This window comes from Bos taurus, chromosome 14 (assembly GCF_002263795.3).
Source record: "Bos taurus isolate L1 Dominette 01449 registration number 42190680 breed Hereford chromosome 14, ARS-UCD2.0, whole genome shotgun sequence".
In the NCBI taxonomy this organism is placed as follows: domain Eukaryota; kingdom Metazoa; phylum Chordata; class Mammalia; order Artiodactyla; family Bovidae; genus Bos; species Bos taurus.
Window position 1 is genome coordinate 14,739,431 of NC_037341.1, and position 576,716 is coordinate 15,316,146.

The window sequence follows — 576,716 nt, forward strand, 5'->3', positions numbered from 1 at the left end:
AACAGCAGTCTGTAGTTGGACTCTTGTAAGAGTGAACCTGGGATTCCATCTGTAAATGCCTAGTCCAGCACCTGGCCCATTAGACAGGCACAGTAAAGGAGCTGCCCTTCCCTCTCCTTTTTCTGAGATGCATTCTTCTTGTTCCGGGCTGAAAATCAACAATTTCTAAACATGTTCTTTGATCGATTGATTAGATGTTTGGTATTTTCCACAACAAAGGTCCGTCTAGTCAAGGCTATGGTTTTTCCAGTAGTCATGTATGGATGTGAGAGTTGGACTATAAAGAAAGCTGACCGCAGAAGGACTGATGCTTTTGAACTGTGGTGTTGGGAGAAGACTCTTGAGGGTCCCTTGGACTGAAAGGAGATCCAACCAGTCAATCCTAAAGGAAATCAGCCCTGAATATTCATTGGAAGAACTGATGTTGAAGCTGAAACTCCAATACTTTGGCCACCTGATGTAAAGAACTGACTCATTGGAAAAGACCCTGATGCTGGGAAAGATTGAAGGCAGGAGGAGAAGGGAACAACAGAGGATGAGATGGTTGGATGGCATCACCGTCTCAATGGACGTGAGTTTTAGTAAACTCCAGGAGTTGGTGATGGACAGGGAGGCCTGGTGTGCTGCAGTCCATGGGGTCACAAAGAGTCGGACACAACTGAGCAACTGAACTGAACTGAACTGATTTTCCACAATCGTAGTTTTGATTATCCATGAGCAACTCTGGGGCTTCCCAGGTGGCACTAGTGATAAAGAACATGCTTCCCAATGCAGGAGACATAAGCCACGTCGGTTCAAACCCTGGGACAGGAAAATCCCTTGGAGGAGGGCATGGCGACACACTCCAGTATTCTTGCCTGGAGAATCCTGTGGACAGAGGAGCCTGGCAGGCTACAGTCCATAGGGTTGCAAAGAGTTGGACATGACTGAAGCAACTTAGCATGCATACAGGCATGAGCAGCTCTGAAGGCCTCTAACATGGTAGTGACTCTTAACTTAGCTGAAGTCTCAAATTAGAATTACAGAAGCATAAAGATGGCAAGAAGGGCAAGTCATTTAGCAAATGAATCTGACTGTATTAGTCGGGTAAAGACTGGGCTGCTCTAACAAAGAGGTCCAAAAATGCAATGGCTTAAACAATATGGAGAATTCTCTTTCATGAAACAGCCCTGAGGTGAGCTGTCCAGGTCATCAAGGGGGCTCTGCTCCATATAGTCATTCAGGAACTCAGACTCGCATGTCCTTTTGCTCCACCATCCCCTAGACTAGAATATTGTTGCTGTCTGCCTGGTCCAAATTGAGTCACCATCACACCTAGGTTCCAGTTGTCAGAGTAAAGAAGGGCTTTGTCCAGTTACCCAAGTCTCAGACCCACACATGGCACACATCACTTCTACTGGCGAGCACTCAGGCTCTTGTGTGTGTGTGCTCAGTGACACAGTCGGGGCCGACTCTTTGCAACCCCATGGACTGTAAACTGCCAGGCTCCTCTGTCCATGGAATTTTCCAGGCCAGAATACTGGAGTAGGTCATCATTTCCTTCTCCAGAGGATCTTCCCGACCCAGGGATCGAACCTGTATCTCCTATTTTGGCAGGTGGATTCTCTACCATGTACTACCTGGGGAGCCCACACTCAGGTTGGCCACATCTAACTGCTGAGAAGGTTGGGAAATGCAGTTTAGCTGACCACCTACAAGCCCAGCTACGATCCTAACAACAGAACACATGGAAGAATGGATTCTGGAAGCCAGCTCATCAACCTGCCTCCCTGGCTGACCATCAAGCATCTGTGGGATATGGGACTTTGTTGTAAGTCACCATAGGTGCTTCACAGACGCATACTGCTCCCCCAACACTGCGGTTTACAATCTGGGGGAGCTGATAAGCCATTAGACAGGATACTGTCTCTCCATGTCAGCTACAGACCTTCCATTCCTTGTTTTTATAACCCAGGCCAAATTCACAATTATTTTATATTCTTGGCCCCTGTAGGCATTTGAGTCTGGGCCCTTGTTCTTTAATATCAATTGTAATGCTTATTTTTGAGGCTGAGATAATACTATCAAGATGTTATGACAGAGATTCATACCACCCATCATGCCACTTATAGGGCTGTGTTACGTGCCATATGCTTTCATCCCGGTCGGCTTGCTGCTCACCAAAACCAGTGTTCTCTTCACCCTGGGCACACAGCTAGACTACATTTCCCAGCCTCCCCTGAAGCCAGGTGTGGCCATGGGACTGAGTCCTCTGCTGTGTAACATGAATAGAGACATTACTCAGGCCTGGCCCATAAGACCTGCATGTACTCTTTAACTTCTGGTTGAAGGGATGGCTAGAATGACCTCAGGGTGACCTTAGGAGCACATTGGTTTTCCCAGATGATTACATAGAGAACAGCTAGCACCAACTTGAAACCTGTAATATGAACCAAAACCTGTAATATGAACCAAAAACCCTTTGTTAAACCATATACGTTTGGGGCCTATTTGTCACCGCAGTTAGCCCATCCTAACCAGTACACTCCATTTTATAAGTGTAGCAATGGGCACACAGAAAGGTCAAGACATCTGTTTAGTGTCACAAAGATAATGTGGAATGCAGGGGTTCAGACCCACCTGTGTTCCAGATAACTCTTGTGCCTTATCTTTTAGCCAGGTTTGTTGAGGTATTAGTTACACGCAACAAAACTGATCTTTCTTAAGAGTACAGTTTCATGACTTTTGATAAATGCAGTCATATACCCATTAACGCAATCAAGATACAGAACATTTCTGTCATTCCCAAAAGGTCTCCTGTGCTTTTTGGCAGTCAGTCTCCTTCTATTTATTCCCTCTTTCCCCAGCCCTTGGCAACCATTCATCTGATTTCTGTCTCTGTACTTTTAGGATCACAGAGTATGTGGCCTTTCAAGCCTGGCTTCTTTCGCTAAGCATAATGATTCTCATATTTGCCCACGTTGTCCCGCTATTATTCCTTCACTGAGTAGTATCCCAGTGCATGGAGGTACTCACTATTATTCCTTCACTGAGTAGTATCCCAGTGCATGGAGGTACTCACTATTATTCCTTCACTGAGTAGTATCCCAGTGCATGGAGGTACCACAATTTGTTTACCAGCTGATGAAGATCTGGGTTTTTTCCAGGTCAGGGCTGTTCCAAGTACAGTTGCTATGAATATTCACATACAGGTGTACGTGTGGACTTAGATTTTAATTTCTCTGCGGACTGATGGGTCAGAGAGAAAGTATATGTTTACCTTCATAAGAAACTGCCAAAGTATTTTCCAAAGTGATTTCCCAGATTTTTACGAATATGACACTGAAAGTGAAAAATGAAGCCCTTGTTTCAACCACAACATGATCCAAAGCAAAAACTTTAATAACCAGGAAGACAGTGCGGAAATGTGTCCAAAGACATCAAAACAATGAAGAGCTGTATGCCACTTACCTCCCAGGAGCCCAAGACACTGTGGTTCCAGAGGCAGCCCAACTAATGGAGGATGAGCATCCCCAGGAGAAACAAGCTTGACCCCTGGCCCGTCAAGTTGGTCTGGCCATGAAATTGACCACAGAGATCAAGGTCACACTGGTGTTCACCAAGGATGCTATCAAGGTCAATAAGTGTGAGGTCAAACACACTGTAGAGAAGCTCTACTACCTTGACCAGCCACAGCCAACACTCTGACCAGCTCTTATAGTGAGAAAACAGTGTGCATTTAATCCCTGCCTATAGCACTTTGGATGCTGAAAAAAAAAATTGTGATCATCTAATCGGAGTTTGGTTGGCTAATTCTAATTATAATATGCTTTTTTTTTAAACTATCTTAAAAATAAAAAACATTTACTCCATTTTGCATTCTCACCAGCAATGTGCAAGAATTCCAGTTGCTCCAAATTTTTACCAGCAGCTGGCATTGTCAGTCTTTTGAACTTTAGTCATCCCAGTGTCTGTATATTAATATTTCACTTTGGTTTTAATTGACATTTTGCTGATGGCTAACAGTGCAGAGCATCTTTTCATGGACCTCCTAGCCATTTGTACATATTCTTTGTTAAAGTGTTTATAAAAAAATAATCTTTTGTCCATTTCTTAATTAGATTGTTTTCATCACAAATATCTTCTCCCAGATTGTGGCTTATCATCTCATTTCCTTAATAGTGTCTTTCAAAGGGCATACATTTTCATTTTGATGAAGTAGAATTTATCATTTTTTTCTATTTTGGTTTGTGTTTTCTGTGCTGTCAGTTTTTTAATATGATTTAAAATTGTGTTTAGGCCTCATCCAGAGAACTTTCTCTCCAAGATGAAATTGGATGTTTTTAGAAGGCTAAATGTACACATCAGATTTACTTGGGGCACAGGAGTAGGGAGGGAGTAACTTGACTTTTCATTTGGTGTGTTGTGACTTTTGGAAACTTGTGCTTATGGCACTAATCACCCAGTGAGAAAGAAAAAATAATAGGGTAATTTGAAAAGGCAGGTCAGAAATTTTGTGAGCATTAGATTCTCTTAGCAGAAGCCTGATTAAGGAGGTAAAAGAGGATGGAGTCTTGCTAAATGAGCAGAACACAAAAACAAGGCCCATGGGCCTGGCACAAATTATCTGAAACCTGCAGGCATGTCTCTAACCCACAACCTGCACTTGACCAGAAGAAAATGATTTCTCCTGCTCAACGAGGCTCCCTCCTGGAAGGGCCATTTATTCCCTTCCACACTAGGCGGACTTTAATAAGCAAAGCACACAACTTCTTGCAAACAGCCCAGGCAGGAGGATTAACTCGTTATTTCCCCTGCTATTACAACCAGTCAGATGATTCTGGAACAATTTGAGAGCCAGTGTAGCAGGAGGGGCCAACAGTAGATCACAGATTTCCCATGGCTCTCGCAGTGTCCTACTGGCTGCAGAGCCCACTGGAGCCAGCCCAAGGAATTTTGGGGTTGACATTATGTGGCTGCCAAGCCTACAACTGCTGACCCGGGCTAATTTGAGACGGCATCCGTGCTTGCTGCTGTGTTATAGGTTCATTCCATAGCCATTCCCATCAGGGCTTGTCCAAAAAAATTGCACAGAAGGTCACATGGTCTGGACTCATTGAAAGTAAAAGGCTATTTGTCTAAATCTGGATTTTTAAAGAAAGAGACACACTAGGTAATAAAAAATAGAGTCCCTGAACTTTGATGTTGGAAGGCTAGAGTTCGACTTGACAGATTTACTAGCTGTGTGACCAAGAGCAATGTATTCCACCTCCCTGGTCCTCAGTTTGCTGTTTAGTCGTTAAGTTGTGTCCAAGTCTTTGCAAAATCTATGGCTATAGCCCCCAAGGCTCCTTTGTTCATGGGATTTCCCAAATAAGAATGCTGGAGTAGGTTGTCCTTTCCTTCTCGAGGGTATCTTCTTGATCCAGGGATCAAATCCACGTCTCCTGCATCGCAGGCAGACTGTTTTACTGCTAACCACCTGGGAAGCCTCAGTCTCCTCACCTATAAAACAGGAATTGATGACATCACAAAGAGTACATGTAATGATGCAAAAGTGCCCAGCTCAGTTAGCCTCTGGCCCACAGTGAGCTCTTAGTAAATACGAGTCCCCTCACTGCCCCTCTCTCTTCTTTCCCCTACAGATAGTTGGAGAGCAAGTCAGTGAAATAAACAGCTAGAGTTAATATTCAGCCCCCTCAAATGTTAAGTTGGAGCAGCCACTATGGAAAATAGTATTGGTATTCCTTTAAAAGCTAAAGATAGAGCTACTATATGATCCAGCAATCCCACTCCTGGGCATATATCTAGAAAAGACAAAAACTCTAATTCCAAAAACTACATGCATCCCAGCATTCATAGCAGTACTGTCTACAATAGCCAAGATATGCGTGCGTGCTCAGTCACTTCAGTCGTGTCCAACTCTCTGAGACCCCAAGGACCATGGCCTGCCAGGCTCCTCTGTCCATGGGATTCTCCAGGCAAGAATACTGGAGTGGGTTGCCATTTCCTTCTCCAGTGATAAAGATGAAATGAGTGAAGTGAAGTCGCTCAGTCGTGTCTGACTCTTGGCGACCCCATGGACTGTAGTCTGCCAGGCTCCTCTGTCCATAGAAGCAACCTGAATGTCCACCAACTGACAAATTAAGATGTGGTGTGTATACACATTGGACTACTACTCTGCTGTAAAAAGAATGAAAATATTGCCATTTGCAGCAACATGGATGAACCTAGAGCTTAACATACTTAGTAAAGTAAATCAGACAAAGAAAGGCAAATAAATATTGCGTGTGCAATCTTAAAAAGTGATAAAAAAATGAACTTATTTACAAAACAGAAATAGACTCACAGACATAGAAAGCAAATTTATGGTTACCAAAGGGGAAAAGAAGGAGGGGGAGGGATAAATTAGGAGTTTAGGAATTAACTGATACAAACTACTATATTTAAAATATAGGTAAACAACAAGAATTTACTGTATAACCCAGGGGAAAATATTCAATATCTTGCAATAATAGTAATAAAATAAATCTGAAAAAAATAAAAGTAATAAAGTAATCTGAAAATATGTATATATGTGTAAATAACTGGATCATTTTGCTGTGTACCTGACACTAACACAATACTGTAAATCAACTAGACTTCAATTTAAAAAGTTTTTTAAATCTCATCCCCTTCATAGTTGTGAACATGGACATATTGTATGACCTCTATGTGTCTCAGCTTTCAGATTTTTAAAGAGTGTTCTGAAGGGAGAAACCTGGGCTAGAAATATTGATCTGGGCAATATCAACAGTGAAAGCAGAAGCAGCTGCTTAAGAGAAGCAGAGTGAAGTCAGAACAGGGATTACACGAGCCCTCAAGGGTCAGCTGGAGTGTAGAGTGAAAGTGGAAGGAAACAAGAAGAATGGGCCCAGCAAGTGCCCAGTGAAATGTGGAAGCCACACAGAGCACTAGGCAGAAAAGATCCAATACATCCCCGGGTACTTGGCACTCAGGAGCTTATTTATTTCAGGGACGAGATGGAAGTAAAACTGGTGGAACCATGAGGTAGGTAGACACAAGTTGTGTCCAAGTTGAAAATGATGGGGAAAAAAGGAACTATAATTAAAAAGCTAGACTGGCCCAGTGGTTAAGACTTCACCTTTCAATGCAGGGGTACTAGTTCGATCCTAAGATGGCATACGCCTCATGGCCAAAAAAACAAAACATAAAGCAGAAGTAATATTGTAACAAATTCATTAAATATTTTTTTAAAGAGGGAAAAAAACTAAAGCTGGTAGGGTTAAGTCATAATGTCAAGATAAGGAAGATCTGGTGCATTAAAATGTCACAGGAAGGAAAGGGAGAAGATAAGGACAGAAAGACATCAGGAGCCAGGAGTTTTGCAGGGTCAGTGTGGGAAGCCAATGTCCAGGTCACCGCAGTGTTTGGTGAAACCCTTCACAGGGGGCCGTTGGATGAACTTGCACAACATTGACTCCTGAGTGATAGAGAGCAAGGTCAGGGTGGTAAACAGCCCTGGTGGCGCTATGACATGGCACTGGCCCAGAGAGGGAGTGTGTACCTGGGCTTCCACCTGAAGCGCCAATCTCCAGAACGTGATAGGAGCAGGGGAAGTTAGAGACTCATCGTATTCGTCTATGGGCTGCTCAGAAGGATGATCCAGTTATGAGTTCAGTTCAGTTCAGTCGCTCAGTTGTGTCTGACTCTTCATGACCACATGGACTGCAGCGCACCAGGCTTCCCTCTCCATCACCAACTCTCGGAGCTTGGTCAAATTCATGTCCATCAAGTCGGTGATGCCATCCAACCATCTCATCTTCTGTCGTCCCCTTTCCTCCCACCTTCAATCTTTCCCAGCATCAGGGTCTTTTCCAATGAGTCAGTTCTTCGTATCAGGTGGCCAAAGGATTGGAGCTTCAGTTTTAGCATCAGTGAGTATTCAGGACTGATTTCCTTTAGGATGGACTGGTTGGATCTCCTTGCAGTCCAGGGGACTCCCATGAGTCTTCTCCAACACTGCAGTTCAAAGCATCAGTCCTTTGGCACTCAGCTTTCTTTATAGTCCGACTCTCACAACCATACATGACTACTGGAAAAACCATAGCTTTGACTAGACAGACTGTTGTCAGCAAAGTAATGTCTCTGCTTTTTAACTGGTCATCGCTTTTCTTCCAAGGAACAAGTGTCTTAATTTCATGGCTGCAGTCACCATCTGCAGTGATTTTGGAGCCCAAGAAAATAAAGTCTCTCACTGTTTTCATTCCCCATCTGTTTGCCATGAAGTGATGGGACCAGATGCTATGATCTTCATTTTTTGAATGTTTAGTTTTAAGCCAGCTTTTTCACTCTCCTCTTTCATTTTCATCAAGAGGCTCTTTAGTTCCTCTTTGTTTTCTGCCATAAGGGTGGTGTCCTTTACATATCTGAAGTTATTGATATTCCTCCCAGCAATCTTGATTCCAGCTTGTGCTTCATCCAGCCCAGCATGTCGCATGATGCACTCTGCATATAAGTTAAATGAGCAGGGTGACAATAAACAGCCTGACACACTCCTTTTCCAGTTTGGAACCAGTCCATTATTCCATGTCTGGTTCTAACTGTTGCTTCATGACCTGCATACCGATTTCTCAGAAGGCAGGTAAGGTGATATGATATTCTCATCTCTTTAAGAATTTTCCACAGTTTGTTGTGATCTACACAAAGGCTTTAGTGTAGTCAATGAAGCAGAAGATTTTCTGGAATTCTCTTGCTTTTTCTATGATCTAACTTGGATCATAAGGGTGGACACCATCTCCATTCCCCGCTGGAATCTGTGAAGGTCATGGGTCATCAAGGACAGCAGAACAGGAGGAGAAGCAGAGAATTTTGAGATCTGGGGAGAAAGCACAATCGTTTGGGGATCTAGGTAATAGTGGTTTTGACTCATGTCTCTCTTGTCCTTTGCAAAGTACTTTCACTGGTATTATTTTAATTTTGGAAGGATTAGTTCCATTGTACAGAACTGGGAAACAGTTGACTTATTCGAGATCACACAGTGGGGAGTGGCAGGGCTGGGATGGAGATCTCTATTTCTGTGATTCGTGGTTCAATTCTCTCCCTACCAGGGTGCTTCTGAAATCACCCAAACATACATTTCTTAAGTCCTCTTGTGTGCTAGGCACCCCTTAAAGGCATTGACAATGAATTTCACGAGTGGCAGACGTGCTAGTTGTTTGCCCAACACCCACTCCACACTCTTTGTTGCTACTGAACTCTGATTTAATTTGAGGTAACAACATGTATTTGACTGGACCAAACATGCACAACAATCCTGCTTCTCAGTTTCCTTGCAGCTTAAAGGTGTAAAGTGACCTATTTCTGGCCAACAAGGTATAAGGAGAAATCCCCCAGGTGGGGTTTCTGGGAAGACTATACTTTTTACATTTTTTTTTCTTTTTTTGGCCATCTTAGTTCTCTGACTAGGGATTGAACGCAGGACACAGCAGTGAAACCACTGAGTCAGTGCTGGACAGCCAAGGAACTTCCCTCTACTTTCTTGAGAAAAAGGGACAGGCTCAGCTGTGTCCCCCAGCTTCCTTCTGCTTCCCTAGTCCCTTTTCCCCTGCCTCACTCTTGACATGAGACCTCGGGATGTCAACCTTGCATCCTGCAACCATGAGACCACAACACCAGGATGTGGAAGATGAAGAGAAGAACTCAAACCTCTGGCAGCATTGTTGAACAGCTGAACCAATACCTGCGTCCCCCACAAAACCTTTATTTACTTTAGCCATCGGTGCTAGACTTCATATTACCTGCAGATGAATGTATTATAATTGATAAACAGGCCCACTCAGTGAGGCAAGCCCCAAAACCAGTAATCCAACTGGATTCTATTCTATACTATTTATTTGTGTGTTTATGGATACCAGGTGCCATGGCCGATTTTATGTGTCACCTTGACTGGATCACAGATACTTAGTCAAACACCATTCTGGTTGTTTCTGTGAAGATGTTTTTGGATGGGATTAAAGCTGAAGTTGAACGGTTCTATGAAGACCTACAAGACCTTTTAGAACTAACACCCAAAAAAGATGTCCTTTTCATTATAGGGGACTGGAATGCAAAAGTAGGAAGTCAAGAAACACCTGGAGTAACAGGCAAATTTGGCCTTGGAATACAGAATGAAGCAGAGCAAAGACTAATAGAGTTTTGCCAAGAAAATGCACTGGTCATAACAAACACCCTCTTCCAACAATACAAGAGAAGACTCTATACATGGACATCACCAGATGGTCAACACCGAAATCAGATTGATTATATTCTTTGTAGCCAAAGATGGAGAAGCTCTATACAGTCAGCAAAAACAAGACCAGGAGCTGACTGTGGCTCAGATCATGAACTCCTTATTGCCAAATTCAGACTTAAATTGAAGAAAGTAGGGAAAACCACTAGACCATTCAGGTATGACCTAAATCAAATCCCTTATGATTATACAATGGAAGTGAGAAATAGATTTAAGGGCCTAGATCTGATAGATAGAGTGCCTGATGAGCTATGGAATGAGGTTCGTGACATTGTACAGGAGACAGGGATCAAGACCATCCACATGAAAAAGAAATGCAAAAAAGAAAAATGGCTGTCTGGGGAGGCCTTACAAATAGCTGTGAAAAGAAAAGAAGCAAAAAGCAAAGGAGAGAAGGAAAGATATAAGCATCTGAATACAGAGTTCCAAAGAATAGCAAGAAGAGATAAGAAAGCCTTCTTCAGTGATCAGTGCAAAGAAATAGAGGAAAATAACAGAATGGGAAAGACTACAGATCTCTTCAAGAAAATCAGAGATACCAAAGGAACATTTCATGCAAAGATGGGCTCGATAAAGGACAGAAATGGTATGGACCTAACAGAAGCAAAAGATATTAAGAAGAGATGGCAAGAATACACAGAAGAACTGTACAAAAAAGATCTTCATGACCCAGATAATCACGATGGTGTGATCACTGACCTAGAGCCAGACATCCTGGAATGTGAAGTCAAGTCTAAGGCCCCTTAGAAAGCATCACTACGAACAAAGCTAGTTGAGGTGATAGAATTCCAGTTGAGCTATTCCAAATCCTGAAAGATGATGCTGTGAAAGTGCTGCACTCAATATGCCAGCAAATTTGGAAAACTCAGCAGTGGCCACAGAACTGGAAAAGGTCAGTTTTCATTCTAATCCCAAAGAAAGGCAATGCCAAAGAATGCTCAAACTACCACACAATTGCACTCATCTCACACGCTAGTAAAGTCATGCTCAAAATTCTCCAAGCCAGGCTTCAGCAATATGTGAACCATGAACTTCCTGATGTTCAAGCTGGTTTTAGAAAAGGCAGAGGAACCAGAGATCAAATTGCCAACATCCGCTGGATCATTGAAAAAGCAAGAGAGTTCCAGAAAAGCATCTATTTCTGCTTTATTGACTATGCCAAAGCCTTTGACTGTGTGGATCACAATAAACTGTGGAAAATTCTGAAAGAGATGAGAATACCAGACCACCTGATCTGCCTCTTGAGAAATTTGTATGCAGGTCAGGAAGCAACAGAGAGAACTGGACATGGAACAACAGACTGGTTCCAAATAGGAAAAGGAGTTCGTCAAGGCTGTATATTGTCACCCTGCTTATTTAACTCCCATGCAGAGTACATCATGAGAAACGCTGGGCTGGAAGAAGCACAAGCTGGAATCAAGATTGCCGGGAGAAATATCAATAACCTCAGATATGCAGATGACACCACCCTTATGGCAGAAAGTGAAGAGGAACTCAAAAGCCTCTTGATGAAGGTGAAAGAGGAGAGTAAAAAAGTTGGCTTAAAACTCAACATTCAGAAAACGAAGATCATGACATCCGGTCCCATCACTTCATGGGAAATAGATGGGGAAACAGTGGAAACAATGTCAGACTTTATTTTTGGGGGCTCCAAAATCACTGCAGGTGGTGACTGCAGCCATGAAATTAAAAGACGCTTACTCCCTGGAAGGAAAGTTATGACCAAGCTAGATAGCATATTCAAAAGCAGAGACATTACTTTGCCAACAAAGGTTCGTCTAGTCAAGGCTATAGTTTTTCCTGTGGTCATGTATGTATGTGAGAGTTGGACTGTGAAGAAGGCTGAGCACCGAAGAATTTATGCTTTTGAACTGTGGTGTTGGAGAAGACTCTTGAGAGTCCCTTGGACTGCAAAGAGATCAGCCCTGGGATTTCTTTGGAAGGAATGATGCTAAAGCTGGAACTCCAGCACTTTGGCTACCTCATGCAAAAAGTTGACTCACTGGAAAAGACTCTGATGCTGGGAGGGATTGGGGGCAAGAGGAGAAGGGGACCACAGAGGATGAGATGGCTGGATGACATCACTGACTCGATGAATGTGAGTCTCAGTGAACTCCGGGAGTTCACCCGGATGGACAGGGAGGCCTGGCATGCTGCGATTCATGGGGTCACAAAGAGTTGGACACGACTGAGCGACTGATCTGATCTGAACATTTAAATAGGTAGACTGAGGAAAACAGATTGCCCTGCCTAATGCTGGTGGGCCTAATCCAATCAGTTGAAGGCCTGACTAGTTCAAAACCTTGACTATTCCCCCAATGAAAGGGAATTCCTCCTGCTTGACTCTCTTCAAGCAAGGACATTGAGGTTGGTTTTTTCTTGTTGTTGTTGTTTTTTTTTTTTTACTGCCTTCAGGCTCAAACAGAATCATCAGCTCTCCTGGGTCTCCAGTTTGCCAGCTGCAGATCTAGGAACTTGAGAGCCTAGATAATTATGTGAGCCAATTTCAACAAATAAATAATGGATAGGTAGATAGACAGATAAATCCTATTGGCTCTGTATCTCTGGAGGACCTTGAATAATACATCAGCTGTCTTTTTTTTTTTTTTCCTACAAACACTTGTATATAGTCAGAGCAGTTATTTTCACAATAACCCAGAAATGGAAATAGCTCACGTGTCTATCAACAGGAGAATGGACAAACTGTGATATATCCATACAATGGAATACTGCTGAGCAATAAAAAGGAACCACTGTTGGTACATGCAAAATCATGGAAGCATCTCAAAAGCATTATGCCAAGTAAACAAAGCCAGACCTAGAAGACCACATACTACATGACTTTATTTATATGAAATTCTAGGAAAAGGTGACTGCTTATAGTGGTTATAAGCAGATGAGTAGTAACCAGGATCAGGTACAAGGCAACTTTGGCATCATAGAAATATATTCCCTATCGTTTTTATAGTGGTGGTTACATGGGTGTATACACTTGTCAAAGTCATTAAACTTTAGTTAAAATGGATGTACTTTATGTATGTAAATTATACCTCATTGAAGTTGATAATGAAAAACATTTTTTTAATTTGTGGTGGGTCACATAGATAGAGATAATCCAAATACATATAAATAAAGAAATAGAGGAAAGAAACACTGAATGTCAGATAAATCCAGGGAGAAAATCACTTCACAAAATATATACATATCAATCACTTAACCAGGTGCAGCTACAAATTGGGATTTGAGCTTCCCAGAAGACAAAGCAGAAAAAGAAATATTCACAAGCTTTCGTATGTCCGTAAGAGAAAATCATAGTGTGCATAAAATAGAATTGGACCACAGATGGGGACTGGCTAAGACTTGGAGCTTCCAGTGTAGGCGGCCTAGGTTCGATCCCTGGTCAGGGAACTAGATCCCTCATGACGCAGCTAAGAGTTGGCATGCCGCAATGACGATCCCACTTGCCACAGCTGAGACTCAGCACAGCCAAATAAATAAATAAATTTTTTTTACAAAGTTAGACCGTAGAGATACGGTGGCTTCTGAGTATGACGAGAACACAGAGAAGGAAGTGACTAACTCTGTTTGGGAAAACCAGGAAATGCTGCAGAGATGAGGGTAGGGGGAAAAAACAGCTAATGCTGACTATTCAGGGAGCGTGGATGTGAGACGGGTGGGATTGGACTTCTGCATGGGAAACAATCAGCCTAACTCATTTCCTAGATGTCCTTCAACTCTGAAGTACTGGGATCAGAGGTCGCATTCTCAGGAAGCAGGAAGAAGGCTGGGGCCTGAGGAAGGAACCGTTACCCCCGCAGCCAGGAGGGGCATGTAATCTATTTACCCACTAGTGGGCTACAGACCCATCCAAAAGAGGCGCAGACTCCAGCCAGTCCTGGTCTGGAAGGCCTTTGTCGGGTCAACATTCACCCTTTCGCTATTGGATGGTGGGGTGGTGGGGGTCCCCAGGGTGGCTCAGAGCCTCGGGGGAGGCAAAGGAAGCGGCAGCCCCTACAGAGCGTTTTCGTATTTTAGCAGGCACTCCCTGCCCACACGGATGACCTCTCCTCCCTTCCGCTGCCAGAGTCATGCCTGATTATCACCAGCTAATGAGAATTCCTGGGCTTGGTCAACAGCCCACATTCAGGAATCTGCTATTCATGAGAAATGTCAACTTTACGAAAACGCGCCCTGTGGGTCAGCTCTTTTTCCCACATTCAGGGTTTACAGCTGACCGGGAGTTTGTTTCACATGATCTGCTGATGGGGGAAGAGGTCGTAATCCAGGAAACTGCTCTGGCAAATCACCCCTGAGCCAGCAGAGCCTTCTGGAACATTCTTTTTATGTTTCCCCTTAGAAACCACTTGGAAAGGGAAGCGTTGGGATTTAAACAAGGCTCCAGGGGAAGACGTGGTGCCCAAAGGGATAACAGAGCAGACAGAGGAAGGCACCACAACCTGAACTCATTTTCCCAGAGTGCACGCAGAACGGCTGCTGGATTGAGAGGAATGCTGGAAACGTCACCGGAGCTGCAGGGTGATGAGATGAGAACTGTTATTCGGGAGTATGACATTTCATGATGTGACATTACTTTATTCATTGATAGGACTCAAAGTATTAAGTCCCCGTTGCCTAAGTCAGACAGAGGAGAAATATATGGCATCGCTTATATGTGTAATCTAAAATAAAATGATATAAATGAGCTTATAAGACAGAAAGAGACTCACAGACTTAGAAAACTCTCATGGTTGCCAGGGGGAAGGGACAGTTAAGGACTTCGGGAAAGACATGTACACGCTGCTATATTTAAAATGGATAATCAACAAAAACCTATTGTATAGCACAGGGAACTCTGCTCAATGTTACGTGCCAGCCTGGATGGGAGCCGGGTTTGGGAGAGAATGGATCCATGTATATGTTTGGCCGAATCCCTTCACTGTTCATCTGGAACTATCACAACATTGTTAGTCAGCTACACCCTAATACAAGATGGTTTGGGTGTTAAAAAATAAAATTAAAAATAAAAAATTCCACTTTGTATCACATGCACACTTTCTGGCCCTGAGTAAATGGTGGGACTCATTTCAACAAAGCACCCACCCCTTGGAGAGCACTGCCCTACGCCTGGTCACTTGACTTAACTTTTTTGCTCCTAAACTGACTTCTGGACCAACAGATGGTTGCCTGCATAAAGATAACAGTGCATCCTATGGAGTCCAGCAGGACCTGTCGGGATATTTCTGAAGGTGAACTTTCTTTTGTGAGGAGACCCTGGATTTTCGGGGTTTGGCATAATAATTCTGGATGGAGCCACGCACAGGAAATACTAAAACTCTACAAGCTCTCTCGGAGAGAACAGGAGGTGCTGGGCTCCCACTGGCCCCTGCCCGGTCGCCCACACCCCTCCACATCAAGCAGCACTGGCTCTCCTCAAGGGCCCACCACCCCCTGCCAACTTCCAAAGAACCACAACTGCACAGAGTCAACTAAATCCTAATGACTGAGTTTGTATGGCACCCCAAGGTTGACAAGTGCTCTCAACCAAGCCCCCCACAGCCCAACAAGGAAGGTTCAGAAGGCTTTACCAAAACTGGGAAATGGGGCCCAGAGAAGCGCCCCACATCACACAGCTAGTTGAGGGGGAAATCGCCTAGTTATCAACACATCTGTCTCTGCAGTCAGAGGAATCTCGCTGAAACCCTGGCTGGCTGCGCTCAGCTTATTACCTCACTCCCTGGAGCTGGTCTCCTCCCCTGCAAGAAGGCACAGGCTCCAGGAACAGAGTTTAGGGGCCACCCTGCCAGGGGGCTCAGCTCCATCATGTACCAGCTGTGTGATTGTAGGCAGATTACTTAACCTCTCTGTGCCTGAGTCTCCTCTATAAAGTGGGGGTGATACTGGTACCCACGGCACACATTACACAGTAACTCTCACAAGCATATGCGGGGAGAAAGAAGCCAAACCCAAAGGGCCACGCTGCGTGATTCATTACATTTGACGATCAAAAACAAGCCAACTGCTTAATGAGCATAGGATTTCCTTGCAGAGTGCTGAAAATGTTTTGGATCTGCATAGAGCTGGTGGTTTCACAACCCTGTGGATGAACTAAACACCGCTGGATTGCGCATTTTCAGTGGTGATTTTTGTTATGTGAATTTCACCCTAATTAAAAACAATTTTTTTAATGGACCAAACTCATCTTCAGTGATGCATGTCAAAAGAGAGATCACTGGGGGTGGGGAGACGGTAAAAACTGGGAGAGGACATGAGGGAAATGGGAAATGTCCTGTATCTTAATGTGGGTGCTGGTGATCACAGAGGTAAAAACCCATCGAGCTCCATGCTTGAGATGTATGCACTTAGAGGGCTGTTATGAAAATTAAATGAGGGCACCCTCAGCAAGCTCTTTAAACAGTTCTGGCACATAATAAATGCTCGATAATTTGTAACTCCCATTCGTAGCATTATCTCTTACTGTTAGGATTGGATGATGCAATACACACAGGGCATTTAGTATAGGAGCTAGCTTTTCATACAGTCCCCCAAAAGAGGCAATTTTCATTCATTTAAAATTGAACCCAAACTTTCTGGCTTAAGATTCAGAGTGTTTTGCAAAGCACCATGTTCCTCACTCCTGGGGATCGGTTTGACATTAGTTTTGTGGGGGAAAAAAGCTCAAGACTTAAGGATTAGGGGTTGGTACAACATAGCACTGCCTCTAGACAAACTAGGTTACTTCCCCCTGGCCCGGGTACAAAGCAAACCATTTGCCATCACACAGGCAGAACATGGAAAGGAAAGGCATCTCTCATTCACCTGAAGGCTGATGGTGTATGGGGAGAGACTATCCTTGTTAAATCCTGCTTTCACTGGGCCCTGACAAGCAGGGCCTACCCAGCTTGTTAACATGCTCATTTTATTTGCCTCCTATGCTGCCGGGTTGCATTTGATTGGCAAGCTTCATACAAATCTGAAAGAATGACACCCTCCCTCCGTTGGGCTGCTCAGTCTCAGGCATCAATACATCCTCACCTCTCAGCCTTCATTCATTGTGTGTCTGTCCTTCCAAATTCAGCTCTCTGCAGGTGTCAGTCCTGCTTTAGGGCTTGGTTGTCTATTCAGCCCAAGAATTGCTCCTGGAACTTAATAATAGGAACTTTAAAATGCCTGAGGAAGGAAGGGAGAGAGTCGGGGGCTCCCTGGTCAGGCAGACCTTTCAGAACAGAGTCATTTCCCTACCTTCTGATCCAAAGAAGATTTGTTCAGGAAGAAAACCCTGAAGCAGAAAGAGGCTGATCTCGAGTGCCAAAGGCAATGGCTTCCTGGTTCATTCTGAGTCCATTTAGAAAAAGTTATCAAGATTCAGAAATTGCAGTAATTTTTGCTTTGGGTGGGCGGGAAGTGGAAGGGAGGGTGCTTAGGTACAAAAAAAAGTTTGTGTGATTTTTTTGTTTGTGTAATGTTTGTTTTGTTTTCACCCTTATCTCTTATCAGCATGGTATTTCACAAGCGTAGAGTGTCAACCACAACACATTTCCATCTAAACTAACTGAATTTAGATCTTAAAAGTAAGTACAACCTCTTACCTCCATGGTCTTCCTCCCCGAAACCCATAACTCCAGAACTGAGCATGAGAAAAGCATCAGGCAAATCCCAATTGAGGAGCAGTCTAGAAAATACCAGACTGTTACTCCTCAAACCTCACTGAAAGGTCAAACTCAAAAGGTCATCAACAGCAAAGAAAATTCTAGAAACTTTCATAGTCAAGAGGAGCCTTAGGAGACACAAAACTAAGTGTAATGTGCTATCATGGGATCCTGGAACAGGAAAAGGACATTCAATAAAAACTAAAGAAAGCTAAATAAACAGGATTTTTAATTATTAATATTGGTTCACTAATTGTACAAAAAAGAAAAAAGTCCCATTCTAATATAAGATATTAATAATAGAGAAAACTGAGTGTAAGGTATATGAGAACTCTCTGAACTATCCTTGCAATTGATCTGTAACTCTAAAACTGTCCTACAAAATCTGAAGCTTGTTAAAAATTTTTTCTCTACAGAGCATTGTCCAAAATGTCAGTAACCCAGTCCCACTCTCCACTCCCTTCCAAAATGTACCTGGTCGTCAAGACTTGAACACCTCAGAGGTGTCACCTGTCTTGTGTTTCTAACCCCAAAGTGCAAGACCACCACTCACTTAAGGTCAAAGACAATTGGTGGGGCGGGGGGGCGGTGTAGGATGGGAAAACAACCACTGCCTGGACCCACCATTCCTTCATTCCAAAAATTAAAATGAGCTTAATATGTTTAGCTGCAAACTAACAATTTACTTAATCCAGGTGTCCAAACTTGACAATTTTATCATGTATAAAAGCTATTGTGATTTTATTGCATGCCAAGCATCAGGAAATATCCATGAGAAAGACAGATGCAGATTCTTCTCTCCTGGGACTGCAGGTTACATGTTAGGATGCGTGATAGACATTTGGGCCAGGGAGGGGATGAGGGTATGGTGGTGACCAAGAGACCTGCTCAGGGTTTGCTCCAGGTGCAGTGATAGGTGGTCAGGACCATCTGTACCCTCTGTCCTCACCTCTCTTTGAACCAGAGAGATGGTTGACTGAGGTTTGATACAGCCTACAGCATACAGATTACAGATTTTATCAGCCCAACTGACTGGGGGCTTGAATTTGGCCCTGAAGGCAAAGAAAAATTTCTTCAGGTACCCCCATTACTTCAGCAAGTCATTAGCAACTTTTCATTAGACAAATACTCCTTGAGTGTCCACTGAGTATCAGCCACTGCGCTAAGTGAGGGTGATCCTGCAAGATAAGTCTCATGGAGATCCAAGTCTTAACGTGAGACACAAACCAGAAAACAGACTGAGAAAATATAGCCTGAGGAGTGCTACAGTATAGCAAAAGAGACCTGCAAGCCTTCCCCAGGCCAGCATCCAGGAATAATGCTTTTTAAAAATCAACTTTAGGTACTTCCTTGGTGGTCCAGAGTTTAAAACTCCATCCTGCCAATTCAGGGGGCACGGATTTGACCCCAAGTCAGGGATTCCATGCCCTGTGGGGCATGGCAAAATAAATCAACGGGTGTCATTTACAAAAGTAAAATGCATCTGTTTTAAGTGTTCCTAAACACTTGAGTGAGTCGATGAGTCTGGCATAGGTATATGCCTGTGTAACCACCATCACAAGTATGATCTAGAGTCATTTTATCGCCTTAAAAATTTCCTTTGTTAGTTCTAGAAGCCCTTTTGCAGATTACCTGTGAATAGGGCTTCCCTTGTGGCTCTTTGGAAGGAATGATGCTAAAGCTGAAACTCCAGTACTTTGGCCACCTCATGTGAAGAGTTGACTCATTGGAAAAGACCCTAATGCTGGGAGGGATTGGGGGCAGGAGAAGAAGGGAATGACAGAGGATGAGATGGCTGGATGGCATCACTGACTCAAAGGACGTGAGTCTGAGTGAGCTCCAGGAATTGGTGATGGACAGGGAGGCCTGGAGTGCTGTGATTCATGGGGTCGCAAAGAGTCGGACACGACTGAGCGACTGAACTGTGGCTCAGCTGGTAAAGAATATGCCTGCAATGTGGAAGACCTGGGTTCGATCCCTGGGTTGGGAGGATCCCCTGAAGAAGGGAAAGGCTACCCACTCCAGTACTCTGTCTTGGAGAATTGGGGTCGCAAAGAGTCAGACACAACTGATTAACTTTCACTTTCACTATCTGTGAATAAAGAGAGTTTCACTTCCTTCTTTTTTTTAAAAAAAATTTCCTTTGGGTATCTTTATACTCATTCCCTGTCTCCCCCACCCCCAATCCCTGGAAACCACTGGTCAGTTTTGCTATTATGGTTTTGCCTTTCCTAGAACTTCCTGGAATCACACAGTCTTTTGTTTCTGGCCCTTTTCATTTAGCCTCCGGCCTCTGAGAATCATCCACATTTTTGGGTATCAGTACAGTCCTTTTGTTGCTAAGCAGTGTTCTGCCTTATGGATGGACCACAGGTGTTTTATCCATTCACTAGGTGATGGACACTTGGGTTGCTTCCAGTTTGCGGCTGTCGTAAGTAAAGCTACAACTGACCTCAGTCTTAAGGGACAGTGAGGGTTAGTGAGTCAGAAAAGAATATTCTAGAAAGGCGGATCAGCAAAGGGAAGAAGATGAAGAAAGACTGGAGGAAGAGAGAGGAATTGACCATGGCAGCAATGCGAAGGGAAGACACTGAGAAGACACGGCAGGATTTTCAGCAGAAGGTTTGCGGTTTGGAGTTTGCAGATTGGAGTCTGAAGATGACCTGTGAGGGTTGCATCTAGTTGTTTGTGATACCCACCAGACATCCAGGAAGGGAGGTTTAATGAGAAAGGAGGCTTAAGGAGAACTGTTGAGCACACAGTTGGCATACAACGGTTGAAGCCATGGGTGTTGGTGAGATCACCCAGGCAAGGAACATAGGGTGAGGAGTTATTTGAAGGCTCAGCCACCTAACCCATGGGCACAGAAGAACCAGGCTGAGCATGGGACAGCGGTTAAGAAGCTGGATTCAGGGCCCAGACTTCTGGGCTTCAAATGTCAGCTATGTGACATGAAGCAAGTCACTTGATTTTCATTTCCTTTTCTATAAAATGGTTTATAATATACCTACTCATAGCGTAGGTATAAAGATTAATAAAGATTAACTGATATTCATTCAAGCATAGTTCCTAGGACACCATTAGACACTTGCCCATGAGAGGTACTATGTGTTAACTACTGTTAATACAAAAAAGAAAAAAAAAAAAAAAAAATAGGGCGTAGGTAGCAGAGAGAACTAAATTAAATGACATCTCCATGCATGGCAAGCTGAATGACACTGAGAAATTTAACATCTCTGAGCCGAAAGTCCCTTACCTGAAAAATGAGGATAACTCTTCCTACCTTGCAAATTTATTAGAAAACATAAATAAGTACCAAGTCAAAAGTAGAAACCATCAGAGACTTCTCTCTACAGGGTTAATCTTTGTTCCCTCCTTGCCTTCTCTGTGTTCCCATGGAACACGATAATTTCCAGAAATTCCCGCTCCACTGAGGTAGGACTGTTTCCTGATGTATTAGTCAGCTTGAGCCAGGTTATGCTGCTGCAACAAGCTTCCCCTGATTCTCGGTGCCTTGTAAGAACCCAGACCTACTTTTCACTCACCCTACGTGTCCAGCAAAGATTGCTTGCTCCTCTGGTCAGCTTCACTCTGGAACCCAACTGGACAGAGCATCCCATTTTGGGAACATCACTGGTCATCATGAGAAAGAAAAAAGAAAATCATGTTAAATAAGGTACTGACTTTTAATAAGGTATTTGCCTCCACTGAGAAGTAATATACATTCATCCTTTTCAATGATCATTGTTCAAAACAAGTGAAACTGCCCCATGGGTGTTAAACATGGGCAATGATGTGCAATCTTCCTAAAAGGGGACAGGAACGCTCTATCCCAGCTGGGTTGTATCTGCTGATAAACTGAGAGCCTCTGGAAGCCAAGGACCGGACACAAATCACAGCCACACCCCAAACCTGGCATCCTGCTCTCAAGGTTTGGTGAATTAAGTAAGACTAAGAGTTCTTTTGTTTGGCATCTAGGTTTCCCCTCCTCCAAGGTGGAAAGCCTTTCTCCAGTCACTGCTCCTGTAGAAAGGGAGTGAGCCTGCCGTCAGTAAAGGGCACAGCAGTCCCCCTTCCAGGTCACCGGAAGGCAGTGTGTCTGCTAAGTGGGGAACATCCCTCAGCTACCAGACACTCCCCAGCTCCCCGGGGGTGCTGTACCAAGCCCCTTCAGTATCTAGGCACAGACAACCACTCCTCAAGCACTTTACAAGCATTGTTTCATTTGGCCTTCAAAGCATGCTTGTGAACCCTCCAAGGCAGACAGGTGGTAGCATCCCCAGTGGGCGGATGAGGCCAGCAAGACAGTGGAAACCAGGACTTCTCTGGCGGCCCAGTGGTTAAGACTTCACACTTTACTGCAGGGGGTGCAGGTTCGGACCCCTGGTTGGGGAACTAAGATCCCACGCACCGGGAGGACTTTGGGGCCAGAAAAAAAAAAAAAAAAGACAGTGGAAACCCTTGTACACAGCTTCCTCCTTCCATCTGTCCATCCTCCGAAGAGATTGTCCTCTGCCTTGAAGCTGTCTTCAGCCAGTCTGTCCCACTGGGGTCTGATCTCCAGGCCAAGGATGGCATCTGCATGGACACCACACAGCACAGCTTCCCAGGTGGCGCTAGTGGTAAAGCATCTGCCTGCCAATGCAGGAGACGTTAGAGACGCAGGTTCGATCCCTGGGACAGTAAGATCCCCTGGAGAAGGAAACGGCAACCCACCCCAGTATTCTCGCCTGGAAAATCCCATGGACAGAGGAGCTTGGTGGGCTACAGCCCATAGGTCGCAAAGAGTCGGACACAAGTGAAGCGATTTGGTACGCACACGCAGCACGACCTTTAATGCCACACTGCTGTCCTTCATGGTCTGAGCACACATCACAGCTCACCAGTTTCCGATGATAGCCTGCAGCTGGGCAAGTCCCCTCTGCCACGGCTAGCCCTGATGCAGGCTTGGTGCCCTCCAGAGTAAGGATGGCAGCCTCCCATGCCACCACCCACCTACAACCTTTCCTCCTCTCACGCATTCCACAGCCTTCCACCAGAGTCATCTGCCTAAACACAGCTTGCTGACTTCACTCCCCTACCTCAAGGCCTCCCTGAGCTCACCAAGGCAGCAGGACAAAGGCCAGATTCCCCTGCCTGGCATGTGAACTCTGGGAGCCAGCCCCAGCCTCCCTTTTCAGTCTGACCCTCCTCCCTGCTGCCCCCGCAAATATGACACTCCTGGCTGACTTCACTTCCCCCTCCAGAGGCTGGGTTTCTACCTGCTCTACCATCTGCCAGTTGTGTGACCACAGGCAAACTATTCAGCCTTTCTGGCCTTCCGTGAAACAAAGATAATAAAAATATCTGCCTCCTAGGACTGCTGTTAAGGATTTAATGAGTTCAAATTCGCAAAGCATGACGGGTCTTGCCATAGAATGATGTGCTGTTATGATTCCCTCCATGTTCTCTCCCTCCAGTGTCTGCTTCCCCAGCCCCATATCTGCAGAGCACAGGCTTCTGTCCTCCAGAACCCCTCTGACATGCCACCTCCTCCACAAATGCTACCCACACCCCGCCCCCCGAGCCCCATGGCGCTGTCTACATTATCTCAATATCATAGTTAAATCTGTTCTCCCTTCACCAGATAGCAAGGGCCTGTAGGTGACCCTAAGGCTTGTTCTGCTCTGTGACCCCCACAGGCCCCAGCTGAGTTCTTGACACATAGTGTGGCAACATGATTAGTGGAAGTCCACAGGCTCTGGGGTCTGACTGTCTTGGGTTCACACCCTGGCTCTGACACATCTAGCTATGCAATCCTGGGTAAATGTCTTAACTTCTCTGAGCCCCAGTTGTCACAACAGAAAATGAGGATGACCATCTCAGCCTCACAGAGTTACTGCAGGAATAAACCCAATAACCTTTGGACCCCCTGACACAGTGTCTGGTACAGAGGAGACCCTCAGTGAAGGTCAGCCTCCTTTTCACCTTTAACCAGGTGAATTCACATCCTCCACGGTTTGAGTGTAAAAACCTAGAGGGCAGGGATCATATGTAGCCCCTACAAATGGGAGACTTTGGGAGCTCGAAGCAGATGCTTCCCAAACATTTGAGCATCAGACATCTGAGTGGTCTGACGAAGGGCAGCGTTGTGGGGACTGGGAGTGAGGGGCAGGATGCATGCAGGAGGACCGGAATGAATTTTTATTTGTTGCTAACTTTCCTCTGGGCAAAGCCTCTGCACCATACCTCCTTCCTTTATTTTTAATAGGTAATTTTAATATCTATATTCATTTTGAAAACTGAGTCAATAGTCAAAACCTTCCAAAAAAAACATCACCAGGGTCACTAGATGCTTTCACTAGTAAATTACACCAAACATTAAAGGAAGAAAGGATACAGATTCTCCACAATTTTTTCCAAAAAATAAAAGCCGAGGAGCCCTTCTTAATTCATTATATGAGGCTAGTATTACTGCAGTAATAATCGTATCAGGTTGGGCCGTTCTGTTTAGATCATCTCTGTCCTAATGATTTTCTGCCTGCTTGATCTGTCAATCACAGAGGGATGCCAATGACTTCAACTATATTGGTCAATTTGTTCATTTCTCTTACATTTCTAAATGTTTTCCTCATCTCCTTAAAGTGAAATGAACTTCGTGGCTCCCAAGGCCTTCTTGTCCCATTGTCACCTCCAGAAGCTGTGAGATATTGAAGCTCCAGAGAACAGCCAGATCCAGCAGAGGCTGCCTTGCGGCTGCAGGAAGGAAAAGAAACACCGTCCCATCTCGGTTGCAGCTCTATCTGACTTGCTGGGCATGGCTGTCCCTGCAGGCTGCATTCTGTGGCCCCATGCCAGGCTGGTGTGTAATACTCTCCAGTCACCCTCTTGTTACCTAACGCTTTCCTAATCTGCAGTTTACGCAAGACGAGTACAAATCTCTGAGAAACACCAAGAGAAACACAGACCAGGCACCTCCCCAGCTGGCCTGCTCCCTGCTTTGGAGCTGGCAATTTCATCTTGAAGGTACTTGCTGTTTGTTACCATGTGGGCTACTTGGTACGTGACTTGGAGCCCCACTTCTTCCACGAGGCTCCCCTCAATCTGTACCTTCAGCCCTTCTCAGCCATCACTCACGCTGGACTAAAAAGTATGCTATGTGGAACGGTGGGCAAAGTTTTACATCATTCAGTAAAGCAGATCTTTCAATCAATGGTGCTGGAAAAACTGGCCAATCAAAATTAAAAAAAAAAAAAAGCCTTAACCTTTAGCTCACATCATGTATGAAAGTTCGCCCAATCTCAAGATGGATCATTGACCCGAATATAAAATCTAAAACTATAAAACTTTTACAGGAAAATAAAAGTAGGATAAAATCTCTATAACATTGAGCTAGGCAAAACTTTTCTTAGAAAGTACAGGAACCATAAAAGAAAAAAGGGGGTAAATTGGGCTTTAAAAAAATGTAAAACTTCACCTCCTCAAAAAACATTCTTTAGGAACATGAAAAGACAAGTTACATTCAGGGAGGAACCATGTATTTGCACAACATGTATTGGATAAAGAACTTGCATCTGGAATATGAAAAGAATTCCTACAAGTCAGTAAGGAAACAAACATCCCAACTGAAAAATAGGCAAAACAGTTGAGCGGATAGTTCACCAAAGAAGAGATGGCAAATAAGCACTGGAAAACATGCCAGACCTCATTAGATATTAGGGGAGTGGAATTTAAAACCACAGTGAGCTACCCCTACATGTCTACTAGGATGACTAAAATATTAATTAATTGACTAATTAAGTAGTTAGATGACAATACAAAGTCTTGGTGAAGATGCAGAGCAACTGGAATGCTCATACTTTGCTAATGGGGATGCAAAATATTATAGTATAAGCACTCTGGAAAGCAGTTCAGTGATTCCTTATCAAGTGAAGCAAATGAGCCAACAGTTTCACTTCACAAAGACATGTACATGAATATTGATAGCAGCTTTACTCGTAATAACCCCAAATTGGAAACAACCCAGATGTCCTTCAACTGGCAAAGAGATAAACAAAAGGTTTCCATCCACACAATGGAATACTACTCAGCAATAAAAAAGAACAAACTAGGAGATATACAACAGCGTAAAGAAATCTCAGAAGCATTCTGCTAAGTGAAAGAAAGCAGACCCAAAAGTTTACATCTACATGATTCTGAATCTCTAGAGACAGAAATAGATTAATGATTGCTAGGGGCTATAGAGAAACAACAGAGAAGGCAGTGGCACCCCACTCCAGTACTCTTGCCTGGAAAATCCCATGGATGGAGGAGCCTGGTGGGCTGCAGTCCATGGGGTCGCTGAGAGTCGTACACGACTGAGCGACTTCACTTTCACTTTTCACTTTCATGCACTGGAGAGGGAAATGGCAACCCACTCCAGTGTTCTTGCCTGGAGAATCCCAGGGACGGGGGAGCCTGGTGGGCTGCCAGACGTCTATGGGTTCGCACAGAGTCAGACACGACTGAAGCAACTTAGCAGCAGCATAGAGAAACAAAGCTTATTTAACTTATATACAGAGGACATTATGTGAAATGCTGGGCTGGATGAAGCACAAGATGGGGAAACAATGAAAATAGCCTTTATTTTCTTGGGCTCCAAAATGACTGCAGATGGTGACTGCAGCCATGAAATTAAAAGATGCTTGCTCCTTGAAAGAAAAGCTATGGCCAACCTAGTCAGCATATTAAAAAACGGAGACATTACTTTGCTGACAAAGGTCCATCTAGTCAAAGTTATGGTTTTTTCAGTAGTCATGTATGAATGTGAGAGTTGGACCAATAAGAAGGCTGAGCACCAAAGGATTGATGCTTTTGAACTGTGGTATTGGAGAAGACTCTTGAGAGTCCCTTGGACTCCAAGGAGATCCAACCAGTCAATCCTAAAGGAAATCAGTCCTGAATATTCACTGGAAGGACCAATGCTGAAGCTGCAACCCTTTGGCCACCTGATGAGAAGAACTGACTCATTAGAAAAGACCCTGATGCTGGGGAAGAAGGCAGGAGGAGAAGGGGATGACAGAGGATAAAGATCACCAACTCAATGCATATGAGTTTGAGCAATCTCCGGGAGTTGGTGATGGACAGAGAGGCCTGGTGTGCTGCAGTCCATGGAATCACAAAGAGTCGGATATGACTGAGCGACTGAACAACAATGGAAAAACAAGGAGATTTGCTACAAAAGGCACAAGGGAATTTTTATGGTGACAGAAATGTTCGAAATCCTGATTGTGGTGGGACTCATACAAGGGGAAGCATTTGTCAAATCTCATTCCTGTGTATACCAGACAAGGGTGAATTTTACTGTAGGGAAATTATACCTCAATGAATATGATCTTTTTATTTTTTAATTTTATTTATTTGACTGCACCAAGTTTTAGTTGCAGCATGGGGGAATCTTTTAGTAGTGGCGTGCAAACTCTTTGTTGCACCACATAGGATCCAGTTCCCTGACCAGAGATTGAACACAGTCCCCCTCTATTGGAAGCACGGAGTCTTAGCCACCAGACTACCAGGGAAGTCCCAAATATGACTTTTAAATAACAAAAAGTAGAATAAAATAAAACGTAAATCTGTTGAAACTTGTCCTCATCATGAAGGTGAAATGACATCAATAATAGTAAGAGCCAGTGTGCAGCAGCCACTATGAAATTTATACCCATTGTTTTACTTAAGCCTCAAACAATCCTTAAAGGTCCTCAAACACACCAAGCACTTCCCTATCTCAAGGCCTTTGCCTTTGCTCTTCTCTTTATCTGAAAGGTTCTTCTACTAGGCGACTCCATCTCCCATATCCCTTGGGTCTCTATTCAAAGTCACCTCCTCAGGAGAGACCTTCTGTCCCCATTCTGTCTAGAAGAGTCCCTCAACCTATCACTCTGTATCCCTTACCTAGTTTGATTTTCTTCCCAGAGCTTAGACCACCTGCAATGACACTGTATATGTTTTGTTTCTATCTCTCCATAAGACTCTCATTTTTCATTCACTTTTTCTTCCATTCCAACACCCTCTGTGCCTACCCTGGAGTGTGTGCAGGCAAAGCAAAGCTGCTAGAGGTGGAAACTTCCCATAAAACCAAGATAGTATGGAGTGGCCCTGTCTCCCTCCAGCATCCCCTCTCATAATCTGGGACAGGGTTTCTCCAAGAGCCTTGCCTTTTAAGACTCACAGAAGTTGCAACATGAAAAGAGCACTGGTCTTGAAGTTAAGACCCCCTTTACACCAGCCTAGGAGACCCTGACCCAGGCACTTCATGTGACAAGGTCTCAACTTCCCCAGTTGTAAAATGAATAGAAGCGTGTTCTTTGGACATAAGCATGAATAGGAATCCACCAAGAAACCGACTTAAATGCATGCCCTGGGACTTCCCTAGTGGTCCAGGGTTAAGAATCTTCCTGCCGATGCAGGGGACAGGGCTTCAATCCTGTTTCGGGAAGATTCCACATGCGGTGGGGCAACCAAGCCCATGTGCCACAATTACTGAGCCCATGCGCCAGAGCCCATGCTGTGCAACAAGAGAAGCCCCCACAAAGAGAAGCCCGAGCGCTGCAACTAGACAAAGCCCAGGCACAGCAGCAAAGAGCCAGAGCACCCAAAAATACACAAATAAATGAATAATGCAGTTGCTTTATTAAATAAATAATAAAATAAAATGCATGATCTTACCCAAGAAAATGCGACTCAGCCAGTTGATGGTAGAGTCAGGAAATCAGCACTCTTAACCCTCACCTAGGACAACTGAACAGTCTAGGGACAAAATTTTGAATATTGATAATTTCAAATAATTTTTCAGCTGCAAAAATCTTCTTCCAAATATAGTCTTATGTAGAAAATCATATATCCAGCACATAAATCAGAGAGGCTCTGGGCAGGGAAAAGGAACAGAATGAGGCTGACTTCTCCTCCGTCAGCTGTTTCTCCCTCACACTCCCTCCATCTCACCACCCAGTGGCCCCAGGCACCCCAGGGTTCCTTGGAACACAGTTGGAAAACCACCACTCTTAGACGCTCTCTGATTCAACCATTGTACAGCTATTCATGAGCATTCACCATTCTAGGCATTCTTCCAGGTACCGGGTATCCAACAATAAAAACAAGTAAGTCCCTGTTCTGACAGATTTCACATCTTAGGGAGACGCATGCTTAGAACTGCCATGTGCCAGTTCTAAGGGCTATTTGTGTATTAACTCAAGCAGCTCTCACCGCATCCTTACCAGACAACTACCGCCCCTAGACCCATTTCACAGAAAAGGAAACGGAGGCTCAGGGAGATTAAATAAATCGCCCAACATCATATACTAGAAAGTGGAAGAGCCAGGATTTTGAGCCCAGAGATTTTAGCTCTAGCCAACACGTCCTTCTGAAAACCTGCCCAGTTCTCAGAACCTCAGCTCTATGAGCTCAGGAGTTATGTGTGAGCCTTCCTGAGGCATGTAGGTTTCTCTGCCTGTCTCTCCACTTATTTTGTTTTTTATTCGCTCAGTCATGTCTGACTCTGTGACCCCATGGACTGTAACCCACCAGGCTCCTCTGTCCATGAAATTCTCCAGGCAAGAATACTGGAGTGGGTTGCCATTTCCTTTTCCAGGGGATCTTCCTGACCCAGGGATCGAACCCGGGTCTCTTGCATTGGCAGGCAGTTTCTTTACCACTGAGCCACCAGGGAAGCCCTCCCCACCTACAGGTTCAAACAAATCCCTTTAGCACTCAGGCCCTGCAGGGTTAAGACTCCAAGACTGGGCTCCAAGATGAAATTGGACTCTGCAGAGCTTCCAGTTGATGCAAGTGGCCTTCTCCACCTGAGGGGCGCTGAAAGGCTCATCTCTGGGGGTGTGGAAAAATGTTCCCTTTGGCCCAGGTACGGAGTTTATTCTGGTCACCGCTGCACTGCTTGGCTGGCTGTTATGAAGATGAGTGGCCCCAGCAGCTCCGTGGTGTTCCCAACTTGACAGGGTGACATGGATACGTCAGTAAGCAGAGAGTCAGCACCAAATTAGGAAGCTGTGTGGGGATACAGCCAAGTGAGTGCTGAGTAAGAGCAGAGAGCACACGGACCAGGAAACGCTTCCAGCAGGAGGCTGGGGAGGGAACTCAGAGGACATTTACACCCAGGCCACTCGTTCTGCCAGCCGGGAAACCGAGGGCCTGTTGCAGCTATGTTCTTAGGCTCAGGCTGTGGCCTCTGAGGTCGAGAAAGGAGATGGGATTGAAGGTAAGCAGACAAGTCCATATCTCAGTCCTGTCCTTTACTGAGCTCTGTGACCCTGAGCACGCAACATCTGAGTCTCTGTTCCCCAACCAGAAAAAAAGGAGATGATAATATCTCTCATATACGCTGTGAGGGTTGCAAGAGATAATTCATTCAACACATCCAATGCCAAGCAGCTACTCAATAATATTTGTTCCTCTCCACTCCCTTCTCCTGGATTGGGTTTCCCAGGTAGCACTAGTGGTAAAGAACCCACCTGAAAATGCAGGAGACAAAAGAGACAGAGGGTCTATTCATGGGTCAGGAAGATCCCCTGGAGGAAGGCACAGCAACCCACTCCAGTATTCTTGCTTGGAGAATCCCATGGACAGAGAAGCCTGGAGGGCTACCATTCATGGGGTCGCAAAGAGTGACTTAGCACACTCACACTCATTTTCAGGAATAACCTCATTTAATTGAGACTTAACAGGTCTCTGTTTGGAAATGGGTTCCAATCTCTTGCTTCTCTAATTGGCCAACAGCATCAACTTCAGCCAGAAACTGGTCGAAAATGCAGAGTCTTAGGCCCCACCCAGCCCAATGAACAGAATCTGCATCTCAACAAGATCCCTGCCCCAACGCATGAGAAGCACCATTAAGCATATTTTTAAATGAATAGACTTATCTTCCCTGATGGCTCAGAGGTTAAAGCGTCTGCCTCCAATGCAGGAGACCCGGGTTTGATCCCTGGGTCGGGACAATCCCCTGGAGAAGGAAATGGTAACCCACCCCAGTATTCTTGCCTGGAGAATCCCATGGACAGAGAAGCCTGGTAGGCTACAGTCCACAGGGTCGCAAAGAGTCGGACATAACTGAGCAACTTCACTTATTTACTTACTTACTTACTTACTTACTGCTCTTGGCCATCATTGATCCCATTTATCAAATTGTGGTGTTGGAGAAGACTCTTGAGAGTCCCTTGGACTGCAAGGAAATCAAACCAGTTAATCCTAAAGGAAATCAATTCTGAATATTCATTAGAAGAACTGATGTTGAAGCTGAAGCTCCAATACTTTGGCCACCTGATGTGAACAGCCAACTCATTGGAAAAGACTCTGATGCTGAGAAAGACTGAAGGCAGGAGGAGAAGGGGACAACAGAGGATAAGATGGTAGGATGGCATCACCAATGCGATAGACATAAGTTTGAGGAAGCTCCAGGAGTTGGTGATGGACAGAGCAGTCTGGCATGCTGCAGTCCATGAGGTTGCAAAAAGTTGGACATGACTGAGCAACTGAACAACAAGAACAATTGATAGCCTACATTTGCTGAGACTCTTGATGCATGTCAGACATGTGGGAAATGTTTTACAGGCATGGTCTTATCTATGCACAATCTTAGGAGGTGAGAATTCTCTCCAACCCCATTTCACAGATAAGGCAACTGAGTGAGGCTGAGGTGGGTGAGTTCCCTCCATGGGTAAGTTCTAGAGCCACACTGCAAACCCTGGGCCTCTGGGACCCTGGTTTCCTCACTTTGCTACCCTGCTAGTTGGGACTAAGCTACCCCTGCCTCTGCACAAACTGGCCATGGGTTAATTTGTATACTCCTTGCTCTCCTCTTGTGGGATCCCAGTGAGGTCTCTTAGCAATCTGTGAAATGGCAGTTTCAAGTCCTCCCTGGCCCCCAAGGTGAGTTTCTGAGACCCTGGAGGAGCTGGCCAGCTGAATCAAAACAGAGAAGTCAAATGGCTCTCTGCTCACCGCACTGACTAAGACCAAGGTCAGCAACCCCCAGGCAGCAAGAAGTGGGTAGGCTGACGGTCTGGGTACTGGCCTGCTCCCTGAGACTGGCCCTCCCCCCGAAACTGTCCCCTAGAACAGTCAACACTTTGACCTGGTGAGCCTGCAACCCAGAAGGGAAAGAACGTGTACGAAAAAGGAAAGAGGAGTTCATGCATGCACTCCCATGACAAAGGGAACACTAATCTTGACTGAAACCCCAGGCCAGGCTCTTCATGTTTTTATCACCCATCCTGCCTGCAACCCAGCAACTCCTCAAAACACTGCAATCCTGCAGTTTCATTGAGCACCGCCACCCTGGCATTTCTGCAGCCCTGGAAAACACTTATTTTTGTATCCATTATATACATCAGGAAATGATGGCTCAGAGAGACCTTGCAACTTGCTAAAGGTCACAGAGCAAGTTGTTATTGTTTAGTCGCTAAGTCATGTCCGAGTCTTTGTGACCCTATGGACTGTAGCCCGCCAGGTTCCTCTGTCTATGGGACCCTCCAGGCAAGAATGCTGGAGTGGGTTGCCATTTCCTTCTTCAGGGGATCTTCCCAACCCAGGGATTGAACACGCGTCTCCTGCATTGGCAGGCGGATTCTTTACTACTGAGCCACCAGGGAAGCCCTGTAAGGAAGGAGCAAGGCTGGGATCCAAATCCAAGTCTATCTGACTTCCCTTCTTTTCACATAGGTGGCACCTTGAACCAGGCTCTGAATAGGCTTACCTCATGTAATCCTCACCACCCCACCCTTGGGGTCAGATGGCATTATCATTGCAACTGAGGCAGAGAGCACTCACAGGAACTGTCTGGGTCATACAGCTAGTTAGCTACAGAGCTGGGTTTTGCCACCAGGGTTCTCTCACCCTGTAGTTCAAACTCTTTCTCCTGCCAGCCCTGGGAAGTATCAAAATATAAAAAACTTTCTTCAGGTTTCTCCAGGAGAGTCCAGGGTTTACTGACATGATAGAACTCTTTATTTATTTGTGGGAATAAATATAAAAGATGAACATCTGCCAAAATGGGGGAGGGGACTAGCCACACATCAAGAGCATATTCTTTAGAGTGAGACTCCCTGAGTTGAGATCTCATATTCTAGCTGTGTGACCAGAACAAGTTACTTACCCTCTCTGGGCTTTCACATACCCACCTGTAAAATGGGACCAGTAAGAACCCCTCATACACAGAGTTGTTATATGAATGAAATGAGGGGACTTCCCTGGTGGTCCAGTGGTTAAGAATCTGCCTTCCAGTGCAGGGGGTATACATTTGAACCCTGATCACGAAACTAAGATCGTACATGCCAAGGAGCAACTAAGTCCACCAATCTCCAGAGCCCATTCACCACAACTGGAGAGTCATAAATAAATAAACATTGAAAAAGAAAGAAAGAGAACGGAACGAGGCTGTGCCTATACAGTGCTAAGGCAGTGTTGGGGAAATACAGAGTACTCGGTCCATCTGGGTTCCTATCACCACTGTCATTTAAATTCCTCTCTTTCTGAATGCATAACTTGCACAGGGTATACAGCAGTGTGTTGAAGATATAGTGAGGAGCGTTTGGGGGCCACCTGTGAAATGTAATCCACGAATTCACTTCCCCAGTGAAGAAGTGAGAATGATACTGATCAGCGGGAACCTGGAAACCAACTCTAACTGCAGCTATCTAGAAAGAAAATCTCAAATACAAGATGAGCGTTGGCTGCGAATTGGCTGTTCTTTCCCCTCTCAGCTTGGCTTCCCCAACCATAAAATGGGGGGCTGGAGGGTGGGCGAACCTGGCCCCTGGCGGCTGGGGGCTACGGCTCCACAGGCAGCAGGTTTGGTGGCTCTTCACCTCCCAGAGGCCAGACAACCTCTTGACGTGGAGCAGGGATGTGAAAGCTGTTTGGTGTGCACTTGAACCCTGACCCCACAGGCCCTCCCCTTCTGGCTGAGGCCAAGTCCCCCTCTCAGCCATGCTTACCCCAGCCTGCTTCTGCCGTCTTCTAGCTCACGGCGTGGCCTTGAGGTCATCGCTGAGGGGCACAGCCATAGGCCTGGCTCAGCTGGTGGTGCTGATGGAGGGTGGCGGCCACATGAGAAATCTGCCGGGGACACTTTCAGTCACCGCCTCAAAGGCCAGACCTCAGGACCTATTTCTTCAAAATGCCACGTCCTGGGTCCAAAATGTTTCTGGCACTTTCCATGGAAGTGCCTGACATTCATCTCATTTGGCTCCAGACACCTTCTAGAAGGTCACGCACAGCAGCCAGCCAGCACCCAGAATGCTGAGCCGTGGGTGGCAGTCCTGGTGGTGGCAGCTGGGTCGAGAGTGGCCTTTTGACAGAGGCTTCCCCAGTCTCAGCCTTGGTGTCCCACCAAAATGGGAGAAGTGTGGACTAAATCTTTCTTTACGGCAAACTTTTTACGTTAGAATAATTCTAGATTTACAGAAAAGTTGCAAAGATAGTACCAATCATTGCCAAATATCCCTCCCTTGGTTTCCCCCAGTGATATCATTTTACATCTCCGCGGTACTTTAGTCTCAACTAAGAAGCCAGCAGTGGCACATTATTACTGATTGAACTCCAGACTTTACATGGATTTCACTCATTTTCTCACCGATGTCCTTTTGTCTGTTCAGGGATACCACATTGCATTTAGGACAAAATCATTTACAAAGTCTTCCGGTTCTGAAAACAAAGAGGCAGGAAGCCTTCATGTTTAAGGACTCTGGATGAATGCTGTGCTGGGTGACTTGGGGTAAATCCCTCATTCTCTCTGAACCTCAGTCTCTTTCTGTATAAAAAGGGAATGATACCAATACTTCTTTATAGGGATACTATGAGGTAATTATTTGTTAATTCATGTGAGGCATTTAGCAGGACTCATAGTACACCATCAGCACTCTATTGATAAATCTCAGTGAGTAGAAATTCTAGACCAAAACCAGGATTAACCCCGAATACTATACACCTCCTGGCAAAACATCTCCCAGCACAAGAGCTGCTCCAAAAAGAAGAAATTGTGCTGCTGGTCTAGCATATCAGACACAAAGTAGACAGCACAGGACTGGAAAAGGCAAAGATCTGGAGCCACACGGGCCCAGGTTAGGGTCCAGTCCACTCACTCTGTGAACTTGGACTCACTGTCCAGCCACACTGTCCCACATCTGTTAAATGGGAACAGATGGTTCACTTTACAGGGTTCCTGAAACAAAGTGAGATGTGTACTGTAAAGCTTCTAGCAGGACTGAGCTGTGAAATTTGGCTGCATTTTCTTGGGCTCCAAAGTCACTGCAGATGGTGACTGCAGCCATGAAATTAAAAGACACTTGTTCCTTGGAAGAAAAGCTATGACCAACCTAGACAGCATATTAAAAAGCAGAGACATTACTTTGCTTACAGTAGTCCATCTAGTCAAATCTACCGTTTTTCCAGTAGTCATGTATGGATGTGAGAGTTGGACCATAATGAAGGCTGACCGCAGAAGAATTAATGCTTTTGAACTGTGATGTTGGAGAAGACTCTTGAGAGTCCCTTTGACTGCAAGGAGATCAGACCAGTCAATCCTAAAGGAAATGAGTCCTGAATATTCATTGGAAGGACTGATGCTGAAGCTGAAGTTCCAATACTTTGGCCACTTGATGTGAAGAACTGACTCATTGGAAAAGACCCTGATGCTGGGGAAGATCAAAGGCAGGAGGAGAGGGGAACATCAGAGGATAAGACGGTTTGATGGCATCACCGACTCGATGGACACGAGTTTGAGCAAGCTCTGGGAGTTGGTGACGGACAGGGAAGCCTGGCATGCTGCAGTCCATGGGGTTGCAAAGAGTCGGACATGACTTAGTGACTGAACTGAATTTGTCTTTTCCCGGGCTTTCCTGGTGGCTCAGATGGTAAAGAATCCACCTGCAATGCAGCAGACACTGGTTCAATTCCTGGGTTGGAAAGATTCCCTGGAGAAGGGAATGGCTACCCATTCCAGCATCCTTGCCTATTCCATGGACAGAGAAGCCTGGTGGGCTACAGTCCAGGGGATCACAAAGAGTTGGACAACACTGAGCAACTAACACTTTCCCTTTTCGTACCTCTGCTAGGAACCACTAAGTCATTGACTGCTACCAGGATCTTCAAAGAATCCACTGAACTCTAATGTGGGCAGTTCCCAGGGGCCGGTGATGAAATTCCTTCTGTTTCTTTTGGGTTTTGTTTTTTTTTTTTTTTTTTTTGAGAGAGAAGGACGATGGTTAATCAAATTACCCTCCCTCCCCCAGCCAAAGTTATGTTGAAAAACCATTTCCATAATCTTCATTGCTACAATGTCTTTTCTCATCCAGAATGAAATTTTCATCCTAATTTCACGATGCCTGTGCCTAGTTTTAAAAGGAAGCCTAAAGCTATCCTGGTGATCCCTCTGACGAAGATTGTCTTAGGGGCCTGTTTTCACAGAATCACAGAATCAGTCTGTTTTTACAGAAGAGCAGCTGGAGGGGCTGAAGAAATCAAACAGCATCACTCCTATTTCAGTCAGTTCAATAGCTCAGTCATGTCTGACCCTTTGACTCTTTGTGATCACATGGACTGCAGCACACCAGACTTCCCTGTCCATTAGCAGCTCCCGGAGCTTGCTCCTATTTAAAGATGAGCAAATGAGAATGAGAGTTGCAGATCTGCTTGTTGAAGGTCATATAGTGAAAGGGCTTCAGAACTAGGAAGAGACCCCAATTACAAGATTCCTGCTTCTGTGTTCTTGGCTCTCTGACTCGGAGGCCCAATAGGCTCTGAGTTGCTGGAGGACATGCCTCCACTCACTCATCCACACACCCATCCATTTGCTGACCTACCCAATGATCCACTCTCCCACCCACCCACCTAACACTCATCCATCCCCTCATCCACCCACCCACCCACTCACTCACCCACCCAGCCACCTACTCACTCACCCACTCATCCAGTCCACTCACCCACCCACCCACCTCCCACTCATCCATCCACTCACATACCCACTAACCCATCTACTCACCCACTCATCCATCCAACGACCCACCCAGCCACCCATCACCCACCCATCCACCCACCCACCCACTCATCCAGTCCACTCCCCCACCCACCCATCTCCCACTCATCCATCCAATCACCTACCCACTCACCCATCTACTCACCCACTCACCCACTCATCCATCCAATGACCTACCCAGCCACCCATCACCCACCCATCCACCCACTCACTCACCCACCCACTCATCCACTCACCCACTCATTCATCCACCCACCCACTCATTCATCCATCCATGTTGCCATTGGACACCTTCTTGTGATAGACATTGAGCTGAGTGCTAGAAGCCAGGGAGATGAAGACAGTCACAGTCCCTGACTTCATGGAGTTTTCTATTCGGGGGCAAGGACTGCGTCTTGGTCACATGTTTCCCAACGATCTACCACAGTGCCTGGCACATGGTAGGAGACCTTTTTTTTTTTTTTTGAATAATGGATCTCTCATCTTCAGTAATGCTCTCACCTTTATAACTGATATGCTGAGTTGTCTTGAAGACTCTGATGGGGCTGAAGTCTCAGCATTTGTCTTGAACCATCTTCACCAATCGTTATTCTTACCAGAAGAAGTTAAATGGCCATGTGCAGACATAGTCACAACATTAGACAAGGAGTAAGTACAAAGACCCAAGATCAGGTCCCAGCCCTTAGCTGTTTACTCCTAAGCAGCTGCTGAAAGACACTTGAGACTGTTTTCTCATCTGTAAAATGGAGCAAATATTATTTGACTTGCCTGTTTCACTTGGCTGCTGTGACTATCAAAGGGGAGAGAGAAAGAGAGAGGAGAGGGAGAGGGAGAAGGAACAGGGGAGAAAAAGAGTGAAGCTTCTAGTATGATATGAATAAACAGTTACTGAAATGTCACTTGAGTGATTTACATTGAGGATGTAAGGGAAAATAAAAGCAATCAGCTTTTTAACCAGTGTGTGGCACACTCTCCTTCCAATCTTCTGTAATGTATTGATAACTGGCTGTGATTGCCCCAGATTTGTTTCCATCTTTGAAGAGATTAAATGTATGGATTTGTGGCATCACATGTCATCCCAGCCAATCCTGACCCATATTTCCCTCTACTTGGTTCATGTAACAACAGTACAAAGAGGTGTTGTAACCTTAATTGCTTGCAAAGTGTTTTGAAATCCTTAGATTAAAAAGCTTGGTGAAGTCCAAAGTGTTAGCCTTCTGTGTGCCCAAGGAGTCGTGCTGACCCTTGCCTGGGTTCGTCAGGGCAGGGAGAAGTTGCACTGTATGTCCTGAGGATCCACGAACTTTGGGGTTTGAGGATCTTATTCACGGGATGACCCTAGCTCAACTCCCAGCTTCCTTTTTTTTAACTACTCAGGCATTTGCCTATTCTTTGCTTCGTGCTTTTTCCATTTCTCAAGTTCCTGGGTCATGAGGCCTGAGTTGCAACTTTGGTGTCATAGGTCTGCTTTCCTGGGTGATCTCAGCCCGAGACCTAGAAAAGGGCAATTGTGTCATCTGTAATTTCTGTTTGCCTTTTCATTTAAGCCCAGAGCAGATGGCTTAATCCTTATTCTAACTTTTACCCTTAGAATCTGGAATTAAATTTCTGTCCCATAGCTTCCCTGATGGCTCAGACGGTGAGAATCCACCTGCAATGCAGGGGACCCAAGTTCAATCCCTGGGTTAGAAGATTCCCCCAGAGAAGGGAATGGCTACTCACTGCAGTATTCTTACCTGGAGAATCCCATGGACAGAGGAGCCTGGTGGGCTACTGTCCATGGGGCTGCAGAGTCAGACGTAACTGAGTGACTAACACGTTCATTTTCATGGTGGTATCCCCTGGAGGGCGTGTCAGGTGGGACTGAAAGGGGGAGGAGGGAGATTCTGGGGTCCTAGCCATGTTTCTTTTTTCTTGACCTGACTTCAGGTTAGACCAGTATGTTTGGTTTGTGAAAATTCAGAGCCACACACTTCTATTTTTTCTGTGTATGTGTTACACTTTACAAACTTTTTAAAAATCACTCTGGATGCTGACTTCATTTAGAATAGATTTTGTTGTCACAGTGAAGTTTTATACCTAATCAATTCCAATTTCTGTATTTGTGATTCAAAATAATGTTGCTTTTAGCTTTCCTCCTATTAGTTCCACTTTTACATTTACAGAAAAAAAAGGGGGGGGGGGCCTCAACTAATGATTTTAATTAAGTCTAATGGGGGAGGGAAGGGTGGAGTTTGGCTCTCAACAGGAGGCCCTGTGATACATTCAGGGATGGATGTGGACCTCTGAAATTACAACAGAGTTCTGTTGGATACACATGGACGTTTTTCTGAGAGGTGTCCACAGTTTTCATCAAATTCTCAAGGGTCTGTGAAAGACCTTAAGCCAGAGGGATTCTTACAACTCAAGACTTTTTCATGTATGCGCCTCTTCAAATGTTTCTCAGCTCTTAAATTCAACCCATAGCCCTCATCAGCCTGATTCACCAAATTGGTCTCACCCATCAAAATGAATTTGTCTACTTCAATGGAAAAAGTGAATGGGTTCAGCTTTGTCAAAGGTCATATATAATCATCAGCTGTTTACTTCTTCATCTCCCCATTGGGATTCCAGGCCCGAAGCCAGCGACCTTTGCATCCACAGCGTGAACCTACACCAGGTAACGGTGGATTGGACTCCAAAGAAAGTCACTGCACCTATTTACGAAACCAGATTTATTAAAATCTCTCTACAAGTCGGAAACGGCCATCTCAACATATATACACATGTACAGGAAGGGTCTAGTGTTTCGAAGCCCCAGCAAACCCAGAGTCCTTAGCCGGGTCATGTATCACAGATACAACATTCAAGCAACCACGAGAGCGTTAGTGCGACAGAGGTCTCTGTCCTCCTTCTCCAAGTCCCATGATTCTGTCAAGGTAATATTGCCAATGATCATTCACATTTCACGTGGTCTTAGACACGCAGGTTATTCAGACAGACACAGACAACAGAACAAGTGTCAGAGTGAAAACAACAACAAATGTAGAAAAGGTACGACGTATGTACAGAGTACACAGTGCGTGAGGTATACACGGTATTCTCACAATGCATGTTAGTAGTTTGCCTAAGGCGTAGCCCTTAAAGGTGACTGCCTGTTTTTGTGCCATTTCTCAAATACAGTATGTTTGGTTCACCCGTTTAACCACCTGATTTCAGTACTGTCTGAGACATTTACTGATATTTCATCTGTTTTTTTAATGCAAGTGGCAAATCTCTGTTAAGTTCTATCTTCCGTAGGTAGTGAGTTCCCATCTCTGGAAGCATTCAAACAGAGGTTGGAGTCCCACCTGTGAAAGAATTTGGGGGGTCGGGGGCGGGGAGGCGATTTCTACATTGGGAGGTGGTAGAGAAAGGAAAGAAGTTGGACTAGATGACTTTTAAAGTCCCTTCCAACCTTAAAGATTTGGGGCTTGCTATTTCACTCCAGATACCGATGAAACAGATGCATTCATAAACCACACCACAGATGAAATATTAACAACCTGTCATGCAAAACTGCAGACCAGACCCATGGGGGTGGTTAAAGACTAATTCTGGAAGTTAGTCTGAGAGCTGTCTAAGACTATCCAAAATTTACTTTCTCTGAAGCACAGAAATTTGCTCTTGGGAGAGAGGAGTCTTCTTATCTTTCTCCTCCTAGACAAAATGCTCCACCCTGAGATGGTCTTGGGGGGAAAAAAGGAAAGGATAAATGCTAACATATTTGGGGGGAACCAAAACAGCTAATGGTTTCCAAGTGCTCAAATTCTTTTTAAAAGTCTCCAGTCTCTCTGTCTGAGCTCAGAGTTCTGAAACAGCCAGGAGCCTGAATCTTTCGTGATACTCTTCCACCGTTAGCTGGTAAGTGCTTTTATAGTGAAAGGGCAAGGGGCTCATTTCAAGGTCAGAAAGAAGGCATTAGTGCAAATGGGGTCTTGGCAGGACACAGAGGAGAGATGATTCTGGGTTCATGGTTCAGGCAGGCTCCTATGCCCCTGAAACAGTCTGCTCCAAAAACATGAAGAGAGGGCGAGTGTTAAACCAAACCAGAAAAAAACAATTTTCCAATCAGAGAAGCTGGGGGTAGCGAAAGCCTGGCTACCAAAGACCAGTTTGAAGATGGCAGGTTTATTGGCCCAGGTAATTTGTCACCCTGTTAAAAATATAGTTATTGCCTAAAATGCCATTGTGTGATTCACTTCCTCTCCCTTTAGAATGTTCATTTCACTCCATCACACGCTGCAGGATATTCATACTCCGTGCCACCCAGAAAAGAGGCGGAACCCCCAAATCCAACAAAGGGATAGTTGGCGAAGGTTCACTGAGGAAAACAACTCTGTAGGGCAGCCAATCAGAGAGTACGCTGCTCACATCCTCAGTCACGCATCTGGAAGATGAGAAAGAAGGGGCGCCATGCTGAATTCAGCAGCCACAGTCTCCACGCCATCACCTGTCTGGTTGGCCTCACGCCGAAAGGCCTGTCCATCTTTAGAAATGGAAAATGCCATGTGTGAGAATTATGAGGTTTCTGAGGTTTGGGGATTAGCAGAAGAAGGAACTGATGTCACTGTCCTCCTGGTACTCTGGAACAATCTGGTCGGAAGTTCCTACTTCTGAGTCGATGTACCCAGGTTCCAAGACAGACTCAAACCAGGGATGGAGTAAGATCTCTGGGGCAGTGAGTCTCTCTGACGGCTCCCGTCTCAGGAGGCTGCGAATGAGGCACCTGGCTTTGGGAGAAATGTGGTCAGGAATGCAGAACTGTCCACGTCGGATTTTGGAGAAAAGGGCACTGGGGTCTGAGTCATGGAAGGGGTAGCGCCCCACCAAAAGGGTGTAGAGCATCACCCCAAGGCTCCAAACGTCCGCTGCCTTTCCGGAGTAGGTCCCCGTGGTGTTCAGAATCTCAGGGCTCACATAGGCTGGGCAGCCGTGTTTGTCTGACAAAGCATCATCTTCTCCCTTGATTATGTGTGTATCTTCAAGACTTTCCAGTCTGAGCTGGGTTCTGTAGAAGACATGAAACAAGCCATTACTTCCAGATCCAGCTGCTATGAAAAACAAGGCCTTCCTTCCCAATAATAGGGTCCACAGGCACTCAACACAAAGGCCCAAGGAATGCCAGTTACCCCTTCATCCAGTAAGCATTACCTTGCAACCTACCCAGGAGGACTCCGGATTTCACAAACCAATACAAACTGCAATAAAAATTAGCAAAGTATTGAGAGAGCACCTGGGGTGGAGGGTATGATGCAAAGCCCCAGATACTATTCATGATGCTAGAGCTTAGAAGAGATATCCTAATAGGGGTTACACAATTTACTAAGTGCACATTGCAGTTGTGGGAGCCTGTGTCAGGAGAATGCTGACATTTCTCCAAAAGCTATCAGGGAAGAACAGCTTATCCTACTGCTTTAGGGAGAGCCGGAGCATCCTATAAGCCGATCTTATCTCTTATCGTGCCACTGACTGCCAGGGTCACTAGGACCGATGCTTGGCAATACAGAACATTACAGAACCTGGAGCCCAAGGTCACTGATATTGCACACGGATTGTCAGCACTCCTGCTCACATTGATATACACAGAGAGAGAGAGTTCTGTCCACCTGAGCCCAAGCCCACAATGGCCTCGACTCAGGAAAAGTACGAGGAATGTTAATTACGTGTATTGGGATATTTAATTGCAAAGAATGCCAGGACAAGAAGACAAAGAAAGCGGCTGGTGGGTTTGAAAGATGCAGGACGCCTAAAATGCCCATGTACGTGTACACATGCACACACGCACAAATACACAAACACACACACACCCTAGGATGGTATAGCACCACCTGAGCTCGTTTACCCAGACAGGGATTCATCTGTTCAGGTAACAACTAATCTGAAACATCTTCAGTCAAGGCTCTCAGGTGAAGCTGCAGGTGCCTCCCTATTCAGATCCAGCCACTCAAGCCTCCTGGGCTCCCCCAAAGCCCAGAGCCACGCGGGGAGCCTCCAATATCTGGTGGCCACTGTGTCCCCCCAGCTAAGTTTCTCTGAACTAGCTCTGTTTCAGTAAATCATTGGTTGAGAAGGACGCAAATATTTGGTACAGGCTACTGGGTCAATTCCTTTTCCTCTTAAAGGTCTAGTTGTTGTTTTTTTTTTTTCCTTCCTGCCTTCCTGTTCCCTGGAGTGTAGTATACATGTGCTAACTTCAGTATGTCCTCAGCCTGACCTCCCCCGTCGTTATGTAAAATACCCATTGGTTCTGTAAACGGAAAATATGACTCAACCCACACCGTCTGCCGCTGATTGGTTCCTGTAGTACTAAAACCCTGCACCTGTGCTGCTTACAGGGCTAGCGTCAGCCTGCCATTGCTTAACCCTCGGGTTGCCAAACTCCACGCACATGACATTCGCCTGTGCAATGGTGGATTTCAAAAGTAAGCAAGGAGGTGTGTAAGGCATGTTTCAGAAAATACATCACCATATCAAAGGAGAGTGTTCCAGGAACTGGAAACTTCTTCATTGCCAACACTTTGCTTTTCTTTGCTAATCAGTATGTTCCAATAACTCTTGCAAGGTCAGATACAAAGTCAGGTTTTCTGGCAACTCAACAACCCTGTACATTTTCATAGGATCGGGAGTTAAGGCTAAAATGGCACAGGTGGGTGAGCGCCGCATGAACAGCTACTATAGGAGAGTGCACACCCACCTGTGCAACTGGACAGTGGGATTGCTCTTAATCTTTCCACAAGGGATGCGGCCCACCTCCTAAAATCAGGTAAGGTTTATCTCCTTTGGCTTCCTGAATTCTCTTGTCTGAAACCTCAACTCTGAATCTTAATGTCTCATTATTGTCTTATTAGGCTCATCTTGTTCTTTTATGAGGTAAGCCATGATCTATATTTAGCAACCAATTCCATCCAGCTTCCATTTCTTATTCAACAGTGGCTATTTTCTGAAGATGTATCCAAACAAAATGCCTAAAAAGTCACTGGTCAAAGTGAAGAAAATATTGGGGGCCAAGCATGACACAGAACAGAAGTGTGGGGTGAAGGAAAGGAGAGGTTTCTGCAAATAGGACAGTCTGACCAGTTCTGTGACACTTCCTAGGTACCAAAAAAAAAAAGGCACTCAGTATAAACAAGGATTTTAAAATGTCCTCTAGGAATCGATGCTGTGAAGGGCAGGCTGACATTTGTACCGGAGAAGAACTGACCTTTCTGACAACAATGGGGAATAAACCTGATCCCAGGGTGGAAGTGGGGAGGGTAACCTATCCTCACGTGATATCCCACAAATGCACCAAGGTGTCCCCAGGCCACATTCACGAGGGTGCAGGAAACCCAGCTGTGGCATTGGCTCTTTAGGAGAGAGGACTTCTCAAGACTAACTCTGGGACAACTGAGCCCTTGATGTTGTTCTCAACCAATGCACCACCCCTAACTGCTCAACCTGCAGCCTCGTTTCGGTTCCAAAAGGCACAGGAGAGGCTGTGGAGGCCGCTCACCTCTCTTCGGTGGAGAAGACAAACTTCCTAAGCTTCAGGTCCCCCAGCACAATGGCTGACTGGTGGCAGTGGGCGACGGCAGAGACAATCTGCTTGAAGAGCCGGGCGGCCTCCTCTTCCCGCAACCTCTTCCGGCTGCGCACGTAGGAGTGCATGTCCCCAAAGTCCCTCTCAAAGAAGACGTAGGCCTTTGTTTCCCCAAGGATCACCTCCACGATGCCCGTGATGTTCCTATGTGATGGCAGCTGGATGTAAGGCCGGATTTTGTCCTGGTAGTGTTTAATGGGAAACACCTGCAGAGAGAAGTGGACCCGCTTAGGAGGCTAGAGAAGCAGAGACTGCCTTCCAGCAGCTGGGCTGCAATTCTCAGTCTGGGACTTCCCAGGTGGCACTAATGGTAAAGAACCTGCCTGTCAACGCAGGAGACATAAGTGATGGGGGTCTATCTCTGGGTCAGGAAGATCCCCTGGAAGAGGACAAGGCAACCCGCTCCAGTAGTCTTGCCTGGGAAATCCCATGGACAGAGGAGCCTGGCAGGCTACAGTCCAGGGGATTGCAAAGAGCCGGACATGAAGCTGAAGCGACTTAGCACACACCCCCATGAGCTCTTCAACCCCACTTTATGCAGTCGCAGCTACCCCTAACACCCCCAAACCAGAAGCATCTAGGGCTCTGGGCTAGCAAATATTCAAAGAGCCACCATTCGGATGGTTTCTCTGTATGGCCTTCCACAAGCTCCAGACAGCTAAGCCCCGAAGTCCCCACCCTCTGTGGCCCTTGCTCGCCGGCGGCTGCCAAGGGGCTGACAGAGGTCCCTCTGGTGTCTGCAGGAGCAGTCCCTGGAAAGGCATGACCTCCTGCAGACCAGGAAGGGCACAGAAGGTGGTGACTATGCAGCTTCCAAGTGGAAGCAAGGGGCTGGAGAACACGCAGCTCTGTCATTACCGGGAAGGAACAAATGACTCCAAGTCGGTCAACACAGCCCTAAGCAACCTGCCTGGGCTGACTCAGGTCTAAGCAGTCTTGAGGTAACATTCCCACAGGAGGGATACAGGATCCTGGGGGCAGGGGGGATTCATTTGTTTATTTATCTCCCTACCCCCCACCAATTCCCACCCCCACCTTCACCCAGGACACCAGTAGCATCTCCTCTAAGAAGCTGACTGGTCTCTTTAAGGGCCTTTTGTTTAGTCCGGTTACTCATATCCTAGACTCAACTGGAAACGGTGACACACGGATTGTCACCATCTGGATTCGGCTATTATCTGCTCAGAGGAACTGGAAGGGGTTGCACAATGACCAGACCCACCCCACTTCTGAGGCCTGGCTGCTCTGTCACCAGCTCGAAGAAATCTCTCCGCTGCCCCCCTCCTCCCACCCCCAGCCCACACTCATACTCCTCCCAAAAGAGCTCTTAGCCCCAGCGACCCAGAAGAAAAGAATTTCCCCCCTTTAAAACTGGGCTTGATCATGCATTTGAAGTTTCGTTCGGGTCGGCCAGTAGATGGCAGCAGCGAGCCCAGGGAAGTTGGGGGGTCAGGTGAGTTGCAGAAAACCCGAGTGACTTTAACTGAGGGGTGAACCTATCTTTCAGGTGAAAAGGAGGGGCCCAGAGGATTATCAGAAATGTCTGAGACCGGGGTGTCCAGCTCGCAAAAGGTAGATGGACTGTGGGAATGTTCTGCGTCTACTGGCGCAGGAGGAGAGCGCGGGGAATCCTGTTTCCAGTTGTACCTCCAATTGGATGGCATCCCTTATGTTCAAAGGAAAATCGCCGGCCGGAAAATCAAGACATGAATGGAAGCGAGGGTTTCCTAGCAGGCGCGGGCTTTCCAACACTTCCATTCCGGCCAAATCCCCCCGCCCTGGCTGGAAGACCCCCCGCGCCAGACTGCTCTCTGGGGAAGACAGGGTTCCGGTTCTAGCGCGGGTTCCAGCCGGAATCCCCAACACCTGCGCCCGACACGGACCTCCCGCCCCTGACCACCCACAACTAAGCCCGGGTGCCTCGCAGCCCCGGCGAGAGAGCTGCCAGCTACTCCAAGCTCCAAGCAGGCACCCACTGTAGGGCGCCCTTCCAGAACGAGGGGCGGGGGGACCGAGGAGAATGAGAAAAGGAGAATGGCATGGCCCTGGAATCCATTTCAATTCCACAACTTATATGGAGCGCCACGCACTAAACTGGGCGCTAAGGAAATAATATCTAATAGATATAAAGCAATTAAGCACCGCACTTCCTCTTGACCGCCGAGTTCGAATTATCCCACTCCATCCGAACCTCACAATTCCCAGTAAGGAGATCCTGGTCAAATGCTGCCTTCCCGGGCTCAAACATACTTAACCGCCTTGCCCCAAGCCCAAACGCTGGCGGCACCTTCGGCTCCCGGGCGCTGGCGGACGAGACCTCAAACACTTTTGCCTGCCACCGTGTCCCCCCTCACCCGCGACCTCCGCCAGGTCCCGGCCCCCCGGGTGCGTACCTTGCAGCGCAGCTCGCGGCCGGTGTGGATGCACAGCGCCCGGGACACATGCTCGCGCTCAGCCAGGGGCAGCAGCAGGTAGTCGGCGATGCGGCTGGGCCCCGGAGCGCTCCCGGAGCCGCCGCCGGCCCCTGGAGCGGCGGGCGGAGGCTGCGGGCTGCAGGGAGAGCCAGGGGGGCTGAGGTAGTCCGGGGGGCTCGAACACTCGGAGAGACGTGGGCACTTGGCCGCCACGGCCGCTGCGTCGTCCGCGTCCAGCAGGCGTTTGGCCGGGGTGCCCCGGCCGGCGGCGAGCAACAAGGCCGGAGTGCGGGGCTGCGAGACGCCGTTCATGGCAGAGCGCACGGGACCGACCCGCATCCCGATCCGGGCCGGGGCGGCCCCTGCTTTATAAGTCCTCGGATCCGCCCGGAAAGGCGCGACGGGCGCCGCGACTTACTCCAGCACGGGGGATGGAGTTTGCAGACGGAGCTTGGTTCTGCCCCCACGGGGGCAAAGCTGGAGCCGTTCCTGGTGCACGCGGGGATCACGCTGGCAGCGCGTCCGGGGCGCGGAGGCCGGCTCGGGTCTCCGGATCTCCGCGGGTACCGGCTCTGGGCGCCTCGCAGAGCGGGGGCAGCCGCCGCTATTGTTGTCGAAGCTGCCGACAGTTGGGGAGGCAGAGGCGGCCGGCCTTCCCGAGGTTCAGAGCGGCGAGCACAAGATTCCGCAGGCTCGCTGGAGCCACGGAGCAAACACACTTCCCAGAGCAAGAAGTCTCGTAGCGAAAGCCGAAGCAACTTTTCCGCTGCGCTCGGAATCCGGCGCGCTCCTGGGCTCCCGGCGTGAGTGTGCGCGAGCGTCTGAGACGCTCTCGGAGAGAGTGACTGAGTGTGAGTGAGTGTGTGCGCCGCACCGATCCCAGCCAGTGCACTCCTCCTTCTCCTTTTCCTCCACCTCCTCCGCCTCCCGGTGACTCACGCTGTATACACACACACTCACAGGCCGGGCTGTGTAAACAGTTGGGAAGCCGGGTTGTGCAATGAGGTGACTGCGACGACTCCGGCCCTGCCGCCGGGCGAGCAGTCACCGAAGCGGAGGGGGAGGACCGGGGGAGGGGGCGGGGTGCGGCGGGAAGGGAAGGTGGAGCTGGGTCGGCGGGGGCGAGGGGGGTGGCCCGAGGGCTGGGATGCTTCGGGCTGAGCGCGCTCCGGCGCAGGTGGTGAGTTCTGAGCCCGCTGGGGCGCGCGCACACGTTCCCCCTAGCTACCCCTACCCCCAACAGGCTGGTCTAGGCAGGAGGCGGCGCGCGCCCTCCCGCAGACCGTGGACTCAGCGCTGGAAGCCGGAGGAGGAGGCGGAGGAAAAGTTCCCGTGACGTCAGGGTCCCGGGGAAGTGGGCGGGAGGGGAGGGGCCGCGGGAGGTGAAGCGACCGGTGATTGGTGCGCGCTCCTCATTCACTCAGAGCACAATGGACTGCGGGCGCGCGCACCAGCTCTCCAGCACCCGCCGCTCGGTGCGGCCGGAGGGGTGACTCCTTTTGCCCTGGGGGATCCCCTCGCCGCTCCGCGCCTGGGGACCTCGGGTTGGAACTGTAGGCGTCGCCGAGACCCGGCGGTAGCCGGAGGAAGGGAGGAAAGAGAAGGTGATGAATTCCAGAATCACTCATTCACCCCCACGCGGTAGTTCCGGGGAAGACCTATGCGTGGTAGTGTATGTGACGGTTTTTTGTTTTTTTTTTTTTTTCCCCTTTTCCTGCCCCCTCCCAGCTCTAATCCCCAGCGTCTGTTCGCTTCCACAAATAGAACCTTCTGTTGGATGAAATAAAAGCAAACACTAGGCCTTCTGCTCTCCTCCACCTCCACGCCCCTCCCGCGCCTGCCGCCCGCCCGGATTGCACGGAAATAGCTTCTCCCGGCTCCCCGGCCGCCCCTTCGCGGTGACTCGCAGAAAGAGCTTCCTGAGCCGCGGCCGGTGGGAAACAAAGGATGTGGGGAGAGAGCGGAAGGGGCCCACGTGGCCGTCGCCGAATTCCTGTTCCCTCCCCGTGCCTCCTCCGCAGCCTCCACACGCGCAGCAGGGTCTAGAGCCCCGGGGCTAACCCGGTTCCTTGGTGACCGGATAGATAGTGATACTGCCTACACCCAGGCAGTCCTGCCAGGGCGTGTGCACGCACTCGTGCAACCTGATTTGGGTGAGCGCGAGATGTGTCAGACCCTGCACAGAGCTCCATGAAAAAACAACCTAGACGCTGTCGTTTTTCTTTCGGGAACCAGGTCAATTCGGAGTCCCTGGACACCGAACATAGATAACTGTTATCAGAGTCCCTTCTGTACTTCTGCTAAATGCTTCATTTTCTAAAACCAGATCGAGCCCCAAGGATAAATCCTTTTCCATATTAAGTCTCCCTTCATTCAGCCAGCACTAATGAAGCATCTCCTAAACTAGATGCTGAGGATTAGGAAGATGAAAATTAACAATAGCTAACATTAATTGAACTCTGTAACGTGGCAGGCGCTGTTAGCGCTTGACACACTGACGTTTCACAACTACCCAGTGGAGTTCTTTTTTGTCCCTTTTCACAGAGAAGCCTGCAAAGATTAAGTTACTGGCTGTGGTCAAAGACGCTACTGAATGCATTCAAGCTCTTAAAGCACTTGTGGGGACTCAAGGTAGAGATTACAATTTGTAGAGTTAGGTAGGATTCCATCTAGAAAGCATTTGACCTGGGGGGATATTTGGGATTGTAAAAGATTTGCACGGAGTGAGCAGGGTGGGGAAGTGGGAGCGTGGGTGGGGCAGGTAAGACAGGATGTGGGGAAGGATCAGGTTGATGTTAAGAGGCCAGGTTGGCTACAAGGGTGGAGCTGAACCTGCAGAAATCAACCGAGAAAATCTCCAATGCCTGCTGAGAAGGCTGCACTTGATCTTGTAACCAAGTCCACCCAAGGTTTTCCTTCTTTCAAGTTCATTTTGTGCCAGTTATTTAAGATCCACTGAGCTGCCCACTGATGCTGAAGCTGAAATTCCAGTACTTTGGCCATCTGATAAAAAGAACTGACTCATTGGAAAAGACCCTGATGCTGGGAAAGATTGAAGGCAGGAGAAGGGGACGACAGAGGATAAGATGGCAGGATGGCATCACCGACTCAATAAGCGTGAGTTTGCGCAAGCTCCAGAAGTTGGTGATGGACAGGGAAGCCAGGCTTGCTGCAGTCCATGGGGTCGCAAAGAGTCAGACACAACTGAGCGACTGAACTGAAACTGACTGAGCTGCCCACTGGGCATCATCACTTGGATGGCAAACTCAGCAAAGGCCTTCAGCCTCTTTGTCCAAGGTGTGCACCTTCTTCACTGCCTCTTCTAAAAGAAAGGCATTGCCACCATCATCCCTGGGGACAGAATCCCTGGCAGTCATTTCCCCTTGAATCCACCTTTTTCCTGTCCCCTACTGGGTTGTCACTGGGTCCAGTCCTAGTCCTGCTTGCTCTCAGAGACATCCCCTGGCCGTCCCCTGCTCAGCTACCTGGGGCTGCCCCGCACAGACTTTTTCTCATGCTCCCTTGCCCACTGGCTTCCAGCCCATTCTGCTCAGAGTGAGGTCCTGGAGGAAGATGGGAAGGTGCTGCTCTGGGCCCTGGCTGGACCTCCTCTGTGGCCCAGCCACCCCCACCTGCCTTCAGCCAGCCCCTGTGTGTGGCTCTCACCAGGTGCTGCCAAGATCTCCCTACAGGACTGAAGGATTTATCCACCCCTGCCCACCCCACCCTCTACACTGGGGGCGCTGAGAGTGCCTTTTGGGAGTTTTGAAAATTGCCTTGACTGAGTAGGGCTACCTTGCCCAAGTTCACACTCCATTCCCAGGAGGTCCAATGACCGGTGATTGTAAACAAGTCCAGCCTCCTTGCCCAAATTTGAGCCAACTCTGAAGGGCATCCCAGTTTCAGCCCACCCATTTAGGGTCCACTGAGTTCATCCCTGAGATTGCCTCCAGCCTGGCTCTTCTCTCCACCCAGTCCTATTCCTTCCTTCCCCTTCCAAAGGTGTTGCCATAATAAACCTCCTGCATTCTAATCTCTATCTCTGAGTCTGCCTCCTGGGGGGACCCAACCATGGTGCCCTCTGCCTCTTCCTGGTCCTAGCTCACTCTAGGCACTCTGGCTCCTGGGAATCAAAAGACACCAATTTCCTCCCTCCAGCCCTAGGGTGAAAGCTGCTTCATGATGTATTGCTCATCTCCGGGCTGCCCACCATACCGTGTTTTGTTCTATTTTTGTTTCTGTTTATCTAATACCTTTATAACTAGTTCCGCAATTTAATTTTTTCCTCTGAACTTCCTGGCCTAGGTTTCGTTTTCCTGTCTGATACAAACCCTGTACCTCTCCCATGTCAATCCACTCCTTGCCACTCTCATGATCTTAGTTCAGGACCTTCTCCTGGCTTCCTGCAGTAAGCTGCTAACTGGGTCACTCATTCATTCTTTCAGCATACAAAAGCACCTACTCTGCCAGTGCACCTACTAGATGCTGGAGTTACAATGGTGCACAAAACCAAATGTGGCCTTGGGCTCTTTAATCCATTCCCCACACAGCTATCAGAGTACATTTTCTTAAATTTAAATTTGATCACATCAGGCCCTGGCCTAAAAACTTGGCAGGGGCCATCAGAAGGCAAAATCAAAATACCGTCTTTTCTGGCCCTACTTCCCTTTCCAGCCTTAACTTTCTTGTCTCCTCACCAGCACCCTACCTATGCCAGATCCTGGTAGGGACATAAACACATCTTGCTAATTCACACATATTCATTTTTGCCTGTGCTGTTTTCTCCCAACAGAATTCCCCCCGCCCCCCTGCCAATAGGATGAACTCCTATTCATCCTTCAAAACCCCACCCAGATTTCCCCTGCACTGCTGTCAGATGTCAATGTCATCCCAAGCACTGTTGAGTCTTCCATCCAGCTTTCTTTCATGGCATTGTCCACTCAGCTATGTCCCAGAGGGCAGGGACCATGTCTTATTTAGCTGTGTATCTCCCGTCCCCAGCCCAGTGTCTGTTATAAAGGGAGGGCTTACTAAGTGCCAACCAAATAAATGTACTCAAGGGCAGAGGGTTATCCAAAAGGAGGACCTGAAATGAGGAACAGGGCATTTGGGCCAAGGAAAGGGTGTGGGGAATAGGGAACAGAGTTAAGAGTTGAATGTCTAGCCCTAGAAAGAAACAGGATATGGGGGAAAGAAAGCGGCGGGGGGCGGGGGGTGCTGAAGATTTAGGGGCCTCCAGCCTGGATGCCTGGGAGGACAGGCGTCCCCTTGGCATGCAATCAAGATAGCCAAGGGGACAAGTGAGCTAAAATTGTCGTCACTTCATTGCTGGGCTTTTCCTGCTGGCCAAGTCTGGACTGAACTTCCATCAGACTTTTCAGATACTGATTTGAGGAAGCCTGTTGCTTTTTTAAATTTTATTTTATTTATAATTATTTATTTCTGGCTGTGCGGGCTTTTCTATAGTTGCATCAAGTGGGGACTACTCTAGTCGCAATACGCAGGCTCAGTAGTTGCTGCCTGGGCTCTAGATCACAGGTTCAATAGTTGCCCCACGGCATTGGCAGGCAGATTCTTTACCACTGAGCCACGAGGGAAGCCTGCCAGTTGCTCTTTATAGGCTTAAATTGTCTCACCTGTGAGATGGGCTGCTTTTCCTCCCCAGCAAAGTTCTCATGGGAACAAATAGCTGCAAATGTGTGAAAAGTCCTTATGAGTTATCTACCCATACACAGATGTGATGATCAAATATGAGTATGCCTTGATTTTAAACTATGTGCATTTAGTCAACCAATATTCATTATCAGCTTGCCACATGTCAGAGTCAGAAAAGGCCTTTACCATGAAAATCCAAATTGACAGATACAAATATACAAGTAAATAGGATGTGGACTAGGTCATATTCTTCCTGTGTTAAAAGGGTTCTTTGTCTTATAAAAGGGTCTCCCACATGATGCCATTAGCAAGCTCCTTTGGAGCATTTATGGTGTGGTTTGGTAAAATGCAGGTGCCTTGAAAGCAAGATCATGTGTGTGCGGTGTGTGTTCCCTCTGCAGCCTCAGTACAATACTGAGCTGACACCAGAAGGGCACCAGATGACAAGTTGAGCCGGGGGAAAAGAAATTGATTTACCTCCACCTTCTCAGGAAAGCACATATTGCGTTACGTAATATGGGGAAATCTGTATTGATTTTGGGGGATAAAGTTAGGCTACTGATGAGCTCAGGCTTGACTCATTTTCATTCATGCCCAGGTAGGTGCCTGGCAACAGCATTAGCAAGGTTCTGAGTGCTTTTTGCATGCGTGCTCAGTTGTTTAGTTGTGTTAGACTCTTTGTGACCCTATGGATTGACCCTATTGACTTCCCTGGTAGCTCAGACAGTAAAGCTTCTGTCTACAATGCAGGAGACCCAGGTTCGAACCCTGGGTTGGGAAGATCACCTGGAGAAGGAAATGGCAATCCACTCCAGTACTATTGCCTGGAAAATCCCACGGACAGAGGAGCCTGGTATCCTACAGTCTATGGGGTCGCAAAGAGTTGGACTGAGCAACTTCACTTTCACTATGGATTGTAGCCTGCCAGGTTCCTATGTCCATGGGATTTTCCTGGCAAGAATACTAGAGTGGGTTGCCCTGCCCTCCTGCAGGGTATCTTCCCAACCCAGGGATTGAACCCTCGTCTCTTATTTCTCCTGCATTGGCAGGTGGGTTCTTTACCACTACTGTCACCTGGGAAGCCCTACGCATTCCAAAATGCAGGAAAATTCTCAGAGCAGCCAGGACTCCGGATTCCACCATTTGGCTTCAGGGTACACAGGGCTTTGCAGGCACACATAACATGTGTTATGCTCCCTAACTCCAAATTCTAAACCAGTAAACACACCAAAAGAAAATCAGTCCTGAATATTCATTGGAAGGATTAATGCTGAAGCTGAAACTCCAATACTTTGGCCACCTGATGCGAAGAACCGACTCATTGGAAAAGACCTTGATGCTGGGAAAGATTGAAGGTGGGAGGAGAAGGGGATGACCGAAGATGAGATGGTTGGATGGCATCACTGACTCAATGGGCATGAGTTTGAGCAAGCTCCGAGAGTTGGAGATGGACAGGGAAGCCGGGCGTGCTGTAGTCCATGGGGCCGCAAAGAGTCGGACACGACTGATCAACTGAACTAAACTGAAACACACCAAAAAAAAAATCAGGACATATTTAAGAAAATCAACACTAATATTTACAATAAGGTTCCAAATACTGGGAAAGAGTTGAACATTTACTGAGTTCCTCCCATATGGTAGAACTTTATATCTATTCTCTTGTTTAACATTCAAAATTATCTCATGAACTACATACCACCATTTTCCAGATTCCTAAGAAGGCTCAGAGACGTTGATTAGCTTGTCTAAGGTCACACAGCTGGAAGGTGGCCAGTTAGAATGAGAACCTTCTTCCAGTTGACCTCAAACCTGAATCTTTCAGCTTTATATGCCACCCAAATTCCCAATGAAGAGGAAGATTATCCAAACATTTCTTCCCTTTAATTTTTTTTTAAGTTCAGTAAAAATCTTAACCTTTTAAGAACTTACCCTCCCCCAGCAAACATTTGCATACACAGGCACGCACATACACAGATAGAAAATTAAGATTCATGATAGAGCCTCAAATCTGACTTTGCCTGATGATTTAATCAATTCTAAAGGAGATCAGTCCTGAATATTCATTGGAAGGACTGATGCTGAAGCTGAAGCTCCAATCCTTGGGCCACCTGGTGCAAAGAACTGACTCAATGGAAAAGACCCTGATGCTAGAAAAGATTGAGGGCAGGAGGAGAAGGGGACGACAGAGGATGAGATAGTTGGATGGCATCACCAGCTCGATGGACATCAATTTGAATAAGCTCCAGGAGTTGGTGATGGACAGGGAAGTTTGGGGTGCTGCAGTCCACGGGGTCTCAAAGAGTCAGACATGACTGAGGGACTGAACTTCTAAAAAAAAATTTATTGAGGTAAACAATAAAGGTGTAAGTACCTATACAATTTGGTGACTTTGGAGATAAGTATATGGGGTCGCACAGAGTCAGACACGACTGAAGCGACTTAGCAGCAGCAGCAGCAGCAGCGTATATTGTGAAACCATCACCACTATCTATGCCATTAGCATATCCATCACCTCCAAAAGTTTCTTCCTACATCTTTTTTTTTTAAATGGTTAATTTTAAGAGCACAGGAAGCCTTAGATCCTCACATGCCTCCCCCTGACATCTGTGGGGGCCTGGATGGATGTGAAAATGAGAGTCTGTGATCTGATGTCCCTTCTCTGCCTGCTCCCTCTGCCCCAGCTCCTGTCCTCCCCCCGTAGGGTCTGCAGGACACGCCCCAGCCGTACCAACATCCACATATGTGGTTCTGCCCTTAGTCTTTTGTTGACCACCCACAGTTCTGGAGGTACATACAACAGATCTTGTTGAGAAAACAGACCCAGGAAAGAGACTCTTGGACCCAAGAAGCAGGTTTGGGGCATTGGAGCAGAGGATTCCCCCATTCTGGTACGTGGAATTTGGTCTAGGCCAGCAGGTGCAGGCGCTATATAAGGCACACCCCCTTTGTCATGTGGGGATGGATGCAGCTGGCAGAAGGCCAGGGCAGGGTCTCATCCCCTGGGGTCTAAGAGAGAGGCACTGGTCCCAGTGACGGATTCCTGGGAGCTCTACAAAGACTTTCTCTCCCACCTCCTCACATACTCACTGTTGCCTCTGGCCTAAATTTAAAAGGCTCTTCCAGGAACTTCCCTGGTGGTCCAGTGGTTAAGAATCTGCCTTGCAATATAAAGGACATAGGTTTGATCCCTGGTTGGGAACAAAGATCCCACCTGCCAAGGAACACCTCAGCCCACACACCACAACGACGAAGCCCGCGTGCTACAACTAGAGAGTCCATGTGCCGTGGCAAAAGATCCCACATAACACAGTGAAGACTGCACGTGCTGCAGCTGAGACCCACGCACACAAGTCAGCAAACAGATATTTAAATGCTCTTCCAATGACCTGATCTATAATTAGCATTATCCCTGAGCGTCAGGAATGAGCCTGAGTGGAAAAGGCAGAACAAACAGAAATATAAGCAAATGACTGCAGTCCAGTGCAGAAGGGAGTCTGTCAGGGAGAGGAAGGAAGGATCAGGGCAGACTTCACAGAAGAGGCAGCCTCAGAAGACCACACGTGCTATGTGCATGCTGCGTGCTAAGTCACTTCAGTTGTCCCCGACTCTGTGACTCCATGCACTGTATGTAGCCCGCCAAGCTCCTCTGTCCATGGGATTCTCCAGGCAAGAATACTGGAGTGGATTGCCATTTCCTACTCCAGGGGATCTTCCCAACCCAGGGATCAAACCTCTGTCTCCTATGTCTCCTGCATTGCAGGTGAATTCTTTACCACTGAGCCACGAGGGCAGACTGCTAGCAATCTATTACTTGTCTCCACGGGCGACCTCTCCAGGGTTTAAATGCAGTTGTCAGGGTGATGGACTGGAAGTTTCCTGGATCCCGGGATAAGCACAGCTCCACAACTGCCTTAGATGGAACAGAGAAACACCCCTTACTTTCTTCTGAGTTGTCTGCTGCACCTTTCATCTGTGTCAGGCTCAGGGCTGCTTTGGCCAATCACATGCAACAGAAGTGCCACTCTGAGGCCTCCACGGTTGTGTCATAAAAGGCCATGCTGCTCGTCCTTTTCTGCAGGACTCTTGCAGTTGGAACCCGGTGGTGCTAGTGGTAAAGAACCTGCCTGCCAGTGTAGGAGACATTAGAGACCCTGGGTCAGGAAGAGCTCCTGGAGAAGGAAATAGCAACCCACTCCAGTTTTCTTGCCTGGAGAATCCCATGGACAGAGGAGCCTGGAGGGTTACAGACCATGGGGTCCCACAGGGTCGAACACAACCAAAGCGACTGAGCACACGCACACATGGCCAGCTAAGAAGTCCGTCTGCCCTGAGGACACTGTGCTGGAGAAGCCACAGGTAGACCCTCCAGGTGAAAGACCCAGCTGAGCCTGCCCGGCAGCCATCTGAGCCCAGACAGGTGAAGCCATATTGGGAGCAAATCCTCCAACCTGAGCCACCTGCTTCTTCCCAGCTGAGGCCCCAGACACCTCGGTGCGGACAAGAGCCACCCTTACCTTGGCTGTCCTGAACTCCTGACCCACAGAACCGTATCCCCTCTAAGTTTTAGGGTGGTCTTGTTACACAGCAATGGATGACCAGAGTAACGTTCTGAAACCGTTCTGGATAAATACGGAGGTCTGACAGACAGGACCTCACCAGCCCATAGGACATCTCCAGATGCTAAGAAACACAGCTGCATCCTCTGAAGGTGGACCCCGCCCCCCACGCCTGGCACAGGGCTTGGCCTGCAGAATCCAGGTTGGATCTCACAGCCAGGTAGCTCTGCTGACCAGAGACACTTTCTTCTCTTCTGCTGGCATCCACATGAGCCGAGCTGACAGGAAGGAAGGCATTTTCTCAAAACTCAGATAATTGCCCCATAGTCTCCTTGAGCATCTCCCAGGATTTGGGGAAGCCCTCTGTCCTCAGACCTTGCTAGCTCTGCCTCACAGTGAGTCATCTCAACATGTAAAAATTCATCACACATACACACGCCTCCTTTGGGCTGCCTTTTCCCTTTTCTCATTAAAAAAAAAAAAACAAAACTCTACCCTACCCTGATCTGATCTGAGATCTTCAGGCTATCTTGAGGTAATTCATCTTGCCTCTTCAAACACTCTCCCCCACTCTGGTGGCAGCCAGCCAAGCCCATCTCCCTTCATTCTCAAAGGAAGCCTGGCCCCGAGCAGAGGACTGTTTGGTTTCTGAGATTTTCATTAAAAAAAAAAAAAAAAAAGCCTCTTCTGCAGCGTTTCTGAGGAAGGCTGCAGGCAAGCACTGAAAGCTGGAGGAAGCGGGGTGCAGATCACATTGGGTCACGGGGACTGCAGGGGTTGGGAATGCTATTTCAGCCCTGTGGTTGAAAGGCCCCCAGCTCTGGATTCCTGGCTCTCGGTGCGGAGGTCTTTTCCCCTTTGGTCTAACTGGCAGCTGCAAGTTCAGTACAGGCAGCTGTCAAGGGGTCTGCAGACTTTATACCTCTCCTTATGCAAGCCTGGTAGACAAGAGTCAGGCTTTCTGTGGAAGGTTGCGGAGGGATGGTCCATACAGCCTGTGGATTCGGGCAGCCTCCTTCACCGGGACGCTGTCAGTAAAAGGCGATTTGCCTTTCTCGAGGAAGGAGGCCCACCTCTCCTGAATCCCCACTCTGTGTGCTTTGCCTACGTTGGGTCATTTATCCTCACAACAGCGCTACAGATTGGTAAGATCATCGCCACTTGTCAGCTGAGGCAAGAGAGGCCTAGAGAGGCTAAGTAACTTGCCCAGAGTCACACAGCTAGAGACACTAGGAGCCAGGGTTCAATCCAAGGTTGGACCGCCTCCAGGCATTTGTTCCTCCCTCGTTCCTTTGCTCCTCCATCTCTCTCTCCCTCCCTCCCTCCCTCCCTCACACTCTCTTTCCACTTCTTTTGAGGAAACCATAGAGTAAGTACTTCTGCTTAACCTATATAGGGTGAGACTACTACGGTTTCACCTGTATGGGTTCGAGGGAGAGCTTACCTAGTGCATGGAAAACACAATCCAACTTCAAACTTGTTTAAATACCTTTGGAGAATATTCCTGTTTGGGGCCTTGAACCTGGACTGGGGCTCGGGAAGGGACCTTTGTCCTTGGTCAGAGTCAGTCTTCATTCGGCCCATTCTTACTGAGCTCCGGCTGGGCACCAGGCATCACATTAGACACCCACAGTGGAGCACGGCGCAGTCCTCCGGGAGCTCCCAGTGGGAGGAATGGGGAGGAAGGCGGCGGCATGGAGACCGCGGTCTGAGCAGAATGAAATAGATACCAGAAGAGGGGCACAGAGGAAGGAGAGGTCAGTCCTGCCAGAAGGCTCCTCACGGACCAGGCTGGAACCTGACGTTGTCCTGGGCAGGGTCTGAATACACGTCAGAGGCAGATTCACTTGGACCGGCTTCCAGGAACTTGATACACAGCGAGAACTAAGTTGATAAAAGCAGGCATCCGGCAGGAGGTACTCATCAGCAGATCAATGAAAGCATTCCTTTGCCTGACAATGCACCCACAGGAAGCCACTTCATCGGAAAGTTACTTGCACAAATGGATTCCATAAAGGGCACCTGGCAGATATTAAGACATCTATTTCAGCCTGGGTAGCTTGAAGCCATCTCTGACCCTAAAAGAAAAGTCTTCTGCAGGAAACATTCGCCATCAACTTTGCTCTGGTAAAACTCTCTCCACCCTTAGAATAAAGACGAGGTATTATTATTAAAGCAAAGCTCTACTGCTCTACCAAAGATCGCCCGAAAGCAGCAGCATGAAGAACACATAACCTGTGTGTCTCCCCTGTGACCATTCTGGATTGACAGATTTTAGGGGCCCAGGTTCCCTCCATGCTGGGGCTCTAGCACGTCATCCACGTGATCAAGGCCAGGTCCCAGCCACACCAGGTCCCCTCTGGCTGGCAGGGGAGGAGCCAGTGAAGTAGCCAAACCCCTTCAGCCTGGAGTTGGCCGGTGTCCTGCGCTCATATTCATTCCCATGCCTTTTGGTAGAACTTGGTCACATGGTCCCACCCAACTCCAGGGGAAGCCGGGAAATGAAATGTGTCCCACCGTGAGCGCAGGGAGGTGGAGAGAGGAGGTGTAGGTGGAACCCTAACTATCTCTGCTTCAAATGGCAGTTAGGGTGGTTTCCAGGTGTAACCAAAACCTTAACTTAAACCAGCTTCAACCCACAGGACAGCTTTGGGCTGACTTCAGGGCTGACTGATATACCACCTCAACCCTGTAGAGTTCCCAGTACCCACCCTGGGCACCCCCAGGCCTGGGTATCACATTCTAACATGACAGTTTTCAAAGGAAGAAGAGAGCATCTCTCCCTGTGTTCTGCCTTAGGTGAGAAGAGAGTTTCCCGAGACTCCACTCTACCTCCAGCGAGTATCCATCCATATACCATTGACTTGAATTGGGCCACATGCCCGTTTCGGAACAATGACTGCTGTTAGAGGCTGAACTGCAGCCTCCCCGCCCTCCATTTACATGTTGAAGTCCTCAATCCCCAGTACCTAAGACTGTACCCATATTTGGAGATGGGGCCTTAAAAAAGGCAATATTTTACGTTTATTTATTTATTGGCCACACTGAGTCTTCACTGCTGCATGAGGGACTCTTTCCAGATGCAGTGAGTTGGGGCTACTCTCTAGCTGTGGCGCAATGGCTTTTCACCACAGTGACATCTCACGGCGCAGAGCGCAGGCTCTAGTGTGCGGGCTTCAGTAGTTGCGGCTCACAGGCTTAGTTGCTCCTCAGCACGTGGAATCTTTCCAGACCAGGGATTGACCTTCTCTCCTCTGCATTGGAAGGTGAATTCTTAACCACTGGACCACTAGCAAAGTCCTTAAAAGAGGTAATTAAGTGAAAATGAGGTTCTGTGGGTGGGCCCTAATCCAATATGCCTGATGTCCTTTTAAGAAAAGATTAGGACACAGATAACACGCATTCCAAGGGATGACCATATGCAGACACAGTGGCCATCCACAGGACAAGGAGAAAGGTCTCAAAACAAACCAAACTTGCCAACACCTTGAACTTGGACTCTGAACTCCAGAACAGTGAGAAAATAAGATTCTGTCATTTAAACTACCCAGTCTGTGGTGTTTTGTCAAGTAGCCCTAGCTAGCTGGTACAGCCGGCAATCAGAATGGATCAATCTGGTCCACTCCTGGGGCGCAGTCGGTGTGAGACGCAGCTTGTGGGAGAGGGAGGTCTGGGTTCTGGAGAAGAAAGCTGATGGGAGGATGCTGGGCGCTCGCGGGACAACGCCTGTGACAGATGCCAAGGTTGACCTCCACCCCCACGGCTGCGGCTTGACCCCTCTTCTCAGACCAGCTCCCTTTCTGTGCACACCAGCCCCCTGCTGATTTTCTCCGACAGACATCAGTACAACCATCTCGTTAGACTTCTGCTTCCCCCTTATCATCACTCTCCAGTTCTCTTTCTAACAGCTGCTCCAGGCAATTTTGCTAGCAGTTTGGCAGGCTAGGGTGAGGAGGGTGTCTCCTAGCTCCTCCCCCACATCGCTATGCTCTGCCACCTGGTTCCCTCCACTGAAGACCAGTCCTACTTTTACTCTACAACAGCCTCACGTCCCAGTTGTTGGGGGACACAGGGATGCTGGTGAATGTCTAACAACCTGTTTAGTGTTGCTGTATTTGCCAATTTCCGTGGTGTAAACACCCACCGTGGTCCATTCTAAAGGACCCACAAGAGGCCACTGAGCACAGAATTGGGAAGAGATGGCACACGGTGGCAACCCCAGTCCAGCGGTACCCAGGGAGACCTCCCTGTCACCTTCAGGGAGGACAATAAGGAGTCCTGGTATCATCCGAGTGTCAATCCTTGATGATTGGAAAACATCTCCTGGGGCAGGAGAGGGTTAAAAACGTTTTATGAGCCCCTGTGGGAACCTGCGAGCATGAGGAGGGCATGAGAAAATCCTGAGGGTTCCTGGTGCCGTGTCCTGCAAGGGCTCCCTCCCTGGATGTCCCCAGGCTGCGAGGATGAATGCCACCGTAGAGAATCAAGTGCAAGTAGGGCTCAGCCAGGCTCGAGCGCCCAGGACTGTCACTGCCCGCCCCCGGGGAGGCCCCTTCCCCCACTCACCTCTGTACAATTGCTTCCTCTGTTCCCCAGCCCCGCTTCCCTCAGGGTCCCATGCAAACCAGACTCGTGATAAAGGCCACCATTGATGGGCACTTCCTCTGCACCAGGCACTGCGCCGGGCCCTCCAGACCCATTTTCTCATCGAGTTCATAGCACCACCCCCACAGACTTGGTAGGCGTAGTCCTGTCCCCAAAATGAGGTTCACAGAGGTCAGAGGAATGATCTCAAGGTCATGGCGGCAGAGCCGAGGTGAGTGAAAAGCGGTGGGTTTTCCATGGTGCTTCTGGGGTCAAGCAGGCCAGGCCGAGTCATAGAGTAATACTGACAACAACGATGGCTAGAGCTTACCGAGAACTTCATTTCAAGAGTGCATATACGCACTGACTTCACCGTGCGATCGAGGTGAATTATGGCTCCCATTCTGCAGATAAGGAACCCAAGGCCCAGAGAGGGTGTGCGGCTTGCCCTGTGTCACAGCTGGTTAGTGGCTGGGCAGGACTTTGGACTCTTTGGAGTAGGGTGGGGCGGGGGCTGCCGCCCAGTCCATCTGTGTTCCCTGCTCCCCAGGCCAGCTTTGGTTCTCATGATATCCCTCCCAGAGGACCAGCATTTTCCTGGGGGTATTTGGGCTCGATCCAAGGTCTGGCAGGCACTGTCTGGGTGGGGGGAAAGGAAATCCGTATCCTTCCCCCTGGTGTCTGACCTCCAGCTGGCTGAGCCAGCACCTGGGCGGGGAAGAGGGTAGAATGGCGCTATTCAGAGTTTTCCTGATGCAATAACTGATTGCAAAACCTTTGCCATCCCTGAGCATTTTATGAAGGGTGGTAATTTTGCACAGCAGCAGGAAACCCCAAACTCACCCGGCTGCCAGAACAAGGCACTGCAGGTCAAATGCCAGTCCAGGAATACAGTAACCCTGAGGCTCGGGTGTTAGAAACACCAACCAGAACACCACCAATAACCGCACAGTGGATCCAATTCTTCCAGCACTCCTAATCACGTTTGATCAACAAAGTTCGCTTAGGTGGGAGCAGCAAACCCAAGTCTCAATTTACTGCCAACAATATGGGTTCACTCAAGGTCAGCAGATGTGGACAGGACAGAAGTAAGACTCAGACCTGACCTCCAGACTCTAGCTCTAGCGCTCATTTCTCCATAGTTGGGGACGATGGGTAATGCTGTCAGGAGAGTTCAGAGGCAAACAGAGGTGTCAGGGTGAGAGCAAGTACGGGAAGCTGTAGCCAGACTGACCCAAGTGCAAATCTTGGCTCTGCAAATCAGGCAGATTACTTAACCTCTCTGAACCTTAAGTTTCCTCCTCTGTGGGTGAGAGAGGGTTGTGGTTAAGGGTTTGAGCTGTGGAGTCAGAGTGCCTGGATTTTAATCCTGGTTGCGCTACTTATGACTTCCCTGGTGGCTCAGATGGTAAAGCATCTGCCTACAATGCGGGAGACCCAGGTTCAATCCCTGGGTCGGGAAGCTCCTGGAGAAGGAAATAGCAACCGACTCCAGTACTCTTGCCTGGAATATCCCATAGACAGAGGAGCCTGGTAGGCTGCAGTCCATGGGGTTGCAAAGAGTTGGACACAACTGAGTGTAACCTGTGTGACTTTGGACAAGTCACTTAACCTCTCTGTGTTCGTTTCCTTGTCTGTCAAATGAACATTTTTAAACCCACCTATAGGCTTGAGGATTTGCTTAGCTAATACCAGTGAGGCTTTTAGCACAGGCCCAGGTTATGGTAAGCAGTCAAAAATAATGAGCCATTATTGTTATCTACAAGATGGAGAAGAAAAGAGCTTTTGGGATGGAAGGAGATAACCCATTCCTGGTGTATGTGTGTGTGGTATGTGTGTGGGGAGGTGTTTGAAAGGAAGTGCATTCTTCACAGATGGAACTGGGGCCTTCTAGAAAGGAAGAAGAAACAGAAGAACGGGACCTGGGCCGGCCCTGGGCCTGCTTTGAGATGTTTCCTGCTGAACAACCACCTGGCCTTCACCTCTGTGTTTCATCGACTCCTTGCTGTGAATCAAGTGCAGCCTCTTTCCAGCCACTCCCCAGTCCCAGCAACAATTCCTTTGAGAGAACAACCTCAGGCCAGAAATCTTCCTGCCCAGAGCAGTGAAAGGGCCCAAATGTAAATACATGCAGGCCTCAGAGTTTCACAACTGCCCTGAGTCACTTCTCTTCACAGAATACAGGGCCAAGGCATAAGAGTTCCCAATCTTATCAGTGAGGCTGAACCCAGGTGTCTTTCAGACTTTTTTCATTTGGTCATTTCCAAGTTCTCTCTATTGGAAGGAGGTTCTCTGGATGTTTATGCTGATGGCAGAAAAGGAAATAGAACACAGCTGGGACCCAGGTTTCAAATTTCCCCCATGAAACATGATTTCTGTCTTAATTCTTAATTATCTCTGACCCTTTCCCAGCTGCCTCAGAGGCCTGGCACCTTGCCATGTATTAGTTAGACGCTCTTTCGTTTGCAAGTAGCTAGAATTATAGTATTACATAAATAGGAGGAGTTATTTTCTCACATAAAAAGAAATTCAAAACTGAATAAAGACTGTTGTTATTTTGGCAGCTCAGTGATGTCAAAGCCAGACACACCATGATTCTGCTGGTCTTTTCGTCAAGTTGCAAGATGGCTGCTGCGGCTCCAGATGTCACATCTGCCCTCCAGGCTGAAAAAGGAGGGAAGAGCACAAATCAGTGGCACTACTGGTGTTGAATAGTTCTTTATCAGTCATTTATTGTTGCTTAAAATACTGTCGTAAAACTTAGTGGCTCAAAACAACAATTATTTATTGGTTCATGTTTCTTGGCATCAGAGTTTGGGCAGGGGTCAGCTGGCAGTTCTTCCTCTGGTCTGATGGGTTCACTCAGCGACAGCAGTTGGTGACTCAGTAGGTGCTATATTGTCCAAGAGAGCCTAAGTTGTGTATCGCATATCTGGTATTTGCTGCTGGCTTTTAAGATGTGATGACAGAAGCAGAGGTCAGAGTGATGCCATTGCTAGAAGGGGACCACTACCCAAGGAATGTAGGTAGTAGCCTCTGCCAGCTGGAAAAGGCAAGAAGTGGACTCCTTCCCTGAAACTTCCAGAAAGATCAAACTCTGCCAACACCTTGGTTTTACCCCAATAAGACCAGTTTTGGACTTCAGACATCAAGAACTATAAGAGAATAAATGTGCTATGTCACTTATTACAGCAGCAATAAGAAACTATCTCCCTCCATTGCTCTCTCATTCTCTAAGGTAGAAGTTAGCCAACTATGGCCTCATTGCCTGATTTTGTAAATAACTTGTATTGGAACATACATGTCCTTCCCTATTATCTATGTCTGCTTTCATGCTGCAGCAGCACAGGAATTGTGACAGAGACTGAATGGCCCACAAAGTCTAAAATATTTACTATCTGGCCCTTTGTAAGAATAGCTTGCCAGCCCCTGCCTGCTCTAAGAGGCTAGCTGAGGCTTCCTTGCATGGTGGTTTCAGGATAGCAAGAGTACAATAATTTGCTTCAAAGTTCTGGGAAACAGCCAACAGTTTCAGAGCCTCCTTTTATCAGGAAAGCAAAGCCTTCCCACGGATTCCCAACCAGACATCCTTTCAATCTCATTGGCTAGAACCCAGTCACATGGCCACTCCCAGCCACTGGGGGAGCTGGGAAAGCAGGAACAGGATTCTCATGATTGGCTTAGGCTACTGGTGATCCAGTGTCATAGTCATACTTTTTGCATTTTCATACTGGCATGGGGAAAAAGTGAAAACAGTGACACTATTTTGGGGGGCTCCAAAATCACTGCAGATGGTGACTGCAGCCATTAAATTAAAAGACACTTGTTCCTTGGAAGAAGACCTATGACACACCTAGACGGTGCATTAAAGAGCAGAGTCATCCCTTTGCCAACAAAATTCTGTATAGTCAAAGCCATGGTTTTTCCATACTGGAAAAACCATGTATGGATGTGAGAGTTGGACCATAAAGAAAGCTGAGTGCCGAAGAAGTGATGCTTTTGCACTGTGGTGCTGGAGAAGACTCTTGAGAGTCCCTTGGACTGCAAGGAGATCCAACCGATCAATCCTAAAGGAAATCAGTCCTGAATATTCATTAGAAGGACTGATACCGAAGCTGAAGCTCCAGTACTTTGGCCACCTGATACAAAGAGCCAACTCATTGGAAAAGATCCTGATGCTGGGAAAGATTGAGGGCAGGAGGAGAAGGGGCTGACAGAGGATGAGATGGTTGAATGGCATCACTGATTCAGTGAACATAAGTTTGAGCAAGCTCTGGGAGACCGTGAAGGACAGGAAAGACTGCATGCTGCAGTCCATGGGCTCTCAAAGAGTTGAACATGGCTTAGTGACTGAACAACATCAAGAATGGCAATCCTCTACTTGGCAGGTGTGTTCCATTAGCAAGGAAAGGAAAAGGGATTTAAAGAGGCGGTTAGCAAAGTTTTCCCTTGATTTGTTGTCTGTGTGGCTCTGAACTTCTTGAATTTATTCGTTCAACAAATAAACATCCAGATATCAAAATCAGCTATGTGCCCACTTCTGGACAAGGTTGGGGGAGGGAAGGGCTATAATTTCTGTCCTCAAGGAGGCTGCAAGACCCTGGAGAAACTCTTCCCAATAAACAAGAGAAGGTGTGTACAAAGATTTTTCACTAAAGCCCTATTTTCATAGGGAGTTAGTAGAAGCAAGAATGCCTCCAGCAGGAATGGATAAAGAAACTCTAGTTATATGATGAGCATGTTTATAGCAACTAAAATAAATGAACTAAGTCCTCACACATCAACCCAAATAATTCACCAACACATCTTAAGTAAAAAAAAAAAAGGAAAATGCAAAGTAATGTGTGCTCAACTCATTGATGTGAATTACAAAACATAAAACAATGGTATAAATTGCTTATAGATAAATACTGTCTTTTCATACTGTTCATGGCGTTCTCAAGGCAAGAATACTGAAGTGGTTTGCCATTCCCTTCTCCAGAGGACCACGTCTTGTCAGAACTCTCCACCATGACCTGTCCGTCTTGGGTGGCCCTACACGGCATGGCCTATAGTTTTAAGTTATTTTCATGAGTTTGAGTAAACTTCCGGAGTTGGTGATGGACAGAGAGGCCTGGTGTGCTGGGATCGCAAAGAGCCAGACATGACTGAGCAACTGAACTGAACTGAAATACTGTCTAGTAAAAGAAGATAAACATAGGGGAAGAGGGAAGGGGTATATAGCCGAAACTCTAATAATTTATTTCCTTAAAGAATAGATAAAGGATTAAAATAAACAATAAATTTAAATAACAAGGCAAAATAAAATCTGAAAAGGTTTTTTTAAAAAGTGGAAAGACACACAGATGGCAAACAGGAACACGAAAAGATGCTCAGCATCACTAATGATCAGGGAAATGCAAATCAAAACCACAATGAGATACCACCCCACACCTGTCAGAATGACAACTATCAAAAAAACAACAAATAACAAGTGCTGGGGCTCATGTGAGGAAAAGGGAGCCCTGGTAATGTGACCGAGAAGGGCACGGCAGCCCACTCCAGTGTTCTTGCCTGGAGAAGCCCAGGGATGGGGGAGCCTGCTGGGCTGCCGTCTATGGGGTCGCAGAGTCGTACACGACTGAAGCGACTTAGCAGCATCAGCAGTAATGTAATGTGGGAATGTAAGTTGGTGTAGCTGCAATGAAAAACAGTATGGAGATTCCTCAAAAATTTAAAAATAAAACTGCTATACAATCCAGCAATTCCACCTTTGGGTATTTATCTGAAGAAAATGAAAACACTAATTCCTAAAGATATATGCACCCCTATCTTCATTGCAGCATTCTTTACAATAGCCAAGATATGGGAGCAACCTAGATAGATCTGTCAATAGATAACTGGATAAAAAGGATGTCGTATGTACATGCAATGGAATATCAACCATAAAAAAGAGTAACATCTTACCATTAATGACAACATAGTTTGACCTGGAGGATATTATGTTGAGTGAAATAAGTCAAGTAAAGATAAATACTGTATGATTTCACTTACACATGAAATCTGAGAAACAAAACATATGAACAAACGTAATTAAACAGAAATAGTCATAGATACTGAGAACAAACAGGTGGTTGCCAGAGGAGTGTTGGATGGGGGAGTGAGAAATAGGTGAGGGAGGTTAGAAGGTACATTTCAGTCACAAAATAAATGAGTCACAGATATGAAATGTACAGTGGGGGATTATGTTCAATAACAATGTAAGATTTTGTATGGTGGCAGATGACAACTAGACTTAACCATGGTGGTAATTTTGAAATGTGTAGAAATATTGAATCACTATGCTGTGTACCCGAGAACGCAGTGGTACCCCACTCCAGTACTCTTGCCTGGAAAATCCCATGGACAGAGGAGCCTGGTGGGCTGCACTCCATGGGGTCGCTAAGAGTCGGACACGACTGAGCGACTTCACTTTCACTTTTCACTTTCATGCTTTGGAGAAGGAAATGGCAAGCCACTCCAGTGTTCTTGCCTGGAGAATCCCAGGGACGGGGGAGCCTGGTGGGCTGCCGTCTATGGGGTCGCACAGAGTCGGACACGACTGAAGCAACTTAGCAGCAGCAGTAGCAGCAGCATGCTTGTGTTCCAGGAGCTAACATAGTGTCGTTGGTCAGTTGTACTTCAAAAACAAACAAACTCGTTACAGAAAGAAAAAAATACCAGACTTGTCAGTACTGGAGGCGGAATGTGGGGGAGGGGGAATTGGATGAAGGTGGTCAAAAGGTATAAACTTGCAGCTGTAAGATAAATAAGAACTAGGGATATAATGTACAACCTGATAAATGTAACACTGCTGTACATTATAATTGAAAACTGTTGAGGGAGTAAATCCTAAGAGTTCTCATCACAAGGAAAAAAATCTTTTCTCTCTATTTGATGTTAAATGTATATGAGATGATAGGTGTTCACTAAACCCATTGTAGTAATTATTCCTTGATGTATGTCAGTAGAATCGTTATGTTATAGGCCTCAGACTTATACAGTGCTGTATGTCAATGATGTCTCAATAAAACAGGAAGAAAAAATAAACAAAATTTTAAATTTTTTAAAAGAAAATTGAAAAAATAAAAACCTAAATTATTTAAGAAAAAACAAATTACCAGGATTTCAAAGGGACAGCTCCAATGACTATGAGGGTTTCTGGGTTTTGGTTTTTGAATTTTCTTTGTTTTTTTCTGTCATTTCATTGAAGATTGAAGCTGGAGTTCAATTTCTCCATCAACACTAACGTAGGGAAAATCAGAAGTCAGCCCAAATTCTGTCACTGGTGCAAATCCTTACTTCTAAGCCTCAATATCCTCTTCTGTAAAATGGGCTTGTGGCAGAGCTGTCTAAATGACCAACTGGACACAATAAACATTTTTTATAGAGCTGCTCAAATGCACACCTTCTTGCCAATTTCTCTTTCCCTCTCCATGCCCTAAGCCTACAGTCAGGGACAGGGAACCCTGAGGTAGAATAAGGCATCTCCTGTCTTCATGCAAAATACACCCTCTGAGGTGAGAGTCAACTATCATTACCTCAGAGAGGGAATAAGCGACATCACCAGGGTCAGCAGGTGCTTCAGTGGGAACTGGGGGAGTCTGTGGACGCCCTGAGTAGATGGCGGAGGAGGCACCCCTGCACTTTCTCTTTTGGGGCTACAGCAGGGATTTCCCTCGAGAAGAGCCTCCTTCCTCCTTGCCTTCTGACCAGCCCATGGAGTCCACTTGCCCCGTGTTTCACATCCCCTGGGCGGGTTCTGTCCCTTCCAAGGAAGGTACTCAGGGTGCCCAAGTCACCTCCCCCAGAGCAGCCACTGTTTCCGTGGTGACCCTGAGCCTGTGCAGAAACCAGATGTGGGGAGAGAGCATGTCCAGCCGTCCCTCGGGCATCTGGTGGCCTCCCACGTCCACAGGGCATGGCCCCAAGCACCACCATCATCGTTGTTTGCGTTGTCATCATCCTTGCCAGTGTCTGCACGGCCTTCCTGTTCTGAGTGCCCTGGATGCGGCACATCCTTTGTGGGCATGAAGACATGTAGACCTCACTGAGCCCCGTGAGCTGGACTCAGTGGTCCCTCCTTCCTGAGCAGCCGCAGAGTAGTGAAGCTAAGCAGCCCAGCTCACACAGCTGTTCGGTAACAGAGTTAGAACTTTCCCTGAAAGTGAAAGTGAAAGTCACTCAGTCGTGTCCTACTCTTTGTGATCCCATAGACTATACACTCCACGGAATTCTCCAGGCCAGAATACTGGAGTGGGTAGCTTTTCCCTTCTCCAGGAGATCTTCCCAACCCAGGATCGAACCCAGGTCTCCCGCATTGCAGGTGGTTTTTTCCCCAGCTGAGCCACAAGGGAAGCTCAAGAATACTGGAGTGGGTAGCCTATCCCTGCTCCAGGGAATCTTCCTGACCCAGGATTCGAACCGGAGTCTCCTGCATTGCAGGCAGATTCTGTACCAACTGAGCTGTGAGGGAAGCCCAGAATTTGGCCTGGAGTGTCAGTATCCATCTGGCTGCAAAGCCCGAGCTTTTACCACTTACAGTCCCCATACCCTGTTGCCTCTCTTCCCAGGGAGAGGCAGGATGTGGGATCTGAACACGCTCCCCACCTTCATCCCCTGCGAGGCAGCAGGGAAGGCTGAGCATTCTCTGAAATTGCCCTGAGGATGACTCATGGCCCTCAGCCATCTCCTCTCAGGAAACACTAGGTTAATTGTGGTCCATTGTTGCTCTCCCCGCTCGCATGTGAGTGAGTGTGAGTGACTGTGGAACAGAGAGGAGGCAGTTCCTGGGCAGGGGGCACAGAGAGAGGAGGGGGCATTCTTGGGAGCATGAGGTGTCCCTTTCCGGAGCCGGAGGTCTGAGCGCCACCTCATCAGGGGCAGGGAGAAGAAGAGAGTCGGGGACCTCTGCCCAGCTCTCAAGGATGCCCTGCAAATTGTATTACCAACCGCCTTCCTTTTGCCAGGCATGGGGAGATGGTGCAAGAGTGGGAGAATGGGGCAGAGATGATTCAGAAGCCTGACAGGCAGGAGAGAGATTTGAAATCGCTTTTGTGGGCAGAAGACAGCGGACTTGGGAAACCGAGGAGGTTGCTGGGCAGGGTTGAGAAGCAGGTGTGATGGAGACCACAGATCTCTGGGGCAAGCGAGGGCCTGTGGGGATGGATATACTGGGAAAGGAAGGAATAATTCCAGATTTACAGGTGTTCCCGACACCCTGCCAGCCTGTTCCTGTTCCTGCCCCCACAAGGCGGGAACATTTGTGAGTGGCCACCGGGATTAAATGAGGCGGCCTAGGTTCCGGTGAGAAGAACTGACTCATTGGAAAAGACCCTGATGCTGGGAAAGATTGAAGGCGGGAGGAGAAGGGGACGCCAGAGGATGAGATGGTTGGATGGCATCACCGACTCAATGAACATGAGTTTGAGCAAGCTCCGGGAGTTGGTGATGGACAGGGAAACCTGGTGTGCTGCAGTCCATGGGTTTGCAGAGTCAGATACGACTGAGCGATTGAATTGAGCTGAGGTTTCAATGCAGGGGCTGCCACTTGCCAGGAGTGGGAGAACTTGAATAAGTCAGTGCACCTTCTGTAAGCACAGAAAACACAGACATCAAGGGCGGCACGCCTGGCTGGATCCCCATGGCTGGGTCCATGGCTCAGAGTGAAGCCAGGGGAGGGACAGTGGATGGTCTGTGGGTTGGCCCAATACTACTTCCTAGAACATCCACCAAAACGTGTAAGATCTTTGTCAAGCATAACAAAGTCCACTGTTTTGTAGACGTCTTTCCATTTGAATAAATGTAGATCTACACAACTGAAAAATAAAACAAAATACAAGGACTTCCCTAACAGTCCAGTGGTCAAGACTCCATGCTCCCACTGCAGGGGCCACGAGTTCCATCCCTCGTCAGGAAACTAAAATCCCCATGTGCCATGCAGTGCGGCCAAAAAATAAATAAATAACATTTTAAAATAAAATACAAATAATAAAAAGTAATCTCCCTGGTTTCTTTGTACTTTTAACAGTATGTTGCCTATTGAATTTAAAATTACACACATACCAGAGTCTAAAAAATGATATAAATGAACTTATTAACCAAACAGAAACAGACTCATAGAAACAGGCATAGAAAGCAAACTTATGGTTACCAAAGGGGAAAAGAAGGGGTGAGGGAGGGATAAATTAGGAGTTTGGGATTAACAGGCTTCCCTGGTGGCTCAGATGGTAAAGAGTCTACCTGTAATGCAAGAGACCTGGGTTCAATCCCTGGGTCAGGAAGGTACCCTGGAGAAGGAATGGCTAACCCACTCCAGAAATTCTTGCCTGGAAAATTCCATGGACAGAGGAGCCCGGTGGGCTACAGTCCATGGGATCACAAAGAGTCAGACACGACTGAGTGACTAACAGACACATACTGCTGCTGCTGCTGCTAAGTCACTTCAGTGGTGTCCGACTCTGTGCGACTCCACAGAAGGCAGCCCACCAGGCTCCCCCATCCCTGGGATCCTCCAGGCAAGAACACTGGAGTGGGTTACCATTTCCTTCTCCAATGCATGCACGCATTCAGTCGTGTCCAACTCTGTGCGACCCTATGGACAGCAACCCACCAGGCTCCTCTGTCCACAGGATTCTCTAGGCAAGAACACTGGAGTGGGTTGCCATTTCCTTCTCCAACAGATACACACTACTATATATAAAATAGATGACCAACAAGGACCTACCATTTAGCACAGGGAACTATATTCACTATCTTGTAATAAACTGTAGTGGAAAAGAATCTGAAAAGGAATATCTATATCCATATCTATATCTATGTCTATATTGCTTGTTGCTAAGTCACTTCAGTCGTGTCTGACTCTGTGTGACCCCATAGACGGCAGCCCACCAGGCTCCCCCGTCCCTGGGATTCTCCAAGCAAGAACACTGGAGTGGGTTGCCATTTCCTTCTCCAATGCATGAAAGTGAGAAGTGAAAGTGAAGTTGCTCAGTCGTGTCCGACTCTTCGAGACCCCATGGACTGCAGACCACCAGGCTCCTCCATCCATGGGATTTTCCAGGCAAGAGTACTGGAGTGGGGTGCCATTACCTTCTCCGTATGTCTATATATATGTATGTATATAACCGATTCACTCTCATATGTATATATATAACTGTACACCTGAAAATAACATCACATTGTAAGTCAACTATACTTCAATTAAAAAAAGGAAACTCCCCAAAATAAAATAAAATTGCATGCACACTCACATCTGTGGCTTGTCTGTCACTTCCTTTGGACAACACTGGTCTAGCTGACTCCTTAGGTCTGGTCCCACTTAGATTAGAAGATGGAATGACAGCCCATCCCTCCTCATTTAAAAGTCCTTCCTTAGGGCAGAGGCAGCTGCATTAATTAGGCTTTTGTTGCATAACAAACCACCCCAAAATGTAGTGGCTTCCAACACGTGTTTACTTAGCTAACAGTTCTGTGAGCCTGCAACTTGGGCCAGGCTCAGCTGGTCCATTCTTCTCTCAATCTTGGCTGGCTATACTCAGTGTTCACAGTCAGTTGGGCAGCTCTGATTCCGGGGTTTGGCTGGCCATGGCCAGGGTGATAGAGAAACAAAGTCTGTGTCCCTTGTCACCCACCAGGCAAGCCCAAGATTATCCACACAGTGGGCCTGAGACTCCAAAAGCTACAGAATACAAGCTGCAGGACATTTGGCAGCCTAGATCAGAACTCAGCCCAGGGCACCAGAGGCATAGCTGTTGTCCAAAGCTAGTGTGAGGCTCAGCCTAAACTCAAGGGCTGGGAAAACAGACTGCCTCTGTAGTGAGAAGCTCTGCCAAGAATTGGGGCCATTTTTGCAATCCACTTTCACCAGCTGAGTGGCTCCAAACAAGGAAAGGACTCACCTTGTTCCCTGGTCCCGCTGTCTGTCAGGACCTCACTGGTGACTTTCATGGGCCTTAGGCACTTGGCCCCCAGGGGCTCCTTCCTCCATAAAATGAATGAACATTTGAATAAAAGTTGGGACTTTCCTGGTGGTCCAGTGGCTAAGGTGCAGAGGGGCTGGGTTTGATTCCTGGTCAGGGAATCAGATCCCACATGCTACAACTGAAGATCCTGCATGCTGCAGCTAAGACCTTATGCAGACAAATTAATTACATTTTTTTAAAAATTAAAAATTACTAAATAAAAGTTATATTTTATGACTACATTGATACAATGATGAACATATTCATTTTTTTTTCTTCAGATTTTTAAAAGAAAAGAAAATTGAACCATTTTCATGGGCACCTAGAAGTCTCCTGGGCCCGAGGTATTGGGTGTCCTGCGCCAGGCAGATGAGTTGGTCCTGCTCTTGGTGGCTGCGTGGGCACAGGGCACAGGGCACCTGAGTGGCTCAGAGGCCCAGCAATTGCTCAGCCACCTGGGAGTCATTCAGGGTGCCAAAGGGTGGGGCAGGTGTCCTCTGACTGAGTTACATATTTCCCCAATTAACTGTGTTTCTAATACTCTATGAGAACCTCAGTGCTTTGTCCTTCATTTAAGCGATGAACCATTGTTAGGCTCCCAGGGAACCTCCCGGAAGCCAGGTGAAACCAGGAAGTGCATTCAGGACTTCAGAGGGTGATATTGACATCAGGGCCCTTCCCCTTTGTCCATCACTTTCCATCTGCCAAGGGCTTTCCCACGCTTCCCTGCCTTTGAACCTCACACCCACTGTTTGAGGTGGATGCAACAGATGGTCCTCCCCCGCTTTTCAAAGATGCAGAAACTGAGGCTTGGAGATACCACAGGACCTGCCAGTTTAGAGGCAGAGTCACCAAGGAGCCCCGGTTCCAAGATAGGAAGTGCTGGGTTTCCACATGCCAGGTGATGTGGCCCTCGTGGTCACTGGTGTGGCCGCCAGCCCTGGTAACCGGAGCCTCCCCTTACACCTGAAGGAGGCCGGCCACAGAGTGCAGGCCTTCACTGATGACCTGTGTGGAGATTTCCTGACGGGCCAGAGGTGTAGGCCACATGAATTTGGGGTGGGATGGGCTGGGCGGTTCTTTCAGCTTCTTGAGGAAGTAATTTATGGCAGCTCTTCAAAATCAAAGCCTGCTTTTTGCTTCTTCTCAGATATGCATACTAGTCTGTTGTTTTTTACAAGGCTATATTACCACACGTCCTATTTATTTAAAAAGACTATTAAAAACTAAAACTAGAGCTACCGTATGACCCTATAATCCCACTCTTGTGCGTATATCCAGAGAAAAACATGGTCCAAAAGGATACATGCGCCCCAATGTTCAGAGCAGCACTATTTACAATAGCCAAGACATGAAAGCAACTTTGGGCTTCCCTGGTGGCTCAGACGGTAAAGCGTCTGCCTGCAATGCGGGAGACCCAGTTTCGATCCCTGGGTTGGGAAGATCCCCTGGAGAAGGAAATGGCAACCTACTCCAGTACTCTTGCCTGGAAAATCCCATGGACAGAGGAGCCTGGTAGGCTACAGTCCATGGAGTTGCAAAGAGTCAGAAATGACTGAGTGATTTTACTTTCCTTTCCTGCCCACAATGCAAGAGACCCAGATTCGATCCCTGGGTTGGGAAGATTCCCTGGAGAAGGAAATAGCAACCCACTCCAGTATTTTTGCCTGGAAAATCCCATGGACAGAGGAGACTTGCAGGGCTACAGTCCATGGGGTTGCAAAGAGTCGGACACAACTTAGTGACTAAACCACCACCATAGGAAGCAACCTAAATGTCCATCAACAGAGGAATGAATAAAGAAGATGTGTTACATATATATCATGAAATACTAATCAACCATTAAAAAGAACGAAATAATGCCATTTGCAGCAACATGGATGGGCCTAGAGATTTTCATACTGCTGCTGCTGCTGCTGCTTCTAAGTCGCTTCAGTTGTGTCCGACTCTGTGCAACCCCATAGACGGCAGCCCACCAGGCTCCACCGTCCCTGGGATTCTCCAGGCAAGAATAGTGGAGTGGGTTGCCATTTCTCCAATGTATACTGAGTGAAGTAAATCAGACAGAGAAGGAGAAACATCGTATGACATCCCTTATGTGAGGAATATAAAGAGAAGTGATACAAATGGACTTACAAAACAGAAAGACTAACGGTCTTAGAGAAAGAACTTTTGGTTGCCTGGGGGAAGGGATAGTTAGGGAGTTTGGATGGACATGTACACACTCCTGTATTTAAAACGGATAACCAAAAGGACCCACTGTACAGCACAGGGAACTCTGCTCAATGTTATGTGGCGGCCTGGATGCCAGTGTGGTTTGGGAGAGAATGGATACATGTATATGTTGGCTGACTCTCTTTACTGTTCACCTGAAACTATCACAGCATTGTTAATCGGCTATAACCCAATACAAAATAAAGTTTTTTAAAAAGAAAAAAAGCATATTAAAAAGGACAGAACTTAAAAGTCAAGTGGCCCTGTCTTTTCTACCATCTTCCAGCAGGGCAGCTGACCTAACCTCTCTGACCTAGCCTCCTGTATCTGAAATGATCAGCCAACACCTGGAACTCCTTTGTGAGGTTTAAGGAAGAAGGATGCAGCAAGTCCCTAGCCCAGAGCTCAGAGGCTAGCTCCAGGCCTCCTGGAAGCACTCACGGTCAGGACTCTCTGCTGCTGCTGCTGCTAAGTCGCTTCAGTCATGTCCGACTCTGTGCGACCCCATAGACAGCAGCCCACCAGACTCCCCCATCCCCGGGATTCTCCAGGCAAGAACACTGGAGTGGGTTGCCATTTCCTTCTCCAATGCATGAAACTGAAAAGTGAAAGTGAAGTCGCTCAGTCGTGTCCAACTCTTCGCAGCCCCCTGGACTACAGACTACCAGGCTCTTCCATCCATGGGATTTTCAAGGCAAGAGTACTGGAGTGGTTGCCGTTGCCCTCTCCGTCATTACTCCTAGACATAACCAATTAGATCATATCTTCTTATTTTCAATAAGCAGTCAGCACTTCTCAAATAAAGCAGGACATTGATTTCCAGGTACTTATCTCTGTATGCTATTTATCCAAATAGATTTACATTGGAATTGAGCACTTTAGAAATGTATTAACAGCAAAAATATATTAAACACTCATAATTGGACCACATATGGCTTTCCTTGTCTTCTATATAGATATACTTACTCATTCATTAATTCACTTATAGTAATACCATCCAGACCTATGAATATTAATAGCCTGAGAACAAAATCCTGAGCATTAACTTCTGTTGTATAGGCATTAACTAGGTCTCTGACCTCAGAGTTACAGGGTTTAACCAAATCATTTATTCACACACATCTCTAGTCTCTGTTTAATTTGCCCAAGGCCTTGCATCCAGCATCCATAGGGGCAGAGAAGACCCCGCCCCTCGCCAGGCAGTCTTAAAACCCCTGCCGGCTCCCCTGTTCCTGGCCATTCCCATGCGGCCTCTGTGGATGAAACACGCAGTTCATCACCGCGGACCAAAGTAGCCTAAATGCTCTAAGCGTCATGGACATTTTTCTGTGACAACATGAAAAATCGGAACTCTTAGCCCTCACAGTGCCTGTCAGGGAGTGTGGGGTCCAGCCCTGCCTGCCCCCCCAGAGCCAGACCGGTGTAAACTGAGATGCAGGAGGTGGGGGGGGGAAGCCTGGCGCCTGCATACCAGTCATATTTCCCACATGTGCCCGCCCACCCAAAGCCATTCCAGTTAGCTGGCTGCTAAGGATGCCCTCCCTGCTGGCCCTGAGAAACCACCCTGTGCCTGGCTGGCCCCTGTGTCCCTCAGGCGGTGGTGACAACATGTTTCCTGCTCTAGCTTCGGAGCCCTACGTAAGGTCAGATCCCAGAGCGGAGGAGAGGGCTTCAGCTCTCAATTCAGTGCTGCCACATACATGCTGGACTCAACATGCCAGACTTGGGACATAGAGACAGCCTGGACAGCCAGGATGCCTGGAGTAATTTGCCGATGAGTTTAGTGGACTGTGGAGAGGAGCAGGGGGCCCTGAAGGTACAGAGCAGGGGGTACCTAATAAACCTAGTTGAGATGGGTCTAGGAAAGGTGAGATCAGGGCAGGCTTCCCAGAGAAGGTGATAGCTGAGCTGTATTCTGGATACCACACAGAGATGGGAAGGGCATTCCAGGCAAAGGGTTCAATCAGGGCAGAGGCTTGGAGGCACGTGAGCCTGGTGAGGGGGAGGGGATTAGGAGAAATGGGGACACCCACACTTGGAGGGGCCTGAGTATAAGTTGTAGACTTTGTCCCGGGGCCCTGGGGAGCAGGCCGGGAGGGAGGGATGGCCAGCTCCTTGATTCTAGGTCTAACTCTAGCTACCTTGCAGGCATGGACAATGGACAGAAAAGGGTAGGACACTTGGAGGCAGAGGTCCCTTCGGAGCTGCTGCAGAGGCCAGCTAGGAGGGGAGGGCAAGGGTCCTATGAAGACCGTGGCACTGGCAAGGTGGAAGTCAGAGAGGAGGGGACCCAGATCTGGGTGCCTCGTGTGAGAAGGGGTGAGTGAGGAGCAGGGGACCCAGGAGAGCACAGCTCCCAGCCTGTGGGGCCAAGAGCCTGGCCCACTAACAGGAGGACAAGCCCATTTTCCAGATTGTGTCAGGAGACAGGGCTGGAGATAAAAGATCTCAAGATACTAGCATACCTCAATCTATTGCGCTTTGTTTTGTTGTCCTTTGCAGATACTACGTTTGTTTTTGTTTTTGTTTTACAAATTGAAGGTTTGTGGCAACTCTGCATCGAGTAAGTCCGTTTGTGCTATTTTTCCAGCAGCATTTGCTCACTTCATGTCTGTGTCTCAGATTTTGGTTATTCTTGCAGTATTTCATCTTTTTCCTTGTTATGTTTGTCATGGTGATCTGTGATCAGTGATCTTTGATGTTACTATTGCAATTGTTTTGTTGTTGTTATTGTTTTGTATTTTTAGATTAAGATATATACTTTTTTTTAGACACAGTGCTATTGTACATGTAATAGACCACAGTAGAGTATAAACATAGCTTTTATATGCACTGGAAAACCAAAAGCTTGTGTGACCTGCTTTATTGCAATATTCATTTTACTGCGGCAGTCTAGACTCGAATCCACATCTTCAAGGTCTACATGTGTTTGTGCAGGGCTGGGCCACTAGTTCCCAAGTGTCCACTATGAGAGGCAGAGCTCGGCAAAGCCTGGGTTATCGGATGTGAACAGCCATTGGAAAAGACCTGAATGCTGGGAAAGATTGAAGGCAGAAGGAGAAGAGGGCACCAGAGGATGAGATGGCTGGATGGCATCACCAATGCAATGGACATGAACTTGGGCAAACTTTGGGAGATGACTAGGGACTGGGAGGCCTGGCATGTTGCAGTCCATGGGGTCGCAGAGACTTGGACAAGACTGGGCGGCTGAACAACAACGACAAAGGGAAGCGAAAGGGAAGATCAATGTCATCCCTGATGAGGATGTGGGGCGGTGTAGACGAGCATTCATTGAAGACAAGGGGACAGCTTAGGAAAGCCATCTGGCAATATCTACTGATGTCAAGCTCATTTCAACATGTGGTGGATGCCCAGCAAATGCAGAGCTGGTGAATGAATGAAGAAGGCGAGCGGCAGCCACAGGGCAGACAGAGAGGGGCGATCAGAGAGCTGGGTGGAGAGCAGCCACACTCTGACGGGGGCGGGAAGATGCTGGGACACAGTGATCATGCCGCAGAGGGCTTGTGGCTTAGACACCCTTTGGACATATTGAACGATTTGCATTCCTTCTTTTAATCCTCTTTCCCACAGTCATTCACGTTTTCTTTTCTTCCCAGGTATTTCTGTATCACCCACTACTTGCCAGGCACCTTGCCAGGCTGAACATCCAGTAATGACCAAGAAACACCCAGTCCTCACCCTCATGGAGCCTACAGACTGGACATGGAGATGCAGAAACGAATAGGTACATGGAACTGTCACGTTTCCTGGGCACAGATGTCTTCCTGGGCACTTCTCTGGGAGGTGGAGTCTTAGCAAAGATGGTAATTACAGGCTCTAAGGCCCTTTTACTCTGTGATCCCATCCGCTGGTGACCACCTTCCTGAGGGTTGACACAGCCATGACTGTTCCCATTTTACAGATGAGAAATGGAGAGGTGACCTGCCCAAGTTCACACAGGCTCCACACTATAACCCAACCCTGGGCCCCTTATATAAACCTTGGGGAAAAAGTATGTTAGGAAACTGCAGGGGAGCAAGCCCTGGTTCTGTAGATTTGCTTATTCTGGACATTTTAAATGAATGGAATCATATCATATGTTGTGGTCTTTGTAGCTGGTTTCTCGTACTTAGCCCAGTGTTTTCAAGGTTCACCCGTGCTCTAGAATGCATCCGTACCTCATTTGTTTTCATTGCTGAGTAATATTCTGTTGTATGGATAGACTGTTTCATTTATCCATTCACCCACTGATGCACATTTGTGTTGTTTCCACCTTTCACATGTTACAAACGACGCTGCTGGGAACATTCGTGTATGAGTTTTTGTGTGAACACATTTCTCATGGGTCAACACCCAGGAATTTCTGGGTCAGATATAATTCTATGTTCACACTGCCACTGTTTGGCAGGAAGCAAAATCAGTCCCAATTTTCAGATAAGAAAGAGAGACTCCAAAAAGTCCAGTGACCCTCCCAGTTGTATAGAGAAAGTGACCGAGGAGGTTTTCTGTATAGTATCAGTTCAGTTTAGTCGCTTAGTCGTGTCTGACTTTTTGCGACCCCATGAATCGCAGCACACCAGGCCTCCCTGTCCATCACCAACTCCCGGAGTTCACTCAAACTCATGTCCATCAGGTCAGTGATGCCATCCAGCCATCTCATCCTCTGTCGTCCCCTTCTCCTCCTGCCCCTAATCCCTCCCAGCATCAGGGTCTTTTCCAATGAGTCAACTCTTTGCATGAGGTGGCCAAAGTATTGGAGTTTCAGTTCAGCATTAGTCCTTCCAATGAACACTCAGGACTGATCTCCTTTAGAATGGACTGGTTGGATCTTCTTGCAGTCCAAGGAACTCTCGAGTCTTCTCCAACACCACAGTTCAAAAGCATCAATTCTTCAGCGCTCAACTTTCTTCACAGTCCAACTCTCACATCCATACATGATCACTGGAAAAACCATAGCCTTAACTAGACAGACCTTTGTTGGCAAAGTAATGTCTCTGCTTTTGAATATGCTATCTAGGTTGGTCATAATTTTCCTTCCAAGGAGTAAACATCTTTTAATTTCATGGCTGCAATGACCATCTGCAGTGATTTTGGAGCCCCCAAAAATAAAGTCTGACACTGTTTCCACTGTTTCCCCATCTATTTCCATGAAGTGATGGGACCAGATGCCATGATCTTCATTTTCTGAATGTTGAGCTTTAAGCCAACTTTTTTGACTCTCGTCTTTCATTTTCATCAAGAGGCTTTTTAGTTCCTCTTCACTTTCTGCCATAAGGGTGGTGTCATCTGCATATCTGAGGTTATTGATATTTCTCCCAGCAATCTTGATTCCAGCTTGTGCTTCTTCCAGTCCAGCGTTTCTCATGATGTACTCTGCATATAAGTTAAATAAGCAGGGTGACAGTATATGTGATTTTAAAAGCCAAGATCTTTCAAGCCACTCTGCTGTGCCTTGTAAGGGCTCAATTCCTATACCTTTAAGATATATGGTGGGTCGGGGGGGGGGCGGAGAAGATGCTGTCAGAATTAAACCAATGAAGTAAGCAGGGTCTCTGCCTCTGAGTGACTTACTATGTCACTCACATGATGAAACTTAACCAGCAGCTGCTTTATGCGAGGCTTCGTGCTTGGTGTGGCGATGGCCACAGAGGTAAAGGGTGTGCTCTTCTGACTCCCAAGGGGCTGTTGCTCACTTGAGGGATGCCGTGGGCAGGTCAATGGATGATGCTGCTGGGCGACAAGTGCTGTGGCCCAAAAGAGTGCTCAGGGCACATGGCGGGAATGGAGGAGGCCATCCCGAGCTTCTGGCTGGCCAGGTGAGCACTGAGCAATAAGCAAAAGCAAGACATTTTAAGGTGAGAGGACAGTTTGCTTAAAGGCATTACCGTGTTAGTGGGTCAGAGTGGAAGGTGCAGGCAGAGACCTGGACAAGAAGCTGAGGGCTGGTCAAGGCGTCTAGCACTGCACCGAGGAGACTGGCGTTGGCCTTTTGAAGTGTCTGAAACAAGAATAATACAGAATAATTTGAGGGTTGGAAAAATCCCCTGGGGCAATGGAGAGACTGAGAGGCAGAGGTGAAAATGGGGCAGGTTAGAAGTCTGTTGCACCTGTCTCAGCAATAGAAGAGAGAGCCTGAACAGGACAGCAATGATGGAGTGGAGAGGAAGTGACTAATGAGAAACACATCTAGCAAGGGGGAAGCGTCTGTACCATTAACTGTCTCTGACAGAGGTGACCTCTGGGATGGAGTGGATTGAATGGGGCCCCCCTGAAACCATTTGTCTACTCGGGACCTGCCTATATGGCCTTATTAGGAAAAAGGGTCTTTAGAGATGTTATTAAACATCTTCAAATGAAATTGTCTTGGATTATCCCAATAGGTCCTTAAATCCAATGACAGGAATCCTCATAAGTGATAGAGAAGAAGAGACACAGATGAACATATTTATAAAACAGAAACAGAATCACAGACACAGAAAAAAAATGTATGGTTACCAAAGGGGAAAGGTAGAGTGGGAGAGTGATAAATTAGAAGTTTGGGATTAGCAGATACATACTGCATGCATGCATATATGCTTAAGTCGCTTCAGTCGTGTCCAGCTCTTTTTGATCCTATAGGCTGTAGCCCACCAGGCTCCTCTGCCCATGGGATTTTCCAGTAAGTATACTGGAGTGGCTTGCCATGCCCTCCTCCAGGGGATCTTCCCCACCCAGAGATCAAACCCAAGTCTCCTGTACCTCCTGCAGTGCAGGTGGGTTCTGTATCACTGAACCACCAGGGAAGCCCAACAGATACATACTACTATATATAAAACAGATAACCAACATGGTCATACTGTATAGTATAGGGGACTATATTCAGTATCTTGTTATAACCTATAATGGAAAAGAATCTGACAAAGAATATATATATTTGAATATATATGTATATATCTGAATCACTCTGCTGTATACCTGGAACTAACACAAACTTGTAAATCAACTATACTTCAATAACAAAAAATAAATGGAAAATAAGACAAGAGAGAGCGAGAGGAGAAGGCCATGTGAAGATGGAGGTGACACAGCCATAGGCCAAGAATACCTGGAGCCCCCAGAAGCTGGAAAAGCTAAGGAGGGATTCTCTGAGAGCCCTGCTGGAACCTTGAATGTGCACTTCTGGACTCCAGAGTAGTGAGATAAACCATTTCTGTTGTTTTGAGCCACCATGTTTGTAGCAATCTGTTAGAGCTGCCCTGGGAACACTGAATATTCATTGGAAGGACTGATGCTGAAGCTGAAACTCCAGTACTTTGGCCATCTGATGCGAAGAGTTGACTCATTGGAAAAGACCCTGATGCTGGGAGAGACTGAAGGCAGGAGAAGGGGACGACAGAGGATGAGATGGCTGGATGGCATCACTGACTCGACGGACACGAGTTTGAGCAAGCTCCAGGAGTCGGTGATGGACAGGGAAGGCTGGTGTGCTGCAGTCCATGGGGTCACAGGGAGTGGGACACGACTAAGCGACTGAACAACAACAGGGAGACTAATACACGGGGCAATGCGGGTTTCAGACGAAGAGGGAGGAAGCGCCCTACTCCCAGCCTGCAGACCCAGAGGCTGCAAGGAGAAGCTCTCACCCGGGCCATGCCTCCTGCTAAAAAAACAATGGCCAGTGTTGCCACATGAGGATTAGTCAAATAAGGATGAGCTCTGACTTTCCTTGGGTAATGCAGTCGGGCTGGAGGCCAAGGCTTCTGGAGGGGTGAGTGGAGTCGTCACCCGGTCAGCCAGCAAGGAAGAGCCGCATCAGATACTTCCCAGAAAAAGCCAAGCTCCGTGGGAACCTGCGAGAAACCCAACCAGGCTCGCAAGTGGCACACCCGAACATGAACCAGTCCAGCAAACTCTAGGTCACCAGCCCTCCACACCCCTCTCCATATAGTGAGCTCACCCCCTGTCGGCCACAGAGCTCTCTTGGGATCAGCCCTGCTTGGGGCGAGGTGATCCTGGCCAAGCACTCTCTAGACTCTGGCTCATGGGGTCCAGACAGCTCAGAGACAGGACAGGAAAGGTCGTATCCTCACTGGCCCCTCATCAGAGGCTGGGGGAGCCCCATGTGGCTCGAGAGCTTTGGAATCTGATAAGCTGGGGTTCACATTTCCAGCACCACCTCTTCATACCCCTGTGTCTCTAGATAACTTCAGTCATTTTACTCAGCCTCAGTTTTCTCGTCTCTAAAATGGGGACGGTGAGACCCTCATCGCAAGACTGTTTAGAAAATTAAACAAGCTGTCATATGCCAAGTGCCCTGCACAGAGGCGCTATTTCTATCAATTGGCAAACACGTGTTGAACACCTACTGTGTGCCAGCTCCTGGGGAGGCTGCTGGTGAACAAGCAGGTCACTGCCCTCATGGATCCACTCGGTAGCAAGGCAGACAGAGTCCAGAGTTCAGTAGAAAGGCAGAAACAGTCCAGAGTGGGAAGGCTCTGATGAGAGGGTCAGGGGGTCAAGGGGAATCCCAGAGGAAGGTAGGCTGAGTTAGAATCACATTTCTGATGTGCCAGAAAGACTCATGGATCAGCTTGGGATCATAGAGCAAGTAATGGCCAGGTCAGTATTCAGATCCATGCTTCAAGCCTCCACCAACTGCCACCTCTGTTCTAGGGCCTGGCAGTCCCTGAGGTCCAGGCGTGTAAGATTGGACCAACTCAACATCAGAGAGTCAGCCTGCCTGGAACATCACTGGCCAGAGGCCCTGAGGCTTCCACCCTGAGCACGGCCTCTGACCCACTGCCCAGGGGGATGTGGATGAATAATTGGGTTGTTTCCCTTTTGTGGTGATTACTAGTATATTTTTGATGAGTATGTGTGGACAGGTCTTTGTGTGGGCACCTGTTTTCATTTCTCCTGGGCAAATTCCTAGGAGAGAGTGGCTGGATCGTGATGCATATAATTGAACTTTGCAGAGAGAGAGAGCGCACCTCAGTCACTTTCTTCTATAAGGGCACCAACCCCACTGTGGGGGCTCCACCCTCAAGACTTTAAATACCTCCCAAAAGGCCCCACCTCCACATATCTTCACGTTGGAAGTTAGGTCTTCAACATATGAATTTGCAGGGGACTCAAACAAATATTCAGACCATGACAGCCATTCTGATATATGAGTCATGGTATCTTACTGTGGTTTTAACTTGCATTTCTCTGATGACTAATGACATTGTGCATCTTTCAACGTGCTCATTTGGCATCTGTTTATCTTCCTTGGTGATAAAAGATCTGTTCAAATCTTCTGCCCATTTTTTTTTTCTAATTACTGAGTTTGAGAGTTCTTCATGTATTCTGGATACAAGTCCTTTATCAGATCCATAATTTGCAAATATTTTCTCCTGGTCTGTGGTTTAGCTTACCACCATTTTCTTAATAGTATCTTGAACTCGATGAAGTTCAATTTATCCATTTATTTCATGGGTTACACCTTTTCTTTTCTTTTTTTTTTTTTGGCCAGCCGGCATATGGGATCTTAGTTCCCCAACCAGGGATCAAAACCCCCGCCCCCTGCACTGGAAAAGCAGAGTCTTAACCACTGGACCACCAGGGAAATCCCTGATGGATTCTACTTTTGAAATACCAACTAAGAAATCTTTGTCTTATACAAGGACACAAAGGTTTTCTCCCACATATTTTACTCTAAAAAGTTTATCATTTAGGTTTCACTTTGAGACCTATGATACATTCTGAGTTAGCTCTTCTATATGGCACTGCTGCTAAGTCGCTTCAGTCGTGTCCGACTCTGTGTGACCCCATAGACGGCAGCCCACCAGGCTCCCCCGTCCCTGGGATTCTCCAGGCAAGAACACTGGAGTGGGTTTCCAGTTCCTTCTCCAATGCATGAAAGTGAAAAGTGAAAGCAAAGTCGCTCAGTCGTGTCTGACTCTTAGGGACCCCATGGACTGCAGCCTACCAGGCTCCACCGTCCATGGGATTTTCCAGGCAATAGTACTGGAGTGGGGTGCCATTGCCTTCTCTGCCTGTATGGCACAGGTATTGTCAAGTTCATTTTCCAGCATATGGATACCCAATTGTCCCCAAAAGACTATTCAGTCTCCACAGAATTGCCTTTGCACCCTTATTTTTTAAAATCATTTATTCATCTATGTGTAGGTATGTTTCTCTTTCAGTTCCACTGAGCTATTTGTCTATCGTTAGGCCAATCCTAATCTGCCCTGACTATTGTAGCTTTTTTAAAAATTTATTTGATTGAAGGATAATTGCTTTACAGAATTCTGTTGCTTTCTGTCAAGCCTCAACATGAATCAGCCATAGGTATATATATATCCCCTCACTTTTGAACTTCCCTCCCATCTCCTACCCCTTCCGACCCCTCTAGGTTGATACAGAGCCCTTGTTTGAGTTTCCTGAGCCAGAGAGCAAATCCCCTTTGGCTATCTATTTTACATGTGGTAATGTAAGTTTCCGTTTTACTCTTTCCATACATCTCACCCTCTCCAGCATTTATTGCTTGTAGACTTTTTGATGATGGCCATTCTGACCGGTGTGAAGTGATACCTCATTGTGGTTTTGATTTGCATTTCTCTAATAATGAGCGATGTTGCACATCCTTTCGTGTGTTTGTTGGACATCTGTATGTCTTCTTTGGAGAAATGTCTGTTTAGGTCTTTTTCCCACTTTTTGATTGGCTTGTTTGGTTTTCTGGCATTGAGTTGTGTGAGCTGCATGTATATTCTGGAAATTAATCCTTTGTCAGTTGTTTCATCTGCTATTGTTTTCTCCCATTCTGAGGGTTGTCTTTTCACCTTGCTTATGGTTTCCTTTGCTGTTCAAAATCTTTTAAGTTTAATCAGGTCCCACTTGTTTACTTTTGTTTTTATTCCTGTTACTCTAGAAGGTGAGTCATAGAGGATCTTGTTTTGATTTATGTCATCGAGTGTTCTGCCTATGTTTTCCTCTAAGAGTTTTATAGTTTTTGGTCATTTATGTCTTTAATCCACTTTGAGTTTATCTTTGTGTATGGTGTTAGGAAGTGTTCTACTTTCATTCTTTAACATGCAGCTGTCCAGTTTTCCCAGCACCATTTATTGAAGAGGCTGTCTTTGCCCCATTGTATATTCTTGCCTCCTTTGTCAAAAATAGGTACCCATAGGTGCATGGGTTTATTTCTGGGCTTTCCATCTTGTTCCATTGGTCTATATTTCTGTTTTTGTGCTAGTACCATACTGCCTTGATGAATGTAGCTTTGTAGTATAATCTGAAGTCAGGAAGGTTGATTCCTCCAGCTCCATTCTTCTTTATCAAGACTGACTTTGGCTATTCAAGGTCTTTTGTGTTTCCATATGAATTGTGAAATTTTTTGTTCTAGTTCTGTAAAAAATGCCATTGGTAATTTTATAGGGGTCACATTGAATCTGTAGACTACATTTGGTAGTATAGCCATTTTCACAATATTGAGTCTTCCTACCCAGGAACATGGAATATCTCTCCATCTGTTTATGTCATCTTTGATTTCTTTCATTAGTATCTTATAATTTTCTGTGCACAGACCTTTTGTCTCCTTAGATAAGTTTATTCCTAGATATTTAATTATTTTTGTTGCAATGGTGAATGGGATTGAATCCTTAATTTCTCTTTATGATTTTTCGTTGTTAGTATATAGAAATACAAGTGATTTCTCTGTATTGATTTTGTATCCTGCAACTTTGCTAAATTCACTCGTTACCTTTAGTAATTTTCTGATACTATTTTTAGGGTTTTCTATGTACAGTGTCATGTCATCTGCAAACAGTGAGTTCTTTGCTTCTTCTTTTCCAATCTGGATTCCTTTTATTTCTTTTTCTTCTCTGATTGCTGTAGCTAAGACTTCCAAAACTATGCAGAATAATAGTGGTGAAAGTGATCACCCTTGTCTTGTTCCTGATCTTTGGGGGAATGCTTTCAGTTTTTCACCATTGAGAATAATGTTTGCTGTAAGCTTATCACATATGGCCTTTACATGTCGAGGTAAGTTCCTTCTATGCCTATTTTTTGAAGAGTTTTAATCATAAATGGGTGCTGAACTTTGTCAAAGGCTTTTTCTGCATCTATTGAGATTATCATATGATTTTTATCTTTCAATTTGTTAATATGGTGTATCACATAGATTGATTTGCATATATTGAAGAATCCTTGCATTCCTGGAATAAACCCAACTTGATCATGGTGTATGAGCTTTTTAATGTGTTGCTGGATTCTGTTTGCTAAAATTTTGTTGAGGATTTTTGCTTCTTCTCAAGTGCACATGGAACATTCTCCAGGATAGACCACATCTTGGGTCACAAATCAAACCTCAGTAAATTTAGAAAACTGAAATCGTATCAAGCATCTTCTCCAACCACAACACTATGAGACTAGATATAAATTACAAGGAAAAAAAACTGTAAGAAACACAAACACATGGAGATTAAACAACATGCTTCTAAATAACAGGTTATTGAAGAAATCAAAAGGGAAATAAAAAAAATTTCTAGAAACAAATGACAATGAAAACACAACTCAAAACCTATGGGATGCAGCAAAAGCAGTTCTAAGAGGGAAGTTTATAGCAATACAATCCTACCTCAAGAAACAAGAAAAACATCAAATAGACAACCTAACTTTACACCTAAAAAAACTGGAAAAAGAAGAACAAAAAAACCCCCAAAATTAGTAGAAGGAAAGAAATCGTAAAGACTGTTGTAGCTTTATAATAGGACTTGAAATCAGAACGTATTAGTGCAACTTTGCTCTTTTTCAAAATTGTTTGACTGTTCTAGGTCCTTTCCATTTCCGTATGAATTTTAGTATCAGTTCGTCAATTTCTCAAAAAGAAAACAAGATGTGGACAGACTTTGTAACAAGTTGTTGCTCTAGAAATTGTTCTAGATTTCAGTCTTTGACTCTTCACACTATGATAGTGCCTCTTGGTTTATCGGGCTCTTTGACGCCTTCAGCTGAACTCTCTTAACAAGCCTGTTACCCAGGTGTGACTGGTATACAGTAAGGAAAACTGAGGCTCGAAGGCAAAGAGCCTTTCCCACGGTCACACTGCTATCAGGTGGCAAATAGGCAAATACGGCAAGTAGGTTTTCAAGCATGATGTCATCGTCTCAGATTCCAAATCCACAACTCTCTGTACCACACCACCACTGAGTAAGGTCTCAGTAAGGATTCTTAATATTGTGTTCTTAGTGGCTCAGTCCAACTCTATGCGACCCCATGGACTGTAGCCCACCAGGCTCCATTGTCCATGGAATTGTCTAGACTAGAATACTGGAGTGGGTAGCCATTCCCTTCTCTAGGGGATCTTCTCAACCCAGGGATGGAACCCTGGTCTCCTTCACTGCAACCAGATTCTTCACAGTCTGAGTCACCAGGGAGGTATTCTTAATACTCAAGAATTTAACAAACCGGACAAAAAGCGGCATTCACTGTTTTGATACCTTTAAAAAAAAAAGCCAGTTTCAGATGCTGGTGCCATCCATGCAAATGCATTTCTGTTGCCCTATGCTGAACTCTTTCCTCTGACTCTCTAAACCGTGGGTGTCAGTCTTAATAGGAAAACCGTATGTCTCTGTTCCCTTTAAAGTTTCTTTCTTGGCAAGAACAGAGCTCCATGGAGGAAAAGGGAGAGGAAATGGGGATACATCACAGAACGAGGGATTCCGGTTTGAATGAAGGAAGAACTTCCAGATGGTGAAGGCTGTCGATCACTGCATAGAAATGCCAGAAAAGAAAAAAAAAAAGAAAAAGAGAGGAAGAGAGAATTTTTCCAGCTTGGAAATTCTGGGGTTCACATGTGCCCAGGGAATAGTGATGATCTGGACCCTCTTTGTCCTCAAAGGCCATTAGAAGTCAGTTGTGTGGCCCTTCCCCAAGGTACACAAAGACATTCCCATGGTTTCTCAGGCCAACCCACAGTGCCCGTGGGACCCCCTCAGAGAATCCAGTGTGCCTGATGGTTCTGAGGTGCACATTTTGCTTTGCATCAGGTTCCCTGCAAACAGTTTCTGAGATGGAGATTTGCATGTGGGTAGGTTGTGGGGAGCGCTCTTGGGAGCCACACCTGTTGGCAGTGGGTTGGGGCGGGGGGGAACAAAGGGAGCAGATTGGGCTGAGGGAGATGAGCAAGCCCCTGCAGCAGAGGCTCTGGAGGTGGGGTGGGTCTACAGAGCTGGTCCCTGTGTGATCCCGCCAACCAGTCCTTAGATGACAGCTGCCTGGGTGAAGACAGACGGCCTCAGCTCTGTGGCTCCAGCTCCTGGCAGCTGGGGAAATGACTGCTTTGGTCCTGGAGGGGCCTGTGGTTGGCGCCTCACCCAGTCACCAAGGTCTAAGATGGTTCTGAACATTCCTTGGTCCCTCAGCATTTCCTGGAGTAAGACCCCTGAGGTTTGAACTTAGAACCCCAGCAACACCCTCTCAGAAGCCATTTCTGAGGCCACAAGTCCATCACTGGCTCCTCCTCCTACCAAGAAGGATGGAGTATATTGTGACCCTTTGCACTGTAGCCCGCCAGGCTCCTCTGTCCAGGGAATTTTCCAGGCAGGGATACTGGAGTGGGTTGCCATTCCCTTCTCCAGGGGATCTTCCCAACCCAGGGATTGAACCTGGGTTTCCTGCACTGCAGGCAGATTCTTTACCATTTGAGCCACCAGGGAAGCCCCATGAAAATCACATCAATGCCTAAGTATCACCAAGAAGCACTGCTTCTGGGCCCGTCACAGGGCTCATTGCACCCACTTGGATCCTTGCCTCACCCTCCTGCTCGGGTAGGGTCCTCTCAAGCCCTCCCTGTTCGGGACCTCACAGCAGCTGGCCCGAGGCAGGTCCCCAGCCTATGTCTGAAGGTGAAGTAAACCGCAGCTCTCTGCTCACAGAGCTGTGTCCCATGGCTTCATTTCTTTTCCTCTCTCACCGTCTCTCACTAGATTTTTTCCATTTTCACTCATCTCAGGGCTCCTCTTGATATTAATGAAAGACAAGATAATTCTAAAACTCCGTAATTTCCTTCACGTCACCCATGGTGATTAAAGAAAATCCCTTGACTCGTTCATGGACCAGATAACAGTACTCATGGTTTCTGCTGTAGTGGACTCAAACAACCAAGGATTGAAAATGTTTGGGGGAAAAAATCATTCCAGAAAGTTATAAAAAGCAAAACTTGAATTTGCCACCACTGCCAAATATTTATATGGCATTTACATTGTATTCACAACTACTTACATAGTATTAAATTGTATTAGGTATTATAAGTAATCTAGAGTTGATTTAAAGTGTATGGGAAGATATGTGTAGGTTATATGCAAATTCTACCCTGTGTGTGTGTGTGTATATATACACACACACATACATATGCATATATATATATATATATATATATATAGGATTCCCTGGGGGTCCTGGAACCAGTTCCCCGATACTGATGGAGTGTAATTGATTAACCACCCCAGGAAGGTCCCTCTCCATACCCCCATTGGGGAAGGTGGCACTTCTACCTCAACCCACACTATCAGGAAGCTCCTGGAGGAAAAAGGAAACACTCCTTACAGAATGCTGCCCAAAAGGGAGAAGTTTTACCTAAGACCTAGAGGGGGTTGGTCCTGATAGAGCTCCCAAGAGAGGCTGGAGGGGACAGTGCTCCGGGGGAAGACACACTTTTCTGGACTCCTTTCACAAACACCCTTCCATGTGGCAGCGCCAGACCCTGCTCAGAAGGAACCCACCTTCTGGCGCATCCTTGTGTCTGCTCTGGGGTGGAGAAACAGCCCAGGATGCAGTGGAACCTGGAGACAAAATACTCCACGCAGACTGTGGGTGGGGCTTGCAGGGCCAGAGAGGGTCCATAGAGGAGAGGACAGCCAGGCTGAGACCTGGGGGAGGAGAAGGAGCTAGCAGGTGAGAAGGAGAGGAGGTGAGGGTGCGAGGAAGGGTCCAGGCTAATAGGGTGGCACCTGTACAGGTCACAGACAGGCGAGGGCTGCGGAGCTTTGGGGAAGGAGGAACATTCTGTCTGGCAGAGTGATGGACTGGGCAGGGCCTGAGGGGAACAGCTGGTTCTGAGACAAAGCCCTTGGGGAAGCATCCCAGGCAGCACCCAGTCTTCCCTCCCCCGACCCCAGTGGGAATGGAGGCCTGGGTTGCAGCATCACCATTGATGCGGTGGGTGGGGCTCTCCCTCCCTGGACCACGCTTCCCCCACATTCGCATCCTCAAGGTTAGGGCTTCCTCACATTTTCCCAGTCTTTGTCAAAACATCACGTTCTCCCATGGCCTGTCCTAATTAGTCTATTTGCAACTTCGACACTTTCCCCAGCCCTGCTCTGCTTTTCTCCACCCTTGCCATGATTCACACACTATACGTTTTGCTCCTCTACCTGCTTACTGTCCAGGTCCCTCATTTCTTGTCTGTTTTGTTCACAGCCCAGATGCTGGGCACGTAGAAGGCACTCAAGAAACATTAGTGGGATGAAAACTGCTCACAACAGCTCCTATATACTGAGGACTTACCATGTGCCAGACTCTGCCTTCACACTTTACATACGTTCCCTTATTTATCCTCACAACCAACCTACCCCCATTTTACAGATGTGCAAACTGAGGCTGAGGGACGGAAAGTAACTTGCTCCAAGTACACATCTAGTCAGTGGTAGAGCTGGGATTCAGACTGTTAGGTCTGGGATCTGCAATTTTTACTGTTGGGTTCCCTCAGGAGACAGCTTCAGCATTTCCAAGAATAGACGAGATCCAAGAAGTGTGTGTGCTTGCACATCCCTCCTCATCGTGCGCACATGCACAGAGCTCAGTAAACAAATTCCTACGACTGCATGTTCAAATTCAGAGGGCCGATTAGCAAATCCAAAGCGGTGGTGTTGGCTAAGTCGTTGGCATGAAGCTTTAACTTGGGGATGTGTGTCAAGAGTTTTGCAGTAAATCTCTAGGGTGGAACTCCTGGAAATGGGGATGCGCTTTCCCATAGCCTGTGGTTCCCAGGCTACGCTGGGAGTCTGCTAACTCATGCATCCTTCCCAGAGCTTCATACTTTGCCTTGGCGCCTGGAGTCCAGACAGGAGGCTGCCTGCGGGTGATCTTATAGAAAAAGCATTCTTTTTCCCTATGAAACACAGCATAGCCATGCCCAAGTGTCTTATCTGAACTGTGAATAAACAACAAGGACAGAGAGCAGTATCCTGACTCATTTCACCCTTTCAACCTCTGCTCGAGGGTGTGAGGGGCTCTTGTCCTTTTATCTCAGGGATGGAGGCTGAGAGATCAGGGACTCACGTCAAATCCCCCAAAAGCCAGGCTTGGGGCCCTGAAGGGGACTCCAGCCCAGGACACTAGCCCTCAGTGCCCTGCATGTCCCTTGAAAGGTGCTGGTCAACTTGGTTTCCACTGTGAGGTCTAGGTCCATCTCCTGCACAGCCCCTGGGTCTGAGAGGGGAGTTACCAGGTTTTATCTCTGCTCCCCCTCCGCTGCCTCCATCAGCCAAAGCCCACATTTTGAGTAGTTCTAGGTTGGTTTCCTTGGGGGAGAAAAGGATGACACAAATGACTCTGTCTTTCACTTCCCAGACCCCACCCAGTGAACTTTTAAGATGTGGAAATTTTATTAAATCCCTCAGCATAGCTTCTGTCTACATGTTCTGTGGTTTAACTCTCCCTGGGTCTTTTCGCTTATGATTTTAGCTTTTCCCCCACCCTCTTTAAACCTGAGCTGCCTCTTAACTGCACCCAAGTGCTAACACTTCCAGTCTTTGTATTCATATTGCTAGTATTTGCTAATGGCCTTGAACAGAGTCAATAGGTAGGGACCCATATCCAGTGAGTGGCTCACTCTGTGGGCTCACGTCCTCTTGGGATGAACCTGAACTCTCATCTGTCCAACCTCCCCTCCCTCGGACCAGTCACTGCGTATTTCCTCCTGCTGGTGCCCATGACCTTCGCTTCCTCCCGTCCATCCAGATTGGTCCCTTCCTCATTGGAGACAGCCCTAGGCGAGTCTCCTTGGTCCACAAAGTCTTTTCTGACCACTGTGATGCCCACAAGGTTTTCTCAGTCCTCTTATATCCTGAAGGATTATGTCAGCCTCACTGAGCTGGTGGCATATTCAATTCTAGAATTATCCTAGAAAAGACAAAATGAATTATAAAGACACAGATCTGTATTTTATTATTATTTTTTAAATTTAACTTTTATTTTTTTTTATTTTTGGCTGTGCTGGGTCTTTGTCGCTGCACTCAAGCTTTCTGTAGTTGCAGACAGCAGGGGCCACTCTCTAGTTGAGGTGTATGGGCTTCTCATTATTGAGGAATCTCTTGCTGTGGAGCACAGGCTCTAGGAAAGGCGGGCTCCAGTAGCTTCAGCACATGGGCTGCGTAGTTGTGGCTCACGGGCTTAATTGCTCCAAGGCAGATGGGATCCTGCCAGACCAGGGATCGAACCGGTGTCCTCTGCATGGCGAGATGGATTCTTAACCACTGGACCGCCAGAGAAGCCCAGGAAAGTGTATTTTAGAAAAATGAACTACTCCACCCTCAAACCTGGTCTCTCCCCAGTCCAAGCCCCCAGACAACCTACTATAAATTTGGTTGGTATTTTGCATTATTTAATTTTCATACATTCACATGCATACAAACTGTCTTGAAAGCAGGAACAGGGGTTGAGGCAGGCATCCAGGCTCCCCAAGCAGCATCCAGCCAGGCTTTTGCCATTATCATTTAATTGCTCCTACACGGGCTGTGCCACTGACTCTGGACAGCCAAACCCAAGAGCAGAGGGTAAAAACCTGCTCCTCACAGGTGAAGCCACCAAGACGCAGTGGACTTCAGAGTCACCTGAGGTCACACAGCTAGTGAGAAAGAGAGTGAAATTGGAACTGGCGTCTTCTGACAAGCCCAGCTGTTCTGGGAAAAACACTGAAGGACGCTTGACTTCCCTAAACCTCACTCCCCGAGTACCCAGCCCTGCAGAGCTGAGGTTAGCGAAAAAACGTGTCGCAATCCTTTATTGCTCTGGGGGCAGCCAGACGGGGCTTCTCATCTGCGACTCGATACGGGCCCTGGGTGGCAGTTCCTTTCAGGCCACTGGTTCAGCGTCCACCTGGGTGAATCATCAACCATCAGCCAGCTGTCGCCTCACCTTTAGCTCCATGCGGCGTGAAGCTTGTTTTCTTTTGCTGGCATCAAACAGTCACCTCTGACACGTGGTGAGATGCAGGACATTGCCTCCAAGTCAAACACAGACCTGCAGGAAAAACAGATTTGTGGAATACAAGTGCTCTAGGGTACCAGGAGCTGGCTTCTCCCTACCAAGCTCCCACGGCTGGTGGGGATGTCACCTGCCTCCAGGAAACAGATGGAATAGGAGGGTTAGCTGGGAGCGTGAACCAGGCCAGGCAGTCCTGGGGGCCCAGAAAGCCCTGTTCCCGGGCTCACATTTCTCACGTGAAACTCAGATCTGTGGGTCAGCGTGGCCTTGGTCCCTGCCCTCCATTCTGCAGTCCCTGCTGAAATCCCAACCGCAGTGGGTGGGCGGGCGGGTGCGGTGCCATGATTAATTGCCAGAGCTTCATGCTGGTGTCAATGTCCTGTCAAGGGATTTGATTTCAGCACTGGCAGCCAGTAAAAGAAGGTTCTTAGGAGGTCTTTGGTGACTGTGGGAAGGCTCTGGGCCCTGGCGTGGACCCCTTGCCCTGCTCTGTGCAAGAATTTCCCAGGGAGTCCCTCAGGATAATTATAGATGCTTCAAGACACCTATTTCTTTTACTTCAAGAATTACATATTTATTTTAATACATTTTAAAGTATACTCAGCACATCAAACTGCAATTTCATGTATATTATTGCTTAGGAGGAGGCTGAATATTTTTTAAAGTGACTTGGTTAAAACTTAAGCAAATGATAATCCAGGTTATGAGGATATAGCAAAACTCTAATGGGGGAGCTAGAACAACTAGAGTTTGGAAAACACCACTACTTTCCTGGAGAATCCACTATTCATGCCAAAAATATGGACCAGGCTGAGATCCAACTGAGGATAGTTAGAGATTTCTTTCTCTGGAACTACCTCAGTCCATTTCCAAACTTTCAGTTTGTATGAAACTTAGACTGGTAACAAAGAGTGAGGAGGAGGACTTTTTTGTTTGTTTTGATTTGTTTTAATTGAGACTTTACCATATATGGGGCCCTAGGGGACAGAGATGAACAGATGCCACCACGTAGCGCAATTAAAAATAGTCTGTGCAGGGCTTCCCTGCTGTCTCAGTGGTAAGGAATCCGCCTGCCAATGCAGGAGACACGGGTTAAATGCCTGGTCTGGGAAGATCCCACATGCCACGGAGCAACTAAGCCCCTGCACTGAAAGTATTGAGCCCATGCTCTAGAGCCCGGGAGCTACAATTACTGAGCCCAAGTGCCACAACTACTGAAGCCCATGCACCCGAAAGCCTGTGCTCCCCAACCAGAGAAGCTACTGCAATGAAAAGCCCATGCACAGCAACTAGAGAGTAGCCCCACTCGCTGTAACTAGAGAAAAGCCCCATGCAGCAACGAAGACCCAGCACAGCCAAAAAAAAAAAAAGGAGTCTTCGTAGTGAAATCTAAAATGGCTGGGAGGGTGTGACACGTGGAATTGGAATGAAGCAGGTCACCAGGCCTTCACCTCAGCAGATGATATTCAAAAAAAAAAAAAGAAAGAAAGAAAGAAAAATACGCACAACTCTTTGTATTTACTTATGATCTTCTTCTGCCCACATGGCTCAGAGGGTAAAGAATCTGCCTGCAGTGCAGGAGACCCAGGTTCTATCCCTGGGTTGGGAAGATCCTTTGGAGGAGGGCATAGCAACCCACTCCAGTATTCTTGCCTGGAGAGTCCCATGGACAGAGGAGCTGGGGGGCTACAGTCCATGGGGTTGCAAAGAGTCGGACATGACTGAGCGACCAACCCTCTCTCTCACTCTTTTGAGTGTTTGACGTAAAAATGTGATGTTTAGATAGCTGTAACTCCAGTGTATATATACACGTCGCTCTGTTTGGCTTTACTAATCCAACATGGTTTCATTTGGGTCTGTCCTTGTGTGTCAGGTGCCTCTTGTCCTCACAAGGAGTGTGAATCACACTCAGCTGGAGAACTGGTAAAAACGGAGATTCCTGGACCTGCCTCCCAGGATTCTGACTCAGTCGCCATCTGCATTTTCAACAAGCTCTTCAGATCCTCGGATAAAGATGTTCCTGGACCTCACTTGGAGAAACCTTGAAGCTTGGGGACTACACGTGGTTCAGATGTGGAGTCCACCCTCAGAACCCAGTCAAGAGAGGCATATAAGACACTACAATCAGTCACAAGGTAGAAGGTAGCCAGTGCAGCGGGACAGCATGAGCCAAAGTGCCAGGGAACTCTCACCACCATCCCCGACACCCAGGGGTGCTGAAGCTTGAGCCTCTGTTCCCAGAGGTTTCCACACTTTTGCTGTATTGTATTCCAGCAAACCTTGACTTATATATTCATAGTATTACTTCTACATCTAGTGGAAGATTCATTTCAGCGATGTAGGAACTTATTTTTCATATTGGGTGAAGGATAGCAGATAGGAAAACCCTTACTTGTCTTAGACAGAAGTAGTTTTTGGGTGGCAAGAACTGGGTGCTCTTCTGAAGCTGTGTGGTAGTGAGGTGTTGCTTAAAACACAGCTTCCCAAAACCCCATCCTCTACTGCTTATCAACAGAATCAAGAAAGAGGCCCCGAGGGATCCTTGGAAGGAAGCTGACGATCTTGTGAGAAGCTGAGGCAGGCCCAAAAGCTGGGACCTCCTCTCATGGTATCCGGTTCCTCACCACCCACCATCCCTCCTGGAGGGCTCACAGTGGCTTCACCTTAATGAAAAGTCATTAGACCCACGTCTTAGAAGAATCTGGGGACTCCATCTGAGAGGATGTGGTTTTCTCAGGGACTTCACACACCGGCTTCCTGGTTTGTTCCAAGATTGGATCTTCCTTCACCCAACAGTTCTCGCCTGTCAAGCCACAGCCACGACAGAGGAGAATGTGCTTTGGAGGCTCTGGTTCCAACCCTGGCCCCATCACTCACAATCTCAGAGACCTGGGAAACGATTTTATCTTTGGTCATCAGTTTCCTTATCTGAATCCAGGGCAGTTGGGAGGATTAACGGGGATAACATATGTGAAATGTGTCAGATGAACTCTGACAGATGCTAACTCTCATGAGTCTGGGAGAAACTTTTATCTGCATTAACTTATGCATATTTCTTACTTAATCTTCCAAGGACATAGAGAGCATTCATTTTCCCCCCCATGCCCTCTTTACTAATCAGTGAGCATCTGTGAGGTGACAAGGCTCTGTGTTAGGGGCTAGGGATGTGGAATACAGCAGACCCGGCCAGAGGGTGCCCCAGAACCATGGGAGGGGCCCACAACAGAGGTGAGAACATTTGCCCACAGGGCTGCACGCCTTCACTGGGCCCTGGGCTCCTGGCTGGTGAGTGAAATATTCCACCCCTGTTCAGAACAATGCTATTAAAAGCATAAGATTACAAAGGAAACCGGTTGTATTGAAATAAAGTGTTACTCAGTCGTGTCTGACTCTTTGTGATCCCATGAACTGTAGCCCACCAGGCTCCTCTGTCCATGGGATTCTCCAGGCAAGAATACTGGAGTGGGTTGTCATTTCCTTCTCCAGGAAATATAGTTATGGTGCCATTTAAAAACTGAATTTGTGGACTTCCCTGGTGGTACTGAGGATGGGAATTCACCTGCCAATGCAGGGGACAGGGTTTGACCCCTGGTCCAGGGGATTCCTCACGTCATGGAGCAACTGAGTCTGTGCGCTGTAACTACGGAAGCTTGTGCGCCCAGAGCCTGTGCTCCACAAGAGAAGCCACCGCAATGAGAAGCCTGTGCACCACAGCTGGAGAGTAGCCCCTGCAATGAGAAGCCTGTGCTCCACAGCTGGAGAGTAGCCCCTGCTCGCCACAGTTAGAGAAAGCCCATGTGAAGCAGTGAAGACTCAGTGCAACCAAAAAAAATTTTTTTTGTGATCTAGTTGATATGGTTTTCTTTTAACACAGTAAATGAGATCTAACAGCAGATTTAGTAGATACCGTATTTTTTTTTTTTCCAGAGACTTTTTCTGTTTCTTTCTTATCTGCTTTCCTTCCTTTGGGGCTCCAAATACATGTGTGTTAGGCTGCTTGATGCTGTCCCCTCAACTCACTGATGCCTTGTTTTTTCTGTTTTCTCCCTGTGTTTCCACTGAATCATCTGTATTGCTATATCTTCAGCCCCACTAGTCTTTTCTACTACAGTATCTAATCTGCTATTAATCCCACCCAGTGTAATTTTCATTGCAGATATATTCTTTACTTCTAGGAATTTGATTTAGTACTTTTTCTAACTCCCATGTCTCCCCACAACATTCTGTCCTTTCCTTTACCTTTTATACACATGGAATAAATTTTCAACTGCTGTTTTAATGTCCTTGTCTACTAATTCTACCATCTGTATCATTTCTGGGTCTCTTTCAATTAAATAACTTCTCTCCTCGTTATGGATCATACTTTTCTGCCTCCTTGTACACCTGGAACTTTTTCATTGGATACCAGACATTGTGAATTTGACATTGTTGGGTGCTGCTTCTTAATTTCTTTCATAATACTCTTTTAAATATCTTTGAGCCTTGTTCTGGGACACAGTTAATTAGAGACAGTTCAATCTTTTCGATCAGATGTCAGCAAACTACAGTCCAGAGACCAAATCTGGTCTCTTGTCTGCTTTTGTATGGCTCATGAGCAAAGAATGGTTTTTCCATTTTGAAATGGTTGAAAAAAATCAAAAGAATAATATTTTGTGGCCCGTGAAAATTGTATTAAATTTTCAGTATTTGTAAATAAAGTTTTATTGGCACTCAGCCACTAGCATTCATGTCCACACTGAACATGGATATAAAGTTTTATTGGCACACAGCCACTTCCATACCAAACGTGGCTGCTTTCATGTTACCGTGGTAGAGTTGAGTGATTGCAACAGAAACCAAGTGATCCACGAAGCTGAGACTATTTACTGTCTGGCCCTTCACACAAAAAGTTGCCTACCCTTGTTTTTGAGGCATGCTTATAAACACTGCTAAGCAGGATGAAGGCATCCTTTGGTCCAGGGCTAACTTTGCCCTACTCTGGCTGGTGGGAGAAGGGACATTCTGGAGCCTATGTGAGCTCTGGGGCCTATGTGAGCTCTGGTTTTTGTCCCTGCTGATCCTCTGGGAGGTTCTTTCCCAGCCTCAGGTAGTTTCCTCACAGGCCTGAGCTGATGATGACTCAGCTGGAGGCTCCAGGGGGACCCTCTATGTCTCCAGAGCTCAACCTCTGAGCAGCTCTCCGCTCTGCAGACTCTAGCTGCCCCACCCCCCTGATTTTCAACTCTGTCTCCTCAATCCAGACAGACCGCCAGGCTCCAGCTGGATCCCTCTCGCCTGACAGTGGCCTGGGAACTCTTCAGGCAGGAAGCAAGAGCAGCATCCGATGTCTGAAAACCAAGATTTCATCCATATATTGTCCAGATTTTTAACTGTTAAAGTGAAAAGTGAAAGTGTTAGTTACCCAATGGTGTCCGGCTCTTTGCTACCCCATGAACGGTAGGCTCCTCTGTCCATGGGATTCTCCAGGCAACAGTACTAGAGTGGGTCGTCATTTCCTCCTCCAGGGGATCTTTCTGACTCAGGGACCAGTCCCAGGTCTCCTGCATTGCAAGTGGATTATTTACCACTGAGCCACCTGGAAAGCCTTAATTGTTAAAAGTCAAGTCAAGTCGCTCAGTCGTGTTCGATTCTTTGCGACCCCATGGACTGTAGCCTACCAGGTTTCTCCGTCCATGGGATTTTCCAGGCAAGAATACTGGAGTAGATTGCCATTTCCTTCTCCAGGAGATCTTCCTGACCCAGGGATTGAACCCGGGTCTCCCACATTGTAGGCAGACACTTTTACCATAAAAGTGGGAGTTAAATCCAATTTCTGTTAGTCCATTATTGATAGAAGCAAATTAATTACTGTATTTTAAGAGAAGAGATATGTGTAAATTCGTCTTGACGGCAATAGGAATGCTATGTGGAAACATCATTTTTTTCGGTGATGAAGTCACAGATACCACTAATTCTACTGGAGTTCATTGCCTACATTAAGATTGTAGAAAGCCTTAAATCCCTAGTAGAGGTCAGTAAAAGTAAAGATGCCATTTTTCTTCCCATACTAATTCATATACCTTCTGAATTTTATTCACAGTCTCCTGGGGCATCCATGGTTCCCTGGATAAGAGCTCTTTTGCTGAGATGCGAACAGTTAAGTTTTTCTTCTGAGTACCAAAGAACTTTTAATAGGCTCTCTCATGGAGTTTATTGTCAATTGCCTTGCAATCCTTTTTTAAAATCCCATGTTTTGTATAAAACAGGGGACCTCAGTTTTTTTTTTTTTTTTCCTCTCTATGGGCAAAAACATCCCAACACCTTCCAGCACAGCATCTATGTTTCATCATCCTGGGCCTTGTTTGTGCTGTTCTGTGAATTCACCAGAGTTTCCGAATTCCTTGTGAACTGTGGTGACCGTAACCAGCTCAGGGTCCCATGCAAAACCCGATGGCCAGTCACCCTGAAACTCTGAATGACAGACAGCTTTTCCATACATCCCAGTGGCCTTCTGACTTCTTTTTTAACAGCACTGCACTTCTGGTTTGTATTCTGGTTTTGACGGAGGATGGTCTTTGGGCTTGCTTTTCCTTTTTGTTTTAAAACAAATTCTGTATTTCTTCATGAAAAAAAAAAATCCCACCCACTAAATGTTCCTTTTTATGGTCATAAATTTTATCTTGTTATACATTTGGATCATCCTGCCATTCCCCAAATGCTTATAGGGGGTCATCTTTCAGTTCAGTTCAGTCACTCAGTCGTGTCCGACTCTTTGCGACCCCATGAATCGCAGGATGCCAGGCGTCCCTGTCCATCACCAACTCCCGGAGTTCACTCAGACTCACGTCCATCGAGTCGGGGATGCCATCCAGCCATCTCATCCTCTGTCTTGCCCCCAATCCTCTTGCCCCCAATCCCTCCTAGCATCAGAGTCTTTTCCAATGAGCCAACTCTTCACAGGGTGGCCAAAGTACTGGAGTTTCAGCTTTAGCATCATTCCTTCCAAAGAAATCCCAGGGCTGATCTCCTTCAGAATGGACTGGTTGGATCTCCTTGCAGTCCAAGGGACTCTCAAGAGTCTTCTCCAACACCACAGTTCAAAAGCATCCATTCTTCGGTGCTCAGCCTTCTTCACAGTCCAACTTCTCACATCCATACATGACCACGGGAAAAACCATAGCCTTGACTAGACGAACCTTTGTTGGCAAAGTAATGTCTCTGCTTTTGAATATGCTATCTAGGTTGGTCATAACTTTCCTTCCAAGGAGTAAGCATCTTTTAATTTCATGGCTGCAGTCACCATATGCAGTGATTTTGGAGCCCAGAAAAATAAAGTCTGACATTGTTTCCACTGTTTCCCCATCTATTTCCCATGAAGTGATGGGACCGGATGCCATGATCTTCGTTTTCTGAATGTTGAGCTTTAAGCCAACTTTTTCACTCTCCACTTTCACTTTCATCAAGAGGCTTTTGAGTTCCTCTTCACTTTCTGCTATAAGGGTGGTGTCATCTGCATATCTGAGGTTACTGATATTTCTCCCAGCAATCTTGATTCCAGCTTGTGTTTCTTCCAGTCCAGCGTTTCTCATGATGTACTCTGCATATAAGTTAAATAAACAGGGTGACAATATACAGCCTTGACGAACTCCTTTTCCTATTTGGAACCAGCCTGTTGTTCCATGTCCAGTTCTCTCTGTTGCTTCCTGACCTGCATACAAATTTCTCAAGAGGCAGATCAGGTGGTCTGGTATTCTCATCTCTTTCAGAATTTTCCACATTTATTGTGATCCACATAGTCAAAGGCTTTGGCATAGTCAATAAAGCAGAAATAGATGCTTTTCTGGAACTCTCTTGCCTTTTCCATGATCCAGCGGATGTTGGCAATTTGGTCTCTGGTTCCTCTGCCTTTTCTAAAACCAGCTTGAACATCAGGAAGTTCACGGTTCACATATTGCTGAAGCCTGGCTTGGAGAATTTTGAGCATGACTTTACTAGCGTGTGAGATGAGTGCAATTGTGCGGTAGTTTGAGCATTCTTTGGTATTGCCTTTCTTTGGGATTGGAATGAAAACTGACCTTTTCCAGTCCTGTGGTCACTGCTGAGTTTTCCAAATTTGCTGGCATATTGAGTGCAGCACTTTCACAGCATCATCTTTCAGGATTTGGAATAGCTCAACTGGAATTCCATCACCCCCACTAGCTCTGTTTGTAGTGATGCTTTCTAAGGCCCACTTGACTTCACATTCCAGGATGTCTGGCTCTAGGTCAGTGATTACACCATCGTGATTATCTGGTTCATGAAGATCTTTTTGTACAGTTCTTCTGTGTATTCTTGCCACCTCTTCTTAATATCTTCTGCTTCTGTTAGGTCCATACCATTTCTGTCCTTTATTGAGCCCATCTTTGCATGAAATGTTCCCTTGCTATCTCTAATTTTCTTGAAGAGATCTCTAGTCTTTCCCATTCTGTTGTTTTCCTCTATTTCTTTGCATTGATCGCTGAGGAAGGCTTTCTTATCTCTTCTTGCTATTCTTTGGAACTCTTTATTCAGATGCTTATATCTTTCCTTTTCTCCTTTGCTTTTTGCTTCTGTTCTTTTCACAGCTATTTGTAAGGCCTCCCCACACAGCCATTTTGGTTTTTTGCATTTCTTTTCCATGGGGATGGTCTTGATCCCTGTCTCCTGTACAATGTCATGAACCTCAGTCCATGGTTCATCAGGCACTCTATCTATCAGATCTAGTCCCTTAAATCTATTTCTCACTCCCACTGTATAATCATAAGGGACTTGATTTAGGTCATACCTGAATGGTCTAGTGGTTTTCCCTACTTTCTTCAATTTAAGTCTGAATTTGGCAATAAGGAGTTCATGATCTGAGCCACAGTCAGCTCCTGGTCTTGTTTTTGTTGACTGTTCTCCATCTTTGGCTGCAAAGAATATAATCAATCTGATTTTGGTGTTGACCATCTGGTGATGTCCATGTGTAGAGTCTTCTCTTGTGTTGTTGGAAGAGGGTGTTTGTTATGACCAGTGCATTTTCTTGGCAAAACTGTATTAGTCTTTGCCCTGCTTCATTCCGTATTCCAAGGCCAAATTTGCCTGTTACTCCAGGTGTTTCTTGACTTCCTACTTTTGCATTCCAGTCCCCTATAATGAAAAGGACATCTTTTTTGGGTGTTCTAAAAGACGTGGGGTCGTCTTTACAAGACTGAATTTCATCCTCCTCAATGGCAGGATGAACAGAGGAAAGAACTAGCCTGGGTTTTCACTCCATTATACTTAAAAAATCCAACCAGTCCATTCTGAAGGAGATCAGCCCTGGGATTTCTTTGGAAGGAATGATGCTAAAGCTGAAACTCCAGTACTTTGGCCACCTCATGCGAAGAGTTGACTCATTGGAAAAGACTCTGATGCTGGGAAGGATTGGGGGCAGGAGGAGAAGGGGACGACAGAGGATGAGATGGCTGGATGGTATCACTGACTCGATGGATGTGAGTCTGAGTGAACTCCGGGAGTTGGTGATGGACAGGGAGGCCTGGCATGCTGCGATTCATGGGGTCGCAAAGAGTCGGACATGACTGAGTGAGTGATCTGATCTGATCTGATACTTAAAAAATATTTTAAAAAGTAGCTCATTAGAACTATTGATTACTATTAGTGATCACTGCAGATAAAATGAATCTACAATTGGGAGATTCAGGCATACAGACAGATAAAATCAAGTTCCTTTTTGTTATCAATCATTGTTTAATCTTATCTTCTCATTAAACCTTAACAGATTTTTTTTAAAGCATTGCTTCTTTTAATCTTGGATTCCATGAAGCTTTGAATACAACACTTTTTTATTTCACTCTAACCTTTGAGATTCAAAAATGTTTCCTAGAATATTGATAGACATGTGGTTCCGAGCTGAACTGGGGTTCCCAGTAGCTGTTCTAGCTGCCCAGTCATTTCAAATAACCAGAAAGAAAGCCCTCCTCTCCCTCTCCTGTAAAGCAATCCCCTCTTCAGTTTATTTAATCATTTATACATAGTAAAGTATACCAAATATCAATAACCTCAGATATGCAGATGACACCACCCTTATGGCAGAAAGTGAAGAGGAACTCAAAAGCCTCTTGATGAAAGTGAAAGTGGAGAGTGAAAAAGTTGGCTTAAAGCTCAACATTCAGAAAACGAAGATCATGGCATCCGGTCCCATCACTTCATGGGAAATAGATGGGGAAACAGTGGAAACAGTGTCAGACTTTATTTTTCTGGGCTCCAAAATCACTGCATATGGTGACTGCAGCCATGAAATTAAAAGATGCTTACTCCTTGGAAGGAAAGTTATGACCAACCTAGACAGCATATTCAAAAGCAGAGACATTACTTTGCCAACAAAGATCCGTTTAGTCAAGGCTATGGTTTTTCCTGTGGTCATGTATGGATGTAAGAGTTGGACTGTGAAGAAGGCTGAGCACCGAAGAATGGATGCTTTTGAACTGTGGTGTTGGAGAAGACTCTTGAGAGTCCCTTGGACTGCAAGGAGATCCAACCAGTCCATTCTGAAGGAGATCAGCCCTGGGATTTCTTTGGAAGGAATGATGCTAAAGCTGAAACTCCAGTACTTTGGCCACCTCATGCAAAGAGTTGACTCATTGGAAAAGACTCTGATGCTGGGAGGGATTGAGGGCAGGAGGAGAAGGGGACGACAGAGGATGAGATGGCTGGATGGCATCACTGACTTGATGGACGTGAGTCTGAGTGAACTCCGGGAGTTGGTGATGGACAGGGAGGCCTGGCGTGCTGCGATTCATGGGGTCGCAAAGAGTCGGACACGACTCAGCGACTGATCTGATCTGATCAGTGACAGTAAGTCTAGAGCTGTGCAACCCTCATCACATGACAGTTTTTTAACAATTGATTGATTTATTTGACCTCACTGGGTCTTGGTTGGGGCTTCCCAGGTGGCGCTGGTGGTAAAGAACCTGCCTGCCAATGCAGAAAACCTAAGAGACGCGGGTTCGATTCCTGGGTCGGGAAGATCTCCTGGAGGAGGGCATAGGGGCATTCGGAATCTAGATCCCTGACCAGAGATGGAACCCAGGCCCCCTGCATCGAGAGCTCGGAGTCTCAGCCATTGGACCACCCGGGAAGTCCCCACAACCCAATTTCAGAATGTTTCCTTCACTCCAAAGCAATTCCATTCTCACCTCCAGCCTCAGGCTACCAATAATCTCCTTTCTGTGCTTACAGAGCTGTCTTTTCTGGACATTTCATGTAAGTGGATTCACACACTATTCGATCTTTGTGACTGGCTCCTGTTCAACCACGTTCCAAGCATTGATACTTTATTCCCTTTTATCACAAGTAGTATTTCCTTGTATGGCTCCACGGCTTCTGTTTAGCCATTCACCAGCTGGACATACAGATCACTTCCACTTTTTTGCTATTATAAAGCATGTTGCTTGTGAATATTCATACACAAGACTTTGTATGAACATAGTTTTGACTTCTTTTGGGTGGATCCCTAGGACTGGAATTAATGTGTTGTGTGGTAAATTCATGTGTAACCTTTTTTTTAAAAAAGCCGAACTTTTCAGTGACTGCACCAATTTGCATTTCCACAAGCAATGTTGAGAATTCCTGTCCCCAGATTTAACTGCCTTCTTTCCAGAACAGTTAACCCCCTTCATGAAGTTTCACATGAGCTTGAAGCCAGATTTCCACAACATAGCAGATTTCCCGTACCGCTGGGTAATCCACACTCAGGATTTACCCTCACCCCATCTCCCAGCCGCAAGGTTTCACAGGCTTTTGATAAACTTGTTTTGAATTTTGTTACCTGATTTACTAAAACTCAATTTTTACTCGATAATTTTCCTGTATTTCCTGTCTTTGTCCTGCTGTCCCCTAGACATGACATTAATATAACCTTTTATGGAGTTTATTTTTGTGCGTATCTGTCTAGTCCAACTGAACAAGAAACCCTCTCAGAAGGACTTTTTATATCCAAAGAGACTAACACATAACACATCACAAAGTACCTCAAAAAGCGTTTCTTTAAATACTTAAAGATGCAATATACACATTGGGTTCAAATATATTCAATTTCAAAGTCAGCTTGTTTTCCTTCTAATGGGCCATAGTCTTTGCATAGGACCAATTCATCAAACAGGAATCTTAGGAATCTTAAAGAAACCCTGGGGAGAAGTCCAGATCTTTTAGTTTATGAGACACGTCTGAGGCCCGGAGCAGTAAAGCGACTTGCCCAAGGTCAATTGTATGTGCTGGTCAGGAATATGCCATTACTTCTGGAAGAAACCCTGCCATAAAGAGAGCCGGTGAGCTGAAGCTGGGGAGGTAAGAGTGGGGCTGCACTATGGTAGAATCCTGAATGCCAGGCCTAAAGTTCACTTGGTAGGAAAGGATGCAGGATTATCCAATCAGCATTCTTGTAGATCAACATGGGAGGCGGCAGATGCGAGGTGGGAGACCAGTTTAAGTGGAAGCTGGGAGGGAGGGCCTGGACTTGGTGGGGTGTGTTTGCAGAGGGAAGGAAGGGAGAAGCACTGGGCTATGCAAAACGCACCAATGCCTGGAAAATGGGACTCACCTGGGACGCAGTGGTCTCAGGAGTACATTTAAGCTAGGTGGGATAGAAACGCAGGTCCGCTGACCATTCGGACATCCTCCACGGCCCCAGAGCAGGGAGCTTAGTGGGTCGGAGTGCTCCCTCTGCACTCTTGGTTATGTCCCAGTATAAGCTCTACCAGCACCACTCAAGCCAGTGACCTCAGGCTAATGACTGACTGACTCTGAGCCTTAGTTTCCTCATCTGTAAAATGGGGCGATAACCCTTCCCTCCAGGGTTACAGGGAGGATTCGGTTAGGTGATATGTTTAAGGCACTTAGCCCTGAGCCTGGTGTGTGGCCAGCCATCAGTTCCCGGAGGCCTCGGTTCCCCTGAGCCCTGCAATTTCTCTCTCCTCACAGGAAACTTCAGCTGGGAGCAGTGCAGGAGTTGCTTCAGGCTGGACACTCCATGTTTGAAGTTCTATATATGGTGAGTGAGAAATTATCTTATTGTTTGGAGCTTGTGGTCATGTTTTAAACTTACTCAACTGGAAATTTATTAAAGGAACTAGCACTTTTTTTAAAATGCCATGTTCACACAATTGTCCCAGTCCTAAACCAGTCATATATGAAATGATTTCGCTACGATGTCTGGTGCAGTTTTCAAATGCTACTCACGGGCTCTTGGGTGATCTCAGATTAGGCTGGGGCTCCTGGGACTTCCCTAAGACTCTGCACTTCCAATACAGAGGGCACCGGTTCAATCCATGGTCTGGGAACTAAGATCCCATTTGCTTGGCAGTGTGGCCAAAAGATACAAAAAAGAAAGAAAAAAAGGCAGCCACAAAGACCCAGAGCAGCCAAAAATAAAATAAATACAGCAGTGAAAAAAAAAAAAGGACTGGGGTCCTGTAGGAAAAAGGGATGGAACCCTCACCATCTGTTTGCTCCCCTTTCATTTTTTGTATATTATTGGGTTTCTCAATAAGGCAAATAAAATTTCATTTCAAGAAAAGGCTTCACTTTTTGGGAAAATTCTTATAAAGGAAATTTAACAAATATAAGAGGTTGATCATGACAACCAAGTGGTGGAAGATAAAAATAAGTTTTATATACAAAACTTCAAATTCGTTAATTGGTTGGACAAGTATATATGTTTCTGAGGAATAAAGAAGGAAAAAATGTTACAGGCTACAAATACTTTTCCATAGCAGGATGGTGTTTGCATTTTTCTAACTGGTATAAATGTCTACACCAATTTTCTGGAATTCTCTTTAGAGTTGGGGAAAATGCAAATTGAACCTTAGGCAAACACTTCATGCTTGTCTCTATCTGTTTAGGAAACAAATTATTTCACAAAAGAACCACATTCCACGAGAAGTATGTTTGTTCTGGCTGAAACATCATCATTTCCTCAGGAAGTCTGATTCAGATAAAGCATCTAAGAAACTCAAAATTACTTAGTTTGTAGACAACTCAATGTCATACTCCTTTCTGAATTCCATGAGTGTTTCCAAAATTAATCCTGCCATTTTAGACTATGCTTTGAAATTCAAACATATGTTATTATTTCATGGCCATTACTGTCTATTAGATATCAAATCCAGTTATTACCTGCATTTTAGTGAATTTCTTTTTCACAAATGCATGTATCTTGTTTCTTTACAAAGGTTTTCATTTTTATTTTTTCTTTTTAGTTTTAAAAGATTTCATTTTTAAATGTGGACTTGGAGTATATTTTTAGAACCTAAATAAATCAATAGAGAGGAGGAGAGGATGTGATTAAGAACTCTGAGCTTCTGGAAGCTCAGCGGTAAAGAATCCACCAGCCAATGCAGGAGATGCGGGTTCGATCCCTGATCCAGGAAAACCCCACAGACTGTGGAGCAACTAAGCCCATGTGCCACAATGGCGCGCAAGCCTGTGCTCTCCAAGAGAAGCCACAATGAGAGAGCAGCCCCCGCTCGCTGCAACTAGAGAAAAGCCAGCAACGAAGGAAGACCCAGCACAGCCATTAAATTAAAAGGGAAAACCCCCCACCCCAAGAATCCAGACTCTGGACCCAGATGACTGAACTATCCCAGCTCAGTCACTTACTATGATTTTCCACAGGCCACTTCACTTCTGTGCCTCATTTTACTTATTTGTAAAGTGGGAATAATAACTGTATCTCTCTCATCAGGCTGAGAAAATTATGAGTTAATATTTTCATATATGTGAAGTGCTTGAAATAGTACCTGGTACACAGTATGTGCTCAATAAATGCTAGCCGTTGTTAGCTCTTCTGGGTTTTCTAGTGTAGTCGCAGCATGCTTCGTAGGGTTTCATTGATTATTCTAGTTGATAAAAGGCTGCTGCTGTTGTTCAGTTGCCAAGACGCGTCTGACTCTTTGGGACCCCACGGACTGCAGCATGCCAGGTTTCCTTGTCCCGCCACTGTGAATAGACTAGTCCTTTTCACATAAATAGAATATAATCAATGACACTCAATTTAAAGACCCTGCTGGTCATAAGTCTACAGACTTTCAGGGCTGAAGGGACGACAGAGAACATCTTATTTAATATCTTTATTTTGTGGTTGAAGACCCCCAGGCCCAGGGGGCCGAAGGCACTTATGAAAGCCAGGCACGGAGCAAGGCAGAGAGCAGCCAGGATGTGGTTCCTTCCGACAGCGCTTTAGGCTCTCAGAAGGCTGCAGCAAAGTTTCCATTATGGCATCACTTATCATCGCACGGATAAGCCAGCTACTGGAGCAGTCCGTGCTCATCAGAATGACAAATAAGAGCATTTACATATTTGGAACTGTCAATACACAAAGTAAAGATAGGTAAGGAAACTGGTTTTGCTTTATACCTTCATGCTATTCTTTACTATCCTGATAGAAATTCCTTGCAACTGGGTTGTTTTTATGTGTTTCCATTTCAAACATCCCTTGCAAAAAACATTTTTTTCTGTTTGTTAAAACTGTAATAAAAAATAGTCTGAAGGATTAGAAATAAGCCTGGCACCACCCAGCCAATACCACTGGAACCATTTACACCTCAGGTGGCACACACATACGACACACACAGATAATCAAAGTTTTATTTAAAATTACAGAACACTTAAAAATAAACAATATAATAGACTTGAATGTTTATTGGAACATAGAAAAATGCTTTCAAATACACTAAAACCTTCAAATTTACCCCAAAGTATGCTATGCAGCCAGTCGAAGTGCTTTGACAAGCATCACTCTCCATGGATGGCTGGGGTAGGAGGTAGGCTGCGGAGTCCCCTGCAGGGAGGGGGGTGTCCTAGTTGGACTGGCGACGTCTCTTCTTGTGGCTCTCAATCGCTCTTCTCAGCGCCTCATCCTGGATGAGGTCCGACATTCTCATGTCTACGTGGCTACAGCCGATTTTCGGGCAACTGTGAGAGATGAGAAAATCAAGTCAGGCCGCGTCACCTTAATGCATTCAGAATCAACTTCTCTCCGTGCAAGAATGTAAGCGCACACTTAAAAAAAAAAAATGAAAAATTCTTTCAATTCTATAGGGTTTTACAATTGTCAAAAGTTTCACACAGATGATTTCTCATAATCCCATAATAACCCCTCCCCCTCACCTTTTTCCCTCCAACCATGCCAGCCCCCACAACTGGTAACCACTGGTCTGTCCTCTCTGTGACTTTGCTTCTTTTTTGTTTTATTCACTAGTTTGTTCTATTTTTAGACTCTACAGATAAATGATATCACACAGTGTTTGTCTTTCTCTGACTAATTCCACTTAGCAGAATTACCCTCCAAGTCCATCCATGTTACCGCAAATGGCAAAATTTCATTCTTTTTTTATGGCTGAGTAGTATTTAAGTGTGGCAACCCACTCCAGTACTCTTGCCTGGAAAATCCCATGGATGGAGGAGCCTGGTAGGCTGCAGTCCATGGGGTCGCGGGGAGTCAGACACGACTGAGCGACTTCACTTTCACTTTTCACTTTCATGCACTGGAGGAGGAAATGGCAACCCACTCCAGTGTTCTTGCCTGGAGAATCCCAGGGACGGGGGAGCCTGGTGGGCTGCCGTCTATGGGGTCGCACAGAGTCGGACACTGCTGAAGCGACTTAGCAGCAGCAGCAGCAGTATTTAAGTGTGGACATTTTACCAAAAAGGGGGTACATTTAAAAAATCAGGACTGATGTGCACTCATTCACTAGTTCAGAGTGCCTACCTAAGCCAGGGTCTGTCCAGCACTGGGGCGGGGGCAATGCCCACTTCATGGCACTCACTCTCCAGTGGAGGAGAGAAACCATTGCTAACCCACTGCATAGCGTCTTTAAGTGCCACAATGACTAAAAAGCAGGGTCAAGGGAGAGAGTGTGAGCTGAGGGGCTTATCTAGCAGGGGTCAGGCATGGCTCGCTGGGGAGGGCTTATCTATTAATAGAACAAAGGCTGCATGTGGCCGGGGCTGGGGCAGCGGCATGTGTAGAAGTTGAGGAGGCAGCTGCTTGGTATAAGAGCAAGGTCAATGTGGCTGGAATGCCCAGGGCAAGAGGGAGGGCATTTGGAGATTTGACTGAAAGTGCGTGGGACTTTGGATTTTATTTTAAATATGAAAACCCTGGAGGGGTTGAGATAGGGGAGTGATGAAATTTAGCTTACATTTAGAAAACATGATTCTGGCTGCTTAATGCGGACACAGGCGGAGAGGAAGCAGGGAAGTGAGGGGGTCATGCAGCAGCTGGGAGAGAAAGGGAAGCTTGGATGAGGGTGTAGCTTCTGGATACAGCCGGAAGTAGAACCCAGGGGGCTTGCTGACGGACCCAATGTAGAGGGTAAAGCAAAGAGCTGAGCTTTGTTCAGAGTTTGGCTGGAGCTGAAGGGCCTTGGTGGTACCCTTTATCTCCATGGAAACAACTGGAAAACTAGGTTGGGATGGAATCAGGCAGGAGTCCTGGCTGCTACATATTCTCTCTGAAATGCCCACCAGTCCTCTCAGTGGAGAGGCTGAGTGGGCTGATGGAGACTCAGGGGAAGAGCTGCGGCTGAAGAAATCAGTGGGTGAGTCATGGTTCTGTTTAGATGTGGTCTCCTCTGAAGGCAGTGGGCTGGATGAAGTCACCTGATTTCTTCTCAACATGAACCAGACTTGGGTAGAGTAGAGCACCCAGTTTTGAAGTCAAAACCGACCTAGGTCTCCACCGCTTACTTGCTTGTTGTGAGACCACCAGCAGCTCACTTTGACTTTTGGAGCCTCTGCATCGTCAGATTTACAGGGCTCCAGGCAACACAGTGCTCAGTAGCAGTCACTCCCTTCCCTGCCTATAGCTCGCGTACCTGCAACACAGACACGTGTGCATCCGTGCGCTCATCTGGCCCTCTTACGCGAGTGGCCCTATGAAGGGTTCGAAGCATCCAGCTGTAAAATACAGATACAGGTTCCTGCCCTACACAGAGCTCTGGCCCAGTGATCTGAGACAACCCTCCAAAAAGCACAGATCAAAAATAACAAAAACAAGACAAAAGCTATAAACCAGAAGGGGAAGAAAGCCGATCATGTGAGGTCTAATCTGTCCAGTAGTAGAGGGCTCAACTGTGTAACACAGAAGAGAAACTTTTTCTTGGTCTTGATTTCTGGACCAAGGCATCTTTCTATGAGAAGAGCATGAATCAATGTAATGAATAATATGCCTGCTAACAATATTTATATTTACTGAAATGGGTCCTGTATGGTCAGGTACTTGTAAAATGTGAGGCTAGAAAGGTGACCATGTGAAAGAGGATGGGGGTGACTGGACCAGGTATGATGACTTGGCTTTGTGTCAGGGGGTGGCTTGGAGGTGCTTGAGAAGAGCTTTACACTGGTTTAAAACACCCTGAGGTCTCAGAGTGAGTTTTTTCTTTCAGTATGAAAGTCAATAAGCTGAGATAATGAAAAGACGCTTTCCTGACTTTGGAAAAGGCGTTTCTCACCACTTGATCTTCTGCGACATGGAGATGCAGCTTGAACTCAGTGCCTGAGATGACCCTTAAGCTGATGCTTATAACCCATCTGATCATCTGCTCTGACTGCCCTGCCTGGCTGGAGTCTCCCCCCACCCCACCCCCGCCCCCCTCCCCAGGACAAAGTCTTTAACACCAATAGCCAGACAGTGAATAAGCTGCTTTAGGGAAGTGGAGAGTGAGGTGGGGAGGACTTCCTGATGACATCAGTGGTTTTAGTCAGTAAATGAGAGCATTCTGAGAATGTGTGATGGGATTAACCACACCACTCAGCTGCAGAGCTGGCTGCACATCATCCCAGGGCTACCCTTGTCAGACAAAGAGGTCTGAGCTCATTTAGGGGATTAACTCGGGGGACAGAGGCATTAACCCAAAAATCCTCTTGAGGGGAGCCAGACGGCCTAGAGACACAAATACAGGCTCAGGAGTAAATGAGAGCTGGGCTCCAGCCTCCTGGCTGTGACACTCTGGGCAAGTGACACCAGTAATGGGCCTCAGGTTCTTCCTCTAAGAAGGTGGAGCATATAGGGCTGTCATGAGGAATGAGTGGGATGCCGCGTGACAAGGGTCCAGGAATCCACTCAGGTGCTCGGTAAGCCGGTTCCTGCTCTAGGACACTACTTCTGTTCTCAAGAAGCTTGCGGAGCAGAGCCAGACCCACCTACAGTGCTGGTGGGAGGCCGACATGCCACAACGCAGAGGTGCCGTGGGAGCATGGGGACAGGGCACTCTGCAGCAAGAATGAGGGTCCTGGGAAGGCTTCTTGCAGGAGAGGTTGATACAGGAGAACCTTGTTTCTCACCTCATCTCAAATAAACACACACCAGTTTCTAAACTGAAGAGGAAAAGACAAGGTTCATAATCACATGATACTGAATCAAGGCGCTCCTCTGGAGAGAGAACACTCTAAGCACAGTGCATCCGTCCCCACGACATCCTGGTGAGCTAGATAGGTGTGGCCACACCAGTCTAAGCCCTCGCGTCATCACTGTGCAGGAGTCAAGCCCACAGGCCTGGGAGGAGACGCTGGGTCCTGAACTTGGGTCACTGACAGGGCAGAACATTCCAGCGCAGCAGCGGGCAAGCCTGTGTCTACTGAACAAAGGGCCTGGGTCTCAGGGGTCCCAGAGGCTGTGGGGAACCTTGACCTCAGCATTAGCACACACGTACAGGATTCTGGGTCTTACGAGTTCCTGGATTTGGGCCCAAGCATTCCAGGGTCCACCCAGCTCTAGAAAGCAGGTCTGGAAATCTGAGCAGGATGGATTCTCATCATACCTAAACCCAGAGGGTAACTCGAGCCTACATCCTCTGCGTCTGAAACGATGTGTCACTAAGCAGTGAGGTAAGTAATACAAACATGAACAGTCTCGACCTCAGTAACCCGGCTGCTATTTGTTTAGCGCTCTGTAAGCCAAAAAAAGAGCTTTCTTCTAAGTGGTTTGCTTCTCCACTGCCAAGAAATATGCTGGTGCAGACCTAGACTGGAATTCCTCACTGTTCCTTTGATCCTCAAATACTGTGAGATGTTGCTCTTTTCATTTTACAGATGAAGAAACTGAGACTCTGAGAGGTCAATGGTTGGTTCATGGTTAAAATAGGGCCTCTAAGCACATTGCTGGAGTTCTGCTACTCAACGACACCTTTCTGTTCAACCTAACTGTCCTCTCCACACTCTTAAATGTGACTGTTTGCTAATACAGTCTCTGTTCTTAAATCAGAAAGCAAAGAAATGACTATGGATAACTGGAAGTATCTCATATATGTGAAAATCATGTGAAGATAATAAACAGACTGATTATTCAGAGATCTGCTTTAGGAAATTATTTTAACTAACAGTATTTAGTTAGGGCTAAAGTCTCAGCCGTTTTATTCTGACTTAAGCCCATGCAGAGAGATGTATTAAGAGGCCTCATGGACAGGAAAAGGGAGTCAGTGCTAGTAACACAGTGTACCTGGGACTCCTGTCTAACAAATCAGAGTTGGAACCAACAAGGAGGAAGAACTGAGAAACGGATTTCTCAAACCGGATGTGTCACGGACATTTTCAAACAAAGGGAACCCAGACGTGCTCATCGCCCAAACATGCGTCCTGGGAGATGACACTAATTCATACTTCATCAGGAACCTCTGGGGTAGGCTTTGAAGAGGCCCTGGATTCCAACCTGCTGCCAAATGCAGTGTAGCTCATCCTCAAGGCCCTGTCAACCACCCTCCTCCCCACTGGCTCCTGTGAAGCTCAACTCTCTAGTCTCTCTTCCCCTCTCTCCCAGCTACGTCTCAGACTGCTTTGTTGGAATCTTCTTCCTCTGACTGCCCTTTCAGAATGGCAGAATGCTTTTTTTTGTGGGCCTCCATCAGGTGCTCTGGGAACACAGTAAGCAGAGCAGAGCTGCATCCTGGCTTCGCGTTGCTCAGAGCCAGGCCAAGGTCCCATCCTTGGGGGCTCTCGGTTGCCTGTCACATCTGGTCCAGAGCTGCACCTGGCAGATGTGTGGGTCTGACTCTTCTGTATCAATAACCTGTCAATCAACATCCCACTCAGAGTTTCTCCAGAGGTCAAACACCCACATTTTCTGCACCTCCTGGATACTTCCAAACGGCTGCGTTGCTAGGGACCTCAAACTTAGCATGACCCTCTTATCGTCCTTCCTAAATGCATTCCTCTTACAGGCTCTCCGTTGGCTAATGACATCACCATCCTTCTAGACACCCCATTTAGGCATGTCAGTCATTCTTCCACTTGTTCCCTCCAGCTTTTGTTTTCTATCCATCGTACCTCCACAATCATCTTCTCCTCAATGCCCTTCCACCTATGACTCTGGTCTCAATCCCAGCTCTCATGACCTATAACTTAACTACTGCCACAGCATCCTAACTGACATCTTCACCCCAGGCCTTTGTTCATTCATCCCTTAAATTGCTACTGGAGTAACTTCCTAAAACCCGGGTTGACTCGCATATTCCCTCAAAACCCTACAGAACAATGATGGCAAGAAAGACGAGGAGGAGGGGATAATGTTTACTTACCACATGACAGGTGCTCTCAGTGCTTTCTGTATATCTTATCCAAATTTCAAACATACACTGAGGCAATTTACAGCTATGACCATCTATTTATACATGAGAAAACTAATGAAATCATAACATTTAACGTCCTCTGAGATGAGTACAGAATGGAGAGAATTTACATACACCACTCCCCTCTTACTAGAGCCCAGAGCATCCTTCCCATCACCCTCTAACAAACAATAATTGCACCTGTATCTACTTTTCCCCAAGTGGAACAGACTCTGAATGTGGTGAGCCTCTTGGCTGGAAAGACTCTTCTTCACCCTTTCTGAAATCCTGTTCATTTTTCAAGGCCCAGCAAAAATACTACCTTTGCTGTAAACCTCCCAGACGTCCTCCTCTTGGACTTCACTGTATTACTAAGCTATGAGGATCTGCAGTGTTCACGGAATCTGTGTCCAACTTATAGAAAAGCACGGCAGGAAAATACCCACACTTTCCAAACGCCGGGTGTTGCTCAAGTGCTTCCGAATGTCATTTACAATTCAGAAAAGGCAAAGGACATTAGAAAGTCAAAGTATGTAATCAAGAAGATGTGTTTCAGTGCAAGCCTGTTCTGGAGTCGCTCCCATCCCTCCTGGGACTTGGGGAAAATGTGCTTTGTTATCAGTACCTGTGCTTTCCAAATCTGACTTGAGGAGAATATCACAGACTTTAAGGAAAAAGAGCTGTGAAACAGAACTATCTGGGAAGGCCTATTCTTAGCAGTTATGTTAACAAATTAAAATTTTGCTTTTCAGAGAATAAACATAGGGAAAAAAAAAAAAAAAGAAGACACAGAAGGCTTAGACATCCAAAAACAAGGAAAATTACACTCACAGGGAAAATGGAAGGTTCCCTGGGGAAATGGGACGTTTCAATTGTAAGGTGGAAAGTCAAAACAGACAAAAATGTACTCAGACAATCTCGATTTTGCAACCATTAGGCAGGTTTTCTAGAATAAATAGGGCAAATAACTTGACTGAATAACCATTAAGATATCTACAGTCACAAATGCCCTATCTCTAAGTCCACACCCAGATGAGGAGTGCTGGGGAATTCCAATTTAGGTCTGGACCAGCAAACTTCTAGATGATGGAGAAGCAAAGCCACACATCAAAGGGACTGTTATCAAAGGTCCATTGAGAATTGGTCACACCTGCAATTCCATTCCTTCAACAAATCTGTGATAAGAGCACAAGAAATGCCAACCAAGTCAAAGCCAGGCTAGCCAACTCAGGCTTCTATGTCGTTGCAGGAACAGAGCTGTGTGTGTGTTTGTGCGTGAAAGGGGTTAAAAAAAATACATATATATATGTATATATACATATATATATATATACATGTAAAAGATTCTCTAAACATTCCAATTAAAAAGAAAATTTCTCATTGAAGTCATCCATGAATTTACTTAAACTATTCGTGAAGTTATTGATGTAATTAAAGATATGAAAGCTTTTCCCAGACAATCAAATCTTGATCATCAAGACCAACAGAAACCAAGACTTCTCTGGTGGTCCAATGGTTAAGACATCACACTTCCACAGCAGGTGGCACGGGGTCTGGGAACTAAGATCCCACATGCCATGAGGCACAGCACCCACCCCCCCCAAAAAAAAAGACCAGTGGATATGAATTCTTAGAATGACAACTTGATACTTTTTTAAACAAACTATCTGTATTGCAGAACGCAAAAAAAAAATTTTTTTTTAAACCATTCCTTCTCATTTGAGTTAGGACATAATAGAAAGGGGAAAACAAATCTCTCAGCATCACAATTCTCCTTTATTTCTTTCAGGCTACAGCACACACAGGGCTTTCCAAGTGGTGCTAGTAGTAAAGAACCTGCCTGCCAATGCAGGAGATATAAGAGATGCGGGTTCAATCCTGGGGTCGGGAAGATCCCCTGGAGGAGGGCATGGCAACCCACTCCAGTACTCTTGCCTGGAGAACCCCAAGGACAGAGGAGCCTGGCACGCTGAGGCCCATAGGGTCACAGAGTCGGACATGACTGAAGCGACTTAGAACACATAGCACACACAAAATTATAAAAATTCCTGTTATCTAATGATGAGAATTACATCCAGCTCCCTTTTCTTGTATTTTGAAGGTGTGTTTGAAGCTCCTTCAGCTTCTTCCCGAACAGATTACTAATTTTTCCCCTCATGTGTTGTGTTTCCTGAAAACCAGCTTCCATGTTTACACTATTCCCCTGGGCAAATGGACTTCAGGGGAGGTTTAAGCAGCTTTCCCTCCAGCATGAACACACTGCTTGGGACTGACCACCCCTGGGAAGGGCCACTTCCCTTCCTGCAGCAACTCACCAGGCCTTTTTCTTCCGCTTGTGCTTGGACTCAATCATGCGAACAATGGCTTCCTCTTCATAGGTGTGGCCACACACTTTATTTTTCACTGGTTTCTTCATTTCCAACTGTAATCAAGAAGACATTAGACTTTCAGGAATGATGATGACCAGCTTCCAGTAACTTCTTCAAGTCACCAATTATTTGGCACTGCTGTCGCCTAGACCTGGGGCTTCCGAGGTTTAACCTCCCCATCTCGTGGCTCTACGTAACTCAGGGCAGAGGGCCGTAGCAGAAAATGCAGGGAGACCAGAGGCCTCAAAGGCACCTGGCCAGTGGGGCAGGAATATACTCGTAGATGCCTAAGGATATCGTGGACTGCAAACTCTTTCCCAGGTCTCCTCCTGGACCCTCATCACTTTCCTTTCCTCCCTCGTCAACTCCAGACAGGAAATAAAGTCAGAAAGCAAATGGGAACTTTTTGCCTCCATGAAGCAAAGTGCTTACAGTACCTGTGTAATGGGGCAGATGAAGTTGGTCTGACTTTGAGTCACAATCATATCTTCATCAACTCCTTCTGTGATGTCAGCCTCTCTGTCTGATTGAAGACCATCTAGAGGGGAGAAGGGAAGCTGGTGAGTCTTGTTGCTCTAATGTGCCAAAGACAGGAAGGGTGGGAGGAAGGAGACTGACAGATTTTCAGGGTCTCTTTGATGTGCACCCTGTGTTAGGCGCTAGGATGCATATTAACTCTTTTGCAGCAGGAGGTGGGGCTCTGCCCATGTTTGGTAAGGAAATAAACTTGGAGCAGTGAAATAACTTTTTCAGAGTCACCGAGAATGATTCTGTCGGGGAGGACTGTTCAGTCATCAGGAATGTGGCTTTGGAGTCAGAAGGACTTGATTATCTCTGTCACTTCCAGCTGTGAGACCTCGGGCTAGAAGGTCTTTGTTTTTTAACTTCTCTACTTTATAACTTTATTGCAAAGATTAAGAGGTGAAGAATTCCGTGTGTTCTGCACAGCTCAAAGACACATTCAATAAATGGTAATTACTGTTGGATAGTACAAGGATTCTCAAATTTTGAGCTTAGAACCCTTCTGTACTTTTAGAAATTACTGAGGACGCCAACACACTTTTAAAATGTAGGTTATGTTTATCAAGATTTGCCATGTTAGACGTTATTAAGACTGAGGAATTTTAAAATACATATTTATTAATTCATTTAAAAATAACCACCACATGACAAGCTAACATAAATGATATCTAAAAAAATTAAAAATAATTGTATTTTCCAGGGTAACAAAAAAGTTAGAGATATTTTTGAAAATATCTTTAATATGTGACTTAATAGAAGACAGCTGGGCTTTGATACCTGGGCATACATCTAGTCTGTTGTGACATTGCATCACGCAGCCTTGGGAAAAATTCACTTATGAAAAGAAAGAGGGTGAAAAGGGCACATGACATCTTAGTATTATTATGAAGATAGTGTTGACCTCATGGGTACCCTGAAAGGCTCCCCGAGTACCCACAGGGCTCCTGGCCCACACTTTGGGAACTGCTGAGCGAGCGCGTGGTAGGGTTGACTTTGAGTGTCCCGTATGTGATTCTGAAATGTATGTACTTTTCATGGCCCTTGCCCTTCAGCAAGGGAAACTAGGTAATACGTGACATTTGACTGGGGGTGCTGACAGAATCTCACATGAAAGCCTTTCTTTTTGGAGAAGGGAACTTGTCATTTTGCACAGAAATCAAAGATCAGTAGTGTTTTAAACACAAGTATGACAGTGTAGTCGTTCTTCCTCCTTTTCTCCTTTTTCCCTTCCTTTCCTCCTTTCATTCTGGGAAAATAATACAGATGTTAAAAATTGCCTTGCTTTTAACGTGTGAGGGAAATCCTTTTCTTAAGCAGAGATGGTTCTGCACAACTTTTAGTTCCTAGAACTGCGGGCCCTGGCCTTCCCCTTCTGCCAGATACAGTGTCTGCTGGAAAAGCACCCCTGGGGACAGGAGAGGGCTGCAGAGCCCCTGCTCAAAGTCACCCAGTGAACTCACGGCTGAAACCCAGGCATTCTGCCCCCAATTATTCTGGTTTTTCTGGTGGGGGTTTCTCTTTGCTTTAGTGACTGCTGCTATTTATATGCCAGCTTGTTGTATTTTCTTAGACAGATGTCCCCCAAACAGCTCTTACTCCTTGAAGAAGGCAAGAGGGACGCCCTCGGAGCTTAGGACTTCCTGGACGGAACATTTTCTTTTAACCATTGGTGGTTAAGGTACAGTGCCTGGCGCCTCTCAGCTTTTCAAGAGGCTATAAAAATGTCTGAGACCTTGAAAACCACATATTGGATTCAAAACAGGATTACTACAAAAAAAAACTGAAATTCATCAGTTTTAAAGGTCTACAAAATGTAATGTTGGGTTAACTTCATTAACAGTTGATTTGGTCATCAAAAATATTTCATTTGAGAGCAATATGTAGGCTGGATTTCGGTATTAATTTAATAACTCCCTATGCGGAGATAATTGCTGAGAAATTAATAGCCAATTATAGGCTAAATCACTTATTTGGAGCCAAACTTTTTCCAAACCAAAGCTGTATGGATAGAAGTATGTTCAAAAATGTTGCCAGCAATAAAATTATATTGAATGTGAGGTTGCCAAAGTTTAGTATGCTTGCTGTGATATGAGCTGGGGCTTCTGAAATAATTTTCCTTAGATCTATGAAGGGTTTCTGTGCTTCCCAGGACATATCATTAGTATTAAGAGCACAAGAGTCAGACTCTTAAAAGAGGCCTATTATCGACCCAGTGATTCTTCAGGTTGTCTCAAGAAAGCTGGGCAGGTAAGGAGAAAAGTCAAGGGGCAGGATTGGGAGCTGTTCTGATTCTTTGATTTACTTTCCAAAGCCTCCTCTGGGGGCTGCTGGAGTCCCTTTTGGATTATGCATTTGACAGTCAAAATAAGAAGCACCTCTTTGTCCATTTCTTACAGGGCTTATTCTGAACGGATAGCACATTTCTGACTATAGATGTTACACTGTAAACTCACCAGAAAATCTGTTGGGTGAATCACAGAGTTCAGACAATGTGAAAGACTGCAGGTTCTCTTTTTCTTTCTATTTTTAAATTTCAAAAGGTAGAGGAAGCAAGAAAGCACAACTCAGATGCAAAACCAACCACCAGGGAAGGCTGAGCAGGGAACTCAGAAGCTGTAGGTGGCTATCAACAGCAGTGATCATGAAAGAAGAGGTGACAAAGTGAGACTGCGGAAGAATGCCAGCAGTGAGTAATAGCCCATGGACTGAGAGTCTAAAAAGAGAAAGAGCCTCAAGAGCTAAACTTCTCTTGAGTTAGAACATTTCCTCACCCGAAATCTGTATTTATAGAAAGTGATATCAACGTTGGGATTCTACAATGTGCTGAACAAAAGGTCACATCTGGCAATAAGTATCACTTACACTAATCTCAGACGGTAAAGAATCTGCTGGCAGTGCAGGAGACCTGGGTTCGATCCCTGGGTCGGGAAGATCCCCTGGAGAAGGGAATGGCAACCCCTTCCAGTATTCTTGCCTGGAGAATTCCATGGACAGAGGAGCCTGGAGGGCTACAGTCCATGGGGTCACAAAGAGTTGAACGTGACCGAGCAACTAAGACACATACACACACACTGATCTACACACACACACACACACTGCCTACACAAAAAGACACAACTTTTTTGATAAGCCCACTGAAAGGAAGATTGGAGAGAAAAAATAGAGATCGTCTACTAGAATCACAAAAGTTTTTAAATTGAGGTTTAATTTTGAACCTCAAATAAGGTTTTTAAATGAGAAAATAAGGATTGTCTCATTTACTTGAGAAAACGGAGATCCAAAGACATTACAGGTTTTGTCCAAAGTCATGGAGGGAGTTAGTAAATCAACACATGGCTCTATTTTCTTGGTGTGGTTAACTGGAATACTAAAACCAGTGTAGGTTCTGGAAGCCATCCCTCCCTCCCCCAGATAATTATTTTATTAATAATCATACCTCATTTATTGACTGCTACATACAGCTACTGTGCTCAGCACTTTATCTACATTTCACTTAATCCTCACCAAACACCCAGGAACAACAGCTCTACTGCTATCCCCACTGTAGAGACAAGAAAACGGAAGCCCCACAATAGTTTTAAGACAAAAGTAGAAAAGGTCAGCATTATAATAAAGAAAGAAGTGGATTAAATGAGTTTGTTACTCAAGAGAGCTCAAAAAATTTTTCTGATTAAAAAGAGAAAGACAAGATGATGAGTCACAGTCTATGTACATCAACAAGGCATGTTTTCAGAAGCGTATGTGCCAGCTGTTAGCTTCCGATCAGATGGGCAGATCTCAGACCCACACCCGACATCCATGCCTGGGCCCAGGGCACCCAGATGAAGTGCTGAGGAGGGAAAGCTGGGTATGAACTAACATTTATAGAGCACCCACAAGGGATGTAACAGGGTTGATTTAGTTAACTTGAATGGGATTTTTTTGATGTCATAAAATAAAAACCAAAAGGAGAAGACACAAAAAATGCTGTAGTAGTAATGAAGTAAACAAGCAAGGATTTCCAAAGGTCTGTGAATATTCCCCAGTGATGCAAGGTGAGGGGCTTGGTGAGGGCACTGATTGGATCCCCAAGACAGGGGTTCACAGTTGGCCAGCTGTGACGTCAGTGAACAGCTGGATCGTCGTGTCTGTCGTCCCCCCTCCTGGTTCTCCAAGCCCAAACCTTTGGACTCATTCTTGATCACTGTATTCCTCTCCCTTCATTCCTAACATCCAAACCACAGGCAAGTTCTGGTGACTGGTTCTAAACTATATTCCCTAAATCAAAGCCGAGCCTTCTCTTGTGATTTCTACTACATCTTAGTCCAAACCACGATGGCTTCCTGCCCAGACCTCTTCAGAAGCCTCCTAACTAGAAGCCCTCCTTCAACAAGGACCACCATCTACACGCGCACACCGCCCCCCGCCCCGCCACTCCGACCTGCTTCTCACAGGGGACTGCATGGCCAGCATCTTGGACCAGTCCCCTTCTTGCCCACCGTCCTCAGGTCACACTGGTCTTTTCTCTATTTCTGGAACATGCTAGGCTCCTTCCCATCTTTGACTTCTATACTAACTGCCTGGAATGTTCTTCCTCCTGATCTTTGTTTGTCCTACTTCTTCCTGTCATTTTAAAATGCCAGTTTAAATACTGTCCCTCTGGAGAGGCCATCTCTGACATCGTGAGCTAATAAAGAAGGCACCCAGGCCTTCGCTACCCCGTGACCCTGCTGTGACGGCACAGCACATCTCTGTAAGTGCGACCCTCTTGTCCGTCTCCCCCTCTTCTTCTTTCCCCCTCCCCTGTTCTCTTCCAGGAAAGCAGGGACTTGACTGACTTGTTCACTGACCTGCTTTCTGGGAAGAGAACAGGGGAGGGGAAACGAGAAGAAAGGGAGACAGACAAGAAAGACGCACTTACAGAGATGTGCTGTGCAGTCCTAACAGAGAGATGGGGCAGAGAAGGGCTGGCTGTCTTCTTTAGCTTACGATGTCAGAGGAGGCCTTCCCAGATTCTAAAATGTCCTTGGGCTTCCCAGGTGACTCAGTGGCAAAGAATCCACCAGCCAGTGCAGGAGACTCAGGAGACATGGGTTCGATCCCTGGGTTGAGATCTCCTGGAGAAGGAAATGGCAACCCACTCCAGTATTCCTGCCTGGGGAATCCCATGGACAGAGGAGCCTGGTGGGCTGCAGTCTATGGGTCACAAAGAGCTTGACAGGACTAGGAGACTGAGCATGCACGCACAAAATGTCCTTGGCATGCAGTGGTAGGTGTTCAATAAACATCTCATTAGTGAAGTGCTTCATCCAGCAAGGTAGGAGTGGGAGTATTTTACACAAGGATATACTTTACGTATTTAACAGATGTGGCCACACACACACACACACACACACGTTTCACACAATGATGATTTCATAGGTTTTAGGCAAATAACAGAGGACCTCACTCTAGCTCAGGGTACAGCCTTGGACCCTGAATTCCATGTCAAAGGCAGGAAGTAAATGTAAGTGTTACAATTATAGTAGGCTGTGTGGTAATTACAAAGGAGAATCCAGACATGGTTTTGTGGTCAGAAAATACACTTGGGCCTGGCCACACACAGCCCTAGTATTAGTCACTTGTCTGTCTTCAGGCAACCCAAATTTGGCTGACAGTTAGACAGTTTTATGCCAGCTGGGAATAAAAGTTGATTGCTATGTGCTTTTTCAATTAAGTCTGAACATTTTTGTAAAAGCACTTTTCTCCTGAAAGTTAGTAGCAAATATTCTACAAACATTTGCTGCCCCCTTGAAATGCTTATTGGACTGCCCAGATTATTTTACTTGCACTATTCTGGGACGGCATATTTAGAGAGGTTGAGTTGGTACACGGAAGATCCCCTCCCTACCCTGCAAAAGAAGACTGAGTTCAAGTTGGAAACTCTATAGTTACAGTGTCTGCATATGTGTCTGCGCCAACTCCTGACTTGTTTCTCCCACCCAGCAACCCACAGCTTGGGCTACGAGCGGCTGCCTCTGTGAACTTGGACATACCTTAGACTCTGAATGGAAAGGGGTACGTCAGCAGGCTCAGTCCCTTTGGCTTGGAACTGAGGGGGTGTGTGTGTGTGTGTGTGTGTGTGTGTGTGTGTGTGTGTGTTGGACACTCTATACTAATGGGTGTCTAGCTTTGTTCTTGTGGCTTCCCTGGTGGCTCAGATGGTAAAGAACCTGCCTACAATGTAAGAGACCGGGGTTCAATCACTTGGTCAGGAAGATCCCCCGGAGAAGGAACTGGCTACCCACTCCAGTATCCTTGACTTGAGAATTCCATGGACGGAGGAGCCTGGAGAGCTACAGTCCATGGGGTCTCAAAGGGTCAGACACGACTGAGCAACTGATACTTTCACTTTTCAGCTCTGTTCTTAGTTTCTTCCTGGGACAAGTGGCCTGCCTTGAATGCTAGCGCTTCGGCTTGGCCAAGCTGCCCTTGAGGGAATCCTAGCTTTGGTAACTCTGACACAGGTTAAGAGATAAGACTCTTCTGTCTGTGAACGGCTTTTGCAGAATTAAAATGCAGATGATGTCCAGATAGGGCCTACATAATTAAAAATTTCCTAGGAGTTATAACCTTCATAGGATAGCAAAATTCAACTGACACAATTTCAACAGGAAAATATTCAACAAAGGTAGATTGAGTTAATAATCAAAACAATGAATAGAACATAATAAGGATCCAATAAGTGTTATTTATCATATATGTATATATATATACACACACTTCTATTTTATTATAAACCAATGTTATATGATTGTAAATTGTTGTTGCTATTGTTATTTTTTGTCTTCCCTGGTGGCTCAGATGATAAAAGATCCACCTGCAATGCGGGAGACCTGGGCTCGATCCCTGGGTTGGGAAGATCCCCTGGAGAAGGGAAAGGCTACCCACTCCAGTATTCTTGTCTGGAGAATCCTCATGGACAGTGGAGCCTGGTGGGCTACAGTCCATGGGGTCGCAAACAGTCGGACACAACTGAGTAACTAAGCACACACGTGGTGTTATTTTTATCACTACTTTGTGCCAGGCACTATGCTTGATATTGGCAAAAAATAATCCTTGCCCTCAGGGAGCTCAGTCACACAGGACAGATATAAACAATGCAAAGCAGTCTTGTGTGGGCTACGCACATACGAGATATTGTGGAAGGAAGCTCCCAGGAGGGAACAGGGTCAGCCTCTCTGAGGAGCTCATAGTTGATCTGTGTCCAAGAGAAGGCTCTTTCAGCCACATTGTCTGATACAACTCTGCCGCCCCCTTAAATGTGAGCATTTCACTCACACCTGCCTCAGGTCAGCATTCTGATCAATATTCTTCCTTCTTTGGCTAGCTATAATCTTTACTCATCCCAGATTCTACATATTTCAAAGAAGCTATATATATCCAATGCTACTCAGTCCAATCCAATCCAGTCCATCCAAATCCAATACAACCCAACCCAATCCCTACAATCAATCTCTTTTCTTTGAAATCCGTTAACATCTACTGTATATACCATACTCTTTTAGCTTAAACTTCCTCATTATTCAGTTGTTTTATGTGGATGAAACTTCTTTTTTGGGTAGACTGAAAGCTCCCCGAGGATAAAGCTGTGTCTGTTCAAGTCAAGCCAGCTCAAGTCAAGTTACATGAATTTAAACACCTGCTCTGTGCCAAACACTACACAAAAGAGGGTTAAAATCAGGTGTGGCGAGAGGACAAATACTAACATTTTGTGCAAAGAGTGAAATAACAAATCTGTTTTGTACAAAGTACAAAAGTAACCTAGAGGCTCTTGCAAGGTGGGGTGAGGAATCGAGGTGAACCTCCCTGAGAGAGTGATGACTAAGCCAGGCTCTCCAGGGAGGTGTGATAAGAAGAGGTAAGGACACTCAGGCAGTGAGGATTAGTGTTTAGGAATGTGGGCTTGGGGACAGCCCGCCTGGGTTTGCAATCTGGTCCTATTACTTTATTAGCTGGGTGCTCTTGGGCGAGTGACTCTTACCTTTCTTTGTTTGTATCTTCTCAGCTGTGAGATGGAGCTTATAACCGTACCTACTTCATAGAGCTGTCTGAGGATTAAATGAATTAATGTGTGAAAAGTTCTTAGAAGAGTGTCAGGCAAAGAGCAGGTGATCAATAAATGTTGTTATGATGATTAGTATTATTACTCAGAATTTGCATGGAGCTAGCATAGAGTGGGTACCAGGAACATATATACTCTATTCATTAAAAATGATATGCTGAGGAATCACCCGAAGAGAAACCACAACATTGTTCAAACTGGAGTTCTGAATGGGATGAGCCTCCCATGCCCAGGGCAGAGGGAGACCTAAATTAGCCCTGTTGTATTAGCTGACCCAGCACTAGCAGCATCTTAGGTTTCCCAGCCATGTTCACCTCCACAGCTCTTTCAACAAACCCCTCTGAAGATCTTGAAAGTACACGGATGAAGAGTTTCAGCTTACATCCTCCAAAGGAGCTGACTTTCATAGATGTACCCTTTCATGTTATCATGCACTTGTTAAGTTATCTACTGTTGTTTTAGACACATTCTTTGTCCTCAGCTGATGTACTAATTTGCTCCCATTTCTTTCTTTATTATTTTTTGTCATGCCGTACAGCATGTGAGACCTTAGATCCCCAGCTAGGGATTGAACCTGTGCCCCTTACCGTGGAAGTGCCAAGTCCTAACCACTGGGCAGCCAGGGAATTCCCCCTCCATGTCTTTAAATACTGTCAAAATACGTCATATGTCAAAACATGAGGGTTTTAAAGTAACCAGAACCCAATGCATTTTACTGGTGGGACAAAAAAACCAATCCTTTGAGATATGGTCATACAATATCCATGTTAAGTCAATAAATACTGAAAATATCCTCAAATTCAGTACATGCATTCAGTATGTCTTATGCAAGTACAGAGAAGGTTTGATGCTCATCTCTAAGTTTCTAAGCAAAAGCAGACAGTCAAATGCACACATTCTATTTCTTTGCTTTGGTTAAGTAACTAGAAAATCACATGATAGGAAAACTGATTAGCTAGCATGGAGATGGTCTACAACTCTCAACTGTTTAGAGCCATAGAAGAGTATGAAGCAAGTAAACATCAGAAGATGAGAAATCCCATTTGGGTTCATCTTACGTTTTCTTATTTCAGAGGGCTGTAAATACCACCCATCCAGGGACCCAACACAGTACAGGGGACTTATTCCTATATGCTTTCCAACCTCTGTCTATAAACTATCTTGACTCTGTCTCCTTTTCATGCTCACTGGTGCTGTCCTAATTCCAAGTCCCCAGCATGTCCTATTTAGAACTTCGCAAAAGTTCTTTATCTCTCTGCCTCAGTCCCTCCCCGATCTTTACCAACACTCTAGCTAGTCACCTTTTTAAACCCATGGCCTCCCATGTGGGTTTGATCCCTGGTCAGGGAACTAAGATGGCACACACCATGGGACAGCTAAGCTTGTGTGCTTCAACTGGAGAGCCTGTGCACCGCAATGAAGACACAGGACAGCCAAACAAACAAACAAACAAACAAAACCCAAACAACAACAACAAAAACCAACCATGGCCTCCTCAGCAAGACAAGACTTTTCACTACTTGGCCCAGAGTATATTCACCTCCCTCCTCAATCCCTTTCCCCATATCCATTTCAAACTAATTATAGTTAGCTCACAGGTGCCAGGCTGCTCTGCACCTCTGCCAGCCCTTCACCTAGCAGTCTGTGACCACCCTTCAAGATTCAGTTAATTTCAGTATTTCCTCTGTGAAGTCCCAAAGCAGAGATGATTCCTCCTTTAGCCTCCGGAGCACCTTTGTAGATGCTGAAATCGTTTGTTTACGTCTCCATCTTCCCTACTAGACTGTGAATTCCACGAGGGGAGGAACTCTGCCTTATTTATCTTCACATCCTCAGGGTGCCAGGCAAGGTGCAAGAACTTAATAAATGTCCATTAAATGACTGGTTGCCAAAAATAGAGAATGTTTTGAACATTGTTATATATATGAACTGACTGTGAAAATAAGACGAAAGCAGTAAAGAAGACTGTTTTGAAGGCAAATATTTTAGATCTTTAGATCTGGTCTCTGATCTAATTACCTTTTTCCCCCCTGAAAGGGAGCCGTTTTACACTGTCAGGTCATTCCATTCTCCATTCTCTGTTCCACGTCTGTGCAAAAGCAAACTACCAAAAAGCAAGATGACAGGGGCTGTATTCTAAGAAACAAACTCTTCTACATTATGTCTTTATATCATCTCTGATTCTGTCATTCCCTTGCCCTAAGTCCTCTATGTCCAGAGGAAAGTACAATAATCGTCAGTTGTGAAAAATGTGTAAATCATCTTAAGTTCGCTGAGGCTTAGAGAGAGAGAGTGTACACACAGTGACATCCAGCTACAACAGTTTTTAGAACAGAAACACTGGGGAAATCTAGATATTTGACAGACTGAGAATTTACATGAACTGTGACATCACCACTCAAAATCTGAAATTAAAAACAATCTTTGTCATCAGAAAATGAGGTGGGAAAAAATGAAATGAAAACTATATAGGTTGTATGGTTAATTTATCTTAAAAAACGGTATCTAGAAAAAAGACTGAAAGGAAATAGGACAAAACCCTGCAGCCCGCTGCACCCTGGTGACATCACTGTACATGTGCACTGGCAGTAAACGAGGAGTCAAGGACATTGGTTACCTTTTGAAGAGTAATTACTTCGCTTGCACTTCTTATATCTAGTACTCTTTATGAGGCCAAGTAATATTTAAGAAGTAAGTAGGGCTGATGGCAATGCAGATGGATGGATTTGTTTATTCAATTTGTCAAACTGAAACACATTATGAAACCAAGTCTAGAGATCATAATATTTCAAAAGGGAACTTTAAAATTTATAATTGCTCAACTTGAAAACTGCAACACTTCAGGTTTGGGTAAGACAGGGGCTATGACACCATTTTCATCCCTGATACATTGGAGATTTCTTATCCTAACGGCAGTTACAATATTTCAAACTTATCTGCTCCATCACAGATAATCCATCACAATGTAATTTAAATAACATCATGTCTTCCATCTCTAATTTCAAAACTCTAGAGAAAACAAGAATGAAATTCTTCTAGTAAATGTAAGACTTCAACAGAGTAAAGCCAGCACCGATATCATACTTTGTTTTGTAAAGCTTCTCAAAATAAATGATATTTTTAAGCCTCAGAGGATAAAAGGTAAGAGGCACAGAAGACATCCGCTGTGGGATAAAGCACAGGGAAGGGGAAGTATTTGTCTTACTAACCGAGAGCAGGCCTCAAGTCTAATCAGATATGTTCCTGCATACGATTTATCCAGCACAGTAGTTACGAAATGCCCCGGATCTGGCATTAATTAAATATGCTTATTTTTCCTTTTCCCATGTATCTGATGAAGCATATCAAGGTTTTTTTTTTTTTTCAAGGTTTATTTTTGATCCATTTAAAAATTCTCCTTTATGGTGGCACAATGTAGTCATGTTTAAAAAAGAAAAAAAAAAAAGAACAAAAAAAAGAAAGGGGAATAATCTCCAAAGTATATTACCATATGGAAGAAATTAAAAGAGGTCAGAGCCCGAGGGACCAAATCGAGTGAGGCTTAACAAGCCTGTCAGCAGCAAAGTCAGCGAAGCCACCCAAAACGCAGACCAGCTCCCCAGCCTGCAGAGAGCGCGGAGCCAATCAGGGCTTCCAAGAGCCGTGGACCCGCAGACAGACGCTCTGGGCCACCTCAACATCTGTTTTCAGTTTGCAGGGTCTTGTCTGAAGTTAGCCTAACAGAAAACATACCAGAGTTGGGGGAGAAAATCCCTGCCAACTAGAAGGAAGAAGAAAAATGAGAAAGAGAGTGAGAGGGAATGGGAGAGAGAGATGGAGAAAGAGAAGGGAGAAGATGGGGAGGAGGAAGCGGGGAGGAGGAGGGGGAGGACAGGAGCAAGGGCTGAGGGCCCCGGGGCATCGTCCACACCAGGGCTCACACACCGGGAACCAAGTCCCTGTCGCCAAGCCTGCCTTCCACGCCCCCATCCCCTCCCTCCTCCTCCACTTTCCACCTTCTAGAAAATCCTCCCAACATGCAAAGGAAGACACATGACTTCAAAATCGGGATCAGCTTAGGACACAGCTCTTGTGAATGTGTACAATAGATCTGAGTCACTGGTTCATTTTGTAAACATGAAGAAATCACACTTTTAAAACTTCCTCCTCCATGACATTCACAGTGCTTGACAATACGCTTAGCTTGGAACATTGACTCTTCTTTATCCACACCCAGGGATGTCAGGAGGGACGGATTTTCTTTCCCACTGAAAGCTCACAGATTCCAGGGCAGGTGGCAGATTCAGAGGGAGCTCGCGAGGGAGGCAGAAGTGGAGCTGAGGTGGCTGTGAACCTGGGCTGGGCCATGTAGAAACACACAGAACTTAGCAGCAGCCCAGGACAGCCTTTCACCAGTGGCACTGCCTTCCTCGGGGAAACCTTCCCACTCAGGGGCTCCCCCATCCACACTGTCCCCTCCCCATTTAAGTCATTGATATCTGTTTCTGCCACTGTCTTCCTGGTTCATCCGTAAGCAACTCATGGACAGGGACGACCTGTGCTCATCATCTCTAACACAGTGCGTGGCCCATGCTGGGGGCTCAGTGTTGATACCTGGGATCCAATCTTAAGGGGGGCTTACAAGTCACTCTGTTCACTCCTGAGTTCTTCTGCAGAAAAGTGGTTCAGCTGGGGACCCAGAGAAGAGCTCTGTAAGGTGGAATATGTTAAGACTAGGTCGAGGTACCACATGGTTCCACCATAATTTGGGGAAAGAGGTGTTAAATTTCCTGTAGACGATCACTCTCTCTTCTCAGCTGTTTCATTAGGATACAGTGAAGATGAGATAAAATATTTTGCCCCCATTAGAGAAAAGGACCTGATAAACATCCAGGCAGGAAGAGAAACATCATGAGGAAGGGGAACCCTGGAGACAGTTTCTGAAAGGGCAGAGCAGAATGACTGGCTGATCATGTTCATTTTCAAAGCGTTTGGGGCTCCAAGTTCTAGTGCTGCTATTTAGAGTCTGTGAACATTCTCGTGCTTCAGAAGGGAGCACTAATGGGGGTGAAAGAGCAGATGGGAAGAAGGGACAAAACCAAGGAAGAAAGGAAGGAGAAAAAGAGAAGAAAAAAGGATCTCAGAACTTGCTTTACAAACTCGATAGGAAAAGGAAACAATCTCAAATAACTACCTTCCTGAGCTTCTAATGACGATGATGCGGTCTGTTGGAGGCACCATCTCCAGGCTACAGTGTGGCCCTCATCTGGATGGCAGGGAGTAGTGAGAGGTACCGAACCACTAGCACACACACCCCAACACTGCAGGTCGACAAGGCTACACCACAGCTCTCTGATTTCTCTGAGGACAATTCTCTTTGTTAGCGAAAAATTCTCTTGAGACAAAAGGCAAACCTGGGGTGGGATGAATTGGGAGATTAGGATTGACATATATACACTGTTGATATTACGTATAATGACAAACCTAGACAGTGTGTTAAAAAGCAGAGACGTTAGTTTACCGACAAAGGTTCGTGTAGTCAGAGCTCTGGCTTTTCCAGTAGTCATGTATAGATGTGAGAGTTGGACCATAAAGAAGGCTCAGCACCAAAGAATTGATGCTTTTGAACCGTGGTGTTGGATAAGATTCTTCAGAGTCCTTTGGACTGCATGGAGATCAAACCAGTCAATCCTAAAGGGAATCAATCCTGAATATTCATTGGAAGCACTGATGCTAAAGCTGAAACTCCAATACTTTGACCACCTGATGCGAAGGGCCGACTCATTGGAAAAGACCCTGATGCTGGGAAAGATTGAAGGTGGGAGGAGAAGGGGACGACAGAGGATGAAATTGTTGGATGGAATCACCAACTCGATGGACATGAGTTTGAACAAGCTCCGGGAGACGGTGAAGGACAGGGAAGTGTGGCATGCTGCAGTCCATGTGGTCAGAAAGAGTTGGACACAACTGAGTGACTGAACAACAACTATTATAAAATAGATAACTAATGGGGACCTACCGTATAGCTAAATCACTTCAGTCGTGACTGACTCTTTGTGACCCTACAGGCCCACAGCAAGCTAGGCTCCTCTGTCCATGGGGATTCTCCGGGCAAGATTACCCAACAGAGTGGGTTGCCATGCCCTCCTCTAGGGGATCTTCCTGACCCAGGGAATGAACCTGCATCTCTTATGTCTCTGGCATTGGCAGGCAGGTTCTTTACCACTAGTGCTACCTGGGAAGCCATATCTCAAGGAACTCTTACTCAATTCTCTGTGATGACCTAAATGGGAAGGAGGGGGCTATATGTATGTGTATATGTATATACACATATAGTTCAATCACTTTGCTTTACAGCACAACACTATAAAATAACCATAGAGTAATAAAAATTAATTAAAAAAAAAAAAAGCCAAACATAGTGAGGCAGCTGGCTAAGACTCGCTTTGAGGCCCTCCCCCAGCAGCCCCGGGAGGGAAAAGGCAGCAGGGTGTTCAGGACCTGACAGAGGAGGCAGGCTAAAAATACACAAAGGGCGAACAGCAAGGAGGAAGGGAATTGCGCAGGGGAGGCAACCGGCACACTAATTATAGGGTCATAATTAGGAGCGATGGAATGAAATGAAGAAAGGGAAAATGTTAATTGTCAGGAAAAACTTGGTTGGGCCCTCAGTGAGGGAGAGATGGGTTTCTCCTAGTCTTCACAGAGTCTGAAGGCCATTCATCTCTCCAGAGCTGGTTCAGAATGAGCTAGAAATTATTTAAAGGCAATTTTATTTTTGTTACCAAAAGTAGATGAGGTTACTTGATGACACACACAAGGCGTCTCATATTTAATTTTATCATTCTGTTCTCTCTTCTAAATTAAATTGTAAAATAGTTAATGATGAAAAAAGTCTATGACTATTTCATTCCAAAAATATGATTCAACATCTAAGGAGACTGAAACCGGCAAAGTGAGAACAAGTGAGGAGAATGGAAAACAGTCAAACGGGCTTCAATTGACAACAGATTTACATATGACAGTGAACTAGAGAAAAAAAGTACTGAAAATACGACGGGTTTCTCGAGTTCAGTTACTTTATTTTTCAGAATTAATACAGAGATGGCAATTAAACTTAACTGACCATCGTCAAGACACCGTAAAGAGCCTTAGCTTTCAAATTCTAACCCAGTTTCAGTCTGGTAGCAGTCTCACAGCTGTTAGATTACTGAAACTTGCAGCCCTAAATAGGTTAAACTTTAGGTCATAAGAAGAGACTACAGTATTGAAAGCTCATAGATTGGGAGTCAAATGGCAAGAAAATCTATTTTCTCTTCCTCATTTAGGAGCCCAAGGAATGATTCATGTAACTTTCATTCAGTAAACGTCTGCTGACAAAGCCTGTTTCCTAGGCGCGGAGGATGCAAAGGTCAGGGGTTGAAATGAACCAGAAAACATAAAACTTTATACTGGGGGGCTGAGTACCAGGATGGACATGAGTTTAGAGGGGTGGGGAAGCTTACAGTGAGGCTTCTAAACATGACTACAGCAGGGACAGTGGCACTGGAAAGAACCCTGAAGGAAGAGGAGGTGAGATGAGCAAAGGCAAAAAGGTGAGAGAAAGCAACGTTGGCTGTTCCACCATCCTCGGCGGATGAGTTTAAGAGCAGCAACTCCAGCGATGGGCACAGGTTCCCTATTACGTACATTACAATAAAGGAAGCAGTACAAGCATCTTAAAGTCAGGCTTTCTGATATTACTGATACTTCTCCAGTATTATTACTCTAGAAAAAGGAATAAGTTTGAAAACACGATGGGTTTCTCTTATTTTTCAGAACAAATTCAGTTACTTTATTTTTCAGAATTAATACAGAGATGGCAATTAAATTTAAGTGATCATTGTCAGGACACCATAAAGAGCAGTGTAAGAATATAAATATTCTTATATTTGGCTGTGCCAGGTCTCGAGTCTTAGTTGAGGCATGCGGGATCTATTTTCCTGACCAGGGATTGAACCTTGGCCCCCTGTATTGGGAGCCTGGAGTCTTAACCACTGGACTGCCAGGAAAGTCCCCCTAGTATTATTATTATTACTTTACAATATCCTAATAAGTAAGCTGGGGCTTCCCTGGTGGCTCAGTGTAAAATATCCGCCTGCCAATACAGGAGACACAGGAGTGGCAGGTTTGATCCCTGGGTCAGGAAGATCTCCTGGAGAAGGAAACGGCAACCCACTGCAGTATTCTTGCCTGGGAAATCCCATGGACAGAGGAGCCTGGTGAGCTACAGTCCATAGCGTCTGAGTTGGACACGACTTGGTGACTAAACAACAACAACAGCAAAATGTAAGCTACCCAGCAGACTGTCTGCTTGCTTCTTCCTCTTCCACCGGCCCACCCACCCACCACCATGGACTGAGGGCCTGCCATCTTGGTAGGTCCTCCACGCACCAAGATCAGCCGGGCCGCGCACAGCCCTTGACCTAAATGACTCACTGTCAGGCGTCAGGGGAGAGAGTGCCTTTAAAACACAGTGGGGTAAGTTCTATGAGCTTCAGCAATGGTTTCCAGAGAAGAAAGGGGATTCCAAGCAGGGTGGGGAGCTCCTGCTCCCCCCAGAGGCAAGAGAGATCCAGATGCATTTTGGGAGAGGAAGCTGGGAGTAGATGGGACGTAAGGAGGCCTGATGACACCAGATACTGCCAAGCAGTGACCCTTGCAGAGCAGCAAGGGGTCGGGGAGCTTGTTAAAAATTTTCCTCTCCCTATGTGAATTATCTACATGTAACATTTTGGACAAGATTTCTCAGGATAAGTTATATCTGATGAGGTACTCTGTGTTCTCCCCAGCGTGTCTACTCATTCTTGCCCTTCAGGTCATTTGCAAATTCAGGGCTAAAGCTATAAATAAGTTTTCAGAGACTCTCTTAAAAACCTTTGGTCTGATTTCAAATCCAAAGATGTCTTAAGCATTGTGATGGCCTGATTCTGTCCTTATCAAAAAACCTGTTCCATATACATTCAATTTCACCATCCATACTATATTTATGACTCCTGTAACAAATTTTATTTCAAATCCTACTTCTGACAAGAGGCATTTCATTTTGAAAGGACAGACAGCCTGCAGGCAGATTCAAAAGTTGAGTTTACAACACTCAGGATTTTCTAATTCAGGCTTTCATCTTGTATAATGTTAACTATGTAATTGCTAACTTGATTTTTCTTTTCTTCTCTGTATAGCTTCTGAGGTTCTGATGAAATGTTGGCTGCCATTGCTAATGAAATTCAGAAAAGGAGTATTCATTTTTTTCTCCGCTTGGGAACTTTGATGCAATGGATGTTTGCACACTGCTGTCAGAACAAATAAGATTCGCTATTCCTAAGCGCAAAGGGAACACAGCTTTTCAAAAGAAAAGTGAGAAGAAAATTCAAGCAGAGGGGACTTGGGGAAATTTGGCAGGCAGAAACTTTTGTGTTCTGTTGATCTGATTGTTTGAGAAACATTTTGAAGAGCTTTAATGTAAAAGGCAGTTGTTTCTTTTTTTCTCCCAACCAACATCTAGGGTAGAAAAACACAGTGTCTTCAAAAGAACTATTTGCCAATTAGAAGAAAGCAGTACTTTGGCAGATAGTGAAAGGGAAGTGACTGAAAGTTCTGGGTTCTGCCACTGGGAGGTTATGCCACTTAATGTTCTTAACCTTGTTTTTTTTCCAATCTGAAAAATAAAGGACTGAGAGTAGGTAGGAAGGTAGATTCTACAGTTTCTAAAATCCATTCTAGTTTAAAATCCCTCATCCTTATAACCATTATCAAACCTTAACAGTATCTGAAAACCAGAAAAACAAAGATTTGAATGAATATTTAGGTAGTCAACTCAAAGGATTCCTTGCACTAATTTTAAGGTAAACATTGCCTTCAAGAGTCAACCTACTTGTAAACCAAACTTGCACAACATCCTAATTTATGTTACAGAGAAATAAGTGGCCATTAGTAACCTAGCAAATAAAATTTGGATTTCAAGTGATGAAAATATGTTTCGCTATGACCAATGTTAAGTATAAATTGAGCAACAGAGATGGTTACCCAAGTACAGCAGGTAGGTGCAATGTGGTTATTACTAACATTTTGAAAACTGTGTTCAGGAAGCCTTATAATCACAGCATTATTTTACAAGAGTCAGTGGACTACAAAGAAGAATTATGTTCAGACCTGACACATACTAAGAGGGGGAGTAGGGCTATAAGTCAGCAACAATAACAGAAATTAAATCAGGGACTGAAATACATTTTCCCAGACTTACTGTGCCATGGACACTTAGATCTTTTTATTTATTTTTTAATATTTAAAAAAAATTTTATTGAAGTATAGTTGCTTTACAGTATTGTGTTAGTTTCTGCTGTACAGCAAAGTGAATCAACCCTACATAGAGTATATTGGGCTTCCCTGATAGCTCATTTGGTAAAGAATCCGCTGCAAGGAGGGAGACCTGGGTTCAGTCCCTGCGTTAGGAAGATCCCCTGAAGAAGGCAAAGACTACCCACTCCAGTATTCTGGCCTGGAGAATTCCATGGTGGACTGTATAGTCTATGGGGTTGCAAACAGTTGGACACGACTGAGCGACTTTGAATCATACATACATGCCCTCTTTTTTTGATTTCCTTCTCATTTAAATCACCACAGAGCACTGAGTAGAGGTTCCTATGCTATTCAGCAGGTTCTTGTTAGTCATCTATTTTATACATAGTGGTGTAAGTATGTCAATCCCAATCTCTCGAGTCATCCCGCCACCACCCTTTTCTCTCTTTGGTGTCTACGTTTTTTCTCTATGTCTGTGTCTCTATTTCTGCTTTGCAACCTAAAAAATTAGGTACTTTTAAAATAAGACATTTGCCCAGTCTTTTTTTTTCATACTTCAAGATTACAAAATCCGCCTACAGATTAATCCTATTTCCCCAAATTATAATCATTTTTTCACCAATCATTACAATTTACATAAACCTGTAATCTCACAAACATGAAGTGGCCCTTCAGTCACTGAAAAGGGCAAGGAGGTCAGACTTGGGGACATTACTGAACACATATGGCCAAATCTCTGGATGAGCCGGGGTAGACGATTCCCCTAACTTCCAGATGTCCTGCTTGTGTGAATGTATAGGTAGCCAACAGGACTATTAGTTCAAAAATATGAAAACCACACGCTGGAGCCAGTATTTTTCTTGGAAGTATTATTTGAAGAGGCATTGATCTGGAAGCCCAACCTTATTCCCATGTAGACTAAAATGTGGCTTGCAAAGAATCTGCAAACAAGCAACTCACATTCATTTACTCTTCCATGTTTCAGACAGTAAAATGCCACACATGGCAAATGAATCATGAACTCGACCATGTGAATTTCCTTGTGGTCAACGTCTCCCATTTCTGCTCCTCGGCAGTCTCACTCAGTGAGGCCACCAGCATCCTTGTCACTTCTCTGAACCCACTCTGATCCTCGTCATCCTTTCACAGCTTACGACTCTGCACATAACCAGTTCCCCTCTCCCCACCCTACAAGCCCCATCTCCCACCCAACCTGTGACTGGGGCAGTAGGGAGGAGCAAGGTCTTCAGAGTCAGATCTAGGTGGAACTTGCCTCCACTAGCCCTCTGATTGCAGGAAAGGCACCACCTGGCAGAGCCTCGCCTGTAAAATGGAACAACACTCAATTGGCGGGACTGTTGCGTGGACTGAGAAGTTAACTGAAGACCCGATTTAATTTGAGCAAATGGATTATCAAGCACACATCAGCTCTTCTCTCCCTCTCTCCCGTTGGATTCCAGGGGACTGGATGTGTTTGCTTTGGTTTCTGTCTCAATTTTTTCATATCTTCTTCAATGATCCCTTCTTACTGGGACTGGGGTCCTGCCAGGGCTTAACATGCCCTCTCCTAGTTTGTTATTTTCCTAGTCCTGACTATTCACTTCCTTGTTATAGTGTCTTAGTACAGTGTCATATGCACACAGGGCCACAAATAGTGTTTTCTGAGGATCTAGCTCACTCAGTGCCACTACCTTATGTGTTTAGATGATACATCAACCAGTATCCACTCTGAACTTTTCCCTTCGGTTGAGCAATGACTAGTTCTCAATCTTAAACACCCCAAGTCATTAGTAACTCTTTTTTTATATGACATATGCTCATCTTTTTTCTGAGTCTTCCTCTGCTTTGTCTCAGTTGATCAGGCCCCAGGTCAGTGATCTGTCAAATCAGTAACCTCTGGCCGTGTTCCACTTGTCCTCTCCAGGGCATGATTCAGGCTACTGGAAGGGCCTGTATCAGTCTCCCACCTCGCAGTCTGTGCAAAATCCCCTCTATTGGTCCTGTCTTTGTTCACAGGCAAAAAGGGATAATTTTAGTTACTTTCTGGCTGGATATCCATAATTTTCCTCCCAATATTCTCAGACAGACTTCATAGAAGGAGACAACATGAGCTTAACTTCTGCCTCCCTCAGTACCTCTGTGTTTTTGAGCTGGTTATCCAATCTTTTCTGAGTGTTTTTCCTCATCTGTAGATGGGAAAACCTCACCTGTGTGGTAGGGCTGCTCTGAGGATAAAAACATTTGGGGTAAAATGTTAAATATGGGCCTTGGCATGTGACAGCTGTCAAGAAAAGAGGGAAAAGATTCTTCTTAAACATCCAGAGCTGCTTCCTACCACCCAACCGCTCCATTGTGCTCCATCCCTGTCCTCTCATTGGCAGTAATTTTGAGTGTCTGGCTTCCCTTTCAGGGTCCCACTGTGACTTTCTTCTGAGGTACAAATCATGCCCAAGAACTTCATCCACTGCTTCAAGGCTTCTTTCTAGATTGTTTCAAGACATTTCACGATCCTTTTTGGCTCCAAATCCTCTCACACACTCTGCCCACCATCCCCTAAGCCACATCCTGAGCTCTCTCATCTCGAGATGTCCTTGAGATGCCAACTCCAAGATGGTGGTCCAGTGGCTAAGACTTTACCTTCCAGTGCAGGGGGTCAAGGAGTTGAGATCCCACATGCCTCATGGCCCAAAACCCAAACATAAAACAGAAGAAGTAATATTGTAACAAACTCAATTAAGACTTTAAAAGTGGTCCACAGCATAAAAAAAAAAAAAAGAGAAATGCCAACTCCCAACTTTCCTGATTAAAATATAATGGACACTGCTACCTTCCAACCCTTGAGAAAAACAACTCTGCTCCAGCATGGGGAGGTGGGAAGAAGGCTGGTCAGATCAGGCAATCTGCTCCCAACTTGCTATATGACCTGGGCTAAGGCACTTTGCTTCCCTAAGCCAGGGAGGAAGACCGGAATGTCTCCCAGCTCCTTCCATGCTGGAAGATTAGACTCTCTGAATTTGGTATACTTGGACGCCCAGTCTCGTCCTCTTATCTGTGTTGTTCTGCTGCTGTGTGAATAACCTTTAGGCCCCTCAGCCTCAGCGTTGTTCTCAAGGGCAGAGACTATTATCTGGGTAACTCAGCACAGCCTGGAGCGCGGTGCCACAGTGTAATACTTAATGCACGCATTTAGATGACAATGATCAAAGCACCTCCAGTGAGGCACAGACAGCTGCCACTAGATGACTCAGACCTCTCTGCAAAATGGCTTAATTTAGCACCCTTTCACTCATCTACAGAACAGACTCTGAGCGAAGAACGAAGTGAACTGAATACCCTTTAACTAATTTAACTTTGCGATGGCCCTGTAAGGTCAGGAGTTTCTATCTCTAGAACACAGATGAGAATGCACAGACACAGACAGCTCCGTCCGTGTCTCCTGAGTCAACGGTGCACCCAGGGGCCTGAGGGAGTCGTGGAGAAATCCTGGACTGGTGGGGAGGTAGACCTGAGCTCCAGGCAGGCTTCCGCCACTAGCCATGTGTGTGACCTGGTAGGTGGTACTTTGAGGGTCTGACTTTCTTCACCTTGAGCAGTGGTTCTCAAGCCTGGCAGGGGATTGGGACCACAAAGGAGATGATATTAGAAACAAATCTAGACTCTTAGGTCCACTCCATGGGTCTGGAGGAGGCCCAGTCCACTTGACCTTCTGTATGTGCTTCCATATGTGAACAAAAGTCACAGGCATCGAGAAATGAACACTAAGTTTCAGCTTAGTGTTCCATTCAGACAACTTGGGAACCAAGTTCCCAAACCCATTAGATCATCTAATCCTTCTTTCTTTCTGAAGAACCCAAACTGGACCACTTCCAAGCATATTGCATGGGAGCTTACCACATGCATGAGAACCCAAAGAATTTTGAAATCAAATGTTGGTTCATGGGACTCACAGGGTCAAGTCAAGAAGTAACCTTGTTTTGACAGAAATCCAAGCTAAAGTGCAGTAACTCCTCTCTGAGCAAGTTTCTTGTAATCAGCGTGGAAGGCTGAAGAAGAAAGGGAAAAGGCAGCAGGCTTGTGGGAGCAGCCTAAGAAGCTTCTTTTCAAAACAAATTCCTGTAATACATCTGGATTTGCTTGACTAAATCTTAAAGATTTAGTGAAAGTCTGATTAACAAGGGAAGAAGGAACCTAAGTATTGGTTTGCTTCAGAGTCTGAGCACTCTTATCCATTGAAGGCTTACTGTGGGTGTCAGGCCCCATGCTAAACATTTTACACACATTATTGCATTTCATTGAACCAACTCTGATTCAAGTAACTTGCTAGTCGCTCAGTTGTGTCTGACTCTTTGTGACCCCTTGGACTGTAGCCCGTCAGGCTCCTCTTGTCCAGGGAATTCTCAAGGCCAAGAATACTGGAGTGGGTTGCCATTCCCTTCTTCAGAGGAAACTTTCTAACCCAGGGATAGAACCTGGGTCTCCTGCATTGCAGGCAGATTCTTTACCATTGAAGCAACAGGGAAGTCCTCAAATACCTTATTCACATTTTATTGAAAACTGAAGTTCACAGAGCTAGCCAAACCCAGGTATAATTTGACGCCATAAACCATGCAATACTACAATAGGTCAAAATTTCTTGAATATCTAACACTGAATGGCAAAGCTCAACAAACTGGTCAGGTTTCTAGGAATCTATGAATTGGAGAAAAAAGTATATCTTTTCTGGAATTCACAAATGTGCTTTACTTAGAGGAAGTTGGACAAACAGAAAGAAAATAATAAAACATAATATTAGAAAATTTGAATCCAACTCCCATTCTTGATGTTGGTTTGATTGTGAATGTACCCTTGAAAAGACAGTTTTCATATCTTGCTGTGGGTTCCATATCAGCAGACTGAGGGTGATAGGAGCTACTTACATGGCGGGGATGTTGTGAGAATTAAACAAATTAAGTCCAAAAAGCAGCTTTGATCTCTTTAGAGAAAGGTGCCAAATAAATGAAATATGGAATTATTATTTGTCCTTCTGAATGCTGTAGCTGATTGAAGCTTATAAGAAGCACCCCAGAGACCAGACTCCTGAGAGTCCCTTGGACTGCAAGGAGGTCAAACCAGTTAATCCTAAAGGAAATCAGTCCTGACTATTCATTGGAAGGACTGATGCTGAAGCTCCAATACTTTGGCCACCTGATGCGAAGAACTGACTCACTGGAAAAGACTCTGATGCTGGGAAAGATTGAGGGCAGGAGGAGAAGGGGATGACAGAGGATGAGATGGTTGGATGGCATCACTGACTTGATGGACATGAGTTTGAGCAAGCTCAGGGAGTTAGTGATGGACAGGGAAGCCTGGCATGCTGTAGTCCATGGGGTCGCAAAGAGTTGGATATGACTGTGAGACTGAACTGAAATGAGAGACCAGACTTCCTCCATCATTTTCTAAACTTTCCAAATCTTACCCCACAAATAAATCTGTGACAGCAAGAGGTGGAGCAAGCTAAATAGGCTGCCAGTTCATTGTTGACTGGAATTTGAAATACAGTAACAAACCAGGAGGGAGGAGGGGCAGGGAGGGATAGGGGATAAAGAGGGACAAACTATTATGTATAAAATAAGCTATAAGTATATATTGCACAACACGAAGAATACAGCCAATATGTTTTAATAACTGTAAGTGGAATGTAACCTTAAAAACTGTGAATCACTACACTGTACACCTATATATAATATTGTACATCACCTATACTTCAATTTAAAAAAGCACAATAAGCCTGTCTTAAATTCTTTCCAAATTCTTTCCCCTTTCCAAGGGGATTTGGGTTCTGAAACTCCATTTGGGTTCTGTTGAAGTAACCTCTTACAACAGGTCTGATTTTGAAGGTAGTCCCTCAAACTGTGCTATTAAAAAGTATTAGTAGAAAAGTGTACAAAAAGCATTCAGTTGTTTTCTGTTAAAAAGCAGAGAGGAAAGCATGTATTTTTTAAACCTCAGGAAGAAGAAAAGTTATGGTGTTCATCTTTCGCATGCTGTTTTCCTACCCTGTTTGAGGTTACTCTTTCCCATGACACAGTTCCTGACATTTACACAGTGTTTTACAATCTTTTTATTATCTCATGTTCACAGACACCCTATGGGGGAGGGCCTGGGGACTGATAACCCTTTCACAGGTGAGGAAACAGTCATAGAACCCTCATGACGTGTTCAAAATTGGGAGGAAACCTTTCTTCCTTAATATATAGCATTGTACCACCTGTTTGAGAGGGTCTGCATGGAGTCAAAAACTGAACATGATGAAATTCAAAAGTCAGATATATTCCTATTACATGAAGGCATCATGAAAGCTTGGAGCTTACCCTCTTCCTTTGCTTGAGGATTCAATTAAATTAATGTCATCAACTACTTATTGGACATTATGAAAGACTGTTTTTCATAAAACCGATCGCAACAATATTTTCCATTCCTCATGCTTTTCTGTAAGGTAAACTTAGATTTCCCCACAAAGGGAGGGGTCTAATTTCCTTCTCTTTGAGTAGTTTTTAGTGATTCAGCTGTAACCCATAGAATCCAGAGGCAGTGACGGTGCATGCTTTCTGAAGGCAAGTCAGACAAATGACCAAGCCTCTACCTTGGTCACTCTCAGGACTCTTCCTCTCACAGGGGCCATGCTTTGAGAAGCCAAAGACACAACAAGTCAGGTAGGGTCTCAGGTCTGGAGTCAGAGCTTAGCCCATACTTTGAGTCATCCCATCTCAGATGCAAGAGACATGAGTGCAGTAGCTTCTGATGATTTCAGCCTCCGGTCACTTCTGTCAGTCACTGGTGTGTGTGTTACCAGTCAAGTCCCTGGACAACATGCAGGAAGGAGAAGCCATCCCCACTACAATCTACACAAATTCTTAGCCACAGTACACGTGAGCATAATAAAATGGTTGCAGCTTTTTGCTACTGAAAAGAATAATACCTAAACACATAAAGGGAACAAGGTTTGGGTTTCTCTTTTAGTGGAATCAGTATTACATTAAAACCGAAAGGAGCCTGTGGTCATCTAGGTCAAACCCCGAACTTTACAGACGGGACCAAGAGAGGCGAGTGCTCAGGCCTCACGCTCTTTAGAACCTGTGTCAGGACGCCCATTGCTCCTCAAACCTGAGACTTGCAGGCTTCCCACATGGACCATCCTTTCTTTTTGGGATGTGAAATTCTAAAAGGTTAGATCTAAATTGTTTTATTTAGCACGTAGTATACATTCAAGCAGAGAAGGCAATGGCACCCCACTCGCGTACTCTTGCCTGGAAAATCCCATGGACGGAGAAGCCTGGTGGGCTGCAGTCCATGGGCTTGCTAAGAGTCAGACACAACTGAGCGACTTCACTTTCGCTTTTCACTTTCCTGCATTGGAGAAGGAAATGGCAACCCACTCCAGTGTTCTTGCCTGGAGAATCCCAGGGACGGGAGAGCCTGGTGGGCTGCCGTCTATGGGGTCACACAGTCGGACACAACAACTGTGTCCGCAGCAGCAGCAGCAGCAGCACACATTCAAGGCTGAAGAAATGAATGTCATTAGGTGTGGAATTTAAATCTAGAGTCCTCCAGGTGTCAGTTTAGCACTTGTCTGTGAATTCCTCAAACCTGTGGAGTAGATCTGTGTTCCTCTGAGACCAGCCTCCTCCCTGAGGTTGGATATTATCAAAAGGGCAGTGGAGCTGACCGCCATGCTTCTCACGGTGGGTCACATTGTGAGCTCTGTTTTCCCCAAGCAAGTGAAGTGAAAGTCTCTCAGTCATGTCCAGCTCTTTTCGACCCAATGGACTATAGTGTCCATGGAATTCTTTAGGTCAGAATACTGGAGTGGGTGACCTTTCCCTTCTCCAGGGGATCTTCTCAACCCAGGGATAGAATGCAGGTCCCCCACATTGCAGGCGGATTCTTTACTAGCTGAGCCACAAGGGAAGACCAAAAATACTGGAGTGGGTAGCCTATCCCTTCTCCAGCAGATATTCCAGACCCAGGAATTGAACCTGGGTCTCCTTCATTGCAGGCGGATTCTTTACCAACTGAAGAGAACTGCTTTATTTCCATCCCTCTGAAAGCTACATGCTTTTAAAGCTACCCATTCCCTCCTGTTCCTACATCATCATCACCCACCCTTCAGCTAACCTACTTTTGACTCTAACTCCCAACCTCACTGGCCCCAAAGTCAACAGTTTAGGTAACTGTGGATCTTTTGGAGGGGTCTGGAGAGTAGCAGCAATAATGACCATTCTTATTACTAATATCACTGCTATCACTGCCTCTGCCACCCATTACTTTTGGAAGGCTCACCGCTTTCCAGGCCCTGTGCTAAGACAACACTGTGTATTAACCTAATTCTTTATGTGTTTCACTACAACACTCTGATGCAGGTTACAGACAAGGAAACTGAGGCACAGAGAGGTAAAGTGGCTCAGTGTCCCACTGCAAAGTCTGGCCCCAGAGGCTGTACTCGCTACCACTCTCTATACCGCAGTGGGGTCAAAAGATAAAGAAGGGCCTCCAGACTCTGCGTTTATCCAGGGATACTGGAACAAGCTCGACAGGTGTGCTGCTGGTGAATAAGATAATCTAGCAATGAAGCTGTCTATAATCGAATGCTGATGTGGATTCCAAGCGGAAATCCACATAAATCCCTAACGCTGAATGTAAACAAAGCACAGTATTTGTTCCAAAGGAAATGTTTTTGTTAACTAAAAAGAAAGGAAACAGGATATCAAAAAACAATGGCAATTCAAAGGTTCTGTGGCAGCTTTGAAGGAAGAGCCAAGCTGAGTAGCCCTGCTCACAGCTGAGGGCTCCTGCAACACTAAGCCGCTGCTGGTTCCTGGGCTGAATGAACCCAAGTTGCAACAGCAAGGCTGTGCTGGGTTTTCAAACTCTTCGAAGAATATCTTTATCGTCTCAGGGAGAGAACCTGTTAAGAAAGGATGTCCTGCTGTGGACTGAGGTCAGCCTGATCTCGCTATACTTGAGACTTGGTTTCCCAGGTAGTGACATCACTGGGAATATCCTTGATGCTGCAACGTGATTCAAGAGTAAAGTTTTCTCTGCATCTAAACTCACAGCTTAATCTTGGATGAGTCTGAACAACGCTCCTCACTTTTCTTTAGTCTGCAGACTGTTTGTTGGAGGGGACACGTGTGACGTAAAAGGCACTGAGCTGGGGTCAGGAGATCGGACTTCGGGTCCCACTTGATGTACTAGCCAGACATTTCCTCATCTATGAGAGGATTAGAACTAGATGACCTGGGATATGGGAGAAGGCAATGGCACCCCACTCCAGTACTCTTGCCTGGAAAATCCCATGGATGGAGGAGTCTGGTACGCTGCAGTCCATGGGGTCGCTAGGAGTCGGACATGACTGAGCAACTTCACTTTCACTTTTCATTTTCCTGCATTGAAGAAGGAAATGGCAACCCACTCCAGTACTCTTGCCTGGAGAATCCCAGGGACGGCGGAGCCTGGTGGGCTGCCATCTATGGGGTCGCGCAGAGTCAGACACGACTGAAGCAACTTAGCAGCAGCGGCAGCAACAGACCTGGGATATTATTGCTGTTGTTAACTATAACATTTGAAGACTCTAACTCCCTGGCCACTAAAAAGGAAAATCACCAGAAAGTGGAAACCCAGCTGACCAGAATTAATGGAAAGGTTGATGCTGTATCTGATGAAACAGTGATGATGGATATCCTATCACTGATTCACACGAGAAAACAAATAAGGTCGCAACTGTGTGCACCAACCTCTGAATCATATGGAGGATCCTCAAGACCACATGTTGAAAATCCCTGAGCTGGGCTTTCACGAGAGAACTACTCATCACCCACTTCTGGCTTGGCATCTAATCAAGTTTCCAAACCAACGGGGCTCAGCATCTCGATTTTCTCCAATGAAAATGTGCACCAAGATACCACTTTGCCTGGCACAGACCAGTCCTGGCTCTTGATATGCTCAGTCACAGGTTCACAGCCCTCCATGTGCTTTTTAAAAAAAATTATTACTTATTTTTATTGGAGGATAATTGCTTTACCATATTGTGCTGGTTTCCTGCACACATTAACATGAATCAGCCACAGGTGTAAACTCCATGTGCTTGTATACACATGTATGTTACTCTCTTTTCACTAGACGCTGATAAGACAGGCATGGAAACTGGAAACTGATCTTTAAATGGGGAGTATCATTATTACACTTGGCTCCACTTCACCTTGTGTTAATGCATGATCTGATAAATGAACACTTGTAAAGAGAGATACATCATGAAGGTCTCTAACATCAGGTTTAGAACCTGCTACTTGCAGACAGGATTCTCATAGTCAATTTCAATGTATTTTTTTAAAAGGTCAAAGAATCTGTAAAAAGGGCTAGTCTTTGGGGGATGTCTGCCTCTTAGAAGTGATTAACAAACTTGAAAAAAATGTTCACTGCTGTTTCCTTAAAAGTCAGTTTTACTAAAGCAAACAGTTAAAAAGTGTTTTTCCTTGGACTGGAAAACCTCACCCATAATTATGACAGTTCTCAAATATGGCAATCTTTCATTGAGGAGGAACTCTTTAATTCATACTAATCTCAAAAGATTCAAAGGGAGTTCCCAGATTACCTATTTATAATCCATTCGGACCCATTTAGAGATGTTGAGAAACTCTGTTAACCCTATTCATGATAATCTCCATGATAATTAATTACCTAATACAGTTTTGCCTTTAAGTCCTTCAACAATTATATACATGAATTTTGTGGTTACTTACCCATATTGGAGAAATGACTCCTTCAGGTCAAACATTCAAATCTATACTCCTACAGAAAGGTTACTTTCAACAGCTTTTATTTCTGGACATTCTGTGCCCAATACCTATATAAAAAGTACTTGTTGTTGTTTAGTTGCTAAGTTGTGTCCGACTCTTGCAATTCCATGGACTATAGCCTGCCAGGCTCCTTTGTCTATGGGATTCTCCAGGCAAGAATACTGGGGTGGGTTGCCATTTCCTTTCCAGGGGATCTTTTCAACCCAAGGCATCTCCTACTTGGAGGGTGGATTCTTTACTACTGAGCCACCTGAGAATTCCAATCTCCTTAATTCTGCACCTGAGTTCTTATAATATAGCTGTCCCTTGCACACAACACCAAGAAGTTCATTTTTTAGTTCAATATAAAGGGCAATGGCACCCCACTCCAGTACTTTTGCCTGGAAAATCCCATGGATGGAGGAGCCTGGTAGGCTGCAGTCCATGGGGTCGCTGGAGTTGGACACGACTGAGCGACTTCCCTTTCACTTTTCACTTTCATGCATTGGAGAAGGAAATGGCAACCCACTCCAGTGTTCTTGCCTGGAGAATCCCAGGGATGGGGAAGCCTGGTGGGCTGCCGTCTATGGGGTCGCATGGAGTCGGACTGAAGCGACTTAGCAGCAGCAGCAGCAGCAAAGGGCCTTTTGAAATACAATATTCACTTGCTTCAACTTGACCAGGAAATAAGGCAAAAAATTTAAGCTATTTTGGACAAACCCATAAAATCAATTTCTTAACTCAGAATAATCTTTAAAAATCTCCTTTAAAGAAAACATCCTATAATGATTCAAAAGAATAAAAAACAAGCACTTTTCAATTGGTGACTATATTCATTTGATGATTATATTTCAATCAGTAATTCCCATTTTTTTGTTTTTCCTTCTTTTTTTAAAACCACAGTTTTCTTTTTAAACTTATTAAAAAAATTATGCACACATATGGTTAAAAACTCAACACAAGTGAACAAAATGAGAAGTAAAACCTCCCTCACTGTCCACAACCCACAATCCCAATCCTCAGAAATAACTACTGTTAGGTTTTTGTGTATGCTTCGAGAAGTGCCTTACACACACACACACACACACAAGGTCTATTTTTCATTCAAAAGAGATCCTATGTTAATATATATTGTTTTGCATCTTGCTTTTTATATCCAATAATATATTTGGGTGATTATTTCCTCCAGAATACTGGAGTGGGTTGCCATGCCCTTCTCCAGGGGATCCTCCTGACCCAGGAACCAAACCCAGATCTCCCGCATTGCAGGCAGATTCTTTACTGTCTGAGCCACCAGGGAAGCCAAGAATTCACTTAATGAGTCCCCTAATAAATAACATTTAAGTAGTTTCCTTTCCCTTCTTTAACTGAGGTATAAATTGACATACAATGAACTAGTATATAATTTGATATACTTGACATAGGTATGTATCCGTGAAACCAATACCACAATCTAGACAGGGCACCCCCAATTTCCTTGTGTCCTGGGTGATCCCCTCCCTTCCACTCCTTCCCATCCCTACTTCTAGGCAAGAGCTGATCCATTTTCTGCCATTTGAGGTCAATTTGTAAAGAATTTCATTTAAAGAATCATATAGCATGTGTTGTCTTTTTTTGTTTTGTTTTGTTTTCTGGTTCCTTGCTGCATGTATCAAAAGTTTGTTCCTGTTTTTTTTTTCTTGCTGAGCAGTCCATGGCTATATCATAGAATGTTTATCCATTCATCAGTTGATGGACATTTGTTTCATTTTGAATGACTATAAATAAAGCTGTTGTGAACATCTGTGTGGGAGAAGTCTTTGCATGGACATGTGTTTCCAGTGCTTCTGTATATACCTAAAAATGGGATGGCTGAATCATATGGCTGCTGTGTCATGTCTGACTCTTTTGCGACCCCATGAACTGTAGTCTGCCAGGCTCCTCTGTCCATGGGATTTCCCAGGCAAGAATACTGGAGTGGGTTGCCATTTCCTTTTCCAGGGGGTCTTCCGGACCCAGGGATCGAACCCGAGTTCCTTGTGTTTCTTGCACGGGAAGGTGGATTCTGTACCACTGAGCCACCAGGAAAGCTACCATATTACACTTGATCTTGGCCAAAAGGCTGAGAAGTGATTCACAGGTTTTTCACAAACACCCTTTTTAGGTTTAAGTAGGTTCCTTCTATTCTTCGGGCTTCCTAGGTAGCCTGACAATGCAGGAGAACTAAGAGATGTGGGTTAGATTTCTGGGTTGGGAAGATCCCCTGGAGGAGGGCATGGCAACCCACTCCAGTATTCTTGCCTGGAAAATCCCATGGACGCCCAGGGAGGGCTCCCACACTCCCAGGGAACGTCAAGACAACCTCCACACGTTTGCTCGGTCACATTTGCTCTGCAGGAGAGAGCTTCTGAGCCTAGGAGGGCTACAGTCCATGGGGTCGCAATGAGTCAGATAAGACAAAAGCGACTTAGTGTAGTACTTCTATTCTTAGTTTACTGAGAGCTTTAATCAAGAATCAATACTGGATTTTGTCAAATGCTTTTTCTGCATCTACTGAGATGATTATATGATCTTCTTTGACCAATTAATATGGTAAATTACACTGATCAATTTTCAAACTTTAAATTTACTTTGCATTTGTGAAATAAATCCCACTTGGTCATGATGTATATCTTTTATAGATACACAGATTCCATTTGCTAAAAATCTGCTTAGAATTTTTACATGTATGTTTATGAGGGATATTGGATTAGTACCTTTCCTATAATAACTGGTTTTGGTATCCGAGTAATGCTGACCTCAAAGAATATGTTGGGTAGTAGTTTCTCTTTTTGATTTTCTATAAAAGTTTGTGCAAAATTGGCATTATCTCCTTCTTAAATACTTGGTGGAATTCATCATAAAGCCACCTTGGACTGGAGTTTTCTTTGCGGAAACGATGTTTTTCTTTTTAAGCACAATTATATTTCATTAAGAGATACAGCACTATTTTTGATAGCACTATTTATCCATTTCTAAGGGAGATCTGGTAGTCTGAGGCATTAAAGGCAATTGTTCATTTTATCTATGGTGTTGGATTAATTTGCATGAAGTTGTTCACAATATTATCTTATCCTCTGTTATGTGCAGTATCTATGTTGATGTAACATCTCTCATTCCAGATGCTGGTAATTAATATACTCTTTTTGTTTTGCTTTGTTTTTTTTCCCCTTGGTCTGGCTAGAGGTTTATCCATCTTCTCAAACAAGCTGCTTTTAGTTTCACTGAGTTTTTCTGCTGATTATCTAATTTCTATCTAGCACTGCTCTTATAATTTCCACTCTGCGCTTTTTCTTTCATTTGCTTACCTTTGATTTCACCTGTTCTTCTTTTCCAGTTTTTAACATGGAAACTGAGGTGATTCATTTGAGAACTTCCTTCTTTTCTAATACGGGTAGGTGTTTAAAGCTACACTTTTCTATTGCTTTCAGATCAGATCAGATCAGTCGCTCAGTCGTGTCCGACTCTTTGCGACCCCATGAATCGCAGCACACCAGGCCGCCCTGTCCATCACCAACTCCCGGAGTTCACTCAGACTCACGTCCATCGAGTCAGCGATGCCACCCAGCCATCTCATCCTCTGTCGTCCCCTTCTCCTCCTGCCCCCAATCCCTCCCAGCATCAGGGTCTTTTCCAATGAGTCAACTCTTCGCATGAGGTGGCCAAAGTACTGGAGTTTCAGCTTTAGCATCATTCCTTCCAAAGAAATCCCAGGGCTGATCTCCTTCAGAGTGGACTGGTTGGATCTCCTTGCAGTCCAAGGGACTCTCAAGAGTCTTCTCCAACACCACAGTTCAAAAGCATCAATTCTTCGGCACTCAGCCTTCTTCACAGTCCAACTCTCACATTCATATATGACCACTGGAAAAACTATAGCCTTGACTAGACGAACCTTTGTTGGCAAAGTAATGTCTCTGCTTTTGAATATGCTATCTAGGTTGGTCATAACTTTCCTTCCAAGGAGTAAGCGTCTTTTAATTTCATGGCTGCAGTCACCATCTGTAGTGATTTTGGAGCCCAGAAAAATTAAGTCTGACACTGTTTCCCCACCTATTTCCCATGAAGTGGTGGGACCGGATGCCATGATCTTTGTTTTCTGAATGTTGAGCTTTAAGCCAACTTTTTCACTTTTCACTTTCACTTTCATCAAGAGGCTTTTTAGTTCCTCTTCACTTTCTGCCATAAGGGTCGTGTCATCTGCATATCTGAGGTTATTGATATTTCTCCCAGCAATCTTGATTCCAGCTTGTGTTTCTTCCAGTCCAGCATTTCTCATGACGTACTCTGCATGGGAGTTAAATAAGCAGGGTGACAATATACAGCCTTGACGAACTCCTTTTCCTATTTGGAACCAGTCTGTTGTTCCATGCCCAGTTCTAACTGTTGCTTCCTGACCTGCATACAAATTTCTCAAGAGGCAGATCAGGTGATCTGGTATTCCCATCTCTTTCAGAATTTTCCACAGTTTATTGTGATCCACACAGTCAAAGGCTTTGGCATAGTCAATAAAGCAGAAATAGATGCTTTTTTGGAACTCTCTTGCTTTTTCCATGATCCAGCGGATGTTGGCAATTTGATCTCTGGTTCTTCTGACTTTTCTAAAACCGGCTTGAACATCAGGAAGTTCACGGTTCACATATTGCTGAAGCCTGGCTTGGAGAATTTTGAGCATTACTTTACTAGAGTGTGAGATGAGTGCAATTGTGCGGTAGGTTGAGCATTCTTTGGCATGGCCTTTTTTGGGGATTGGAATGAAAACTGACCTTTTCCAGTTCTGTGGCCACTGCTGAGTTTTCCAAATTTGCTGGCATATTGAGTGCAGCACTTTCACAGCATCATCTTTCAGGATTTGGAATAGCTCAACTGGAATTCCATCACCTCCACTAGCTCTGTTTATAGTGATGCTTTCTAAGGCCCACTTGACTTCTATTGCTTTAGCTGTACTCAATTTATTTTGATATGTTAGATTTTCATTTTATTTTAAATGAAATATTCAAAATACTTTTAAAATTCCCTTTGATATCTCTTTGACTACAGGTTATTTAGAAGTATTTAGTTTCCAAATATTTAGAAATACTCCAGATATCTTTCTGTTATTGATTTCTAACTTAATTCCATTGTGGTCAGAGAACATTAGATAACTTGAATCCTTCAAATTCACTGAGACATGGTCTATTTTAGTAAATACTGCATATGCACTTGAAAAGAATGTGTTTTCTGCTCTTGTTAGGTGAAGTTTGGTGTTATTTTCCTATATCGTCACTGATTTTTGGAGCACTTGGCCATCAATTGTTGAAATCTCTAACTATAATTGCAAATGTGTCTATTTTCCCTGGCAGTTCTATCAATTTTTTGTTTCAGTAATTTTGAAGCTTTGTTATTAGAAGCATTAATGTATTTTATGTTCTCTTGAGTAAGTGACTTCACATTATAAAATGACTCTCTTTATCCCTGGGAACAGTCTTTGCCGTGAAATCTACTTTCTCTAATATCAGCTTTCTCTTGTTTGGTGTCAGCATGTGCTTCCGTTCTTTTACTTTTAGTCTGTCTGTGCCTTTATATTTAATGTGGCTTTCTCACAGGTCCATACAGTTGGAGTTTGCTTCTATATAAAGTCTGATAATCCCTATTAACCGTGAACCTTAGACCACTTACATTTAATGAGTATTGAGAAATTTGTATGCAGGTCAGGAAGCAACAGTTAGAACTGGACATGGAACAACAGACTGGTTCCAAATAGGAAAAGGAGTACGTCAAGGCTGTATATTGTCACCCTGCTTATTTAACTTCCATGCAGAGTACATCATGAGAAACGCTGGGATGGATGAAGCACAAGCTGGAATCAAGATTGCCGGGAGAAATATCAATAACCTCAGATATGCAGATGACACCACCCTTATGGCAGAAAGTGAAGAGGAACCAAAAAGCCTCTTGATGAAGGTAAAAGAGGAGAGTGAAAAAGTTGGCTTAAAAGTCAACATTCAGAAAACGAAGATCATGGCATCTGGTCCCATCACTTCATGGGAAACAGATGGGGAAACAGTGGAAACAGTGTCAGACTTTATTTTTTGGAGTTCCAAAATCACTGCAGATGGTGACTGCAGCCATGAAATTAAAAGACGCTTACTCCTTGGAAGGAAAGTTATGACCAACCTAGATAGCATATTCAAAAGCAGAGACATTACTTTGCCAACACAGGTCCATCTAGTTAAGGCTATCGTTTTTCCTGTGGTCATGTATGGATGTGAGAGTTGGACTGTGAAGAAAGCTGAGCGCTGAAGAATTGATGTTTTTGAACTGTGGTGTTGGAGAAGACTCTTGAGAGTCCCTTGGACTGCAAGGAGATCCAACCAGTCCATTCTGAAGATCAGCCCTGGGATTTCTTTGGAAGGAATGATGCTAAAGCTGAAACTCCAGTACTTTGGCCACCTCATGCGAAGAGTTGACTCATTGGAAAAGACTCTGATGCTGGGAGGGATTGGGGGCTGGAGGAGAAGGGGACGACAGAGGATGAGATGGCTGGATGGCATCACTGACTCGATGGACGTGAGTGTGAGTGAACTCTGGGAGTTGGTGATGGACAGGGAGGCCTGGCGTGCTGCGATTCACGGGGTTGCAAAGAGTTGGACATGACTGAGCGACTGAACTAAACTGAACTGACATGATTGAGTTCAAACTTACCATCTTACTATTTGTTTTCTATTTGTCCCATCCACTGTTTATTCCTTTTTTCCTCTTTTTTGGGGGGAGGGGTGGTGCTAGTAACTTTTAGATTAATTGAGTATTCCTTATGATTCCACTTTATCTTCTTTGTTGGCTTATTAGCTATAATACTTTGTTGCAGCATTTTAGTGACTACTTTAGATTACAGTACATATCTTTAACTTATCACAGTCCACCTTCAAATGATATTATTATACTATTATATTATCCTATGCATATTGTAAGAGAATTAAAACAATATACTTCCATTTTCCCCTGCCTGGACTTTGTGCTATTATCATATATTTTACTTCTACAGCTGATATAAACATTGTTATTATTTCCCCTTTTAAAAGTTAATAATTAAAGAGGCCAAAATAATAAGGAAAAATATTGACATATACCTATATAGTTATCATTTATGGTGCTCTTCATTTTTTTGTGTAGAACCAGTTTTATATCTGGTATCATTTACTTTTCTCTTGAAGGACTTCCTTTAATATTTCTTGTAATACAGGTTTGCTGATGAATTCTTTCACATTTTATGTGTCTGAGAAAGTCTTCATCTCATCACTTTTTAAAGATATTTTAAGAATTTCTGATTGATAGTTTTGTTCCTTGCAGTACTTTAAATATTTTGCTCTACTGTTTTCTAGCCTGTATTTTTCTTTTTTAAAATGAGAAATGTACTGTTATCTTTATATCTGTCATCTTGTATGTAATGCATCTTTTCCCCCTCTGGTTGCTTTTAAGATTTTTCTCTTTATTACTTGTTTTAAGCAATTTGATTATAATATGCTTTGGTGTAGTTTCTTTCATGTGTTCTTATGTTTGGGGTTTGCTGAATTTGGATCTATGCGTTTAAAGTTTTCAACAAATTTGGAAAATTTCAGCCATTATGTCTTAAAATATTTTTTCAGCCTTCCTATCTCTCTCTTTTCCTTTGGGAACCTCAGTGATACATATGTATGATTCCAATGATACATATGTATGATTCCAATGATACATATGTATGACTCCTTGAAATTCCATAGTTCATTGGTGCCCTTTTCATTTTTTAAAGTCCTTTTTTGTGTGTGTGCATGTTTGATTTTGGATAGTTTTTATGGCTATGTCATCCGGTTCATTAGTCTTTTTTCCTGCAATGTCTGTGTTGTTGTTAATCCTATGCAGTGATTTTTTTTCTTTTTAAAAATTCAGCCATTGTAGGTTTCATCTCTAGAAGTTTAACCTGTGTCTTTAAAAAGATATGAAAAGATCTATTTCCTTACTTAATATGGGCAATCTTTCCAGTAGCTCTCTGAACATACGAAATGCAGTCATAACAATTATAACATCCTTGCCTACCTATTTTTATATCCATGTCATTTCTGAGTCAGTTTCAATGAGTTTTCTTCCCCTCATTATGGGTTGTATTGTTTTGCTTCTATGCTAACCTGGTAATTTCTGACTGGATGCCAGGCATGGTGGAGTGATGTTTATTTCTGTCTTCTCACAAACATTCTTGAGTTTTGTCCTGGGATATAGTTAAATTAATTGGAAATAGTTTGGTCCTTTTGGGCCTTGTTTTTAAGGTTTGTTCACGGTCAGAGCTGTGTATAATCTACGGTTAATTTTACTCTGAGGCAAGACTTTAATATTCCTGAATTATGAAATTTTGTTGTTTTTGCTGTTGAGAACAGACATTACCCCCATCCTTCCACAGAGTTCCAGGCGCTGTTCTCTCTAGTCCTTTACATAGTTCTTTCTCTGACCTTGGGTCACTGAGCCATACGCATGCACTCCTCTGAACTCAAGTCAACACACAAGGGAGACAACTGTTCAGTGCTCCAGATTTCTGTCTTTGTGCAGCTTTCTACTCTAGACTAACTATCTTGGCTTCCTTGGACTTTTAGCTGCACCTCCTTCAACTACGGAGACAAATAGGAATCTGCCTGTGTTCTGTTCACTGTACTCTGGCCTGGAGACTCTCTCCAAGCAGTAAACTGGAGCATTCGGGGGCTCATTTTCTTTTCTTGTCTTCAAAAATGATTGCTTTCTGATGCATGATGTCCAACATCCTGGAAGATACTGTTTCACGTAATTTATTCTTTTTTTTTTTCTTTTTTAAAGCTTCAAGTGGAGGTAAATGTGGTCTGTGCTACCTAATCTTAATCAGAAGCTAAAGTCTCCTATTTTTTGACTGATATAATAAATGTGGCAATATACCTCACTGCATACACACCATTGATTTTGTGTATGGATCTATTTGTCAAATAAATTATCTAAGGTGTCTTTGTCAGATTAAACAGTAAGTGCATTTTAAGTGCAAATGATTTTGCCAACTGCCCTCCAAAAAGCTTTCACAGTCAGTCTCCTACTAACAGTTTTTGAGTATGCCTACTTTTCCATATACTCTGAACACTAATATTATCAAATGTGTTAATCTTAATGACTTTGATAGCTAAAACAGTTATTTTATCTTCATTTCTTTTGTAAGGTTAAACATCTTCTTACATGCTTACTGATGACCAGTACTGCTTTTTTCTGGAACTATTTGTCCTTTGAATTTTTAGAAAATTGATTTTTCATTTTCCTATTGATTTGTAAGAAACTGTGCAGGAAATTAATCCTCTATCATATGAATTACAATTTTCCCCTTTGGTCAGTTGATGATTTCTTATGACTTTCCTCAGGTTTTTTTTTTTTTTTTTGCCATGAGTAATTTTTAATTAAAAAAAAAATGTAGTCCAAGTTATCAATCTTTTTCTAGACTTCTCATAGCTCCTGGATATATACATGTATACAATAGTAACAGGAGTTTATATCTTAAACTCATAATTAAGTGAGACAGTTTACTTGTTTTTGTTTTTGTTTTTTTTTTCAATAAACTGAAATTAGGTAACAGGCTGCTATGCTGAATTCATGTTTTTTATGCTGATCAAGATCTCTGTTGGGCAATTGTCTTTGATTGATAAAACACAGAAGATACAAATTATTACTTGTAAATACATTTTGGCAAACAAGAATTTCAAAGCATAGAGGAGAGTAGTGGTATAATACAGGGATCTTTTGGGGAATCACTGACTTTAAATCACAGTCTTATTTTCCCCGAGATGGACTCATCTTTAGTTTGCTGGGAAGATTGAGCGATGATATGAAACCAAAAGTGATGATTATTTTAAGACATGTTGGTTGGTTACAAGACAGTTCCTAAATTTTGGAGCCTCCCCTAAAAACTCCAGCAATGTCTCCCCTGCTCCCTCTCCCATCGACCAATATAATTACTGCTGGTGTCATAAACATAGTGAGAAAAGACTTTGTACCTTGTCACACTTTCTTCATAAAATTGCCTAACTGTAAGTTTTCTGTAAGTTCTATTTTCCCAACCAGGCAGTCAGCCACTTGAAAGCAAGGCCTTGGCAATACGCTTTCCCAATACTGAGCTTAGAGATCTATCGCTGAGTGGTACTGAGCTTAAAGCATGTGCTGTTGAAGGTAGTAAAACTGTATAGAAACTACCAAACTAGGAGAACAGAATCCTAGAAGAAAGTATGCTATTTATTTGCCTGGGGACGACACTTGTCATCATCAGGCATTTGACAAAAATGACACTACTGTCCAACAAAGGAAAATAAATGCGTGAGGCCTGGAAAGAGGCCCCTCCAAGGAGAAAATGCAATTGCTAGAAAGGCCAGTTCTCTCTTAGCATAGTCGGAGTGAATAAATTACCAAGGAACTGAAAAACTGCATACATCGTATTTTCTTAGGGGAAAGGAACTAACTTTCGGTGAGGGTCTGTGCTATGTGATGGAGAAGGAAGAGGATGGCTAACATTTAATACTTATCATGTACCCAGCACTGTCCTAATAAACACTTTACATGAATTAGCTAATTGAATCCTCTTAAGTCCATGAAAAGGATACTACTATTCCCATTGCACAGGTGAGAAAACCAAGGTTCAAGGAGACACACAATTAGTTGGGTAATATAAGAAGGCAGGTCTATCTGACTTCAAGTCCAGCCCTGACTATGCTATAGACTATCCACCTCATGTCATCCTCAAAAGCAACCTCAGTAGAAGCTTTTCCACACTGCTGATGTGGAAACTGGAGTGCTGAGGCAACCACCGACTGGCTCTCTGGGTCTTTCTGACTCTAAAGCTTAAATATTCCTCGCTTGCTATATGGAGTCTTCTGACCCCTGCTTCTCCACCTGATTGTCCCAGTCCCTCTATCCCTGTAACTCTCCTTCCATCTGCTCCCAACACACACACTAAAAGGAAAAAGCAAAAAGGTTTTAGTCACACTAGAATAGTCAATGATGAAGGAACATGCTCTCCATGGTCATTTGTCTGCGTCTGCCTTGGCACATGTTATTTCCTGTACTTACTTATACTTCTTCCTTTAAACCCATCCATGTGAGTTATTTACTCCTTGGAGGCCCTCCTTGATTTTCACCTCCCTTCCTGAATCAGTTGTTCTGACTCTGCCCTTACATAAAACTTTCCTTACAACTCTGCCCCTACAGTCCTTCTCACACTCTGACCATTTCCCCACCTAGACCTCACTAGCATCTTAACTGTGGTATCATCAATGGCTGGTGCAGGGCTCAGGCATGGTGCACAATGAAGGAACCCAATAGCTTAAGAGAGAGCCTGCAGGTCCCTATAGAGCACTTGCTCTGGAAAAGAAAGCAACCACCAGGTTTACAACCCCACGTCCAAAGTTGGACAGACATTCACTACCTGGACAGACAACCCACCTAGCCTTGGTTATTTTCAGGGAGGATTGAGTAAGCCTACTTGAAAGGAAACTGTAAGCCTAGAAAAGCACGTTACTGATGTATGGGATCTGTGTGAGCTTTTAATGGCACAGAAGAGTTGGCCTGCTGCTCTGACATCCACTCAGTCATTAAGACTTTGCTCCTAGTTGTGAAATTATTTTGAACAAATCATCTCCTACACCCATCCAACTCAAATCTCTGTGTTTGCTACCCTATTCAATTACCAGTCTTTGAAGACCTCATGCTTTAAATACCACAAGGCAATCTTAGTCACTTTCCACTATACTAAATAACTGGAAATGCTCTATAGTAAGTGACCCTTAGGAAGCATCACCATGAACAAAGCTAGTGGAGGTGATGGAATTCCAGTTGAGCTATTCCAAATCCTGAAAAATGATGCTGGGAAAGTGCTGCACTCAATATGCCAGCAAATTTGTAAAACTCAGCAGTGGCCACAGGACTGGAAAAGGTCAGTTTTCCTTCCAATCCCAAAGAAAGGCAATGCCAAAGAATGCTCAGACTATGAACAATTGCACTCATCTCACACGCTAGTGTGAGATGCTCAAAATTCTCCAAGCCAGGCTTCAACAGTACCTGAACTATGAACTTCCAGATGTTCAAGCTGTATTTAGAAAAGGCAGAGGAACCAGAGATCAAATTGCCAACATCCGCTGGATCATCGGAAAAGCAAGAGAGTTCCAGAAAAACATCAACTGTTTATTGACTATGCCAAAGCCTTTGACTGTGTGAAACACAACAAACTGTGGGAAATTCTTAAAGAGATGGGAATACCAGACCACCTGACCTGCCTCCTGAGAAACCTGTATTCAGGTCAAGAAGCAACAGTTAGAACTGGACATGGAACAACAGACTGGGTCCAAATCAGAAAAGGAGTACGTCAAGGCTGTATACTGTCACCCTGCTTAACTTTTATGCAGAGTACATTATGAGAAATGCTGGACTGGATGAAGCACAAGCCGAAATCAAGATTACCGAGAGAAATATCAGTAACCTCAGACATGCAGATAACACTACCCTTACAGCAGAAAGTGAAGAACTAATGAGCCTCTTGATGAAAGTGAAAGAGGAGAGTGAAAAAGTTGGCTTAAAACTCAACATTCAGAAAACTAAGATCATGGCATCTGGTCCCATCATTTGATGACAAATAGTTGGGGTAACAGTGAAAACAGTGACAGACTTTATTGTGGGGGGCTCCAAAATCACTGCAGATGGTGATTGCAGCCATGAAATTAAAAGAAGTTTGCTCCTTGGAAGAAAAGTTATGACCAACCTAGACAGCTTATTAAAAAGCAGAGACATTACTTTGCCAACAAAGGTCTGTCTAATCAAAGCGATGATTCTTCCAGTAGTCATGTATGGATGTGAGAGTTGGACTATAAAGAAAGCTGAGTGCCGAAGAATTGATGCTTTTGAACTGTGGTGTTGGAGAAGACTCTTGAGAGTCCCTTGGACTGCAAGGAGATCCAACCAGTCCATCCTAAAGGAAATCAGTCCTGAATATTCATTGGAAGGACTGATGTTGAAGCTGAAACTCCAATACTTTGGCCACCTGATGTGAAGAACTGACTCATTTGAAAAGACCCTGATGCTGGGAAAGATTGAAGGTGGGAGGAGAAGGGGACGACAGAGGATGAGATGGTTGGATGGCATTACTGATTCAATGGGCATGAGTTTGAGTAAACTCTGAGAGTTGGTGATGGACAGGGAGGCCTGGCATGCTGCAGTCCATGGGGTTGCAAAGAGTTGGCCATGACTGAGCTACTGAACTGAACTGAACTGAAGTTGCTCACACAGGGCTACATGGGAGATCTCAGTAAGAAGGTAAGTAAGAAAGCATCAGTCACTTCCTGCCACGATTTGGTTGTGGTAATTTCTGGTAAATTGTTGTTCCCTCATTTTGGGTCCCTTGGATTTTTCATTTTGTCCTGCAAAACCAGTATCTCTTATCTGAGGGAAGGACAGTTAAGTTGTGGGGGTTTTCCCTTTCTTTGTCATCAGACTTAGCTATGTCACACTTTGTCCATGAAGGAATGGGGGACACTAGGAAACTATCAGAACACGCGTAGCATGAATGCTGGGGTTAAGGGCTGATGCAGAAGAGCGGTCATAAGGCAAAACATTCTGAGGATTTGTTTCAGTGTCCTTAGTTTATATGAAAGTTGACAAAAAGAGAGGTGTAGCTGGGAAGTCATGAGGTCCTGCACTTTACAGCTAAGAGTATAGCCTATCTGTTATCAAATACAAATTAGGAAGTTGCAGTTGGTTCAGTCTTGGCATACAGGCCCTTACTATTTCTTCAAAGTGTTTTTCACATGCCATATTTAGACTTGGAATAATTCTGAAACACACGAGTGAGAAGCTTTCATAAAATGAACCCAACTGCTAATTCTTTTCACCCAGTAATGGACTGTTTTTTGTTTTTTTTTTCCATCAGGGCTGCCTCTTCCTACCTTTCAGGTCTTACCCCACCCTTCCTGCCTTATGTTCCAACTGCATCTGTCTCCTCATTGTTTCTGGAAGAAGTCATCCCAGCCCCAGGGCCCTTGAATATGCTCTTCCTTTCCTACGTACCTGCTGAGTTCTTCCCTGTGCTCTATCCGTGATGATTCCTTCTGCTTCAGCTCGAGTCACTTCCTCTGAGAGGCTTTCTCAAACCGCTCTTCTCAAAGAGGCCCCCCACTCTTTATCACACCCACCAGCTGTCTCCTACTTACTCCACCCCATCCTGTCACTGGGCAGAAAGCTCATTACATAATCCCTGCACCTGAAATAGATCTCTTTCCTTTCATCCTGTCTAGTATACGTAATGCTACCCCAGTCACCATCTTTGTTCTGATGGCACTAGGGATGCGACATGGATCATCAGAAGGTTTTCTAACAGTGCCTTAAAAAAGGCTTCTGTTAACTCTAAGGATATCAAGAAATTAAATTAAAAAATCACTTTCCAAGCATCTGAAACGTTATTTTAATGTTTCTCTTTCAGTTGAGCTCCTAGTGTAATACGTGCATTGTCTGAAAGGCACAGAACAGAGACACTGAGGTTTATTAAACGTTTGAAAGACTTTATTATCGCTGAGATTTCTCTAATTCCGTCTGCAACTCTCTAATGCTCTCATTTTCAAGAAAAAGTCATCTTGATTCTATTTCACCACTAAGATTCACACAAACTATTTCACATTTCTTAATTTCCAAGCAACACTTAAGTTCTTCGGACTTCTTTCAAAACAGCTACAGGGAAATCCCTGATGATTTCAGCTGACAATTCCTTAATCAGGAAAAGACTTTAAATGCCAATCACCAGAAAAGTTACAATTTACAGGAAAGAAAGGGGAAATGCTGACATATTGCGCAACACAGCACGGATAAAGCATGGTTTATGAATTGCATGGCATACTCATGCTGACCGTTTTATAAAGAATTTCTGGTGACATCATAAACTATGTTAGAGCAAATGAACTGTTTCTATTGTCCATGCTTCTGAGAGTCTAAGGTGAAAATAGGATTCCCTTCTTTGGAGATTTTATGGGTAAAATGAGGTAACAATTTGTGCACTTTTTCCCTGCCCCTAGACTTCTACAAAGATTCTGGGTTTTCAATGAAGCAAAGGACTGAGCTAAAGCGAATTCTTATCAAATATCTAATTTCATCCAGAATGATGAGAGTGCTTTTCTTCTACATTTCTATTACTTGGTAGAGGAAAGGCATGATCTGCTTCTGCCTCTAGCTCTGGGTGTTCAGATCCAAGTTCTCTGCAAGGGCAAATGCTACAGTAGGGTCCTCAGGACAAAATCCTCCCCAAGTTACAAAAAGAAGATAGTCTGAAGGCAGTAACTACCAGGATGTAACTGTGACCCCTGATTAATCTGGTAATAAAATCAATTAGGTTTCAGTTGTAGTGATTATGTAACATCTTAGAGATGAGATCACCATGAGCAGTGGGTTTTCCTCCTTGGAGTCTATATAAATTCATCAATAAACTATATTCTTTATTAACACTTTATTTTAAGTGATTACAAACATAAGGCATTTCATAAACATATTTTGTCATTTGTTACATTGTAATTCAGCAGTATGACACAAAAATTTTAATCTTCAGTAAATGAACAGGAAGTAAACAAACATAAAAAAAGAAAACCTCCAGAAGGCTAAAATAATAGATCAGTGACTCAGTCCCAGACTCAGCCTAAACCTCCATTCAGATTGGGTCTTAAGCATTTACTCATTAGAATGGTATCGTCAGAGAGTGAAAAGCGACTGGAGAATGAACAAGACACTGGTAAGTATACATAAGACTAAGAAAAGGGGCAGAGAGCAACTGAGGATTTAAACGTAACTATGGAAAACTTAGAAGTAAACTATATATCGGCCTTTATTTCGAAAACCATTACTGAATATCCAAAATAACAAGTAATTACAAATTTCTGTTTAACCGAATAGCGATGACCATCACTTATTGGCCACTCATAGGCTAGGTACTGCTCCAAGAATTCTCCACACATTATCTCTTTTTAATCCCCATGATATTTCCATAATGTTCCAATTCCCATTTTAGGGATAAAAAAAATTGAGGAGCAAAAAGGTTAAATAACTTGCTTCAAATCTCACAGTGGAAGCCTGGGAATGGAACTCACTTCTGACTCCAATCTGAGTTATTAACCAATGATGTATCTTCTCTATTTGGGCGTTTTGGAGCTAGTCTCTCTGAGTACCCTTTGGGGCTCGAACAAAACGTTTCAAGTATTTTCAGATGCTTCATCTTACTGATTACACAAGCAATTAGAGTTTCCCAATAGAAAGATACTATCTATTGTTTCTGTGGACTCACACTTCATTCCACTGCAGTTTTGCTGCTTGAATAGGCGGATGTCCCACCTATCAGAATAGACATGAAAAAGAAACTGGCTTCCAACCTGTTTTATTATCTTTCTGAGGTTCTCACAGCAGAGTTTTAACATTTTCTTCGTAAAAATCTTGTAATCACAGACTAGTGCTTCTTGTTTTGACAGTCCAATCTTATTAGATCATGTTCTAGCTCAGGCCTTGCTCAATATTCTGAAATTTCAGACCTACCAAAGCTACTAAAAAGCTTTTCAATTGAGGAGTCTACGACCTCATGTGAAACTGGAGTCATGGGAATTTGAACGAACTAATAAAACATCTCTATGGTAGACCGAAACAGTGATGACAATGGAATGGATGACTAATACGCACATATGACTTTTTTATCCAAAGCCCCCAGTGTTCAACGCATTTTTGTAAACTGATTAAACTTCTGCACAGTAATAACCACGCTTTGTACTTTCATGACACGATTCTTTCATGAACAGCTGTGCGCTGGCCTCATGTTAGCACACTCTAATTGCCCTCAGGTGGCTGGCAGGTGGTATGAGAAATGTACTCTTCCACCTTCAGAATAAAGAAAAGGTACAAAGGAAGAATTTGAACTGGGCAGATTTCAGGAACTGAGGTATGCCTGCCTGAATGGGGGGGCCTGTAGAACCTTGTGGGCGAGGCTTGGCCATGCAGCTCAGCAAGAAAGGCGAATGAAATTCCCAAGGCAAGCAATTAACAAATACTTGGGCACACAGTACCTTTGTGTCCTGTGGCCCCATGACTCAGTGGAAGTGAAACATGTATCTTATTTCCCTTCTAGACCTCCACCCTCCCTTCCCCAGAGCCAGCCCATAACCTCAAATCTCTCAGCAACCAAAAGCAGATGACTAAAGACAAGGCCAGAGGGTTCACCTTTGGGTAGTCGTTTAGCCTGTATTACTGGTACTAACCAGAACAGCATAAAATTTTACCATGAAAAAGGTTAAAGGACAAAAACTGCTCTCTGACTCAGGGAAAACATCAGGCAAGGATAATGTTCAAATGTGTGATTTTTAAATAAATGACACAAAGAATGTTTTACTTGAGATTCTGTCTTAAATCAGAGAGCAAAGGCCCGCGACTCATTATTTAGCATCTTGTTACATCTGGGTCACCAAGTGTAATGAGGTTTTCACTTTTCATTTGGGGTTATATTGTAAAGACAATGGCACCAGGCTCTAAGAGATTTATATATTTTAGCTCCTCTGGGGTTAGGCAATGAGCTGGTGTAAAGGATGTGGGCCAGGTGGGGACTATGCAAAGTGGAGGGGCTGCTCCCCGACTCAGGCAGACTGTTTCCCATGGGAGGGAAGGGAGACCCAGTGTTGTCAGATCTGGCATATTTAAAATTAAAAGTTGGAAATGTGGATCGTTATGTGGAATCTCCCAACTGTTGTACATTGCAACTAACTGATATATGTGTACACAACCACATGGGCCAAAGCAAACACAATGTGGGCTGGGCCCAGCGCACAGACTCTGGGGTCTGACCTCTGTAACCACAGTCATGGTTTCTAACCTGTAAGCAGTTAAAAGGAAACAAGATCTGACACATCCTCCAGGGAATAAATTACACCATTGCTTAGTCAAATGGCCCTTTATAACTCGACCGTTTGGGGTTTAGAAGTTAAGTCCAAAAGTTGATGATCTACTAACTATATTAAAGTCTCCAACTTTGCAGGTTCTTGTAAGGAGGGAGGTATCAGAGGATTTTAGGGCAAGTGAGGGAAGAGGTTTAGAAGGGAGATGTTCGGTGGCATCACAATGAGGTCTGACTAGCTGACTCCAAGCTGGAGCTCATTCCACCTGTCTAAACATCTAGAATTTATTCTCTGCTGCTCTTAGAGGCAAATAAGCCCAAGAAACGTGCTAACCGGGGGCTTGAAGTTGGCAGCTGAATTGGACTGACAGAAAGGTTTGGCTACAGAGAAGAGTCACATTCCCCTTCTGATCTGAGAAAGTGCTACGGAAAAGACAAGGCAAGATGGAGAGCTGGCGGGCTGCCCATCTTCCTTATCATCCACAAGGCATCATGCCATACACCGTGCTTTCAGCTATCTTCCCATACTGCTCCTCGAGGATTTCTAAACATAACCGTTGCACATGTGTTTGGAAGGAAGGAGGTTTCTATTTTAAAGAAGAGAAAGTTCCTTGTCTCTGGCTATGGGTCTTGCAATCAACTACCTGCTGTGTTCTGCCATGGCCCAGTGGTCCTCAGTGTTAAAAGGGAAGAGGGCAATATATGCTGGACTCTTCCCTCCACGCTAAGTGACAGGGGAGCTGACCTGTGACTGATTTGCAGTGGGTTGGGGAGACTGATCCTCACCGGCCTGGCTACCATCTTCATGTGCTGTTTCATCCACTACCATCATACAGCAGTAACACCCACACCTAACCTTTACGGTTTGTTCGCTACATACGCCAGGTACACATGCTTACTACGGACATGCCAGATATGGTTCTAAGTGCTTTAGACAGATTAACATATTCCTCACATAACCCTAAGGATGGAGGTACTATTATTATCCTCATTTTACACACATGGAAACTGAAGCACAGAGAGGTTAAGTATTTTGCCCAAGGTCACACAGTCAGTGACTGGTGGACTAGGAATTCAAACCCAGACAGTCTGGCTCCAGGGCTGGGCTAGATAACCTCTCAAAAGGAGGAATGGATCTCAAGGTAAAAGCTTTGAGACTGAGCTACTTACAGTACAATATGAAGGTTTGGCAATTTTCTATTCTGATGGCAAAGAAATTTTCTGTTTCCCCATTTTATGCAAGTGTCAGAGCAATTCAGGAAAAGAAATCTAAGAAATTTCAGGGTGCACATTTGACTCTTCATATTTGCTACAGTGGAGTGCCTCATATCATTTTATATGCAGAGATTCAAGCATGGTAGCGGGAGAAGGAGACACGGACAGGATTCAGACAGAGCACTGGGGTCCCAGAAGGGGCATGGGGTGGGGCGCCGCAGCAGCTCTCTCTTGGTGGTCCTAGTCCCCCGAGCGCCTCTCTTACTGTGCAGCTCCGGTTGTGTGGAGTGCAAGGCTGTGATTAAAAGATAAGTGTTTTTTTTTTTTTTTAGTATAACGTGGCTCCTCACAGCAAGCCAACTACTTCATCTGGTACACAACTGAAAAAATTGCAACACTTGAGAAAAAACTGTTTGTGGGAGACTGACTTAGAGACCATGCCTCTGCCTGCCTCAAGGACTTACAGAATCATCTTCCGTAGATTTAATTTTTGCCTTACCTCAAAAACCCAGCTTCCTGCATAACCTGTAGGCAAATTAATTTCAGTATATATTACAAGAAAAAATTTTCTTGTAATCATTCTCAAGCATTTCTTCAGAAACAGAATCTATAGTTATTTTTAGGTCCAGCAATTGTTTTCCAAGTCTAGCTTCAGAGTCGACCTTTTATAGGACCCTCAGAGAACATCTTATGATAACCCAGAAGCCTACACTGTAATTGACAATGACTCGCTACTGTTTAATTGCTTTCTTATTTACGGCTCTCCACTAGACTACAAGTTCTATGAAGGCAGGGGCCAATTTTTCATGATGACTGGCATGCAAGAACACTATCTAACCACTGAAAAATAAAAGCATTCAAATTTATATACCAAAGCACAGGGCTATACTTTGGTCAGAAAAAAATTCCACTGCATATAGCTGTATGGGTGTTTCTAAATTCCTAAACTAGGTGAGTATTCATCTTCTAACCTTCATTTTCTTAGGGTCTGTTCCTCTTTAATTAATACACCCCTTGCTGGGTGATCTCATTCATTCCTCCATGCCAACCATATGCCAACAATGCCCACATTTTTATATCTCCCCCAACCCCTCCCCAGAGCTACAGGCCTGGTTTTCTAACTGCCCTCAAGATATCTCTGCCTGACATAAGTGACTCAAGGCTAACGTTTCCAGAACTACATTTTATCTGCACCCTCCCAACCCTACTCCATTTCCCCTTCTCTGGAGTAAAGGCTTGTTTCTTGCTGCCGTTTTAAGTGAGGTTTTGGGGTCAGAAAAATCTATATCCAAATCCTTGGGAGACACTGACTGGCTGCACGGCATCGGACTTCTCTGAGTTAAAATTTTTCCAACAGTAAAATGGCCCAACATAACTGACTCCATAGAGTTGGCATAATGACTAAATCAAATGATCCATTAATGCCTTAGCTCAGTGCCAAGTATAAAGCTTCAGCCTGCAATAAAATAGTTCCTTCTACTATTCTTTGTTCTGGTTAATTCGATATCTCCATAAGCTGGAAAACTTAAAAGTCGTCCTTTACTTCTGATCATCCTTTTACTCTCTCTTAACTCAACTAGACCTCAGATTCTCTCAATTCTACTTTTAAAACCTCCTCAACCTGGATTCGTCCTGCATCTCCACTGTCACAGCCTTCACTCGGGCCCTTGTCTTTGTCACCATTTATTTGATTATTCTTTCCTTGTTTCAGGTCTCTCTACATTTAGCCCACACATTACAGTGACCCCAAAATCATTGTTCTTAAAACCTGTATGAATCATGTCATTCCCCTGCCTAAAAACCTTCACTGGCTCCCAGAGGTGCAGTCCACATCCACGTTTCTTAGGAATGGGGTGGAAGTACCACTTACATAAAATGACTTGTCAGGATCTTTATATACACATTTTCACTTACTCATCACAACAATGCCAATGAAAAAAATAAATTTGTAAAATGAGGCTATTCAGTAGCTACTAACGGAAGTCCAACAACTTGCCTGTGTCTGAATCAGTCAGAGAAACTGAAGTTTACAATCAGGCTTGATGCTAGCTTGTACATCTGTCAGTACAATGAATCCACATCTTATCTCAAGAATGAACTCGAAAGTCAAATATAAAATAAAAGTTTCATATGACTCGAAGCCAACTTGACCATTTCTTAGAAAAGTTGAGCAATATCTCTTTCCACGTTAGAAAGAACACTGTTTCTTTGGCTGACACAAGATGAAGCAGTTGACAGGCATCACCTGTACTGTTTCATTGTAGTCATTGTCTCTCTCCATTTTTGCTGAGTACTAACAGCCGGATTTATGTACAGCAACTGGAATACACAGCTAACAGAGCACCTAGGGTGTACCACGACTGAACATTACCTATCCCTCACAAACAGCTAGAGGAGGCAGAGACCACATAATCTGCACATATTAGGCAGCTAGTTTACATACTTGTTGGAAAATTAATCCCCTCTATTCTTCATCATGGGGTGTCCCTGGTGGCTCAGATGGTAGAGAATCTGCCTGCAATGCAGGAGATCTGGGTTTGATTTCAGGGTTGGGAAGATACTCCAGAGAAGGAAATGGCAACCCACTCCAGTATTCTTGCTTGGAGATTTCCATGGACCCGAGGAGCCTGGCAGGCTACAGTCCATGGGGTCACAAAGAGTCGACACGACTGAGTGACTGATGCTTGTCTGCTTGCTTCTTTATCTTACAGTTCAGCTCCTTCAACAATCATCACAGATTTCAAAATAACTTAGTATGGATTAAGAGGCTTCTGGCTAGGTCCTTACTTAGTCCCACAATTTGCAAAACAAATGATCTTATTCCCAGCAAAACTTCTGTCCTTCACGTTCTGCACTGCAGTTCGGTCTGGAACACTCAACCTGACTTTGGGGTGTCCATTCAGTTGAGAACAACTTTTTTCAGGGTAAGGAGTCTGAGTTCCCATGGGTTCCTGTGAGTCAAAGCTGAACTACAGGTTCACGGGTGGGGACAGCTGCTCTGAAAACTGCCTTTTTCTGGTCTAGTGTGGTCAGGAACAGGAAGTTGAACCTTTGGTATTTTGGGCTTTGATTCTACCCTGCCCTGAAAAAGCATTCACCCATACTGGGGTCTTTAAATATGGAGTGAGCACATTTATAGTGTCTGTTGGAAAAACAGAAGATGCTCGGAGGTGTGAGGTTAAGGCTTCAACCCCATGTCCTACTGCTTGGTGTCCCTGGAAAGCACGTCTGTGTGGTGAGCGCTGTGCACTCTGAGTCTCTGTCTCTGATGTCCAGAGTCCTTTGGAAGCAAGGGCACCCAGTTTCTAACCATTCCTGGGCAGTGGCCAAGGAGATTCTGAAGTTAGTTCCGCTCCAATCCATTTGGTGGCAAGCAAGTCCATATGTGTGCGCATATGTGCTCACTAGTGTCAGATTCTGCAACCCTAAGGGCTGTGTAGCCCACCAGGCTCCTCTGTCCATGGGGTTTTCCAGGTAGGAATGATGGAATGGGTTGCCATTTCCTCCTCCAGGGGATCTTCCCGACCCAGGGATTGAACTCACGTCTCTTGGGTCTCCTGCACTGGCAGGCAGAGTCTTTACCACTGCGCAACCTGGGAAGCCCCAAACATATCCGTATGCTCATTCAATTACAGTCCACAGATCTGGGTTTGAACACTGCCCCAGGCAGCCTCCCTAACCCCTCTATCTCAGCTTCCTCCCTGGGGACAGTGTCGTTTGCCTTACATCATCATTCTAATCTGTTCTCTCTCTCTGATCCAAACCAGATAACTCAGGTGAAGCAATTCTACAAGCTCCATAATCAGTAGTAGTTGCTAGAATTCCTCGTAGTTCTCACTCCATACTGACCTCAAAGTCAAAGTCTTTATAAAGGTCTATGAGGCCCTGTGAGATCCGTCCCTTGTTGCCACTCTGATCTCATTTCCTGTATTTCCTCCCCCTGCTCATTCTACACAGACCTCTTGGTCATTCCTGGAACATTCTAGGGCTCTTCCTCTGTGTGGACTGATTTCTCTCATTTTTTTCCAGGTGCTCAGATCGGTGCCCAACACCTAGGAAACACCCAACAGACATGCGTTGAATAAGTAATGAATGAATAAATTGCCTTGTGTGGTCAACTAACAGCTCACAGATCATTCGAAAGTGTGAAAATGAAAGTCACTCAGTCTTGTCCGACTCTTTGCTACCCCTTGCTCTATACAGTCCATGGAATTCTCCAGGCCAGAATACTGCAGTGGGGTAGCCAGGAGATCTTCCCAAACCAGGGATCGAGCCTGTCTCCCGCATTGCAGGTGGATTCTTTACCAGCTGAGCTACCAGGGAAGCCCCCAGAGCATTCAAGCTTGGTACTCAACACCTCACTCAACTGCACAGGTCTTGGTATGTTTATTTAGAGAGAACTGGACTCCGTCTGCTAACACTTAACAAGAAACTCTTCCAAGTGCTTTCTATGAATTAGTTCATTGAATCCCCACCTTCATTTCTAGTCCTTACTCTAAAGAAGACAAAGCACTGAAAAGCGAAGCAATTTGCTGAAGGTCACCAAGCTAATAAATGATGTAAGCTGGCTGGTGGGAGCCATTGGCTACTCTTACTTTTGGCCAAGGGACCAACCTTTTGGGCTGATGACTGCTGTGAATGATGCTTACTGTCCGGCTCTCGCTGATTTTACAATCCCCTTGGGCTGCCAGCCAAGCAGGCGGGTGATCTTCCTCAGGGCCCCCTCTCTCCCCAGCCCGTGCACACTCCCCAGCCAATTCTGCTCAGGTTACAATGGAGAAGGTCAGGCCAGATGGGTAAAGCAGACGGCTTGTTTCAGGGACACAAAGGCCCACGGGGTTTTGTAGTTTTTTTCTTATAGCTTCTACTTCACAAAATCAGCTAATCAAGGAGACCCAGAAATGAACTTTTTCTTTAACAGTCAAATAAGGATGGGGTTTGAAGTCAGCAAGTCAGGACATTATTTGCAGCTGATGCTGCTGGTTAGGTAAGAAAGAACTGCTCACGGGGCAACAGAGGCTGCGGGAAAGTCCCATTCCCCTTCACCTCACTGGTGTCGATCCATCCTTGAGACTCATCTCAGCACTCCAGGCCTCAGGAAGCCTTCTCGGATAAGCCCCATGCTCATCCCATGCCCGCTTTCCCAGGCGAGCCTCTTCTCTACTCTCCAAGCACCAGTATCTCCCTCCACCGTAACACCTGCTGACCTGTACTGAAACCACCTGCTCCTGCCACCCCACAGGCTGGACACATGAGTGTGGGGACAGTGTCCACTGCACGTGTGTCTCCTCTGTGCCTTGTGAAAAATGTTCTGCAGATGACTGCTGAACTGAACGGCATCACTCTGCTGAGGTAAACTTCTGACATTTTCCGAATCGTCCCTGTTATCTTTGATCTGGCTCAGACCGAGACCTGAATGACAAAGCCCTTGAAGTGACCCAGTTACAGCCCATGAGGGGCAAAACTATGGGGTCAAAGGAACAATCCTCAAACTCTATGGCACTGTCCTGCCATGCACTCAAAAGTCCTCCCCTTTGTTCTCAATGAAATTAACTAGCCCCTGAGTCTCCTTAAATAAATGTGTGAAAGGAGTTGTGACATTTTCTCTAGGGGTCCTCCTTTCTCTTTCAAAAGGCAGCACAGGGATAAAAGATCTCTGGATTTTGCACTTTTGATGAGAAGCCACATCAATCAAAATACCTATAACCTCTTGAGTCTCACCATATACAGATTAAAAACTGCAAAATGTTTGCAGGTGATGCTATTCGTATTTTTAAGGGTTTACTTTCAGAATAGTTCATTGGGTCAGAGTAAAGAAGCCATCAAAAAGAGGGAAGAAATGTCACATTCCTTGTGACTAGCACCAGCTATTCATGAAATATACTGCCTTGAATATCCATGCAGATAAATATTTCAGCAATAAATGGAGAAAGGAACAACCCCCTTGGGATTATGAAGTCAGATTCTTTAATATCAGCCCAAACTGAATCCTACAGCTGACTAATGCTGTAATGAATTTTGCAGTTATCAGGAAGATTAATTAAGAAAAAACCCACCCTGTTTATTCTTAAGCAATGTTGACATGAGTCTCAAATCGGTGACAGCAAACCACATACCACAAAGTATTTAAATGAATCAGAAGTTCCGGGTGGGGCTTAAACTTAAAAAAAAAAAAAAAGGCAAAACGAAACCCTCAGATGTTAAGAGCCACTGGTCATGTTCAATGGCATTCCCTTTAACTCTTACAATAAACTGGCCCATTTTTACAGGTGAGGAAACTAAAGTGAAGGCAGTTTAAGGAAACTCTATACCCGCTGGCTTAGAAGGTGCAGCCGCAGGACTGGATGCTCTGACTGAGTCAACAGAGTCTAGGGGTGGGAGTGGGGTCTCTGCCGGCTCCGACACCTACTAGTCTGGTGACTTTTGAGCAAGTTTCTTAACTTTGTGTCTCAATCTTCTCATCTGTAGAAACGGAGATATCAGTAGTATGTATTTCAGAGGGCTGTGGTCAGGATTAATGAGCTAACTTATAGAAAGTGCTTACAACAGTGCCTGGCATACAGTCAGCATTATTTTTGCTCTTATCTGACTTCAAAGCCCATGCCTCTTCTCCCTCATCAACGGTTAAGCACACATACTACTGTTTTGAAACATTTCGCAATTGCCCACCGTGAGTAACAAATACATGTTTATTAATTAAAATATTCCACCGTGTTTCATTCCAGAAAGGGTCAGTGTTGAGAAAAGCAGGCATCAGAGAACACAACATATGGCTCAACAAAGGAAATCCATTTTCACTGTTGAGAACTTCCTGAAAATGGAAGGAGCTCAATTCCCAGGAAGTGCCTCAATCAAAGATGACTACTTAGTGAAGATTTTATAGAGCAGATTAAAAAAGGGCTACCTTGATAGCACAGGGGAAGGACTGAGGGAGATAAACTCCAGGGAGTCTGTTTTACACTGGAGAAGATTATTGGCTTAAAGAGCTGCTTTTTGGCAAGGCTCTCTTACAGGAATGTTACTTCAGCTATGGTATACTCAGACACTTACCTTGACTAAAAAGCATGAATGGTATGAAATAGAGGCTGTTAAAAATGGGTGTGTGGGAAGCGTGCGTGCGTGTGTGTGTGTGTGTGTGTGTGTGTGTGAGAGAGAGAGAGAGAGAGAGAGAATGTAAGACTTAATTCATTGCTTTTAGTATATCTCACAGTAAAATGGCCCAGTGAAGTGATCACAGTAATTCAACTGAATAAGTGACTATAAAAACTTTATGCTTACAATCAGAAAGAAAACACTTTCTGAGTTTCTACATCTGCTCTATATTTCTATGCAAAATAGGTAATCAGAGGTGCTTGGCTTTCTGAAGGAAAACCAGTATAATATTCTTTTTTTATTCTGATTTCTTAACAGAAAAAAACAAGAAAAAATCTATGATCTGTTTTTGTTTCATGAAAGATACACCTTGGCCTTTTCCTATAGGAATAACCAGCCTTGAGTGTGCCTCTCCTAAGCAGTTACTGCTTTATGTTTATATGCAAGAATATAAGAGGGAAAAGAAATCATAAAAGCTTTGGTAAAAACTACCATGACAAAAATAAAAACAAAAAAACAAACTCTACTATAGCAAAACTCATCAATTTGCTTCCCTCTTTGAGGTCTGCTATCTCATTCATTCATTTATATCTCTCTCGCATTTCCCCACTGCCCATCCCTCCACTCCCTCCACTATTTCTAGAATGTGATTTGGGGGAGAAAAGGGGAGGCCGTAGTACTCAATATGACATGTACATAAGGGAAGTTGCTTGTTGGAGAGCTCAGGGCACACAAGCTCTGGATAAGGCAAGCACTACATTTCATTAAACTTTGGTTTGTAAAATGGGGATATGATAACAGTACCTATTTCAGAGAACTATGGAAAGAATTAAATGAGATGATCTATGTAAAGTAATTAGTATAACCCCTAGCACATAGTCAATGCTCAATAAGTGCTAGGCAGTATTATTTTTTATACTCAACAGCTAATCATTACAAAAATAAGAATCTGAACTGTAATTCCTACTTTTATAAACACACTTCAGGTCTTCTTTGATAGTTCTAAAGGCACATGGGCAGGGTTATGGGGTAGTTGGAGATCTTCATTAGAGGCAACAATTATCATTGTGTCACGACATGCTTGAGTTTTAGCCAAAATAATATTTTAGGTAACAGAATGCTCAAAATAGAATTTACTAAAGCATCAAAAAACAAACGCAGCTCTGTAAATGTATAAAGTTATTGCTTCCCTTTCCCTTGTGGGAGACAAAAGTCAAGCTCTGCCCCTAAGCCTGACTCATATACTTCCAATCTCCCAGGCCTCCCTCAACCTCACCCCAAACTACAAAAAATGCATATTAAAAGTTGAGGAACAAAGAAGGCAGAACATATGATGATACATTATGAAAGGATTAATTATCCACTGAGTTATTTTTCCTTCCCTCTTTGATTCCTTCCTGACCTACTCTGAACTGTGCTAACTGGACACAGACATGCAGAGACTGGGGGAGAATCTGAATCTCTGTGGTCATCCGCTCTATGGTCAGGAAACATGATCAGGCTACCATCAGGATCTCTTTTTTGGGGGTGCTTTCTGAGAAATCTCAGGACCTTCTCTGAAGAAAGCATCCTCTCAATTTTGACCAACTTTTCATTTTTTTCTTCTCTCATCAAATGGCCTTTGTGGACACTCTTTCTACACATCTGCCAACTGGCGAAATCAAGATGGTGAAACTCTGATACCTTCTAAGCTCCACAATTTTTTTTTCTTTGACAGAGATACAAAGATAAGCACAGTAGGAGCCTCAGTCTGTAACGAGATGAAATGTACAACAGGTACATATAAAGTCTAGGCATATAAGCAAAGGCTAAAAAATCAGTGCTTTTACTGGAAACGAGGGATACGGAGGCAACCACAAGTTATAAAACAGTGCTTTCCCTTCTTGTGCAGCCAAACCCCGATGTCATCACAGCAACACGATAGTCAAGAAAGCCCAACCTATTTTAAGTAGTTTCAGGTGACAGATTATTGGCCCGCAATGAGACGCAGGCTGATGGATCACAGAGGAGAAAAGTTCACTGTGCTGTGAAGCACTGCTAATCTAGACTGATAAAACCAGAAGAGACATGCATCTCCACTTTCAAGTGTTTACTGGATGACATCACACTGTGGATTTAACCAAAGTGCTGTCTAGATTATCTAGCAAATGTCACATAAGAGTACTTGAGTAGCTTAGATAAAGGTCTCAGAACACTGTGAATGAATTCATCCTGCAAAACAAATTTCCCAGATGAGTTCATAAGCTTAACTTCATGTCATTTCACTTTGTATTCTTTCAGGCATAACTCTAACCCCATAAATGACATTCATCTTGTATAGAACAACTGTGTTGTTTGAGAAAGTCAACCCAGTAATGTAAGGCAGTTTCCATTATGTGCATAAGAAAGCATAAAGGTTGAAGCTCTTGCCTTAGGTTGGTAAAATAAATATTACAATATTAATTCATCAGGGAAACACACATCAAAACAATGAGATACCAATTCACAACCACTAGGATGGCTACAATCAGAGAGACAGATAGTGACAAGTGTCGGCGAGGACGTGGAGCAATTGGAACCCTCACACACTGCTGGTGGGAATGTAAAATGGTGCAGTCGCTTTGGAAAACAGTCTGGAAGTTCCTAAAAAGGATAAACATAGAGTTACCATATGACCCAGCAATTACACTCCCAAATACCACAAGAAATGAAAATGAAAACATAAGTCCACTTGTACATGAATGTTCATAGCAGGATTATCCAAAACAGTAAAAAAATAGATACAACCCAAATGACCATCAGTTGATGAAAGGATAAATAAAATGTGGTCTATCCATACAATGAAACGTTATTCAGCACTGAAAAGAATGGAGCTCTGATTCATGCTACAGCATGGATGAAACTTGAAAACATTATGTTAAGTAAAAGAAGCCAGTCGCAAAAGACCACATATGCATATTTATATGAAATGTCCAGAAGAAGTAAATCTTTTAAAGACAGAATGTAGATTAGTGGTTGCCTAGAGCTGGGGGGATGGGGGGTAGGGGTTGGGGGTGGGTTGGAGGAAAATGGGAAGTGAATGCTAATGGATACAGGGTTTCTTTCTGAAAATGTTCTAAAATTGATTGTGGTGCTTGGTTTCACAACTCTGTGAATATACTAAAAGCCACTGCATTGTGTACTTTAAATGGCTGGACTATATGATATGTGAATTATGTTCAATAAAGCTGTTATAAAAAGTAATATTAACATATCAGATAGAAGGAGAAATGGTCATCTAACTACAGCAAGGATCACTTCTGTCACAACATTAAGTATGAAACCTATCAGCTAAAGGCTCAAGACCTAAATAATGGCTTTCAAATGTTCGTGACCTCACTAATGTTTAAAGTAATCCTGCCATGTCTACTAATCAGTATCCTTGGTAATTAAGCATTCCTCCTGTTTGGATTCCCTACGATAATTAATTAATTCCCTGCATAAAGCTTTCCACATAGGAGATGCTCAATGTTTATTGATTTCAAGTACATTTAAAAAATAATCAACTGAAATCAGTAAATAAAAATCAAACCAAATCTGGGGAAAGCTGACTGGCACTACTATAGCTGCTTGCCAAGTTAAACCTGGGGCATCTAAAATGCAGTCTCCTCTCCCAAATTTTAGTCAGTCATTACTGGCTACAAAAAGATCGATGCCCTTCATTTGCCTGGGTTGCATCTCCCTGGATAAAATCTGGAACTTTCTAGGCAGGGGTTACTTCTGATGTATATTAATACACAAGATCCCTTAAGAGAACAGACTCAATGATTTCAATACCTTTAGACCGTGAAATTTTTGCACCTTATGTCCCTGGATATGTTCCAGTGTCTCCTAGTTTACAGGAGAATAGAATTTGTATCCTACTGCTGTATGAGAACTGGAAAAATCTTAATTATGCTGAATTGATTCACAGTGCTTTTCAGGTCTACTATATCCTTCTACTTCTCTGTATATTCATTCTATTAACTTTTGAGATTTTGATATTGAAACTCCAATTAAAAATCTTAATTTACCTATTTAAAAAATATAGTGGAATTATATGTAACCTTATTCTGTATTTTCTAAGTCTCTTACAAATGCGTTATTATACTCCCATAATTAAAGAAATATTTTTTAAAAATATACAAGATCCCTGAGCACACAAGGTGAGACAGTACTGTTATTTCCTACTTATTGTCAGGAAATCCCCAGGTATTTATTTGTGGTTGTTGTTATTTTGTGTTTTGTTTTTTTCTTCTAATCTAACCTGATGTTTAAAAGCATGATCTCTGGAGCTAGTCTGCCTGGGTTTAAATTTGAGCTCTGGTCTTTATCAATATCTCTGGACCTCAGTTTACAGGGCACAGGGCTTTCTGTGAAGATGTAAAGAACTTTGAAGGATGCCTAGAATATAGTAAATCTCAAGAGTGTAATGCTATTATTATATTTAGATTTGCAGAATCCCTGAAACAGAATTTGGGGATAGCTATTGTTATCACAGAGAGGAGCGTATGATATCAGATATAAACCAGCCCCTCCCTGAGTCAAAGGTAAAACTATAGAATCTCATTCTTTCCCAAATTTCTGGTTGGGAAATGCCACTCCAAACCAAAGGAGGTTTTTAGCAAGTATGACAATTAAATTTTGTTTTTCACGATGTAAAACCCTCCTGGAGGCGGAGATGATATTCTTGGCTAGGTATGTCACTATTACAGTTGTGTTGGACACGAAGATGAGAACTACTGCCATCGTGATTAGATATGGTACTTTTTAGAATCTGTCTGCATTTAATTTTCTTCTGGATTTTCATCACTGAGAGGGAAGCACACAAGTAGCCTATAGAAGCCAATGATAATACCAGTGGTAAAAGCCTTCTGATAGACAGTTCCTAAATCCCTAATTTTTTAAAAGACAATTTGAAAAACTTTTTAAGTTTTTCAACAAAATTCTTTTGGAGATACAAAGGGCTTTGTCGTGATATTTTCCTTTGCCCCTGTTTTCCACAGCTTCTTGAACCTTCACATTGTTAGTGTGGTAGACACTAGGAATATTCACCTATATCCACATTTTCCTCTTCTTCCTGGGTTCCTAACTACATGTTTTCCCAGCCTTCCCATAGACAGGTGTGGCACATGTGACTCAGTCCTGGCTAATGAAGTGTGAGTGTTATGAGATGTGCACTTCGTTGTCGAGACCTGGCCCAATCTCGCACTTTCTCCACGGACTAGCTTGAATGGAGGGGACTCAGGAGGAGGGAGCCACAAGATGGAAAGAGCCTGGGTCCTTGAATAACTTTATGGACCAGACCTGCTCCACCCCAACACAATGTGCAATGAACTTTATATAGGGAAAAATATACAAAAATAAGCCACTGGGGATCTGTAGCTGTTTATACAGAAGCACCTGTAGGTTATTCTTAATTAATACAGGCAGGTAAAGGTTTTGTTAACTATTGTTCAGGGGAGTTGGTTTTCTTCCAGAATAGTTCTTTCTCTGTTAGATATTGGCAACAAGTATACTAATAAAACACATTTCTTTGATCCCTTCTCCTTTAGTCTCTCTTACTAAGATCACCAGATACAATCTTTCAATCATGTCCATAAAACACATCTAGGTGTATCATCTAATCTCACCAGATTCTTCTTTAGAGAACATGTCTCTTTCATTGGATTATTTGTAATCTTAATCTAGTTCTCTTTGTAGAGTTTGCCAAAGTGTATCTCTAATTGTGCATTTGATTAATTGTGTACCATTCCAGAGAATCAATTTAAAATTATATCAAGTTCTGAGTTAGGAGCTGAACAATTACAAATTGTCAGATAAAAATTAAAAGCTATCAATGAACACTAATCACATTTATTTATAATTCTTCATATAGCAATCTATTTATTTATAATTCTTTATAGCAATCTTTTTGTAGCCCATGTGATTTAATGTAAATCACATTTTCTTTTTGGTATTAAAGTTATAAATGGAATGAAATGTAAATGGCATCTTTTATGATTATTGTCTCTGGCCTCTTTGGATGAATAAAAAAAGACAGTATAGCTACCCTGGGTTTGTAGCTTAAACCCAGTAATGACCTTCTGGAAGTTTCTTTCTTGCTCACTAACTCCTCCTTTCTCTCTCTCCCCTTTAAAAAATGTTTTTAATGCTTACTACTATATAGGTTTTTATTTTCTTGTTTACTGCCTGCTTTCATTACCAGACTGTAATTCCCATAGAAGGCAGAACTTACATCTGTTTCTGTTCATCTAATAAATATTTACTGAATACCAATTACCAGGCATTACTCCAAGTATTAGGATTAAACATAGTTGAAGATTAAGATTAAGCAAAATTAAGATATGGTGCCTGGCCTTGAGGCTCATATACTTAGGTGAAAGAAGTATATGCTTATTGCCTGTAAGCTCTTAAATGTTACATACTGAGATAAGAGCTACTATGTTGTACTTTTCACTTCAAGCTTTCTTGATGTTGGGTGGTAGTCAGGGTTGTCTGTCTAGCCCATCCCATCTGTCCCCTTGACCATACTGGACTTCTGGCCTATACTATTAATATATAGAACGACTTCTCTCTTCTGAGAGGTTGGAATTGGAACTGAGAGATTCTAATTCAATCTGAGTTCTTCAGCTGAAAGGAAAGAGGATATACAGCTTAGAGGGCTATGCCATGGGCATCTTCCCACTAGATGGAAAGGGAAACTGAGAAAGCTAGTCTAGAGACAGAAAAGAAAGAAGCACAAATCATAAACAGAGATGGAAGATTTATGGTCTGAGAAAGACCTAAAAGTCCACTTCATATTTTGTTTCTAGTCCCTTTTCCATAAGAACCCTTACTTCCTTATAGCTTTTTTTTTTTTTTTTTGCTAAGGTTAGCTCATGTTATATTCTTTTGCTTTCAATCATACTGAGACATTTCTATTTAATATGAAATATTAATAGAGCCTACTGAATCTCATTCATTTTCATAGCATCAAGTATAGGTGCTATTCTCCAGAAAAGTACCTTTCCCCTCTGTGTTATAAACAATCCATCTGTTGGATTTTAATACTTAGGAATGCTAACAATGTTCCTAAGGTGCTTGCCTCAAAGTTTCCCATTTTCCTCACCGGTGATTTTAAAAAGCAGGCTCATTTCCATTCAAGGGCAAAACATCAAAGGCCAACATTCTTTAAACTCTGTGAAAAACACTATCACATGTGTCCACCAGCTTTTGTGGCTAGTTAACATGCAAGGCAAAAAATAATTCTTCTTATAAACATCAATGGTGTATTTGTACTCATAAACAAAAAGGCTTTGATAATGAATGCTTTGATTAAAGCTCAGTAGTTGATCAGCTACTCTGATTAACAACTCTTAACTGGAGACACCAGAATCTGAACACACCTAAAATGCATGGCTTTATGAGGTCCTACTCAAGAAAAAGAAACTTAAGCTTTTTGTTTGTGGGGTGGGAGGTGGGGGCAGGGAGAGGCATGGATATACTTGAGAGATTTCAACAGCAGCACACCCACAAACATCTGCTACTTTTAAAGTGTCTTCTCTCATTATTCCTCAGAGATCTGTCAGGCACCGTGAACGTAAGAGGAGTAAGACTTCGTCTCTGTCCTAAAACGAGCTCACCGTTTATGGGCAAAGACAGACAAGGAGACAGGAAACCGTAATGCCCTCTGCTAAGTGCCACTGCTACCAGCATGGAGGAGACACATCTCATCCAATCCTGGGCTCTATGAGCTCAGTCCGAGAAAATAAGCAGGAGTCAGGCAGATTGCGAGCAGAGGTAGGGAGGGCTGTGCTAAGAGAAAGGAGTGTGTAAACAGTATGTTCAAGGCAAAGATGTGAGGAAGAGGGTCTAGGTGTTAAAAGCCAGTTGTCCTATAAGAGGGGCTTTCCAGGTGGCTCAGTGGGTTAAGAATCTGCCTGGAATGCAGGAGACACGGGTTTGATTCCTGGGTTGAGAAGATGCCCTGGAAGAGGGCATGGCAACCCACTCCAGTATTCTTGCCTGGAGAATCCCATGGACCCAGGAGCCTGTTGGGCTACAGTCCAGAGGGTCGCCAAGAGTCGGACACGACTGAAGCAACTGACCACGCATGCATGTGCACACGGTCCTATGCGTGAACAAGGTGCTTAGGATGACTGCCTATACTGTCCTCCAAAGCTCCTGTTCCCAATGTTTTTCATGCGCTCCGACTACTTTATTGATTTAGTTCCACAAATATTTACTCAAGTCTTGGTAAGTTTTAGGTTGTAGGCTCTGGGAGCACAAAGATGAGTAAGACCAGGGAATAGTAGGGAATAGTATTTGTACTGAAGCAGCTCAGCCTGGTGGGGAAAAGAGATCCGGGGTATCTGGAGAGCATTAAGAAAGACATGAGCATAAAGTAAAGAGGCAGTAAAGCTCATGATGAGTCTTTAAAAACGAATAAGAAGAAACTGGCCATGTCAGAGACAACGAGTCAAAAGTGAGGGAAGCACTTCAGACAAGGAAGAGCATAAGACAAATGCCAGGATAAAGGAAGGGCCAGGGCATAGGGAGAGAGCAGATTTGAGAAATTACCTAGGAGGCTAAAGAACTGAGATGTGATTACTGGGAGTGAAGGAAGCAAGTCAATCTATTAAGACTATAGGTTTTGTTTTACTTGAGTGGTGTTCAGTTGCGTCCGACTCTGCGGCCCCATGGACTGTAGCCTGCCAGGCTTCTCTGTCCATGGAATTCTCCAGGCAAGAATATTGGAGTGGGGTGCCATTCCCTTCTCCAGGGGATCTTTCCAACCCAGGGATTAAACCCGTGTCTCTTATGTCTCCTGCACGGGCAGGTGGGTTCTGTACCACTAGCGCCACCTGGATTGGACGACCCAATAACTGGGATTTCCGGAGGAAAAGCTGATTTTCTAAGAAAAGAGGGCACGTGGAAGCTGCAGTGCTCCACACCCAATGGGTAAGAAGGATAACAGGGAGGACTTTGGCTGGAGATGTCACCCAGCAGCAAAAAGGTGGGGCTGGGGCAATAACTGACACGATACAAGGAGAGTCAGTATAGTAGAAAAGAGGGCAAGTGGCCAGATGCACAATCCTACAAAGCATCATTTAGGTGCAGGCAGAGGAGTCAGGAAACCCAACAAAGGAGATGGAATAGAAAGCAGTGTCTAGCAGCATTAAGTCGTCAAAGATTTGAAACGAAGCAAAGAAACTCAGTAAGAAACAGACTAAAAATCTGTGCCAGCTGCAGGTAGCGGGAGATTTGTTCCAGGGAGGTTTTCTCTGGTGCAAGGGAAGAGACCAGGCTGCCGTGATGGAGGAGTGAATGGAAGAGAGGAAGTGGTCCCTGGGTATTCAGACCACTCTTTGAAGCAGCCCGCTGGAAAAGGGGAAGCGAGGGAAGAGGCATCAGCAAATGTGGGATGATCTCAACCTCTCTCTTTATGATCCATCAATCATTCTAAAAGGAAAGATGGAAAGACCTGAGTGGGCCTCCAGGCTGAGAGGAAAGCCGCAGAGATGGAGACTGAGGATGCTGGGGAAGAGACATAACTGAAGGAAAGGCTCCCAGAGGAGAAAGCTGTCCTAATTACGTAATCAATGTGAACAAATTTTAGCTTCTAATTGTCTTCAGCCAGGAGAGTTGTCAAGCCATACATGTCACAGGATCAGGCATCTGTGGGAAGCAGTAGCAGAGTGAAACGGTGACACTGGGCTTGAAGCAACATCAGAGAGCAGGAGACAAATTCTAAATCTTATCAATCTGAAGATTTCTTACATGCTCAATAAAGCCCCACAGCGAACACTGCTAGTGGGATTAGAAAAAGTTTATCATCTCATCAGTGTCTCCTGAAGTTCTGGAATAAACAATGAAAACTACATTCCTCAATTCAGTGGATTACAATCTCTATACAAACGTGATTTTGGGGGCAGCAAAGGAGTCAGACTGAGCTGGAGTCTCGGCTTTGCTAGAAACTACTGACTTTGGGACAATTTCTGTGCTCTAGGCCTAGTTTATGCTATAGCCCAGAATGTGAGGTTTAAGCAAGTTCTTAGACATGAAAGTGTTTAGTAAAATATAATGCTCTCTGCAAATATATGGTGCAATATGGTGCATGATGCACTTTTAATCATGTTATTTGGAGTCTCTGAAAATTGGGAAAATCTGAAAGAGATCGCTGATTGAATAGGTTTTGTCATTATCACTGCAAAGTCACATCAATACAAAGGAAAGAAATTGTTAAAGCAAAGACCTTCAACTTTTGGTGATGATTAATTCCTTTTGATTTTCAGGTAGCTTTGTGATTCTGAGAAGAAACCAGGAGATTAGACATTGATAAGGAAGTACACATTAGTTACTCCAGGCACTGGGAGGTGAGTGTTGACAGTGGCAGAGTGGAGATTGGCCAAGTAAGATTTCAAAGTCTATCCTAAAGGTTAAGAGCTCACGTTTTAGTCAAGAGAGATCTGGGTTTGAATCCTGGCTAAGTTACATATTAACCATATATAATCTTGGACATTCCAATCTCATTCACTGAGCTTCAGTTTCCTCATCTGTAAATTGGGATAATAACATCCACCTTCAGAATGTTAGGGGAGTCCCTGGTGGCTCAGAGGTTAAAGTATCTGCCTGCAATGTGGGAGATCTGGGTTTGATCCCTGGGTGGGGAAGATTCCCTGGAGAAGGAAATGGCAATCCACTCCAGTATTCTTGCCTGGAGAATCCCATGGATGGAGGAGCCTGGTAGGCTACAGTCCACGGGGTCGCAAAGAGTCGGACACGACTGAGCGACTTCACTTTCAGAACGTTAGGGCTTCCAGGCGGCGCTAGTGGCAAAGAACTCACCTGCCAATGCAGGAGACTAAGAGACATGGGTTCAATTCCTGGGTCGGGAAGATCCCCTGGAGAAGGGCAAGGCAACCCCCTCCAGTATTCTTGCCTGGAGAATCCCATGGACAGAGGAGCCTGGTGGACTACAGTCCATGGGGTTGCAAAGAGTCAGACATGACTGAAGCAACTTAGCATGTACAGCACTGGGTAATTATGTAAGAGTGTGTGTGTGTGTGTGTGTCTGTGTGTATGGAATTCCTGGCATATTATAAGTGCTCAATAAATAGTACCTATTATATTGGACCTGTGGTTACAGACTTCCCAGAATCTTGTATTCTTTTCACATATAGGTGTTATTTACTTCTATTTATTAAGAGCTTTGTTACAGTGTTATCTAAGCCTCCATGTTTAAAGCATAAAATCCACTATGTCACTTAAATACTCTGTTGAGAGTAAAAAACTGTATCTACTTTATTTTTCTCTGGATCCCCAGGGTGTAATAAAGTACTAAGCACAGAGTGTGTATTTAAGAAATATCTGTTGAAGGAAGGAAGGAAAGAAAGGAAGAAGAAAGGAAGGGAGGGGAAAAGAGAGGGAAGGAATTTGGGATGTCAAGAGCTGCTAACTCAGGTGCTATGAAATTCAAGGGCTGAGAAAAATAGAAAAAGGCCTTCCTGAGGTATCAAATGTGACGGAAGACTTCTTATAAAAAGCTATTTTCTTGGACCTGTGTGATTATTTTTGCTTCTCTGAGCTCTGGTATTTCTCCCCATCTGGCAAGTGGGAATGGACCAATTAATGTTCAAGTCTGCTAACAGAGATTACTTAAGGTAAATATTTGGTGCTTTCCAGAGCAAATCACACCATTTTAGTTTTAGGTTATTTTAATGATAAGCTCCTTCAGATCTAGCTCCATTGATACCCTGTAGCACAGAGGTACATTGGACTCCAATTCCAACTATATTTAGAATCTTTTTCACATGGCATCATTCAAGCACATGTGGGGCCAGCTGTTGCTATTCTTTCCTAGAATCTTACCGAGATAGAGATTTCAGTAAGATTTTTAAAAATAAATCACACAGGTGTTATCTCTGGGCCAATTAGCACATTAGCTATAAAAAGAATACGCACAAACGAGCTCTCTCTCCACAAGCTCAAGAGGGGAACAGGGTTTTCACTGTTTGGATCAACCTATTTTCATCTGGTTGTATTAAGCTATTTTTTTTTTCACCAAACAAAAAGAAAGTGCTGCCCGGACTGTGGTACTACACCTTTTGCTGCTGTTGTTGTTAGTAGTTATGCTAATATTACCACAGAATACAGTGATGCAGTAAATTCTTTAGATTCAGATTCAAGTATTTAAGCCCGGCCCAGAAGCTCTGTGGGTGCTCCTATACCCATGACATCATTTTCCTCCTCAAAACATTTAAAGATACCAAAACTCACTGGAATGCTGTCTTCAAAAAACATGGGAAGTCAGAGAGGCAGCTGAAATCCTAACAATGACAGAATCTAAGTATCTTGAGGTGGTGCAAAGATCACTGGTTCAACAGTGCTGGATCTGGGTGGAATCTCTCTCATCCTGTTTGCTCATTTCTAACTAATGCATTGGTTGGTGTCAAGATCCTGGGCTGCTCTGCTGGGTGTCTCACACTCTGAAGTAGATTACAGCCTTAGCTCGGCACCTGCGTGTCATCTTGAGTCTTAGCCACAGCTTGGAACTCTTCTAAAGCAAGCTGAATAAAGGAGTTGTGAGAGTTGAGGAGATACTCTCTCCTTAAGGGAGTTTTTTTTTTTTTTTAAACAAAGTGGAAGTATCCCAAAATAAAAAAAAATTTTTTCAGAAATAGGCAAAAATCGGCCTTGGGTTTCCCCTGTGATCAATATATTGATCATGTGATGTCATTAGGATCCTGCCCCCTCCCCATGCTATTATGTTGACAGCCTTTTTCTATTATCAAATAATACTTTTCATCTATGTATTCCTTTATGTGTTATAATACATAATCACATTTGATCTTCACATTATCCTAATCTTAGTGATATTCACTTAGAGGCTAAGTGATTTCTAGTTGGTCATAGCTACTGAAAGAGGCAGAATGGGTGCCCAAAATCAGTTCTCTTGATTCTGAGAACAATAGTAGCAGAAGCTAATAACTGACCATGTGCTAGGCATTGTGCTCAGAGCTTCAAATATAACATTACTTTATTTCATCATCATCATAATTCTACAACAGACATTATTACTGTCCTCACTTACAGAACATGTACCTTGGGACCACAGACAGATTACATAGTATGCCCACCAGGGAAGCCCATAGTATGCCCAGTGAATCAGTGAAGTTTCTCAGTCATGTCCAACTCTTTGCAATCCCATGTAGTGTAGCCTACCAGGCTCTTCCATCCATGGAATTTTCCAGGCAAGAGTACTAGAGTGGGTTGCCATTTCCTTCTCCAGGGGATCTTTCTGACCCAGGGATCAAACCCAGGTCTCCTGCATTGCAGGCAATCCCTTTAATGTCTGAGCTACCAGGGAAGCCCTAGTATAGTATGCCCAAGGTCCTACAATTATCAAGACGTACAATCCAGATTCTAATTCAGGCAGTTTGCTTTATGACATGCTCTTTCAACATCTATGCTAAAGAGCCTTCTTCCTATGATAGTATAGTTGCCTCCATCAAGTGTTTTCATAATTTCCATCTACTATGTAGGCAAAATTTGTGCAAGAAGGAGAGTCCAAGGTTGCCTAATACAGCTCTGCACTGGAGCTCCAAGTCCTGTGTAACACAGGGCATCCTGCTCTGGCACAGCAGACAGATGCTTTGAAGGCGTGGGCTGTAGGGTATCACTGTCATCGCTATGCCCGAGCTCAGTGTATGATCCACAGATGATGCATAGTAACCGTGTGCTGAGCCGAACTCAACAGAAACTACCAAGTCTTCACGGACATACTGAAAGGCTGACTTTCTTAGGGTTACAGTTGCTTTTTAAAATTTTATTTATTTATTTAAAAAAAATTTTTGGCTGTACTCGCTCTTTGCTGTTGTGTGGTTTTTCTCTAGTTCCAGCGAGCAGGGGCTACTCTTCATTGCAGTGCGCGGGCTTCTCACTGTGGTGGTTTCTGCTGCAGAGCATGGGCTCTAGACAATAGGCACAGTAGTTGTGGTACACAGGCTTAGCTGCTCCATGTTATGTAGGATATTCCCAATCCAGGGATCGAAGCATGTCTCCTGCATTGGCAGGCAGATTCTTTACCACTGAGCCACCAGGGAAGCCCCTATAGCTGTGTTTTAAAGTTAACAGACAAAAGCCCGAAATCAAAAGGATAAATTCTGACTCTCAAATCAAGGAAATCAGTGAAGCAGGTATAATATGCACCAATCACATGCAGGCTGCAGACAAATTTTGTTTGGCTACATATTGCTTTTAAATTTCCACCTGACAGCTAGTATTTAAAAACTAAGAGATTTCATTCAAAAGTCCCAATTTTCAAATTCTCTAGAAAAACTGCAAGATATGCTACTAGACAGGGCATCTGCTCTCTAGTTAACCAATTTTCATGGGACCAGACTTATCCATTTATTTTCTTCTGTGGCCCCTACCCGATTCTGAGTTTGTAAACTATGAGCTAAATAAGAGTATAAAGAAGATTTGGAAGGGCATTAGAGCCTTCTAAGATTCTTAAATCACCATTTCGATATACCAAATAGACTACTCGGCCAGCCTTTCTGTAAAGTACATTAACATTTTTAGTCATTTAGTGACTGAGATTTCCTCTTTACTACAGATAAACCAACAGCTTGCTCTCAACACGGCTTAGTTGTCTCCAAACTTAGAATGTCTCCAGCATTACGGCACTATCATAAAAATTACACACTGGGCCAGCATCCTTTCGCTGGCTCCAGGTTAAATGGCCTGTGCTGTTGTGCGGTCCTCTGCACAGTTTGGGCAAAGAGCGAACTATATCTCACCCACGTGCTTTAAGGAAGAAAGGCTGTTACTGGTGGAAACTGATTCTCTTTTAATGCCATCCTAATCTGCTTATAATTGTCACATGTGTCGTAGGCAAAAAGTTGACACTGGCATTCACTGACCCCTTCTGGGTGGGTAGGATTTTCTTTCCCCCAAATTCTGTGGTCTCTGCAGTTGTGCTACTATTTTGGTAGCCTGGAGCCCAGGAGAGCAGCAGCTAGGGAGGCAACTATGCTTTTGAAAAAGGCCTAAACATGTCTATTTGATCCAAATACAGTTATAGATAAACTACACCAGTATAAAAAGAGATTTCCCTTACCGAGTTTTGAATTTTATAATGTAATAAGAATATTTCCTCAATTAGTCAGTGAACTGCTACTGAATTCTGTGCCTTAAATAAAGAATCTATAGACACAGAAGGACTTTCTTCTGTTTAGGGCCCCAACAAAAACCTAAAAACATTTAAGGAGCCAAAAGGATAGCTAAAATTACACATTCAGTATCATTTTTTATTAAAACCCACCAGACTTCAAATAGTAACTTTCTTTTTCTTAAGGAGGTTAACAGAATCTTTTCTGAATTTCTTTTTTTTTTGTTGTTTTATTATTATATATAATGATAGGAAATATACAGTTTCTTTCACTATTAAAAAAAAATCATGCTTTTTAGAAAGTCTGCAGTCAACTCAGCTTTATTGCTTTGAATAGGCAGTTTGCACACAGAACAGTAAAACTGTTTAATAAGAGAACATAATAGGCTTAGCAGATGTTGCAATCAGAACATTTTAGGTAAATGGTTTTAAAAGGACATTTTGTCAATTTAGAAATACTCTTTGGAAAATCAAATTTAGTTACTGAATTTATGCAGGCTCTCACTGAGGCAATGCTTGGACCTATTTTTCTCTAGCAGAAACACAAGACTAAATTTAGAATACACCAACTTCTATTCAGTCCCCTCTGGATGAGGACATAAAGATGCTTCCTGCATCGAGGAATTTATACCCCAGTAGGAAAACAAAAAGTGCCAAATGAAACACATGCTCAGTGGTTAGAGTTCAAGGCGCTGCTTGCTAACTCATGAGGCGTGTAGAAGACTGTGCTCGGTGTACCCTGCCACTTCTCTGCAAATAACAATGCCACCTTCACAAGGGCACATTTTTTTAAGGCTGATGAAAGACAAGACTAGCTCAAAGGAAAAACAAGTGTTACAATTTTAAAATGTTATTTAATGCAACCGATCTGCCAGAAGACAGGCAAGCAGTCACCATTTTAAATGTGCATGTTTATTTGCTAACAACTAAGTTGGATGATGTACTTGATTATTTTAATACATTATAAGTTATGATTTAACTCTGCTTAGTGTTCCAACTCTAAGCTTGGAAAAAGATTTAAAAAAAAAGAGAAAAATCAAAGTAGCAATCTACCCCTCTTAATGCATCTTTCTGGCCATATGGCTGGTAAATGTTCCAGCCCTAAACACTTAGGTTTATCTGGTCTAAATTTAGCAGTTCTTATTATTCCAGTCCAGCACCTTGATTCTAATGATTGTAGGTCTCTTACCTAAAATGTTTGTATTTGTCATCTACGCTGTTGTAAATTCACTTGACAGAAGTCTTAGTATGGTCATTATCATTTTAAATAACAAGACCATTTTTCATTAGGAAGCTGCTTTGCTGACAGTGGCAAAGAAAATGTTAATAGTCACGCCACCACAATCCACCATTTGCGATATACATGGGGAGAAAAAAACAACCCTTGGTCTGTCTCAGTGCGGCATCTGCATGAACTGCCTCGGCTCGGCCATGGCTCTCTCAGCCCCCAGGTGCACCAAGCCACATCTATCAAAATATTTACCCCCAAATTAGCTTTGTAATAAGAGTGGAATGTCCTTTCTGATGATTTCCTTAGAAAAAAACATGCGTATCTAACTGGCAACTATAAACTTTTGGAAATCGTAGATCACAGGAATCCACTTATTTAAAAATGAAAACAACTCCCTTCATGGTGGTTACAGTTGATGCATTTGACTTAGCGACTGAACAACAACCAAATAACTATATAAACGCATAATGCAAGTAACAGACTTTACACTTTCACCCTGGACTATGGCTCTGACCTCCACCTGACTGTTCCTCAACTCCAATCCCAGCCTGCTTCTCTCGGGGAGCTGAATACTTGCTGGACAGTTAGTAAGGAGGTAGCATTAGGTATGAACCTCCAGCATCAAGAACATATGAACATTAGGCAGAATGAGTGGAAGCTGGTGAAATCTACAGCAGTTTTCAAACAGGTTAAAGCAAACATCATCTTCTGGGATGGCAATTTATATTATGAAATGAAAAGAGTACATTCACAAGAAAGGGGGGAACCCTCCTGATTGAAGCAAAAGCGTGTGAAAATACATGTTCCTTTTAAATATTCAACACTCACTGCTGAGGAAATATCTCTACCATACTGTCCACAGGGTCGCCGAATAATCAGCAACCAAAACAATGGTTCAGGAACTTCGCTGGTGGTCCAGTGGTTAAGATTCCACTTGCCAGTGCAGAGGACATGGGGTTGATCCCTGGTAGGGGAAGATTCCACATGCCTGGGAGCAAGTAAGTCTGTGCGCCACAACTACTGAGCCCACGTGCTGCAAATACTGAAGCTCATGTGCCTAGAGCCTGAGCTCTGCAAAGGGGAAGCCACCGCACTTTGAGTACCCCCTACAGTGAAGGGGGAAGAGGTCCGTTCCCACATTTATGAGCTCATGTGCCTTTGCTCTCATGCTGCTCCCAGGTCCTGGACTCAGCATCCCTTGGCTGCACTGGCTCCACCCTTATGCCCTCAACGTCCTATACTCACAGAAGGAACTAGAAGGATGGCAAGTAAACCCGAGACCAGGGCTATGACACAACATTCATGAAGTCTCAAGGGCCCAAAGATTGCTCAGTATGCATGTAGGAATGTGGCACTCATTCCTCCCAAGGAGGGAGAATTCCCTTCGTTCTTTCTTTTTTTTTTTTTATCAGTAAGATAAAGTAAAACACAACAGAATAAAAGATAAAATATTCATGCTTCCTTCCTTCCGTAACAAAAAAATCACCATCATTTAACGGCAACCAATTAAAATTCAGCAAATACTCCCTGGTCTATGTGCACAGCATTGCAAACCTAGACAATTTATTTTTAAAATCTCAAGTATGTTTAGTTTTTTGGAACCCCCTCCCACCAAAACATCATATCAAACACACTAAGAGCTGTATTTAGAACCCAAACTGAAAATAATTTTACGGCCAAAACAGTTATGCAAGAAGTTTTGTAGATTTGTTTTTTAAGTTATTTGGCCATCAGCTACTCAATTAATTTCCAGTTTGCTGACTTCTCAGTAAATCACCACTAAATTTAATATTTTATGAAGATGATAAAATATTTGGTTTTGTTTGCTTATTTTTGACACTGTACTTTTTTGTGTTTTGGAGCTAATAGTTTTTCTTTCGAGATTGCTAACATTTTTGAGGTTCTTGCAAAATACAATAGCATTTAGTCATTGTGCCTCTCCTGGCTAATGAATAGAGTGATGGCCTTGACCGGAACAGCTAGGGAGAGGCCATCTGAGGAGGAGATGCCTTCCTCTGGAACTGGCGGGAAAGATACAGGCTGGGCGTAGAGGAGGGGGCACAGAGGGGGGAAGAGTGGCTAGCAGAGCTCATGTCACAAAGGTGCAAACTCAGTAAACGGGAGACAGGATGGCTGACACTCAGTGTCATTCAACAGCCACTCAGTGAACTTCCCACAGGAGACACAGACGCAGGGCTTCCCTGGTGGCTCAGCGGTAAGGAATTCGCCTGCCATGCAGGAGACAAGGGTTCAAACCCTGGTTCAGGAAGATCCTGTGCGCCACAACTATTGAGCTTGCACTCTACAGCCTGGGAGCCACAACTCCTGAAGCCTGTGTTGCCCTAGAGACCGAGCTCTGCAACAAGAGAAGTCACCACAGTGGGAAGGAATTCACCTGCCATGCAGGAGACAAGGGTTCAAACCCTGGTTCAGGAAGATCCCATGCGCCACAACTATTGAGCTTGCACTCTACAGCCTGAGAGCCACAACTCCTGAAGCCTGTGTTGCCCTAGAGACCGAGCTCTGCAACAAGAGAAGTCACCACAGTGGGAAGCCTGCACGCTGCAAACCAGAGGAAAGCTCGTTCAGCAAAGAAGACCTAGCACAGAGGAAAAAAATTAAAATTAAATAAATAAAATTATTAAAAAAGAGAGAGAGACACGGATGCAGAAAGCACTTTTCTGCCCCTCAAGAGTTTTATAACCTTAAGGTTAGGGGATATAGGTAGGGGATACAGCACTTTAATACAGGATGTAAGGCAAAGCGTGAAAACTGCTGGAAGCAAGACCTCAAGTACCATGTACTTTTCCCCCAGGAGTCAATGTAACGGATGTGAGAGTCGGACCATAAAGAAGGCTGAGCGCCAAAGAACTGATGCTTTTGAACTATGGTGCTGGAGAAGACTCTTGAGAGTCCCTGGGACAGCAAGGAGATCAAACCAGTCAATCCTAACAGAAATCAGTCCTGAATATTTGTTGGAAGGACTGGTGCTGAAGCTGAAGCTCCAATACTTTGGCCACTTGATGTGAACAGCTGACTCACTGGAAAACACCCTGAAGCTGGGAAAGATTGAAGGCAGGAGGAGAAGGGGACGACAGAGGATGAGATGGTAGGATGGCATCATCAACTCAATGGACAAGAGTATGAACAAACTCTAGGAGATAATGAAGGACAGAGAAGCCTGGTGTATTGCAGTCCATGGGGTCGTGAAGGGTCAGAATGACAGCAACTGAATAACAAGCACCGTGAAAACAGAGGGAGCTGTCACGAGAGCCACCAAATGGCATGACTCCAGGGGGCGCCAGTCACAGTGCCACTTATGTGAATGGGGTCCCCCACAGGTGTGTGGTGCTGCAGTCCTGGCTGAGGGAATAACTAAAGGCTTTCCAGAAGAGATGACATTTGGGCAGGTCTGTGAGAGATGTGTCACAGGCTCTTCCATTTACTGGCAGAGTCACTTCTATGGGCTTCCATTTGCTCATCTGGAATAGAGATAATAACACTGAGTTTTTGGGGTCATTAGGAGGAAATGAAAAGATATATGTGCAGTATATGTGTGCCAAATATATCCTTCCTTCCATTTTTCTTTCCTTCTTTCTTTATTCAGATGCTTGCTGAGTTTCTACCATGTGTCAGATACTCTATAAGGCACTGTATATACAATGAGGAACAATACATGCACATTTGCCTTCAATGAAACTTACAATAAAGTGGGACTACAATTACAAATTAGCTTACAGATAGGATGACATGAGGAAGGTGGGCCACATGGTGGGCCATGTGGAAGAATCAGCGAAAGCAAAAGCCAAGCAAAGTTGTGTCCAGAAAACAATCAGGCACCCAGTTTTTCAGGAGTAAGGAAGAGGGTTCTAGGGTGTTAAGTTCCTTTGTTAGTGGTAAGACTAACAGAGTCGGAAAATGACTCAGCAGCAGCAAGTCAGGGAGTAGATCAAAGTGGCAAGTAGGTTTTATTTCCTATCTCAACCCTCATTGGTTAGTAAGGGCTTCCTGGAAGGCTGCACTGAGAAGGCACGCATGACTGTCAGAGTCCACCACGGCACTGCAGGGGCTGGGGGGGTTAGGCGTTCTTTGTCTAAATGCAACTGGGCAGCCTGTCTCTGTAAAAAGTCATGTCTGGAAGAATCTGTGTGACTTCTTTAGCAAAGATCTAGAGCACTAGAGCAGGACAGGAGACTCAAAGCGGGTGGAGACCTCTGGTTGGCTGATAGCACAGCAGAAGGCCAAGAGATCAAAGGAATACAGGGTGGCGGAGACTGCTTTAATGAATTGGCTTAGTGCAGAATTCATGTTGGGATGAGTCATCAAAATGGAGCCAATGGATTAGAAAAAGTGAAAGAGGTTGGGTTTTGGAAACAGTGAGTCCTCTGTTCAAATACTAGGTCTTCCAATAAAATTAGCTTCTTATGCCACTTAATCTTTCTGAACCTTAGTTTCTCATACAAAAAATGTGGATATTAAAACTTACCTCACATGGTTGTGGGAATGACTAAAACACACTGCACAGGACCTAAAACACATGGGGTACTCTATAAACTGAACGTCCCTTCCTCTTTTCCTGAAGTGACTGGAGGTTGATACATAGGAAATTCTGTAGGTCTAGAGAAAAGAAGGTAAAAATTTGAGAATTCGGAAGGTAAACATCCAGTGCATGTGTGTGCGCTCAGTTGTGTCTGCCTCTCTGCGACCCCATGGACTGCAACCCGCCAGGCTCCTCTGTCCATGGGGTCTCCAGGCAAGAGTACTGGAGTAGGCTGTCATTTCCTCCCCCAAGGGATCTTCCTGACCCAGGGATCCAACCCGAGTCCTTAGTCTCCTGCACTGAAAGGTGGGTTCTTCACCACTAGTACCACCTGGAAAGTGAAAGCGAAAGTTGCTCAGTTGTGTCCGACTCTCTGTGACCCCGTGGGCTATACATGGAATTCTCTAGGCCAGAATACTGGAATGGGTAGCCCTTCCCTTCTCCAGGGAATCTTCCCAACCCAGGGGTCGAACCAGAGTCTCCTGCATTGCAGATGGATTATTTACCAACTGAGCTATCAGGAGTACCACCTGGGCTTGGCAACAAGAGAAAATACAGATGACCAGGGTTTAGGAAGTCAGGGAGTGATGAGACGGAGCCAATACACTGGCTGGCTGGCCATGGGCATGGTCTTACATGCTGGATCCCATGGGAAGATATGGGGAGGAATACAGAGTGGTTTATCTCTGGGGGAGTTCATTGTTAACACAAAGGATGATTGTTTTCACCCAAAGTTATAATGTACAATGTTAAGTATGCCCAAGAATTTGGGTACAAATGACATGGGAGAGTCAGGGAACAGGGTGGGAGAGAAATTGGGGAAAGTTTCATAGAAGCCGCAATGAGAGCTGCAAAGGACATCTTATTTTTTCTAAATGGGGTGAGAAATATTACTCTTTGAAGAAGGAAGCATATGTAAAAGAGAACAGAGGTGTAACAAGTCGTATCCAGCTTAGATGCTCAAATCATATAGAATAAAGAAATGGGGAAGAGGAGGAAAAAATAAAGAGTTAGGTGGTCAAGCCACCAGGGATAACTTATCATTCTATTATTATTTTAACTAATTAATTCATTTATTTTTGCCTGCCCCAGGTCTTAGCTGCAGCCCTCCAACTCTCTGTTGCCCGAGGACTCAGTAGTTGCAGCACGTGGGCTTCGTTGCTGGGAGGCAGATGAGATCTTGGTTCTCTGACCAAGGATTGAACCTGAGTCCCCTACATTGCAGGGCAGATTCTTAACCACTAGACTACCAGGGAAGTCCCTTATTTTTCTGTCTTCAGATTGGCCAAAGAAATTTCAAGAACAACCAAGCACAAGCAGATTTTTATCATTAGAATTCTAACCCTAGTTGGCAAAACTAAAGCTGCATTTATCCTACCTAGAAATCAATCTAATGAGGCAAATAAATAGGCATAGAACTGGAATAGTCACGGCCCCTGAAACATGTGCCCAGTGGAAAAGTGTAGGTGACATCCAGTTAATTGAGAGAAGAGCTTGCCTCACGACTCAGAAAGCACCGATTTTTAAAAGCCAGTCTTGTCTTTAAAAAAAGTTAGGTGAACTAAAAAATAAAATCACTAAGTTGACAGGAACTAAAATGAAGTTAATACAAATCTACTTTGGAACTCTCTCAGTTTTAGTAAGTTATAACATTTTGGGGGTTTCGGTTTCATTATCTTTGTTTTGAAATCTCGAGCGCTCAAAGCTTCCTTTGTACTGAGGGTCTCTCACCTGCCAAACGGTTTGGGTTATGTCCTGCCTGGAGACCGGGGGTGAGCAGGGAGGGACGGAGAGTAGGTACGCCTTTTTGGAACGCAGTTTGAGAGGGCCTATAAGAGCCCTGGAGTCCTCTGAGAATGACATCATCACTTCGGTGACTCATCTGTGGTACAATCTATCTTGCAAAAGGAGAGGAACCTGAACGCAGCACGAGTTATGCTGAGCAGGGCAGAAGAGGCCGTGGGGAGGGGTTGCCTGAGAAAACCTGGGCATCTACCTTCTCCAGGTCCCACTGGAGGACCCGCAGGCCATCAGGAAATGAGCACCTTCATGAGATCTCAGGGTTTTAACACTCGAAACGCAGCACTTCAATTTCACAGGTACAGAAACTCGGTCATAAGGGCACCAGCTGACCCCAAACCACAGTCTGAGTCAGAAACAGGGCCAGAATTCAGAAGCTGGTCTGCAACATCACACCATGTCCTAGACCACTCTACTAAACTGAAAGACACACTTGAGAGGATAAACTGATGAATCATAATCACACTGTGGAATAAAGAAAGAATTAAATAAAAACCAGTTGCAACCTCAAACATGTCCATAAACTCTAAGTTGGAAAGGTAGTCTTAAAATACACTTTCCAACTCTTTGGAACTAAAATCAAATTTAGGACGCTGTAGCAAGGCAGTTCAAACAAAAGCTAATTTTGTTTAATGAACTAACCAGGAAGGCATTGTGAAAGTATTGTGCAACTAAATGCTTAGCTAATTACTGTGAGATCAAATAACTGTTACCATAGTTACTGCACACTGTTTTCCATAATAACTTTTATCACTTCAATAAATCTTTGTGACGCAACAAATATAAAAAGTTTACTGTAACATGACTATAATGTTTTGGAAGGCACCACTGATGACTGACCTACCAAAATTACCTTCCCATATTTGTCAGTGAACAAGGGCTGATACTGTGTCTAGTTGACTCAAGATCAAAATGTTTCCCTGACTTCTTTAAGAGGCTGTCATTCCTCAAAAGTTGACTTTACCTGGTCCAGTCATTCAACAGGGAAAAAAAAAAAAAAAAATCAAAGGGCCTTTAGAGCATTACCTCTTGTTTCTGAATGAGGATAAAAATAACAGCAAGCATTAATGAAGCCCTAATTGTCAGGTTCCATGCCAGGCAGTTGACATACATCATCATCCAATTCTTCCTACCTGCTGTGGGACAAGGATCTGGCCCAGAGTCATTCAGCTCCACCTTGGGAGAGGTTTCAACCCAGGTCTGTCTTGCTCTAGGTGAAAAGTCTGTTTTCTTTTGACCAGACCACACAGTTCTATATTTATATTAAAAAGGTGATTTCCGTAACTGTTTTCTTGCTCTGCGTATTGCTAAAGTTGCACCCAAAGTGCCACAGGAGACTCCCCGACATAATGCCTGGCTGGTCTGTTTGCTGAAAACGTCACTTCGTTGGATGTCACTGGAAAATGAAAATTCTGTCCCTGGCTATACCAGAGTTGAGACTTGGTTATAATTACTATTCCCAGCAACCCCTCCACCCCCGTCTGCTCCCCCCATGCAGGGCTTAGTCATTTTGTCACTTTCACTCTTTCCTGTATCCTACCCTTTTTGAGAGCTAAATGCTGAGATTCTTGAATAAGTGAAACAACAAACATGATCTAATAAGTTAAGACTGACAGTAAATTTATTAGTACAATGAGTACGATAAGATAAAGGCAGCTACAGGCTCAAAGTTCAGTCCTGTGCATGTGAGCCTGCGTTGCCTTGGGCAAGTCCCCGAGTAACTCTCTGGGTTTTCCCATCTGGAAAATGGGGTAGTAGTCCCCACTGAGTAACTCACAGGGATATCATGCAGATCATTTAATGTGCTTGAATTCCCTGAAGATGCAAAGTGCTAAGTACCATAATCATTATCAAGGTGAAATGTGAAACATACAATTACAGAGTATTAAAAAGCAGGACTGAACTGATGAACCTATTTCAGAGCAGCAATGGAGATGCAGAAGGACAGAACAGACTTGCGGACAGCGTGGGAGAGGGTGGGACGGATCAAGAGTGGAAACATACATACTACCACATGTCAAACAGCCAGCGGGAACTGCCGTGTGACACAGGAAGCTCAACCCAGCGCCCTGTGACAACCTACAGGGGTGGGTGCGAGGCTCAAGAGGGAGGGGACATTTGTATACCTGTGGCTGATGCAAATATCTTGCAATTTAAAAAAAAAAAAAAAAAAGGCAGGCCCAAAAGCCACTATCAGAAGGGTATCCCACTGCAATAAAATAAAGCATTTTTATATGTTCTGCAGAACCCTGATGTAGGAACTCCAGGGTTCCCACCTATGAAACCTGATTCATACCTATTCAGCACTATTCCAAAGGTCTCAGTGTTAAGAGGCCAAAGCCATTTCATCGTTGGTTTCAAAGATGAACAGGTAGGATTCGTGTCATGGGCTGAATCAGCCTAGTGTGACTCAGCGGCTGTCATCCCCCTCCTGTTAGAGATAGCCAAAGGCTGACACCTCTGTCTTTTGTCCACCCTCTCCCCCTGCCATCCCAGGGAATTTAAGTTGGAAACTTGTCCTTGACTTTACACTGTCTCTCTATCTCCTCCATCCAAGCAGTTACTGCTACCTCCAAATCTCTGCCAAATTCTTTCTCTTTGCCCATCCTGATAGAGCCTTAGATGAGACCCTCCTCACTTACTCCAATGACTGCAACAGTCTTAGATCAGCTTCCTGCTTCAGTTTCCCCTCCCCGCTTAAACAGACTGGTCATCATCCGACCCCTGCACATAGCATAATGATGGCCAGGACTTGATTTTGTTTAAAACAGTTCAGTGCAGGCCATTGCTTTCAGGATAAAATTCAGATTCTTTTGCAAGTGATAAAGGAATTTTTCTACACTGTCTCCAACTTCATTTTTTTTTTAAATCACTCTCCTTATCATCCTCCAGTCACTCTCTCTCTCTCTCTCTTTGCTTACCACTACTACTATAATATCTACTACACTATATTGATATTCTTGTTACTTGTAAAGATACTAGTCCTGAAGAACCCTAAGGGCAGTGACTGGCCTTTCTTTCAACCTGCCATAAACCACATACATACCCAATAAATGTTAAGTGAATGAATGAATGAATGAATGCATGTACATAAGCTTCCAGAAGACACGGTAACCAGTTACGTCTTTTTTTTTGTTGTTACACTCTCAGCTTGGTAAAGGGCTCTTGAGCAATTAATTTGATGGATGTTTTTAAATACAGTTGATGATAATGATAACTGGTGCAGAATGTCTTGTCATTAAGACTCAAGTGAACTAAGTTATACTTTGTAATGCAGACCTCAACCATGCAAGTTTGCCCTTTAAGCGTTTAGATTTGGTCAGATTCCATGAACTATTGCCAAAAAGTAAACACTTGAAACATAATACAAGAGCCTTAATGATTCTGTAAAAAGCTGTGATCACAGAATGTTTACACCTATCAGAACCCCTGCTGTAAAGAAAAATTCTGCATCAAAGTTATGACAGGGACAGGAAATAAACAGTGAGTGGCATACAGAGGAGTGCCATTTTAAAGGTTTTGTCTGCTCCCCAGATACAGGAGAAAAAATGAAAGAAAAAACAGTATTTTACTTCCCTGCTTGGGCATGCTTTGGGACACAGAAAACCCAAATCAGTCCTATAGAAACCAGCTTCTCTTACTCAAAGTAGGAGTACCAAATTCTGTCGTAAATCATTTTGGAGGATGAGCAAAGACAGCTGTGAACAAGAATCTCATATTTTGTGGAAATAAAAAAGAGAATTATGAAGCTTAAAAATACATAAAACTAAGACATGATCTCTACCCTGATATCTGCCAATTTTAAAAAAGTCTTTGAAAGTGGTAAAATGTGAGCGATTTAAATGTCCACCAGTCATCCAGGAATAACATCATCTATTGAGTTAACTTCAGTTATAGTTCACGCAGTGGTCATCCAAGAGAACCATCTCTTATTTTAGCTTCCTACTTTTCGACACTCTTCCTCCTCCTGGATCTCAATTTTCATCTTCTAAGCTTAAGACAGCTCCTGTGATTACTCATTAGTTTTGATCTGCAGGCTCTGGCACTGCTGGCCACATCATTCTTCCTGAATTCACTTCCTCCCCTGGCTCCTGCGCTGCTATGGAACCCTGCACCTCCTCCATCTCAGACCATCCCTCCTTATGGCCCTTTTTCCTCTTTTTAGCCAATGGATGTTGTCCATCTTAGTCCTCAGTGTTGTTCCTGCTAAAACACCAACATTATATCTGGATATGCAACTTCCAAATAATTCACTTTTAGCCTTGATCTGTTTTCCCAGTTCCAGGTCTGTGCCCTCAACAACCTAAGGGATATTTCAATTGCTCATCACACCACTGCATCAAAGAAAACATGTTTGAAACTGTGCCTTCGTAGCCCAAACAGTTCTTTTTGCATTTTTTGGAAATGGACTGACATTCTCTATGGTACTCATGCTAAAACCTTGAGGTGATTTTTTTTTAACCTCATACTCCTTCTAACAACCAGTGCAAGCTCCAGTGCCTAATTTCCGGTGTCCTCTGCCACATCTAGCAACCCTTTACTTACAGTTCTAGTCTTACCAACCAAAAAATACTGCTCAAAGATGTTTAACTGTTTTAACACAAAAGTAATCACTCTTCCTATCTCCAGTTTCTTTTCTCCAAAATGCCACCAGGTTGAACATTTTAAAATATTAATCCAATTAGGCCCTCCCCGACTCAAAAGTTCTTCTATAGTTCAATATCACCTTTGTAACATAAAAGTATTGATTTCTTAGCCTAGCTTTCACCTACCCTGGGAGTTTGGTCCTGAACTTCTGGTCTCATTTCTCACAATCTTCCATTAAAATACCATAAGGATGAAAGCCTCTACATAGATCTATTCTCATTAAAGAAAAGCAATAAAAAGAACATATGCTTAGGAAAGGAACCTTGTCCTGCTTCTATGTCTGTTCTTCAAAGAAAATATTCACTGTCTTTTATTTATGAATCTGAGTTTTTAATCTTATGATATCCCCAAAGACATTTCTCCTAATCCTTCTGAATAAATATCAGAATATAATTCCAACGTCTGTTTCCTTGCCCTCAATTCCCTTTACACCTGCTAAGACTCAGTAGGGAAGAAAAAAAATCTACTGTTGTTCTTTTTCTTTTTTCTCCTTCTACTTCTAATCTTAAACTTCTAGCACTTTCTTTTTATGTGTATCCCCAACTGTGGACCTGAAATTCTCAAGGATGCCCATAAATTGTTCAGAAACCAAGTGTAAGGAAAATGATTAGTTAGAGAGAGTTTTCTTTTTCTGTTCTTCCCAACTATATAAAAAGACCCAGCGATACATCAGAAAAACAAAATCTTAATAAAGGGATCATTTATACCTCCATACAGTTCTATTAAGTATATATCAATACTTTGGCCACCTGATGCGAAGAACTGACTACTGGAAAAGACCTTGATGCTGGGAAAGATTGAAGGCAGGATGAGAAGGGGATGACAGAGGATGAGACGGTTGGATGGCATCACCAACTCAATGGACATAAGTCTGAGCAAGCTCCGGGAGTTGGTGATGGACAGGGAAAGCCTGGCGTGCTACAGTCCATGGGGTTGCAAAGAGTTGGACATGACTGAGCGACTGAACTGAACTGATAGTTCTATGAACTCTCTTCCCATGGATGGTAAACATAGATGATACTGTTTGTCCTTATGATCATGTATTGCTTTCATTATTTAAGAAACTTCACTGAAGAGCAAAGTCTGTACAGAAGATAGATGGATAAAGTCTACAATAAACAGAAAAATGAAGAGAAACTTCAATGACAATAATTGCAGCAGGTCACTGGGCTCTGACTCAGACTTTCTGGGACTAAGTTCCACTCTTCCTTTCAGGGCAAACTCAAGGGAGAAACTGGGAAGTCCTGATTTTGCAGCAACCATCATGGTCCTTGTCCAGGACTGTGAACCTGTTCTTTGACCAGCATCCAGGACACCAATTACGGGCTAGACACTGCAAAACCAGAGACAAAGTATAGCTCCTGTCTTCAAAAAGCCATCTAACTGGGGGTATCAGAGTATCAGAATGCTACATGGTAGGCAGATGGAGGCTTTCATTTATTAAGGATATCTTTAGTGAATAGGCCACCCTTGTGGTAAACAGTCTGCCTGCAATGAGAGCCAAGTTTGATTCCTGGGTTGGGAAGATCCCCTGGAGAAGGGAATGGCAACCCACTCCAGTATTCATGCCTGGAGAGTTACATGGACAGAAGAGCTTGGCCGGCTACAGTCCATGGGCTCGCAAAGAGTCAAACATGACTGAGCAACTAACACTTCAGTGAGTAAAAGTTGTTAAGCACTGGTTTAGGCACTGAACCAGGGGACACAGCAATGAGTAAAGCATTATACTCTAGAGCCAATATCTGAGAGGGATCCTTGAGTGAATCTAGGATTGGGTTTGCTCTAGGAAAGATGGGACCTCTTATGGCATTCTAGAACATAAACACGGTAGACCTAAAACCTAACAGTAAATCAAACAAGAAGCCAGAAGTAATTTTTTAGTTTCCTTATATGATCATCTATTCCATGATCCAACAGGGATTACTGGGCACTCCAATGTCTAAGAGAAAAGACCCCCCAAAACATTACAGAACCAAGTGGACATTCCTGTACAGACCCTTTTTGCAACCCAGTGGACTGTAGCCCACCTGGCTCCTCCGTACATGGTGGGGTTCTTCAGGCAAGAATACTGGAGTGGGTTGCCATGCCCTCCTCCAGGGGATCTTCCCAACCCAGGGATCAAACCCAGGTCTCCCGCATTGCTGGTGGATTCTTTACCATCTGAGCCACCCGGGAAGCTTGGCAAACTGCAACTAAGGTAATGATTTATATTTGGCCATGTTGAATTTTGAAACCCAAGTCTAGGCTTTTTGAAGATGGATGCCACTTCATATCTTATTGCCCTTTCTCTGCTCACTTAGTCTTAACACTTGCTGACTTAATACAGTACCATGGACTGAATAATATTTTCAAATAAGCTTTACCAGCTGTAGATATCATTCCTCCAGTTACCTCATTATGAAGTCTCCACCCCATGGACAGAAAGGAGGGTGGTTATGTGTGTAAAGGAAATTGCTAAGGCTGACTATCATAAACATACAGCTCTAGTTCCAGAGAATAACAAACACGTACTCATCCTCAGCCCTTTTCGGAGAGGCAAGGAAATGACCATAACCACTACCGTGGTCTCAAAATTACTACTTGTCTTTATATAATGCCTGAAACTTTTCAAAGTTCTTTCAAAATCACTATTTTATTTGACTTTTACATCAAAGCTACAAAGTGAATAGGGTGTGCACTATCATTTCAGAGATGAAGAAATGGACACAGAATGGGTCCCACCTAAAGTCAGACAGCTTACCAGAGAGTTTAGGAAAACAACCGATCCTTGGTCTAAGACTCATCACATTACACCAGACTGTGCAGCTATGAGTATTGAGTCCTCAAGTTTCTAAGTGCCTGGCATAGACTGGCACTTGGTAAACCCTGGCTGTCTTATTTATCTCTGTTATCATTATCCCTGCGTCTAAAGCGGTATTTGGTGAAGGAAGGAATAAACAATGGATGGATGGGAACCTTCCTGGCGGTCCAGTGGTTAAGACGCCACACTTCCACTGTAGGGGACATGAATTCAACCCCTGGTCAGGGAACTAAGATCCTGTATGCTATGCTGCACGGCCAAAAATTCAAACAAACTAAAAATGGATGGATGAATGATAATAGACGGATGGAGGAGGAGTGGCCAAACTAAATGAAGGTTTAACTTATACTCAGCTATACAGGCAGCAGCTTTCATAAAGTTACATAAAACTGATTTCACAAATGCTTTTCCAAAGCTTCTAAATTGCTTTTTTAAAACTTCCTGACCTGATTAGCTTTAAACCAAAGTAGACGGTTTTTTTTCTCTGACCTATTTCAAAGCTAATCTTTAAATCCCTTGGTTACAAAATTGTAAGGATTAAATAAATATTTGCTCTGTGAAAACGCATAATGGGTAAGGCAAGAAAAAATCCACAAGTGAGAGTAAACTGACTAAATTTCCAGAATTCAAGATAAAAACAAAGGAGTTCAGTGCAATGAATCTCCAACAAGAGTTTAGGTGCCATTATTTCAAAAGTTACTAAAGTCATAAACCCAATTACATGAAAAGAGTTCACAGCAGAATACAGCAGCCAAACTGAAAACGTGAAAAATAGATGCTTTCTGAAACAAAGAAGGCTTTAAGATGTTGGATATAGACTACACTTGAGCACCTGATGCCATTTTCAGATAGATAACCAGAAGGGATGCATTTCCAACCTTATGAACTGGGTCACCCTTGCATGCCCTCCCCAGATAACAAAGCAGAGGCACAGCTTACATACATTTGCTCCACACAGTATCCAGTGCAATGGTGACTGTCAATAAACGTCAAACAATGGAGTGGGATAACTACACACAAAAATCGCAGGTAAGAACCTAATTCTGCAATGACTATGGAGTGCTTGTTGTTGTTTAGTTGCTAAGTTGCGTCAGACTCTTTCGCAACCCCGTGGACCTACAGCCTGCCAGGCCCCTCTGTCCATGGGATTTCCCAGGCAAGAATACTGGAGTGAGTGCCATTTCCTTCTCCAGGGATCTTCCCAACCCAAGGATCAAACCTGGGTCTCCTGTACTGGCAGGCAGATTCTTCACCATTGAGCCATCTGCGAAGCCCATGAAGTACTTGGGCTGACAAATAAACACAGGTTTTTCTCCCCTTCTTCACTGAAACGTAAATATCAGGACTTCTTTGCAAGCTCTTTGTCTACAGGCGTCCTTCCACACCTTGTGCTCCTTGGCACACATGAAATGAGTGAGACCTCACATGTGGGCTAATACAGCCCTGCTCTGACGCAGCATTATCTGTGTGTTATGGTATACTTGAAAGGAAAGAATTAAACCGTGTGAGAATAGTAAAGGGCTCTCCTAGATCCAAATTCTCATTTTATACAGGAAACTCCAGCCCAGAGAAGGGGAGTAAATTATCCCTGGTCCAGGATCCAGTAAGTGAGGGAGCCCACAGGACTGGAATCCAGATCTACTGGGGATGCACAAAAATGCAGTCGTATGTATTTTTGTTGTTGTTCAGTCATTATATATGTATGCAGATATATATTAAATATATATATATGTGTGTCTGTGTATGCGTGTCTGCGCTTAAACGCTTAAACACTTAGTTCTGGCCAACTCTTTGCGACACTTTGAACTTCAATCTGCCAGACTTCCCAATCCATGGGAGGCAATAAGATTATAGTTTGTTTACTTTGATTCACTGGGGCTAAATATAATAGTATATAATATAGAGTATATGCATGCATGCTAAGTTGCTTCAGTCATGTCCAACTCTTTGTGACCCTATGGACTATAGCCCCCCAGGCTCCTCTGTCCATGGGATTCTCCAGGCAAGAATCCTGGAGTGGGTTGCCATGTCCTCCTCCAGGGGATCTTCCTGACCCAGGGATCAAACCTGGGTTTCTTTATGTCTCCTGCATTGGCAGGCTGGTTCTTTCCCACTAGCACCACTTGGGAAGCCCTAGTATGTAGCATATTTTATATATATTTATACATATTATATGGGCTTCCCTGGTGGCTCGGATGGTAAAGAATCTGCTTGCAATGTGGGAAGACCCAGGTTCAATCCCTGGATCAGGAAGATCTCCTGGAGAAGGGAACAGCAGCCCACTGCAGTAAACTTGCCTGGAGAATTCCACGGACAGAGGAGCCTGGTGGGCTGCAATCCATGTGGTTGCAAACAGTCACGTGTGACTGAGTGACTCCGTAACAACACAGCACACGTATTACACACTGTTGCACTTACCCCAGTGAGTCAAAGTGAACTGTAGTCTTCTTGCCAGAGCTATTTTAGTGCAGCGCTGCCACTCAGTCGACTCCATCTTTCACCTTATCTTCCTGCTTCCATTCTGAGGCACACATTTGCACACTGGGCTCCCACCAGCGACTAGCCTAAGGAATGACTCTCCAGGTGAAGTCACATTCAAGGGCCCACTCCCTTACACTACACTCTGACTCACCACACCGAGACCTCCTCCTGTTTCTGGACTTGAAGCCTGAACTCGAGAGTATGATGCATTCCAACTTTGGCTCTGGTATAGACTTTGGCCTCTAGGAAGTCACTGCGTCTTTCTGGAACATTTTTAAATAAAATATTTATGGAGTAACTTTCATGGCAAGTATTATGTATCTGCCACCCAACTACGGTATGATAATAACACCCAATTTTCTAAAAGTGACCAGTACTCTGGTAACTTTATGACCTCGCTGGATCCTCTTAACAAGCTCCCCTCAAAGGATGGTCCAATTATTTTTCCTGTTTCACAAATAAGGAAATCAAGGCTTGGTGAGTTCTCACATTATTTCTTCTATTTTCCAGGAGAGGATGCTGAGACTTAAAGACACTACCCAGAATCCACCTCACAGTAACTAGCTAACTGAGCAGCTCAGAAGCAGCAGAGACAGGATTCAAAGCCTTGTGGGGCTGATTTCAAAGACGCTCCTTAGGAATGAGGTGGCTGAAAGACCACTGACAGAGAGCCCTCTGCTCTCAGCCTCCTTTGGGGACCACTTTAGCAGAAGACAGTCTCCTTGCTCAAGCTCATGCCCTTGTCCTGGGGTGACCGGCATAGAATGGCTGGTCCACAAGGTGATAAATGCCTGGCCCCACGTCCCCAGCTCAGGACAGCTCTGAAGGGTCCTCCATCTTCAGAGCTCCCTGCAGCTTCTGCTGAGGCCATGTCCTCCCAGCCTGACTTTTTCCTCTGCCCAGTCCTCCTTCCCTCCTCTCCCTTCCAGGGGTGCCGGACCCCAGAGCACTCCCTGACAGGCTTCTTCATCCTCATCTCCACCTCAGAGCTGGCCTCCCAGAAAACCTGACTGCAATATTCACATTCTCTTTACTGTGCTGCCTCAGTTGCTTCATCTCTAAAAGGGGAGGTTGGATTCAGTGAACCCAACCTAGGTTTAGTTTTAAGATTGCAGTTGGCACAGGTGAAAAAGGTTAGGAGTCAGAAGAATCTGATTTCTATGATCATCTCAGCCACTTACTAGCTGCATGAGCTTGACCTCTGAGATTCCCACTTTCTAGACTATTAACTGGAATGACATGATGTACCTATCCTTCTATCAGCATTGTTGAGAGCACCAGATTAAAAACTACAAAGCCCGTAATAACATAAGTTACTACTTTCATGATACAGCTTCTCAGGTGGTGCGGTGATAAAGAATCTGCTTGCCGATACAAGAGATGCTAGAGAAAAGGGTTCGGCCCCGGGGTTGGGAAGATCCCTGGAGTAGGAGATGGCAACCCACTCTAGGATTCTTGCTTGAAAAATTCCATGGACAGAGGAGCCTGGCGGTCTACAGTCCATGGGGTCGCAGAGAGTCAGACAATGACTGCATGTTTAAAATAGCTATTACTGTTAAGTTTGTGGAAGCTGCCATAACAGGAGCAGACCAGCAAGGACTAAAATGCTGCTATCCTACAATTCTCTGGGGAGACCCAGCCAAGGTTCTTGGCACTCCAACCGCAAAGCCTGTGGCATCCCTGTCCCATCTGTGTATCACGACGTACATCTCTGTTTATGGTATTCCTCCAGTCTCAAAGAACTGTCCTTGACCCTCTGCCCGTATATCTCCAACTGGAGGTTACTGCATGGATCACAAGTTCTTCTTCTTCTTTTTAATTTTTATTGGCGTATAGTTGATTTACAATGTTGTGTTAGTTTCAGGTGTATGGGAAAGTGAATCAGTTATATATACATCCACTTTTTTTTAGATCCTTTTCCCATATAGGCCATTACAGAGTATTGAGTTTCCTGGGCTATACAGTAGGTCCTTATTGTTTATTTTATACATAGTAGTATGTATATGTTAGTCCCAATCTCCCAATCTTCTTCCAATAAGGCCTCATGCCTTCTTCTTCATCACTCTTCTATTTTTTCCCTTTTACTGGCATGAATTCCTTGGGAATTTATCTATTTTCTGTCCCCCTAAAACAGAGGATGAGATGGTTGGATGGCATTACCAACTCAATGGACATGAGTTTGAGCACGCTCCGGGAGTTGGTGATGGACAGGGAGGCCTGGCGTGCTGCATGCAGTCCACGGGGCTGCAAAGAGTTGGACACGACCGAGCTACAGAACTGAACTGAAAACCACCACCAGCCCCAGTACCAAATCTTCTCATGCCCCTGTGTTCTTCTCCAGTTACTTCTCATCCCTTCCCTGTGCCATCTGTGTCTATCTTCTTACTTCCCATTCCTCTATCCACTGATAACAGGCTTTGCCCCGCCTGGTTAAAGTCACTATTGACTTCTCATTTATGCTCATCTTACTGGACTGGTTGATTACATTTGACACACAAGATCACCTTATCCTTGAAGCTCTACTCATTTGGTTTCTGAGTCAACTCTTTCTTGGAACTTCTTGAATCATGTGGCATCTTGGCTCCCTGACCAGGGATTGAAACCATGCCTCCTGCAATGGAAGCATGGAGTCTTAACCACTGAACCATCAGGGAAGTCCCTGACCATCTTTTAAACCTCAAAGTACCCCTAGGGCGTCACCCCTGGAGCTCATCAGTTAATAATTTCTAGTGCCGCCTTTGTGACAGTGACTGGCAAATCTTTATGGCTTGAATCTCCTTTAATTTTTGACTTATATACTCTCCCTTACACTGTCCTGCCATCCCTGCTGTTGGCACTGGCATCCAGCCAGTCATCTTAGCATTCTAAGTCTTCCTCTGCTCTTTCTCTCCATAGTTACTAAGTATTATCCTTTCTGCCTCCTAAATACGCCCTTATCTTTTAACCCCCTAAATATTTCTTGAATCCATTTTTCCTTTCCCACTCCAACCACTGTAGTATCAATTCAGGCTCCCACTGTCCTTGTCTATACTTCTTCCCTGACCATCTAGCTGGTCTTCCTGCTCCCAGTTTTAAAACCCTTAAATCTACTTTCTTAAGAGTGGTAGAAGGATCTGTCTAAAACACAAATCTGATTAGATTGCTCCAGTATTACTTAGGACAATAACAGAAACGCCAAATTGTCTAGTTACAGTATGCCTTCTCTGGTGGCCCGTCACGTTCCAATCCTGGCCCACCTCTCTGGCTACGTTATCAGTAACTTCCTACCCCCAGATTTATGCTGCAGTAACTACTACGTACTCATAATCCCCGTGCTCACCATGCTGCTCCGTGCCTCCACTCCTGGCCACACTGTTGTCCCTTCCATCCAGAACACTGCTCTTTCCCCCCTGACCTGGCTAACCCTTCCTCACTCAAGACTCAGTTGACTTGTCATCTCCCTGAGGAAGTCTTCCTTGATGGTGCAGGAAGGATTAGGTGTCTCTCCTGAGTGAGCCTGTGACAGTGCATGTTGCCATCACTGCAAATCTAAATTGCTTCAAAATCGCTAACCTCCTTGTTCTGATAAAAAAATCTTGGTGGCTTAACACATTAGTCACATATTTTGCTCACAAATCTTCAACCTGGGCAGGGCTTGGTGAGAAGGGCTTGTCTTTGCTCCACGCAGTGTCAGCCAGGGCAGCTCTCCTGATGCTGGGGAAGCTACTCCCTCGATGGTTCATTCACAGAGCTGACAAGCGGGTGTTGGCTGTTAGTTTCTCTCCACCTGGGTGTTTGATTGGGGCCATTCAGACTTCTTCATGACATGGTAGCTGGGTTCCAGGAGTAAGTGTTCCAAGAGACAGGAAGTGGAAGCTGCTAGGTTCTTAAGGCCTGAGTCCAGAAACTGATACAGTTTCTGGGTGGAAATGGAATGTATGCATGCCTGTGGGCTAAGTCTCTTCAGTTATGTCTGACTCTTTGTGACTCCATAAACTGCAGCCTGCCAGGCTCTTCTGTCCATGGGATTTCCCAGGCCAGGATACTGGAATGGGTTGCCATGTATCCAGGGGATCCTCCTGACCCGGGAATGGAACCCATGTCTTCTGTGGCTCCTCCACTGCAGGCGATTCTTTACTGCTGAGCCAGTGGCAAAGCCCAGAAATGGAACAAACTTCTGCTATAACGTATGGTCACCCAGGCACAGGGCCCAGATTCAAGGGGAGGAGGGTTAGAGTCCTACCTTCTGACGAGAGGCGTGTCAGAGACTTTGGGGGGGTCAGAGACTTTGGGGGGCCATGTTTTAAAACCACCATACTCTTCTATTGGACCATGAGCTCCTTCAGGAACTCATGGTCAGGCTACATGTTTGCTGAACAAAGTTATTCATTTCTGGACCAAACTACCATCATAGAACTTCACATTAACTTGCACCAAGGAGGCTGATTCCAGACAACCCACTTATCATTTAGCAAGAGGATTAAGGCTCAAAGGAAATTAGGCTGAAAGTCTTACAGCACTTTAGAAATTGGAGGTATTTATTATAAGCTAATCAAATTATAGTCTTTCATTTTACCAAATCAAACCAAACAAAAACCCTGAGGTGCACAGATAAAAGAATACAGCAAAGACTCCATGTGGGTCAGTTACATAAAAAGCGATTCATTATTTACTATATATAGGAAGTATATGCTATTTATTTGCTCACTTTCTTTCCTTTAACAAGTCAGTTAATTAAACCTCAGAATCTGAATGATAAGCATTGTTCATTTTCTTTCTTTTAAAGGGGAACACTATTTACTTTTGTGAGCTGGGTCCCATTTACAACTATCATCGTAACTCAATCATCTGATGATGCACTATGTGTCTGAGAAAAATGTTCTGTGGCACATCAGTGACTCAAGTACTATGCACTGACATGCATCCAGCCATTAAATAGAACAGGGGAGGATGCATAAGATCTCAGTTATGAGGCATCTTTAAACATGACTGACTCAAACACAAGTGTTAACAATAGAGGAATTTGAGTTTGAATCATTAAATTAACAAAGTCAAAGGAAATGAAATAATCTGACATTTTAAGGTTCAAATTACAAACCTAATTCTAAAAGTTGAATTCTGAACAAACTGTTAAAAAATCAGCTTACTGAATATAGAGAGAAAACTACTTATAGCTTTAGAAACACACATTTAGACTTGAAAATATTTAATTTAGTCTAAGCTTTCTGAGGAGTTTTCAAAACATTAGATAATCTTATAGGAGAAGTTATAATGACTATAAATACCCCCACCCTCCCAAATTGGTGGGGACTGTCAATTCACTGAACACACAGAAGCATTCTACCAAGAAAGTAAAATCAGTTTTCCCCTAGGGAATAAACTCCACCCCCCCGCCCCCCACCTCAGAATTCCTTCCTGTGTGGCAGAATGCTGAGGAAAGGTAACTTTCTAAATAGTTACTTTACAAATCAGACTGCCTATACAACTTTATTTTAAGCTATCAGAAGGAAGGGCACAACACTAATTGAGCAATTCTCTAGTAAAGGTAAGTCACATGGGATGCTGGTTTCACTAGACAAACTAAGAGGTATATTTATAACATTATCTGCATTCCCTACCCAATGTTTATGCAGTGACTACGTCTTGCCCAATATAACAACTGAGAAAAAACAAGATCCTTAGTAACAGATCAGAGATAAACTGGAAAGAAAAAGAAAAAATCCAAAACTCTTGCAATCCATCTGAAACACACTGTAGGAATTTCCAAACACCCATCCACAAAGCCTGCACCTTTATTGTTTACAGCAGAAAGACAGACTGTCCCGAGGGGTTAATCATTATCACAGTACTTTATGTACCAACTAGAAGCAAGACATTGAGCACAAAACGGTTTAGAATCTGTGTGTGCTCATGTGTGCATGCTCAGTTGTGTCTGACTCTTTGTAACCCCATGGACTGTAGCCCACAAGGCTCCTCCGTCCATGGGATTTTCCCAGCAAGAATACTGGAGTGGGCTGCCATGCCCTACTCCAGGGGTTCTTCCAGACCCAGGGATCGAACCTCCGTCTCCTGCACCTCCTGCATTGCACGTGGATTCTTTACACCTGTGCCACTGGAGAAGACCATTCAGAATCTGTGTACACCTGCTAATTCAGATTCTCTTAATAGATAATAGTTCAACATCCTTCAAAACAAGGCAACACGGAGTTCACATAAGCTTAAATAATCTTACAACATATTTGCCTCTTTCAGATGGAACCTGGCTTAAAGAGACGTGGCAGTACCCTGGGGTGGAAAGGGAAGGACAGTTACCACTCTGCCATCAGAAATAGCAATACAAAAAACCCCAGTAATAATAGCTACAGCTGACAGACAGTCTACCATTTGCCAGGCACAATATTAGGTGCTATATGTGTACTTTTATTCCCCACCACAGTCTTTAGATATAAGTTCCACTTGTGAATCCTTGTAGTACAGTAAAGAAAAGCAAGGCTCAAGGCAGTAAAGAGATCTGCTCAAGGGACAGGTGAGGGTCATCTGAACAGCCCAGCTCTGCTCCCAGAGCTTGAGTCCTGAATTTATGAACTGCTCACTCCACATGTAATTGTTCATTTAATTTAGGTACTGCTTACATAAACCATACAGGTGAAACATGTGCTTTTATTATAAAATAATTTAGAAACAGATTCATACAATTGATTTTCAAACCATTAATGACATTAAAATACAGCTGACCCTTGAACGACATGGGGGTTAGGGGCACTGACCCCTCTACCCAGGTGAAAATCTGAGTATAGGTGAATCCATGTAGTTCAAAAATGTGTTGTTTGAGGGTCAACTGTGTTTCTTCAGTTATAAAATGCACCATTATTTTCCACACTAAGCAGAAAAAAAAAATTGCTGCCAGTTACAAGATGATAGTAAGACATGTACCAATTTTAGAAATATTAAAACGTGAAAATACTTGTCTTAAAAACTGATGAGGGACTTCCCTGATGGTCCAGGGGTTAAGTATCCACCTTCCGATGAAGGGGATGCAGGTTCAGTTTCTTGTTGGGGAACTAAGATCCCGCATGCCATGGGGCAACTAAGCCTGAGCACCTCAACTAAAGAGAAGCCCAGACACAGCAACCAAAGGTCCCACGTGGACAGCTAAGACCCAACACAGCCACATCAATGAATATATATATACTGATGAGATACACACGCTGATGAAACGCAGTGTGTTTATTTTGCCCACTTGTTCCTATTCACCGTCCCTTTCCAGTTTCATACATTAGCTTCTCTTTACTTACTTAATGGTTGGTGTTCCCAGAATTAGTTCTGGCCTTTTTCTGCTGATTACTCTCTCCCCCTGGGCAATCTCATCTATTTGCAAGGTTTCAACCACCACCTGGTAAGGATATTGTAGCTGTCTTTCCCCAGATCACATTTGCAATGGTTTACCTCCAAACTGATATTGTGTTAATCTCTTAAACTTAATACGTTAAAAAGTCAAACTCACTGTCCTTATCTAAAGCTTGCTTCTCCTTCCAGGGTCTATCTGGTAGTGATGGCATACTGGAGTATATACTGAAGAAAAGACTTTAGACTACACGTCCAAGTTCAAATCTCAAGCTCTGACACAGCCCCCTGTCAGACTTTAGTCAAATGATCTACTGTTACTCAAAAAGTCTGCTTCTTTATCTAAAAAGTGGGGCTAATAACTTTCAGATAGCAGTAAAGATGAATTCAGCTAATTTATGGAAATAACTATCACATGGTCTAATACATAATAGACCCTCAATAAACAGTTGCTATTCAGCTATTATTAATGAGACCCTCTTCTGCCTAGGAACCTAAGTTAAGAAAGATCCCAGGGAGAAGGGAAAGGCTACCCACTTCAATATTCTGGCCTGGAGAGTTTGATCGACTGTATAGGCCCTGGGATCTTTCTAACCCAGGGATCGAACCCAGGTCTCCTGCATTGCAGGTGGATTCTTTACCAGCTGAGCCACAAGGAAAGCTCAAGAATACCGAAATGGGTATCCCATCCCTTTTCCAGTGGATCTTCCCAACCCAGGAATCACACTGAGCTATGAGGGAAGCCCATTCATAAACATTTATAAGTAACATTATTATCAACATAAGCCTCACTATTTAAAGATCAAGATTCAGATTGATTTAAAATATAAAAACTAATAAATGTTTGGAAGTAACATGACAAATAAGTGATAATCAGAAGAAATTATATCTATAATAATTTCAGGTGAACCTGAATGCTTGAGCGTAAAAATGAAACAAGTGGGTTATTTTAAATTAATGACTTCACCTGTAAGGAAATAACAGACTCATGCTATAAACATTTCAACAGCTATCAATTGAGATATACCACGTTTACTTTCAAAAAGAGAAGGATAAAAAGAAATTCAAGAGTACTACAAGATTCCAGCATCTCAGTTTTCTGATTAGTTAGAGGGATAGAAAAACCTGAGAGGATGCAGAAGGCATGCTGTTTTGGGAAAATCCACTGTGAGCATCTTTACATTTCCATACCAACAGGCATACATATAAAGTAGTTTTCCTCAATGTTTTTAGAAGTCCATGCCACCTTTAAAGAAACTTAAAAAAAAGAAAAAAAAAAAAAAAACCTCAATCCTGCCTTTAATGCTTAAAGTATTTTTTTTTTAATCCCATATTAAAACAATGGCAGATTTTGGAGGAAAAAAAAAATTAATTGAAGTAGAACTGCCCTACAACACTGTTGTCCAGGTGTACAACGCAGTGATTCACGACTGCTACACATTACAAAAGCACCACCGCAGTCAGTCTAGTTACCATCTGTCACCATACAAAGTTATTACAGTGTTATTGCCTGTATTCCCTATGCTGTACATTTCATTCCCGTGACTCATTCATTTTGTACGTGGAAGTTTCTACCCCTTAATCTCCCTTACCTATTTCACTCATCCCCTCATACCCTAGCCCTCTAGCAACCACCTGTTTGTTCTCTGTATCTATGAGTCTGTTTCTGTTTAGTTACGTTTGTTCATTTGTTTTCTTTTTTAGATTCTACATATAAGTGAAATCACACGGTATTTATCTTTTTAGTCTGACTTATTTCACTTGGTTCATCTATGTTGTTGCAAATGGCAAGATTTCATTCTTTTTATGGCTAATAGTCCATTATATGTGTGTTTATATATATATATATATATATATATAATTTCTTTATTATTCATTCATTTACCAGTGGACATTTAGTTTGCTTCCATATCTTGGATATTGTTAAAAAATGCTTCAATAAACATAGGGGTTTATATATCTTTTCAAACTACTGTTTTTATTTTCTTGAGAAAAATACCCTGAAGTGGAATTGCTGGATTGTATGGTAGTTTTATTTTCAACTTTATTAAAAACCTCCATACTGTTTTCCATAATAGTTGCACCAATTTACCTTCCCACCAACAGTGCACAGGCTTCCCTTTTCTCCACATCCTCGCCAACACTTATTATTGGTTGTCTTTTTGAGATCAGCCATTCTGGCAGGTGTGAGGTGTTGTCTTGCTGTGGTTTTGATTTGCATTCCTCTGATGATTAGTGACGATCATCTTTTCATGTGCCTCTTGGCCATCCGTATGTTTTTGGAAAAATGTATCCTCAGTCTCTGCCCATTTTATAATTGGTTTGGGTGTTTTTGATGTTGAGGGAAACAATTTTTTTGCTTAAAATCTTTGATCAACATAAGCACTGAGTATTCTTGCTTGATGAAAACGTTTGCCTTCCAGCCTAAGTGGTGTACAAAACAAGAATTCGACGTGGACCACGCTGATCAAACCGCTTTGCTTTTTTAGTCACAGATGGAGAAAAACCAGCCTTGTAGATGGAATGAGGGCCATTCAAAGTCCACTAATTTGTTTTGGAGTAAACAGAGAAATATTTTATTTAAAATTCTTCAAAGTGACTTTTCTAGAAGTTATTTTGGCAACAGAATAAAACTTCAGCTATAAACACTTGCCACAAGGACCTTCCAGCAAAGACTGAATGCAGGTGAGAAAAGTATTCCTCACAAACTCTCAATGGATTTTCAGCTGAGTTGAAAAGCTATCATCCAAATTTGTTCTTCACACAGATTAAGCTAAATTTATCCCCTCCCTGAGCCTTTTTTGTTTTCTTTTTTTTTTTTGAGAAATTCAGTAAGTCAGAAAATTAAGAGGCTTGGTACAACTTAATGCTTAGCAAAGTGGACTCTGGCACTAGACTGAGTTGCAAAGCTGGTTCTGCCAATTATTAGCTGGGTGCCCTGAGGCAAGCTACTAAGACTTCCTGTACCTCGGTAGGCATATCTGTAAAATATGTAAAATACTATCTGTACCTATTTCAGATGACTGTTTTGAGCAGTATAGGAGATAGTACACGTAAGGCATCAGAAAAACATCAAGTGCTTGCAAGAAGCACTTGAAAAATGTTTGTGAGCCTTATTAGTACAGCTGAATTTTGACTGCAAACACTTAATGTATGAAGTACTGTAATGAAGTTGGGTTTCACCCCTTGAAGTTTCAGTTCTTGGTATATAAAACTTTGAAAAACATCTTCCAAATGTTATGCTTTGCTGAATGCTTGCAAATTTGAAGCAGTTGCTTTTGTCTTTATTGTCTCAGAAACAGAGTGACGTTATCCTTCAGTTCATAAATCTTTCCAAGCACTTTTCCTTTTGACACGACTGAAAAGGTCTAACAGAATATGTTGTTGTTTTCAGTCACTAAGACGTGTCCAACTCTTTTGATTGTAGCCCGCCAGGCTCCTCTGTCTACGGGATTTCCCAGGAAAGAATACGGGACTGGGTTGCCATTTCCTTCTCCAAGGGATCTTCCCAACCCAGAGATCAAACCTGCATCTCCTGCATTGGCATTCGGACTCTTTACCACTCAGCCGCCAGGGAAACAGAATATGAGGCAATATAAATATTCACTGATTATTTCTTCTCATAGGTTGATTTCAATTTTTAACATTAAAACCTTCAATTCATTTGGAATGTATTTTAATGTGGAATATAAGGGCTTCCCTGGTGGCTCAGACGATAAAGAATCAGCCTGCAATGTGGGAGACCTGGATTTGATCCCTGGGTTAGGAAGATCCCCTGGAGAAAATTCAGATTTAAGTAGTGTCATTAAAGCATTAGTCAATGGTTCCAAATATTTTTTTCCTTGAATAAATCAACTTTCCCCTATAATCTGAAAATCTATACACAATGGAGTATTACTCAGCCATTAAAAAGAATACATTTGAATCAGTTCTAATGAGGTGGATGAAACTGGAGCCTATTATACAGAGTGAAGTAAGCCAGAAGGAAAAACATAAATACAGTATACTAACGCATATATATGGAATTTAGAAAGATGGTAACAATAACCCAGTGTACGAGACAGCAAAAGAGACACTGATGTATAGAACAGTCTTATGGACTCTGTGGGAGAGGGAGAAGGTGGGAAGATTTGGGAGAATGGCAAGGAAACATGTAAAATATCATGTAGGAAACGAGTTGCCAGTCCAGGTTCGATGCACGATGCTGGATGCTTGGGGCTGGTGCACTGGGACGGCCCAGAGGGATGGTATGGGGAGGGAGGAGGGAGGAGGGTTCGGGATGGGGAACACATGTATACCTGTGGCGGATTCATTTTGATATTTGGCAAAACTAATACAATTATGTAAAGTTTAAAAATAAAATAAAATTAGAAGAAAAAAAAATTTCACATGTGCTTATTACAGTATTTGTCTATTTCTTATTGTTTTCTCAGTGGAAAAAGGGGCTTGATTACATTGGTTAGTCACTGAATCACCAGAGTAATGCCTTGGTGATAGAAATAAATGGCTGGAAGAGGTTTCCTCTCCCAGCTTCAACAGGTTTAATGGATTTTCTAATGATAAAAGGTACATTATTGAAACAAATGCAAATTCATCATAGGTACAATTCTTTCAATATGCTGGAAGATTTTACTTGCTAATATTTGACTTAAGATTTCATAAGTGTAGATTTATGTGAAAGTGTTCTTAACTTTTAAGGAAAAGACAAAACATGGAATTTGGTCATAAGTCACCCAAGTTTCTTAAAATAAACTAGGAAATGGTCCCAATTTTCCCAAGGTGTAGAACAGATTAGCTAATACAGAAAATATCCATTCCTTTAAGATCAGACAAAATTTAACAATTAATATGTCTAGGATTTTTATGTTTGGGAAGGAAAGGACCTTTCTTTTAATCTTATTTTTGTGTCATTCACAGTTTTGACCATTCTGAGTCCATTTTGGTTATTTTTGCTTTAAATCTACTTTTGGCCATTCATTTTGCAGATTTAATTCATTGTTGTAATCTTAAACATATTACTCTTTTCAAATCCATTAAAAAAAATTCCCTTTGCATCTATGGTTACAAACCTCTTTCTCTTTTTTTTTTTTCTTTTAAAGGTGTGTCTCAGGATAATATTATGGTTAGATTAAAAAAAAAAAGTCAAATCCTTGCCTTTTAACAGAACAGTGTAGTCACTGTGTGAAAAGTTCAGGTTTAATTTTAATCTGTATCCTGTTTTTTATGCTTCCAAAACCTCTGCTTTCCCCCTCATTCTTAGCCAACTGATTAGGAAGTTATTCATTCTATTTCTACTCAAGCATTGCTTGACTTGACTTTCTTGATCCTGTCACTTCTTAATTAATGTCAATAAGAAAATAACATTTTTTTAAAATTTCCTTGCACTCTTCCATCTTCCCTCTGCATGCCAAACTACTGAAACATTTTATAATCACAGATTCCCATTACTGTAAGTCTGTCTCAGTATTCTTTTTTGAGAACTCATTTATCATTAGTCTTATGAGTGAGTGAGTGAAGTTGCTCAGTCGTGTCCGACTCTTTGCGACCCCATGTACTGTAGCCCGCCAGGCTCATCGGTCCGTGGAATTTTCCAGGCAAGAATACTGGAGTGGATTGCCATTTCATTCTCCAGGGGATCTTCCCCACCCAGGGATCGAACCCACGTCTCCCACATTGCGGGCAGACTCCTTATTGTCTGAGCCACCAGGGAAGTCCTATGACTTATGACTTAGTACTATATTAACAATTCTTATTCACAATTAATTGCATACCACTTAAAAAAACCAAACAAACAAAACCACCCTACTATCATTTCCTCCCCTTATCAGGTTCTTTATTCTTACTACTTATTTGGCTCTAGCAAGTCTTTGCATAATTTCCCCCCTCCAGGGCAAGCACATGACTGGGATATTTTGCAAGTCATTCACTGTCAATGATGATCTCTGTGGTGCTCTTTCAAGATGCCTCAGCTGGCTGTAAAATCTGAGTAACAACCTTTTCCTGTTGATATCTAAAGTGATGCTCTGTTGCTTTTAGCATATAGTGCTACCACTTAACTGGATACAAATTTATTCTCCTTCTTTCATATGGATAACTTCTCCCTCACTTCACTCTATGCCACCCCCACGTGATGTTTAGAGTTTATTCATTTTTAAAATACAACAATTTTGTTAGAATACATTTAAAGAGTGAATTCTTTCATCATTATTATTCTCTTAGTAACAGCTTTCTTGAGATATAATTCACATAGCATAGAATTTCCTCATTATTTATTGCTGGCCACCGTTGATGTCAAGATTCACGATTCCCTTCAGCTAAAGTGGTGGTGAACCTGAGACATTTAATATGTAAGCTCGGGTTATCAGAGGCCTATCTGATGGGCCCTGAAGCTGACTGTTGCTGCCACACGGTGCCTCCTCCCTTCGGTTCCACTGGCTCCATCTTGGAACACACTTTGCATTCTTCACATACTCCTGGCTTTGTCACCAGGTTCCTCTTCTTTCTCCATTGTTTTGCCAGGTCCAATCCTCACCCTTCCCCTCTCATTCTATACACTCTTCCTGGGTAATCTCATCCACTTTGGGGCTCCACCTGTCATCTCTATCAGTGGTTCTCAAGCCCCTCCCAAATACTGTTTCTGCAGAAGCATTCTTCCATCAGTAGCATCTCTCATCAGACACAGCAATTCACAACTGCAGGGACATTCTGAAATCTCAGGAGGTACATTTATAGCTTCAAGAAGCACTTTTCTGGGAACCTTTAGTTGGAGACACATGTTTGCTCCATCTGTGGAGGACACTGTCCAGTCCAGGGGCCTGGGGGTCACGACCACTAGACCTGAAGATACAGATGGTACAGTTCACCACCACATCTCATAGAGCGTCTAACTCAAAGCAGCACAACGAATATCTGCTGAAGGAATGAATTCAATCACTAATTGCTGTGGTTTCCAATTCATACCCTTTCGACTCATCCTCTTCTCTTCATTTGCACTGTCAGAATTTGAGTTAATGTCACGATTACTGTCTACTGACTACTGGTGAAGTCTCCCAGCCTCGAATCCTGCTTCTCCCAACCCATTCTTCATGCTAGAGTCAGTTATCTTTTTCAGTTATAAATCAGTTCTTACCATCCCTCAACTTAAGGTCCTTTAAAATCAAACCTAAATTTCTTAACAGATATATAAGTCTCTAATTCTTTTGACTTTGTACACAGCATTTCTTCTACTTAGAACAACTCAGATATTAATGTAAAGAGAATTTCTTGATGCCCCAAAGCTGAATTAAACACTCATCTTTTGTGCTCTCTGAAGTACCCTGTTCTTTTCCTACTACTGTACATATACTGTATTACAACTGTGTGTTTACTTGTCTGTCTCCTCAACTACACTATACATTTTGCTAGGTGGGCTAATGTCCTTTTCACTGAATCTCAATGCCCTGCCTGGAACAGAGACGGCATTCGATGAGTGTCTGGTGAATGAATATCACTAGTGACCACGGAAGTAGGTAACTTTGGAATTTCATCACAGGGACTCTGAACCCAGTGGGATCCATAAATAAATACTAAGAGGCCATAAACACCATGAAATTGTACCCAGCATTTTTTGAGAGTAGTTTTCAGACTGTGTGAAGAGTCAATAATCCTAAAAACTTAAAAAAAATATATCCCTGTTGGAGTTTATTTGGTTAGACAGAAACTTGCTAAAGTGTATTACAAATGAACAAAAACAAAACGTAAATACATAAACACAACACGCAGACACACTAATATACACACACAGAGACTGACTGAATTATATCGAGCCTTACGGTAAATCTTTTATTGGAAAGGGACAAGAGTCAGAAAGTTAAGAGGGCTGTAGCAGGACTGAAGAAAACCAGACGATGCCAGAAAAAGAATTTAGAAAGACAGAACAGAGAATGAAAGGGAAATTCGGTCTACTCTGTCATTTCATATAGGCTCCTTATGTAGCCGGCCTGTGAAAGGTTAGGGCTTTACAAAGGATGTCCCAAGTCTGAAGATATCTGTATAGTTTGGAAAACTGCATCTTCAGCTTGCTGAAATGCTGCCCAACTTCAGCGTAATTCTGTCTCACCAGTCTAGTTGTCTTTTCAGTTCTGTCCAGTGAATCTCTGTCTCGACACTGACCTTTGACAGAAGGAAAGAAGGAAAAAAGGCAGGCACTCGCCTGGGCTCATGAGAAAAGAGACACAGGGAGAAGAGTAAGTCACATGCTCATTACTTTTCAATTTAATCTTTCTCTGGCTCACTCTATTCCTTTGTCTTTGCTTAGGGTAAACTTTATGTACTTCTTTATTTGCAAGAATCTTGACAAGATACCATGTACTTTGGTAAAGTAAGGAAATATACTTAAATTCTGAAAAAATACAGGCAGTTTTGAGAGTTGTGGTTTTTTTAAAATAAATGTTGACCATGGTTAGCCTCTACTCACTAATTAAACATTTAATGAAACTAGGAAACATGATTTTTCTTTCTTTTTTGGCAGAGGGGAGGTTATTTCCATATAGAATGTAGCATATTATACAGCCCGGTTTGCTTTAGAAGATGCTAACTTCTGTATCCTAAGATTCTGTTACTGATTCACTAAAGTAGGACAAGTACTTCAGAGGTGGTGACAGGCTTGGCTTTGAGAGTTTTGATGCTACCCAGGCTAACTTCCACTATGGACCTCCTGTCGGGTCCTCAGTATAGCTACTGTCTTACTTACATTCAGGCTGTCTCTGGCTGTGAAACACATCTTGTTCACATGGGAATGAAAAATGGACCCTTTCCTCCTCCTCCTCATCTTTTATCCAAAGGAAATAAAAGCCAGAGGATGGTAAATCTGGTCAAAAAGCCTGAAAAATTTACTGACTGGTTAAACAGCATCTAAATAATCAGGAATGGCCCACAAACCTATAAAGCAATTCATTCCCATAGTATTCATTTAACATCAGTCTACAAGAATAACTCTGATATACAGAGATAGCAGTCTCATGAATTTTACATGTGCCTTATTTTGCGGCAGAACTCCACTGTATAAAATAGACAAAATTGTGATTGTCAAAACAATAGTTTTAAAGAACCAAGTAAGTCTTAAAGATTCTATATTTTTCTGTCCTATTTGAGATCTTTTTGTCTTAATCTACCAATAAAATATAGATTTTAAATCAAATTGATAACTGAGGATTGCTCTAGGTACCTTCTTGCTAAATTTATAGTGAAATGTAGTGATCAATTATTCTGGCTGGAAGTTGGAGTGACAGGGGAGGAATAGGAGAGAAAGAGGAAAAATTTCCATTTACCAAAGTCCCACCTGATAGTGTACTTATGTAATACAAGAATCAATTTTTAAAAAATTCCAGGATACACTTGAGAGTTGTAGTGAGTTTTGCCCTGTTATCTACTCTGATATCCTTTTTGACAAGGTACTGCTGTTAATGATTTATTGAAATCTGGTTTACATTCCGTTACAGGTAAGCAGAACATGGCGTTGAGAACTTGTGCTTTATTTTTTCCATAGCAGTGTGTGGAATTTTGAAACCCTTTCAAATGCTACTGGGACTGTTTGGAGGAAAGAGAAAGATGAGAATGGAAGAAAAAAAAATTCTATAACCTCGTTCATTGCCTGCTCTACTTCCATCCTTATCCTTAATCTTGTCGAACTCATTGTGTCCTCCATCTTCTTTGGGTTTCACTGCTGCAAGAGAGACCCAGGTTAGGAAGTGACTTGAGTATGACACCAGGATCGATGCTGACAATGAGATGGGAGCCAGAAGTGAAGCCACAAGGGGCTGTGAAGCCAGAACTGGAAATGAGTTGTTGGGGGTTCTCAGCATGTGGCATCTACATAACATCATACATTCCATTTACCCAAATGGGTGTGAAATTCACCAAACCAATAATACTCACCCAGAGGATAAGGGTCTATTATCATTGATACAGTATTATTTGGTACTCTTCAGCTAAAATGCACACATTATTAAGATGTCCTAACATACTACTTCTGGGAAGACCTTTTCTGGTGAAGTGTGGAATGGAAAGGGAACATGGAGCAAGATGACACAGATGGGCATCACCTGGGAAATCCAGCAGTCCGCTCCAACGGATGCCCACAAGGTAGTATTTACCTTGATGAGCCTTGCAGACTCTGATACCCGATCTCACTGACTGGACCCAGGAATGCAGACTCATGCTAACAAAACTCACAAGACACTGATGTATACAAAAAAAAAGAAGGCGACTTTATTATTTACAGTGAACAACAGAAGAATCAGGCATACTGACTCTGCATCAGTCTGATAGTGATGACTCTGCATCAGCCTGATAGTGCATTATCTCCTTGGGAAGGCAAATCACCAGAGGGAAGCTTGGTGCACACAGAAGCAGAACAAGTGGAGTTAATTACACAGGATTCCAGTGCAGAATGGCATGAGGCTCTGCAGCTCTGTACCACAGGGCTATCCACCTGCCACCACAGGTTGGATGCTTTCCTCCACCTGGCACGTGCTATTGGTCAGACAGTGCTTTGTTAGGTATCGTGACAATTTCATTAAGAGTTTTTCTTTTCTTCTGTTTTGGAGAGAGAGAAAATGCTCTCCTGAGCATTCTTCTATGTTTGTGTATTTTAAAGATGTCAGTACCATCAATCAGGTTAATCAAATCTCTGTGCCCAGAGTCCTTATGTCTCGTAAGATCATGTTGCCTTTCTTGACTTTAATCACTTAGACGTTCATTTCTTAGTTTAATTTTCAGAGAGTATTTGCATTTTTCTGCTTTCTGGGATCAAGAGGGGCACCACATGGTGGACTCCACATTTGCCTACAGGTTCCACAAAGTGTCAGTTAAATTCAAATCAACCTGTATTCACTGTGCCAACTTTACTCCCACTGCTGTGCCAGATACAAAATAATACTCAAAAGCATAAAGAGAGACTCTAAAGAGACAGTGTATCTACTGGATACCTACAGTCCTAAATTCTTTTAAAGGTACATTTATTCATTCATTTTTTACTAGCATTTATAGACCCTATCCTATATATGAGGATTAATTAGAAACAAGAAATATAAAGATAAAAATTGTCTTGTTCCCTTTAAGAGCTTACAGTCTAGCAAAGGAACAAGACATTTAAACAAAAAAAAAAGGTACTGTGCCAAACGGTATGGAACCTGGTGGAAGAACACTTTTTTTAATCTAAGGGCAGAAACAGAAGCCATCCTTTTTAATCTGTTTTTTAAAATAAGGCTGTCCTCAGTAGTTGAATACTCTTTCACATCTTTTTTTGTGTATATGAAACACACATAAACTTCTGCATTCCCAAACACATGTATTTTAAAATTTCTGTATCTTATCAATATGTGGAATTTATATATTACACATTCTATTATAGAACATAGACACACATGCACATATACATTTATATAATGCACATATGTGTGAGATATTATTGTTATCTCACATCTAACTTTTTGTTTTAAATTTTAACACGTACACAGAAAAGTACACAAAACAAAAATGCCTTGTTTAGAAAATAAATTGCCCTACTGAGCTCCCACTAGGTCCATAAACAGAGGATTCTGAGTACCCCAGAAACTCTGCACCACCCCCAAATCACTATGCTAATCTTAATATTAATCATTTACTAGCTTTCTATATAGTGTTACTACCCAATGCAGGCAAAGTCCAAATTTGCCTGCAGGAGAAGGCAATGGCACCCCACTCCAGTACTCTTGCTTGGCAAATCCCATGGACGGAGGAGCCTGGTAGGCTGCAGTCCATGGGGTCGCTAAGAGTCGGACACGACTGAGTGACTTCCCTTTCACTTTTCACTTTCATGCATTGGAGAAGGAAATGGCAACCCACTCCAGTGTTCTTGCCTGGAGAATCCCAGGGACGGGGGAGCCTGGTGGGCTGCCGTCTATGGGGTCACATAGGGTCGGACACGACTGAAGTGACTTAGCAGCAGCAAATGCCCTCAAGGGAAAAGCAGCGTTAGTTCTGAATTTTCATTCCTTTTGATGCAATGGTAAGTGGAACTGCTTCTTGAATTTCTCTTTCTGATCTTTTGTTGTTAATGTATAGAAATGCAACAGATTTCTGTGTATTAATTTTGGAACCTGCAACTTTACCAAGTTCGCTGATGAGTACTAGCAGTTTCCTGGTAGCAGCTTTAGGATCTTCTATGTATAATGTCATCTGTAAACAGTGACAGCTTAACTTCTTCTTTTCCAATTTGGATTCCCTTCTTTTTCTTCTCTGACTGCTGTAGCTAGGACTTCCAAAACTATGTTGAACAAAAGTGGTGAGAGTGGACATCCTTGTCTTGTTCCTGATCTTAGAGGGAATGCTTTCAGCTTTTCACCATGGAGTATGATGCTAGCTGTAGGTTTGTCATACATGGCCTTTATTATGTTGGAAATATGCACCTCTATGCCCACTTTCTGGAGGGTTTTTATCATAAATAGGTGCTGAATTTTGTCAAAAGCTTTTTCTGTCTAAGCTTCTCTGAATTCTTGTTTTTCCTTACAGTTCCTTAAGAGTTTCAGGACTTCGCTCTTCTGAGGATGTTTTCTTGTACATATTCAACAACTTCAATAATTTTCAGCAAGAAAATTGTTCAAATAACTTAATCAGCCATATTTCCAGTAACAAAAATTGGTGACACTTCTCAATTTCTTCCTGTGTTACAGTTCTAAAAATAAATATAGATTCTTATCTACTAGATCCTGACCCCTTAGGGATTATGAGAAGTAAACATCTTTGATTTCCCACAGCATAAAGTGTGAAACACGCAATAAATGCACAAGGACTAAAGAATAAGCGAATGGAAAAGAGAAGGAATATGTAATTATCCTGCCCTTGAAGAGTTTCCATTTTCCTTCTGCAAAGGAAGATGAGATATATATGTATACAACATTTTAACACAATAAAGAGACATGTTTAAAGGAAATCACTTATATTCACTGACATGGACAAATTTCCAAGATACATCATCAGATGGAAAAAGAAAGTTATAAGATGGTGTATGTGTGTAAAATATATCTAAATCTATAGCTATCTCCATGTGGATAAACATGTATGTGTGTACTATGTGCCATGTATATTCTTGCTTATATGCAGAAATATGACAGTAAAGACACATAATGGTGGTTATCTCTGCAGATTGGAATTGGGAAGCCAGGAGCAATCTTTTCACTTTCAAATATCCTATGAAATAATTTTACATGAAGCGTATATTACTTTTATAGTTAGGGGGAAATTTTCAAATTATATTCAAAGGCAAACATACCTGACACAGGAAATCAAGAACTAAAAACAGCCAGAAACCAGATCCCAATAAAATGGTTATTTTGAGACATTAGTCTGCCATCTTCTCAGTCTGTCAGCTTTCCGAATAAAGTCATACTTCTTCCCTCAAAAAATAAAAATAGCCAGGAAGACAGATATTACTGGGGAAGGCTTATTTGAAAAGGTAGGACTTGAAATGGATCCTGCAGGATTGGCAGAACATAAGTTAGAGAAGAGGAATGGGGGGAAGTGGCCTTAATGAACAAGAGTTGTGCTGTGATCAGACAGCAGGGAAAGAGTTAGAGTGGCACCCAGAGAGGCCATGAAGAAGTGCATTCACCTGGCTAAAGTTAACTCCAGTTTACACTGAGAGGCAGGATTAAATGGACATAAAGTCAAGGTCTAAAATGGTGAAATGTCATCAATATTGAGTTTATAATTGGGTTGATAGGAAATAGAAGTCAATACAAGACACTACTCGTCAAATGGAGTAGTTTGTGCAGAATGAGATCAAAGGAGAAAGACCCCTGGTAATTTGCAGTGTTAGATTAATAACAATTGGTTGAGAAATGCACAGTTTTGGACTATTCAATTGTTGCAGTGGGTAAAACTTAGCAATACCTTGTTCAAAATCAAAAATGTCTCTACATTTGACTTTAAGGAAGAAAAATTCTAAATAAGTAAAATTTGGCAGAATTAAGTATCTTTAGGGTTTCAAATTGTTTGGATCTATATATTTATCACATTAAGGCCCAAATCACAAAATTATGAGAATCAAAAAAAGATTACTATAAATTCATAATACAAGTAATACTTAAAAATTTTTTCTTCCAAGTAGATTTTAACTTCTGAGTGACATATTACAGCCTGGGGCTATAGTCTTAAAGTGGAGTTTATTATAGTTTTACAGTATTTCAAAAGTTTCAGTCAGATACTTTTCTTGCCTAGCTAGAGGTCAAAAGCTTGAGGATTCTTACATGATAGAAAACAAACTTCAAAAAGCTTAAAAAGTGACCTGTCATACTTCAGACTCTTTACTTTTCTGTAAGGTCACATTTCTGAGGAAGATGACAGAGTTGGTGATTGTGTAACTAAGCCTCCAGAGCTACTTACGACTCTGGAATGTGATCATTGTTTTGCAATGGAGTTGGTCACCATCATATGAAAATCTTGGGAAATAAAATATCTTGTTTACCTGCTAGTTCCTGTCATAGAATAGCTCATTCACACACAGCATTGTATTACTTTAGTCTAAATTCCCAGCCTACCTTGCTTGGCACTAGTGATTCTATCTTAAAAGAATGTTAAGAATATTTCTACATACTTGGAAAGGTAAGCAAAAGAGGGAAGAGGGTCAGGGGAGAGAGAAGAGTGGGAGAGAAGAAAAGAAACGCTTCACAGTAACACAGGAAGCAGGAGATAGGAGAGGACACAGATGAAACTTGGCTCTGAGTTGCTACCTGTTGGTAGAAGGTGGAGCTGAGTACACAGCAGTCCATCTTATACTGTGTCTACTTTGTATGTTCTATAATTAACTGTTCCATAATTTAAAATGTAAAAATGAAAAAGAAAAAGCACATACTTAATTTTTCAAGACTGTCTCCTAACTTGTAACCTAAAAAGGGATAATACAGTACTATTAATAGTACTGCAATAAATAAGTCATCTTTAGAACACTGATTTAAGGGTTTAAGAGTTTCTGAAGCTCATCTGCCCAGCAACAATAACAAAATTTATGCTGGATGATAATCCTTATTCTGCACATCATCCTTACAATAAAGCACTTTCACATTCATATCTCAACCACTCTACACATGAACACTGTGAGATCTGGTGGGTGACATTCTAATTTGGGAAAAACATGAGGTTCAGAGAAGTTAAGTAGATTTCAGTTCTTTCATTCATTCCACAAACACTTACTAAACACCTGTGTTAGGCAAATCTATTCTAGCTATTAGAAATTAAGAGACAAAGAAAATGTGATTCCTTTTTTCAAGAGGTGCATAGTCTAGCAGAGGGGACGGATTTATAAAACAATTACATGGTGATATGGTTTATACTACAACAAAGTGTTTTTCAAGAAAAAAATGTTTAATTATGACCTAAAGTAAGAAATACATTGTATACTGCAACCCAGGATAAACAAACAAGTTTAAGTGAAACAGAAGTTTTATGAAACACAACTCTTTCTATACATGATTCACTCTGTGGTATTTTCTAATCTACCCTATTCTGTATCTTTTCTTTTTTTAATAAAATGCTGGTCACAACCTTTTACAACTGGATTGCTGCTTACAACATCTCATTATTCACTACTGGGTGTGACCTACAGTGTACAAAAGTGTCAGGATGAGTATGATTGGAGTTCTGCGGCAACACAAAAAGAAATATAGACTGTTTCAGGGAATGAGAAAGGTCTGAAAGAGGTCAGTCTCTGAGTACTCACAATACTAAAATGGCAGAACCAGAACAAAGTCTTAAGAGACTTTTTGCTCTTGGAATTATTGTACTGTTGCACGCTGGCCAAAGACACGGCAGCGACAGACTGTGAACTCACTGAAAAGCTACCAAAACAAGTTGTTTTCCTGAAGGGATGTCGGAAATCATTCGTTCACATTTACTACCTCTTTACTATGCGGCACAGCACTTCCTGTCTACTGGCTCATCCTGCTACTACCTGTGAGACAACTGTAAACATCCTGAGACCATGAGGTTTACTCTATGACTAACAGTCCCAGATATTTGTTTCCTCAAATCTCTGGAAGACCTAAAAACAAGAGATCAGGCCAATATGTGTTAGATGTAAAATCAGATACTGTAATTTTTATCAACCACTGATCTAATCTGTGATTTTGTTCAAGGCCTTGATCTTCTATTTCAGCCTCAAAAGTTTGCTGTCCACGCAGCCAGCTGTGGCTGCCGTGTACAGGGTGCAGGGAACAGAAAGGGTAGCAACCATTCATATCTTATGCCGCTGCCCCCTGCCGTCGAAGAGAGAGAGGGGCAAGATTACAGGGACCCGTAGATTTGATTTTGCTTTGTCATTTTGTCCAATAGGAAGGTTTCCATTTTCAGGTACTTGTTCTGAGAATCTATTTTGCAGGAAAGACTCATTTTGTGAACCTGACATAGTTCTTTGGGCCTTTTATCCAGTAAGCAATAAAAGAGAAAAGGTGCTTTTCCACATCAACATGTGCTCAGCTTACAACACTGCTACTATTCCTTGGGCATTCAATAAATATTCATCAAGGATACGGATACTGACACTGAACAGAAAATAGACAAAAGGAAGAAAGTTAATTGAACTTCATGAAATATAGAGGAACTACAGCTGTTTCTCATCCCTACTTCCCCAAAGGGAAACATGGTTTGAATATCAAGATAAAAGATTTTGTGGGCTGAAGTACCCTTAATTAAAATAAAATCAAACTGAACTGAACCAAACCAAAAACATCAACCAGCATTTGTGCCTTTAATCATATAATTGTAGGGTCTCAGTAAATTGAAAGTATTCTGGGTTAGGTTTTATAGGTATTAACTCAGTAACGGAGGGTTGGCCAGAAGGAAATGAAAATTATAGTTTTGAGAAAGTCACTGAAAAACAAGCCATTTGTAAGACACTCTGAGCTTTGGAGAATCTCTTGCTTTGGAAGACCTGTTTAGGGCTGATACCTCTGAATATTCTAAGACGTCTAAACAGGTGAATGAACTACAATCTAAAAGACTTTCATGTTTTAGGCTATACAAAAGATTTATTTTAAGAATATTCACTCTTTAATTTAGACCGCCAAGTATAACATTTTCAAAATGTTGTAAATATTTAGTTGAGAATCAAATGATAAAACATTAAAACAACCAACATAAGCTTGGTATCGTTTTCCTTCTACAATCTTTAGGACTCACTTCCAACTTTGTATGAAGCATCTTCAAATGACTGCACTGCTTTAGGTATCCTGGACCCATCATGTCCAAAACCAACTCTAATTCAATTCTACTCTTTTTTCCTGCCAACCTCCCAGAACACCCATTCTTCTTCATTAATTCCAGTAATCCCTATAATGAGTATTCACAGGAAAAATCCACAGGAGAAGGAATTAAATACGAAAACTTTCATATTGGATTCATGATCAAAAGTATTTATTAAGGGTATGTGATTTTTACTTTTTCTATTTCATATTCAGTGCTCCCATTTCACTTAGTTTATGTCTTCCAATTTCTCTGTCTCTTTTTGTTATTGTTGTTCTTTCTTAAGCCTTTACCAAGCCAAGTTAAAAAGCTTTTGTATACATATATGTATATAGTACAGAGAAGACAATGGCAACCCACTCCAGTACGCTTGCCTGGAAAATCCCATGGATGGAGGAGCCTGGTAGGCTGCAGTCCATGGGGTCGCTAAGAGTCGGACATGACTGAGTGACTTCACTTTCACTTGTCACTTTCAAGCATTGGAGAAGGAAATGGCAACCCACTCCAGTGTTCTTGCCTGGAGAATCCCAGGGACGGGGGAGCCTGGTGGGCTGCCGTTATGGGGTCACACAGAGTCAGACATGATTGAAGCGACTTAGCAGCAGCAGCATGTATACAGTATGTATAATATGCATATTTTAGAAAATGTATGAATTTTTGCCTAACTAAAAAAATTATGACATTTTGAGTCCACTTGTTTGACTTCTCATGAACAGAATGCTAGACTTCTTTCTAATTTATATTCACTCAAAACTTTTATATAGCTTCATGTATTTTGGCATCTAGCATTACTGCTAAATGTCTAGAAAATTTATAATCTTAGTGATTATAAAAGTTCTTTCTGAATGAGGAGTGAAACTAATTCAATTCTGAGAATATAAAGAAATATTATGTTGTAAAAAAACCAGGAAATTAACAAGTCATACAGTATCATTAACTAAAGTACAGATTTTGCTCAAATTTCATAAAATTTTATGCTGCTGCTGCTGCTAAGTCGCTTCAGTCGTGTCCAATTCTGTGCGACCCCACAGACGGCAGCCCACCAGGCTCCCCCGTCCCTGGGATTCTCCAGGCAAGAACACTGGAGTGGGTTGCCATTTCCTTCTCCATGCATGAAAGTGAAAAGTGAAAGTGAAGTCGCTCAGTCGTGTCCCGTGTCCGACTCTTAGCGACCCCATGGACTGCAGCCTACCAGGCTTCTCTGTCCATGGGAGTTTCCAGGCGAGAGTACTGGAGTGGGGTGCCATTGCCTTCTCCAAATTTTATGCTAGTGACTATTATTAGCTTTCAAACTATATTCAAGACTCCACATTGTATTTAATTGCATTAAGCAGCTTCAGCTGTATGCAACAAATTCTGGTAAATTCTCTTTTCATTTTTATTCTATTACAAATACTTTCTAAGTTTCCTTGTTACGGCTTCTTAGACACAGCTATATAACCATCATCTAAAACTGGAAATTTAATTTCCAAATACATGGGATTTTGTTTAAAGTAAAACAAACAAAAAAAAGAGTACGTGATTTTTAAAAAGTCGAGACGACTAATCTAGACCTCCTAACTGCCTTCAGATCATCAGTCTACTAAGGGCTTCCATTCTACGCCTCTTCCACCTCTTTCTCTTCCATTCCTACCACTTCTGCAGTAGCTCAGTTTCTCCATGTCCTGCTTGGATTTCTGCAAGTCTTCCATCTTGTCTCACTTCTTGCAATATCCTTTTTCAATTCCTCTTTGCTCTGCCACTAGAAGTACCTTCATTAGTCAGATAACATCACTCATACAAAAAAAAAGATATCAAAGGGGCAAGGGGGGTGGTGGTGGGATGAACTGGAAGATTGGGCTTGACACACACACACTATTGGCACTATGTAGAGAAGAGATAACTAGTGAGAACCTACTGAATAGCACAGGGAACTCTGCTTGGTGCTCTGTGGTGACTTGAGTGGGAAGGAAATCCAAAAAAGATGGGACACATGTGCACGTATGGCTGAGGCACTTTGCTGTACAGTAGAAACTAACACAACATAGTAAAGCAACCACACTCCATTCAAAAAAAAAAAACAAAGGCACTACCTACACAATAATCCAAACACTGGAAAGTGGTTTTTATGACTCTCTACACTTGTAGTGGGGAAGAAGCATGACCTTCAGGCCTAGGTTTGAGTTTTGGTCCTGCCTCTGATAAAGCTTTGTGATTTTGGGGGAAATCACTTAGGCTTCTTGAGCTTTTTATTTCCATCTTCCAAAGTGGTGATATTAATAGCTCACAAAATTGTTACATAAATCAAATGAGACCATCTATGAATGAGAAGGAACGTAGCACAGTCAGACACACACTACCAGGGAAGTTGCTCAGTCGTGTCCAACTCTTTGTGATCCCATGGACTGTAGCCTACTAGGATCCTCCATCCATGGAATTTTCCAGGCAAGAATTCTGGAGTGGGTTGCCATTTCCTTCTCCAGGGATGTTCCTGACCCAGGGACTGAACCCAGGTCTCCCGCATTGCAGGCAGACGTGTTACCATCTGAGCCCCCAGACACACACTAACCGATCATCAACTGTTTGATCCCTTCTTGCTCTAGCCTTGATGCTACTACTGCCCTCTGTCTCACTCCCATTACACCGGACCCCACGACTCTGGCACATAAAACACCAGCCCACCTAGGAGACGTGACTTCCTCAAATGTGACACGTGCTCTCAGGCCTCTGTGGTTCTACGTTTTATGCCCTTGCTTCACAGGTCCTTCAACTGCCATCTCAAATGAAATTCTACCCACGCCTCAAGGCCCAGCTCAAATGTCAACTCTTCCAGGAAGTCTTCTACCAACCAGAATTAACCGCTTTTCCTTCATGTTCTCCATGCACACTGCTTACAGCTTTATTTTTGTATTTATTTCTGTTATATTACTATTATATTTGTATTAAATATAAAATTATGCTTATATATGTTACCTGTGTGAATTACAAGCTTCTTGAAGGCAGAAAGCATGCTTCTTCTCAGCAACTAGCACCTTGTACTGGGAGGGATTTAATAAAAGTCTGCTGGTTGAATAAATGTATCAAAACATTTTCAAAATGAGTAAATTTTTACCAAAATGAAACACCAATTACTTGTTTCAACTACTGAAATAATTTTTAGAAAACAACTTCTACTTGAAAAATATACTATTAATCTTTCTAATATGTAAATTAAAAACAACAAAGAAATGACCTGAAAATGGTAAATTTTTGATACTTCAGACTCAGTGCAAAGAAAAAGATATTACTTTTAAACTATTAAACTGATAATATCAATTATCATCCACTGATAGACTACTCGTGAGTGAATATTAATAGAGAGTAATGACTCAAAGAGGAAAATCATGCTACATAAATGTATTATTAGATATCAATTTAAAATCATATTTTCAGATACTTTATGAACTCACACTATAGTGAGGGAAATAATCAGAACACAAAACTGATCCCAATCTTGCAAGGATATGTTTTATAAGAAAAAAGACTATGGAAATATAGAAGCTATTACTATGTGGTGTGACTAGAGGTGATTTTTATCTTTTGTCTTTTGTATTATTTCAATTTTCTATGACATAAACATTTGCATACTTAGAAAAGTAATTTTAAAAAGGATTGAATATCAAGAAATTCTAATTAAAACTTAACCTGATTTGCAAATACTAAAGAAGTTTTATGAGCCCAGTAAAAGACTTTCTGATTCTTAATATTAATTGCAATCTATTTGTGTAGACATCATTCAACACCAAGAGTTAATGCTACAGTTTAAAAGATGTTAATAAAAGCTTTCCTGAATTCTAAATAGAGTAAGTAAACCTTTGACCAGTTATTCAGCCAGCAGCAAAGCACCAGCTCTGGAGGGGCAGAGACTGAACTGGCATCCAGGTCAGCTGCTTGTCAGCTGTGTGACTTGCCCTGTCTGAGCAGCACAGATGCGGGAAAACCCCCAAGCTCCCTCACTGTTCTCCACAGGACCAATGAGGATGCCGTTAACGAGAACCCCTCATAATGTCTAGGACATGGCAGGTCCTCTCCTATCTTGTGTCTCAGATCTGGAGACGGTCCAAGCTTACTGGAAGATGGACAAAGATGAGCACGGGGTTTCATTCCGAGTTGAAGGGAACCTGAAAGGCTGGTTATGCTTGCTGGGTTGTCAAGGCTGATTCTAAGAAAACAGATCCTAAGTGATTCCAGCTGCACCAGCCTGGCTGTGACCATGGCACTCCCAGGTGGACCCCTCTGCAAAGTGGGGCAGGGCCACTAACAGGAAGCTGATGGAGGTGGATGAGTGGGCTGGAGACAGGGGATTGAGAGGACACAAACAGATGAGGGAGAAGGAGGAGAGAACAAGTCTTGGAGGGCAGTGCCATCGAAGGGGCAGGGAAAAGAGGAAGCTAAGGGAGAAAGCGGAAACAACCAGATTGTCAAACAGGGAGGAGCAAGTGGGGAGAAAGTTGTCTCTTCCTCTCCACTGTCTTCCTCCCCAAAGTTTCTCCCCCATTTGCGTCTATTCCTCTGCTTCTCCCTCTTTTATACATACCCACCCCAACTCCACTTCCAAAACCATACTCTTATTCTCAAGATTCATTCCTACTCCCTCTCTGACAAGTGGCATTCCTTTCTCCAGAAGTCAGAAAGTGAAAACCTAGAAAAACACTAATCGAGAGTTGCCTGCAAGGCCTAAACTGGCTTCCCAAACCCTCAAGGTCCCCAAACATCGAGGGTAAGATCTAGAACTGATTCCAGCTGCAGGCATTGGTCGGGGTGGAGGGGACACAGCACAGAGCAGCTGTTCACCTCTCTATCCTCTGTTTCCGGCCACCCCATGTCCTCATTTGCACTGTCTTCAATTACAATGGATGCACTGTCTTCAATTACAAAAGACCCATGCGAATGTCCCATGATTAGAATTTACCATCTGATAATTGTATGGTCACCTTCCCTTCCTGGCAAATTTATAAAATGTTATTTTAAAATGTCAGGATTGGACATGTTTAAAAGAAAGAGCACACAGAGACTGGGCCACAAGAATATTTAGTCAAAAATGATAATGCACCTGGGGTAGGACTGCCTTTATTTCCCAAGTACAGGATCTTGACTCCCAATATATCAGTTTAATGTGCCAAGGAAAAGCTCAGGACGAAATGCTTGATTCTGGTTGTCTTGAAGGAAGTTTATGTATTCTTTTTTACAAATAAATATAAAGGTTGCATTGACTCAAAAGTGCCAATAAAGTGCTACATAGGTGGGTGCTGAGTGGGGGCAATTTGGACAGAAGGATATACTTGGATTAAAAACTAACAACTCTATTAAAAAATCATCTTTTAGAAATCATCACGTGAAGAATAAGAAAACGCTAATACTGTACTGGGAAATGCATTCAACCTCGAGTTAAAGTGTGTTATTTTATACCTTACCAAAAAAATATGATAATTTGTTTACAACTGCCAAAAGCAGTGCTGCCTGAAGTGAAAACTCGAGCATCTGTGCAAACAACTCTGTTCAGCAAATAAGTGTAATCTGCTCCCAATGTTAAGAGAATACTTTCCTGTAAAAATGAACCAAGAAATAAAAAAGGGAGCATCTTACTAAATAAAAACAAATGTACCCAAATGCACAATAAGAACAAATAAACTATCAGGGACCTCCCTGGAGAAGCGTCTTCACTCACTGTACCTTTAGACCCTGCATTGCAGGGAGATGCTGGCGGAAGACTGGATGTGGAACAGGGTGAACTCTTCCTCCCCTTCTGAAGCTCTCAGGAACTTGGATAAAGCGAAGGAAGAAACAAGAGCTATGGGGCTCTGAATAACTGTTTAATAGTGTTGACTATAAAAAAAAACAATCAGAGGGTTTGAAATGAATGGAGTTGAAAGGGCAAGAAAGAGGATGTCAGAGAGCTTAAAAGAGCCACAAGATGAGGAGTGGCTCTGCCTTCTGTTGACGGAAGAGGCTTCACTGTTAGCCAGGTTGTTTCCAGAACCCAGCACTGGTTTAAGAGCTGGTTTTTGTCTCTGAGGTAATGTAAAAGAACATAAAGTTTTCAGATTCTGCTCCTTTTAGGGATGAGCACACATGGCCTAAGATATGCTGGATATGCAATCAGTCTCTCTCAAAGATGTAGCCCACTTAAGAGGCCACTTCATTTCAGCAAGAGAACTCCAAAATTATCATTAATTAAAAAAAAAAAAACAACTCATGTCTCACAAAAGAGATCATATTATCACTGGTGTGTTGACTTCCCCCTTTTCTCCTACTTTTAAAGAGTCCTTTCTTTTTCCTCAACAAAGGCAGTCACCAAGGGGCAGTTTACGTAATGGCTAAGGGCATGGACTCTGCAGCCAGATTTCCTGGGTTTGAATCATGAATATGAAGTTGGACGAGTTGCTCAACTTCTGTGAGGCTCCATATCGCCTTCTGTAAAATGGAGATGATACCATGACCCAGCTCACAGCACCTTGAACAGAGCTGGCTGCACAGGAAGTGGGCAAAGAAGGGCAATGACTGTCACTGTGTTTGTTTGTTTTAAGTTAACTGCAAGGTAACAAAACCTTGTAACCAAACTTAAAAAGAAAGAACAAAAGAAAGCATATGACTAATGTACTTAATAACTTGCCTTTCCAAGTTAAGAATATACTTCTTGAAGACTTACTAATTTTTTTTCTCAAATATCTCATAGTTTCTGGCATATAATAAGAGTTCATAAACGTTTTGAGAACAGGAATGAGTGAAAGGAAAAGAACAAAGCTTTGTGGATCAAATAAGGCTGTAATATTTGCCACATAAATAAATTCAGATTTAATGAGCTTTTATTAAGTGCCTACTTTGTGCTAGGCCCTGTGTGAAGTCTTTATGTTGTTTTAATTAATACATTTCTATGGACAAAGCACGTCTACGTAACTGCATAACAGAGTGGCTACTAGGCTATGCTGAGTCCCATTTACAACAGGCCCCCTCAGTTTGCAACCCAGAAAAGGCTGGTTAACTAAAACTTGTTAATTTTCAAGCCATACAAATTCCTAACTCATTTACATGCTGCCAAAATGTAGCAGCAGAGAGACCACATGACTGAGACACAAGCGAAGGCTATACCTGGACTGGCACCCTCTCTTCTAGATCTACAGCAGGGTGATGGTACCCCTTTGGGGGTACAGAAAGCACCTTGGGATATTTTTAACACCCAGCAGGCCCAAATCAGAAAGCCCAGCTTTACAGGATCTCTTTAACCACAGAATAAGGAACCACATATTACATTCAAGATTTGGCAGCAACTCAATTTCCAAATGTTAGTTCTACATGAAACCATCCTATATCTCAGAGAAACTTCACATCGATCTCAGCTCTTCTACTTTTTATTTTACTGGGAAGAAAATTCTAAGCCAGCATAAATGAATAAGTGGATTTCAGTCTTATGAAAGGGTTTTTTGGGTGTGGTCGAGATAGCTAACTTTGAAAACTTAGCAACACAGGATACATTATGAGTAAGTCCTTTCCTTTTTTTTTTAAAATAATGATGCTAACTCACCAGATCCTTCTGAAAGAGTCCTTTTATTAATTTCAATGAAGTCAAGCAGAGAACAAGTTGTAATATGAAACACCATTTATGCAACTATGTTGAAATTCTCTGCCAGAGTTACATCTCTTCATGTAAGAATTTTATGGTAAAACAATTTCAAAATAATATCAAGCATTAGCTTAGGCTCATTTTGGTTTTAGGCTGTCTTTCCATATAAATCACTGAATTCTACTGCAAAATGATAGTGCCCTTAAATAGAAAAAAAAAAAAGAAAGAAATCCTCTTCCTCCACAGTTCATATTATAATAAAAGAGCTGAAACTAAGCTTCAATTGAAATTATACTGTTAGGCAACTCCAGAAACTAAACACAAAAACATGTTAAAGATTGCAACATCAAGGGAAAACCATCCTCATATATGCACTTTTCGATTCCTAGCTGTTTCTGACCCCAGCCCAGATGAGATCAGCTGGAACCTTCGGAGGCTTTCCTGCAGTCAGCCAAAAAGCCACTCACTCCTTCCTCAACCACAGGGGTTACCCAGGGAAAGACACGCAATGCATTTAAAGGGCCAATAGAAATCCTGTGGGTGGGTTTGGTCTGCCTTTCAAAACCAATGAACGTCCCATTATATAACCTTTATAATAAGAGAGAAGTTTACAGTCATACACCCAACTAAACCCAAGGCAAGCTATGCTGCGTGCCTCAATGTACTTTTTTTTCTTAAAGAAGTGGTAAGAAAAAGTAAAAGAAAAAGCTGTCTGAATGGCATAATCCATCTTGTCAGGTAATGTTGGAAAATTAATGAATCAGACTTGGTAGTAAAGCTTAGGCTTGTTTTTTGCAGTGGGTTTCGTGGCAGTCTGATGTTTTTGATCAGAAAAGACCAAGCATCTAAAACAAAATCTCCATGACATCTGATTAATTCTTTATAAAATAAAGTCCTTAACCACAAGAGAATTCTGAGAATCTGGCTTTTCCAGAAAGCCCAAGAAAAATACTTTAGTTTCACCATTCTCAAATTCATTTGACTTTGAAACAAAATAAACATATTACTCTATTTAATATCTTGCACAAGCGAATTCACAAGAATGAAATGTGTTCAGAGTTCCTAGAAAAAATGTAGCAATACAGGCTGCCAACTCGTTCAATGTCAAGCTCTAGGCAGTATAGCCCCACTAGCAGTAAATGACTCAGAGTGAGTCACGCTGAAGCTATTTTTGCTTTTAAAGTACTGCCAGGCACTGTGCTAATATTCAACCCAGAGTAAATTTAGCCCAACAAGAAAACAAGTGTTTCCATGGTTGCTTCTTCACAGTGTTTATGGTATATATGCAGCCATTAGGCTCAGGAATCTAGCCAGATAAATTAAATAGAAATAATCATCTTTCATTTATATCCAAGCTTTGGAACACTGGAAACACTAAGTGCAACTTATTCTTTCATCTCCTGACTGTCTGCCCCTCCAGACCCCAAACAGCAACTACATAGAGAGGATCCTCCTAATGATGCATATAAAGGTTTGTACCATTAAAGTACCTTTAGTGCATTGTTGTTCATGGATTTTATTTGGCTTTGTATTAAGAGTCACAAGCTGCTGATGGTGCAGACACAGGGAACTAAAGTGCTTAAAAAGTATCCAGCAAAACCAGCAGGAAATGTGGACTACGGATACTAAACGCATCATTAGGCAGTATCATACCCAGTGAATGGTCAGAGTCTGTGAATACAAACACTCACAGGGTGTCTGAAGAATATTAGTTGTTCTAATTTAAAAAGATATATACAAGCCAATAGCAGCACTATTAACAACAGTCAAGATATAGAAGCACCCTAAGTGTCCATCAACAGATGAATGGATGAAGAAGATACAGTATATACACACAATGGAATATTACTCAGCCATTAGAAAAAGAATGATACAATGTCATCTGAAGCAACATGAATGGATCTGGAGATACCATATTAAGTAAAGTAAGTCAGATAGAGAAAGACAAACATCATATATCACTTGTATGTAGAATCTAAAAAAATGATACAAATGAACTTAATTTACAAAACAAACTCTCAGATAAAGAAAACAAACGCATGGTTAGCAAAGGGAAAAGTGCAACAGCTACTCACTTGAGTAGCACAGTGACTACAGAATAGATGCTAGGCCTTTCCTCTAATTAAAGCTACCTGTCTATTTAAAGCTGTTAGAAGTCTAAGTCTAGATAAAGCTGTTAGAATCCTTAGCTTTATCTACAGAATCAATGATACAGTTGTATACAGTGGTTAGCTGTTATGCTCAGCAAAGAAATATTACAGCTAGCTGTCCCAGTCCAGGTTTTCAGAGCAAGAAGCATGCGCTCCAGGATGCAAACTCTTGTAATTTTTATTTAAAATGAACTTTTGTCTAAACAATGAGGGGGAGTAAGACTAGGTTTCACTAGTAATGTACATATGGACGTTATGCAGACCATGCATAAAAATGAATAAATAAGATATCACAAGGGCGTGCTCCTCCCCACAGGAGAAAACAATCAAAAACGTGGAGACCACTGCTATCACAAGCACAGCCACCTGAAGCACGGACCCCTCTCTTCTTCACATGTATCTCAGTAAACGCTTGCTCTTTTCCCCACCTACACTTTAATGGGGCACCAGCACAAAGGAAGAGCAGTGGAAAAGCCTAGGTCAGCAAGCCCCTGGAGAAGACAGAGAAACGGCAATCCGAGCAAGGCAAGTCTGGGAAACAGCCACACAGAGCACCTCAGCACAGCTGTAACGACAGCACTGGGCACAAGGACAGTCACTCTGAGTCAGAAAGCTGACCAGTCAACTCTCCTATCAAGATGCCAAGAACACGCGGACTCCCTGAAAATTATAATGGGGGCTCAAAAGCTATTGAGAGTGAACTGAAAAAAGCCTAGTGCAAGTGTAGTTACATAACAGACATCTTTCGCAACACAATTCTTGGGGAACAACTGTGAAGGGGTTGCTCAGTCAATGCAAAAGGTGGAAATTCCTAACATCGCCTCTGACTTGCATGAATGGCATCTTAACTTTCACAGAAAGCATCTAGCTCAAGGCTTGACATACAGCAGATGATTAATATAGCTCTCTGAAATAAACAGGTAAATTATAAAACTATCTCCCCAAAAAACATCTTATTTGAAACCCATGCATTCTAAAGCTCTGTATTTGTTACCCGTGTGTTTATTGTATAGGTAAGTTTCACAATCAAAAGCCTAAGGGATGAAAAATAATCTATCAGAATTTCTTGCTTTCTGACTCCCTTGCTCCCCAATTTCACTAATTCTATTAATCCCAGGGATTCTACTCTTCTTTACCTGAAAGTTCCACATTAAGAGAAGTATAAATAGTAATTAAATCTTCACAGAGGGAACATTTTAAAATTTAAGCAGAGACAAAGATGGGGAGGGACGAAGAGCTGAAGTAGATTTTCAGATCAATGAAACTATTCTTTATATTACACTGGTGGATACATGACATTATGCATCAAACACCCACAGACCATTTGATTCAGCAGTTCCACTTCTAGTTGTGAACTGAAAGCAGGAGTTAAAAACATATTTGTACACCAAAGTCCATTAGTAGCATTAGCGCTCTTAGGTGGTATTTGTTGATGGCTGAATGGATAAACAAAATGTGGTATATACAGGCAATGGAATAATATTCAGCCTTCAAAAGGAATGAAATTTGGATACATGCTACAGCATGGACCTTGAAGACACTGTGCTAAATGAAATAAGCCAGACACAAAAGGACAAGTATTGTATAATTCTACTTACATGAGGTATCTAACAGAGTGAACAGTGGTTACCAGGAGTTAGGAGTGCGAAGGGGCACATTTCATGGGTATAGTTTCAGTGTGGGATAACGATGAGGTGTGAGAGAGGGACAGTCATGATGGCTGTACAACAAGATGAACACACCTGATGCCACTGAACTGTAGGCTGAAAAAAGGCTGCAATGATAGGTTTCATGTTACATATATTTTACCACCAAAATGCCCCATAGAACAGTATAATACAAAGACTAAGTTCTAATGGAAATGATGGACTTTAAGACCCTGATGCTGGGAAAGATTGAGGGCAGTGGGAGAAGGGGATGGCAGAGGATGAGATGGTTGGATGGCATCACCGACTCAATGGACATGGGTTTGGGTGGACTCTGGGAGTTGGTGATGGACAGGGAGGCCTGGCGTGCTGCGGTTCATGGGGTGGCAAAGAGTCGGACACGACTGAGCGGCTGAACTGAACTGAATGTGTTAACACTGGTTCCTCAGCTGTAACTGATATAACACACAAATACACAATGTGTTAAAAATGGCAGCTTCAGGGGCTGGGCATATCAAAAAATCTCGGCACTATAGGCTCAAGTTTTCTGTAAACCTAAATCTGCTTTTTTTTAAAATGTCTATTAATTAAAAAGAAAAATCTAAACAAACAAGGCTGCTCTGTGGCAGACTCCTTTCTTTGATACCATGCCCTGTACTGACTCCCCCGGTGATCTGTTTCCTTATCAAGGACCCTTAGTCCCTTTGTCTGGACCGTAGGCCCCCAACACTTAGCTGCCTTGCTCAGTTCCAGCCTCCTTTTCTGCCAACTCTGATCTCATCCCTTTCATGTTCGTGTATTTCCTGGTGTCCTTAGAGGCCCAGAATCTGGGTTCTCCTTTTCCCATGAGCCCTGGAGGCTATTACAATTTTCTAGTCTGTCTACCTTGCTCTGACCTATGACTTGTCTTGACCTCACTGTTTGTATATATTCTGGCTGGAAGTGACTGGGCTACTACTGACCCTTGGTACTCTAAACCTTGATACAGTATTCTAATATTGTCTACCAACCTGATGTTTATCTTGCTATAAGGCCCAATCCAGGTTAATGGTAATTCAGTATGAGGAATGCTTGGGGTATGATATCAGTGTGAAATGATAATATTTAAGAACATTTCAAAACTGGAAGTAAAAATATTATTTATTCAATGTAAAATCTTCTCTAAATAACTCTCAGGGGCAGAATTTTATTCTATCTTCCGGTTTCCTGCTGTAACTCTATGATCACAGGGAATCCTAAATGTAAAGCAAGGATGGCAAACTTACATCCTACTAAGGATTTTAAATTGCAAACTTAAAAACCTACCAAGGTAACACAGTTAAAATATACCAGATACAAGACAAAAGGGAATGGTCAGAATAGTGATTAAGAAGCACAACTCTTATCTAAGTGCATTTAAAAACAACACTGTGTGTCAAATCACAACAGTGAGTGAGCCAAACCAAACTCATATTTCAGGCTAATGTGGCCTACAGACCTCCAGAGCTATGTGATTTGGAACATTTTATACAGAGAGAGAGAGAAAGAGAAAAGAAAGGGAGAGTATGAAGGCCTTATGTAGACTCTCTTGTTTATGCCACTAAATGTAAGCCAAATCAATCCATAAAAATGTTTATTTATCAAAATACCAGAGAGATGCTTAGGCCTGGGAAGGATATAGACATTCAAATCACTTTTCAGAATGGCTAACCCTTTGGCCAAATGAGAATGCAATTAATAACAGGAAGAGTTTCGTCACGCTGTTGGGATGGAGATAATTCAATAAAGGCTGAAAAGACATTCTTCTAAGGCCCCATGCACTCTGCTGTCACTGTTCTCAAAACAGAAAACAATATGGATGAGAACAGAGTCTTAAAAAGAAAAGAGAACACAAATGTCCAAGACTTGTTCTTCATAAAAGAGTCTACTCTTTCAAAGCCAAATACTTACGTTCTCTTCTTTCGTATTCTCATTTCATAAAAGTGAACTGAACTAAGACCGGTTGTAATCATTTCCTGCTGAATGCAATTTCTGGACCAGAAAATATTATTACATTTTAATCCCAGGATTTTAAAAACAGATCAGAGAATGTTCTTCACATAAAGTCCATGACATGAGATAAATGGAACAAAGCCTCTGCTTGCCTACCCTGAGCATTTGAATGAGCAGGTGAATTACCAAAAGGCACCCTTTCCTCCAGGCACTCTGGGTGCATGCCTTGGCGATTAGAACACAGGCTGGTGTTTAGTCACCCCTTGCAACCTCAGCCAGGTGCTTTTGTGTAGTGTATAATAAACTGTACAACTGTACACAGCAGACCTCTCCTATCGCATGGTTAGAAATGCCATTTTAATAAAGGAATTATTTCGATTCTGAGTCAGTACTTTCTAGCTCACTGTGTCTCTTACCTGATTAACAATCCCAAATTTCCAAACTACCTAAAGTATCAAAATAATTCATACCCTGGCAATGACTTTCAATGGTTTGATTCTAAGCCACTTACCTGAATCCCCTCACACCTGCCCCCCTCAATCTTCAGCCTGGCTAACAATGTCACTGCCCACTCTGCTTTTCTCATCCTGTTCCCTGGAGGAGTGCACATGACCATCTGATTAAGAACTAGACCTCCCTGCACAGCTGTCTGGATCTCATGGCCTCGGCTCTGCAGGGCACTCCACTGGCTCAGCTAAGTCCCTGAGCTTCTTCGTTACCCAAGACAGCCATCTTTTAAGAGATTCTTCCCACTTAACTCATGCAGCCTGTAGAGCAGACCCAGAAAGGCTCTCTCTGGGGTTACTAGGAAATAAGTCATAACATCTTATTGATATCTTTAAGTGAATTTGTGTTAGCATCTCTGACAAGGTAAAAGCCAGAACTAGCAAACAGGCTGGGTTGGAGTACTCAGAATGAGTCATTTATACATAGTAACAAACACTGGCCATATTTGTTAAAATATTTATGGAATTCTGCAGGCCAGAATATGGGAGTGAGTACCCTTTCCCTTCCCCAGGGGATCCTCCCGACTCAGGGATCGAACCTAGGTCTCCCGTATTGCAAGCAGATTCTTTACCAGCTGAGCTACCAGGGAATCCCAACTAGTATAAAACAAATTTCAAAAACAGATTCTGCCCATTGAGGACAATGACAGAGCACTACGACATGGAAGTAACTGAGAGGGAAAACAACGCAAAGATGCATAAAAGGGCGCGTGTACTTTCCATGTCGGAACTTGGGCTGTATGGTCTGTCAAGCAAATGTCAATGGAAAAGAACATCAGAAAATAGAATGCTCCTAAAAGTTAAGGAACATAGTCAATGAAAATATGAGATTATTCAAGATTGCAAAGAGTTGATAACGTATGTAAGATAGAAATATTCTAAGGATAACAATAAGAAGTGGAATAAAATCAGTTTCCCTGGGTTATGTACACAGCAAAGACCAAAAAGGTTTAGTAACACCTGAGTTGGCCAGTATGTAGGAAATGGGCTCTCCCATACATTTTTGATGGGAATCAAAATTAATATAATCTTTATGAAGGACAATTTGTCCTCCAAACTAAAACATTTTTAATTCACATATCCTTTAACTCAGCAACTCCCCAGGATTTATCTCACAGATACAGGCCTACTGGTGTGGAGTTTTATATACATTAAGAATATTCATTGCAGTAACGTTGGCGACAAAAAACAGTCATTCCCACCATCAGGGAACTGGTTAACAGATGAGCTGCCATGTAGCCATTAACACGAATGAGAGCACCCTAACGTACTGATGTGGACGAACACCCAAAATCTATTAAGTGAATTAAAAATAAAAAAGTCAAGTAAAACAGCGCACACACACACACACACACACACACACACACTTTAAACAAGGGCACATGAGAAAGCAGCAACAGTAACTGCCTCTTAGGGAGGCAAAGACCCTTCTTTTTACCACATAGTCTTTTGTACTTTGTGAATTTTACACTATGTGCATATATCCCCTAATCAAAAGATAAAAACATCAAAGAGGGCCAGGGAATGTGTGTGTGTGTGTGTATTTGTACAGCGCACAGAAAAAAAGAGTTTATCTTGGGTGGCAGTGGTCAACAAAGCTTTCCTACAGAAGGCACCAGAGTGGTTACTTTGAGGCTGGGGAGGTTTCCAGGAGGACAGGTTGGACAGGCAGAAAGGAACAAGAGGAAACCATTTTTTCTCTGCAAAGAAAAGGTAGATCAGAAAGAGAGACTAACCGTGTGCAGACACCGAATGCTACCAACTTTCTCACGCTTCTCCTAGAGTACCTCTCTCTGAAAAAGTCATGTGTGTGATTATATAATATAATCCATTCAGTTCCTGAATGTCTATTATAAGCCAGGAACTATGCTCAATGCTGAGGACATGAAAATGGATGAAACTCAGTCCTTGACCTCAATAAACTCTCTGATGAAAATGCAAGTCACAGAGTAGAAGGAAAACTCCACAAAGAAAAACCTGATTAGCCTGTATCTAAGAGCAGTTACTAATATCTACCCATTCTACATGATGGGGTGATAATGATGTTGGTGATGAAAATAAGACCTAACATGTAACATTTACTATGCGCAAGATACTCTTCTAAGGAACTTTCATATATTCATTCATTTAATCTTCACAACAACCCTATGAAGTGGGTATACTCTTTCTGTACCACTTTAATAGAGAAACTGAGGCACAGAGTTTTTTTGTTTGTTTTTAACTTACCTATAGTTACACAAGTAAACCCAGACTTGAACTCAAAAAGTGTGACTCTAGAACTCAGCTATGAACTACTAGTGTGACCCTGAAAGAATTAGTGCTGATCTCAAAATAATAATACCATCTCATACGTACATCTATCTGCATAGGACTTTGCAGCTTACAAAGTACTTTCACGTGCTATCTCATTTTCAATATAGAATAGCCCTCTGATACATTCTTTTTGAAATGAACACACATTTCAGCTATTAAATGAAATAATAAAAGCTATTATAAATTCTCAAAATTCTCATCACTGAAAAATAACTGAAGAGGTAGAAAAGTTTTAAAGACATCTATATGAATTCATCATGTGGTAATGTTAATGTTAGACAGTATTAGTCAACCATCACTGCTCTCAGAGGACAAGGCAATGACAGACTAAACAATGGGATTTATATATTTCAAGTACCATTTAAACAGTGAAACACTGGCTTTGATTTACTAAAATAAAAATTATGATTTTTAAATTCTATTATTAATTATATAAATTATGTTGACCACTTTGGTGATTGGTTTAGATATGATACTATTCAATTAGCATTGAATAAAAGGCATTTTTTAAACATAGTAGGATTCTGACTTAGAGGCATTCAGTCATAATTCCAATAAAATGCATTTTAATCAATCCTCCTCTAAATAGTTGAAGTTGTTTAAATAGAATAAACTAGAACAGAAAGTTTGTCAAATTTAGGAAAGGAAATTCCCCAATTAATTTCTACCAACGTAGATCTTAAATAGATCCAGGCATGCTTGTAGAAAGTACCAGTCTGACATCAGTCAATGGGGGTTTCCTTACTTTTGTTAATTTTGGATTTCCTTGTCAGTGGGGACACACAATATTTATTTCTATTTTTCAAATCAATATATAAGTAAAGTGTGCATTACTAAGTGAAAACGAAGTGCACACAGCACTTATAAAGTAAGATAAATATTCGTTGCTCAGTTTTCCAACCAAAGTACACAAAATCTGATGAAAGAAAACTGAACCTAGGCACAACTGGAGGGGAAAAAAACTGCCGGCCATCCTCCCAGTACAATGTTTTCTACAGAGTCTTTCTACAGTGTTATCTCATGCTCTTTAATATCTGCCACTTTGAAAGGTTCTCTTTAATTACATACTTTCTTGGGAAAACACAACTCAATCCTAAGCTGAAAACAGAATTCTCACCTCTCCACTTAATTCAAATTCTACCTCTTCTTCAAAGTCTTATTCAAAACTCATTTTCTCCATGAAGCCATCACCCTCGGATTTCAAAGATCTCTCCCTTCTCAGGTGTTAATTATATGAATCACATGTCCTGGCAGCAGATCATCTGCCTGCTCTTATTCTTTTTGTAATTCAGCAGCACTCAGTTTATATTTCTCTTATAGCACTTATTATTTTGTTTTGAGTGACAGTGATTTTAAATATCTAGTTCTCGTTCCACCAAAAGAACTAAGCCATAGTCATCTGTGCACAGTCTCTGATAAAAGCCCAGTCCCTGACACATCAGCAACAAATGCTTGCTGGTTTGAATGCATATAAATTTTGCCCGTTCCGTAAGAATACAAACTTCTTGAAAGAAAAGAATATGTCACATTTCTTTCTTTTCTATTCCCAGACACTAAGCCTAATGTGAAAGTACGTGTGTTAGTTGCTCAGTCGTGTCCGACTCTGCGGCCCCGTGGACTATAGCCGCCAGGCTCCTCTGTCCATGGGATTCCCAGATAAGAATACTGGAGTGGGTAGCCACTCCCTTCTCCATGGGATCTCTGTGACCCAGGTTTCGAACCCAGGTCTCCTGCACTGCAGGCAGATTCTTTACCGGGGCACTAAGCAGCCATTTTCTAACATATATTTGTTGAATGTATATTCAACATGCTATTGTTGTTTAGTTGCTAAGTTGTGTCCAACTCTTTTGGGACCTCCAAGGACTGTAGCCTGCCAGGCGTCTCAGCCCATGAGATTTTCTAGGTAAGAATACTGGAGTAGGCTGCCATTTCCTCTGCCAAGGCATCCTCCTGACCCAGGGATTGAACCTGCATCTCCCGCATTGGCAGGCAGATTATTCACCAGAGCCACCTAGGAAGCCCATATTCAACCAGTTGTAGTTTAATGTTACTTATGCTAAATTATCTCTTCAGTTGGTTTGATATCCGAATAAACATGTCCTTGATCAAAGGGATGACTCAAAAAGATGAGCCTACTTCAATTATCCCTTATTTTGAGGGTTGCATATTAAAGAGAGGTTAGTAAACACACGGACACACACACACACACACACACACACACTGTTGTTTCAGTAGTTAAAAACTGTTATTTCATTGAAAACCTGGCCATAGTATCAATACTTTCTATCTCCTCCCACCAAAAAAGCAGGGTCCACTCTACTATCCCTTGAGTCTAGGCTACTTGGCAACCACTTGGACCAACAGCCTAGCAAAAGTTACACTGCATGATTTCCAAGCTGAAATCTCAAGAGCTCTTCTGTTTCTGTTCTTTCTCCCTTTTGCCACCACGTGGAAAACCCTAAACTAGTCTGCTGGAGGCTCAGATCACATGGAGTAGGGACAAGCTGTTCTAACTCAGGGCGCCCTAGATCATGAAGCTCCAAGTCAGCCAGGCAGCTGGCTGCGACTGTGTGAGGAAGCCCAGCCACACCAGCAGCAGGATCACCAAGCTAAGGGATCCAGCCCATGTCTCCCACATTGCAGGCAGGTTCTTTACCATCTAAGCCACCAGGGAAGCCCCCAATCCAGAGAAGCACAAGCCAAATATATGGTTAGTTAAGTCACTAAGTTCTGGGGTGGCTCATTTCACAAGGTGACTGAGTTGGAAACCCAACACTAATTTAAAACTGAACACTTGGATGATGTCACAATGCCAACTGCTATCCCACAGCAGTTTTGAACTTCAGAACCAACACAAATCATTTCTGTATATCTAATTATAACTGAATAAAGTATTCCAATTATCAATAAAGCACAATTTCTAAATAAAAAGTAATTGCTGGCTTTTTCATGGGAAATAGATGGGGAAACAGTGGAAACAGTGTCAGACTTCATTTTTTTGGGCTCCAAAATCACTGCAGATGGTGACTGCAGCCATGAAATTAAAAGACGCATGCTCCTTGGAAGGAAAGTTATGACCATCTAGATAGCATACTGAAAAGCAGAGAGATTACTTTGCCAACAAAGGTCAGTCTAGTCAAGGCTATGGTTTTTCCAGTGGTCATGTATGGATGTGAGAGTTGGACTGTGAAGAAAGCTGAGCGCTGAAGAATTGATGCTTTTGAACTGTGGTGTTGGAGAAGACTCTTGAGAGTCCCTTGGACTGCAAGGAGATCCAACCAGTCCATTCTAAAGGAGACCAGCCCTGGGTGTTCTTTGGAAGGAACGATGCTAAAGCTGAAACTCCAGTACTTTGGCCACCTCATGCAAAGAGTTGACTCACTGGAAAAGACTCTGATGCTGGGAGGGATTGGGGGCAGGAGGAGAAGGGGATGACAGAGGATGAGATGGCTGGATGGCATCACTGACTAGATGGACGTGAGTTTGAGTGAACTCTGGGAGTTGGTGATGGACAGGGAGGCCTGGCGTGCTGTGATTCTGGGGTCGCAAAGAGTCGGACATGACTGAACGACTGAACTGAACTGACTTAAAAAATCTATTCTCTAACAAATGAGTACCTGTCATCTCTATTCCCTTATGCACCATGAGAATTTTTTTTAATCTACACAGTGGATTTCTTGCTTCAAAACTGGATAGGGGAAGTCTGGTGTGACTTCTGTACTTTATTGCAAAAGAAGTGAAGCAAACTCTCAATCAATACTACCTACAAGGAGAAACACAGAAAATCAAAAGTTATAGCTAACTCCATACCCCTATCTTATTATTTTATGGAATTTAGTTTATGAATTTTGAAATATGGCTAATTTTTGGATTAAGACTGAGAAGTTTGTGCATACGTGAAAAAAGAAAGTGGAAGTTGCTCAGTCATGTCCAACTCTTTGCAACCCCATGGACTTTACAGTCCATGGGATTCTCCGGGCCAGAATACTGGAGTGGGTAGCTTTTCCCTGCTCCAGGGGATCTTCCTAACCCAGGGATCGAACCCAGGTCTCCTGCATGTAATAGGAAATTCAACTAAAATAAGCAAACAACTCTTTCTCTCTTTAATATTTTGACCTATATGTCTCTTGGACCTTTTTCTACTTCTATTTATGGCTTCTTACCCACTAACGGTGATCAGAATCCATATACAATACTTATACTGCTTTAAAATTCAATATTATATGATAAAACATTTTCTAAACATCTCTTTGTCTCCAAATTTTCCTACTAAATATCACTGAGAAATATCTTTGTTACAGTTGATTTGCCCAAAGCACAATTACCAGGAAAACATTTTAAAGAATCTCATTATATACTCTGTACCTTTAATATTCAGTTATTATAATTATCTTAAATTATCATTGTATTATCAAAGCCGAAGCTTGATCCTCACATACAGTTTGCGTATTTTATTAACAACAACGTTGGTATTTATAACCTATAATTTTAACATGCTTCTCCCAAACTTCTGCCCCTCTGGGGCCTCCATCTCTCTTCCAACTTCAAACTCCAGTCTCTAGCTCATGTGACTATCAGAATTCAGCTGTAGGCCAATGGCCATCAGAACAAAACAGAGTAGCTTACTGCTTCTCAAAGCCTGGAATTCTGAAAACATAATAATATACTTTCTATTTTTAGAGGTGGGGTCATAGGGGAACTTGCTATTCGAGTCAAATGAGTCACTCAAGATGAGAAAGTTAATATATTTCAGTCAGTATGTCTGTGCTGGCATGTGCCATCGCCTAAAGCAGTGGACAAAGAACATTTTAAAGGATGGTATGCATAGATGTTGAAATATCAGATTATAAATAAGGTATCTCAGTATTGGTTTCCACTGTGCACATTATTTAAACAAAAGAGCCTATTTTAAAGCCACTATAAACCTTACTTCAAATTCCTCTTCTTGTCAAATAATCTCACATGCTGATCTTCGCCATTAGATATCCCTCACCAGATTAAAGTTCCTTTAAAGGTCCTAATACTTTGGCCACCTGATGCAAAAAACTGACTCACTGGAAAAGACCCTGATGCTGGGAAAGACTGAAGGTGGGAGGGGAAGGGGATGACAAAGGATGAGATGGTTGGATGGCATCACCAACCTGATGGACACGAGTTTGAGTAGGCTCTTGGAGTTGGTGATCGACAGGGAAGCCTAGCATGCTGCAGTCCATGGAGTGGCAAAGAGTCAGACATGATTGAGCGACTGAACTGAACTGACTGAAAGGTCCCATGTAATAGCTGTGCACTTATTCTACCTTGGGGAGGACTCCACAAAGTCCACGATATCTGTATCAAGGCAGATGGGTAAACTTTTTCATAACCAAGTGAAGAGAGGGGTGGGTACAAAGAATATTTCATGAAGAGATTACTAAGTGTGAAAGCCTGGAGGTGAAGGAGAACACAATACTTTCTGGGAACTGCAAGTGTCTGGATCAAAGGGCTAGAGAGAAAAGTGGTGAGAAAGTGAAAAAAGAAAAGAAAAAAAAAGTCTGGTTGCCAGAACAATCTTTATTCCAGGAGGGTTGGGAGGGCCTTTGAAAGACACACGGTGGACAACCATGACCAGACCTATACTTTTAGAACCATCACTCACTCCAGCGAAAACTGACAAGAAGCAACTCCTGGGACAGGACACATAAGAGACTGAGAGTAGTGGAGCAGCAGGAGCAGAAAGAAATGGAGACAGGCTTGGCAGAGGGTTTTAGGAATGGGACTAGACAGTACGTCTTGGTGACTGGCTGAACATTTCTACACATCTCTTGGTAGGAATAATTTTTTGCTTTTAGTAAATGTAAAAATAAAATCAGTATGCTCTGAAGCAGAGCATAAACCTACATAAGCAACTACTATATTTTCTTAACTCTGTAATACTCTAAAATGTAAGAAGCATAGTCAATTTAACGCTTTGTGTGTGGGTGGAAAAATCAATGCTACTGTATAACAGGAGAGATGGAGGTTACTTAAGCCTGATGGTTGGGGAAGGAATTAAAAACTCTTAAGGGTAACTTGTAAGTTTCCTGCTAAAGCAGCTGAAGTGAAGTCACAGAACAGTGTCCCCCTAGGGAAAGAGGAAGGAAGTACTTTCCACCAGTAAGCAGCCCATGGTCAAACGGGGCAAGGAAGGTTGCCAGAAAGTCTGGGAACACCTCCAGCCAATTGGCAGCCACACTTTGTACTTAGTGCACAGTTCTGCCTGAGTCTGCCAAAGGGCTTGGATGAAAAGGGACGCGACGCCTGCCCCTGTGCTCTCATTCCAAGGCCAGGTGTGCGTCAGAGGAGCTGCCACGGAATACTTGTCCTGTGGGAGAAAAGAAGGCTCCCTCCCCTTAACCCTTTCCCTTACAGGTCTTCACTCACTTCCCAAATGTACAGGAAGCACTGTTGCCATGCCAAGGTGCTGTCCTAGGTGCCACAGACAATGCGCGGTGCCTGCCCTCACTCAGTAGATGCTCCGACCAAACGCAAACTTCCTGATAAACACCAAGCACCCCACAACTAAAGCAAACTGATTCTTCTGCCCCAGAAAACTTCAGTATTTTATTTTAAAAAATTAGCTAGATTTATCTTGGAAAGCTCTACTCAACATCTTTCATCAACGTCCCTACCCCACTCTCATCTCTCCAAGTTTTCTGAGTCAAGTTCTAGGGCCCGTCATCTCAAGAGGCCAGTTCGCTTTTTGTCTCACTCTCCAAAACATGGATTACTTGCCTGCGGTCCTGGTGTCTAGCCTTGTGTTCTGCATTATCAGAGGTGCTAATTCACTAAAAAATGTAATTTGAAATAAGTCACTGGGGGATTTAAAAAAAAGAAAGAAAAGCTAAATAGCCAGATTCAGACACAAAGGGGGTCCTCCGCAGTTAAATGCTGATCTGTAAGAGAATCCCTAACACAGTGAAGGCCCACGCACGGCAGTAATGAACAGCGGCAGCTCCAGCGCATCTGCTCATAATGAACACACGTCACCAGGGGCAGCATGGCTCGCTATGTGACTAGGGCTGTTCTTGACACTTCACTCTCTGCCTCCTATCAAGAAAAGGTTGCCAAAACCAATACTGTACTGAAAAATGATTTGTCACCTTATCAACATTTTTGGTTCACACTCTTGTCAATGACAGAACATTCCTTAACTACTTGACAGTCTATTTTATCCTTCTTTATGATCTCTTAACACTTTTACAAAAGGACTAAACATTTTGTCTCCTTGTACTTAAGGACGTATGCCAACTGCTAATCAAGTATAAAATATTTAACTTTTGAAATAAAAATTATTAAAGTTAATGCCTTTAAGCAACTTTAAAAAAGATTAGGAAACTAATATTTGAGAGAGTATATTACAGTTTATAAAAGCACTTTCACTTTTCATTTTAAAATATCTGGTTTAATCCCTATACAACTCTGGGGGGCTAAGAAGCATTATTATTATATTACCTATACTTTACAGAAATGTAAAATTCTATTTATTTGATCAAAAACACAAACTATTATTTAGAATCTCAATACATATTTTCTGATCCCAAATTCTAGGATCTTTCCATGGGTTGGACAGTCTCTGCCCTTAACAGTGTTATTAATGGAGATGATTAAATACATGGCTTAAAAAAGTTACCAAGAAAATAGATTTCATGACTAAAATATTAACAAATACAAGGCAAATAACTCTGCAGGACAATACTTGAATATAAAAAAATATGATCATTATTAAAGTTATCAATTTTGCATATGAACAGACTACTTTCTTTTAGAGCTAGTAAGATGTGTACTATATTCCACTTAAAGACTGTAAAGTGAGTAGAGGCTACCTAGGTGCCAAAGACCAGAATGTAAGCTCCAATGTAAACTAGGGATTTGTCTAGTTTATTCACAACTACATTCCCAGCATACTCAATAAATACTGCCTGAACGAATGAATGTGAAGTACAACATGGAATACAAAAATGAGGCTCTCAGAGAGTTATATATAAAGGTAGTTTACATTCAAACCCAGGACACCAAGTACAGTTTAATTTATTAGGTAACTGCTGAGCAATTTTGGAGAAGGCAATGGCAACCCACTTCAGTACTCTCGCCTGGAAAATCCCATGGATGGAGGAGCCTGGTAGGCTGCAGTCCATGGGGTCGCTAAGAGTCGGACACGACTGAGAGACTTCACTTTCACTTTCATGCATTGGAGAAGGAAATGGCAACCCGCTCCAGTGTTCTTGCCTGGAGAATCCCAGGGATGGGGGAGCCTGGTGGGCTGCCATCTATGGGGTCGCACAGAGTCGGACACGACTGAAGCGACTTAGCAGCAGCAGCTGAGTAATTTATATATGCCTGTAACTATGCTGTGTATTTTTGGACCTTCCCTTTTAGATAATAAGCTACATGAGACATGGAATTAGAAGTCAGATTTGTGTCCTCTACAATGCCTAGCTAAACAACCTTTGGTAGACAAGCTACTTTCAACCTTGATTATACATTAGCACCACCCAGAGAACTTAAAAAAAAAAAAAAAAATGCCTAGAGCCCCATGAGACACCAACTAATTAATTCTGAATCTCTGGGGGTTGGAATTGGGTCTTTTTTTAAGGTTCACAGCTGATACTGATATCCAGTGATAGGTAAGCGCCACTACTGCAAACCAATGGTCCTCAAACTCTGGCTTAGAGGAGATCACCTGGAGGGCTTGTTAAAATTCAGCCCCATCCCCAGAGTTTCCGATTCAGTTGCTCTTATGTGCATCTGAAAAATCTGTATTTTCAGTAAGTTTCCAGGTGATGCTTATGGCTGCTGGTGTGGGAACAGACTGGGTGAGAACCACTGCCACAAACTGTCTAAAATGATTCTTGAATAAACTAAATAATAAATGTAGGAGATACACGAATAGAAAAACATGAACATTATATGAAAAATTTAAGTACAAAAAAGGAACTTCATGTTCAGCATCACTGTCATTAGAAAAGCACAAACTAAGTCTACAATGAGCTAACATTACAGACTTACTAGAATGGCTAAAATTAAAAACAAAACCAAAATAATCCAAGGGCTGGTGAGGGTACACAGCAACTAGTAATACAACGCTCACGGAAATATAAGATGGGACCATGGAAAACAGTCTATCAGTGTCTTGTAAGTTAAATGCGTACTCACCACATAAGTCAGCAGTCGCACACCTTGATATTTATCCAAGAGAAATTAAAACTTACATTCACATTAAAGCCTATACATGATACTTGGAACAGCTTTAAACATAACGGCTCCAAGCTGGAAACCACGGAAACGACCTTGAGTTGGTGACTGAACAGAAGAGATTATAACTATGGTACATCTATATGATGGACTATTATAGCAACACGATGCAACAAACTGTGGATGAAACTCACACACATTCTGCTTCAGTGGAAAAAAGCCACTTACAAGGCTATACCCTGTATGATTCCATGTATGCAGCAATCTGGAAAAGCCAAAACTATACGGAGGGGAAAAAAAAAAAAACAGTGGTTCCCAGGGGCTGGTAGGAGCCAGATGTCAACTACAAATGGGTACCTATTATATACATCTAATAATTACAAACTAGATGCTTCCAATCCAACAAGATAATTCTTAAGCGTGATGTGCATCTCTCCAGGACACTTACTCGTGTTCTGGGGTCAGGCTGCTTTCTGGGCACGGATGACATCACACTCTCTCAAAATAAGCCACCAGGAGAGAAACACCCGCAGTCCACAGTTTGTTTAAACTTGGTGCTGACTCACTGCTCCCTTGATACCTGAACCTAATAACTTTAATTATAGTCATCTCTCATTCTAAAGCTTCCCCTCTCCTCAGAGATGTATTTGTTATCCTTCTGACCTCCTGATGGTGAGACACTGGGTAAATACGTCACCTCTAGGAACCAGTCTGCTAAAAACAGAACCTGCATTTTCCACGCATTCCTCTCCGGCACGTGGATGCTGCAAAGATTAAAAGGGATGACGGACATGCATGGGATTACTGCTGTTATGCTTGAAGTACATTTCATGGAATTTGTTCTAAACTTGAGGTGTAATAAACATCCTATTCCTTTCTCCCTAGCACAGTGAATAGTTGTGCTATTCACACCGTAAAAGGCATTCTCATGCACTATTTACTGAATGTATTGCCAAAACCATGGGATCTGGAAAAGGAGGACTCAGTTTCACTCTGTAACTTACTTTGTGACCTTGACCAAACTACTTGCCTTTTGAGTCTCACTTCTTTATAAAATGGGCTCAGCTACAACGTGATTCTCTAGGGGCTGCTTTGAAAGCAATATCAGCACAGACAAAGTACTATATAAGGCCTGATATGAACCCTACACCCTGATCTCTATACACAAGTGACTAAGCAAGAGCTTCTCAGCCAGATGAAGCAGATTCCACCAGAGTCACCAGAGGGCATCAACAGAGACCCATAATCTGGGTTCACTGTTCACTACTTGACAGTCCCAGGACACATCAATTTTTAAAGAGATGCACGAAATGCTTGAATTGAGAGAAGAGAGAGAGAGAAAAAAAAAAAAAATGGAAAGGTTTTCAAGAGTTGATGTGGTATACAAGGGAAAGAACATGAACTCTGGTGTCACCTAAACCTGGGTTTGAATTTCAGCACTTATGACCTTCAGAAAGCCATCTCACCTCTCTCTGCACATTTTCTATTCTATAATATGGGTACAGTTGTAGAACTGTGAGAAGTAAACAATAATGTATATAAAGTATACAAATACCTTTTATAGGCAAGCCCTCAAACAATGCCTGTGCATTAATAATTCAACTAGCACTGATTAAGTACCACATGTAGTAGTCATTGTACAAAGCCTGGTTATTACTTCTATTAATACAGTAATGTTCAAAATTCTCCAAGCCAGACTTCAGCAGTACATGAACTGTGAACTTCCTGACGTCTTGGTTTTAGAAAACGCAGAGGAACCAGAGATCAAATGGCCAACATCCACTGCTGGATCATAGAAAAAGCAAGAGAGTTCCAGAAAAACATCTATTTCTGCTTTATTGACTATGCCAAAGCCTTTGACTGTGTGGATCACAATAAACTGTGGAAAATCCCAAAAGAGATGGGAATATGAGACCACCTGACCTGTCTCCTGAGAAACCTGTATACAGGTCAGGAAGCAACAGTTAACAGACTGGTTCCAAATAGGAAAAGGAGTACATCAAGGCTATATATTGTCACCCTGTTTATTTAACTTATATGCAGAGTACATCATGAGAAAGGCTGGGCTGGAAGAAGCACAAGCTGGAATCAAGATTGCCGGGAGAAATATCAATAACCTCAGATATGGAGATGACACCACCCTGCAGAAAGTGAAGAGGAACTAAAAAGCCTCTTGATGAAAGTGAAGGAGGAGAGTGAAAAAGTTGGCTTAAAGCTCAACATTCAGAAAACAAAGTTCATGGCATCCGGTCCCATCACTTCATGGGAACTAGATGGGGAAACAGTGTTAATAGTGTCAGACTTTATTTTGGGGGGCTCCAGAATCACTGCAGATGGTGACTGCAGCCATGAAATTAAAAGACGCTTACTCCTTGGAAGGAAAGGTATGACCAACCTAGATAGCATATTGAAAAGACATTACTTTGCCAACAAAGGTCTGTCTAGTCAAGGCTATGGTTTTCCAGTGGTCATGTATGGATGTGAGAGTTGGACTGTGAAGAAAGCTGAGCACCGAAGAATTGATGCTTTTGAACTGTGGTGTTGGAGAAGACTCTTGAGAGTCCTTTGGACTGCAAGGAGATCCAACCAGTCCATCCTAAAGGAGCTCAGTCCTGGGTGTTCATTGGAAGGACTGATGTTGAAGCCGAAACTCCAATATTTTGGCCACCTCATGCGAAGAGTTGACTCACTGGAAAAGAGACCCTGATGCTGGCAGAGATTGGGGGCAGGAGGAGAAGGGGATGACAGAGGATGAGATGGCTGGATGGCATCACTGACTCAATGGACATGAGTTTGGGTAAACTCCAGGAGTTGGTAATGGACAGGGAGGCCTGGTGTGCTGTGATTCATGGGGTCGCAAAGAGTTGGACACGACTGAGTGACTGAACTGAACTGCATACTATTTTCCTAAAAGACTAGGGGAAACTCTGGAGTGAAGGTGGAGTATACGGGCATCTTTTATTGCTTATTACAACACACATGTAGAAAAGCCAATTTTTCACTCCCAAAGAGCTCCCTGATAGCTTAATGCCCTGATTAAAACTCCACCACAAGAGAATCAATCTGATCGGAATTAGTTTCACTAGCTCTTGAGAGTCCCCTGGACTGCAAAGAGATCAAACCAGTCAACCCTAAAGGAAATCAGTCCTGAATACTTATTGGAAGGACTGATGCTGAAGCTGAAGCTCCAATATTTTCCCACCTGATGCGAAGGACTGACTCCTTAGAAGAGATCCTGATGCTGGGAAAGATTGAAGGCAGGGGGAGAAGGTGACGAGGACGAGATGGTTGGATGGTTTCTCCGACTCGATGGACATGAATTTGAGCAAGCTTCGGGAGCTGGTAATGGACAGGGAAGCCCGGTGTCCTGCAGTCCATGAGGTCGCAAAGAGTTGGACACAACTGAGCAACTCAACTGAACCCCAAATCTGCTTTAAAGTGTAAAACTTCCTAGGAAATAACTGTATGAAACAGAAGAGAGAGGATAGTTACATCTCTTTCTAATACTCTCTCTCCCCTTGGCATCTCCTGTCATCTGGTTCCACTGTTTATGAACTTTGTAACCCTGGGCATATCACTTAATCTCTCGGAAGCTGCTTCATCATTAAGACGGGAATGGTAGCACTTAGCTACCCCTGATGTAAGTAAAGACCTACGGGAAAGAGAAACCATCTGGGTGGGAAACACAAAGAAAGCAGAAGGGAGGAAAGAGCCACAAAAGAATCAGACAGAATGACTCAAAGAGGAAGAAGGAGAGAGGCAAATACACAAAGAATAAAACATTTGCACAGGGCGTAAATTTCACTCAATGAGCATGAGTCCTCAGGATATAATCCACTGTGGAAAAGTCAATCTCTGTTGTGAAACTTATGACTTTTAGCATTTCCCAACCGTTAGTGGTCATCCAGCAAATGAATGGTGATGGTATCATCAATATTAAAGAAAAAATGAAGATTAACTAAGGGCCACAGAGATGAAAAATTGTCTATAGAAGAGCGAGCAAGCCTAAACTTTTATAAGTTTGCTTAAATGTTCTAAGTAAGTGAGCATCAATTCCTGAGTATGCTGCTGCTGTGGTGTTAAAAACTATGTGTTGCTACATATACGATACATTTACACCAACATATCACTATAACAGGTTATAACACAGGATCATGCATGCTGTCTTTTCTGAATAATTAAAAAAATAAAGGACTGTCAAAGGCAATATAGTTGTTAACCCTCTGCTGCTGATTTTAGATCCCAAAGCCATGTATGCCAATTTTCTTCCTCTTCTTTTCTTCTCTACTGATGGCACAGTATCGAAGGGAAAAGACGTTTTACCATCAGACTACCTTAACTAGATTCTGACCCTCTTTTTCTAGTTGAATAATTCTGTTCTATAAATATTACCTGAGCTCTAACTAGATAAGGAACAAAAGGAACACAGAGATGAATGAGAAACTATTCCTACCTTAAAGGGTCTTGGGCTTTGGTTAATTGCAGCCCAGCAATATATGTTGTTTGGATAGACAGTTATATTGCACGACAAAGACATTTATAGGTTGAAGGGGATCAGCATTAAGTCAGGTTGGCCAACACCTGGTGTAGTTTAAACACATCCAATGTGTATCTAAGCACCTCCTTTGCTTCTTCCTCACCTCTCTCCTTCTAGTAGGCTTCAAAACTCACATACACATTTCCAATCCTCAAAAGAGCTAATCTTCCCTAAAACTCTACTGTTCATCTGCAACTGGTGTAGGGATTCCCCTATTTGGCCCCTCAACATAAAATCTCCACCTGCTTTTCAACAGAATCCACTGGGTTCCTACTCCACATTCCCAAATGGCAGGAAATGCATAAAATCTGGCCTTACTTTGAAGTATCTTTAAATAAAAGCATCCCTTTCCTTGAAGAAATCATAATCTACTGTTAATTGGACAAATTAATACTGATGTCCCATTAAGTGCTTAGCAAGGCAGTGAAAAATGGTATTACGAGGAGGCAAAATCAAAGCTCACAAACTGACAGTTCTGTTCATATAGTGTTTCAAAAATTTAGTAACTGAAAAATAATCAGCTAAACTTCTGGGTTTTCCCAAAAACCTGAAGATCTGGTAACACTGTGTCCACCCTCCCTCATAGCAGCAGGGATTGGCCAGGTTGCAGGCATCTCCTTTAGGTAGGGCATAACCTCTTGTGTGGGCTTCCTAGAATCTGCTTGCCAATGCAGGAGACGCGGGTTCAATCCCTGGGTTGGGAAGATTCCCTGGAATAGGAAACGGCAACCCGCTCTAGCATCCTTGTCTGGGAAATTCCGTGGACAGAGGAGCCTGGTGGGCTACAGTCCATGGGGTTGCAAAGAGACACGACTGAGCAACTAAGCACAAGCTCTCAAGTATATGGCAGTTCTCCTGAAGACTCTTGTGACCATCAAGGATCTGTGCATTACATACCAGGTACCTAGACCTCAAGGAATACAGCAGTAGGCAAAATACAGAAGGCCCTGCTCACGTGGAATGACACTGTGGCTTTGAACAGATGATGAAGGATGGGGTAAGCAACCCACAAGGAACAGTAAAGTTATTCTAGTATTCCTAAGGAACTCCCTATCTAACAGAATCTGTGAGCAAATCTTTTGTGAAGTGAATGGCCACTCCCTATTTTATCAGTTTTGAGCCCTATAATGAGCATGTTTCAAGTGATGGCACACAGTTATTTTCTAAACCCATATAACTTACAAGATTATGGTGTGAATTCCTATGTTGTGTGTGTGGTATTATGAGAAGTGATAATGATTTCTGTGTCCAGATATATGTATCACTTAAATTGATTTCTGAGTTTCACACATGGATTCAATTATCTCTGTATCTCGTATTCTGCATATCTCATATATGACCTAAGTATACTGTTAAATTTGTGGTGAACACCTTCAGATTAGCAAATATGCATTAAAAAAGACATGCTCTTTTAACATTTAAAGGTACCATCAAAATTACATTTCCTATTATTTAATACTAAAGCTCTCAGATTTAGAGTAAATTCTATTTTGACAACAAAGTGATGCCCTTAAATTGTAAAGGTTCCTAAGTATGAACTATTGTAAAATTCCCTCGATTTCTGCCTTGCTGACCTATACTAAAACTTTCAATGCCTCCTAATTATATAATTGGTAAGTGAATAAGGAACACCAGAAAGATTACTTGAAAACTTGAGAAAGTGTTTATACAGAAAGTGAAACTTGTGTCCGACTCTTTGGGACCCCATGGAATTCTCCAGGCCAGAATACTGGAGGGGGTTGGCATTTCCTTCTCCAGGGGATCTTTCCAACCCAGGGATCGAACTCAGGTCTCCCGCATTACAGGTGGATTCTTTACCATCTGAGCACCAGGGAAACCCAAGAATACTGGAGTGGGTGGCTGATCCCTTCTCCAGCGATCTTCCCAACCCAGGAACTGAACTGGGGTCTCTGGCATTGCAGGCAGATTCTATACCAGCTGAGCTACCAGAGAAGCCCATTTATACAGAGGCGTCTGTCTGCATATTCTAATTAAGTTCTCCTGACGTTAAAATCACAGGAAACCATGAGTTGCAATACTGTAAACTGTTTAAGTAAAAGAGACAAGGAAGAGAGAATATTACAATATGAATATACTGTTCAGGTATATTAAAATAATTTTATCCAACTTGGTCTGGTTCTGTCTGCCCTAAACCAAGTCATATTGTTTATTTTACAACTTGGGTTAGTAAGACCATGATTACCATTTAGGGGAACAGAATTCTCTTCTGTGAAAACTGTTTGCTGGCTCATTTATCATCACTGCCACCAAATATAAAAATTATCTTCAATCACAATCTTGATTTGTATGACTCTAAGAATTAGCCCTAAGAAAAATGGGTGGTACTGGTACAGAGATCAGGCTACTTACTTATTGACTCAAACCCAGGTCTTCTGGCTGCTAAACTCACATTCTTTCCACTATGCTTTACTAGCTCTTTGTCAATAATAACTTAAATGTAAAGTTTCAGAGTTTGCAAAGATCTACTATCTCATTTAACCTTGGTAATAATCCTAGGAAGTTGAGGCAGACATAATATCTCTAATACTTAGGACACTGGGTACCCACACATAAAACAATTTGCCCAAAGAAGATGGATTGAATGCCTGGCAATATCTGCAAGACACAAATAACTACTAAAAAACCTTACTGTGTACAACTGAAGTATGTGACCTTCAGAGTAAGCATAGCCTCAAATGAGTATAATTCATCTGCTGCTGTTATATTCTAGAGATGGTAAATACCAGATATCTGCACTGCTTCTCTTCTTTTCCCACAATCCTTCAGCACACCCTTTCTTGCAAGGCCTGAACCCAGCCTCTGAAGCATTTTGAACACATAGTTCCAGGCAACCCCTATCAACCAACGCAGATAAAATCTGCATTCCTGTTCTTCCTCCATTAAGGCCCACTTGTATAATATTTGTTTTTGACATTGTGTCTTTGCTTTTGCTTGGATATTTGCTTTCATGGCTCTACCAGAATTGTATATATTATCTTCTCCAGGTCCTGGAACTCTGCCTTATTTTGATCTCAGAGCACCAGCTGCAAAGATTCATATACAGCAGGCACACAAGGTGTTCTGAATATACCTGAGACAAATGCATGGTACTTAGGAAAAAGTCTTGGAGAAGGAAATGGCAACCCACTCCAGTACTCTTGCCTAGAGAATCCCGTGGACAGAGGAGCCTGGTGGGCTGCTGTCCATGAGGTCGCACAGAGTCGGACATGACTGAAGCGACTTAGCATGCATGCATGCGTTGGAGAAGGAAATAGCAACTCCCTCCAGTATTCTTGCCTGGAGAATCCCAGGGACAGAGTAGATGGTGGGCTGCCATCTATGGGGTCACACAGAATCGGACACGACTGAAGAGACTTAGCAGCAGCAGCAGGAAAAAAATCTAAAGTTAACAACAACAAAAATACCTTCCCTTATTTCTAATTACCATTCAGGAAAGAGTCAGATAGTAAAAACAAGTTTTGTGGGTCAGATGGTCTCTGATGCAACCTCTCAACTCTGCCATTATGATGTAAAGCACCTATAGACAACATGTAAATGAATGAATGTGTCTAGATTCTCATAAAAATTTACATATGAACACTAAAATCTGAATAATTTAATTTTCACATCACATTCTTCTCTTGACTTTTTTCCCCCCAACAATTGAAAAATATTAAAGAAAAATCTTAGCTTGCAGGTCACAGAGAAAGAGGGTGTAGGCTGAATTTGGCCAACGGGGCCATACGTACTGACCCTTGGCCTAAATCTGTGGTTTTCAAAATGAGAATTTCAGGGGGTCTGCAAGATCCTTTCAGCAAGTCCAACTACCTATGTGTGAAGCTGGACTTTCTTTGGTTCAACCCAAACACTTAAAAAAAATCAATCATCAATCAAAACAATGCACAACAGATTAAATGCATGAGCAAATATGAAGACCCAGCTGCATTCTATTAAGCCAGAAATTGAAAAGACTTGCAAAAATGTAAAATAATGCCACTCTTCCCACTAATTTTTCTTTGTTTGGAAAATACCTAGTTATATGTCATCAGTCAGTTCAGTTCAGTCACTTAGTCGTGTCCAACTCTTTGCAACCCCATAAATCGCAGCACGCCAGGCCTCCCTGTGTTCTTTTTATTAACATGTAATGGACTTATGATTGATTTTTTTAAGTGCATTAATATTTTTTAAGTTCCTCAGTTTTGATTTCTATTTAGATACCAACAGCTACAACCTATGAAAAGTTAAAAAGCTGTCTGGGGGACCTAAATAAAAAATAATTTTAAAAAAATATGCTGTTTATACACAGACACACACACACGTAAACTGGCCACACCCCATGGCACGTGGGACCTTAGTTCCCTAATCAACCAGGGGTCAAACCTGCATCCTCAGCATTGGAAGCAGAGTCTTAACCACTGGACCACCACGGGAGTCCATGGCCCTCAGTGAGTTTAAGAATGTAAGGGGTTCTTGACACCAGTCACTTTGAGAACCAGCCGCTGAGCTGCAGCAGGATTAACTGCTGTAGGCAGAGCTGCCTTGAGAAATGAGGGCACCTCCTCAGGTCAGGGCACCAGATAGACCTCCTCATTTCAGTCTCCTTGATTCCCCCCCCGCCTAAGAGCTTCCTGGTATTTCTTTCATTAAATCCTTATCTGGTAAAATGTAATCCCATGCAATTTATGTTCTTGAATAATAAAGTTGGTGAAAATGTGGGGTGATTTTCATTGGAAGAACTCTTCTACTATGTGCAGACCATAAAAATGCTTTAGCCTTCGTCAAAATAGGTAACTAGATTCAAGTATCTCTCCCTGGCTTGTCTTTTCCAATCTTAAAAAAAAAATCCACCAAATTACTATTGTAATTCCTTGCCTTCAGAAAATCTCTCAAAATAAATAGATTCACCAGCTTCTTTATAAATCATAGTTTCTTTGACTTGGCTCCACAAAACTGCACAAGCCTCGTGCTAACCAGCATCCTCACTAGCGTTACATTAAAAGAAATGAAATCCAGGAGGCATGGCATCAGTTTAACTGATAGCGCTAATAATAATGCACTAAAAATCACATTTCTGCAAGTAAAGTATATACATCTTACAGAGTATCTTAAAAGAGTATTAATATTTTGCTTGTTTCACCATTTGATATTTTAAAATTTTTAAAAAGATTACTTCAGGAGACATAAAAGGAAAGTTCTCTTAATTCTAGTGTTACCATATGTAAGGAAACCCTATATAAGGAAGTTTTCTTAAATATAAATTTACTCTGTAGTAAGGTTTAACTGTCCAGACAAATGATGTATACTGCTGGCCTGGGGAAACCTCTCCCTCATTCCTCATTTTAGAGAGAATTAAAGAAATGATACTATAATTCCAATAATTATAATTCTGTTGAATACACACTGTTAATTAGAAGGCACTTCCACATGAGTATATGATTCTAAAGATCTTTATAGTTTTCTCTTATGGAATAATAATTTTGTAAACAATAACAAAGTGGGAAGAAATTTCTGTTTTTGAATATTTGTCCTTTAATCTGTATTATAAAATATCTAAAAAAAAAATCAAGAATTATGATCAGATGCTAAATCTGCCATAATTTGTGATTATTGTCTCCAAGAAGAAAAATAAAATGATTTGGTTATTTTGACCAAAGCAAAAACTTCAATTCACTAGCATCTAGACCAGAAAGGCACTAGCAAATTATTACCTATTTGGAGAATTGTTATCCATCTGGGGAAACAGTACAAATTAATTTAGAGAGATTTGGTAGCTGTGCTGTTCAATGAAGAACAACCACCACCAAAAAAACACATAGATTTGAAATGTGGGGAAAATGCTTACTATTTAAATTTACAGTAACAGAAAAGTCTCATCATGATTGCAAAACATTCCAAATTGTGAAACTTAAGTTATTTGTAAAATAGACAAAAGTAAAGCTGCTTCCTCAGTTATTTTTTGAGATCTCAGCATCAATTTAAAGAAAATGCTTATATTTAAAAGAAGGCCTATTTAAAAATAGGAATCCTTCTGCTAAATACAAATATGAACATGAAGTAAATTTATCTTGTATCATGCATTCCTGTCCCATGTATATGCAAATGAAGGTGATATGAAACCAAAGTTTGAAAAAAAAATTACTTTGTTCAATTCTCTAAGGAATAAAAGAGCCTCAAACCTAAAGAACAACGACTGATGCTAGTGTAAAAACAATAAAATTACATAAAATTGGTATGTGGATTATATGGGGAAAAAGGGAGGAAAAAAAGGAAATGTACTTCACTGTACAAAAAACATACATTTCTGCCAATACTGTCTTCAAGACTTTTGGGGTACAACTAATAATTTTTATACTCTCATTTTTAAATTAAAATTATGTGCATTAAAACCCTGAGTATAATAAAGTTTCCTGGTAAGGCAAAAAAAAAAAAAAAAAAATCACATGGAATTTATACTACCACCAAGACAGAAGAGATCAAGAGAATTTTGGTCTCACATTTGAGAAAACATTGCTCCTGCTACTCTAAAACAGAAAAACTAGAATCAAGATACAGTTATTTTAAAGCTTGGCACAGCAGTTTAAAATTTGAAAACTACCTTTGCTATTTTAATAAAACAGCTTTTAGTTTTATTTTCCCAATTTCTTTCTCAGCAGTGGGACAATAACAGTGTAACTTTCTCTACCTGCTGGGGAATTTTCTTAGCACTTTGTGGAAACCGTTGGCTTTCAGAAATGGATAGCTGATTTGAACCAAAAGTTAGACAAAATACAGAATTGCAACAACAATAAAAAAGCGATTTAGAAAGATCAAGCCAAGCAGATAAGCAAACTCTATAAAAATCAGTTTCTGGGACTGTTAATCCAGTCAGTTCCCTAATTTAAAAAAGCCAAACCAAAGCAAAGCATGCTGACTTACATTGCTTCTTTAGTTCTTTCAGCTGTTGTTTAAATTGGACAAATTTTTCATTATTTTGAAAGTCTGCATCGGAATTCTTATTCTGTAAAGCCAAAAACTTCTTCTCCACTAATAATTTTAGATCAGGTATTTTCTCTGAACGTTCTTCTTTTACCTGAGGAGGACAATAAAATTACTGTAGTTGAATGTTAACAATGACACAGTCTTGTAACAGAATTTTTCTTGCATTTTATTCAAAAAATATAGCGGTAGAAAACAGAATTTCCTTCAACAGAGAACCAGGGGGGCAGGGCCCTGTTTCAGAAACAGACTGCTAGCGGACAGCAGAGAAACTCATTTACCCCACCTACCCTTTGGTTTCTTACACTATCCCCTCGTTGCCCTGCTGACTTGCCGTGTCCAGACAAGTACCGCGCAACTGTGTCCTCCACCTTCACCAGAACCTGAGCGTGACGGCGCCTTCTTTTCATTTAGGTCTATGCGGTCCCCTCTCCTTCCTCTTGAGTCTGTCCTGCATTCTCTCCAGCACTCCTCTTCTCTGGTCCTCGGCCCCGGCAGGTGAGGCTGGCTCCTCCTTCACAAAATGAGTGGAGACTTGAACCTTGAACTTCCACCATCTGCGGTCACCAGGAGTAAGTGCCCCTAGTCTGTTCAAGGCTAACCTCTCAATCTTTATTCTCCCCTCCCCCAATATTTTATTATAAAATTTTCAAACATGCAAAAATGTTGAAAGCATCATATTTTACCATTCAAAGTCAAAAGATTATCTGTAAGTCCTCTGCTTTGATTATCTTCTGTCATGGAGCAAAGAATTAGATAATATTCTTTTGTTTAATTGCTATGCATGCTATGCATTAGCCAAATCAAAAATGAAAATTAAGCATGAAATCAAAATACCTAAATCTATATGAAATCAAAATACCTAAATCTACATGTAAAGTACAGAGTATAGGAAATGACTGTCTTCTCATTGCACTGATGAAGCTCAACCAGTGCTGGATCCATCATCAAAGAGAGGTGTGAAAAACATGGCGAGGCTTTAGTGACAAGTTATATGTAATTAAAAATTTAAAATAAGTCCTATAAGGCTAAAGAAACAATAAAGCTCAGTTTGGAAACAAGAAGGTACAAAGACAATCAATCGAATAACGCCTAATACCACAAAAATAACTGCTTCTACCCAGTGCATAGTTATTCTCTGTCTCTACACTGGAGAGAACAAGATGAAACAAGTTCAAGGCTGTAGCAAGAAGAGGGCACAGAGCAGACACAGAAAATAAATGAGTTCTCAAAAAAGAATAAGGGGCTCCCTTTCTGGATTTGTAAAATAAAAGCATACATATGAAGCTTCTCAAGGTCTTTGATTAGTATGAAATTATTATTTAATCTTCCATGATCAGAAAAGAGCTAATCTGAGCAGATATCAGTAACTGCAGATGTCCTTTTCCAACAAAGTCTCTAACCCACTCAACATACTTAATCTCCCCAAATCAAATACAACCACTGCTGAGGAGTTGGGTAGAAAAGTGTTGGGGCAGGGGGTGGAGGCATTTTGGAGTTGACAATGTAGCAATTTGAAGTATGACAAGGAAAACCCGAATACATCAAACTTAGCGATTCAGAGTACTTTCTTCCCCCACAGCTAGAACCTCCAGAGAACTGCTGTAAAGCACACAATTTCACTGCAGCAAATACCTTCTCTGGAAACTTGATGCTGCAGTTGGCATAGCTATCTGTTGCAAGGAGAACTTACTGTACTCCAGCTCTCAAAATGAGAGCCTGAAAAATATTAAACTCATTATCTGTTTAAATCAATGCAATAAATAGGGATTAATTCTATTTTTTAATGGTTTCTTGCATTGTTTGTATTCTCAAGATAAAGAGACACAGAATCCCAAATGAGGAAAGAAAAAAGCCATTCTTTGAGTTGTTAGTTGACCATAAGTGTTACCTAGTCTGAAAAAGTAAGGATGGCCCTCTTTTCCTAAGACAAACATAAAAATACCTCCAAGAAGTCTGAGGGGGAGGAGAGGATCTATTAGAGCCTTAGTCCATCCTTTTCCTAAGGATAAACTGCCTGGATACAAGACTTAAAACCTGAGTTTTAAGTCACTGGGTGTACTAGTCTGGTAAGACTGTCATAGCAAAGTAACACAAACTAGATGGCTTAAACCACAAATGTGTATTTTCTCATAGTTCTGGAGACTAGGAATCTGAGACCAAGGTGACAGCAGAGTTGGTTTGTAGATGGTCATCTTCTCCCTGTTACACGGTCTTCTCTCTGTACATGTCTGTGTCCAAATATTCTTCTCTTGAAAGGACACCAGTCACCACATTAAAAGGAAGCACTCCAATGACCTCATTTTACCTTTGATTATCTCTTTAAAGACTCTATGTCCAAACACATTCTGAGATACTAGAGGTTAGGCCTTCAACATATGAATGTTGGGAGAACACAATTCAGTTCATACACTGGGTTAAAGAAATTTTGAGAGAATTTTAAAAATAGCCTACAGACTGTTAATCTTTATGCCATTATAATTTTTAAATGATAGAAACTAACCGAGAAGTAAACTTAGCAGACACCATAGTTAACAGAATGGGAATTTAATATTGTCCTGGAAAGAAAAGGTCATGTTTTTGAGTAGCACCCACTTATCAAGTGAGTGCCTTCTCTGTGTAGCTAAACAGGAGAGAAGACCAGAAAAGCTGATCAGGAGTAGGTAGTGAACAGCTTTGGGAGCCAGGCTGTGAAAGTGAGGCTTGATCTGATAGGCAGCAGGGAAAGACATTAAAATACTGTAACGAATAAAGTGATAACACCATGACAATTTTCTTTCTCTAAAAAAGAAAAAGATTGCTGTAGTTAAAGCATCGAGGATGCACTAAGACAGGAAAGGAAAAAGAAGAATGGCCTATGCTAACTAATGGCAGAGGGGCTGGCAACTTGATCGAATTCTATTGCTATTTTTGAAGCAGAATTACTGAGTCATTTTGTGAGAGGAAGACATGAAACTGATGATGACTTCAAGATTTTTAATATGAGCAACTAATTACATAAAATTTTCTTGAGGAAAGAGAGGGCAATCCTGAACGTCTGGACAACATCTAAATGGAAAGATCTAGTAAGCAGCTGGAGAGACATTTAAAATGACAGCATATGAAGAAAAAGAAGAGAAATGCAAAAGGAATTCTTTAAAAAAAAAAAAAAAAGTGAAGAAGAAAACCAGGAGTTAAGGCCAGTCCAAGAAGAAAAGAAAAGAGAAAATTTCCTTAAGAGACGCTTGTCCTTTGGAAAAAACGATGCAGGAGAGCTCGAGTAAGATAAGGGCTAAAAAGAAACCACTGGATTTAATTACCAGGCACTGGTACACTGCACTGGAACTACTTATCTGTTTCAACCTACTAGCCTGCAAAGCTTCTCTCAGGCAAGGATCATTTCATGGTGCCCAGTATACTCTATGTTTCAGCAGCTGCTCAAATGACACTGATGAACAAGTGAATTACAGAGACGGCAAATTCTACTCTAGTGATGTGAGAAGAGGGACTAAGGGGTACCGTATCAGCAAGTGAATCAAGTTTGGCAGCAAGGGAAGGAGAAAGAGATGGGAAGCAGATCGCGGGAGAGAGCAAAGGACACTTGTTTATTCGTAGAGCAGTCAACAGTAGCTTTAAGTGAAGTTGACATGATGGTGGAGAAAGAACATGGACCCCAAGATCAGACAGGTCTGGGCCCCTAAGTTGTGGATTTGGGGACAATCCTTCTAGGCCTTGGGTTTCTCTCACTTCTTAATCAGAAATCGGGAACGCTGTCAATGCCATGAAGACTTAAATATGCCACGTTTGTGTTTAACTTTGGCGCACAGAACATATTTTTTTTTTCTTTCCTTCCAACTTTAGCACAGAGTCTTCAACATGTTTGCGGACTGAGAAGGAACCAGTGGGGGAACATAAATCAGAAACACTAAGAGAAAGCAAGTAGCAGATTTCATTTGAGGAAATCCTTCAAGTACTAGGGGCTTCCCTGGTGACTCAGCTGGTAAAGAACCCACCCGCAATGCAGAAGACCTGGGTTCAACCCCTGGATTGGGAAAATCCCCTAGAGAAGGGGACCGCTACCTACTCCAGGATCCTGGCCTGGAGAATTCCATGGACTGTATGTATAGTCCATGGGGTCGCAAAGAGTCAGACACGACTGAGCAACTTTCACTTTAAGTACTAGGGCAAAAACTAGAGAGGGAAGAAGACTACCTGCACAAGCATAGGAGTCTTTACCAGGGGTCCTAACTGCCCATGGGGCTGCACGTGCACGGACCTGAGGAAACCCCCAAGAAGCAAGGACAACAGGGAGTGGTGAGCACCATGCGGAAGCAGCCAGCAGCAGCCCCAGGTGAGACGAAGCTGCGCCACAGCTCTGGGGGACCAATGCCATGTGACAGCAAGTCCAGGTTTCTAAGGAAAAGGTACAAATCTAGACTTCTGTGAGATCTTTTTTTCTTTTGGTCTTTAAAACAACATATAGACCAAACAATACATTATCAGCCTGAAGCCAGGAATTTGAAACCTAACCTTATTAATGCAAACAAGATGTCAATATTTTGAACACAAAAAAGCAAAGTACTACTGTGATCCACAGTCTGGGTCAAGTGCAATCCCCAGACATCTACCTTAGGGATGAAATATGGTCCTTCCAAACAGGACAGAGAATAACAGGGAAAGGAGAGTGTGGGGAAGAGAGGGGAAAGTAAAGGATTCCATTCTGACATGCTAATCCCCAGTATTAATGAAAACCTTGGGCTCTAGACTTGAGATTAAAAATGAGGCTCTTCTGCTAACTAAATGACATTAGAAAAGTTACTAAATGCATCTAACCTTAGTTTCCTCACTTGTAGACAGAAAATAGTAACAGGATTTCCCTCCCAATGTTGCGGACAGGAATAGCTGGGATGAAGCAATACAGCTCTGGTGAGCTATTTGTCATAGAGAACAGTCAGTGAGGAGTAGGTGTTATTGTTGTGATTATCATTATATGTATCTCCAGAGTAGCTGGATACCCAGGCCTGCAGCTCCACAGACTGACATGAACACCCACGTAGAGAAATCAGGGCATGGATTTTAATGGAAATCTGGAAATGAATGGGATTACCAAGGAGAGGAAATAAACAGAAACCAAAAAAAAAAAAAGAGTAAGGCAAGAACTCTGGAGAATACTGAATTTATGGGGTAGTTTGAAGGATCAAGAAATAAAAAGTGCAAGAATTAACAGGATAACCAAAAGACAACGTCCCAAACGTCTAGGATATTTCAAGATCTGTCAAATGCTGCACAGAAGTCAAGCTAAAGAAGGACTGAGAAGTGTCCGTTGGACTCAGTGACTGGGTCACTGGAGACTTTACCAAGAGCCAGATAGGCACAAAGTGCTGACTTCAAAATACACAGATTTTTGTTGAATGAAGTGTTTCAAAATGATGGAGCAGTGAAGACAAAATACATATTGCCAAATCTTCCAGAGACTCTCCAACTAACTGTTCAGTTTGAGTTCAAAAGCACTTGAGAATGTCTAGCTACATTTAATGGGAACCCAACATTCCTGTGACTTTAGTATTTGTCTTATGTCAGCCAGGGAAGGCAATTAAGGAGCTGACTGTAACAATGAAGTCAGATCTCTGGTGGCTTGTCCCTATGAACAGAGGCTCGTTGTTTCAGAAAAAGAAATAAAGGTAGGAACAAAAGGCAAACTCGTGGTCTTTACACATACTGAAACTATGTATTATTTTTAGCATACTTTAAACTAAAATCTGTAATATTTATATGATGATCACACACTTCATTTCTTTCAAACAATACTGTACACATATGCAGTTACTCAGTGTGTCATTTTATTGCCACAGGACAAAGTCAAGGTCTCCTCCTCCAATCATCATTACTGCCTTATAGCTATTATTTCACTGGGAGAGAAGATCACAGGAGTGAAGGATATTAATGGGCTGAGTCATTTACACACTTTTGAATCATGTGAGCATCTAGTATAAAATTAGTCATTCTTGTAACTGGACCAAGATTCAAGATGGATTTACTCTCTCCAAAACAGCCACTGTGAGATGTTTGGCTCCCAAAAGAACATACACCTAATGATTTATATTTTGGATATCACACAGCCTTGAGAAGTTTATTATGGGTACACAGTGGTGATAAGCAATATGCTGTGTGTTCTGCTCAGTATGCTAAGTATCCCAAGTTCCAATTCATGATCTAAGGCTGTGGGACCTACTTTCATGCTGGGAATCCAGAGAGAATTGTCTCAACTGGTCCTAGAACATTCATTCAACAATATTTACAGAGTCCCAACTGGATACCAGGCAGCATAATGCATTTAGCATAATTGCTGAGACATTTATGGAGGTTGGCCCAAACTTATGACACACCACCAACCCAACTGGTCATGCACTGGGTAAATTTATATAGGCCAACACTGTCTCCACCTATATATAGCAAAAAAGCTTGCAGAAGTTTTCACTGAAAGGCACATCCAGGCTACAAATCACTACGCTTTCACTGACTACAACCTAATTGCAATGGAGACACATAATATTTTCTAGAGACTTTACTATACTATCCATGACCTTTAAAAAAAAAAAAAAAAAGGACAAAAACACATATGTCACATACACGAATGACGACCAGCATGGATTATACCCTTCATCTCAGGCCAGTTTCTGTTGTCAATTGCACAATCTGCACTGAACTCTGTTGGACTCAATTATTTGCAGTTGAGTGAGTTTCCTAGTGCCATTATTTAGTTTGACTCTTGACAGAAACACTTAATAGGGAAGGAACACTTCCTTGTTGAACATTATGACACACTGAATGGACGTCTGAGTTTGCCCAGGTGTTGTAATACACCATTATTGGACATGGAAACATCTTTCCCTCTTCAAGCCTTTCAGAAAATTTTTGAAAATGAATAAATTTAAACCTGTGGGAAACTGCCACTGGTCTAGTTCTAATGGACACGTCCTATTGGAATAGAGTTGTCCCACAGATAGCAGTTGAATGAGGCAACCTCATCTTGTGTACATCTGTTACTAAACATTTCTGCTGTTGAAAATTACTCCGATCATTCCTCATGGCACCAATCCCACTATAAGACTATGACCAAAGGAATGACACATTTGTTACAGAATTCCAATATGGTGGGGGAGTGGCGGGAGACGGGTAAAGGAACCAAACTGCTGATTTGCCTTCTGGGCTTTGTTGTTGTTTGCTTTATTTTCTTCTCTATTTTCCTTTTCTTTGTTTCTTAGGCAGAACTTATAGAAATAACCATTATTTACCTCTTCTATTTATTCACCCATTCAATAAATATTTACCAAATGCCTACTGCATGCAGGCACTGTGCTAGGCATTGGAGATTCCTTAGTAAACAGACTATCCTAGTCCCTGTTGGTCTCTTGGGGTTTGGGGTTTGGTGGAGGAAAACAGTACTATTCAAAGAGTCAAATACACTATCATCAGCTGTGAGAAGTGCTGTGAAGGAAATGTATTAGATGCTAGGAGAGCATGCAACAACATAAATGCCGAGAACATCATTTCACAGGCAATCTTTTTATGTACTGCTCGATTTAAACACAGGTCAGGCTGAGAGGAGAGTGAGAGGAAGATTTTTACTGTTGTTATTAACAGACACGTTGCAATTGCACAAAACCTTTCATCTGAGTGGTTCAAAGCCTTCTATACACAAGTATCATTATCCCAATTTGACAGATGTGAGAAATGGGCAGTTCACAGTGATTAAGCATCTTGCCCAAGGTCATACTGAGTCAGTGACAAACGACTGCAACTCATTCAGATCTCCTTTCAACTTAATTTTGCTTTGCATGTGCCTCCAAGTGCCAACTCAAAATGAACTTTCATAACTCATCTTAACTTTATGAAAACATACCTGATTTCAGGCAGATATCCTTCACCTTCAGTGGCCATTTGTTAGTTCTCATACGAAAAGACGTTAATTCTGATTTTAATAAAATTGCATTCCTATCCACTAAGCCTGTCAAAATCTACAGAATTATTCAATGCCTTATTTATCACTACAGTATCTCACTCAAGATTTCAGAATAAAAAAAGGACAGAAATGGGTTGACACTAATGGGATATACTGGGCTTCCCAAGTACCCCATTATCCAGAAAGATGATCTCCTAAAAATGCTAGATCATCTGCTGAAGATCCAGTTCCAGTGCTGCTGGGGAAACAATACCCATGAGGTTAATGTCACCCAGCATGAGGGTAACCAATGAATAATACATGAGAGTGTTTCTCCAATAGCCAGAAAACCAACCAAGGGACAAAAGCTGAATTAGCTGTGAATCTTGCCCTCCCTCACTTACACCTAACGACCAACTTGCATTTTTTTTTCTGCCATGATTGCAACTCGAGCTCTGCAGGTCTAACAGTCTTAGTATCCAAGAGAAGACTGATTTCACCCAGAGACTCAACAATGCCTTCAGTGATTTTGGGAGCTTAAACGGGCTTCCCTGGTGGCTCAGACGGTAAAGCGTCTGCCTGCAATGCAGGAGACCCGGGTTCGATCCCTGGGTTGGGAAGATCCTCTAGAGAAGGAAATGGCAACCCACTCCAGTATTCTTGCCTGGAAAATCTCATGGATGGAGCCTGGTAGGCTACTGTCCATGGGGTCGCAAAGAGTCGGACACGACTGAGTGACTTCACTTCACTTCAAACAGCAACCTAGCAATTTTGAGCTTCTCATGACACTGACCAGACAGACAAAAATTGAGGTTACAGATTTGGTTGGGGCAATGAACCTTAATTACCAAAGGTAAACAGGATTACTGCTACAGAGTGAGGAAAAGGAGGTATGTGTCTGGAACCTGGACTACCTCCTAGGTTTGCCACATCATTATCTAAAGATAATGAGAGTCAAAAGCAACTCCATACAAACAGGATCACTAAGAACACATATACCCCAATAACTGCTGTTGTAGTCAGGTAAAAACCTACATCATTTGAGAGTCTATTGAGGGCAAAGAGAATATACAACAGGTACTAGAGAAGGGAGTTAAAATACCAACTATGGGTTCAGAATCAATAACAAAAGCTAAGTATCCAATATTTCTTCCTTGGTCTGACATGTACACATTTATGTTTCTAAATAATTTCTTCCTTTCTTTTCCTGCTCCTGCTCTGGAGAAAGCGATGGCACCCCACTCCAGTACTCTTGCCTGGAAAATCCCATGGACGGAGGAGCCTGGTAGGCTGCAGTCCATGGCGTCGCCAAGAGTCGGACTGAAGCGACTTAGTAGCTTAGCAAGCTGGTGGCTCACTAGTTACAAAGGACCATAATGGAACAGGAGGCACGTAAAGGAGTAAGTGTGTCCCAAATATCCTAGATTTGGAAACAGACACTTAAGATGTTGTATGGGGGAAAGACAGAGCATATTTTCACTTTTATCAGAGAGCTGCAACATGTTAGAATGGAGCAATTTCCTATTGTTGCACTGTTAGCAAGTTTAAGTCTGGAAAGGAAGTGCATACAAAGGCTGAGTGGCCGAGCTTAGTGGTTGAGAATCTAGGAACCTTTCCTTTGGGGAATTTTCCACTTTATGAGTGATACCTCACTGGGACAGGAACAGAAATTCACTTTCTCAGTTTCCATGCAAGAAGAACACAGACATGTCAGCTTGACCCCTGGCCTGTGGGACTTCAGTTATTGAGACTGACACAAAGGAGGTGCCAGCAGAGCCCCTGCAGCCAGATTACCCAAGGATTTAACATTTAAATCCCAGCTCTGCTTCAGACAAGCTGTGAAGTCTTAGGCAACCTCTGAGAAACCTGATCTCTTCATCTCTAACTCTACAAAAGTCTCTGCATTGTCATGAATACTAAATGAATTAATGCATTTAAAGATTGTAGGGCTTTGGAATTCAAATACAGTAGCCACCAGCTACATGTGGTTATTCAAATCTAAAGTATTTAAAATTAAATACAATTAAAAATTTATGAGGTTGGTGCAAAGGTAATTACAGTTTTGGACTGTGAATTTTAAATCATTGTAACTAGGCTCAAACACATCTTTATTAATCAAAATATGAACCATTATAGTCAACACATTTTTGCCAATAAGTTTGTCTATTCCTGTAGCAAAAAAATCTCTGCTTCGGGATTTGACAAACTCTTGGAAAGCATTTTCTGCATCATGCTGGTTGCAGAAGTGTTTTCCCTGCAAAAAGTTGTTGAGATGCTTGAAGAAGTAGTAGCCAGTTGGTGAGAGGTCAGTGAACATGGCGGATGAGGCAAAACTTCATAGCACGATTCATTCAATTTTTGAAGAATTGGTTGTGCAACATGCAGTCGGGCATTGTTGTGGAGAATAGGGCCAATGCCCTATTCTGTTGACCAATGCCAGCTGCAGGCATTGCAGTTTTCAGTATATGTCACTGATTTGCTAAGCATCCTTCTCAGATGTACTGGTTTCATTAGGATTCAGACCAGCCACATACCACCAAACAGTGGCCATGACCTTTTTTGGTGCAAGTTTAGCTTTGGGAAGTGCTTTGGAGCTTCTTCTTGGTTCAACCACTGAGCTGGTCATCACTGGTCCACTTTCATCATACATCACAATCTGAATGAGAATGGTTCATTGTTGTTGCATAGAATAAGAGAAGACACTACAAAACGAGATTTTTTTTTTAAATTTCCAGTCAGTTCATGAGGTACCATTTATTGAGCTTTTTCACCTTTCCAATGTGCTCCAAAGGCCAAAAGACTGTAGAATGGTCAACACTGAGTTCTTCAGCAAATTCCATGTAGTTGTAAGAGGATCAGCTTCGATGACAGCTCACAATGGTTGTTTTTACCTTCTGATGGCCGGCCACTATGCTCCTCTTTTTCAAGGCTCCATCTCCTTTGCAAAACTTCTTGAACCACCCCCGCACTGTATGTTCGTTAGCTGTTTCTGGGCCAAACATGCTGTTGATGTTGCGAGTTGTCTCCGCTGCTTTCCCACCCATTTTGAACTAAATAAGAAAATTGTTCCAATATGCTTTTTGTCTAACATCATTTCGTAGTCTAAAATAAATATAAAATAAGCAGCAAGTAATAAGTCATTCACAAAAAAAAAAAAACATAAAATGAGAAATGTGTGTTAAAATGATATATAACATAACTACATTTATTCAGAATATATTCCAATATCAAATGGCAAATTTCAACAGTGCAAAAACCACAATTACTTCTATACCAACCTAATAGTTCTTCAGTCACACTGTCACATTTCAAGAGCTCAAAACCCACAGGTAGCTAGTGGCTCTTTCTACAGTGCTTATACAGAATACTTCCTTTACTGCAGAAAGTTCTACTGAAAAGCACTGACTCACAGAAGAATTCCTGGCACTCAGTAAGCACTATTATTATTAACCAGTACTGTCACCATTGTTATTATTTTACATTACATCCCCAGAACTTCTTCATCTCACATCTAAAAGTTTGTACTTTTTGAGTACTTTCACCCGATCCCCCTCCTTCATCCCTTCCCCTCAACTCTGGCAAGCACATTATCATTACTGTCACAAAAGCAAGTTTAAGATACACTTGAATTTAAAACCTGGTGGACATGCAATTAAATGATGTCTTCTGACAAGAATCAGCAGAGTATCAGTTGCAACAATTTCTCTCAATTTACAGCTTATTATGGGCAACGTATTGAGCTAAGCACTTCACAGAGCTATTTTATTTAATCTTCCTAAACAAATAAACAACCTGAGAAGTAAGCACATCCCTATATTACAGATTGGGAAGTTGAGGCCAAGGAGTGGTATAACTACGAGCACTCAAAATGCTCATCAGTACGGGATGTGCGATTGCCAGGTCTGCAAAACTACTAAATCCATGACAACTTCAGTTTCATTTCCCTACAGATTTACTGAGTGTCCACTAGGGGCCTTGCACTGCATAAATGCTGGGAATACAGTGGAAACAAAAGAGACCAAGACTCTCCCCTCATGGACTCCCCGTTCTAGTTAAGAAGAACAGTCAGAAAAGATATAATTAGCCGGATGGTAATAAGTGCTATGGAGAACAATTAAAGAGGGTGGGTGAGCTCCTCTATGATGGATGGTTATGGAAGGCCTCACTGAAAAGATGACATCTGAACAGAGACCTGATGAAAATTTAAAAGGGCAGGGAGGGAGTAGAAGGAGACAGAATCAGAAGTGAAGATGGAGTTGTGGGGTGGGGCAGACCAGGGAGGCCAATGCGCGGCCTTTAGCCCCTGCTCTGAGAGAGATGGGAAGGACTGAGCAGAGGACTGAGAAGATCTGGTTTGCTTTTTTAGAGGATCACTCGGGCTACTGTGATGAGATCGGATTTTAGGGGAGGAAGGGCTGCAGCAGGAGACCGCTTAGCAGCAGACCAGTCAGTAGGCGTCCGCTGGCCCAGGAGACCCTGGCCCAGACCAGGGTGGCAGCAGAACTAGCAACAGGCGGTCAGATTCTAACCGCGTTCTGAAGGTAGAGAAACAGGGTTTATTGATGAACCCTGCGGATGCGGGCTGTGGAACATTAATGAACTGAGGACAACTTTGGGTTTGGCCTGACTAGATGAAATGGTACAGATGCCATTTCCTGAGAAGGGGAAGCTGGGAGGAACAGCTGGTTTGGAGGAAAAAACAAACAAAAAAACAAGAGTTTAGTTTTAGAAAGTTAAATGTGAAATGCCTATGGGAATGAATTGAAGTGGGAACGAAAAGGAGACAGTTGTACATCTGAGACATGGTTTTGGAGAAAAGACAGGGTTATAGCTATAAACGCTATGAAAGATGACTAAGTGTGTGGTGTTATGAGAACACAAGATACATCTGGCGGACAGAGGCTGGGTGATGTCAGGGAGGGCCGTGAAGGAGCCAGACTAAGTTTATGAAGGGCAGGAAGGCGACAGTGATCTGAAAGGGAGAGAAGAGCACCTCTACCAGAAAGAATAATGTGTATTCAGCCCAGAAGCAAGAGAATATTCCTGGAACTAGCATAAAAGAATGGTAAAAAATGAGGCTACCAACTTAAGCAGGGGTATATGAATTTAACCCTGAGGGTAATCAGGAATAACTGAAAAAGGCAGGTAAAATAATCAAATCTGCAATTTAGACAGAGTTCTCAAGCTACTAGATAGGAAGCAATATTTGTTGTGTTGTTTAGTCACCAAGTCGAGTCTGCCTTTGTGACCCCATGGACTGTAGCCTGCCAGGCCCCTCTGTCCGTGGGATTTCCCAGGCAAGAATACTGGAGTGGGTTGCCATTTCCTTCTCTAGGGCATCTTCCCAACAAAGGGACCAAACCCGTGTCTCCTTCACTGGCAGGCGGTTCTTTACCACTGAGCCACCTGGCAAGGCCAGAAAGCACGTTAGAAGAGAACAAAACTCCCTGTAGCAAACTCTCCATGGGAGACTAGAGATTATGAAAATGGCGATGAAAACCATTTGAGAGTCAGTAAATGCTGGTGATGGAATGAGCGCTATGAGGAAGTAGGAGGAGTGAGGATGATAATCAGGTTTCTGATGTGGGCCACTGGGTGTAGGATGTTGCCATTTCCTAAGTTACAGAATCTCCGAAGAAAATCAAGGGGAAAACTCTATGGGCCATGCCAAATTTAAGGGGTACACTGAAGCAGAAAGATCAAACAGATGACATGTGTGATTCTCAGACATGTGATCTGGAATGGAAATAAGGAAATAATGGAAATGGAAGTCGGCAGCACAGAGATGGGCTTCCCAGGTGGCGCAGTGGTAAAGGACCTGCTTGCCAAAGCAGGAGATGAGAGAGCCATGGATTTCATCCCCAGGTTGGGAAGATCCCCTGGAGGAGGAAATGCCAACCCACTCCAGTATTCTTGCCTGGAAAAACCCAGGAACAGAGGAGTTTGGCGGGCTGCAGTCCATGGGGTCATGAAGAATCGGACCCAAATGAGTGCATACACACAGCACAAAGATAGTAATTTAAGTTGAAAGCTCAGGAAGAGAGTGCAAAGGAGAGAGTCTAAGAACAGGTAGGAACACCAAGATTTCATGGCTGGAGAGGTAAAGCTGGGTCTACCAGGAGACTATGGAGGCGTGGCTGAAAGCAAGAAGAAATGTCAGACGTGTTGTCATGAAATTTAAGAGCGCATAACAATTCAGGGAGGAGGGAGTCCTCCACAGTAGCAAAGTCAAAGTCAAAGAAGAGAACAATGTCCTCTGAATTTTTCACCAGGTGTGGAATCTCGGGCCATTTCTGCAATTCTTCTAACCTCAGCATCCTCATCTATGTAAGAACGTTAAAGTTCCCACTGTACGCAGTTTTTGTGAGGCTACACGGTGATGCAGACCAAGTACTTAGTGCACTGTCAGACATACAAGGCACTGAGAAAGGTGCTCTATTCTCAGTGCCCCACATTTCACGGGATGTCAGACAGGCCAAGGCAACAAGGAGAAAGGGGGCTGAAAGCACGAAACCACATGGAACCAATGGCCTGGGAGCACACTATGCATTTTGAAAATTCGCAATGGAGAGAGAAAAAAAAAAAACAAACTACAGACTTTGTCCTTTTCTTCCTCCCCTCTCCCAATGTTCCCGTCAGTTCAGTTCAGTTCAGTTCACTCAGTTGTGTCCGACTCTTTGCGACCCCATGAATCGCAGCACGCCAGGCCTCCCTGTCCATCACCAACTCCCAGAGTTCACTCAAACGCATGTCCATCGAGTCAGTGATGCCATCCAGCCATCTCATCTTCTGGCGTCCCCTTCTCCTCCTGCCCCCAATCCCTCCCAGCATCAGTCTTTTCCAATGAGTCAACTCTTCGCATGAGGTGGCCAAAGTACTGGAGTTTCAGCTTTAGCATCATTCCTTCCAAAGAACACCCAGGGCTGGTCTCCTTCAGAATGGACTGGTTGGATCTCCTTGCAGTCCAAGGGACTCTCAAGAGTCTTCTCCAACACCACAGTTCAGAAGCATCAATTCTTCAGTGCTCAGCTTTCTTCACAGTCCAACTCTCACATCCATACATGACCACTGGAAAAACCATAGCCTTGACTAGACAGATCTTTGTTGGCAAAGTAATGTCTCTGCTTTTCAATATGCTATCTAGGTTGGTCATAACTTTCCTTCCAAGGAGTAAGTGTCTTTTAATTTCATAGCTGCAGTTATGTTCCCTTTCTCCCCATTTAAATGCAGTTTATAATGCAGAAATTCCCCAGAACCTGTCAAAGGAACCTTTTAAGCATATCTTGGGCTTCCCAGATGGCTCAGTGGGTAAAGAACGTGTCTGAATGCAGGAGATGCAGGAGTCACAAGTTGGAGTCCCAGGTCAGGAGATCCCCTGGAGGAAGGATGGCAACCCACTCCAATATTGTTGCCTGGAGAATCCCATGGACAAAGGACCCTGGTGGGCTACAGTCCACAGGGTCAAAGAGAGTCAGACATGAATGAAGTGACTGAGTGTGCACGAACAAGCATATCTTAATAATTACACAAAAAACTGTGTCAGTAAGATATTTACCACAGTCGTCATAAGTTGGTGATAACAGATGTTACGTTAAGAAGGGCAGCTTAAACTCAGGAGCAGTCCTCAAATAAATAAATGTTCTGTAGAAACCAATTCTATCGACCAGTGATTTCAAAATTTTTTCCAACCGTTTTTAACACGATAACCCAGGTAATGTTTATCAAATGAAACATTCTAACTACATGATTAAGGAGACCTTTGGACACCCTAACTTACTTTCAGGTTAGTTTTGACACTGACAAAATGATAGTTATCAAGAAGTTTCCCAGATGGCATAGACTTTCCTGTCCAGGATTAATGCTCTCACCTCCTCAAGGACACAGGGGCAGGTGGAACTGGGAAAACTGTATCCAACTTGCTTGCTTTTCTAATGGAAAAAAATACAGTGCTTTACAAAAACAAATACCACTGATTTTTTTTTTCATATCTAAACTATTTCCATCCTTCTAGCATAATTTCGTTCAAAGCCTCCTTGCTTTAGGAATTCTCTTGATGAAGTTCTCAATGCACGAAGCCTATATTATAGTCCCTTCCCTATCTGCTTATTTTTTTGTTGTTATTGTTGTTAGTTGCTAAGTCGTCTCAGATTTTTTGCAACTCCATAAGCTGTAACCTGCTAGGCTCCTCTGTCCATGGGATTTCCCAAGCAAGAATACTGGAGCAGGTTGCCATTTTCTCCTCCAGGGGATCTATCCAACCCAAGGATCAAACCTTTGTCTTCTGAATTGGCAGGCGAATTCTTTACTGCTGAGCCACCTGGGAAGCCTCATTGCTGCTATGTTGCTTCAGTTGTGTCCAACTCTGTGCGACCCCATAGACGGCAGCCCACCAGGCTCCCCCATCCCTGGGATTCTCCAGGCAAGAACACTGGAGTGGGTTGCCATTTCCTTCTCCAATGCATGAAAGTGAAAAGTCAAAGTGAAGTCGCTCAGTTGTGTCCAACTCTTAGCGACCCCATGGACTGCAGCCCACCAGGCTCCTCCGTCCATGGGATTTTCCAGGCAAGAGTGCTGGAGTGGGGTGCCATTGCCTTCTCCAGGAAGCCTCATTATTTTGTGTTATATCCAACAAAATCAAGGCTCCAAAGAAAGTCCTAACTAATGGGGAACTTGATTTTCTTATACTCATTTAGATAAACTTTTCCATTCAACTCAGCAGTGGTTGGTGATACAGAAGCTTATCCTGCTTTAGAATCTGAACAACGAAAGAAGTTATTTCTTGCTCCAGTCTGTATGTGTGAGTGCGTGTGAAGGGGAGATGCTAGGGGGCGGGACATACACATGTGGTGCTTTCTCTCCTGATGAAAGGAAAAGACCCGGGAGGACACAGGGACAATGCTCAGTATCATGGAACATTTGAGACCAGAAAGACCAGCCTTCACCACCTAGGCCATTGGAGAGTGCCCCCAGCCACTACATGGTTGCTGATGTAAGGATGGTGAGGACTTCCTGCTCATGTCCCATGTCTTTCCTGGGTCCTCCAGTCACCCACCATGAGCTTGAAGATCTGAATAACCAAAGGAACAAATTTACCATTTCCGTCTTAACCAAACAGAAAGAGACACGCTCATTGTTCTTTCCTCTGTTCTTGCCAAGCATCCATCGGAAAACCTAGTTTATGTGACTATAGGGTCTGAAAAAGAAGCAAAATATCTATTTTGTGAATACTACATTTTTAAAAAAATCTGTAAGTTATCGTCTAACATTCTGATAGACAGTAAGTCTGATTTCAGGTCCCTTGTCTTTTTATATCATGGCATGTGTCTATAGCATAGAATAAGGGTAATTCAAGGATACCAGCTGGCTGTTTCTCTCATTTGTATCTTATCCAACACAATAAAGACCGTGGAATTATGAACAATCCAGTGGTTCATTAAGCTCCTTCTGCTTAGGTTGGTCCATTCAATCTCATCTAGAAGCCTATCAAATTCTCTGTTCTTGCTTTCTCTGTAATTCATACAGCTTCCTGTTGTTTGAAATGACTTCCTATTATTACAGCTATCAAACTGACTTTCACCTTACATTTTGTCACTTATGAGAAAAATTTTATGAGCACATGACAATGACTTCTAATTTAATCTAATCGAAAGCCACTGTACCACAAGCAAATAAACAAAACAAAAATCAGTTAGGTGATTCATAGCATACAGAGCACTTTTTACAATAACTTATATAATTTGATTCTCACTGCCCAGAGAGATTAAGTAACTTCCTTGAACCAAACACCGAACAGGTGATAAAGCTAAAACTACAAGGTGGCTACCAAGTCTGAAAGCATACAATTTCATACAACTTACAATTTCATATTGTAAAGCATACAATACAATTTCATAACAGAGGATACCATTAAGCCATTTATCATGTATCCACCTATTCACCTATGGCCACCCTGTAAAATCCAGATTCTCCAGCCATAGTCTGTTTTCCTTGATTCCCTGTATGTTTACTCTGAAGCACTCAAGAAGGCAGCAGTCAATGGAAAATACCATCTTTAAATTGTATGATATTTTAAACAAAATTATAAACTAGGTTTAATAGTCCATTCTCCAATTTAATTTCTCAACCACCTTGTGCATGGAGATTAAAAGAAGCAATTGGGACTTCTGGGTGTGCCAGTGGTTGAGACTCTACGCTTCCACTTCCAGGACAGAGGTTCTTATTTCCCCAAATCAGGGGCGGGGGGGTGGGGGAAGAACTAAGATCCTGGATGCTGTATGATGTGGCCAAATTTTTTTTTTTTTTAATAAAAAAAAAAAAAAGAAGCAATTAACATTCTCTCATGAAGCCTCACATCCTGTGAGGGCATGAAATTAAGTGCTTTACCTACATTACTGCACTTAATCTGTGCAAAAGCCCCATGAAGTATCATTATCCTCTTTCTTACAAATAAGAAAACTGAAGATTTTAGAGGATACGTCAGAGGACCAATGTCACAGTTAGGCAGTGGAAGAGCAAGGATGAACCTGTAACTCCTGATTCCAACTGGTATTCTTTCCACTACCCCAGAGAGATACCCTTTACATGTTCCCTGAAATGCCACTTATTGACCATTTCTCTGCCTTCTTCCATGCAGAGACTTCCCCCTCACTGCTTCTAAAAACTGATCATGAGCAAATCTGTAGTCTAAGCTGGCAAGACGGAGAAAGCGATGGCATCTCACTCCAGTACTCTTGCCTGGAAAATCCCATGGACGGAGGAGCCTGGTAGGCTGCAGTCCATGGGGTCGCGAAGAGTCGGACACGACTGAGCGACTTCCCTTTCACTTTTCACTTTCATGCATTGGAGAAGGAAATGGCAACCCACTCCAGTGTTCTTGCCTGGAGAATCCCAGGGACAGCGGAGGCTGGTGGGCTGCCATCTATGGGGTCGTGCAGAGTCGGACACGACTGAAGCAACTTAGCAGCAGCAGCAGCAGCAAGCTGGCAAGAAGGAAAATGTTTCTCAACCTGAATTAACCAACACCACTTAAGAGTACTGCCTGGCAGCAAGCACTACAGAAATGTTAACTAGGCTTACTGTTACTATGGAAAGACTGAGTATCCCATCTTTTTAATATAACAGTTCCATATAATAATATTCCTCAAGCAGTTCTTTAATACTAACAGAATCCTTCCCTGTGCATGTCAAGGCAGTGTGAAGAGTCACTATTCATTTAGACTAAAATTTTACATTTAGGAAACTTACAGTAAGATGTGTAAGATCATAAGCATATTTTATAACCAAGATTAGATAAAAACACTCCTACTCCCAAATGAAACTTAATTCAATGAACTACATCTGTCCTGAGGCACAGAGACATCATGAAAAGAGCCCTGAATGACACATCAAAAAACCAAGGTTCAAGTCTCAACTCTTGAGACTGAGCATGCAACCTGAGCATGCCCCTTAACCTTGCAGAGGCTCAGAGTCCATCACATCCACCTTACCTAACTTGGAAGGTTTCTGTGATCATTAAAGAGGGCAGGGATTCCAGAGGGCTCCTCACCCATTGCCTGGGGCAAAATAAGTTGGCTTCAGACTCTTTTAGTCAAAGTGCCAGGGGACTGAAGAAAAGAAACTGATTATTTCTAAATCTGGTTTAAGTAAACCATCAACAGCCTGTAGACAAATATCAAATAACTGGGGAAGTCAGAAGAGAAGTTAATTTGCTTTCATCCACTAGGCTAAGTTCTCCAGAACATCTGAAACACCAAACTGACACCAAGAGCACAAATGGGTTTTGTTACTGTTTTATGGAAATTGAATTACAAAGAACCGTTTATGATTAAATCATTTAAAAAAAAACTGGCTAGCCTGGAAACCTAGCCACTGAATGTTCTATGGGAAACTGTATTCCATGAGTCGATTCAGAAATCCAAACACTGGGAATGTGTCTTGTCTCTTTCAAGCTCCAACAGCTAACAGAGACTCCCTTCTGATCCTCTGAGGCAGATTCAGGAAGTCTCTTTCACTCTTAGGGCCTGTGGCCATTCAGATATGAGATGTCAGATGGGGACAGTCAGGATACAGTAACTATATACCACCTTTCACTTTTTGGGGGGAGGGAGGGCCAAAACATATTCCTATTTATAATAACACATCCTTATTTATAAACTCATTTTATCCACAATTGCCCAGTGAAGTATGTAGGGCAAATATTGTGATAACTCCCATTTTAGAAACGAGGAAGCTGAAGCACAGAAGTTTCCATGACTTGTCCAAGGTCACAGCCTGGCAGAACAAGGATGAGAAGTCAGATCTTTACTTCCCAGCCCAACACTCTTATCAACGAAATGCCAACTGCTGAGAAAGGGGGAGAAAGTAGTACAGGTGCCTGTGCTGTACTGAGACTTGACTTTTAGACTAATTTCATCTGGCTTGTGAATTTTCATTAATTTCCTTCTTTGGTGTTGCCTGATGAGTTAGTCACTAAAACCATCAGATCAGAAAGTATAAATTGTCTCATATTATTTCCTCATTGTTACCAATCGATGTTCAACTTTAAGTGTTTCATAATAAAGTGACTCAGAGACTATGCAAGCCCAATCTGCATTAGTCACTTGTTGAACTGTTACATGAGATTTCTGCAGAAATAAGCATTTACCAAAAAGATGACTAAATTAAGGACAAAAAGTGAATGTAAAACTTACACATTTTTTCCTTCCAGTTTAAGCTGTGGCATGAGAAAATAAATGTGAGGAAACAAAGCACAAGCCACCTATAAATGGCAATACATTTATTCTGAGTTTAGGGGGTTTAGAAGAGTGTACCAATTTAAACAGCATGTAGCAGACATTTTCATGATGAGAAAAGAAGTTAAAAGTTAACAGGCCAGAGTGCTGAGCCCTCGCCTTTATACAGCACTTTTACCTCTCAAGTGCTTTCGCACAGGTTATCTCATTTCTTAATCAAGAAATCGCTCTGTGAGAGGTAGCAGCAGATATTACTGAGTTCATTTTGCAAACCTGCTTAAGGTCAACACAACTTTTCAGTAGATAGGTATAGACAAAAACACAATAATTAACCCGAACAGTAACACCAAACAATTTACTACTGCAATGGGGACACAGTTCACAAAGGTAAAACATGTTAATTCCATATTTTGGCTGAGCAATACCATTCCTATTATAGACAATATCGCATGACATTCTAACTTCACCTATATTATTTATGGGTGCTTTAAGTAATACGGTAAGAACTTATTCCAAGAAAAAAATTGAGGCTTTTTTCTGTTTTTGCTGAGGCTTTTTAAGACACAGTGTAACCACACCTCATGAGCCATATTTATTTTCTGATTTTGTAAGAGGGATGCTCTGAATACACCCAGGATTTAGTTCATTTAGGGCTCCGATTTAGTACTTCATGTGGCTTTACTGGCTTCTGTGTCATGGTGGAGGCTAAAATAATCCTCAGGGTGACAGAGAGTAACCTGATGGGTGGAGTGGGTTTGCGGCTTGGTAGCAGTGAGATTCCAAGAATCACAAATAAATGAGGCAACTGAAAGGCACTTGAAGCATGTGAGACCCTTGGGTGTCTGTCAAGGGGAAAGTTAAAAGCAAGCAAGTCAAGGCATCTGGAAATCAATTGTGTGATGCAATCATATTAAATTTATTCTCGGTTTTGCTTCCAATTTTAAGTAACAATGACTTGGTCTTTTTGGGGGGTCAGGGGAGGTGGTGGAGCTCCTTTGCACAACATGAAGGATCCTAGTTCCCGGACAAGGGATGGAAACCTCACCCCCTACAGTGGATCTGCAGTGGGAATGTGGTGACAACAACTGGACCAGCAGGAAAGTCTCCCCCCACCAATTTATTTTGGCACCTGGACAGGGACTTGAACTCTGGGCCTTCATATTAAAAGTCTGATGCTCTGCCAGTTGAGCTACTTGGGCATGGTCCTTATCAAGACCGTTTTCAATTAGAAGATAATTAAACTTTTTTTTAAGATCAAATAAAGAAGAGAAGAAATAATTAAACTGGTGTATTTACTCTAGCCTATGAGAAGTGTGCATAAAGATTTTCACTATTTTTAAAGAATCTTATAATATGTGACACTAATTTTCCTTTAAAAAAAAAGCCTCAAAAGAAATAAAAATCAAAAAGCTCAAGTGATTAAAATATCAGGCTGGTCATGATACAAAAGAATGAAAGTCACTATTGCTAGAAGCTTGATGCTTTAAGAGAGAAACAGTAAAAAGAAATTCTCACTGTTTTCTCAATGACAATTCACCAGGCACTGGCTCACTGCAGGATCAAAGAGCTCTCCTCACCAGCACAACTGCTAACTCCCAGGCATTTACATTCTCTCCACTTATGGACTTTCTTTCTTTCATCTGTCAACAATTTATATAGACTGCATATTTGAAATAGAGCTGATAACCCATACATAATGATACTTCAGAGGAATAAAGCCAACACATTTTTCTCTCCCAACGATTTGTTCAAATGGGCGCTAATTAACAAACACTACTTAACGGTGGAAATGTAACTGAAGAAATATTTATCTCTGTGCACATGGGTATATAATTATGCTGTTTATTGAACTATCTTGCTTACATGGTTAAGTAATTTTTGTTTACTTTAGGAAACATCAAACGTTAATCCTGAATTACCAAAGTTTTTACTTAGCTGTCTGGTCCTTGCTATAGCATCTTCATACTATATAGGGCTTCCCAGGGCGGGCACAGTGGTAAAGAATCCACCTGCCAAGCAGGAGACACAGGTTTGATCTCTGGGTTGGGAAGATCCCCTGGAGAAGGAAATGGCAACCCACTCCAGTATTCTTGTTTGGCAATTCCATGGACAGAGAAGCCTGGCAGCCTGAAGTTCATGGGGTCACAAAGAGGCATGACTGAGCACAGAACACACAGCTGGTCCTTATACCTAGTAGGGCCCCCTCTGCCATTAACTAGCATATGTTAAGGGGCACAATCTATTCTTCACTGCTGCAGACAAAAGTAGACTTACTGACCAAGGGACTTCACATCCAATTGGCCAAATGCCATGCTTCTCACTGGCCTGGTCCCCCAGATTCCACCCCATCCTTTCCGCTTACAACACTATGAGCACCAAGTTCCCCCCAACATTCTCACCGCCCCCATTACCAGAAAACTCCTCCTAAGGAAAGAGGGCCTTCCTTCAACGTCTCAAGGACATAATCAACTCTGGCCTTTCCCAATGGTTTCCTGCTGCCTACTCTGCTCTCTAAATGTTAACTCAAATTTCCTCTTCAGATACTGTTTAAACTTGATCAAAAGAAATGACTTCTCCTTTACAGAACTCTCTGAGCAACTTTATAAATGAGCCTTGACAGAACTGTTTTCGCTGCTTTCACGCTATCACTTTTCATTGTTTCCAGAACTCTCTGACCTGTATTTGATCACCCTCACTTAAAAAGAGATTGAGGCTTAAAGGGTAGAAAAGCCAGAATTTAAGCAAAGGCTCTTTTCCCTTACTCTGAATTTCTTAAGCATGTTTATTTTATCTGTGTCAAACTATTTCATTGTTAATATTATTTTGTAGCCTACTTTATATACACATGTCAAGAGGCTTTTATATCTTCATTAAACTAAGCATTCTATTGGCACTAACTGAACAACTTAATTATGAGATTAATAAACAAGCAGCTGTTTCAACTCCACACTTGGCAAATGCATTCATTTTATAGTGAGTCTTAGCATTTGGTGATCAATTCCGTGGCTCAGTCTATTCTCCCATCTCTCTTCCACAGTGAGCCCATGCTCACAAGCACCAAATAGTGGGGAAAGGCCAACATCTCAAGATCTGTAATACTTACCAAGTATGGTGAAAAGTCTGATGTGGAAGAAGGCTCAAGTGATTATCTAAAATAAGGGTTTGATGCTAAATGTGGACTATGCCCAATGTCATACACGAGCAAGAGCTTGCTGTATTAAAGAATATTCACATCATTTAAAGAATTCAAGTGATTAGCTGTCAGCATTGCCCAGTACCACCAAGGCCAAGGTGTTCAATAAGCACTGAGAGCTGTGCTGAACCAAGGTTTCAGAGTCTATGTGCTTTTCCTGTCCACACCACTGCTGTGTCCTTTCTGCCTATATTATCCCTTCCTCTCTTCCTTTCCTTCCCCCCACTTTTCTGAATCAATACCCCACACATGGGGTCTTATTTGCTTCAAAGAGAGGCTCTGATGGCCAAGCAACCATTGTGTGTTTTTAAAAAGAGCTGTTCCTTCCTCTTTTCACTGCTGGAATAATGCAGATTCTTTTCAGAGGTCTCGCCCGTTCCTGATTTTATGCACAGAAACATCCTGTAGGTCCACTTCAGGTAGGGAGTTTGAGTACTTCCTAGATCCCTGGATGCCATGAAATCTGTACCCACATTGCTGGATCCATCATCTCTCAGCCTCCTCTGTAAGGAACGGGGATTGAGACAATAGAAGCATTTTCCAAAGTGGGTTCTGTAAAGTATCAGTTCTTCCCCAAAGAGATTTTCAAACAAGTTTAGGAAATAACTAAATACTCTCCTTTGGAGAATCACAATGCACAAAAGCATCTTAAAGGCTTTGGAGTCTTGAAGGAAATTCTTTTAATCAAGCATTCCCCAAACTTATTTGACCACAAAATCCTTTTTTTCCTATTATTCTTATTCACATCCTGATTAATTAGCATTATGGAATGAACTTAGAATGTGCATGAGAGGCACGTTAAGGCCCAGTAGAGTGTAACTATTTTAGAACTCTGAATAAAATCCAGCACTTGATACCTACAAAACACAAAGATTTCTATAAACCACCCATGATAACCAGTCTTAATACAACACAGACCAGAAATTTCACCAATTAGCAGCTACATTACTTGGGAATCTAAGAGTTTTATATCTCGATTCCTTTCTATAAAGGCAACTCAATTAGTGAAATACTATACCCAGATCTACTCCTTCTGTGTATTAGACACAATGCTAAAGACAACCTTAATTTAGGAAGAACTGCAGAGGGAGTTCTACAGCAATGGAATAGAAATTAATTACCAGTAATCACAGAAAGAGACACATTCTGGGGCCAAAAGGCTGAACAGTGAATATATACATCAACTTTTTTTTTTTTGGTGGCTGTGCTGGGTCTTCATTGTCGCACAGGGGCTTTCTCTAGTTGCAGTGAGCAGGGACAACTCTCTAGTTGCGGTGTGCAGTGAGTGACTTCTCTTGTTGCAGAGCATGGGCTCTACAGCACATGGTTATCGGTAGCTGAGGCTCCCAGGCTCTAGAGCAGAGGCTCCACAGTTGTGGTGCTTGGGCTTAGCTGCTCCACGGCACGTGGGATCTTCCCAGACCAGGGATTGAACCTGTGTCTCCTGCTTTGGCAGGCGGATTCTTCAACACTGAGCCAAGAGGGAAGCCCTCTACATCAACCTTTCTCCCCTGGTTAATTACCACATCTGGGCAATATCCCTCGAGATGAAAGGAGCATTTGTTAACATGGACGGAAAGGCACCACACGCTGTTCTGGAGGGCTAGTGGAGGGTTTCACAGTACTTTCCCACCTGGTTCTAGGAGCTCTTCACTAATTCCATTGTCATCCCTTACCTGACAAGAGTCATTTCTCCCATGCTCGGGAATCTTCTGTCCCCAGTGTCACAATCCTGCCTTCTATCCTTGTCAATGAGTCACAGTGCAAGGTGCGCTACTACATCCAGTCACCACATGGTCATAGCCAATAAATCACATCCTCTGCCCTGGAAGTTTCTTTAGATACTATAAATCATTAGCTTTCTCTGTGAGAAAGGCTCCCCAAATCTGGTATAACTAAAAAAGTAACTCCCAACTTACAAGATACCCCATAAGATTTCATGTTAAAGGAGAAGACGTTAAAGTAATTTTAAAATAAGATCTATAAAAGGCAAAGTTTACCAGGTGATGAAGGGTGAAGGGTGAGGAGGCAGTGGGAAGTGATATGTCAAAAACATTCTAAACTAGTTGCATAATGTCAAGGCTGAGGTAAGCTATACCTTTGACCCACCTTGTTCTTTTATTATATCTAAGACTGTGTTGGTTTCAACAACTTACATGAGGTATATTTCCACTCTTCTAACTCTCAACATACTAGCTTTCAAAGGCAGATAAAATGTTCGTGTTAGCTTATCAAGTAAAAAAGCCACAGTGCACAGGGCATATCCATGAACAGATTTATAAGGAACAACCCAAGTAAGCTGATCCAGCAACTAACTACCCCTCTAGTTAGAAGAAAAATAGCCTCCTCCTTTACACTTGGTAGGAACTGTTATAAAAAACTAATTTTAAAAACTGCAAGAAATACGTGATAGCATCTTTAAGATGCAGGTAGCACAAAAGAGAGCAGCTGGGGAAGGTGAAGAAAATACAAATGCTCTGGGTTTTCCATAAGGTAAGATGTTCAAGCAGCACATACTGAAAGAACCATACACGAGTAAAATCTGACATTTCCTTTAAGATTTGAAGTTTGTTACAGTAAAACCACACAATTAAGTATCATGATAAAAAAAAATGCAAAGTATAACATGAATCTCAAGCTTTAGTTATTTTTACTAAACTCTAGGGTTAGATTGCTCATCAAAAAAGCACAGAAAATGAATATTTCACCACTGACTGTTAATAATATCAGTAACTAATAGGAACCTCTTGGGCCATTTGTTATTTAGCTTGGCGGGGGTGAGGGGCATCCTTTTTCACTGTGAGAATTAAGGTTATAAAAAAGTTACAAAGACCACCCCCACGATAGCAGCTGGACTCTTTATCATCTCTTATTTGAAAAAAAACGTACCTGAGAATCAATCTGAGGACTCTCTGGATCAAGCTGTTACCCACCTTCTGGACTCGAAGCCCACAAGACGGACTCCAGGTTTAGTTTAAAACCATCACACAAATCCAGAACCAGAAGGACACAGTACACAGTATCACTACTGCTTATCTGACAGATGGAATAAGGCCTCCTGATCATGCAATCAGCTTCCTTGATAAGCTCAGTTGGTAAGAAACCACCTGCAATGCAGGAGACCCTGGTTCGATTCCTGGGTCAGGAAGATTCCCCTGGAGAAGGGATAGGCTACCCAGTCCAGTACTCTTGGGCTTCCCTTGTCGCTCAATTGGTAAAAAATCGCCTACAATGCGGGAGACCTGGGATCAATTCCTGGGTTGGGAAGAGCCCCTGGAGAAGAAAAAGGCTACAAACTCCAGTATTTTGGCCTGAAGAATTCCATGGACTGTATAGTCCTTGAGATAGCAAAGAGTCAGACATGACTGAGCAACTTTCACTTTCACTTTTCGATACATGGTAAGAGTCTCACTTCAAGAGGGATAATCCAGGTGACCAGTAAAATGGCTTGAGAAGCAGAGTATCAGTAATGAAATTATTCTTATTAATAAATCAACTACTGTCATAACTGGCTTTACTAATAAGTGCAGTTCCTGGCTCATGGCAGGCACTCACATCTGCAGATGAATGAACCCTTGACCAACCTTAGGTAGGTTACTCGGCTACTCTACAGACTTTAACCTTTCTGTGTAAAAAAGCAGGCTTTCTCTGACAATTTTCTCAAATTAAGTCTTCGGATTGATCAAGGCACTTTGAAACTCTGACATAAAGGAGAAGGAAAAAAAAAAAAGATGCTTCCATTTCATGCAAAAAGTCACACAGACAGGGGAAGTTATACATCATGATCCCCACGTTGAAGCTCATCAGACTTTCATCTTAGATTAAATATCACTTTATCAGGAAGAAGTCCCCTAACCACCAACCTACTGCCCAGAGGATATTATGCCCCCTGAGTTAATAACTCTCCTTAAAAACTTTATTTTCCCTTTGCAGTACACAGCACAACAATCATTAAATAATGACTGTACTGCTCTTTGTTAAATGTTTGTCTCCCTCTCTAGACTTCAGACATTCTGAAAGTGAGGTCATGTGGGCTTTGCTGATTGACCTCCAGATTCTAGCACCAAGAAATATCTGGCATATAGGTGTTTAGAAAACGTGTTCAGTGAACGTTTGAGAACAAAAAGCCAGCCAATGGTGCCCTTCAAGATACTCAAATAATAAAAGCTTAGAAATCAAGAAAGGGAACATTAGGTCATCAAAAGCTAATGTTCAGAACATCACTCTGTTCTCAACATGAAACCGAGAAAAGTTTTTCCTTAGCAGTCACAGCGATAAAAGAAGTAAATGGATCATAGTATATCTATGTGCCATTTTATAGCTTTCAAAACACTTTCATCACATGTGTGGTCTCATGACTGAAAATCTCCATAGAGTTCCTACTGAATTGTTTGTGATTTAACATGTTTCAAAGAGCTGTGACAGGTATATAACCCATTTACCCTGAAGGCTTTTATAAATGACTTACGGACTGTCTGTGAATTTTGGTTTTTTTAGTGTTCACTGCATAATATTCCCTCTACAAAACAGCTGGGACAACGTCTTTACTTCTTTTCTTTTTTTAAGTTTCAGAACACTGAAATAAATACTGATTCCAAATAAAAACTTCAAGCATTGTAGAAAATAGCAGCTCTATTTTCTCAAAGGACAAAGAAAGGCGATCTGAGTGCTTTGTTAAAAGCCAAAGGGACTTCCCAGCGATGGCTGGGAAATTGAGCCACACCTTTAAGGTTCCAAAGTACACTTAGAAAACATTTTCAGAGGTTTATAACCTGCAGAATTCTGTGAAGATGAGAGCAGATGAGAGATCTTCATTTAAATAAGAAACTCCAAAGCTCTTTGATGATTAAAAAAATTTTTTTAAACAGAAAAGACCAGAGAGTAGACCAGAATCTTGGCAAAGGATATAGGAATGGCAGTATTGCAATTCCTAAAAGTCTATGACAGAGAAGTGAAACAGGACTCATAGGGGTTCCTATTATCTGTATTCTTTCTTAATTGTTGTTGTTGCTTAGTCGCTAAGTTGTATCCAACTCTTCTGTGACCCAGTATCCCACCAGGCTTCTCTGTCCATGGAATTCTCCAGACAAGAATACCACAGTGGGTTGCCATTTCCTTCTCCAGGGGATCTTCCCGACCCAGGGATCAAACTTGCATCTCCTAAATTGGCAAGTGGATTCTTTACCACTGAGCTACCAGGGAAGTCCATTCTTTCTTAATAATTTGATTTAAAACAATATCTTTGTTTTAGAGATCATAAACACCTCATATTGTAACTCAATCAGCTAAAATCTAATCCTATATGATTCTTGGATTCCAAAGGAGGACAGGTTAAAGCCAATAAAAGTTTTAATTCAAAGCCCTGAAATAAAGTGAGCAAAGGACTTGTTTTTAAGAAAGATCCTGTTCCACCTTTCTCAGGAGTGTGTTTGGAAATCCACGTTTGTAATAACACAGTATCTTTACCTCTATCATATTTTATGAATGTCAAAGTGTTTGATACACAGTATCTAATCTGATTAACACAATAATCTTATGAAACAGGCAGGCTAAGACTTTTATAGATGAAGACCATGAGGTTCCAAGAGGTTAAGTTTCTTGACCCATGATCATAACTTGGAAAGTGGGAGCTCCAGAGTTGTAACAGTTTCTGATCCCTAGACCCTTTCTCTCCAGTACTCTTGCCTGGAAAATCCTATGGACGGAGGACCCTGGTGGGCTGCAGTCCATGGGGTCGCTGAGAGTCTGATACGACTGAGCGACTTCACTTTCACTTTTCACTTTCATGCGCTGGAGAAGGAAATGGCAACCCACTCACTCCAGTGTTCTTGCCTGGAGAATCCCAGGGACGGGGGAGCCTGGTGGGCTGCCGTCTACGGCGTCGCACAGAGTCAGACACGACTGAAGCGACTTAGCAGCAGCAGACCCTTTCTATTCCTAAAGAACTATACCATTCTGACCCCTTTCAAGCTGCTGTTCATTCTTTATCCCTCACCAAAACAAGAAATAAAATGGCAGTAAGACAGTACTCCATACTGTGTAAAGAGTGAATAGCATATAAAGAGGATAAAATATTTCCCTCAAAATAATGGTCATATCCCCACTATGTCTCTATATGGTTTTAGGTCTTAGAAATCTTACAAAACTATGATTTGCTATTCTTGGTCTCATATCAAGCTTATACAGCGAGCACGACTTTGCATAAGAAAAAACTGCAACTAAACATGCTTTCTCCTCTTATGAAAGATCAGGGACCTTCCTGACAAGCATTAGAATCACTGAATCCAAGTTGCTCCATAGTGCAGGGTGAGGTTAGGGCTGAAAAGCTGGATAAAACTCCAAGCACCATCTTTCTTGTTTAGTAGGGTGGGGGTAATGGAATGAAGTCTCAAGATGAAAGAAATGCTGTTAACTCCTGAGGGGAGAGTTGCTTTTCCTTTTTTTCCCTTTATGAGTGACTCAGTTTTTTGAAAGTAGGAAAGTCCAATTCTTTCTATAAAAATATCATGTGTATCTGTGAATCCTAAGGTTCAACAGGAAAAAAATCCACATTAAGTTCTTCAACTTTCAAAATCTGTTTTCTTATCTATAATGTACACTGTGCTGTTTCCTTTGCAAAACATCAAGGTTAAAGCAGAAAAGCCTATCAAATAACCTCCATAGAATGTAAGGGCCAATGCTGGACCAGCCCATATCATAGGTCTAACTCTGATCTTTGGTAGCAAATATACTTTATTCTTGGGCTTCCCTGGTGACTCAGTCAGTGAAGAATTCGCCTGCAATGCAGGAGACCTAGATTCGATCCCTGGGTTGGGAAGCTCCCCTGCAGAAGGGAACAGCTGCCCATTCTAGTATCTGGCCTGGAGAATTCCATGGACAGAGGAGCCTGGCGGGCTACAGTCCATGGAGTCACAAAGAGTCGGACATGACTGAGCGACTGTCACTTCACTTCACACTTTATTCTATAAAAACAGCCTTGTTCTTCTAAGGCAGTGACTGTCAACCTTGGATACATAATAGAATGGGTTTTAAAAATACAGGTGCCCCAATCCTGCTCCAGACAGACTGGTGAAATCAGAGTCTCTTTAGTGTAGGGTAGGGACTGACTGGCTGGTTCTAGAGGTCAGCTGGAATTGAAAATCATTGCTATTAGTTTCAAAGACCAGACACGATACCATTTTCATATCTTCCTATGGAAGAAATATTCACAGGCCAAAGACAGTCATGATGGTTAGAAACACCAGAACTGAATGAGCGTATTACTTGGATATAAGCAGACATTCTTAAGATAGTCACAAATGCTACACTTAGTAAATATTAACCATCAAAAGAAAAAAAGGAGAAAACAAAATTTTAAAGACGAAAAAACTCAGAAAACAGCATATAATCAGAAACATAACTATGTAATACTCACTTAAATATGGCTTAAGCATTAGATCATATTCAAAAATTTCTCTTCCACTGAATAGCAGCTAATCTTGTAAAATATTTGAGTTTTAGAATTTTCCCATAGATATAAGTAAGAAAAAGCAAATAAAGAAACCAGAAGTACAAGACATCCTATTACACAGGTATATGAAATCAGTTCAAAGGGGAGTTTCCACTGCTCAGAGGACAAAGCACTTCTCAGAAACATTACTGCAATCATATTGCTCATTTCTTACTCAACACAGTACTGCTGAAAAGGATGTTGCTATGTTCCCACCTTAACTGCTTTATGTGTTGTTCCTGTGATAGCCGGAGCCAACAAAGTTTGGCTTCTGGAAAAAACGAAATGCCAAGCTGCTTTATTTTTAAACTTTCTCTAAAACTCTTCCCTATTATCTGATTCTATGAATTTTGCAATAGCTACATATTAGTTACAGCTGGAGAATGAGTAACCAAACCCCGTCTAAATTGTATGCTGAAACAAATGTAACAAGTTCTATGCAGTGTTTAGTTTTTTATAAAAAACTACTCACATTCATAGGGGGCTTAGACTAATAAAATCTGAGACCAAAAAATGCAAGGAAATCTAAACTGTAATATCCTAATTAAATCTAGGTGACCTATTTAGGAAAATAATTAAGATTCCTATTCTATGAACTTCCTGATTAAGAAGAGATTAATAGTTACCACAGAAAGGATAAGAAACTATTAAAGGTTAGAGAAGAATTTTGATTTTGTGTTTCTATTTCTAAGTCAGTCACTTGTAACCAAATATAACCAGGTGAGTGGTGTAAACTTACATGGTTTATTGTAGATTGCACAGCCTTTAAATAATGGTTTAGTTCCCGATCCATCATTGCAAATTCAACCATTGCCTTATCCATACTGTATTCACTACTCACTTCAGCTGAAAAATAAAAGGGAAACAGATTATTGTTTTTCACTTAAAATGCCATAGCTGGGAAAAGCTACACCAACATAATTATTAGTCAATGATCTATGTAAATGATTTTGCAAAAGTATTACATCTTTTAAAATGTCTTCAATATACACCTGGTTCATTCTAAATTTGAAGAAGATGGCCAACAGAAAAAGGCTCAAAGGTGGAAATGTAGACTCAGACACACGAGTCTCAGCTATGCCACCTGCCTGGACAGTCTGAAATCAACCACTACACTTTTCTCAGCCTCAGTTCCATCATCCATTAAAGCAGTGCAGTTATATGTCTGCACATGAACCCCACAGTATCATTAAAGATCAAATAAGGAAGATTTTTCACTTCTAGTAATGGTAGACTGGGTTATGCAGACCAATCCTCCTACTGAAGACAACTAAAATCATAGGGTAAAACAGAAAAAAAAGAGATCTCCTTAAAAAGAAAAGTCACAAGATAGTAAGAAATACCAGGGCCAAATCAGAAGCAGAACGCAGGATCCAAAGTTACATACATTCCCCTAGTAACTTGAGGGTCCCCACTTCTCAGAATAAAGATGAACTAGAGTAATAAGCCCACTCTGCTCCTCCAGGCTGTAGGGAGGTGGGCCTTGGCCACTGAGAAGAAAAGAGGGCAGAGAGAAAGAAAGAACAAATGTGTTTCTGAAAAACTGCAACAACAAGCCACAGCGGAAACAGATCCCCAAACGTTTCAGGTGTCGGTCAGAGCAGGAAACAACCGTCCTGACTGTATTTAAAAATTAAAAACCCTCAGGGAACAAGAGGGTTACAAAAAGTGACTAGTAGACTAGAAAAGTGAGATAATATTAAAAGCGCTTAAAAGAAACATTTTCCCCAAGCTCTAGACACACAATTTAACAGATCAGGAGAAGATAGAGAACACAGATTAATAAAAAACGTTAGCATTTAAAAACCTGAAGTGAAGTGAAGTGACGTTGCTCAGTTGTGTCTGACTCTTTGCGACCCCATGGACTGTAGCCTACTACGCTCCTCTGTCCGTGGGATTTTCCAGGCAAGAGTACTGGAGTGGGTTGCCATTTCCAAAACTGGTGTCCTTAAATCACATTTGGAGATGCACACAAAGACTCTTCATTCAAATACCCTAACTCAGATGAATGTCAGTATTCCTTATCTCCCCTGAAGAACAATACAACTGTCTAGCTCAAAGTTATAAAATAATGTAAAACCCACTTACATTTGGCTTTTAAGAAATTATTTCCTAGACTTCTAAATTATGCTTTAGTTTTACAGTAGTCAATAATAAACACATTCCTTAAAATATCTCCTGGGCTAACATGTTTTTAGTAGAGTATCTCTTGGCTTGTAACACCCAGACTTCACAAAATATATACATACCTCTACATAAGTTTTTTGTTTTTCTTTTTGAGGAGTGGGAAGGAGCAGGGTTTACATAATAAAAAAATTGTATTTACATTCACAAAATTAAATACAAATTTTAAACAAAATGGTATAAGAGAAAGGTCTCAAGTCATATACCAAATAAAATAGTAAGGCTATTCAAAAATGTCCAAACATCAATGAAAGAGACATGTTGCTTAGCTGTTGCTGGTACCAACGTGTCTCTATTGCCATAATATAGCAACTGTTTGTTAAAAATCATATTAACTGCTTGATGATCAGAAAGAGAATTTTAAACAATCTATATCCTAATGATGATGGGTTGTGACTTACTAAGTATTTTACTGTATATATTTACATTTCAGCAAATTGGTTAGGAGTTTGGAATTGACCTATAATTTAGGTTTTTTTAGTTTTTAAATTTTTTTTTTAGTTTTTTCTCATTTAAAATAATGAAAAATATAAAAAAAGAAAATCTTTTTAAAAAGGGAGAAGTAGGCCCCTGGTTTCACACAAGTTTTATCTAATTAAAGGAAATAATGGTGCAGGTTTTTTTGTTTGTTTTCTTAAAGAAATCAGTGTATTTTATGTGTAATGGATTCTTATTTTGGGACCACTGAAAAAAGTGGGTAAAGCTGGTAACCTGAGCAAAGACTAACAGCATAAACTGCTTTCTAAAAAAATTCAATAATTAATGGAAACTTCAACCTAAGTAGAAACTTTCTAAAGGATGTATCAGGGGCAAATATAAGAAATAAAAATCTATCAGGGGCTTAAAGCAGCAGGAATTGACATAACGTTGGCAACCTTCCTCTGGAATTGAGTTAATTTTTGAAAGCACTTAGAAATGTGCTTTTGACATTCAAGTTTGCAAAGTAAGCAGGATGATGCTCTTATCATCAAGGGCCCATGGATAATAGTAAGACTTGAATTAGATAACAATTTAAAATATAAGGTGAAGGAGACCTTCCCTGCAAAGGCGAACCTAAGCAATGATGGCTAGGCCAGGATTTGATGGCATGAAGCCTAGGGGAAGCATCTAAGGAGGCCAACTGGGCACACACAGCCTCCACTAAGGCGCAAGAATGCTGGGACAAGCTAAAGAACCTAAGTGATGAATAGTGCAGCCCAAGGCAACAAAGAGAAAGCACGGGAAGAGAGGAGGAAACTACTCCTGAAAAGAACTGAGAGCCACACCACAGCTGGAAGTGATGCTCAGTCAGATAACCTCAGCCCCAAGTCAATGTTTTGACCTGCTGGAGAAAAGGGCTTGGAGAGACCAGAGACAGTAGATAAGAACTAGAAGAGACTCCCACAACGGCATCTGGAGGGGAGGCCATGAGAAACATCCATATCAGGCAGCTGTTAACCACCATTTCCCTCATTATTACAATAATAACCTCTTTTTTATTTGTGTTCAGGCTTCAGAAATACCAGGCAAAGAAAGGTATACGGAATGTATCTTGTTCTACAAGGAACTGGGGTGGGGAAAGAGCATAGTGTTTTATGTAAAAGGCTAAATAAAGTCCGGAAGAACTCAGGAGGAAAAGAGGGATAAGCACATGACAGGGAGTGGGCTGTTGACCAAAAAGTGGCTGGGGAATGGAGAGGGGCAGAGGGGCTGAGTAGCTAGAGGTCCCTTGATCCTTTACTCCACGGTATATAATTCCGCTATCCAAATTCTCCCACTCTTACAGGGACAGCCCTTCGTAAAAACCCACACCAACCAAATCCAAACCACCCTTCAAGGGCTGAGCTCAAGCCCTGCCAACTTTTAAACTCTACCAGCCTAGAAGGATCTTGTTTAATTTATCTTAACGACTGTATTTATCTATACTTGACACTTTGGCACTTTGAACCAAAAGCAATCTTGTTTTCCTATATGAAATTGTCTCATTTTTCCAAACAGATTTTAATCCATTTGAGGGTACGAACAATGCCTTAGTGTTCTTGGGAACCAACAAAGAAATATAACAATATTCTTATACAACCATCATATATAAATTTGAAAATTAAACTTTTGCCAAACTAAAAATTGTCCTGACCTGATATTCAATTGAATTCAAATGTAAAGATACATAATAAATGTATTTGCCTATTCTATTTTCATTGTGATTTTTCCATAGGAAAAAGGCTGGCCCCAAAGCAGGGTGGGGAGCAGGGGCATTACAAAAATGATGTTAAAATTCACTGAATGACATAGCTCGGAGAGGAAAATATTACTGTACCACACCTCTGCAAGCCTGGAAAGTAACTGCAATGATAAAAATATATGTAATAATAATAGCTGTAGCTAATAATTAGTAAGCACTTATATTATGAGCCAAGATGCACTCAGCACACTGTGTTTATATTAAACCTCACAGCAACATTAAGAGAAAGGTAGTTTTATCTCTACTTTATATGAGAAAACTGGAGCACCATGCAGTTGAAGTAATAACTCACTCAAGGACACATGGTGGTGAGCGGCAGTCAGGCCTCGGCATGCAGGCCTTCCAGCTGCAACGTATGTACACTAGCCTCCCTGTGCTAAAAGATGCTTCAACACGAGAAGGACCAAGCGCCTCTAACCTCTCCATGAATATCTAGGGAACAAATCCTGGGGGCGGGTGACTGGAGAAAAAGTCATGGCCTCCAGCTAGCTTCATCTCAGCTCTGGGTGGCCTGTTCCAAGGAGGACACTGGCCAAGGTCATTCAAATGTGACTGGGCCTGGTGGGGAAAGGCTTTCCCACATTCCTTGGAAGAGGAAATCAGTAACGAAGAGAAAATGATCTTCCCCTTACGAAGTTTTAACACTGGTGAAGAGAGTGATCTTTCCCATCAGCAAGGCTAATTGGAGAGGCTTTATAAAAGCAACCAAGTCACCCCTGAATGCTCAGAGAGTAAGTCAGCTCTTCCAGCAGCTGCTAAGTCCACCAGAACCAAGCCAAGAGCACCAGCGACAACAGAGCAGGAAGCAGCAGCCACGCCAGGCCAGCAGCAGAGAACTGTTTCAGGGGAGGGAAGAGCCTGGGAAGGCTTCACATGCAGACATACTTCTGAGTGGAGCCCAGGGTCAAAACTATTTCTACTCCAAGCTTTTGACGGGGATTCCCTGGTGGCTCAGACAGTAAAGTGTCTGACTGCAATGTCGATCCCTGGGTTGGGAAGATCCCCTACAGAAGGAAATCGCAACCCATTCCAGTACTCTTGCCACCGTCCTCCCTAGCCAAGCAGGGGTCTGGGAGTCTAGGATTTCTTAGATGTGCCACTGAAAGAGCATCAATGTATTAAAATCAACTCTTGCTTGTGTTAATCAAGTGAACCTAAGCAATACACTTGAACATTCATTTACAAGTTAATAAATAGGTGGGGAGGTCTCCTGGAGACTTGGTGAGTCCTGTGTAACACGTCTGGCACACCAACTAAGAAGCTGCTCCAAGAAATTACTTCAAGAACTGGCTGAAATATGTCCCCCTAACCCTGCCCCTGCAAATTAAGTCCAGAGGGCACAGATAATTATAACTGTTCCTGTAAGTACGCCAGTACAGTGGCTGGCCTCCTGCAAATCCACCTTGTTCATACCCAGTGATCCAGCTTAGCATCCCAAACACTATGGACTGCTAATAAGTACTATGAACTGCTAATAGAACTCAAAGAACTGACCAAGTATTTGTAGACCAGGAAGGACCATAGAATGAAGCCCATTCTTTAAAGACAGCTTCTGTTTCATTTTCCTGTTCATTGGCAAACCCTAGAAAAATAGTGACAATTGCTGAAGGAGGGCTTCTTTTTAGGCTGAAGTGCTCTGGTATTTATCTAATGTTTATCTGAATGGAGGCAGGTGCCCTGTATATGATTCCCCTAAAGTCACACAAACCTGTAATTATGCAATCTCGGCAGCTGCGCTAATCATTAGACACGTCACCTGTTACCCAATGTCAGAATGCACTAACAGCAATATTATAACCATACTATTCTCTCTTGAAGTGTTGGATAAGACACTGAAGTTACATGTTACATAAAGTACATTAAGCAGAAATGGGTGATGTAGTATTGCAATCAAATTCAACTTAAAATTCATGAAATTTCAATGAGAAGAAGATGATGACCAAGACAGCAACCAAGTATGAAAGCAAAATAATGTATGAAAACTAGCAATCAATGAGGGTTGTCTCAAAAGTGAAAGACTGGGGCAAAATGAGGGAGAAGAGAGAGGTGTCAGGGAGGACAGGAAGGGAGGAGACGGACTGGCTATTTTTACAGATGTCAGCAGACTCAGGTGAGACAAATTCCAGGTCCTCTGTAGCTAAACAATGTAGGTTGCAAGCCTTTAACAATATGGTAATGCTTGATGTGGCACAATACGGACTCATGAGAGTTTATCCAGGGTGAGTTCCAGGATTGTCTGGTGTCTATTCCCACCTTATTCCTCCATATAATACCACTTTCTTGGCCACTGGTGAAAAAACAGGGATAGAGAAGATTCTCTGTCTTGGCTTCCCCAAGTCCAGATGGGCATGGTCAACAGACCGGTCAAGCTTTCCTTCTACACCAGCAACCAGTTCAGCAAGAATGGAAGGTGAAGTGATGCCACTAAGAGATGCAGCTTCGTGATCAATTACTCTAAACAATGCCCCTCCCAAGCCACAGCCGTCCTCAGCAGCAGCCTAAGGAACGCACTGGAGAGAAGTTAACTTCTCTTCCCAGAGGCCTAGCCCCAAGGTTTGGGAAGCACAGCTGGAAAAAGTCTGATAGCACACAGCACCCAGAGTCAAATAAGTTTCCTCATTATCCTTCAAGTCTTCAGTAGAAGTGCCTTCAGTGAAACAGACACGAAAAAGCGACTCCTGCCCTCCTCCCTCCCCTAGCACATCCATCCCAGCTCATCTCTAGGCCACCTCCCCACACCACCAGATATCTCTTCTATGATTCCAGCCCCAGGGTCCTCTTCCAGAATCCTCCCTAGTCTCCAGAACAGGACCAAATGCTTAATGCCTTCTTGGTCCATAAGACCCCTTTACCTTTACAACAGGGACACATGTGTGTGGGGGGCGCGGGTGTTTTTGGGAGGCACACCCTCAAGACAAATTTCACCTACTTATCCCTTCCAACGTTCTGCCCATGATTCAACAGCACTTTTGCCCATGCTCAAGTTGTTTGCTGAAGTTTTGTCCTAAACAAACAAATACTGCAGAATCAGGTGGTTTTCTATTCTACCAAGTCATGTATAGGCATGTCTGAATAGCAACAAGACCAATTATACAGAGTTGAATAAAATTCAACGCCATGCATTTTATTAGTAAAATACCAAGACAAAGCAGCCATTCAGTGTTTTACGGGGGTTGCTGACTCCAGTTCAACATGAAGCACACACTCAGAACGATCTGATCAACATTCAGTGCCATAAAGTACATGCATCCATTTGGCGAGGAGGAAGGAAGGAAAGGAGGCAGAGAATAGCCTGGTTTCTGTTTTAAATTTCCTAGAACAGGTGGCACATACAGTAGGGAGATTTTACTTTCTGAAACAGGAAATAGGGAATAAATATTTCCTAATCTCTTCAAATTAAAATTGATTCTTCCATTATTTTGTAAGCAAGAAATATCTTCTTTTTGAATAAACTCAAATAAACGACAGTATAAACCAGACTGCCTCTTCCTCCCTCTGTGGGGAAAAAAAAAAAAAGCCCCTTCCTCTTTTAAAATACAGCTTCAACTATCTCCAGCAACATAGTAATATATGACACACACACCTACCTCTATGAGTGGGTGTGTGTGTGTGTTTTTCCTGGCAGCCTAGTATTAAGCAATCATTATATATTCATCAAAAGTCGAATTTAATGACTTACTCACTGCTTGAGCAATATTTAATAGAAACCTGGTTACTTCTCACTGCACTGTACTTTATTCACCATTATTCCTCCTCACAGATATTCCCGTGGTAAAATTAAAACGGAATGCACATTACATAACTGCTTCCCACCAGAAATTATAGTGAAGAGTATAACAGTATATGACACCAACTGGTAAGCAACTGCTTCTTTCACAAGCTTAGGAAATACTGGGGAAATCTTTGTGAAATACTGACCTCTACAATCATCTATACCCATCTATACAATTTTCTTATCATAGTAATACAGAAGAGGGAAGCTGTATAATACAGTAACTCAAAGAGACAGTTCTGGAGTCACTTGACATTCAAATCCAGGTTATGTTGCTTGCTAGCTGTGTAGTCTTTGGCACGTAACGCTGAGTCTCAGTTTCCTCTTCTGTCTAATGGGTACAATAATAGCACATAACTCATAAAGCTAATGTGAGGACTATGTGGGAAAATGTAGCTAAACTGATTAGCACAGGGCCTGGCCCACAGTATGCACTCACAAAATATTATCTATCATTATAATAATTACAGAATGGGCAACTACACTACAAATGTAGTTAGTCTAAATGCTGAAAGCACTTTGCCTTTAGAACTGAACAGTATCCAGTGAAGTTCACTGCTTCAACTCTCTCAGCTGTTTGGATAATGTGAGACCAAAGCACTAATATAAACCCACAAGACTACAACGTGCTATGAGAAGCTTTATCAACAATCCCCCATCCCCACACACCCACCCACTCACCCACTCACACACTACTGTCCAGAAAACTCACTCACCTAGCAAATGCTTATTAAGCACTTACTACAAGCCAGGCAGAGATGGATGCACTCGGAAGGAATGGCTAACACTGCTCATGTGAGGCAGGAAAGGCTTAACAGGTAAGGGGGTAAATGTGACTTGTGTCTGGAAGCGTTAGTGTACATCAGGTGTTCACCGGTTTGTATAGAGGCTAAACAAATGCCCTCGGTCCTCTCCACCTCCATAGCGTTTAAATGGTCACACAAAACCCCGAGAACGAACAGAGAAGACATAGATTAACTCTTCACTGACCACTGACCACATGCCAGGCACTTTGAACACATTCCTCATCCTCTGTCACAACAGAGTAAATGCGGTCTTGGTAAATATCATTTCAAGACAAGGAAACTGATGCTCACTCAGGCTAAGTCATTTGTCCCAAGTCACACAGTTAATAAACAGTAGAGTTAGGATCTGACCTCAGGTCTGACTAAGAGCATGGAAGGCATGTGCAATAGTGTCTGAACTACTACACACAAATAAGTAAAACACACTTCATGTAAAAGTCATGGAATAATGAAAAATCGGTTCTCTGGTCTAAGAAATTCTCCTAAACATTACCTTCTTCTAAGAGTGAGAGAAAGTCAAAGAGAGACTGACTTAAATAATTCTACCCCAAAGCAATGGCAACCACCTTTCATTATATAGATAAATATTCCTTAGGATGTGTAGTTAGTATATATAAACCACCATGATAAAGGTATAACTCAAAATATTGCTTGAAGTAAATTCTATGGAGAATAAAATTTAGAACTCAATCTCTGGATACAATCTTAGTCTTTACCAGTCAACAAAAGCCCTATGAATCCCAGGCTATGGGCATCTATCATTTTAAAACATATCCACAGACCTCTTTTGGCTAGCTATTATAAGGTCCTTGAATCAGATATGCAGATGACACCACCCTTATGGCAGAAAGTGAAGAGGAACTAAAAAGCCTCTTGATCAAAGTGAAAGAGGAGAGTGAAAAAGTTGGCTTAAAGCTCAACATTCAGAAAACAAAGATTATGGCATCTGGTCCCATCACTTCATGGGAAATAGATGGGGAAACAGTGGAAACAGTGTCAGACTTTATTTTGGGGGGCTCCAAAATCACTGCAGATGGTGATTGCAGCCATGAAATTAAAAGACGCTTACTCCTTGAAAGGAAAGTTATGACCAACTTAGATAGCATATTCAAAAGCAGAGACATTACTTTGCCAACAAAGGTCCGTCTAGTCAAGGCTATGGTTTTTCCAGTGGTCATGTATGGATGTGAGAGTTGGACTGTGAAGAAAGCTGAGCACTGAAGAATTGATGCTTTTGAACTGTGGTGTTGGAGAAGACTCTTGAGAGTCCCTTGGACTGCAAGGAGATCCAACCAGTCCATTCTAAAGGAGACCAGCCCTGGGTGTTCTTTGGAAGGAATGATGCTAAAGCTGAAACTCCAGTACTTTGGCCACCTCATGCGAAGAGTTGACTCATTGGAAAAGACTCTGATGCTGGGAGGGATTGCAGGCAGGAGGAAAAGGGGACGACAGAGGATGAGATGGCTGGATGGCATCACTGATTCGATGGACGTGAGTCTGAGTGAACTCCGGGAGTTGGTGATGGACAGGGAGGCCTGGCGTGCTGCAATTCATGGGGTCACAAAGAGTCGGACACGACTAAGTGACTGAACTGAACTGAACTGAATCTTTAAGGTCAAGTCTGTCTTTTACATGGTTGAGATCCTTTTCCTATACCCTTCCTGTCCATTTGTTCCTATCTAATCCCCAGCAGACTGGAAAGAAACAGTGAACTCAAGGCAGTATGTAATATTTACAGCAGCATCCCAGCCAACATAGTTTCAGTGACTGCCATTTCTCGCTGGTTTTCAAGTCCTTGGCTGTGCCCAAGTTTTAGATAATAGTGTGGGGGCTGAAGAAGGCTCGGGAGGCTTAAAGAACAAAGCCTGGCTTTGACTTCTGGTTCAACATCAAAGCTCTTGCATGAATTTATGGCAGCAAAGACAAAAAAGGGAGTGGGGCTTAGACCTCATGTTGAACACTGAAAAAATGTAGGTAAAGCACCCACAGGATGTCTTAAACATAGTGGACTCTAAATAAACGAAGGTTACTTTACAGTTAACTTTTGTGTATTTTACAATATTCCCCAAGTGAAATCTTCTATTTCACTTAAACCAGTATCTATTTGAAAAAAAAAAAAAAAATTGTTTTTTAATACAATGTAGCAAGAAAAAGACAAACTGTCCCATGAAAAACTCAGCAAACAGATATAAGCAGAAATTCTCTGAAAAGCTTATTCAAATGGCCTAGTATCTACTGAATTATGTATCACTGGGTTATCTCCTGGCTTCCCTGGTGGCTCAGATGGTAAAGTGTCTGCCCGCAATGAGGGAGACCTGGGTTTGATCCCTGGGTCAGGAAGATCCCCTGGAAAAGGAAATGGCAACCCACTCCAGTACTCTTGCCTGAAAGACCCCAGGGACGGAGGAGCCTGGTAGGCTACAGTCCATGGGGTCGCAAAGAGTCAGACATGACTGAGCGACTCTCTCTCTTTCTCTCTCTCTGGGTCATTTCACTTTTTCAAAGCAATAAAGTATATAGTTAAGAAATTAACTAAACATATGGTTGAAAAATTCAACCAGTACAGTAACGTGGTGTCTCCAAACCTCCAAATTCCCTCCTCAGAGGCAACCATTATTATGAGGTTCTTGGGAATTTAATCCCATGGAAATATTTTATGCATAAGGTTGCGGATTCTTAAGAGAGGATGTATAAGTCGTCCTCTCTTAAAAGTGTCTATATATACTTACAGAAACAGATACTTACAGAAAACACTTACAGAAGTATAGAAATAAGAAATTTTATTAAATGGCCAAACTTGTAGAAAAACAGCTCTCACAATGCCTCACACTGACAATTACATCAATATTTTCTCTCTGCCCTAGTCTTCGGTAAATGTGCCTGAACAGAAAGAACTATGAGTGGCTGCTTCAGTTTACTGTCAAAATATCCATTTTAAAATATGTAAAAGCAAACAAGAACATCTGGGAGAAGAACACGAACATTAAATACAAGGAAAGAGTGATGCTAAACAAAGAACACGTGTGAATGTCATGGGGAAATTTCCATTCACTCAGCGAACAAACACCTACCAAACACAGACCATGTGCCTGGTGCAGTGTTGGGTGCCCTGGAGAGAGCAATCAACAAGGTAACCACCCTATATCTGCTCAAAGGATTCTTACAAATTTCCATTCTACACGGAAGTTTCTAAAAAGCCCTCATATGACGATGTGGCCTTGGCATTAGGTGAAAGCTTGTTTCTCCATCGAATGGCTCTAATTATTAGAATCATTCCAAAGAGAGAGCTGATTCAGCGCCTTCTAGAACAATTCGAGGCAATGACAACCATAAATCTGAATTGCTCTTTCACACACATTAACTCATTGACACCTCATAACCTCCTTATGGAGTGATTTTACTCTCTGTTTTATATGGTTGAGGAAATTGAGGTTCAGAGAGGTTAAGTGATGCCACTGAAGTCGTGCCTCAGTGTTAGATGTAGAACTTGAACCCCGGTCCTCAACTCCAGAGCTGCAGAAGAGCCACCTGCTGGGGCCACACAGAGTCAACTCTCCCAGATTACAGTCCTTCAAAGACAGGAAGGACTACTGAAGGTGGCTGCTCAGTATCTCCCACTCTGCAAGTCTTTGCTTCATCAGAATAAATAATTGAGCCCCAAGTTCCTGCCTTCATGTACCCATGTTCCTTTTTTAAAGATGGACTCCAGAATTAAAAAAAAAAAAAAAACAGTAATTACAATGACACGTTAACCAATTAAGACTATGATAATACTATTATTCCATGTGTACCACTTTGATCCTGGGTTGACTTTGTTAAAAAAAAAACAAAACCAAACCTCAACAGGAACTGCTATTAAAGTAGACCTCTCCCTTCCTACATTAGTACCACTGAATTTTTCAATCTAATATTCAAAATTTAAGATTGTCAGATTTCATGTTTCTGAAATCTGGCATTCTATTTCATTCAGGAGGTGGAGGTCTTTCTGAATTTTAAAATGCCATCTAACAGGTAGCCTCCCCTATCTTCTATGATCCATAAATCCAAACCCTCTTTCTTTCTTAGTATTTTTTCAAGAAGTTAAATGAAATAATAGCTAACATTTATTGAGCACTGTGTATGTCAGACATTATGCTAAGCAACTTACATGCCTCATTTCATTCAACCCTTGCAATAACTGTGTAGAAGACACTGTCATTCCTCTTTTGATGGAAGGAAAAAACTTAAAAAAAAAAAAAAAAGAGCTCAAGAGAGGTAAAGAACCTTAAGCCAACATCATACAAATAACAAACTGCAAAGAGAAGACTCAAATCAGGGTTAAGTAACAGAGTCCATTTTCCTAACTACCTCAATAATCATCAACCTTTGGGCATAACCTATTTCCATGTCATAAGACTTTGTCTAATGTCTTCCTAAGATCTATGCACATTAGATTAGAAACCATCTCTACCGTACCAGAGCAGTCACTCTAGTCCAAAAAAAAAAAAACCCACAAAAAATCCACAGAGGAAGGAGGAGTGGAGAAAAACTAGAATGATCAAGAACAAAAACATCTAGTAAGTTCATAAAATGAGATGGCTACTCAAAATGAGGTTAATGAACAGCAACTACCTTAGACCAGCCTATCGCCATACTCACTTCAAATAAATTTAAACCAAGAAAAAATATACGAATGGGGTCAGCCTACTTTAAAATAGAAAGTTAATTAAGGAACACTTTAATTAAACAAAAATTAAGTTCACAAAAACTATAAATGTAAGTTTGAGGAGATAAGAAGTTATTAGATCATAAGACCTATGAAGACAGGAACTATATTCTCTCTCATTTACCTATCAAGTGTTGGTCTAAATGAGAAGTATTTTCTTCTGAGAAACATTTCTTCAAGAGTGGAAGGGCCACCATTACAGAAGGAGAGAACAACTATATTCCATAATCCTATCTGTTGGAGGATAAATTCTATGCTAATTACTTTCAGAAAATAAAATATATTTGATTTCATAAAACAAGGGCAAATCAATCTGTTAAACTTCAATCAGTGACAGCTCCAAAAAATAAGTCTATCATAACTTACCATACACATTTTAATAACTGTACCAGCTAATCAGCATTTTTCCTTATGTCTGTAACTCCGAATAATGCAAGATCTTGAAAAGATGTCTCTGAGATTTTTATACCATGATTCCTATTTTTCTCACTACTTATCTCATCATTTCTAAGATTTCTTTTATTTCACTTCACTTTACCTGACTTAAATCAGTAGTGACTCTGAATACTGTCTCTGTCTTGCCTTCTTTAAAGGCCTCTTTATCAAAGAAAGAATCATCTATAAACACTTAAACTGACTAGAAGTGTCTTAGAGAACTCTGCTGGATGAAGTAGACTACTTCTGTAATAGGAATTATCACCCTAATATATCAGCTTCTGGATGACAGCAGTGAACTGCAAAGTAAGAAATAAAGAACTATTAATATTAAATGAGTAACTAACTGGTTCTAGAACACTGCAGTAGTATTTATAAAATGGGAGGGCCCAATCAATCACATCCCACACACAGGCACCCGGTCTCTGCACCGCAACAGAAATAAACATTATATAAGACCTAACCCCTGGAGTCATCTTGACTTCTCCCTTTAGCATCCTCCATACTGAACTTCCATATTGGGCTTCCCTGGTGGCTCAGCTGGTAAAGAATCTGCCTGCAATGCAAGAGACCCCAGGTTGATCCCTGGGTCAGGAAGATCCCCTGGAGAAGGGAATGGCAACCCACTCTTGTATTCTTGCCTGGAGAATTCCACGGACAGAGGAGCCTAGTGGGCTCCAGTCTGCGGGGTCACAAAGAGTTGCACACAATTGAGCGACTAACACACACACATTGAACTAGTTACCGAGTTCTATCAGCTCTGCCTGCTTAACTATTATCTCCTTCCCAATTACAGCTGCCTTAATTTCAATCTTTCCTGTTTCTTTCTCATATTAGCAGTTTGCTTCCTTAATGACGTCCCTTTCCAATATCTTTTCTGCTCTAATCCTCCTTCTATGTTGTTATCAATTCTCCTTCTCAAGAGACGTTACTCTTATTTATCAAAAGCCTACCATAGTATTTGCACTTCTGGCCAAGGTAGAATCATGGGAACCACATTTATTATTCTGCTTAAGACACCCCAAAAATTCAAAGTGAAAATAAATGAAAAGCTGTTTGCAAGACAACAGACATATGCAAGAAGGAAGGAAGGACAGTGACTGGAAACACATAAGGTCCCATAATGGCCCATCTTACTATCATGAGGGAGTTTCCGGGCTGCAGGGCACACAATACCAATCAAAACAAGCAAACAAAAATTTTCAGCAGACTTTTTATAGATGTTGTACAGTTCTTCTGTGTATTCTTGCCACCTTTTCTTAATATCTTCTGATTCTGTTAGGTTCATATCATTTCTGTCCTTTATTGCGCCCATCTTTGCATGAAATGTTCCCTTGGTATCTCTAATTTTCATGAAGAGATCTCCGTCTTTCCCATTCTATTGTTTTCATCTATTTCTTTGCATTGATCACTGAGGAAGGCTTTCTTATCGCTCCTTGCTATTCTTTGGAACTCTGCATTCAGATGAGTATATCTTTCTTTTTCTCTTTCGTCTTCTTTTCTCAGCTATTTGTAAGGTCTCCTCAGACAACCATTTTTGCCTTTTTGCATTTCTTTTTCTTGGGGATGGCCTCCTAAACAATGTCACAAACCTCCGTCCACAGCTCTTCAGGTACTCTGTCTATCGGATCTAACCCTTGAATCTATTTGTCACTTCCACTGTATAATCATAATGGATTTAAGTCATACCTGAATAGTCTAGTGGTTTTCCCTACTTTCTTCAATTCAAGTCTGAATTTGGCAATAAGGAGGTTCATGATCTGAGCCACAGTCAGCTCCCAGTCTTGTTTTTCCTGACTGTATAAAGCTTTTCCATCTTTGGCTGCAAAAAATATAATCAATCTAATTTCAGTGTTGACCATCTGGTGATGTCCATATGCAGAATCTTCTCTTATGTCATTGGAAGAGGGTGTTTGCTATGACCAGTGCAATCTCTTGCCAAAACTCTGTTAGCCTTTCCCTTGCTCATTTGTATATAAAACTATAGAACTATACAAAAAAGAGCTTAATGAACCAGATAAGCACAATGGTGTGATCACTCACCTAGAGCCAGACGTCCTGGAGTCCAAAGTCAAGAGGGCCTTAGGAAGCATCACTATGAACAAAGCTAGTGGAGGTGATGGAATTCCAGTTGAGCTATTTCAAGTCCTAAAAGGTGATGCTGTGAAAATGCTGAACTCAGTATGCCAGCAAATTTGGAAAACTCAGCAGTGGCCAAGGACTGGAAAATAATACTGGAAAATCTGTATCAATAACCTCAGATATGCAGATTACACCACCCTAATGGCAGAAAGCGAAGAGGAACTGAAGAGCCTCTTGATGACAGTTAAAGAAGATTGTGAAAAAGCTGGTTTAAAACTCAACAATCAAAAAAACTAAGATCCTGGCATCTGGTCCCATCACCTCATGGCAAATAGATGGGGAAAATAGATGGGGAAAAGGTCAGTTTTCATTCCAATCCCAAAGGCAATGCCAAAGAATGCTCAAACTACCTCACAATTGCACTCATCTCACACACCAGCAAAGTAATGCTCAAAATTCTCCAAGCAAGGCTTCAACAGTATGTGAAGTGAGAACTTCCAGATGTTCAAACTAGATTTAGAAAAGGCAGAGGAAACAGAGATCAAATGGCCAACATCCATTGATCATAGAAAAAGCAAGAGAGTCCCCCCAAAACATCTATTTCTGCTTTATTGACTATACCAAAGCCTTTGACTGTGTGGATCACGACAAACTGTGGAAAATTCTGAAAGAGGTGGGAACACCAGACCACCTGACCTGCCTCCTAAGAAATCTGTATGCAGGTCAAGAAGCAACATTTAGAACTGAACATGGAACAACGGACTGGTTCCAAATCAGGAAAGAAGTACATCAAGGCTATATGTTGTCACCCTGCTTATTTAACTTATATGCAGAGTACATCATGCAAAATGCTGGGCTGGATGAAGCACAAGCTGGAATCCAGATTGCTGGGAGAAATATCAATAACCTCAGATATGCAGATTACACCACCCTTATGGCAGAAAGCGAAGAGGAACTGAAGAGCCTCTTGATGAAAGTTAAAGAAGATTGTGAAAAAGCTGGTTTAAAACTCAACATTCAAAAAACTAAGATCCTGGCATCCGGTCCCATGGCAAATAGATGGGGAAACAGTGGAAACAGTGACAGACTTTATTTTCTTGGGCTCCAAAATCAGTGCAGATGGTGACTGCAGCCATGAAATTAAAAGACGCTTGCTCATTGGAAGGAAGCTATGACCAACCTAGATAGCATATTCAAAAGCAGAGATATTACTTTCCTGACAAAGGTCCATCTAGTCAAAGCTATGATTTTTCCAGTAGCCATGTATGGATGTGAGAGTTGGATTGTAAAGAAAGCTGAGTGCCAAAGAACTAATGCTTTGAACTGTGGTGTTGGAGAAGACTCTTGAGAGTCCCTTGGACTGCAAGGAGATCCAATCAGTTCATCCTCAAGGAAATCAGTCCTGAAAATTCATTGGAAGGACTGATGATGAAGCTGAAACTCCAATACTTTGGCCACCTGATGCGAAGAACTGACTCACTGGAAAAGACCCTGATGCTGGGAAAGATTGAAGACAGGAGGAGAAGGGGAAGACAGAGGATGAGATGGTTGGATGATATCACCGACTTGATGGACATGAGTTCGAGCATGCTCTGGGAGTTGGTGATGGACAGGGAGGCCTGGCACACTGCAGTCCATGGGGTCACACGACACGAGTCAGACACGACTGAGTGACTGCATTGAAATGACCTTTTGTAGAAACTGACAGACTGATTCTAAAATTCATGTGGAAATACAAAGGACCTAGAACAGCTGAAAGAACTGTGAAAATGACAAAGATGGAAGACTGACACTAGCCAACTTCAAGACTTGTAATAAATCCTTTGTAATCCGGGTTGCATGGTATTGGGATAAAGACAGGCCAAAAGAACAAAATAGAGTCAAGAAGTTAACAACACACAACATATATGCACAACTGATCTGACAAAAAAGCAAAGAGAAATGGAGAAAGGATAGTCATTTCAAAAAGTGATGCTGGGACAACGATCTATCATATGCAAAAAGAAAAAAACAATAATCTTTGTTTTTGATCTATACCTCCTACATTGCACCATACACAAAAATTTAATCAGAATGGATTGCAGACTTAAATGTAAAACATAAAACCATAAACCTTCTAGAAAAAATTAGAAAATTTTTGTGAACTTGGGTTAGACAAAGATTTCTTGGATACAAAACCAAAAGCACAATCCATAAAGGAACAAATGGATAAGTTGGAGTCATCAAAATGAACAACTTTTGCCCCTGAAATACTGTTAGGAGTGCAGATAGGGAGAAGATATTCACAAATCATATATCTGATAGAGAACTGTACTCAGAATACAAAAAGAACTCTCAAAACAAACAAAAACAGCCCCAAACAACTGGAAACAATATTTGAATAGACACTTCAGGAGAGGTAGGACATCCCTAATAGCTCAATTAGTAAAGTATCTGCCTGTAACGCAGGAGACCCCGGTTCGATTCCTAGGTCGGGAAGATCCGCTGGAGAGGCAATAGGCTACCCACTCCAGTATTCTTGGGCTTCCCTTGTGGCTCAGCTGGTCAAGAATCCACTTGCAATGCAGAAGACCTAGGTTCGACCCCTGGATTGGGAAGATCCCCTGGAGAAGGGAAAGACTACCCACTCCAGTATTCTGGTTGGGATAATTCCATGGACTGAATTGTCCATGGGGTTGCAAAGAGTTGGACATGACTAAGCAACTTTCACTTTCATGAGAGATGCATGCCAAAAAAAAGCACATGAAAAGGTACTTGACAGTATTGGTCATCCAGGAAATGCAAATTAAAACACTGTTGATGGCACAGTGGCTAAGAATACACCTGCCAATGCAGAGGACACAGGGGTTTGATCTCTGGTCCAGGAAGATCCCACATAGCTTAGAGCAACTAAGCCCATGCGCCACAACTATTGAGTCCTCTTGCTGAAAGGCCTGAGAGTAACAAGTACTGAAAGCCCACGTGCCTAGAGCCCGTGCTCCACAAGAGAAGCCACCACAATGAGAAGTCCCCACTCTCTGCAACGAGAGAAAGCCCGAGCAAAGCAACGAAGACCCAGTGTACCCCAAAATAAATAAAGGTAAATATTCCCTTAATGTACTCCATACACGAACTCCTAATTTTCAGACAACTACATTACCAAAAAAGTACATTTAACCATATAATGTAAACCACATTTAATATAATTTAATTTTACCATAGTGACTCAGATGGGACTTCACAACATTTTAATGTCTCTCACTGTCATCATGGTTTTACTAGTAAAGTATGGAAACATGAATCAACAGAAATCTTTTATGTAACAGATACCAAAGAAACCAGCTTTTAGTCTATAATTACCTCACCAGAGTATGATTGCTTTTCATTATAAATCGTTTTCTTGAATTCGGTGTTCTCAGAGTGTGGTTGTCTGACAAGCAGCATCAGCAATTCCCCAGAAAACTTGCTAGAAACACAAACTCTCAGGTCCGACACCAGATAACTAGCTGAATTGGAAATGCTGAGGTGGGGACCAGCAATCTGTATTTTAACAAGTCCTCAGGCTTCCCTGGTGGCTCAGGGGTGAAGGTGGCTTCACTGGGTCATGAAGATCCCTTGGAGAAGGGCATGGCAACCCACTCCAGTATTCTTGCCTGCAGAATTCCATGGACAGAGCAGCCTGGCAGGTTACAGTCCATGGGGTCACAAAGTGTCGGACACAACTGAGTGATTAACACTATACACAAAGGGCATTCTGAAGTCCGATAAACTTTGAGGGACATTGTTCTTAGAAATCTCTTTTTGGCTGCACACAGCAGCATGTAGGATCTTAGGTCCCTGAACAGGGATTGAACCCACACCTCTGGCAGTGGAGGCGCAGTCTTAACCACTGGGCCACCAGGGAAGTCCCAGAGGTGTACTGTTTAATATATGTTTTACAGTTAAAATGGTAAGTTGCTCTTCTCTGAGATACTTTCTGAATTCAAAGAATTTTCAGACAAAAAAGGATTACTTCAAATCTATGTTTTCAACAAATGTAGAACTCAGCCAGCTATTTTCCTATTTTTATACTCTTGAATTATTTTAGGCCTCTTTATTAGGCTAGAAAACCAGAACTGAATATAAGATCACATAAACAATACCTTTCACAAAAGCCTTTGTTTTAAAACAAACTTTCTGGCTTAAGTATCCTAGTCATTTACTCAAATGTCTATTTTTGCAAATGTATCCAACGTTCCTTCCAAATTTACTAGATATGCTTCTCATTTCAGCCTTAAATTGTCTTCCCCCAGTGAACATCTATGTAACTTTTAATCAGGTTCAACTAAATGGAATGGATTTTAAAAACAATTCCAGTTACAATTTTTTTAACTGTTTCATAAAGATACTTAAGAAACAGAATGAAAGTAGAAATGGTCTTGAACTCAATCAGGACAACTGGGGCTCTTGGTAATTCGCTCAGAGACTTGGAGTTAACAACTTAATCTTCTGGGACTCAGTTCCCTTGTCGTAAGAGGGAATTGATGACCTTAAAGTTCATTTCAGGTCTAAAAGCCTATACATCTGTGATCTTACTCTTATGCTCCATACTTTTACATTAATGGGACACTGTCATATTATTTTAAGTATCTTTTAACAGTTTAAAAATTTTTTTAGGATACATGCCTCTTCTTAGGGTTCACGAATATCACTATAACACTGCTTCCTTGAGAGCTGAATATGAACAATAAAATATGAACATATGTAAACTTTTAGTTGTTGAAGCACCAGAATAGCAGTGTGACTTTAACAGTCTCTTCTTTCTTAGATGGGCTAATTTATCTCCGAAACTATAAAGATGCACGGCATGAACCCCCAAAAGCAAAGATTTCAAACATAATTAACAACATGGGCTCTGTGGGTAGAATGCCTGGGTTTGAATTGAACCTACCAGTAAAGAATTATTTGTCAAAGTTATTCAAACTTTCTAAACTTTAAGAGGATAATCATAGTATCTTCTTCACAGAAACTAAACGAATTACTCTACTAAAAGCACTCATCATGGAATGGACACTCAATAAGCATTAGGCATTTTTCTAATATTATTTGCAAAACCAGCTTTCTGATCAGAAGGCACATGTGGGATTCACTTAGTAAACACAAGCGTACAGCTGCTTCCTTCAAGGCATCCCACTCTCACTACAAGGGGCAGAGGTTTTCAAACTTCAGGAGCAATCAGAACTACTTGGGCTGCTTTTCTAAAACACAGATTCCTGGGCTTGGCTTCTAGAACTCCAATTCTGCAATTTTAAATGAGCATCCCAGTTGTTTCTATGACAGGCTGCTGAGGACGGCAGTTTGAGAAACATTTCTGTAGGGGTTTCGAAGAGACAGAACCTTTCCCTTCAAGTCCTTACAACCCCCAAGCGTTTTTTCCACTTCAGAACTTACTGCAGCTACTGCCATGTTGCTCCTGTTGGCTGTGTACGCATACACTTATGTCCTTTTATGCAGATTTCATTTGCCGTCACTTCTAAGTTCCAATACCTATGTCCTGATTGAGTGATATAACATAACTCTTTACCTTGTATTTGATCCTAATACCCCTAAACCTAATCCTCTAAACCCCAACACCTCCAAACATGTGATGACTGAAGGCTCCTGATACATGGACTATTTCCTGACCTCTGACCACAGAAGATTCACTAACCCTGACTGCCGACCTACAAAACTAACCACGGTCTCATTCACCGTCTTGCTCTCAGAATAACACTTCCAACACTGCTGCTAGTAAACATGTCTTCAGTGTAGTATACATTTTCAGAAAGAGAGTGGAATGTCAAAACCCATACAAATTTAACTCACAAAACCTTCATGTATACAAAACAACGTGAACCACAACACAGCAACAATCAGGGACCTGATGGATCCTGGGATGGAATGTGGATTATGACAGAGGAATTTACCTGCATCACAGATATCTGACATAAGCTCACTGAAGCAAGCTGGAGGGGAAAGGAGCTGACTTAAGCAACCCTGAGTGGTGTTTTGACTGAAAACTGTTAATACTAAAGACAAAAAGAACTGTACATAAACACTGTATGCTAGCTTATAATGTTGTCCATCATGGAGGTATGGGCTAACAATTCTGAAACTGCTTTACAAAATAAAGTAGCTGGGTGGTGGACAGTGGGAACCAAGTCTCTTAATGTTGAAGAGGGAAGTTACAGATAAGCAAAGGAAGAAGACTACAATTTTAGCATGTGATACTAGATAAGAATTCAAGACATCAGCATGAACACATGGATACTTCAATGCAGATACAGATGGACAGATACAGAAACAATGACAGCTATGTGTTCATATCTATTAGTATACATGCATACACTTCCTATCTCTGACTGCTGAAAGGGCCTAGAAGCAGTGACATTCTGGTGCATGCTAAGTCGCTTCAGTTGTGTCCTACTCTTTTGCGACCCCAGGGACTGTAGCCTACCAGGATCCTCTGTCCATCGGATTCTCCAGGCAAGGATACTGGAGTGGGTTGCCATGCCTCATCCAGGGGATCTTCCCAACCCAGGGATCAAACCCGAGTCTCCTGCACTGGCAGGCAGATTCTTTACCACTAGTGCCACCAACAAGCATACCTAGAACCCAGATCTTAGTTTCTAAATATCAGTTTCTGGTAAGTGGAACCAGAACGCCTTGGAGAAACAGATGAATTAGGAACTGGGACAGGGGAAATACAATTCTTTACAAAAGAATTCCCAATAGTGTATGTTGATATTTGTCCCTCTAAGAGGCGGAGCTTAACTCTCCTCACTTGTATGGGTAGATTTAATGACTTGTTTCCAAAGAACAGTATGTAGAGGGAGAAAAACATAACTTCACAGTATATAAACCTGATAAACACTCCTGGGGCCAGGTGCCAAGAATCCATATCACAGCAAATCATGCTGATGGCGGGCACCCCCTCGTTTCATGTGATGAGAAGGGCTCTGACTTTCATGGTCTTCTTGCCAAAACCACATCATCTCACTCTAACTACGACAAACCCAAATTCAGGGACATTCTACAGAATATCTAACCAGGATTCCTCAAAGTTGTCAAGGTTATAAAAACCAAGGGAAAAAAAATGGGGAAAAAAAGAAACAGACTAAGATGCAACAAGAGATGGTGACTAAATTCAATGTGACAGCCAGGGCTGGATCCTGGACAACATCTTGAAAAAAGACATTAGTGAAATCTGAAAAGTCTGGCGTGCACCATTTGGTTTAGTCAATAGTAAAGCACCAATGTTGTTTTTAGTTCTGACAAACGTACCATGGGAATGCAAGATCTCAACAAGTAGGGGATCTGCGTGAGCGTATATGGAAACTCTTTTGAGTTTTCTACAACTTTCTGTAAAACCAATATTATTCCAAAATAAAAAGTTTATTTAAAAGAGAGAGACAGACAGCACAGAACAACCAAATGAGGAGAAATGGAGACTGCAAAAAGAGATGAAGCTGCATTTAGAAAAGTCTACATGATTTAAAAAAAATAATTCTTAACTGCTATTTGCTGTAAAGAATTTTACTTGCATGTAAGTAAGGCACTAGCCAGATAACATTATTACTACAACTTATTTTCTTGGTATTCAGAACACCTACAAAACACACACACACACACGAAATCTTTTCTCAACACCATCTTCAAATTGAAAAGATTAAATGGACTTGGATGCAGTGTGGCAGACAAACTGAAGCAGGAAATCAAGAAGTACACCTGTTAACTAGTTCAACTATCTTAGACAAGTTATTTCGTCTTTCTGGGCCTCAGTTTCCTGATTTGTAATAGAAGGAGGTTTAAAAAGATGCTTTAGGATCCTTTCTGGGTGAAGACAGAACCACCTCCCTGAAACCAGATCCTGCTAGATGTGCTCCTATCCCCCAGCAGCCCCTCCTCTATCTCATCTGCCTGTAGCTTCACCCAGAACCCAGGATGCTGGCCCAGACCCTCTGCTCATTTCACATATTCTAAGTAACAAATACACATTGCATGGTTTCAATTCCCTTGGGCAGGCTATTCCCAAATACTTACCTTTTTGACCCTGAACTCAAAGACCAACTGCTTAGTGGTCATCTCCACTTGAAGACATGTCTAAAGCTGAATTCATTTCCCCTCAAAACACTAGTCCTTGAGTTCCCATTTGTGGTAGGCAGAATAAAAGCACCCCAAAGGTTCCATTTCCTAATCCACAGAACCTGTGAGTATGTACGTTACACGGAGAGAGAGAATTAAGGTTGCTAATCAACTGACCTTGAGAAGGGGAAATAAATTATCCTGGGTTACTCTGGGTACACTTATTAACAATATAATCACGAGGGCCTCTATTAGTGAAGGAGAGCACGAGGGTCAATGTCACAGTGATGCAGGATGAGAAAGACCAGACTGGCCACCGCTACGCTGGAAGACAGAAGAAATGTGAGCAGCCTCCAGGAGCTGAGAAAGGCAAGAGGACAACTCTCCCCCAGAGGCTCCACCAAGGAACACAGCCCATCTGACATTGAGATTTTAGCCCAGGGAGACCCACTTCAGACCTCTGACCTCCAGCTCTGTCAGAGAATAAGATTGTGTTGTTTTAAGCCACTAAGTCTCTGGTAAGCTGTTCCACAGAAATAGCAAAATAATACACCAGGCTCTTAACGGGGAATGCTTCAGTCAGAAACGAGTATCAGCGCTGACTTCTTCCTTTTCCCTCAATTTCCACATTCAGTAGATCACTAAGTGTCCTCAATTATCCCGCCTTTGTCTCTTATGAATCTGTCTACTTCTCACCAACCTCACACCACCTTTCTCGTTTAAGTCACTACTACCTAATGCCTGGGACCGAACAGCCTCCTGACTGGTTGGTCTACCTTCAGCTCATTCCTAGGAAACCACTTCCCACATTCTAGCCAGAGAATTAGAGCAAATACCAATTGTAATACTCAACGCCTCTAATAAACGTATGAATACCTATCCTAGCTCTTAAAACTTCACTTCTTTTCCAGATCCAGAGTTAAAATGCAGTCTTAATGAAAAAGAGAAGTTAAATCAGTCACCTCTTAAACACTGACAGGAAATGCAAATTTTGGCAAGTATACTTTCTAAAAGGTTCTTGAGAAATCCATTCCCATGGTGCTCATTGGTTGGGACCAATTAAATCCATTAAATAAACACAGAACAAAAGTTTATTAAAATCCCTGTTCATAAGGCAGTCATCTGCTTCACTTGTGCTCTAACTGTATTAAAATGTGAAGGATTTTGCTTATGTTTTGCGAAGTTCCCCAACTGGTGAGAACAGTAAGGATGAGAAGCAAAAACAAGATCACTGGAGTGAAAATGCAAATATTAATATCATTAAATAACTGGATGAATGGGAAATTACAGTAACATGCCATTAGTTAATCAAAAGGGAAAAGAATAAAGAAGAGAAACTGTTTCACAGTCAATCATCTGAAACAACTCTTGGACTCGCATGATAATCTCTAAGTTCACCTGGATCTATGAGAAGGCTTCTAGGTATTATTAGGGATTTGATATATGAATTTAGTAGGGTTCATTACTAAACTATTATTGGTATTTTCCTTCCCAATTATTAACTATCTAAACACAAGTGCATAGTACACCTTGGAAAAATAAGGCAGATACAGGGAAATTCTTTGAAATTCAACAAACTCCAAAATAATCCAAGGACTCTGGAAGGCTCCATTGTAAGAGAGTAGACTAACAAGAAGTGCATCTTCTGTGTAACATACCACATAATCCTTTTTTGCAACCAGTTTAAATATCTATTTTAGTCTGTCCCAAAGGCGCTCTGATCCTCTGTGCTTGAAATTAAATCCCATACTAATTTTTCTGAAACTAGAACACGCTTCTGCTTCAGAAACCATCATAGATGTCATTTTGTTCCTACTGAGAAGATAATGCTCACCTCCATCCGTTTCCCCCACATACACTTGGCCATCACAACACATTTTCTGTGTAATTCTCCATTCCAATGGGAAGGTATATACTTTACAGTTATTTATCCACTAATTCTCTTTATTATCAAGGTAAGTGTTTACAGGCTGAGAAGCCAAGGTGAAAAGTACATCCGGCATGACAAAGTGCATAAACTGTTTCAAACTAGGAACAACTGTGAAAAGGAGATATTGGCCATATTTTACCCACAAAGAAAAAGGAGCTCAAAGAACTGAAGTAACTGGTTTAAAGAAACACAGATAGTAGATAACAGAACTTGCATTTTAACTCAGGGCTATTTGTACAATATTAAATTTGTACAGTATTTACTTTATACAATACTAATTCTCAACCAAGAGCTCCAAAGGATCATTCCCCTCTGCAAAGGGCCCAAATAACTATTAACTGTTTTTTTTTTTTTTACCTCCAGTGGTCAAAAAGTAATTGACATGAAACTAACAACGATTTTTCAATTAAAAAAAAAAAATCTAATGAAAACAGCTCTGTGGACTCTTTGGAGACTGAATAAAAACTATAACTGACAGTAAAACAACCAAACAAATAAATGAGAGGATGTGTTCAAAAATTTGGGAAAAAAGGTAACTGACCAATAAAATGTGAGTGTTTGTGCCAAGTATTGTGAAGGGCATTTTATACATGTTATTCAATTCTCACATCAACCCTAAATAAGGTAGGAATAAAGGAGCTGTTTGTGGGCCCACAATCAAATACTCATTAGATATGAGGACAATATTATCCCCTATTTTACAGATGAAGAAGCCAAAACCTCAAGTCTCCATGCTATTAACTTTCAGACCTGGTTCTTAAAAGTCCTAAATTATTCTACCTAGCCAACCAAAGTATTTTGCTGCCCTATCGGGCAAAAAGGAAAAGAAGGAAGGAAAGTGGCAGTAACCGAGGCCTTACTACTGCAGGATGAAATGTGCCAGGTCATCTTGATGTAATGGTACTGAAGCTCTAACACATGGTGCTAAAAATCTGAGAAGCGCCAAACTGCAGCTAGCCTTCAAGGTGGACTACTCGCACCTCCCTGGATCTGTCAGGTGTCGGGAAGCAATTCTTCATATGCCTCACACAGCTCTGCACAATGTGCGGAAGCATGATCTGCCCTTTTGTCCCAGACTATCTCTCAAGGATGTTTGTATAACGAACAAAGCTTTGGAAGACTAAGACAGAGCAAGAGTCTCACTCCAGAGCAAAAGTCAGGCAGGCTTACTGCCTATTCAAAACATCTGAGTTCCCCAAGCTTAAGGTTCCTCAACTCCAACACAAGCCCACTGCAGTATCTCCCTGGAGCTCTTCCCTATCAACCCTGAAAGGACTCAGATTGGGAGTGAACCTACAGGAGGTAGGCAGAATCACAAGGCTTGATGTACCACGGGAAAGGCCTTTGTCTCAGACTCAGGAGTCTCCTGCCCTCTGCCAGCATCCATCCACTCGTGCAGGCTAACTGGATAGCATCCACTTAAGGTAAAACCCCAGACCCTCCACAGACCTTGACACCAAACTCTTTGGACCACCTCTCACCTTCGCTTTCCTCAGAGATACCCTCTCCCACTCTACAGAAGCCACTGTTCATCTTTTGGTCAGCATCTTCTACATGAAATTCCTCCTCAAGGCCCTCAGCTAGAATGTACTAACCCCACAATGCCCCCACTGTTTACTATACATAGTGTACTCTCACAGCGCTTTTAAAGTTTTATTCTACTTGTTTATGTGCTGTGCCAGTTAATCAATTTATTGCCTCTCCCAGCTCAAAGCTTATCCTTTTATACATGCTCTGTGGTAATGAATGAAACGGCTTTAAGCATTTCTCCTTACAGTGAGCAGAATGTTAAACTTTCTCAACGGGGGTAGTGCTGGAGGACACTGCAAGAGGAAGGGAGCTCTGCAGAGAACATCACATTTAATGATGAAAGACTGAATGTTTCTGTCCTAAGATAAGGAACACAATAAGGATGCCTGTTGTGCTTCCCAAATGGCTCAGTCATAAAGCATCCACATACCAATGCAGGAGATGCGGGTTCAAGCCCTGGGTCAGGAAGATCCCCTGGAGAAGGAAATAGCAACCCACTCTAGTATTCTTGCCTGGAAAATTCCAGGGACAGAGAGAGGAGCCTGAGAAGCTAGAGTCCATGGGGTTGCCTAAACAACAAGGATGCCTGTTCCTGCCACTTCTATTCAACACTGCATTTACCACAGGTTCTAGCATCGGGCAAGAAAAAGAAATACAAGGACTGGAAAGGAAGACATAAAACTATCTCTATTCCCAGATGACATGAATGATCTTGCATAAAGAAAATCCTACCACATCCATTAAAAATACACACATATACACACAATATACATATATATATATATATAGACTAATAAGTGAGTTCAGCAAGGTTGCGGGATACAAGATCAACAAATAAAAATAAATTGTATTTTCATAATTTGCAATGAACAATTTGAAAATGAAATTAAGAAAATAATTCCATTTACAATAGCACCAGAAAGAATAAGATGCTTTAGAATAAATTAACAAAAGAAGTGTAAGACTAATACTCTGAGAACACTGTTGACAGAAATTAAATAAGATCTAAATAAATGCAATCCCATCAGAATCCCAGCTGTCTTCTTTGTAGAAACTGATAGACTGATCCTTAAATTCAACTGGAATTACAAGAGACCCCAAAGACCCAAAACAATTTTGAAGAAGAAGAGCAAAGTTGGAGGACTATACTTTCCAACTTCAACTCTTACTACAAAGCTACAAGACGCTGCAGTACAGGCACAAGGACAGGACTACAGAATTCTATCAATGGAACAGAATTAATTGAGAGACCAAAAATAATCATGTATGCCAATGGTCAACTGAATTTCAACAGAGGAACGAAGACTATTCATTGGAGAAGGAATGGTGCTGTAACAACTGGACAGTTACATGCGAAAGAATGAAACTGGACCACTAACTCAAACCACATACAAAATTCATTCAGAATTTAATAGAGTAGCTAGAGCTATAAAACTCCTGGGGAAAAACTAGGTATAAATTTGCAAGACCTTCAATATGGCAATGAATTCTTAGGTATGACACCAAAACCACAGGCAACAAAAGAAAAAACAGATAATTGCACTTCATCAAATAAACTTCTATGCTTCAAAGACTACTATCAAGAAAGTAAAAAGACAACGTGCAGAATGGGAAAAAAATTACACATCATTTATTTGATAATGGACTGATACCTAGAAAACATAAAGAATTCTTATAACTCAGAAACAAATGACTCAATACAAAAATGGGCAATGGATGTGAGTAGACAGTTCTCCAAAGAAGATGCACAAATGTCCAGAAAGAACATGAAAAGAAGTTTCGTATCACTGCTCATCAGGGAAATGCAAATCAAATGTGCAAAACAGCATTTCTTAATAATATACAAATAACAATTTATTAATAACCACAATGTGATGTCTATCAGTGCACATAGAAAATGTATACCCAAAGAGTGGAATACTATTTAGCCATAAAAAATAGGGCAATTAACTGGGAGGGGGTTAAAAGAAAGCTAGGTTAGTTATCCTAAGTAAAATCCCATCAAGAGCAATAATGAAACAGCAGTGAGATCATTTTTTAATCAATCTCATTATGGCCCAGATGCTGCTAGAATCAGGGGAAGAGCAGATCCACATGGTAATGAAGCCTCTCAACTTCAGTCTAGGCTTAAGTGCCAACTCAAAAATGCCTTTAGAGAAATTCATGCAAGGAATGCCTCTTGCGAGCTGGTCACATGCAAAAGTGAAGCAAGAAGCACATCTGTTTGGAACTTGCCCCAAGGGCCTCCAGTTCTTCTCCAAATTGGGTTCATAACTCCCACCCACAGAGAGAAAGCCAGTGCCTGGAGCAGCACCCAGGGAGAAGCAAATTAGCATTTCCAAGGTCAATTGCTGACAGGCCTAATGGTTTACAGCAACCAGAATATTCTGGCTGCTGAAGTTAAGAGGCTTAGTCTCTCGAGCTTGCTCAACACCAGCAAGAAACTAATTTAACACATCAACTACAAATATGAAAATATTGTAGGTGTGGAGTCAAATCATCATGTGACATTTCAAACAAACAAATATTAATAGGATCTGCAGAAGTAAGTGATTTTAAGCTAGTTAAACAATTTTGGGAAAAACCTAAAATACCAATCTCACCAGTGGTAGAGGACTGGTAAGAATTAAAAAAAAAAAAACGAGAAAGAAAGAAAAAAAAAAAATCAACAGATAATATATTATCCTATTTTACCAACTGGTTTAACGTGAATATTCACCAAAACCACTTTAAAAAATCTCAAAACTAACTGATTTAACTACCATTAAAATTTTCTGCCCTCCTCTGAGTCAGTGGAAACTAAAATGCCCTCTGTACTTGCTGCTATTACAACTGCCATTTCTAACATGGAACTATTAAGCATCTGAAACATTGCTAGTCCAGACTAAGAAAAGAATGTGGGTACAAAAATAACTCAATTGTCATATTGATTATATGTTGAGATAATATTTTAGACAACATTAGATTAAATAAAATATTACTAAATTATTGCCTCCTCTTTTTTCTTACTTCTTGTAATGAGGATACTAGAAAATTTTTAATTAAACATGTGGCTCACATATTTTTACTGGACAGTGCTGCTACATATAAATAATACTTTACATTTATGTAGCACACACATACGTAATTTCAGGTGTAGAGAAACAGGGAGAAATGGATCTGGATAATAAATATTTTCTGTAGAATAATCAAATTGGTTTCATCTTTTAATCACCAATCTAATAAAACCTCCTTTCTGCTTACTGAGAGACAAACTTTTATGTCCTTTAAAAAGGACCTGATATTTCAAAAATGATTCTAAAGTCTGTTCTACTTCTGCTATGAACTGTCTCCTTTTCCTAAAATTAAAATAGTCTTAATTCTTTTCAGTGATCAAAGATACATGATAAAGTGCCAATCTAATTTTAAAATCTGATCAAGTGACTCCATTTCGGTTTTTTCTGTGGTAGTCATTTTCATACCCGTTAGGTCTTTGCTTCAAAGATTTTTTAAAAAGTAGAATCAACACAAAGATTGTTCTCCAGCGTCTAGAAAAACCCAGGCAGTATTGAGGTACTATACAAACTCTGTTTTAAAAACTAAAATATGACTCATTCACTATTTCAAAAAGTAACATCCCAATGTGGATGGGAGAGCTTAGCAAACAGGAGAGCACAGCAAGCAATCATTTCCACACATTCCATCATGTGCAGAAACCATGCCAACTCTCAGGTTGTTAGAGTCAGGGGAAGAAAGAGAATCTGGAGGTGTTGGAATGGCTGGAAATTTATGGAGTGAGAGTGCAGAGTAACACGAGGTGAGGTGAGGCCAACGACAGCCCAGACTTTCCTCTCTGTGGGCCTTAAAAAGGAAACAGCCCGGCTTTCTGACTAAGGAAGGCAGCAGGAAAGGAAAACACACTTCACACTTTCTAACGTCCCCAAACTGTCCCCACCACAGCTGGCCCACCGATAGAGTTATACCTACTGTTCATATTTGTGTGAACAGTACATATAAATCTTTTAAAAGTGGTATTTAAATGTTATCGACAACAACAAGATTGACTAAGGTAGAATGGTAAGTAATAAATATGAGATGTACATTTCTATTTTGTAACAGGGCCAGCATCTATCTCTGGTAAATGAACTGAGTAACCTGGATAGATAGAAATAAAGCCAGTGGAAAGGACAGGTATTTAGTCCTCATTCCTTCCTGGAAGAGGTGACCTTAACCTTAATAGCCCTACCTTTCTGTTGTTCTGATAGAATCAACACATTTTTTGTATCCTTAGATATACAGAATAACTCAGGTTCCAAGTTATGAAATTTCAGTAACTTAGCGATTATACCTTTTAAACAATCTTGAACCTGCAGTTAACGCACACAGTAAGGGCACAACAGCTACTGATTAACAAGTGTTCTGGTGCCACCTAGTGGTGTATGCTTCCCGCCAAAGGGGAAACAGTGATTAGACCAGGGTTCTTGGCCCACGGAGGAGCAACATCAGCTTGACCCAGACGTATTGAAACTTTAGAACTAGGGCCCAGGAATCTGTTTTAACAAGCCCTCTAAGTTAATTCCTCTCATGTTTGATCACTACTGGATTAATCAGTACCGACACAAAAATTAACTGCAAAGTCTTAAAAAATTAGGTTCAACAATGAACAAAAGTGCTCAATTTCTAATTTTGGAAAGCAATTTAGTTTTCTGCATTTTTAATCCAAATATCTGTATTTAAGGAACTGCGTTAAAAGCCATTTACTAACACATTAATATACATCCAACATTTGAAAGTCCCAGGCTCTGAAAATATCCCAAGTGCACCCTGAGGTCTGTGCCCCGAGGAAATCCAGTTCAAAGGAAAGGCCAAACACAAAACAAAACAAAAATACAATGAAAGTGAAAGTTGCTCAGTCGTGTCCGACTCTTTGCGACCCTATGGACTATATAGTACATGGAATTCTCCAGGCCAGAATCCTGGAATGGGTAGCAGCTGTTCCCTTTTCAAGGGAATCTTCCCAAACCCAGAGATCGAACCAATATCTCCCACACTGCGGGTGGATTCTTTACCGGCTGAGCCACCAAGAATACCGGAGAGGGTAACCTATTCCTCCTCCATCATATCTTCCCGACCCATGAATCAAATCGAGGTCTCCTGCATTTCAGGTGGATTCTTTACCAGATGAGCTACCAAGGAAGCCAAGCCCAAGAAAGTGAAAGTGTTAGTTGCTCAGGCTCTTTGCAATCTCATGGACTGTAGCCCACCAGGCTCCTTAGTCCATGGAATTCAGTTGCAATTCCCTCCTCCAGGGGATCTTCCCAATCCAAGGATCAAACCCAGATCTCCTGTATTGCAGACAGGTTCTTCACCACATGAGCCACCTTAAGAAAAAGCATTAATTGTTATCAGGATATCAGGTTATGGCCTCTCAAGGGGGCCCACCTGAAAAAGGGGAACACATGAAAAGCCAAGGCGGTAGAACACTGGTGATTTTTAAATAAAGAGTCACCAAAGAGCTTCCCAAGTGGCACAGTGGTAAAGAACCCACCTGCCAATGCAGGAGATGCACGAGACACGGATTCCATCTCTGGGTTGGGAAGATCCCTTGGAGAAGGGAATGGCAACCTGCTCCAGTATTACTGCCTGGAAAATTCCATGAACAGAGGAGCCTGGGCTGCTACAGTCTGTGGGGTTGTAAAGAGTCGGACATGACTGAGTGACGGAGAGCACACTGATGATAACACCCCCTAATGATAGCAGACATTGCAAAAAAGGCCCACTGTTTATATCTGCTCCTAATAAAGTAATCAAGAGAAAAGCAGGTCTGATGAAGCCTTGCTGAACTGTTTATTTTCTATGTAGGTCTTAGAGGAGAACTTGGTTACTTTAAATAACTTAAGACAACTGGGATTCATTAAGAGGAGTTCCACAATGCATCTAGTTGTTTGCATTCCCTTAAATTCAGCTTGCTATTATGCTCTTCTTGGCGGGGGGGGGGGGGGGGACTAATTTTTAATAAGTATCTGTTTATTTATAATTTAAAAGTTATATGCTTGAAATAAAAAAACTGGATCAAGAGATACATGCCAATATAACTACTGGTCCACAGAGTCACAATTAAGTATATATACCATCCTTTACTCCATGGCTTAGATGACAAACCTATCACTTAAAAGAAAAAACCTCTTTAAAGGCTAACCATACAAAACCAAGCCTCAAATATGACAGGTAACATAACAGACATTAATATCAATGGCATATAATATAAAGGAACTGCAATAAGAGATAGAGAAAATATACCCCCAAAATGCCTCTGACATCACTAACAGCTGGTAAGAATTACTGCCATCCACTGAGGGTCATCAGAAAGAGAAAGTGGCACCAGAAAATCTAGGTCAAGGGGCTGAAATCAGGCCAAATTGGTTTTAAATTCAAATCCCCTAGCTGTCACTTAGGTGTGTGCCCTGTGCTAAGTTATTTCAACTCAGTGAGCCTCATTTCCCCGTCTATAGAGTGAGGATAAGACTACCCCGTTCAGTGATTTTCACCACCCTGCCTGTCTGTGTGCCTTCTCAGTCGTGTCCAACTCTTTACATCCCTATAGACTGTAGCCTGCCAGGCTCCTCTGTCTACGGGACTTCCCAGGCAAGAATACTAGAGAGGGTTGTCGTTTCCTTCTCCAGGAGATCTTCCAGACCCAGGGATCGAACCAGCGTCTCCTCCATTGGCAGGCCAGGTTCTTTACCACTGCACCATGTGGGATTTTCACTGCATGCACATTTAATAGTATCGGCCCACAGTCAGCTCTCCCAGCTCGCTTTTCTTCACCCGCTACAACTCTTACATCAGGAGGTGAGGCATGTTCCCAGATCAAGACTAAACAATACAATAACGGTGGTGATACATTTAATAGTATCTCATATGTATCTCCAGGACACCAGTCGACAGTACAGGGAACTTTAACAGCTGAGGAAAAGGCTTACATACAGGACAGACAGATAACAAATAAAGTGACTACACCAGTGATAGAAGTATGCTTCCCCCTGAGTTTGCTCAGGTTCATGTCCACTGAGTCAGTGATACTATCTAACCATCTCATCCTCTGCTGTGCTCTTTTTCTTTTACCTTCCATCTTTCCCAGCATCAGGATCTTTTTCAATGAGTCGGTTCTTCGCATCTGTTGACCAAAGTCTTGATGCTCCAGCTTCAGTCGTTCCAATGAATATCCAGGGTTGATTTCCTTTAGCATTGGCTGGTTTGATCTCCTCGCAGTCCAAGGGACTCTCAAGAGTCTTCTCCAGCACCACAGTTCAAAAGCATCAGTTCTTCAGTGCTCAGCCTTCTTTATGGTCCAACTCTCACACCCATACATGAAAAACACTACTGGAAAAACCATAGCCTTTGACTCTACAGGCCTTTGTTGGGTATGTAATGAAGCCTCCATAAAAACCCAAAAGGGTGGGGCTCAGAGAGCTTCTGGGTTGGTAAACACACAGAGGTGCTGGGCGGGTGGTGGGCTTGGGGAGGGCACAGGAGGTCTGTGCCCTTTCCCTCTCGCCTTGCCCTTGGCATCTCTTCCACCTGGCTGTTCCTGAGATGTACCCTTTTATAATAAATCAGCAATGAAGGATGTAACTGCTTTCCTGAGTTCTGTGAGCTGCTCCAGCTAATTCTATCAATAGAACCCAAAGGGCAGACTTACAGGACTGAGTCCATAGCTTGTGAGACCTGACACTAACTCCAGGTATAGTGTCAGAACTGAACTGAACAGCAGGACACCCAGCTGGTGGCCACAGAGATTTGGAGAACTGCTTAGAGTGGGGGAAACACCCAGACATTCGACAGCTAGAAGTGTCGTGAGTGGCAGAGGAGAAACAGTGCAGTTTTCCCTACACCTGGGAACTACGAAGACACAGGCAAAGTGACTGAGCTCTTCTAGAGACCTGGATTTTTCATATTCTGTAGGCCACGCCTTTATACTTTTAACACTACAGATACCGTAACTCTCAATAGTCTTCATTTATTTAAGTTATAATAATCTCTTGCTTTTATCATTGGCTCCAGTTACAAAAGCGATATAAGACACACAAACATTGGCTTCTTACGGTTACTGTTACTTTTATTGTCTTTTGGCCACCACCCCACTATCATTACTTCCTTCTAATTACTGCTTCTACTCAATAATATAATTATGGAATACAGTAGAAGAGTGAGGCCCAAAAGAAACCTTCCCCGTAACTAGAGTCCTGGCCGTAAGAAGCAGTTCTTAAGACAGAGAAATTTATTACAATATAATGAAAATCCAGATCTGCCTAAGAAAATAAGTCTTGAGAATGTGACGTCAGTATGTGCTGGCTTCTCAAACCATTAAGTAATTCTGAAAATAAACTTAACATAAAGGATTTAAGTAAAATAATCACTCCTTTTTCACAAAATTAGATGATGACTGAGAGGGTTATGGGTGCACATAACTTTCTTTTTCTTTCTATTCATCAAATGTTTAGATTTAGGAATGCCTTATTTCAGGAGGAAACTAGAATACTACCCCCAAAAGCATTCAAATTAAGAAGTATGCACTCAACGAAATGCTTAATGTTTGTAAAACTTCAGTTATTCATCAAGAGCACAAACTTCCAAGACCACGCAAGTTTTTAACTCTGACCGCTGTTCTTTATGGAGAAGGCAATGGCACCCCACTCCAGTACTCTTGCCTGGAGAATCCCATGGGTGGAGGAGCCTGGTAGGCTGCAGTCCACAGGGTCACTAGGAGTCGGACACAACTGAGTGGCTTCACTTCCCTTTCCACTTTCATGCACTGGAGAAGGAAATGGCAACCCACTCCAGTGTTCTTGCCTGGAGAATCTCAGGGACGGGGGAGCCTGGCGGGCTGCCATCTATGGGGTCGCACAGAGTTGGACACGGCTGAAGCGACTTAGCAGCAGCAGCAGCAGCAGCTGTTCTTTATTCATCATTAACTCTCAAGTAACTGTCACAAAGTGAAAACTCTGTTTCTTGCCTGGATGGAGTAAGGTGTGAAAAAGAAAAGGAATCAGGTTTAAAAGGTGATGATTCTTAGCTGGAATACAAATTCTGGATACAAGAGAGAAAACTGATTATCATTCAGTCAATTCACCGTATTGCTTCTATCAGCCAAGATGTACTCGCTGCAGGGGAGGAAACCTGCCCACCATCGGTTACCCAAAAAGGAACTGACTTTCCTGCCATGATGAGTCTAGAAATAGACAGCCAGGGTCAGCACAATGACCCCAAAAGATCCCAGCTTCTTCCTTCCACAACCAGACTCAACTCTGCCTCTGTAAACAGAAGACGCTAAAGCCCAGGAAACACACAAATGTCCAAGGGAAGTAGTTGAAAACTCCACCTGCAGAAAAGGACAAAAGCTGATGGGCTGTTTCAGAAAAAGCCTTGCAACCTCACTTTGGAATTTCAAAGGGAAAAGGAAAAGAAGAAGAAAAGGGAGAGGGAGAAGAAAGGAAAATCAGATACTGTCAATCTCAACAAAATAACCGAAACTTTCTGAGCTAAATATCACTAAATGTTACTTCAATATTATCCAACTACTGCAAATGCCACTTGAAGGACAAAATCAATTTTCAATAAAGTGTAACGGTTAAGGGCAGAAACTCTGCAGTCAAATCGCTTATGCGCAAATCTCAACTCCCACTGCCGAGTAACTGTGTGACCTTAGGAAGGTACTCAGCTTCACTAAGCCTCAGTGGTTCACAGCGGGGATTAACAATAGTCCTTACTTGGCAGGATCACAGGTCGGACCAAGTGAGACAGCACCTGTAGAAACAGCACAGACCTGCACACGTTTGCTGCGTGTACCACACCCAGCTCTTACCTTTGGAGCAGGACGGCCATCACCATCACCGCTGTACCTTGGCATAGTTCAACAGACATCCAGTCCCTGCCTGACCTCAATAACTGAAGTCTTTCTGCTCTGCTTCTTTCAGTAAGGCATAGAAAGAAAGCAGTATAGAGCAGTAAAATACAAAAGCTCTCCATCAAAATTTTCTCATCTACTGAACCCTTAGGCAATTTAAATATGCATCTTTTTATTCTTTTCGTCCAAGTGTTCCTCACATATTCAGCAAGAATCAGATATTTCGCAGATAAAAAATTATAAGTTCAAAATCCAAAGAAAATTACCTATCTTTGAGCAAGTTACAGAACGAAGGCTGTAACTGGGACTAAAGCCCATATCAGACTGATTTTAAGTCCTCCATTTAAGGGGCAATTTTGGCTCTGTCTCTTAAAGTCTTTCATCTACTGTTGCAGACTGCTGCTAACTGCTAAGTCACTTCAGTCTTGTCCGACTCTGTGTGACCCCATAGACGGCAGCCCACCAGGCTCCCCCGTCCCTGGGATTCTCCAGGCAAGAACACTGGAGTGGGTTGCCATCAGACTGAGTTAGCATCAAATTTACTTAAATGACGGGTGTTTTTCTACTCTCTGGGTCCTTGGAGACGGCACCTCAGTCTGGTGCCACACGAAGACTGCTCTCCAACAAGCGTTTGCTCAATTACTCCAGTGGGGGTCATTCTAGGCCTCCTCTCTGTATAGAGCTTCTCCCGTCACCTAAATCCTGCTCATAGGCACTCCAGTTCAGGTTCATAACCAGCTGTTCTCAGGGTGTGGTCCCCGAGACCCTTCCACAAGGTCCACAGGATCAAAACTATTTTCATAATAACTGTCAGACCTGCAACGGAGTAGCTGCAGCAGAGACCACATGGCCCACAGAGTTTAAGATATTTGTTATCTGACCCCTGATGGAAAAACTCTGCCAATCTCTGCTTTAGAGCATGAATCTTTCAAAAAGTGATGCTTATGTTTCCTCTTAAATAACACAGAAGAAGTTGCATTTTGTATCAAAATATACATCTTATTAAAAAAAAAAAAAAACAAAAATGAAGTTTGTATTAAAAACACTCAGAAATCTTCAAACCAAATCCTGAAAAAAAACTGATACAACCCTCCAGGAGGTTATGTAACAGCTCTTCTCTCATGGTTTAAGATTTTATTATGAGTTTCCCCAGGACTACCTACCAAAGCCAAATCTCCATCAGTGTCAAAAAGAGACTACAAATCAGGCTGGACAGGGGTAAGACCTTTAGAGAATACCCACTAAAGATGGGTGACTTCTGCTGCCTTCTGTGAATGAATATCTAGTATGGAACTCACCTTCCTACCATGAGTAACCGTAAGGCTGGGCAAAATATAGGAAACAACTGCTTTCAGACATTGAGACAACAGGCAGAGCAGAATTGGGATTCCTGTGAAATCAGGTGAGGTAAGTCCTCTAATTGCTCTCCTTCCTGCAGAGAGGAGGAAGAATCTAAGTGGAGCACAGCAGTCTGGAAGGACCAAAGAGACAGAGACTGGAGTTCAAGTTGCTGAGCATTAGGGGTTTTGCAAGACAGAGCACAGTGAGGGAGGTATGCAGAGAAAGCCCTTCAGGAATCTATACAGAGCCTCCTCCTAAGAGCTAAGTCAGCCCTAAGTGAAGCCACACTGTGCGCGTGCTCAGTCGCTACGTCAAGTCCAGCTCTTTGAGAAGCCATGAACTCTAGCCTGCCAGGCTCCTCTGTCCATGGATTTCCCTGGCAAGAATACAGGAACAGTTTGCCATTTCCTTCTCCAGAGGATCTTCCCCACCTAAGGATCTTCCCCACCTAAGGACTAAACCTGTGTCTCCTGCATTGTAGGCAGATTCTTTACCACTGAGCCACCCAAGAAGAGAAAACTACACTAGACCTGTCCTAATGAAGTTTAATAACAACCCTGGAATGGATCAACCTAATCCGCAAATTACTTAGCTGCCAACCAAAACAAAGGTCAATACTCTTCAAAGGAAGATGACAAAATTCAGAAACTCCACAACATAATGTACTCAAGCAGCAATGGACAGAGCTAACAGAATCAGCAGACAAGGATATTAAAACAGACAAGGATATTAAAAATACACTTCATGTGCTCAAGAATACAAAAGAAAACATGAGCATAATGAAGAGAAAAATAAGATTCCATTTAATTCTTTTTTATGTTTTCTAAAGCTCAAAAAAGTCTCTGAAATTAAAAGTCCCCTGGATAGACTTAGCATATTAGACCCTTGAAAAGACAGGACTAACGAACTTGAAGACACTGCAAAAGAAACTATTCATACTGAAGCCAAGGAGAAAAAAAAGACTTGAAAAAAATCACCCAAGCCTCAGTGACTTATGGAACATTACCAAGCAGTCTTACATACATGTGATTGGAGCCCCAGAAGGAGAAGGGAGAGAAATAGTAGCAGAAATTTTTTTCCAAATTTGATCAAAACCATAAGTCTACAAATCCATAAAGCTCAAAGAACACCAGAAAGAATAAACAAAGAAAATCACATCAAGGCATATCACAATCAAATTGCTAAAAAACAGCGATAGTAAAACAAAAGAAGAAACATGTTGCTCCCGTGCTTCTATATGGGATAGATATAAAATAAAAATAAATCTAAACTAAACAAAGAAAATAACATCTTCCTAGATCTTCTGATCAAAAAATTGTGATCAAGTTCAGGAAAACTGAACTTTTCTCATTTTATTGTAGAGGCCTTCCTTTACCAGTACCCCTAGCATCAGCTTAGGCTGTCTACTGAGTAATTAATCAAGAACAAAATATAGTTAAATTACTGAAAAATAACTATCACAATGCTATATACCATACAGTTCACAAATACCACATACTTTTGATTGTATGCTCCTTGAGATCAGAAACCTTCATGTTTCAGCACATAAATTTCTAGTGCAGTTTCTAGTGGTTTGAACATAAGGGTCTGAACACATACAAATGAATCAATCTCATCTCACCCTCTGTACATTAGTATGCGGTATACATACAACAAGATGAGAGAACAGATGCCCAAAGGGTTAAATGAGCGCCCCAAGCTCACCCAAAAGGTGAGTGGTATCTCACATCCCTAGAGCAATGCCACCGCACAGGGTCACCTCAAAACAGACACTAAAGAAAGACGTTTTCATTATTACTTACTCTGAGTTTCCACGAGATCCAAAGCCACACTAGAAGCTGTGTCCATTCCGGAGCTGATACAGGATTGGAAGTTTTTCAAGGAGGAGAGTGCAGATTCTACACCACTGAAGGATATAAAACCAGTTGAACCTGAACTTGAACTTGAAGTGGAACGCCCCGGCATCTTGAAATTATTACCTAAGTTTTCAAATACAGTGAAATGAGATTTATGAATAAGAATAATAACTGCATAGAAAAACAGAACCACTAGAAATATCCATATGACTGTATTCAGTATCTCTACAAAGGCTACCTATTCTATATCCCTTGAAAGGATATCAAAGCATTGTGCCATTATCTGGGCCACCAAACACATATGCCCGGTAACATACAGGGAAGGTAAGTGTTTTCCTTTTTTAAAGGAGGGATAATACTCTCTTCCAAAAGATTCCCTGATTCTCTAAAGAATTCAACAAGAGCTCAGTTCCTGAAAACCTAAAACAAAAATGGGTCAGAAAGAGTAGACTGCTCATATGATGCATTTTTCCAAAAAAAGAAAATAGTGGCAATAAAACAGTTTAATAAGGGAGAATTTTAAAAACCTGCAATTTTTAACTTATCTGACGTATAAATACTGATTTCAAGGCAGTGAATTAGAAGCCACCTCCAGGCCCTGGCATAAAAACCGAACTCTCTCTCTACACCATCCAATTTTACAGCTTGAAACAGACAAGCAATGATCTTAGAAGTCACATACTGAAGATGGAGAATCACCAAAAGGAAGGAGCCTAGGTTCCCACATCACTGCTTGGAGGAAAACTGCCCACCAGTCAGGTTCCATGCATGAAAGAAATTGAAATGAACTTCAGTTTTGCAAAGTCATTTAGATTTGGGGGTACATCTATTATTATAACACCAACTGTTGTTCAAAAAGCACAACCCTGCAAGGACCAAATGATATGGTTCAAGTATTCAGTTATCTGGGGGGTCAATCTTGATTCTAGTGTAAGTCTAAATTGTCCAGAACAGCACTATCTAAAAAAACTTCTTTCTTCCATGACAAAAATGTTCTTCCTATAGTCTGCATTGTCCAATATGGAAGCCACCGTGCGAGTGTGATTATTATTTAGCAGTGATTACTGATGGTCACAATAGCATCAATACCCAACTCCAGTACTCTTGCCTGGAAAATCCCATGGACAGAGGAGCCTGGTAGGCTGCAGTCCATGGGGTTGCGAAGAGTCGGACACGACTGAGTGACTTCCCTTTCACTTTTCACTTTCATGCATTGGAGAAGGAAATGGCAACCCACTCCAGTGTTCTTACCTGGAGAATCCCAGGGACGGGGGGTGCCTGGTGGGCTGCCGTCTATGGGGTGGCACAGAATCGGACACAACTGAAGCGACTTAGCAGCAGCAGCAGCAGCAGCAGCCTGCAAAAGAACTGAGTTTTAAATTTTATTTCATTATAACCAATTTAAATTTAAATAGCCATACTATAAGTCAACTACACTTTAAAAAAATTAGTAACATATCCTCATTGAAACAGAGTTCAGTTCAGTTCAGTTACTCAGTTCTGTCTGACTCTTTGCGACCCCATGAATTGCAGCACACCAGGCCTCCCTGTCCATCACCAACTCCCGGAGTTCACTCAAAATCATGTCCATTGAGTCGGTGATGCCATCCAGCCATCTCATCCTGTCGTCCCCTTCTCCTCCTGCCCCCAATCCCTCCCAGCATCAGAGTCTTTTCCAATGAGTCAACTCTTCACATGAGGTGGCCAAAGTACTGGAGTTTCAGTTTCAGCATCAGTCCTTCCAATGAACACCCAGGACTGATCTCCTTTAGAATGGACTGGTTGGATCTCCTTGCAGTCCAAGGGACTCTCAAGAGTCTTCTCCAACACCACAGTTCAAAAGCATCAATTCTTTGGTGCTCAGCTTTCTTCACAGTCCAACTCTCACATCCATACACGACCACTGGAAAAACCATAGCCTTGACTATATGGACCTTTGTTGGCAAAGTAATGTCTCTGCTTTTGAATATGCTATCTAGGTTGGTCATAACTTTCCTTCCAAGGAGTAAGTGTCTTTTAATTTCATGGCTGCAATCACCATCTGCAGTGATTTTGGAGCCCCCAAAATTAAAGTCTGACACTGTTTCCACTGTTTCCCCACCTATTTCCCATGAAGTGATGGGACCAGATGCCATGATCTTCGTTTTCTGAATGTTGAGCTTTAAGCCAACTTTTTCACTTTCCTCTTTCACTTTGATCAAGAGGCTTTTTAGTTCCTCTTCACTTTCTGCCATAAAGGTGGTATCATCTGCATATCTGAGGTTATTGATATTTCTCCCGGCAATCTTGATTCCAGCTTGTGCTTCTTCCAGCCCAGCGTTTCTCTTGATGTACTCTGCATAGAAGTTAAATAAGCAGGGTGACAATATACAGCCTTGATGTACTCCTTTTCTTATTTGGAACCAGTCTGTTGTTCCATGTTCAGTTCTAACTGTTGCTTCCTGACCTGCATATAGGTTTCTCAAGAGGCAGGTCAGGTGGTCTGGTATTCCCATCTCTTTCAGAATTTTCCACAGTTTATTGTGATCCACAGTCAAAGGCTTTGGCATAGTCAATAAAGCAGAAATGGATGTTTTTCTGGAACTGTCTTGCTTTTTCGATGATCCAGCGGATGTTGGCAATTTGATCTCCAGTTCCTCTGCCTTTTCTAACGCGGCTTGAACATCTAGAAGTTCACGGTTCACCTATTGCTGAAGCCTGGCTTGGAGAATTTTGAGCATTACTATACTAGCGTGTGAGATGAGTGCAATTGTGCAGTAGTTTGAGAATTATTTGGCAGTGCCTTTCTTCTAAACAGATTTAGAAGTCTTTTTATATCAATACCAAAACTTAAAAAAAAAAAAAATCATTATTCTTGGTACACAGTCATATTCTTTAATCAGTTTATTAGCCATCTGTCTTTAATACTATGACATGGGTGTTTCTGAAGATGTATTATCTCAGTGTGCTCTTATTATTTTTTCATAGGATTTCCTGAAATTCTCTTCAAAACTGCATGTCATGCTTATGAATGTGAAGCTGTTGACACCTTCAAATGAGTCTTTTCTGAAGACCATTTTTTTTTTAAACTGTAAAATACTACAAGTAACCTACTGTGAAGCTCAGAAGTAATACTTCTAAATGGAAAATGTTTTCTATTCTATTCTCATTTTTCCAATAGATATATGCAAATATTTCACCACTAATATTTTTACCTATTTCTGCCTCTATTCAGAGGATCTCTGTTCAACAAATATCTTTTATAAAACCAAACTTATCAACTAAGTAACCTTATTATTTTTGTCAATGCTCTGCTATGTAGAAACAATGCAAAAAAAAATATATTAAATAACCACATGTGTCTAGTGGCTACTGCACTCGACAGCACTGTTCTAGAAATACCATTATCAAAGTATTATATATATATACACACACACTATCACACACATACATACACATTAGGGGTTAGGCTAGTCACAGTATGAACAGGACATATGTTCCTAGAATATTAATTTTACTTAAAGAAAACATGAAACACATTTATATTAAAACAAACATTAGTTATGTTATAGAGTAAAACGTGGGGGCAATACTAGTAGGAGTTAACTTCTAAAAACTCCAGTGGGGGGTCAACAAGTAGCCTCTGGAGCCAGACTATGTGAGTTCTAAGCCTGATTTTGCCATTAAAGTTGCTGAGTAACTTGCGACAAATTATTTAACCTGTCAATGCCCTCCCTTCCCTTTCTGTAACATGAGGATGATCCAGCGCCAGTATCAAGGGTTACTGGGAGGACCAAATGAGTTCACTTGTTTAACACAACACTCAGAATAATGCCTGGTAAACCATCTTTTAAAATGAGAATAAATATCACCACTGACTTAATCATCACTGTGAGCAGCAATACAGAATAGTGCATAAGTGAAATGGACCCTGGTCACCAATGCCTGGAAATTCCACCTGTCCACATCACTCAAAACTGCATCACTCTGGTTGAACAGCTTAACTTCTCTATCTTCGGTTCTCACCCTCCCCCCCAACCCCGTTTAAAAAGGAGATAAGCCATTATTGTAAGGATAAATTAAATTTTATAGTTTTCTCAAACTTGTCTGATCTTAAGAATCAGTTGAAATACTTTCTAAAAATACAGATTAATGGATACTATCTCAGACCTACTGAATCAGTCTCTAGTGGACATTCTGAGGAAATGATATTTTTATGAAGCACCCCAAATAATTCAGGTATGGTGAACACTGAGATAATTGTGCCCTCCAAAATTCATGTTTACCCTAATTTCCAATGTGATGACATATGGAGATAGAGCCTGTGGGAGATGATTAGGTTTAAATGAGGGGGGAGCCCTCATGATGGGATTGGCATCGTTAGAAGAGGAAGAGACACAGGGCTCACTCTCTCTGTCCTTCATGTAAAGATACAGGAAGGTGGCCATCTGCAAACAAGGAGGAGAGCCCACCAGTACTCAACCACACCAACAACTTTTAGTCTTCAAAACTGTGAGAAATAAATTTCTGTTGCTTAAACCACCAGTTTATGATAATTTTTAACAGGAGCCTGAAGTAAGACACAATGTATGTAAGGATTAAGGGCTTTCCTGATAGCTCAGCTGGTGAAGAATCCGCAATGCAGGAGGCCCCAGTTCGATTCCTGGGCCTGGAAGATCCGCTGGAGAAGGGATAGGCTACCCACTCCAGTATTCTTGGGCTTCCCCGTGGTTCAGCTGGTAAAGAATCCGCCTGTAATCCAGGAGCCCCAGGTTTGATTGCTGGGTTGGGAAGATCCCCTGAAGAAGGGAAAAGCTACCCACTCCAATATTCTGGCCTAGAGAATTCCATGGGCTGTATAGTCCATGGGGTTGCAAAGAGTTGGACACGACTGAGCGACTTTCACTTTCACTTCTTCACCTTCATATAAGGATTAATATAATCCTGGACAAACGGAAAGCCATCCTTTTTATATGAATGCAAAATTCACATTACTCCAATGAAACTTTACACTTGCAGACAGGTGAGGGAAACATCTTTCTGTAATTCGGAAATACCAAGAGGAACGATTCAGATCCAAAAGCAAGAGAAATGGCTTTTCCCTATCTCTGACAGAGGAGCCTGGCAGGCAATAGTTCATAGGGTCGCAGAGTTGGACACGACTCAAGTGACTTAGCATGTAAGTACAGCTAAGTACGTAAGTCACAGGGCAGCCTGCCACAACAAAGAATTATTTGGTCCCAAATGTCAGTGCAGTAGTTGAGAAACCTTGGTTCAAACTGACCACTTCTTGAAGCCTTCCCGGGGGAACAGTAATTATTTTGTTCTCTATACCTATGGTCTCAAAGAAAGCTTAAAACACGATTACCCACTTCCTGAGTTTTTCCCCTAGCATATTCTGTTGCTTTCCCTACAGGCCTTGTCTTCATCAGTTGGTGCTGCTGCAACAAAATACCACAGACACAGTAACATATAAACAACAGAAACATTTCTACAGTTCTGGAGGTTATGAAGTCCAAGGTCAAGGCACCAGTACAGTCGCATTCTGCTGAAGGCCCTCTTCCTGTGGTTCATGGCCAAGGCCTTCTAGTTCTGTGTCTTTACATGGTAGAAGGGGTAAGAGACCTCTCCAGAGCCTCTTTTATAAAGGTATCAAGCCTACTTGGAGGGCTCCATCCTCACGATCTAAGCACTTCCCAAAGGCTCTAGCGCCTAATTGCCATTTCTTGGCTTTGGGAATTCAACATATGATCTGGGAGTGGGGTAGGAGAGGATATAAACATTCAGACCACAGCAGGTCTTTAAGATTCTCTGTAGATGGGGTGGCCAATAATCAGCTAATGTAAAAATAAAAATACCCCTCTCATCTTTGGGTACAGCAAGTGGTAAGCACACAAATAACCTAGATACTGTGCTGACCACCTTTAAATCCATAGGGCCCTATACAAATTCAGCCACCAGAGCTGTACCTTCTTTTTCAATATGCAAGGTTACATCTTTATGAAGCGTTCTCTTATCCATACAAACAATTGCTTGTTTTCTTCTTCATGCTACTACTATCCCCCTCCCCCAACCACACACACATATTCTACTTTAAAGTGAAAGTGAAAGTGAAGTCACTCAGTCCCCTCCGACTCTTTGCAACCCCATGCACTATAGCCTACCAGGCTCCTCTGTCCACGGGATTTTCCAGGCAATAGTACTGCAGTGGGTTGCCATTTCCTTCTCCAAGGGATCTTCCCAACCCAGGGATCGAACCCAGGTCCACTTGCTCACATGTCTGCCACTCTTTCACCTTGTCAGCAACTTAAACTAGAATTCTGACATATTCCACACTACATAAAACAGCCCCTCACACAAAATAGGCAACCAATAAAAATTTGGAAGAGTTACATCAATAACAGAAACCATTTCTATGTCCCCTATAGCATGCCATGAACTGGCATCCCTAAGCTTTGCTCTCATTATAGTTAATCCTCACAACCATTTACAGGAGAGAAGAGAAAAGGAAACTGACGCCCTGAGAGTTTATTTCAAATATGTGCCCAAGGCCCTGCTTTGAAAGCCAGCTCAAACCAGATTTATTTAGATCAAGAATTCGGGACCTCACACTACTGTATATAAACAGATAAACTATAGAGTCCTACTGTAAAGCACTGGGAACTATATTCAATATCTTAATAATCTATAATGGAAAAGAACCTGAAATATATACATATACACATATATGTCCGAATCACTTTGCTGTACACCTGAAACTAACACACTGTAAGTGAACAATATTTCAATAAAACATAATTCATGATCCACATATTTAGAGCCAAAGGATGGAGAGATGGCGTCTTGGAGAGTGAGGTCAACGGCCCCAGCCTCCCCGCTGTGACCGTGAAAAGAACCACGACCATAACCCAGGTCCACAGATAGCAGCTCCGGGCACCCGCCGAGCGCCCGAGAAGCAGGCGACACCCCTCGTCACCCTCCCATCGCTATCCCTCGCTCCTGCCTTACCTGGCTGCCGGATGTAGCTCTTGTCTGGCTGCGCCCGGATTCCCCGCGCCCGGACCCCAACTCCTTCCTTCACTCCCTTCCTCTGTCGCTGAAACGGCGAGCGCGGGCTCGGACGTCATCAGTAGTCGCCGGCGAGCGGTCACATGACGCCCCGCCGCCGCTCCCCGCCCCTCTGTCATGTGACAGCCGAGGGACCAGTGGCGGAAGCCGGGGTCTGGCCGGCTCAGGATAAGGGAAGGGCTGGGGGTAAAAGTGGAAGGACCCTTACGGAGACGGAGGGTGGGGGCCGGCGTGCAGACTCCGCGCACGACCGCGGGCCCTGCGCGTGCGCCCTGGCGCGGCCCGGGTGACAGGTGAGTCGGGGCAGTGTGCGCGCGCCGCCTCCTTCATGTCCCCCGTCCCCTCCCCCGCCCGGGGCTGGGCCGCGCTGGCCCAGGCGCGGGGCTGGGGAGATTTTGCGGCGTGGGGTGGGGTCTGGAAGGGGGAGCCTGGCGTTAGAGGACTGGGGGTTTTCCTGGAACCGCGGCTGCAGTTCAGACTCCGCATCTCCACTCAGGTGGAAACAGTTTTACACCCTGCTTTGGCGCTTTAGAAGCGATGATGTTCAGCTCCTTGGTCCGCATCTGATCCTTCCAGGTTTCCGGGAGTAAGGCTTTGTGGACGTCGTGATTCCTCCATTTACCCTCGAGAAACCTGAGTGGTTGGTGGAAGCTTTTACAGTCTGACGGACTTCAGTTTGAATTCTCGTTTTGCCATGGACTGAGTTTGGACAAGTCATTGCTGCTCTCTGCACCTTGGTTGCCTCACCTGTGACACGCCAAAGTCCTTTGCATTAAAAAAAAAAAAAAAATTCTGAGGGTCCTGATTTGTCTGTGGTAGTAAAGTAGTGAAGTGAAAGTCGCTCATTCGTGTCCGACTCTTTGCGACCCCATGGACTATACAGTCCATGGAATTCTCCAGGCCAGAATACTGGAGTGGGTAGCCTTTCCTTTCTCCGGGGGGGTCTTCTCAACCCAGGGATCGAGCCCAGGTCTCTCGCATTGCAGGCGGATTCTTTACCAACTGACCCACAAAGGGAAGCCCAAGAATACCGGAGTGGGTACAGTTAGAAAAACAGAAAACACAGAGCCTGGAAGGGAACTGGGTCTCCGGATAGATTGCAAGTGCGTGGAACTTCCTCCAACCTTGATGGTTGCCGGAAGGAGGGAGATTCTTCACTGCCTTTGTCCGCTACAAGGAACACCTTCCGATTTTTTTTATTCTGTTTCAGGATCCATGAATCAAACTAAAGTGATTAGGCTCATTTTAGAACTTTCCTGTAAGAGATGCGCCTGTGGTTTTTATCTCGATCAGCAACCGCTACAGTTTATTCCTGGTAATGGATGGGTGGGGACTAGTGCTCCGTTCTTTATGTAACTGAGGTTTTTATGAAAGGATTAAACTAGATCAGTCTTCTTTTGTCCTCTGTGTAGGATAAAGAATGATTCTTCCCAGGGAACTTTAATTTTCATAATTCAGTTCTGGACTCCTTGGGCAGTTGGTATAATGCTGCCATGCTTCATTCTTGAAAGCATGTTGTCTTTTGTCTAGAATTACTTTCCAAACTAAAAATCACAGTTCCATATCAGTTCTTTAAAATTAAGTTACAGCCACTTTTCTGGGTGCCTTGTAAAAAGAAACAGGAAATTGAGTGGAATTTCTGGTTTCATTTCATGGCAAATAATAAGACAACCTACACTGAGATGAGTGGTCATTATGAATTGTCTTCATTCCTAGCACCAGGAGAACCTCTAAAAGGAAGATTTAATATATTATAATTTCTTCTACCATGCTTATTCATACCTCATTCTAGAGTGATTTTTTTTTTTTAAGTCTCAACTAAGTCTTAACATCTGTAAAGCCACCTACCTCTGAGATCACTGCAACATGATTAGGCGTATTTAATGATGCTTCTTAAATTCTATTCTTTAGGACCAGTTTTTCAGCCAACAATGGGGCTATTTACCAAAGACTGTTGTCGTTGAGTCACAAAGTCAAATCTGACTCTTTGAGGCCCCATGGACTGTAGCCCACCAGGTTCCTCTGTCCATGGAATTTTCCAGGCAAGAATACTGAAGCGGGTTGCCATTTCCTTCTCCAGCGGATCTTTCCAACTCAGGGATTGAACCCATGCCTCCTATCTTGGCAGATGGGTTCCTTACCACTGAGCCACCAGGGAGGCCCACAAAAACTTTAGTCAAATTTGAAGTTGCCTTGAAGTTGCCTACAGTGTAACTCATTGGGTAAAAAGGATTTAAATAAGACACAGGCACACCAGAGTTTTGACTTATGTCATTATCCCAGGCCTAAGCCTCCTTGACCACATGCATGCATGTGCCCAGTGTGTCTGTTTCTTGGGAAAGAAGGCAGGTCATGTTGCTTTGCTTTAAGCTGTTTTCTCTTGGCCACACTGTCCTGTCTTGGTATCCAAATGGTAGCAGTTAGACCTGTTCATCCTAGGCTCCCCACTTCTGAATTGAGTCTAGAATTTCATCCTGCTGAAACCTGGGTTAGTTTGGTGTTCTTCAGAGGACTTCAAGTGACTTTTGTTCCCATTTTCCTTTATTTTCTCCTTGTCTCATTTTCCAAGCCAGACCATTTCAGTAGGAGAAGTGGAATGAAATTATCTGAAATTCAGCCTACTAGGGATCAGTGTGACTCAACAAGCAAGCTTCACAGAGAAAACTGAAGGGACTTGTTAATAATTTATGCCTTAAAGTATATTATAGACAACCCTCGCACGAAAGAGTTCTGGATAACTGTAGTGGCTCCTCTGTAATCCCTGCTATGGGCCCCAGCTCCACCTCCCCCAGCTCACTCCCCACCAGCCACATCAACTACGTGTTCTTCCTTGCACATTCCTACCCCGGGGCCTTACTTGAACTTCCTTATAACTCCTTCCTGGAATGCCCTTCTCCTAGATCATCATCTAAAATTACCTTCAAACCTAGTGGCTTTAAAACAGTATAAACATTTTTTTTCTTTTTTTTTAAATTTGTATTGGTGTATAATTGATTTACAATGTTGTATTAGTTTCAGGTGTACAGCAAAGTGAATCTGTTATACAAATACATATATCCACTCTTTTTTCTATTCTTTTCCCATATAAGCCATTACAGAGGTAAAAAAAAAAAAAAAAAAAAAGTAAGCATTTATTGTCTAATTAATGTTTGTGGTCAGGAGTCAGCTGTGTGACTTAGCTGGTGCCTTTGGCTCAGGGGCTCTTGGGACGTTGCAGTCAAACTGTGAACACAAACAGATCCGGGGCGGAGGGTGGGGGTTGGGGGGATCCATTTCCCAGCCTACTCAAGTGGTGAGTGACAGACTTCTCCATCATCCTATGGGCTCCCTCCACAGGGCTCTCTTACACCCTGACAACTTGCTTTTCCCAGGACACATAAGCTGGAAAGGGTTCTCAAGCCAGAAGTCACAGTCTTTTTTGCAGTCTGATCTCAGAAATGGCGTTTTCACATCCTCCATATTCTTTTCTTTAGAAGGAAATCAGGAAAATCACACTCAGAGAAAGAGGCCTACACAGAGCATGAACAGGGAGGACCATCTTAGAGACCTCAGATACCCTTACAGCTTGCTCCCTCACTTGCTTCTGATCTCTGCTCAAATACCGTCTTATCAAAGACACTTTTACAAACTGTGTAACATCACACACACTCCATCCCTTTACCATGCTTTTCTTTACACGTTGTCACAGCCTGATACATGATTTACTTATTTATCTCTTTCCCACTCCCAGTAGTATGTAGGCTTCATGAGAGCAGGAACTCAGTTATGTTCACTACAATAGTCGCAGGTCCTAAAACAGTGTTTCGCACATAGAAGGCACCGGATAAATATTTGTTGAACAAGTGAATCTATATTATTAAGAATGCTTTCATCTACAAATAATGCAAAACCCAGTTAACAGTAGATAAACCATAAAAGTGGTCCATTTAACAAGGATTACAAGGTGAGGTAATGCCACAGTTGAATCAAGGAATCAGTAACATCAATAAGAATTTAGATTCTTTCCTTCCACGGCACTTGGTCTACTTTGCACTCATTCTTGGTTTGTCCATTGAGTACAAAGTTACTGCAGTTTCACTCTCAATTTTGTTGGGCATAAAACTTAACTTTGATAAGTTTTTCTTGATGATATCATTTCAAGATACATTGCTAATCAGAACCTCTCCACTGCTTAGTGTGAAATAGTTGTCCTTCCTTTAGAATCACCCTATCACAATTCTCAGACATGTGTTAGTCTCAATAGCAGGACCTCCCAAACTTGACGTATGAAAAAAAGCATTTTTAAAGATTGTTCCCTCACCTAATTCTAGTAAATTTTAGGATATAGTTACCTTTTCCCTTGGATCCACACATGCCCTATGACACCTTCTCCCAAGCTCTGGGATCAGCCGCATCATGTCTTTTCTCATGGAGAGAAATGAATAAAGTGTTGAGAAAGAGACCAAGAGTAATAATGTAGCAAAGTCCCTCCACAAGGAAAACATGCAGAGTGGGAAATAAATGCTCTCCCTCCATATCAGAAGTCATTATGTATTATAGTCTTTTTCAGTGAATTTGGAAGAAAAATATTGTGTATATGTTTCACATCCTTCCTTCAAAGCACTGGAGATTGTTCATACTTTTTTTGTTGTTGTTGCAGGTCCTTTAATGGAGTGGCCAATGTATCAACAGACCTGGTTTCATCTGATGACTTACAGACCCCAGCTCTGAAGCCAGTCACACATTCCCTGTGGCCAGGCCCAGAGTAGCTGATTTTCCTCAAGATGGTAGACTTTTTGGCTGAGAATAACCTGTGTGGCCAGGCAATCCTAAGGATTGTTTCCTGTGGCAATGCCATCATTGCTGAACTTTTGAGGCTCTCTGAGTTTATTCCTCCTGTATTTAGATTAAAAGACCGAGCTGATCAACAGAAATATGGAGATATCATTTTTGATTTCAGCTATTTTAAGGTAATCTTCCTCGAAGCTTTTCTTACCAATCTTTTCTACAAAAGCGTGCTTTCTCTGGAAACCAGGAGACTGGGATGTTAAGTAATTATGGAGAAAGAGTTAAAAAGAAAAGCTTTGCAACAAAATTTAATATCAGCTAATTTGAAAAGTAATATAAACGTACTGTGCAGAAGCTCTAATGTAACACAATATAATCAAATTTTTAAAAGATAACTTTGGTATGCTATATTTCACATTGAAGTCTGCCACATTTAAAAGCATGCAAATTGTGGGTTCAGTTCAAGACCATCTCCTTCAAGGGGATTTTATATCTAGGCTTCTGCTATCTACTTTCTATTCTCTGCTTTCAATTTTTTATATCCCTTTAGAGGCATAAATAACACATTTTTCAAAGATACTTTAGAAATTGTTACCGGCAATTGTATTGTTTTTTTGACTCTTTCTTTGATGTGTTTTTCTTCTTAGGGTCCAGAATTATGTGAAAGCAAACTGGAATCTAAGCCAGAGCTACAGGATTTAGATGAAGAATTTCGGGAAAACAACATAGAAATTGTGACCAGATTTTATTTAGCATTTCAAAGTGTGCATAAATATATTGTAGACTTAAACAGGTATTGACTAATTTAGTAATAGCTAATTTTGATAGTAAATAGTGGAGAGGGAGAAGGGACATACTAGAACATGTATATCTTTCTGAGTTACTAAGAAATTTACTAACTTATACCCTAGGTAATTTTCTTTTCCTTCCTGTGGCACTAGTCATCTTAAGTGTGGTAGAGTTTCATTATCACGTCCTCCTCTTGTGTAGTATTATAATCATCTTGCTTTATACCAAGTCTTTGGCTTTCAGTCTTGATCCTAATTTAGTTTATTGAATATGAGAAGTGGGAAAGAAAAAAAAAACTTAATTTTTGTAGCATTGGTAGCCATAACCTTCCTTCATATCTGTGACCATACAATATTGTCTTCCTTCTAGCCCTTCAGTGTTCATTATTCATTAGCTCTTAAGCTAACTACTCCATGTTCTTATGCCATTATTTCCAAGATTTCTGTAATTCATAAATCAGGACTAAGGAGTGTTCCTTTTACTTGGAGTGGCCATAAATAACCCGTGGCCCTAATCATGAGTTTCTACTCACAAACCTATTCTTAAAGCACATGAATGGAAACAAATGATTTGAAGGCCAGAATATGTGGTATATTGCCTAATCTTTTAAACATCTTTACTGTCCTTCTTCAATGATATTAACCTTTCATTTTCAATGGATAACTTGCTCTGGGGTTTCTTTTCTAGGTATCTAGATGATCTCAATGAAGGTGTTTATATTCAGCAAACCTTAGAAACAGTGCTTCTCAATGAAGATGGCAAACAACTTCTAGTAAGTAGTAGTGACCATTTAAAATAAAAAATTCAGGAATGTCAAACTTACTTTTTTCCCTGTAAGTCACCAATACATACAGTGTATCCTTCTTTAAAGAGAAGCTAAATAAACTGATAACTGTCACCTAACTGGTAGGTCTTTGTCTGAACTTAGAACATAGTAGACTTTGAACAGAATTACAAGTAAATGAAGATTATGTGGACTGTGTGTACTTCCTTGGTGTAACAGTTCTATCTTCTTTATCTTTTGCATCCTAGACATCTAGCCTGGTACCTAGTACATGGTGATCACTTAGGAAATGTTTGTAAAATAAATGAATGGTCTAGAGGTACTCAGAATCTTGGGATTCTATTTTGGTATCCCAAGCAAAATACAAAAAATAGACCAGCTGAAAGATAGTCATTGTAAATTAAACTTTGCATAAATGTTTTAAAGCCCATTCTGTACAGAAGATGAGACCCTTTGAGGGGAGGATCCTGCATTCTCCTTGCAATATAAAGCTTTTAGGAGAAATGAGAGCAAAGGGCTCCTTTTACCCATCATCAGCTGTGCTGCATAAGCTTGTGTGAACATGGCTCCTCTCTTTTTCTTTTACAGTGTGAAGCGCTGTACTTATACGGAGTTATGCTTCTGGTCATTGACCAAAAGATTGAAGGAGAAACTAGAGAGAGAATGCTGGTCTCTTACTATCGATACAGGTATCCCTGAGCTAAGACCATGCCCTCCAAAAGCACTGCTCTTGGTAAAGTGCAGTGTAGATTTCCTATCCTCCTTTTATTATGAACAACAGCAATATCATCTAGAATGCAGAAGATAAGACTCTTATCACTGCTGAACATAATACATGATGTGGAAATATAACACTCCGTGTTTTATATCATCATAATAGACTATACATCATATAATCTATGTATGATGTGTGGAATAATTTATCTATTATAGATTTTAGAGATATATGGATTATCATGTCCGTGATGGTACCTCAGTTTTTTAAAAGAGGAATCTGAATTTCTGTTACCTTAAAGATAAAATTTGGGAAGTCTAATGAATTTTTTTTTTTTTTTTTAAGTTTTCAAACATTAGTCCTTGGCAGATGTAAGGATACAAATGAGCCTTCTGTTGCCATTTTCAGATTGATACATTTTGAAAAGTTATCATTCAGGGCCAGGTTGAAAGTGAATTCTCACTCATAAATACTGTATTGGGTTGGCCAAAAAGTTCATTTGGGTTTTTCAGTGAGATGTGACTTCAAGAAGTAAGGGCTTAAAAACAGGACCTACCTTAACTAATTGTGATTTCAGTCCCTAACACACATTTTTCAGTTTGTTGAAATAATGAGTCAAAATCTGGACACCAGGTCAATGTCAGAAATAGTTAAGATTCAGGAAAGAAATAGCCAAGAGGCAGGAATCATTTAGGAACTTGGGCTACAGAAGCATGGGCTAGAATGAACATTTTCAAACTTACAAATTAGGACAGGATAAACAGGGCAGAGAGTCAGAGCCTCAACAGAGAGGGATTGTCTGGGCGGTGTTGTATTAGCAGCCACGCTTCGTACTCTGCCTTCTCAGCAGTAAATCAGGCTACTCAGCTCTCCTGTTCTGTCTCAGCTTTATCAGGGTGTGAGGCTGCGTAATTCAGTCACATCAGTGTGACCATGAGCTTCTTTACTATCCCTATTTTTTTAAATGAGCTTCAAATGGTCTTGCCTCTGTTTCTGAAAGTACATGAAAAAACAAAAACAGTAACATGAAGAAGAAGAAAGAGGTTTGCTCATCAAGCCCAGCTTTGACAATCCAGCTTTGTCCCTTTGGGCACAACAGCTAGTTGATTAGAATGTGAGGATCCATTATTGAAGAGACACCAGACAGTTTCAAGTCAGAGCTGCAGTAAAGGAGATTCTCACATCAGATAGGAGGTCATCTTCAAGTCTAAGATTGAGTCTCTTTGGAGATTTGCTACTTCAAACCACCAGGAAAATCACAGATGTTTTGATTAAATCTCTGTAGAAGGTACACCTTGCCAAGAAAAACCAGTTGGTATATCCCACTTGAAATTGACTTTATTTTTTTAAATTATTTTTAAATATATGAAATGTTGGTGTAGGTTCACATTCTTTATCCACAATTCTGAAATCCAAAGAGCTCCAACAGAAATATATGCATATACACACATGCACACAGAGTAACCACTTTGGCAGCAAGACCTAACCTAATCCAAAATTTGGAGTCAGAACCTGATCGGCACCTATATGAGGCTATGGACTGTCTTTCTTTATCTCATTTGTGTGAATGTTCATAGATTTTACTGTAGAAACATCAATGTGTCTTGATCATGGGATGCCATCTGCCACCCTGCTGCAGTATTATTTATAATGTATGTATCATGTTACTTTCTTATATTTGAGAAATGCTGTCTTCCAAAACAAATCCTGCCCCTTGGGAAAGGGGTCGTGGACCTTTACATAAAACTGTACATACGTACAAGAACCCATCTTAAAAGTTTGCTATATTACAGGCTTTTTGAAAACATAGTTTTGAATCTTAAGGATATAAATTGATCCACTCATACCTAAAACTATATAAAGTCAATTTATACTGAAATTCTGCTTTGCTGGACTTCTTATTTGTAATATATGCGGTTTGTTTGGCCCTTTATTTCCCATTGTGAACATGGCTCAGTGCTGCCCGATCTTCTGCTGATTCAAATATGGATGATATTTGTAAGCTGCTTCGAAGTACAGGTTATTCCAGCCAACCAGGGGCCAAAAGACCACCCAACTATCCTGAGAGTTACTTCCAGAGGGTGCCTATCAACGAGACCTTCATCAGCATGGTTATTGGTCGGCTGAGATCTGATGATATTTACAACCAGGTAGGGATTTAATCTATTATTAAACCTATCTTTATAGTTTAAAAGTATAGTTTAAAAATCTTATAGATTTTACCTTCCTCCTCAATTATTTCTTTCCTTCTTGCTCAGAAGAGTAAAAACAGCAAGAAACCTTTTAAAACCTCTGGGCTGTGCTTTGGAATTGTATAGAAAAGAGGAATATTATTTTGGGATTAAGAGATTAATATCTCTTGGAATAGAGATTTCAAGAAGGAAATGAGTTCTGAACAATATTTGGAGAGAAGATGCATTGTTTTAGGTGTCAGTTCAGAAATGATTGCCTAGTGTACCCTCTGTGGCTGTCATGCGTTCAGTAATGGGGATCCACTGCTGATGAAGGCAGGCCCTGGTTCCTACTCATAATGAGCTTGTAGCTGAGGAAAGAAGGCAGACAAAGGAATTAGAGTAAAGCAAGATGGGGATTATCTTAGGGGAAGCACAGAGTGCCACGAAGCATGTTAACAGGCAGCAAGATTGCAGCAGATGACTCAGGGGTGTTTGGGCCACCCCGGTAAAGGAAGGGGCATGAGCAGGGTTGAAAAGTCTCACTTTCCTCTCAGGTGTGTGTGTTGTTCATGGATCTAAGAGAATACCACAGAAAGTTACCATTTGACTTCTTTTTCCTGAAGAAAACGCAATTTCATATATTTGTTTCCTCTTTTACTAGAGAGAGTAAAGAGTTGGACCTGTAATGACTGGGTACCGTCTATTACAGAGCCCACCTGTTCTATACAGTTCTTAGGTAGACTGCTAGTTTTTTGTATGAATATGTTAAGTGTACATAAAGAGTTTTTAGTTAGTTTGTTTTTTTTTAAGACAGCTCAAATCAGGAGCTACCTGCAGATGCCAGGTCTCCATAATATTTGATGCCATCTTCCCATGGACGGAGGAGCCTGTTAGGCTGCAATCCATGGGGTCGCTAAGAGTCGGACATGACTGAGTGACTTCACTTTCACTTTTCACTTTCATGCATTGGAGAAGGAAATGGCAACCCACTCCAGTGTTCATGCCTGGAGAATCCCGGGGACGGGGGAGCCTGGTGGGCTGCCGTCTATGGGGTCGCACAGAGTCAGACACGACTGAAGTGACTTAGCATAGCATAGCATTGAGAATTCAGTATGAGCCAGAATCATAGGAGGTTTTTTCCATATACGATTTTCTTTGTTGTTCATAATAATCTTGCAAAAGAGCATTATCCTTATGTTGCTGTGGAGAAAAATAAGGCTTAGAGAGCTTAAATAATTTTCACAAGGTCACATAAGTAGGTAGCAGAACCATAATTTGAATTCCGGCCTGTATGACTTCAAAGCCCATGCTGTTTCTTCAACTGTCTGTCATTAACCCTTCTGTTAACCCTTCTGCCTCCTGGGTGGTCCGTTTTGTCAATGTTTCAAGGCAGCGTATTTCGATTCTCTCCCTGCCCTGTGACCTTTATTAACACAGGGATTGAGCTGTAGTTGTGCTGTGAATCCACCCCTCTCCCTGCCCTGCACCTCCCCTGTGCCTGGCTGATTGGACCAGGGCAGGTCACTTGACCCAAGAGAGATCAGATTCTCTGTCTCCAGGTAATATGGAATTGGGCCTGAAAAACAATTTTGGGACGCGGATTTACCCACAGCATGCAAAACTTGGAGTTTGGGGCCACGTCAGTCTGCCATATGGACAATAGTCTGAAGAAACAGTTGAGCATCGCATTCCGGGGAGAAATAATGAAGGCTTTCTGGTTCACAGCTCCAGGCCCTTCCTGAAACCTGACCACATTCCTCCCTCCAGATTCCATGGGACATTGCTGTATCTATCCTTAATAACTGCCTCCCTTTCTCCTGGTCCTCAAGGTGATGTATACTATGTGGAGCCAAAGATTCCTAATGCTTGAGGCAATGGAGCCCTGGGACTCAGCAGCATTTCACAGGCAGGGAGAACACCCAGCAAAGCAGTCTGAGAAGAGAGACTGGTGTCTGGGAAACCAGAGGAGGAGAGAATTTCAGTCCTCAGGAAATTTAAGTGAGAGTGCTAGAAAGAGGTCATTGAAATGGATGACTGTGAGGCTATGTGTGACCTGAGGAAATTCCACTGAAGTGATAGGTGTTGTTCAGTCACTAAGTCATGTCCGACTCTTTGTGACCCCATGGACTGGCTCAGCAGGTTCCTCTGTCCTCTGCTGTCTCCCGGCATTCGCTCACATTTCATGTCCATTGAGTCAGTGATGGCATCTAACCATTTCATCCTCTGCCGCCCCCTTCTCCTTTCGTCTTCAGTCTTTCCCAGCATCAGGGTCTTTAACCCCATTGAGGTGATGGTGGAGGTCAAATGCCAATGAGCTGAAGAATAAACAGAACGTAAAAGATAGCACCAGTGAGTGTGGAATCGGTCAGCTCTATAAGAGTTTCTCTGTGATGGAAGAGACACGAAATTGGACAGTAAGAGATATAGGATTTTTTTTTTTTTTTTTTTAAGGGAAAAGAGTTAGAATTGCAGCAAAGTCAGGGACAGTCAAGAGACCGTCGTGAGGCTAGAGATGGGAAGAAGGTCCTAGTGACTGGCGCCATAATCTGAGAATTGCTTCCAGTGCCCAGGATCCTCAAAGAGATGGACTTTTGAGAGGTTCATGTATCTTAGAACTGGTCATTTACTTGGCACATGTAAATTCAGCTGTCACTAGTATCTGTCTCTCCTGGGTCTGGTCTCTGCCTTGCAGGTCTCAGCGTACCCATTGCCAGAACATCGCAGCACAGCTCTGGCGAATCAGGCTGCCATGCTGTATGTGATTCTCTACTTTGAACCTTCCATTCTTCATACCCATCAAGCAAAAATGAGAGAGATAGTGGACAAATACTTTCCAGACAATTGGGCAAGTATTGCTGTTAGTCTTTTATTCTCTATAATAAACTTGTTGGAAAACTGATTTTTTTCTATCCTTTTGCCTATAAACCTAATGTTGAAATAATGAGACATAAACTCCCTTAAGTAAAATTACTTTAAGTATGCTGAGAATATCACAAATCATAGCATGAAGGAATGAATCAGTAAAATTTCCTGAAGCACCTATTTGTGTTTTTTTTCTTAAATGAATACTCTCAAGGTAGAACAACCATGTGTTAAAATGGATCTTGCTTTAGCCACTGAGAGTGCAACTAAGTTACGTAAGCATTTGTCTTACAAATCTAAACCAGCAGAATTTATCTAATGTCACTTTGTGAATAGGGATTGCGCTTTTATAAGTTTCATCTGTAAGCTAATGTGGGCCCTTAAGGTTGACGTTACTGTAGGGATGAGCTTATAACTTTTTAAACATATTTGGCTTAAAAATGTTAATTCTTAAAAGTTTAAAACTGACAGTGTACTTAATATGTATGAAACATTTTCTTTGCACATAAAGGTTTGAACAAAGCATAGTGAGTTGGATCACATTTTCAGGGCCCAGATTTTATTTCACTCCTTACCAACTATTGAGCCACAGGCTGTCTGTAATGAGGGACCTGACTGAAGAGCTTTACTGTCGAGAAGAACAGCCTACAATTAGAAGATGATGCTTCCTGTCCACAAATGAATCATACCCATGAGCTGGGAGATGAGTAGCCAAGAGGAAAACTTTTGAGAGAGTCTGGCTTCATTTGCCTAGGTTTTAACAAAGAAGTTCTGACTGTGATACTATACTGAGAAACACTTTTAGCATTAAAGAAGGTCAAAGTCCAATTACATGATATTTACAAGATACATTCCTGATAAGACACCCTGGCACACTGAAAATAAAGCAATTTTTTAAAATATGCCCATAAAAAGCCAAAAAGATTAATACTATACTGCAAAGAATTTTAAAGAAAAATATTAATAGAGATAAAGAGGGGTTGTATATAATTTTTAAAAGAAATGTGAAACATAATGCCACTCTTCTCACAAAAATTTCTGAGACAAGTTTAGTTTGATTAATGAGAGTATAAAGGTGAGATGAAAATAATTGGGAAAACCACTACTCTGGTCAGAGTCTCTGCTTTTCCCTCCCTTTTCATTTTTCTTCATCTAGGAATCTTACAAACCAGCAGTTGGAAAAGAAAACCTTGTTTTCGTTGTTTTTCCATGAATAGCGGCATGTAATAGTCACTCTTGTTTCCAAGCACTCAGAAGTAAAATCACTTCCCTGTATATTTGAAAAGTCTTGGTTTTTCACTGGAATGGCATTTAAACTTGAAAGAGTGGGTGATGTCTCCTATAACTTTGTATTTTCCCAGCCCCTTGCCTTGGAATGAGTAGGTGTTTAACAAATACTGAATAAAGGTCTCCTCTTTCAGGTAATTAGTATTTACATGGGGATCACGGTTAATCTAGCAGATGCTTGGGAACCTTACAAAGCTGCAAAAACTGCTTTAAACAACACCCTGGACCTTTCAAATGTCAGAGAACAGGTAGGTTCTGATTAATCAGGAGGGTTCTCAACTACATGCTTGATGTAATGGGGTGGGAAATGAGCTAAGTAGATTTCCCAAGCGATTTGGAAGATGCCTGCATAGACATTTTAGTGCAATGATTAATGAAAGCGGAATTTTGAACATTGAAGTAACAGATAATTATAGATTTTTAACTTTATGAGCTGTATAAATGGGAGTTGGCTTCTAAGGAAAATTCAACACCCTGAGGTGACTACTGTGACATTTGGCCCCAGGTGACTACATTTACTCTTCTTAAAGACTGTCCTCGTGGACGGAGCTCCCTTCCTGAGAAGCTAGAATTTTAATGTTTTCATCAGTAGGATTGAGTGTTGAACATGGTAACTGGACGTAGACAGTCAACCCTTTCACTGTAATTTACACTCATCATTCTGGTGTGTGAAGCACCAAGACCAAAATAAAGACAGTTATCTCCTTAAATTTGAAATGGCTACATTCTGTCTCTCTGATGAGAACCAAGGCAGAAGGAAATACCTAAGTAAACAGAAGAATCAAAATCTTTTTCTTGGGGCACATACTTGATACTTCTCAACAGTGATGGTCTTCCTCAACCTGGCTGTCTGAGTTTTTGAGTTTCCAAGTGTGGGTAGAATGACACTGACTCAAGGAACTTCAGCATGTTTTATTCAGACAAATCGAATTCCATAAATAATGCACAAAATAATTTCAATTTTGGCATATTTCCCAGAAATATATTAGAGAAAGTGGTGCTTCCATGCTTTCCGGCCTCAGAGCATTAATTTTTCATGACTAAAAATCCTTTCCAAAATCACATCTTCTCACCCGTGACATTGCGATTTCTTAAGAGGCTTCTAATGACGCATCTTGTGCTTATTTTAAACTAACCTGACTAGGTTGATGGTGTTTGCCATTCAACTCTTGCTTTAGGAAAGCAGAGTGACCAGATTTCCACATAAGGCCGGTCAATTTTGATGCGCTGAGGTGTATTTCATTAAGCTCTTGTGTGTACAGATTCATCTTTTGAGTGTTTCTGCTCTGCTCTAACTCCTTTGTCAATAATAATAGGTAGAACAAGCAGTTTAGCTAGTGCCTTTGTGTCTCTTTACATCCAAGTTAAGAGAAGCAATGCCAAGAAAAAAATGCTCCAGTTTTCCAATTTACATTTGAAGAAGCCAATACTCAGAGGTTAAATCCAAAGTCACACCAGTATTTCTAGATGTTTGCCTCTCAATTCTAAGTCCAGGGCTTTTTTCAAAAATGTCCAGTAGGGACTTTCCTGGTGGTCCTGGTGGCTCCCAATATCGGAGGTCTGGTCTTGGAATTAGGTCCTGCTTGCCCCACACCAGAGCATGCCATAAATAAGACCCAGTGCAGCCAAATAAAAACAAATTTTGAAAAAATAAAGAAGAAAGAAACCCCAGATGTTCAATAAACCACTTGCCTTTGTTGTTGTTGTTCAGTCGCTCGGTCGTGTCCAACTCTTTGTGACCCCATGGACTGCAGCACACCAGGCTTCCCTGTCCTTCACTATCACCAGAGCTTGCTCAGACTCATGTCCATTGAGTCAGTGATGCCATCCAATCATCTCGTCCTTTGTCATGCCCTTCTCTTGCCTTCGATCTTTCCCAGCATCAGGGTCTTTTCTAATGAGTCAGCTCTTTGCATCAGGTGGTTAAAGTATTGGAGCTTCATTTTCAGCATCAGTCCTTCGAATGAATATTCAGGATTGATTTCCTGTAGGATTGATTGGTTTGATCTCCTTGCTGTCCACGGGACTCTCAAGGGTCTTCTCCAATACCACAGTTCAGAAGTATGAATTCTTTGGCGCTCAGCCTTCTTTATGGTCCAACTCTCACATCCATATATGACTACTGGAAAAACCATAGCTTTAACTAGACAGACCTTTGTTGGCAAAATGATGTCTCTGCTTTTTAATACACTGTCTAGGTTGGTCATAGCTTTTCTTCCAAGGAGCAAGTGCCTTTTAATTTCATGGCTGCAGTCACCATCTGCAGTGATTTTGGAGCCTGTATGTTATTTGTCTCATATAGAAATATTATTATTTATCCAGGGATTCATTTGAATATAATTCACTTTCAAGGTGATTCTTTCTTTGAAATGTTATTCAAGTTTTCTTTTCCTTTTCGCAGGCAAGCAGATACGCTACTGTCAGCGAAAGGGTGCACGCACAAGTGCAGCAGTTCCTGAAAGAAGGTTACTTGAGGGAGGAGCTGGTTCTGGACAACATCCCGAGGCTTCTCAACTGCCTGAGGGATGGCAATGTCGCCATCCGATGGCTGATGCTTCATACAGCGGACTCTGGTAACACACAAAAGGCGTGACCATGTGTGTCGCTTGGTATATAGGCGTGCCAAACCCTGATCTGCCACGTGATGCCAAGTGGTTTAGCTCTTGAATGAGAATCAAGTTGCTTTTGTAAAATGGTCACTTTTGTGTCAATTTGGTCAAAGCAGTGGCCCACCTGAACAGCCCTTGTGCCAAGTCCTGTTAGGTGTTTATGAGTATGAGGACACCTACCTCCCAGGTTCGAGGAGCTCGTCACTGGTCAGACTGGGAAGATCAGATGTCTACCCATGAAAAAGTTTAGCTGTGGATACAGGTAGAATAAAGCCTTCCCACCTCATCCTTCCAAAGATGTCCATGGCCAAGTCCCTGGACCCTGCGGGCATGTTATATTACAGGGCAAAGTAGATTCAAGTTGCAGATGGAATTGATGTTTCTATAATCAGCTGACCTTCAAGTAAAGAGATTATCCCAGTGGGCCCAGCATAATTACAAGTATCCTTAAATTGGGAAGAGGGAAGCAGAAGAGTCAGAACTAGACAGGTGGCATCATGAAAGAGACTCAGAAGGTCCCTGCTGGCTTTCAAGATGGAAAGGGCTACAAGCCAAGGAGTACAGGCAGCTTCTAGATTCTGAAAAAGACCAGGAAACAGTTTCCCCCATGGAGCCTCCAGAAAGCACACAGTCCCCCTGATGCCTTGATTTTAGCCCGGTGAAGGCCAGTCAGATTTCTCACCTCTGGACTATAAGAGAATAAATTTGTATCATGTTAAGCCACTAAATTTGTGGTAATTTGTTACAGCAGCAATAAGAAGCAGATACAAGGGCCAGGCCAGCACCTAAGAGCCAGATGTGTAAAACAGACGGTGGCATTTGAGTCCAGAGTCCAGAACAGGAGAGAAACATTGCTTGGGGTAGAAGAGTGGAGGAAGGCTCTTCACGGAAGGCAGGAGCTGACCAGCCCTTGGTATGATTTAACAGTAAAAAGCAGAAAAAATTCTAGACTGGAGAAATGACCAAAGAAAGGACAGAAGGAAGGGCAGAAAAATGCGGGCCCACTTTGCTGAGGAACTGGCTAGATCAGGGTGCTTAATTAAGATAGATGAGATTTTAACTTTTTCTGGGTCATGGTTAGCCCTGTTTGATACCCTTTTGTCTGTCAAGGGGGTTCCATGGATCATGTAAAACACTTCCACAGAGTCCTTAGGCCCACGACTTTGAAACCGCTGGTTGACTGGTCCTACTTGGGTTGGACCAACACCTGAGCTTATTCAGGGCCGACACAGTTCCTTATACTTAGTATTAATAAATGCTTGATCAATATTAATTACTAATGAGTTCCCTCATCCGGAGTTGCACACTCCTTCGCCTAAGAGTGATGTCATTCAGCAGTCCTAGAAAGCCAAGGCTCTCGTTTTTATTTTTCACACAACAGATTTTTGTAGAGCATCTACCCGAGTCCTACTTTCAATATCTCCTGGTTTTTTTCAGGTGAGATTGTCTCTCAAAAAAAAAACAAAACTATCCACACCAGATAATCCTGCATCCTCCCTGGGTAACACGGTAGATCCGTCTCCCAACCCCTCTGGGCAAGATGCCCTTGACACTGCCTCTAGCTGCCACCTGTCTCTGCTTCCTGTGAGTGGTCAGCAGTGAGACTAGCAGGTGGACTTCCTCATCCTTCGGCTCTTTGAAAACATGGGGAGTTTCTCCTCAGCCTTGCCTCTTCACACTAGAAATGACCAGCTTCTTAAATCCTTCACATGAATGCTGCTTTCCAGTTTTATTTTTGTTTTTTATCATTTTGCTTCTTGGCCTAGACCTCTCTCCATTTACTGTTTAATCACAGCATGAATATCAGGGCCAAAGTTTTTAATCATCTCATGGACTAATCTTTAAGTAGTCAAGTTTATGTTTTACTTAAAATCCAGTCCTAATTTGAGAATTTTACTACATTGACTCAGCTTATAATCTTCTTTACCATAAATCTTACATTCAGAAGCATGTAAACAACTCAAGCCCTTACTTTATCCCATCATAAAGCCAACTGTGGGTTTCTAGTGACTCAGCCTCCTCTTTGTCTTCTGGATGACTGTGCCTAATAGCCGTGCCTGTGTTCTGGAAGCCAGTGGTCTCCTGGATTTGTGCCCCTGCCAGGGACCAGCTCAGCTTGCCGGAGTTCTATACTTTTATCTTCAGCCACATCTGTTTTCCATTTCTGAGCTGGCAATTATCTGATCTGATTGCACAAGGTCAGAATTTACCAGAAACAAATGATTTGCCTATCTGGTTGTGAGTCATATGTGGGAGAAGTAACTGCTTCTTTAGCTTTTATGCTGTTTTGGTCATGGTGTGCAGAAAGGAAGACGTATTTCTCATATTCCCTCCTGTTAACCCACTGGAGCTAATTGTTAATGCGCAGTGATATTCCCTTCCAAAAATGAAGGGAAATTAATCTCAGATTTTGTGTTGAATTAGAATTAATATAAAAACAAATGGAAAAACAAACAAACAAATGGAACTCCTTACAGGTTGGGTTGGTTTTTGTTTTTTTTTTTTTTTCCTGTTCTGTTTTTGTTTTTTAAGGTAGGCAAACCTGAAGCTGAAAAATGCTTTCTGTGTGATCAATGTCATCAGTTCCAATATATTTCTTCCTAGGGACTTCTGGAGAATGCTTGGTAAATCAGAACTCTGCAGTTTCCCCTGAAAACTGAGCCCTTCTCCAGGTTGTCATGAGTCTCTTCCTGATGGAGTAACTTGGAAATCAATATATAAAATAACCTTGCTCAAGCTTCACCATAACTGAAGCAGCAAAAACACCTGTGATACGTGCTTGTAAAGCGTGGTCATTCTGTACATGCCGGACATCCTGAGATGCTGGTGGGAGGGCTCAGAAAGCCTGAAAAGCACGGTGATACTAGAACAACTGTGAGGGACCTGGTACCTTCATGGCTATGAACTTTCTGACAATGTTTATTGTCTTAAAGACTTTTATTTTGACTTTATTTGCAGTCTGAGTAGCTTTTACGTGTAAATATTTTGCCCTATTCTATTTTTTCTTTTTCTTTCTTGCATAAATAATTGACCCCATAAATCAGTTTCAGCAAATACCATTATTTTTTATTCTGTATATTTTTTAACATGTTTTTTATTTGAAATGATTTATCTTGGCAACTGATACACTGACCAGGAAATCAAAACATCTGGTGACTTATGCCTGGGTCAATCACTGCCTAATTTTGTGACCTTAGCCTAGTAGCCATACACTCTCCAGGTCTAGGTGGTGGATAATCCAGAAAGCTCTGAGCATCAGTCATGCCTTTACAAAGAGCATGAGGATGGTGTCAGGCCTGGTTCTTCTGGTTTGGAAGTGCCACAGCTTTGTGTGGTGACCCTGCTCCCCTTGTGTGTCAGTGGTCCCCAAGGACATCCCAAGCTCCATGCTTTACTAGGCCCAGCGTATGTACTTATGGCCATGATTTGCAACAGCAGAAAGATAGCACGATCGGCACAGGACAGAGGTGCCTGGGTGAAGTCTAGAGGAAACGAGGCACAGCTTTTAAGAGTTCTCTCCAAGTGGGGTCACACAGGGTCCATTTAGTCCCCCTCGCAATGAGTCATGACAGCATGTGTAAAATGTCAACCAGGGGAGCCCATTAGAAACTGTGTGTCCATGGTTTTTGTTGGGGGCAGGGGGCGCTCATTAAGACAGCCTCTACCTGGCAGGTACCAGCATTCCAGACTCCCGGAAGGAAAGCAGGTGCACATCATAAAGCACATTGTTTTTCCAAAGAGTTAAAGCATGGTGGACCATTCTTATCAGTTCTCAGAATAGTGGGAACCCTTCCAAAATCCAAATTCCCAAATGCCAGCCAAGAGCCAACCTTGCAAACAGGCCTTTTTGAAGATGGCGGTCTCAGGCCTGCTGTGTTAAATCCTTTCTGCACACTTGTCCATAGCTGAATGGCAGAGATCAGTGCCCAACACAAAGCAACTTCAAACAGACAGGACACAAGGAGGCTACCTACTTAGGAAATAGTGCCAAAAAGTTCAACCTATCATTAGTGCCAAAGGCACTGACCCATGGACAGTCGATAACAAACCAACCACAGGATACTTACAAAATTTGGAAACCCTATTCTCACTTTGCTTTTTTTCATTCAACAGTATATCACGGTAACATTCTGTGTCAGATTCAATGTTATATTTAGCAGTTCAATTGTACTTCATCTAGCATAGATGCAATATAATTTATTTTACCATCCATCATTGATACGCATTTTGCTTATTACTTTTTAAATGCTTAAAATAAGGGAAATGAAAGTATTTTGGAATCCATCTTACTTATTATAGGTATTTTCTACACATTTAGTTAATTGGAAACTCTTTTCTCCCTATGTCTAGCCTGTGACCCAAACAACAAACGCCTTCGTCAAATCAAGGACCAGATTCTAACAGACTTGAGGTACAATCCCAAGATCCTCTTTCAATTGCTGTTGGATACTGCACAATTTGAGTTTATACTCAAAGAGGTAAAAATACTGAATAAGTAACCACCAAAATCTTTTCTTAATGCTTAAATTTTTTTTTTTTTTAGAAATTAGGATTTTGTAGCTGTGTCTTTGATTCAAGCTAAAGATTCTAGCTGTCTGAGATAATTCTTATATTCAAAGGATGGTATTAAACATTTAACAGGCATTTAGTCTCTACTGTTATTTAGGGATACAGTGATGGTGAAAAAATGCCCCAGTTCTAGAGGTTATGGTCTAATGAGGAATGTGGATAGTAAACAGAATTACACAAATGAAAATGTAAGTAAAAGCTGAGGTGTATGCTCTAAAGGAGAGGAGCATAGTTCTCCACCTAAAAGAAAGGATCCTGTCCTAGCTTTCATGACTTCCCTGAGAAGGGCAGCAGGAGCTTTTGAAAGATGCTGAGAAAGGGACCTGCCAGAGTTAGCTAAGACAGAGATGGGGAGCATTATGGAGACCATTGCACAGGGAAGACAGACTCTTCTCAGTCCTCTCAGGTAGGGAAGAGCTTGGCCAGTTCAGGCCTGAAAGATCAGCTGGCTGGAGGGGAGAGAATACAACAGAAAGGTATTAGGAAGCGAGGTTGACAGGTGGACAGGAGCCAGCCTGTGCTGGGTGTTGCAGGATAGTCGTCTTCATCTTAAAAGCCAGGAAAACCTATTGCTGCTGCTGCTGCTAAGTCACTTCAGTCGTGTCCAACTCTGTGCGGCCCCATAGACGGCAGCCCACCAGGCTCTGCCGTCCCTGGGATTCTCCAGGCAAGAACACTGGAGTGAGTAGCCATTTCCTTCTCCAGTGCATGAAAGTGAAAAGGGAAAGTGAAGTCGTGGAAAGGCCTAAATAAAGTGGTAGTTTGCATTTAAACAAACTTGACCTAAGGACTTTAAGGGATTTGAGTTCACAAAAGGAAATTCTGTGCTGGTTTTACTCCTTAAAAAGGCTCCATGGCATAATTGGGCTTCCTTGGTGGCTCAGATGGTAAAGAATCTTCCTGCAATACAGGAGACCTGGGTTCGATCCCTGGGTTATGAAGATCCCCTGGAGGAGGGCATGGCAGTGCACTCAAGTATTCTTACCTAGAGAATCAGAGGGCCCTGATGGGCTACAGTCCATGGGATTGCAAACAGTTAGACATGACTGAGTGACTAAGCATAGCACATGGGCATGATAAGAATGGCAGACACCTGGGGGTGTCCAGGTTGTACAGAAGCTTTGGGAGTTTGGATCAGGTGGCCTCTGGAACTAGCCGCAAACCTTGAAGCTCTTTCAGAACCAACACTCACTTTGCCTTAATTAGTCTGAGAGCCACCATCTGAGAGATGGTCTAGCTTTTTTACCCCCCAGTTTGTATAAAGTAGTGATGCTTAAGAGATGGCATCAGAATGATGTTGATTTTAGGTACCTATTTTTATAATAAACTGGGTTTGACTCAGGCTTTCTCAGTAAACTGCCTAAGCTGGATTTTCTCTTAAAATCAGTAAATCTCGTCTGTCTCTTCAACAGATGTTCAAGCAAATGCTTTCAGAAAAGCAGGCCAAATGGGAGCATCATAAGAAGGAGGGCTCAGAGCGGATGACGGAGCTTGCTGATGTCTTTTCAGGAGTCAAACCCCTAACCAGAGTGGAGAAAAATGGTAATTGCTGGAGAGGAAACATCAGTGTTTTTGAAATGTGTACACAGTTTATTAGAAACCAGCAGAGTAAAAAGTCATTATTGTGTTGTTACTGTGTGCTGGGGTATTGCTGATGAAGATTAGAAGTTTAGTTTTGGCTGCCCTAGCCTTGTGCTCCCTTGGGAAATCTCATATGCTCTCTCAACTTCAGGTTTCTTACATATGAAATAAGAAATTGGGGGCTAAATTGGGGCTTAAAGTCATAATCCTCCACCTACCACCACAGTATACAAAGCTAGTGCCTTTAGTGTGTCAGTTTACGTGCATTGGGGGAGGTAATAACTTTCATCATCCTCTCAGAAGGATACTTCTCCCAAGAATATTAATACCACTAAATAGATGATACCTAGGAGTCTTGTGTGCCAGTCCTGTTTGCTGCTTCTTCACTGACGCACCTGCCATCTAGTGGCACAGAGGGGACCTGCAGACTGTCTTTGCAGCCCCAGGGACTGTAGCCTGCCAGGCTCCTCAGTCCATGGCATTTTCCAGGAAAGAATACTGGAATGGGTTGCCATTTCCTACTCCAGGGGATCTTCCTGACTCAGGGATTGAACCTGTCTCCTGCATTGGCAGGTGGGTTCTTTACCATTGTGCCACCTGAGAAGCCCAACATAGCCACAGCTTAGGTTTAACTTTGACAATTTTGATCTTGCTTTTTTAGGAAATTATACCTATAGGAATATTGTGGTATCACTTCAAACTTTTGTATAGATAGGATCCTTTCAAATTGCCCCTGAAAGAACCATTCTGAGTTTTAAGGTGACAAATTAAACTATTTTTTCTGAGGCTTGATATTTGTTTTAACTGTCAAATTTATTTCTGATAAAGTTAATTATACAGTAGAATTGGTTAATAGTATAGATTTTTATTAAAAAATGTAACTCTGCTATTCATAGTCAGTATAAACTTGGGATTACTGTATTTGGCTCTTGTTGATTTATTTGATGCTGAATGGTCGATCCAAAATATATTTCCAAATTATATTATTATTCCTACTGAAGCTTCCCTGGTAACTCAGATAGTAAAGAATCTGCCTGCAGTGCAGGAGACCTGGCTTCGATCCCGGGTCAGGAAGATCCCAAGGAGCAGGAAATGGCAACTGACTCCAGTATTCTTCCCTGAAAAACTTTATGGACAGAGGAGCCTAGCAGGCTACAGTCCATGGGGTCATGAAGATTCAGCAACTGAATTCACACACGCACGGGTTGTTTCAAAGCAGTCTGCAGGTCCCCTCTTGTGCCACTAGATGGCAGGTGTGTCAGTGAAGAAGAACCAATCAGGATTGGAACACAAGACTCTTAGATCTCATCTGTGTTAGTGGTTATTAATTTTCTTGGGAGAAGTAGCCTTCTGAGAAGATCATGAAAGTTATTCCCTCCTACTGAAAAAAGTTGACCAGTTTTTGATGATATGATATATATTGGCAACAGGTTTCACAGATCACCATATTGTATCTTAAAACAAAGAACCTCTGGTACCAATCTAACCAGATAAGTTGTCTAAAATCAGGCACATTTATCTCTATTCTAGTCTCTTTTAAATTCAGTTCAGTTCAGTCGTGTCCGACTCTTTGCGACCCCATGAATCGCAGCACGCCAGGCCTCCCTGTCCATCACCAACTCCCGGAGTTCACTCAAACTCATGTCCATTGAGTCAGTGATGCCATCCAGCCATCTCATCCTCTGTCGTCCCCTTCTCCTCCTGTCCCCAATCCCTCCCAGCATCAGAGTCTTTTCCAATGAGTCAACTCTTCGCATGAGGTAGCCAAAGTTTTGGAGTTTCAGCTTTAGCATCAGTCCTTCCAAAGAACACCCAAGACTGATCTTTAGTTTGGACTGGCTGGATCTCCTTGCAGTCCAAGGGACTCTCAAGAGTCTTCTCCAACACCACAGTTCAAAAGCATCAATTCTTCGGTGCTCAGCTTTCTTCACAGTCCAACTCTCACATCCATACATGACCACTGGAAAAACCATAGCCTTGACTAGATGGACCTTTGTTGGCAAAGTAATGTCTCTGCTTTTGAATATGCTATCTAGGTTGGTCATAACTTTCCTTCCAAGGAGTAAGCGTCTTTTAATTTCATGGCTGCAGGTTCTTACAAATATAAGCATTGTTCCAAAGATCATTCAAAACAATATACTGTATTTTTTCTGGCTGTATAGCATATTTCAGCTTAGAAAGTACTTTCACAAATATTTCTTGTTTGATCCTTACAACCCTGTGAGATAAGCATCTTTATCCTTATTTTGTATATACAGAGACCAAAGCTTTAAAAAGTAATCACCAGCCAAAAGTAACAAAGGTATAAAGCCTAGATCTCAACCATCACCTCAGACTCCAAATTCTTTGTACTTTCTTCTATAGCATAGCTGTCCTTTGGTCCTACAAAAAAAAAAAAAGTTTAAAATTGCAACTAGTTTTCTTCATGTCAGTTTTTTTTTATTAGACTGTAATTTCTTTACAATGTTGTGTTAGTTTATGCTATACAACAAAGTGAATCGGCTATATGTGTCCCTATATCCCCTCCCTCTGTGACCTCCCTCCCACCCTATGTCAATTCTTTTTTTTTTTTAATACTTTTATTTGCTTATTTCTGACTATGCTGGGTCTTTGTTGCTGCACAGGCTTTTCTCCAGTTTGGCGAGTGGAGGCTACTCTCTAGTAGCTGTGGTGTATGGGCTTAGCTGCTCAGTATGTGGGATCTTCCCGGATCAAGGGTCAAACCCACGTCTCCAGGATTGGCAGGTGGATCCTTAATCACTGAGCAACCAGGGAACCCAGATGTCAGTTCTTAAAATAACTTAGATTATAAGCTTTTAAGTGCTTTTATTAAAGTAAAATTATCCCATTGATGACACACAAAAAAACCTTTAGCTTTTTTAACTTGGTGAGGTGAGAAGAGCAAAGGCTTTGACTCTGAACAGTTTGCATACCCTGGCTCCTCCATTAAGTGACTAAGCCACAGAGGCTCTTAGTATCTCCAGGTATCAGCATTCTTATCTGAGAAACGGCTTTTAATTCCACTCCGTAGATTTTTGTGAAGGTAAGATGAAATGAAGCTTAAACCCTTCCCTGATACACTGAGGGTCTCAGAGCATGTTAACAGTACTCACCATCTCTGCCTTTAGAAATGCCAACTGGTTTGTGAGTGCAGATGGCACCCCCTAATCCATTCAGACTCCCCACAGCTCACTGCTCACACGTCACTCTCTTACACGTTGGTCCCACTTTGCCCTCTGAAGTGTGCCACTGCCCTTTCGCCCCAAAGTTTCTGCTGTATCCGTCTCCTCATCTAGGGACAGTTAATCCCTCTCCCCGCTCTGCCCCTGCAGACCCTCACCCACCGTCCCAGCTCTGTGAAAATCTGCAGTTCCTCCCCGACTCCTCCCCTCCCCCACTGCCATCTTTGCACACATCAGTTTACATGTACCCTTTCTGCCAGGTGTTATAAACTCTTTGTGTACAAAGTTTCATCACTTTTACTAGGTCACATGCCTCAGGCATTTTTGTTGTTACAATTTGGAGAATTCCTGAGAACAATTGATAGATACATAGTAAAATCTTTGTAAGAACTGGACTTGCGAAAGATGATTAAAGTCATAGCCACTGCTACAGTTGTTCTGGGATTTCAGTAGTCTTTTCTTGTTTCTATATTAATAGAAAATCTTCAAGCTTGGTTCAGAGAGATTTCAAAACAAATATTATCACTAAATTATGATGACTCTACTGCTGCGGGCAGAAAAACTGTGCAGCTAATACAGGCTTTGGAAGAGGTAAGGAAAGTCTTTAAATGACAGTTCTTGGATCGTGAACCATACTTTTGACCTACACAACAGTCCTGGAAACATATTTAAGAGACTGTTTCATCAGAAGTAAAAGCAGTGTAAGTGAATATGTTCACTGTTGTATACAGTGCCCTAAAATTGGGAAAATAACTAAATGATAATAATAAAGAGAATGGTAGTGAAATTTATGATATTTCAACTTGCAGAAACATGCATGTAATCTTAAAAAACTAATCATGAAGACAATATAGAGACATTGGGAAAACTATGATAAGGAGGTAAAAGCAAAAGCAAATTTCCATTATATGCACCATTTTTAGGTTTGTAAAAAATGTATGCCTTGGGGGAAAACCTAGAAAAAGATACACAAAAATAAAAATAGTTGTATAATGATCATATGCTTAAAAATAATGTGTTTTCTTTCCTGGAAAAGAAAAGTTTGTTTTTTATCTACTGAAAAATGATTCTCAAAAGAGCATCTTACCTCCACACTCTTAAAACTTGTATGTTTAACCAGGAAAATAAACAAAAGCATCAAAACAATAAGCATACACTCTATTATCTAAAAACAAAAATCAACCATCCTCACCTGGAACCCTGTCCAATTGATATGTATGCATTAATCCTTTTCTTATAAGCTTTTTCTTATTTTTGCAAGGGTTTTAGGATGGCCACTATTATGGCAGCACAGTATAATGCTCCATTGTTAGCATGCCAGTTTCCATAACCATTCCGAAACAATTGCTCACTTGTGCTGTTTCTTTTTTGGTTGTATTTGGATTTTCTAGTCGATAGTACAACTATAAACAATGTTATAAATCTGGGGTGCTTTTTCTCTTTTGCATTATTTATTTTGGCATGTAGCCCATGCCCATTGAATTATATACTTTAAAATGTCAGAACACTATGGAATCATTATTTGTTAAAGAGTTCATCAGAAGAACTTAAAAATGTACAAGTGCCCACTCCTTGGTTGTGGCATGACTTATTTTGTTTTTTAGCAAGCCAGCAAATCTGTGGAATTAGAATTTTCCAATATATGTTTATTGATATTGAAATGGAAAATGGGAGTATTTGCTTATTATGTTATATATGTATGGAATAAGAAATAGTGGAACATTTTCTAATTCTAGAAATATATGCATTGTTTTCTGACTTGGCTTGTACATTTCTGAAATTATATTTTGAAATTAAAATTTTGCCAAGAATGTTAGTTAAGTAGTGTGCTTTATTTGAAGTGTTTTCAAAGAAAAATGAACACCACACAGGCCATTCAGAATTTTAAAATCCAGTGTGTTTATGTGCCCCAGGTTCAAGAATTTCACCAGCTCGAATCGAATCTGCAGGTGTGTCAGTTTCTTGCTGATACTCGCAAGTTTCTCCACCAAATGATCCGAACCATTAACATCAAAGAGGAGGTCCTGATCACAATGCAGATCATTGGGGACCTTTCTTTTGCTTGGCAGTTAATTGACAGGTAATATGGACAACCTGACATTAGTCCTTGGTGGCAGCCACTGTGAACATCATCTTACACTGATGTCTGTTTGCAGCTTCACGTCTATCATGCAGGAGAGCATAAGGGTGAACCCATCCATGGTCACTAAACTCAGAGCTACATTCCTCAAGGTAAGCAAGTAACAGTAAGATCACATTTGCAGTTTCTGAGCAAGCGTTGACCTTCATTTTTATCTCATTCATTAATTCAGTCCAGGATCTCATCCTTTTAGAAAGTTGGACAATTTTAAGTATTTTTATAGACTGAAAACTTTTAGCAAATTTTTCATGAGAGTGTAGTTGGCAAAAGATGTGAGAAATAAAGTTTAAATTCAAAATAGATGTTGGGATGTCTTACAAAAATTGTTTTTAATGAAGAAATTGATTTTTTATAGGTTTTACCAAGATACTAAAAATGTACATTCTTTATTCCCTAGACATGAATAAAATCCTTTTACTTATTCACTTTAAAAAATTCTTGATGAGCTTCTGCTATATTCTAGGATGTCCTCTAAAGATTAGGGAAGGGGACTTCCTTGGTGATTCAGTGATTAAGACTCCAAGCTTCCAATGCTGGGGACATGGGTTCAATCCCTGGTCAAGGAACTAAGATCTCACATGCCACATGGTTCAGCCAAGAAATAAAATTAAAAAATAAGAAGGTTATGTAATAATGGTGAACAAAACAGGCATGGATTGACCCTTCTCTCAAGGTAATTTCATTTAGTGATAAATGAACAAATAATTTACTCAATGTCTTCTGATGAAACTACCTGTGAAGATGTGTCACAACCCAGATTGTCGGGCCCCACCCCCGGAGCTTCTGATGAAGTAAACCTATGTGGGGTTCAAGAATCAGCATCTCTAACAAGATGTCAGGTGATGCTGATGCTGCTGGTCCAGCGACCACAACTTGAGAGCCACTGCCGTAGCAGATACCTGTCATTTTACATTATATCCTTGTCAGAAACTGAACTGATGAAGTTCAGTCATTGTCGCTGTCTTTTGAGCAAAGCCTAGGAGCTTCGTTGTATGTTACTCCTTCTAGAAAGAGAGATTTCTAGGACTTTTTGAAACAGAGAAACAGTGGTGTCTTATTTTCCTTCCAGCTTGCCTCTGCCCTTGACCTGCCCCTTCTCCGTATTAATCAAGCAAATAGCCCTGACCTTCTCAGCGTGTCTCAATATTATTCTGGTGAATTGGTGTCCTATGTGAGAAAGGTAAGAAATGCATCAAGGTGATACTTATTTTAATGGCAAACTAACTGCTATTTTGGGATGGTATGGGGAGGGAGGAGGGAGGAGGGTTCAGGATGGAGAACACATGTATACCTGTGGGGGATTCATTTTGATATTTGGCAAAACTAATACAATTATGTAAAGTTTAAAAATAAAATAAAATTTAAAAATAAATAAATAAATAAATACAAATGATATGCTTGGGGCCCTGAGAAAAAGTACACCTGTTATTCCTTTCCCTCACTCCTTTTTTTTTTTTATTGACGTGTACTTAATTTATGATGTATTAGCTTCAAGTGTGCAGCAAAGTGATTCAGTTATACATATATATAGGTTATTACAAGACCATGCTCTGTAGTAGGTGCTTGTTTATCTGTTGTATACATAGTAGTTGTATATACTTTTCCTTAATTCTTAATTTGATTCCTGAAATTGTCAATACCTGAAAATAAATTTGTTACTGTGGGTGTGCAGATACATTTTTACTTTCTTTTTTTTTTTTTTTGGTCAAATATATATATATTTTAAATTTACTTATTTTAATTAGAGGCTAATTACTTTACAATATTGTATTGGTTTTGCCATGCATCAACATGAATCCGCCACAGGTGCACACGTGTTCCCCATCCTGAACCCCCTCCCACCTCCCTCCCCATACCATCCCTCTGGGTCATCCCAGTGCACCAGCCCCAAGCATCCTGTATCGTGCATCAAACCTGGACTAGCGATTCGTTTCTTATATGATATTATACATGTTTCAATGCCATTCTCCCAAATCATCCCCCCTCCCTCTCCCACAGAGTCCAAAAGACTGTTCTATACATCTGTGTCTCTTTTGCTTATTTTTTAAATGCTGATGGTATTAACCCCCATTTTATAGGTGTAGAGATTGAGAAACATAGATCTTGGTAGCTTCTTCAAAGTCACAGTTGGTAACTGTCACTAATTGGAACTTAAAGTTTTCAGGAGAATTGTGGTCCTTGTTTGAATAACTTATGGTGTGACTTAGAGCCACACAGGCCTGGCTTAAATTGTCCTGTGTCACGTACTAGCTGAGGGCTCTACAGCCATGTTACTTAACATCTCTGAATCTTAGCTTTTGAAAAATTTATAATGTGGGAGTGATACATCTTTTACAGCATTTCTAGGAGAATTAGCTTAATCTTTTGTGAGCAGTTCGTGTTTGAAGGAACGTAGCCCTGTGCCTGGGAGCAGTTACTAAAAGAATGTTTGTGAGAGCCCCCCCAGCCCTTTCCTGCAGATGAAGGGCTTTTTTTTTTTTTTTTTCTTAATAAATGGACCCCCTTTTTACTGTTGTCCTAGCATCTGTCAAACTAAGAGAGAGAAAATAGGTTCACTTGTTTTTCCTCTTTTCCCTTTCACTAAAGGTGTTGCAGATTATTCCAGAAAGCATGTTTACTTCCCTTCTAAAGATCATAAAGCTTCAGACCCACGATATCATTGAAGTGCCCACCCGGCTGGACAAAGACAAGCTGAGGGACTACGCTCAGCTCGGCCCACGATATGAGGTGGTGTGTCCCTTTAACATCTGCCTTTTGATGGTTAACCCCCAAAACCATGAAGTAGCACAACTCTGTGTCACCTGCCATGTCCCCAAGATCCCCGGATCAGTTCTGATTTATTTTTCTACACTCTCAATGGTAACCAGGTTTTGTTATTTTAGTGCAATCTTACCTTCATTCTTCACAATGTCCTGGTATCATTCAAGGCCTCACCTGCCTGAATGTTCTCAGAGGGAATGGAACTCAGTTGGTCACTTTTCTTTTGAACCATCTTGGTTCATGACTCAGTGGTTCAAAATAATCCATATTCCATGAATAAAGTAATCCATACTCCATAAACCACTTCAAATAGGCAGATATTTAAGGCCATTCCACAATTAAGCAGTCTCAGAAGTAGTTCTTCCCAAATGCCTCTGCTTTTCTTTCTTCCTGAACTTAGAGACCTGAAAAGTAAAATCAAGTAAAATTTGAAAATGTGATAACCAGCATCAATTTCACATCCTTTGACACAATTCCAGAAGTTTCATTAGGCATTGAGATCATCAAGCTCAGAATTTCCACATTGATTCTAACTCAAGAATATAGCCTCGGTCAACCTTTTTAGTGTCTCCCAGCGTTGTTTGAAAAGAATGTGGACTGCAGTAAAAGGGAGATTACCTTTTCAGTGTCTCCATGAGCCTTTTGATTTTGGAAGGTATCATCTATATCACTGAGTCCTGCTTTCATCTAATGTGTGAAATACTGAGGCCCAAAGAAGGGCAAATGATCCATCAAAGGGTAGAGAATAATAGAACATCTGACTCAGTCTCCTGGTAGGTCTGACAGTGGTCAGCACCACAGAGCCTCAGTTCTGACCAGGACATGTACACGCAGGTGCCTTCAAGCTACATGCTGTTCTCTTGGCTTTGCCCTTCAGAACTATTACCAATTATTTTAGCTTCCCATAGAAGTGATGGGTCTTTTATGAGAAGTGCTTCATTAACCTCTTTTTCTTTGTTGAAGGTTGCCAAGCTTACTCATGCTATTTCCATTTTTACTGAAGGCATCTTAATGATGAAGACAACTTTAGTCGGCATCATCAAGGTAATGGTCTTAATGCTAGTCTCTGTGGCTTCATAATAAGCCTCTCTGTCATTTGGATTTTTGTGGAATTTATCCTGTGGGGGTAGTGTCATCATCGTATGCCCCTCACTATTTCACATGCAGCGTATGATTTTCATTTTAGTCACTTATGAACAAAGAAAGAGAAAGCATTATTATCCCCATTTTTCGTAACACCCAGGAATTCCTAAACACTAAGAAAAAAATTTTTATTGAATTTTTGTAATAACAAAACAATTCAATTCCCTTAGGCAAAGAAGCTTGCTTACTTGATCACTTACTGTCTCTTTCCGCCTTGCCTGCAACCTTTCTTTTTCTTGATGTTTTTGTACTGCACCCCAGGTGCAGAGAGCTGAGATCATAATGGTAACCTCTGACCACAGGCCATTGCCATCACCAGTACATGCAAGCTCCTGTCTTATTTTTCTCTTTCTCTTCTCCTGATACCCACCCCCAGACCCTATAGCACCCACTCTGTTTGATTTCTGTCCATAAATATGCAAGTCTCCTTATTTTTAGCAAGTAGTAGTATTTTATGTGTGCACATTTTTTATTTCTCTAAATCATATTCTGCTCCAAAGCCTCATTCTTTTTCTAACATTTCTCACTAGTTATTGCTTTCAGGATTTATTTATGTTGTAGTGAGGTGGTTGGTTACTTCTAACTGCTGCAGAGAATTCCACATTTTACTTAACTGTTCCCCAGGGCACCGATGCTGCTCATTTTCATACCTGTGCTTCCTGTTACCATCAGCAATGTCTAGATTAGCATCTCTGAACATGTCCCCACGTAGGCCTGTGCAAGAATTGCGCTGAAGTCTGCCTGCCCAGGAGTGGGTCGGAGTCTTAGGGCACATTTGTACTTAATTTGTCTCAGTACAGCCAGATTGCCTCCTCACATGACTTGTTTCCTGTGTATCTACCCCCATTTTGGCCAACACTAGCCATGATCCGCTTCCTAATTTTTGTTCTCCAAACGGGTCTAAAGTGGTATATTGTTGCTGTTTTATTATAATTTGTAATCCTTAGATGACTATGATACACCCACTCAGTTCGTGGTGCTCTTATATATTTTTCCATTTATCTGACATCAGTAGAATCTTAACATTTCTAATTTTCTAAAGAATTTTCATTGAATTGCTGGATATAACATTTGTGTTAATGAAATCCAAGAAAATATACGAAATGAACCTAAATAGAAATAGAACTTTACTATGTTGTTTCTAGAAATGTAGTAAAGAAATACCATTCTAGCCCTGTAGTATGAATAGACTCTATTAAACTTGCTTTAGGCCTGATGCCAGTTTAAGTCAGTTGATATTCAGAAAGTACACAGACAAGCTATCACTTCTCACTCATCTTTATGTGATGATACATCCTAGGACCAGATTAGTCTTAAATGCAAAGTGACTAGTTGGATGTAATAAAACCTAGTAATTAGCAATAATTATCAAAGGAAAGACTGCCTAAGAAAAATGTAAATCTCTTACCAGAATCTTTCACTTAATAAGCGCAAGTATGTTAGTGTTAGTTGCTCAGTCATGTCAGACTCTTTGCAGCCCTATGGACTGTAGTCCGCCAGGTTCCTCTTACATGGGATTTCCCAGGTAAGAATACTGGAGTGGGTTGCCGTTCCTCAAGGGTCTCCCGCATTACAGGCAGATTCTTTATCATCTGAGTCACCAGGGAAGCACCAGTAAGTGCACAGGGAATGTCATCTTGACATCCTTTAAGCTTACATTGTCTCTGCCAGTTTAACAACTCAGGGCTTTATGTGGGATCTCATGGCCTTCACTAACCTGTAATCTTTGAATGCTATGGATCTATTTCAAACCCTTTCAAAGAGTTTTAATTCATTTCAGTTAATATGAGTTAAAACAAGTGAAATATACACAGATACACATAAAATGTCCGTTGTTAGATGTAGCCAAAGTAATAGAAATAGCCTAAGCATTTTATGAGTGAAAGAATGGCTGAATATATCATGGTGCAGTCACACTGTGGATTACTTTCCTGCCATTCAAAAATAACTTACCACCAGGAAATTTCCAAAATGTAAAGTGGAAAGGCAATTGCAGAACAACATGTAGTATATATATGTTCATATTGGATTAACCAAAAATTTCATTCAGAGTTTTCATAACCTCTTAAATAAATAAATCCTAGGACTAGATTGGTCCAGATGAACTTTTTGGCCAACCCAATATTTTGATCCCATTTAGACTTTTTTTTTCTTGGAGGATAATTGCTTTACAATATTGTGTTGGTTTCTGCCATACATCAACATGAATCAGTCACAGGTATACATCTATCCCCTCCCTTCTGAACCCCCTTCCCATCTCCCAACCCCTTAGGTTGTCACAGAACCACGGGTTGAGCTCCCAGTGTCACACAGCTAATTCCCTCTTGCTGTTTTACGTATAGTAAGGTATATGTTTCCAGACTGTTCTCTCCATTCATCCCACCCCTCCTTCCTGCACTGTGTCCCCAAGTCTGCTCTCCACCCCTGCCTCTCCATTGCTCCCCTGCAGATGCGTAGACCGTACAGCCACCATGGAGAACACAGTGGAGATTCCGTAAAACGCTAGACATAGAACTACCACGTGACCATTTAGATTTCTTAATGAATATGTTTAAGAACAAATACACATCTAAATTAGTAGAGGAGGGTCTGGGGGACCCATGTGAAAACTGTTAACTGCTGTTAACCACAGGAGGTAGACAGAACTGTAAGGAAGCAGCTGTGTGACAGGGTCTTTCCCTTCCCCGTGAGCACTCCGCAGGTTGATTGGTGGAAGTCTAGGGAGAATGGGAAGGGCCCTTTAAGACCATGAGATTCATGAAAACATTGAACTCTTTTTCATGAAATGTGTTTTTATAAGGGCTGTTTCTTTGGAAATTTCATTTTATCTGCTTGAATTTGTTTTCATTGACTGTATTTGTTTATAATTTACCCTTTTCTTGTGAAATACAGCATAGATGCCTAAAGCTATCGAAACAATTGTGTAGCTTGATAGGTTAGTGTGAGATAAAGACCACTCACTCTCAGCACCTCTCAAACCCAGAGGTACAGTTCAGCCAGCTCCCACCCCAGGATCCTCCTTGTGGGCCCTGACCTAATCCCAGTCTCTCTGTTTGTAGTTTTATTACCCAGAAGTAAATCTCTAGACACTTTAGTTCAGATTTGCCCATTTTAAAAAAATGTATGTCTTTTAAGACTGATTTACTCCTCAGATCCCTCCTTCATTCCTTTCTTTCCTTACAATTTGCCTGTTGAAGAACTCAAGGTCTTCACCTGTTGTTTCTCCTCAGTCTGGCTTTCAATGACTACCTGATCACAGTGTAGTCCGACAAGTTCCTCTGGCTTCTGTATTTTCAGAAACTCTTTCATTGCAGTTATCTTCCTTAAAGTTTAAATATCATCAAATCCAGATGGAACCCATCTTTATGACTTTTTAAAATAATAAGTCTTGACAAATTAAAAGAAACATGTCTTAGAGAATTCAAAGGACTGTATTAAAACTATTTCATGTTTTATAGATTTGACAGACTTTTAGGGAATAACAAAAGCTTTCTCATTATAGAAAAAAAGAATCAGCAAAATAAGCTATAGAGTTAAATAGCAGATTTCTTTCCTATTTTATCTCCCTAATTACAAACAGCATCCTGAGAATGCTGAAAGAAGAAAGAAGTGTTGAATCTGTCAACCCCAAGCTTGACTTTGCTCGTATGATTATAGATGCCCTTAGATGACTTCCAGATGAGAGACGTGCACTGAATTCCAGTGCAAGCCATTCAGCCCACTGCCTCCTGGTGAGGAGAAAAGGCACTTTTAATGAGATGATCAAAATGTGAGGCCATTTAAACTTTCCATACCCAACATCTTTGAAATGACATGTAAAATTATCATGAATGTTGCTGAGATAAACTAAGTTCTGCCGAGGTAACAGGTTTTAATAATTCTATCTGAGCTGTACAAGATCAAAGAGGGGCAGGAAACGGGAAGGAAAAATCGTAATCATTTAGGATTGAGGTAGGGAAGTGCTCCCCTACAGATTCTGGAGACTGTCTTTCCTCTGGGTTTCTCCCAGACTGAGCTTTTCCTCACTGACATTTAATGCTTTTCAATTTGCATTTAGGTGGACCCGAAACAACTGCTAGAGGATGGAATCAGGAAGGAGCTGGTTAAGCGTGTTGCTTTTGCCCTTCATAGGGGTTTGATCTTCAACCCCCGAGCCAAGGTACCCAATCACCAGAATGAGCCTGTCCTTGCCCTCGACTCAGCTTGCAGAATGTCCTAGAACGTCATTTTGAACACGAACAAGACCTTTTTTCTTATCTAACATATATCTACTGTATCATGTTCAGTACAATCAGCTGATGTGCTTTTTGATCCTATCTTTTTTTTAATTTTGGTGGGGTTTTTTATTAATTTATTTAATTGAAGGATAATTGCTTTACAGAATTGTGTTGGTTTCCAAACATCAATGTAAATCAGCCATAGATAGACATATGTTCCCTCCCTGTTGAACCTCCCTCCTGCCTCCCGCCCCATCCCACCCTTGATCCTATCTTATAAGCATTCATATTATAAGAAAATCCTTTTTAAAATCAGCCCTTTCCTTCACTTCAAGTTTAAGAATTAAACTGATGTTTATGATTCCAGGTTCCTTCTTGTAGAGAAAAGAATTTGTTAAGCCTAAAGCAGACTGAAACTACAAAGGCTATAATTTTTTTCTTTTGCTTGATCATATTCTAGAGAATATGATCATTTTTCTCAAGAGAGAAAGAGAAGGCCTGAAATTTACATCTGAAATCACATCAGTAAATTCAATTTAAAATTAAGATTAGAGTCGTCAAATGATGAGAGAAATCACTGATATTCATTTTTTATATTCTTTTATATGAGGCTTTCTTCCCCAATGAATGAAATGTATTCTTTATTGGATGCCTGGCATAAATCACCACCCACTGTAAATGAGGTAGGAATAAGTATTTCCAGAGCTGTCTTCAGCTGTCACGGTGGTCTCTCATTGGGATTTCCTTGACAGTCTCATGTAGGCATTAGTGGTTGACAGACTATGCCAGTCTAACAGGTTTCTGTTTCTTCTTTCACACAGCCGAGTGAACTGATGCCCAAGCTGAAAGAGCTGGGAGCCACCATGGATGGATTCCATCGTTCTTTTGAATATATTCAGGACTATGTCAATATTTATGGTCTGAAAATCTGGCAGGAAGAAGTATCTCGTATCATAAATTACAATGTGGAACAAGAGTGTAATAACTTCTTAAGAACAAAGGTATCTAAACAGATTTTAATATTCGTGACTATATATCACTTCTGACATGCCCCAAACCTCAGAAATGCCAACAACAAAGTTTGTTTAAATAATTACTAAAATTCCGTAACCACTATAGAGTCACAAATACCTTCAGAGTAACTTCAGGAGCTGTGAGGGTTGCAGAAAGGTTTCTGTGACCCCTGACCTCTCCAAGTTTACTGTCCTTAGGAGAAAGCAGACTTAATTACATGGCTACAAAATGAAACCATCTGGTATAGTCATTTTAAATCAGGTACACAGGAGTTCCAAAGACTTAAGAGCTCATCTGGGTTTGATCAGAGTATATACCTAAGAGTATATACCTAAATGCTGGGTCATTTAGTAGTTCTGCATTTAACTTGCAAACCACCAACCTGTTTCCCACAGTGCCTGCACCATTTGTTCATTCCCACCAGCAGTGTCTGAGGGTTCTAGGTGTTCCACATCCTCGCCAACACTTGTTAATTTCCTCTTTTTTTCTTTTTAATTATAACCATCCTAGTGAGTCTGAATGGTATTTCATTGTGGCTTTGATTTGCATTTCCATCATGACTAATAATGTTGAGCATCTTTTCATGTGCTTATCAACCATGTTATATCTTTGGAGAAATGTCAAGTCCTTTCCTTTTTTCTGTTGGATTATTTGAGCACCACATTCTTAAGTGTCACAGCTGAGAAGACTGATGTTAGTAATTTAACAAGGAGTCACTCGCAAGTTTTTAATTAGGGAACTGACGTGATTCAGGTGACATTTTCAAAAGATTATGTATCTTCCAGCCCTATATTTTGGATGTATATTATTACATTGTCAACTTGTAAGACAGAAAGTAAGAAATTCCTGTGTCTTTTTCCACTTCTCCTCAATCACTTCACTTTTTCACAGTTATTTCTTTTTTTAATAAACATTGTATGTGGTATTTCTGGGAGGCTGGTACTACAGTTTTTAAAATTTCTTCTTCAAAATCGAGGAGCCATTTGTGTTCACTATTCATGCAACGTTATCTTTGTAAAGCTATGTAAGAAAAGGACAATTAGGTTAACTTATCCAAGATGCACTAGATATTTATGTCCTTGGGGGTCTTTTTTTTTTTTCTAGATTCAAGATTGGCAAAGTATGTACCAGTCCACTCATATTCCAATACCAAAGTTTACCCCTGTGGACGAGTCTGTAACATTTATTGGTCGACTCTGCAGAGAAATCTTGCGAATCACAGACCCAAAGTAAGTGTACCTCAATTCCGCTGGGCCTTGAACATCATGGACAGCAAGTCTCTAAACATATCGATCATATCCTTGACCTCTACTCAGATCATATCCTTGTTCCTGCCATCGTTGGAGCCTTTCTCATGGGTTGATTAAGTTTACTTTTTCTGGGACTGCATGTTTTCCTCAGTGTGACTGAGGTCACCCCAGTCCAAAGACATATAAATGAAAACAATTAGAAGGTCTGTTCTTCAGTTGGGCCTCTGATGAAACAAACAGCGGGTACTAAGCCCTACTAAGGGGAGAGCAGGCTCCTGTCTGCTCTCGTGTTCACCCTGGGCCTGTGCCTGCTCAGTGGAATGACCAGTGTGGTATCCCAGGAAACGGTGGTATCTCTCCTTTCTCGGTCCAGCTATGCGGGTGAAGTCGACTTTGTGCAAGGTAAATGTCCTCATGAAATGTCTTCTCTATACTGCCTTCACACTCAGGCTGATTTTGTCTGTCAGAACTTAAGAAACTTGACAAACCGTACGTCACCTTCGGCAGAAATGAGTTTGGTCTGTGACTTATGGGCCAAAAAGATTAAGTGATCCAAAACGTTTTGGGACTTCTCCTTTCTCAGTCCCCATGGGTTGATCTCAGAAGCCCTCCTAGAAACCTGTCTGCCTCACTCACCTAGTGCCAGCTTAATACTGGCAGACAGGATTAAGCCTGACTGGGATTTCCATGTCATGTATGGCATCAAAATTGGGAGCCTCTCAGGTGACACAAAGTGCCCACACTGAATGGTGGAAGCAGGATGCTTTGAAGCCTGAAAGTAGACTGCCGCTCTGGGAGCCATCTTGTTCTTGCATTTAGTTCCAAATTTAAAATTCCCTAGCTCCTGAGTCTCTTAATTCCCTCCCAAGCTTCATTTCAGTAAAGATATGTATTGGTTCTGAGGATTGGGACCATATCATTTTGTGGGGGCTGTTGAAAGTAGAGGCTAAAATTCTACCCCAGACATACCCAATCCAACCCTCCAGAAATGGGATCTTGACATCTGTTTTTTTAAACATGTTCTACCATTGACTTAGGGCTTCCCAGGTGGCTCAGTGGGTAAAGAATCCACCTGCAATGCAAGAGACACAAAAGGTGGGGGTTTGATCCCTGGGTTGGAAGACCCCCTGGAGGAGGACATGGCAACCACTCCAGTATTCTTGCTTGGGAAATCCCATGGACAGAGGAGCCTGGCGGACTGCAGTCCATAGGGTTGCAAAGAGTTATGCACGACTGAAGTGACTGAAAACACACACTTGCACCATTGATTTAAGGTCCCCATGCGAATATTTGAGACTCTTGGTGGTTGTGGGTGTGGTGTTAGAATCAGGCCTGTCCAAGACTCAGTTATTTCATGTATAAAGTGAAAGTCAAACAGCTTGTACATCACAGCGCTATTCTGAGGATGAAGAGAGAGCACTCGGAAAAGTCTGGCCCAGGGCCTGACACGTAGGCAGTCCTCAGTAAATGTTGTCAGTTTCTATCATCACCATCGTCACACTCCTGAGTCTCAAAGGGAATCGTTGGTCGATGACCAGGACTAGGAGGAAAGAGGAAATGGCCTCAGACGTGAGGGTATGAGGATTCAAAGTTCCTTTCTTACCCAAGTGGAAATGGCACAAGACACTGTTTCATCCACAGTCTCTGGATATTTACAGAAGACCCTCCAGAGAGGCAGTGGGGCCCTGAAGTCTTCCAGCCTGATGACTGAATCTAGCCTTGTCCTTGAGACATGACTCAACTACCCAACCCAGTGGAAACGCATCATTCAAACTGGTGACATAGCAAGGGCAGGAAGAGGTGACTTCACTGAATTTCGCCTTCCTGGCCCATTGGACATTCACTGTGAGGTGTCTTGGGTGCCCAGATGCAGGGGTTATTAAAACACAGATCATGAAACCATTGTTCTTCCTATCCGATGCCCCTAATCCTATTGCATCCCTCATCCTTTCAGAGTGAATTCTGAGCTGCTTTTGGGTTTTGAGTGTGTTTTATTTATGTTTTAGAATGACGTGTCACATTGACCAGCTGAACACTTGGTATGATATGAAAACCCATCAAGAAGTGACCAGCAGCCGCCTTTTCTCAGAAATCCAAAACACCTTGGGGACTTTCGGTCTGAACGGGTTAGACAGGCTTCTGTGCTTTATGATTGTGAAAGAGTTACAGGTGAGCCTTCAGGTGTCCGGGTGTGTTCTGCTGTCCTGAGGAGGAAGGGAGTAGATGGTTTAGCTTTTTTTTTGTGCTTTCCTATACTGACATCAGCCATATTTATATAATTCCTGTTAAATAGAGAAGAGCTGAGAATAAACTAGAATCTCTTTGGCCAGCATAGTATTTTTACCGGTAGACAGTTTTTGTGAATTTCATCTTGGAAACCAGCAACTCCCCCCCAGCAGGGGATGTTTCTGATGGGAACCGGGAGTTGTGTCTTCCCCGTCGTCTTATTTGTAGCTTTGTGTGAATGAGGCTTGTCTGTGTTCTGTGTAGCCTGTGAGTTAACTGGAGCGTTTCTTCATTTTATTCATTATATTTGATTCTTTGATCATGCCTTCTCGTTTTAGAATTTCCTCAGCATGTTTCAGAAAATTATCTTGCGAGACAGAACTGTGCAGGAGACTTTAAAAACCCTCATGAATGCCGTCAGCCCCCTAAAAAGCATTGTAGGTAAGTGTTGTAAAACAGGCCTGAGGTAGAGAGAACACTGTAGCCTTTCCAAATTTACTAAATAGAAACTCGTATTTTAACCTTTCAGCAAACTCGAATAAAATTTACTTTTCTGCTATTGCCAAAACCCAGAAGATTTGGACTGCTTATCTCGAGGCTATCATGAAGGTACGTTGTGAGAGAAGCAATGCTATGTTTTTTTTTATTATTTCTTGTAACTTGGTTACCCCAAGAAAGCCACTCTTCTTTCTTTGGCCATCAAACCAAAAATACATCATTTCGAGTTTATCATTATTTCTAAATGAGTCTGTTCTTTGGCTGTTCTGGACAGTGCTTTTCATTGGCCCATTTATCATGCTTCTTTCACTGAAGAAAGCTTTCATTCTGAAATGCCTTTTAGCAAGAGGTGCTTTCACTCAAGGAAATGGGAGTTTTCCTCCCTCAGTCATCCCCGTCCTCATGTGACAGGTTCATTAATGAGCTGCTGTCGGTTTGCCGCCCTGATCTCAGCCTTTAGAGTAGTGAAGTAGCTGCACAAAAACTAGAAGGCCAGGTTCCTTTGGACATGTTATCCTTACACGGACTAGAACGTGTGTCTTTGGAAATGAGTGAGAAAGTAAGACGGGGAGATGATAGGTACACGTCGTCTTGTTGTACTTCACTTTACTGCACTTTGCAGGTATTGCATTTTGTACAGATTGAAAATTTGTGACAACCCTGTGTCGAGCAAATCTGTCACCACCATTTTTCCAACAACTGTTGCTCACTTTGTGTCGCGTTTCAGGAATTCTCGCAGCACTGCAGGTTTTTCACTGTTGTTGTCTTTGTGACAGTGACTGGGATCAGTGACCTTTGTTACAACTCTGAAGGATGGCTAGCTTTTTTGGCAATAAAGTATTTTTAAATTATTTTTTAGACACAATGCTTTTATACACTTAATAGACTACAATATAATGTAAACATAACTTTTATATGTGCTGGAAAACCAGAAAATTCATGTGGCTCACTTTATTGCAATATTTGCTTTATTATGGTGATCTGGAGCCAAACTCAGTATTTCCAAGGTGTGCCTGTGATTTGTCGGATGGAAATCCAGGTTGCTTTAGAATCCACGCATCTGCCTTTACACTGTGCGTTGACTTCCAGAGACACCCTGTATCTTCTGCATATCCTTCTCTCATCCCTTGATGATCTGAGACAGTCAGTAACCCTTTGTTGAACACCCTTATGTGGGTGCAGAACATTGTCAGTTGCTGTAAGAGTTCAAGGAAGCTGGCTGTCTCCCTGGAAAGCCTACTCACAGTACAGTAGGAAAGAGTAGATTTCCTGGTGGAAAACTGACTGATGGTTAAAAGCGTCAGATACCAAAGGAGAAGTCTAGACTCCTCACAGAATTTGGAGCAGTCCCGTTCTCTTGTTCCCAATTACGTAAGTTGCTCATTCATGAAACAGGAGTTGTTGGTGTCTCAGCCCAATTCACAGTATATTTTTCATCATTTCATTGAGTTTTTGTTCTAATTTGGAAACTTAAAATTGAATAGAAGCCTTCGGCTCTGCTAGATGGCCTCTTGTTATATAGGTCTGACTTGCCCTAAGCCAAGATAACAAGGGAAGGAAGTTATAATAAATCTGTTCTTTTAATTGCTTGAGAATTACATTTTGTTACAGTTGGCTTCCATTGTTATCCTATATGTTATATTTCATACATTCAAAAGAACTATTCTGAGACAGCATCCATAGACTTCTCCAACTTTCTAAAGATGTCCAAAGTGCCAACAAAACGTGAAGAACCCCTGGTTTCAGGGTTATCATTGTTAGAAGGGCCTTCTTGGAAGATTGTATGTAGGTTATTTTATCACCTTGATTATTTCATGATCTGTAATCGTGAGGGATGTAGACAGACTGATACTGACCAAATGTTAGAGTGAAATGGCACCCTTAGGACTTGAGAAAGTTCAATTTAGGACAGATAAAGAAAGTAGCGCTTCTCATTAGTGGTTACTGAACATGAGAACTTATTCTAAAAGATCAAAAATAGAGCTTCAGAACACATACCTTTAATCCACGGTCAACAAGAACATTAATGGTTCACTTTTAGACTATTAGGTTCAGTATTAGACTTCAGGGTTCTGTTGAGGTTGGCACACAGAATCTCTGCAGGCATTTCTTGAAGGGTCCCTTGTGCTCCATCAGGGGTGATGCTGGTCTTAGGCATGACACCAGTCCAGGAAATCCTTGAATTTTTCTGTAGAATGTTGTGAACCTTTCAATAAAAACTTGTCATTTTTTGTTCATCAGCTTGTCCCTGTTCTTTCTCTTGCTTGTTCACAGGTTGGGCAGATGCAGATTCTGAGACAACAGATCGCCAATGAATTAAATTATTCTTGTCGGTTTGACTCCAAACACCTGGCAGCTGCTCTGGAGAACCTCAATAAGTAAGTGCTGGCATTTGAAGCAGCCACCTCTGGGCCTAGACTGTTCATCAGCAGTCAGCATCCAGTGTCTTCAGCGCATACTCTTTTTTTTATTAGGGATAGTTGCTTTACAATGTTGTGCTAGTTTCTCCTGTACGGCACAGTGAATAAGCTGCACGTCATACCTGAATCCCCTCTTTTTTTGGATTTCTTTTCCATTTAGGTCGCCACAGAGCATTGAGTAGAGTTCCCTGTGCTCTATAGTAGGTTTTCATTAGTTATCTGTTTTATATATTCAGTATCTGGGTGGCTGAGTGGTAAAGAATCCACCTGCAAGACAGGAGACATGGGCCCAATTCCTGGGTCAGGAAGATCCTCTGGAGGAGGGCATGGCAACCCACTCCAGTATTCTTGCCTGGAGAATCCCATGGACAGAGGAGCCTGGTGGGCTACAGTCCATGGGGTCACAAAGAGTCAGGAATGAAGCAACTGAGCATGCATGCAGGCACCTACTCATTTAAGTTCTTTTTGAGTGAGAACGCTCTCAGAATTTATAGGCTTCCTTCCCATAGGTAATCACATCTATCTTCAGAAGCCTCTCGCTTCAGTATTGTCTGTTTTTTTTGATGGAATCATTTCAGCCAACACGTATTGATCACTTAATACACATCAGACAGTTCGCTAGATTCTTGCCCAGACTGAGAAAGCAATTGTCACCAAAATCCGCACTTGACTTTCCATGGAACTGAATCACTGATTCTCCTGAGCGGAATTAGAAGCACCTTGATGACCAGGCATGGCTGTGGACACATATCCTAGCATCCAGTCACACTCTCCACCTGACCAGCAGCTTGCTCTCATTTTGAGCCTCGTGCTTAAAGATAAACAATCCACACTTCTTGGTCACAAAGTCAGTGTGCTTTTGACAAAGTAGGTATTGAAACTAGTTCAGTCAACTCATAAAAATTTAAGTGGTGAAAGCATTTGATTTGGGTGAACTCTAAAAGAAAACATAATTCAAGTTCAGATTTCCCACTTATCACCAATCACAGGTGTGGAAATTGGGAATTCAAAGGGAGCAAGCCCTTGTTACACAGATGAGGACACTGAATCCCTGGAAGATTGTATCGTAGCTTGTGTTAACTGTTGTCTGTATTCATTTTATCTCTAACATTTATCACTATTGTTGTTGTTTTTCTTCATTCAGGGCACTCCTAGCAGATATCGAAGCCCACTATCAGGACCCTTCACTTCCTTACCCCAAAGAAGATAACACACTCTTATATGAAATCACTGCCTATCTGGAGGCAGCTGGCATCCACAACCCACTGAACAAGGTTCATGATTACTAACATGTAATATAATGGTGTGGTGGGAGACAGGGTGGGACCAAAGGCCATCTGGCCCAGGCAGCAGATCCCCACATTCCATCTGATATTGGAAGACCTGGTTCCAATCCCAGAAACTCTGTTCTCGTGATCCTCTGCCCTTTCTGGGTTCCCATTCCCTACGTGTAATATGAGGATGATCACGCCTCCCCTGCCTGACTCAGGGCTGTGGGAGTCAACAGTGATAACAGTGTTTGTCAGAACTGAGTGACAAGTGCTGTATCGGTAAGAGATGAGTTTTAGGTTTCTCTGGGGTTTGATATTTGAACTGCACCTAAATGGTGGCATCGATCCTTCTTGCCCAAAGACTCTTCCCTCCTTGGCTGACAGTAATGACAGTCAGAATCTGGGGAGACAGGCTGTCTTCTGCTGTTCTGATCTCCATAAACCTCTGAGAACTGGAAGCGTTTTTCACAAGTTAGTGCCAGATCGCATGTAGTGCCAGAACCTGTCCCAGACTGACTTGAGGCTCTTGATACTCCTGTGAATTGTCATGTTTTTGCAGAAATACAGATAACTTTGCTTATAGTCTACACTGTATTGCCTACCTAAAATCTTTATTGTAATATGAAATTCTGAAATCTGTATGATCCCCTGGGTTTGAGGTAAGATTATGAACATAAAAAGCACCTAACATTTTACTAGGAATTATGTGCCAAGCACTGTGGTAACCCTGAATAGGTGCTCTCACTTAATCTCACAGCAGCCTCATGAAATGTGCCCTTACCGGGGGAGGAACCTGAGGCTCAGAGGTTGATAACTTCCCAGGGCCCCACAGTAGCCAGCGATGGAGCCAGGCTGTCTGACCAGAGTTGGTGCTGCTGGCCAGGATGCCACCTGCCTCCCAGGGAATCAGGATGACTAGAGCGGGGAGATGGCTGGGTGTGGCCTGACTGTGCTTTCTGCCTCGTGAACTGGGCAGGAGACCGTTCTGTGGCATTGCCCAGGGAAAAGGAAGTGGCAGTGGGAGCCGCGCTTGCTTTCCTTACGCACGGCCATGCAGTGCCATGTGGCTCTTCCTTCTTTCTGCCTCTTTTCTCTCTCCCTCTCTTTGTCCTCCTTCCGGCTTGGCCTTGACTTTCTTGCTCATCTCCCTCCCCCCAACCCCCTCATTTTGTTACTGACATTAAGAGTATTGGAGGGAGAAAAATAGGATTGGGGGTAGCTGGGAGTGACTGCTAATCTCTACGCAAAATTGTTCCTTTCCCAAGAGGGCTAATTGTCAAGTAGGTGTCTGTGTTTGGAGGGAGAGGGGGTCAGTGGTATTAAATAAAACTCTGAAGGCAGCGAATTAATGGAACCACCCTAGTTTTCAGTAGTCAGAAGAGCAAACTGAAATTAAATGGCAGCTTTCCATTTGAAACTGTGTTTTCTCTTTCCAGATATACATCACGACAAAGCGCTTACCCTACTTCCCGGTGGTCAACTTTCTGTTTTTGATCGCCCAGCTGCCAAAGCTTCAGTACAACAAAAATCTAGGTGCTGTATGACATTTATTCTTTACAGTAAGGAACAATGGTGGTAGATTAACATCTAACCAAACATCCCTTGGTAGAGAATGCTGTGTCACATATGAGGTCTTTCTTAGTAATTGCATGTTTATAAAATTCCACGTCCTTGGGCCTCTGAAATATCATGAAGACGGTGGATTTAATATCAACCAAGTATAACCCATCTTTAACTTACAGTGGTTGATTATCCAACTTGTAAAATGTGTGGGACCTTTGCTTCTCTCTTTTCTTTAAAGGAGCTGATTTTGGTGGGAAAGAAGTTTCTTTTGGTTAATGTCCTATTCTTTCAGTAGCTGTCATGTGCTTACTGTGGAGCTTTGGTATGAAGAGTAACAATACAGTTACAGAGAGGAGACTAATCCTCTGTTACTTTACCTTGGGATATCTGTTACTTTAGTTTTGAAAATACTTGATACAAACAATAGTTACCAAAGGCTATCAGTATATTTGTCCTATCCAGCATTATAGCCCAACTTTTTGTGTGTCGTTGACTTTATCTTAAACATTTTTGTAAGATTCCCAGGTATTTCCTCTGTCTCCAAACTTGGTAGAGTTTTTTAAAGTCTGCTATAGAGTTTAATTTACTTTAAAAGTATTTTCTATAAATGTAACCGTATACTTTTTTTAACCAGCAATTCTAAAATGTTTTTCTTCTTTGAAGTATTTCCCTTCCTATTTCAAAAGTTTTTTAGGATAAAGATGTGGATTCTCTTTAAGGTTTTTAATTTCCTCATTCAAAAAAATTCCTTTATTCCAGACACAGCCCCCATAACAATATTTGTCACAGCCACAGAATGCAGGGCCTGGTTCTCAGTCACTTAATGTTAGTCACTCAGCCGTGTCCGACTCTTTGCAACCCCGTGGACTATAGTCTCTGTCCGTGGATTTCCAAGGAAGAATACTGGAGGGCGTTGCCATTCCCTTCTCCAGCGTATCTTCCCAGCCCAGGGATCGAACCCAGGTCTCCTGCATTGCAGGCGGATTCTTACCAGCTGAGCCACAGGGAAGCTCAGTCCCTTAGTCATGTGTAACTCTTTGTGGCCCCATGGACAGTGACCCACCAGTCTCCTCTGTCCAGGAGATCCTGCCAGCAAGAATGCTAGAATGGGGTGCCATGTCCTTCTCCAGTGCAGGGCATGGCGGCACCCAGTAAGCCTTGCTGTAGGGTGGAGGGAACAAAGGTGTGTCTGGATTCTGACTTCACAACTTGGCACTTGTGTGACATTGGCCAAGATACTTAAACTTGTGGGCCAGTTAGAACTTAAAAATGCCTGTGACGGTACCTCTCACAAAGCAAGTGCTTACCTGATGCTAAATCCTTTTCTGGATGTTGGTCAGAATCAATATAAAGAACTATCCCAAGATGGAGTTAAAAGTTCATCTCAAGATTGAGATCCATGACCTCTCTCCCTTATGACTAAATAAGAATGTATGCTTCTTTATAATAAGGTGTTCTCAGCACATGAAGATACCTTGTTTTCATTAAGACTCTTTGCTCACTGGTCTCATCCTTTGTTACCATTTCATTGCATGTGGTTAAGGTCAGGCTCCTTGATTGCACAGCTGCTTATGAGAAGCATGTCACTATGCCACAGAATTCCCAGATCTTAGAATAAACTGTGAAGTGTCTTAGAAAGTTCCTATACCTGACTACAGTCCTTTTCATTAATCAGGTCAGTGTGTTAAGTTGGGGATTAAATTAAAGAAAAAGCAGACTGAGGAAGGAGCATCAGCATGTAGTGTACCCTGAAAGCTTTTATATAAACCTTATGAGCATTGTTCTCAAGACTGATCTAAGAAACACACAACTGCTTTTGTCAGTCTTTTAAAAAGGAATCTCTGTGGTACTCCATTCGGAGAAATCTTTGTTGTAAACATCCCCTTTGCTATCTATCTGGGAAGGATTCTCTCTCCATATTCTAAGTACAGCTAGTGTCTTACAGTGGGCATTGAGTAATTTGGAATTACTAGGTTATGTAATGGAGAAGGCAATGGCACCCCACTCCAGTACTCTTGCCTGGCAAATCCCATGGACGGAGGAGCCTGGTGGGCTGCAGTCCATGGGGTCGAGAAGAGTCGGACACGACTGAGAGACTTCACTTTCACTTTTCACTTTCATGCCTTGGAGAAGGAAATGGCAACCCACTCCAGTGCTCTTGCCTGGAGAATCCCAGGGATGGGGGAGCCTGGTGGGCTGCTGTCTATGGGGCCACACACAGTCGGACATGACTGAAGTGACTTAGCAGTAGCAGCAGCAGGTTATGTAAATCAAGATAGCTTGTTTTGGCATCTTAAATAAGTTTTCTCAGTCTTCACAAGAACCCACATGTGGGAACTGATTAACTTTCTAATCAACTGCCAATCCTTTTCCCAAAGTGGTTGTACCATTTTTACAACTTACCATAATTTGGCCATCTCAATCTTTTTAAACATTATAATGGGTATGTAGGGTATCTCATTATAGTTTTAACTTGCCTTTCCCTGATGAGTTATGATATTGAGCACTTTTTCAAATGCTTTTTGGCCGTTCTTTATATATTTTTTGTTTGTTTATCCTTCTTTGTTAAGTGTCTGTTCAAGTCTTTTGCCTGTTTTTAAATTGAATTGATAGCTTTTTTATCACTGAGTTGTAGGAGTTATTTATTTTATGGATACAAGTCCTTTTTTTGATATACATGCTGTAAATTTTTTTTCTTGCAAAATGGTTTACTTTTTCATTTTCTTACTTGTGACCATAATGAGCAGAAGTTTTATTGCTGATGATGTCCAATTTATCCATTTTTTTATCCATTTTCCTTTATCATTAGTCCTTTCTATCCTCTAATAAACCTTTGCCTATCCCAAGGGCACAGATTGTCCTTTTTTTTTTTTCTAGAAACTATACTTGTAGCTTTACATTGAGGTCTGTGGTCTATTTCAAATTACTTTTTATGTGAAATAGGGCTCAAGGTTCATTTTTCTTCCCCATAAAGATATCTATTTTTAGCATCAGTTATTGAGAAGATTTCTCTTTCTCCATTAAATAGTGTGAATATCCATGGAAATCCAATTGCTCCTTTAAGGGTATGACTATTTCTGTATTTTCTTATCCGTTCCATTGATCTGTTTACCTGTCCTTATGCCAGTACTGTCTTGATTACTGTAACTTTATGCTAAGTCTTGAAATCTGGCAATGAAAGTTTCCAACTTTGTGGGGCTTTTTTTTCCCAACACTGTGCTCTGTCTTCTGTTCCCCAAGCAGCCATTCAGGCAGGTCAAGGTCTCCATATTGGGGCAGAAGTCCTTAGTGACAAGGCCAGCTTTGGCACTCACTCACTTGGCGTAGTTCCTTCCTCTCCTGTCCTGACTTCTGCACATTCTTTTCTTGTGTAACTTTTTATCCATCTCTTTTTTTCTTTTTAATTGGAGGATAACTGCTTTACAATATGGTGTTGACTTCCGCCATACAACAACATGAATCAGCCCTAAGTATACATATGACCCTCCCTCTTGATTGAACCTCCTCCCCACCCCACCAGGTTATCACAGAGTACCACGTTGAGCTCCCTGTATTATACAGCAGCTTCCCATCAGCTATCTATTTTACATATGGTAATGTATATGTTTAAACGCTACTCTCTATAATACTTTCTACCATTGCATCCATTAATTACAAAATCCTAAAGAAACAATGATGGTAATTATAAAAATTAGTACCCATTTTAGGGTGTTGAATCCTTCAGACCACTAGAAGCCTCCACCAATCCTGGATCCAATTCGAAACGTAGTCCTGGATTGTCATTCCCTCCAGATAATCCTCTGCCAGAGATCACGTGGGCCCCAGCATCTTGACATTCATGAACATTCATCCTGAATGAATGCTGCGAAAGGCCAGCACGTCCCTCGGTGGTGTAATCTGTGGTCTGTCGGTCCTCGCAGGAATGGTCTGCCGAAAGCCCGCCGACCCCGTGGACTGGCCGCCCCTGGTGCTGGGGCTCCTCACCCTGCTGAAGCAGTTTCATTCCCGGTACACGGAACAGTTCCTGGCGCTGATCGGCCAGTTTATCCGCTCCACAGTGGAGCAGTGCGTAAGGTACAGAAGGCCAACCAGGAAAAAGTGGAATCAGTGTTCCAGAATGGGCTGGAAACCACACACGCCAGACTCCTCCCCTTATTATCCCCCTAGTAGAGCAGAGAATCGGCTGCTCACCCTGCTCTGTACAGCAGGTTGGGGCACATCTCCTGTTTGGGCAATTAAAGGCGTGCCCATCCTTAGTCACACCACTGAGGAGTCGCTGGGAGTCCCCTGGGAGCACCCACTGTGAATGAGTCATGAGCACCATGAGCGAGCCCCACGGGGAAAAAAGTAGAGGCCTGCCCCCCTGCCATCGTGGGTGCTGTGCCCAGACCACAGTGAGCCCATGTCCTCCCCCGGGCCACTTACCCAGGGACGGCTCCACCCTTCAGTGGGAGTCAGGGAGCTACCCACTGTTAGCACAGCCCGAGGTCCTGGTGTGAAATCAAACAAATGAGACACAGAAGCTCCTACCTGATACAAAGTTTGTAAACCTTTACTTTTTCCTCTCTTCCACCCCAAATGTGGCTTTTCTGGGATAGAACAAGTTATGTATTTGCATGGGATGCTGGGTCCTGGTCTCCTTCTCTGTTACCCTAAAGGGTCAGCAGGGGCCACGTCGTAAAGACCCATGTAGACCATTCAGAGAAGTTTCGATTCCCTCCTCCAGGCTGTGTGCTGAAGATCGGCCCGCAAGATATGGCTCAATGTAATAATCAAGAGGAGATTCTGTAGATGTGTCTCTTCTTTGGCTTCATTTAGTCATCTGTCATTTTTTTCAGTTTTTCACTATTTTGACTAAGGGTCTACGTACGAAAGCAATTCATTGATCCAGACTGTTCTGTGTTGCAGCCAGAAGATACCAGAAATGCCTGCCGATGTTGTGGGCGCCCTTCTGTTTCTGGAGGATTATGTTCGGTACACAAAGCTACCCCGGAGGGTAAGCAATAGATAAAAAACACTTATCGATGCCCCTTTGGGACCTCCCTGGAGAACCAGTGGTTAAGACTCCGCACTTCTATCACAGGAGGAGCCATGGGTTCCATCCTTGGTTGGGAGACTAAGATTCCCCGTGCCACACAGTGCAGCCAAAAAAAAAAAAAAAAATTAATGCCCTTTTTGTAGGAAGATGGTTTGAAGAAAGGCCCTGGACTCATAAGGAATGAAGTCCAGAAGCTCATTCCCTGTGGACACCTCTGAGCCCCTCACCCTGCTGTGCCCCAGGGCTCGGCTCGGAGATGTTCCTCCCTCTTCTGAATGTTCAGTGCTTTGCGAGAAGGCATGATTGAGCACAACTTCCCTCCTCATCTTCTCACCCTCTGCCATGCCCTCCTCCAGTCTGCAGGTCACCCTGATCAGGAGTTAAGATGGGCACTCCAGGAGAGAATTCCTTAAGAGGCCAGGGTAGCAAATGATTGTGTGGTTTGTTTCTTCATCTCCACAATAACCCAGTTCCTGCAGCCCATTTGGCTAAGTTCCCTCCATGGTTGAAGTGTTGTACAACCATGTTTCCAAAAATGACAAACGCTCACCAAGATACCTGTGTAAGGGTGTTCAGAACATAAAATTTAGCAGAGGTAAAGGACACAAGATTATGTGATCCTAGTTTTAAGTGTAAGCGTTTTAAGTGTATGTGTGTGTATAAATTGTAAGAATTTGATACAAAACAATGATCACTTTTAGTTTTCTTTAGGGAATTAAGATCGGATATTGTTCCTTTTTATACTCCTCTCCATTTTCTAATTTTCCTCGAATTAGCAAGTGATACAAAGGTCTGTCTAGTCAAAGCTATGGTTTTTCCAGTAGTCATGTATGGATGTGAGAGTTGGGCTATAAAGAAAGCTCAGCACTGAAGAATTGATGCTTTTGAACTGTGGTGCTGGAGGAGACTCTTGAGAGTCCCCTGGACTGCAAGGAGATCCAACCGGTCCATCCTAAAGGAAATACTCATGAATATTTATTGGAAGGACTGAAGCTGAAGTTTCAGCTGAAGCTGAAACTCCAATACTTTGGCCACATGATGCGAAGAACTGACTTGTTTGAAAAGACCCTGATGCTGGGAAAGATTGAAGGCGGGAGGAGAAGGAGATGACAGAGGATGAGATGGCTGGATGGCATCACCGACTCAATGGACATGAGTTTGAGTAAACTCCGGCAGTTGGTGATGGACAGGGAGGCCTGGCATGCTGCAGTCCATGGGTTCACAAAGAGTCGGACAGGACAGAGCGACTGAACTGAACTGAACTGAACTTTATAGTCAGAAAAAAATTAAACATTGCTTTTAAAGACTACCAATTTCCAGCACTAGATGTCCTGTTCTTCCTAGTTGGTCATTAGTTAATTATGAGATGACCTGAGACCAGTCTTAGTACTTCCCAGAGGCATGTGCATGTTTGCAGATCCAAGTGCCTTTAAGGGCCAGGGGACCTTCTCGTCTAGGGGTAGGGCAGTGGAGGGCTGGGGAAGGGACTGCACTGCATCCCTTCAGATGTCAGCAGTGCCAAGAAATTAAACATCAGTGGTAGAAATGCCAGAGAAAGAAGGTGGTGGTTTCAATTAGTGGTTCATTATTTCCCAGTGATTCACCTTGCTCCAAAGGATGTCTTCCTGTTTAATTTTCATATGGAAAATTTTAAATTTTTTTATACCATACCAATATAATAGCATGTAATAGGTATCATATGTTAATATATTCATGTTACTCTGCATTTCATTTTCATTTTAAAACTATGCCACTCCATGTTATTTTTGTCTAGGACAGATTACCAGAGACTACTGCTGAATTTGGTCTTCTTACACTATGACACCGTTAACTCTTTTGTTTTCATTTTTTTAGGTTGCTGAAGCACATGTGCCTAATTTCATTTTTGATGAGTTCAGAACAGTCCTGTAAGTTTTTTTGACTTCTGCTTCTTCAATGAAAGGATTATCCTTAAATCTTCCCACCATCACTAAAATCAACTTGGAAATGAAAAGAAACCCACCTGCTCGGAGAACTGCATTTTTTCCCTTATGGGAAACATCAGACGTTCTGAGTAAGATGTATCCACTGAACGAGTTAATATAACTAATATTGTTTAAATCATGTTATTATGTACAATTTATATCATGTAGAAGCAGAACACATTTTTGTACTGCCTCTTATAAATGCTGACTATAATTGTTATGTATAAATCCACTTAGTTTTATGTTCTAAAGAACTATTTGTGCAACTCCAGATTTTCAGTAAAATAGTATTGCCAGTACCCGAAGTCATTTTTCTGCCTGTTATTCAAACACAACATATTCACCCAGCAAAAAACCTTGCCTGGAAGGTAAGAAAGGAGCCTGGTAGGTCCGCTCTTGTGTCCATGGTCACGTCTGGGACAAGCTGGCAGGCACATAGTAATAGCAAGACCGGAACCAGGTGTAGAGGTCACACCATCCACGGGCCATGGACCACGGAAGTTTATTCAGGTCTGAGGCTCAGTGTCCTCTTCCAACCCCAGATACCTCAGGGGTTCCCTGCTTCCCTTCTGTAGGACTCCCCAACTTCAGCTGCTCCTTCCTCAACAACCCCTGAGGAACCCCACCCCAAGTCCCCACAACACGCCCCCCCCCCCCATTTTTATAACAGCCATTATTACCTTTTAACTCCTCCAAAATCCTAAATGACTTCTGCATGAAAATTACCCTGAGAGGGGAGCAGCCACCCTCTTGTGGCAGTTTGGCTAAGAGGTAAGGAAGGCATTTTAACTCTGACCATGTAGTTAGCTCTGTCCTCTGGAGCGGAGAGGAACAAGCGAAACAAAAAAAATCTGAAATGTGGAGCTTATCGGTCATTTAGCAAGTGCAGAAAAAGCAGCATTAACTTGCAGTCAGGAGGCAGAGTTTGAGTCCCGACTCCACCACTAGTTAAACTGTCTCAAGACAGCCTACTGGCATCATCTGTAAAATCAGGGCTAATGATGTCCTCTGGTTCCCTTCAGTTTTTTGAATTTATGGTAAGTTATTTCTTCAGTCAGAAAGTCTCAAATCCTAAGATACTGAAGAGAAAAAAAGGACACACTGTATTTCACCATCATAGTAGAAAGGATTTTTGAAAAGCATCTAGTCGGCCGAGGCGGAGAAGGCAATGGCAACCCACTCCAGTGTTCTTGCCTGGAAAATCCCAGGGACGGGGGAGCCTGGTAGGCTGCAGTCCATGGGATCGCACAGAGTCGGACACGACTGAAGCAGCAGTTGGCCAAGGGAAGTGGGAGCTTCATCAGCCCAACCTGGTGAGAGCCCAGGGAGGAATCTTGAAGGTGAACTGTTGCCCGGCGTGTAAGGAGTCTAGGCGTCTCACCCACGAGGCTGGCACACGGGAACTCAGCCAGTCCACGGCCATCCTGTGTTCCCTTCTCAAAACCACCTTGTGTACGTGTGTCTTCATCGTGTCCACCTCTGCGACCCCATGGACTGTACAGCCCGCCAGGCTCCTCTGTCCATGAAGTTTTCTGAGCAAAAATCCTGGAGTGTGGGTTGCCACTTCCTACTCTGGGGATCTTCCCAACCCAGGGGTTGAACCACATCTCTCGTGTCTCCAGCTGTGGCCCTGAGCCACCTGGGACGCCCCTTGCTGGTTTTCATTTTAATCACAGTAACCACATGAAGTGAGATTTTTAGTTCTTCATGAAAAACTCCCCCCAAAGAAAGACAGTTGATAATAAAAAGGCCAGTTCTAAGAAAGTGTATTTTTAACCAGAAAATAGAAGTATAGGACTAGTAAGAGGGAAATTTTACAAAACTAATGAGCCCACATACACTGTGCTAAAACAAGGCAAAGTGAAAATTTTCCTCAACTGAGAAAATTGCAACTTATAAAAGGTGAAAAAGAAATGTTAATTATAAAAGTTTTAAAAGTCATTTTAGCCCTTATCATTAGAATCTGCAGTAGTTACTTAATATTTCCGGTACTCTTTTACTGCTCTTTTAAGGGAAACAATTTACCTTAATGGTATTTGGGTGTTTACTTAAGTCTCATGATACTCTTCTGAATGTGCATAACCTCTTCCAACATAGTGTAAACTCAGTAAAGCAAACTCTGGGAGACAGTGAACGACAGAGAAGCCTGGCGTGCAGCTGTCCGTGGGGTCACAAAGAGTCTGACACAACTGAGTCGCTGAACAACAGCATCAGTAAAGTCCGACCGAGTTTAAGGCATTATGCCAGATACTGCACGTGCTTATTTGTTCACTCACTGTTTCTTTTTTTAGATGAACATAAAGTATCTCTTCATTGTTAACTAGTTTTGACATCATCTGTTTCCCAATGGCTTTAGTTTGGGGCCATGTTTTGGAAAATTGATAGAAACACAAGGGATTCAAAAGTATTGTTACTTGTATGAGAACTTCTTTACAACTGTTTAAACTCTCTCCTTGGAAAATATTAGTTATGCGTAGAAAACGTACATCTATACCAAGTTCAGTTGCGAGGTGTTTGGGTTTTGAACCATGCAGTATATAATTTAGAATTAGTTACTTTTTGATTGTAATAAAATGAAAGCAAGTTAACCTTTGAATTTTATTGGCATCTTGAAATTGAACACAGACTGATGTTGTCTACCTGGACCTCAAGGAAAAGTCAGAAGGCAGATTCATGTTGATGTATGGCAAAACCAATACAATATTAAGTAATTAGCCTCCGATTAAATATATATTTTAAAAAAAGAAACTAAATCCCAAAATCATTAGAGCTTGGCATTTTGCATATGTATGTTTAAAGGATGTGTGCCCATGATGTACCAGAAAACATCATGCTGGTACTTGTTTTAGTTTCTTTACAATCCGGTTTACAGTCCAGTGTATATCCGGTATATAGTCTAATATACACCAGTCTATGTCCAGTGTACAGTATAGTGTACAGTACACATCTGGAACACAGCTGGATACATCTGGTGTACAGTCCACATGCACAGCTGAAGCACATCTGGAAACACCTGGGACACAGTGGGATGCATCTGGACATACCTAGTGTACAGTCCAAGGGTACCTCCCAGTATTCAGTACAGTCTACCATCCTGGGCACAGCCTGTGTGCCACCCATCCTGTGTACAGTTGAGGGTACTCTCGGGTGTGCATCCCATGTACAATCCATGTACAGTTCAGTGACCACTCTTGTACATCATGTACAATCCAGTACACACTCATGTATGTCCTGTGTACAGTCCAGTATACACTTGTTTACATCCAATGTACAGCCCAATGTACAGTCCAGTGTATGGTCTAGTATACACTTGTGTGTGTTCAGTGTACAGTCTAGTATACACTCCAGTGTACAGTCCAATAGTCATATACATCCAGTGTACAGTCTAGTGTATACTCCAGGGTACAGTCCAATATACACTCGTGTACATCCAGTGTACATCCAGTGTACAGCCCAGTGTTGAGTCCAGTGTACCATCCAATATACAGTCTGGTATACACTCCCAGTCATGTATGTGACATGACATGTATCCCAGTCATGTATGTCCAGTGTACCATCCAATATACAGTCTGGTATACACTCCAGTGTACAGCCCTGTTCGCTGTTCCTTGAAATAAGCCTAGCCTGGCTTATTAATGTTACACAGTGGAATTTATATAAAGCCCTTGATTCCCTTTTTATATGAGTGTGACATTTTCTTTCCAGGAACTCAGAACCTTATCCAATTGGATAAGTGAGGGGAGATAGAGGGATACATGAGGAAAATAAGGTCCAGATATATTAAGGCAACTTCCCCAACATCAAGAGCTATTTAACAGAAAAGGCTTCCCTCTGCATTTTCCCATTCCACTTTGGTTTTCTTTTTCATGAAGTTATATAAAGAAGCCCACAGCAACAGACAAAAAGACTTCCCTGGTGAGTGGTTAAGACTCTGTGTTTCCAATGGAGGGAGGGGGCTCAGGTTGGATCCCTGGTCAGGGAATTAAGATACCACATGCCTCAGGGTGTGGCCAAAAAAAAAAGACATGAGAGTTCATTCTTCATTTTATTTGCATGTCCCACAGTGACTCATCCCAAATACTGAATTCAAAAGACAAACCGCAGCTCCTCAATGTTAGCACTAATTTATGGTAACAATCATTTCTTTTAAATATCTATCTTATTTTACCCTTCATTTGAAATTGCAAACTAAAGTATATATTTACATGTATGTTTATATACAAAATAACTTCAAAAACAAATCAATCCCAATCTTGGTCCAAGAATTCCCACTTTAGAAGCAGGAGGAGTACTGTGCTATATACACTCTCTTCCAAGTCACTGCAGGCTTGGCGAGTTCCCAGTATTCATTCACAAATGGTTCCCCTTTAAGCTTAATGAACCAAGTACTTCATTTCTGAGTAAATGAGAGGAAATATTACAGAACACGCTCTGTACAATACAGCACCGCTACTGAAAATGGCTCGGGGTTTTGTAATCCAAGGTTCCGATTTAAAGCAAAAATAGGTGGCATAGACTGCAACGCCAAAGAAGTGTCCAATTAAAACCAGAGGATTGGGAGATAATCTGTAATGGGAAAAAATACATATACATATAATTAAGACCCCAAAATTAAAACTGACTGATAAAGAGATTCCAATTGTGTATCATCTATAAAGGTAAATATACACTCAACATTTTAGGGGACTTTACAAGCTTGTATCTGCTGGTCAAGGGACAAATTAAAAAATTTTTTCTTACAAGAAACTACTTAGACTTTACTCCTGTCAGAGAAGCCAGTCACTTATCTTAGTTTATATGAATTGTACGTCCTGAGCTGCTTTCTTTCATTAATCTTGAGATCTCAGCCTGAAGTAGCCTGGCCTATGGAGTCTAGATTTTTCAAAAGGTAACAATATTGACACTCAGAAAGTGGACAAAGGAGAAAAGCCATAAGGAATCTCACTTTGCAGATTTTCTAAAAGTAATTCTACATATGTCTGCACCGTCAGGGCTGAGTTTCATGAGTTCCACACTTCAATAAAATTCAATGTTAAATATAAACTTCTCTATTTTTCATGGTTCCCATGTATCAGGTCAGGGCTATAAGCCCACAGGCATAAAAGCAAGCTGCTCTTTTAATCAGGGGTTTTAGCCTCATCTACTCACCAACTCAGGATCAACACTGTTGCCCAGAACTAAATAAAATGCAGGATTGAATACTGCCTTTTTTCATTTCTCTGGGAACATTTTGATTGGGATACTAATCAATAATAAAATGATGACATGCAGCAGGTAGAGCAATTAGCAGTGGTTCATAAATCAAACTTCCCAGGTGGCACTAGTGGTAAAGAACCTGCCTGCCGATCCAGGAGACATAAGATAAGCAGGTTTGATCCCTGGGTCGGGAAGATCCCCTGGAGAAGGAAATGGCAACCCACTCCAGTGTGCTTGCCTGGAGGATCCCCATGGACAGAGGAGCCTGGTGGGCTACAGGCCATAGGGTTGCAAACAGCCGGACATGACTGAGCGACCAAGCAGCACAGCATAAACCAAACAGTCCTAAGAAAATCTGGAGTATCTGTTTCCTCTGTGTCATCAGAGCAACTTACACGGAAAGCAGCCCAACCGGACCTGCAACACATTTTCCACCAAGTTTGAAATAAAAAAAACAGGCTTTTCTCAGTTGATGTAGGGAATCTAAAATAAAAGTTTAGAATTACTCTCAATCAAAATACTCATACATTTACGTGGGATGCTAATGATACGTCAGAAAAAAATGAATATGTAACATTTATTACACCTCATAGATTTCTTAAAAATCTAGTGTTAGCATTTTAGCCACCCAAGATTTCTTTTAAATTTCATAATGAAGACTACATAGTAATTCACAAATAAATAAACTTTTTTCTGCTAGTAAATAATTACTAAACATGTAGGCCTTGGAAGTTACAAGTTATTTAAAAGCTATCTCCTTGACTGTGTTGTAAATTCATTTAAGTGATGCCAAATATTTTGTACATTCTTTTCTTACAAAAACACAATTCTAGAAACCAGAATCACAGTCTCTAAGATGCCTGGGGCATATCTCTGAGCAGTAAATTATCAAATGAATAATAATGTCTTATATCTGTACAATTTTATTATACTTTTCAAAATCATTAAACCCTCACACCATAGTATAATCAATAACTGTTTTTTAATAGTATAGAATTAACGTTCTTCAAGTATACCTCGATTACTCTTTACAACAGATAAAAAAGATTACAACAGGTAAACTTTTACTCCAATAAAGCCTATTCCTCCTTCAGTATCTCACAGCTCTGTTGTTTTGTGGGTAGATTCAAACTCTAAGAAACTCGAGAGCTGAGAAAAGCTTAGAAAGAAGAGCTTAGAAAAACTCCAAAGTTAGTTCTCTTCTTGCTCAACCAGCCACTGTAACTTTCATGCTCAACTAGCAAGAGAGATTTGCTTGGCAAATCACAACACGCTGTCTTTTCTTTTAGCAAGAATGACGGTTAGAGGGGCTGCACGAAGTATCTGTACTGTGTCATCCTCGGTAATCAGATCACCAAAGCAAGGAGCACTAGCACCCCAGCCAGGTCACAGAAATAGCTTTCTTGTATTACAAATACCAGAGGTAATGGGATTAGAGTTATGTTCTTAAAAAAAAAAAAAGACTTTTTATTTTGTATTGGGACTTACATTTATTTTTGAAAACCTAAAGGTCTCATTTCACTAGCCCACTGCTCACTAATGTGTACGTGACATGGCCACGGCTGGGAAGTGGCACGGGTGACTTTTCCTCCATCTCTAGCCCTGTTTCTGCTAAGTCATGTTTTCCTTCATGTTAGACTGACCATCAGCCTCTACCATACGGAAACAGAAACAAAAGGCTTATAGTAAAGTGGGAATATTTCACACGAGTAAAAGGTGGATACCTTCTGCTTATGCATTTTAACAGGAGACAAAAATCTAGGTTTGACACGAAGCTCATTTTCATTTTACAAAATACTGTTTCGAAAAGTTAATTGAAACTACTGTCTGGGAAGAAAAAGGATTAACACTACCTTGCCCTTTAACTCACGGTCAGAAAGATCTTCCATCACAATCTTCTGCATTTGGGGAACGCGTGATGTGATGTGGACCAGAGGAATAAACAGTGGCACATGACTGAGGTACTGGTACTAAGGTTGTCTAAGGAGGGAACAGTTTCCTACACACAGTGGTGGATACATGATGATTAGCCAAAATTGTGCTCGAGGATGGAGTTAAAAAGGACTTATTGACTTGGAAGTTGGCAAACTCAGGAAACATTTCTATTTCTGGCCTAATTACTAATTTTTTGTAATTCAGTTCCCTTCTTGTGCTAAAAATCTATAATTTAGTAACAGTCATTCAAAAATAGCAGCACTTACCATCTGTGGCAGAAAATAATTCATAAAGAGCCTGAGCAAGGACATTCACAACAAAGGAATGAGACTTTTTTCTTGCCCAATAAAATGATTTTTTGGCCTGAAAAAGAGAAAGATCACCTATTATATGGTAAGGGTTTAAAAAAAAAACACAAACTTATGTTTATAATCCCCTAAACTGATACCCTGAGGACTATCTACTAGAAATTATGTCTTGTTCAACATTTACACTCCCATCAAAAAAAAAAAAAAAAATCTCCAGAGGAACGAGTTACATCTCTGAGGCTAAGTGGCCCATGTAACCTCCAAACCAGAAATTCTAGAAGATTCACAAGTTGCAAGTCACGTTCTTAATCCTGAACAAGACTATTTAAGAATCACTACTAAGGACCATGCTCCCAAGTACAGATCTTCTCTGCAAAGCCCCATTCATCTTAGGCCCCAGAAAGAAATCTATTTTGAGATATTTTTGTCAAAGAATATCTTACCTGGAAAACAGCGGCATCATCATAAAGGTCAGGGATACCCTTCAGCAATTTTCTCCACAATTTTATATCATTAAAAACAACAGTCATTCCTCCACCAGTAAGAGGATGCCTCATATTATATGCATCTCCCAAAAGAAGAACACCTGTAAAAAGAGAACTTAGATCATGATGTCATCCTGGAGCATCCTTTAAGATCCAAACAAACCCCCCCCCCAAAAACCTACTCTGTTAATAATTTATAAACATTATGAATGTCAGCTAGTAAATAAGAATACTAAAATACTAAATACTGAAAAATTTACTCAGGCAAAAAATTCAAGAGTTGATTCAATTACTATTTATTGGGTAACTAATATGTGCCAGATGCTAGGGATACAGTGAGGACAGGAACGTGATCCCTGCCCTCAAAAAACTCACATGTGAATATAAGGTTCAATCAGACAATGTCAAAATATGTGTAAGGCCTCTTTCATGAAAAAAAAACACAACAGGCATCATGCATAAAAAGCAAGTCTTTTACAAGGGAAAAAAATCAAGAATTCGTTGGCATTTCACAGTAATACTTGCTGCCTGCATATTATAGAGATCTATATGGTTCTAAGGGAATATGCAGATATTCCAAACACATCAGAAGTTAATTTAGAAGAAACCTTGAGTGAACCAGCCCCTTGAATCAAAACCACAGAAGCAGAAAGCTCTGCAATCTGACTCAAGGTACAGCACCTCCTCACTGCGGTCCTGACTCTAAGATTCCCGCCCGTTGTCAGCCTGGTTCATGACCCATGACTTAGAGGGACAGTTAAACAAAGCATGTATTTAATTTTCTCTCTTAGGGAAATAAAACAATCATAATAAAAGTGGTAAGGTGGCAGAATTATGGATCATTTTTTTCTGTAATGTCACAATATACTATATAATTATAGAATACACATATATTAATTTATGAAAAAGTAGCTTGTAAATTTCAATCCAAGTTTTTTTATGTATTAGTGTAATACCTTCACTAGAAACCACTAGCTATAACCAGCTTTTATTCCTCCTCCTCCACGGAACATTCCCAATTCCACAAACCGGGGTATGTTCCCAAAGCATGCTCTTTGTATCAGTTCGGCACTGGCTTTCATTCTGCTTTGTATTATAGTTAATTTCTATGACTGGAACATTGTGATGCATGTCTCTCCATGGCAAACAACAGCTGTTTATGTTCAGGAAGCACAGTATATCAATAGCTCTCGTTCACACCTCTTCTCCAGGCCCCACACTCCTGTTTTCAATGGGCCTCCACTTGGCCACTCAAATGACCTCCCATCCGTCACATCACTGTGTCCAAAAATGAACTCATTATCTCCCCACACTTCCCTAAGTCCAATGTCAGCAAATAGCTGGCAAAGTACCTAAGCCTGAAACCTGAAATCCATCAAGAGACCTCGCTCTCTCCTATTACCATTAATCACTGAGTTATGTATTCTACATCCTAGATGTTACCGAAATCCTTTCTCTACCTTCTGCTTTTATTGTTACTTTACACCTTCTAGGATGGCTACGGCAAAAGGACAGATACTAATAAATGTTGTCGAGGATGTGGAGAAATTGGAACCCTCATATATCGTTAATGGAAATGGACGATGGATCAGCCACTTTGGAAAACAGTTTGGCAGTTGCTCAAAGCATTAGAGAGAGTTGCTGCTGCTGCTAAGTCGCTTCAGTTGTGTCCAACTCTGTGCGACCCCATAGACTGCAGCCCACCAGGCTCCCCCGTCCCTGGGGCTTGCCATTTCCTTCTCCAATGCATGAAAGTGAAAAGTGAAAGTGACGTCGCTCAGTCGTGTCCAACTCCCAGTGACCCCATGGACTGCAGCCTACCAGGCTCCTCTGTCCGTGGGATTTTCCAGGCAAGAGCACTGGAGGAGGGTGCCATTGCCTTCTCCTTAGAGAGAGTTAGGACCCAGCAAGTCTATTCTAAGGAATATAACCAAGAAAAGTGAAAATAAAAGTCCACACAATAACTCATACACAGGTATGAACTAAAAGTGGAAATAATCCAAATGTCTATCAGTTGATGAATAGTCAAGATGTAGTATATCCACGCCTGGAGTAGTAGTTGGCAGTAAAACTAAATGAAAGACTGATACATGTTACAACATGGATGAACCTCAAAGAAGCCAGTTACAAAGGACCACATTGTATGATTACGTTTATAGGCAATGTCCAGATCAGGCAAATCTATAGAGACAGAAAGTAAATTAATGGTGGTCTGGGGTTCGGGAGGAAATGAGCAGTGACTACTAATGGTTACATGCTTTCATTCCAGCATGATAAAAACGTTCTGAAATTGTGGTGATGGTTCCACCAACCTATGAATATACCAAAAACCAATGAACTGTACACTTTAAATGGGTGAACTATGTGATCTGTGAATTATCTCTCAATAAAGATATTATAAACAATAAAGAACTTTTCAATGACTTTGCACTGTCTATAGGATTAAAGCTAACTATCTTACCTTTCTACCACTCTGCCACCTCTCCTATGACCCAGGGGTCTAGGGAGCTACTTAAGTGCTACCATTTCTCAGCCATCCTGGGGTCTGCAGATGTTGTTCTGCCTACTCAGAAGTCCCTCATCTCACTGTCCAGCTTTGTCTCCAGAGCAACATCTCCCCTAATTACCCTTCCTGGTTCACAGGCTCGCTCCCTGCCTTGTACACCCCACTCCTTCACAGTGAATCTGGGGCACCAAGAGTGGGCTTTCATTACAGCATTTATCAGCACTGTTCTGAAATTATTTACATCTCTCACTGGAAAACTGCCTTCTCTAGATTAAGGACTGTATTTAATTAACTTTTATTTTCAATAACTCGAACAGTGACCTATGTATACTCAATACTAAATAAAAAATATCATAAAACTAATTAGTATGCACTAATTGCAATAATCTATTTTCTGTACCACGTTATAGACTGTACCACATACATGTCATTTGGAATACTGAATTAGAATACTTGGAATATCTTTTATAAAATTGGTCCAGTAAGATAATACCTCGTTTGTTTACTGGTGAAGAAGGGAGGAAGCTTGCTGGCATTGATCTCAAACGTGAATTCTGAGAGGCTTCTAGGAATGGTCCTTTCAGGTGATCTGCAACAAAGCCCACCCCACCAAATAAATGGTGTATAACATTCCAATTTCAAATTATCACATTTTCTTATCAAGCATCACAAATACATTCTACACATCTGTGATGGCTGTTACAAATATCCCTTGTGAAAAGTCGAAAACTAATTATTAACGAACTGTTCATTAAGCAGACAGTTGTTCCTGCTAAAAGATGGCTATGGAATCTAAGCAAAAATTAATGTAAATAGATACAGAGCTGTATGATCAAAAACCTAGAGGAAGAAATCCAGATGAGATGATAAGACAAGGAAAAAAACCACCCACCTTTCTTCCAAATGATTACCAACAGGTATATATTTAACACCTATTTTATTGTCACCACCATATTCTATAAGAACAGATGAAATATACCACCAATTCACAAACAACAGGAGGGTATGTGTACAGTAAAAAAAAAAAAAGGGGTTATATGTAGACAGTACTATCTCTTGAGGAGCTTTAGTGTCTTCATCTAGAATGAAACAGATTAGTTCATCTCTGTGATACTTCCCAGTTTCAAAGTTTCGTGCTTCCACTTTATAGAAAATGAACTTGCTTTTCATACAATTCCCATTGTAATCTGGGAAAACAAGAGCAGAATGACTGTGTTGAAACTAGTCCCTTCCTCCAATGAATAGAATTTCCATAACCTATATGAACATAAAACCTGCAAACGTTTCTCTCCCTGATCACAGGGCAGTCTTCTCCAGCTATGCTTTGGACTGGGGGGAAAAAACAATCTACAGTAAAAGAAAAAGATGCTAAAAATACCACATTATTATCCTCTTCCTAAATACACATAACTCATTCTTTCCATCTGAAAGCTTCAAAATGGCTTAACTGAGTGAAAATGCATTGAAGTACTGAAAATGTCATTATTAAAAATCTAAATTGGTCCATGTGTACCTTAATTTCTATCGATATTCTGTTGGTAAACGGTGCTTTTGCTTAGTTTAAAAAATAATGTTCCTTATTTTAAAAACTAACTTGAAAACCCAGAATATTTAAACAAATATACTCACATCCAGGATAATCTGCTATTACTGTAATCATAATTTGGGCAGAGTTTTCCTTTCAATTTTATCAATATTCTCAATAATTTTTGTTACCTGTCTTTCTTACATCTTCCCATTCTCAAAAAAATAATTTTAGTGAGAGTTTAACAAAGACGTTAAATCTCATGAAGCCTTTCTGTACTCAACTCGAAACTGAAAGATCTTTATGACCCCTCATAGCGCTCGCGTTCCCAGGGCAGGGACGTATGAGCACACAGGCCTGCTTCCAACCTCGGCTCTGCCCCGTACTAAAGGGTTATGTTTGGAGCAGCTAATTAACTTCTCTGAATCTTAGTCTCCTCATCTGCTAAATGGGGACCATGATAATGCCTACCTCGGGTGGTTGTGTAGATTAAATTATGTTTGTAAAACACCTCTTACATAGTAGACAATCAATAGATGGCAGCTATCATTTCTACAAAAACCAACCACAAAAATTACGTATAAGAGATATTTCAAGAATTCAGATATCTAGATTGCTATCCAGACTACCTTAAAAAATACCATATATGCCACCATTAATGATTACTCACCATTAATGATTACTTTTATTACTACTATGAAAAAATACATTGAAACTGTTTTATTTTCTGTGGAGATTTTTTTATGTGCTAGTTTAAGTAGTTTATTCAGCTCCACTGTATCTGACTGATTAGATGAAATTTTTCAGCTGCCATTCTCATCTTTCAGCCTAGTTTAGACAAAGCTTTAGTGAGAATTGGAGATGGAGAGTCTTTTGTGAGACTGACTTACAGACTAGATTACAATGCAGTGAAATACTATTCTTACCAGGTAACTGTGGGTAGATATTTTCAGTCATGTATTCTCTTAAATTCCTTGGCATGTCTCCTCGGACGTCCACAAGCACTCGAGTTTCATTAGGTGAAATTTGGTAGATGAGAACTGGACTTGGGTTAGCTAAAATAAGTTCGGCATGATTTGCTTTAAACTGCGGTGCATTCTAGGAAAATAAATAAATAAAATATTTTTAATAACTTGCAAATTTCAAGTTGCTTTTATCTTCTACAATTGCATTTCTATAATACCTCCATAAGGAAGCCAACAAAATGTGAAGAAATGGAAACTTTATTGGAGATCAGGTTTTTCCTGAACTTGGAGAAAAGTCCATCTGCAACAACAGTCAATGGAGCATGGAGTTCCTACAACAAAAACAAAGACCACTCAGCTAAATGGTGAGAAACACACAGTGAAAAGACTGTTCTTTTAAAGTGTACATAAGCAAATTTAAACACATTATGGGACATTACAGAGTACCTGGAGATAATGCTCTCATGAAGGAGCTCTCATGTGGGCTGAGGTTAATGAATGACCCATCTTTAGAGACACTTCCCCTTGAGATCACCTTCCACCAAAGTCCTACCATTCCAAACCACCTGGGATTAAGTCACTTCGATGGACACTGGGGGAAACTGGGACAAGCAAGCACAGCCCATAGAAAACTGAATCATATTACAAATCCCAAGGACCAGCCACATTCTAGAATTTTTTAACCCCACATAGTGCTTTCAATCAATGGCTACGGCACAGAAGAATTTCTGTACACATGGATGTATATACTTATATTACCTTGCAATCGCCCCATTAGAGTGTATTCCTAGGAGGTAGCTACCCTATGTAAGAATCAACAGATAGGCTTTTGACTTTCTCCTCTGTTCTAAACCAACATGAGCAAATACTGGAAACTATTTTATTCAACTATTTCCCCAGAGAGTCTCTTAGTTTTTATCTTTCTTATTTCAACAATAGTTTATTTTATTATAATTATTTCTCTCATGCTTGAATCCTTCCTTTTTGCATCTTCCAGTTCCCCTCTACCTCTCCGCTAGGGTACATTTCTCATTTGTTTTTAATACAGTTAACATCGTGGAGTTTGTTTCCAAAGTTATTTGAACAGCATTCTGCAGTCTCTAAAGAACAACGTGTTGCAATCTAGTGCAGAGAGTTTGGAGAGATCTCAGTCCATTTGATGAATAATAAATTTGTGGGCCTACTCTTCTTAAAGGAGTAGGAGAAAAAGAAAATAAAAATCTCTCATGAAAAGCTAATATCTGCTACATCTCACCTTGATGTCTCCAGTCTCTTTATCCTTGTACTGAACTCCCATCACAGCATCATCTTCTTCTAGTAACTGCAGCACAGTGCCCTCGATAAACTTTGCACTAAAAGATAAATAAACAAATTCTCTGGTAGCACAACTGAAAAATTTAAATAAGGAATGAAATATTCTTTTTTCCTATCTCCAGTTTACCCTAAAATGGACACACATGTACATAGAAAAAGGGCTGGAATGACGAAAAGCAAAAACATCAATGGGTTATAGAATTAGGTGGGGTTATAACTTTCTAATTTTTTAAGACAGAATATATGTAACTAATGTAATGACTTTTCAGAGAAGCATTTTAAAAAGTAACATGAGGTTTTATCTCAATTCATTAAAAAATAAAATACACGCAGAAAAATTTTACACACCCACAAGAGTTTTGTTGTGTTGATGAATATATACAACAAATATATCATGGATAATTTTTACAATCTCCTCTATATTTTTAAGTATTTTTCTATTTTTCTAAAATGAATATATTCTACTTTCATAGATATCAAATTCTTCAAGTTCTAAGAATAATCAATTCATTTCTCCTTTTGCTTTGGCAACATTTAAGCCAACATTAAGCATTTAAGCCTTTATCAGGGCTTCCCCAATAGCTCAATTGGTAAAGAATCTGCCTGCAATGCAGGAGACCCCAGTTTAATTCCTGCGTCAGGCAGATCCGCTGGAGAAGGAATAGGCTACCCACTCCAGTATTTTTGGGCTTCCCTTGTGGCTCAGCTGGTAAAGAATCTGCCTGCAATGCAGGAGACCTGGGTTCGAACCCTGTGTTGGGAAGATCCCCTGGAGAAGGGAAAGGCTACCCACTCCAGTATTCTGGCATGGAGAATTCCATGGACTATATAGTCCATGAGGTCGCAAAAAGTTGGACACGATTGAGTGACTTGCACTTTCACTTTCAAGCCTTTGTCGATGACATGAAGATTCTCATGTTTAAAACTTAAACCGCAATTATAGTGTACAGGGCTAGAAGTAAATATAAGCTAATAATTAAAAGAAGAAGCCCTTTAAAACTGTCAATCACTATACTGTACATCTTTTATTTACATACTATTGTACATCAATTATAATTCAGAGAGAGAGAGAGGGACACCCAGCCAGTCCTGTCAGTCCAGGTCCTTAGTATGAATGCAACAGGGATTTTCCCTTTAAACTCCTCTGTCCTGACTTTTAATAAAAAGCACCATAACCACAAACTCCAACTCCCAAATGGGCACATATCCCACAACTTCCAAATATGAACTTAATTACAATGACTACATCCTCTTATTTCGAACCACATAAAAATCACACATTGAATCATAGGAAAATTCTCTATAGTTATAATCATTCAAACAATCTATATGATATTCTGAACAAAGGCTGAAGAATTAACATTCTTCTAACTTATGGTTTATTCTAGTAGAGCAGCTATGCTCTAACCTATACCCAAACACTTATGAAAATGCATAAAACAGTATTTGTACAAAGGCCAAGTTAAACATGTTTAACAGCAAAATCGGAAGCTGAGCCTTACTTGGGCTCTGCCATGGCTGCCTTCCGGAGACGCATGATGAATCTTCCATGATGGAAAGCTCTTCCACTCTGCACATGATTGTTCTCTGACAGAGGGAAAGGAATCTGAACCTCTGTTTTGCTTTCCTGATCATGAATTATGTAGCCATTTACAACCTGGGCATCAATACCTTCCACTGTATCTGCAAAACAATAGTTTTTTAAAAAAGTCAGTTTTTTGTTATATGCCCAGAGTTACACTAACCACCAACAGGACACAGATGTGGAAAATGAGTTTCTGCGTTCATAAAGCTATGACGCCATTTGGAGGACTGGACAGTAACAGAACTATTTCAGAACCTTAATGCTTCTGGAAGATAATTGTCTTAGCAAATTTGTAATATCATAAAAGATAAATATATACATATAAAATGTATTCATTAAAATTCATAGGAAAAATATTCAGACCCTAATAATAACAGGGAAAATGTACAGATGATTCATACTACGGAGAAACATTGAACATGTCAGGAAAACAATGTTCAAAACTTGATTTAAAAAAAAAACAAATCAATGAAATAAAACTGAAACAAGAAGACACCAAATCTATCAAAGTTGCTGGTGAAATAATGATAAAATGGATAAATTATATATATTACTGGTCATATCATAAACTAGTAACATTTTAGAAAATAAGTACAGCAAAACTATCAAGAACCAAGAAGTTAGCACCCTTTAATGTAACAATATTAGCCTTGTAATCCATCTAAGATATTCATCCTAAAGATACAATTCATATTTTTAGTAATTATTGAAACTATATACAAAAACAGATTCATGTTACCTATAATAAAGAATAAATGTAAAGAATAACTGTAAATGACCTAAATATGAATATAAAGTAGGTAAAGTACATTATAAAATATTAACTGAGAAAATACTATGAACAGGCTTAAAATTATGATAAAGAATGGATAAGAGTATTAGAAATGTTTGTGAGCAAGGTGACTTTAGCATGTATTTTAAAAGTCACATAATACAAATATATTTAAATACATTAAAATACAATATTGAGGATTAAGTCTATTAAAATAATTTCATTTCTGATGAAAGAAAAACTTTATAATACACAATTTTACCACATATCTATGCCAAGATCAAAATAAATCAGCTTTTTTCTGATATGCTTTTTAGTTACATTTAAAGTCCAGTCAGGGACAAGCTGGATGAATACTTGTCAAACATCCCACCTACGAGCCAAGTTAGTTTTTTGGTTTGGCTTCTAAATTATTCCAGCTAAAATTCAGTCAGAGAAAAGTACACAGGTATCATAGAAGCTGCCAATTAGCAGTGTATTCAATTTGGATCTCGGCAAACTGCCAATCTTTACCGGCCTACATGTTTGAAATCCATCTAGTATTTCCACTTTTGTTTTGTCCAGCTACTGAAATAAACTTATTTTTCTTAACTCATATTATGTAAGAACTTCTAAGTGCTGCTACTGCTAAGTCGCTTCAGTTGTGTCCGACTCTGCGTGATCCCATAGACGGCAGCCCACCAGGCTCCCCCGTCCCTGGGGTTCTCCAGGCAAGAACACTGGAGTGGGTTGCCATTTTCTTCTCCATTTCCTTCTTAGAAGTTCTGCAAGAACTTCTAAGTGCTAAAACTAGCCAGTTGAGAACACACCAGAACATGTAAAAAGTATACAGTAGTGGCATAGTAAAATTTTTCCTTGGGTTAGCTATCTTAAGACAAAGTATATAAATAAGGTCTACTTTAAGATTTGAAACATCTGCCTTTCACAATTTGATTGGTAAAATCAAATATGATAGACTTTGGCACTTTCACTTTCTTAACCAGGCAGTCAGGAAGATGGCATCCTAAACCTCAATCAAATTCACACCTGATGTTCAATGATAAAGGTGACACAATCCTGCCTCAGGGTTCTGTCCCACCTGTCTCTGGTGACCCTCTCATGGAGGGTGGTGATCAGGGAAAGGGCAGAGGCCGGGGGCCTGCCTTCTTCGCAGTCCACCCTCTCCGCTGGGGCCAGGGCCCTGCTGTCTCTTGCCTTTCCTCTCTGTCTGCCCCTTCTCAGTCTCAGCCCTCTTATTCAACTCCTGCTCTCACTGACCTGCTCTCTACCTTAGAGTACCCCAGGAGTCGTCCTGCACCTCTTCTTGGCAACGCCATCTAGCCTTCTTTAAATACCACGACTCTTCCTTCTCATACCCCTCACCATCTCATCCATCAGCAGCAGGTCCTACTGACTCTCCCTTCCAAATATATTCCCAGAATGTGACCAAGTCCCCCACCACTACGGCCATGACCCTGGTCCAAGCCATCAACTCTCAGTTTCCGCAATAACTTTCTAACAGGTCTCCCTGCTTCTGACTTGCCAATTCATGATCTAGTCTTTTTCTTCTACACATTAACAAGAATACATTAAATTGATACTTCTAATCATACTTCTAAGAGGTGAAATCTAGTAACTTCCTCTTCTTGAAATTCTCCAATGGCCTCCCTTTGGAATAAAAATCTAATCCATATAGTGGGCCACCAGGGAATCCAGTCTCCATTCTCCATCTGACCTTTTCTCTAATTCAAACCACTCAATTCAACACAATTCTCCTTTCCTGCTCTTCAAAGAGGCCACAGGCTCACTCCTCCCCATCAGGCTTCATCCCATGATGCTCTCTCTGCCTGGAAAGAGCTTCTCTGCCTCCAGACAGCCCTAGGGCTCTCCTTTCCCTTCCTTCAGTCCTTCCCTCAAACACCACCTTCTCAGTAAGGCTTTCCCTTCCCCCGCCCGCTGCATCATTTAGAAGTACACTCCCTATCTCTCTTTTCTGAGTCTTCTCTGAAGGGCTTATAACCATAATATATCCTCTAAATTTTATTTATTCATCTTTTATCACCATCTTCTACACGAGCACCTAGAATATATGCTCTGTGAGGGCTGGAACCTGTTTTGTTCACTTCTGTAGCCTCGGCGCCTAGAACAGTAGTTACAATATAGCCGATGCTTAATAAATGTTAAATGAAAGAGTGAATGTCGCCCCTTTAGTCACCTCCCCGCCAGCCTGATCTTCTCCTACCCCACGGACACGCTCTATCTAGTGCCGAAACACCCCTCCCGTACCCTCGCATCTACACTTCACCTCTGCCCTGTTTCTGCTTTCTGTTAGAGAAAAACTCCTCGAGAGTAGTTTGCTAGCCTCAAGTTTTTTCATCTCCCGTTCACTTCAGTCCAGGTTTTGTCTACACAACTCCACCGAAACACCTTGTCAGTCTCACGGCAACCTCCAAATGGCCGAATCCCACGGCACTTTCTATGCACTGTTCTGACCTGACCCTTCATTAGCAAACCATGATATGGCTGCTTTCCTTTCTGGATATGTACCCATCCCTTCCTGCGAGAAACACTTTCCTCTGTTGGATTAAGGACACCAAACACTCCTGGTTCTTTCCTGTCATTTTACAGGCTCCTTCTCAGTCCTCCAGCAAGCTTCTCTTCTTCCACCCAAATTCTAAATGTCAGTTTCCCAGGACTTGGTTTATTCTGTCTTCTCTTTTTTCTCTGCACACTCTCAGCTGGTCTCCATCACTGCTGTGGCTTTTAAGTACTTCAAACATGCTGACATCTCTGAAATACCTACCCCAGCCAGCTCAAAGCACTCATTCCTCTGCACTTGAGATTAATATTCTCAACTAAATAGTCCACTTGTCTATCTCCATGGGTCCCCCAACTTCCTCCCAGAGCTGGTCCTCTCCAGGTTTTCTTATCAGCAAATGGCATTGCATCTACCAGCTGTTCAAATCAAAACGTTAAGAATAATTTTTTAATATCCTGTCTTCTCATACCTCACACCAATCCTTTACTAAGTCAAGCCATTCCTGTCTCTTAATTTGGTCACGAACCTGTCCACTTCTCTTTACATGCTCTGCTAATGTGTTAGTCAAAACCACCATCATATGCCATTTGGACTTGGCAATAAGCTCCCGCTAGAGAAGGAAATGGCAACCCACTCCAGTGTTCTTGCCTGGAGAATCCCAGGGACAGGGGAGCCTGGTGGGCTGCTGTCTGTGGGGTCACACAGAGTCAGACACAACTGAAGCAACTTAGCAGCAGCAGACAACATATTAAAAAGCACAGACATTACTTTCCCAACAAAGGTCTGTCTCGTCAAGGCTATGGTTTTTCCAGTAGTCATGTATGGATGTGAGAGTTGGACTGTAAAGAAAGCTGAGTGCCGAAGAATTGACATTTTTGAACTGTGGTGTTGGAGAAGACTCTTGAGAGTCCCTTGGACTGCAAGGAGATCCAACCAGTCCATCCTAAAGGAGATCAGTCCTGGGTGTTCATTGGAGGGACTGATGTTGAAGCTGAAACTCCAATACTTTGGCCACCTGATGCGGAGAGCTGACTCATTTGAAAAGACCCTGATGCTGGGAAACATTGAAGGCAGGAGGAGAAGGGTATGACAGAGGATGAGATGGTTGGATGGCATCACCGACACAATGGACATGGGTTTGGGTGAACTCTGGGAGTTGGTGATGGACAGGGAGGCCTGGCATGCTGTGGTTCATGGGGTCGTAAAAAGTTGGACACGACTGAGCGACTGAACTGAAGTGCAGAATGTGATTCAATGGTAAACTGTGAAATGAAATTTCAAGCTGCGAATTGCAGACTTGGGTCAAATCATGCAAGTATTTAAAAAGTAAAATAAATCTCAGATTTAGGAATGTATGTAGGTACTGAGCAGCTTCTCAGGTGGCTCAGTGGGTAAAGAATCCTTCTGCAATGCAGGAGACATGGGTTCAATCCCTGGGTCAGGAAGATCCCTTGGAACAGGAAATGGCAACCCACTCTAGTATTCTTGCCTGGAGAATCCCATAGACAGAGAAGCCTGGCGGGCTACAGCCCACAGTGTCTCAAAGAGTTGGACATGTCTGAGCATGCACACACATGCTGAGTGGTACTGAGTCGGGATATAAGAAGTGTTCATCATTGGGAAGAGCTCTCAAGTTCTGAAGCCTTTAGAGGCATAAACAGGACCCTGTCATACTCCTGTTCCACTGCCTTCAAAGTCCTGCAGGACCAGAAGCTGCCTAACTCTCCAATCTCAATCTCAAGTCCCACTCCTTTCCCCATTACCCAGTGGTCTCCTCTTCAGTACACTGAATAAAATAGCAAACATTTACATAGTGCTTACTACATACCAGGAATTGTTCTGACTGCTTTATCTTTATGCTTGAATTCAATTAATCCTCTTAATAACCTATGAGTCAAGGACCCTAAATGTGCCTCTTTTACAGATGAGTAAACTAATACAGAGATTTCCCTGGTGGCTCAGAGGTAAAGAATCTACCTGCCAAAGCAGGAGACACATGTTCTGTCCTGGGTCAGGAAGATCCCCTAGAGGAAGAAATGGCAACTCACTCTAGTACTCTCGCCTGGGAAATCCCATGGACAGAGGAGCCTGGTGGGCTACAGTCCATGCACGAACAGTCAGATTTAAAGACTAAACAACAGCAACAAACTTAACACACAGGTGGTTAAGTAATTTATCCAAGATCACACAGCTTTTTAAGTGCCTAAGCTGTATTCAAACCCAGGCAATCTAGTGCCAGAATCAATGCTGGTAATTACTACATCATGCCCACCCTAAATGCCAAGCAAGCTCTCTCTCAATTTCCAGACCTATTTTGCACTCTGAACCCCAAGACAGGATCACTGATCTTATTAGCCAATTTATCCTTGGCACCCAGTATAGCACCTCATACAAAGCAAACAGCAAAAATACTTTCTAAATGAAGAGTATTTAAAAAGCACTGGATTAATGGATGAATGATCCTTAAATAAAAGGATACATCACAGATACATCACATGCACTCTACAAATGATAGTTCACTTCACCTTTCACTAAATTTCATTCCTCATTCCAAGTTGAAGTTTTCCAGTCTTCAACTTTGACCATTACAATTTTTTAGCCACTTTTATCTCACAAAGGCTACTTCATGTTTCCTCATGCTTATCCTCTCCTTTACCTTCATTTTCATGCAAATTTGTTGATAAATGTGTAACCTTTATACATGAAGATAAAATGGAATACCCTTTTACCAGTCATAGCAGAGTGCTTGCTTATGCCACATTAACTCCTAAAAATCACTATGAACCTACCTTCAAGACCAAGGTCTTTCAGGACATAATAACCACCTGGCTGCAGAAATTCTCCAAGGATCCGGTCAGGCTCTTTTAAATCTCTCTCAATTACCGTCACCTTTCTTCCATCTCTGGAAAGCACTGCAGCCAAAGCAGAGCCGAGGACGCCAGATCCCACGATGATTACTTCTGGATCATTTTGAGAAGAGGTCAGTGTAGAGGCTGCTGTTCCTATTAAGGTTGTTTCTGAAATACTGGTCCCTTTTTTGCACTGTTAAAAAAAAAAATGAATTATGTAGTCACATTTGTTGTCTTTAAATCATACTACTACTATACAGGCACAGTGAACACTTGCATCTTAGGTAAAAACTAAATGGGCTTCCCTGGTGGCTCAGAGGTTAAAGTGTCTGCCTCCAATGCGGGAGACCCGGGTTCGATCCCTGGGTTGGGAAGATCCCCTGGAGAAGGAAATGGCAACCCACTCCAGTATTCTTGCCTAAGAAATCCCATGGACGGAGGAGCCTGGTAGGCTACAGTCTACGGGGTCGGAGGAGCCTGGTAGGCTACAGTCTACGGGGTCGCAAAGAGTCGGACACGACTGAGCGACTTCACTTCACATACCCTAAATATTATCAAACCAAATGAACAGTTATGTTTTTAAATCCAGATCATATATAAAAAACAATAATATCTAAATACTGGTTAAACAAAAATGGATAACAATACCCCAGTAAAATTAAACTTATGTTCCATCTTCCAAATATATTTAGAAAATGCTGTCACATATTTAGAAATATAAATAGGCCAATTATAAGATATGGTTACAAGGGACTTCTAAGTCTTACAGGGAAAATTCTATCCTATTTACTCAATTCTTCATATACATACTGAGCATCCACCAGATACAAATCATGTACAGCTTCTGATATGATTTCATGCACCCTTTAGATATTTCCACTATTTGTCTTCATTTTCTCCCTCTTGATTTTCATCTGAAAAATCTATCTTAATCTAAAATCACTTTTTATATAACAAAAAGACTGTAAAATTCTGACCAGGGATCTATTAATTGAGAATACATACCTTACAATTCCAAGAGAATAACTCATTCTGTCCCTTGGAGTTCAACCTGTTCGCAATTTTAGTCCTTGACATATAAGAACATATTTACCTTCCTTTTCCCCCATCCTGATACTCTTAAGGGAACTTGGTCAAACAAGTGACCCTCCAGTTTAAGAATAAGAACAAACATTAAAGATATCACTGGTTGGGCTGACAGTAAAAACCATACCTTTGATTACAAGATGAAAAAGGGCTGTTTTGAGAGATTTATGCCCATTGAGCATAGCAGTACCTATTACAGTTTTTTTTTTAATGAATAATTCAGTATTATAGTAAGCATTTTTTGTTGGTATGTGGAGTCACAAATATGAATACATTCATACACAGAATTGCAAGGAACCATCTTCCTGGGGTTCTCTGACCTTAACAATTAAGATAAGGTTAAATGTCATTTTGAAAGGGTTTTAATAAAAGACCTCAAGCAAAAAAGTGAAAGTTACTCAGTCATGTCCAATTGAGCTATCAGGGAAGCCCTCAGGCAAAAAGTTCTGTTCAGTTCAGTCGCTCAGTCATGTGACCCCAGGGACTGTAGCACGCCAGGCTTCCCTGTCCATTGCCAACTCCCGGAGCTTACTCAAACTCATGTCCATAGAGTCGGTGATGTCATCTAACTACCTTATCCTCTGTCGTCCAAAAGGAAGAACACATTTACCTTCCTTTTTCCCCCATTCTGATACTGTTAAGAGAACTTGGTCAAACAAGTGGCCCTCCAGTTTAGGAATAAGAACAAACATTTTTGTCAGTCAAAAAGGAGAGAAAACCTAAAATCCTTTAGAATTTTAAACCTCTATGATCTAATATTCATCTGGCCTCTATAATGACCTGGGCCCTGTCCACTGTTTTCTTTTTTAATCATTTCTCTTAGAAAAATTACATTTTCACAACAGAACCTACTATTTCAGTATTAATAGCCAGAACAACTGACTATATTGAAAACCCCTTCTGTCATTTTGGTGGCTCAGATGGTAAAGAATCTACCTGCAATGCAGAAGACCCAGGTTTGATCCCTGGGTCAGGAAGACCCCCTGGAGAAGGAAATATCAACTCACTCCAGTATTCTTACCTGGAGAATCCCTGGACAGAAGAGCCTACAGGGCTACAGTCCACGGAGTCAGAAAGAGTCAGACACACCTGAGCCACTTTCACTTGTCATTTTAGCCATCATTTATTAGCCTTTCCAAACACACATACACAATCCTGGAAGGAGGACTCTTGAGCAAGTTGCCTTTCAGAGCCTGGTCAGTAGACGAAGCACTAATGGGAACTTAATACAGTCTACCGACTCCCAGGAATTAAGGAAACAAGCAGAGAGCCTGGGGTGTTTGCAAAATGGAACCAATACTGACTGCTGTAATTCAACTTCCAACCGCCAAATTTCTCTTCAGTATGATGGCATTCCAACCTCCTGGACTAGTGCTCAGTGGCCCTGAGGAACATCATCTCAGGTAACAGTAGCAAAGACTTCAAACTGAAGATTAAAGATTCCCTTATCCTCCCATTCCTCCAACCCACACCCACCCCATCACTGAATTCAGCACCATTCCAAAGGTTCCTAACAGATGGAGACTAATACGAATAACTACTATTTACCAGACAGTTATGTACCAGGCATTTTGCAAACATTAAATCAATCAATTCGCTAACTACCAGCAAGGTTAGTGCCGTTTCCACCTAACAGAAGAGGTAACTGATTCTTCCAGAAAGTTAGTAACTTGCCCAAAGTCTCACAGTCAGCAGTGGTAGAGCAAACCTTCTAAACCAAACCCCCTCTCTTCTTAAACTGTGTTGATCTATATGGCTCAGGAACCCTGAAGGAGTAAATGACTGTGTAGGCCACACTCACTCACATCAAGTCACCAGCATCCCTTACTTGGCCTACTGCAAGAGTCTCTCAGCACACATCCCTGCTTCCATTCTTAGCCTCCTACAGTCCATTCTCCACACAGAAACTAGAATGTTCTTTTTAAAAAGTGAAAGTCAGGGACTCTCCTGGCAGTCCAGTGGTTAAGACTTCGCCTTCCGATGCAGGGGATGTGGGTTTGATCCCTGGTCGGGGAACTAAATTCCACATGCCTCATGGCCAAAACCAGAACACAATATGGAAGCAATATTGTAACAAATTGGATAAAGACTTAAAAAAATAATAAATAAATAACAAGTAAAAATCAAATATCATTACTCGCATACTTTAATCCTCCAGTGCTCTTGGGGAAAAGTATAAACATCCAAAGCCAACAGGCCCTATATATTCTGGCCTCAACTATCTGTTCCCCCTCTTATATCTCTCACCATTGTCCTCCTCTACTGTCTCCTCAGGGACCAAACATTAATTATTCACCTAACCTAGGACACTGATTTACTCAAGGCTCCACTGATGTGGGGAGAGGAGAGTGTTTTGCCTAAGACTTTAAAACACCTAACATTTTACTCTGCCAGTTCTTCCAGCTGTTCTGTGACTTTCCCCAGGCAGCTGTCCCTTCTTATTAGCAACAGGCTTACCTGCAGCAGCTTTCTTCTTTCTTCCCAAGTTCAAACACAATCCTTACCAAAGGATTTAAATAAAACTATTTTTCCATCACAGAGTGATTCAGTCCTACTGACCTGAACATTTCACCTTTCCTTAATCAAACCCAGTTCGTTTAGCTCCGCACCAACACTAAATGAAACAAAGGTTTCCCATCATTTCTGAGAGAGCCAAGGATGTGGTCAAGAACAGTCAAGAGCTTAAACAAAACAAAAATACCAAAACCATCTATGTCAGAATTCGTACCAGAAAATCTAACTTGCAGCCTTTCACCCTTTAAATTACCCTATTTACATCTGGGTGATCGCAGTCCTGATTTTAATACAAGACACTCATACATGTGCCCACTTCGAATTCAACCTACCCTCCTAGACCCCAGCTTCTCTTTATTTTCTGATCCAGCGGGGGACTTGGCCCAGAAGAAGCCAATGAAAGGCAAGGCTGACAGAATATAGGAGAAGCCCGCCAACTGGGAGCCGCTCTGCCGGCGCCCGAGGAGGGCCCCACTCCGGTAGCGATAAGACAGCACGAGCCCCAGCGACAGGAACACCAGCACGCACAGCAACAGCTCCTTGTTGGCCAGAGAGACAAAGTCTCCGCATTTCTTATAAAAATAGGTGAAAGTGGCGATGCCGAGAAAAGTCCACATGGTTTAAAGGCTTCTTCGGTGACTCCGGGTCAACGTCAGGAGATCCTTTTTTTTTTTCCCCTGGTAGGGTTTTGGTGTTTAGATGCTCTCCCCAAAATGTTTTGCCAAAAAGGAGCGCGGGGGACCGGCTAAAGTCCAGGAAACACCGTCACGAGGTTACAATTCAAATCAGAGGAATTTACAAAATCATACAAAGTTGGTATAAAAGTACGTGAAGACGAGAACGTTCTCCAGGATTTAAAGAAGAGTATTTAAAAATCTCCAACAGCTCCCGATCAGACTCTCCCCTTTCAAGCAATCCATCTATGGGGGGTGGGGGAGTGCTGGGAGGGCTGGGGGTCCTGGGGGGTTAATTCCGGATAATGTATTAAATTTTGTTGTTGGTTTGTTGTGCAGTGAAATTGCTCTTTTGCTCTCACTAGCAGCAGGTGTCCTTCTGGAAGAGCAACAGGGAGACAAACATCAAAGAAATATCTTGCGCTGGGGAACTGCGGCCTCACCGGGTCGGAAAGCTCGAGGGCTGAGACAGCGCGGAGAAAGCTCCTTCTCTTGCCCGGGACCTCCACGCTCAGAGGCAAACGTCGGACGGGGCAGCCTTCTCCCACCAAAGATGGCCTCGGACTCGAGACTGCGGCACCAGGACTGGGAAGCGTAGCCCCCACCTCCAGACTTCCTCCTCCCCGCGGCTCCTGAGGCACCGGTCCCCGAACCTTCACTCAGCTGAACGGCACTTTCCAGGGCGCTCCTCACTCAGAGAGCAGCTGCGGCGGCGGCTCCCGATCGACTCATCACCAGCATCCCTCGCGGGCGGCGGCAGCCCTCCCAGCGCAGCGCTTCCACAGTAACCAGAGTAACGGCCGGGCGCCTAGTTATTCGCCCGGCCGCGTGAGCCTCGCCGGCGTTTGGGCTCGACCCCGGCGAGGGACCAGAGGGGCGGGGCTCCGCCCACCGTCACCGCCCCCTGCCGTCACCAGCCAATGAGGGCGAGCGCCGCTTGTAGGCCGAGATGGCGCTATGCCGTGTTTGGCCAATCGCAGGTGGCGCGGCTCGCGCGGTGACGCCCAGAGAGGCGCTAGGACGAGGTTGCGTGGTGTCGGGTGGGGGCGTGGGGATGGGGGCCTGCAGCCGGATGGGCGGATGGGAAGGCACTGGCTGGCTCTGGAGGGAGTGGGGCTGGTGGGCGTCTTGCCCTGAGTGTCACGGGCCCAGCAACTGGGATCCTACCCAGAAAGAGGTGGGGCTGGTTCCGAGGAAACCCCGCGGTGCTTTCGCGGCCTCGGCAAGTCATTCTTCTGGCCCCTCTGTGGACGGGTCGCTACGTGCCGGGCCCAGGTGTCATAGAGAGGAATCAGACACAGCCTTTCTGGTCTATGCCTACATGCCTAGGGGGTGGTAGAAAGAGCTACAGGTGCGTGGAGAACGTGACGTTCACTGCTGAATCTGCAAGAAGGTTGTGGGCAGGCGTCTGGCAGAGGAAGAAAGAGGATATGCCAGGTGTTCCCTTCCTTTACCCCAAATTGTCAGGCAACTGTGCACTTTGTCACTGTACCCAGGCTGAAGATACACTTATGCGCGTTGCCCTTTTTTTTTTTTTCCTCAAAATCAGAAACGGTGAAGGGTGCGGGGCAAAGAAGTAAAATAAACAGAGATGTGTCATAAGTGCCCTGAAAAAGTGGGTGGGCGAGGAGGGAACCATGGAAACAGGAGGCAGTCCTTCACTCTGCCTGGAGTGAATCAAGCAAGGCCTTCCGGCAAGTTACATGAATTTTGTCCAGGACAGGCATTCTAGAGGGAACAGTAGAAGTCTGCGAGATTCACAGGTGAAAGATGGACCTTGTTACGAAAAAAAAAAAAACCCTGAAACTTACTAGAATTTATTGAGGGCTAAGACCAGTGCCTTTGTTCACCTTACTGTAACCCTGGACTGCATGTTTTAAACTCTAAGACTTATGTACAAATCCTTTCTGCCTTTTGGAGCAGAATTGAATTGTCACCTCTTCTACCAAGGGTCCACTGATCCTCACCAGATCACATAATAGTTTATTCATACCTTATCGTTCCAGCTTCTGACTACACATTTATGGCTATTACCACTAGTTTCTGTGTTCCTTGAGAGGAGAATCTGAGTCTGATAAATCAGAATCACCTACAGCGACTAGCACAATATTTTTGTATTTATCGTCCATAAAGCTGTATTGAATGAATGATGAATGACAGTGGTGTAGTAGGAAAGACTAGGTGATTAGAAATCAGAAGACCTAGACTCTGGCTGCCACTAACCAGGCTCAGGACCTTGAACAAGTCAAAAGTCAGTCAAATCTCTGAAGGGATAGGGCAATGTCCTCATGAAATTTAAAGTTCCTGGCAGTTTGCTGAGTTTATACAAGTACAGTACTTGTCACCATTTTTCAACCTAAATATGTTTTATCTGTTAATGAAATAATTATGTGTCAAAACACTTTCACAGGCATCATTTGACACTCAAAACTACCTGGATTTTAAAAATAACAAATATGAAACTTAAAGAGGTTAAGTGGCTTGGCCAAATCACAGTTTATAAGTGATGAAACCAAAAGCTAAACTCCTGGTCTCCAAATCTTGTTTCCCCAATACTCTTGAATGATCAGAGTAAATATACAAGGTAAATATACTTTACCTTTCTTCCATTATAAAACCAAGACTTTCCTTGACATTCCTCCCTGCTATCAACAAATTCAGCTGCTTGAAAGACACATCGAATTAGAAAGAACTCAAGAAAATCAGTTTAATACGTGGGAGATTGCTTTCCTGAAGATAATTCTTCACTTAACTGCTTATAGGTAACTATGAGTTCCTATATTGCTAAAATGACAGAAGGCTTGGTCAGCTGACTCTTGTAGAAGCAAATTGTTATCATCAGAATGATTGCTACTTGATTAGAAATTACCATGAGGATTTTTTTTTCCTTATTAAGTAGGTAAATTTTTTTAAGTAGGTAATTTTTAATTAATCTTTTGAAAGTCACCTTATCTGTATGTGTACAGTCCAAAACCCACTTCCAACCTGAAGGCAAAAAGAGCATTTGTGATCCTCGCATAGGGCACATTCTGAATACCCATGCTTTCCAAACTTAAATGTTACATAACCATCACTTAGGTATGTTTGAATCTAGGCCTGACTGCTGCTTCCTGTTTAGTCGCCAAGTCGTGTCCAACTCTTTTGCACCCCCATGGACTGCAGCCCACCAGGTTCTTCTGTCCTTGGGATTTCCCAGGCAAGATACTGGAGTGGGTTGCCATTTCCTTCTCTAGATCTTCCTGACCAGGGATCGAAGCCACATCTCCTACATTCACCCGCAGGTTCTCTACCACTGAGCTGCCTGGGAAGTCCTTGGCCTGGCTGTACTTATTCAGAAACAAAAATCTGTCACTCAAGCCTGAGGCGAAACATGACAAAATCACCCCCTGACTGGCAGAAAGTAATACTACTTCCGTAATCACAAGAGACACTTTTACAGTCTGGGCAGCATTCTACAATTTTTTTCATATAGTACCTAATTTTGTCCTCACAACCACACTATCAAGCAGGTGCTATATTTAACCCTATTTTACAAACAAGCAAACTGAGGTACAAAGAAGTGTCACACAGCTAATAGGAGGCAGAGCCTGAAACCAAGCCCAGGAAGTCTGGCTCAAGAACCTAGGGATGTTTGACCAGAATGCATTTTTTTCTCTTTTATTTTAAGGTAAAGATCTAGTTAACCTTTAAAACAAACAAAAAGCACACTTGGTCTTTTCATTTCATTGCTTAATCACCTCCGAAATCTCCGTTGGCACCATCTGGCCTGACAGGCTTATTACACTTTTGCCTTTTCAAATGCTATTCTTATTGCAGGAAAAAGCCTTTTCCTCCTCTCTTCAATTATCCATTGTTTAAGACCCACATTAATTAATATCTCTTTCTCTTCAAGTTTTCATAATTACCTCTTTGTCACAACAGTCACTAATTTGTATTGCAGTTATTGACTTACACCTTTTCAAGAGATTTAGCTCTTAAGGCAAGGACCATGTCTTATTCACAGTGGTATTCTCTGCACCTGGTGTGTAATACACATTTTTCAATGCATTGAATACAACCTTTCCTTCATCTTTTTTTTTTTTTTTGGTACCAAACTGAACAACTCCCTTTTCACTAATGTTTTGGTTTGTAACACATAAGATCAAAACTTTCTTGCTCACCATGCACCTTGTCCAAAAAGACTTTGGCCACTCACTTAACTGTTCTGCATTCCCTCAGCACTTAGGTAATCTTTTGCAAATTCTAGTTGCAAATGATGGAGCCAATTATATTAACTTGGAATTTTGTCTTCATCTTCTTTCTCTCCTTGAATACAGCTCATACAGCCATAATTAGAGTACAGGTCAAGCCAATTCAATGTAGTAAAATGTATCAAGTAGCTAAATTGTGTCAGGCACTATGCTTGGTGTAAGTAAAGTAGTGAGCACAGCCTAGGATTTAATGGCGATAACAGCAGCAAATGTAACAAAAGATGTCAGGCGTGTGGGCATGCTCAGTCACGTCTGACTCTTTTGCAGCCCCATGGACTGTAGCCCACTAGGCTCCTCTATCCATGGGATTATTGTGGCAGGAATATTGGAATGGATTGCCATTTCCTCCTCCAGGGGATCTTCCTGACTCAGGGACTGAACTTGCCTCCCCGGATGCCTTGCCTGCGGATTCGTTAACGCTGAGCCACCTTGGGGTGGCTTAAAGATGTCAGTATGTATCCAAAAAAAGGGAAGTACATGTTGCTCTGGAGGGTAAGAAGATATAAACTAACCTAGGGGTCAAGGAAGGTTTGACAGAAGTTACTTTTAAGCTGAAGTTTGAAAGTTAGTAAGAATGGGATTTCCCTGGTGATCCAGTGGAGAATCCACCATGCAGTGCAGGGGACGTGGGTTTGATTTCTGGTCCAGAGACTAAGATCCCACATGCTGTGGGACATGTGACACAAGGAAAGATCGCCCATGATACTATGAAGATCCCTCATGCCACAACCTATACTTGACACAGCCAAATAAACATAAGGAAGAAAGAATGGTTGACCTCTAACCGTAAGTGGCAATAACCACACCTTACATTTCTTTTCTCCTTTTCTCACTGTCTTTTTTTTTTTTCTTTTCTTCTCTTAGTAAAATACTAATGCCTGCAGTGGACAATACAAGTGTTTCACTGATTGGTTGACGGCAGTAGGATGGTAAAATGAGGAGTCTATTATTCTGAACAGTCTGACTGGTATCTTCATAAGCCTCCATTCTGCTTTTTCCTCAATATCAATTTTAGAAACAAAGGGATCCTCATCAATGTGCTGAAACTGAATTGACCTTAACATACTGGATCTGGAATGCACTTCATCTTCTGAATCGGGGGAAAATAGGGAACTAACTGAGCTAGCCCTTTCGGCAACCATTCTTCCTCTTGGGACTTACTTCCAGGCTTTGGGCCCTTCCTTATGGATGGAGAAGCCTGTAGGCTAGAGTCTATGGTAGGCTACAGTCTGTGGGGTTGCAGAGTCGGACACGACTGAGCGACTTCACTTTCACTTTACTTCTTAGAACAGCTTCTAGTAACAAGTGCTGGAATTGTGCCTAGGGCTGCATAAGGGAAAATTCGGATAGTTCTTTTTTATTCTTGAATTATAATTCACATATAATATTAGCTTCAGGTGTACAACCTACAATGGAACAATCACCATAAGGCTAGTTACCATCAGTCACCATACAAAGTTACTACATTATTGACTTTATTCCCTATACTGCACATTCCTACTTCATGGTGGTGGGTTAGTCACTAAGTCATGTCCAACTCTTGTGGCTTCATGGACTGTAGCCAGCCAGGCTCCTCTGTCCATGGGATTTTCCAGGCAAGAATACTGGAGTGGGTTGCCATTTCCTTCTCCAGGGAATCTTCCCAACCCAGGAGATGAACCCCAGTCTCCTGCATTGCAGGCAGATTCTTTACCAACTGAGATACAAGGGAAGCCCATAGTTCTTTGTGTGTTTTACAATTAGCAAGTATTAATTTAATGATCAGAAGGTAAGCTATTTTTTAACAGGAAATTTTTTTATCAGTGTTTTCCAGTCTCATCAGCTAATATTTTCTTTAACCATATATTTGTATGACTTAGCATGGGTCAAAATTAATCATGATCACTTTGCACCCAAGGCTTCCACTTAATCCTTCACTGTGTCAAATCCTAGAATATCTACTGATTTTACCAGTCAAGCAATATTAGATCAGCAACTTAGCTGTCTTGGAACCCATAAGCTACCTCTGTTTGTAAGTGACTGCATGTCCACAATGTCACGATTACCAAGATTCTGTTTCCATCTGTTATCTTTATAACCAAACATTTCAACCACCCTTAGCCTTGACTTGATTTCTACTTCACTAGGAAGGGAAGGAGGAAAAAGGAAGGGGAATAAAATAAAGGGCAGGAAAAAGCCTAAGTTTGAGTTAGAATATGGATGGACAAGGCAGGAGAGATTAGGGCCAGAGAAAGGTAAAAGAGAACAAAGATGAAGTGAAAGAGATAGGGGAGTGAAAGGAAGGATAATTTTTAAACAGAAAAGGCAGCAGTTGCCCAAGTATCTGCCTTATTATAAGAATGATGGAGAAGGATAAGAGGCTTATGGAAAGTGAAAGTCGCTCAGTCGTGTCCAACTCTTTGAGACCCCATGGACTGTATAATCCATGGAATTCTCCAGGCCAGAATACTGGAGTGGGTAGCCGTTTCCTTCTCCAGGGGATCTTCTCAACCCAGGGATAGAACCCAGGTCTCCCACATTGCAGGTGGATTCTTTACCACCTGAACCACAAGGGAAGCCCAAGAATACTGGAGTGGGTAGCCTATCCCTTCTCCAAGGGATCTTCCCAACCTAGGAATTGAACTGGGGTCTCCTACATTGCAGGCGGATTCTTTACCAACTGAACTATCAGGCAAGAAGCTTAAGGAAGCTTCCTGATGGGAAAGACTGTCTGAAGGGGAAACTGGGTCTTCTTCTGATGGGCGGGGTCATGCTCAGTAAATCTTTAATCCAGTTTTCTGTTGATGGGCGGGGATGTGTTCCCTCCCTGTTTTTTGACCTGAAGCCAAACAATGGTGGAGGTAATAACAATAAAGGTGACCTCCTTCAAAAGCTCCCATGCATGGACTGCTGTACTCAGTGCCCCCAATCTGATCTAAGGACCACAGCCATGTCTAACTCAATGAAGCAAAGCCATGCCATGTAGGGCCACCTGAGATGGATGGGTCATGATGGAGATGTCAACTAAAAATTGGTACTTACCAAGAGCATTGCCCCTTTGAACTATGGACGGAGGTTCATGACATTGTACAGGAGACAGGGATCAAGAGCATCCCCATGGAAAAGAAATGCAAAAAAGCAAAATGACTGTCTGAGGAGGCCTTACAAATAGCTGTGAAAAGAAGAGAAGCGAAATGGAGAAAAGAAAAGATATAAGCATCTGAATGCAGAGTTCCAAAGAATTGCAAGGAGAGATAAGAAAGCCTTCCTCGGCAATCAATGCAAAGAAATAGAGGAAAACAACAGAATGGGAAAGACTAGAGAACTCTTCAAGAAAATTAGAGATACCAAGGGACAATGTCATGCAAAGATGGACTCAATAAAGGACAGAAATGGTATGGACCTAAGAGAAGCAGAAGATATTAAGAAGTGGTGGCAAGAATACACAGAAGAACTGTACAAAAAAGATCTTCACGACCCAGATAATCACGATGGTGTGATCACCCACCTAGAGCCAGACATCCTGGAATGTGAAGTCAAGTGGGCCTTAGGAAGCATCACTACAAACAAAGCTAGTGGAGGTGATGGCATTCCAGTTGAGCTATTTCAAATCCTGAAAGATGATGCTGTGAAAGTGCTGCACTCAATATGCCAGCAAATTTGGAAAACTCAGCAGTGGCCACAGGACTGGAAAAGGTCAGTTATCATTCCAGTCCCAAAGTAAGGCAATGCCAAAGAATGCTCAAACTACTGCACAATCACACTCATCTCACATGCTTGTAAAGTAATGCTCAAAATTCTCCAAGCCAGGTTTCAGCAATACGTGAACCGTGAACTTCCAGATGTTCAAGCCAGATTTAGAAAAGGCAGAGGAACCAGAGATCAAATTGCCAACATCTGCTGGATCATTGAGAAAGCAAAAGAGTTCCAGAAAAACATCTACTAATGCTTTATTGACTATGCCAAAGCCTTTGACTGTGTGGATCACAATAAACTGTGGAAAATTCTGAAAGAGATGGGAATACCAGACCACCTGACCTGCTTCCTAAGAAATCTGTATGCAGGTCAAGAAAAATCAGTTAGAACTGAACATGGAACAACAGACTGGTTCCAAATAGGGAAAGGAGTATGTCAAGGCTGTATATTTTCACCCTGCTTATTTAACTAATATGCAGAGTATATCATGAGAAATGCTGGGCTGGATTAAGCAGAAGCTAGAATCAAGATTGCCATGAGAAATATCAGTAACATCGATATGTAGATGACACCATCCTTATGGCAGAAAGCAAAGAAGAACTGAAGAGCCTCTTGATGAAAGTGAAAGAGGAGAGTGGAAAGTTGGCTTAAAACTCAACATTCAGAAAACTAAGATCACAGCATCTGGTCCCATCACTTCATGGCAAATAGATGGGGAAACAGTGGAAACAGTAACAGACTTTATTTTCTTGGGTTCTGAAATCACTGCAGATGGTGACTGCAGCCATGAAATTAAAAGACGCTTGCTCCTTGGAAGAAAAGGTATAACCAACCTAGACGCATATTAAAAAGCAGAGACATTACTTTGCCGACAAAGGTCCGTCTAGTCAAAGCTATAGCTTTTCCAATAGTCATGTATGGATGTGAGAGTTGGACTATAAAGAAAGTTGAGCACCAAAGAATTGATGCTTTTGAACTATGGTGTTGGAAAAGACTCTTGAGAGTCCCTTGGACTGCAAGGACATCCAACAAGTCCATCCTAAAGGAAATGGGTCCTGAATATTCATTGAAAGGACTGATGCTGAAGCTGAAACTCCAATTCTTTGGCCACCTGATGGGAAGAACTGACTTATTTGAAAAGACCCCAATGCTGGGAAAGACTGAAGGAAAGAGAAGGAGACAACAGAGGATGAAGTAGTTGGATGGCATCACCAGCTCGATAGACATGAGTTTGAATAGGCTCTGGGAGTTGGTGATGGATAGGGAAGCCTGGCGTGCTGCAGTCCATGGGGTCGCAAAGAGTTAAGACACGAAGAGCAACTGAACTGAACTGAACTGATGATATGCTACTTTAGTAGCCTACATACTCAGCTTACTATATACACTCCCAGTTTTGCCCCTTCATGTTCATGGTGTAAACAAAACCAAAAGGACTGCACCATTTTACTGGCTCGAGGGGACACCCATGTCTCTGAGATAATCCTTCAAAGATAATCCAAAGACCCATGTGGTCTCAAGCCACTTTATGAAGGTAACAACAGCTAATGTTGAGTGATTACTAGGTATCAGCAATGCTAAGAAGGAAATGGCAACCCACTCCAGTATTCTTAGCTGGGAAATCTCATGGACAGAGGAGCCTGACTGGCTACAGTCCAGGGGGTCACATGAGTTGGACATGACTTAGCAACTAAACCACCACCAAGCGTATTACATCCATCATCTCAGATCCTTGTAACAAACCCATGAACTAAATGTTCTTAATATCTTTATTTTAGAAACGAGAAACAGTCAATCCAAGAAATGATTAAACATTTCCATGATCAGAGCCTATACCTGGCAGAATTATGAGCAATTAAGGGTGATCAGGGAAGGAAAACATGTCCTTAACATTCGTGATATGCCATGTACCTCACCTCATTCACTGCTTACCATGTCTTACAGGTAAAGATAGTACAAAGATAGTAAGTAACTGAAACATGAAGCTGAAACAAACTTTAAACCTCTCCTGCTAAGTCACTTCAGTCATGTCCGACTCTGTGCGACCCCACAGATGGCAGCCCACCAGGCTCCCCCGTCCCTGGGATTCTCCAGGCAATATCACTGGAGTGGGTTGCCATTTCCTTCTCCAATGCATGAAAGTGAAAAGTGAAAGTGAAGTCGCTCAGTCGTGTCTGACTCTTCACAACCCCATGGACTGCAGCCTACCAGGCTCCTCCGTCCATAGGATTTTCCAGGCAAGAGTACTGGAGTGGGGTGCCATCGCCTTCTCTGTAAACCTCTCCTAGACAGTATGAAACAGAAGCCCAAGGTCTTACAGGATTCTGAATGATTGGGACATTTTAGGGTCCTCTAGGGTTAGCGTCATGACAGACCCAGCCTCCCAAGGCAGTCACTTTCATTTCCAAGCCAGCCCAGCTTCTGTGGACTGGATAAGCAATGGTGTTAAAGGGATGGGGGGCATGCTGAGCACGTACAGCCTAACTCAGTAGACTTTATCCATTGGTAAAGGTTTGGTTGAGCTTTATCCCTCAACCAAAACCAATCAATAAACACTTCACATGCCAGGTTTTGTGTCAGGCTTTAGGATTACAAAAATGAAATCCTTCTGATTCAAGGAATTCAGTCCAGTAGAAACATGTATCCTGGAAGGACATACTCTAGGACATTAGCATAAAACATAAAAGCACATGACAACTACTCAGTAATAAGCACTACTACATGCAAAACAAGTATTGTGTCAAACTTCACCAAGCTTGTATTTTCAGAGCAAATCTAACCCACTTTGATCTGTAGTTATCTCAAGGTCATCAGACTATCCAATTATTAAATCTGATGATGGGTCAACATAATAAGCATAAAGAACTGCCAAGGAGAAAGGAGTTATCCAAAAGGCTGTACATTTTCCTTCTATTAGTCCATCCTTACCTCTGCTTCCCACTGCTATATGACCTCTGATAAACACATATTAGGTATCGGGTAAATTTTTGTTGAACAAATGATTATGCTGCTTGAAAGGAATTACACAAACTCAAATACAGAATACAAAGCAATGAGTTTGTCATTACAATGATTACTGGCAAAGGTGGGGATTAATGTATAGGAGCAATTGTCACATAGACTATAATCCTCTCTTTCTCATCATCAGTAAGGAAACTTCTACAGCATCAAGGAGAAGACCATCTGGTAGATTAAACTTGAATGGCTTAGAACAATGAAAGCAAACTTTTCTCTCAGGTACTATAACAGAGATTTACACCTGCATATTTCTGGTAGGCTGTAAAGCAACCGGGGAGCGAGCTCCCTGCTACATCTCTGAATATAAGCATCAACATGACCTTCCCCATCCCACTGTAGGGCTAAAATACCTAAGCCCCTACTTTGAGTAGGAAAAAATGAATACAGGAAGTAGTCTTCTCTTTAATTAAAAAGAAACTATGAAACATCACTTGTTAATAAGAATGCTTTATTTATTCAGGTGCTGAATCCTTTGTGCTGGCAAGAAAAACAGAAAATACAGAGAATATTTACTTTTGGGGGAGCTAAACAAAGAACCTATTTGCTGACTCATTAAAGTGAGGCAAAGGTATTAAATAGGATTACATCTGACTACATTAAATTCTCCATTGTTAAGTGACAAATCTCTCTTCGGTTTTCTGAATTTTCAACTCAAAGAGATTCTTGCCAAATTACTATTGAAGCCCATCTAAATCCATCTAAAATGTGAACATATATGCCTCTACAGGTATCAAGGTTTGTGAAGCAGGTTTTGTATAATTGTGGGCAGTCGTAAAACACAGTGTGGGACAGTAATAGGACACAAGTTACAGAGTTGTTAATCTTCAGATGCAAATTAACTAAAACTGAACTTGCTGTTTTGTTCTTTCTTGATTTAAACTTAGTCCTTTGTTTCATGAACAACAACAAAATTCAATAAGCCAAATCAAATAAAAGTGCTTTCAACAGTCTGCAGACTTAAAACACATTAATCTTGTGCTTTTATAATACCTTATTCCTTGGGGTTCCTGAGGTTGATCATAAAGAATCCACAAGCAGGAAAGTTTGGGACTGTACTGTTGCTTCTGAAAATGTATGGAGGATATTTTTCAATTTGTTTCAATTAATAATAACTAATTACCATTTATTTAGACCCATATTTTAAGCACTGTGCTAGCTGCTTTGCAAACATTCATTTAACACTTACCAAAACCGTGCAATGTAGACATTATCTCTTTTTTACAGATGAGGAACCAGGTTCAGAGTGGTTACTTGCCACACATAATGGGCTCCACGATTGTGAACCACCCCAACAGCTACTTCTTTGCAATTGATCATTAATCAGACTCTCATCAAACATCAAACTCTCAGTTGTCTGCGATAAAGAATACTGTATGTATACCTATGGCTGATTCATGTTGAGGTTTGACAGACAATAACAAAATTCTGTAAACCAATTATCCTTCAATTAAAAAACAAATAAATTAAAAAAGAAAAAGAATACTGTAAACACTTATCCTCAGATACCACAGTTTAAGACAACTGGGGTAACACTGCCTAACATATAAAGGTAACAGGATGCTTGAGTCAGAGGTCACACTAAAGCCAAAGATGCTCAAAATGTTTTCCCCCTTTCTAAAAGCAGAAAATCACCCCCAAAGACTTCTTGAATACCATTAACTATCAGCTTTGATTCATTTTTAAATCCCAAACAATATAAAAAGACACAGTTGCCTTGCCAGTACCAGGTGCATCACAGTCACGGAAGAAAATCCCCATGGACTTCTGCTACCCACCAGCCACAGAGAGCCCTCTGCCCCAGCTGTAACTGGCCCCTTCTGGCTCCACATTCCTAATATACACTTCTACTTATTCTTCAAAAAATATATTTTTGACTCACAAAAAAACAAGAGATGAAATCCTGGGCAAGTCCTGACCTTCCTATACACGTCTACCTTTTTACAGTGGCAGGAAAAAATGGAGGTGGGGACAGAGGAAATATCTTAATCCTTTACAACACACCATTCCCACTGAACAAATGAACAGGGAGAATAGTGTCTTGGTTACCAGATCCACACACCATGTACGTCAAGAGGCAAAAGCAAACTGCCGAGACTGGAACTTAGGAATCTGGGGCCCCGGCGGCAAACTGTCCCTGGACACTGGCTCAGACTCAATGAGTTAATTAATAGAAAAAGAACCCAGTGACTTTGATCTGATGAAGAATTATATAATAGGAAAACTGAGGGAAAAGGACCACTTGACAGAAAAATTCAAAACAGAATTATGAATCCTACCTCTTAATCTGACTTTGGCCAAGACAATGGGATCATATCTCTAGATAACTGAGATGGTTGAATCTAAAACATACAATCATCAAAACAGTGAACCGTTAGACCTAGTGCCTTCAAAACTCTATCTACTCCTAGACTATATTGTAATTCCTCTTGGAGAACAGAATCCCCAGAGCACATTTCCTACAAGAACCATCAAGAATGATGATCTCAAAAGAATTTTTTGTGATATTTAAAACAGTAGCCCCCAGTGGCTACTGAGCATTCAGCAAGGGGTTTACATGACTAAAGAACTCAATTTTAAATTTCATCTTAATCAATTTAAACTTAACTATCCACATATGGCTAGTGGCTGTTGCACCGAACAATGCAGTTCTAAAAGCTAATTTTCAGCAAATAACATATTTGAAAAAAAATTAGTCTTCTCTTCCTTAAGACTCAACAAAACAGCCAGGAGATCACATTATCTGTTCAAAAAAAATCTCTCTCTGGGCAAACCCGTAGGACAGCAATGATCTGTCACCACCCAGTCAGGCAACAGGAAATAAGATTCAATGACAATCTCATCTTTAGTCTCCCAGGATTTCTCTCCATGTTTTCCTTTGAAACTATTACTGTCTTACCTTAAATAAAAAATATTCTTCTTTCTCTCCATCACTGGCAGTATCTCTCACTGGGCAAATCTGGTGACCTGATAATCTGGGTCTTCCCAACCTTTAAGCTGGGAAGTTGACTTTTCCCACATGTTTTGGCAAACAAACCAAACAAATTTTACAACAGTGTGATCTGAGAACATCTTAATTGTAATTTTTGATAAAAAGAAACAGACTTTAGGACTCAGGAGGGAGATGAACTTGGGACTGAAAATGAAGGGATGAGTGCTATCTCCCCAGAATAGTTTTTCCAAGTCCATTCATGAGGAAAATCTTCCACTTCAGGAGACTCAAAAGATTTTCCTACGTGAATTTTCCGATGCTGACTGAGATAGGCACTTCGGCTGAAGCATTTCTCACAGTCAGTACATTTGTAAGGTTTTTCTCCCATGTGGGTCCTCCGGTGCCTGATAAGGTTAAAGCTCTGACTGAAGCACTCACCACAGTCAGGACATTTATAAGGTTTCTCTCCTGTGTGTGTCCTTTGGTGAATCACCAGGGTGGAACTCTGACTAAAAGTTTTCCAACACTCAGAACATCTGTAAGGTTTTTCTCCTGTATGCGTTCTCTGATGTCTTATGAGATGAGAGCTGAGGCCAAAACTCTTTCCACATTCACAACATTTATATGGCTTCTCTCCTGGCTGGATTCTGCATTCTTCTATCAGGCTATAGTTCTGACTCAAACTTTCTTCATACTCAGAACTTTGATAGGTTTTGTCATCTGTGTGCATTTTCTGATGTGTAACCAGGTTCGAACTTCGACTGAAATTCTTCCCACATTCTATACACTGATAGGGTTTTTCTCCTGTATGTATTCTCTGATGCTTGATTAGAGTAGAATTACAACCAAAGCCTTTTCCACATTCAGGACATTTATAGGGTTTCTCACCAGTGTGTGTCCGCTGGTGACGAATCAAACTAGAGCTCTGACTAAAACTCTTCCCACAGTCGGGGCACTTATAAGGTTTTTCTCCAGTGTGGGTCCTCTGATGTTCTACAAGCACATAACTATGGCTGAAGCATTTCCCACAAAGCGGACATTCATATGGTTTTTCACCTGTATGCGATCGGTGATGCTGAATAAGGTGAGAGCTGCTGCTGAAACTCTTCGCACACTCAGGACATTTATAGGGTTTCTCTCCCGTGTGAGTTCTTTCATGGATAATAAGATGGGAAGTGTTGCTGAAGCTTTTCCCACATTCACCACATTGGTAGGGCTTCTCGCCTGTGTGTGTTCTCAGGTGCTGAATCAAGTGAGAGCTGTTACTGAAGCACTTTCCACACTCAGAACATCTGTAAGGTTTTTCTCCTGAGTGGGTCCTCTGGTGAATTCGAAGATGAGAACTATTACTGAAGCTTTTCCAACATTCAGAACATTTGTAGGGTTTGTCCCCAAAGGATGGGTTCTGCTGGCCAGCAGGCCCGGTATGGTCTCCTGGGCTCCATCCCCAGTGATTGGGTTGTTCCTCCTCTTTTTCTGTACAATTTCTCTGACTCCCCAAGTTGCTATCATTCTCATAGGAATCATCACGTTCAGTTTTACCTCCTTGGGACCCTGTCAACAGTATTTCTTTTGTGTCTTCATCCTTATAATTTTCTGGGCCATCACTTCTAGACCATTTTGAGGCTCTCTCTTTATCTGCCTTGGAGTTACTGAACTGAACAGTTTTCAAATTATTCTTACTTTCATCTCCTGCAGGAATAAACAAATACCCTGAAATTCTGAATTACAGGGGAAGACAGGGAATAACAAACTCAAACCTTGTAAAATGTTTTAGATTTTTAAAGTGTTTCCAGAAGAATATTAAACAATTATTAGTTGGGGGGAGAAAAAAGTGTTTACAGCTAGTTTTACTTCTTTTATTCAATGTGTTCATCAGAAGCAGGTGAATTTTTCGTATTTATAACAACAGTAATGAAGTGTCTGGTCAGTTCTCACCAATTGCCATGGTGGATATCAAAATATTAATAAAAATAAGTTCACTGAATTTTATTCTAGAAGACTTTAAAGAGAGAAAGTGAATAGAACACTATCTGAGGTAAAAATTAGACAAAAAAATTAGTTAAAATCTGAGCAAACAAAGAAATAGCAATGATACCCACTACTTATTAAGAATGGTAGTTTTGCATATAGTGTATCAGTATCTTAAAAAATATGCAAGACAGATATTATCATTCACTTTTCTTAAAGATGAGAAAACTGAGGCTAAAAGAGTTTTCATAGCTTGTGACAGACCAGGGAAATCAAAGTCTGTCTCATTCTAATGCCCTGATTTTTCTATACATTCTACAGCATGTCTTAAAACAAATTCCTAAAGGATTCAGATCTTCTTGATGTCTCACCTGTAATAGTGTTTTTCAAACTCTCCTTCTTTGTGAGGCCATTAGAATCTGAGACCAATAGTTTTTGCTCTTGTTCCATCACAATGATCAGTCAGATTAGGGATCAGAAATCCTGTAGAAGGAAACAAGTTATGTTTAAAGGCATTTGTTAACATTTCTCCTTCCTTCCTTCCAACCATTGCAACACAACGGCTGTTAAGCACTTAATATTCTGCAGACCATACTGAACATAAGAAACATGGGCTTTTGAAAATCCTTTCAGATAATCTAACCTCAGATTCAAGTTATTTAGGATTAAGCATTAATCCAATTTACCTTTCCCAGGGAAATAATTTAAAAATTAAACCTTTGCAATAAAGTCTGATGATCAAGGTTTAAAAATAGAATAAATATTAATACTGTCCACTTGGAACTCAGAAACACTTGTGGTTGAAAAACTGAAGTAGTTTTTTGGAAAAGGCATCAATAGTAAGACTTTACGAATTGATATGCAGGTATAAAAAGCAGCTAAAGAGAAACTGTTTCATTTACAAAGAATAAGTGGATCCTTGACAGAAGGATGAAACCTTTGAAGTTAATTTTAAACAAAAGTTAGGATTTACTTGACTAGTAACAATAAATTAAGACAAAGTAGAGCTAAAATAATTACAGCCAATAATCTCTAAATATAAAAGGGAGGCTAACAAGGGACCTCTTCCTTATCTCTTACTATCATAATCACAAAATCCCTTTCAGCCTAAGCTTTATCTTCTGGACCCAATTACAACCCCTGACCTACTTGAGGGACTGGAAGGCAATTATATATGGACTCGGCATCCATTTCAGGATTATTAAAAAATAGCACAATTCAAGAAAAATGAGAGTTTAAAAGAAGGCACACACAGAGAAAATAAAAGACTTATACTTTTCAATCTGTTACTGCCTATTATGTCATGCAGTGAACCAGATACCTTACACATAATGTTTCTCATGTAATTCTTTCAAGAGCTCCCTGAAGTGTATAAAAATATTGCTGTTGTTTTTCCTAAGTCATGTCCAACTCTTTTGCAACCCCATGGACTGTAGCCCACCAGTCTCCTCTGCCCATAGAATTTCCCAAGCAAGAATACTGGAGTGGGTTGCCATTTCCTTCTATAGGGGATCTTCCCAACCCAGCGATAGAACCCGCATCTCCTCCATTAGCAAGTGGATTCTTTACCACTGAGCCCTCAGGAAAGCCTTGTATAAACAGGTACCAGCATGTTATAGGTGAACAAAAGAGACATTAAGAAACTTTCCCAAGGTCACACAACCGGAACATGGTAGAGCAGGATTCAGTCCCAAATTCGTTGGACAGTGAATTTAATACTCTTGTCTATTATAGTAAACAACTAGAGAAGAAAGCAGAAACTGGGCATAATTCCAACCAGCAAATGATCAGGCCTTTTATTTTGTAATATATTGACTTCCATCACCAGCACCTCCCCTAATGCCTGCACCACAAACCTTCGAGGGATCTTAGTTCTCCAAACAGGGATTGAACCCCAGGCCCTGCAATGAGAGTGCCAAGCCCTAATCACTGGCCTGCCAGGGAATTCCTATATTGACTGCATTTTTAGAAAACCAATTTATATCCCTAGACCTTATATCAAAAGAAGCTGGTATTCTCTAAGCACCTTCTATATATATATGAAACTTGTCTAAATTACAAGTATGTCCAATGTTTGTGTAGGGAAAAAAAGCACACACCTGAATGAAAAAAAAAGTTGTTCAAATGGAATAGTATGTTTTACCATCGGAGTTACATACTTCTATCGCAGTCCTCACAAAAGAAGCATTAGTCTACCTAAGATACCCGTGCTACCATTTTCCCTGCTAAGAAACTTATTAATTTTGGTAACAGAGGAGCCCTCAGGAACACTAGCTCAGCAAAACGGTAGCAAACTTAAGGCCACAGTTGGTATTAAAAGGCTGTCCCTAAGATGTCACGCCGCAGAGAAAGGCTGTTTTTACTGCCTAGAGCAAAAAGGTGATTAGGCACGGGGCAGTGCTTCGGCTTGACTCCCAAAGAAAATGCAATTTCTGAAGCTTAGCTTTAAAAAGCGTCGGCTGGGAGCACAGGTCGGGTACACTGCGGGTGAGTCCCAGGGGAACAGATCGTCTCCAGTCGACACGGTCCTTTCAGGGACGTCTCAGGGGAGGGAGGCGCGGTGGCCCGAGCTGCTGGAGATGCTGGGCCTTCGCCCTTCACAGCAGCGGCAGTTCTTTGCAGGATGAACATTGCAGCCTGGGCGACGCAGCTTCCGCTCCTCCTGCCCGAAACCCTCGGCTCCGTCCCTCTCCCCGAGAAGGAACTCACTGTTCTGGGGGCTACATACAAGGCGCCCCGCACAACCAGCAGGCCCGGAATTAGGAGCCCACTCTACTTCTGACCCCACCAACCTAAGGTCCGAACCTCTCAAACCCGGAAGTCAGAAACAGGAAGTTCCCTCTTCTCCCACAGTGGGCTTGATGGAGCCTCTCTAGAAAACAGTGGTGGCTGGCTCTCGTTGATCTTAACCCTTAGGCTCCCGGACAAGAAGGAGTGTGCCGGTGGTATTCCTCTTCTTTGTGGACACGTTTGCCGACTCTGATTCTCATCCCTCACATTTATCAGGTACCTTATAACAGGGGACCAGATGGAGCTGATACTTTTCCTTGCCATCGGGGCATCATCAGATTTCTCATCATCACTGGAATTAAAATGAAGCGAGTATTTGTTAAGCGCCGACTCTGTTTCCCACCGCTGTGAACTGGGAGGTATATATTTAAGCCATCTGTGAAACAGGGCGCGAAGGCATCCATCCACATATAAAACAACTAGTTTACGTTGTTGTTTTATATGTTTTATAGAGGCAACGTTATGAATAATATTTGGTGAAACAGACTCTCCTCTTTCATTACAGAGAAACTAGAAATCAATCCCTTCATCTCCCCGCATCAATCTAAGTCTGCACTGCAACCATCTCTTCCTTCCCTCCAATTACAACATCGGATTGGTCCTTCGCATTTTAAAGGAGCCCTCCAGTACCGGTCACTTTCCTTTCTACCTTCATGGGATCCTTACACTATCAACTAAACTCCTGACTCTCCCACCACCATCCCCAAATAGTCCTTCAGTTTTTCTTTCTTATTTTTTAACGCCTGACGTTTCCATTTTATCATTTCCAACTCGTCTTTTAACTCATTTCTCCTGTAGTGAAAAACAATAAATCACTAAGATCATCAATGACCTCTGCGTTCTTAGCACATTAGTATTTTTTGGTTCCCAAGTCCCCTTTCAGGAGTTTTGACACTGCTTTCTTCTAGAAACACTCTTTTGAGGGGGCACTGCACTCTCCTCACTGTCCTCCAACAACTCTAGTAAGTCCTGTCTTTCACAAGCCTGTGTGTGTGCGTGTGCTCAGTCATGTCTGACTCTGCAACCCCATGGATGGTAGCCCGCCAGGCTCCTCTCTCCATGGGATTTCCCAGGCAAGAATATTGAAGTGGGTTGCCATTTCCTTCTCCAGGGTACCTTCCCAACCCAGGAACTGAACCCATGTCTCCCAAGTCTCTTTCATTGGTAGGTGGATTCTTCACCACTGAGCCACCTGGGAAGCCCCTCACTTCCAGGACCCAGGGACAAAGACCAGACAAATTCTTGTTATACAACAGGAACCAATCCAGTCCTTCTTCCCTGCACCCTTCCAATCGCCTCAGACGGTGAAAAGTGCCCCACCACTGCTGATTCTCTGCCACTATCACCATCACCACCACCACAACCACCAGAGGAAGAAACTCCTCTCTGCTCTTTTCCACAGCCCAGGAATACTCATGTGACTGAGAGATAAACTTGGTACTTGCTATGGTGTGAATTGTGCCCCTCCCTACCAACTCATATGTTGAAACCCTAAACACCCAATGTGATGGTATTAGGAGGTGGGGCCTTTGGGAAGTAATTGGGTCTAGATGAGGTCGTAAGAATGGGACCCTCATGATGGGATTAATGCCTTTATAAGAAAAGACACCAAAGATTGATATTCCCCTCTCCCCTCATCACACATCCTCTCTCTCCATTCCATGTGAGGGCACATATTGGCACCCTGATCTCAGACTTTCAACTTTCAGAACCATAAAGAAGTAAATTTCTGTTGTTTAAGCCACCCAGGATATATGGTATTTTGCTGATCTGATAATATGAGCAGAGCAGCTCATATGTACATTGTCAGGTTTTATCCTTTGCAGGGTTATTTAAAACAGAAGGTGGTTTATAAGATGGAATCCCTGATTGGCAGATGGGGCAAGGCCATGTCATGAGAAGCAGCATGATGTCCTAATCAGCAAGTTCTTTGCCTCACATACAAGATTTGTGACTCTTAACTAAGAGATCAAACCTCAGCCACAGTGACTTGGGTATGATGGGCATCTTCCCAGGTCTGAGGATTACTTATTTTTAGTGGTGGGCTTTCCAGTGCTTTGAGCAGATCTTTGGCTCTTTTTTTCCCCCCCATCATCTCTCCTCCCTCTTCTCCCTGCATTATTTGGCCTGAGAATATGTGCCAAGAATTTCTACTGAAATAATCCCTGCTCCAAATGCCCATGACTCAGCACCTCCAAGATGGATTCTAATGGAATACAGACTCAGTTTAAGGAATATGTATGAGCTGGCACAGAGCGCCAAAGATATCGGAAACCAAAAACCATAAATTTCCAAGGCAGAGGACCATTTTATTGAAACAGATATCAAAGAAAATGCAACATCTTTTTTCAAAATGGGTGAGAGGGATGGGTGTTTGGGTTGGGAAGGAAAAGAAATGTCGGTATGGATTTTATTCTGGTACAGCAAGTAAAAGGGATCAACAGCTCAGAGTCTAGATTGTCCCTTTCTCATACTAGCCTGGAATGCTCTTTCCTTAGTCACGTTAAGTGCTCAGAATTCTAAACTGTGTCAGCAGGTGGCTCCAGAGGCAGCTGTTTGGTGAGACTGCCACAAAATTAAAATAATGCTGCAGAGTAACGCATCCCAGTATAATCTTAAAACAAACGTGATATTTGTAGCAATGAGATTTAACAAAAGTAAAATCTGAATGTAATAAAGGGTTATAAGCATGGATATTCTCTAACAGGAACCATATGGAATTAAATACAAGACAGAGAAAGAATTTTGCTGGGTGCCAAACACCAGTCTCCATAATATTAAGGGTCCCTTCTCCTCTTTGGCCAGATTTTCTCTACAGTTAGTTGTCCCCAATGTTCCCATTCTGGCTCCTACCCCACTGCAAGCCAGTCACCCTCCAGCAGACAGAGGATCAAGATGAAGCAGGCCTCAATCTGGCTGTAGATGAGAATGCCAGTTCTTAGGGCCAGTTCTGTTTTAGAGCCACAGAGCTGAATGATGTAGAAAGTTGCAAAACTGGTGTCAAGATTTTCAGGAAACCAGAAGGACATCATCTGGAAATCTGAGGTGTGAGTACACATTATGAAGCCTGGACTATGGCAAAGGGCACCTGATGCATTTCTAAATACACCAAATGCTAGAAGGCAGAGTGGTTACCAGTCAGAACTATGAAAACAGGGGAATTTCTTCAGGACATTTTTCCACTTGCTCTCTTGGATACCAGTCTCCTATCTGCAACTGTGCACCTGCCCTCTTAACTTCAGACCAATCTACCAATCGTCAGCACCCCTCCTAGATATTGGGGCTTCCTTGGTGGCTCAGATGGTAAAGAATCCGTCTGCCAATGCAGGATACACGGGTTTCGTCCCTGAGTCAAGAAGATCCCCTGGAGAAGGAAATGGCAACCCACTCTAGCATTCTTGCCTGGAAACAGTAGGCTACTGTCCATGGGCAAAGAGTTAGACACGACTTATCAAATAAACCACCACCACCTACGAGATGTTACCTCCTCCAGCCTCTTCATTTTATCCTTTGTCTCTCAGCCCATCCCTAGAGGTGTTGATATACTCACGGGTCAGGATGAGTAGCATCTGTAGAATCACAGACCCAGAGTTGGCAGGAGGAAGGAAGGTGGAGAATAATATTTGTGCGAGGCTTTCTGTGGCCCAGACACTGGCTATCCGTTCTCTCACCTCATCCTCACAGCCATCCTGCATGATGAAGGGGCCAGTTGTCCAGCTCTTTGCATATTGAGGAAACTGACACAAAGAGCTTAAGATAAAAGGAAGCAGAGGGAGTGGAGGCCCTCAACAAAACCTGTCCTGCCCAATGGCAGCCCTATAGATCTCTTTCGAAGTCATGAACCCATGCCTTCTCCTGGATATTCTTTTGCAGTGAATGCCACCCCCAGGCAGAAAGTTGCTCCCAGCACCAACTTAAACTATTCATTTCCCTTAGCCCGTAACCAACCCAAAGTCACTAAATTCTGCTGATCCTGCCCCTGAACAGCTCTCAAATGTGTCCACACCTCAGCTCTCCCACCATCACTTCCCTAGGCCAGGGCATCATCATTTCTTATTCTTGGTATTTCTATTTCCTAGCTGGCTCAAGAGGTGTGTGTATGGAAGGTGAAGGGGGGAGGTTGAGGAAGAGTTGAGGAGCTGTAGAAATATCCCATTTTAGTTGATTTTTACAATATTAAATCAAATAATAACATATGTGGAATACTCATATTACCATACTTGGCACTATAACTACTCAGTCTGTGAGTGTGTGTGGGTGTGTATTCAGTCACTCAGGACTCTGCAACTCCAGGAACTACAGGTTCCTCTGTCCATGGAATTCTCCAGGCTAGAATTCTGGAGTGGGTTTCCATTTCCTACTCCAATACATGGTATTAATATGTAAATCACATGCAAAAGACTTCCTGGTTACCATGTTTAATATCTTAACTGCAGCTCAGCTGAAGGGTCATGCTTTTTTTTCTCCTTCTATCTAGAAATCACTTTTTAATCCCCCTGAAACTTCTTCCTCTACATTCCTCATTAAATCCTATTCATTTTAGATCTTAGAAGAGATGCTATTGACTTTTATGATATTCATTTGTCAAAAAAAGTCTATTCAATCTAAGGAGGACTATATAGATAAGTCTTAAGTCTCTCTGCCTGTGCTTCACAGTGTATTAATTTAGGATAAGCTAAGCTAAGCTAAGCTAAGTCACTTCAGTAGTGTCCAACTCTGTGCGACCCCATAGACAGCAGCCCACCAGGTGCCCCCATCCCTGGGATTCTCCAGGCAAGAACACTGGAGTGGGTTGCCATTTCCTTCTCCAATGCATCAAAGTGAAAACTGAAAGTGAAATCGCTCAGTTGTGTCCGACTCTTAGCGACCCCATGGACTGCAGCCTACCAGGCTCCCCTGCCCATGAGATTTTCAGGCAAAGTACTGGAGTGGGGTGCCATTGCAAACTCTGAAAGAGAGGTGATATTACCAGCTTTACCTCATGAAAGAAGTACCGCACTGGATTTCTCTTGGAGTTGGTTCAGAAAGTACTTTTTGGGGTTTCCCTTGTGGTCCAGTGGTTAGGACTCAGTGTTTTCATCGTCAAGGGCCTGGGTTCAATCCCTGCTTGGGGAACTAAGATGCCAGAAGCCATGCAGCAAGGCCAAAAAATAAAAAGCACCTTTTGCAAAGAATCATCTCGCACGACATCAGATGATAGCCAAAACTGGTAGGTAAACAGGCATTCATAATCAAGTAAAGTAGCTATGAAAATACTCAATATTTTAGACCATCCTCTTAGGATCCATTTGTGAATAGATCGGAATATCTTTGGTTATCTTTGATTGGCACTACCGGTAGTCAGTTAGGCAAGTGCTATGAACTGAATTGTCTCCCCTCGAAGTTTGTATGTTGAAATCTTAACCCCTCAGTGTGACTATATTTGAATACAGAGCTTTTAAGTAGGTAATTTGGGTTAAATGAGCTCATAAAGGTGGGGTCCTGACTCAATAGGACTGATGTCCTTACAAGAAGGGACAAACACCAGGGATGTGAGCATACAAAGAAAAGGCCATGGGAGGACCCAGCAAGAAGACGACCACCTGTAAGCTAAGGAGAAGGGCCTCAGGATAAATCAAACTGTCGACACCTTGGTGTTGGACTTCTAGACTCTAGAACGCTGAGAATTACATTTCTGATGTTTAAGCCATCCAGCCTGAGAGATTTTGTTATGGAGGCCCTAGCAAGGAAGACAGCAAGGAACAGGAATGCTAAATTCCCTATCAAGTGCAGGATGGCTTGGTATTACATAGACAGCATATTAAAAAGCAGAGACATTACTTTGCCGACAAAGGTCCATCTAGTCAAAGCTATGGTTTTTCTAATAGTCATGTAATGATGTGAGAGTTGGACTATAAAGAAAGCTAAGCACCAAAGAATTGATGTGTTTGAACTGTGGTGCTGGAGAAGACTCTTGAGAGTCCCTTGGACTGCAAGGAGATCCAACCAGTCCATCCTAAAGGAAATCAGTCCTGAATACTCATTGGAAAGATGGATGCTGAAGCTGAAACTCCAATACTTTGGTCACCTGATGGGAAGAACTGACTCATTGGAAAAGACCCTGATGCTGGGAAAGATTGAAGGCGGGAGGAGAAGGGGATGACAGAGGATGAAATGGTTGGATGGCATCACTGACTTAATGGGCATGAGTTTGAGTAAGCTCTGGGAGTTGGTGATGGACAGGGAAGCCTGGCATGCTGCAGCCCATGGGGTCACAAAGAGTTGGACACGACTGAGTGACTGAACTGACACTAAAATACTGTCCTGTCTCAAATGCAAATAACACTGAGAAACACCAATCTGGTCCCAACTGTTCATCTTACAGGTGACTCCATTACACTTGTGTCTGAGGCAAAGCACCTTGTTTTGTTTGCATTGATCTGTCAGGTGTTGGCACAGTGTCTGGCACTCAGTATGAGCTTAGTAATCATGAGGGTGTGAGATCTTTCAAAGTATTCGTGTGCTTATTGCATTTTACCTTTCTTTATTGCAGTTCACCCGAGCCATTCTTCTGCTTGAGGGTGATATACAACTTATTATTGAGAGACTAAAAAGATAGACTGGGATAATATTTAGCTTTTGACATTCAAAAATAAGATTTTGCTGCAAGACAACAATTGTGTTCCTTGCTAAGCGCCTGTCTTGAGAGAGGATTTTTAAAAGTCCTTTAGTGTATCAGGGGCCTGGTTTGGGACTCAGGCAAAGGAGTTCTTCCTCGGAAGTTCCATAAAGAATATGAAGCCCTTTGGCTGAAGGCCAAGAACTTTAGTTTGAAAAGAGTCACACTAGAAGCAGGGAGCTATTACCCACTCTGTCCTTTCCTGGCCCGACCTCCCATCTAAAAATTGCAGTCCAGTCACTTATGATCATTCTATTCTATGCTTGTTTCTTTGCTTATCATTTTTCTCTATGATTAGAATGTCAACTGCAAGAGGCAACTGCAAGTTGTCTATTTAACTACTGCTGTATTCCCAGCATCAGAAACATACCTGGAACCTCAATAAATATTTACTGAACGGAATGAATGTGTCTTCTTTTCTCTTCATTTCCCTTTCACATCTAAAGAAGGAGAAGAAGAAATAATTTGAGAGGATATTTTTTAAAGCTTTTGAATTCATTCACTGAATTGCTCTGCTTGCTGAGAAAATCCTAAGAACTTCATAAAACCATACTGAAAGATCTAAAGAAGAAGCATCTCTTAACAGCTCTTTGTTCTTCTCTTCATTCTGCTTCCTTGTGTTCCTTTGCAGTTTATACTGTGACAAATGACATCTCTAATGGCACTGGGCCACTAATTGTTGAGAAAGTACAGATTTTTTTTAAAAAGCTGATGTTCTGGGTGCCTGCCTGTTTCTGGCAAGCAAACCTGGGGATATTTTCCATGAATGGTGAAAGGTTTCCTTTCTCAGTAGTGGAACCTCATGGGTCCTAAATCCTAGTGGAGCTGCCCAGAGAAGCATGTCATGTCCCTGAAGGACATCAGACCTCCTTGTTCATCATCTCTGTGGGGAGCATGTATGGGTAAAAAAATGAAGATAGGATTCTGAACTAGAAAGCAATTTTTTCAGGAAATCCTGTGTTCAGATCACCAACTTTGGGCAATGAATGTTGGGACTTTTCGTTGCCACAAAAGAATAAATGTTTTAGGAAACATCAAGCCAAATGATCAAGAATGTGGATTCAGACAAAGGATGTGGACCATCAGATTCTTTATTAGTAGCCAGAAAAATCAACTTCAGGAAGCAACATAAATAAAGTAACCATATGATTTATCACCCAAACCCGCACGCTTCAGATAGTGAAAGCAGCTCTATGAAGGATTACTCTGAGACAATAACTGGAAACCAGGACTGTCTCGGGAATACTTGGGTGAATGGTGGCCTTAATCATAGGGAGAGGCAGACCCCTCTTCCTGTGCAGAGTACCCTGGACTTTTCCCTGCTCATCTTTTTTCTTTGGCAGGAGACATAAATCTTCACCTCTTTTTTTGAACACAAGTGTCTTTTCAGTTCTGAACAACACAGTTCAGAAAAAAACAGACCTGGTTGGGTCAAGTAATGAAGAACCAGTTCTTTCTTGTTTTGTGCCACTATGTCTAATCAGTTTGGACCCCAAAGCTCGAGAAAGGTAATCAGTACTTGGAAGATGCAATGGAGAAGGAAGAAAAAAAAAAAAGATAATATGGCTTCTGCAGGACAGAGAGTTCAAGAGGCTGATGAAAAAAGAGAGGACAACACGGACAACGTATAGTCTGAGAGCTGGGCAGCGAACAGCTTGGGTATTATCAGTGTCCATGTCCTTCACCTGGGAAAGGCAGGTTTTGTCATGTGGAGAAGACCATGGGGCTTCCTAGAGTAAGCACAGATTGCCCCATCTGGCTGGCTAGATCATTTGTTTCCTGGTCACCGTCAGTATCTCAGTGGTCACTGCAATATCTGTTATGGCAAGAACTTGCTTCCGGATATAGTTACTTATACAAAAGTGTATGACAAGGACTTCGCTGGTGGTCCAGTGGCTAAGACTCTGCACTCGCAATGCAAGGGGCCTGAGTTTGATCCCTGGTCAGGGAACAAACTAGATCCCACATGCCACAACTAAGAGCTTATGTGCTGCAACTAAAGACTCTGCCTGTTACAACTAAGACCCGGTGCAGCCAAATAAATATTTTTTAGAGTACATGATAATAGTGATTAGTAATTACATTTCTAATACCAACACATAACCTTTGCTGAATGCTTTTATAATTTTTACATTTTTTACTACTATTTTAAGTTCATACATGTAAAAGTGCTTAAAACAATGTCTGCTGCTGCTGCTGCGTCGCTTCAGTCGTGTCCAACTCTGTGTGACCCCATAGACGGCAGCCAACCAGGCTTCCCCTCCCTGGGATTCTCCAGGCAAGAACACTGGAGTGGGTTGCCATTTCCTTCTCCAATGCATGAAAGTGAAAAGTGAAAGTGAAGTCACTCAGTCGTGTCCGACTCTAGCGACCCCATGAACTGCAGCCTACCAGGCTCCTCCGTCCATGGGATTTTCTAGGCAAAAGTACTGGAGTGGGGTGCCATTGCCTTCTCCGAAAACAATGTCTAGCATGTAATAAATACTACTTAAGTATTTTCTTTTATCATTGTCATTACTATTTCATTTGATTCTCACTAACACCCTGCAGAATAGGTTGGCCAGATATGACAGAGAAGAAAATTAAGCATGGCTTGGCTAAGTTTATTTTCCACTGTTACCCAGCCTATCAGTTTCAGCAGCACAACCCTGGTCAGAATTCTTTGGGTTCAGCTAAGAACAGAGGAGCCCGGTAGGCTGCAGTCCATGAGGTTGCTCAGAGTCAGACAGGACTGAGCGACTTCACTTTCACTTTTCACCTTCGTGCATTGGAGAAGGAAATGGCAACCCACTCCAGTATTCTTGCCTGGAGAATCCCAGGGATGGCGGAGCCTGGTGGGCTGCCGTCTATGGGGTCGCACAGAGTCGGACACGACTGAAGTGACTTAGCAGCAGTAGCAGCAGCAAGAACAGTATCTTCCGTCCTCTGAGCCCATAATTTTAGCATACGAGTACAGAGTCTGAAATCATATCCCATACAGTTAACAGAAGCTGGTGCCTTAATAGAAGTCCTTGCGTGTGTCTTACAGAATAGCAGATAATGGAACAGCATGTTAAAACCCCTCTGCTTGTGACCTGTCTTTATTTAGTCAAGCCTGCTTTAGATGTTTTTCCTTTCTTAACTGCACACCCTCCAAGCTTCATGTAGCCCAGGTAGTGTATCACCAGACTTCTTAACCACCCTTATAGACAATGCCTCTTGACAAATGGTTCACTATAATAATGGGCAGGAGAAGGCTTAAGTTGTTTTCCAGGAAACTGGAATCACCTTCTGCCCCAGCTCAAGCCAGCTAAGATTCGTTGGGACCACCAACCCCACAGCTGGGCCTGTGTAGTCGTCCAGTGAGTGAACTTTTGACGTCAAAAGGCTTAAAACTCCACCCTCAGATCATGCTAGGTGTCTCTATTTTTGAACACGCATCCCAGAAAGAAAGCTGTAACCAGGTATGTCTACACAGAACACCAATCACCTCTCCTTTCCCTTCCTCCAACCCACTCTCCCTATGTCAAAGACCAGCCTGCTTCTTCAGCCCACAAAAATCTCAAGCTCCTCATCTTTCAGGAGGTGGATTTGTGACTTGTTCTCCTGTCTCCTTGCTTGGCTGTCTTGTGAACAAACTCTTTTTCAGCTAGAAACCTCAGGGTTTGGCTTGCTGTGAGGTGGGCAAAGGAGCCTGGTTCGGTAACAACTTCCTCCTGTTTCCCAAAGTAACATACTCTGGGGACGCTTAGCTATTTGGAACCTTGAAGCAAGCTTGCCTGCCCTCAAAAGCTCAGGGGCATCCTGAGGCCACAGTGTGACGGATCTTGTTGTGGGCTTCTCTGGAAAGGTCCAGTTTGGACCTGGAGGTGGAACTTTGCCAGTGTCTTAGGGTTTTCCGGAGGAACAGAACCAACAGTGTGTGTGTGTGTGTGTGTGTGTGTGTGTGTGTATGCATGTTGTTGTTTAGTCGCTAAGTCGTGTCTGACTCTTTGCGACCCCATGGACTGCAGCCCACCAGCTCCTCTGTCCGTGGGATTTCCCAAGCAAGAATACTGGAATGGGTTGCCATTTCCTTCTCCAGGGCATCTTCCCAACCCAGGAATCAAACCTGCGTCTCCTGCACTGGCAAGTGGGTTCTTTACCACTGAGACACCAGGGAACACCATATATATACATACATATATATATATATACACACACGCATTCCTTTTATTATAATAACTATATATGTATGTATGTATGTATGTATCTACCTACCTATCTATCTCCTGTTGGTCCTGAAGGCTGACAAGTCCCAAGATCTGCAAACAGATTCAGCAAACTGGAGACCCAGAAGAGCCGATGGTTTAGTTTCAGTCTCAATCTAAAGTCCTGGAACACAGGAACAGTGAAGTTTGGGTCCAAGTTTCAGTTTGGGTCCAAGATGGGAAAAAGCACCACTGTTCTAGTGCAAGGCTGTCAGGTAGAAGAATCCTCTCTTTTTCTTCTCTTTTTTTTTGTGCTGTGTCTTCATTGTGATGTGTGAGATTCTCTTGTTGTGCAGCACAGGCTCTAGAGCGCACAGGCTTCAGTAGCTGTGACGCATGGGCTCTCTGGTTGCGGTGTGTGGGCTTAGTTGTCCAGCAGCATGTGGGATCTTAGTTCCCCGATCAGGGACTGAACCCACGGTCCCCTGCATTGGAAGCTGGATTCTAAACCACTGGACCACCAAAGAAGTCCCAGAATAGACAACTCCTACTCAGGTGATGGTCAGCCCTGTTGTTCTCTTCAGGCCTTCAACTGATTGGATGAGGCCCACACATATTACAGAGAAAAATCTGCTTCACTCAGTCTATTGATTTAAATGTTAAACTTATCCAAATCACCCTAACAGAAACCCCCAGAATAAAGTTTGGCTAAATATCTAGACACCCGGTAGTACAATCAAGTCACACGTAAAACTAACCATCACAGTTGGTATCATAGACAAAGAGAGTCATTTGGGAATCTCTAAGCAGAAATCAGTGCTCCTGAAACACACATTCAGGGAGACCTATAGCTAGCCAAGGCGTTTTTGTGGAGGGCTAGAGCTCAGGGGATATGTAAGGGAAATGAAGGCCACACATCAGCCCACCAAGGGGAACCAGCACTGCCACAGAGTACTGCTGATGTTCCTGAGCTGAAAGTTCTTCTTAAATCTGTTTAAAAGTCTCATCTTAAAAATGGGCTATATTTACTGCTAAAATAATTAGAAAATCTGAGAAAAGAAATTGCAATCAGAATTCTATCAATAATCATAGCAAATACTAAACCTTCGTTTCTTCCATTTTTTATTCGCTTATTTATAGGGTTTTTTTTTTTAACATACAGGTTTTTATATATTGTTGTTGAGTCACTGAGTTGTGTCTCACTCTTTTGTGACCCCATGGACTGTGTAGCCCGCCACTCTCCTCTGTCCATGGGATTTCCCAGGCAAGAATATTGGAGCAGGTTGCCATTTTCTTCACCAGGGGATCTTCCCAACCCAGGGATTGAACCCATGTCTCCTGCACTGGCAGGTGGATTCTTCACCACTGAGCCGCAAGGGAAGCCCAGGTTTTTATATAGTTGTAGACAAAACTGTATAGGGAAAGTTGTGTTCTGTGTTGAGAATGTATTACACTTGACTACAGGCAGATTTGTTCCCTGGGAGACATGTGGCATGTGTGTCTCTGTTGGTTTTCAAAACAAGGCAGGAGGGCATGCTTTAGGCCCACTGGTACAGGCCGGGGATGCTGCTAAACACGCTGCAATGCACAGGACAAAACCACGTCCCCGCCCCCAAGCGCTCTCCGATACAAATGTTGAGAAACTCTCTTATACTTTATCAGATCAGATCAGTCGCTCAGTCGGGTCCGACTCTTTGCAACCCCATGAATCGCAGCACGCCAGGCTTCCCTGTCCATCACCAACCCCCGGAGTTCACCGAGACTCACGTCCATCGAGTCTACTGTAATACAGTGTTCAATATTACTACATTGTCTCTGAACTAATTTAGCCTATGTGTTAGGTTTTTGGCACATTGTGGGTACTGAATGAAACATTAATGAATGAGTAATATTCCATTGAGTTAATATGAAGAAATTTCCATAACTATCCCCCTATTATTGGACATTAAGGTTAAGAAATCTTGCTACTAAAAACTTATACTGCAATGAATATTATGCAAATATCTTAAGTTGAAATACATTTTTTAGATTAATTCTCAGTTGTGAAATCAAAGGTTGATTTGTACAAGAGGAGACTGGTAATGTTTTGTGATCAATAGTACATGCTTTAGGTTCCTGAAAGCAGAAACTTGCCTTATTTAATGTTTTATGATCCATAAAACTTAATGCAGTGCCTTGCATACACAATATCTCAGTAAGTGTTCATTTAATATTAATTTTTATCATGTTAAGGAAGCATTCCTCAAGATACAGTTTACTAAGAAATGTTTTTTTTAATTAGGAGATCATATTTTCTTCTTTGATCTATAAAACATTAACATTAACCAATTCCAGTGCTATGTTACCCTTGTATTCTTGAAATTAATCCTACTGGGTCATAAGTATTAGTCCGTTTACATACTGATTGAGTTGAGCTGTTGGTATTTCATCTCAGTTTTACTCCAAGAGAGACTGGTTTATAATCTTATTTTTGTGCTATCTTTTCTTAGACATGTACAAAGGGAGAGGAATGGTGGCAAAATGTCCACACAGAATGGGGAAGTTACAGAAGGAAGCAGATGAGGAAATCACATGGAGAGACAAATGTACTGTGGAGAAAAGAATAAATCATATCTTAAATGCATGCCTCACTTTTTGGTGTCTTTAAGCTCCTTTAAAAGGGTCTTTTAAAGAGAGCATACAGCTATATTAAAAAAAAAAAAAAGCATTATGCCAAACTACCATAAATCTCTCTAAGTAAATAAATGGATGAATAAACAGTCTTTCATCCTGGAAGAATTTATTCAACGTACTCCCATGCATCAATTATTCAATAAATGAGAGGCACCTAATGTACCCACCATTGTGTTAGATGCTATGGCTATCATGGGGAGTACGTCATTCTGTCTAGCGGATGCCGCCACATCTTGGGATGTTCACTAGGTAATGCTACTCTTAACCTAAAGTGCTAGGGGGGAATAAGTGGTTTCTTTAATTACAAAATTAATATATGCTTAATGCAAAAGAGAGAGAAACATCAAGAAATTTACATACATCATGGTTCCATCACCATTCAAAAGTAACTACTGTTCTTGTTATATAAAAATGTGTAACAGGCTTCCTTGGTGGCTCAGTGGTGAAGGATCTCCCTGACAATGCATGGGACAGGGGTTCAATTCCTGGTCTGGGACGATCCCACATGCCACAGGACAACTAAGCCTCAGCGCCACAACTACTGAGACCTGCGAGCCTAGAGCCTGCGCTCCGCAGGAGAAACACTGCAATGAGAAGCCCGCGTATGCAACCTCCTCCTCGTCACGACCAGAGAAGGCCTGCAACAGCAGCAAAAACCCAGCACAGCAAAGAATAAATAAACCTTTTAAAAAAATCTATAACAAATCTACAACGCAGTGGCTAAAACAATTTATCATTATTTCTCGAGTTCTGGGCCTGAAGGGCTCAGTGCGGCAGTTCTTGGTGTGCCTCAGATACTGGTGGTCAAAGGACATCTTTTCCTTCCTGATCCTTCCATGTGACTAGCTTGGGTTTCCTCACAGCATGGTGGTTTCAGGGTCCTCGCACTTCTTACACGGCAGATGGCTTCTCTATGAGCAAGCACTCTGAGAGACACAAGCAGAGGCGGCAAGGCTCCTTGGGACCTAGCCTCAGAACTCACACAACCTGACTTCAGTAGAATTCTGTTAATCAGTGCAGTCATAAGTCAGGCCACGTGAGGGGGCAGTGGAACAGACTGCAACTCTGGCTCGTGTGTAGAGGGGAGAAGGAAACCATGGTGCTCAGCCGTGTTGGAGACAAGCCACCGTAATCACCTCTCCTTGTCAGGATGACTTTAGTAATTTTCTACATAACCAAAATATAGGTGTTTAAATCAGGACATTAACATTTGATGATGGCAGCTATCTAATTCTCAGAACTCTACTCAAGTCATGCCAGTGATGTCAACAAAAGAACCCAGTTCAGAATCACATGCTACATTTAGCTGAGACCCATAGATGAGGAGGGGTTCCAAGGAGAAGCACTGGCCAGCGCAAAGCTCCTGCCACGGACAGACTTGGAGGTGTTCAAAGCACAGCTAGAGGATCAGACTGGGCTGGAGCACAGGATGAAGAGGACAGTAGAAAAGATGAGGGTGGAGAGATGGAGTCCAGCCCAAATCATGAAAGGCCAGGAGGCACAGGTAAAGGAGCACAGAGCTTGCTCTAAGCACAGGGAATCCAGGGGAGAGTTTCCAGCAGGAGGAGTAAGAGATATGAATGTTGAAATCCCAGGGTTGGAGTCAGGCCAGGAGAGACTATAGGTGAGCCCCAGCTTCAGAGCTGAGTCCTATTCCAATGGGGCTTCCAGTCCACATTTGCGAGGGAGCCAGGAGCGAATGACAAGGAGTCACGTCCATTAGGAATCTGTGGGATTTTTAAGGTCCCTATGCTTGCTGTTTTTGCAACCTCCATAAAATCCTAAGACTCATGGATTTCTCTTTGGAGAATGAGGCAATAAGGTGGAGCTGGAGATAAGATATGTTGAGGAATGGAGTAGCAGGCAGCTAGCCAAGGGGAGGAAAAGCAGCTAAGGTCCCAGAGTCTGCAGTCAAAAAAAAAAAAAAAAAAAGGAAACACCAGAACCAGCAGGTTTGAGCTTGAGAAACAGAAAGGCAAGGAGACCAAAAGGGAACTTTTATATCTAATTACACCCACTCAGTTGTATAGGCAGCCCTTTTGTCAGAGCACCTTAGCCAAGCTCTTCCAATAGTATCTGATCACACTGTCAAATTAACACTTCTACATCACTTACTCACATTTGACTCACTCTTTGCTTGATTTTGGCAGCAGGATCTGACAGGGACAGCGGGTTTTATTGGTGACAGGGAACCAACTTGAGGTACTTAAAATGCAGTGCTGAAAACCGGAGTGGAGAATGATTTTATCCTAATAGGCTGTGGAGATTTCTGAATGCAGAGGGACCAACTGAAAAGTGGGTCGAGCAAGCCAGGCCCCCAGTCGCTGATGACTTGGGTCAGTTGGTATAAAAAGGAAACCAAGCTGAATGCAAGGGAAAGAGCAAGGTTCGAGTCTTCTTAATTTTCCTACTGGTTTTTCTGCCTGGATTGTGAATATTACTCCCTGTCCTCTGAAGGCACATTTTGTTTTCATCTCCAAGTTCATGAATGCTATGCTCAGCATGTGAAACTTACTCAGCGGAGGTTATGAAATAATTCTTCAGGAAAGAAATAGACCAGAGAATTAAGTGGGTGAACAAAAATAGGTCATGGCATGATGATGGAAGGGCTGCTAGCCAAAGCTCTGGCGCCCGAGGGCAGCCATCTGCTGGGGCACCAGGCAGTGCCCACCTCCACCGTCCAGGCTCACTCCCACTTCTGGCCACGAGCCTGTCCTAGAACGATGGTGCAGAAACAGCCACTGCCTCTCATCGCCTTGGGAAAGCAGGATCTTTCTGTTGTTTAGCCACCTTACAGGGTGGAATTCCACCTCAGCATTCAAATCCTGGCTTGCTAGTTCTGTGACACTGTGACACTGAATTTTTTTTTTTTTTTTTTGAGTCTCAGCTTTCTTCTCTGTAAAACAGAAGGTGATAATTCTTACCTAGGATTTTGAGAGTAGGTACTCAATTGACAATGTATTTTGCACACAGAAAAATAGTGATAGCATGTGACACCCGCTTTGCCACTCTGCAACCATCTGGGCAAGCTATTTAAAACACCGTGTGCCTCCGTTTCCCCACTAGCCATGTAGGGGAATGATCAAATAAAAGCTATCTCACACAGTGTTAGGAGATTTAAAGGGATTAACATGGGGAAAGTGCTGAGAATGGTCTGGCACGTATGTATCAGGTTTCTTCCTCCTGCACCCACTTTAACATCCATGTTGGCGACTTCCCCATGTTTATAAGAATGAAACCAACTGAAAATGTGCAGGTAGAAACAAGTCATGGAATTCCCATCCTGACAATTGCCTCTTGGATTTGTATTTCTGTTTCTTAGAAGAACATTGTCGTCATCAGAACTTCCAATGAAGTTCCTGAACATTTAAGTTGAATAAGCTTTATAAGAACAGTCTTGTGGGAATTTCCCTGGTGTTCCAGTGGTTAAGACTTCGTCTTCCAACGCAGGGGATGCAGGTTCGATCCCCAGTCAGGAAACTGAGATCTCACAGGGCAACTAAGCCCACATACCTCAACTAAAGAGAGAAGCCTGTGCACCGCAATGAAAGATCCCATGTGCTGCAACTAAGACTCAACGCTGTGTGCGCTGTGCTTAGTCGCTCAGTCGTGTCTGACTCTTTATGACCCCATGGACTGTAGCCCGCCAGGCTCCTCTGCCCATAGGATTCTCCAGGCAAGAATATTTGAGTGGGCTGCCATTTTCTCCCTCAGGGAATCTTTCCAGGGATCGAACCCACATCTCTTACTTACTTACATCTCTCCTGCATTGGCAGGCAGGTTCCTTACCACTAGAGCCACCTGGGAAGCCCAAGAACCAATGCAGCTAAAAATAAAATATATAGATATACTTTTTTTTAAAAAAAATAGACTTGTTTTAGGCCAGTGGTCATTACCTTCTATGCTTTCCTACTTTTCACCAGCCCATCCCCCCTGCCACTTGCTAACATGTGGCATGATTCCTCATGGCTTCCAGGGAGGGTGGTGGTCACTGGTGAGGCTTGAGCCTCTCCCTCATCCAGCTGCTAGAATGTCCGCCTGCAGTAGATGTAACAGGTGAGAGGGATCCGGAGAGACACCAGATCCAGTAGTGGGCAACCTCTGAGGGGCTTTGCATGAACAGCTTCCTCATACAACTCTGTGGAACCATCAAAGAAAAAAGGCAAAGTCTGAGGAACTTAATGCCAACTTTAGGTCAAGGTGTCAACCATGAGGAACACCTGGTCACTGTGCATTAGGGTGCATCGTCTTGTACACATTCTGTCAACAAGATTCCTCAGAGCAAAGGGGTGGATGAATGCACAGGTGTTGGCCATGACCTGGAACAATGCTCCAGAGGAGAAAAACATGCTGCAAATTGATCTTTTGCGGATGGGAAGGAAAAGAACTGGATGAATTGTTGCTTCTCCTTCCCCTGGGAACGGCAGAGTTGTCTGGGTTGTAATTTAGGAGGCAGGTGTCAGGGAAGAAAAGTTCCTTATGACTCTAAAGGACTTTGATAGGACTCTAAAGAACTACAATACAGCAGGTGACAGCTGACATATCCTGACAGCTTCAGGTCAGGTTTTTCATAGCAGATTCTGGAGAAATGCATTGGTCTATTGTCAGAACTAGAGGAGGAGCAAGAAGAGAAGTCTCCTAAAAAATTCTTTCAGCTTGCATATTCAGGCTCCCAGACTATGGTGCAGCCACATTTCTGAGCTCAGAGTCATGGCAAACAGGCTGAATGGCTATAAATGTGACAGTGGGTTTGGAGGAGAAAGAAAGGGTTCAAGAAATGGATCTCTCTACACTAGTCTGCTCATCTTGGTTGAACTCAGGACAACCCTGAAGGGTCATTCTAGTTCCAGAATTCCAAATGGCATCAATGCCATGTGAATAGTGTAATTAAGGTTTAATCAAGGCCTTTCTGATTCTATCAAGACTATTCTCTGAACTACTGTGCTCTACTGTTAGCATGGAGTCATGCAGAAAACAGCAGGGAGTGAAAGAAACAGGAACCATCACTGTCTACTTGGCCAGTACCTGGGCCAAGAGCTGCTTCCTGAACCTGCCTGTCCCCCACTCACAGTGGCATGGTGGGTGGGAGGTCATGGTAGATAGCTACTTTGTCATGTTTCCTATTGAGTTTTACTGCTTAGTCAACAGAAGCTGCTAACTCATGGAGTCACAGACAGCACGATCTAGAGATGAAGTTTTAGGAAATGCATATTTGGATGGTAAGAGCTAGAATATTACAATTCAAGGTAATCAGCTATGTCCTACATGATTATTTTGGATAGCAGTGGAATTGATGAAATCAGAGCTCACATCGGTATCCATGGGAGTTTTATTAGTGCGTGGTTCTGGCCTGAGGAACCTGTGCTCCATTTTGAACTCTTAGGATCATACTAAGATCCTACTGGTCATCCATCCCTCCTTCCACCCATTCATCTGTCATCAAAGATTCATTTATCACCTATCATACATCAGGCACTCTGCTGGACCCTGAGATTGAAAGATGGTTAACGAATAGCATCTGCTGGAGGAGCCTAGTGTCCCTTGGAGGTGACAATTATTTGCAATACCATGGCATGAATGCTTGAACCTGTTGGCTTAGAGTAAATTATGCTGCAATAACAAATGGTGTCCAAAATCCCAGTAGTTGACAACCATGAAGGTTTATCACATTACTTGATCTCTACAGGTTCCCTGAAACTCTGCTCCACATCTTCATTAGGGAACCAAGTTAGTAGGACTAGCCTGTTTCTGGAAGATGCTGATCTCATGACACGGGGGGGAAAAGAGAGAGTGGAAATAAGAGAGTAGCTAGCTCTTCAAAGCTTCTTCTGGTCCCAGGCACATGTCACTTCTGCTCACATTTCATTGGCCAAAGCAAGTCACATGACCAGGCATGACATCACCAAGGCAACCTTGGTCAGTTATCCGTTAACAGCTGGCAGTTAACAGTTGGGAGGGAAAAAACGCACTCCTCCATGGTGTTATACCAGAGTTAAGCGCCAGGCACAGACAGAAGGAAGAAAGGCATCAACAGTTTTTGGAGCTCCTCTTAGTTCTCTTTATTGATTGATACATTTTAATGGAAACCATGGGCGTTTTCTCCCTTCCATCCAGCCTTTAAAGTCAATCTTGGCTAAGAACGAATATAGTGGAGAGAGGGTACTGGAATCAGTGTTACTCAGTGTTTCTATTTTCCCAAGTGGGAAAACAACTTTCATGACCACCCTGTATGGTACACAGATGTTGCTTTCACTTGGGCTATTTTTATGGAAAAGCCATTGTGCTTAAAGTCAGATATACCTGGGTGTGAGCCCTGCCCTGCTACTTACTAGCCATGTGATTTTGAGGAGTCATTTTGCCTTCTTCAAGTTTTAGTTCTAAATCTATAAAACGAGGGTAATTGTGAGAAACAGTAGTTGCTCTGTAAACAGCCAAGCACTATTCAAATGTTTGACCTTTGCAAAAATGTGATGGAAAATGTCATAAGAAGTGGGCAGTGCAGTCTGCTCTCTTCCATTGCTGTGGGGAGCTTGTGCACAGCACAAGAAAACTGAAAGCAGCCAGGATGTGCTGAAGCTGGTAATTATCTGTGAGATGGGCTGGGTTTTGAGTGTAAGTGTGCCTGGCAAACCTATCAATGAGACATGTGCCTTGATGAAATGCTGACAGTCTATTTACCCAGAGGCAGCTGTGATATAAAAGAATGAAAAGCATGCTGGCGTTATAAGCTGTTATGGAGGATCTGACTTTCATTTACCTGTGTTGTTGATTTTTCTGAGATGGCAAAAAAAAAAAAAAAATCTGGTATAAACATGAACAAAAGAGTTTCTGAATTTTAATAACCCGGTATCTTAGAGATGGATAAAACCTTAGCAATGATGGGAGTCCAACCCCTTGTCTGTATAGATAAGGAAACTGAAATTCATAAAAGTTAACAAACTAGCTTTTATATCCCTTATTCTTGACTAGGCATAGCATTAATGTCTTAAGTGACTATTAATAGAAAGTTTCACCTGTCTTTCATTTAGTGCATGTACGAACTCATTAACCTCTAAAACAACATTTCTTTTAATATTTAGCATTCACATTTCTAAATATTTATTCACTATTTACACATAATCAACCAAAACCTAAAAACTTAACATTACACTTCCCCAGAATTTTAAACACTGACTACAAATTTGTAATCAAGCTGTTACATAAACAGATGATTAAGACTGCGAATCTAATAAATGAGATTCTTTCACACGCTCTAAACACCTTACGTAGGAGACAACACATGCACGGCAGGTCGCTTTGATTACAGAAACGATTATACTCCAGGGAAATGTTTCCTGAGATACTGGGAAGCCAAGGGGCAGATACTGGTCATAGATGTGAGGGAAACTACTCTGCTTTCTCCTCCTCTGTGTGAGGACAGGATGTGCTGGTGATGCACACCTCAAAAACTTAGGTCTATGAACGTATCTGTGACTTCCCAGGTGGCATAATGGTAAAGTATCTACCTGCCACGCAGGAGACTCGGGTTCCATCCCCTGGGTCGGGAATGTCCCCTGGAGAAGGAAATGGCAACCCACTCTAGTATTCTTGTCTGGACAATCCCATGGACAGAGGGTTGCAAAGTGTTGAACAAGACTTAGCACGCATGTACTGGAACAGGTGGCACTAGTGGTAAAGACCTGCCTGCCAATTCAGGAGGACTTAAGAGACCCAAGTTCGATTTCTGGGTTGGGAAGATCCCCTAGAGGAGGGCACGGCAACCCACTCCAGTATTCTTGCCTGGAGAATCCCATGGACAGAGGAGCCTGGTGGGCCACAGTTCATAGGGCCGTAAAGAGTCAGACAAGGCTGAGGCAACTTAGCACACATGCATGCATGAGCATATTTTCAACTGAGTGCATAGATGGTTGGCATAGATTCTTCCTGAAATAATGATATAATCTCATAGCAAGATATTCGCACAGCAGAGACTATGGAAATGACCTCCTCAACTCTGTTAACAGTCTCCTACCCTGAACACAGTATAGGGACACGTTTTCTGGGGGGGTGGGGGTCGGGGGTAAGAGCTGCATTACAGATATGTTTAGATATGTATCCAACTCTTTATGACCCCAGACTTCCGATAACATGCTGCATCTTTGGCTAACTCTATGAGGACCTTCAGAGATGGGCAGCAAGAGTGAGAACAAGAAAGGTCTCCTAAGCCTCCCTGGTGGCTCAGCTGGTAAAGAATCTGCCTGCAATGCGGTAGACCTGGGTTTGATCCCTGGGTTGGGAAGATACCCTGGAGAAGGGAAAGGCTCCCCACTCCAGTATTCTGGCCTGGAGAATTCCATGGACTGTATAGTCCATGGGGTCGCAAAGAGTCAGACACGACTGAGCAACTTTCACTTTCACTGGTCGCCCATCAGTGTAGCCCACCTGAAAAGCTAATACACTTACATTATTAAAATCAGCAGTAAAAGAGCTAATACCAGGAATTTAAGTTTGTTTCTTTACTTTCTTCATTCTCATCTTTTAATTTTATAACTTCCTAAGGTTAACACTTTTATACCTTTCCAGTATTACAGTAATTTTTAAAAAACTTAATTTCTTTTAACACCAAAAAAAATTTGTATTGGGATACAGCCAATTAACAATGCTGTGAGTTTCAGGTGAACAGAGAAGGGACTCAGCCATACGTTTACATGGATCCATTCTCGCCGACATGTATCCATTACCCCCACAGTAATTTTTATAGGATACAATTTCTGTACTTTGCCAGAGTTACTGCATTTATAAAAGCCTCAAAAATGAAAAGAAGATGACTTCTGGTCAGCTGAGTTTTGATAGGTTCTGAAGTTTTGACACAGATTGGCCACTCCTAGGATCACCCTTAGATTGCATGGTTCAAAATGGTTCCCAGACACTTCTGAATGCCAGTAGCAGGGTGGGGGGAAGGGAGGCGAGGGCAGATAAGCCCCTTCCCTTTAAGGGCATGACCCTGAGGTTGCTCCGCTCATTTTCATTCGGGTACTTGCATGCATCTAGCAGCAAAAGAGGCTGGAAACATGCTGGCCAGGCACCCAGACAAAAATCAAGTGCCTTATAGTCTAAAAGAAGGGGAGACCTAGCACTGGTCTAGGTCTTAGCCTAAGATCTAGACCTAGTCCAAGGATGTCTGCCACCATCCAAGCTTTTGGTACCAAGTGTTTGTAGGCAATCCTCACACACAGACACATCTCCCCTGTGCTCCAAGAAAGACAAGCCCAAATCCCAAGTGCTTTGATTCAGCTCAAAGACCAGGAGCTTCTGATCCAACAAACAGTGAGAGCCAGGTGTAGCTCGTGGTGGTACCTCCACTTAAAGAGACAAGTGGTCCCCACCCCCCAGCTCTTCTACACCCAATATACAACGGCTGCATAGGAACAGGAAAACTGCAGTAATAAGTCCCATTCAGAACGGGTGAAAAGAAAACACACGCTGGGCTGCAGCAAAGATCAAATTGTACCAGGCAAGGACTGGAAAGACTTTTCGTCTCTGTCAGTAAACTGCTTGGTGGGTCCATCTGGCCACCCTGGCTCTGCCCTCCAGGGAAACCACCCTTGGCTGACACACTCTATGGCTTCTGACTTTTCCCTTTGAAGGGTTCTGCCTGCTGCTACTGCTAAGTCACTTCAGTCGTGTCCAACTCTGTGAGACCCCAGAGACGGCAGCCCACCAGGCTCCCCCATCCCTGGGATTCTCCAGGCAAGAGCACTGGAGTGGGTTGCCATTTCCTTCTCCAATGCATAAAAGTGAAAAGTGAAAGTGAAGTCGCTCAGTCGTGTCTGACTCCTAGCGACCCCATGGACTGCAGTCTACCAGGCTCCTCCGTCCATGGGATTTGCCAGGCAAGAGTACTGGAGTGGGTTGCCAGGGTTCTGCCTGGTTCGTCTCAAATAGCTTTCAAGGTCAAATCCCTCTTGGAGACACAGTTTCCTCCCACAGGTCTAGACTCCATCGTATAGACCTGCAGGGTCAAGGACCCCTTCTGGGTCAAGGGCTTTAAAAGGGCAGAATTGTAGTTTTCCAGGCAATAAAATTCCCCAGGAAACCAAAGTAGGCTTCTATTTCCTTCCAATTCATTTCGTGTGCAAAGAACTACAGCCACAATCTGGTCTGGCATAGGTTTAGCCTACAAACTTCACTTACTGACCCCCACCCCCAACCCCCGCAATGCTCTGCCTAGCCCTTGTGTCTCAAACCTCAGTGCAGCTGTCTGCGGCCCAGCCAGATAAACAGGCTTAAGTGGAAAGGCAACATCCTTAGTTCTGGCAGAGGAACTCTGAACAGTGGTGCCTGAGACAGGCTTGGGACAAAGTCTGAGTTTTTTTTTGCTAAAGCTCCTTAGGGGCCCCACTAGGGGCTCATACATGTTGTTGTCAAATCCCTCTCCCCTAGTCTCTCTCCATCAGTCGGCTCTGCAGTCCTCTGGGTTTATTCTAACCCAGGCATGTTTCACCAGCATTCCTACTATCATGGAGTCCTGGCAGCTTTTGGAAATGAGGGAACTGGTCAAGTAGGTTGGGAACCTGCTGTTCCTTGAGGTGCCTGGACCCAGAAGCCCTGTTTGTAGCCACCAGTGGGGGGAGTCTGAGCCCTGCGGGTTATCATCTACCAACTTACTGTGACTAATCGTGGTTTTCAAAGTTGGCCACGCAGCATCTCCCATCCTGCACACTCTTCTGTGCCACCATCATGCCACCCCCCTCCATCAAGAGCTGGGGCATGTTTCACCACCCACCCCTTTGAAGCCAGGAGGCTTGGGGACTGCTTTGACTACTAGAACACAGCGGAAGCAATGCTGTGCCATGCTCAGACACAGTCCTTAACTGGGCTGGGGGCCTTGTTTTCTGCCTCTTGGATGCCAGCCACTTTGTAAGAAGCTCATCTACACCCTGAGACCACCCTGCTGTGAGCAGCCCAAAACCCACTATGGAGGATGAACTGCCCAGTGGGGAGAGAAAGGCCAAGGACCACTGAGCCACCAGGCATAGGAACATGGAAGATTATAGAATCTGGGGGCTCCCCTGGTAGTCCAGTGGATAAGACTACCCTGGTCCCAATGCAGGAAGTCTGGGATCCTTCCCTGGTCAGAGAACTAGATCCCACACACTGTATTCCATGTGCCACAAGTAACACTCAAAATTAAATATGTATTTTTTAAGACTAGAGGGTTTTAACTTAATATCTTTGATTTTGTACTTGTATCTCTTTTATGCTCAAAATCTTGAATCTTTTTTTTTTCTTTTTTCTCTTTTTTTTTTTTTTCTTTAATAGAAAATTAATTAGTATACATGTGTTCCCCATCCTGAACCCTCCTCCCTCCTCCCTCCCCACACCATCCCTCTGGGTCGTCCCAGTGCACCAGCCCCAAGCATCCAGCATCGTGCATTGAACCTGGACTGGCATCTCGTTTCATACATGACGTTTCACATGTTTCAATGCCATTCTCCCAAATCTCCCCACCCTCTCCCTCTCCCACAGAGTCCATAAGACTGTTCTATACATCAGTGTCTCTTTTGCTGTCTCGTATACAGGGTTATCGTTACCATCTTTCTAAATTCCATATACATGCGTTAGTATACTGTATTGGTGTTTTTCCTTCTGGCTCACTTCACTCTGTATAATAGGCTCCAGTTTCATCCACCTCATTAAAACTGATTCAAATGTATTCTTTTTAATGGCTGAGTAATACTCCATTGTGTATATGTACCACAGCTTTCTTATCCATTCATCTGCTGATGGACATCTAGGTTGCTTCCATGTCCTGGCTATTATAAACAGTGCTGCGATGAACATTGGGGTACACGTGTCTCTTTCCCTTCTGGTTTCCTCAGTGTGTATGCCCAGCAGTGGGATTGCTGGATCATAAAGCAGTTCTATTTCCAGTTTTTTAAGGAATCTCCACACTGTTCTCCATAGTGGCTGTACTAGTTTGCATTCCCACCAACAGTGTAAGAGGGTTCCCTTTTCTCCACACCCTCTCCAGCATTTATTATTTGTAGACTTTTGGATCGCAGCCATTCTGACTGGGGTGAAATGGTACCTCATAGTGGTTTTGATTTGCATTTCTCTGATAATGAGTGATGTTGAGCATCTTTTCATGTGTTTGTTAGCCATCTGTATGTCTTCTTTGGAGAAATGTCTATTTAGATCTTTGGCCCATTTTTTGATTGGGTCATTTTTTTTTCTGGAGTTGAGCTGTAGGAGTTGCTTGTATATTTTTGAGATTAGTTGTTTGTAGGTTGCTTCATTTGCTATTATTTTCTCCCATTCTGAAGGCTGTCTTTTCACCTTGCTAATAGTTTCCTTTGATGTGCAGAAGCTTTTAAGATTCAAAATCTTGAATCTTAATGACAAATGACAATCAGTTACGTGCTTTATAGGTACCTTTAGAAGGTACGTATAATCATTTCAATGCCTATATTGTCAGTAGAACATTGATAGTGTGATCTTGGAAAGGTAACTTCTGGTTCTTCTTGCCTTTATGATATATTCTTTATTTAGGAATATCCCTGTGCATTGTAGCTTCTACCTTCTACCCCTCAAGAGGCCAGTAGCAACCTTCCAGTTCTGACAAGAAATGCCCCCAGATGTAGCCAAATATCCACTGGGGAAGGGGGGATTACCCCAGGCTAAAGACTCCTGTTCATGGGATATATAGTCAAAACACTGAGTTTAACATCTTTTCAAGTTAGATTCTTTTCTCTGTGTGACTATGTCACCAACTTGGTATATAGTTAGGGTTGTTTCTTTCAGTGGTTTTCAGGTTTTAGAGACTGCTTTTTACTTGTTTAATAGTTTTTAGACTTGTGTAAATTGGAAAAGACCCTGATGCTGGGAAAGACGGAAGGTAAAAGGAGAAGAGGGTGGGAGAGGATGAGATGGTTAGATAGCATCACCGACTCAAAGGACGATGAGTTTGAGCAAACTCCGATGTTTAATTTTGTTTCTTAATCATGTAATAAAACATAATACTGAATAGCTGGTACTGCCAAAGAAGTTTCAATTTCATCCCTCCATCCTGTTCCCTCCCTCCCTCTGTGATAACCATTTTCATTAGTTTGGAGGTTATCCTTTCATTCTTTTTGAAAATACATTTGTGTTTATACATGTTTATATATATATTTACTAATATTTATTACCCCGTTTATTATACAAAAGCTGCCTTACTATAAACACCGTTGCGTATATTTAAAATCAAGGACTTCATCTGCAGTAACTGGAGCGGCTGAGTGACTATTGCACGCTTCTGCCGAAGGCACTAAGAACGTCTGCCCTCGATGAAGAAGAAAGGCCACTGCAAGACGTGGCTCAGTGCTGAGTGTTCAAGGTCTCCAGTCCTATGGCTGACTCCCATGTGACTGAGGGCCATCCTAAATTTGATTTCTGATGAAGGCGTTATCTCAGGGGATAATGTATCTGCCAAGAAGCCTTCATGTCACCGTGAATGAGGATGTACTTGACAAGGAAATAATGGGTGGGGCAGTTTGCTTGAGATAAAGTTCCTTTAGAGAATGCTCCCTGACCTGCCTGGGATGTGTTCATAAAATGCCTCAAGTGAGATTTAAGCAAGTGTAGATATGAGTGTAGGAGTGATCTAGACCCAAACCTCTGCCTTTTACCTTTGTTGGTAACTGGAGTCTATTAAATGAAGCATTAAGAAATCTCAGCATCAAATTTAGCCACTTGACCTATCTTCCTTAACTGTCAAAATATCTATTGGTAAAAATTACACATGAATACCGTTGTTCCTTTTTATTACAAAAAGCTTCCAAACGAAGATATATAGACTACAGGACACTATGAGTCATCACCCAGTTTCAACCATCAACCTTTTGCCACACTTGTTTCATCCAGCCAACCTATTTTTTCAGAAGTATTTTAAAGCAAACTCAACGTAGTAAGTTATCTCAATTTTTTTAAAAGTACACCTTTAAAAAAAAAAGTATGTGAGGTTGGACAGAGCATTTTCTCACATAACTGCAATGTTATCATCACACCTATTAATAAGATAAATTTGTTATTACCCAATATCATTCCTAAGTTTATATTTTTCTGGTTATCTAAAACAAAAACAAACAGAAAAAAGATCCCAATGACTATGTTTACTGTTAGTTCAAAATCAGGGACTAAATTAAACAAAGTCTGCCCATTGTATCTGGGGAGACTGCAATGGGACATGAACTGATCAAGCACAACCCAAAGCGCCCTGGGTGGCTGAGGACGAACCGGCAAGTATCAGGAGAGCCCAACTCCCGGTTGGTTTGACCCCAGGTCCTGAGGGTTGTTGAAAACATCTGTGTTCCCTTCAGATTTCTCCAAGGTGAACATTCTCAATTCCTTCCATTATTCCTCTATGACTTGGATTCTCCCCTTACTATACTACAGATGGCTAACGTCTCTGGTAGACATATTACAAGGCATTGCTAAGCTCAATTACTAAGCCTCAGATCAGCACTGATGTCCCTGTTACGTATCAAATCGCTTTGTCTCCGGCTCTGTGACCCCATAGACTGTATCCTGCCAGGCTCCTCTGTCCATAGACATAGAAGATCCTTCAGGGGATCTTCCCAACCAACCCAGGGATCGAACCAGGTCTCCCGCATTGCAGGAGGATGGATTCTTTACCATCTGAGCCACCAGAGAAGCTCTGGCAAAGGTTAACTTCAAGTTTTTTCCTCAGCAGGCATTTTTAACAGGCTCCTCTGTCCATGGGATTCTCCAGGCAAGAATACTGGAGTGGGTTGCCATTTCCTTCTCCAGGTGATCGAACCCAAATCTCCCGCATTGCAGGCAGATTCTTTACCGTCTGGGCTACCAGGAAAGCCCATTTTAACAAGCTGCTGCTGCTGCTGCTAAGTCGCGTCAGTCATGTCCAACTCTGTGCGACCCCACAGGCAGCAGCCCACCAGGCTCCGCCATCCCTGGGATTCTCCAGGCAAGAACACTGGAGTGGGTTGCCATTTCCTTCTGCAATGCATGAAAGTGAAAAGTGAAAGTGAAGTCGCTCAGTCGTGTCTGACTCTTTGCGACCCCATGGACTGTAGCCTACCAGGCTCCTCCGTCCATGGGATTTTCCAGGCAAGCGTACTGGAGTGGGGTGCCATTGCCTTCTCCGATTTTAACAAGCTAGCTGTTTTTAATTGCATATGTAAAAAGAACCGGTTTTGCAGTTTCAAAGGAAAACAAAATAAATTACCAATTTTCTCCAGAGTCTAAAGAATATCATGGCCATTCTGTACATAGATACAGACAACTAATGACTTGATGATTGGATGCCATGATCTCCAGTTCAGTATTATTTGAAAATTCCAGAGCTCAGCCAATAACTCAAAGCTTCGCTTGATTCTTCTCGTTGGAACATAAGACATATTGGTTCTAACCAGCCTCTGATTCCTCCCCAAAAGCCTGTTTAAACACTTGATCATTTGTGAATATCCAGGTGCCCACCCAGCAGCGTACAGTTAAGAGTTAAGGGCTTGCATTCTTCTGGGAGTTTCAGAAGCACTACGTTAGGATTGGACACACAACTTTGCACCCAGACTTTCCAAGTTCAAATTCAAAGTCTGCCAAATATGAGCTGGGACTCATATGAGCTTAGTGGGCAAACTAATCTATTTTTCCATTTGTTCTCTATAAAATGGGAGTGGTGGTAATACCTACCTCCCTAGGGTGTTGTAAAGATTAAGTAAATCACCTCATGTAAAGCTCATGATATGGCACCAAACACAATAAGTGTTACATGTGTTTGCTATTGTTACTATATATCCTGCCTCCACCACGCAGAGCTAAACCTTGGAGCAAGCTGTCCAGCTAGACTATATCACCAATGCCTCATCCCTCAATCGGTGATTACAGTGGAACCTACTAATAGGAATACTGTGAAAATTAAAAGAGGACGCATGCATGCATGCTAGGTCGCTTCAGTCGTATCTGACTCTTTGGGACCCTATGCGCTGTAGCCCGCCAGGCTCCTCTGTCCATGGAATTCTCCAGGCAAGAATACTGGAGTGGGTTGCAATGCCTTCCTCCAGGGGATCTTCCAGACTCAGGGATCGAACCCTCGTCTCTGTCTCCTGCATTGGCAGGCAGGTTCTTTACTACTAGAACCATCTGGAATGCCCCGAAAATTAAAAAGAGACAATTCACCAAAACCTGAAAGAACCATGTCTGGTACATATTAAGCACTCAATAAATATTAGCTATTATTATTTTGTCCCTTCACACTTAGTACAAAAACCAAGCCAGAAGGTCCAATGCGTCAGAAATAGTGGCATCTTTTTGTTTTCAATAAATCAACTTGATTTCATCTCCAGTTTCACACTGCCTCAGTGATTTTCAATTTCTGATCCCTGAGTCCTCCAGAGTTCGTGCCAGGGATCTGAGATCTTACACAATGCTCAGGTATCCAAAGGGTCCCACCAGTCACCAGTACCCCCAGCTCCCCCTCAGATGTCCATTTTCTCAGGTCAGGTGGGCTCTGCCACTTCTGTGCCCATACCTAGAACCCAAAGTCATGGCCAAGCCCATGGGTCCCTACCTAGGATCACATCTCTTGGTTCACGATTTCCAGCCACAGCCTTGGGACTCCCAGACTTCTCTCTTACCTCCTGTCCAAGCCTCTGGAAATCTCTTCTAAATGCAGAGGAAAGGATCTCCCCGGTGGTCCAGTATGTAAGGATCTGCCTTGCCATGCCAGGGATGTGCCTGATCTGCCTCTGATGGGGGAACTAAGATCCCACAGGCCGAGGAGCAACTAAGCCCACAGGCTCCAACTCCCTGTGTCCCACAACTAGAAAGTCCATGCACCCCGATGAAAAGAGCCCACAGGAGGCACCTACGATCCCACCTGCCACAACTAAGACCCACTGCAGTCAAATAATTCAAAAGAAGGAAATCTAGAGGAAAATCATTTTATTCTCAAACCCTGTTGACCTTCATCGACTTTTGGAAACAAGAGTTGCTCAAGTCTTTGCAGCGACAGAGAAGCCCAGGGCCTGCTACGCACTTGCGTGGGAGGAAGAAAGACAAGTAGAGGGAGACATTCTACATCCCCATCTCACGAAGCTCTCCGTCCCCTGAATCTACAAACATGAATCACCACACAGTAAGTTCATATCAGTCACCGAGCGAACGCTGATCAGGTGCCCGGCACTGTGCAAGGCACTGGAAGAGATAAGAAGCCAAGCTAGATATGAACCCCGCCCTCAAAGACTCACAAGCAGTGGAGACTGCCCAGGGCACATTAGGCAATGGCAGGAGTTATGTTTGGTTGTCACAACTGGAGGGGGTGGTACCACTGGCATCTACTGGGTAGAGACAGAAATGCTGCTAAATAGCCTATAATGCCCAGGTCAGTCCCGACAGCAAAAAATGATCCGGCCCAAAATGTCAACAGAGACAAGGGGAGAGCAGGAAAACTACCGGCAAGGTAGAAGGAAGTGCTAGCGGCTCATTCGCCAAAGCCCACCAGAGGAAAACTAGTCAGAAGGAACATTCCTGAGAGGTTTCCATCACAGCAGGATATGACCTGGTTATCGATAAGGAAGAGCTGAGACTTGAGCTCATAGCCCCTTTCCACGAAATTTCAGACAGCAGTGGTCTAGAAAACACACGGAGACCTAACAAGAGCCAGCTCCATCCCGCCTGGCAAATGCAGCTACTGAGGGCCCGCCATGGGGCCAGAGACGGAGTTGCCCTTCACCACCAGGCTCTGTGGTGCTGTTACCGCCCCAGGGATCAGTGACCAGGACAGTTAGATGAGGTCCCTGGTGACTCTCCATCCTGGCCTCACAGCATGTCTCCCCAGGAATGCTGACAGCTCCAGGGAAGGGCCCAGACAGGGGTTTTGTTTTTTAACTCCAAAAGTTAAAAAATAACAACAAAAGATATATTTCACATATGTGGAAACTGAGGCACGAAGAGGTTAAGTATCTTATCTGGAGTCACAGGTCATTGAAAGGGAAAGCCTGCTCCAGTGTTACTCTCTGGTTCAGAACCCTAAAATAACTCCCCGAATCTTGACCTTTCGGGCAGAGTGCACACTGTCGTACTGGCCGCGGGGTCCTCTGTGACTCAGGCTCTGCCTCACTCTGCATTTAGCACTACCCGTGCTCTACTCTGACCCGCCCTAGAGGCTCCCATGGCTACTCAAAGGTGCCAGTGGGTCTTGCTGCTCTTTGTTCAAGCTTATTTCCTTCCCCAAGACCCTTCCCCATCTGGTCTGTCTGGCAGACACATCTCCCAAGGTTCAACTTAAAGGACACCTCTGCCATGAAGCCTTTCCAGAGTGATCTCACTCCCACCCCTTGGAGAACTGACTTCCTTCTCATGCTTTGCTGACGCCAGGTCCTGTTTGTCACCAGGGGTGACGGCAGGGACAGAATGTGCTCTATGGCGATTATCACTATGGGGGCTGTGGCTTGACCGATTCATGCGGCCTGGAAAGGAGGTTTCTCAGTGTCTTGGAGGTGTGGGCCATCGTGGTTAGGGTGAAGTTAATGTCCCTTAGTGTAAAGAAGAGTTTGTGGATGGTCACCTGATATCCTTGGGCTGTGCAAGGTTGGTGGGGGTGGGGGGCGGGAGGGGAGCCTCAGAGCCTGGGGAGTGGCTGCCCTGAGGCCATGGGGAGCTCAGGGGAGGTGGGAAGAACTAGCTGCAGTCCTCTGGGTTCTAAATTCCTTGTGGGGACTTCCCTTATGGTCCAGTGGCTAAGACTGAGCTTCCAATTCCAATGCAAGGGGACTGGGTTCAATGCCTGGTCAGGGAACTAAGATTCCACATGTTACGAGTAAAGACTAAAGGTCCCATGTGCCACAACTAAGACTGGAGAAGCTAAATGAAGAAATATCCGAAATAAATAAGTAGATAAACTTCTCGAATCCTCAGGAGTCTGTGAGACTAGAATCTGTCCATGATGCGGTGGGACATGCCATATGGGACACCCGTGCTAAGTCCCTTGGGTCATGTCTGACTCTTTTCAACCCTACAGTCTTTTCAGCCCTACAGTCTTTTCAACCCAGGACTGTAGCCTGCCAGGCTTCTCTGTCTGTGGAATTCTCCAGGCAAGAATACTGGAGTGGGCTGCCATGCCCCACTCCAGGGAATCTTCCCGACCCAAGGATCGAACCCAGGTCTTTTAAGTCTCCTGCATTAGCAGGAGTGTTCTGTACCACTACTGCCACCTGGGAAATGCAATGGGATGTCCGACCCCCACACAACTCTCCTGCCACAAACCACCTTCCCAGCCCATCTTTCCCCTGAACCCCTTGGGGGTGGGGGGTGATGAAGGCATGCAGGAAAGGTGTTGCAAGAGACTGAATCAGTCTGGAAAAAAAACGGTATCTTTCTTGACCGTGGGATCAGGTTGGTCTCAGATTTTCTCAGTGGGTTCTTCCTCCAAACGTCTATAATAGCAAGCCCTTTTAGCCCTCCAAGTCCTTGCCACATGCCTCTAGGAATTTATACTACTCTGAAACACATCATAATACTTACAAACTATTGTACTTTCAAAGGCACATGGCTTTGCCCTGTCCTTTCACATCCTTAGTTGCTCACAAACCAGAGCCATCCACATTATTAGTCTTTGCATTCCCTGCACTTAGCACAGAGCCTGCTTCCCTGGGTGGTGCTTCACACGTGGATTAGAAGCGCGCACACAATGCTGTATATTATTACTATAGGCAAGGGGACTAAATGAAAGTCTGATGGATATAAAAGGGGAATAAGCATGACTCTCCTGATGTATCTGTTTTCACCCTCCATCTCCCTTTCTTTCTTTGGCATTTCCTTTCATTTCTCCCCTGCATACTTCAATTCATGCTTCAGAACTCTGCCCACGCCACCCACTCCAGGAACTCTTCCTCATTTCAGCCTGCAGCAGACTAAGACACCTTCCTGGAATTTTTAGACCATCTCCCACTGTGGAACACAGAGTCATACAGGTCTCTTTATGCATCTCATCTCCTCCACTAGGAGGCCAGTTCCTTGAAGGCAGAATCTGAGTTCCTTGTGATGCTTAGCACTGCAACACACATGTCCCTTCAGATTCAACTCTTGCTTTTTGAATGCCGACCAGGTATCCAGGCACGGGTGTCACACTGACAAACTATCCCTGTGGTAGCCAGCCTCCAGATGGCTCCAATGACCTTTCCTTCCTGGTACTCACACCTTCATATGGTTTCCTCCCAAGTGAATTGAGACTGGGCTGTGTGACCAACAGAGTGTGGCAGTATGACGTGGGCCTCAATGCCCTGGAGTATATAGATTTGATCATAGAGGCATTTTCAGCTTCCTTCATGGTCTCTTGGATTGCATGCTCTAGGGGAAGCCAGCTGCCATGTCAGGAAGGCAGTCAACGCCGGCCTGACAAATATTCACGGCGAGAGGAAACAGCAGCAACCACCATCAGCCACATGAGCGGGCGACCTTGGAGATGGGTCCTCCAGACTCTGTTAGGCCATCAGATGACCATAACCTTGATGGCATCTGAGGTTCAACCTTATGAGAGACCCTGAGTTGACCTGCCCTCCCATTCTGAGTTTAGTCGCTTAGTCGTATCTGACTCTTTGTGAGTCCCCCTCAAATTCCCAATCCACAGATAGCATGATTCTTGTTGTTTTAAACCACTAAGTCTTGGGGCAATTTATTTTAACACAATAAATAACATAGAATCCTACTGTCAGGAAGTTTACATTCTATTTGGTGTTTAGTCACTGAGTCGTGTCTGACTCTTTTTGTGACCCCATGGACTGTGGCCCACCAGGCTTCTCTGTCCATGGGATTTCCCAGACAAGAATACTGGAGTGGGTTGCCATTTCCTTAGCCGGGGAATCTTCCCGACCCAGGGATCGAAGCTGTGTCTCCTGCATTGGCAGGTGGGATCTTCACCACTGAGTCACTGGGAAGCCCCCTTGCATTCTAGTGGAAGAGATTAAATGAATAGAATTCATTTGTTCATTTATTCAATCCAGACATTGCTGGGGTGCTGGGATTACAGTGGCAAACAAGACGCTGAACAAAGTCCCTGCTTTCCTGAAGTTGATGTTCTCTTGTAGACAGAAATGAGAATAAACAAGTAAATTCTACAAAATACTAGGTCAGGGTGCTAAGACTAAACGAAAACTAAGCAAGCTGGATGAGAGGGAGGGAATTACGATTTAGACTATTTTGCGCTAAACATTTTCCATCTTTATCTCAACCCTTAAATCTTTCAAAGTAGGTAGTTTATCCCCATTTTACAGATGAGCAAACTGAAGATCAGAAAAGTTGAATGAGGAGGCTGATGTTACACAGCTGATAATGGGTTCACCCAGAGTGTAACCCAGGCTGAATCCAGGGCTCTTTACAGGCCCCAGACTGACCTCTGAGGACTTCCCTTTCAGCACTCACCCTTCAGCGCAGCAGGGCTGAGCGTCAGTCAGGTGCTTGTAATGTCTTGGTGGAAGGAGGACAGGGAAAGGGCCTTCAGATAGAATGGCCACAAGATGGAGATGAGCCTAACCCTCCCTCCACTTTTTCTAACTCTGGAAAATACTGCAGTGCTCTCAGCTCCACTGGCAGGCTAGGAATATTATCCAGTCCCCTCAATCTCAGCTGCTCTAGTTGTTCACAAAAGGTGGCATCCACCCCCTCAAGCTGCCTCCTGCCCTCTTCCCTTTCTGCTCTTCAGACCAAGACCTCACTCTGTCCACTCTCGCATTCATCCTCACTCCCCTGGTGCCTCTTGATTCTCTTTTTTTTTTCCTCCTTTTCTTGTGCTAAGACCACTAGAGGGAGCTATACTATATACTAATATACTATACTGGCCACTTACTATGTGCCAAGCTTCGTTGTCTCTGTGCTGCTTGAGCTTGATTTCCTTGAATGCTCATGACAACACTTTGTAGAAGTCCTATTATTTTCCTCGTTGAGGTTAAGGCTCAAGGTCATTTGCCTAGTAGGTGGCAGGGTTGGGATGCGATCCCACGACTCTGAATCCAGACTTCATTCTTTGGCCAAGAACACCCACTGGGTTGGAAGAGCTCTGAAAATGGGTGATTTTTTGCATTTAATATTAATTGCACGTAATATTCTTTATAATTCTTATTAACTAATGACTCATTTGGAAAACATTTATTAAGGGCCTGCTGTGTGTTAAGCCCTGTGCTGTGAGCGAGTCAGGTGTGGGTTATCATGGAAGTGGAGAGGAATGCTGAGCAGACCAGCAAGTCAGGGCTGCCACCAGGTGATGCTAAGCTGAGCCCTGACAGTCTTGGAAGTGCCAGGCAGCAGAGAGAAGGAATAACATGAGCAAAGCCAGGGAGAGGGGACTGAGAAGGGCTTGTTTCAGCAAGTGATTGGAGCTTACAGGAAGTGTTTGGGAGGGAAGGGCAATGAGCAGTGCTAGATCAGTGCTAAGGTAAAGGATCTGCTCTCTATCAGAAAGTGATGGAGCATGATTCAAGGGTTTTAGATAAGGTACTGATATAATCAGATTTGCTATTTCGTCAGTGGTATGGATGATACCATACTACAAAGGGGAAGACCAATTAGGGAGGATACTGCAATGGTTTGGGCAAGAGATGATGACTAGAGAAAAGACAGCAGTGGAAGAATGGTGGGAGAGGTTTACGAGAAGACTAGTTAAGACCTGGCAACTGCTTGGGTGTGGGGGCAGTGAAAAAGGCAGGCACGGAGACTGAGTCAGCCAGGTTCCTGCTTGGGCGAGTGGGTGGACGGTGGTATCGTGTGCTGAGACGGAAACCAGGAGGAGGTGCAGGTTTAGGAGAGAGATACTGCCATCGTATTATCCCCAGGCTCCTTAGGGCCATCCTCATTTCAGATGCAGGAAGGAGACACAAAAGGCTGATGTGATTTGCTCAGATCTACATGGCCACCCTCATGGCAGAGTGAGACTCAAACCTAGCTCTATTTATGGAAAAATTAGTCCCCCCGGCCTCAGGAGATTTGCTTTTCAAGGAATGTAAGGAGAGCTCAGTACAGAGTAATGTGTGGCAAAGCAAACATTTACCTACATCAATTCTCCATTTTATATTCATTCATTCACTTGACGGATTTACTGAGCAGCTCCCATGTGCCATGCCTGTAGGGTTGCAGTGGGAAATATAACAGGCAAGAACCCTACCCTAACCTACCACATTCAAGCCTGAAGTCTAGTTGGGGAGACAGGAAACATGCAAACAAGTAAATCTCTACATAATAAACTGTCAAGGGAAAAATGAGAAAGAGACTATGGGTGCTATTTTGGGCAGAGTAGTTGATAAAGGATTTTCTAAGGCATGGTATTTGATCAGAGCGGATCAAGATTTGAGTGATGATGGGAAATCAAGCAAATATGGGGAAAGTGGGCTCCCAGCAGAGGAAACATCAAGTGTAATGGCCCTGAGGCAGGAACAAGCTTGGACACTCAAAGGATCATATGCCTGTGTTCCAAGAAAAGAGTAAGGAAGAGAATAAGGTAGGAAGTAAAATTGGAGGCAGGGGGCCAAACCCTGTAGGGCTTGTTAGACATGATCATTAGTCTGGATTTATTCTAGGTATGACAGGAAACTCTTTGATGTCTAGAGCTGGGCTGTGACATCATCTATCCATTTTTTTTTTTAAGTAAATAATTTACTTTTTCCATTCCTGGGTCACATTATTCTTTTTTTTTTTAATTTATTTTTTAATTGAAGGATAATTGCTTTTGCCGAATTTTGCTGTTTTCTGTTAAACCTCAACATGAGTCAGCCATAGGTATACATATATCCCCTCCCTCTTGAACCTCCCTCCCATCTCCCTCCCCATCCCACCCCTATGTTTCAAGATACTTGTGGAGTTACACGCAGCTGCGAGAAAATAATACAGAGAGATCTTGTTTACCCATTTCCCCTCAATTGTAACATCTTGCCAAACTATAAAACGTCACAACCAAGATATCTCATCATGGTCTTAATTTGTGTTTTCCTACCGGTAACGATGTGTACTAAGTCACTTCAGTCATGTCGGACTCTGCAAAGCTATGGACTGTAGCCCACCAGCCACCAGGCTCCTCTGTCCATGGGATTCTCCAGGCAAGAATACTGGAGTGGGTTGCCATTTTCTCCTCCAGGGGATCTTCCCGATCCAGGGATGGAACCCGCATCTCTTACTTCTCCTGCACTGGCAGGAGGGTTCTTTACCACTAGCCCCACCTGGGAGTGATGCTGAACATCTTTTCCTATTCCTGCTTGTCATCTATATGCCCTCTTCTGTGAAATTTTGAGTGATTTTTGCTCATTTTCTGCTCTGTTTTCTGTTTTTACTGTTCATTTTTGAAAGTTCTTTATATATTCTAGACACAAGCTTTTTGTCAGATAAACGACTTGCAAATATTTTCTCCCAAGGTGCAGCTTGTCTTTTCATCCGAATAGGGTCTTTCACAGAGCAAACTCTTTTTAACTTCGATGAGGTCCGATTGATCAGCTTTTCCTCTTAAGGATTGTGCTTTTTAGTGTCAAGTCCAAGAATTCTTTGCTTAGCTCTGGAGCCTGTAATGTTTCTCCTGTGGTTGTCTTGGACTGTGGAAGAGCAAACCGATGAAATAAATGTAGGGTTGCTGGGTAAACCTGAGGGCCCACTTGAGATTCGAGGGTTGGGGGGAGGCAAAGGAGTAGGAAAGAGGAGAGGCTTCAAGGTCCTTTCCACTCCCTGGAGGGTGCAGTATGGGGAGAAGTTCCTTCCCCTTCTAGCTTGACTGACGCGGGCATAGTAGAGTCATCTTGGCAACGTGACTTGAGGCCTGGCTTCTCTCTTCCCTAAGGATGCTCAGAGACTCCGAAAGAACCTAGTTCTTTTTCTTTTCCCAGAACTTTATCCACAAAAATGCACTTTCACTGCATTATCGTGATTGATTTCTCACAACAACTCTGTAAGGAAGACATTATTATCCCCTTTTATGAAGATACAACTGAGACCCAGAGAAGGGCTGGGACTAGACACGAATCTCCTGGGATCAAGAGGAATGATTATTTTTCTCTACCAGCTGACTCTGGATTTCCACTGCTAATTGTTGCTTGAGGGCGGTGGTTCTCAACCATCAAAGGACGTTTCATGGGCTCCCAGGACCCCCAAGACACTTTTCAGAGGGTCTTCAAGGTCAAAGCTATTTCCTTAAGAAAACCACATTGTTAATTGCCTTTTTGCTGTGTTGACATTTGAGCTAATGGTACAAAAGCAAAGGGGGACAAAACTGCTGGTACCTTAGCACGAATCAAAGCAGTGGCACCAGCTATACTGGTTATCATTGTATCCTTCACCCCCATGCACTCACAGAGGAAAAAACAGCCAGTTTCACACTAATGTGTGATTGAATGGAAACTACACAGAAAGCATTTCTGCTGTGTATCAAAGTAAGATGGTTATCTTATGCAAAAGACAATCCTCCACAAATATTTGAGTTGCAAGATAAACTGTTCTCTCTTTTCTCCTTCCATAGAATGCAATTTTGTACTTGAGAGAATGCCTAACAAGGTATAGTTAATTCAGATGTAGGTATCTGGCAGACAATTTCTTAACAAATAAAGTAAACCTGTCACACAAAAGAAAGCAACTGACAATTTTTGTTGCTGATAAAGCTTGAGCTTTTGAGTGAAAATTAGAATGGGGGTGTGCGGAAATTCACTTGCCACTATGAGCAGCATGACACCTTTCCAAAACTTAAAGACTTTACTGATGATATCAGCAATGACCACATGAACTGTAGCCTGCCAAGCTCCCCTGTCCATGGGATTTTGCAGGCAGGAATACTGGAGTGGGTTGCCATTTTCTTTCTCCAGGTAATATTAATAGATGTGATTTTTCGATATTTCATAAAGAAATGTGCTTCCATGTAGAGAGTGGTATAAATCAATACACTAATAGCTTCCCAGAGACCAGTGCACAATGGTACATACAGCATTGGTCAAAGATCAATGAGTTTTAATACAACGGAGTATGAACATTTCACTGATACAATTTCAGGTTCCACATTGCAACTGATCTTTAGGAAACTTCCTCTTGTCAAGTTTTGTGGGTATCAAAGAGGAACAGCAACAGTTATTTGAAGAGGCTGTTAAAACACTCCTCCCTTTTCCTACTACCTAGCTGCAAGAGGTTGCACATCCACATGTTCTGCAACTAAAAAAAAAAAACCTGGAAGAGACTAAATGCTAAGGTTGTCCAGCAGTCTTCCATTAAGCCAGAGCGTAATGGACAGTTGAATCCCAGTCAGCCCTGGGCCCTCACCTGCAGCTCTGGTCTGGGGGTCTCAGACTGTCTCTTCAATCTCTTAACCACTCCCTCCCCAGGCTGGGGTCCAACCCTGCTGACCTCAGCAAACCTCTAACATTTCCCAGGGATGAGGATCAGCCTTCTTCAATCTCTACCGGCTCCCAGAGGACGTCTCCAAACTTCTGTCCTGGGATAGGGGTCCCAGGGCCCCCACGCTCCCTCCTGCTTCCATGGTCCTGTGGCCAAGCAGACCTACCTACCCTCCAATATATCTCACACCCAGTGGGGAAGTCTGAGCTTGAGGACTTCCCAAATCTCTACCTACAACTCCCAAAGTGGGTTCTGAGCCCCCTTTCATCTGGGACTCACCTCCCATCAAGGATGGGAAGATGAAGTTTGTTGGAGACAATTTAAAAAACAAACAACAATAACAACAACCTCTTTTACATTAAAGATGTAAAAATGTAAAATTAACTTTATGCTAAATTTTAATCTTCAATAAACATTTTTAAAATTACTCAGCTTCAATTCTTCAATTGCTGAAAATATCGATAGGTACAACCTATATAAACAAAAGCTCTTTTAGGTATTCAACAATTTTTAAGAATGTTGAATAAGGGAATCAAGCAGTAGGAGAACTGCTTTAGGCCAAAGTGGCAAAGGCACCTATTGGCCGCTCTGACCAAGGGGTGCGTTATTCAGCCTGAGCATCCTTTTCTAGATTATTCTCTGACCCCAGGCTTCAACCTGACCCCGAGGTAAGGGGCTTATTTCAGAGGACAGCTGAGCAGGCTAACAGGGGTCCCAGGGTTCCAATAACGGCCCACACCCTTTGTCTCCCGTTTCCTGTTTTTATTCTACGGAGAGAGAAAATGGGCCTTGAAGCAATTAGAACTTGGTCTCAGTCTCAGCCTTGCTTTTAGCCAACAAGGGGACCCTAGGCCAAGTCTCTTAATTCTCTGGTCTCCATAAGGTAAGGAATAATAGTGCCCACTTTTCCTTACTAAGATTGTCTTGAGGATAACACAAAGTAATGAAGACATCTGGAGAGTGTTTACAAATATAAGTGATGACCACTTTCCAACAAAGAACTGTCATATAGATTTAAGACTGTTCACTGAATATTTACCAAAAATGTGCCCTAACACAGGCCTTGAATGTGCAAACAATAATGCACAGTTCCGGCCTGCATCCTGCGTCTTCCATTCTAGCGAGGAAGATGAGCACGAACAATAGCAAGACAGCTGGAGGAGAGAGACGACCACTGACGTCTTAACCTGAATTTGCCCCCAAGCACCCACTCCTGCTTCTTGCTGCCTTGCGTCCCCTTCTCTTTCAGACAAATGAACAGGGCTTCATCTCTGCCTCAACACAGGGATGATATAGACCAAGAGAGAAAGGTTCTGAGTGTTTGGTCAAAAGCCTGTGCTTGTGGAGACTGGAGGCTTAGAAATCCAGAGTGAGACAGGGTAAGGCTTCTTCCTCCTCCTCGGAGCCCAGAATTGAGTCTTAGGGTACATTTGAAGGGGGACGTCAGTGGAGCCCATGGAGCCCAAAGTGAAAGCTCTCAACCTAGACGGACCATGTAGAAGAGCCAGGGTTCTAGAACCGGCTGTCTTATCCCAGCACACAGTATCCAGCATCAGAACCAGGGGGCTCCTAGAAACCTGAGCAGTCTCTTCAGCCTGTTCCCGCTCTGTTCCTCTGAGCATCACGGACGGCCAGTGCTGGGGACAAATACTCTTTGTCCTTCTCCTTGGCCTCTGAACTTACTAGCAACCAGCATATTCTGTTGATCAGCAAAAATGGCACCCGTGTGTGCCCTCAAGACTTAACTCAACTGCACTCTGACTAATCATGAAGACAACTCTCTTTAAAATTTATCTTTGGCGGCGCTGGTCTTCACTGCTGCACGTGTGAGCAGGGGCTGCTCGCGTGTTGTGGTGGCTTCTCGTGTTGCGGAGCATGAACCCTAGGGCACGCAGGCTCAGTCGTTGTGGCTCACAGGCTTAGCTGCCCTGCGGCATGTGGGATCCTCCCAGCCCAGGGATCGAACCCATGCCCCCTGCACTGGCAGGCGGATTCTCAACCACTGGATTGCCAGGGAAGTCCAAGAGATGACCCTCCTCTAATGGTGGAAGGCTCCCAGGAGTTGAGGGTACAAGGACAAGCCTCATAGGCTGATGCCTGGGTGACACCAAATGGAACCAGCCCAAGCTTTCCCCCTGTTTCCAGTGGGATAAAAGCTCAAACAGAAACGGGCAGGGAGCAGCGAGAGTACAGAGGAAGTGATTCATTCTTCCAGGCCTTCCTGGGCAGGAAGCGAGTGGGAGGAAGAGGGTCAGGGAAGGCTTCACAGAAGAGGTGACATTTGAACTGGGTGTGGGTGCTGGACTTTTGAAAATCAGCCGCCAGTAGCCTTACAGGCCTCAGCCTGTCCACTCCAGGAAGACGAGACCGTTTTCTGGGAAAGAGGAGGCCACAGAGTAGGAACCAGAAGTCGGAAGGAGAACCAGCAGACACCAGTTCTTTGGAAAATGCTCTGCGACTTTTTTGGAGCATACGTATTGCCCTGTGTCCGTAGGGATCCACTAACACGTGGTGACTGACACTCTCTGCGATGGGTTCCAGGATGGCAAAGGCATGACAGGGCCGTATCAGGACCAAGGGCAATTTATTGGACGCTCAATATACGTCGGGCACTGTGCCCCAGCCCTTAAAGGGAAAGGGCATCACTGTCCCTTCCCCTTCCATCCCCCCACTGGCAGGAATGAGGATACTACTATGAGCTATTGGGGCTACATAAATGAGGGGACAGACACCCTAGGGATGGCAAAACAGGTGACTCTGTGGAGCAGAGCCACTGTACCAACTGCAGGTTTTACCTGAGTGAAAAATAAACTTCTGTTATGTCATGTGGAGTCTCTTACCTATAACATATCTCTAAATCTTAACGTATTATAGCCTAACAAATATAGGGGAAGAAAACCTTGACCAAATACATAGTAAATATGTATAAATATATATGATAATAAGTGCAGTGAAAAAGCACATATAGAATACTTCCTGAGGGAATATAATTGAGGGGGAGGCTCTTAATTGTGACTCAGGAAAGCTTTTGTCTTAGTTCAGGCTACTGTAACAAAACATCAAGAGATCGGGTGGCTTAACCAACCAGCATTGCTTTCTCACAGTTCCAGAGTCTGGGAAATTCACAATCAAGGTGCCAGCAGATTCGCTGTCTGATGAGGGCCCTCGTGACCTCGTGTGTGGGTGCTAAGTCGCTTCAGTTGTGTCCGACTCTTTGTGACCCTGTGGACTGCAGCCCAGCTGGCTCCTCCATCCATGGGATTCTCCAGGCAAGAATACTGGAGTGGGCTGCCTTGCTCTCCAGGAGATCTTCCTGACACAGGGATCAAACCTGAGTCTCATAAGTCTCCTGCATTGCCAGGCAGGCTCTTCACCACTAGCGCCACCTGGGAAGATGCCCTCATGTCGTCTAAACCTAATTACATCCCAAAGGTTCCACCCCCAAATAGCACTACCTTGTGGGTTAGGGCTTCAAGATATGAATTTGGGGAGTGGGGGACACAAATATTCATTCATAGCAGCTGCTCTGGGAAATGGATTTTGCTGAGACCAGTGGCATGGTTAGGGTGTGGTCAGGGAAGAAGAGCAAGGAGAGAGCATCTGTGAAGATTGTGAGCCACAGAGAACTGGCCACGTGAGCAGAGGCCCTCAATGCCGACCCTTCAGTCCATTTCCCCATCTCACAGTCCTGTCCCCACCCGTGGGTGGATGTGCCTGGGCACCTCAGAACTCAGGAGGTAGCACAGCTGATTCAGGCCCAGATACCTCTTGAAAGAATGGCTGAGGTGCCTCTAGGGAGATCTGAAGGGCAAATACAAACCTTCTTCCAGGAGGGAGCCCCAAGTCCAGCCAAGAAGCTGAACCTACAGCTGGAGCCCAGGAGCAAGTGTGAGCCCGGGAGGAAAAGGAAGCTGGGGAGCTTTCAGTGGGAGAGACCCAAGAATGGGTCAGGAGGTGAGGAGACAGACAGGTGTGCAAACTGAGGTTCTGAGGCTGACCTCAGAAGTGACCTGGCTAGACATGACGCTGGTGTGTATCGATGTGTGGACATGGCTCGTGGGCTCACTGCCCCTTCTAAGTGTGTGCCAGACACAAAGGTGAACACTCTTAGTACAGAGTTTCACCTCGTCCTCACACACTGAATTTATAAGGTAGGCCTTGCTTCCATTTTACAAATGAAGAGACTGAGGTTTAGAGACAAGGGAATTGTCCAAAGTCACTGACTGGGTTGTGAGCCATGCGGTGGGGGCACAACGAAACCTGGTTGCAGTGAAAGATCCCATATGCCACAACTAAGAACCGACACAGCCAAATAATATTAAAAAATAAACAGATGCTGAAAGCGAACCCTGTGGACAGCGAACGGACTGCATTTGTCACAATCTCCCTCACTTATCGTCTCGTGCATTGCCTGCCTGGTCCCAAAGTCAGTGGAGTGTTACTGTGGCTTCCCTCCTAGGAAAACCTTTCTTTAGCACCAGAAGCCAGCTGAGCAAGTTTTCCTGAGCCCTTCTCCAGTCACTCTGGGATGCATCAGAGACTGGGAGCCTGAGTACTGATCTAAACTACTATATTAGTAAGTTTAGTGCCCCCTAAAACGCACAGACCTTCCTCCTATGCAAGACGATAACATGTGTAGGCAAGGACCCTGTTTGTAAACTAGCCATGACGTGCACCCTGCAAACAAGAATGACCGAAAGGGCTGAGTTTCTCCTGGCGTTCTTCAGGAACAGGAGGCAATTACATTTTCCAGAGCTAGAATGCAGAAGGCAGGCACCCGGTTTGTGTTGAGATAGAAGGTTCAAGAAAGTGGATGGAAAATTCCTCTCTGTGTCTTCTTCTTGTACTTTTCCAAGCTTGCTAGCTCCCTGGTGGCCAGGCACTTGGGTTTCCCACTGTAGACCCAATCTGTTTGTACTGAAGTTCAGCTAGATACCACCAGCAGGTCCACAGTTTCCTTTGCAAAGCTTTGGCCTCTGAACCCCTGGGGTGTTTGGAGGCACAATCTGCAGACCCCATCTTGTGATCCAGGGGTAGCAACCACCTAGCTCACACGACAGCTAAAGAACTCTGGAGTTCTTCTCGTTGCAAGAGTCCATGGGCAAGAGGAGTAATTTTCCTGAACTCAAAATAGCTGTGTGTTAACTAGATGAACACAATTACTAGATGAAAGCAATTACTTTTTTTCTAGATGAAAGTAATTACTTTAAAAATAAATATAAGTAAATAAATTTTAAGTTGTCCATGGTATGTCTACTGAAAAGCTATAATTGAAGGTTTTATGTACCATAAATGCCTTTAAAATTAAAGTTTAGCAAAAAAAAAAAAAGATGGGATGGGGGACTGGGGTCGCTGAGAAGAAAGACAGAACTCGCCTCTGTTAATTTGGGCTTATGATGAAGGAGCATTTAGCCTTAACCCAAGACTCACCCCTTGAAAACTACTAGTTCATGCTCCAACAAAATAGTCAGGAAGGGCTGGGGCTTCTGGGCTTATGAAATTTCATCTCACTTGAACAATAACAGTAAAGTGAAGCATGATTTGCCCTGGGTCATAGTCTAATTGCCTCTGAGTCAGCAGGTCCTGACCGTGCTATTTTTCAAAATCTCGAACCTGTTTCCCTGTGTCTCTCTTGAATTTCCTCTTCTATAACATGTATTTATATCCTGCCTGTTCTAAGCTGACAAGAACAATCACTAGCATTATCTGCTTCCTCTCATATCCTGGTGTAACTCACTTACCTTCTTCCCACGGTTTGTTTTTTTTTTTTTTCTCTCTCTCCTTGCCATCAAACTCTTATGATGATGAAGGGAGGACAGGGATCACACCTTTGGACTCTATTAAACGAACAAAAACAAAACTATTTGGTCCTGAGTACCTGGAAGGACCTTAGTAAATTCATTCATTCATATGTTCATCCCATTAAGAACTTACTCAGAGGCGATTATGTATGCCAGGTAATAGGAATGAAATGGAAAACAAGCTACAGTCACTTTCCCCGAAGTAACTCACACACTACTGGAGCATACAAAAACAAGTACTCCAGGTATTTATGAAAGAGGGTGGTGTGAGTACGTTTGACTGTTAGTGCTGGTTTTAAAGAAGAGGGCTGATTTATGTTGATCTGATTGAAGCTGTCAAGACATTCTCACTACTAACAGTAACGTATTCAGATCAGATCAGATCAGTCGCTCAGTCGTGTCCAACTCTTTGCGACCCCATGAATCGCAGCACGCCAGGCCTCCCTGTCCCTCACCAACTCCCGGAGTTCACTCAAACTCACGTCCATCGAGTCAGTGATGCCATCCAGCCATCTCATCCTCTGTCGTCCCCATCTCCTCCTGCCCCCAATCCCTCCCAGCATCAGAGTCTTTTCCAATGAGTCAACTCTTCACATGAGGTGGCCAAAGTACTGGACTTTCAGCTTTAGCATCATTCCTTCCAAAGAAATAAGGACCCTCTAAAGGCAAAGCAACACTTTGATATACAGTCATGGTTTGCCCAAAGATCACCAGAGCCTTCAGTTTTAGCTCTAGGGATGTGATCTTTGTTTGATTCTTTCTACTAACACTAGAACTAACACCCCCAAAAGATGTTCTCTTCTTTATAGGGGACTGGAATGCAAAATGAGGAAGTCAAGAGCTGCCTGGATTAACAGGCAAATTTAGCCTTGGAGTACAAAATGAAGCAGGTCAAAGGCTAACAGAGTTTTGCCAAGAGAACGCATGGGTCATAGCAAACACCCTCTTCCAACAACACAAGAGAAGACTCTACACATGGACATCATCAGATGGTCAATACCAAAATCAGACTGATTATATTCTTTTCAGCCAAAGATGGAGAAGCTCTATACAGTCAGCAAAAACAAGACCAGGAGCTGACTGTGGCTCAGATTATGAACTCCTTATTGCCAAATTTGGACTTAAATTGAAGAAAGTAGGGAAAACCACTAGACCATACAGGTATGACCTAAATCAAATCCCTTAAAATTATACAGTGGAAGTAACAAATAGATTCAAGGGATTAGATCTGATAGAGTGCTTGAAGAACTATGGATGGAGGTTCGTGACATTGTACAGGAGGCAGTGATCAAGACCATCCCCCCTGCTAAAAATGCAAAAAAGCAAAATGGTTTTCTGACAAGGCCTTACAAATAGCTAAGAAAAGAGAAGCTAGAGGCAAAGGAGAAAAGGAAAGATATACCCATTCCAATGCAGAGTTCCAAAGAACAGCAAGGAGAAATAAGAAAGCCTTCCTCAGTGATCAATGCAAAGAAACAGGAAATAATAGAATGGGAAAGACTAGAGATCTCTTCAAGAAAATTAGAGATACCAAGGGAACATTTCATGCAAAGATGAGCATAATAAAGGACAGGAATGGTATCTACCTAACAGAAGCAGAAGACATTAAGAAGAGGTGGTAAGAATACAAAGAAATGATGTCGCTCAGTCGTGTCCGACTCTTTGTGACCCCTTGGATTGTAGCCTACCACACTCCTCCATCCATGGGATTTTCCAGGCAAGAGTACTGGAGTGGGTTGCCACTTCCTTCACCAGAGGATCTTCCCAACCCAGGGACTGAACGCGGGTCCTCCACATTGTAGGCAGACGCTTTACCATCTGAGCTACCAGGGAAGTCCAAATAAGATCTTCACGACCCAGATAACCACAGTGGTGTGATCACTCACCTAGAGCCAGACATCCTGGAACGTGAAGTCCAGTGGGCCTTAGGAAGCATCACTATGAACAAAGCTAGTGGAGGTGATGGAATTCCAGTTGAGCTATTTCAAATCCTAAAAGATGATGCTGTGAAAGTGCTACACTCAATATGCCAGCAAACTTGGAAAACTCAGCAGTGGCCACAGGACTGGAAAAGGTCAGTGTTCATTGCAATCCCTAAGAAAGGCAATGCCAAAGAATGCTCAAGTTCAGTTCAGTCACTCAGTAGTGTCTGATTCTTTGCAACCCCATGAATCGCAGCACGCCAGGCCTCCCTGTCCATCACCAACTCCCAGAGTTCACTCAAACTCATGTCCATCGAGTCGGTGATGCCATCCAGCCATCTCACCCTCTGTCGTCCCCTTCTCCTCCTGCCCCCAATCCCTCCCAGCACCAGGGTCTTTTCCAATGAGTCAACTCTTCACATGAGGTGGCCAAAACACTGGAGTTTCAGCTTTAGCATCAGTCCTTCCAATGAACACCCAGGACTGATCTCCTTTAGGATGGACTGGTTGGACCTCCTTGAAGTCCAAGGGACTCTCAAGAGTCTTCTCCAACACCACAGTTCAAAAGCATCAATTCTTCGGTGCTCAGCTTTCTTCACAGTCCAACTCTCACATCCATGCCTGACCACTGGAGAAACCATAGCCTTGACTAGACGGATCTTTGTTGGCAAAGTAATGTCTCTGCTTTTTAATATGCTATCTAGGTACCACACAATTGCACTCATCTCACACCCTTGTAAAGTAATGCTCAAAATTCTCCAAGCTGGGCTTCAATAGTACATGAACTGTGAAATTCCAGATGTTCAAGCTGGATTTAGAAAAGGCAGAGGAACCAGAGATCAAATGGCCAACATCCTCTGGATCACTGAAAAAGCAAGAGAGTTCCAGAAAAGAACCATCTAGTTTTGCTTTATTAACTACGCCAAAGCCTTTGACTATGTGGATCACAACAAACTGTGGAAAATTCAAGAGATGGGAATACCAGACCACCTGACCTGCCTCCTGAGAAATCTGTATTCAGGTCAAGGAGCAACAGTTAGAACCAGACATGGAACAACAGACTGGTTCCAAATTGGGAAAGGAGGATGTCAAGGCTGTATATTGATTTATGCTGATTTAACTTATATGCAGAGTACATCATGAGAAAAGCACAAGGTGGAATCAAGATTGCCAGGAGAAATATCAATAACATCAGATACACAGATGACACCACACTTATGGCAGAAAGCGAAGAAGAACTAAAGAGCCTCTTGATGAAAGTGAAAGGAGAGTGAAAAAGCTGGGTTAAAGCTCAACATTCAGAAAACGAAGATTATGGCATCTGGTCCCATCACTTCATGGCAAATAGATGGGGAAAGAATGGAAACAGTGACAGACTTTATTTTCTTAGGTTCCAAAATCACTGCAGATGGTGACTGCAGCCATGAAATTAAAAGATGCTTGCTCCTTGGAAGTAAAGCTATGGCCAACCTAGACAGACTATTAAAAACCAGAGACATTACTTTACCAACAAAGGCCCATCTAGTCATCTATGGTTTTCCCAGTAGTCATGTAGAGATGTGAGAGTTGGACTTTAAAGAAAGTTGAGCACTGAAGAATTGATGCTTTTGAACTGTGGTGTTGGAGAAGACTCTTGAGAGTCCCTTGGACTGCAAGGAGATCCAACCAGTCCATCCTAAAGGAAATCAGTCCTCAATATTCATTGGAAGGACTGATGCTGAAGCTGAAACTTCAATACTTTGGGCACCTGATGCAAACAGCTGACTCATTTGAAAAGACCCTGATGCTGGGAAACATTGAAGGCAGAAGGAGAAGGGGATGACAGAGGATGAGATGGTTGGATGGCATCACCGACTCAATGGACATGAGTTTGCGTAAACTGTGTGAGTTGGTGATGGACAGGGAGGCCTGGCATGAGGTCGCAAAGAGTCAGACACAACTGAGTGACTGAACTGAACTGAAAGTTAGAAAGCGAATGCAAGGTGTGTGTGGAGTGGGGGGAGGGGGGAGCAGATGCTTCCTAGGTCATCAGTTATTAGAAGGACCATCTCTCTAATGCACTGCATTGAAGGTCTCAGAATCAACCACTGGGAGATATTGAAGGAGAGGGCTGACCTGCAGTGGTGATGCACCAAATCTTGCAGGCAGGAAGGCAGAGATGGCAAATTCAGGGCACCCACGCTCTTACTCCCCTCACCAGCACCCACGGCAACCACCAGCAACTGATCAGGCCACCCGATCTCAACCACAGCTGCCCATCAGAACCAACTTTTCTCCGATTCTGATGGGGATTCTCATTATTCTAGTAAGCATGGTACATAACTGGCCCCACCCTAGACGCACAAGAGAAAAGTGAATCCGTTACAACCAGTGCGTCGGGGCATTTGGGCTTAATTATCTGAGGAACCCCTGGCTGCCAACACTTGGATTTGTTTCGTGAGATTTTGAGTTGAGAAACCCAGGTGAGTCGACAGGAACTGTGAGGGGATAAATGGGCATTGTTTTAAGCTTCTTTATTGTGGTCCACAGTGATAGAAAATTAACAGATTGTATCTACTGTAAAACACGCCATTGATTCTAAGACATGCCAATGGCTTCATAATATCTGAGGTAACAACAAAAACTACAGCATTAAATGTTGGCATCAATTCTGAGGCGTAAATGGAAAGATATTCTGATTTAAAAGTAGTAAAATGGCAAAAACCACTACAATATTGTAATTAGCCTCCAATTAAAATTATAATTAAAAAAATAAAAATAAAGTAGTAAAATTTTAAAAAGTGTATCTTGTAATGTATTAAAGAAACATATCAGTATTATTATATTTGTGAGGCACTGAAAAATTTTCCAATCCTTATCACATATGATTTGACTTAGTTCTCCTAAAAGCTCTGTGATTGTTGAGAGGGGAGGTATCATGATAAGAAAACTGAGATACAGAGAAGTTAATGAAATTCAAAGTGATAACGCTAGACAGAGCCTGGAGCAGAATCTAGACTTGCACTTTCCGTTATACCAGGACCAGACCATCACTTCTCATTTTGCCAACATAATAACATCCCTTCAAGGAGAAACTGTGCCACCAACAGCCTTGCTCAGGGGAGAGCCACAGAGACTGTATTTTCTTCTAAGTGAGGCTGTCACTTCTTTTTTATTTTTTAAATTTATTTTTTACAATTTATTTTTGGCTGCTCTGGGTCTTTGTCGCTATGCACAGGCTTTCTCTAATTGTGGTGAGCGGGGGCTCCTCTGTAGTTGCAGTGTCCGTCTGGGCTTCTCACTGTGGTGGTTTCTCTTGTTGCAGAGCATGGGCTTTAGGGTGCATAGGCTTCAGCAGTTATGGCTCCCAGGCTCTAGGGCACAAGTTTAATAGTTGTGGCACATGGGCTTAGTTGCTCCATGGCATGTGGGATCTTCCCAGACCAGGGAGGGGTCGAACCTGTGTCTCCCACACTGGCAGGCGGATTCTTTACCACTGAGCCACCAGGGAAGCCCAAGGCTGTCACTCCTGAAAGAACCTGATTAGAAGTATATACCCAAGGCCGCCAATCCATACTCAGTTATCACATACGGAATGGGCCAACTCACAAAGATGAGCTGGGGCTCATCAGATTCCCCCGTGTAAGGCATTAATTCAGTATTAGAGCAGGACCATCATATGAGCCATGGACAAACAGAGGCTATGTGGGAGCACAAGCCAGGTACAATGAGAGGAAGCCATCCAATGGCGTGAGGAAAATGGAACAACAGAGGAAGCAGAGGAGCCCTATGAATGAGACCGTGGAGCCCGTCAGAAGATTGTCCCTGGAGCTGTTTCTGTTCCAGACATGCCCCATACCAATTACAGCCCTTCGGTGTCCTTAACCTCCTCTCCCAGCTTTACTGAGAAACTGGCATAAATCTTTGTTCATTGCAACTGTATCATTTATAGAGTCATGATCCATGTTGTCCAGTTTAGAAGTCCAGTTAAAGAAACACTGTTCATTCAAAAAGTGAATGTCACAATAACCTGTATTAGACACAGCTACCTTTTCTCCCCTAAAGCCCACTGTCTTCACACACCACAGTTGCACGTGTTCTCAACAATCCCCCATGAATGACTCCTAGCTCTTCTTCCCGTGTGCATCTTACTATCTTCCTGTCTTTTCCATCATCTTAAAATTACCCAAGAACTGGTCTAGCAAGACAAGGTCCATCCTTGAAGGATGGAGGAGGATAAGAGCCTAAGTACTCCAAGTTAGAAGAATCCTCTTTAATGAGCAGAGGGTGGGAAAACAAATGAGAACACTCATCATATTTCAATCATTATTTACACTGTCATCACACAGTCAAGGAAAAAAACCATAATTAAAATAACCTAATTTTGAAATCATGGTCACTGTAAGCTTATGCCATGAATATCTAGGGACTGTGTTTATGGGTTGCACACAGACTTATTCTGAATTTTCTAGGGGTAACACTTGTCAAATGATCTGGTGAAAAGAAGTAGATGGACTAAATGACCATGTTATCCAACTCGCACAGCTAGTGAATATGCAACAGGACTGGGGTGGGTGGGAGAGGTGTCTCTGAGTGTGAGTTCCTGTTTATCTTAGGAGGCTCAGAATATCAATTCAAATGCTACCACCAAAGATATGGTCACTAGAAGCAGCTAAAGAAGTTTTTGTAGTTGTTTTTGTCCTTAGAGTATATCTCACACATGATGTATAATCAAATCAGTGAGTTGTAAAGAACTAGCTCCTGTCTGATTATACCACCAACTAGACGCTCATTAGTTTCACCTAGTTCACTGCACTTTTCACATTTATGAATTGCTTTTTACATTGTTTTATATCAAATGAAATATCAAAATTTAATTTCCTAATATAAAATGTTTACAAGGTCCCAAAGTCAAATGTGCAAAACTTATTTTTCATTTATTTTATACTTGGTTTCATGTGACCACACATTGGTGCTTTTAACAGCTTCCTTCCACCCAGCAGTGTGGTTACCGATGTCTTATAAAAAGCCTCTTTAGCAACTCACACATCGATGCTTCTGTTATGTTCTCCAGCTGCCAGCCCCCTACATCTGGTTCAAACACTCTTCTCGTAGGAGGGAGAAGGGGAGGAGTGATGATGAGGGCAATGGCAATAATAACAATAGCAAAACCTTAAGGAAGTGTTTTCTGTTTGCTAGCTACTGTGCTAAGCTTTTCCTTGGATTAATCTATTTTATCTTCCTATTTATTTGCTGGATAGTGTTATTCTCCCTATTTTACAGAGAAGAACACTGAGGAATTGGAGATAGTAAGTGGCAGTATCAGGATGAAGCCCAGGTCTCCAAGGACTTCCATATTTCTTAGAAAAGATCTGATGTGTTATTTCTCAAATTATAAAAACAATATATTAAAATTTGCATACTTCTTGTAATCAGTAAAACAAAACAGATGTTGGCATTCTGACAGGTGTGAGGTGATATTTCATTGTGGTTTTGCTTTGCATTTCCCTGACAATTCGCAATGTTGAGCACATTTTCATGTACCTGTTGGCCATCTGCATTTACTCTGTAAAAAAATATCTTCTCAGGTCTTCTGTCCATTTTTTAATCAGTTTTTTTTTTTGAGTTATATGAGCTATTCATATATGTTGGTATTAATTCCTTCTGGGTCATATCATTTGCAAATATTTTTTTCCATTCAGTAGGTTGTCTTTTCATTTTATGGATGGCTTCCTTGGCTATGCAAAAGCTTTTAAGTTTAACTGAGTCCCAAGTGTTTATTTTTGCTTTTATTTCCTTTGCTTTAAGGGACAGATCCCCCAAAATCCTGCTGCTATTTATATCAAAGAGTGTTCTGCCTATGTTTTCCTCTAAGAGTTTTGGAGTATCCAGTCTTACATTTTGATAATCCATTTTGAGTTGGTTTTTTTTTTTTTTGGTTTTGTTTTGGCCATACCCTGTGGCATGTGGGATCTTAGTTCCCCAGCCAGGGATCTAACCTGTGTCCCACCTCAATGAAAGCATAGAGTCTTAACCACTGGACCACCAGAGAAGTCCCATTTTGAGTTTATTTTTGTATATGGTGTTAGAGAATGCTCTAATTTTATTCTTTTACATGTTGCTGTCCAGTTTTCCCAGCACCATTTATTGAAGAGACTGTATTTTCTCTATTGTGTGTTCTTGCCTCCTTTGTCATAGATTAATTGGCCATAAGTGGGTGGGTTTATTTCTGGGTGCTCTATCCTCTTCTATTGATGAAATAACAAATGTTGGCAATGTTGGCAAGAATACAGAGAAAAGGGAACCTGTGTACACTGTCAGTGGGAAGGTATTAATAAATTGGTTCTGTCACTGTAGAAAACATTATGGCATTGTCACAAAAAACTAAAAATAGAACTACCATCAGATCAGATCAGATCAGTCGCTCAGTTGTGTCCGACTCTTTGCGACCCCATGAATCACAGCACGCCAGGCCTCCCTGTCCATCACCAACTCCCGGAGTTCACTGAGACTCACGTCCATCAAGTCAGTAATGCCATCCAGCCATCTCATCCTCTGTCGTCCCCTTCTCCTCCTGCCCCCAAGCCCTCCCAGCATCAGGGTCTTTTCCAATGAGTCAACTCTTCGCATCAGGTGGCCAAAGTACTGGAGTTTCAGCTTTAGCATCATTCCTTCCAAATAAATGCCAGGGCTGATCTCCTTCAGAATGGACTGGTTGGATCTCCTTGCAGTCCAAGGGGCTCTCAAGAGTCTTCTCCAACACCACAGTTCAAAAGCATCATATGACCCAGAAATTCCACTCTGGGGTATATATCTGAAAAAAAAAACAAAAACACTAATTCAAAAAGACACATGTACCCTAATGTTCATAGCACCATTATTTATAATTCACAAGATATGGAAGCAACCTAAGTGTCCGTCAACAGATGAATGGACAGTTGTTTCATATATATGTATATATAAATATAGAGAATAGAATACGACTCAGTAATAAAAAAGAATGAAACTTTGCCATTTGCAGCAACGTGGATGGACTTGGCGGGCATTATGCTAATTAAATAAGAGAAAGACAAATACTCTAAGATATCATTTATCTATGGAATCTGAAAAAAATACAACAAACCAGTGAATATAAAAAAAAAAAGCAGACCCTCAGATATAGAGAACAAACTACTGGTTACCAGTGGGAGGAGGGAAGGGACAAGATAAAGGACTAAGAGGTTCAAAGTATTAGGTATAATATGAGCTATACTGTAAAGGTGGGGGATATAACCAATATTTTATAATAACTATAAGTGGAGTATAACCTTTAAAAATTGTGAGTCACTATATTTTACATCTGTAACATATTATACAGCAACTACAATAAACAAACAAAAAGTGAAGTGAAAGTCATTCAGTCATGTCCGACTCTTTGCGACCCCATGGACTATACAGTCCAGGGAATTCTCTAGGCCAGGATACTGGAGTGGGTAGCCTTTCCCTTCTCCAGGGGATCTTCAAAACACAGGGATCAAACTCAGGTCTCCCACATTGCAGGTGGATTCTTTACCAGCTGAGACACAAGGGATGCCTAAGAATACTGGAGTGGGTAGTCTATCCCTTCTCCAGCAGATCTTCCCAACCCAGGAATTGAACCAGGGTCTCCTGCATTGCAGGTGGATTCTTTACCAGCTGAGCCACCAGGGAAGCCCAAGTTTCTCAGTTGTGTCTGACTCTTTGTGACCCCATGGACTGTATAGTCTGGCCTTAATTTGCCAGGCCAGAATACTGGAGTGAGTAGCCTTTCCCTTCTCCAGGGGATCTTCCTAACCTAGGGATTAAACCCAGGTCTCCCACATTGCTGGTGGATTTTTACCAGCTGAGCCACCAGGGAAGCGCAAGAATACTGGAGTGAGTAGCTTATCCCTTCTCCAGGGGATCTTCCTGAACCTAGGGATCAAACTGGGGTCTCCTGCATTGCAGGTGGATTCTTTACCAGCTGTGCTGGTAAAGAAAAAACTCCCTTTTTCCTGCTGCCCTTTAGTCCCTGGTACAAGTCCCATGGCCAGGCACATGTCTTTCCACATCTCTCTCCTTGTTCATCCATCTAAAAGCATAGACACATGTAGACAGGGTTTTTACTTTATTTGCTGTGAATGAAATAGAAGGATATCACAGAATTTTCTGGACAATTACATATCTATTATACCTACATATCAGTAAATATAGATGTAAAATTTCCCCTGATGTCCTATCTTCCATACAAACACATACAGAAATTTGAAAAATGGAGATCAAATCAAGCATGGAGCATTTTCTCAGCCAGATTTTACTTTTTCTTTTCATGAAAGTGAAAGTGAAGCTTAAAGCTGCTCAGTCGTGTCCGACTCTTTGTGACCCCATGGACTCTACAGTCCATGGGAATTCTCCAGATACTGGAGTGGGTAGCCTTTCCCTTCTCAATCCAGGAATCAAACCCAGGTCTCCCATATTTCAGACATATTCTTTACCAACTGAGCTATCAAGGAAGTCCATATCTGCACCCATTTCACATGTGCATCACCACCCCCTCCCACATACGTATAAAAAATCCAGATTAACTATTAATGTGATTCCTTCTATAGTCTCCATTTCAACTAAACCATATATAAATATGTAAAAATATACATACATGCATAGCTTTTTGTCATTGTCTATTTTATAGAAATAAGATGAATATACACATTTCTTTACATATGGCTTTCCCTGGGAATATCTCATGGAAATCCCTCCAAGTCAACTAGTATGACTCATTTATTTCTTCAAGTGGCTATATTACATGTTTAGCTATGCCAAAATCTATTCAGCCATTCCCATGGTGATGGGCCCATTTGTTTCTATTTTTGTCACTGTAAACCACTAACTGCAATATACTATTGCTGGACAGAATATCCTTGTACATAAAACTTTGTGCTTCTCTAAGGTGAAATTAATTTCTGTATAAAAATTAACTTTATATAAGGAAGATTTTTTTAAATGCCATCTGCCCTTATTGTCAATAGAACATACATTATGTGATACTTAATTATAACAACAAAAAAAAAACCCAGTGCTTTTATTTTTTAACCCCAGTGTTTTTATTTTTTAACCCCAATGCTTTTGCAGAAATGAAGGCAAGAAAAATAAATGGTATAGACCAGCTGTATAAGAATTTATGAATTATGTATATGCCTTTATTTTATTATCTCAACACCATCAGCCCCTCAACATAATACCTGAACATTTGCAATATTAATTATAGTTAGACATCTTTGATATTTTGCCTTCTTTTAGTCACACAAAATGCACAACTTTTCATGTATATTTTGACTTTTCATTGTAAAGATGTATTTGCCAATGGAAAAAGAGACAGCATTTTATTTAACAGTTTGCTGGCTAGCTTGTTTTGTGACTTGAATTATTTAGACATATGGTAAGTGGGCCTCAACTTGTCCTCCTGCCCAGGCCCTGCAAATGTTCCTGAGGGGCGGCTCTGCTTTCAGCCCAGACTATGTTCATTTATTAATTTGTTCCTTCTTCATTCATTCAACATGTGTTTGCTTAACCTTTTTAATGAGCCAAGCAGTGTGCTAACTTCATATATTCCACAAAACTCTACTGAGTGTCATTAGAGTTCTGAGGACTTAGGACTCAGCTGGTACTAAGGGTAATCTGATTGAAATGATACAATTGTAATTGGAAAGAGTTTGGCCCAGTGATAAAAAGATGGAAAAACAAGGAAATGATTCAAAGACTGTGATAAGTGCTCAGGAAGGTGCATACATAGTGCATTGAGCACAGAGAGGAGAGGATACCTTAACCTGGGGACATTAGGGACAACTTCATAGAGGAGGAAGTGACATTTTGGGTGGGACTTAATGCATGAGTTCAGCTACAGGCAGTCACTGGGTCAAAAATAAATATGATATAGGATATATAGATATTTATAACATGTTCTTTATAATAATAACAGCATTTATTTATAACAATGTATATCTGTTGTTTGGAGAAGGCACTGGCAACCCACTCTGGTACTCTTGCCTGGAGAATCCCATGCCGGAGGAGCCTGGTAGGCTGCAGTCCATGGGGTCGCTAAGAGTTGGACACAACTGAGCGACTTCACTTTCACTTTTCACTTTCATGCGCTGGAGAAGGAAATGGCAACCCACTCCAGTGTTCTTGCCTGGAGAATCCCAGGGACGGGGGAGCCTGGTGGCTGGCATCTATGGGGTCGCACAGAGTCGGACACGACTGAAGCGATTTGGTGGCAGCAGCAGCATATCTGTTGTTTAGTTGCCAAGCTGTGCCTGATTCTTTTGAGACCCCATGGACTGTGTAGCCTGCCAGGCTTCTCTGTCCACGGGATTTCCCAGACAAGAATACTAGAGTGGGTTGCCATTTCCTACTCCAGGGGATCTTCCCCACCCAGGAATCCAAACTGCATCTCCTACATTGGCAGGTGGTTTCTTTACTACTGAGCCACAACTTACGTATATTTAAAATTATGATGTAATACTATATAAATATGTTTACTATAAGACAGTATACAAATACATAGCAAATGTGTGTAACATATAGTCTATATAAATGTGGGGCCATAGAAAAAATATCAGCAGAAAATTAAGCCTAACATGGGGAAGCATTTCCTCTTTAGAATCTTGTCACTCTATGTCGCTGAGACCTGTGGAGAAGGGCAGGGATCCTTGAGGGTGAAGGAAGGACACAGATGAAGAAATCAACAGCTTGAGGAAAGGGACAGTAGCTGGTGGGACTGATTGCAGTAGGGGCTGAATCTCTTGGGTGTGAAGCAAAGTTCTGTCCACATCGGCAAAATGATAAAGATGGAGCAACTGGCGGGTGAACGAGGCTCTTGTTCGTTTCAGCCACTGAGATGATTCACCCCAAAGCCCACCTCAAGAGCAGGCTGATGGGACCCACATGTCACGTACCGGCGCTGGCCTGCTGAGCTAGCTAAGGCTCTCTACGCTCCACCCTACCCCCCCGGGTGATTCCAGATGCTGCAGCACACCCACGACAGGGCGTTTGCCTGTAGGTGTTTTTCTGACCCCATTACCTCAACCCAGGATATTCTCCAAAGCTATTATTGCCCAGAGCACCTATGTCTCACGCCCCCATGGTTCAGTGATCTCACCTCTCCAAGATGGCCACCAAGGTGGACCAGGGAAACCCCTGCCCTGGGAAATCCATATGGAGTCAATGCTGACTCCAAATAGAAAATTGCAACCAATAACTGCATTTTCCTCAATTGCAATATGGAATCCTCCCCATTCTGGCTTTATTTTCCACATTTACATTTGCAAATGAGACTGACCTTAAACAATTTCCAAGCAAATTAACAGGGACAATGTTGGGCAGGGGTGATGAGGATGTAGTTTTTTCACTTTTACATCCACAGTGACCAAATAAACGTTAGTGCAAGTAGATGAACCTGGAAGCCCCATCCAGTTGAGAACCCATCCACTTTCACGTTTCATAGATTTCCTCAACATGCCACCCAATCCTCAGCACATTTGGTAAACAGGAGGCCATGACACTCCATCCTGGTCTCCCTTATGGACTGAGACCCTCCCTCCCAGAGATATGGCGAGTGCTGAGAGCCCCTCCTGCATAAAAAGGGTCGCCATTCTGGTGGCAGCTTACATCCTGTGACTGGTCAATTCACGGAGATGAATCATGCCTGTTGCTCTTGTCCCAGTGCCGAGACCCTTTGGTCCTGAGAGTCCCATGGGATTCACTGAGGCTTGTGTGGTGACTGCATGTACACAGGCCAGCAACTCCTTTTGCCCAATGCCACTTTTTTCTCTTCCTTTTGGAAGCCCTTGACCCTCAGAGCTCTCTTCAATTTGTTTCCATTTTAGAGTCTGCTTCCCAAGGAACCCAACCTGGGACAACCTGTGGCAGGACAGTCTGAGGAGTGGTCTTAGAAAACAGCCTCTGAGAGCCCCATCCTGGGAAAAGGTGGAGCCGTGACCCCCTGGCACATGTGTACCAATGCAACTGTTAACACAGTTCCAGCTGCGAACTGGGATGGTTCACCACATGGGGACGACATATCAGGCTGAGAAATATGTGGAAATAGTAATATAAACACAATAAGGTAGAACTGTATGGCTGTTGATAGAGAAAATGAATGCTTTAGAAAAAAAAAAGATAAAATACGAAAGGTCGTTTATTAGCGATTAAAGGCTAAGTGTGAAAGCCAGAGGGCCTCTTGCCAGCAAATAAGAAACTCTCATCTCTCGCAGCCAAGAGGAAGATGGAGATGAGGATAAGGACCAGGGCTTAATCATAAGAGAAGTCAAGCTCCCAAGAAGGCCAAACTCCCAAATAAGGTAGGTCTACTATGGCAAAGTCAGGCTCTGATATGAAAGAATGGGACCCAGAGATAGGAACATTGATGTTGATGTATTTGAAAACATGGAATCCTCAGATACCCCAGAACCCTCTGGCCTGCTCAGAAGTTGCCCATTCCTCCCTATTCAAGACAATCCCTCAACCCAGGAGATGACTCAGAGGCCTCCCCGTTGTGTAACCTTCCCTCCTCTGGGTCTACCTCCACCTCCCTCCTGGCACAAGACCAGCAGCTGTTAGGGTAAGGTCACAACATAAACCAGACAGGGGAGTCCTGCATCAACTAAGGGAGAAATGGAATTATCCACTCAGTGAACTGGCTGATGATGCAAGACAGTGGGGACTGGATTCTGAGGCTGCTGGATATAAGGGGTCAGAATATCAGGTTGGGTAAGGTGGAGTTTATCACTGTGAGCACACCCTATCATGATATATGATTTAATAATCCATCAAGGGCTAGAAAAGATGGTACCAGCATACCACTAGAATGGCCTTTGGAAACTTGGGAAAAGCAACAGCCAACACAAGTCACACAGAAATGCCAGATTGCCATGGCAGATATGAAAGAAAGAATCAAAATCTCACAGAAGTGATCATGCTAGAAGGGATCCACTTTTAAGATCTGAAGACTTGCTGCATATAGGAAGCTCCGGCAAAGTGACAGGAAATGCTCTGGTGTAAGGATCACTGGCATTTCTGAGAAGCTCAGGGGTGACCCTCATCTGAAGACCCAAGCTGACCATAGGAGATGCTGTAACAGAACCAGGCTCCCAGGGGATAAGAGATTCTAAAATAATAAAGGTCAGGTAATGCTTAGCCAACAAAAAATGGATGCAATTATTATAATTAGTGGCAAAGTGGCAGTGCCTCCTAGGGAGTTGGGGGAGTCTAGGGTGACTGTTTTACCCAAGGACTAAGGGATGTGCAGGAATGCAGGGTGCTCGGTGTTGAAACAGAGACAGCCCTGGGAAAACCAGGATGGTTGGCCAGGCTAAGGGTGACCTATATAGAGCTATGGACACCTATGGCCATTTACTCAAGTAATCCTACCCTGAAGAAAGGCAAACATCAAAATATTTCAAGGACTGTTGGACACAGGGTCTAAGTTAATAGTATCTGAGACCTGAACTATCAGCTGATCCCTCATGAGATTCGGGGCTTATGGGGACCAGGTAATAAATTGAGTCCAGCTCAGTGTGGGTCCAGCGGATTCATAGACAAACCTAGTGGTCAGTTCCCAGATATGTAATTTTAATAGCTATACTTGGGAACTTCCCTGGTGGTCCAGTTGTTAAGAATCTGCCTGCCAATGCAGGGGACACCGGTTTGATTTCTGTTCTGAGAACACTCCACATGCCGTGCGGCAACTAAACCCATGAATCACAATTACTGAGCCTGATTGCCTAGAGCCCGTGCTCAGCAACGAGAGGAGCCACCGCGATGAGAAGCCAATGCACCGCAACTAGAGAGTAACCCCCACTCACCAAAACTAGAGAAACCCACAAGCAGCAACGAAGACCCAGAGCAGCCAAAAATAAACATAAAATTTAAAAATAAGTAATGAAAAAAATTGCTATACTTGGCAGTTCACTGAGCATCCGCAGTGATTCCTTGGTTTGTGGAGTAAGAGCTATTATAGTGGGAAAGATCCAGTGGAAGCTTTTGAAATTGACCCTCCCCCACAGCCAACATGGTTAATCCAAAATAACATTGTGTCCTTGGGAGGAGAGCAGAGATTACTGCCTCCTTAAAGACCCAAAGGCTGAGAGGCAGTGACCCTCACCATGACACCTCCAAAGCCAGATATGTCCCGGAGGACACCAGTGGCCTCCTGCAGAATAGCAACCTCAACTGCAACCGCCACATCAGAAGCAGGAGCTTAATTAGATTAGACTACATGCTCTCAGGCGCACAGTATGTTGCCACTGATCTAGCGAACGAGTTCTTTTTGATCCTTACTAGAAAGGAGAATGAAAAGTAGTTTGTATTCACTTGAAATGGACACCAGTCTCCATTTACAATCTGGTCTCACAGGAAGGAATGAAACAAGCATGAGGACAGAGCTAACATATACCAAAGTGACCTGGGCTGTCCGGACGTTTCAGTGCGTCACCCTGATTCATGGTATTGACGACATCATGTAAATCAAACCAGGTGAGGAGGAAGTGGCAAAAAATGTGGGAGATGCTGGTAAGTCACAGGTGCTCACAAAGGCAGGAAATGAGTTCTGTCACGATGAAGGGGCCTATCCCATCAGTAAAGGCTTCCCAGTTTGGAAGGCATGTGGACAGATACAACTGTCACAGCCTGAGAAGGGCAGGGTGTCCAGGGGCTCAGCCCATTTGCATGAGGGTCTGTTTCTCTGCCAGGTAAGCCAATCAGACAAGCAGAGTTGTTAGTGGAGGGTGAGGGTGGTCTGGGATGGAGGGAGAGGACTAGTGGAGGAATGGCTAGGGGTGTGAGGATTAGGTGCTATCTTGGGACAGGTGACAGTGGCAGGGGCTGCAATTCACCCCATTCACTATTCCTTTATATTAAGTAGACTCTAAGTGGCACAGGGCGGACTGTGGGGCCCTCTGAGGTGTACCAGTTGATAAGAGCTCGGCTGGGCTCCCCACTCCCCAACCCTACCGCCACAATAGTCCTTAGGTGGGGAGGGTTCCTCACCTGCGGACACAGCTCCTTCCCCGAGCAGCCTGCACGCCATGACTGCTTAACACAGGGCTCTCACTGTCCACCCTCTCTGGCTGGGCTGAGGTCATGTCATGGACCACAGCCCCACTTCTCCCCTCACCCAGTTCTGCTCCTTTCACTCCCCTACAGGCACTGATCCCCAAAACACCCCACATGCAAATATCCATCTCAGACTCTGCTTCCCATGCAACATAACCTCCAACACAGCCTCGCTCATCTAATTTTTTGTAAGAAAAGATACATTTAAAAAATATCTGAAACTTCAGCTTTTTCAATCCCCAAACATCACGTATGAAAGAGAAGCCTCTGATGCCATCATGCAGTAGACAGCACACCATTACTGGCACTTAAAGAACAAAGAAAAACTGGGGGTGGGCTGAGTGCTTCAAGTTATGTCATCGCCAGTGTGTTACCAGGCAAGGGAAACCGTCCTGTTACCCATGAAACAAGGAAAAGCAATGCATGATTGATAGGATCCTGAAACCATAAACGTGCTTCAAAGGAAAATTACAGCAACACAGGCTTCATATGGGAAACAACCAATTCCTCTTTTCCAAATCACCTCTCTTAGTCTGCAATTACCCTTGGAGGTGGGTAAGACAATCACTGTCACTTTGCAGATGAGAAAACTAAGGCTTAGCCATTTGTCCAAGATTACACAATCAATCAATCAATGGTGGAGCCGGTGAACCCAAGACATTGATTTCTGATCCTGAGGGCTCCAAGAGTCTCTCCTGTCTCCACACAGGTAAACGCCAGGACACCTGGATGCTAAGCACTGCACTAATTCCGAGCAAAACTCTATTGAATTATTTATACCCTAGAAACATACCTTATTTTTATTAGATGCTACTAATGGGAAAAGAAAAGGAATTCATTACAGAAATTACTATGCATTCTTGTTTACTGGAACATCAATTCTGTGTTTTTTAAAAAAAAAAGCCATTTCTATGAATCTGGCTCAACTACTCAAACTGCCTTGACAGAGACATGACAACCATGATGGGCTTTTATATTATCCCACTCAGTGATCTTCATATAGTGAAGATCTGGTGTTCAGGAGCTACTGGCTTACAGTGTTTTATTACATTTAAAGAAGATGTTTTATTGCATTTAAAAAAAATACCTTGTAGTGATTTACACTCTTATCAGAAGTATGTATTTATAGGGACTGTAATTAGTGAAGCACAAAAATTTATGCAGATAATAGCAATACCCAGGGACTCATGAGATTTGTCATTGTCTTATTGCTTTCTAAGCAAAAGTTTTCTACCAAATTATTTTCCCCTTAAAACATATACTTTATTTTTTTGTAATGGAAGCTGATCTTAAAAAAGATTTACTTCACAGAAATATACTTTGTACAAATATATGTAGAACATATAAATTTTCATGATAAATTATATTTCTATAAATATAAAAGTAAGTAAAAGTAAGTGTTAGTCGCTCAGTCGTGTCCAACTCTTTGTGACCCCATGGATCATAGCCCACTGGGCTCCTCTGTCCCTGGAACTCTCCAGGCCAGAAGACTGCAGCGGGTAGCCATTCTCTTCTCCAGGGGATCTTCCTGACCCAGGGATGGAACCCAAGTCTCCTACACTGCAGGAAGATTCTTTACCATCTGAGCCACCAGGGAAGCCTTAAAATTAATATGTAATTTACATATAAACATATAAATACTATATAATACCTATATATATGTTAACAGTTATTAAGTGTTTACTATGTGCAAGGCACTGCTCTAAAGTGTTAATTCATTTAATCTTCATTCATGAATAACTCATAAATAAATAAAACCCATGAATAACTCAACAGACAGTAACTCATAAATTCTGAAATGAGAATGTATTACATTTCATAGACAAAGAGAATACAGTGCTTTGTACAACGAGGAAACTGAGGCACAGCCAACTTAATGAACTTGACCGAGAGCAAACAGACGATGACTGGTAAGGCTGGGTTTCAAGGTCAGACACTGACTCCACTCTGTTCTCTGGGTGTAGAATTAAACGACTGAAGGAAAACAGGGCATCATTTCCCTAGTTGGTCTTCTCCTCAAGTCCTTCACTTTTGCTTCCAACCCAAAAATGTTTATTAGTGTGTGTATTACAGGATGAACCGTCTGGGATTTTGAACTTGTCTCTTCATAGCCCCAGGGAATTATTTTATCAACAATAGTGAAATTAACCCAGAAGCAAGTGTTCAACCAAATCGAAGGGTCAGGGAGAATTTGGGATATTTCCAATGAATCAATATGCTTACAGGTGTCAGGCAGGTGCCCTAAGTGAACAGAGCAGCTGGGTGGAGCCTGTGGCAAACAGCGGCCCTCCCAGTGACTGAATGGGGCAACTGCTCCCCCAGCCAGCCTGGAGCTGCCAGCGGCAAAAATGGGTCCACTGTGCAGAGACTTTCCCACTTTTTTCGAGAGAATCCAGAAATGTAAAGTCTCTTGACTTTTAAACATTAGTGAATTTCTCTCTCTCTCTCTTTTTTTTTTTTTTTGCAGTATTTTGTAAGCCAAACAATGCATCTGTAGGCCAGCTATGGATCACGGGCCACCATTTTGCAACTTCTGACCTGAATGAAAATTGAGAGGGAGGGTCTCCCAAGTTCAATGAATTGAGGAGCACTGGGAGAGTGATCTCATTCTCTATCTCCCTCCAGTGGCTTGAATTTCCAGTTATTAATGCATTCCCATGTTAACACTGAGTTTTCCATGTTCGTTAAAAGAATATGGCAGTGAAAGATAACTTGCTGAAATCCATCACATACTATGAAAAAAGCAACTAGACACTTCAAGCACCCCTTTTAGAAGGTGACATAAACTGTTTTCTAAACTATTTAGGGACTTCCCTGGCAGTTCCGTGGTTATGACCCCACCCTTCCAGTGCAGGCAGTGTGAGCTGATCCTTGGTTCCCTGGTCAGGGAACTAAGATCCCACAAACTCTGTGGCCAAAAAAAGCTATCTAAATGCCCAAGACTGAGGGGCCAAATGAACCAGATTCTGCATTTGGCTATGGTGCCTCAGACGTCTGTCTCCTGGGCTCAGCCAGTCTTTAGGACTCCCTCCTTCACTCACCTGACTCCATCCCTTTTTTGTGTGAGAGATAATTCTATGAATTCAGGGTTTTTTTAGTCACAAGTAACAACAACAATAACAAAAAATACTCCAAGTGGCCTCATTGAGAGAGAAACGAGAGAAAGATAGAAGGAGAAGGAGCTAGAAAGAATGCGTTGGTTCCAGAAACTGGAAACTGATCTCTGGGGAATCTAGGTCAGGTATGTCTGGATCCAGAAGTCTAGCAATCTCTGTCTCCATCCCAGCCCCATGCTCCTCTGTATTGGCTTCAATATTTGGCAGAGTCTCCCAGTGAGGTGGGCCTGGCGGCCAGCTGCAGCTCCACTGTAACTTATCCCCACTTAGCAACTCTACAGAAAGAGGTCCTCTCTTTTCCAACGCATGCCAAGTGACTGCAGCTGACACTGTGGACTTGGGCCACGTGTCTGCGCCTAAGCCAATCACATGGTGGGATGGGAGTAAGATACCCTGACTGGCTAAACCTGGGTTTCATGCCCCTCCACCCCATCCCCAGAGGCCAGAATGCAGAACCAGCTACTAAAAATTCATGAATTTAGAGTCTGATGGGTGGGGGATTCCACTGGCTGCGATGCTTCATTTTCTTCCAAGTTCTCCTGCAGTTTTTGCTGCTACTGTTACAGTGCAGTCAACACAATGCAAGCAGGCAGAGAACGCAGATTAGAAACACAGCCTCAATCTAATCTTCTCTTCCAGGCATGTCTGCCTATTTTCTCAAAAGATGTCTGCCCCCTGAGCCTGGCCTTAGCATAAGGTTCAACTTTTTATTGTGGCTTTTATGAGACTTTCTGTGATTTGAGCTCAAGCTATCTACCTCTGTCGTCTACTGAACTCTTAACAGCATCGCACCCAATGCAGCCTGATGGCACTGAAGCGCCTCCCAGTCCCTCCACAGCCCTGAACTTTTCTCCTCCCTGCCCTCTGCAGACTCTGCTCTGTTCCTGGCCTGCCTCTCCTTCCCTGCCACCTCCTGTTGCAATCCGAGCTCCCATAAAGGACCTTTGTCTTTGTCTGCTATCTGACTCCCAGCATCACTTACTGTCATAATGCTGATCTCCCCAGGGGAATTCTCCATATGATGGCTTGATGGAAAGGAACGACCAACTCCGGCTTCAGTCAAAGGTACCAGAACTTTCTCTATCGCCATCTCGGCTTGGCCAGCGGCTGATCGGGTGACTCTGCTGGCCTGTCATACATGCTGTCCTGGGCCTTTGATCTTGAGAGAGTGACCAAAGGACCTTCTCAGCAGCATCAAAGCCAGAGGAGCCCATTCCTTCTGAGTGATCTCTGCTGGCAGTCATATTCTTCATCTCTACAGCTCCTTTGATTCTGACTATTTTCCAAATCTGGTCATGTCAGCCTCCTGACATTTCTGGGAGTCCCTGATCTCCTTCCTACACTTTCCTCTTTTTTGTCTGAGATAGCTAGAGAAGCTTTCTGTTGCTTGCAACCAAGAACTCTGACACACTCCCCATAAGGCCCAATTTAAACCTGAATTTCCCACATAAAGCTTTTCTTCAAGATAGCCCTTCTTCTACATTCCCATAAATTCTCTAAACATTTTCTAAAAGGAATTTTATAAAAGAAAATCCTTGGAATTGGCTCTGATTTTGAGCTATTCACTTACATGTCAGACCCCACACCAGACAGGGAAGGAGTTCCTTGGGGACAGGTCTATATCTCTGGTGGCTCTGTATCTCCAAACCTAGCTCAGTACCTGGCATATAGTGGATACTTTGTAACTGTGCATTAAATGAGTAAATACGGTCTTAACTGAATTTATGCAATTGTTTCTTTCAGGAACACTGCACTGCTGCAGATATTTTCCTCCCATTTCTATTTAGTTAAGAAGGAACTGAAGATGGCAAGGGGAAAGAAAAGTCTTTATTATGGCGACTTTCATTTTGACCAACCATCTTCACTTTATACTCCTTCACCCTTTTTCCAGAGCGTTAAGAAGCATATCAGAGACTTCGGCTTCTTTTCCTTTCTCCTGGTGCTGCTAGCCAAGCCATGGAGTTAATGATGACAACAGTCAACATTTACGCAGTTTTTACTATCAACCAAGCCCTGGGCCAGCTGCGTTACATGCAGTGTCAGGCCACTAGGTATAATTCTGACCTAAGTAAGATTCAGGAAGCTCAAGTGATGTCTATGGCCATACCACCCTGAAGGTGCCCGATCTCATCTGATCTCAGGAGCTAAGTAGGGTCAGGCCTGGTTAGTACTTGGATGGGAGGAACCTCAAATGACTTTTTCAAAGTCACAGAACTGGCAAGAATGGAGCTGCCATGACTTGAAGTGTTTTCATCTCTCTCTGTCTCCTTATGGGTGATTCTCTCATAGCATGACATGTCTAGAAGACTGGAAGAAATGGATGGAAAAGCAAGATGATGAATAATCCTCAAAAGAAAATAATCAGCTCTTGAATGGATGAGAATTATGAAATTTTTTTGTGCTTAAGTTAAACTTTTTATGGACACATCTTTCAAGGATTTAGCCCTTATGGGACCTTCCAATTCACTAAATTTCATTTCATTTTAGCTCACATGAATAGCACATCTCCAATGTTTAAAAAACACCTGGAAAGGATCTTGAGGTAAGAATGTCATGGATACCAAGATTGACGCACCAAATTCCAGTCCTTACAAAGCTCTCTGCTGGTAGGGCACCAAGGCTACTAAAAACCCTGTCCAAAGGCCAGGGAATCCTTGAGGCACCAGCAAAGTGCTCTGGAAGCACCGAGCAGGATGAGGGCAATTCCCAAAACATGGATCAGGGCAACTTCACAGGGCCGGAGGCTGAGAGCATCTGTAGGAGAGGAGCAAAGCAGGGTGGTTAAGAGAGTGGACTCTGGAGCCAGCTGCCTGGATTCAGATTCTGTCTCCAGCACTTGCTAGCTCTGGATCGTGAGCAAGTTTCTGTGCTTCTGTTTCTTCAACTGTAAAATGGGATAATAATAATGGTACCAGCATCATTAAGTTTCTGTGAGGAGTCAACATTTGTCAAGCCTTAGAACAGCAACGTGACACCAAGTGAACACTCTGTAACTGAGAAGCTAAAGTGTAGGATGACCAGGTAGAGAAGAGCCCAGGACAGTGTCCCAGGCATGGAATCACCACTTGGCATTAGGAGGTGTGCATGGCAAGGGGCTGGAGCATCGTGCACAGAGAGGAGGGATGAGTGACAGCAGTGGGTTGAGATGGGGATGGGGGAGATGCCCAGGACGGAGATGAGCTAAACCATCAGGGAAAGGCTCGCCACGCCCCCAAAATGTGAACCCTCCTCCACATGCACAATGTAGCAACTTCTCCAGGCAGTAATCCCAATTTGGAGTCAGAGACATTTGCAGGCATGTGAGAATCTAGCTTTCTTAGTTAGGGCATAGACAGGAATAGACTCTAAGAGAGAACGTGAGTGCTCCTAAAAGGAAAACCCAGAGAAAACTATTTTGACATGAATTTTTTAAATACACTCACAGGAGGCGAGGGAGGGAGATCTGTCCTGTCTGAGGCAGCCTGCACATGTCTGAGGCATCCCATAAAGAAAAAGATTGGCACGCAGACAGGGCATGGAATCAAGAACACTAAATCACAATTCAGTTCTTGCTGTGCACCCTCAGTGAGTCACTTGAGATGTCTGGATTCTGAGCATCTCCACCCTCAAGGTGTGAGCAAAACCATCTTTCCCTGCTAGGAAATTGATGACATACAAGATTTAGCACTGAAGAGGCCTCAGAGCGCCTGCGGATAATAATACCACATGTAAATATCCCCAAAGCCCCCCTCCCACGACTACATTCAACTCGCAAAGCACAATTAATTCCTTTTGAAAGCTCTGTACATATATCCCTCTGTTCGCCCCTTTCCCGAGAGGACACAGTTGATTAATTCAGAATTTCTCAACTTCTCTGAGACCATTTAAACTTGTAAATGGTGTTTCTGTGACTCTAATCGGTTCAAGGTTATAAGGCCTGGCACACCCAGGAGCAACAAACCCACAGAACAGGTTCACCTAGTCCCAGACACCCTGAAGGATCCTGAGAGAGGCCCCTAGGACAGGCAGAATTTAATGCTCTGATTGCAGGTGTGGCAAGAAAGGGCTGTTTTTTCTCTCCTTTGGGAAACTTCCTTTTAACAAATTGACAATCTATGTACACTGTTAAAACATTATATAATACAGGGGAAAAAAAGAAGAGAAAATAAAAATTACCTACAGCTCCACCATCCATAGTTAAGCTACATAGCATATGTAACTGTTAACACAAATCTTTTGCTCACCTATTGTCATAGAGCCTTCCAGACTTCTATATAGTTATGTAAACATTTACAAGATGGAATCTCACTGACTCTCATTGATATCTTATTATTCTCTAAGTTGGCTTTTTTCAATTAAAACTATTTAATAAGCATTTCTCTGTGTCCCAGTGTGGCTTAATGTCATCATTTTTGATGGAGACTGGTGCTTCACTATAAAATCTAATAGTCAGAACCCCAGTTCAAATTGGCTTAGGCACCATCAAGGGAATTTATTGCTCCATGTAACAAAGTCCAGAGGCAGATTCTTAACATGGCTGGACTAAGATCTCAGCTTCCCCCTCAGTCCCTCTCTTCCATGTGTCTCTATTAATAGGCCACTCTCAGGTGGGCTTTGCTTAGGTCTTCCCAGCCCCACGTCCAGTGGAGGGCCTCTCTGTCCCAACTGTTCCAACCAAAAAAGTCCCTGAAGATTCTCTAACTGCCAGAGCTTAGCCATGTGCCCATCCCTGAATTCATCACCATGCACTACGGTCAGGGGCCGGAAGGCTCCCACTGGCCAGGACTGTGTTCACATGGCTTCCTGTGGAGCTGGGTTAGGGATTAGCCCCTTCCAGTGCCAAGAAAACAGCTGATTCTCAAGTAAAATTGGGTTGCTATTCCTGTAGGGAAAAGAACAATTGCGAGACTGACCAAAACAGGTAATGTTTACTATAAAATCACTCTCGTTTATTGAGAATTTCATATAGGTCTAGCACTATGCTAGACACTTTATAGTATTTAATATAATCTTCAAAAAATCTTATGAGTCTGGGGTCATTGTTGTCATCATTGTTTTATGAAATTAGATGCTCAGCAAGGTTAAACAGTTATCCCAAGGTCAGAGAGTGAGCAGGAGTAGGGTAAGGTCCTAGGTTGTCTGACCCTGGAGCCAGTCTTTGCAAATGCTCTCTTTTCAGCAGACTATGGTATATTTGACCAGTCCCTATCTGAACAGGGCTTCCCTGGTGGCTCAGATGGTAAAGTATCTGCCTGCAATGCAGGAGACCCAGGTTCAGTCTCTGGGTTGGGAAGATCCTCTGGAGAAGGGAATGGCTACCCACTCCAGTATTCTGGTCTGGAGAATTCCATGGGCAGAGGAGCCTGGCAGGCTACGGTCCATGGGGTCGCAAAAAGTCAGACATGATTGAGTGACTAACAGTACCCCGACAATGCCGAAAAGCTGTTGACACTGAATACCAGACAGAGTAAGCTGGAAAGATCAGAGAAGTGGTCAGGGAGAGCGATGGATAAAATGAAGATTGTAGTCGAGCTGCAAATACTGACGATTAAGTTCTAGGGTATGATTATGGCCGTGGATAACTGAGATATAAGGTCCTTGGAGGAGGGGCGATCAAGAAACTGAGAGGCTAGGGCACTGAAAGCATTATTTATCAACCGGACACTGAACTCACCTCAAGTTAGGCTAGGAGCAGTGGCGGAGGGGATGACAGTGGGCTAAGAATTAGAATCCTCAGGGAATTATGGGAAGTCACCTGGGTCTGGTGAAGACTACAGCCAGGAGGGTGGTGACTGGTGTTATCTCTTCACATGACCTTCAGGTTGGTCCCCAGGGAATCACCAGGTCATGGTTAGAGAAAGAGGATAAGAAAAAGAAAAGGTTTGATGATACAAAAGATTTTGCTGATTATAATTCTGCTGGATTTCAGAAGATGCACTGAGAAGCGGGAAGATGGCAGATGGGGCAAAATCGAGGACTATACCGAGTGTGGGCGATACCTGGGAATTTGGATCTTTGTGGAGGGCATCTTATAAGTAGGGCTAAGAACAAGATACATGATGGGTGAGTCCTAACGATCTTCAGGTCGTGAGCATGAGGCTGCAAGTGCTGCTGGGGAGGAGATGATGAGAGCTCTAGATCTCCCTTCGACTCCTTCCAACAGAGGTGCCTTATTTTTCTTATTTATGGACTACTCAACAGCCCTTCATTACAGCTGTCTCCCATTTCTCTAGACCTAACGCATCCTCAGTACAGCAAGACTGCATTAGAAAGTCTTGACCAAAAGTCAAAATCCTAGCATCAAGCTTTGGTCAAAATAGGTAATGATATGAGAATCTATATAGCATATAAAAATATAAAGTATCAGGCTTTTTGCACTTAAGAACTTTTAAACACTGAGGCATAATTCACAATAATAAAATTCAGCCTTTAAAGCATGTGATTAAGTGGGTTTTAGTATACTTGTAAGGTTGTGCAAGCATTCCCGCCATCTAATTCCAGAACCTTTTCATCATGCCAAAGAGAAACCCCATACTCACGGTCCCTCCTCATCTCTGCTCCTCTTAGCCCCTGGCAACCTCTAATCTACTTTCTGTCTCTGTGGATTTGTCTATTCTGGACAGTTTCTAAAAATAGGATCACGTAACTCATGCGACTGCCTTCTCTGGCCTACCATCGTGTTTCCAAGGTTCATCCGCGTTCTGGCAGTGTCGGTACTTCGTTCCCCTCGAGGCTGAGTAATACTACACAGTACAGGTATACCACACTCTGCTCACCCACTCATCAGCTGACGGCCACTGGGCTGTCTCCACTTTAGGGCTGATGTGAATAATGGTGCTATGAACATTCACATGCAGCTTTTCACGTGGGCATGTGTTTTCAGTTCACTTGGGCATATGCCTACCCTGAGAACTTGGTGCCTAGCTGGAGAAGGAGTCTAAGGAACTAAACTCAAGTCTCACAAATAACGTGAGATTCCCTTCCCTCAAGAAATATATTCTTGAGATAATGACTGATCATTATGGAGGGAAGTTCAAGGTTCCAATCCACTACCAGAAAGAAAGTCTTACCTTGAGCTGATCACTTGTTTACACAGAGTACAGACGAGGATGAGGCATGTCCTTCTTTTGTTACTGAATCATGTACCTGTCAATGCAAAGTCCAGCTTGGATGGGCCTCTTGGAGCCCATCTGGTGGGCTGTAACACCCCTCTACCTTTCCTCCACAGACCTCCCCTTCAATTAATAAATATTAATTTAGGTGCTGGAGAGACAGTGAAGAACATAATAAATATAGTTCTGCACTCATGGAGCCTACAGTCTAGTGGAGAAGAGAAAGATTAACCACATGCTTACATCCGATGAAGGTTCATGGACTAGAAAGGAGAATTAAGCAAGGAAACCTGGCATCAACTGGAAACCTCAGCCAGAGAGTCCAGGGCTGTGTGAAGGACTTGCTCCCGGTATCTTGTTTCTACTTGTCTCTCTTGAGTTGTTATCTTTACTTTCACAGGGTGTAACATGGGCAGCTCTGAGCTCTAAACCTTGCATTCAACTCCACTTTGAAAATCTCAAGAAAGCCTCTCACTGGACTGTGTCCTGGGGAAGACAGTAAAGTCCTCTAATTGTCTGTAGCTCACATGCCACCTATGTTCTTAGAAGGGTAGGAAATGCTACCCAAGGAAGGAAAGGAGGAATGAGGAGACAAAACAATAAATGCCTACTGCATGGCTGATCCTATTTTTCTAAGCAGGGTTGGGAAGGAATGCATGACCAGAAAAAGTATAGATCCTGAAAGGCATCAAAACCACAGAAATGGGTGAAGCTAGATTATGTAGAACTCTTTTTGCCATGAAAGAAGCTTGAACTTTACCTCATTGGCCTTGGGAATTTACTGAAAAGTTTTAAGTTTTAGGGAGGGATATGTATTTCAGAATTACCAACATTGAAGACAGGAAGAAGTGTTTAGGGGGCTTTTGTAACTGCCCATGTGAGAGATGATAGGGTTGGAGCCAAGGGAGAAGAAATTATGAAGAGAGAACAAATGCAGAATATGTTGGGGGAGGTGGCTTAAAGAGCCCCTAGATGTGATGGATGAAGGAGAGGGAGGAGCCAGGCAAACACTTGCTCCCATTTGATAGGCCGTCAAGTCAACCTGTGATGAACTTCCATCTCAAGACAATTCAAACCTGTGCCAGAAGGAGTTGTGGCTGCAAATAAAAAAACAAAGACATGCTCTCTGCCCGCCCCTCCCCCCCAAAGAGCTCCCTAACTATTAGGAAGCTAAAGTAAGTTATGGGAAATGCACAATGTAAGGCTGATTAAGTCAAATGTAGTCAGTGAGACTGGGAGGAAAGGATTCTCTCATTTTGTTCGCTGATGGGATCAGACATAAAAGAAACACAGCTGAGATGAGTTTTAAAGCATGGAAGCATTCCTACAGGTGGGGAGTTGGTAGGGGGCCTTTCTAACAGGAAATAGCGTGAGCAAAGACATGGGGATGGAAAAACACATGGCATGTTTGGAGAGCATGCAATGACTCATTTGACTGGCTGTCAAGAAATTGTGAAACAGAAACCAGTAGGGTGAGGATACAGGGTAGGGTGGTTGTTAGGTTTTTTTCAATCATCCACACGTGGTTAAGCTATTAGTGGAAAGAGGAATTTAAGTACTGTAAAGGAGACCACTTAGGGGAAAGATAAATTTTGTTTGGAACATGTTGCATTTGAGGTACCTGTAGGACATCCAGTGGAGATACCCAGTGAGCAATTACTGTGGTCTCTTCTGAGGGGTGAAGGCTGAACTATTGGATCTGTGGGATGTGTGGCATGGTGCATGTGTGGTATGCTGTATGCATATGTTGTAGGTGTGTGTGCATTCATCTGTTTTTATCCTGATTCATTCAAATAGTGATTTGAGTGGCATATGCACATTTGCACAACAAAATTGTTAAAAATTCTATAGCAGATAAAGGAAAACACAAGAACACAAATTAAAATTAAAGCCACAAGGTTAACATATAACTTTTATGTCATAGTTCCTATAGAGGGAAAGAGCAAATTCGGCTTTGAACTTCCTAGCAGCCAAAGCAAAGCAGGAAACATAATTAGTTGTAAGATTTCTAATGGACAAGAAATACATATTTGTAAATCTTCTAGGCAGAAGCAGAGTTGAGGACTCTGATGCATTTATAACACAACTCCAAAAGAGATACCCGATGCTCTCTTCTCCTGGGGCTCCTCTCATTCTAGGGCACATCTATCTTGAAGTTATATGTGGACCAGAGCTTTGCTCTGTCCAATGAAACATGACCACAAGCAGCTTGTCATTTAAATGGAAAATTAAAGGGCCAGTGTGCAAGTCTCTCTTTGCTCTTTCCCATACCACAGTGACTGAGACTGTGAAAGAGGAGGGAATATAGACCAAAAGGGAAGAAAAGAGGAAGGAAAATGGACTGACAACATCCAATGTATGAGAGGAGAAGCAAACAAAAAAGAATGGAAAGAACAACGAGATATCCAGAAGGAAGACCATGAGAATCACAGTATCCCAAGAACTAAGATGAAGGCTTTTTCCAAAGGGAGAGCCATAGAGGGATCAAAATCTTGCTGACAATCCAAAAGTGATAGAACTAGAATTTGATTCCTGTTCTTAACAGCATGAAGATCCTACTTGCTACGTTCAGTTTCCTTCTGAGGAGACGGGAACTACAGGCTCTACCATGTCCCAGCTGTACCACCTCATGCACAGTGAACCCACAGCTGACTCACCTGTAGGTACCCCTCATGCAATATTCTGAGGACAAGATCAGATAATGCCCACAATGTACAGAGTTTCTGTTTCTGTGCTTTGAAGATCTGGTATTTGCAAATGTGATTTGAATATTCTTTTTTTTTTTTTTTTTTTACCTTCTGAGCCCTAGGAAAGGGAAAGCAAGGTTCAGATGCCCCTTCCCAGAAACCACATCACCAGACTGGAATCCACAGAAGGCCTGGGGCCATGGCCTCTGGCAATGCTCACTTAACCTACATGAGGAAGATGGAATGAAATCACAGCACTTGCCGAGATCCACCCCTGCAAGAGCCGAAGGACAATCTCTTGGCAGGAGAGGAAAATAATCTTTAATTCCTCAACCCCTTAGGTACCAGTTTGACCAAATGCCCTGCTTTATGAAATAAAAGCGATGATCTGGCAAAAAGCAATTTTAAAAGACCGAGTGACAAATACGAAGAAAAACAATCACCTACTGAATGCACTGTCCCAGGAACTCCCAAGCACCTCTTCTGTCTAGGGCTGTGATTTGAAAGTCATCTGATATTCAGGTGATAGCTGTCTTTCCTCATGTCTGTCAGACTGTCTGGTTTCCTTCAGTGGCTGCAAACTCACCCTCCTACCTGTGTTCAACTTAGGTTTTCACTTAGGCAAGAGACTTTGGGAACTGGTGCATTTGAGGTACAGAATACTACTTATGTTAGATCAGCCTGAGAATGGAAATATGTATGAAAGATAATCTAGATCTACTATATTTTCAGAGGTAGTCAAAGTGCTCATCCAGTCTGCACTTGAATACTTCTAATGACCAAAGAGCTCACTACCTATCAAAGAAGAGAAGTCCTCCAGGCGGCGTCCCCACTCGAGCCGTATTGCCACCTGCAGGCTCTGCCGTTGAAATTCCTTCCTCCTGAAACCTCAGCCCTCGGCCAGCATACTGTGCAGTCATGCTTCTCCCCAACATGGGAGCCTTTCTTTCCCCTCAATATAATGCTACTCAGTTTAGCATTTATATGACAGCATTTATTGACATCTACTACATGCCAGGCAAAATTCTAGGCTTTAGATACAAAGACAATTCTGCCCTCAAAGTTAATAGCCCAAGCACTGCAGTTAAAATTGAATTTAAATCCTGCTTATAAGATGTGTGACTTTGCCATCGGTTACTGGACCCCTGAGTTCTACTTTCCACTTCGGTAAAATGGGTGGGACAATAGTTTCTATTTCAAAGGGCTGATGTGACATCTAGATGAAATAACAACATGAAGTTACTACCAGAGTGCCCGACACAAGGTCAGTGCTCTGTGTGCTCAGTCACTCGGTCATAGCGTTTTGTTAGTGATGGTTAATGGATGCTAGGACACCGCTTGGAACCTTCCTAACTTCCCAGCTAACACACGTGTATCTGAGACTTGGCTCAGGCATCACCTGCTCGGGGAAGCTCTGCCCCAGGTCAGGGTGTTGCCTAATTTCACAGGTTTACAGTGCTGTCTGCCTTTCTTAAAGCATCTGCAACTGTGGCTTCACCTGCATCCATCTGACTCTTCTAACTTATGTCTGTCCCACACCTGCTCCCACCGCCCCCATCCCAATCAGACTGTCAACTCTGTGAGGACAAGGATCCGGCCTGTTTTTACTGACAATTCTATCCCTCAGACATTGATTTCTAAGCGCTAATAGATGCCCAGTAAGTATTTAAAGAAAGAAAAATAAATGAACAAATAATCTGTAATATTAAACACATTCTAATGACACTGAAGTATTATACTGGAAAAAAAACTTTCAGCCTCTAAGAAAAACATTAACAGCTATTAAGGAGATGGAATAGATGGGATAGGATCAGTAACTTCATCCTGACCCCCTGGAAGAGACAGTTCACAGCAACACATAGAGCAGGAAGAAGCTTATAGCTCATTAGAGTAGGCCTTTTAAGAGAAGGTAATAATGGCTTGTATCTATGTGTACTAAAGGCTTTATACGTATTAATTTATTTAATACTTACAATTCAATAAGATGGTAACTATGCAGAGGGGTTAAGTAATCTGTCCGAGGTTAGCGTGACATGATTATGCTCCCTTCAGGGTCTCTCCATGTACTTGGGTCTTCTCCATGACCTCCCAAATTCTGACTATTAGTAACCAGAGACTCAGCCACTTCAGTAAAAAGTGGTTTCATTTCCTATGCTCATGAGGGCATCAGTGCTCAGATGGCCCTGGACTATTTCTATCTCATTGCTTCTCACATCCTAGTAGGGAAGACCTCCAATATCCTCTCTTCACTCAAAGACCCTTTTCTAACTTCAACAGAGTTGCTTCCATCACTCCATTGTCATTCTTTACAGATACTCATGGAATTAGATGATTTTAGATGCTGTCTTCAAGATCATTTAAGGTAACCCTCCCCACCCCACCCCCATTGAATTCAGTGGTCTACTGAATGGTAAGAGTGGTTATCAACCTCTATTTGTATACTGCCAGTGATGGATAATTCATCAAACCCAAGATGATATATTCCGTTACTGTCTGTTGGAAAGATCTTTCTTTACCAGAGTTAAAACTTGACTCTCTATAATTTCTCCTGTTTGGCAGTCATGAATCAAGCAGTAGAGAATATTTTATCACTAAAATTGCTTAGGATTTCTCTTGTGCAATGCTAATAAAAACATATCAACTTTTCATGAGTTTTCATCATTAAGTTCTCCGCAGACAACCCCCCACCTTGTTGCCTATGCTTAGAGGCCCTAACCCACCAGGGCTCACCAGTCCTAGTCCCACCTCCAGGGGCCACTCCATAAGTCTCTCTACCTTCCTCACGACAGCTCTTTACGTGTGGAAGGTAGCTGTGTGGCCCCCTAGTCTTTTACTTGGTTCTTCCTGATAAGTGGTGATCTGGGCTCCACTGCTTAGGAGCTGGGCAAACTCAGCAAGTTGCTTAATCTTTCTGGGCCTCGGTTTCCTCATTTAAAAAGGAGGCACAGGTCAAATCAGCCACGCGCTGCATGGAAAATGGGAAAGTGCTGTGCGCACGCTTGTGACTGTTCTCGTGCCGACCATCTGGGGCTCCAAAAGGAAGTGGCCTTGGGAGTGCCAGCAATGAGGGTGGATGCCCAACCCAGAAGGCGACATAGCAGGGGCTGATCAGGAAATTATGAACCCAAGATCATCAGACCAATAAACAAAGGCAGGATCTGACCCACGGGGACTTTCTCGTGCCCACGGTCACACAAGCTGACAGGCATTCGGCACTGTGCTGTAAACACTTTGCGTGCATTAGTTCACCAATGCCTCGCAACAGCTAAGAGGGAGGGTGACTGTTACCCCATGAGGCAGATGGGGAAACGGAAGTGCAGACAGGCTAAGTGCTTTGCCAAGGCTGCACACTCTGTGTTAGACTAAGGATTGGAGCCCAGGCTGTCTGGTTCTGGAACTTGGGCTCTTTAAGTACTTGGCTCTGATATTTCACGGGAGCAGAGACAAGGTGAGGCAGCAACTGGGCGGTAGGTGGGATCAGGTCCTGAGACCTCACCTAACCAGGGTTTGGAGAGGCTGTGAAGCCGGTGGGTTTCCTAGAAGGGAAAGGAGGACGTTCCCAGTGAGGGAGAAAAAGGTCAAGAGAAGAAGCACAGGCACTGGAGCTCAGGTTGACTGGTGGCAGAATTTCCAAAGTCAAACCCTCCCAGAAGGGCACCTGCTGCACTGTAATTCTGAACACGTGCCGGGCCTTGTGCTAAACACTGAGTTCACATGTACACCCTGCACACATTCCAGTGAAAGAGGTATGAGTGGCCCCACATTACAGTTGAGAAAACCGTCAAATAATTTGCCCTTGGTCACAAAGGTAGAAACAGGGCTGAGGCAGGAATATAATTTAGTCGAATGCTACCTGTCCCAGATCCCTTTGACTCTGTGTTACAGCCTCTGGACGTCTCCCAGCTTCCATCCCCTTTTTCTGTTGTCTGGACCAAGGCTCTTGTCCAGGCCTACCCTTGGGCTACTGGGGCTACTTTGCCCACAGGAAGTGCTTGCAAGTTCATATCCTGAGGCAGCCTTTAGCCAAGGCCTAAGTGTGGGTGTGTGAGGGCCCTGCTCTCCTGTGGCACAGACTCTGGAGACATAACTTATACTCCAGAGCTCCCCTTCTGGGAGCAAGAAGAGCCTGGGACTTTACGGGAAATCGCTCCATCCTTCCAAAAGATACAGGTCCTTTCGGTTCAAGTTCAGCCTCTCCTTGTTTAGCTTCTTCCTCTTCCCTGTCCCACATCTTCCATTTCCATTGTGGTTTTTCCTGGGAGCACTTTCTTAATGAGTCTCCTGCACTTGAACCCTCTTCTCAAGATTTGCTTCAGAGACCCTCACACAGGATGCCTCTTAACCACCAGCCTGGGCCACGTATTTGCTCAGCACCCTCACTTTCTAAGAGCTGCTCACACTCCCTCAAGGAGCGAAGACAAACTTTCTTTTCTCACCTCTCTCCTGCTGCCTGTACGCACCACGGGCTGAGGCTCGTGCCCAGTTTCTGAGGGTTTGAGCTGAGCAGGCTCTGTCCGCCCAGATTCTGCAGTTCCCAGACTCGAGCGAGCCCAGACGCAGCCCACCTCCCAGGGTGTGGGACACCGGGATGTGAGGTCAGAGGCGGTTTGCAGGGCTCTGCTGAGACTTGTGGGTGGTGCTGAGCCAGATGTGTGAGGGATCAACCCTGGTGTGTCTGGAGTGAAAGAACCAGACAGACCACTCCCCGGGGAAGGAAGCCAAACCAGTAAATAAAGGCCCTGCATGAAAGAATAGGTCTTGGATTGACGATTTCCCGAGGAATGTATAACATGAAATTAGGCATGGCCACCTAAGACTGAGTCGAATTTCTCCCATCATCTGGCAGCAGTTCATGGGAGAAAAATGCTAGGAACCTAGTGGTCCCTTTAAGACAACTGACTCAGTGGTTCCTGTATCTTGGTCCAAATGGAATCAGGATTCAAGACTTTTAAACTACCAGGCGTTCTTTGCAACCACCATGTTTGACTTCCCAACTAGTCTACTTTCTTTCTTTCCTTTTGTTAAAAAATATTTTTTAAAATTTTATTTATTTTTAATTTGTCCTTCCAGTTTTTATTGAGAATATAAGGTGGGCTTCCCTGGTGATTCAGTAGTACAGAATGTGCCTGCCAATGTAGTACATGTGGTTTAGATCCCTGGGTTGGGAAGATCCCCTGAAGAAGGGAATGGTAACCCACTCCAGTATTCTCACCTGGGAAATCTCATGGACCGAGGAGCCTGGCTACAGTCCACAAGCTCAAAAAAGAGTCAGACACGATTTAGCGACTAAACATCAACAACAATGTATGTTAGTTCCTGTTACGTGGCTCAATGGTTTGATGATTCTTTTTTTTAAATCCATTTTCCTCCTATGCTGCCTTTCTTTCTCCCCATGTCTTCCTCCAAGAGCATAAAGCCTTTCACTGTCCAAGGTGAACTAGCTCCCTGATTTTGCCTGATTATGTCCTATTCACCTTTTCAGTCTCAATTCAGACCACATTTTGCCTGGAAATCTCTTCTGATCTTTTCCCCGCCATTTGGTTTGGTTGGGTGCCCCTTCTCGGGGCTCCCACATCATCTCGTACATATTTCCTTAATTGCACACCTGCTTGTGTGTTGGTCACTGTGATTAGAGGAGACCTTTTGCCATGACCACGGCCATGTCATTTTATCTCTGAAATATCAGGACTTAGCACAGCACCTTGGACATGATGGGTGCTCAGTGAGTGTGAACAAATACCTACCTTATGGGGTGTCTGAAGATCAAATGAGATACAGGATGTGAAAACAAACAAAATTACTACTACTATGTCTGTTATTACTTTCTATGGATATACAGTATCCATGAATTTTTTGCAAACTCATATCATATGTATTAATGATATTATTACAATAGTAATATGTGCCCAAGCCTGGGCATAAAGATGTGTACAAGGTCAAATGCTGAGAAAACGACCAAATATATACATCTATACATACAACTTTGTATTCAGCTCCAAATTCGTACCATCAATGACAAGAAATTATTATAACGCCTAGACAACAGTCAAATCTCTATTCATGCAAGAGAGCAGAGGGGTGCTGACTTGGGGAATGGATATTACCATCTCTGCCTTTCCCGCATTTAAGACTTTCTGGTTTCTGGAAAATGCTGTACATTGGCTCTTACATTTGCCATGTTAATTAATTTAAGAAATCAGGCAATGAGAGGGAAAACGTGGCAGCAGTTTCCTCCTTTCCTGCCTGTGCTCTTTTCTTAGGAGAGAGGGAGTGCCAACAGGCTAGGCCTGTTTTCTTCTCCGGGAGCGGGTAGGGACCCCAGGAGGGGGCCGTGAGAGTGTAGGCGGCTGCTGAAAACAAGGGCGAGCCACAGCACTGTTGTCGAGAGACAGCCTGCCTGTAGGGCCACAGGACTTCTCCCAGCACCAGGTTCTACCTGGTAAGTCTGTGTCCCCTTCTTATCATAATCGTCGCTCAAGCTCAGCCAGCCCCAGGGAGCCATGATCTGCAGCACGTCGGGCCCCTCCTCGGCTGGGCTGGGCCTGCTCTTCTCCAGTCCTACCTGATGACTCTACTCTGCCCAGGATCCGGGCGACAGCTTCCTCTCCCTCCTTCCCTCTCCCTCATCCCCTCCTTTCCCTCCCACCCTCCTCTCCTCCCTCCTTCCTATTTTCTTTCCTTAATAAAATTTCACTCTGCTTAATTTTTTGAATAGTGAATAATTTTTTGAATTTTTTGAATATAGTGAAAATTCACCCTCTTATCTCTCAGGAATTCAGTACTTGCTGTGTAGCTTTCCACAGATTTTTGTTTTCTTTTTAACATTCATTCAAGCATTTACTCATTGGAAGGACTTATGCTGAAGCTGAAGCTCCAATACTCTGACCACCTGATGTGAAGAGCCAACTCATTGGAAAAGACCCTGATGCTGGGAAAGATTGAAGGCAAAAGGAGAAGAGGGCAGCAGAGGATGAGATGGTTGGATGGCATCACCATTTCAATGGACATGAACTTGAGCAAACTCAGGGAGATGGTGAGGGACAGGGAGGCCTGACGTGCTGAAGTTCACGGGGTCACAGAGTCAGGCACGACTTAGCAACTAAACAACATAAGCATTTATGTGCTTGTACAATTACACACTTCCCCTCACTCCTTTCCATACAAGTGGTAAGCCTTGCATGGGGATGCATAGTGTTCTGCTCCTTAAGTTTCTCAACTAACAATCTCAGAGATCTTTTCATATTCAAACAAGAAGAACTGCGTCTATCATTTTCATGACTGTATATAATTTTCCAACCCATAACATTTTAACTTATTTCCAGCCCTAAACTGATGGACATTTATAACCGGTGCTGTGATGGATAACCTTGGACATATATAATTTCCTGACCATTTTATGCAATTAGAAGTGGTGTTGCTGGATCAAGGAGCAGACAGACTTGTAGTTTTGAAAGCTGCTGCTAAAATGTCCTTCATAGGTGTTACATCTATTTACATGCCTCCCAACAATTTATGAGAGGAATCAGGTTTCTAAACCTTTAAAATAGGAATAATTCTACCACCAATATCCATTGATTAATCCCTCACTATGCACATGGACAGAGAAGCCTGGTGGGCTACAGTCCATGGGGCCAAAAAAGGTCGGACACAACGCAGTGACCAAACCACCCAAAACCATCATGTGCCAGGAACTGTGCTGGGCATGTTACAGTCATAACCTCATTAAATATCCATCACAACCTTTCAAGGTAGGTGATATTGTTCCTGCTCTCAGGGGGAAACCCGAGGTTCACAGGTGAGGCACCTTCGACTCCACCATACCCTTTATCACTACCCTTGGGCTCTCATCTAGAAGTCAGGAAGCCAACAAGCATTCATTCCCATGATCATAAGAAGAAACTAAAAACCAGCATTTAGTGAGCATTTAATTACGCCAGGTACACAATCTCACCTAATCCTCACTGCAGCCGATGATGCAAGCTCTGTTAGTATACTCCATTCTCAGTAGTGAGAAAACCAGAGTCTGGAGAGGTAACAAGCCCCAGGTTCAAGGTCATGACTGGGCAGTCTCAGGGTTTGAGCCCAGACATTCTGACCGCTCAACTCAAAGCCTTCACAACATCACACTGAGGTCACAGCTTAGATGTTTCCAAGACCCGCTGACCACGTAAATCAAAGTAAAACCCTTGATCTACAGGTAAGGAAACAAAAACCCAGAGGAGAGGGGAAGAGGTCTGTTTAGTGGCTGTGCTAGGTTAGGAACCCCTTCTCCTGACTCCTGGACTTCCCTGGTCATTCACTGGGTATAGAATTCGCCTGCAATGCAGGAGTTGCAGGAGACGTGGGTTCGATCCCTGGGTCAGGAAGATCCCCTGGCGGAGGGCATGGCAACCCACTCCAGGATTCTTGCCTGGAGAATCCCATGGACAGAGGAGCCTGGCAGGTTACAGTCCATAGCATTGAATAGAGTGCGACTGAGCATGCACGCACTCCTGACTCCCAGACACTTCTTTTTTGCACCTGCTGTTACACAAATGCCATGACATCCTCAGCCCTGGGCTGGTACAGCGTGTGGGTGGCAGGTCCAGGATGCAGCCCTGGCTTGTCCCAGGTGGGAGGTAACAAAAGTGGCCGAGGCATGACACACAACTAGGCTGGCAAGAGCCAGCACCTGGCCAGGAGACCCACAGCCCACCTGGCAGGTTCCAGCCAAGGGATCCAAGGGCGTGGGTTTGCATTGGCTCTTCTGCATACTTGCTACATGTTGTTACAGTGACAACAAAAGACAATATTTATTCAGCACCTACTATGTGACAAGCGCTGTAACTAGCAAATCATTTCACGTCCTCCTTACAACAACATCCTTACAACTGAGCTCAGAGAGGCTAAGTGACTTGCTCAATGTCATATCAGTCAATGTGAAATCATGGAATGTGAACTCAGATTTTTTTTTTTTTTTAGTAATTTTATTTACTTATTTGGCTGCACTGGGTCTTAGGGTTAGGGTTAGGTCTTCCCAGGTGGCATTAGTGATAACGAACCCCCCTGCCAGTGTGCAGACTTAAGAGACTGAGGTTCACTCCCTGGGTCAGGAAGATCCCCTGGACAAGGGCATGGCAACCCACTCCAGTGTTCTTGCCTGGAGAATCCCACGGACAGAGGAGCCTGGTGGGCTACAGTCCATGCAGTCGCAAACAACTGGACACAACTAAGCGACTTTCACTTTCACTTAAAAAGGAAAGTAATTCAGACACATGCTACAACATAAGTGGGCCTTGAGGACATTATGCTAAGTGAAATAAGCTGCTCACAAAAAGATAAAAACTGGGAGGTGAGAGGGATGAGAGCTATTGAATGGACATAGAAGTTCGGTTTTGCAAAATAAAAAAAGTGCTGTGGACAGATATGGTAATGGTAGCACAATAATGTGGATGTACTTAATGCAGTATGTACTTAATACAATATGTACTTAATAAGACAGTTAAAATGGTGAATTTTACCATGGGAGTATTTTATTGCAATTTAAAAAAAAAAGAAAAGAAACAAGACTTGTTTTATACAATTGTGAGAAATAAGAGAGAGCACGGTTTTCAAGGGCTCAGCACAGACCTGGCACCAGGGGTAGGGTTGGGGGTGGGAGGGGGTACTTAATCGATGGAAGGGATGCTTATCATGTGACTATTAGTATCCCTCTGCATCTCCTGTAGGAGCACCCCTGGTGAGACTTTAGCCTCCCCCTGTAACAGGAGGAGAAAGCAGTTGCTGTCTGTCTGCTTCCCTGAAGGCTTGTGAGGAACAAATGAGCTTTTATGTGTGGGGGAAAAAACTTCATAAACTGCCAAAAAAGAAAAAAGAGTTGAGAAATGATCGATAAAGGTGTTGTGGGCACACTTTTTAGCTGAGCCTCTTGCATGCCTTCTCTTAGCACTTTGTCTTTATCCAATTGCGTCCTGTCGCCTTCTGTGGAGGCAGATTCTTCTGCCTCCCCCAGTGGGAACTGTCTTCTTTTTGCCACGACCCAGCACCTGCACGTGGAGGTAGCTTTTCATTTTCTCCGACCTCAATTGAGTTTGGGAGGCTTGCAACAGCCCTTTGGAGAGTTCCAGCCAGGAGACCTGCTTCTGACGTCCACGGCCAGGGGTTCCGTCCTGCTTTATAAGCAGGGTCCTCTCCCCCTTGCAGTGTCACACAAGGGTCTGACCTCATTCCCTGTGCCAACCGGGCTCTGCAAAGCAGGGGGCGTGGCCCTGTGGGCAAGGCAGGAAGCAGAGTTCAGGGAAAGTGGAAGGGATGCTCCCGGACCTCCCAGGAAGAGGTGACTTCAGGACACAGGCTGCCTGGTTGTTTTTGATGGTTTTCATTACTTGGTGTGAGCTCCTGTGGAGTAAATGTTTCTCAGGCGTATTTGGGGATCTAATTCTAGAGTCCTTAAGCACAAAAGAATGCAATAAAATACCTGCTCTGAGAAGTGGAGACAGCTGCCCAGCAGGCTACCTGAGCTGTCCGTACTCAGCCTTCGCAGACAGGGAGGCCCCCAAGTGGGTAAGTGACTGGCCCAGGGTCTCACAGGAAGATGTCAGGACAGGGACCACAGCTCAGTTCCTGGCCAGCATGGGTCCTACAACCCCCTTGCAGTCTGAAGAGGCTGAGGGTTGAGGGAAATTGAGGAACAGAGGCAGTTTCTCCTCAGCAGGCAGACAATTTTCATATTAAAAGACTAAGTGTTTCCAGCTAAGAGCCTCTTCACCTTTCTTTTCTTTTTAAAGTTTACCTACTTTCTCCTCATCTTTCAAGGGTTGGATTAGCTCCCTTTGGGGGTGAATTTTCTCTCTAAATACCAGACCAGAAAAATCACTGATTTGTCATTCTTCCTTTTGACTCATAATCATTTCTCAGCATGTCAGACAGAAGGGAGTGTTGGTAAGCCACAGAGAAGAGGAAGAAAATGTGATGAGAGAGCACGAGGGGCATTCTCAGCCATCAGATGCCAAGGCACATGCTTACTCAGGACTGTCTCCATGACTAAGAGGGGACTGTCTCCTCAAGGAAGGAGAGAAAATGGAGGCCACGGGGCTTCCCACTCACATAGCAAGTTCCAAGCGTCTCCACGGAAACGTCATCCTGTTTCTTCTGGTAGGGTTTGGTGGGGGTCGAGGGGGATGGTAACTCCTGTTAGGTGGGTACACTGAAGTGAGGCCTGGAGAGGTTATGCAGGTTGTTCAAGAGCATGTGGCAAACCCGTGAAGTCAAACTCAAGCAGCCTCACGCTGAGCTCAGGCTCCTTCCTGCTTCTAGAAGATTTCACAAGGCCAGGAAGCCAGCAGTCCTGGGGTCAAGGGAAGGGGAGGGAGCTCAAGGACACACCCGAGAGCAGCTTCTGGTCAGGGATTCCTGGCAGCATGGGTGACCGCGGCCTGCCTGTGCCCCGCCTGGGGTGAAAGCTGATAGGCCGGGCCCACTGAATGCTGAGGCAGGGCAGTGCCTCCCACGTGTTTTAGGGGCACTGAGAGGTCTCCCTGCTAAAAATACCTCCCTCCCCTTTCCTGTGGTGCAAGCTGAAATGGTCATATAAAGTCTTACTCCCTTGGTTTAAGGCACCACAAAATTCCTGGTAGATCTGATGTTAAAATTAAATACCATAATGTGTAGAACAAACTGAGGTCTGACCACACTATGACACTTTGCTTGGCATTTATATATCCCTGCATAAATCCAGAGGAGGATTTGAAAGCATTAAAAATTTACTTCTCAGATTAGCCAGTGGACGGAACCAGATTTTGTTCCAGTGAATCTGTGGAGCAGCTGGAGAGAACTTTAGCTCTGCCCTGGACATTTTGTTTTTCAGTTCAAAACATTTCCAAGAGCAGCCCACTGGACTTTAAGGACCACCCTTGGCCCATAACATTCATGCATCCACCTCACTTAATTGCACTGAGCTTTTTCATGCCCAAGACTTCCTACCAGCAGCCCCTTCTGCTGGCCCGTCCTTCCCTCTTCTCCTGGCTCCCCTCGACCTCAGGCCTTAGCTTAAAAAGTCACCACTTATCTGACTATGCCAGCTAAGCACAACCTCTCAAACACTCTCTTCTTTTCCTTTCCAGTGTTTCTTATAATTTGAATGTGTGTGTGTGTGTAGCTTCCGTGGTAGCTCAGCTGGTAAAGAATCCACCTGCAATGCAAGAGACCCCAGTTCGATGCCTGGGTCAGGAAGATCCGCTGGAGAAGGGATAGGCTACCCACTCCAGTATTTTTGGGCTTCCCTGGTGGCTCGGCTGGTAAAGAATCTGCCTATAATGCAGGAGACCTGGGTTCGATCCCTGGGTTGGGAAGATCCCCTGGAGAAGGGAATGGCTCCCCACTACGGTATTCTGGCCTGGAGAACTTCATGGACCGTGTAGTCCATGGACAGCCTTCCCAGGTGGCTTAGTGGTAAAGAACCCACCTGCCAATGCAGGAGCAGCAGGAGACTTGGGTTTGATCCCTGGGTCAGGAAGATCCCCTGGAAGAGGAAATGGCAACTCACTCCAATATTCTTGCCTGGGAAATCCCATGGACAGAGGAGCCTGGTGGGCTACAGTCCGTGGGCTTGCAAAGAGTCACACAACTGAGCACACGCACACGTATGCCTGTGTGTGTTCACAGTCCATCCTCACTATTTGCAGATTCTGTATTTGTAAATTTGCCTTCTTCCTAAAATATATTTGCAACCCTCAGCTCAATAGTCCCAGTGCTTTTGATATCATTTGTAGGCATGTGCAGAGCAGCAAAAAATTTGAGTCCCCCAATGCACATCTTCCCAGCTGAAGTCCAACCAGGTGGCACTCTGCTTCTTGTTTCAGACTCTAAGCACAGGTCCTTTCTGCAGTCAGTTTTGTGCCATGTTCTTGGCATTTGAGGGCTTTCAGCTGGTGGTTTCCCTGTTGAAAATGCCCCCAAGCACAATACCAAAGTGCTGTTTAGTGTCCCAAGCACAGAAGGCCATGAAGTGCCTTATAAAAAAAGATGCCTGTGAGATAAGATTCACTCAGTTAAGATTTGTATTGCTATTGGTGTGAGTTCAAAGGCAATGACTCAATGTGTGTGCATGAGAGCTAAGTTGCTTCAGTAGTGTCCGACTCTTTGTGACCCCAGGGATGGTAGCCCACCAGGCTCCTCTGTCCATGGAATTCTCCAAGCACAAATACTGGAGGGGGTTGCCATTTCCTCCCCCAGAGTATCTTCCAGACCCAGGGACTGAACCCACATTTCTTATGTCTCCTGAACTGAAAGCCAAGTTCTCTACCACTAGATCCTCCTGGGAAGCCCCAATGACTCAACAGTACTTATTAAATAAGATGTCTTTGAACAGAAGCACACATAAAACAAGATTATGTATTGATTGGCTGAGAAAATGTTGTGACCCAGAGACTCACAGGAGCCTACCCCACAACACTTGCAAGAGCAGTGGTTCAGGATTCACCAATTTGGCGCTTATGGTGACTTTATAACACATAGCTACTGCATAGAATACGAATCAACTGTATTTGTATTAGTTTCTTTAGGGCTGTTATAACAAATTCCACAAACTAGGTGGCTTAAAACAACAGAATTTTATTCTCTTACAGTTCCGGAAGCCAGATGTCCAAAATCAAGGAGTCAGCAGCTCCTCCAAGGCTCTAGGGGAGAGTCCTTGCCTCTTTGGAGTTCCCTGATTGCCAACAATCCTTGGCTTGCAGCTGCATCTCCGCTTCGGTCATCACAGGTCGTTATCCTGTGTGTCTTCCCCTCTTTTTGTAAGGAGGGCACCGATCATATTGGATTCAGGGCTCAAATTACTTCAGTACAATCTCCTTGTAACCAATTCTATCTGCGAAGAGTCTATTTCCAAATGATATCACATTCAGAGGTTCTGGGAACAACATCAATTTTGAGAAGAGGACACCACTAAACCTGGATATATATCCATTTTGTATATTATATGTACATGTATATACATATAACTTAAACATATATATTTAATCAATATCAATATTGACTGAATTATTAACCAATATCTAAACTCCCTGACTAGATTGTAAGCTTCATGAGGAAGAACGTGGCTTTTTTTTCAATTTTTAAAAAATACTTATTTACTTGGCTGTGCTGGGTCTTAGCTACGGCAGGCAGCATCTCTTAGTTGCAGCATGCAAGTTCTGAGTTGTGGCATATGTGATCTAGTTGCCTGACCAGTGATGGAACTCAGGCCACCTGCATCAGGAGTGTAGAGTCTTAGCCACCGGACCACCAGGTAAGTCCCATGGCTTTCTTATTCATCTTTTTATCCCCAACACCAAGTTCAGCCTGATACGTTGCAGGAGCTCAGTAAGTATTTGTGTAGAATGAATGAATGAGTGAGTTTCAAAGCTTATAATGTAAGAGACCACCAAACGAGCAATGGTCACACTCATTTGGAACCCTAAGCTCCTGACGTTCTTCATCCATCACGTCAGACTGAGAAGGAGCCTAAGTGAGTGGGCTTCCAGTCTCAACCTCCCCTCCCCCATCCACTTCAACCAGTTACCCTACTTGTATCTGTCTTATATATTCCACTTCTACACAATACTGCTTTATAAATGAGCTTTCTTTAAAAGTGTGAAAAACATGGAGCCTAGCCCCCTATTTTATAGATGAGGTAACCAGGGTTCAGAGACACGAAGCGCTTTGCCTCAGGTCACCAGGCAGTCACTCCGAGGTAGGACTAGGAGCAGGTCTTTTGAGACCCATTCCCGAACTTTTGCCTCTACACTCATTCTCCTGCCAAGACATACAATGGGAGTGCTTTGGAATTTGCTTTCCCTGGAGAAACCTGTTTTTCTATCTGGAGCCAATTCTGGGAGAAGGAAGCAGAGTCCGGGGCATGTACCCCTTCCCCAAAGCTTTGAAAGGCCCTTTGTGCCAAGTTCCATGGACATTCCGCAGGCTTGTTCTAGGCAAATCCATCTGCCAGCGGGTTACAATCCTTGCCTTCATCTCTGAGCCAAGGTATTCTGGCCTTTTTGCTTTTAAATGCACTCCTTTGCTTTCTTGGAAACTGAAGCCGAGAAAGGGAGGCCGGGCTGGGGAGGCCCAGGGCAGATGGGGTGGGTGGGCTACTGGAGGAGAAACGAGTCTGTTTTGCAGACCTGGCTTGAGAAGAAAACTGTGCTGATTATCTCCCGGGCCCAGCTGCAAAAATGCCTTAGCTCGGCAGCAGATTATAAATAGCCCAAAATGCCCTCCCAGCCGCTTGAAAACAAGGATATTTTTTTTTTCCCCTGGGTTGGAAGAACAGCTCTTCACAGCTATCCTGGGCCCCCTCTTCAACCCCATCCGCAAAGAGTTGTGATTTATGTCTTAGCACCATTACTGGGACCAAGGCTCACACAGCCCAGATGAACAATGACTTATTCATTGCCAAGTTCTATGAAAAAAGGAGGCATTCCTTTGGAAGCTCTCTCGTTCATTTAGGAAGAGACACACCAACCCAGGAGACCAGAGGGCCAGTTCTGCTGGGATTTCATTGCCCTGGGCTTCATCTGGCTCCTTCTGCCTTTGCATGCAGTGGGAGCCAGGGAAAGGCTGGTGGGTCGCTGACCTGAGGGCAGGAAGAGACAGAGAAAAGCTGCTCTAAAACTGTTTGCTGAGCTGCTCCAAAATGAAAGATCCAGGGATGTTGGCCTGGTCCATCCATATTCTAGTACTTGTCTCTAGAGGGAAATCTGTCTCTCTCTGGAGGAAAGTCTCAACACAAATCTCCTAGATATCTTTGCACCCATGGTCACACTCACGGCACTTGAAGACTGAGCAGCAGCTCCCAACGTACAAAGCATTTTTCAGGTTCTGCTCTTATCTGACCTTTAGGACAACTGTTTCTTTTGCTCATTTGTTTCTCTGGAGTCAAAGATAATGCCTGCCTATTCTAGAAAAGCTTAAAAATTTCTGAAAAGTATAAAGAAGAAAAAAATCCCACCACATGGAGATGACAGTGTTTTTAAGGATCTCCTTTCAGACTTCCCTTATTGGAGTATGAAAGTGAAAGTGTTAGTTGCTCAGTCGTGTCTGACTCTTTGCAACTCCATGGACTATAGCCCGCCAGGATCCCCTGTCCATGGAAGTCCAGGCAAGAATACTAGAGTGGGTAGCCATTCCCTTCACCAAGGCATCTTCCCGATCCAGAGATCGAACCTGGGTGTCCTGCATTGCAAGCAGATTCTTTACCATCTGAGCCACCAGGGATGTTGGAGTATAAATGGATACAATTTTATTTACATGGGATTATATTACTGTGTTAGTTAGGCTCTTGGTAGAAATAGATGAAGCATCCACATGAGTAACTGAAGAGAGTTTTTTAATAAAGGGACAGAGGTTAAGAACACTAGCAAGGAACAGTGCAGTATATCAGGGCCAGCAACAGGAGAGACCTATTATCACCACTAGGTCTGAAGGTCAAGGGAAGGACTAGTTATTGCATGGAGAGTTATTGTATGGAGAATGTTGCCTGTTAGGAAATGTACCCGTCAGTAGTGAAAAAGCTGGCTTAAATCTCAACATTCAAAAACCTAAGATTATTGCATCCAGTCCCATCACTTCATAGAAAATAGATGGGGAAAAAGTGGAAACAGGTGCAGATTTTATTTTCTTGGGCTCCAAAATCACTGCAGAAGGTGACTGCAGCCACAAAATTAAAAGATGCTTTCTCCTTGGAAGAAAAGCTATGACAAATACAGACAGCATATTAAAAAGCAGAGACATCACTTTGCCAGCAAAGGTCTGTATAGTCAAAGCTATGATTTTTCCAGTAGTCATGTACAGACTTGAGAACTGGACCATAAAAAAGGTTGAACACCAAAGAATTGATGTTTTCAAACTGTTGTGCTGGCAAAGATCTTGAGAGTTTCTTGGACAGCAAGGATCAAACCAGTCAGTCCTAAAGAAGATCAACCCTGAATATTCATTGAAAGGACTGATGCTGAAGCTAAAGCTCCAATACATTGGCTACCTTATGCGAAGAGTTAACTCATTGGAAAAGACCCGGATGCTGGGAAAGACTGACAGCAGGAGAAGGGAGCAACAGAGGATGAGACGGCTGGATAGCATTACCAACTCAATGGACATGAGTTTAAGCAAACTCCGGAAGATAGTGAGGGACAGAGAGGCCTGGCGTGCTGCAGTCCATGGGTCTTTGTTGTGTCCGACAAAGTGTCAGACACAACTTATGGGCTGAACAACAACAGCCTGCCAGTACAGACCCGTCAGCCCTGGAAAACCAACAGCGATGGAGCAAGAGGAATAAATACCCTGATCTCCTGCCCCACCACCTCCCCAAGCTGTCAGTGCCTCGAGTGACCCACCAAGCCAGAGCTAGAAGACATGGAAGCACATTGACAGCAGCCTAAAGAGGCCAACAGTCCAGGGCACAGAGCGGGGTGGAGACAAGTGGAGAGTAGATGGAAGAAGCAAGCAGAAAATATCCATTACATCTACTATAATGATGCTTTTATTCACTCCATGGTAAGCCAAGAATTTTCTAAATCAACAAATATACACTGACATCATACTTTTTCATGGACCTTGAATGAATATACCACATTTAACTGATCCCCTATCGATGGACATGCAATGAGTATCTGATTTCTCAAGAACATAGACAATGCTGCAGTAATATGTGTGTATATAAACTGTGCACTCCAGATACATATTTTTGATTCCCCTTTGACACTTTCTAGAAACTGAGGCTCATTGCCAATGTGGCTTACCCTCAGTCACATAATGGGAAGGGGACTTTTCTGATTCTTCTAATTTTTTCAACAATGAAAGAGAGCACTTTGAAATAGAGGAAAAATAAACTTTTGGGGGGAAAAAAGGCTTATTCCCTTGAAAGTCCTATCACCCACATGGCTTTGAAAGGAAGAGGACTATTAGGTCCCAGTGACACAGGAAGGAATGGGGCAGGCACAATCCTAAAAGAATGTCCTAAAAAATGCACAATCCTAAAAAAATGTATGTTATTTAACATACACTAATGTATCATAATGAGCATATAATGAGGTTCAAGGTCTATTGCAAATAGGAGATTCAATTTGCAATAGACCTTGAACCTCATTATATGCTCATTATGATACATTAGTGTATGTTAAATAACACATCCTCAGATTTCATGACAGTTCCAAGGTTGACCATAAAAGGCCAAAAAGTAGGCAGTGTCCCAGGTCTTGGAAATCTCTCCCCTTGCCCAACATGGTTGGAATAATCTTCCCACTCCTTAACTTATGAAATCACCCAGCCCATAAAAACTAACCCCAAGTCATATTTGGGGGCTTTCTGGCTTCTGAAATGCACTGCATTCTGCCTATGGAATGTGTATCTCTCTCCATCAACCTGCTTTCACTTGACTATGGCTTGATCTTATATTCTTTCCTCACTTGGTGGCCCTATCCAGGAAGCTGTCTGAGACCTGAGACATGACCATCTTCTGGTGTCCCATTTTCCTGCAACATCTTTACTTAGGAAGAGGAAGAGGAAGAGGTGGTCTTCTCCCCCTCCCCACTTTTCATTATAAAAGTATAGCCCACTCAGTTCTCAGGGCAGAGCACTCTGCCTGTCCACTTCTTTCCTTCACAAGTGGTCTAATTATATAAATAAATCAATTACTTCTTACCTATCACTTTGCCTCCGACTAAATTTCTTCTGCTCGGAGCATCACTGAGTCCTGCGAGGAACCGTGTGGCTTTACCAAGAGATCAGGGTCTTGGTGGGTCAAGGGGAAGGAGGGGAGGGGCCGGAACTGCTCTGGAGGAAAAAGCAATGATGTCACGGGACACCTCTGTGCTGGCTTCACAGTTGCCACCTCCAAAGGTAAAAGCAGCTCCAAGGCCTTCGTACCACAAACACGCCGTAAACTGGGTTCGGAAGATGGACGGAAGTGAGTGGGAGGCACACCGCTGTACTTCCTGTTTGTGCCTCAGTCTCCTGCTCACCACGCAGGCCTGTCCTGAGGCTTGAGTGACGTGGACTCGTGGAAAGGCGTGGCCCGAGCAAGTGCTCAACAAACGTACGGTTCTTTTTTTCCTCCTTGGTTTCTCTCAAAAAAGCTAGGAGCCAAGCCAGAGGGAAACCTTAATTTAAAAAAATTCAACAGGTATTTTTTGCCAAGTGGATAAGCACAAAGGTAACCAAGACCTCCATCTTACCTCCAAGGCGCTTACAAGCGATCGTGTGTATGAAGGTACTCCGTACCGTTAGGCCTGCGTGCGTTTGTTTGGACGTTTGTGTTTCTCTTGAATGTCCTTGTCTCTCTAGTGAAGTCCCTCACATCCTTCGTCGTCCCCTCATGTGAAAGACGCTCAGTCATGTCCGACTCTTTGCGACCCCATGGACTCTTTGAGACGCCATGGTCCACATGTACAGTCCATGGAATTCTCCAGGCCAGAATCCTGGAGTGGGTAGCCTTTCCCTTTTCCAGGGGATCTTCCCAACCCAGGGATTGAACCCAGGTCTCCCGCATTGCAGGCGGATTCTCTACCAGCTGAACCACAAGGGAAGCCCAAGAATACTGGAGTGGGTAGCCTATCCCTTCTCCAGCGGATCTTCCCGACCCAGGAATTGAAGAACTGGGGTCTCCTGCATCGCAGGCGGATTCTTTACCAACTGAGCTATCAGGGAAGCTCCATCATGGGGACTTTGCTAAACGTGTTACTCCCCGCTCCGTATCCCCACAGCCCTGTGTTCATTCCTCTTTCTCAGGCCTTATCACTTGGTACAGACCAATGATGAAGAGCTTAGGATGGGTTTGGTTTGTGTCCCAGCTCTGCCACTCGCTAACCTGGTGCATCCCAGTCCCCCTCATCTGAAAAACGGGGACAAGGACGTCTCCTACCCCAGAGGGTCATTGTGAGAAGTGAAAGGGTCTGTACATGCAGAGCACATCGAACAGAACCTGGCATGGAAAAAACGCTTCTCAGTAAGCAGTGGATTTATTATTATTCATTGCTGCCCACCTGGCACAGAGTGGGGGCTCCAGGGACCTGCGTCAAAAGAATTAATGATGTGTATTCATAACCAAAATAACAACCAAAATATAATTCCAAAATGGCCCAGAATCAACAGCACACAAAGGAGAAGGTGCGAAGTGGAACACGCTGCTTGGGAAAAAATGGTTTCTGTTATAAGTAGCTTGAGGAGAGGGTGCAGGTGGGGTCCCCTACCTGATTACCCCATAGGGATCTGTGTGCTGGGAACAAAAGAGGAACAGGAGGAGAAGGGACACTGAGCCCCAGTTCCAGCACTTCTGGCCTGGGTGACTCTGGAGAAGTGCCTTCACCTCTTTGGCCTTCAGGTCCCAGTTTTAAAATGAGGATAAGTAGTCCGTTCTTCCTTGGGTTCTTGTGAGGCTGAGGTGGGGTAAGCTAAGTAATGCTCCTGGCAGACAGTGAGGGGCCAGCTGGGGGCTGTGATTTGACTGTTCTTGTTTCTACTTCTGGCTGCATGGTTATTGTACCCTCAACTACAACCTGACTATATGGTGGGGTTCCTTTGAGCTTCCCTAGACAGGATTCCATGGTTCTGGGCGCCTGTGTTACAGGAGAGCAGAAGCCGGGGCAGTTGTCCTACACCAGCAGAGCCTGTGCCGCGCTGAGATGCAGGCCCCTGCTGGGAGCCCATCTGCTGGGTCTGCCGAGGCCAGAGCAGTGAGGCAGAAGGGGAAGGAGTCTCGCTGTCTGAGCTGGATGCCAGCCTGGGCACCGACTCTCTGCTTCTTCTGGGGTCCCCCAGACCATCAGCTCGCCAGCCTCCTCTGGCCTTCCCCCAAGAGCAGCCACTGGCCTGCTTCTGTTGCCATGGAGACAGCCTCCCTCAGAGGCCTTGCCTCCATCTCTGACTCGTGCATGTTGACAGGGAGCCTTCCCCATGCAAGTGCCTTGTTCCTCCCCAAGGGAAGTCTCTCTTTTCATTCATTCACTCACTCAGGTAACAAACATATTGGGTGCCTACTATATGCTGGGTTCTGTTTTAGGTGCTGCAAGCACGAACTGAGTAAGAGATTGAAGCACCTGCCTTCATGGAGATTATATTCTAGTGAGGAAGAGAGATAGTGGACATACAATACAAAGAAAGTAATGCAAGAAAAGCCTCTCCTTGGAGATGATGTTTGAGCAGAGGCCTGAATGCAATAAGATAACAGCCACATGGAAATCTGAGAAAAAAGCCTTCCAAGTAAAGGAAGAGCCATGTAAAGGCTCTGCATCAGTAACACACAGGATGATGTGTGATGAGTTTGAGATGCAGAAAATGAGAGGATCATGGATGTGAGAAGAGATCAGACTGATGTAGGGGTCACATGTCACACAGACTACGAAAAGATACCAAAGATGTTGCATTTTATTTGAAAGGAAGGGAAGCTGTTGCCACCAGAGGATTTGAGTAAAGGAAAGGGATGCTTTTATTCCATTTTAAAAAGTTTCACTCTGGATGCTATGTGGAGAATCAGTGGTGGGGATGGCAGGAAATGGGTGACGTGGGTGGAAGCAGGGCTCTTAGTTAGAAGCTTGTTGCAGTAATCCAGGTGAGAAGAGGTGGCTTAGACTAGCAAGCTGACGGTGACAGTGATGACAGATGGGTGGACTCCAGCCTTGTATTAAAGGAATAGTCAATAGGACTCGCTGTTAACCTAGAAAGAGTGCGAGAAAGTACACTTTCTCAAGAATAGCTCCTGACTTTTGGCCTGAGCTAAATAGTGGTGTCTTAAGATGAGGAGGCTAAGAAGGGAGAAGCTATTTGGAAAACATTTAGGGTTGAACTTGGGATATGTTAAGTTTGAGGTGCCTTTGAGCCAGGAAAGGAGATGTCAAGCACATATGTTAATGGTCTCCAAATCTGGAGCTCATGAGAGAAAATAGAATTGGATGTAAGAGGCTGAGGACATGTGGAAGGCAAGTAGCCTGAGTGAGATCCCTGGAAAGTGAATCTGACAGAGGTCTGAGGAACGAGCCCTGGGCTCCTCAGGCATTGAAGAGCTGAGATGAGAAGGAAGATCCAAAAGATGGCTGAAACCACTTTAACATGGGGAGAAACAAGGTAAGAGTGAAGTTCTAGAAGTTAAGTGAAGATAATTTTTAAGAATCAGGAATTCCCTGGTGGTCCAGTGATTAAGACTCTGCACTTCCATTGCAGGGGGCGTGGGTTTGATCCCTGGTTGGGGAACTGAGATCCCATGAACTGTGTGGTATGGCCAAAAGAAGGAGGAGGAGAAGGATCAGTGTGGGTAGGTAGGATAATGGCTCCAGACAGACATCCATATCCTAATCTCTGGATTCTGTGAGTATAATTCCTAACCTGGCAGAGAGACATCACAGATGTGATTCAGGTTTGGCCTTTGAGATGGGGAGATAATTCTCTACTGTACAAGCGGGCATTTAAAAGCAGAGAACGCTTCCTGGCTGAGGTCAGAGGAAGATATGGCTTCAGAAGAATGGTTGATGAAATTTAGTGGCTCTGGTTTTGGAGATGGAGGAAGGGGGCCACAAATCAAGGAATATGAGAGCCTAGAGAACCTTCTAGAATCTGAAAAAGTTAAGGAAGTAGATTCTGCATTAAAGTTTCCAGACAATTGTGCAGCCCTGACTGTATTTTAGCCTGAGACCCCCCCTAAATGGTGAAGAATCTGCCTGCAATGCAGGAGACCCAGGTTCAATTCCTGGGTAGGGAAGATGCCCTGAGAAGGGAATGTCTACTCAGTGCAGTATTCTTGCCTGGAGAATTCCATGAACAGAGGAGCCTGGCAGGCTATAGTCCATAGGGGTCACAAAGAGTTGGACATGATTGAGCGACTAACACACTTCCAACCTCTAACCTACAGAGCTACATCGGCGTTGTTTTCAGCCACTAAGTCTTTGGTGATTTGCTATGGTAGTCATAGAAAACCAGTACAATAAGGATGTGATCAGCTGGTCAAATCACAATTCAAGCTTTAGTGAGATGAGAATGCATGTTTTCCAGTGATTTGAGCAAAGTGGAGATCATGGGGAATTTGATTATGTCAGTTTAGTGGGGATGAAAGGAGTCTGGAGAGGGTTGAAGGGAACATGGGAGGAGAAGAGGCAGGGTCTGGGGATAGGCCAGTCTTTGGAGGAAACTTTCTAGAAGAGGAAGAGGAGGCCATGGGGTATAGATGGGTGTGGCCTCAAGAGAAAGTTTCTGTTCTTGGTTTGTCTATTTCTTCTTAGTCTACGAATTATACTATTGAAGTATAGTTGATTTACAATGTGTCAGGTATACAGCAGAATGAGTTTTATTTTTATAGATTCTTTTTTAGATTCTTTTCCAGTATAGGTTATAACAAGATATTGAACATAGTTCCCTGTGCTATGCTAAAGGACTTTGTTGTTTATCTAGTTTATATATAGTAGTATATATCTGTTAATCCTAAATCCCTAATTTTTCCCTCCCTCCTGCTTTCCCATTTGGCAACCATAAGTTTGTTATCTATGTCTGTGAGTCTATTTCTGTTTTATAAATAAGTTCATTTGTATCATGTTTTTAGATTTCACATTTAAGTGGTATCATATGGTGTTTGTCTTTCTCAGTCTGACTTAACTTGTGAAGGCAATGGCACCCCACTCCAGTACTCTTGCCTGGAAAATCCCATGGACGGAGGAGCCTGGTGGGCTGCAGTCCATGGGGTCGCTAAGCGTCGGACATGACTGAGCAACTTCACTTTCACTTTTCACTTTCATGCATTGAGAAGGAAATGGCAACCCACTCCAGTGTTCTTGCCTGGAGAATCCTAGGGACGGGGGAGCCTGGTGGGCTGCTGTCTATGGGGTCGCACAGAGTCGGATACAACTGAAGCGACGCAGCAGCAGCAGCAGCAGCATGACACTAGGTCAATCCATGTTGCTACAAATTGCAACATGGGTTCATTCATTCATTCATGTTATTTCATTCTCCCAAGGCCTGTGTTCCAGGGGCTGAGGTCTCCCAGGTTCCTGTTTTGCATGTTTCCCTGAGCAACACAACTGCATCTCTCTTGTTCTCCTTTGTGTCTCCAGCAGCCAAGACTAAATACCGATACACAGAGGGCGTGGAACCCATGCTTTGTTGCATGATGGTAACAGCCATGTGTACTCAGTGCTCATCAGTGCCACGGGCTTTACTGACCACAGGTGTGATCTCACACCATCCTGACAGCAGCCCGATCATCCCCATTTCATAGGCAAGTAAGCTGAGGCCCAGGGAGGCTCAATGACTTGCCCAAGGCCACACTACTGGTAAGTGGCAAGGTTGGGAGCTGACGCAAGAGGCCTCTCTTGCAACCAGCACACCACATCACCCATGGTATGCAGCAGTGGAAGTGAGTGAATAAAAGGTGCTATAGAAATGCAGAGGGAGGAGCCTGGTGAAAACTGTGCAGAGTGCCAGACCCCCCACCAGGCCTGGGGTCCAGATTTGGGCATGTGCTAGAGTGGGGCACCAGAGCATCCCAAGACTGGATCCAGTTCATCACCTGCACAGATGACTGTGGTCTCTCCAAGTCTCCTGAGGATTCAAGTGCACTGCAGAAAAGCAGTGGCCAGTGTTCAAAGCCTGAAGAGAGCTGGGGCAGTGTCAGAGAAGGGAGCAGAGGCCAAGCTTCTGTGTCCCCACAGACAAAGGAAGAAAGCAGACTGAGAGATGGGGACAGCATGTGACACCTGGGCCACAGGCCTGGGCAGTCGCCGCAGCAGCCCTGGGGATAATGGCTCCTTTTGTCCTGCACGTAAATTCTCCAGAAAAGAAAGGATTCCAGGGCCGGCTTGTCCTGCTTGCACAATGCTGGCCTCTGGGGCCCCACTGTGAGGGCCTGCCATGGGCCTGCCATGGCATTCAGCGAGCATTCGGCCCTTGCACTGCCTCTCTCCTCCCAGGCTTGCAGAAGTGAGAAGTCGAAGCTGTGTGCCAGAGGTTCTGCAGGAGGTTGGGAGTCTGGCCTGAGCTACGAACTTTATTTCACAGCCTGGAGGAAATCAAAGTGTCTGCAAGCTGAATTAAAGACTTAGAGGGCATCTGCGCCAATACCTCCTGTTTGCCCTCCCCAATTCTTACACCCCTCTCCCTGCCCTCCTCCACCTTCAGCAGACTTAGAATGGTACCACAAACTGTGGAGTCGGAGGAAGCTGGGCGCAAATTCTGACACTGCCTCTTAGCAAGCTATTTAACCTCAATGAGCAGTAAAATGATGAGTTTCCCAATCAGTAAAATGGATGTAATGATGCCTAATTCGTAAGACTGCGAATGGGAATAGGTGAGAAAATGTATATAACACACTTAGCTTGGAACATAGCCTTCCAGAAGGCCTTGGTGAGGGTAGACAGTCCAGAGGGCATCCAGCCTGTGCTTGAATTCCTCCAAGAACAGGGTGCTCACTGCCTGTATTCCATGTTCAGACCTAATGCATATCTGCTTCTTATACCTTCATTGGTGCCAAGGCAGGGGGCCTGTGCTTATTAAGCTCTTGCTGTGTGCCAGGTATTATCATAAGTGACTCAGGGAAATTAGGGCCCTTGTCCAGGCTCTCATAGAGGACGTGACCAGGGTTTGAACCTAAGTCCATCCAACCTCTGCACTATGACACCACAAGGGAGCTCTTCACATATATGGAAACAGCTTCCATGACCCCTCAATGTCTTCTCTTCTCCAGGGAAAACATCTCCCCTACCTCACCTCAGGGAATATGCTTTTTGTTCCCCCACCATCTTGGCGTCTCTCCTCTGGGCACGTTTAATTTTGTCACTTGCCCTTCTTTTAAAAAAATAGCCTCTAGACCTAATATTCCTACTGTCTTCTGATCAGTACAAAATAGAAATAGACACTCATTTCCTTTATTCTGGGTGCTGTGTTTATGCCAGTAAAGCCTCAGGCGATGTGGTACTGGGGTCATCACCTTTCACTGATGTCCCCTCATACTCACTATAACCAGCCTACAAGAATGACATGCCCCCTGCACTCAGAACTGTTTATAACAGTCAGTGCAAGTCCTAGAACCCTCTCCACCTAGTTTAGCAGTCAAGTGTATTATATTTAGTAGCTCACAGAATCTTCAGCAGGGCCAGAAGACTGGCTTGGAAGTGACAGAGCCAGGAACAATTCATGCACCACCCCTGACCGGGCCTCTTCACTGGAGGCCTTGCTACTATTTGACAAAGGGTCACCGCACTCACCTGCTGATGCTGGCCTGGAGTGCTGCCTCTAGGACCTCTGAAAGTTGGGTCTCCTCCCCGGAGCACCTCCTTCTTCACCTGTCTCTTCTAACTAATGAAGCCTTCCTGAACCCGTCTCCGGGGTTAAATGAGTTAATAGATGCACAGCAAGTTTCCAAGATGGTCCCAGGGATCCTTGCCTCCTGGTATTCACGTCCTTAGTCTCCTCCCATGCTGGATGAGCTGACTGCGTAACCAGTAGGATCCTGCAGAAATGAGAGCGTGACATCCAACACTAGGTCATCAAAGACATGGCAGCTTCCAGCTCTCTTGGGGCTCTTGCTCTAAGGAAACGAGATGTCACATGGTAAAGATACTTGAGCAGAACTCGAGATGTCTACAGGGCAAGGAACCGAGGCTTCAGCAACCAGAACCAAGTCAGAGGTGGGAGGGAGCTGTCTTAGAAACAGACCCTGCAGACCCAGTCAAGCCTTCAGATGACACAGCCCCAGCTGACATCCCAGCTGCAACATCACGAGAGACCCTGAGCCAGAGCCACGCAGCTAAGCTGCTCCCAGACACCTAATCCACAAAAACTGCACGAGTGAAATACAATCAAATAATATCTAATATCTACTGCTGCATTTGGGGGGAATTTGTTACAGAGCACTGGATAGCTAATACAAGCCATGTGAGGACTTAGGACTCTCCTAGCACGTGGTCCGCCTCCCTCCAATGCTGTCATTATTTTTACCTCTGTGCCCAGTGTCAGCAGCTGTCACCTCAGCAACCTGGGAAGTCTAGAACATGAAAAACAGTGACAGTTTCACTTAACCCACACAGCAGTCCTGTGACCAGGTTTATTGTCGTCCCCGTTTTGTGGATGATGAGAGGCTGAGTCTCTCACCTTAGATTCCAAAGACAAAGGTGCAGGATTTGAGCCCTGGCTGTCTGACTTCAGCCCCTCATCCCAAACTACACAGCGTACAGAGGGTCAGCTTCACCGTGGGAGGCCCCCAGCGTCGTGTCTCCATGAGGATGGCACGTGGAAGGCTGGGTGGCGGTGGGGGGCTTGGTTAACGAGCAGAAGGGGAGAGAAGCCAGCAAGGGTAACTGAACCCACCGGACTCAGGACACACGCTTCTGACACCAGCACTCAGGTTCTTCATCACCACCACTCTGGGCAGAGATGTCGGAAAGACCCCAGGTAAGCCAGCTCATAGGAAGGAGGTGGAGCTGACCGCCCCTTTCCTGGATGAAGGTGCTGGATGTCTGGGACCTTCCAGTTCTCCTGGTAAGCCACCAGGGTGCTCTCTCTCTTTTTTAACTTTTTATTTTATATTGATTACAATGCTATGTTACTTTTAGATGTACTGCAGAGTGATTCAGTTATATTAATACACATATGGACTGATGTTGAAGCTGAAACTCGAAGACTTTGGCCACCTGATGCGAAGAGCTGACTCATTTGAAAAGACCCTGATGCTGGGAAAGATTGAGGGCAGGAAGAGAAGGGGACGACAGAGGATATAATGGTTGGATGGCATCACCGACTCGATAGACATGGGTTTGGGTGGACTCTGGGAGTTGGTGATGGACAGGGAGGCCTGGCATGCTGCGATTCATGGGGTCGCAAAGAATCAGACATGACTGAGCAACTGAACTGAGTACACATGTACCTATTCCTTTTCAAATTCTCCCATTTAGGTTGTTATATAACATTGAACAGAGTTCCCTGTGCTATACAGTAGGTCCTTGTTGTTTATGCATTTTAAATACAGCAGTGTAGACATGTCCAGGGCCTCCTTTTAGGCTGGGCTGCCTTCCTCATCTCAGAGACTCAGGTTTCTTCATCGTATTTATGCTACCACCCTGGCTTTTGTCTTGGGAGGTGCCTTGTCCCCCTCCCCATGCCAACCCTAGATAGGAACTTCAGCCCTCCCACCTCCACCCCCAACCCGTTTCTTTTCTGTCTCCCAAACAGGTGTCTTTCATTGTAAGATTTTTTTTCTTGCTGGTTGTTCTGGGGTGAGGGAGTGAAAAATAAATTTGGTGAGTCATAATGGAAAGTGCTTTAGGCATTGATGGTATAGACTAATGGAAAGAAGAGAGGTTTGAAGACTGACCCACCTAGACTCAAATTCTGACAAAATCTTGTCATTGATATAGCTCAGGAACAAGTGACATAGCTTCCCTGCAGCTCACTTTATTTTTCTTATTTTTAAAAAATATTTATTTGTGTATTCATCTGTACCAAGCCTTAGTTGTTGTATACTGCTACTGTTGCTGCTGAGTCGCGTCAGTCGTGTCCGACTCTGTGCGACCCCATAGACGGCAGCCCACCAGGCTCCCCCATCCCTGGGATTCTCCAGGCAAGAACACTGGAGTGGGTTGCCATTTCCTTCTCAATGCATGAAAGTGAAAAGTGAAAGTGAAGTCGCTCAGTCGTGCCCGACTCTTAGCGACCCCGTGGACTGCAGCCTACCAGGCTCCTCTGTCCATGGGATTTTCCAGGCAAGAGTACTGGAGTGGGGTGCCATTGCCTTCTCCAGTTGTGGTATAAGGGATCTGCAACTCACTTTAGTCCTTGGAATAATAAGGAGAACCCCATGAGGAGGACAGTTGAGCAAAAGCCGTCACAGTCTGAAGCAGAAGTGTGCTCACCGGCACTCAAGATCCAATGCACAGGGTTCCATGGCAACGGTGTTTATAACAAAACTTTGCACATGTTCATTCATCAGGAAATAAGTAAACAAATTACGGAGGCCTCCTAAGATGGATTTGCTTGGCAGCTGTCAGAATGAAGGCAAAAAAGAAGAGACTACTTCAACAGTTCATCTCTTCTCCGACAGTACTTGGCGTGCCGTTGCCATCACCCCTGCTGCCTTCCTCACTGTTTGTCCCCACACCTAGAGGAGCTGTGGCTCAGCGGGTAAGGAACTGCCTGCAATGCAGGAGACATGGGTTCGACCCCTGGGTTGGGAAGCTCTCCTGGAGAAGGAAATGACAAACCACTTGAGGATTCTTGCTGGAGAATTCCATGGACTACATGGCGGGCTACAGTCCATGGGGTCATAAAGAGTCGGACATGACTGAGCACGAATGAACTGGAGGAGGGCCTTGAGACCAGCGGATGTTCCACAAAACTCTGGGGATTGGTGGCATGATGTAGAGCAGGGTTGAGTGCTTCTGAGACATGGTCTTCTGACCCTTCTGAAAGCCCCTCCCTTTATATTAATAGACAAGCTGGAGGTAGAGTGAGAGGTGGAGACCACTTCCTCTGACCCCCAAGCCAGTGCTATCCAGGATAGCAGGATAATTCAGGCTCTCCTCATCTCTCACCTTTGATATCGCAACAGCCTTCTGCCCCTGTCTCTTTCCCCACAACATGTCATCCATACTGCTGCCAGAATCCTCTTCCTAAGGACAGCTCTGCCCTAGCCCAGCTCCCAAGTGGTGGTTACATGACAAAATCCACATGCAATAGCACAGCAGACACACCACTGTCCCAACCCCTTATTACTCCCTCTGATTGCCTTTAAGGAGCACCCTTGCTCCAGCCACCTTCTTGCCAGTCTTAAGTTCCTGCTTTTGTCTTTGTCTCGTTTTCTCCTCCTGTGAAGTTCTCCCTTCCCTCATTCTGCTTCCCTGCTGGGATCCTTTCTCCATCTTCCCACACACCGTGTTCTAATCCTCTAATGCCACCTCTGGGAGGACCTCCCAGATTACAGCCTCTCCCACCGTTCTTTCCACTCTGCTGGTGTGGAATTCCTAAGGCATCATTTGCAGGACTGATGTCCCCATTAGGCAGGAAGAATTGTCACCACAGCAGATTTCCCTGCGTTTCCCCAGGGGGTCTGGCATTTCAAGGGCAGCAGATGCTCAATATCTACTTGAAAAAATGATTAATGAGTAAACCAGAGCAATGGATGACTACAGAAATAATTTCCAAGTGAATGAAAGAGTAAATAAATGAATTGTCCGGAATTGATAAAGGAATGATTGCAACTGACCTCTGAATCTGATGGTCACTGTTCCCTTTCCCCCAGATAGTTGAAAGCCTACAATGCAAAGATCTCCATCTTAATAATACAAGCTAAGGTTATAATTTCCTCAAGGTCCCATGAGTATACCGCAGTAGAAAAACAGTACCACCAGCAACAACAGGAAAATACAGATGGCCAAAATTTTAAGAATAAAAAATAAAAAGGAAGAAAATATGGTCAACCTCATTCATGATTTTTAAAAATGTAATTTAAAATACCACACAGATGTACAATGTACAATGCTTAGTGGGCAGAGGAGAAGAAGCAAGTTGTCTCAAATCGGGTTGGTGTGTATATTACCATATCTAAAACTTACAGAGGTCAACCTGGAAATAGATATTTACCCATTGAAATTTTTGTTTTACATATGTTTATCCTTTGACCCAGCAACTCCACTTTTTTTTAAATCGAAGTATAGTTGATTTATAATATTGTGTTAATTTCAGGTATACAGCAAAATGACTCAGATATATATATATATGTATTCTTTATCAGGTTCTTTTGCATTATTGCTTATTACAAGATACTGAATGTAGTTTCCTGTGCTATACAGTAGGTCTCTGTTGTTTATTTTATATACAGTGGTACGTATCTGTTTATCCCAAACTCCTAATTTATCCCTCCCTCCCTCCTTTTCCTTTTGGTGACTGTAACTTTGTTTTCTACAAATAAATTTGTATCATTTGTAAATAAATTCATTTGTATCATTCTTTTCTATTCCACATGTAAGTGATATCATGTGATACTTGTCTTTCTCTTTCTGACTTACTTAATATCATCTCTAGGTTCATGCATGTTGCTGAAAATAAAATTATTTTATTCTATGGTTGAGTAGTAGTCCACTGTGTATCACACACATATATACCACAGCTTCTTTATCCATTCATCTGTGGATGGACACTGATGTTGCTTCCATGTCTTGGCTATTGTGAACAGTGCTTTTATGATCATTGGGGTGTGTGTATCTTTTAAATTAGAATTTTCGTCTTTTCTGGATACATAGCAACTCCACTTTTAAGACTTAATCCCAATGGAATAATTGAGCAAGAAGACAAAGACTTAATGTACAAGAATTTTTATTTCAATATTATTAGTAAGAATCACAAATAGGTAACAATATAAAAGTCTATAAATTCCAGGTAAATAAACTATGCTTTTCTACACAATGAAACAACACTATATAGCCATTAAACCAAATTGCATTCTATATAGACAAAGCATAATGTACCCATACCATTAAACAGCAAAGTAGGTGGAGAATGATATGATCCTTTTTATTGGACTATGTGCTGTGCTGTGCTTAGTTGCTCAGTCATGTCCAACTCTTTGCGACCCCAGGGACTGTAGCCCGCCAGGCTCCTCTGTCCATGGGGATTCTGCAGGCAAGAATACTGGAATAGGTTGCCATGACCTCCAGGGGATACTCCTGACCCAGGGATCGAACCCAGGGCTTCCACACTGCAGGTCGATTCTCGACCATCTGAGCCACCAGGGAAGCCCTTTATTGACTATCAGTTCAGTTCAGTTGCTCAGTCGTGTATGACTCTTTGTGACCCCATGGACTGCAGCACACCAGGCTTCCATCCATCACCAACTCCTGGAGCTTGCTCAAACTCATGTCCATCAAGTCAGTGATGCCTTCCAACCATCTCATCCTCTGTCGTCCCCTTCTGCCCTCCATCTTTCCCAACATCAGGGTCTTTGCCAATGAGTCAGTTCTTTGCATCAGGTGGCCAAGGTGTATATAATTTTTATTTGTGAACAGAATTGTGGAAATTTATACCACAAGGACTAGGATTGTGAAAACTGTTGTTTTTTCTTTTATACACTTGTATGTGTGTTAGTTGCTCAGTCGTGTCTGACTCTCTGAGACCCCGTGGACTGGGGCTCGCCAGGCTCTTCTGTCCATGGGATTCTCCAAGCAAGAATACTGGAGTGGGTTGCCATTTCCTTCTCCAATACACTTGTATAGGTTTTAAAAATTAATAATTGATGAAGTTACTTTTCTAATCAGAAGAATGTTTGGAGAGCCTCAGAGGCAGCCCGAGGGCCCTGGCTTGGGTCCCTCCAGCCCAGGACCTCCTCCTGCTGCCCTCTGGCCTCTGTTCTGTCCCTCCCCAAGGACTCAGTCCCTGGGAAAGGTTGTCCCAGCCCACTTTCTGGAACAATTAAAACAATGGTGTTTTCTTCAGCAACATCAGAAGCAACCTCCAGAATAAAACCTTGGGCTTACTGCAGACCTACCCAGGGAGCGGACTATGTGAAGGTCCCACAGCTTCAGGGAAAACTGCACAGGGCCAGCCCTCATGTACAGGCTTCCTCTTCCGTGGCCCTGCCCAGCTTTGTTCCAAAGGCACATAGCCTATGGCTACTGTCCTTGTAATTCATCCTCCGCCCCAGGGTATGAACTAATCAGGCCCAGGCAGGGTTCTGAATCAACCAGAATAGAGGGAAGAGGAAAAGGGTATTATTCAAACCCAAAAAGCTCCATGGGAAAGAAGGCCATGTAGTAAAATAATATTTACTAATGTTTCATAATTGTTAAATGCCAGACACCGTGTTGATTAAGTGTTGGGGTCAGTGGCTTTGAACAAGAACCTAATCTCTATGAATCTAGGTTTTTTCATCTAAGAAACGATAAGCTAATGCCTGTCTCCTAAGGTTGCTATGCAGAATAAATAGATTATGCGTGCAAAATACTTAGTGCCTAGAGTATAATAATTGATCAATCAGTAACCACAGTTTTATTGTTCTTGTTGAAGTCACACTTTGATACGCAGAAGGTGACCTGTCTCCATACAGCTCATGCATCCAAATGGGGAGAGTGGCTGGCACCCCCAGGACTTTCCTCTGCAGCACAGAGCAGATTCTTACAGCCCACCTGAGAAACCAGCCCCACTGACACTTTGATCGTGGGCTTCCAGCCTCCAGAACTGTGAGACGTCACATTTCTGTTGTTTAAGTGACCCATCTGTGGTACTTTATAAAGGGAAAAGTGAAGTCTCTCAGTCGTATCCGACTCTTTGCCACCCCATGGACTGTAACCTGCCAGGCTTCTCCGTCCATGGGATTCACAGGCAGGAATACTGGAGTGGGTTTCCATTTCCTTCTCCAGGGCATCTTCCCAACCCAGGGATCGAACCCAGGTCTACTGCATTGCAGGCAGACTCTTTACAGGCTGAGCCACCAGAGAAGTCTTTATAAAGACAGCCCCAGCAAATGGACACAAATGGATGCCAATGGATAAGATGAGAAAAGACAGACCTCTGCCTCTTGCCAGCTGTGTGATCCTTGAGAAATCTCTTAGTCTCTCTCTCTTCCTTTCCCTGTGAAATGAGGCTAGCCCTAGTTGACTGCCTCATGAGGCTGAATGAGGTCCTGCATGAAAAGCTTTAGATCCCGACCCTCGCACACACAGGCTCAGCACTTACTGCAAATGTACAAACTGGTCACCACTGGGGATCATAGGAGGAGGCCCTGAAATTCACTTTAGGTTGCTTCACAAGTATGTGTTTTTCCTTCCCTTCAAAATTCTAAACTGTGGGTGGGAAATGACTCACCGTATTGAATCCCCAGTGACACCAGGACAGTTCTCTGAATTCCATAAATGCTCTACAGATATTTCTTACTCAGTAAGGTGTGTTCTGCATTAGGATTGTATCAGACTGAATTCTAGAGTAAGATCTTGATGTCTTTGCATCCTCAGTCCAGGATGCCATACCTAAGACATTCAATGACTATTGATCAATTGGTATTGAACGAATGAATGAACTTTACAGGGCACATGATTTGGCCTGTAGTATAATTGAATCTTGGGACTTCCCAGGTAGCTCAGTGGTAAAGAATCCACCTGCAATGCAGGAAACGAGGGTTGATCTCTGAGTCAAGAAGATCCCCCTGAGAAGGAAACGGCAACCTGCTCCAGTATTCTTGCCTGGGAAATCACATGGACAGAGGAGCCTGGTGGGCTGCAGTCCATGGGGTTACAATGAAATGGACATGACTTAGCAACTGAACACAAACACACACAATTGAATCTCTGGTAGGTAAGATGTGATGTTTTTATCTAGAAATAATTTTAGCCAATACCTGCTATGATCTTGGTACCATAATAGACCAGAAAAATACAAAATAATAAGCTAAAGATTGTTGAACATTTACAGTGTCTAGCTCTGTGCTTCAAGAGGATTCTCTCTTACATTCCTCATGATGACATTATAATTACAATTCTTATCTTCATTTTGCCAATGTGGAAACTGAGGCTCAGAGAGATTGAAAACCTCATCTCCAAAGTCACAGTGTGGAAAGGAGTGACAGGATTTAAACTCAGGGAGTCTGATCCCAGGGGCCACACACTTCAGCATTATAGCTCACTCCCTTTTTCTTACTAAGTAAGCAGAACTCTATCGAGGTTCTTACAGTCTAGAGCTAGAGTCACTGATAGGCCTGGCAGAGACCTTAAAAAGTAGCTAATCCAATAAGCTGTAAAAAAAAAAAAGAAAGAAAGAAAGAAAAGAAAAAGAAACTGAGAATCAGGGAAAAATATGTGACTAACCTCACAATAAGAAAGTGATCCACCTGGGACATGAACCCAGGTCTCCTGACCCCCAGACTGGTGTGCCCTGGTGGGAGTGGGGACTTGGGCTCTAACTGGTCATTCACCCAGGTGCCTAGCTCCCCATCCCACAAATGGGCAGGTATGAAATGCTGGCTTCTGTCCACATTTCACATTTCAGGAGAAGACTTGGGCCAGGAAGGAATCCTACTGAATGAATGGCCCTGCACATCTGTCTTTCCCTCCTCCAGGACTCCAGTCCCTCTGTTCCCACCTAGTCTGATTTGGGGGTCAATCTAGGCCAGATGTGAATAGAATCCCATGAGCACAAGGCCCAGGCTTTACTCTGAGTGATGAGCGAGTCATTATAACTCGGGACATGAACGGGACCGTCCCTGGGCTCTAATGATGCAGAGAACTGCAGGGCTCCAGCCCTGTTTCCAAAGGAGACAAAATGATCCTTATCATACCATTTCCAGCCAGAGGAGGCTGGAGTCAAGTCCACAGAGTCGAGATGGCGCCTTTCAGACCTGGGGAAGGACACTGAGGAGCCTGCCTCATATTTCACAGCGTGGTGTGTATTGCACCTGACCCCTCCTCTCGCCCCTTCCCTTTCCTCTGTGGCCTCGTCTTCCTGCTGCCATCTCAAAGCCGTAGCTCTGGGTCAGGGGCTGGGGCTGGGGCTGGAGGGGACTGCGCACCAAAACCTAGGACTTGATTCCCCTGAAAAACAACCATGGATGGTTCTTGCCATGACCCAGGGGTCCTTACAGAACTGTCTAGAAACAGTAGTGGTTTCCTTGGAGCCCGAACAGTTCCTGAGCTATCATACAGCTTCCAGAGTGTGGGCTTAAGGCTCAGGGAAATATTTTGCTAGAGTTACATGTGCGCTTTTGTGGGTCACTTCAAATCGCCCAGTTATCTTCCACTCACTTGAGAGGTAGCACAGGTGTGGCGGGTGGATTTGGCTCCCTGCATTCAACCAGCGTCAGAGAACGTCAGCCCTGAAAGGAATCCGGGGCACAAATGGTTGGTTTGATTGATATTTGGGGCTTCTACACACAAGAATGCATTTGCAAAAAGACCGATGCTTGGAAATTAGTAATAAAAATGTTTAACAATTGGTATTCTAGCTCACCCTCATCATTACAAGAGGAGACTAAGGCCCAGGGAACCAAAGCAGTTTGTCCAAAGTCACACAGCTAGTGGCCGAGGCAGCAGTAGAACCAACAGAACCCAGAGAGCTGCGGTCCCAGTGGATATGGACCAGCTCATTTATCGGTGCCTGAAATTTCACATTTAGGTGATTGTTTTGGTACTATTTGATAGCTTTATTTGGGTGTACAAGTAGTAAACAAATACATTATCACTATAAAATTTTTTAAAGACCGATGTATTTACAAAGTCTTTAAGAGTTCTCTTTTGCCCCTCCTTGTCCTCCCCCCAATCCCATTCCCTGCCCCAGGGACACCCTATGTTAGCAAATGGATGTCAAGTCCTTATACATCACTCTATTCATAAGGACAAATCATACTGTTTTGAGACCTCCTCTGTTCATTTAACCCTGTATCTTGGAGCTCTTTTCTTGTTGGCCCTTCTAGAACCTTGGCATTTTGTCACTGGCTCTGCAGTATTCCCCTGTATGGCGGTACCATGACATGTATTAAATATTTAGTCATCCGTCTGTCTTGGGACATTCAGGTTGTTTCCCATCTTTTTCTATCACAGTCACAACTGCAATGAACTTCCCTGTGTATAAAACCTCTGGGCCATGAGCCAATATTTCTGCAGAAGACATATCTAGAAGTGAAAGGTATGAGATCATTTGTCTAGAGAAGATCTCACTTTGAGTCGTAATGAGTCACCTTAATGTTGTCTGAAGCTTTCCCTTCTGAACCTTCTTTGAGGAACTTCAATAGCTGTAAGTTTTCATCTAGAATCATCATAGCAACCCTGTGAAAACCAAGTATGGTCCTTGTTTTACAACTTGACATTTCAACTGGGATTTAACTAAATCCATAGCACAGCTCTTATCATCGTGCCAGACTGGCCATGCTGGGGGATGTCCCCTCAGCCTGGGTCAGTCCTCTTATGGCAGGCCCTTGCCCAAGAGAAGGCCCTTGCCAGGCTGAATCAACAAAATAGTGAGACTAAAGGAGTTAAGGGGCCACAGCCCACTGTCTGAAATGTGGGCCGAGAGGAAGCAGCTAGCCCAGGAGCCCTGGGGGGAGAGTCCCACCACCAGAACAATGGAGAGGTTAAGGGCACAAAGTCTGAAGCTGGGGACTTGGATTCAAATTACAGCTCTGTGATTTTCCAAAGGTGTTTTCTTGGAAATCCAGGTTTCAGGTTTCTCGTCTGTATGATGGAAATAATACTAGAATTTACCTCCTAGTGCGTGTAACAAGGGTGAGTTGATTCAAAGCGTCATTATAAGAGATCAGTTTGTCACTGAGGCTTAGCAACCTGGTGTTTCCAAACCAGTTCATTCTAAGAGAACAGAATTGCCAAATTCAGACTAAAATTGAAGAAAGTAGGGAAAACCACTAGACCATTCAGGTATGACCTAAATCAATTCCTAACAATTATACAGTGGAAATAAGAAATAGATTTAAGGGACTAGATCTGATAGACAGAGTGCCTGATGAACTATGGATGAAGGTTTATGACCTTGTAAAGGAGACAGGGAGCAAGACCATCCCCAAGAAAAGGAAATGCAAAAAAGCAAAATGGCTGTCTGAGGAGGCCTTACAAATATCTGAGAAAAGAAGAGAAGCAAAAACCAAGGGGAAAAGGAAAGATATACCTGTTTGAATGCAGAGTTCCAAAGAACAGCAAGGACAGATAAGAAAGCCTTCCTCGGCAATCAGTGCAAAGAAATAGAGGAAAACAATAGAATGGGAAAGACTAGAGATCTCTTCAAAGAAAATTAGCGACACCAAGGGAACATTTCATGCAAAGATGGGCTCGATAAAGGACAGAAATGGTATGGACCTAACAGAAGAAGAAGATATTAAGAAGAGGTGGCAAGAATACATAGAAGAACTGTACAAAAAAGATCTTCAAGACCCAAATAATCACTATGGTGTGATCACTCACCTAGAGCCAGATATCCTGGAATGTGAAGTCAAGTGGCCCTAGGAAGCATCATTACGAACAAAGCTAGTGGAGGTAATGGAATTCCAGTTGAGCTATTTCAAATCCTAAAAGATGATGCTGTCAAAGTGCTGCACTCAATATGCCAGCAAATTTGGAAAACTCAGCAGTGGCCACAGGACTGGAAAAGGTCAGTTTTCATTCCAATCCCAAAGAAAGGCATGCCAAAGAATGCTCAAACTACCACACAATTGCACTCATCTCACATGCTGGTAAAGTAACACTCAAAATTCTCCAAGCCAGGCTTCAGCAATACGTGAACCATGAACTTCCAGATGTTCAAGCTGGTTTTAGAAAAGGCAGAGGAACCAGAGATCAAATTGCCAACATCTACTGGATCATGGAAAAAGCGAGAGTGTTCCAGAAAAACATCTATTTCTGCATTATTGACTACGCCAAAGCCTTTGTCTGTAGGGATCACAATAAACTGTGGAAAATTCAAGAGATGGTAATACCAGACCATCTGACCTGCCTCTTGAGAAATCTGTATGCAGGTCAGGAAGCAACAGTTAGAACTGGACATGGAACAGCAGACTGGTTCCAAATAAGGAAAGGAGTACGTCAAGGCTGTATTTTGTCACCCCAATGGCACCCCACTCCAGTACTCTTGCCTGGAAAATCCCATGGATGGAGGACCGTGGTGGGCTGCAGTCCATGGGGTCGCTAGGAATCAGACACGACTGAGTGACTTCACTTTCACTTTTCACTTTCATGCATTGGAGAAGGAAATGGCAACCCACTCCAGTGTTCTTGCCTGGAGAATCCCAGGGATGGGGGAGCCTGGTGGGCTGCCGTCTATGGGGTCGCACAGAGTCGGACACGACTGAAGCGACTTAGCAGTAGCAGCAGTTATTTAACTTATATGCAAAGTACATCATGAGAAACGCTGGGTTGGATGAAGCACAAGCTGGAATCAAGATTGCCAGGAGAAATATAAAAAACCTCAGATATGCAGATGACACCACCCTTATGGCAGAAAGTGAAGAAGAACTAAAGAGCCTCTTGATGAAAGTGAAAGAGGAGAGTGAAAAAGTTGGCTTAAAGCTCAACATTCAGAAAACTAAGATCATGTCATCCAGTCCCATCACTTCATGGCAAATAGCTGGGGAAACAGTGGAAATAGTGACAGACTTCGTTTTCTTGGGCTCCAAAATCACTGCAGATGGTGATTGCAGCCATGAAATTAAAAGATGCTTACTTCTTGGAAGGAAAGTTATGACCAACCTAGACAGCATATGAAAAAGCAGAGACACTAATTGCCAACAAAGGTCCATCTAGTCAAGGCTATGGTTTTTCTAGTCATGTATGGATGTAAGAGTTGAACTATAAAGAAAGCTGAGGGCCAAAGAATTGATACTTTTGAATTGTGGTGTTGGAGAAGACTCTTGAGAGTCCCTTGGACTGCAAGGAGATCCAACCAGTCCATCCTAAAGGAGATCAGTCCTGGATGTTCATTGGAAGGACTGATTTTGAAGCTGCAACTCCAGTACTTTGGCCACCTGATGCAAAGAGCTGACTCATTTGAGAAGACCCTGATGCTGGGAAAGATTGAGGGCAGGAGGAGAGGGGGACGACAGAGGATGAGATGGTTGGATGGTATCACCAACTCAATGGACATGAGTTTGGGTAAACTTCGGTAGTTGGTGATGGACAGGGAGGCCTGGTGTGCTGCGGTCCATGGGGTTGCAAAGAGTTGGACACGACTGAGCAACTGAACTGAACTGAACTGAAGAGAATAGAATTGTTCCCTTTTCTTTTGCTTTTTTTCATTACCTTCCCACCTCCAACAAATCAATCTCACACGGATATTTAGTTGAAATATCATGTCAAGAAACTTCGCTTATGGTCCAGTGGTCCAGAATCTGTCCGCCAGTGCAGGGGACATGGGTTCGATCCCTGGTCCAGAAAGATCTCACATGCCACTGGACAACTAAGCCTGTGCACCGCAACTCCTGAGCCTGCGCTCTGGAGCCCGTGCTCTGCAACAGGAGCAGCCACCACAATGAGAAACCCTGCAGCACGACTAGAGGGTGGCCCCCACTCTCTGCAACCAAAGAAAGTCCACCTGCAACAAAGAAGACCCAGCACAGCCAAAAATAAGTAAATAAATAGTTTAAAAATATGTCACTGCTTTGAGGAGGGAGACTGGAGTCCTGGGGCTCTGAAGATCAGTATTATAGTTTCATGACAGGAGAGATGTTAGAGAATGAGAACATCTTAGATTGTGTAGCAGAGAAAGTATGAACCTCAGAGTCAAGCACACCTGGAGAGAAGACAGGTGCCTCTCTGATTCGCTGTGTATCTTTGGCAAGTTTCTTAACTTCTCTCAATCTCCATTCTCTCCATCTGTGAATTGAGGGTTGTTTGTTTAAATAGTTTGCTAGCTAGCTGTGAAGTTTACAGATATTGAAGTAATGCTCCTAGCATAGCGTTCAACTCTCAAAGTTGGTGAAAGAAAGTGAAAGTGAAAGTCGCTCGCTCAGTCATGTCCAACTCTTTGCGACCCCATGGACTATACAGTCCATGGAATTCTCTAGGCCAGAATACTGGAGTGGGTAGCCTTTCCCTTGTCAAGGAGATCTTCCTAACCCAGGGATCGAACCCAGGTCTCCCAAATTGCGGGTGGATTCTTTTACCAGCTGAGCCACAAGGGAAGCCCAACTCAGAGTTGGTAGCTATTATTATATATTACTTTCAGTTGGCAGTCTTGTTTCTAATCTACTGAGAACACTGAAGCAACCAGAGCATGGCCACAAATTCCAGCCACCAATCTGCTACCCTTTCTGTACCTGTTTCCACAGACTCTGCCTTGCCACCTGTAGCCCCAAGCTTTTCTATTTGTACATGAAATCCAGTCCCCTTCACCGCCCCTAGAACACTGCTCCAGCAGTTCTCCATTTCAATTTTTCTCTCTCTACTGCATCAGTCCCATCAACTGAAAACATGCTGATATTTTTCCTGTATTAAACCAAACAAAAACAAACCTCTTCTTGTGACCCTACTTCTGCTGCCAGCTACACACCCCCACTTCTTTTTTATGCTTCCCTTTGCAACAAAACTTTTCTCTGCCTCATTCAGCATTTCCACTTCTGGGTATACACCCAAAAGAATTGAAAGCAAGTTCTCAAAGAGATATTTGCACACTCATGTTCATAGCAGCATTATTCACAGTGCCCAAAAGTGGAAGCAACCCAGATGGCCACTGATGAATGCAAGGGAAAAAAAACGTGGTATATACATCTGATGGAATATTATTCAGCCCTAAAAGGGAAGAATTTGATTCATACTACAACATGGCCGAACACTGAGGACATTATGCTAAGTGAAAGAAGCCAGGACTGTATGATTCCAAAGACAAATACTGTATGATTATGTAGAGTGGTCGAATTCATAGAGAAAGTAGAATGCTGGTTGCCAGGGGCTGGGAGACAGGTGGAATGGGAAGTTGCTGTTTAATGTGTGAAGATGAAAAAGAGTTTAGAGATCAGCTGCACAGCAATGCGAATGTACTTAACACTCCTGAGTTGTACACTCAAGTATGGTTTAAATGGTCATTTCAGGGCAATTCCCCAGTGGTCCAGTGGTTAGGACACCATGCTTTCACTGCTGAGAGTGCAGGTTGGATCCTTGGCTGGGGAACTAAAAAAAAAAAAGATGATAAATTTTATTTTTTGTATATTTTGTCACAGCTAAAAATTTTGTTAAAAATTTTTAAACATTTCTCTTCTCCCATTCTTCCTTCAAGCCACTGCAGTCAACTTTCAGGCCCATCACTCTGCTAAGACAGCCCTTGTCAAGGTCCCTGGCCACCTCCACACTGCCAGGTCTCACGGGCGGTCATGGTGCTGGACCGACTGACCTGTCTGTAGTGTTCGCTGTGCGTGGTCTCCATCTCATCTCTGATCCCCTTTCCCCACCTGGCTTCTGTGACACCCTCAGTCCATTTCTTCGAAGAGTATCCAGAAGGGGACACTTCTGGGCTCACTTCTGGATTACTGGAATAGCCCACTAACTAGTCTCACATTCCCACTTCTGCCATCACCACCTACATCCCTTCTCAACCCAGCAGCCAGCGTGATCCCTCTAAACCACACCAGGCTGTGTCACTCCTCCGAGTCAATCCCTCCAGGCATGTCCATTTCTTTCGCTGTGACAATCCACATGCAGACAAGACCCTGAGACTCCACCACCCCGCCCCACATCAAGTCCCTAATCGCCTCTCCCACCGCTTTCCTTGGTCCCCCCGGGACACAGCGAGCACAACTCCACTTTACCACCCGTCACACGTGTCACCCAGGAGCCTGCAGAGCCAACGCCTTCACCTCAAAATGTCAACACGGTGTCACCTTTCAGTGAGGTCCACTCTGAACACCTGATTTTAAATTGCAACTTGTCCTCACCCCAATCACCCCTACCCCTGTCTACTCTTTGTTTTTTCCATAGATTTTATTGCCTACATGTATATACTGTGATGGCCTACTTTAGAATTTGTTTTTTTCAGTTTTCTGGCTGTGCCTCAGTCTGTGGGATCTTAGTTTTCCAACCAGGGATCATCGGACCTAATAGGGTCCACATGGGGTCTCGCCGATAAGATGGCTCATTATGTTGACCTTCCAGTGTCCCTTTATGCCACAGCTGGGACGTGGACTTGGAAGGGGCCTTGGCTTTAGGCATGAGCGGGCCCAGTGGCCTTCTGTGCCACATTTGAAGCAGGGCCAAGGTGGCTTCCTGTCTTTGAAGACCCCACTTCAGCAGAGGGCACCATTGTCCTTAACACCCATTTTATCTCCCAGTCATCCCTAGATATCTGAAAGAAACTAAAAAAGGCAGAAGAAGGCCCTCAAACCCCTCAATGAGACCTTTTAAATTTAGCCTTTCAGATTTTCAATAACTTGGAAGAAAAGGCAAAGCTAGAGAAGGCCCAATGAGATCAGGCCAAATATCACCTTCATGTAGCCACCGCCCTACATGGCTCCTAACCTCCATCAACCAACAAAGACAGGCACCTGGACCCTGCTTCAAATGCAGCAAAGAAGGCCACTGGACCCACTCATGCCCAAAGCCAAGGCCCCCTCCAGGTCCACGTCCCAGCTGTGGCATAAAGGGACACTGGAAGGTCAACAATGAGCCATCTTATCAGTGAGACCTCATGTGGACCCTTATCAGAACCCATGCATCCTGTACTGGATGCTCAGAGTCTTAACCACTGAGCCACAGGGAAGTCCCTAGAATTTTTACCTCCTCACTAGTTTTCCTGTGTATTTCCATCTCTCCCTGATAGAAAATAAGCAGGGACTTTACTTACTTCACGCACTGATGCACTTACTTCAGCACCTACAGTAGTGTCTGCTTAATGGTAAGTGCTCAGCAACCATTGGTTGAATTAACCGCTAAACAATTTTCCAGGGTATTAAACTACTTTCAGTAGTCCATTATCTCATTTGATCTTTTCACAGCAATTTTGTGAAGGCAGCCAAACGATATTATTATATCCATTTTACAGGTGAAGAATTGGAGTTTCAAACAGGCTAAGGGTCTTCGTTCATTTGTTTAAAATGCAGTCATTCGTTTACCGAGCAAACACTTATTGAGTGGCATCATGGTAGAGTTGATGCTTAGAACAGAGATTTGTTCATGTTAATTCTTGGCTTTTTCTTCTTTTAAACATGCATGCTCCCTTTGGAGAAACATTAAAATCGTATGCATCCCCAGTGAAAGGCAGTCCAGAGCAATGACTATGAGTGGGGGCTCTGGAGTCTGTGCTGCGACCCTGCCTCCCTCACTCCCTGCTCTGTGACCAGGAACTGATCCCCCAACAGTTCCTTTCGTCAGTTTTCACACCTGTAAGATGGGAATGGTGACATCATGTCCAGAGAGAACTGTCCATAAAGCACTACTTGCCAACGCCTTTTCTGCCTATTCCTACTGGCCAAGAGGATTTTATCCCATCTGCTTCCTGTCATTTACATGAAAAAACCAATAGGCTTATTTTTTTTCATTTCCAAATATAAAGATATATCATAATATTGAATTGGTTTTTTCAGACCCAAGAGTTTATTTAGTTCACCCACTCTCCACTACCCTAGCGCCTCTCAGCATTCACAGAGCCCAGTGTGACCTCGAGTCAAGAGAGGGTCCTGGACCATTCCTTCCTCCTTTTCCATCTGTTCCCAGCAGAGGAAGAGCTCGCGGTTTCCAGCTGCAAGGCTGAAATGGAAACCGGCAAAAGTGCAAGCAAAGGGCTCCGTTTCCCAATAGCTGCAGCTGTCTGGTGCCCTGCGCTATTTTTAAACCCCTTTTCAGAAACCCCAGTGCTTGCATTGGATCTATTTTCTTAACTGCCAAGAGATAATGCTTAAAAGGGATAGCTTGAAAATATTCCACGGCACTCATAAAAATGACTGAAATAGATGGTGCATAAGACGGCCTTTGTCTGGAGCGGCGGAGGAAAGCGAGATGAAGTCTTTCAGACCCCAGGGCGGCCGCGCCACTGGATCTGCTGCTGACAACTACAGCTTTGTGTCTTGAATGTGCACCACGACCGTGGCAAGAAAACCAAACGGTAATTGTAGGGGACATCAGAGACCTGGCATTTAAATGGGTCATCCATTCCAGGAAACAGAGGACCTCAAAATAACTCCCCAAGAATCCCCTTCAGTGTGAGTGCCGCTTATCTGGTCAACCTGTCCACACTGTCTAAACCAGTCTTCTGCCCTTGCCCTGAACTCCTGAACGTTCCCTGCCTCACCGGGTGGAACCACCAGCCATGCAGTCATGTGTATTAGAAACTTAGGAATCATCCTCAAGTCTACTTCTCTTCAACCCCTACATCCAGAAAGGCTTACTAGTATCATCTCTTAAATAGTTCTGAAGTTGTATTCTCTTTATATCCCCACCACCATGCCCTGATTCAGTCCTTCATCATCTCTCATCTGGATTTTTTCAAGAACATCTTATCTAGTCTCCCTGCACCTATTTTTGTCCCTCTTTGCCAATTCACATTGGGATTCTTTTAAAATTCCAAATCTTATATGTCACTTCTTGCTTCGACTCTTCCAGGCTTTAATTGACCTTGGAAGACAGTCCACACTCTTGCGGGGCATTAAACTGCCATGGTAACATCTTCCCCAAACCCACTATAACCTACCTCACATTTTATGCTCCAACAGCATCTGGCCACCTGTAATTTTCCACACACCACATGGTTGATTCCTCTACACCTTTGCTTACACTCTCTCCCCTGCCTGGAATGTCATTCATCCCATTTTTTTTTTTTAAACAGGTAACATTTTATTGACATATGCTATGAATACAACAAAGTGGACAAGTTCTAAATTTACAGCTTGATGCGTTTTTACAGAATTGACATATTCAAGAAATGACTGTCCATAGAAAGGGTTAGAATATCATCAGCAGTCCCAGAAGCCTCCCTCCTGCCTTCTCCCAGGTCCCAGCAGCCCCTAACAGGCAGCCAATATTCTGACTTCATTCCAAATGGATTCGTTTTGCCCAGTTTTGAACTTTATTTATACAGAATCATACAGTATAGGCTTCTTTATCTGGGCTTCTTCTTCTTTTATATGTATATATAATTTCATTTATTTACTTTTGGCTGTGCTGGATCTCTGCTGCTGCATGGGCTTTCTCTAACTGCGGCAAGGAGAGGCTACTCTGCTCTCGTTGCAGCAAGTGGGGGCTGCTCTAGTTGTGGTGCGCAGACTTCATTGCAGGGCTCCTCTCGTTGCAGAGCGCAAGCTCTGGAGCACATGGGCTCAGCAGTGCGGCTCCCGAGCTCTAGAGCACAGGCTCAATAGTTGTGGCTCATGGGCTCTGTTGCTCCACAGCTTGTGGGATCTTCCCGGATCAGGGATGAAACCTGCGTCTCCCGCATTGGCAGGCAGATTCTTCATCCCTGAGCCACCAGAGAAGCCCTGTCTGGGCTTCTTTCACTTAATATTATTTTGTGAGATTCACCCATGTTGTTGCATATGGCTGCTGTTTGGTTTTTTGTTGTCATGTAATATTCCATTGTGTAAATGTTCCACAGTTTATTCAGTCTAATGTAGATGAAAATATGAATACTGTCCAGGTTTTGGCTATCACACAAGTGCTGTTAAAAGCTTTTTTTTTTAACATTTTTTGGTGAACATATGTATGCATTTCTGCTGAGTAGAATTGCTGGATTGCGTGGAATACATATATTTAACTTTAATCGGTATTGCCAAGCAGTTTTCCAAAGTGGTACCACTTCCCACTGACAATAGATGAGAATTCTAGCTGCTCCATATTTTTGCCTATACTTGGAATTATCAGGGGTTTGTTTTTCTTTTCTTAAATTTATCCCATTTTGCTGAATTTTTAAAACTATGTCTGACAATGTCTGCCTTTGAATTAGAGTGTTTGGATCGTTTACACTTAATGTAAGCATTGATATAGTTGGGTTTAAGTCAACCTCTTATTCATATTCCATTCGTTCCATCAGTTCCTTGTTTCTTTCTTCCTCCTTTCTTGCTTTTTTTTTTTGATTATTCAATATATTTTGTGTGGTTGAGCTAGGTTTTGTATTATGTATCTTTGACTTACATTCTGTCTTTAAATAGTGTTATAAAACTTCACGTATAGCGTAAGTATCTGATAAGAGTGTACTTTCATTTCTCTCCCTTCTGTCTTCTGTGCTCTCATTGTTGTCACACTAAAGCTTCCACATGTATTTTAGAAATCTATATTTTTGGTTTCAAATGGTTTATTCTTTTTTAATTAAAAATAAGAAAAATTCATTTACATTTACTCACACATTATTATTTCTAAAGCTGTTTGTTGCTTTGTGTAACAAGCTTACAAATTATGGCAGTTAATAAATGTTTGCTGAGTAAATGAAAGACTCCATTTTAAATAAATGAGTAAAGAACCTTAGCCTCTCTGAGATATAATAATAAATGTAAAATGAGTAAATAATATCCTTTGGCAAGCTTCACAAAATTGCCATGAAGATCGAATGAGATAATGGACCTAAAGTAATTAATATCCCATAAAATCGTTCAGCCTGTATCCCTTCAAATATCTCTTTCCCTTTTCTCTCCCTTCTTCTGTGGCACTTCAGCAGCTTACATTTTAGGTATTTTTACCACATCTTATATGTTTCTTTCTCGCTTTTCTGTAGTTTACATGGTTTTCCTTTGTGCTTAAGGCTGGATACTTCCTACTATTATCTCTGCAGGTTCTCTTCTGTCATATCAAATCTGCTATTAAATCCATCTATTAGGTTCTTGATTTCATTTATTGGACTTTTCAGTTCTAGATTTTCTATTTGTCTGTTCTTGTAGATCTAATTCTTCACCTTGTCATCATTCTCTTGAAATAATTTCAGTTATTTTAAAGACTGTGCTTGTTAATCTCAGTATCTGGATCATCTGTGGGTCCATTTTATTGTCTTATTTTTTTTCTCTAGGCTTTGACCTTTTGATTCTCTTTTATTGGAATATCTGGTAACTTTTTAATTAAAAGTTGGGCATTCTCTTGAAGACGTGTAGAGAACCTTCTCCAGAGAGGCTTTATTGCCCTTCTTGGATGCAGTAAGAACAGAACAATTATCTTAATCCAATAAGAAATTGAGCTGGTTTGAGTGTGAGTTTGTTTTTGTAAGGCTTGATCTAGTTCCAATTGCCCTTACTCTTAGGACATGGACCTTCAATGGTCTCGTTAAAAATCTGGTCTATTTACCAGTGCCTTTCCTTTTTGGCAGAACTCAAATTTCCTTAGTATTAAGATGGACAAAATTTTTGCTTAGATTTTTAGATCTCTAGCTCCCATTTGCTAATTGACTTTCCTGATGAACTGCAAATGCCTTAAAGGTAAAAGTGGTATAGAATGTCAATCATTTCTCTACAGTTCCCTTCTGTCTATAATCTCGTTCTCTAGAGTCCCGATTATCTTGGTTGCTCTCTGGTCCTTTTGAATAGCTATTTTTGCTTGATTGCTTGATTTGTAATCTAGCATTTCCAGTTATTCTTGGAAGGAGAATTGATACATTATTTTTAAAATGCATGGAAACAGATGTACTTCCACCTTATTTTCAACTGGCAAACTCACCCTTTAAGCCTTAGTGCCACTTTGCTAGAAAATCTCCCCTTAGTATGTTCCCCCAACTGCACCATTCTCTCTCGATTCTTCACACCTCCTCATCTATTATCTTACAGCATCTTCTTATAATTTCCACTCAACACGTTAAACCATCATTAATAATGACCTGATTTTCTCTATCTTGCTCTTCCCCACTAAACCAGGAGCATCTTGAAGGAAGGGGCCAAGATTTGTTCATTTCAGTATCCTGTATGCCTAGTTCAATATCTGGCTTTCAAAACTATCAATTAGTATAAACTTAACTGCTTCTCAGTGTCTGCCTGCAATGCAGGAGACCAGGGTTCAATCCCCAGGTCGGGAAGATTCCCCTGGAGAAGGAAATGGCAACCCACTCCAGTACTCTTACCTAGAAAATTCCATGGATGGAGGAACCTGGTGGGCTACAGTCCATGGGGTCGCAAAGAGTCAGACACAACTGAGTGACTTCACTCACTCACTCACTCACTGCTTCTCAATAGATGCTCAGAAAAGCATCAGAATGCCAGCCAAATGAACAAGAAATGGGATTTCCTTGACTCGGGAAATTACCACCAGGATTTCCAGACCCGCTCTCATGATGCTCTTCAACCTTTTAGACATTTCCCCATTGGCCTTAAGAACACAACCACTAAAACTCAGATGATGTGCCCTATACATCCCAAGCCACCACCTTAAAAAAGGGCAGCAGTGATTCTCCCAGACAAGTCACTTCACCTCTTTCATCTTCAGATCCCTCATATAAAATAATTAAAATGTACCTTCCAGGGTTGATATGAGTCAGTTATAGCTTGGTCATTAAAGACAGAGTTTGAAGCAATCCTAGCTAAGCCACTCACAAGCTGTCTGACTGTGGGCAAGTTTATTAACCTCCCTGTGTTAGTATGGAATTAACATACATAAAAGTCATAGAATAGTACCTGGCACAAAGTAACTAACTATTAGCCAATAGTATTCTATGAGGCTCAAATGAAATACAATATAAGTAACCTGTAAAATACCATGTTGGTTATTACTGTGATAACTTAAGATCATTATAGTTACAGTACCCTGACGCATTGGTGGGTAGCACCAGATGACATATTTAAAAGACTAACATTCAACCTTTTACTGTTGACTTCTTTAACTTGCTTTAAAAAAAAAAAAAAAAAGCTTTTTCAGCCTTAACATTTACTCTGAGTGATTCACATATAAGAATTGAGGGTTTCCCACTAGTTCCTAAAATCTATAAACCAGAAACCCAAAGCATTACATATTTTCCCAACCACAGGCTGCGGGCAGCAGGCCTGGGTCAGAGACAGCAAAGAAAAGGTACCGGCAGGTGGGTGTCAGGGGGTAGGGAGATGCGAGAGACCTCCCCAGACAGGGTGGCATTCTCTGCCACTCTTCTTATGCCCCGGGCATCCACACTCAGGGCCACGGTGCACTCTGAGAGTGAGTCACAGAGACGGGGACAGTGAGATGGAGTGTGTGACCAGGAGGTTGACCAGGCCAGAGGGGACTTGGAAATGAAGTTCTAGAAGAGTTAGCAGGATCCAGGGGCTTAGACAGGCAAGAGCCAAGGCCTGTGGTGGGCCAGTGCCTGCATCACCCCAGAGCCAGGTGCCACCTGAAGCAGCGAGTTGCAAAGGTGCCCGCTGCATGGAGAGTCCCAAAGCTAAAACCAGGCTTCCAACTCAGGCCAGACGGGACACCCACCAAGCATGGAGGACAGGAAAGGCCACAGAAAGGTCAGGACAGGAGAGCCCAGGGTTAGTTTAGAATTAGGAAGCCATGGCCTCGGAGCTAGAGCAGTTAGCTGGAAGCATGGAAGAAATCTGCTAGGGTAGGGAGGGTAGGTACTCTACATGGTTCCAACACAAACTCACCATGAGGAGGCATGTTACAACGAAAGCCAATAAGAGATGACATTCTGCCATAAATAAACTTAATTAGCAGACAGGCCAGAGAAGGAGATGGCACCCCACTCCAGTTCTCTTGCCTGGAAAATCCCATGGACGGAGGAGCCTGGTGGGTGCAGTCCATGGGGTCGATAAGAGTCGGACACGACTGAGCAACTTCACTTTCACTTTTCACTTTCATGCATTGGAGAAGGAAATGACAACCCACTCCAGTGTTCTTGCCTGGAGAATCCCAGGGACGGGGGAGCCTGGTGCGCTGCCGTCTATGGGGTTACGCAGAGTCGGACACGACTGAAGCGACTTAGCAAGCAAGCAAGCAGACAGGCGCAAAATACGGCTGTTTCTGAAAGTGCGGTGACGATGAAGCTGTCTATCCTTAAGCATTCTACCAAGCCTAGGCAAGAAAGTTCTCTTCAAGGCACACAAGGTCTGCTCCAAAGATGCCAAAGGCAGAAAAAAAGTAGAGAAACCAGAAGCCGAGTAGATTCAAAATGAGTTGCCTACTTCTGTATCTTCAAAATGAGTTGCCTACTTCTGTATCCCCAGTGATGTGAAAGAAAACTCAAACTATTGCTAATGCTAAAACTTTTTCATTTGTCTTTAATAAATATCGTATTAAGAAATTCAGTGATATGTTAGATGTATCAGTGATCTGATATGAAGCTTCCTCCAAAAACAGGTTTGGTTGCACATGGAAGACTGCCTGTCTCTCAGATTCACTAGGAAAGTTTTGCTTTGAAAGAAAGTGATGAGCGGTGATCACCCATCCCAGACAGGGCCAGCTACGTAATTCATGGAACCCCATGCAAAATGAAAACACTAGGCCATCTTGTTCAAAAAGCAAGAGACAAAACTTTTAACTTTCTTCCACTGTCTCTTTTTCTGTCAACCTGTCATGGTGTCTTAGTCTGCTCAGGCCTATTACAAGAAAATATCATAGACTGGGTGCCTTCAATAACAGAAATGGATTTTATCCCAGATTTGGAAACTGGGAAATCCAAGATCAAGGTGCCAGCAGATTTGGTTCCTGGCGAGAACCCCCTTCCTGGTTCTCACACGTTCTTGCTCTTTCCTGACATGGCAGAGAAAGTGAGCTCTGGTCCCCCTTCCTCTTCTTATAAGGACACAAATCCAGTCCTGGGGACCCCACCCTCATGCCCTCATTGAAATTTCATTAGCTCCCAAAGGCCCCACCTTGGGGAATTAGGACTTCAGCATGCGAATTTTGGGGAGACACAATATTCAGTCCATAACACATGGTGGCTCTTGTTTGCCATTTAATGTCACATTCTTTTGGGTGTGTCACGTTCTGGCACATTGTAGATCCTCACAGGCCCCCAGGGTCCTGCCCCTGACTTGGAGTGTGGAGTGCACACACCCCACCCAACTCCATGTGCCCTCATCCCCTACCAGGAGCAAAGGGCAGCAGTGGTCACTAGGTGGAGTCAGAAGATCTGGCATCCAGGCAGGTGCGAGGTACCAGGCCCCAGTGTGGGCTGAGTCTCCACCCTGGGGCACATATCATTGTCCCATCAGACTTCACTACCAAAACACAACTCCAAAACGAAAGTCTTAAGAATTTCAAGACAACCACTGCAGAGTGTTAAGCCCCAAGCACAGGATGCCCTACTAGGTGCAGGGCCCTGTGCGAGATTGCACTGGTCACTTGCCCCAGTGATGGGATTCAGAAAACTCAGATGCAGAGAATTCAACATCCCTAAGTGAATCACAGTTTTACTAACGGTCGTACAAAACAAGTCAATACGAGAGCACCTGGAATAGCATTTCAGTTGTAATTGATGCTCAAAAATATTCAAACACTGGGATTTGAAAAGCTCAAAATGACTGAAAATAGGCCTGCTGTGTGCTGTGCTTAGTCGCTCAGTCATGTCCAACTCTGCAACCCCCTGGACTGTAGCCCACCAGGCTCCTCTGTCCATGGGGATTTTCCAGGCAAGAATACTGGAGTGGGTTGCCATGCCCTCCTCCAAGGGATCTTCCCAAACCAAGGATCGAACCCAGGTCTCCCACATTGCAGGCAGATTCTTTACTGTCTGAACCACCAGGCCTAGATGGAGGGAATCAGTGCAAAATTCACATGAAATAAAACAGTCCAGGACTTCCCTGGGGGTCCAGTGGATAAGCATCCACCTGCTAGTGTAGGGGACACTGTTCAATCTCTGGTCCGGGAAGATTCCACATGCCTCGGGGCAGCTAACCACATGCACTGCAACTCTTGAAGCACTCTCACCTGGCCCATGCTTCTCAACAAGTAGAAGCCACCGCAGTGAGAAGCCCTCGAACCATAACTAGAGAAAGCCCGGGCAGCAACAAAAACCCAGAGCAGCCAAAAACAAATAAATGAAACGGGACTTTCAGTCTCTTTAAAAATAAAATAAAGAAAACAGTCCAAATCAGGGTTTCTCGGCCTCAGCACTGGTGACATCTGGGACTGGGTTCTTCTCTGTCGCGGGAGCTGTTCTGGGCGTTGTTCCGCAGCAACACTGGTCTCTGCCCATTCGTGCCTGCAGCACACCCCCCCCCCCCCGACCCCCGCACCTTTATGACAAGCACAGCTGTCTCCAGGTGTCACCATGTGTCCCCTGGGGGGCAAAACTGCCCCAAGTGGAAAACCACTGGTCTAAAAATTTGGCCCTTTTGGGGTTAATTTATGTTTGACGAGTAAATTGTAAATTGCACTCCCACACTGAAAAATTTAATTCTGATGGGCTATTTACATGGCATTTAAAAATTTTTAACCTAAAAGCTGTCCATGCCTGAACTGTGCCTTCTTTAGAATCCTGCATCAGCTATTGACAGTGAGTAGAAAGAGGCTGTCTTTTTGAGGAGGAAGTGAGGAGTACCTTTCAAAATATTCAACAAAGACCCACTGATGGGACTGCTGTATAATCAGCACTTGATTACTAAGGTTTGGAGGGAAGCAGATGTGCCAATATCCAGAAAAAAAAAACAGATTATGCAAAAATCATTTCTATTTGGCTTAGGGAAGCATGCTGTGCTTTTGTGTTTGTTTTTGCTGTAGATCAATCTAGCTGGGTTTTGTTCAGTCCGACACTGAAATGAAAGAGGAAACCATCTGGGCTGGTCAGTATCTGAAATTCAGAAGCGAGACAGAAGGTCAGCAATTTGGATTTTACCAAAGAAACATTGGTCAAACTTTGGCCTCCTGATGTGAAGAGCTGACTCATTAGAAAAGACCCTGATGCTGGGGAAAGATTGGAGGCAGGAGGACAAGGGGACGACAGAGAATGAAATGGTTGGATGGCATCACCAACTCGATGGACATGAGTTTGAGCAAGCTCCAGGAGATGTTGGAGGACAGGGAAGCCTAGTGTGCTGCAATCCATGGGGTCTCAAAGAGTCAGACACGACTGAGCAACTGAACAACAATAGCAAAAGAAACATTCAGTTCAGTTCAGTCACTCAGTCATTCCTTTTCCTCAACTCTTTGCATGAGGTGGCCAAAGTATTGGGGTTTCAGCTTTACATCAGTTCTTCCAGTGAACACCCAGGACTGGTCTCCTTTAGCATGGACTGGTTGGATCTCCTTGCAGTCCCAGGGACTCTCAAGAGTCTTCTCCAACACCACAGTTCAAAAGTATCAATTCTTCGGCCCTCAGCTTTCTTTATACTCCAACTCTCACATCCATACATGACCACTGGAAAAACCATAGCCTTGACTAGATGGACCTTTGTTGGCAAAGTAATGTCTCCGCTTTTCAATATGCTGTCTAGGTTGGTCATAACTTTCCTTCCAAGGAGTAAGCATCTTTTAATTTCATGGCTGCAGTCACCATCTGCAGTGATTTTGGAGCCCCAAAAATTAAGTCAGCCACTGTTTCCCCATCTGTTTCCCATGAAGAGATGGTGCCAGGTGCCATGATCTTAGTTTTCTGAATGTTGAGCTTTAAGCCAATTTTTTCACTCTCCTCTTTCACTTTTCATCAAGAGGCTTTTTAGTTCCTCTTCACTTTCTGCCATTAAGGTGGTGTCATCTGCTTATCTGAGGTTATTGATATTTCTCCCGGCAACCTTGATTCCAGTTTGGGCTTCTTCCAGCACAGCATTTCCCGTAATGTACTTTGCATATAAGTTAAATAAGCAGTGTGACAATATACAGCCTTGACATACTCCTTTTTCTATTTGGAACCAGTCTGTTGTTCCATGTCCAGTTCTAACTGTTGCTTCCTGACCTGCATACAGGTTTCTCAAGAGGTAGGCCAGGTGGTCTGGTATTCTCATCTCTTTCAGAATTTTCCACAGTTTATTGTGATCCACACAGTCAAAGGCTTTGGCATAGTCAATAAAGCAGAAATAGATGCTTTTCTGGAACTCTCTTGCTTTTTCCATGATCCAGCGGATGTTGGCAATTTGGTCTCTGGTTCCTCTGCCTTTTCTAAAACCAGCTTGAACATCTGGAAGTGCAACGGTTCACGTATTGCTGAAGCCCGGCTTAGACAATTTTGAGCATTATTTTACCAGCGTGTGAGATGAGTGCAATTGTGCAGTAGTTTGAGCATTCTTTGGCATTGCCTTTCTTTGGGATTGGAATGAAAACACCTTTTCCAGTCCTGTGGCCACTGCTGAGTTTTCTAAATTTGCTGGCATATTGAGTGCAGAACTTTCACTGCATCATCTTTTAGGATTTGAAATAGCTCAACTGGAATTCCATCACCTCCACTAGCTTTGTTCCTAGTGATGCTTTCTAAGGCCCACTTGACTTCACATTCCAGGATGTCTGGCTCTAGGTGAGTGATCACACCATCGTGATTATCTGGGTCATGAAGATCTTTTTTGTATAGTTTCGTGTATTCTTGCCACCCCTTCTTAATATCTTCTGCTTCTGTTAGGTCCATGCCATATCTGTTCTTTATTGTGCTCATCTTGGCATGAAATGTTCCCTTGGTATCTCTAATTTTCTTGAAGAGATCTCTAGTCTTTCCCATTCTATTATTTTCCTCTATTTCTTTGCATTGATCACTTAGGAAGGCTTTTTTATCTCTCCTTGCTATTCTTTGGAACTCTGCATTCAGATGTTTATATCTTTCCTTTTCTCCTTTGCTTTTCGCTTCTCTTCTTTTCACACCTATTTGTAAGGCCTCCTCAGACAGCCATTTTGCTTTTTTGCATTTCT

The 576,716-nt window shown here is 42.9% G+C and overlaps 5 protein-coding genes, 3 long non-coding RNA genes and 1 other non-coding gene across 34 annotated transcripts; 2 read left to right on the top strand and 7 right to left on the bottom strand.

The window, feature by feature from the left end:
- Positions 1-5,493: 5,493 nt before the first annotated feature.
- LOC112449617 (uncharacterized) lies at positions 5,494-36,785 on the bottom strand. Its single transcript, XR_003038217.2, has 3 exons — positions 24,510-36,785; positions 21,462-21,549; positions 5,494-8,857 (listed from the first exon to the last, which is right to left on the bottom strand). It is a non-coding gene; the product is annotated as an uncharacterized lncRNA (long non-coding RNA).
- Positions 36,786-39,619: 2,834 nt separating this feature from the next.
- Positions 39,620-47,776, bottom strand: TRIB1 (tribbles pseudokinase 1). Its single transcript, NM_001101105.2, is given in 3 exon segments — positions 39,620-41,945; positions 44,430-44,722; positions 46,910-47,776. Coding segments are annotated over 3 exon segments (1,119 nt in total). The 5' UTR covers positions 47,270-47,776; the 3' UTR covers positions 39,620-41,479.
- A 46,367-nt stretch (positions 47,777-94,143) lies between these two features.
- LOC132342155 (uncharacterized) lies at positions 94,144-95,678 on the bottom strand. The gene is made up of 3 exons (XR_009490404.1): positions 95,375-95,678; positions 95,079-95,183; positions 94,144-94,417 (listed from the first exon to the last, which is right to left on the bottom strand). It is a non-coding gene; the product is annotated as an uncharacterized lncRNA (long non-coding RNA).
- Positions 95,679-110,238: 14,560 nt separating this feature from the next.
- On the bottom strand, positions 110,239-348,422 carry NSMCE2 (NSE2 (MMS21) homolog, SMC5-SMC6 complex SUMO ligase). Of its 7 annotated transcripts, none has more exons than XM_010811959.4 (9): positions 348,325-348,422; positions 342,589-342,694; positions 341,284-341,460; positions 301,247-301,353; positions 269,114-269,267; positions 224,650-224,730; positions 119,532-119,632; positions 119,041-119,147; positions 110,755-111,095 (listed from the first exon to the last, which is right to left on the bottom strand). In XM_010811959.4, exons 3-9 carry the CDS (start codon positions 341,444-341,446, stop codon positions 110,981-110,983), a joined length of 828 nt encoding a protein of 275 aa, XP_010810261.2. In that variant the 5' UTR covers positions 341,447-341,460; positions 342,589-342,694; positions 348,325-348,422; the 3' UTR covers positions 110,755-110,980.
- Positions 277,643-277,714, top strand: TRNAC-GCA (transfer RNA cysteine (anticodon GCA)). The gene has a single exon. It is a non-coding gene; the product is annotated as a tRNA-Cys (tRNA).
- Positions 348,423-348,501: 79 nt separating the features above from the next.
- On the top strand, positions 348,502-401,506 carry WASHC5 (WASH complex subunit 5). Of its 2 annotated transcripts, XM_002692622.6 has the most exons (29): positions 348,502-348,677; positions 353,024-353,333; positions 353,799-353,944; positions 354,628-354,712; positions 355,313-355,413; positions 357,397-357,589; positions 360,306-360,458; positions 361,897-362,010; positions 364,164-364,335; positions 368,722-368,849; positions 370,353-370,482; positions 374,182-374,294; positions 375,617-375,783; positions 375,860-375,935; positions 376,913-377,023; positions 378,430-378,570; positions 379,567-379,647; positions 383,804-383,905; positions 384,785-384,964; positions 386,082-386,206; positions 388,234-388,396; positions 388,792-388,894; positions 388,983-389,062; positions 391,226-391,329; positions 392,516-392,645; positions 394,079-394,175; positions 398,126-398,279; positions 399,114-399,201; positions 401,098-401,506. In XM_002692622.6, exons 2-29 carry the CDS (start codon positions 353,148-353,150, stop codon positions 401,152-401,154), a joined length of 3,480 nt encoding a protein of 1,159 aa, XP_002692668.1. In that variant the 5' UTR covers positions 348,502-348,677; positions 353,024-353,147; the 3' UTR covers positions 401,155-401,506. The 2 variants fall into 2 exon arrangements, with proteins under 2 accessions (XP_002692668.1, XP_059730396.1); XM_059874413.1 differs by lacking the exons at positions 348,502-348,677; positions 353,024-353,333; positions 353,799-353,944; positions 355,313-355,413 and having other exon boundaries at positions 354,626-354,712.
- A 3,733-nt stretch (positions 401,507-405,239) lies between these two features.
- SQLE (squalene epoxidase) lies at positions 405,240-428,282 on the bottom strand. Of its 2 annotated transcripts, NM_001098061.1 has the most exons (11): positions 427,098-427,477; positions 423,106-423,358; positions 416,944-417,124; positions 415,383-415,479; positions 414,346-414,459; positions 414,089-414,260; positions 412,131-412,226; positions 409,090-409,232; positions 408,605-408,701; positions 406,799-406,886; positions 405,242-405,773 (listed from the first exon to the last, which is right to left on the bottom strand). In NM_001098061.1, the coding sequence occupies exons 1-11, from the start codon at positions 427,380-427,382 to the stop codon at positions 405,581-405,583; spliced, it is 1,719 nt and encodes a 572-aa protein (NP_001091530.1). In that variant the 5' UTR covers positions 427,383-427,477; the 3' UTR covers positions 405,242-405,580. The 2 variants fall into 2 exon arrangements, with proteins under 2 accessions (XP_024857366.1, NP_001091530.1); XM_025001598.2 differs by lacking the exon at positions 406,799-406,886 and having other exon boundaries at positions 405,240-405,773; positions 427,098-428,282.
- Positions 428,283-438,810: 10,528 nt separating this feature from the next.
- On the bottom strand, positions 438,811-465,426 carry ZNF572 (zinc finger protein 572). Of its 18 annotated transcripts, NR_198896.1 has the most exons (6): positions 465,312-465,426; positions 453,098-453,167; positions 443,651-443,762; positions 441,276-443,000; positions 439,370-439,443; positions 438,811-438,856 (listed from the first exon to the last, which is right to left on the bottom strand). NR_198896.1 is itself a non-coding variant. In XM_059874292.1 (5 exons), exons 4-5 carry the CDS (start codon positions 443,727-443,729, stop codon positions 441,490-441,492), a joined length of 1,590 nt encoding a protein of 529 aa, XP_059730275.1. In that variant the 5' UTR covers positions 443,730-443,762; positions 446,290-446,361; positions 453,098-453,167; positions 456,967-465,421; the 3' UTR covers positions 438,811-441,489. The 18 variants fall into 18 exon arrangements, 10 of the variants coding, with proteins under 10 accessions (XP_059730275.1, XP_059730276.1, XP_010810273.1 ...); XR_009490387.1 differs by lacking the exon at positions 465,312-465,426 and having other exon boundaries at positions 453,098-453,168; XR_009490385.1 differs by lacking the exons at positions 453,098-453,167; positions 465,312-465,426 and adding exons at positions 440,656-440,718; positions 445,379-446,095 and having other exon boundaries at positions 438,811-439,443.
- Positions 465,427-497,875: 32,449 nt separating this feature from the next.
- On the bottom strand, positions 497,876-523,912 carry LOC132342187 (uncharacterized). The gene is made up of 2 exons (XR_009490462.1): positions 523,590-523,912; positions 497,876-500,431 (listed from the first exon to the last, which is right to left on the bottom strand). It is a non-coding gene; the product is annotated as an uncharacterized lncRNA (long non-coding RNA).
- Positions 523,913-576,716: the final 52,804 nt, after the last annotated feature.

What these genes read in the sequence shown, in the direction of transcription:
- NSMCE2 (XM_010811958.3), bottom strand. Translation starts at nt 341,446, where the DNA reads ATGCCGGGGCGTTCCACTTCAAGTTCAAGTTCAGGTTCAACTGGTTTT. An exon ending in TGCAATCTACAATAAACCAT is followed by an intron (nt 269,268 to 301,246) that starts GTAAGTTTACAC and finishes TGTCCTCCTCAG; the next exon opens with GTAAAAGAAGAACGTTCAGA. An exon ending in AAGCGGAAGAAAAAGGCCTG is followed by an intron (nt 111,096 to 119,040) that starts GTGAGTTGCTGC and finishes CATCTCTCACAG; the next exon opens with TTGCCCGAAAATCGGCTGTA.
- ZNF572 (XM_059874298.1), bottom strand. Translation starts at nt 443,729, where the DNA reads ATGGAACAAGAGCAAAAACTATTGGTCTCAGATTCTAATGGCCTCACA. An exon ending in TTTGAAAAACACTATTACAG is followed by an intron (nt 443,001 to 443,650) that starts GTGAGACATCAA and finishes TTATTCCTGCAG; the next exon opens with GAGATGAAAGTAAGAATAAT.
- SQLE (NM_001098061.1), bottom strand. Translation starts at nt 427,382, where the DNA reads ATGTGGACTTTTCTCGGCATCGCCACTTTCACCTATTTTTATAAGAAA. An exon ending in TTGTTGGCTTCCTTATGGAG is followed by an intron (nt 414,261 to 414,345) that starts GTATTATAGAAA and finishes TTATTTTCCTAG; the next exon opens with AATGCACCGCAGTTTAAAGC. An exon ending in ATGATGCCGCTGTTTTCCAG is followed by an intron (nt 408,702 to 409,089) that starts GTAAGATATTCT and finishes TCTCTTTTTCAG; the next exon opens with GCCAAAAAATCATTTTATTG.
- WASHC5 (XM_002692622.6), top strand. Translation starts at nt 353,148, where the DNA reads ATGGTAGACTTTTTGGCTGAGAATAACCTGTGTGGCCAGGCAATCCTA. An exon ending in GTCTCTTACTATCGATACAG is followed by an intron (nt 355,414 to 357,396) that starts GTATCCCTGAGC and finishes AACATGGCTCAG; the next exon opens with TGCTGCCCGATCTTCTGCTG. An exon ending in CCCCCTAAAAAGCATTGTAG is followed by an intron (nt 388,895 to 388,982) that starts GTAAGTGTTGTA and finishes TTAACCTTTCAG; the next exon opens with CAAACTCGAATAAAATTTAC.